General features: G+C 40.0%; 1 protein-coding gene and 2 long non-coding RNA genes across 3 annotated transcripts; all 3 read right to left on the bottom strand.

Annotated features, from left to right (window-relative positions):
* Positions 1-39,981: 39,981 nt before the first annotated feature.
* LOC138916055 (uncharacterized) lies at positions 39,982-42,390 on the bottom strand. The gene is made up of 2 exons (XR_011422693.1): positions 41,928-42,390; positions 39,982-41,243 (listed from the first exon to the last, which is right to left on the bottom strand). It is a non-coding gene; the product is annotated as an uncharacterized lncRNA (long non-coding RNA).
* Positions 42,391-86,070: 43,680 nt separating this feature from the next.
* SLC35F1 (solute carrier family 35 member F1) lies at positions 86,071-460,500 on the bottom strand. Its single transcript, XM_023650977.2, has 8 exons — positions 459,829-460,500; positions 237,763-237,938; positions 165,748-165,875; positions 134,983-135,142; positions 127,927-128,083; positions 125,989-126,041; positions 118,355-118,509; positions 86,071-89,657 (listed from the first exon to the last, which is right to left on the bottom strand). The coding sequence occupies exons 1-8, from the start codon at positions 459,999-460,001 to the stop codon at positions 89,433-89,435; spliced, it is 1,227 nt and encodes a 408-aa protein (XP_023506745.1). The 5' UTR covers positions 460,002-460,500; the 3' UTR covers positions 86,071-89,432.
* LOC138915825 (uncharacterized) lies at positions 320,442-326,597 on the bottom strand. The gene is made up of 2 exons (XR_011422148.1): positions 325,873-326,597; positions 320,442-320,736 (listed from the first exon to the last, which is right to left on the bottom strand). It is a non-coding gene; the product is annotated as an uncharacterized lncRNA (long non-coding RNA).
* Positions 460,501-553,683: the final 93,183 nt, after the last annotated feature.

The raw sequence follows: 553,683 nt of genomic DNA, 5'->3' as shown, positions 1-553,683 counted from the left end.
GACTTCTCCTTATCCTTGTATGTCTCACAGTCATTTGCACCTAGTGCACATTCAATAAACATATGTTTTTCACTGGACATTAATTTAGTTATAAAATATTTGCTTTGAGTAATTTCTCTTTCTCAATACTTCTGTTAGAGAAACAAAGATAAACTTTGTGTTTGTGTTTGTTCCTCTTTTTGCTTGAGGAAGATTGTCCCTGATCTAACATCTGAGCCGATCTTCCTCTGTTTTGAGTGGGATGCTGCCACAGTGTGGCTTGACAAGCGGTTCTAAATCCACACCTGGGATCTGAACCTGAGAACCCCAGGCCGCCGAAGCAGAGCACGCAAACTTAACCACTATGCCACCAGGCCAGCCCCATAAACTTTTTTTTATTGGAGTATTGTCAGTCTTTTATTATTTCTTCCACAAGTGCTTGAATCATTAATGAAGTAGCTGCTAAAATTAATGGAATTATTTCTAACATTGGAGTGGCTAGAGAATAGTCATTAAATAAAGGCTATCATCAGATATGGTATTGACAGATTTCTTATAACTGTTATAGACTGTTGATAACAGTTGAATAATTTGAATCCACTAATTTCTATTTTAATTCAAGTAGCAAGATAAACCATATGATCAGTATCTAAAAATCTTAATATTTTAAACATTTAGACCCCTTATTAATTCTAATCTCAAGTCTCTGGGTAATTTTATGAAAGAATCTTCAAGAATACACACAAGTTAGTTAATTTAGGAGTCCAGAGGAAGACGTCTCCTTGAAAGGATATGGGTTTTAAAACTTTCTGAGGTAAACTGAAATGTCCAATTTTCTTATGTGTGTAATGTGGGGTAATTATCTTATTTATCCTTCCCATTAATATAACCTTTGTGTAGTATTGAATCTGTGATAAAAAATAAATTCTATTTGTATCTTTGAACAGTTGCCCTCAATAGTTAAGTTATGTTGGCAAGTGGTGGGCAGTATAGAAAGCAATAACTAAAAGGTCAGATACTCCTGGGGTAGAGCTAGAAAAAGTGCCCAGATTAAATATTGTAGTGGAGAATGAAGAGTGGTATAATGGAAGGCTGACTATCATGAGGACACCAAGGATTGGTGAGTCTTCCTATTGGGATAGGAAGTGTTTTTATCTGGCTTTTGAGTTCAGAATGAACGGGATAATAGCTTTTATGTGCAAGCAACAAAGGATGCAGCAAAATGTATAAGGATTTAAGACTCAATGGTAATATTTGCCCATCAATGAGTCTAGGGCAGGAGGGGATGAAAAGAATGGATCTGGAGAAGAAAGAATGAAAAATTTCTCTATAGTACTCAGGAAGGCTACATTATTAATAGAAGGAATGCTTATTTCCATTTGATATGAATAAAGAGATATTTGGGGAATTGCTTATTCCAAACATCTACCAACGTTCTGCAACTTTTGTGTTAAACATTTTATTCACCCTGCAATTCTCTTTTAATAGATTTTATTTTTAAAGCACTTTTAGGCTTACAGAAAAATTGCACAGGAAACTTATCCGCTCTCTCTCCACCTCTGCTTGCAGTTTCCCCTATTATTAACATCTTGCATTAGTGTAGTACGTTTGCTATAATTGATGAACTAATATTGATGCATCATTATTAACTAAAGTCCATAGTTTATATTAGGGTTCACTTTTGTTATAACAGCTCCATGGTTTTGACAATACTTGTGTCATGTATCCACCATTGCAGTATTACACAGACTAGTTTGACTGCCCTAAATTCTTTGTGCTCCACCTATTCCTCCTCTTAAACCCCTGCAAACCACTGACCTTTTTACTGTCTCTATAGTATTGCCTTTTCCAAAATGTTATATAGTTGGAATCATAGAGTATGTAACATTTTCAGATTGGCTTCCGGTACTTAGCAATATGCATGTAAGATTCCTCCATATCTTTCCATGGCTTAATAGCTTATTTCTTCTTATATATTGACCATTCCATTGTATGGATATATCACAGTTTATCCATTCCCTTATTGAAGGACATTTGGTTGTTTCTCGGTTTTGGCAATTATGAATAAAGCTGCTATAAACCTTCGTGTGCAGGTTTTTGTGTGGACATAAGTTTTCAACTCCTTTGGGAAACACCTAGGAGCACAATTCTGGGTGACATGGTAAGACCATGTTTAGCTTTATAAAACACCACCAAACTGTCTTCCAAAATGACTTATCATTTTGCATCTCAACCAGCAGTGAATGAGACTTCCTACTGCTCCACATTCTTGTCAGCTTTTGGTGTTGTCAGTGTTTTGGATTTTAACCACTCTGATAGGTGTGGAGTAGCATCTCATTATTGTTTTAGTTTGCATTTCCCTAATGATATATGCTGTTGAGCGTCTTTTCATGCACTTATTTGCCATCTGTATATCTTATTTGCACGTTTTTAAATTGGGTTGTTTGATTTCTTATTGTTGAGTTTAAGAATTCTTTGTATATTTTGGATACAAGTCCCTTATCAGATATGTGTTTTGCAAATATTTTCTCCCAGTCTATGGCTTATCTTTGCATTCTCTCATCAGTGTCTTTCTCAAAACAGAAATTTAATTATAATGAAGTCCATGTTTCCATTTTTTCTTTGGTGGGTTATGCTTTTGATGGGTTATCTAAAAAGTCATCATCAAAACCAAGATCGTATAGATTTTCTCCTATATTATCTTCTAGAAGCTTTATAGTTTTGCATTTTACATTTAGGTCTATGATCCATTTTGAGCTAATTTTTGTGAAAGCTTTAAGGTCTGCATTCATTTTTTTTGCATGTGAATGTCGTGCTGTTCGAGCACCATTTGTGGAAAGGACTATCCTTTCTCCATTAAATTGCCTTTTCTCTTTGTCAAAGATCAGTTGACTATATATGTGTGGTTTGCAATTCTCTTTTAAAATAAAGCTCCTGCTGGCAAAGGTAACATGTTGAAAGTTATTAATATTTTAGTGTGAAAGAATTATTCAAAATCTTCTATTGACAGCAGAGACTGGGTTAGAGAATACTGGCTGTTGAGGTAGTCATAATAGGTTGGCAGAAATCCACAGCTAAAATACACCAAAGACATATTGTCGAATGTATTCTTAATTTCGCCTGGGGCCTGAGTGTGTGTGGGTGAAGGGGTCACCTGCAGCCAGAACTTTGGTCTAGATGGGTCCTCATCCACTATGTAAAGGATTGGACTGGAGGGTCCGTTCCCTTTCCTGCTCCTTCAGTTACTCTGTGACACGTAAATTGTGAAGTTATTATTCAAATATTGCATTGTCATCAAGTGATTAATTATTTTTAGAATTACCTTGCTGTCAATCTCAGCTTTGATGTGGTAATTCACAAAGGAAGCCAAATGAATTCACATTTTCTATGGCTATAGCCCAGTTTTTCCTTAGCTCTGGAGCAGAGCTGGTCTGAAAACTTTCCAGGCAGAAGTTATCAGAAATGAGGACACTATAGAAAAACAGTGCATTTGATGACCCTGAACTGTCCTTCCTTCTATGCAGGGATTAATGCTTTCATACAAGAGTGCTATTCCAGGAATATATAAATTCACTTAAATTTAATCTAATGGCTAGATTCAATTTTCAGTAAAAATTGAAGCCTTCTTTTCAACTTGAACATGGTGGAGTATTTTGTTTCATAAATCTGTTAAAGGGTAATTTTCAAAAGCAGTAACATGACTCATATGAATATAAAATGAACGTGTCGCAGATTTTGTTTTACTCACTAATTAAATGAGGGACTGGAAAAGCTATTACAAATGATTCAAAAGAGAATCCAAAGAACAAACACAGTTATAAATCAGGAATATTGAAATGAATTTGTAAGTGGTTGCAAAATGCATTTCCATCCTTGGGAAAGGAAGTCAATTGAACCTCCACTAGTCAGAATTTATTGCATACTGACAGACAAGAATTGTCGATAGACAATTATTTTGCCTTATTATCAGTTATCTACAACTTATAAGAGTTGTAAAATAGCTTCAAGGCAATAACAGGCTTAAATAAGATAACCTGGAAGAATGTGCTCGAAACAATGCATAGTTTTCTATTGATGATAGTAACCGTTTTTGCTTATCTCAAATTTCCTTACAAATTTTTCTGTGCTTCTATTTTTCTTAGATTATGGGCCATTTGTATCATTTCAGAGATTGAGGCTTATGAGTATAGGTGACTTTTATAAATTCTCCCCCAATCCAGTCCAGACAATGTGATGTTTCTTCTCTAGGCTGCCTTAGAGAAAGCAACAAAGGCCTGAAGGAGACAGGGATGGATTTGTAAAATACAGCCACAAATATGCTGTATTAAAATATGTTTATTTAGAAAATATATCTTTACTTCACTTGGCTTTCATTTTCTATTTTTTGGAAGCACACTTCCTCTATTTTTCTCTCCTTATTATTGACTAAATAATTTTGTAGCTTATGACCCACTTTTTTGAGCTTGTATATCTGAAACTTAGACAATGAGTGTGTTGGAGTTCTCTACACTTTGACGAGGTAACGCTTTCTATTATCAATATATTAATTAGTATTTGTTGTTTCCTCTGGATTCTTTCTTCACACAGATCTAAATGTTTAGAGAGAGTATTCCTAAAGAAGCCCACAAAAAGGGGTCAGCAATAATTTTGTATAAATTTGCTCCTTTTAATTTCCCAGAGTCCCAGAGGGTATTGTCCACAAGAAGGAGGTGGCGGGTGGGGATGGGAGACAGATTCAAATCATGATATTCTAGAGGGAACTTGCTGAAAGGAACACCCAAAGGCGGATTTGTAGGGGAGAGCTGTTTATAACTACTTTCCTGCCTATGCCAGGAATGTTGGCAACAGCTGGTCTGAAGTTCATACAAGATCTGTCAGTGGATTCTAACCCCACGCAAGGTAATCTTCGACCTTGAATGACCCCATCTAGTGAAAAGGCATCTTTTTAAAATAAATCAAAAATCTCCTGTCTGCTGTCTACCAATCCATGGTGCAAGAAATCCTCTTTTTGCCTTGATAATTTTTCATATCTAGAATATTGGGAGTAGAAAATAGAGACCAGAGAGGTATAGCCCCTGTACTGTGTTGAATAGTGTCCCCCACACTCATGTCCACCCAGAACCTCAGACCTTATTTGGAAGTAGGGTCTTTGCAGATGTAATTAGTTAAGATAAGATCATACTAGACTACGGTGGAAACTGATCCAATGACTGATGGACTCTCTCCAAGCCAAGGAGCACAAAAGATTGCTGATGACCACCCGGAGCCAGGAAGAGGCAAGCAAAGATTCTTCCCAGAAACCTTCAGAGAGAGCGTGGCCCTGTCAACACCTTGGTTTTGGACTTCAAACCTCTAGAACTGGAGAGAGTACATTTCTGTTGTTTTCAGCTACCCTGTTGGGGGGCTTGGTATGGTAGCCCTGGGAAACCAATACAGCCGCCTTCAGCAAAATGGAGGTGGAGGCGTAATTCCGCTTCTTTGTCCCTGATACCTCCCCTCTCCCTCTTGCTCACATACTCTTTAATGGGTTTTCATTCCAATGCTTTAAATGGCACCCTGGGAGACGTGTTTCCAAGGAATGAAGGCCTATGGTGTCTTGTCAGACACTGCAGCACCTGGCCTGGGAAAAGCTGAAGGGCACGTGGAATCTTCCCAGAGCTTTAGAAGAACTGCCTTTCTCTCTAGAGTAAGGGCTTTTGTATGAGCAGACACCACAGTTCCCCTCTTCCCTCCAAACAAGCCCCAGGGAGCTGACGGCCGCACTGTTGCACAGACAGCCCTCACACACAGGGCTTGCCTAGGCCTGTCCTCCTCTCAGATCGGAGGCTCCGTGACACTCAGAGACACCCTGACATTTGCTCATTTGCCGCATTCTTTTGTCGTCACTCACTCTGCTGCCCATGGATTTTTTGAGTATATTTCCCAGGTCACAGGCTGTGCAGACTCACAGCTGTAAGGTACGGTGCAATCAACACACAGATGAACTTGCTGCTGAAGTTTTATTCGGTACATTATCAACCAACATCCAGGCTCCGAGTCTTTGCATAGAATGTGGTTGACGAATATTGCCTCCTCACCTTGCCTTCAGGGAGCACAAGGAAAAGTGCAACTCAGCTCATCTCACCAGCTTAGGGTACAAATATGGTTATATTTTCCCTAGGAATGGCTAAATTTTAGCAGAGCATAGCATCTTTCTTTTGAGCTCTCCTCCACCTTTGGATTGATCTAGAAATGTTTGAGAAGCTCTGCCTTTGTATCAAGCAGGACGCTGGCAGGTTGGTCAGGTGTGGAGGGGTTTGCAGCTACAGGCACATGCTCTGCCAGACTCTTGCTCCCTCACACCCCCACGGGCTCTGTGTAGAGATGAGCCACAGGCCATTGGCCCTGCTACTGCAGGTGAATCCCCCTTTGGGGGTCTGTGGTCTCCTTTCTGACCAGCACACTTTGGTCTGAGCCATTCTGGTCCACTCCATCAGTTAGAAAATACCCTGGGATGTTAGGAGAGGGGTGTGGAACAAGGCTTTCCCTTCCAGAAAGGTACAAATTAACATGACACTTCCCAGAGCTCCAAGGGCAGAGGGGACTTTTTCTAAGTCACAGAAAGTAAAAAGGTCCAATTTTCCCTGTTCTCAGGGTAACAGGTACTTACTCAATTTCTGAAATAAAGATGATTTACTGTCTCCTCTTTTAACTAAAAAGGAAGGAAACATTTTTAAAAATCTCACCTCACTTCATTTCATAACAGTGACCATACTTATTCGATTGCCCTCAACAAATCTTTTATTTTATTTAAAACACACTTTTAAATTTATGAAAATAGTATGTGCTTATTGTAGAATATTTGAAAATAGAACATTTATTTGCAAAGTGAAAAAGCCAGGTGATACTTAGTCTGACTTCCAAACTACTATCAGGACAGCATCTCTCACTTTTCTGTTTGGGCTGAGCCCAAAGAGGGGAAAACATCCCAAATCTTAAAATGTCCAAACTTGGAAAGAAACCCTGCTCTCGTCCGTAAGGAGAAAATTAACCCATAATAGCTCTCCTGATGGTAAGAGAGAGAGTAGAGAAGCAGAAACTCAGGAGGCATGTGGCTTGTGCAATCACCAACCAAAGAGAAAAGTCATAAGACTTGCATAGAATAATAATTGTAAAACTCCAGGTGGTGGAGATCTTTGATTATGGCAGCACCCTCATCAATTTCAACCTCCAAATGATTCTCCTCAATAAGGATTCAGTGACCATGCAGAATTATTACCCATTTACCTCATCCATTTCTTCCTTTTCGTGGAAAAAGGACTTGGCGATCACAGTTAAATGTCACTGAACAAGCAGAATTTGACAAGAGAATAGGCAAATCTGCTTTAGGATTATTGCTGACGCTGTTCATGGAAATGTATGATCTACTCCATGCTTTTATGAACAGCTTTTTTTAAGTCCAATTGAGGGACAGGTCCGTCATCTGTAACTTTTTGTCACATTGCTGCAAGTCACCAGTTCATCAGTTCTAGTTATGCTAAGCCGATACCTGGCATTGGGATGTGGATGATTCATAATTGAATCTCAAAATGCCTGCGTGTCTGAGAGTCTAGCTAATGGGAATGTGGAGGCCTAAAATACCACTGGTGCAAACATATGTAACCATCCACCATTGGGTTCACAAGGCAGGCTACAATTAAATTGATAATTACAGCTAAACTAATATCAATTTACAATTAAAAGGCAAGAATAGTGACATTGAAAACAACAATAAGCAGCTTAAGAAAACACTGATATACCATAAAAAGTATTTTCCTAGAAGTGTAGGAATTCAAACTATGTGTGTGTCTTGTTTATTATATCTTCTCTTATTACAATGTAGCCTCCTTGAGAGCACGGAGTTTTCACCTGTTTACTTGTTTTGCTCAGATGTACCCCGGGTGTCTTGATCAGTGCCTGGTGCACAGACAATGCTCACTAGTAGTTAATGAGCGAATGAATGAATGTGATTTACACAATCACCAATCACTCTGAGAAGGCCAGATCTCCCAGGAGGAACTCCCACCACTCAGCATCACTTATTAGAATATAAAAATTTAAGTCTATAGAATTATACTTTATCTCCCTACAAAGTTAACTCTCAGCCTATGAGGACTCTCCCTACCGGTGTGCGACTGTGAGCCCTACTTTGGAAATCGCAGATCCAGACTACACAGCCTACTACTGTGCTTAAGTCCTTGCTACTCAAAGTCGGGCCAGGAACCACCTATATCCATATTACAGGGAGCATGTTAGAAACACAGAATCTCAGGTACCTCTCAGACCCTCTAAACCAGAATCTACGTTTAAGATTCCCCAGGTGATCCATATGCGTATTTGAGAAGCTCTGCTTTAAGTTTTGCGTCAGTACAGCATGGTGACTATAGTTAAAAATACTGTATTGTATACTTGGAAGTTGCTAAGAGAGTAGATCTTAAATGTTCTCATCACACACACAAAAAAGTAACTATGTGAGGTGATGGATGTGTTAACTAACCTTATTGTGGCAATCATTTTGCAATGTATGCATATGTCAAAGTATTGTGAGTGTCTTAAACTTACACAGTGTTCTGTCAATTATATCTCAATAAAGCTGGGGGAAAAATACTGCAGTCACTGCCATAACAACAGTCAGCTCCGATCCCTGGGCGCTGCACCCAACCAACTCCAAACGGAGGCGAATGTAGACACCTAAGTGATCAGAGTGGGTCTGGAGGTTGGTCCATCAGTCAAGAAGCATTTATTGGGCACCTTCTACTACCGGTCACTCTAGGTGCCAGACCATTAGCCCTCTATGTCTCCCTGCATTACTACACAAAGTTCTCACTACTAGTCACTCAGAGTGTTCGAGTTGTTAGGCGCCTTAGAGAAGACACAGTCCAAACTCTTTATTTGGTCGATGAGGAAAGTAAGATTGTGTGAAGCCAAAGGACACACAGAACAAACTAAAATCCAAGTTTCTGTTTACATCACACTTTATTCTTCCTCCATATATAAAAGCCAGGAGAGAGATCGTTAGATTTGACCCCTGTACATATGAGCTGACACCTGAGGTGGCGAGAGCTTGTCTCCAGAAGGCCCCAGGGGAAGTGACATGGGTCACTTGGGAATGACCTTCTTACGTTCACCTTCTGTTGTGGATGAGATAGCATTTGAAGAGAGAGTTGAAAGGCGGGTCAGATTTTGACAGGAGGAAATGGGTGGAAGGGAGAATATTCCAGTCACCAAGATTTTCTCGGAGATGAGCAACAGAGTCATGTGTGAAGACAGCTCATGGTTCAGTTTGGCAGGAGAGGAAGAGGTTAGAATGTGGAGTTCAGGTCACATCTTGGAGAATGTTAACTCTAAGCTAGGGATAGGAAACTCTAAGGGATAGGAAATCACTGCATTTGTAAATAATCTTTAAATCCCTCCCAAATTGTTTTTCCCAAAGCCAAACTTTGTCTTACGTCTTTGGCTCACAGATTGACAAGGAGAATTGCTTTTTTCTTCTATGTGTAATTGGTTTCTCTCTTCCAATTACTCTTCCACACGTCTACCAGCCGTTTTTAAACTCCACTTGGTTATGCTGCCTTCTGCTCAAAACATTTTGAGAACCTAAAATAGAGGACAAAGGTAAAACTGCTTAGCTTGGCGTTTAGTGCTCTCTGCAGTCTGACTCTGACTTTCCTCTCCAGTTTTATTCCCTATGATCTGCTCTAGATCTTTCTGCTCTAGCCAAGCTGGAGAATTCACCGCTTTGCAATAAGTTGAGTGCATGTCTTCCTTATGGCCGTGACCCCAGCTGGACCATCATTTCCCTTCTCTCTAGGTCCATGAATCTCTTCTTTCTTCTGCGTCCAGCCCCTCCCGTATTTCCCTGACTCAGCCCACTGTGACCATCAGCTCTCTCTCTCTTTCCAAAATTCTTTGCAATTTTCTCTACCATTCAAATAGCAACTTACTCATTCTTTCATTCATCTGGAATGTTTTGGATGCCTGCTATGTGTCAGGTCCCAGGAAGACAAATGTCTCAGTCTCAGCCCTGACAGAGCTGACAATCTAGTGGGGAAATAGACAGTCACAGCCATAACCGAGTGTGATAGATGAAACCACAGCAGTAAGAGTGAGTACTGTGAAAGCACCTAGCGCAAATTGGTAGGGGGAAGGGAAGGAGTGAGGGAAAGAGAAAGGGAGGAAGGAAGGGAAGGGAGAAGGGAGAGAGAGAGACGTGAAGGCTTTTTGGTAGTAGTGATTTCTCAGTTTAGCTTTGAAGGATGGGTAGTAGTAACAGAGGGAGGATGGGAAAGAGGAAGGATCGGTACCTGACAAGCCTTGGAGGAGAGAGAGCAGCAAATTTGAAGAAGCGCGTGAGCTAACTTAGTGGGTACTTGTTGCTGACAATGCTCATGGAAATGTATGATTTGCTCCATGCTTTTGTGAACAATTTTTCTTTAATCCAGTTGAGGGGCTGGTGCATTCTCTGTGACTTTTTTGTCACATTACTGCAGGTCACCAATTAATAGGTTCTAGTTACACTAAGCTGATAATTGGAAGAATATTTCAAAAATCAGCAAATATTAAAATTCTTCCATGAAACAAGCTCTTTTATTTATTTTATTTTATTTTGTGTGTGTGTGAGGAAGATTGGCCCTGAGCTAACATCTGTTGCCAATCCTCCTCTGTTTTGGATGTGGGACACTGCCTCCACATGGCTTGATGAGCAGTGCATAGGTCTGCACCCAGGATCTGAACTCATGAACCCCAGGCTGTGTGAACTTAACCACTATGTCACAGGGCTGGCCCCAAAACAAGCTTTTTTAAGACAGAGACTGTCTTTTCTTCACTAAACTGCAGATGATTATGATGATGAATTACTGCTGCCTTTTTGCTCCTCTTCAATCAGTAACTGAATCTATTATAATAAAACTACATCCTTTGGCAAATATTTATAGAGTAGCTCTATCAGATTCCTCTTAATGTGCCACTTCCGATCCTCTCTTCCTTACCTGTCTGTGCGTGAGCTCTTCTCACTTTCCCCCAAATGCAACTAGCCCACAGAGCTCACTGCTTTTCTGTTGCCAATGAGATGTGGGACTCTGGGGGTCCCTGTGCAGCCCCTATGCATGAACACCTCAGAAACGCAAGGGAGACCAGTGGGAGATGGGGACTGTGGAGGAATTCTCTCTTCTTCCCCCGGAGGATTATTCTGAGATGCAGTTTCTATGCTTACCAGAGGATGGATGATCTCATGAGATCGAGCAAACATTTGCCCTCAGAACTCCTCACCCTCACCTTTGCTTTGCTGGGATATTCTTCAACAGCAAAGTAATTGAACTTGAAGCCTTTGTCTGAGGCTCTGCTTTCTGGGAACTCCAGATTAGGATAAGCACTTACTGTGTGCCAGGCACCCTCGGGATGCAGGGAACAAAGACTACTGAAGTTCATCACCCAAAGGCTGTTTTTGTGATCTTCATGAGGAATGTGAAAACACAAATTGTGTCTACACAGACATTTTATTTTTAAAAATATTTCTTTCTAGTGGTTTCTGATGGAAGAAAAAATTTTAAAAAGTACTAGAACAGGACATTAGATAAACTAGATGATGTCTAATTAGGAGTTATGGACCTGTGTAATAAAGGAGAAATAGAAAACAAAGACAGGGGCTTCATAGAAGAATCCTAGGTATTATGTCCATAAGTTTTTCCAGAATGTATTTTATTTCTCATTTTTTCTTTCAGGTATAGATATTTCTTTATGGATTCCCATCCCAAACCTCAACTCTTTGTTCCTTAATAATCAATGATTTTGTCTCTTAAAATGCCTACGTTTAAACAACAGGTGTGTGTTCCCATCAAGGTGTAACCTGCACAGAGGTACGACCAGCACATGAAGATGTCTGATCATTAGGGCATGCTTTAGGAAGACTGAGCACCCCTTCAAAGTTAACTCTCAAAACTAAATGTCATTTTTACATTAAAATGCTTGGTGGCTTAGATTTTGCAATTCCCATGCTAATGGCATTTTTATTTTCCTTTAAGCATGGGAAATTGACAAAGAAGCAACCGTTCTCATTACTGAAGGCTTGGAAAATATGTCAAAGGGAAGATGGTTAACTTTCATTTTATTAGTCATTTTAAAGTATTCCACAATGAAGAGTAGATGCCATTGCTTTGGGTATTCCTGAAGGATCTTCCAAGCCAACATATTTTGATCTCTAGAATGTTTTAAAAACACAACATCTCACCTCCCCTGCAACCACCATCACCACCCCCAAGTTTCTCCCCTTATGCAAGAACTTTTTCCACATCCTCCTTGGCAAGTCTCTTCCTGAAAACGGCCAGTCTCTTCCTGAACGTGGCCAGTCACATGGATCTCAATGTCAGTGCCTCATTTTCCTAGGGATTTCATCAACCTGGGGTCCATTTGTCACCATGAAAAAGAACACCATGGACTTAACTGGGCTACTTTTGGTGGAGCAGCCTCTGGTGACATTGCAAATAATTGCCACCACCATCCACTCATGCATTTACAGAGGCAGGTGAAAAGTCAAAAGATAAGAGGTGTTTATGCAATCAGATTTCCTTAATTGTTTCTCAGGCAAATGTGGCATTGATGTACTAAAAAATTTGATTGGCTCTTCTTTAGATAAAATAACCAGTGTTAATTTTTTCTCCCTAGCTTCAGATTGGCTGTTTTTTGTTTTTTTCCTGAGGAAGATTTGCCCTGAGCTGCCGTCTGTGCCAATCCTCCTCTATTTTTTAGTATATGGGCCGCCAGCACAGCGTGGCCACTAACAGAGCAGTGTAGGTCCATGCTAGGGAACCCACTCAGGCTGCCAAAGTGGAATGTGCAGAACTTAACCACTAGACTTCAGGGGCTAGCCCCAGATTGACTGGCTTTTGCTGTGTGGGGACTTGAATTGGCCACCCCAAGATATGTCTCTTTGGCATGATGATTCTTTGAGGCTAGTTACTTTGCAGACAGGAAAGCAACTGAAAAGTAGACTTTACTTACCCTTTGTAAGAGGCATTTACGTTGTAAAGGAACTTTCCATCTGTAAAGATATCTCCCTCTCTGTACCAAGAAGGGGAGATGACCTTCTCTCTAGAAACTCTTAATCAATGCCAAAGGCAAGGAGTTAAATCTGCATTTTGTTTACTGTACTTGTGTGGTAATCTCCCATGATTGACTCCCCTCCACCCCCAACATCCTCCTTTGTCTTTAGATATTTAAGTGGTGGTTTCGGCCATTTTGCTGAGTTGCTCAGCTTGCCTGATCTCTCCCATGTATACATGTTATAAAGCTTTGTTTAATTTTCTGTTGCTATTCTGTCTCGTGTGAATTTAATTCGTTCTCCAGCCAGACGAACCCGCATTAGGTAGAGGAAAAGTCTTCCTTCCTACAGCTGCCAGCTTTAAATTCTGACTTTTGTCAAAAAACTCGATCATCCTTCAAACAGATGTGCTTTCACCTCTCAGAAAATAGCAAGAGGCTCTACTTATAAAGGGAAGGATTCGAAAAGACTCAATCATGGTTACCACCTTACAGTAGGATTTAGTATTTAATACACTAATTTTTGGCAAGAGTTTGGCTGGTTTCTTTCCTGCCCAGAACTGTTGTTCGCTGTGCCTGCTTTATTCTTAGCTGCCTTTTCAAAGCAGAGGCCCCACTGGGTTTTGCATCAGTTGGAAGGCAGGGGTCCTATTCTTTCCGCTTCTTGAACTGAACTGGAATTTGTGGTTGGTACCAGGAAATGTGTCTTCTGCCTTTTTTTTCCTTTCTGGGAAGTATAGCAATGAATGGCAAATTAAAGTCTTGGGTGCTTTTAATACCACATGAACAGTTCCTGCAGAAGCACTATAGCTTTGTAGAAAATTATTGGAGATTCACTGTCCCTAAATGGCATATTTTTACACAACACCAACTTCAAGACAAACTTGCCTAAAGGGCCTCATTTTTAGGTGGTTGGGATGATTGGGGAACAGCTGTCTCATTTTTACCTAATAAGGATTGGAGGCCCTTTAGGAAATTTCTGCTTATGGACCGGGGATTGCTTTTGAAATTACTTCTGTTGCCCCGAGAACTATAAGTTCTAGGATGACCCCATGTATCATTTGAACCTTCCTTTTCCTAAAGACCTCCACATTTGCACACTTTGTATCACAAGTCAGCCTTTGAAGCCTGTCACCTAGTTCCCTCCAGGGACGGGAGCTCTAGTAAAGGGCAGGACACTTGGCAGGACCAGGACCTGCCCAGATTGCCACCCTTTCCTGCCTTTGTGCTCTTGACACCTGTTTCTCCTGTGGTAAACACTTGAACCCTGTCTTTCAACTAATGCAAATCCTATTCTTTCATCAAGACTCTTAGTAGGAGTCTTGTTTCCACATAGGAAGAGATTTGTCTCCTCTTCTCACCAGGGTAAGCATTAGGATTGGAAATTTTGCCTCCTTGCATCTTATTCTCTCCTTCCTCAAGGGAGAATGAGGGGACAGTCTGGCCAGAACTTGACATCTATTGAGTCTGAGCCAGGTCTGCTGGTGGGAGAGTAACCGGGCCCCAGAAGCAAGATTCAGGCTTCACCTATTTGTCTTCTTTCACTCCCACTTCTCAGGTGCAAGGAGTTTCTCCTCTCCCCTTTACTTCTGGATCCAAGCACAGGGGTTTTCCTCTGCTTTCTGTCCTCACACAGTAAGCACACTCAGATGGGGCCAAGGTCCATGGCAATGGTCCTTCTTTTTGTAGTGATTGGGATAACAGCATTCAAAATCTGCTCTTCAAATGCACTTAATTGCCAGAGACAAGGTGGACATGGTTACTAGGATGGACAGCTGAGCTGAAGTAGTCATCAGAATGATCTGACCTACAGAAATCTTTGGCATTAGCAATTGATTGAGGAGTCCTTAGAATGGAAGTAGATGGGCATCCTACTAAAGTCTTATTTGATTGAAGTAGAAAAGCTGTCGGCCTGGTAAACAGAAGTCTGACTTGACTCACCATAGTAGAGAGTCACATTCTCTCAACCAATTCCCAGACTCGATCCTCTTGACGGATGCAGAGCCCTTTGAATGAAGGATCTCCTGAAGGAAAGATCCTTGAATGGTGAATTCCCTAGAGGGAAAACCCTGCTGCACAGGCAAAGTTTATACTATAATATTCCTCCTAGCCTTCCCCAAAGGGCCCTGTGGGCATTTCCCAGGGTGACTGTGCACTGGGGAAAGGAGAATGATCAGATATTGTGACTCTGGCTCTGAATTGACACTATTTTCTGGAGACACAAAATGCTACTGTGGTCCACCAGTGAGAATAGGGTTAAATGATGTCAAGCGATAAATGAAATTTTGGCTCATGTCAATCTGGCAGCATAACCAGTAAGTTCCTGAACCCACCTGTGACTAATTCCCCAATTCTAGGTTGCTTTGTTGGAATAGACTTACTCAGCAACTGGCAGAAGATCCGAATTTGTTCTTTGACCTGTGAAGTGAGAGCTGTTATGGTAGGAGAGGGTAAATGGATGCCACTAAAACTACCTCTACCTACCAAATTAGTAAACCAACAGTAACTCTGCATTCTTACAGGGACTGCAGAGATTAGTGCCACCATCAAGGATCTAGAAGGTTTAGATGGTGATTCTACCAAATCTCCATTTGCGATTTAGCTGATGAAGAAGACAGATGGATCATGGAGAATGATGGTTGACTATCATAAACTTAATCTGATGGTGACTCAAATTATAGTTGCTGTTCCAGATGTGGCTTCATTGCTAGAGCAAATCAACATATCCCCTGGCACCTGGTATGCAGCTATTGATCTGGTGAATGTTTCTCCCTCTATACCTATATTAGTAAAGACCATCAGAATAGTTTGCCTTCAACTGGCAGGGCTGGCAGTATATTTTCGCTATCTTACCTCCAGGCATATCAACACTCAAGCCTGAAGCCAAAATCTGCTCCACAGGGACCTTGATCACTGCTACTTTCTATAGGACATCATGCTAGTCCATTACGTTAATGATATTATGCTGATAGGACTTGGTGAGCAGGCTGCAGCAACTGCTTTAAACACCTTGGTTAGGTATATATGTGACAAAGGGTAGGAAATAAATCCCACAGAATTCAAGAGTGCTGCATGATCTGGCGGATCTGATGGTGTTGGAAGTGCCTGTAGCAGACAGGGATGTTTTTGGAGTTTTGGGAGGCCCTTATGGGTGAATTAACAGTGCAGACCTTTAAGATTTGGAGCAAAGTTATGACATCCTTGGCAGATAACTATTTTTATCTTGAGAAACAGTTTTTGGCTTGCCTATGGGCACTAGAAGAGACTGGCTACTTGACCACCAAATTACTATGAGACCTGAGTTGCCTATCATGAACTGAACTTTTTCCGACCCACCAAGCCATAAAGTTTGACACGGATAGCAGCACTCCATCATCAGATGAAAGTGTTATATACGAGACTGGGCTCAGGCAGGTCCTGACAATTAATTTGCATGATCAACTAACCCGGTGGTCCATGGTCTCTACTCCTGCTACGTAGCTGTCTCAATCTCAACCTTCAACCGTGGCCTCTTAGGGAGTTCCCTATGACCAAAAAGACTGAGAAAGAAGAAATCTGTGCTTGGTGTCCACATGATTCTGCATGATATTGTGGCTATATTCAAAGTCATGGCTGCAGCACTACAGACCCACTATAGGATGGTAATAGAAAATCATCTTGGTGACCAGAATTGTGAACAGTGTACCTGGTTCTTCATTTTGGCTAGAAGGAGAGATAGCCAGAATTTCAGTCCTACACTGATTCACCTTGGTGGCTACTGATTGTCTAGATTTTCAGGGAATTGCAAGCAGCAGTATTGCAAGATGGGTAACAAGGAGGTCTGTGGAAGAGGGATGTGGATAGACCTCTGTAAATGGGCAGAGGATGTAAAGATACTTGTAATCTCCCTAATCTAGTATCAACTAAAATTTCCTTCTGTTTCCTGGTTCTACCTTTAGAAGCACCTAGTAAAGCTTTACCTCTTTTTTCCTATCCTATCTTGATAGCCTGGCCTCTGAGACTTCAACTTTTCACCTAAGGAAATTGTAATTGTTTTTCTTATTTTTCTCTTTGATTCTGTTTAAGATCCAACCTGCTTTTTACATTGGTCTTCTTTCTCTTTGAGTCTGAACAAAATCACTTCCTAGGGACAGAGATGTTTAGCACATGCTTTCAAAACATCCTCTTTGGACGTTGAGATGTAATGGCACCACTGGGCTTTTTCACTACCTCAGCTCAAACAGTTGGTTGTACCCTCTGTCATAAAGGGCCCATTCTTCCTTATCCATGTTTTGATCAAATATACCTTTCCTGACCGCAGGAATTTTACAATCATGTTTAGGGCTTACCTGGTTAATTCAGAGCCAAATTGAAGCAACATGGTAGAGATAATTCTAGATGCCTGTGGTCAAGCAATTTCAGCCTACTCCCTTAAGCTTTCGTCTTCCTCCCTGGTTATAGTTCAAAGTAAAGTGAAGTGGGACAGAATTTGGTTCTGACATTGGAATGCAAAAGTCTCCAATAGCAGTCCCAACAACTACAACACCACCACTTTGATCCTCTCTTGCCCATATAGGTATCAGCTCTTTTATAACTGTACTCATGATTGACAAATGAATTTTAAAAAGAATTTTATGAAGAATTATTCTTTCTATTTATGCCTATCTTCAGAGGTTCTGATGGCCCTGAGACAAGCCTTAGCAAGATCCAGTGGGGGCTTTGTCCTCTGAGGTCCCTAAAGAAGTGAAGCCACCACTCTGGTCTAAGCTCCCAGAAAGACCCTCTCTCAAATGCAGAAGTAAATCTCTCTCCATACGCAAAAACTTCTCACCCTATTTTAGGTTCTAGAAAACATATTTTGATCCCAAAATGAATCCTTTTCTTTCTAAACACAAACTTGGCCCTGTGCCTTAGGTTATCAGGCAAAGCTGTAATTAATATCAAAGACTAAAGCTTGCGGGGTCATGCCAGTTAGCTGCCAAAACCCCAAGAGCACCAGCTTCAGGAGGCACTCCAAGATGCTGGGCTCCCCATATGGTTCTTTGCCCTCCAAATGCTACTTTCTCTGTCTAGGTGTAAGTTTTCCTTGCCAACATGCCCTGTGTTGGTACCTGGGGTGCTAATCACTCACTGACACTATTTCTGGATTCTTAGCCAATTGAACACAGGCAAAAGGAAGTCAAATGCACCTTGCAGTAGCGTTTCAGCCTTGCTGGCTTGGTGGCTTATCATCAGCAATGTTAGATGGTAGATTTTAGGCTGAAATGGAGGCCAGAATTTCCTCCTTTCCTCCCAATCTGGGCTTTGATCCTTAGCCATAGGGAGAGTTGTTTCTGCAGAGCATGAAGTTTTCCCAACCACCCATACAGAGAATCACGACTGTTTAATAACCCAGTGTCTGGCAGAATAGAGAGGTCCAGCTAAAAGAGAGACTGGCGTGTTGTCCACCTTCCAATGCTGTGTCTCTTCTCCACCCTAGTCAGCTTGGTAAGTGTATGTCAGATTATTCTCTGTCTTGCCAGGCAGATCTGCTTTTATTCCAATGAGGGAGTATGAGGAAAGAGGCAGAGAGAAGATCAAGGAGTATTCAATCCAATATTGCTCCTTCATCCCTATGGAAATGTGGAAGGGAAGGTAAGTGTTCCCCCAACAGATTCCAACTGAGATGAGGACACTGCCCTTGCTTTGAGGAAGGCATTTTTTAGAAGTTACTGTAAGTGGATTTGTCATATATTAGAAAAATGTTTTTAGAACTTTGAAAGCTTAATTTTAGCTTTAAATTACTTTGCAAATAGCCAGTGGATTAACCTTTTTTTTTTTGCTTGTTATAAAGCAGGGTAGGGTATTTCTCTTGCCTGGTTCCTTGAGCCCAGAGAATGGGAAATCTGGTTTACACGGAAACAACTTTGACTCTCAAGGTCAAACAGCATACTGATGAGCTAGAATTTTATTTCTTGAATCTGCTTACTCTGCCTCACATCAAACAGCGTTGCCCATATGCCTTTCTCACAAAGAAAGCTGTGGGGTATTGCATAAAACTGCTGAATCATCATCATGGTATGGCTGAATGCATAGTCTTCAGGAGACAGCCCTTCTCTCAACAAGGATTTCCTGAAAAATTTTTTACTGTATTCCACATGACACTGGCATAAGTCCAGTAATGATAGACATTGCCTTGTCCTTATCTTTCATGAACTTCAAAGAGTCAAGAAAATACAATATTTGGTTTTTTAAATGCAATTTCATAAATATACACAAAATTCTGGTTTACAAATACACTAAGACCTCTTTCAAAGAACATTTTGTAGTCTACAGATCTGGTCACAATATACATCATATTGCAAACCCCCCATGCATCTCTGTCTCTGTATCCCAAGAAGAACCAACAATGCTCTACATATAAATGTCATATTTTATGGAATTTTACCAGAGTTACTCAAGATAAAAAGTGCTTGTTGGTCATACAAGAAAGGGAATACAGGGGCTGGCCCTGTGGCTGAGTAAGTTCTCATGCTCTGCCCAGGGTGTTGCCGGTTTGGATCCTAGGCACATACATGGTACCACTCCTCAAGTCATGTGGAGGTGGCGTCCCATATAGCACAGCTGGAAGGACCTACAACTAGAATATATTACTATGTACTGGGGGACTTTGGGGGAAAAAAAAGAAGATTGGCAAAAGATGTTAGCTCACGTGCCAATCTTAAAAAAAAAAAGAAAGAAAGGGAATATATTGGCTCAGGTAACTGGAAAGTCCAAGGGGCATCTGGCTTCAAGCAAATTTTAAATAATGTCATCAGGGCTTTGCTTCCACCTATGTATCACAACATGTGGGAAAGATGGCCACTGGTAGACCCAAGCCTACATATTCTGCTTCTAATCCCAGCCAGCATCTACTGATTACATTTTAAGGAGGACTCTGTCCCACTTTGGCTTGTATGTTCATGCCAGAACCAGTCACTGTGGCCAGCGATATGGAGTACCATGATTGGTTTCACTCAAGTCATTGAGCCCACCCTTGAGGCCAGGCAGGGCTGCGGTCTTTGGACTCGACCCGCCCTTTGGCCCACCTATGTGGAATAAGAAAGAGGTAATTCCGCAGAGAAAGGAGTGATACAAGATGAAGGGAAAAAGAATGCTGAACGGCAAAAAACAAAACATGTCTAGAGCAATCAACTCTACAGAAGAAGCCCTTTGGATTCACTTACACTTTGAAATGACAAGATTCTTAAGGTGTTAGGTAGTATTGTGCTGGTAAATGTTTGAAACAACTGGAGGTCTGGGGAAAAAAACCCTGATTTTTACCATTTGCCAAATTCCATGATGTAAATACTCCAGCAAGGCCAATTTCAAGCTACCAACCTCACATTACAGCCCATGGAGCTAGGAAGAGATGAGCAGTAGAACATCATTGTGTACTATTTCTACCAGACAGATACGATACATGTGAATCAGCCTAAGAGCATAGGTAATAGGAAAATGTAGTAGAATAAGTAGGAAGTGACGAATATTTATTATGTTTGGTTTTGATATAATGTATTTAATTACAAGTTTATATCACACTGTTTTTAATAACGGTGTTAATAACCTAGCTCGTATTGCTTAGCCCTTCTGATTTCAAACCAACACTCACCAATTGCACCCTACCTTGGGGGGATAATTTACATATTTACCTGTCTGGGCTCAAAAGGCCTCCATGAAGAACTTGATTATCCAAGTTCTTTTTTTGATACGACAAAGTGCTTTTCCCCTCTTTCTGCTTTCAAATACAAAGTAAAGAAGTGTGTTCTGAACTCACAACAACTTGCTTTCTTTGCCTACCAGTAAGTTTAGCTACACTGAAATAGGATAGAAAATGTGTTCATCATTTTGTTATCTTCTTTTAGATAAACTTAAAAAAGTCCATACAAAATCTATTCCCACAGAGAGTAGATCAAACACAAACGACATCACATTAAATGATTAAAATACAGTCTTAGAGGAACAAAAAAATAATACAGTCTCATCACTAGTTAAAGCCAAGAACTCAATACAGGAATGTCGATAAAATAAACATCAATCAACTTGCTGCAGAACAGCTCTTCAAACTCAAGGTAAGAAGGCTCAAAAGTTCAAAGTCTCGTTGACAAGCAACTCCTATTCTTTTTCCAGCGAGGAGGCCAGAAAGAGATCAGAAAGATTTCGTTTTGTGTTTGATCTGCCTTTGAGGTACCTTGTTCTGCAAATTCTCGTGGCCCAAATGGACAGACTGGAAGTACTCAGAGGACAATTGAACGTGCTCAGAGAAAGAGGAGCCTAGTATTGTCAAGTGAGTTGTTTATGACCAACAGGTGTTGGAATGAGGGTGCAGGGAGACTAACGTGAAGTGAGAGACACCTCTGTTCTAGAAGAGAATGCTCATCTCGAGTTACAAGTTACACCAAGTCATTTTCGCAGGCAAACTAGAAAGTGTGGGGCTTCTCTCTGTCCATAACCAGTCGTTTCTTTAGGGAGAAAATTTATCAATCACCATCTCTCTTTAGGAGTCAAGTGCTATTATCTGAAACACTTTTTCTCTAGGCAGCAGAATAATGCCAAAGGCAACAGAAATATTTCTCTGGAATTAATTTTCACTGTGGTCACTTATGATTATAGACTGGTGTTTAATCCAATTTTCCTACAAGTTGTGTGGGTTTGACTTTCCCTAATGTTCTGTTTATAGCTCAGTGTGTTGCTTGGAAAATGATGATGAGGTTATAAAGATAGCTTGGTGACTTCACCCAAGACAGGAGGAAACAAAGCGGTGGCTCATGAATTAGCAAATCCTTTTTAAATGCGGATGCCCTTTTAGGAATGGGTGACAATGGCAACCCCACAGAAACAAGCTGCGCCCCTCATCACAGGAGACAATTAGCTTGTTCAGATGAATGGGTCTGTGTTGATGTGTTATAAATCCTCTTGAGCTCTGTAAACTCCCTCAAAATGTATAAAAATTCCCCATAGTACATTAGGTCTTTGTCCTGGGCTGTAAGAAATCCCTGGGAACTTAGGGTACCATGAAAAGGAAAAGATGACTGTTTCTGAGACCAGAAATTCATCCGTGTACATGCAGTGCTTCCTTATGCAAAAGAATGTGTCTGGATGGAAGTTCTGTTTTATTTCTCAGCTCTGAGTGATGTATTGTTAAACAGAATTCCGCTGAAGTCTGCAAGATGTCAGTTCTGGAAACACTGTGAGGTTGAGGACAGGATGCCTCTTGCCAACTTTAGGTAGCGGTTTTACTGTCTGATGAGCTCGGAAATGGCCTTCACGGTCTCTGGGCATCAAAAGGGTGCAGTCCAGATGAAGCAAGGAAAGAAGTGGGGCCATGTGAGGAAAGAGGGCAGGGCTGCCATTTGATAGAGGGGCTTCAGACTCCATGAGTTCAAGGGCATGGACAAAGATCTAAGCAGAACGGAGGAAGTAGGGTGACATCAAACTGTGCAAGGGGGGCACCCAAGATGGATGCCTGAATTCAGCTCTGTCATCTTGTTTTCTGTTCTCACAGGTCATAGAGACTAATGCTCAAGTGAGCTTGTTTCCTTCTTTCTTCTCCTTTCTCCCTCAGGTTGGCTTAAGGAGGACAGTCTGGGGAGGTCTCTTATCAGAGGCCCCTGGACAGCCAGTCACAGGAATTAGGCAGTGAACATGTGCATGTCAGGAAGCCATTTGTGTAAGAATAGGGTCTGACTTTGTCTTAGGAAAGATGGGAGCATATGTAGAGCTTTTAGAAAGGATGAACTTAGAGGCTATAAGGTGCCATAGTCAGGATGCTGAGTGACACCACTATGGGGTTGGTGGTTTGACCGTGACCAGGTCTGCTACAGGCTTGATGACTCAGCAATAAATAGAAAACACAAGTGCATACATATGATGCAGCAAGAATTTTTCATGAGTTAATAGAGTGAATCCTTGCCTATTGGCAGCGTAAAAGGCTAGGCTCTTGCGACCTAATGAAGTCCTTTCTCCACAGATGCTGAAGTTCACACAGATCTTCAGGTGGACTTCTGTGAGGAATGAGTGAGACACCAGGAACCACTTTCACTCACTTGTAACCATTAATTCATAGATTCAACAAATATTTGTAAGCACCTGCTGTGTATCAGGCACTGTTCTAGGCACAAGGAATATAGAAGTAAATAAAACAAGCAAAAATCTCTGCCCTCTGTGAGCTTATATTTGGCAGGGAGAGAGAGACAATAAATAAAATAAGCAAGTCTAGTTCAGAGATAAGCAATTAAGATCTTTTTGTTCAGGGATACATGTACACGTGGTAAAACCATAAAGAAGAGCAAGAGGCTGCTAGACATAAAATTGCTGGGCTGGTAGTAAATTGAAGTGAAAGTGACTGTCTGGAGGTCACTCTCAAGCTTTCTCAGGTAGAGACCAGCCCATTGTGGTCTAGCCAAGCTCACAGGCATTTCCTTTGTGTACAGTACTTAGCACCTTATCAGCCCAGAGAAGGACGGTGACAGGTTTCTGGTAATTGGCAAACACTCCTAGTTAGACGATTTGTGTGTGCAGGAGTTGAGAATAGACTAATGTCTTCGAATAGTCCAGTGGTCCAACCTCTGACCAGGATGCCCTTGATAGAATGTCCTGTTCCCATGAACGATTTTCCTGTGGGGGTATTCAGGGGACCCATGTCCTGGGCACTGTGGCTTTTACCACCCATTCTCTGAATCCTTGCTTGAAGTCACCAGGTGCTATAAGAGGTTTTTAGAACCGTGTCCCCACAAACAAACAAGCTAAAGTGGACACTTTGATCATGTCGTTTGCATCCTCTCCTTATTATGAAAATTCACCAATCTACTACTGGAATTATTTTTAATGTGGTGATTTATTAGCTGTATTCCTTTATTTTTTATTAGCTGTATTCCTTTATTTTTATTTTGTATTGGACCACAGCTAGTCAGAATTGGTTTAAGCTTATTTCTGGTTCATGATACTCTTAACATGGCTCCATGAATGGCCTCTTTTATTTACTTCTTTTTTGGTTGGTTTCCTTTAATAATGCATTAGCAAATGAAACTACATTACAAAGCTTCTGCACAGCAAGAGAAATGATCAATAAAATGAAAAGGTGACGTACTGAATGGGAGAAAATATTTGCAAACCACACATCTGCTAAGGAGTTAATATCCAAAATGCATAAGGAACTCGTACAACACAAGAGCAAAAAAACTAATAATCTGATTTAAAAATGGACTAAGGTCTAAATAGATATTTTTCCAAAGAATATATTCAAATGACAAACAGGCACATGAAAAGTGCTCAACATTAGTAATGAAAAGGGAAATGCAAAACGGGGGCTGGCCCCGTGGCCGAGTGGTTAAGTTTGCACGCTCCACTGCAGGTGGCCTAGTGTTTCGTTGGTTTGGGTTCTGGGCGCAGACATGGCACTGCTCATCAGACCATGCTGAGGCGGCGTCCCACATGCCACAACTAGAAGGACCCACAACGAAGAATATACAACTATGTACTGGGGGGCTTTGGGGAGAAAAAGGAAAACAATAAAAAAAAAATCTTTAAAAAAAAAAAAGGGAAATGCAAATCAAAATCACAATGAGGTATCACCTTAGAACTGTTACAATGGCTATTATCAAAAAGACAAGAGATAACAAGTGGTAAGGATGTGGAGAAAAGGGAACCCTTGTACAGTGTTGGTGGGAATGTAAATTGGTGCAGCCACTAAGGAAAACAATATGGAGATTCCTCAAAAAATTAAAAAGAAAACTATCATATGATCCAACAATTTCACCTCTCAGTATTTATCCAAAGGAAATGAAAACACTAACTGGGAAAGATATCTGCACTCCATGTTCATTGCAGAATTATTCACAATAGCCAAGACATGGAAACAACCTAAGTGTCCATAGATGGATGAATGGATAAAGAAGATGTGGTATATAAACACAATGGAATATTATTCAGCCATAAAAAAGAAGGACATTCTGCTATTTGAGACAAGGTGGATGGAACTTGAGGGCATTATACTAAGTAAAATAAGCCAGACAGAGAAAGGCAAATACTGTATGATCTAACTTATATGTGCAATTAAAAAAAAAAAACAAAACCAAATTCATAGAAACTGAGAAGAGATTGGTAGTTGCCGGGGCCAGGGAGTAGGGGGTGGGGGAAATGGGTGGAGATGGTCAAAAAGTACAAACTTTCAGTTATAAGATAAACAAGTTCTGAGGATGTAATGTACAGCATGGTGACAGTAGTTAAGAGTACTGTGTTGTATATTTGAAAGTTGCTATGAAAGTAAATCTTAAAAGTTCTCATCACAAGAAAAAAAATGTGCAATTATGTGATGTGATGGATGTTAACATGGTAATCATTTTGCAGTATATACATATATCAAATCATTATGTTGTGTCCCGTAAACTTACACAATGTTGTGTGTCAATTATATCTCAATAAAACTGGAAAAAATAATGTCATTCATTCACGTACCACTCGGTCAAACAAAAAAGCTAGAATCGAGATGATAATCTACATATGTCCTTTCTGGTCCTCCCCCTCCACTGCTCCCCTTTGCCACTCCCCACATGAGGTAATGATTCTGAATTGATGTTTGTCTTTCCCTTGTTTTATTTATTTATTATTTTTTTTAAAGATTGGCACCTGAGCTAACAACTGTTGCCAATATATATTTTTTCTGCTTTTTTTCTCCCCAAATCCCACCAGTACATAGTTCTATATTTCAGTTGTGGGTCCTTCTAGTTGTGGCATGTGGGATGCCACGTCAGCGTGGCCTGACGAGCTGTGCCATGTCCGCACCCAGGATCCAAACCAGTGAAACCCTGGGCCGCCAAAGCGGAGCGTGCAAACTTAACTACTCAGCCACAGGGCTGGCCCCACCCTTGTTTTCTTTTTTATTAGAATTAGTTTTGACTTTACAAAAATGAGTAGGACCTACTTTTTTTCCACTTAATGTTATATTGCTTAGATTCATTCATAATGTTGTGTGTCACTGTAATTCCTACATTTTGACTGCTGCCTCATATTCTGTTATGTGAGCTTACCACTATTTATTCACCCATCTCCTGACATGGGCTCTTGGGTTGTTTATATGTTTTGTTATTATGAGCAATGGTGTTAAGTATATCTCTCCTGTGGAACTGCTGCTCACAGGGGTGTGAATGTTCAACTTTATAATACCAAACTCTTTTCCGAGTAGTTTTAATCCTTTTCATTCCCATTAGCAATGTATAAGAGATCCTGTAGAGTCACAGTCTCCTAAATACTTGATATTGTCAATCTTGAAAGTTTTTTGCTGTTTGAAAGAATATAACATACTATCTTACTGTGTTCTTGATTTGCATTTCCTCCATCACTAATGAATATCATTTCAAATAGTTATTTGGTATGTATATTTCCTCTTCTATAAAATGCATGAATGGAACAATGTTTGAAAAAAGATGAAATTAGAACCTTTCCACATAGATACAAATCAACTTCAGATAGATTAAGGACTTTAATATAAAGAAGGAAAGTTTATGTTCATGTTATAATGTATAAGTGAATATGTTTTAGATCTTGGTGTGGGGGTGGCTTTCCTAAAAAGACATGAAAATTATATCTGTAAGATATTGATAAATTTAACCATATTAAAGTTGAGAAGTTTTATTCATCAAAAGATACATTGAAGACAGTGAAAAGATAAGTTATGAACTGGAAGAAAATATTTACAATACACACCACCAACAAAAGATTGGTATTAAAATAATATTTGTGTTAACAACACCTCTAAACCATTAAGAAGGACATAAAAAACCAATAGAAAAATAGGCAAAAGGAGTGGACAAGTATTTCTTTTATTTCTCATCTACTTTAAAATTTGGGTCCAGTAAGGTAAAATGATTGAGTATGAATTCTGGCTTTTTATAAAAAGGCTGGGTTTAAATTCTTGCCTTGATACTTACGGTGTGATCTCTGGCAAGTTTCCTTAAACTTTCTAAGTCTCAATATCCTCAACTGTAAAATGTTATTGTATCAACTGATGAATGGATAAACACAATGTGGGACAGCCATACAATGGAAAATTACTCAGCCATAAAAATGATGAAGTATTGACACATGCTGCAACATGGATGAACTTTGAAAACATTGTGCTCAGAGAAAGAAACCAGACATAAAAGACCACAGATTGTATGATTCCATTTATATGAAATGTCCAGAACAGGCAAATCCATAGAGACAGAAAGTAGACTAGTGGTTACCAGGGACCGGAGAGAGAGATCAATGGGGAGCGACTGCTCAGGGGTATGAAGTTTTCTTTTTATGATGATAGTATTTTGAAATTAGATAGTGGTGATGGTTGCACAACTTTGTGAATATACTAAAAACCTGTGAATTGTTCAACTTAAAATGGTGAATTGATGGTATGTGAATTACATCTCAACTTAAAAAAAAGAAAAAACGTTATTGTAAGTGATAACACACATAAATGTCTCAGCATATTGCCTAGCACATAATAATCATGCAAATATTGCAGGTAGTTTTAAAGCCTGCTATTCCATTTTCTTTTGTTTTACTTTTCCCCCAGCTATAAATATCTCTCTCCAGAATGTATGTTAGTTGACTCAGGTTTCATATAGCATTGCGAAAGATCAGAAATGATTTTCAAAATAGGATCAAAGAATTACGATGATTGCTCATGTGAATAATCGCTACCATTTATTGACTGCTTACCAGATACCAATCCTAATACTAGATGTTCTCTAAAAAATTTTCTCGTTAAATTTGTAGAACAATCCTATGAGTTATCCCTAATGTAATAACATTTGAGAAAACTGAGGCTCTCTTGGGCAAGATCAAACAACCAGTTGATCTGGGAATAAAACCAAGAACTTTAAAACCCCTAAGTCCACTTCTTTCTGCTATACTGCATTACACAAAGGTATACATTGCTGCAGGGAAATGCAGAAGAATGTCAAAGAATGTTATGGAGTAATTTACTCCAATCCAACAATATGTTCGTATCATTTAAAAATAAAGCTTTCTATATAGCAACAGGAATTTTTTCTTTGAACGCCAAAGGTTTTATTTTATAAATAGACTGCTACTGATGGTGATGGTTTTGCTTCTGAAATTCTCCAAATCTCCTTTCATATACAACACAGAACATGGATGAACTTATAGCATGGAAGAGGAAGTCATTTAAATGTCAGTTCTGTGAATGTCATTTTAATCAAAGCATTTCAAATCCCCTTATCATGATTCTTCACAACATCTCTCATAATTAGGAAGAGCTCTGAGCCAGTACTATGGTGTTGGAAAAATTTGTAATTGACAGCGTATAACTGAAATGTCATCAATAAAAATAGCAGACTGTAAACACATTGAGAAACGTAGCCTTCTAGCAAGTCGGCTTCTACGAACAAACCTCCATAGAAGTTTTATTTTTACCCCGGGTTTATTTGATCAACTGGCGACCACAGGACTTTGAGCTAGGGCTGAAGACATCACAAGAATAGTTTCTTTCCTAAGAGGGTTCTTCTCATCATCGTACCAAATTCTCAGACAGTTCTTCATGAGAAGTATGGCGCTTGAAGTCACGAAGCTTTCAGAAGAAGCCCCAAAATGAAGCCAAGGGTGTTTGAGTGGAAAGCAAAATTTCCTCTTTTAACTTTGGCAAACTGTGTTTCATATATAAAAGGCAGTGTTTCATCGAGGAGAGCTCCTTTTCAAGTATAGTAGAAAGCAGACATTCCACATCGCCACGTGGGTCTCCTGCTTTAAGGAGAAGCTAACCTTTGCTGGTGCCTTCTGTGGAGGGGACACTATAATATTTATCTTCCACATGCCATCTGATTCATCCCGCATCACTGCTCCTCTCTTACAGCCAGGAAATTGAAACTTATTGCTTATTTTATGTCTCACCAACTGGAATATAAGCTCTTTGTGTGTTTAGTTTATTGATGTATTCCACATGCCTGGGACATACTTGCTTAATGAATGAACAAATGCATGAACGTGAAACTATAGATTTCTGTACTTTTTCTATTTTCTAACACTGTTAAGTAATCTACACAGCTAGTAGGTTGAGGGGTCAAGACTAGAACTGATTTAAGTCTGGTCCCCAAATCTAGGCTGTTTTCACAACATGGTGTTGCCTCCCAGGGAAATACATTGGCTAAGCAAGGAAGAATATTATGAACATAAGAATGACTTAATTCTTGTTATATAGTGCACTCTAAAATGAGAGTTTAAAAACATGTACTGAAGAATTATTCTTTTCTAAAATTAAAGATATTCCTATTTGTAGAGTTTAGTAATCCTGATTGTTATGAGAAAAAAATCTTACTCCTCGTTCTTTATGTTTCCAGGGAAAAAATGTGGGATCATTTTCCTATCTGGTTCTCATTCTCCCCAAAGGGGAGAGGGTGACCATCGGGAGATGGCTGAGAGCATCACATCCAGCGACGCACCCCCAAGAGCCCATTGAATGTGACGCAGGCACTTCCTCATCTCAGGGATCCTCTACCTGGAACATGCTTTCTCTAGAAGCCTGTGTATCCAGTTCACTCACCTCCAGGTCTTTGCTCACATATTGCCTTCTCAGTAAGGGCTACCTGGACCATCCTGTTCAAAATCAGAGACTGCTCACCGCCCCCCACTCCCCAATCTTGCTGTCCTCCACTGTTTTGTTTTCCATAGCACTTACTATTTTCTAACATATATATCTATTGATTATATTTGTTGCTTATTTTATGTCTCACCCACTGGAATATAAGCTCTTTGTGTGTTTAGTTTATTGATGTATTCCACGTGCCTGGGACATACTTGCTTAATGAATGAACAAATGCATGAACGTGAAACTATAGATTTCTGTACTTTTTCTATTTCCTTCCACTTCCACTTGCAAACTAATCGATTATTTACTGAGTTTTGTTTTTTGTAAATCCATGCTACAAACAGCAAGGAACAGGCAATACACACAAACCTTCAACTCTTTTCAAGCAATTTCCCCAGCGCTGCCAAGTGAGTAGGTATGTTATTGCAGACAGATGTTTGGTCTACAAATGTCTCCAGCTTTCCAGCCTATGATATCTATTTCCTCCTCTCTATACTATAGTTAGATCAGGAAAGAGAAACAATTTTAAGTTTTCCTATGAAAAAATGCTCAGTTATGCCTTATATTTGGTGATGCCTGCATAGGCGAAAGCCAGAAAAGAGAAACAGATCTAGAAAGGATCTTGGGGAAATGATCACCTGGTGCACTCCTCTTTTTAGTCCTAAAGTTTTTTCAAACCCATCCCAAAGGAAATAAGAATCACATCTTCTTTAAGGTTAGCTCGACAAAGAAGCTCTGTCGTCCTCTTCAGTAGCTCATTCCTGGATCCTCCGTTCACCTCTAGTTTTGGATGTCCGTGTTCAGCGGTTCTAAACTCCTCATGCTGCATTTTACATCTATTTCATCTGTCCTTTGTTCATAGACATAGAGTGTATTGTTGATGCTTAGCATTTGCGTACGCCTACGCTTAATATTTCCATTAAAACAACAACAGACAGTTGGCCTAATAATCCCAGTGCCTTCGAATGTATTGATTTTTCCCTTTTATTTTCACATAGGTAAGAAAGATGTTGCCAAGGTTCCTTCTTCCTTTTTCCAGATGAGGAAACACAACTTTAGAGAGGTTAAATGATTCACCTAAGGTGTCACAGCTATTGAATTGCTGTACCATGTTTCAAACTTCGTTGGCCTGACTCCAAGTGCAGGGCTCCTGCTCACTACAGCAGCGATTTCCAGCCCAAATCCACTCCTGTTATCCCCTCACTGTTCCAGAAGTGCCAAGTGAACCTGTGACTGGCCAGGTAGAACATATTTCCCAGCCTCCCTTGCAATGAGGGCAGTAGGGGTGTGGGCCCTCCCTTGTGTGATCCTTTCCAGGAGACTGGGATGGTGATGCCAGGACAACTCTGGAATACTAGAATATTTGTCAGCCTGGGTCCCTGAATACCTGCTCTGGACTGTTGCATGAGGGAACAAAAAAACAAAAAAACCCTTGTCCTTTAAGTCACTGAATCTTTTGGGAGTGTTTGTTACTTCAGCTTTGCTTTCCCTAATTTATCCAACCCAGACTGCCATTTTGCGTGAAACCTTTCAGTGTTGGGAAATTTACTACTTGTCAATGCGGTAAAAGTTAATTCTTTTTCTTACGTAGCATCAAAATATTTTTTCCTATTTCTCCTAGTTTTTCCCTTTGGAGGAACCAGAGTTTCAATACACTTCTTCAGAATAAGACTGGAAATATTTGACCACAGCTTAAGGGCAACCAAGTCATCTTTTGTTCAGAGGTTGCATATAAGCGATTGTGTTTTACAAACACAAAATAATCACTAAAACTAGAAGGTACCTCTCTCCTAAAATGTCCTATATTGTATGGCATGTGGTATCACTTTTTCCTTCTGCTGCTTTTTTAAGGCCGCCGAGAGCGAGGCCATGGAGAAATTCTTCTAAGAGAATTTTGGTTCAGTTCTCTCCCCAATTTAACCTGGCTGTCCAAACAGACTCAGAGAAATCTGATGAAATGGCAGTATTCGGGGGTCATAGAGGATCTAAGCTGACTTTATATTATAGCTGCATTCTTGCAGAGAGAGAGAAAGGAAGAGAGGAAGGGAAAGCGAGCACAGGACCCCTGGTGTCAATGCAGAAAATGAAAGCTTTACGAAAATCTGTGAGGAGAGGAGCGGTGTGGGACTAAAAAGGCAGCGAATGATTGAAAGCTCTAGAGTCACTTTCCAAGAAGGCATTAAATGCTTTCCTTGTTCCCTGTCATCCTTGATCCCACTCTGGGGAGTCCAGGACTCTCAGCAGGACCCTTTTCACCAGCGAGATCACTTTTCCTCTTTCAATTTGCCCAACGCAACTTCTTACCAGGACTCTCCCATGTCCCCACGTGGTCAATATTTGGCTAATGGTTCATTTTCTCCCAATTTTAAGCACTTCAATTAGACACCTTTAAAGTGATCTGATACAATTGTGTCCCCTGACTGGCCCAGTCAACTTAGAGAGGTTCTCCCTTGCTTGATTCCTATCCTGAAAGGAGTACTAAGGTCCAATGATGATTTGAGGTTCTTCAAACATAAGATATTAAAATAGGGACTAGTCTTCAGTCTCAAAAGTCCATCCTAACTTGATAGGCAGGCGAGCTCCACTGAAATGCTTTGGTTCCTAAAAGCAGACGTCATTTTTAATGTTGACATGGTAGGGATTTCAACCAGTGAAACAGCCTGAACTGTCAATGCAAATCATCTTTGTAAGACTCTTTATGGAAAAAGATGGGGGCGGGGAGCAGGAGAGACAGCGAAGAGAGTGAGCTGGGCTGAGCCACCTGCTGATCTCGCCAGAAACCATCAGCAGAAAGTCTTAGGTTGGAAATACTGGACAGGGCTTATGACTCTGTGGCTGAGAAGGATGACTGTCTTCTTGCTTAATGTCATTCATCTTCCAACTCCATGAACTCACTTTGTTCATCCTGCCCCTACTGGCTTTCTTTCTGACTAATTCCTTCCTTGTCTGGATGCTCCAAAAAAACACAGCAACAACTGAGACAGCTGAGGCTTCTCTGTCCACTGGAATTGTCTGGCTCCAAACAAGAGTGCATTTCCTGGGCACAGCATTGTCCGTGTCCCATAATGGTCTCTCCTGCTTTCACTAATGGCAATAAAAGGGCCCTTTGTGACTGGAAAGTGTGTGTGCACGCACAAACACACACACACACACGTATATACACTTGAAAGAAAAGCTAGGACATGTTTCCCACCAAAAACCCAGGGCTAAGCTACAACACATTCGTTTACTCAAAAGGTCAGTAATCAAAAGCAAAATGTTGTCACTGGCCTCTGCTGTGTCTGAAGTCATCTTCAAAGACGATATTGACTTCCTTCCATGAGCCAGGCATCCCCGCTCCTTCCCCCTGCCCTGCCTGTGTGAGATCTAAAATAATCGATTGGTCTTCATTAAGATGCTAACAGAGGTCAGGAGGCGGTAGGGAGAGGATGCAGAGTTTGATCTTCTCTCAGAAAATCGCAGTCTGTCCCCAAGTATACATCCCTTTCCTTGTAAAGCACAGCTCTGGCGGCAGGCAGCCTTCTCAGATGTGGGCGGTACACCTCTCAAGGGATGCAGGGCTCTCTTTGAAGGACTTTGCTGCTTTTAGAGTCACTTAGGGAACAGATTGGAATTGACTTCTGCATCCTCCTTAGCATTTTCTTCAACCAGTCCTCCCCTGCTCTAACTTAGCCTCTAATTTTAGGCCTATGTAGAAAATTCCTTTTAACTCATGTTAGACCTACTCTTGCTGTGAAAGCTTTCCCCCAATAGTATACACCTCCAATATTTACTTTGAAAACTTCCTACCGACTTCTCCCATTTGTGCTCTCAAAAGAAAGTTCCCGTTTGCCTTTCAATGTCTAATTTTTCTTTTCTTGAAAAAAAAAAAGATATCATTAAATGGAGTGAATGCTATAGCCTGAAATGCTGGGCCTAGAGCTTGACTGTCAGTTCTACCTCTTATTATTTGAATAACCCCGTAAGTCATTTAACTTCTGAGAGAGCCAGGTTCTTTATTCAAAGATCTCAATAATGGTACTCAACCTCTGGGTTCAACTGGATATGTCCAAGGAAGAAAGCTGTGATGGATATTGGGGGTGTGAAGTAGGATAATGTAGGGGCAACAACCTGGCCCACGGGAAGCACTCAATATGTTTCTTAAATCTTAAGGGAAAAAAAGAGGAAAATATGTTCTGGGGTCCATCTCTAGTTCTCCACAAGATTCTGAGATAATCTTTCATGGAATCCTGGAGCAAGGAAGGACATTGGACTTACCTGGTAGAATACTATCATTTACAAGAAAGAACACTGAGCTCCTGAGTGCTTGACTGATTTGATTACCAAATAGTTCCCACAGAGGTTGCAGGTGTGCCTTGGGTCCCTGAGACCACGGTCAACAGTGTCTGCCCAATGCTGCCTCTACCTTAACCAGAAAGTTTTTCTCTACCAGATTTATTTTTCTCTAATCCAACTTACTTTTTTTGAATCTAGTACTTTACTCTCCCAATTCCTTTTACACTTTCTTAAATGTTACAAGGAGCCAAATCTGTTTTCTTTCTAAACTTCTTGAAAGATACTAAAATGGGAAACAGTTGAATTTGATGGTTTAACCGCGTCATCTCAACATTCCTCTTTATGAGAGTGTTCATGCATGCGCCCATCAAACACATATATAGCATGATGGCCATTTAACACATCCTCTTAAGAAAGGTTGCCAAACTACAGCTTGTGGGACAAATCTGGCTTGCCATCTACTTTTGTAAATAAAGTTTTAGTGGAAAACAGCCACGCTAATTCATTTGTGTATTGTCCGTGGCTGCTATCTGGTAACAATGACAGAATCCAATAGTCATGAGAGAGACTGTGTGGCCCACAAGCCTAAAATATTGACTCTCTGGCTCTTTACAGAAAAAGCTTGCCAACCTCTGCTCTTAGCATCAACTTCAGCTTTCTTCAAATTCCCTTTACGTATGTCTGCCAAGAAACTATTTTCCACAAAAGCCTGGATTTATTTTCCCAGGACATTTTAAAAGCTTTTTATTACTGATTTTTACCTATATAAAAAGTATGGTAGAAATTTGAAAAATACAAAAACACACAAAGAACATAACAATCAGCTGTAACGTTAGCAGGCAGAAATACCTACTGCTCGTCTTGGAGCCTTTGTCTCAGCTCAGGCAGCTGAGGGGGCCCAGGCCATCCCTGGGCATGAGAGCGTCCTCAGAGTCTAGAGTAAGCAATGCAGTTTGCAGCTGAGTGTCAAGGTAGGGAATGGAGATAGCGAATTGTTCTGCATGATATTCTGGGGAATTTAAAAATTCTCCATTATGTTAAAAAATGTTTTTTTAATTTTGATTATTTTAAGCTTCCAGGTAGGAGGATGCAGAAGAGAAAGAAAAGACATAAGATGGATGATCCATAAAATAGAGAGGCCAAGGGACTTTTAAGGAGAGAACTAAAGATTATTCAGCTTTGAAGTTGTATGGGTTGCTATGATGTAAACTTCCTATCGTCTTCCCCAAACCTTCAGTAAAATTGCCTTCACATCCAAAGATCCTGGGTGAGTAGTTGGTTTGGCAACTCTCAGAAGTGGCAGAAATTGATGCCCAGTTTCACATGGCGTGGACCAGGTTCCTCACGTGCCGGAGTGACTCCAAAACAAAAGTCTAGTTGAAGCAGGCCATCAGCTCAAGATGCACCTCCTTTAACCTAATTCCCTGAGAAATTCAGATCGCCCTTGGCAAGGGCATTGGACTGTCTATAAATGGTAGAGTTGGGATATTTGATTGTCTAGATCAAAAGGCACAAGAAGAGCCTAGTTTATATGTGGAATATTAAGAAAAAATATGTGCATACCCCTAGAGCATACGTGCGTATGTGTAGAAAACCCTTGTACACAGACAGTTTCTTTATATCCTCCCCTCCATATAATGAAACAACTAAGTTGAAATTACAGCTGGTTATTTCTGGAAACGTGTACAGGATGGTACAAGTTGTTTAGTTGTTTTCTCCAGGACAGGAAGTGGGAATGTTTTCACCAGGAAGGAGTGGTGACAAACTACATTAGTCTCCATCCATACTCTAAAAGGCCGGTAGCAGAAACCTGCCCTGGAGAAGATGTTCTTCCCCCTGGAAAATCACCACAGCATGATCCGCCTCCTCTATCACCTTATTTTTTGAGGAAGATCAGCCCTGAGCTAACTACTGCCAATCCTCCTCTTTTTGCTGAGGAAGAGTGGCCCTGAGCTAACATCCATGCCCATCTTCCTCTACTTTATACGTGGGATGCCTACCACAGCATGACTTGACAGGCAGGGCCATGTCCGCACCCAGGATCCAAACCCGTGAACCCCGGGCCCCCGAAGCGGAAGGTGCAAACTAAACCACTGTGCCACCCGCCAGCCCCTCTATCACCTTTTTAAGGCCTGCCATGCTCATGGGGGCATAGTTCACCTAGGTGGCATCACATACAATGTAGGCCACACCACACAACTTACTTCATGGGCAAGGACAAATGCCTCAGTCTGCCAATGAAAAATGGTTCCTGAGGAGCATGGTGGAGGGTGTCAAATAAAAATAGCAAGTAATAGGATATATTGGAATATATGAGGAAGCCATTTTGGTGTAAACCTAATTTGGCCTGACCTTGTCTTTCCAAAAGGGCCTGACCGTGACTGTTTAGCATGCGTTGTATATCTGCTTTAGAGATTCCCTATGGCAAGAGCAAAAGGCCCTTGAGATAAAGGTGCAACTTCCCTCCCCCTCCTAACGTTGGCGTCTCCTTTAGGCTAGGAACTGATTGTTGCGCTCACCTGTGACCGCCCAGCTTGAGACAATAGACTTGCCTCCTGCTGTGTCCTTGGAGATAGCAGACCCACTACCTGCTGTGTCCATCAAGTGCTGTGCTGACAGGGTAATCTTGTGACTATTGTGGGAGGGACATTTCAATCATGTGAAACACCCTCTTTGAGGGTATATAACCACCCTATGTACCCCCACTTCTTTGGAGTGCTCTGTTCCTTTGTGGAAAGACCTCCCGGGTTGTAATCCTAAAATTTAAACTCAGAATAAAGTCACCCAAATTTTCATTTATAGATTGGTTATGGATTATTTTCATCGACAAGGGGAATAACCTCTTTTATAACCCTAGATTTTTTTCTTTTTCCTTCAGTGCCAAAACACACACACTGGTACGTCACAATTAACGAAGTTTTAATAGATGATCCTTATATAATGTTTGTTTAAATTTCAATACTTGGTTCAAATTATATATTTGCAGACTTTCCATGTTTTTGAAATATCCTAAAAGCATTTCTTTTGTGATTCTCAATGGCTAAGACTGGACAGAAATCACACATTTTCAGGCCAGTCTGAAATGAAAAAGGAATAGGTGGCCTCTCTTGTGATACGATCTGAGGGATATCTTCACCAATGTTCTCTGCACAGGCTTGTGACCCATTGATGTATTTCTACCAAATGAGATGAATTTCTCTGAGTTGATTTCCCTGTCACAGTCTCCTGGGAAGGAATAACTGCTTAGGAAAAGTTCCTGGTGCCCCTCTAAAGCTCGCCGGTAGCTCTCCGTCCTCTCAGGTGGAGGCAAAGCCCTTTCCCAGGCTGCCTGATCTTTCACTGCCTGGCCCCCACAGCAGGTGGCCCAGTTCTTCAGGAGCCGTGGAGAACCCACTGAAGGGCACACTTTTAAGCTAATGTCAGTGCCTGGCACCTGTCCCTCCCTCCCTGACAGCAAAGCCACCTCCTCTGCCACCAGGAGATTAACTGCAGCTCAACAGAGCACAGCGGGGCACGGATGTGTGTGTCTTTACTCATCCGGTCTCTGTTTGTTTCCTCTTCCTTTCTGAGGTCGCATAGCAACCCAGCACATCATACCTTCCGCCCCCCCACACCCACGATTTTCTCTTCATCCCAGCTATTATTGGCCACCTTCCCCTACACAGCCTGGCCTTCAGCCATGAGGCTTTCCGTGGGTCCCCAGAAGAGCTCTGCGTTTTCTGGCCTCAGTGTATTTGTGCATGTTTTCTTTGCCTGGAATGTCCATCCCACCCTTATCTGCCTGTAAAGCTCATACTCAACCCTAAAGACTCCACTCAAGCACTGCCTCTGGCCTTCCTAGGTATAGAAAATTATGTCTGCTTCTGTGTCTTCATTAGAACCTGAGGAAACTCTGACAGCGTTTACAGTGTTGTAGGTTTTTGTCGTTTATTTGTCTCCTGCTCTAGATTGAGTCATCCAAAACAAGGATCGTATCATCTCTATACACCCAGAACCTATAATACCGCCTGGTGCCTCATAAATAAGTCCTAGTTAAATCAATAAAATATAATAGTTACTAACTCTAATGAGAAATGCTTTGTTTTAGCCTTTATGGGTGACTAGCTATAATTAAACTCTTCACTTTAAGTTGAAGTTAGAAAATATCCAACCTGGTATTTCCTCTAAACTCCACATTCCTCTAAATTCTACATTGTGCTTATTAATATCACTCTTGAGTGTCTTCTAGAGTTTTCAAGTAATATGCCCCAAATTGAATTTATCCCTCAGTCCTTATCTTTCTGGTTTTCCCCATTTCAGTTAATGCCAATTGCTTTCTTTCAGTTGCTATGTTTTCAGAGCCAAATATTTGGGAGTTATCCCTGACCCATTCCTTTCTCTTAGGTTCACATCCAGTGCCTTAGCAAATCCTGTTGGATCTTCCTTCAAAATATCATTCATTCCGCTACTACCTGGGTGCAAGCCACCATACCTGCTTATCTTTATTGCAACAGCCTCCTAACTGCTTCTCCTGCTTCCACCCTGGGTGACCTCCCACCCCTGCTGCATGGTCTATTGTCAACACAGCAACTTGAGTGGTCCTTTAAACTTGTATGTCAGATCCTATCCCTTCTCTGCCCAAACTCTTCAATAGCCATCTTGTTCCTGGCTCTTCCCCCACACCTGAACAGTGCCTGGCATATAACAGGTAATAAATATTTGCCAAATGAGTAAATTAATGTTTAAGCCTTAGGATAAAAATCAGATACAAAGAAATTGCAACTTATTATTTTTTGGTCACCTAATAAGGTATAGAATATGAATTTACTATAATTTTGATATAATCGTGTTTTCAATATCACCAAAATGTTCCAGAAATATCTGGGTACTGAAGATATTTTCTTTCGGCCTAGCAATAAATAGACTACAAAATAGCCATTTGGTCCTGGTCAGCCACATAGCTCTCAGAAAGTTGGTTTCTTCAGCTTTGAAAGGGAGGAATTGAATTCAAAGACTTTCATAATGTCTTGCAATTTGAAATGTCTATGATTTTTTTGTGAACTTCAGCTCTTTCCCTCTCTGAAAATATGGATGGCCTTGTCCTTCCTGAATAGCCTTTCATTTGATTTGGTTTTTAAAATGTACTAGTTAATTTCACAGAAGAAACCTGCGGAGAAGCTGGGAGAATTCAGGCCTGGTGGGTGGGGCAAGGAGAGAAGCCCCAACAGAGACACAACCAACTTCCTGGGCCAAATGGGGCAGAGGAGAGTGTGTGAGAGACTGGCTGTGAGGACAAACCTCGTCTACTGCCAATCTTTGCCCTTTTTCTCTCTTGAGATCCGGGCCAGGGGGCTTAGTGAAGTGTCCGTCCTTGACTTTGGAAAGTAATGACAAGGAATGAATTTTCAAGTGCAGCTCATTCACACTTGTTTGAGAGATTGTATGAAAAGCTTTTTTAACACTGAGGTTGTCTGCAGTAATTTGTTCAGAGATATATTTAGACAGAAATCTAATATAAGATGAAGTCATTGGTGTCAACTCTAACAGGTTTTCAAGTGATTGGGTGGAAAGGTTGCTCACCCAGCCTTTGGGTGGGAAAATTATGAAAACAAATCAAATATGAAAATTACAAAAACTTCACCTTTCAGTATTTTTCAATTAAATGAAATTACTTTTCAAAATATTTATCATGTAGGTTTCAGATGCAAGTCCTATAACCTGCAATTATTTGTATGTGACTTTTAAATTTTTCATTTAAGAATGGGAAAATTGCTTGCTTATGTAATTTTTAGCTTTAATAATTTCAGCTCTTGCTCATAATCAGAAGATAGCAAATGGCATACGCAAGCAAGGCAGTTCAAATGACTCAGCTTCAGCCCAGCCACTAACCTTCATCACGAATTGTTCAGAACAATTTTCCAACTCATTGACAACATTCTCCAGTTTCTACTGAGTGGTTTTGCAAATTGCTTCCATCATCTCTGCTCTAAGTTCCTCCAAAAAATGTGCCTTCAATGAGTAAACAAACATTCGCTACTTGCTTCTATCATGCCCAAATCCAAGGTTAATAAAGGTTGAGTGTGCATAGAGCTTGTAAAGATCAGACCTGGGTAGAATTGTTTATAGAATTGTTTATGTAATGTAGTAAACAATAATAGTGATAAACAACTCGAGAATTACAGAAATGTAGTAAAAGTTTTTCCCCTCCCCCTTCCCGCTGTCCCTAGGCCCACATCTGGGGAACTACAGTTATCAGTTCAGTATCTTTGCGAAATTTTTCTCTATTCACAAACACCTAAAAACACATACTCGTACACACACAATATACGTAAATATGAACCCTTTCTTCCTCCTTTGCTTCCTTCCTTCCTTCCTTTCTTTTTCTCTCTTTCCAAAAATATTATCTTTCTCTAGTCATTATGCTGCCAATTCTTTTTTTTATGCAACAATTATCTTAGAGATCCTTCCACAATAGCACGTGTCAGTTTGCCTCATTTTTTAAATTGCCTCTCGATATTCCAAAGCACAATTGTATTATAATTTATTTAACTATTCTTCTATTGTTGGGCATTTAGGTTATCACCAATTTGTCATGGTCACTAATAACATTGCAAATGTGGGAAGAAGGGAGGAAGAAAGCAGAGGTAAAGATCAAGAAGAGAATCAATCTATGCCATTATATCATCTAAGACCCAGATGTCAAAATACAGCATCATGTTTAGTCAGGCCTTTGATAACTGAGAGCTGACCTCAGGCTACTAGACTTGAGGTATCACGCTGGTGGCCCACTAGCTGGCTGAAGGTCACTGCCTTGTGGGTGTTCAGAAGCAGGTCTTACTCAAGTGGGCAGAAGAAGCCATGGCACCTTCAAACTCATTCCCTGAAGAACATATAAGAGACCCTATTTCTGAGCTTGCATGTGGGAGGGCTCCTTGGCCAAGCTGCACCTCAGCACATCCTCCAATCTTCTGATGAGAATCCTAATGCCACTGGGTTTCTGAAGAGCCCTGAGGTCTCAGCCTACCTCAAGTTCCACTCAGAACCTTGGGGTCAGTTCATTCCACCCAGGCTGCTCATTGTTGTCACTGACAGAGCCCACATACAAGTTCCTCTGCTCTCCCAATCTTCATGTTCTGCCTCTCATTTCACCCTTCCATGGCTGTCCTCCCACCTAGCCCTTTCCATGGCTCCTCTTGTACCCATATGCATTGGTGTCAGAGTCCTCTACGCCCTCCACCTCTTCACAGAGCAATTCCTACTTCCTTTTTCCATACTGACATCTGATTATTTGAAGAAAGCATCATTAATCTGTAGTCTTTTCAAGGGTCATGTGGAGGCTGCTCATCCTTCTTTACGTTCTCCATCTCTGGGCTTGGGTCTGAAAATGGGATGAGGAAGAAGAGATCAGAAGTGAGAGGAGAGTTGACCATCCAAATAAGATTCTTATTCTCTTATGTACGGGCCCCTGTCATTGGGCTATATCATGCCCTTCCCTTCCTTGTCATTCTCGTCTTCTAAACTCTTGGTTATTCCTCCAAATTTATGGAAACTTTGGTTCCTTAAATGTGTGCATTAAAACCGTAAGTCCCACCTTTATCGTGGGAGACTCCACTTGCAATGTGAGTCTCAGTGAAGTCCCTGGCCCTATAGGCCCTTGACTTCCTCTACTTCAGGGCTTGTCACCTCCACTCCCCATTTCCCTCATCCGCACCCATGCACACATTCCCATCAATAAGAATTTCTCCTCCTCTAGGATCTACTGTGCGCACATCTCACTCTCCTCCCAGCTCTCTCACTCCTTCTCGCCCACCACAGCTGCTTCGCAACCTCATCACGAGCCCCACTCTGACGTCCTGAGCCCAGAGCCTCTGCCTCATCCTCATTCCATTTCTTAGTCTAGTGAGTCTTTGTTCAGATTCCTTCCTTACTTTCTATCCTACTCTTCCTGTCTTCCCCCTCAACGCGTGCTCAAATCCTTGTCCAAAAGCCATCCCCTGAACTCTTTTAGTAGTCTTTGGAGGGGCATCCCACTTCTAGTGTTTGCTTCCGACGTTCACCTTACCCAGCTTTCCCAGGATGCCTTAAACACTCCATTCCATGGCAGGAAAACCTAGACTTTCTCTTTCCCTTTCTCTCACGTTATTGAAGATACTCTCTATTGTTGTTGACATCACCTGTCCAGTTTCACTACGCTATCCTCAGTTTTTCAACAGAGTGATCTTTGGCCTTCTTGGAGAGTCAGAGCTGTCTGTCATCTTGGAACATCTTCATTTCCTAGGTCCAGGGTTACTTGAGAGGATATTTCCAAATTCTCTTATAATATTTTGTATCTTGAACACTAAAATTAAAACAGGACAAACCGACTTTGGCAATTGCTGTTTTCAAACAAAGCAGTGTTGCCACAAAATAGAAAGCCTAGGAGCATGAATAATAATTATGATCATAATACCTCATGCTTATATACTGCTTTTATTATTCACAAAGGGATTTCTATCTATTATCTTCTCTGATCCTTATACTAGTTCTAGGAAGTAGCACCCTTTCCTTTTTATAGATGAAAAACAAGCACGGTGTAAAGTGACTTCTGCTTGTTTACATGTCTAGTGTAAGAGCAGAAGCTGTTATTAGAGAACAAGATTTCTGAATCTAAACCTATGATTTCTTTCATAATTTGTTGGCTTTAAAAAGAAAATCGAAGTATATTCCAAAGGGAAAAATGACCAGTAAGGCTCGAATTATAGTCTAAGGCTTTATGACCCAGAAAACCCCTTGTCCTTGGAAATAATAGGCTAGGGACATCATGATTTTCCACTATCCTTGAACCATCCTAAAGTTCAAGCAAGGGCATGGTTATCAAAATACCAGCTCTAATTTTAGAAGGGACAAGAAGAGGAACAGGAGAGATGTGAGGTTTAATCAAAAGTGCTACCATTTACTGATGTTAATAACCCAGTTATCAGGTTCTCGGAGGGTCTGGCACATTTGACCTCATTATCTGAGAAGCACATGATGTTGGATCCCAGTTTCTGGTCACTGGGCAGATGACTCAGAGCCACGATTGCCGAAAGCCTGCTGGAAACAGAATTCCAGGATTCAATAGGAGCCAAGAAATCCTTCCACACACTCTCTAAATAGCATGTGATAACTACTTTTATCAAATCAGAACAGCACCTGGGTTTTTTTCTGACCACTTAGTTTAGGTTCTCAGAGGATAGGGTAAAGGCCTAATCAAGAAAAATAACATGTATCCTGTTTTCAGAGTCTTCCTAAACATGCCTTGAGAAAGCAGAGTCTGTCCTGCTTTTAAGGTGAACCTTGTTACAAAAAGTCCAGGGAGAGTAAAAACAGTTTAACAACCTGATTGAGTACTTGGGCCTGGGTCTGATCAACAGGATGTGCAATCATTTCATATCCTTATGTCTGACCTCAAAGACCAAGGTGACTCCTGGCCGCAGCTGTGGGAATTTGATACCTGAGACACCTTGGGCCAGAGACCTACTCAGTCAGAAGATTCCAGATGGCTTCAACTACAAATTCTTTGTTGACAGGAGATTTAACCACAGCTGCTCAGGAAAACCTCGTTCCCAGAAAACACAACCACTTTTTTGGATTGTCTTGGACATATGCTAGCCCTGGAAATGTGGATCCAGACTCCAAAAGTCTTGGGGTCTTCTCCAGCTCTGAGAAGGTTGAGAAGCCAAGGTCCAAGCTGGAGGAGGCTGTGAGAAGACTGGACTGCCCTTTGGTCATCCTATTGGCTTGTTTCTGCATCAGGAAGTGTCTAAGGGGTCAATACCTTCTCTGGTTCCTGAGAACTTCTCTGGCTCTTGTGAAACTGAGCCTCTTCCTCAGAACAACTTCAGGGGGTGTTTTAGGCTGCTGGGGGTTGATAGACACCTGGAAGGGCCAGAATGGAATTGGACTCAAAGGGTCTGAGGGTGCTGAGACGCTCGTTGTGCTGGTGCTCGCTCCCTTGGCTGTCCACTCTGGGCTGACTTATGCCTTAGTTACTGAGGGCCACAGTGCTTGGACCCTTCCCAGCACTCAGTGGAAAGGTGAATACTCCCAAAAATGCTTGAAGCCATCCAAAGGCCTTGATAGGTTGATCCTAAAAGATGTTCGAGTATTCCCTGACTAATCATTGGTAACTGGAGAGGTCTGTGAGCATTAGGCTTACTTCCGCTTAGGCCTTGACCAGGTGAAACTATTCAATCTTGACGGGAAATAAGTACCCAAAGAGCCTCCCAAATGCCACTGCCATCAGTTATCTGTCTGAAAACGTGGTGAGAAATCGTGAGCAAATCCACCCTCAAATTAGACTTTCCTCTCAGAAGCTCAAATATATGCATGATACATGAGTTGTTGCTCCATTTTCTTTGAGGGACAGCCTCCTGCACCTCTCTGAGAGCCTGAAATAGCCCAGGCATGTGCCATTCTTTGTCTGCTTAAGAGCGGGGGCCAGGAAGCTCAACATAAAACAGAACCCAGGCCATCCTGTTTGGAATGTTGGCTTCTAGTTTTCTACTCATCAGGGAAGCACATGGTGGAAAAGATTAATGTACTAGTTCACCGAAGGGCGCAGTGACTTCCCTCTGCTCTGGTAATGTGGACCATCAGGCCCTCTTTCGGCCAGTGCACAGCGACAGAGGAGCAGGGCTGGATGGAGAGCTTCGCGTTGAGCCCATGGCTTATTGTACTTTATGGATGACTTCTAGATATTTGTCTGCCTAATAGTTTCACAGTGCAATTTGAGGAAATTAACAGTGAGTTTTAAAACATATCATGACTTTGGAAAACCATTTGACAATTTCTTAAAATGTTAAACACACATCTCTCTTATGACTCAACAATTCCACTGTTAGGTATTTACCCAAGAAAAATGAACATATTATGTCCACGAAAAGCCTTGTACAAGAATGTTCCTAGCAGCTCTATTCATAATAACCAAAACCCAGAAGTAGCCCAGATGGCCTTCAACAGGAGGCTAGATAAGCAAATAGTGGTACAGCCAAACCATGCAATACTCTTCAGCAGTAAAAAGGGATGAACTAGTGTTACAGGCAACAACAGGAATGAATTCCCAAAATACTGTGTTGAGTAAAAAAGTCAGAAACAAAAGAGTGCATGCAGTATGGTTCCAGTTAAGTGAAATTCTGGGCAAAACGAACTCACGATAATAAAAATCAGGTGAGTGGTTGTTTGGGGTAGTGGTTGGAGAGTGACTGGGAAGGGGCACAAAGGAACTCTCTGGGGTGGTGGAGATGTTCTGTGTCTTCCTATGGAATAGTCAAAACTGTTTCAATGGTACACTTAAGATCTGAGCTTTTCAGATCTATGTTATGGGATTTCAGATCTACATAAATAAAAAGGAATTGTGAATTTAAAGGTTGGAGAAGTTCCTCAAAATTGCTGCCGGAAGAGTCAAAGTTACTTTGAGAACATCAAGAGTCATGCTGGAGGTCCCAGGATGGCACCTTATGATTCCAGGAGGCATTCATCCCTTCATTCTACAGATACATTATTAGCTCCAGCTCTGTGCCAGGCGCTGCTCTCAGAAGAAAAAAAGACAAGATTCTTACTCTTAGGGAGCTTACATTCTAATGGGAAGAGAAAGGAAAGAAACAAATAAACAGAAATGAGCATAGTTGGATTTAGATCAAGAGAGTTGTGATGAAGAACATACAGGAGGTGATGTGATGGAGAGCTGGAATGGAAGAAGGGCACGTTTAGTTTGGGTGGTGAATGTCTCCATAGGGAGGTGATATTCTGAATGATCAGGAGCCAGTCATGAAGAGAAGTGGGGCAGAACATCGAGACTGGGGGATTAGCAGAGGTACTCCAAATGTCCTATGTGCGACTGGCCCAGTTGGTTCCAATTTCTCCAAATCTTCACTAACATTTATTATCTTTTGTTCCTAACAGCTGTGATGTAACCCGGCATAAAGTTTCAGTTGTGCAAGATGAGTAAGTTGTAGAGATCTAGTGTCAACAGTGCCCATAGTTAACAATACCATATTGTACACTGAAAAATTTGTTAAGAGAGTGGATCTCAAGCTAAATGTTCTTATTACACACACACAAAAGGGCGGGGGTGGGGGCGGTGGTGATAGGAGGAAATTTAGAGTTGAAAATGTGTTTTTATTACCTTGATTGTGGCGATGGTTTCACGGGTGTATGCTTATGTTCAAGCCCATTAAGTTGTGTACATTGAATATGTACAGTTTTTTGTATATAAATTACACCTCAATAAAGATGTTTTTAAAAAGTGCAAAAAAAAAAAAAAAAAGGAGAGCAAGAAAGAGAGAGGAGAGAGAAAGCAGAGGCTTTGAGGTAAGACTAAGTTGGGTCCATATTCAATCTCTACGGTGTATTCCACTGTAGACTAGTTTGGGAAAATAATTTCAGTTCCCTCAACCTCAGTTTGGACATCTACAAAACAAGGATAATAATTTGTACCTCACAAAAGGATGTCGTATGGGTTGAGGTTATTACTTATAGATTTTTTAGCAGAGTAGCACATACCTAATAATTGTTCAAAAGTGGAGGTGGTATATATATATTCAAAGAGTAATAATTTTATTACTTAGAGGTATAGACATTCGTATGTATAGATTTTTGTATTTTGACCAAAGGTTGTCACAGCGAAATGTCTAATTGATGCTTAGAGAAGTTCTTGCCTGAATGTTAACTTTCTGGAGGTGAAATGGTCCTCAGTATTCTGAAGAAGTCATTTTTGGGCACATTTTGATCTGAGGAAGAATTCTAGTTCTGCAAGATGTTACAAACGAGACCATTATTAATGCTTCTCTTTGGTCACCATTTATCCTCTAACACTAAAACCAGATTTGTTTTGACTCTTTAAGGAAGACTCTTAAAAATATTGCCAACAAGTTCTCACATCTTTGGGTCCCCCTGGAAACATCAGCTGGCCTCAAGACATGATACCCCACAGCAGATGTTCAAAGCCCAGACCAAAGTCTGCAGGGTTTTCCTGGACAGCACTTTTCTGATGTTTTTTGGTTGGATGTGTCCTGGTTTATGAATAAACAGTTCATAGGTTTGAACAGTCTGAGTTTTCATCAATGATGTCTTTTGTGTGCTAAGAGAATAAGACAGGGAATTTTGGAACTATTGATGGAACAGTTTCTAATACAGTGGGCAGACCATCTGTAGTATCTTCTTTGTAAGGGAGTAGTTAGAATCCTGAGAAATGCCCAGCACGTTTCATGAAAAAGCTGCCAGAAACTTCCCTATACATTGTTTCCTTCACGCTCTCAAACTGACAGCCTCAGCAGTCTCCTTCCAGAAGCCAATCTTTGCAGAGAGCTGACTTGACACTTTTCCTTCTGCGTTCTCCTACAAATGGCTACGTTATCTGCACATCTTGTGTTAGGAAAGCCAGTGTCCAACCAAATATTTTGTTCTATTCGTTTAATATTTAGTGTTATCATTGTGATTTTTATAAACATCTATTGGTACACTGTGTTTCACTTTTATCTGTGCTTAAGGCAGAGTCTTCTCTCTCTTCCTGTGTGCAATGCTTGGGATAAGGAAGAAAAACAGGCACAGCTTCATTACTGTTGGCGATGGAGTCGTTGTGGACTAATGACAAGATGGAATCTGACTTGTAAATCAAACTGTAATTCACTTCCTGGGCTCAGTCAGCTGTGAATGTTCCAGTGACTAGCTTTTCTTCTCCAGCAACTTAGAGCAGGTTCAGGGAACGCTAGAGAGGTTTATTAGCTGCTGAATATAGATGTGAGATTGTGGAGTTCAACATCAGTGCAAAAATGAGTGACCGTGTCATGCTCCTTGTCTAAACAGAGCAAGGCTTCTAAGACCAGTCTCCTTTCTCATATTTCTCTGAGAGATTGGAAGGCAGTTCTTCAGGAGACAACTATTCATGAGACAGTTCTCCAGGGAAGACAGATGGAAAGAGTAGTTTATTCCAAAAAACTGAAGATGTCCTTCCTCCCTCCCTCTCTTCCTTCTTTCCTTTTCTGTATCTCTGTCTCTGTCTCTCTCTCTGCCCTTCCCTCTGTCCGTCCCTCCTTCTTTCTTTCCCTGATCCTAATCAAAATAACCTTGGAAAAAAGTGCCTGGCAAATAGCAGGAGCTCAGTGAATGGGTTTTGTGTGATTATGGAGTGAAAGTGTGTTCTTGGGGCAAATGGAGATCTGGTCAGTGGTGACATATTAGTTTCAACCTGAATGCTGTCTTCTTTCAGTTGACGCAGTTCTGAGTTAAAAAGAGTTTTCACATTGTGTCCAGACTCAGCAAGAAAGAGGGCCATAACCAATCTCCATTTTCTGAGAAGGTGAGAGGGAAGCAATGCCATGAGAGGAGGAGGCTGCTGTGGAAGGAGACTCTACACCAGTCTTGGAGTTACAATGAAGTATAGTGGTTTCTGCTGTGGATGCTGGAGCTAGACTGCCAGGGCTCACATCCAAAATCAATCATTTCTTAGTTGTGTCACTTTGAGTAAGTCACTTAAATTTTCTGTGCCTCAGATGGTTAGCTTGGCTAGAGACATTAATTTTGTTGATCTTTACAAAGAAACAGTTTTGGTTTCATTGATTTTCTCTATTGCTTTCCTCTTTGTGATTTCATTGATTTCTGCTCTAATTTTTATTATTTCTCTTCTCTGCTTGCTTTAGGTTTTTATTACTCTTCCTTCTCTAGTTTCCTAAGCTTAAGTTATTGATTTTAGATCTTTCTTCTTTCTAATATAGAAATGCCATAAATTTTCTTCTAACCATTGCTTTCACAGCATCCCACTAACTTTAATAAGTTATATTTTCATTTTCATTTACTTCAACATATTTTAAAATTTCTCTTGAGACACATTCTTTGACACATTTGCTATTTAGAATTACGTTGTTTAATCTCCAAATATTTTGGGATTTTTCTGATACCTTTTTGTTATTCATTTCTAATTTAATTCCATCATGGTCTGAGAGCATACTTTGTATAATTTCTATTCTTTCAAACTTGTTGCGGTGTGTTTTATGATCCAGAATGTGGTCTATCCTGGGGAATGTTCCATGTGCACTTGAGAAGAATGTTATCTGCTGTTGTTGGATGAACTGGTCTATAAATGTCATTTAGATCCAGTTAATTGATGGTGCTGTTCAGTTCAACCGTATCCTCACTGATTTTCTGCCTGTTGGATTTCTCAGTTACTAGTGGAGGGAGTTGAAGTCTCCAGCTATAATAGTGGATTCTTCTATTTCTCCTTGCAGTTCTGTTAGTTTTTGTCTCATGTATATCGACATATATAAGGATCGTTATGTGTTCTTGGAGAATTGACCCCTTTGTCATTATATAATGCCTCTCTTTATCCCTAATAACTCTCCTTGCTCTGAAATCTGCTCTGTCTGAAATTAATATAGCTATTCCAGCTTTCTTTTGATTAGTGTCAGCGCAGCATATCTGTCTCCAGCCCTTTACTTTTAAGCTATCTGTGTCTTTATGTTTAAGGTGGATTTCTTTTAGACAACATATAATTGAGTCTTATTTTTTGTTTGCTTTTAGTCTTGTTTTTAATCCCCTCTGACAGCCTCTTTTAATTGGTGTTTTTATATAGTCACATTTAAAGTGACTTTTTTATATAGTTGGATTAATATCAACCATATTTGTCCCTGCTTTCTAGTTGTTGTGTTTCTTTCTTTTTTTTTTTTGTCTTCCATGCTTTTTTTCTGCCTGCTCTGATTTTAAATGAGCATTTCATATGATTCTATTTTCTTGTATTTCTTAACATATAAATTTTACCTCTTTTTTAAAAACTGTGTTTTGGATGCCCTAGAGTTTGCAACATACATTTACACCAATCTGAGTTCACTTTCCAATAACGCTGCACCATTTCACAGGTAGTGTAGGTAACTTATAACTGAATATTCCCAATTCTCCCTCCTGTCCCTTATTAGGTTGCTGTCATTCATTTCATTTCTCCATGAGGTATAATCACCAATATATTGTTTTATCATAATTTTGAACAAACTGTTCTCTATTAGATCAATTAAGAATAAGAAAACTAAAAGATTTTATTTTACCTTCATTTTTTCCTTCTCCAATGCTCTTCCTTTCTTTATGTAGATCTAAGTTCCTGACATATCATTTTCATTCTCTCTGAAAATTTTTTTTTAGCACTTGATACAAGGCAGGTCTTCTGGCAACAAATTCCCTTAATTTTTGTTTGTCTGAGAAAGTCTTTATTTCTTCACTTTTGAGGGAAAATTTCACTGCATACAGAATTCTAGGTTGGTGTTTTTTTCCTTTAAATATTTCCCTCCACACTCTTCTTGCTTGCACGATTTCTGAAGATAAGCCTGATATATTTCTTATTCTTATTCCTCTCTAAGTAAGGTGTTTTATGCTCTGGCTTTTTTCAAAATTTTCTCCTTGTGTTTGACTTTCCGCAGTGTTGATATATATTCCTAGGTGTAGATTTCTTTTGTATTTGTCCTGCTCAGTGTCCTCTGACCGACCTGCATCTATTTTTTGGTGTCTGTCATTAATTTTTGAAAATTCTTAGCCATTCTTACTTCAAATATTTCTTCTGTTTTTTCCCTCTTTCTTCTCCTTCTGGTGTTCCCATTATATCTGTGTTACAGGTTTGTAATTGTCTCATAGTTCTTGGATATTCTGTTCTGTTGCTTTCGTTCCTTTTTCCTCTTTGCTTTTCAGTTTAGGAAGTTTCTATTGACATGTCTTCAACCTCACTGATTCTTTTCTCGGCTGTAGGTCCACTCTACCTGCGAGACCATCAAAGTCATTCTTCATTTCTGTTACACTGGGTTTATTATCTGGTTTTTTTTTTTTATTGTGGCAAAATGTATGTAACATAAAATTTACCATTTTAACCACTTTTAAGTGTGCATTGCAATGGCATAAGTACATTCACAGTGTTGTGTAGCCATCAACACTATCAACTTCCAGAACTTTTCATCATACCAACAGAAACTCTGTATCATTAAATAATAACTCCTCATTCCCCCATCCTCCCATCTCTTGGTAACCTCTACTCTATTTTCCGTCTCTATGAATTTGCCTATTCTAGGTACCTCATATAGAGGAATCATACAGATTTTTTTCCTTTTGTGTCTGAGTAACTTTGGATTCTATCCTAGATATCGTGAATATTATGTTGTGGAGACGCTGAATTCTATTATAGTCATCTAAAGGATGTCAACAGTTTTGTTTTACTGCTAATTGAGGTGATTGGACTTAAACTTGAAACTCTGCCTCCTGGAAGCCACTCCAATCTCCTTTCAGTCCTTTTATCCTTGGCTGGTTTGCCTGTAGACTGCACCGCCCATGTGTGATTCAGGGCTTAGCCAACGATGTGGACAAAAATCTGTACACAGAGTTTGTGGCTCTTCCCCTCTGGGTCTCTACTTTGTACCATTCCCTCCCCTCACATTTTAGTGGCTGTGTTTTTTCTGAACTCTGTCCTCTAAGACTTCTGGGTTGGGTTTTTTTTGGAGTCTTACCTTCCCTGCATAGTGCAGTTTTCAGAGTGACTGATCTGAGGCGAAATGCAAAAGTAACCCCCTACCAGTCCCTTCTTTCAAGTGTCAACTCCCTCTAGAATCTACCTGCTTTTGTTATCCCTCCAGAATCTTCAGGCAGTTATTCATTCTATTTTGTCCAGGGTTATAGATATATGTGGGAGGGCCAGTCTGATAGGAGCTTGCTTAGTGACTCCCTCATTACTTTTGAATACAGACACAATAAGTAATAGCATCTGAGTAACTCGTTGGTTTACCAAATCTCCCTGAAGATAATAATCAGCTGGGATGCTTATTGTATATGCAGATTACCGCCCTCCTCCCATGGAAATTTTGATTCAGTAGGTCTGAACTGGCAAACAGTAATCTATTCTCAGTTCTTTAGAGGCTCCAGGTGATTCTTATTTTCAAGGGCGTTCAGGCAAACACTACATTAGGTCCTTGACACTTGAAGTGTGGAAGCTTGTTAGAGGTGTAGAATCTCACCCTCTCCCAAGGCATACTGAGTCTGAATCCACATTTTAATGAGACCCCAGGTGATTCATACCAGTCCTAAAGTTTGAGAAGCACTGTTTAGTGTATTGGGAGTTTTTAATATAGAATACAAAATGGTTTTCCTTTCTATTACGCATTCATTCATAAACACTTTTGATGATGACTAAAATAGACATGGATCCTGCCTTTATAGTAGGGAGCCAATTAATAAACAAACAAGCACATAAGTCACTATTACAGCTGCAGTGCTTATAAAGGAAAGGACCGTGGTGATGAGATCTAGACAGTGGTTCTCAATCTTTCACACAAATTAGAATCACCTGGGTGGGGGGGGAGCTTTTAAAAACCCCCAACTACCAAGGCTACATTCTTCAGGCAAATTAAACCAGAATCTCTGGGGATGCAACCCAGGTAGCAATAGTTTAAAAATCCTCATGTGATTCCAATGTACAGTCAAGGTTGAGACCTGATTATTCAGGCTATTTGAAGATAACTTAGAGGTCAAGAAAGGTCTCATTTAGCCTGAGACCTGAAGGATTAGGAAGTATGTTAGGACTCAAGGGAACAGCATTCCTGGAGGTAGGATCAGCATATACATGAATCTTGAGGAGGGAATAAATAATGTATTTGAGGAACTAAAGGCAGGCCAGTGTGATCTAGTATAATGAGTAAGAATAAGAAAGGCATAAAGCTGAGCAGGAGACAGGCTGTAGGTCTGAATCCATAGGCCATTTAGTGGGTGTTTGGTACACACAGGACTATCAATTTTAAGTATGTTAAAAAATTGTCACAAATGTTTTAGGAATTTCAAATTAAGAAGAATGGTTGCAATGGCTGATAGAGTATGTTGATTTCATTTAAGTTTCTCTATCCAGGTCAGTGTGAGATTATCGAAGCTCAGATCTCTGCATACAGCTTTCTTATAATCTATTTTTTTTTTAAGATTTTATTTTTTCATTTTTCTCCCCAAAGCCCCCCGGTACATAGTTGTATATTCTTTGTTGTGGGTCCTTCTAGTTGTGGTATGTGGGATGCTGCCTCAGCATGGTTTGATGAGCAGTGCCATGTCCACGCCCAGGATTCGAACCAACGAAACACTGGGCGGCCTGCAGCGGAGCACTGGAATTTAACCACTCGGCCACGGGGCCAGCCCCTCTTATAATCTATTTTTATGTATTTAGAAAATCCCAACTTGTCATCAGGAATGGCAGCAAGGGTTTGATGTTCTGGTGGATGCTTTTGGGTATTCCAAAGGAACGTGGGCAGAAAAATGATAGGATGATTGTCCACTAAAGATTACTTTTAAAGTTTCCTTAGACTCTAAGTCAACAAACATCTTAAGGCTTCTGCCCGGCCCTTCTCTGGGTTATCTGTTGTCCATATCCCATGCTGGTCTGGTAATTGGGCTTGCTTTCTTGTTGCAGATAATTCCCAGTTGTTAATAAGCAACTATTCAAAGTTCAGATTTTGATACATCTATTGTTGAAATCTACACAGTTATACCAGGCTGAAACTTTCACAACTGTTACTTTGTAAACTGCCTACTATTCCCATAGAGACATGGAATGTGGAATATCAATAGACAAAGGCCCTGGGTACCCACCAGTAGTTCCTTTGATGCTGGGAGTCACCAGGCACACCTGGGCCTTCAGCAGACATTCACCTCCTGGTTCAAGTACCTCCTACATAGTTCGTGAATTCCCCAGGGAGTGTCTCATTTTTGCTCCAGCAACTGACTCTTGTGGCTACCTCACATTATCTCAGTTTTTCTTCTCTCATGCTATAGTCTAGCTTACTATTGTTGAGTCCATTTAAAAAAAATATTTTCTGAATAAATAGTATCAGTACAAAAATTATTTGGTCAAGGGGTGTGAATTTTACTTCAAGATTCAAATCAAAGTGGTGAATTTCTTTTGACAAAGTTTTTGCAAATTGTCACATTCACCAGAGATGTATGAGTCTATTTCATGACAGTTTTATCATTTACAAATATTCTGCCAATTTAACAAGAAAATGGCGTTCGTTTCTTGTATTAATTTTCACTTCTTTATGTTTTAGTAAGGGTGATCTTTTTTTCATATACTTTTTGTACATGTATATTTTTTCTTATCCTTTGCCAACTTTCTCTTGGCTTATCTCTTGATTTATAAGAGCTATTTATGCTGAAAATATCAATGAGTTGTCACATGAGTTATGAAATTTTTTTTGCTGTTATGTGTCACTGTTGTTCATGGCATTTTTGACATATTAAAGTTTAAAAAATTTTTTATATAGTGAAGTATATTACTCTTTTTCCTTATGGTTACTTATTTTTGTTTAAAAAGGAAATATTCAGCTTTTTCCCCCCTAAATTTTTATGTTTTGTATTTATCTTTTAATTTTCTCACAGAGGGAATTGACTTGTGTTATAGTGAAGTGTTTTGTAGTTCTCTTCACATAGGACCTGTTCATATACAGTTAAGGTACAGCTTAGTATTTTATATGTAGTTATTGTGAATAGAGTTCTTTTTTCCATGTTTATATGCATATATTTCATTTTCACTGTTATAAAGAAAAGCTATTTTTAAAATTTTAGCTGTTTTACTGAACTGTTTAATTCAAATAGTTTTTTGTTGATCGTCTCAGATATAATAAACAACTGATTTAATTTGCAAACAATTGTGATGTCATACTCTTATATCTAATTGCTATACCTCTTCTTTCTATTTCCTGTTTTATTTATGTGGACTAAGCTTTCAGAACAGGTTAAAATAAGTGTCATGAAAACGAGCATCTTGTCTAGTGTCTGCTTTTTAACGCCCTGCCTCTGCACTGTCATTTAAAATGTTTGCTATTTTCAATTCCAGGTTTTCAAATTCAGCATATGCTGGTGTCCTAATATGCTCCGGGGAGGTTTTCATCATTCTGTTTGCCTGTGTCAGATAGGGCATGGGAATTAATGATTTTCTTCAAGTTTGAAAGAACTTCCCTGTAAGATAACCATAGCATGGAGCCTTCGAGGAGTAATGGCTTACTACCGTCTCTCTCCTCTTTTTCTCTGTCATTGGCCAGTTCAAGTTTCCTATTTCCTCAATCAGTATTGGTGATTTATATTTTCTATGAGATACTCCATTTCATCAAGATATTAAAATGTTTAGCATTATCTTGTGCACAGTGTGTACTTATATTTCAAAATTCCCATACATGTTGTTATGCTGTCATTGTCTTTTTAAATTCTGTCTTTTTTCTTTTGTAAGAACAAAGAAAAAAACCTACTATATATTCCTCTATCTTGTTATTAAAAAACCGTCATATTTATTTATCAACTACGTTATTTTTCTGACTTCAATTTTTATCGATATGTACTATTATTTTTATCTTTCTGTCCTAGCAGAATTAATTCTCCCCCCCTTCCTTAACTCTTCATTTTAGAAATTTCCCAGGATAGTCTGGCTTGTCAGTTTTTCTTACTGTTAAAAAAAATCCCAGTAGTATTTTCATTGAGATCACTTTAAATATGTAGATGCCAAGAGCACAGCATGATTTTGCCTCGTCCAAATCCTCCTTTGTGTTCCTCCAGAGTGTTTAAAATTTCCTTCTTAAAGATTTTATACATAGCATCTTAATTTATTCCTTTTATATTTTTTATTACCATTATCTGTTTTACTATTGCAAATGAAGACTTTTTTTTTTCATATCTCCTAATCTGTTTTCTTACGTATGTTAAAGCCAATGATATATTAGTCTTGCACCTTATCGTATTAGTAATTCCCTTATTATTTCCAAGTTGATATTTCTTTTAGGCTTTTTTGAGATATAATTACATCATCAGCAAATGCTGATTCTTTCCAATTTTTTAACCTACCTATCTTTATTTACCTATCTATCCATCTATCCATCCATCCATCTATCTATCTATCTATCCATCTATCTATCTATCTATCCATCTATCTATCTATCTATCCATCCATCCATCCATCTATCTATCTATCATCTATCTATCTATCTATCATCTATTTATCTATCATCTATCTATCTATCCATCTATCTATCTATCTACCTATCCATCCATCCATCTATCTATCATCTATCTATCTATCTATCTATCCATCTATCTATCTATCTATCATCTATCTATCTATCCATCTATCTATCCATCCATCCATCTATCTATCTATCCATCCATCCATCTATCTATCTATCATCTATCTATCTATCTATCATCTATCTATCTATCATCTATATTTTTACCTAATTCTATTAAGCCTCCACCTCCAGAACAATGTTAAATAACTGGTGATAACAAAGGAAGCTTTCTCATTCCTGACTGTAACGAGAATCTTCTAGTGTTTTCCTATTTAGCCTAATGATGGCTTGTGGGTTGAGGTAGTTATGTTTGAATTCATGGGCATTTTAATGCGGTGCTGGGAGGAGATTCAGTTATATTTTATTCACAGCCAGTTTAATCCAGAAACCTGGTGAATTTAAACATATCCAGAGACTCCTCCCTTGGCCTCATTTCTGAGCACAGTTTTGAAAAACATGCTTTTTCAGGGGGGAAAAAGGGACATGTAATTGAAGCAGATATTCATGAAATATAAACTACTGACAAAAGAGGAAGCTTTTTGTTTCATTTGAGATAAAGTCTCATGGGATGTACCCAGGTGAACAGTTACTCAAGCTAATGGGTAAGAAGCTAAATAACTTTTTATTTTTAAGTTGCTTTTCAATAGCATTGTACAAACCATATCAACTCTGGTGATCTGACCCATTTTGGGCAGGCTACCAGGAAAATGATTGTTAACGACATATGCATTTATTTGAATTTGGAGTTCATGCTGTAGTCATAAATCAATTCCAAGTCAGCGGATACCTTGCTATATTTATCCTTATAAACTTTGTTCTTGTAATGGATGAAATGTTTTCCAAGAAAGGTAAAAGCAGAAGACATACTTTGTAGTGTTGTGGATACACGTGGTATTTCAGCTGGTCATTGCCTCTTGAATAGTCATTCTATATTTGAGGACACTTCCACTTGAGTCCTGCTTTCCTATTGTAGGAGTTAGAATTCTATTTCCCCAGTCTTTCTTGAACTAGGATAGTGGCATGTGACCTAGTCTCTGCCAATGAACTCACGCACAAAAACCTTCTTTTAAAGCAGCTGAGGTGTGGAATTGCTTCCCGAGGATGGCTGAGGGGTGTGAAGAGGCGGTGGCTGTTAGAGACGTCAGTGGCAGCTTTCCTAACAGTGGGGTCCTGCGCCCAGGACTGTGCCTGCAATCAGTCCACACTTCCCATTCCCTCATCTCTGGAGGAATTCTGGAACGTTACCTAATAGCCTCTAAGAATGCTTTTCTGCTCAAGCTAGCTACATTGGACTCTGTGATTTGCAACCAAGAATCCTAATTAACAGCTGATCTAGAAGGAAAAAGACTGCTGAGATCACAGTCCATAAAAAGCATAGTGGGAAGCTGAATTTTCAACCCTGAATATATTTGCCCATCAGGTACAAGCTCTTGGAGCATATCTGTCTGTATAATCACTGAGGAAGTACAAAAAGAAAACCAAAGTTGGCCGGCTCTCCTTTTGTTGGAACACGGTCTACTGTTTAGTTTTGTACGATGTCAAACAGTAAGTTTAGTTGATTTGTTTACGGTCATTAAATCTGCCCTTTGTTTTGGCCCCCAGGAGACACAGCCTGCAACTTGGAGCACACTGCAGATTCCTAATGAGTTTTTGAGTCTGGGCCAGGATAAATTTTATAAATGCAGATAAACAAAACTCATCTACTTATAATTTTCTAAGTAAATATGCCTGCCTGCGGGTTTCTGAAGTTTTGTGTCTGGGATGTGACTTTTCTGCTTCTTCATCTTGGATGGTGGCTGTGGAGAAACACATGACCATATTTATGATACTGCATATAGTTTCCCAAATGTAACCCTCTCAGCATCTCCTTGTGGTTAGAACCCTTCCTTTATCTCTTTACTTTACAGGACACCCCAGCGGACTTTCCAATTTATTTGGTGATGTTTGGATATGAGAGCAGAGTAGATCAACTAGGATTAGAACTCCCAAGGGCCTTCTTCCTATTGGAAGATATAAATCCTCTCTCAGGTAGAATCTGTTGCATAAAATGCTGTCTGTAAAATAGTAGATATAACTAAACCACATTACTTTGAATGTGACAGGGGCACTAACCTAAGTGCGTCACTTAGTTTGGGTGGAACTGTAGAGGGCGAAGGGGTCAGACCTTTTCTCAACAAGGAAGTATTAACTCCATTTTGACTAAAGCGTAGTCCTACTGAAGCTTAGCAAGGTTGAGTAATATGTCCAAGCTGACAGGTTAGCAAGTGACAGAGGCTGGTCTCAAACCTGGGTCTGTCTGATGGCGGAGCCTGAGCTCTGCTCTGCAGCCCCTCCCCACTGGCCCCCTCCGGCCCAATACCCACCCATGTCTCCCTTCCCACTCCCTCCCCCATCTCCAGGTCTCTCCTGCTGGGGCTTACAGAGTTGGTTCTGGAAAGGGCTTTGTTGGCCTGGATGTAGGCACTGCCTCTGCATGGCCATTGGCTGCTCATTTAACCAGTGACGTGTTGGTTAGGAGCAGTCAGCTCTCTGTCCCACTAAATAAGAATTTGACTCTTACATCTTTAAGTCTTTCTCTGAATTTCTAGGAAACACATCTCTGTAGGACAGAGGCCTCCCCACACCAGGCTTCTTAGAGAAATACATCCTCTGGGTTTTGAATAACAACAAATGACAAGTTAAATTCTCTAATTCAATTTCTCTCTCAAATTTCTGTTGCAGGCCACCCACTCATGATTTTCTGAACATTAGGAAAATGAAAAGGTGGCAGTTCAATCACCAGGGAAGGCAAGCTCTTATGTCACAGCAAACCTTTTCCTTCCTTTTTAGTTAAATGAATTCTTTTCTCTTCTTTCCAATTTTTCACTTTAATCTCCAATTATAAACAGGCAGAGATGCTGTAAAATTTTGACAAGAAACAGCATTGGACTCTGAAGGCTAAAGGACTCCAAATTAAATAAACTGTCTTTTAAATTACTTAAATCACAGCTTAACAAGAACGTGGTTATTAACCAGAAGGGGTCTGTTTATCTGGGTGAGTCAGGGCCATTTGATCTTTTTCCCAAAAGCTCAGCATTGCCAAGCATTTGAGTTAGGGCTTGAGCTGTGCAACCTTTCCTTCCACTGAGGACTTTGACCCCCAGTAGATTTCAGGAGAGGCAGCCGCTGTGGTCATCCAGGGTCCCTCTAGTGCCTGACTACAGGATATTTATTAAATCTTCCTTTCTGTCTTCACAGCTTTGGACAGAGACCATTTCCACTCACTTTTCAATCTAACTGTTCTGCTCTTTGATGGCTGAACTTTGCTATTTACCTTCTGCCTCCCTGGACAACCTGAGCCATTGCCTCAGGGGTTCCATTTAGCACAACATCCAGATGCAAACAGTCCCCCCCCCCGGCTCCTGTAAATTCTGCCTTCACATCTGTAATCTCCTCTTCTCCTCTGTCACTCCCTTGGTTCAGGCCTTTGTCATTTCTCACCTGGATGGTCGCAGAGCCCTCAAGATGGTCTTCCCCCTCCCTCCCTAGGCCCTGCTCCTCACAGCTGCCAGGGTGTGTCTTCATGCCAGACGGCTGGTGAAACGCCTTTAATGACTTTTTATAATTTTAAGGATAAAGTTCAAACTTCTTAACATGACCCCTCCCCCACAAAAAAGATCTTATCTTGCCCTGGCTCCTGCATTCCCGTGGATGGCACCATCCCTTACACTTTCCTCACTCTTACCACCCCCCCCCCCCCAGGCATGTCATCACGTTCCCTCTTGTTTCCAGCACCTCCTCTCTCCCCTCCACCTTGCCAACACATACTTATGCTTCGTGGCTCAGCTCAACATCGGCAACGTGGGAAGCATTCTCCCAGCAGCATCACTCTGCATGAGGATCCACTCCTTTCTGCCCCACTCTGCCGTGAGACCATCACTCACTTTTGTAACACACACTTATCCGCTGCCCTGCTGGACTATGAAGAACCAGGGGGCAGTGTCTCCCTCACTCTTGAATTCCAGAGGATAGCACAGACCTCACATATGGTGGAGACTGCATATATGTTTGAACTCTCGCTGAGTAAGGCACTCTCACTTCCTACTGCTCAAAGGACTCCTTGTATCTTGGACTCTGCTCCCCGGCTCGTCAGCCTACAGATCCCAGCATCGAGCAAAGTCATCTTGCTCTCACTTAGGAATGTAAAGAAAGGACTTAAAACTCCTCTTCTTTGGCCCTTCCCCTTTCCTCTTGCTTTAGTCCCAGCCAACACTCCATTTTTCAGACATTTCTAGCCTGTTGTCTGTTTAAGAGACTTTACTATATCTTATCTCTGTGCCTGGCACAGGAATGGCTCATAGAAGATGCTCCATCAGAGGAGAAAACACATCTTCATACCCCTGATGAGGAGTGTGAGGTCCAGAGAGGTGTCTGACTCACGACCATCACACAGCTGCTATCTGGTGCAGCTGGTATGAACCCATATATTCCGACTTCAGTCCCCTGCTCTGCCCCCCCAGAACCCTGTGATCTTGGAGTGTGGCATACATTTCATAATAGTAATAATATTAATCTCTGAGAGATCTGGCAATTTTTCGTGGTTGACATGGCTGGATTTATATGAGATAAGCCTCTTTGTCCTCCTTCCTGTCCTTTCATTTCTCCTGAGATTTCATCCTCCTTGCAAATGCTTTCCCAGAAAGTGAGCATGTGTGTTTTAAGTGTGCTTGCCTCAGTGTCAGACTAGTTTGCAAAGTTTCTGTCTATTTTAACTCAGTTTGTTGATGCCTCTGTATTAGTGAGGATAGGCTAAATTGCAAACAGACCCAACAAGTAATGAGTCAAATGCGATAGAAGTATCTTTCTCACTCATGTAAGGTCTGTGGTAGATGTTCTGGATCAATGGGCTGACAGTAAGGTGGTTTCTTCTCATTATGGTTATTAAGGCTGACCTTTGGCTCTGCCATCTTCGAAACACAGCTTCCAAGCTTGCTGTGTTTGTGATATCTCTTTGTCTAAGAAATTGGAAAGAGAAAGAACATGGAGGTGGGGTGCACAATATTTTATGGTCTAGCCGAGGAAGCAAGGTGCCCACTTGACCTGATTTTACCTGAACTGTACTGGTTTTAAAACAGAAAGTCCCATATCCATGGAAACTCTTCAGTCTAGGCAAACTAGGACACCTGGTCACCCTCGATAGAAGTGGCACATGTAATCTCTACTCATATCCCCTTGGCTAGAGCTTATCAGATGGTCATACCAGACTGCAGGGGATGCTGTAAATGTAGTCCACCCATGAGCCCAGGAAGCAGCCTCATAGAAAGCTTTCTGCATAGACAGTTAGTGAATATTTCTTATAGCTGTAAACACTGCACCCAAGGAGCCAAAAACTGGTTTATAAGAAGAAATAGACACAGAGGGGTGGGGAAAAGAACCCAAAATCTAGACCAGGGGAGGATGCCTGAATTAGCTTTTGTTGGTGACTACTAACCAACAAAACCTGGGGAGCATGTCCCTGCATTTCCTACCGCAACCTTACCAGGATTTAGTGTGGGGGTTTTCATGACTAAGATGAAATACAATCGTATTTCAAAATCTTGCCTCTTTTCACCCACTTGTAGGTTATCAAGGATTCATTTGCGGCAGCAGAATGAAATGACTTCCACTGGACTTCATCTGCGCACAGTTTTCAGGAATCTGTTCACTACATCCGATCTTGGAGAGACTTTCTTGATTGCTGTCTTCTAGCAGACATGATTTGACCCATCATATATTTAAATCTATCCTCTATTAATCATAGCCTCATTTGTTGTAAGCTTTCTTGGTGCCAGGAATCATGCTAACTGCTTTACTTATGTTATCTCATTTTATCCTCTCAACAACACTAAGGTACTTTAATTTTCCTTCTACTACAGATGAGGAAACCAAGGCTGAGAGAGATTAAGTGACTGGAGTGTGGCTACACAGCTCTATGTTGCAGAATTAGGATTTAACCCCTCTTCTGTCTTGGTTGAACACCTGATTGCACATACTGTATTAAAGGGACTTCTAAAAGAGGATTATATTATTAATTTTGGGGTAAGTTAAAATCTGTCCCAAGGGTACTATATTTCTCTAGTGTGGGATGAAAGGATGGATAAGAAGTGCATACTCCAATAATATGTTAAACAAGTCCTGTGATGCACTATATTGCCTTATTTCTAGGAACACACTTGTATTATCAAAATATGCATGTGTGTGTGTGAAATCAAGGCCAGAATCAGTCAGCAAGTATTTTTCAGGCACTCAAGCATATATACATGAGGGACATTGAGGTGGGGGTGTCCTGATCCCTACTTTCCAGCAGTCAGGTATTCCCCTAGCTTCTGGGAATATTGGCAGCTGACAGCACTTCTCTCAGTTTCTCTCTGGAACTTTCCTCAGCCAAAGAGAGTTGCCTTGCCCAAGGTCTTGCCCTCTTCCTGAGGGAGCATACCCATACTCAATATGATGGTTGACGTAAGAGTACAAATGCCGTATCTCCTTTCCCCAATTTAGGACAACTCAGAAGACCACCTGTGTTGGTTAATTTTGTGTCAACTTGACTGGGCCAAGGGATGCCCAGATAGTTGGTTAAATGCTATTTTGGGGTATGCCTGTGGGTGTTTCAGGAAGAGATTAGCATTTGAATTGGTGGACTGAGTAAAGCAGATGGCCCTCCCCAGTGTGGGTGGGCATCATCCAATCTGTTGAGAGCCTGAATGCAACAAAAGGCAGAGGAAGGTGAATTCACTGTCTGCCTGGCTGGTGAGCTAAGACATCAATCTTCTCCTGCCCTCTGGTTCTCAGGCCTTCAGATTCAGACTGGAATCTATACCATTGGCTCTCTGGTTCTCAGGTCTTCAAACTGTACCACAGGCTTCCCTGGGCTCTCCAGCTTTCAGACGGCAGATGGTGGGAATTTTCAGACTCCGTCATGGCATGAGACAGTGCTACATATGTATATATCCTATTGGTTCTGTTTCTCTGGAGAACCCTTGCTAAGACAGCATCCTGGCCCAGCCGTGTAGGATTGGCTAAAGCCCTTGTTGCTACTGCATTGCAGGTCAACTTCTCCCTCTCACAAATTGTACTTCCTCCATGCCTCTACAAGTGATGACTTTAAGAGCAATCCCCCCCAAATAAACTTTCCTGTCCACCAATCTGCTCAGAGTTGGCTTCCTGGGAAATCCTAAACTTTATAGTCTGTATAGTCTTTATGATAAAGACTAGAACACAGATCCTTTCACACAACCACACACAAGTGTATTCCTTAAAGAAGCATAGAGTACCCGCAAATGAACTATTGGTTGTACCCTACTCCACTGCTCCTTCTGTAGTGGGGCTGTGCAGAGAGGGGAATCCCGGGCCTGGTGTGTGTCTTTCTGAGAGTGAGTATGTGAATCTGCACGAAAGTGCTCATTTTGAATTTTTTCTTTTATATTAGCTATATCTCTTCCCTCCTGCCTCCTTTAACATTCATTATCATGCTGTGAATATAAACTCAAGAGTAGTGTCAGGGACAGGATTGAAAGGGGCCAGCAAATCCATGGTTAGGAGAGGATGCGTGTTCTTTAGCAATGGGCATCCTGTAGATTTTTCCTTCTGAAGAGTTTCTGATTTCATCTGCCTCTCTCCTTCCTCCTCATTTTCTATTGCCTGCTTTAGTCCACCAGTCTTACCTAGATTACTCCAACAGATCTCTGGCTTATTTCCTGTCACCTGTCTTATTCCCTCCAAACACATGTCCCTTTCACAGCCAGTGATCTGCAGTGTAAATCTGACCTGTTATTGCACTTGTTTCAATCTTTGAGTGGCTCCCTGTGGCCCAGAGGGCAAGCTGTGCTTTAAAGTATGTGTTCCCTTCCACAGGATGGAGTTATCATTAGGAAACAGTGGCTATGTTTGACACGCTCCCTTGTTTCTGGGTGTGACCATGCGACTAGCTCTTGCCAATGGAATGTTAGCAAAAATGCTGTAGGTCCTCACCAGGCCATGGATTTTAAGAAGTAAAAGTGGTTTGCCATGCTCTCTTACTTCTTTTGACTGGAAGCAGGTAGGACCCTAGGGGTTGAGGGAGCCACAGGACAGAAGGAGCCTGAGTTCCTGAATCACCATGTACAAGACTACTGCCCACTGACCAGAATCTTCTGCTTCTAACAATTATATGAGCAAGAAATAATTTTCCATTGAGTTTGAACCAATACTTATAGAGGTATAATTGTTATAGCAGCTAACCCACCCAAACAGACTACTTATTACTTTTATGATAAAATTTAAATTCTATAGCATGGCTTACAAGATCCTGTGTGATTTATCTCCTTATTTCTTCAGCCTCATCACTGTGGTTAAGAATACCAGCTCTGGAGCTTATCCACATGGGTTCATATCCTAACTCTCTCACTAGCTGTGTGGCCTTGGATAAAGTTCTTAACCTCTCTGTGTCTCCATTTCCTCTCTAGAAGAAGTAGATAACGTTTGTCAAGAGCTCTGAAGAGTCTGAGATTTTACTCTACTTGCAAAGCTAGATTGCCACACTTTCATGGATATTTGCAGAAGACATGAGACTCCTGGGTCCGAGGAAAAGGACTTTACCGCACACAGCACAGCAGATGACATGAGCTTCATGTTTGTATTGGTTCCTCTTGTCCTCCAAGATCCCCAGGGTGACATGGATGAAGGCCAGGCAGATGCTGCCCACGCCATGGGTTCACATCACAGCTAACAAACCCTGAGCTTAGGAATTCCAACTCTTTTTAAATGAGCTGTGAGCAAATCTGCCTGAACTTTGCACCAGCAGGAAACATTATCTTTACTATAAGAGACAAATATAGAAAAGCTGCCTGTGCTGCGGAGGAGACATAATCTCTAACTTCCCGGGGAGAGAGGTCTCCCGACAATGTTGCCTCCTCGCTGCATTGTTGTGAGAGCTAAATTGGTTACCAGCTGTAACTGCTTAGAAGCATGCCTGGTACATAATAAACCCTCAATAAATGAGCTGTTATTGTCGCATCTCCCCATTCCACCTGCTTCTCTATGTGAGCCATTCTGAGTTGCTCTTCTTTGCTCAAACACGCTATGCTTTCTTCTGCCTCTGGGCCTTCAAACGGATCACTGTGTCTGGAATATTCAACCCCATCCCCCTACCCCATTCCTGCTTCTCCCCCACTTTTGGCTCCAACATGGGAGCTTAGGTGCCCCTGCTCTGTGCTCACACAGTCTGCTCACTCTACTTCCCTCTCCTAGAACACTTAGCAACCCTCAGTGTTATGTTGTTTAAGTTTCTTAAACTCCCCTGGAATGTAAGCTCGGAGAGCTTAGAAAAAATATGAAGCAACAGAAAGTGGCTCTGGCTAGCTTAAGGAAAAGGAGAATGTTTTATCAGAAGGTTTCTGGATTATCTCATGTAATCAAAGCTGGAATTGAAAAATCAAGAACATGGGGAGGAAAGAAGCAGGTGAGTTCCAGCAACCTCCATAGCAGGTGACTGCAGATCCATTACTTGACTCAGATCTGGCTTTAGTATCAGGCAAATGCAGGCCTCGTAATTTTAGGTTATTGAGGTAATATTTAGGTAGTTTCAGATTCCCAAATTTTAGTGTATCTTTTCCAAATTTCAAAGACCAGAAAGAGAATCTGACTTCAGCTTGGGTTTGGTGATCACTCTAGATAGATCAGCTATGGGCAGCAGATGAAGTGACATAATACAGACACAGCCATGGGGGACCTTTCCCAAGGTAGGGACATCAAACTGAAGCAGTCACCTCTAAGGATTGTCTGTCACTGGGAATATGCCCAACATGCACTTTATTCCTCATTGCAGATGTTTCCCCATTGCTGTAGGACTGTTCTGGTATTAAGTTATTGTCTGTCGGCTTCAAACCCATCCTTCCATACGCTATTTTGTGACATTGGGGCTGGGACTCTGCGAACCACACTTCTTCTCTTCTAGATGGATCCCTGTCAGGCTCTGGCGATGGGGGCACTAGAAGAAGCGTGCAAGGATGGAGCAGGAGAAGGGATTTGCTCCTTGCTGGCGGCTTCCTGTTTTTGCTAGTGTGACTCACCCACCTGGCTTCTTCCTCCAGCAGTGCCAGTTCATTTCAGTAGCAGCCCTTGAATCCGGTTTGCAGTCTTTCAAAACTCACAGAGCTAGCCTCATCACACCCACTCAGAGACACTAGCGCCAGCCAAACAATGCCCCCCTCAGAGTGTGGGGTCCCAGCCACATGGGTCCCCTCGTCTGAGCTCAGAGACACCATCATCAGCTGAGCAGCATCCCTCCTCAGTGTTTGGGCTCCAACACCACAAGGGCCCCCTAAAGCTCAGAGACACCAGCACTAGTCAAACAGCACCCCCTTCTCAGAGTTTGGGGTTTCTGCCCCTTGAATCTTCTCCTCGAGCTCGGAGACACCAGCACCAGCTGAGCAGCACTCTCTCCTCAAGGGTCTGAGTCTCAGCAATGTGGGCCCCTTCTCCAGGCCTCTCCATCAGAGCAAACCCAAGCCCCCTGTGTATCCCCAACCCTAGGGACGGTAGCTGCTTCCTTCAGTTCCTGCCCCTGTGATAATATATCATTCTATTTTTGCCTTTTCATTTATCTAGTCAATAAATCCTTATAGTAAATTCTGTCTATTACAATAACTGGTGGGATTTCTGTTTCCTGACTGTATTCTGAGGGATATAAGGGGAGATTTTTCTAAAATAGTAACCTGACCATGTTACTCGTTTGCTTAAAATGCTTCACTGGTTACACTGATGTTCATAACAACATTCCTCACAATAGCCAAAAGGTTGAAACAACCCAAATGTCCATCGACAGAAGAATTAGATAAACAAAATGTGGTATATCTATCCCTAATGGGATATTACTCATCTTTAAAGAAGAATGAAATTCCGATACATGCTGCAACATAGAAGAACTTGGAAAACATTATGCTACGTGAAATAAGCCAGACGCAAAAGGATGGATACCATATGAGTCCACTCATAAGAGGTACCTACAGTAGGCAAAGTCAGAGACAAAGTAGAGTGGAGGTTCCCAGGGGTTATGGGGCTGGGTTATGGGAGAATAGGGAGTTATTGTTTATGGATACAGAGTTTCTGTTTGGGATGATGAAAAATTCTGGAAATTGGTAGTGGTGATGGTTGCACAACACTATGAATGGACTTCACATTGTGAATTGTACACTTAGAATAGTAAAGTTTACATTATGTTTATTTTATTACAATGAAAAATATCATCAAAAAATGCTTCAGTGGCTCTCCTTGACCAAATATTGGTTCAGTGAGGAAAAAGATGTGAAGGTAGGCTTTGAGCTTTTCCTAAGTGAACTCCGGTTGTGGTGCTGTCCTGGCTTAGGCATTTGGCAATCATAATTGGTGGGGTACCCACTTCCATGCTGGGGACACTGTGTCATATTTGGACGACATCTACCATATGCAGCATTCTCAGCAGGCCGTTTTGCTCTGCATTTGAGAAAAATGCTTTTAGGATCTCTTGAAATAACCTGTTCTCAGTGACTTCCCGCCCGGCAGTATATTTATTGCAATTGTTTGTCTCCACATTGGCCTCAAACTGGACTTTAGCATGGACATTCTTATCAACTCAATCTTTGATGCAAGATGGCCAACCATATGGTGCGTCTCTTTTTATCACATTCTTGAAACCCTTAGTTTCTATGGTCAAAAAACTCCTCACCACTATATGAAGAAGCAGGAAACACAAGAACGATGTAAGTGAAATATCTCTAGCCTAGTGCTTGGTTTACCTTATAAGAATTAATTTTAACATTGGGGATTTGGGATCACAGTTTGTCCTAACATCTTCAATCGATGGAAGATAATGAGGCAATAACAGATAGTTTCAGGCCCAGAAGAGTTTCTCCTCCACTATCAATTTTCTTCTTAATGTACTATTTCAATGAAGAAGTTTCAGTGGTAATAATAGGATTTCTCTCTCTCTTTCTCTATCAGGGAATGAGTACACTTTAGATATTTTGCCGAGGAGTAAAATAATATCAACAAATTTGAAACCAGCCTGATGCTTACGTTTTCTTCGCAGGGCATCTCCAGATATGCTCGCTTGCTGTCAGAGCTGTGAATCTAACTTATCTTCCTCGAAGCTCTTTCTAATCTCTCTCTCCCCAGCTCATAGAAGGCCCATTTCCCCTGCTAAACTCAGTGTTAGGTTAATTGGATTCGCTGTGTAATATACAACTGAGATTATCTCCACAAAATTGACTCCCTATATCATGGCAGAATGAGATAGGACTTTTTTTTTTTGGACTTCTATAGTTAACATCCCCCTAAAAAGGAAAATGTGTTTAGGGCTTTTGGATTTATTAAGGAAAGGAAAATATATTCACAAAACAGGAAAGAAGAGAGAGAGAGTCAAAAGGAGAGAGAGGGAATGTCATTTAACTTCTAAAGTGAGGGCTGAATTTTGGGTGACCTCTGAGGACACTACTTCCTGGATCTTTTTGTCACAGACCTCTACTCAAGACATGCTGAGGGACATGAATGACACAAAGGAAGGGTGAACTGCATTTTCAACATCATATCCGTAGCCGTCATCCAGGCTCCCCTCACATGGCATTACCCATGCGGGAGATGACCTGCAGCAGGCAATCATAGGGACTCATGAAATGACTCTAGGGGAGGAGCTGATGCATTATTCTCCAGCCCTAGACACAGTGGCAGGTACTGTGTGACAGGTCCAGTGTGGGAGGGGGCAAGATGTCTCCCAGCAGCAGCCCAATTGCAGTGTCTGGTGGACATGATCCCAGACACTGGAGCTAGACTCCAGCTCCTCCATTTGCTGGCAGTAAGATCTTGCACGAGTCACATAGTCTTTGTGTGTCTCTGTTTTCCTATCTGCACAGTAGGGATAAAAAAATACCTGCCTCATAGGATTATTTTGAGAATTAAATGAGATAATACACAAGAGCTTAGACCAGTGCCCAACAAATAATAAGCCTTCAATAATTAACTGTTTTTATTGGCACTCTTCTCTCAAACTCAGAGCCTCAGGGGACTGGTGCTGAATGTGGCCACAAATAGTCCCATGAGAAAGGAACAGCGAGCAATACCAAGGCCTTGGAGAGAAGGAAGAAGCATCGCCATTCCACTTTGGGATGGGTTAGTACCAGTCATTTAACCTGTGCAGAACACAGCTCTTCTGCAAGCTATAATTTCTGTCTCTAAACTCTCAAGGTGATGGAGTCTAATGTTAAAAATGTAGATAGTTGGTCAAGAAAAAGCATCATTTTCACCCTGCCTATGTAGGTGTGGAGATAGCATAAGGCAAGGGTTAAGACAACAGACTTTGGGGCCAAAGTGCCTAGGTTTATATCCAGTTCTACCAGGTACTAGCGGAGTTCATTAGCAAGTTATGCAACAACTCTATGCAATGGTTTCCTCTTCTGAAAAATGAGGGTAATAATTGTATCTACCTTGTAGATTTGTTATGAGGATTACATGAGCTAATAATTAAATGCATTGAAAACATTCCCTGGGACATAGTAAATGCTATATAAACATCTATAGCTTGAAGCGTTTAGAGTAATTGTTATTTCCATGTGAGTTTATTATCTACCTGCAACCTCAGATCTTTGGAGGAATTTGGGGCAGAAACATTCACCAAGGCAACAACATTTCTAGAAATACCTTGAGTTTGGTTTTCAGATTCTATAAATAGAGTGAATCAAGCATACTGAGTGCACATGATTCATTGGTAAATGTTTAATGCGCTTCCCAAACGGGGAAATGGAAAGAAAAAGAAGGAAAAAGAGGCAACTCTGCTTAGTGAAAATGAACCAGATGGTTATGAAAAGCACAGAGCACTTTCAGGAGGCAGAAAAGGGGAAAAAAACAGAAGAGGATCAATGAAAGGGAAGACGGTACCATATCTGGGCAAGGGAGCTATTTGGCAAATGGCTTAAACCAATTTTGGACATTGCAAAATAGAGTTGCACTGAGATGGTAGCATACACAGCAAGGCATATGTTTGCCCCCTATCCCCACCCTTCCCTCCCATGATGTCTTTATATTTTTAGCCTGTGGGTTTGGAATGATGAATGCCCAATGGAAATAATGTTGGAAGGAGATTTTTCTTGGCAAAATGGCAGTAAGGGCTGCCAAGTATTTTCTAAGATGTAAACAAATCAGCAACCTTCATCAAGGAAAGATTAACACAGTTTATTCCTGAGTCAGTGTGGGATTTTCACCTGCTGCAGTTTGCAATTTGAATTCTCCCCCATCATCATGAGCTTTTACAACCTGGTGTGCATCAAGCACGCCATTACTCTGAGAAATCATTGGTATTCCAGCTGCCAGAATCAAATAATCAGGCACAAGTTGGGAAATAAAAATCTTCTCCTACTCAATGTAAATAAGTTAGGAGAGTACAGTGGAAGTGGCACTGACTTGGGGTTTGAATTTTCTCTTGGTTATGCCACCAACTGCCCCTCTGTGTATTTCTGCTTTTAAAGTTATAAGAGAAGAGTGTGGGAGTCAATGATTTTTAAGATTCCTTCCAGCTCTGAATCCTATGATCTAGTATTCAGTGTGATTTTAGACTACTTTGGGCAGAAAGCAGCTCTGCCTTCATATTCATAAGAACCTTCCAGAATTTCATCACTCTCTCTCCCATCTTTTGGAGAATCCCTTACCTTCAGGGTCACACAGTGAGTGCCTTTACCATGCCTTCTGGAAGCTCATGGCTTTCCACTACAGTGTATGGATTCTTCTCTTTCTAGACCATGTAGGCTCGCTATGTTCCAGAATATACCCTGTTTGAAATACTATCTCCATTTCTCTTCACTTCAACTTCAACCCAGGCTCACCTGATTTGCAGTTCCCTTCCCCAGAGCCATACTCTTAGCTAGAGAGCTTTAAAAATTGTGCAATTCAAGAAAATATTCTTTTTGGATAAGATGTCTTCCTTTTAATATGGGCTTAACCCAAAGGAATGGTACCCCAAATAATGGGGAGATACTTACTCACCCAGAACCTTTGGGAGTCCCAATTCACACTCCTAAGCAACTGCCTACATATGAAGTCTGCTTACACCTTCAGGGCATTCAATTCAAGAAACATATATGGAAGCCCAGATATGCACATTTTATTGTTCCAGGCCCTGGGGACATGAAAGGTATGTCACAAAGATAAATAAGACAGTTCTTTCTTTTAAGAAGCTAAAGATTTAGTGGAGCTACAGAATGTTTTTTATCTTAATGGATAGTTTAAAACATTTTTTATTGTGATAAAATATACATATAAATTTTATCATTTTAACCAATTTTAAGTGTGCAATTCAGTAGCATTAAGTACAGTCACAGTGTTGTGATAATATTTTTATCCACAATAACTCATTGAGAGTTATAAGATTGAGTGTATAAAAATGAATGAGTTATCATTTGCACCTTGGAGAGTTTACCTTCTAGATGTGACTTAGCTGAACGAATAAACTGAATGATATAATTGATCAAGAATTTTAAGCGGGGGCTTGCCTGGTGGTGCAGCGGTTAAGTGCGCATGTCTGCTTCAGCGGCCTGGGGTTCACCAGTTTGGATCCCTGGTGCGGACAAGGCACCGCTTGGCAAGCCATGCTGTGGCAGGCGTCCCACATATAAAGTAGAGGAAGATGGACACAGATGTTAGCTCAGGGCCAGTCTTCCTCAGCAAAAAGAGGATTGGCAGCAGATGTTAGCACAAGACTATTCTTCCTCAAAAAAAAAAAAAAAAAGATTTTTAAGGTAGTCTGTCTTCCTTCCTTCTTCTCTCTCTCTCTCTCTTCCATTTTCATTCTGTTCCTAAACTGATCTAAAGTGGCTTACAAAAATATATACAATATAACAGAGTGAAATAAATAGAAATTTGTCAGGGTACACAAGAGTAGGAAAGTGAGATGGAGCCACATGTGAGGTTGGTACAGAAAACCATGCCTTGGAGTCCTTTAAGCACATTAGAGACGGGCTTCAAATTTTATTCTAACCCTCTGAGAGCCAGTTTAGCAGAGACATTCAATCCATTATAAGATTCTTAGTGTCCTGCCTGTGACGTAAAACAGAAACAGGTGCTCATGAGCACATAGCTTTCCTGATACAGAGATCAGAGAGAAAGTTCTCTTGTGCGTTGCAATTGAGAGGATGTGTGTGGTATAATGAACAACATCCATCTGTACGGTCTACACAGCCATGAATCATGATGGACTCTCTCTTATTAACAACCTTTAATACAGACTAATGGCATTGCCTGAAAGGTCAGTTCAGTAAAAATAGCGTGATTCCAGTGCTCAGGTCTCTACTAGCCTGGCCTAATCCAGGGATAAATTTTAGAGGTTCTAGGGGGAGCTAAGGTGAACTAAGATGCTGATATGCATAGTCCTTAAGGTGGCCTCAGCCAACTTGGACACCTGGACACATCACCAGGTTGAATGCCTATAATCCAACAACCACTTCTATTTACCTTAATGTGCCTTACAAATGTTACCATTGTCTGTGTGTGCATGTGACATGAGAAAAGCAGAGAAGTATTGTTTAGGGCTACTTGAGTTTGTGATGATGGAGCCCCATCCTCTATGTCTGAGAGACTGCTAAGTTCTGTCTATGTAAGTGGGAAGGCATAGTGGTGTGATGTGCTCTTCCCAAAGTGGTATTAAGCATAAGCTAAAAGGAGTAGAACCAGATCATGTGGCTTTTAGCTCAACGGAAGTCTTTATCCAATTTATTTCTTCGATTCGTGGGTCTCAATATAACGGCTATCATGGTTTAAGTTCCAGATAGAAATGAACAGGATCTCCATAGAACCATGAAGATTAGCCCATTCGTCATAATTTTTGGCTGTTGAGCATTTCTAGTGAGGGGAAATCCCTCATTATAAGAGTCTTGGTGGGTGACAGGAAACACTGGAGAAGCCATGAGTTGAGGGAGCTCCATCCTTTCCTTGCACATGACTTGGCTAAATGTACATTCAAACTTTAAATCTTAAGTAAGTGGTATACAGATGAATGGACTGGGAGATTTGTTTCTAGGTAGTTGTGGTGGTGATTAGCAGCATTGTCTATGACTGGTGACAGTGTCCAGTGGCAGCAGAGTCAAGTAGCCAGAGAAGTATTCAGCAATGACAGTGGTAGCTCCTATCTGACTATGTCTTTACCTTGGGTTTTGTCTGTTATGTGAGCCTAATTCTACAGCCTTCTTTTAGAACTTCTGAGTTACCAAATATTTTTTCTCATAATTCCATAGTTCCTTTTTTCCTTAAAGTAGCAAGGTTGTAATAAAGAATCTTAATGATAAAGCCCACAATGGATTCTTTCTAATGGAACTAAAAGCTAAGGAAAGGTTACTTTAGTTTGGACCAGTTTCTCCAGAAAGTGATACAGAGGTCAGCCATGAGCAAGGAGTTAGTACCAAATTACTCATGCCTGCCATACCTACCCATAACGCACAGGCCACAGAAACCTAATCTTATCATGGGACAAGAAACACTTGGGAAAGAACATTTAGTTAGCCAATAGGTCTTTAATTTATGAACCTTTAAAAAATTGGATAGCTTCTACTCTGGATCTAACTTGAGAAGTCCACATCTTTAGAGCTGACCAATGCAAATTAAATAATCAAAATCAGAGTCCACATTGACAGGGGTCGTTGAACACTGCTGGGGGGCAGAAACTCATCCCCCAGAAGATTACAGTCAGCTTGAGCTTAATAATCAAGTGGGGAATCCTGGACTGGAGAACAAGCATCCTAAGAATCTGAAGGTGTTCAGGACACCCAGTATCCCCCAAATAAGGCACCTTGGCACACTGACTATTTCAAGCTGAAGGAATTTAAGAAACGGTATGTGCTGGGCCGGCCTGATGTTGCAGCGGTTAAGTTCACACGTTCTGTGTCGGCTGCCCGTGGTTCGCAGGTTTGGATCACAGGTGCGGACCTACACACTGCTTGTCAAGCCATGCTGTGGCAGGTGTCCCACATATAAAGTAGAGGAAGATGGGAACAGATGTTAGATCAGGGCCTGTCTTCCTCAGCAAAATAGAGGAGGATTGTTGGCAGATGTTAGCTCAGGGCTAATCTTCTTTAAAAATAAAAAAGAAATGGTATGTGCAGGAAGGACTTCTGACTTTCCCCTGAGGCAAGTCATAAAACCCTCACATGAGTGGCACCCTCCACTTCATCAAATTTAGCATAAAATCACTGAGGTTGAACCATTTCATTTCCTCACAATGGCTCCCATGTCATGTAAAACTTACATTAAATAAATCTGTATGTTTTTCTCTTATTAACCTGTCTTTTGTTACAGGGGTCCCAGGTGAGAATTTAGAAAGGAGGAGAAAAAAGACATTTTTCCTCCCCCACAAATCATAACATCCAGGTAATTGGCTTTAATTTGAAAAGCTGGAAGAACAATCCTCCCAAATATGCACTTAGACCTGAACTTCAGAAACTTAGCCACCATATTTGCAAATATGGCTGTGTCTGTATACCTCCAATCTATGCCTCCATTTTCATGTGGTCTTCTCCTTTGTGTGCCTCCCTGTATTCTCCTCTTCTGTCTTTTATAAGGACATTTGTCAGTGAATTTAGGCCCTACTCAGGTCATCTAGAATGGTCTTATCTTACCGTATTTGATTTAATTACATCTGCAAAGGTTCTTGTTCCCAATAAGGTCACATTCACAGGTTCTGAGTGGATGTATCTTTTGGAGGGGCCACTACTCAACCCACTACAGCACCATTTGGTCCCCCAGACCTAGGCCTCCACATGAACACAGGATGGTGTTTGTTGGCACCCGGGAGCTGATTGGAGCTGGCACTGGCTGTTTGGGTTCAAGGGCAACTGCTGGAGGCCGCTCTTCTCGAGCTCTTCACAGTCCCTGCTTCCCGGAAGGGCCAGGCTGAGGCAGAGCACTAGGAGCAGGAGCGGGGTAGCTCATTCTGCCTTCTTTCCCAGTGGAGGCTTCTCATTCGTAACACCCTACATGGCAAAATAGAAAGGGGAGCTCCTCATGTCCCTATTTTCTAAAGGCTTTCATCCCTGCTTTTATTTATGGCATTAAAAATAAATTTCTAGCAGCCGGCATGGTGGCATAGTGGTTAAGTTTGCACACTCCACTTTGGCAGCCCAGGGTTCACAGGTTCAGATCCTGGGCTCAGACCTAGCACCGCTTGTCAAGCCATGCTGTGGTGGCATCCCACATAAAAAGAGGAAGATTGGCAGAGATGTTAGCTGAGGGCCATTCCTCCTCACACACACAAAAATATATAAATAATAAATTTCTAATTAGCCCTTATTTCTATGGTTGTTTATTTTAGAGGTTCTTCATATTTATGCATGGAAGAAATTCTTTCAGTATCTCAGGCATGTTAGAATTTAATTTCAACTTGCCACTATTATTTTGTTTCACAGTGTTTATGAGCCCAATCCCTTTCTGACTTTTAAGCATGGTGTTACCTGGCTTTCTTTTTCCTCCATTCCCAGGTCATATTTTTTCTTTACCTTGGAACTAACTCTTGAAGCATGAGATTGACTGTAATGTGCACCCACATTCATTTTTTTCAGAGGAAATGGCAATTTCTGATGTCTTAATATGCAATATGAAGTGTTTGTTAAGTATTATCTCAAGAGGCAGAAGAGGATGTGGAAATTACAGTCAGCTCTTGACTATAGAACGCCGGCATTTTCCTGTTCTCTAGAAACTGTTGAGGGCAGATTGAACAAGAGAAAGGAATCAAAACTCACATCAGCCAACTTGCCACTTGTTATGCTCTCCAGAAAAATATTTTGTGAGGAAAAGCCTAGAGTTATTGACTAATATGAAATTTTCAGTGTGGTCTGTGAATTTCACTCTTTCTGAACCATTCATGTCCCATATCTCCGATGACGGGATGTTAGGCACCACTTTGAGATTCTAATTTTGAAAATTCCTAAAAGATTCCAAAGTCAGAATGAGAGCACATTATGAAGGACGTTAATAGAAATTACAAAAAGTTTGCCCATTATTTATCTCTGTGTATTTCTGGTTTTCAGGAGATCTGTTATTTTTCTTTTTACTCCGGAAAATGATTATCTCCTGGCATAATGTCAGAGTCTCTGGGGGTAACACTGGTGAATCCCAAGAGTAATGATAATGCTTTTTAAAATTTATATTTTAGAATTTTTATTACATATTTTTCAGAACCTTGTTTTTCCATATGAGGGTGTATTTATTTCATAACAAAAGTCAAGCTGACATCCCTCAACTTGTTCGTCAATACTGCTAGAAGGTAATCGAATTCATTTCATATAACTAGGGAATCTCGTTTCTTTGAGTTTTTTTCCCCAGACTTTGTCACTTAGGGAAAATATTCAATCCCTGTGTATTGGATCTCAAATTTCCCACAACAGGACTGTAATACTTGGTCTTTAGCATGAAAGAACACCCATGTTTCAGACGTTGTTTCCAGAATGTATACTGTGCTGAGTGTCAAAAGAATCTGGAAAGACCATTAAAAAACGATATTTCATATCACATTCAGGAAAAACCCTTATTATTTCAGTTAATTTTTGCATTTATTTTATTTGAAAATACGTTGCCACATTGATATTGACAAGATTCAGAACATGTCACCCCACAACAGGGCCCCTTGATATATTGAATATTTTAAGCTGAAGAAGTCTCAGAAAATGTCAGAAGCAGGAAGGTCTCTCTGACCTTCCCCGGCTCTTTTCCCCTGAAACAGGTCATAAGACCCTCATGTGGGAGATGCCCTCCCCCTACTCAGAGGAAGTGAGTGTCCTTATGTCTAAGATGGAGGGAAAGGAATCCAAATACACAGGTCTTGCTAAGTATTCCCAGTTTATTACATTTAACTCATACTCCCTTTGTTCCATCATATTTCTCCACAACTCTCCACTCTCCACCTAACCTGGCATAAAAACACTCAGGTTTAACCATTTCTTCTATTTTTCATTTCTTCTTGAAAGCTCCCATGTCATGTAAAACTTACCTTAAATAAATGTGAATACTTTTCTCCTATTAATCTTTATCAGTTTAATTTTCAGATCTGGCCAGGGACCCTAAGAGAGTCAAGGAAAACTTTTTCTTCCCCTACAATATCAAGGGTTAGTTCATGTTTTATTAAGCAAAAACTTAGAGTCCACTGCCACCAGGCCCAGATAAATAATTTTCTGATTTTCCCTTTTTTTGGAATCTGTGTTTCTAGCTGAATAATTTATTTAAGAGACAGTGTTCATCATCATCATTGTCTTCATATTTTTCACACAGGAATTTTTACCTCTTCCGTAAAGATTGTTCTCTTTTTGCCCAGACTTGGATAAATAGCCATGGGTGTACAGGTCCAAAGTCACTCATCCACTTCCCTATATGTTTGTGAACAGGCTGAATATTTTTTCAAACACTATTTCTGGTCTTTTTAAAAAAATGCTTCCTAGTGATCGTATGCTGGAATTTGTTTTTCAAAGATACCTCAGGTGTTACCAGGAGCATAAATGTTGTTAAAATCCTACCACAAAGAGTTAGAACTTTCCCAATAAATTTCTTCTTTCTCCTTAATCTGGTCAGAGCCAGTTTCTGTTGCTTCAAACAAAAACAACTACCTAATATTGTTTCCAGTCTTGCAGAGTTTGTACTCTAGTAGAGAATATAGGAATGAAACAAATATGATAAATGAGAAAAATTAAAAACTGATATTTTTCCTTAAACTTCCATTTCTTTAAATATTTCTTTTTAAAAATAAATAGCAAGAAGTTTCATGAAGAAACTAAAGGAGGGTGATCGAAAAGAGTGAGACTGGAGTGAGGGCGATCAAAGCAGGCCCTTAGGGAGGTGGCATAGAAGCACCAGAACTGTGGTATTTGAGGGGAAAAGCATCAGGAAGGCAGCCACCGGGGCCTCACGGTAGGAATAAGCTTGGTCCATTGGAGAAAGAGACAGGTGTCTGTGATGAGCGAGTGAGGGGATAGCAGAAAAAATGCACTTAGGTAAAGCTCGGCAGAATCCAGGTCTTGTGGGTCTTGAGAACTATGGTAACGCATTTGAATTTTATTCTAATAGCCACAGGAAGAGACTGGAGCAGCTTATGCAGGGAAATGACAGGATGTAATTTACATTTTAAAAAAGATCTCTCTGTGTAGAGAATGGATTGTAGGGAGGGAGGAACGGGGGAGCGCTTAGGTGACAGTTCCCATAGTTCAGGACAGACGGGAAGGTGGCTTGGACTGGGGTGGCAGAAGCAGCTGTGGCAGGTAGTCAGATTGCGGACACAAGCAATAGGATGATAAGACTTGCTGGTGGATTGGATGTGGATGCTGACGAGAAGAACAAAATCAAGGAGGAATCTTGAGTGTTGGCTTGTGTAACCAGGTAGATAATGGTGCTATTAAGTGAGACGGGGAGGACTGGAGGAGAAACAGATTTTGAGGGAATTGTGAGTTCTGTTTTGGACAAGTTAGGTTTGAGAGGCCTAAAGGACATTCAAGGGGAGACGTGGAGCAGGCAGTGAGAGGTCTAGGCTGAGGATGCAAAAGTGTGAGTCGTCAGCATGAAGCTGGTGTTTAACGTAGTGAGAATGAGGGTTAAAAAAAAAATGAGAAGCAACCTAAGGGTATATAGCCATGGGGAGTTCCAACCCTTAGAGTTGTGGAAGAGAAGGAGGACCTAGTAAAGGACATCAAGGAGTGGCCTGTGAGGTGCAGGAACATCAGACGGATGTGATTCCACCAACTTCTCGGGAAAGAAGTGTTGCAAGAAGAAGGGTGCGGTAGGCTGTGCCAAATGCTGCTGAGAGGTTAAGCAGAATGAGGAGAAAGAAATAATCATAGAATGTGACACAGATCAGATGTCTATGTGGGGGAGGGTGCACTGAGGGAGACTGGCTGTCTCAGCAGGTGGGAATGCAGCCCTGGAAGAAGCAGGCATTCCCCTGACCACACCTTTTTACTTCTAGAGCAAGTCATTTCTTCTGTTGGCTGATGGAATTGTTTTTTTTTTCTTTCCTTCAGACCATCTGTTGCTGTTGGTACTGCACAAAAGGGGACCTGTCTGTCACTCATTTCCCATGTCAAAGGTGAGGCATGAGTGTGGTTGGCATTGGTGTCTTATGCTAGCTGATTTAATCATTACAATATAATCGATTCTCTAGTTGGATGCAATTCACTTCATTCCTCTCCCGTGTACTTATTGCTGGATTCCTTTAAAACTTCTCAAAGGTTTTGTCGACTTAAACCCTTTTCTGAGATATCCTGAGACATTTTGTACAGTATTCTGATGTGTCTTTGGAGTCAGGCTCACCTGGGTTTGAATCCTGGCCTCATCATTTGCTAGCTGTGTGAATGGGGCCATTTTATATAACCCATCTATGCTCCATTCACTCATCAAAAAAACTGGGATACACTTTACAAGCCATCCCATAGGGTTGTTTCGAGGATTAAATGAGACAATCGCTACAATGCCTAGTGCCTAGCACTCAGTAGAGTAAATGATAGTGGTTGTAGCTACGGCTACACAGAAATCCATAATAGATTCATAGAAAATGCTTTGACTCCCTTAAAAATTTGAATCAGGATGCTCCAAGATTGACAGTGAGCGAAGAGTATCTAAAACAAGAGAGACCTTGAGGTTTGACAATCATCGTTGAGCTGCATCCTCCCCTTGAAGATCTCATACTAATTACTGCAGCTCCACATTATCCCCCAAGCGATGGAAGAATCTCTATCCATTGTCAATTGTCAGCATCAGAGGACCAGCGTTGATTTTATCAAGGGAGCAACTGGGTTTCCTGTAGAGATGCAAATGGAAAAGTTAGGTTTGGTGTGTTCCAAGGCTTTATTTGTTCAGTGGAAGAGGGCATTCAATGATCGAATCTGAAGAACAGCTCTAGTTGCATTTAGGAAGGAGGAATGTAATCTAACTGCTTAATTTTTAGACATTCATCTCATTCTGAACCACAAGTGCCATGGGATGCTGGGCAAAATCAATGTCTTTGGTCTTGTTATTAGTTGGCCTTGGGCTTCCCAGAGAAATCTCGGAGCTCTGAGTTCACAGCTTTGCTGGAGACTGACAACTGGAATGAGATGCTCAAGTGATGAACATGAGGAGGAACACATCCCTTTAAGGTAAAAATAGACATAGCTACTAGATCAAGTTGCAAAAGATTAGAGGTGGAAGAACTTTTGAATTTGCTTCCCTGGAGAAAAACCATCATCTAGTGTACATAACTCAAACAGGACTTAATCTCTAAGCAAGTGGCTGAAAGGTGGTCTCAACTTCCTGCACAGAGGTAGAGTTTAGAATCCCCTATGGTGAGTCCAGATAGGAGCATTATCAGGAGTAACTATGGGCTAGTGCAAGGCGCCCTGGATAATTTTGATTAACTTGGGTTCTCTTCTCATGTCTTGACTTTGCCTCCGTGTAGGCACATGGATTTTCCGGCACCTGTTTTACCACATTGGCTGAACATGTGAGCTGAACTAAGTCTGTCAGGAATCTTGTCTACACCTGTCCCTTTGCTTCAAGTGGGCCAGTCAAGGGCAGAACCTGGATTGGTGCAAAACATCTGACTTTAACCAAAACTTCTATTTAGTTTGATTTGGGGGCCTAACTTTATTGCCTTATTTTTCATATTTTCATCTCTAGAATGAATACTTTTGCTTACTATTCTGTTCTTCTAAGGATAAAGCATTTAAGAAAAAAAGAAAAACTTCAAGTTCATTGTAATCATGATAGCAGTGAATTATTTGCTATATGTTATTATCTCCACATTATTCTACCTGGTTATAACTTCCTCTCAAGACTGTTTCCTTGAAAGAATGAAAGAATAGTATAAAAAAGTTTTTTCTGAACCTTTGGAAGCAAAAATGCAAGAGAAAGAGAAATTAAAGTAGCTGATAATCCCATTGAGGAAAATAAGTTTTATTTTGCAGGATGGATGGTATGAACCAACTCTACCAGTGGTAAAACATTTCACAGTGTTTCACTAATGTGGGAATCTTGCAGTATAGTGTTGACAGGTAAGGCCATTGGAAAAAATAATAATTTTTAATTTTTAAAATTATGATTTGATTCTAAATTCATTGTTATCTAGGACCCAGAGTGTTTTCATTTAATGAATATGCAGTGTGAAATTAAAAAATCTAATTTTATTCTATTTTTTGAAACAAATGTGCATACAGCCTACAGACAGTATTTGAGATATGATCACTCATGCTCAGTAGAGTTTTATCCTTTTCTTCAATGGCTTTAAAGACAAAAGATCAAGTATAGCTAAGTTCTAAAGTGAAGAAGACCATTTTCCTGAAACGTTCAAAGAAGCAGTCATCAAGGATGAATTGCTGAAGTAGAAAGACCAAGCTGAGAACACGGCAACAAATGTAGAATGCTGCCATGAAGCTGGTCAATCATTTCAGGAAGAATAGAAATAATATGATGCTAAAAAGCAGATGTTAGTATGTTCTCAGTAGAAAGCAATGGGAATTATGCTGTACCCTGAAGAAGACATTCTATTTTATGGTGATAATGTAAATAACCAAGTTGCGTGAATACATAAAAGTCTATTTGTTTACAATATCAAGAATCAAGAAAAAGAGACTGCAATTCAAACAGAAACAATTCATCCAACCAACCTCTGGAGAAATAGTAGAAGGACACTTTCACTGAAAAAAAGCCCACTAACCCAGGGCTAGAGGGTGGTGGCTCCATAAAGCCAGAAGGGCTGTAAAGAGATTCTGGTGCCAGCACGGACAGGAACTTGCAATCCTCAGAGAAGGCAGTGGCAGCTTTTGCTTTTAACACTTCAAAGGTCCACTTATCATGATATCTTGTTTGATGACTTATTTCCCTGCATCTTGCATCACAGGGGCCCCTGGACTGAGTGGTTCAAGCTGCTCCAATAGTGAGGAGGAACACAGAAGCTCCTTCAAGTTAGAGTCAAGTCTAGCTGTCATTCAATGCCAGGTGAATTGTTTCCCAAGGGCAGAGGCCTTACTAGTGACGCCGACCCGACATAGGTCATTGGAGAATATAGGAGTGACAGTTAGTGGGTGCCTGGTGGTAAGAAATCTCCGCACGGAGGCAGTGAGCTCTCAACCCTGGCACAGCAGTTACAGATGGACCATTGCAGCTCTCAGTAGCTTGTCTGGTTTGGGGAGTGCCATGGGCAAAGCCAGTCCTAAAGATACCCCTTGCCCTTGTGTGCTGAGTAGGAGGAGCCAAGGGACCGTTTCCCATCTGCAAGTTTGCCTGGATGGGTTCAGTGCAGAAGGGCAAAGGCAGTCTACCTTGAGCGTGTACCAGGTGTTTTTCCTTGCTTTTCTCTCAGGGATCGCACTTACACAGCTGGTTGGGAAATAGAGATCCTCCTAAGGACCACTTATTTAAGCTGCTAACAAGCTGCCTGGCTCCTTCATGGAAAGGATCTAGGTTAGCACTCTGACTCTGGTTTCTAGTGATCACTGAGCAGCCTCTTTAACTGGGGAATCACACACTCTAGTGTTATCCACAGAATTTTGCCGTTGACGAACAAGGCTATTGCTTCTCCAAGCTTAACATCTTTCCTTCAGCTAAACCATCTCTACTCTTACATGTCATAAAATGAGTTGAGATTTTGAATGAAATGATCTCCAATGTTCCCTTCAGCTCTCAAATTCTGTATCCCAGCTTGTGACTAAAATGAACTTCATTGTTGTTTGGAAGTCATGATTATGAATTAAAAACCGAACGCCAAGAGAAATCTCACTCTTCAATTACGACGCCGAACTCCTCGCGTTAAGTTGTCCTCTATCCCTGATGATTTTCCTTTTAATTAAAACACAGCCTGATAGGCAGAATCTTGGGGCGCATAAAGCAGTTATGTGATTCATTCAACCATTTGTATGCATGTGTGACCTATTTAGCTTTTAAAATCCTATTTAATGCCAAAAACTACATTAGAGAATTCAAACAAAAGCTCACAGGGAGTCCCATAATGAGACTGTTTTGATTATTCCCGTGATTAGCCCATTTCCCCTCTCTTTAGTAACTTCATTTAGAAAAGTAGTCATTTTAAGAACAAGTAGATTTTCTTTATTGCTTTTCTGGTTTGCTGTGAAATTGGCAAGTGGCCAACCATCTGTGAAACTGCCGTTATTACTATTACTTAAAATTCATCAAACCTCTTCAGGTACTGTGGAAATAATTCTCCTTGCCTACAAAGACAAGGCTAAGAAAGGCATGAACAAGATCCAATGTTGCACAAAAGTAGGTATCAACCTTTTAGCCCCAAATCCCAGAAATGGCATTTGTGGACACTGCTAGGGAAAACGTTGGGTGCAGAATTGCAGAATGGTTTGGATCCACAGCCACAAGCAACTGTTCTTCAGCACCTGAGAATTTACTTCCCCTCCATGAGGAATACGCATTCATTCACGCATGCTTTGATTTATCGTTGAGCATTTGTTGAGATGCATGGGCGTGTTGGCTCCTAATGTAATTTAGTTTGGAATAATTCCAGCAGGACAGCCTTCTTTGCCTCACACGTTTCTCTCCAGCTTTTTTACTTTTTTACACATTTAGCAATGAAACAGTGGTGAAGACGTTTGAGAGATTACCATTGGAACTCTTCTCACTTCTCCACCATCCCGGCCACAGAAGTTTCCAAGGAGGCCTGAACAGTAAGACGGGAAGGTAGGCCGGGGCTGCCCTCCAGGAATGACTCCAATAACAGCCTCACCATTGTGAGCAGGTGGTCGGCTTCATTGATGTTTTACCTCAGACAGTGACATCTAGTGGCAGGAAGGCATGGCTGTCTATTGTGCTGCCAACTTCCCATGGTTAAGGATATACTGGTGGTTTATCTCGTAAAGCCAGGGTGACCACACATCCACCCTGGGACAGACTGGGTCTGTATCTGTTGTCCAGGCATAATTACGAACAGTGCCTGTGTTCACTCTTGAAAGTGTTAACAGATTGGATAACGAATTACACAGCCTACTAATACCCTATGGTAGCTCTCTCATCTGTTAGGTGACCAAACACATTTTTAGCCAGTACTATCACTCTGGGGTAACGAGTTCAGGAAGATCACTCCCCATTGTGTAAAGTAATATTTATCTTTATCTATCCTGAAGTTATCTTTCAAGCATTATGAGATTGTTTCCAGCTCTAACGCTGATGCTGGGTGAACAAGCTCATTTTCATGCGTTTACAGATTTACCCTTATCCACACCAGGCCTTTGTCTGTCCAGATGGAAGCCCCTCATTTTAGTCTATTCCCAGAGACCTCCTCCCTCTGATCATTAGTTTTCCTTGTTAATCAGGCTGCAGTAGTGTTTGGAGGCGACACGTCTGGCTGTCTGAAAATTGACGCACAACGCCTCGTCCTTTCAGGCACTGATGAAAGGCCGTCTGGGAGGTGCAGGGCTTTCCAGCTGTATTATAATTTTTTTGAATTAAACATTTTTGACCACATAGAGAATAAAGGGCAGAGACACTGCCTAGGTGGCCCTTAGTGAGCCCTCTGTCTCTGCTTGCAGAAAGAAAAAAAGAAAAAAAGAAAACCACCAAGAAATCCAAGAAAAAAGGAAGAAAGGAAAGAAAAGAAAGATCAGTGTACATAATTAAGAAGCAATTGTTATAAATTCAAAAACACTATTTGCAAGTAAAAGAAAAACTTTCCTTTGGTGTTTTTTTATCCCAGGGCCAACCCAAAGGGCCAAAATTTTAAGGGTTTACAAAAAATTCCCTGAAAGGGTGCGTTTAAGTGGACTGATGATTTCTTCCTTTCCGAGAACAGGAATTTTAAAAGAAAAAAGTACTCAAGTAGTAGAAGAAAAAAGAGAACATTTTGTAATAGAGTATCTTACCCTTGAACTTTCTATTTCCAGTTTAGAAGTGGGATTCTATTAAAAAAGAGAGTTCTAGTGCCTTCCGTGTGTGAGGTGTTTTGCTAGGCCTGAGAGTAGATACACTGGATCTGATTTCAGATCCTGTTATTTCAGACATTACAATCGTTTTTCTGTGGACTTATCAAGACAACATAATAAATTACGGCTCTCCTGCTGAACTTTACTTGTTTCTTTTTCTTTCATGCTATTTGGCACAAAAATCATTCAAGCACTGCCTTATCTTATCTTTGCAAGAACTTCCCAGCATTTAGGAAATCCAGTTCTTTCTCTTAGAAAATTATAACTCATTGGGGAGACGAGATTAAACATAATGTATGCATATCTTGTGTATACTCTTTGGATCCCAATAATTCAGGATTGTTGGACATTTGGACATAGGCTGGGTTCAACTGTATTTCAACTTTCATCAAAGAGCTTACTAAAAACAAATAAACAAGACTTTGGAGAAAGATTACATTTTTCAAGGATAAATCTTTTTTTAAACTGCGAGTCGCATTTTTCAAGCAAATTATTTATAAGTACATACTGTTCTAACTATTTATAAAAGCAGATCATGATGGGTCTCAACTTAAGAACATGTTATACAGGATCAGTTGGCACTGTTACTTTTTTCCTGAAAAATGAAAATTTTTCTTTTAAAAATGTTTTAAGTATGTAACTCGCTCACACAGTCTTTTCAGCTCACTTAATTTTTGAGGTCTGACTGTGAACACAAATGTCAAGAACATGTGAATTCATATACAATCATCTCTAAGTACTTAAGGGTTGCCGGGTGACTGTAGTTAGTGGCGGAGGGATGCTGATAAGATACTGTGTAAGTTCTGGGCAGAAACATCAATAGTCCTGCTTTATAAAATGTGCTCTGGAAGAATTCTCATCCTTTAAGTCTGGCATTGTGCCAAGAGCAGCATACACAGAACTCTCTTCTTTATGAGAAACTGTTTCTCGGGGGTAAATTTATATTGTCCTGCACGGGTTTTAAATGTGGGCTTGAAGGTTGTAGCCCCAGGGCCTTCTTAAGTAGTCAGGTAAACAATTAGTGTTGCAAATTATAAACGTGTTCAGTTTGGCTTTCTGAAGCTACAGCTCTGAGACCCACTGTGCCCTTCCTAATTTGGAAATATTTTAGTTCTGATTTTTATTTTGACATGTACCCTGCTATCTGCTTTTGTTGCTATTTCTAGCATCCCACGAGAGTTGCTTCCACGGTTGTCATAGTGCAGACAAACACTGAAGAAAACCAAGAACTCGGTGCTTTCATAAAGCATTTATTTTTATTTGAAAACATTATACAGGCATTACATTGCCACAGCCAGTCCATAGGGGAGCATGCAAATATCAAAAATGGAGAGTTTGTTCAACTTATCAGTGTAAATTTCCTTTTTGGTTCATATTTTCCATTTGCAGTGTCTGGATTAGTGTGCTTTGTTACGTGGTTCAACAATGGAATCCTACCCATGGGGTAAAATCCATACTGGTAGCTAGCTGGGGACTACTAAATGGTTATAAATCAAAAACAAACCCAAAACAAACAATACTACACGCTTGTCAAAGGTTAATAGCACAAGTTAGCAATCTCTAAACTAAACATTGAAACATTTTCATGGGACACAGTGGTGCAAATTTTTCTATTGCTTGGTCTACCTGGTTGTGTATTTCAGAGTTTGGAGCTGTGGAAAGGTATGACCAAGGCAAGCTCTGGCCCCAGTACAAGTTCTCATTGTGGAAGTGGGAAGCACCCCTTCTCTCTCGCTGGGGTTTAGAAGAGCTGTGGTTTGCTGAGCCAATCAAATTCTATACAAATTGCTAGTCTCATCGGTGGAGGAGAGAGTGTTCTCGGATTGAAAAGCTGACATTTTTGCTGGTGTCTACTGGGGTTATGAAATTTCAGAAACTAAAACAGCTAGAGTTAATGTTGTCCTACTCCCATTTCCCACCCCACTCCCAAAGGATCAATGTTTTTACACAGAAAAAAGAGTTTGTTCTTTGCTATTTTCTTTTTTCCAAAGGGTCAAACTGAAATTCCTGATCTCGGACAATTCAATATATTATCAGCCTTTCTAAATGGAGATGAACCAATACAGTAAGGTACCCGGTGAGATGAATGTCTTGTGTACAACGATATTGGATGACAAAGGGTAGATAGTGAATTCACCTTAACATTCACACTTGGTTTCCATACAATGGAGTCAATTAAAATATCTTATAAAATAATTCAGATGGCAACTGTTAGTCATCTGATTGTGAAGCTTTTTGAAATTGAAATTTAAAAAAAATTCCTAGTCCACTGAGTCAACTTGGAGATACTTTCATCCGCTTATTTCTCATAAGACTTTACTAAGCATCTACAAATTAGTGTCATAAAAATGAATAAAAAAGACTAAAACATTTGGCTTAAAATAAATACTAAAAATGCAATAAATCAAGCAAATTATGCAAATCAAAGGAATGTAAACACAAAAATAAAACCACAGTCTTTAAAGGTCTTCAGATCTGAATGGACAAAATATTCAGAGAAAGGTATTTAATTGGTTTAAAAGGTAGCAGAGAGCAGACATTGGCAAAATTGTTTTGGCTTGATATAGCTTTAATGTTGATTCCCTTTTTCACAGAAAATAAAACATGTTTCTAAGGGGGCTGAATAGAGATGACCATAAAATCTGCACATCAGAGAAGACAATTTTTCTTCCCCATCTCCAAGAGCAGGAATACCCATCCTGGGTGGAAGGCAGGCAGAGGGGCCTCATGGATGTTGACTGACAGCATGGGGTGCTTTTGCCTGCCGTACATAGGCCTTGTTCAGTCTATTTAAAAATGCTGACTAATGGGCTGGCCTGGTGGCGTAGTGGTTAAGTTTGCGTGCTCCGCTTTGGCAGTCCAGGGTTTGCGGGTTCATGGGTTCAAGTCCCAGGCATGGACCTACACACCGTTCATCAAGCCATGCTGTGGCAGTATCCCACATACAAAATGGAGGAAGATTAGCACAGATGTTAGCTCAGTGACAATCTTCCTCAAGCAAAAAGAGGAAGATTGGCAACAGATGTTAGCTCAGGGCCAGTCTTGATTACCAAAAAAAAACACCCCAAAATAAATGCTGACTAAGCTGCAATCTATCGTTCAACTTTACAGAGACCCCACTGGTATTTTGCTTTGCTGGCTTAAGATGTATTGATTTGAATTGCCCAAAGTTTCATAAACATTTATTTTTCCTTCACAAACTCTATAACTCCATTGAGGATCTTTTTGAATGGTATTGGAACCAGTCAACCTTAAAGACTATTTCACGTACTGACACACAGAATCTGTTCTAAATCATAGTGGTCTGTGGTGTTTCTTGATTTTCTGTGTTTGAAAAAAGGGCAATTTGAAGGGCAATAAAATTAGACTAGTGACATATCCCTCAAAGCCTTATCAGGACCCAGTAATATTCTGTGTATCCATAAGAACATTGTGTTGATATATTCTGCTCTTAAATGGATGCCAAATATGACCAAAATGCCAGACTTTTTTATTGCTAACGTCTTTACCACTACAAAGTGGCGAGATCAATCAAGCTACTGTCAGAGACTGCTCCACATCAGCACTTTGACTTTGTTGGGAGGCCACACAACCAATGATACTCTATAATAAAGTTAATTTCCATGCTGGTGTATTTCAAAAAAGGTGTCACACAATTAAGAGGATAGAGGACCATGGCTTTTTCCAATGCCTTGATTAATTTCCACATTATCACTAAGAAATATAAGGAAAAAAGGAAAATCAAATATACTTTTTGAAGAGAGGATATAGGGAGGGGCAGAAAGATTTAAAAATATATATATTACCCTAAACACAAATGTTATTATTTCTGGGGTTTTTCGTAAGCCACAGAAATGGAACATTCCTTATCCTGTTATTACAGGGACTTGATTAGCAGAATCACATGGCAAAACAGAAAGGCAATGGCATAGAGTAATCAGAGATTGGAATATAAAAAGGTTACAATGTTTGTTTTATATCTATTCCTAGAATAGAGAATTATCTGGTCAGTTGCCCCTCCCCACAAGGGTCACAGCACAAAATACTTATTGAGCAGGCAATCCAACAGGTAACAGAGGAAACCATTAGCCACCAGGTCCATAGGATAAGGAAACTTCTCAGGGGTGGAGCTCCTGTGGCGTGCAACACTCACACAGACTGTGCAAAAAAATAAAGTATGATTCTTAAAAAGTGACTTGCCATAGAAAAGTGGGATCTATGTTAACTACATGTGGGTCTGGCAATAGTTCCCATCAGGAGTATAAAACATCCTCCTGAAAGTCAGTGTAATAACAGTAACAAGAATAATACAAATAATAATAATCATACTTGCTTTTGATTCAAAAATGTTCACAGTAATTAATGCAGGGGGATTGTGATCAGAATATACACTAGCCAGGCATCGCTCCAAAGCCAGATGGATCAGAGCCTGTGTCTCGGGTGATGTTTACCTCGTGTCTTTTACAGGCTTTCAGATTTGCTACCTTGCAGTCCACCTGTGTAAACCGCACCTAATAAATACCTTTCTCTATGTACAATACAGAGATGATGGGTGAACACTTGGCCACCGGGTGGTCCTCGGGCAGGGAGGGCCTCATCCTAGGCCACACGAACATGGGGCTCCTCTTCAGTCTCCTGGCCCAGGCTGGTGTAGGTGACCGAAGGCTCCACCTGAGCTGTGGTTGGTAAGTCCACAACAGGTCCCGAAGGATTGCGGAACTGCTTGTATACTCGGGGGTCCTGGGCTATGTATGTGGAGGTGGAGGAGTAGAGCACCAGCCCGATGAGGATGGTGAAGAAAGACAGGAGATAAAGTCCTGAAAACTAAAAGACACCACAGCAAGTCAGTTAGCAGCCGGAGCGGAACCACTTACACGTTAACGAGGCACAGAGAGACGAGAGCCGAGCCGCTTCCTCCTGGAACAGGCGGCTCGATGAGTTGGCCAATGCTCTTGATGGAAAGTGAATTTTCTCTTCCTAAACTGGCTTGGTCTTATTGATTCTCCTTATCTTTCTTCTCGACTCTGTGGCAAACACAGAGGAACACTTAGCTAATTTTCCCTAAAACACCAGTCTGAGTGCCTGATGTGGGAGAGTGAGCTCGGCACAAATTAAAATACATCAAGTTCAAAGCAGAGAATCTCCAATATCACTCAACGAGCAGTTGGTTGTTCCGGGCTTCATTAGACCCAGAAGAAAAATAGATATTCCATTTAAGGTTGTAATGAAGCTATAAACACCAAACCCCGCCCTGTAACAGCTGCATCAGAGTACTCTCCTTTCACCTTAATCCAATTCAGACACTATTTGTCTTCCTAGTAGAAACTGTTACTGACTTTGGTAACTATCTTTGCAATATTAGATTATCTTCGCATGGAAAGAAATAGTATAGCATACCATTCTTGCTCCATTAATCTAAAAACAAAACTAAACAGGGCTGTATACACAGCATTTTGCTTCCTAAACTACTTGCTTGACAATTCATAGAGTTTTGTGGGAAAAAAAGAAAATATTGGTTTATACAAGTGCCCAAGAATTTACATACGTTTTTGAAAAACTACAACTTCTGGACCTTCTTGAGTAGTTACACAGGAAGTAGTTACTTGAGTAGTTACTGGGGGAGAGTGAAATAACAGTATGAGTGTTTCTGCTGTTTCATTTACTTCTTCATTCCTTCAGTCAATGAATAGTTTCTTTCATGTCTTCTCTATATCAAACAATGAACTTTGTATTGGTGAAAGAGAAATGAAAACATATGGTTTTACCATCAGGCACTTAATATAGGCTCTGGGGAAAAACAGAGGTACAGATAGACAAAAATAATACAATGACTTATGGCATTGCCAGATCTCATTTTAGTCAACAGCTTGTCCTAGTTTGACCACATCTTGCATCCACGGGAAAAAAAGGATCAATTTGATCTTCCTATTTTATTTTATTTTTTATGCTCATACTCTAAAAGAACTAAAAACTGGTAAAAAGACAAAAGTTAATTGGAAGCTGAAAGAAAGGCGAGCAGGAAAAGGATCCAGAGAATCTGTGAAGTAAGTTACAAGGCTATAATAAAGAGTTAAAAGATGGCTATAATAGGAAAGCCAGTCTTAAGAGTGGGACATAGGAAAGATATTCCTATGGCTAAAAGTCCCTGCTATGGTGGTGTTTGACTTTTTCTTCTTCTCTGTCTCCTCCCCCTCCCCACTTCCGCCCTCACCCCTCTCCCCCCTCCTCCTTTTCTTTCTCTCTCCCCTCGCAACAAGGTAACTCAGACTAAGGACTGTTTTCTGATTTTTTTCTAGAGCACTCCTCACCCTGTCCTTCAATTCCTTTCTTCTTCACATTCAAATCATATAACACTTCCTCATGTGGATTTTTATACTAGACTCAGCTTCTAACAGCTTCACTGAATGCACTTGAAATAAATAGTTCAGTTTTTCCCAATGAAAATAAAAGCGCTTTATTCTTTGATTCATGATTTGTTTGTAAAATAAAATGGTGGGCAAAGAAGACCACTCACTCAGTCCTGTTGTATATGATCTCAGAAAACTTATTTACTCTCAAACTGGCTTCCTGATATTCGACATTCAGGAGCTTCACCCTTTGTCTGAAACTTCGGTGAATGAAATGGGTTTGTTCCTAATATTACCATCATTGCAAATATTTTGTTGGTGACTTTCATTTTTAAAACTCTACTTGGTTGTCTCCAGTTTTGAGCGAAGAGCCTCGCAGCCTTGGGTGTGAGCCTGCCTCTGTTCAGCAGATGGAGGCATGGAGATTACGAACGGGGGCTTCGAGGTTAGAACTGCATTCCAAGCCCAAACTGGGTTCAAATCCTAGCTCCGCTACTTTCCAGCTGTCATTTTGGATAAGCTTCTTAACCTTTCCAGGTCCAAGTTTCCTTATTCCTTAAAATGGGGATAATAATTGTACCTACTCTATTGGTGGCTACAAAGATTAAATTAGATAAGGCATGTAAAGTACTTTTCTTAGTGCCTACCTTGCAGCCAGCATTCAACTCATATTAGCTTCATTGTTCTTGTTGCTATTGTTTTGTTGTTATTGTTATTATAGCACTCTCTTATAATCAATGATTATGTAGATCAGAGTGTTATAATGCTTTTATATAATCATTGATTAAATTGCCTTTCTCCCACAGTCCCTTGACTATGAGACTGTGCCTTTCTGACCAGGGTCAAGTGCAAAGTCTGGCATCCTATAGGCATCTACTAAGTGTTATCTGCTCCTTGTTTTTATTTTGAATGAATGAATGAATTTAGTTATGGAGAAGTTTCAGACTAAAGAAACAGTAAAAAATCAGCCTGTACCCATGGGTATTTCAAATTTTTTAGCTTTAAACTCAATCCAATGTCATTTCTCATACCTAAACTGCTAAACAAAAACTCCTTGAAAGGGAAGTCACAGCACTGACCCTTAATCACTGAGTCCAAAAGTCATCTTCAAACCCGGGGTCAGTCAGAGGAGAGTGATGGGCCAATGAGCTGGGAGGGACAATGCAGAAGGCAAGAGTCTGAGGTAGAAGGTAGAAGGCTGAGGGATCCCGATCAGGGGATTGGCACAGGAGGTGTCACTAACTTGGAGGGCACAGGATTTGGCAATTGAAATACCAACATAGGGTAGGGACAGGAAAGGGTCTGATACAGCATATCCAGCGAGAAAGATGTGAATTCCCCTCACTTTCTGATCTTGGCTCCCGTATTCTGACTTGATCGATATGACAAATATCTTAAAAATTCATTTTGTAGGGGCTGGCCCCGTGGCCGAGTGGTTAAGTTCGCGCGCTCCGCTGCAGGCGGCCCAGTGTTTCATCGGTTCGAATCCTGGGCGCGGACATGGCACTGCTCGTCAGACCACGCTGAGGCGGCGTCCCACTATGCCACAACTAGAGGAACCCACGACAAAGAATACACAACTATGTACCGGGGGGCTTTGGGGAGAAAAAGGAAAAAAATAAAATCTTTAAAAAAAAAAAAAAAACTTTAAAAAAAAAATTCATTTTGTAAAGCTAACACCTTTGCCATTGTAAGAAATTATACGTGAATCATTCCCTTTTTGGACACAGAATCATCAAGTTGAATGATAAATCCACTACAAAGCATTTTCCTGGACACAGCTTTAGAAGGACTTTATTTCCAATGCATTTCCACTTAATTCATGCAGAATTCATTCCAAAATTGTCCAAAATATAGATATCATGGAATTTTATGTGACAGAGGCACCTTGGAAGTCACCCAAGAGGTTTTATTAATAGATGGTGGAGAGAGTTTTCACTTAACACAAGCCCAAAAAGGGAGCAGAAAGACAAGCATTATGATTAATCTGGATAAATACTGAATGTTAGAAATAATTACAGAAGGATTTGATGTTTTAAAAAGTAAGAAAAAGTTTCATCTTTTTTCTCCCTATAGATTGATAGAGGAAAAAAGATCATCTAATCAGGGTACCTAAGAGGACGGCCCTCAGTTCTGGAGGCTGCACTTATCCTGGTAGAGCATTCATTCAAAAAACCAATCAATTAAACAAAAACTCTTTATATTCCTGGATGCTTCACTTGTTAATTGCAAAGAAATATGCATTTCTAGTTCCCTAAGCAAAGAGAACAGAAACTGTTCTGGATCACTCGACTGCTGATCACTTGACCACTCTGTAGTTCCTCTCCGAGTTACAGATAAGGCAAATTTCAGGTACAGGCTTGCTGTCTCAATTTAAGAACACGGGCTGCTGTCTGAAGTGTTCTTTGTGGTCCTCCCGGTGCACAGCAGCCCTTCAGAAGACGCTGTACGTTCTGTGCCGCAGACACACTTTTGCCTGCATTTTATCTGAGCTGTAGAAGCTGAGAAGGGGTGCACCCTGCATTAACACCACCACACTGCACGCACTGTTTACTTCGCTGCTGCCTTTTTCCATCTTGACGGGTCTCTTTGCTAACAAGGGTCAAGCTCTCATGGTACATAAGGAGAATGCCTGTGTGTTGCTTAGAGCAATCTGACTGGGACACAAGCCACTGTCCAGAAGGAGGTGGCTTGGAAGACTGATGATAAGGATGTACAAAGCTCTTTAACCTCCAACTAGGAATTAAAAATCCAGCTCTTAACCAGCAGGCGTCTCAATATGATTACCATTTAGTTAATGAGACATTCAGTACGTCGACTGAGGACAGATCAAATTTTCATTTTAGCTTTGGTATTAAACATGTTGAGTTTTAATAAACTAATGACTTCAGTGGGCCTAACCTATACAAGTAGAAAACCACTGAATATGAAACCATTTCAAAGTACATTTATAAATATACTAACTAGAATAGATGAAGAAGAGGGCAATTTTCAAGGGCAGCTTTCTTTTTCTAGCTTGACTAACAAGATGGCAGAGGTGAGTGGAAGAGAACATGGGCGATGCACAGAGAGGCGTAAGGTGGAGCATGAGGTGATTCTGGGTGAAAGGTCTACTTTTACTGAACACATGCACCAACCACTCTATGTGGTAGGCCCAGTTTTTCCTTCTTTGCTGGACAGTGCACTTTAAAAGAGGCCTTTTGTGGTGAATGCCTCTGTGTATACAGCTTTTATAAGGTTTCTGATGTTGGGCTCCGGTCATTTTTGCTCAGTGACTCCACTTGAACCTATTAATGAAATGTTAAAAGATTCTATAGCTCTTAAAGGGAGATGTATGGCAGTTCTATCTATCTCCAGAAAAAACAAAGATTTAATGGAAAAAAGAAACTATGTTACTTGTGAGAGGTAGAAGAAAGACCCGGAAAAGAGCAGTTGGTGAGGTTTCTTAGGAAAGTGGAGTACAGAGGAATGAGATTTGGGTAAAGCTCCTGGAGTAAGCTGAGGAAAACAAAGAGATTTAGGTTTGGATCCAATTTAGATCTAACTTGGAGAGCCGAGGAAGCGTAGAGAAAATACAATTGGAAGGAGGGAGAAAATAAGGTCTAATTAGAAAGAAAGAAGATACAAGTAAAGAAAATATCTCAATAGCTAGGAGGAAAGAGGGCTGCAGAGCTGGATAATCAACAAATAAGAACTCTTTTCTAAATTAAGCCAGCATGTATTCTCTCTCTCTTTGTCTCTCTCTTTTTGTGTACACACACACATACACGCACACACACTCATACACACACACACACACTCATACACACACACACACCCCTCGTAGGACACTACTGCTGACCTGACAGGATCTGCCTTCTGAACTTTTCTTGACAGAAGATGAATAGCCTGAAAGAACACTACTCCTAAAGGTTTCTCGTGTGTGGCAGGTGAGCAAGGGACAACGTTTTCAAGCACTCATGTGTTCCCAAGGCTATCTATGACGAGAGAAGGTAGTAAATACCAAATATCTCGGACCACAGCTCAGGGACGACATTATTGCCAACACTTCAAAAGAAGTGTTGTTTTGCCCAAACAAGGGGGCTCTACTGGATGTGAGACTGCCACTGAAAGAAGCATGCCATTTGGAAATGGGATAACGGTAAGAGTTGACACCGATTCCTGAACTGCATAAGGAAGTTGCTCAGAAATTAACTCAAGGGTATTTCTAAGTGTTCTTAGACATGGTTTTTGAGATGTATATTTCACATATACAAAGGCTATGTGGGCACAATAAGGATTTCCTTTCTAGTTCTTATTCAGGTTTATTCGTTTAAACAGAAACAGATGTAACTAAACCTTGCCACATTTTTAACTCATTAGCAGAAAACATCTAGGAGGTAGGAGCCTGGGAATCTGCAAACTTAGCACTTGCTTCAGAAGTCAACGCAACCTGGGTTAGCAGTGAGCAGTGACTGGTCATTCCCAAGGTTATATGGCACAGGCTGGCAAATGTGAGGTTCAGGAGCTGCTGGGAAGAATTTCTATTTCCATTAGCCTGGCAATTTCAGCAGCAAGCTAAGCCCTGGGAAAAATTAGACTCTTAGTTAAGTTTGTGAAAACTGTCCCCAGTACCCTGCAAGGATAAGTCACCTGGCACATCTAACTAAGATTTCTAGATACTTCCATACTCCGTGATATAAAATGCACATATAAAGATAAGTCAACTGGAACAACTAACCAGAATTTGTAGCCCAAGAAGGAATGGATAAGCCCAATTCTGTTTCAAACCAAACCAGATCACACAGTTTGGAGGTCCCAGGTCCCAGGGTCGTTTAAAGACTCATCAGTGACTAAGTAAAGCAAAATGCCAATTAAAAGAGTGATCACAATTAAATATAATGCTGCTATCGTGGAATTTTTAAACCCAAGGCTGATAAAATTGGATCTCATAACTAAAAGGGGAGCCCAGGGTCTCTTGAGTACCCAACTGATATGTGGATTGAAGGATGGACCCTTTGGGCAATGGTTAATCTGTTGAGTGTCTTAAAGGTGGGAAGGAGAGGACAGCTCACCAACGACAACACATCTCTCAGGAGCCGCGTGTGTCTCAGAGGGGTGTGGACCACACCTTGAGCCTTGGAGTGGAATGGTGGGGAGCAGAACCAGAGGAAGCTGGTCACTGCTGGGCAGACGATGAGCCGTGGCCTGAGTGGGACCCTGTGACAAAAGGCTCTGCTTGGTCCTGACCTGTTGCTGCTAGGTCTGAGCCAATTGCTATTCAGGGCAAGGAAACTAGACGGACCTGGCTCCACAGAAATGCCAACATAAACAAGTTGATGCTTGGCCTCCTAATTTTGGCTCTGCACTAAACTAACAATATCATTTTTATTATTATTAAGAGTATTTAAAATGCAAAAGTTCGACTTCTGAGTTTACCGAACTGGAGATAAATTGCCTGGAGAGGCCGGAGCTTTTTCAAATTCTTTGGAACGGCCTCATTATCATTCTCTCTCCTACTCTTGCCTCCTCTTATTTCTCCTCTTCCTCTTTTTTCCTCATTCCTTTTTTCCTTAAGAAAAAAAACGCGCTAAGTCCCGCTGGTTAAGTATTGCAATATTTCTTCTTCTAAGTCCTACCACGGAAAATACCAAATGTGGGCATGGCACACGGTCTACCAACAAAGACCAAAATTGGTTATCTTTAAAGACCAAGAATACTGACCTCCACCCTCTCTCCCCATTCTTTCTCCAGTTAGGAGATGAAATAATCTCAATTTGATGCTAATGTGATCAAGACAGAAAAAAAATCAATGAGTGCCTCAGTCAAAATACCAAATGATCTCTCCATTCAAAGCAGAAAACTGAGGCACTCCTAGGATTTATCCTCCAAATATCATGTTGTTAAAGAGAGAAGCAGCAACCAGTGCCCTTGCCTCTCTGTGGCCTGACACTGTCCCAGGGCAAGGCTGTGGCCCCCACTGCAATCAAGCTGGGTTTATGAGGCCTTCTGTTTGGTTTGCAAAATAATTCATTTGGCAGTATAATTTGTACAACCAATCACATGTAAGGCCAATAAAGTTTCTTTTACGGGCAAGTATCTTCCCCTGCGGGTAATTTCACACATGAGTACCGCAATAGGGAGCTAAAAGTGGATTTCTGCCATTATCTTTTATATGACTAACAGACATTTTCACTTGGTTTGATGAACTGATAGAAGTCCTCATTCACGAAGATTTCTATTCTCTGAGGCCCAGCAAGAGAAGACCATAATAGCCAAGCCAGCAGTGGAACCAAAGAGGCCTACTCTGTGGGAGTGTTTAATCATAGGCTCAGCTACAACAAAGGCTGTTCGATGGCTCATTTATGTCATCTTCTTGTGCATCATTCTTATTATTACTAGTCAAAAAGGGATTACGTTTGTGTGTGAGGTACATTGAGCAGCAGCCCTTACTCCCATGTTTGGACTCCTGCATCACAAGACATCTCTTTTCCCTCCACACAACACAGAGGTGCACACTGGGTTGGAGTGACTTTGCAGAAGGATGAATTTTAAAGCCAGTGAAAGATACTTAGTTTATAGAAGTGATGATGCTGCAGCTCAACGCATCTCAAAGAACACCTGTTACAGACCAGTGGAATCCAGAGGTGGAAATGGGAGTGGCACCACTCATTATTTTGCCTAGTGATCCACTATAAAATGTCTGCTTCTTGTCACTGCAACTGTATGCTCTGCTGATCTAAAAGTCTCAGTTCCAAAGGGAGGAATGTTTCCACCAGGAGACAAAACAATGATTCCACTGAACTGAAGATTAAGACTGCCACCTAACCACTTTGAGCTCTTCATGCTTCTCAATTAACAGGCAAAGAAGAGAGTTTTTGTCACTGTGCTGGCTGAGGTGACTGATCCTGGTTACAAGGGGAAATTGGGCTGCTACTTCACGATGGAGGTAAGGAAGAGTCTGGAATACAAGGATCCCTTAGGTATCGCTTAGCATTACCATGCCCTTTGATTAAAGCTAACAGAAAACTTCAACAACTCAATCCAGGAAGGACTAGTAATGGCCCAGACTCTTTAGGAATGAAGGTTGGGTGGCCCTACCAGGTAAAGAACCATGATCAGCTGAGGTAATAGCTGCAGACCAATGGAATACAGAATGAGTAGTGGAAGAAAGTAGTTATAAGTACCAGCTACAATAACATGACCAGTTACAGAAATGAGGACTGTAATTGTCATGACTATTTACTCTTTATTTTGTTATGAATATGTTTGTGTGTATGTAAAATATCTTTGTCTTCTCCCTTCTCTTATCCCCTACCATAAAAGATGTAGTGACTTTACATCATAGGATTTAAGTATTCTTAACTTTACATCATAGTATTTAAGTGACAGGATATCAATGAAAGGAGTGAATATCTCCCAAGATGCTTGCATCCTCTCCTGGGAAAAAGGTTACTGTGTTTTCGGTCATGTGCAGGATAGTTGTATCATGTTAGGCACAAGTATGACCTAGTTATTGTCTTTATTATGAGAATAAGTATGATTTAAGGAGATGTGTATATAGGTGGTAAGTTGACAAGACATAGACATGAGATAGTTAATTTTATGTGTCAACTTGGCTAGGCCATAGTACCTAGATATTTAGTCGAACACCAGTGCAGATGTTGCTATGAATGTAATTTTTAGAAGAGATTAACATTTAAATCAGTAGACTTTGAGTAAAGCAGGTTACCCTCCATAATGTGGACGGGCCTCATCCAATCAGTTGAAGGTCTTAAGAGAAAAAGACTGAGGTTCCCCAATGAAGAAAGAATTCTGTCTTTGGACTCAAGTGCAACATCAACTCCTCCCTGGGTCTCCAGCCCGCCAGACTGCCCTGCAGATTTCAAACTTGCTAGCCTCTACAGTTGCGTGAGCCACTTTCTTAAAATAAATTTCTCTATCTATCTCTGTCTCTAGATTTGACAATAGATAGATAGATAGGACTATATATAGAAATAGACCGAGATAGAGATAAAGATAAAGATAGGTACACAAACACACACATCTTATTGGTTCTATTTCTCTAGAGAAGCCTGAATGATACGATTGCTAACATGAAAATCTGTTATAGTGTTAAAGGTCTTAATGCTGATGTAAACTTTCCTAACAAGTTCTCTTCACGGCAAGTTTTAGAAGTGGAGGGTTTAGTGATATTTTCCAGGAAATACCAAGTGGTGGTTCCCAGGATGAGCTCTAGAGTCAGAATGCTGGGGTTTGCATCTCTGCTACTTCCTTGTTTTGTGGTCTTGGACAAGTTCCTTCCTTCTCCATGCCTCTGCTCACTCATCAGTTAACTAAGGATAATAACGCTACCTGACATATGAGCCTGTTGTGAGCATTAAATTATATATATATCTACCTTTTGGTGCAGTGTTTGGCACATAGTAAATTTCCATGAATGTCAGCTATCGTTATCTTTATATCACAAAGTGTAAATGCTAAAGCGAAGATAGATATAGAAACTCTCCTCAATAGCTCTTTCTGAAAAGTTCAGCCTGAATTAAGTTGAACTACAAATGCATTTACAGAATTGCAACTTAAAAGAAGGGAGCAACAACCCATCTGGAGTGGAAGGCTTTTTTGTCAATGCAAATAATAAACCCCCGGTTTATAGGTTTGGTGTTTGGACTTATTTATGTTGTTTTCTTACCATGAAGCATAATTACATAAGTCAAAAGAATGCTCATCAATTCCTATCCTGCCTCACCTTGTTTATTAATTTTGAGCAACTACTCCCCATTGGCACAAATTATGTTTGAGCATCCATGAGTCTATTTAAGTTTAGCAATTCATTTTGCTCCCTCAGTGTGGTAGGCTGAAAGTGCTCCCCCCAAATACATCCAATTCCTCATCTCTAGAAGCTGTGAATGTTAGTTACCCTATTTGGAAAAAGGTCTTTGTAAATGTGATTAAGGATTTTGAGATGATAGATTATCCTGGGTGCTCTGCTCTAAACTGTGCCTCTCATCAAGTTTGTATGTTGAAGCTGTGATCTCCAATGTGTCTATATTTAGAGATGGTCCTCTATGGAATTAATTAAGGTTAAATTAGGCCATAAAGGTAGATTAGTATCCTTAGAAGAAGAGACACCAGAGAGCTCTTTCTTCCACCTCCCCCTAACGCCACATATACACACAGAGGAAAGGCCACGTGAAGACATAGTGAGAAGGTGGTTGTGTACAAGCCAGGGAGACAGCCCTCACCAGAAACTGAACCCTGCTGGACCCCGATCAAGGACTTCCAGCCTCTGCAAGTGTGAGAAATAAACTTTTGTTGTTTAAGCCACCCAGCCTGTGGCGTTCTGTTATGATACCCTGAGCAGGATAACATTCAGGGGTTATTCAGCTGGGCCCTAAACGCAATCGCATGTGTTTTATAAGAGGGAGACAGAGGAAGATCTTTGACATGCAGAGAAGGGGATGTGAAGACAGATCAGAGAGAGATTTGAAGATGCTCGCCTTAAAGACTGGAATGATGCAGCCGCAAGCCAAGGAATGTTGGCAGCCACAGAAGCTGGAAGAGAAAAGAAACAGATTCTCCCCTAGAGCCTCTGGATGGAGCATGGCTCTGGTGAACCTTAATTTTGGCCCAGTGAAACTGATTCCAGACTTCTGGCCCCCAGATCTGTGAGAGAATGAATGTGTGTTGTTTTAAGCCAGCAAGCTTGTGATAATCTGTTACAGCAGCCATATGAAACTAAAAGACTTAGTAATTAATTATTCATTCAATAACTGAGCTTAACTGTGAACTGAGACCCTAATTATCACCTCACCATCCATCCATTCAAGAAACACTTATTGAGTTCCTACTATGTCTCACGTGCTGGGGATACAGTGATAAATAAAATGGTTATAACTCCATTCCTAGTTTCCAGTCTACTGTGGGAGACAGACTAAGAAAAGTTGAAGAACTTAATCTGGAATATGATTTTGGGAAATACCATGAGGAAACAAACAGATGCCAGGATGATGTGAGAGTGTGGTGGGAGTTACTTAGATAGTTAAGGAAGCCTTCTCTGAAGATGAGGAATTGAAGTTGAGACCTGAAGGATTAGAAGCAGCAGCTGTGGGAGGAGCTTGGGGAAGAGCAGTCCAAGCAGAGGGACATCAAGAGCAAAGATCCCAAGGAGAAAAGGGCACGACTAGTTCTAGGACTGGAAGGACAGCCAATGGCACTGGTGTCTAATGCTTAATAGTGACTCACAGTTGAGTGCTTACTCTGTACCAGGCACTGTTCGATAGGATTCACATTATTCATCTTCTTACTAACTCATGAGGAAGCTAGGATTATTTCCCCCTTTCTAACAGGAAGGCCTTGAAGCACAGTATGGTGGGAAAGTGTCAGGAGTGGAGTTGGGGCCAGAGGAGCAAAAATACTCAAGAACAGTGGTTAGGCCCTCACGGGTCAGCAGGGCATTTAAATTTTGCTCAGAAGGCAATGAGAAAGAAGCATTAAAGGGTGTTCAGCAGAAGAGAGTATAATCTGATTGGTGTTTTAAAAGGATCATTCTGGCTGCTGGTGGGCTATTAACTGTAGCGAGGAAGAAGTGGAAGCGGGAAGACCAAGAGACTAATGGTCTAAATGAGAGATGGTGATGGTTTGAGCTAAGATGACAGCAGTAGAAATGTAAGAGAATCCATTTTGGAGGAGAATCCACAGAACTTGCTGATGGATTAGATGTGGGGAGTGAAGAAGAGAGAAATTAAGACAACCTCAGTTACTGAAGCCGACTATTCTGAGGGTATATGATTCTTTTCTAAGCATTTTTCATGGTGCATTTATTCCCCTATTTTCACATATCATCTCTTTAAACAGAGAGGATTTACACTTCACATTTTCTACAGTACTAATATAAGTTGTACGTTGTTCTAGGTATAATTCCTGCCAATATTTAGTGTATAAAGTGCTCCCATTTCTCCACTGATCTCCTCTCTTGCAAGCCTAGAAGCGTTCTAAGAAGAGAGTCATATTTAGGAAAGTACAATTAATAACAGGTCTAAATTAAGTATGATAATCATAGCAAATAATCTATTGTCTACTTCCTCCACAGTAGTTTCATGTATATCACCTCATTTCATTTTCAATAAACCAACCCCTCAGGGAAGCACGGAGTCTCATGATGAACACCATGGAGCTGAGGAAGTGGAAGATACGGGCAGGTTTAGTAGAGTGCTTAGGGCATGTAGTGACAGCTGACACAGTGCCCAGAGGCCTTGACTCTCCACCCAATTCTCTTCCCATCTCCTAATTGCTTGGCTAACTTCATTTCAACATAATTCTTTTTGTTTCTTCCGTTCCCTATATTCAAAGTTCTAAGGACAATTCATATCTCTACTGCATAGGGGAAAGACTCAACTTTAATTCATCATATCTTGGAACTAACTTAATGGGTTATTGATGAACTTGGAAGCTGTTCTTTCTCAACTCATGGAAATGAACAATCATCAAGAAATATTATCACGCCTGAGGGAGGGGGAAACAGCTTGACAAAATGAAAAATGAACCCTCCTGCAATCATATTGGAATTCTTTATTTCCTCCTCTGACATGTACCTGGTGTTGGCAGGAGAGATAGAAAAATGAAATAAATGAATGAGTAATTTATTAAAGAACATCATGATGTGGCAGCTGTCAAGAAAGAAATCGTATTATGGCTTTAACGGTTAATCAATTTTTTTTCTAAATAAGAAGTATGGTACCTGATAAATAGCTGCCACTTTCCCTTAAATAGCACTCAACATTCACTTTTTAACTCCAGAATATCACTGAGAAGTATTGCCATTGGGCCCAGAATATTTGGTTATTCCATAATAAAATCTTATAATATCCTTATTGTTACATTTTATTATATAATCCTTGAAATCCATGGAGAGCTATAAAAACTGTGACATTCAACAACACTGTTAGCTTCTTTTTACCCTTTTAAATTAAACTTTGTACCTATTATAAAAATAAAATTAAACTAATGTCTTAAGACTTTAAAACAATGTGAACTTTGGGTTATGTCACTATTAAATAAACACATTTAAAAAATCAAAATCTAGAAGTTTCCCCTAAATTTGACATCTATGAACTGATATATCCACAACCATCGATATGTCTCTCTCTCTCTCTCCAGTTTTGAGGGAGATGGGAATGGTCAGACATCACTAGGCTATAAAGAGTTTTGTCACTTGGAAATGAACTTCTTTACCGTCATGTTAGCCTGTATGTAAAATGATCTCTTTTCTCTGGACATGTGATTCTGGGAAGGTTAATTTGATAACATGATTGCTATTATCTGATACTGCTGTTTCTTCTGGAGCACACTATATGTACAAAATCAGTTTAGAATGCACTCCCTTCCTCCAGATGCCTTTGCTTCATCCTTCTCTGTAAGCTATGGCTTTAATATTCCTTCCCTTTCACATCTCAGCTCAGGGCTACTGGTTTGCAATGGCACCCCACTCATTCCTTTATGTAAAATGAAAACAATAAGCCAATAAACTGAAAATATTTCACTGTATTGTATGTATATCACAGACACCCTTATAAAAAAAACTAGCAGATAGAGCCTTCGGTGCCATCAAGAACTCAAATAGGAGGCTGATACTCCACTTATTCTAAATCTGGGTAGAAATTATTACGATTAGCTTTGAAAGTGCCCATTAGTGGACAAATGGATAAAGAAGATGTGGTATACATACACAATGGAATGCTACTCAGCCATAAGAAAAGATGAAATCTTGCAATTTGTGACAACATGGATGGACCCTGAGGGTAGTGTGCTAAGTGAAATAAGTCAGATGGAGAAAACCAAATACTGTATTAATTCACCAATATGTAGAAGATTAAAAAAAAAGACACAAAAACTTGAAAATAACAACAACAACAAACAGATAGACACAGAGAATAGACTGGTGGTTACCAGAGAGGAAGGAGGAAGTTGGGGAGGGTGAAAGGGGTAAAAGGGGACATGTGTGTGGTGACGGACGGTGATTAGACTTTGGGTGGTGAACATGATGTAATCTACACAGATATTGAAATATAATGATGTACACCTGATATTTATATACTATTATAAACCAATGTTACCTCAATAAAAATAAATAGCTTTGAAAACAAGTCTGCACACTTGAGGTGCAAAGAAATTTGTAACATTTCGTTGTATGGCTTTCAGCAGCTTTATTAGTGCCGTAGTTTGCAGGAGCAATGGCTGTTTCCTGGTGCCGAAGGCTAGGAACAGTTCTAGTCTACATCGGGGTCAGTAAACTAACAAATCTGGCAGCTGCCTGGTTTTGCCAATAAAGTTTTCTTAGAAGACAGTCATGTCCATGGCAGAGTTGAGTAGTTGTGACAGAGATTGTGTGGCCTGCAAAGCCTGAAATATTTACAATCTGGTGTCTAGACTAGATATTTTATATATATAAAATCTGGTCTCTAATCTAGAACACTGCTGACCCTTATGAATACAGACACATGAGCAAATATAGGTATAGATATGGAAATATCGTATGTGATAATGTGATAATGACTCATTTTATAATTTTACTGTGGGATGACTTACAAATAATAAATCTGAATATTAGATATGATTTCTCTATAAATAGAATACATTTCTGGGGCCCGCCCGGTGGCGCAGCGGTTAAGTGCACACATTCCGCTTCTCGGCGGCCCGGGGTTTGCCGGTTTGGATCCTGGGTGAGGACATGGCACCGCTTGGCAAACGCCATGCTGTGGTAGGCGTCCCACATATAAAGTAGAGGAAGATGGGCATGGATGTTAGCTCAGGGCCAGTCATCCTCAGCAAAAAGAGGAGGATTGGCAGTAGTTAGCTCAGGGCTAATCTTCCTCAAAAAACGTAAATAAAATTAAAAAAAAGAATACATTTCTTAGCAAATTTTCAACCTTTGATGTGAGTCCCATTCTTCCATTCCCCATGACACTGTATATAGTTGCTATGGCATTGAACTGGTTTTCTAATCTCCATGTTCCCTTGAGATGTTCCCTAAGCAACCCATCAGTTCAATCAAAGAACGAATCAAAACAGTGGCTTGCTATTGTGGGATCTAAATTTTTTTACTTTTCAGCCAGTTTCATCAACTTGAGATGTAAAGAGTCCACATCAACCAAAATCTTTTTTGCTTATGTGAAAATTCCTAAATAACGTTCAGCCTAGGAAACGGAAGCTTAACCTGTAGTATTTCTTGTAGAAATACGTCTTTCATTGAACAAATAATTGCCAGGCACTGTAGTCACCAGAGATCCAGCAGAGAAGGAGACATGTGTGGCTCTCATCATCCAGAGCTTAGTACTTACTTCTTACATAAAGCCAGTCCTTTCATTTAAAGGTAGGACTGGTTAGTACACAAAGGAAATGCCAATACACCAATACGGTCCTCTGCTGCTGAGCCCTCCACAGAGCAACGGGAAACAGCTACACACACCTGCACAGACGCGCCTGGTTCCGCATAGCATCAAGAAGGAACTGGATGTGAAACTGGTAACCAAAATCTGCATTCAAGTTAAATTGAGTTACATCGCTGAATTTGAGGCCCCACAGAAGGGTTTACAACATATTTATATAAAAAATAAAACCACATTCCGAAATATACTTAAATGAGAAAGAAACTAGGCATGTGACTAAGTTAGTGCTTAGCAATATAATGAGTGAAGAGTTTTAGTTACATAAAACTAATGAGGTAAACAAACACAAAGAAGCACTTTAATTTTTTTCCATATTTGTCATTTATAACCAAGACTAAATCATATAGAACCTTCTAATCAATGTCTGGTTGCAATTTTGTCCATTTTTCAATGACAGAGATTTGTGCTTAGATTTCCTTTTTATTTGATGGGATTGCGAGCTTTATGTATTTTGCAACTAAAAATAATCTTATTGTTTTACGATTACAAAAGTAACAAACATTATTATAGTGTTTCAGTAATATAGAATTTACGCAATACCTAAAGGGGTGAAGAACATGAAATTCAAGCACTCACAATTCTACTATCCTTAATAATGGCATTATTTACTGTGTTCACTGTGCCGGACACTGCGGTAAGAGACCTATGTGCACTATTTCATTTCTATACAGGAACCCCTGACGCTTCACCTTATACAGTGTCCACTAGTCCACTATTATGAGCCCCCTTTTGTGGATGGGAAAACTAAGGTTGAGAGAAGTTAAGTAACTTTGCACAGGCTGTGTAACTGGTAGCATCAGGGGTTCCCGTATAGAATTTAGGGGGTCTGTAAACCCGGACAAGAAACCTAGACTTTGATTTTCATTGACATCTAACCAATATTTAGCATTTCTTCATTATAAATGTAAGCAAGGGGCTACACGAGTATTAGTAGCACCTTAGACTTTTTCGCCAACAGAAATCTGATGTATTTTCATATCACATTACAATTGCCGCAGGTCTCTCCAAATACTGCTTACACTCATCACTGCTTTGAAACGACAGTAGTTATTAGATGTGCTTCTAGACCTTGTGATTTGTATGTTACTATATCATCACATTTAAAAATATTTTGATAACTTTATTTTAGTACAATCAGCCTGCTTTGTAACGCTATGTCTTTTATTTTAGACATTTAAAAACACTGTGGAAGGGATCTCCAGGCTTCACCAGACAGCCAAAGGGACCCATGACACAAAAATGTTAGGGACCCCTTGGTAGGGAGTGAGCTGAAATTCACACCCAGGCGGTCTGACTCCGGAGCCTGGGCTCAGACTCGCCGGAACTCTCCGTTCTGCCTGCCCTTGGACTCGCGTCCACATTTGGGTGACTACACTTTCAGAGCTCCCTCCAATCTGGAGAGAACTGATTAAGGGGTGATTAGGCAAACAGAGAAAAGTCAAGTAAACATTCTCAGGAACAGAAACTCTTCCCGCTTCCTCACATTCTCAAGGAGGCAGGGGGGCATTGGGGCTTGCCATTATCTGGGCGCTGAGGTGAACTCGGGGATCAGTTCAAGGACATCAAGGAATTGTACCCATGGGAGTGGGACGCTTCATAGACCAAGGTGACCTACAAGGGTAAAGAAATCTGAGATATTATTCCCAAACAAAAAGAACCCAGAGATATGATGCTTGTGGGCTCTTTTTGGGGGAAAAAACCCACCATCAAATTCTTCAATAATAAAATCCACTCACTCAAAAGATTGAAAAGGACTGGGGACAGTACTCAAGTTTTAAAAACAAAAAAACCCCCAATATCTATAAAGTCCTGAGAAAAGGAAAATGTACCCTAGGAAGGTTATCTTTTGAATACAAATATAAGAAATGTTTTCAAGGAAGCAAAGACTTGGGAAATACAACCCCTATGAACACTTCCTGACAGACCCACCCCTAGCCCAATAGCACATTTGCAGTGAGTATAACGTCTTCTCTTCTTCAAGGCTGGAAAATATTGTCTATAAATGGACAAATTGCACTGTGGACAGCCTGGACAGCTGTACATAGCAGCCCTGCTTCTGGACAATACCAATAGGGATGAAATTCAGCTAATTAAGAGATAAGTCAAAATAAGGAATTCAGAAGAGCCTGTATTTCAGAGACTGGTGGTATAGCAAATGTAGTAAGTATGGAAATATAGCTTAAAAACCATAGGGAGTATATTGGTAGAAATTAACTATAAAAATAATTGACAACATAAATATGGTACAATAGAAGTCAGGAAATGAGGAAGGAACAGTATTAATTATTTTTCAAAGAAAAGAGTAAAGACTCTCAAAACTTTAAATATAGAGTTGAAAAAAAGTCTTCCAGAGTGGCCCAGTGGCGCAGTGGTTAAATGCACACATTCCGCTTCAGTGACCCGGGGTTCATCAGTTTGGATCCTGGGTGCAGACATGGCACTGCATGGCAAGCCATGCTGTGGTAGGTGTCCCACATATAAAGTAGAGGAAGATGAGCACGGATGTTAGCTCAGGGCCAGTCTTCCTCAGCAAAAAGAGGAGGATTTGCAGCAGATGTTAGCTCAGGGCTAATCTTCCTCAAAAAAAAAAAAAAAAGAAAAACAAAGTCTTCCATCCCTGGTAGTCCCAGAGCCATGTGGAGTGGTGGCTGTGCTTTAGCCTTTAATGTCTGACCCAATCTTTGTTCTTTATCTTAGCAAACTGATGCTCTGATTTCTATGAGCTTGAGTCATTAATATTTTGGTCCACGGGAGATGGCTCCATATAGGTCTGTTGACAAAATTAGGTGTCTGAGTGCATAAGTGCGCCAGACTGTGCACCCCGGTGACAAACACATCCCATTCATTCTCCTGGCAGACAACTAGCTGGATTTTCCTGGCTACAGTACAGTCCAACCACAAGCCTTTCCATGTGAAACTTCTGCAACACCTCTAGCTCATTCCATTCTTCCTTACAGCTTGTCCTGATGATGTGAGTTCCAAATATCTGTTTGTGACATGGAGTTTATGAATAGATCCATGAAGAAGGAGCTTGGACTTCTGGCTATTACTCCAGACCTGTCTCATAATTTACCCCCAACTTCTCTAATCCTTCCAATATTTCTGGTAAACGGAAATTGCTAATGTGGATAGAAATTGGCTATTTGTTCACTAAACCCATTTTCTTTTCTTCCTGCACAAACAGCTTGACTACATCTCCCAGACTCCCTTGCAATTAGGTGTGACCACGTGACTGAGTTCCAGTCAATAAAAGGGGGAGGAGATTATGTACATCACTCTAGACATGGCCATAAAGGCCTCCAGGCTGTCTCACAGACAGCCCTGCAGAGGACTCCAGGGGCCTGGCCCAGGGGCTGGCCAACTTTTTCTTAAAGGTCTAGATAGTAAGCATTTTAGGCTTGTGGGCCACACAGTCTCTGTCATAATACTCAACTCTCTTGTTGCAGTACAAAAGCAGCCATGGATAATACATAAAGAAACGAACATGGCTACAGACTTCCAGTTACAAAATAAATAAGTCATGGGGAGGTAATGTACAGCATAGATGATACAGTCAATAATATTGTAGTGACTTTGTACGGTTACCAGACGCTGCGGCGATCATTTCGTAATGTATGTAAACGTTGAATTGCGATGTTGTACGCATAAAACGAATATAATACTGTATGTCAACAACATGTCAATAGAAAAAGAAAGAAAGAAAGAAAGAAAGAAAGAAAGAAAGCATGGCTGTGCTGCAATAAAACTATATTTACAAAAACAAGGGACTGGCTCGCAGGTCACAGTTTGTTGACCCCTGCCCTAGAGGATGGCAGGGTCACCAGATGGAAGGAGGGTGAGTTCTGAAATGTCTGCATGGGAAGCACTCCTTCCTACATCTAGAAGCTAGCAACACTTACCCTAACTAATTCAGCACGATGGAAACCTCAAAAGAGGCTGGCGTTTCCATGCAGGGGGAAACCACGTTCAAACACTCATTGCTCGATCATCTTGGTATTTCATGTGAAATGCTTTTTGGGTCCAGTGATGCCAGAATCCCCAATTCTCTACTCACCAGTGAGTTTAAAGAATAGGAAAAGAGTCATCAAAGCGAAGTATTAATTTTAAAATCTCCCATTTATAATTATATTCAGGCACTACGAGCTTAAAATTCATAAGCTTTTCAGATGCCATTCTTACAAAAAGAAATATAACAGGTTCCTTGCGAGGGTATTTTTATAAATAAGATGAACAGTATTACTTTTATGCTCATCGGCTGCCACAGGTCGCGGCTGCCTGCCCTGGCTCTTCCAGTGCAATTCCGTAACTGAAATTGTTCACTGTCACAGGGGATCAACAGGGTTGCCCGGTTCCAGATTCTAATCCATGGCTAATGAAAGATTCCACTCTTAACGCAATCTCTGCAAACTCCCTGGCACTGCTGCTCAGATGTTAAGGATGCTTGAGATTGCTGGTCTATTCAAGTTTCAGTGGTTTGAATCTCCTCCTTTGTATTAATCCTCCTGATGATTTTTGGTGTTCTTGTCATCTTTATTTATAAACAAAGATTTAAGCACCAAAACAGCGCCTGGCGCATAGCAGGCGTAGAATAAATAAATATTCACTGAATGAAGTTGTTTTAAATTCAGTGCATAATCATATATTATTAAATTAGCCCCACGTCCAGAGTTATTACATTTTTCTTGCCAAATCTCTTGTAACAACAACAACAACAACAAAACCAAGAAGAGAAACTGACACAAGTGGGATGTAATTTTTAGTGGCTGACAGGGCGGGTCAGGGTGGTTCATGGACTCGACACCTGTCCTCATAGGATGTAACCTGGATTGCTAGCATAGACAGTGGACAATAGAAGAAACTTCTCTGATCATTTGTCAAAAATAACTCACAGGAACTATAAAAAATCTATCTGATATAAAGATGAGACTAAAACATGTAAAATGTTTTCTAATGAACGCATACAGAGGAAATTCTAAAACCTTCGCAGGAATCACGTTACCCAGAATAGCTGAAGTAGCCTTCTTGAACAAATGATTTTGAAATCTCTCCCTCCCTTTTTTTAGTAGCGACTATCTGGATGACAAAAACATTTTCCTGATGTAAGAGTATAAGTTTTATGGAGCCCTCACTTTCCTAAAATATTACTCCTATTTCATATTACTTCTATTTCATATTTGAAATAGGATCCTATTTGAAATAGGATCGCCTGTGGTCTCAAGCTGTTCAGGGTGGAGAACCATATAAGCCGATGGCCTCAGGGAAGTGTAAAGAGAAGTTGGAGAGAACTTACAGTGTTCATTTTTTCTCTATTGATTTCTAGTTTATTTTGGTAAAGCTACAAAAGTAATCTCTTCTTATAAAATTACTCTCAATTTTAACTATTATCACGATTTTAACTATTACCACAGTTTTCTGGTAATATTAAGCCTTGAAAAGGTAACAGACACATGTATGAAGTAAGTCATTTTCTACTTTGAATGTCAGGCAAAAGGGAATATTCTGCGTATTCAACATTGGCTGCTATTTTCCTGAAGAATGTTCAGCACACGATGGCATACAGTGAAATAATTTATTGGTATTTTATTTTAACAACACTTGAATGCTTTGAATTCATGACTACGACCTAAAAATTCTATTGTAAGCAATGAAGGAATCAAGGAATTCCGTTGAAAATGGCTGATAGAATATTTTCTAAATTTTTATGCATGAGACCCCAGTTTTGCCTTTTCAAACAAGGAATAAGAGAAAACTTCCGCGAAATTGTTAAAAGCTACACCTAGCTACAAAATCTTAAAATAAGATTAGTATTCTAAAAATAGAATGAGATAGACATTACTCATCCTGAACCACATATTTAATCAGAGAAATGCATCATTACTGGTCATCACTTAGAAATTATCTGATCCTTGCAGAAACTCCATAAGGCAAGTCTCATCACCTTGAAGTTGAGAGAGAAGAAGTCACTGGTGTAAAGTATTTAAAGAGTAAACCGAAGCCACAATTTAAACCTAGGCTCCGTTGACCTCACAGTCCATGCTCTTTTTGCCACACTATACTGCCGAATTCCCACTTCACACAGCAGACAGGGAAGGAAGCCTGCACAATCATTTCCTCCCCACATGACTTAGTGTTTTGTTTATTAAAGTCACATATTAGCAGGTGACCAGAACTACTTTAAAAATCAGTTGGGAAATTCAACAGAGCACAGTGTCTCTAGGTGGAGAATGTGTCTTCATTGCCCAGATGCAGCTTCTAAAGAGCAGATCCCCACGTCCCAGCTGGCCAGGCTTGGAGACAATGCACTCTTAATTGTCCTGGTGTAATTATTAACAGTTCTCCTGTGGTAGGTAGAATAATGGCCCTCTGAAGATCTTCACATCCTAACCCCAGAACTTGTGAATCTGCCATCTTACATAGTCAAAGGGACTTCACAGATGTGATTAAGGATTTTGAGATGGGAAGATTATCCTGGATTATCTGGGGGGCTCAATCTATTCTCATGAGTCCATATAAGAGGAAAGCAGGAATGGGCGAGTCAGATTTGAAGATGCTACACTGCTGGCTTTGAAGATAGAGGAAGGGGCATCGAGCCAGGGAATGCAGGCAGCCTCCAGAAGGTGGAAAGGGCAAGGAACCGGATTCTTCCCAGAGACTCCATAAGTCACACCCTTCTCCTAATGCTTGATTTTAGCTCAGTGAGATTTCTGACCTCCACAAAAGGAAGATAATCAATTTGTGGTGTTTTAAGCCACTAAGTCTGTGGTAATTTGTTGCAGCAGCCAAAGGAAACTAACACCCTTTCAATTTCAAAAGTGTCCCTGTTTGTACAATAAACATTAAGGGATGGAGTTCATAACTGACTAAGCTCTGACCTTAAAAAGCCAACACACCATCAAATTGAAAAGCTTCCACGTAAATCTCTTCCTGGGTTTGGTTTTGGGGGTCTCTGAGGCCCAGTAAAGCTCATTTCCTGTACTTTCCATGGATTGTTATAGATTTACCGTTCTGGATTCAATAATGTTGTTGGGTAATAAAAACCAGAAATCTATAACCACCTCTCAAAAGTCTTGTAAAATTAGAATTTCCAAGAGCACTATACTATACAGATATTCTAATTCAGAATTAGGTCATTTGCTTCCCTGGGATGTGGGGTTTATTGCCCAGTCAGCACGGCAGTCAGCATAAGAGGGAGAGAAGCTGCAGACAGTGGACTGATAGGTGGGGAAGGGAATGGATTTTTTCCAAGGGTAGAAAGTGAGAAAAAAACAAATAATCAATGTTGGGCAGGAGAGCTTCACTTAATCATGTAGTTCTGCCTGGGTAAGCAACGTCTGCGAGCACAAAGCCCACCCCTCTCAACGTGCAGATATTTATAACCAGACCAGAAGGTTGTTTGGAGTGACGACATCATGACTAAGTGAAAGAATAAACTATAACTGCAGACTGTAGTAAAACCAAATGAGATCTCAGAGGTCACTGGTCAATCCTCAGTACTGAAGTGGGAGACCCCTCCACATTATCCCTCACATTCTTGTCCAGCTTCCTTCAGTGTTGGGAACTCCCAAGATAGCCTATTGCACTTTCAGATGACGAATAGTTAGCAAGGTTTCTTTACATTTAGCTCTAATCTTATAGCCTTCACCCTTTGGTCCTAGTTCCACCTGCTTGCAGCATCAAGAAAGTCTGAACTAGTGGATCTCAACCCTGGTTGCACACTGGGATCATCTGGAGAGCCTTTAAAAATCTAATGCCCAGGCTGCATGGTAGACCATTTAAATCAGAATCAGGGAGAGTGGGACCATTAGGGTTTTAAAAACTCTTCAGGTGATTCCAAGGTGCAGCCAAGGTTGAGGGTTATTGCCTTAACCTCTCTTCCTCAGTACACTCTTTACATAGTTAAAGATGTCCTCACTTGAATGGAATCTTCTCTTCCCCAGGCTGTGACTTTCAACCATCACCTTAGAGCGACAATGAGAGCAACTAGTAGTCATTGCCAGCAGCCCTGGAGAGAGGCAGTGCTGGGAACCACGGGGGGAAGACTTGGTGGCCCAAAGGCCGTGGTGGGAACGACTTGGTTCCTTTCATATTTTTAACAGTATAACCAAATAGATAAATTGGACTTCATCAAAATTAAAAAACTTTTGTGTTTCAAAAGACACTAGCAAGAAAATGAAAAGACAACTACAAAGTGGAAGAAAATATTTGTGAATCATATATCTGATAAGGGTCCAGTATCCAGAATATATAAAGAACTATTACAGCTCAATAATAAAAAGACTACCCAAATAAAAAATGAGGAGAGGATTTAAATAGACATTTCTCCAAAGAAGAGATATAAAAATAGAACAACCTTCTTTTCCCACTCCCCCAAATACACATACACACACACACACACACACACACAAACACCCACACAAGACATCATTTTTGAATTTTGCAAAATTTGCCAAGATTTTTGCATTGACCATAAATTGCTTGATAAAAGCACCTCCAATAAGTGTTCTTTAAAAATAAATTTTCTGAGGTGGCCTGTCTGGCTGTGGTGGAAAAGCTGCAGACCACTCAGACTGCCCTTCTCCTTGGCTCTGGAGAGCTTCTCATGTGGCAAGGCCAGGGCCAATTTCAGAGGCAGGCAAGCAAGACCCTGGGAAAAAACCCTCTGGATTTCCCAAATAATGGGTATTTGGCTGCAAATTCAAGCATTGCCAGGAAGATTCTTTTAAAAATTATTTCAAGCAAAGGAAAGTTTTTATTTTTAGATTCACATTGAGTCTTTAGCTTATTTCTTTGCAGATATTAAATACTATTATTGATAAAACAAAGAACAACACAAGGCAGTGTTTATTCAAGAACTAAGTGGTGTTGTGTCAACTGTAAACATAATAAGAGTGAGGGGAGAGGAGAAATAGAGCATGTGTCTATGTCCTAATATTAACTGCCATACTATTAACAGGGATTTGCAAATTGTCTCTTTGCAAGGGTCCTGATTGATCAATAGAACTCTCAAATTCTATTAAAGATTTTGGTTTCAAAATAGAAACGAAACAAACCAATCATGAGATTTATTTAAAAATTAATTCTTTAAAAACTTTGTAACATTGAATGTGAGCAAAGATTTAGTACAAGCTAATTCCCCAAACTACTTATATTAGTTGAATTCAAAAAGAGACACCATTTGAATTTAATAATTAAGTATTGTTAAATCAGTGGTTGTCAATATTTAGCAATGTGTGGAGACAGTTTTGATTGTCACTACTAAGGGGATGCTACTGGCATTGAGTGGGCCAAGGTCAGAGATGCTACCAAAAATCCTGTAAAGAACAGAACAGGCTTCCTCTCCGTAACTAAGAATCATCTGGTCTAAAATGTCAACAATGGCGTAGTTGAGAAACCCTACATTAAATAAATTAAAAATAACCTTGTAGATTAGTGATTCTCAGCTTTGGCCGTGTATTAGAATATGTGACGAGTCACCTGAAGAGCTTTTCAGAAGCCCCACTCCTGACTAATACAAGGATCAAATTCTCTGAGGTGGGACCTGGGCATGGCTACGTTTTATATTCTCTCCAGGCGATTGTAATGCATAGCCAGACTTGAGAACCACTCATTCAGACTCACAGTTAGATATTAAATGACATGGATATATATACATGTTAAGTTTAAATAAAGCATGTAACAAAACAGTATGTACAGTATGTATTTTCTGACTTTCTCACAATGAACGTTTTTCTTTGTAATAAAAGACAATAGACTACTCTGGAAAACAGTTTGGTATTTCTTATAAAACTAAACATGCCACCACCACATGCCCAGCAACTGTTCTTGAGGCGTTTATCTCAGAGAAATGAAAACTCTGTTCACACATGAACCTGTACATGAATGTTCACAGCAGCTTTATTTATAATAGCCAAAAATAGAAACAACCGAGATGCCCTTCACTAAGTGAATGGTTAAATAATCTGTGGTACATCCATGCCACAGAATAGTGCTCAGCAATAAAAAAGAATGAGCTGCTGATAGACAAAACGATCTAGATGAATCTTCAGAGAATTATGCTGAGTGAAAAAAGTCAATCCCAAAAGGTTACTTACTGTGTAATTCCGTTTACATACCATTCTTGAAGTGACAAAGTTAGAGAAATGGAGAAAAAATTAGTGGTTTCTAGGGTTTAAGGGGGTAGGTGAGGGGCAAGTAGATGTGACTATAAAAGGCAACAGGAGCAGCCCTCGTGTAGATGGAATGCTCTGTATGTTGACAGCATTCTTGTTAATAGCCTGATACTGTGCTACAGTTTTGAAAGATGTTACCAATGGGAGAAACTAGGTAAAGGGTAAATGGGATCTCTCTGCGTTATTTCTTAAAATTGCATGTGAATCTACAATTATCTCCAAAGTTTAATTTAGAAGAGGACAATAGGAATCAATTTTAACTAGAGAAAGTACCTACAGTGTTGAACCAATTGTTGCCTTAAGGAAATCTATCTGTTAAATAGTAACAAAATATATGTGTATAGTGAAAAACATTGTTTTAAGAAACAAAAAACCTCCATCATACCACCAAATTGGTGAACAAAGGAATTTCATTTTCAGATAAGACACTTCCCTTCTGACTGGGCAGGATGGAAGGTCACTACATGGTTTCCTCTTTGGCAAAGTTACTTATCACAGTAGTAACATACAAAGGATGGGAGAAGTAGATGGATTGTGGAGAATCAGAATTTACCTGGTTCATCAGCCTTCTTAGTTCCTGAGGCTTGTTAATGTGGAGAGCCCCAGGGCTAAGCAAGAGTCGGACGAAGCATGTGTGACAGACTCAAATAGGAATGAGCACTGATCAAGTACCCCTCTCCGGTATTTGTTCTCAAATTCAGAGAACATTAGCCTCACAGGGGAGCCGGTTAATAACACAGACTCCCCCAGTCACATCCTCAGATACTGCTTCTGTGGCTCAGGGGTGTGGCCTACAAATCTGCATTTTTAGCCAGCACCCCTGGTGAAAGCAGACTTTTAGCAACACTGCTATAAAGGATGCTGAGAGCTGGAGTGGCTCTGGACCACCCAAGACATGACCAGGGTCCTCAATCAAAACAATAGGTTTCAGTCATCCATCCTTAGGGGAGATTAAAGGGATTAAAGAGGGTTCAGGAGTTTATAAAGACAATTACAGGAATAATTGCTGAGAACTGAACTCATGCTGAGGAATGAACTAGATGTGGATGCTTAGCTGCAGAGGAGAGAAGAAAACTAGTGGTCGCTGTACTGATGAGATCATGGCTAGGGGGTCCCCAGGGCTCTGGAAAATAATTGGGTGTATTTGGAGGGGGATTCTGAGGGAAGCCGCTCCTGCCAACACCGTGGTGGTCAGTAATTGGGGAACATGCTGTGACTTTACTTTTTACCCTTATAAGGACAAGGGTGCGCCCAGGAAACAAAGATTGCATTATGCAGACAGAAAAAAAAATTATAAACAATATATCAAGATTGTCTAGTCCTAGACAGTGTCTTTAAACTATCATTTTGCCACCACTCTGGGCCCATGGCTCCATATAAAATAGAACTCAGCACTTTATCCCTGTCTGCTGCCATGGCCACTTTCTCCACCTCTCACCTTCCAGGCCTGCTTCTAGCCCGCCCAGATGCCCTTCTCAGTCTGTTTCTTGGCTATGACTTTGGCTTCTCTCTGGAATATTTCTGACTATTCACTTCAGCTGCTTTGCCTCTGGTCCCTCAAGTACACACTCTTTCCAGCTCAGCTTTTCTCTGGGAATTTCCAAGCTGAGATTGACCTGGTTGAAGATGCTCTTTCCACGCCACACCCGAGGGCTGGTGATGTTGACTGTAATGCTGCTGAAGCGCTTGGCTAGACACCGCTAGAGTACCCTCTCTTTTCTTCTGCCTCCTCTTCTTTTATCTTCCTAGTTTGGTCTTATCTCTTTGGACATTCCATACTATCCTTTTTCACACTGGTCATAGTCCCACTGACCCTTATCTTACAGGACTAGTTAAGGAATGGCAAGCAGGTCTCTTCTCACATACCAATTCTAATCAATTATTAATGGCCACAGTGAGTCTAGTGTATAAAAAAGAGCATCTGACCTCAGTGTGCCAGAACCAATTAGTCATGCCTGCCTCGGCTTAGGAAGTGGGTAGAGCCTTGCGTTTTTGAAGAGACTGCCATCTTTGGACAGGAGAGTTTCCTCTTCAGGGCTAACACACTAATTGCAAATGCTTCAAAACATCTCTTTGCATTCCTTTACCCAAACTCCAATCTTTTAGTAAAGAAACTATTTCTAATGCATTAGCATCTCCCATTCACATTTGCTGCGAAAATATCTGCAAAGCAGCCACTGCAAGGACTGTATCTTTTCTCCAATGAAAGTAGACTCTGCTAGAACCTTTGGCAGAATCCATTTTGCAGTTATAATTGGGGAATTGTACAAATCTTCCTAGCTTTAGGCTGGACCAAGAGTAGCTTCAGGGTTGAATGATGTCAGAAAAACTGTCCCCCATTATTGAAAGCCCTTTCCTCGATGGCTATTTATCTTTCACTATCACAAGTCTGTAGTTACTGGTCCCTTAGGACAGAATGTTGCCTCTGTCTCATAGTGGAAATGTGAACACCCAGATCCTGGGGGTTTGCGCCCAGAGGTGCATCCCTACTTCCCTAAACAAAATCAGGGCTTTGCACAGCAGGGTCTGTGTTAGTCCTTGCCAAGTACAGCTTTACAAAGAGTGCTGACGCAACCTACCTTGTAGTGGAAGAGAAACAATCCACAGAACAGGCTGTACAAATCTGCTGTGAGCAGGGAGAGGTTGACTGAAGTGGCACTGGTTTTCTTGATGACGACGGGCATGAAGCTGTAGAGACCAAACATGCAGGCGCTAAAGCCAACGTAGAGCAGTCCTGGGGGGAGAGGAAAGAGAGGCGATGTCACAGCCTCCTCCAGAGACTCTGGTACCCACGGCGGGCGAGGGAAGTGGATGGTGCACACTGTGCATCACTCGCAGGGGGAGTTTTCCTTTCACTCTCTTAACTGATGTCTATTATGGGGTAATACATGGCTAAAACATAAAATACTAAGTAAAACTTTGCCTGTGGGAAGTGAACTTTCTGCTTCTCACCACGTATCTCCTCTTTTGCTTCTTCTGGGAGGGAGTGCCTCTTAGCGGCTACAGTCAGAATATGGGGTCAAAGCTTCTGAATTCTATTTCCAATTGTGCTGTAATTAACTTCTACTATTCATGTCTTTTAAGACTTTTTTCACCTCTTTTTTATTTACAAAATAGGAACAAAACCCCTTGGTACCATGTATTGTTTACAATGATGAATAACTACATAGTCCTTAAAACGGCAGGGCTTACATGTCAAAGAGAAGTGGACTAAGTCAGAATTGGGATCCTAACTGTGTGACCTTGGGCAGACTACTGCATTGCTCTGAGCACAAGATGATCTGTCAATGTCTCCCACATCTGTGAATCCTGCTCAGCCCTACCCACAACAGACACAGTCTTACTCCTCCATCACCTTTCCCAGCATACCGTGGGCCCTTACATGTAGGTTCTGCTGTTTTGTAAATAAATAGTTAGGTGAATGCTTTGTAGACCATCAAAGAAATAAGTTTTGTGAAACAGAAATATTTTTTTTTAATTAAAATGCTATATGGTCAGTCTCTCATCCTCTAAAATTCTTACTCGCTCTCTGATTATAACTAGGTACACAATTGTTAATACTAATTCCATAAGTACACAATCTTGTTGGGTCTCAAGCAAGAATTTATGGATAAATCTAGAGTTTGGTTTGTCTTTTCCCAGATGTTGATACAACACACTTTGGAAAAATAATGTTCATTTCTCTACCTTAAAAGAATAATGTATAGAATAGGCACAAGTAATACACTCCAGTGGATCTTTGGGCTTTATAATATAATAAAGGAAACCAATCTTTCCAAAGCAATTCTTAATTGTGTGTCTGGGGTAGGCCGTGGGCCGACTGCTTCCTCTGAATCCTGTGAATTTTGGATTTGGTTGGTACTGGACATCCAGTCCCTTTGACTATGAAGACCAGAGAGTTTCCCAAAGAGAAGTCTGGCTTTCCCATACAAAAAGTACTCAAGGGCATAAATCATCATTCTATAAATTTCTTGTCCTAAGTGTAAGAAAAGCCACATCAAATCTACACAAAAACTTTTGAACACTAAGCAAGCAAACCCAGTACAACAGCCCCCTCTAGTGTGGTGGAAGCGCCCCAAGAGGAAAACGGAATAACCGCCTTCATAGTTTGGTAAAGTACAAGGCCTCTTGTGGATATTCTGTCACAGTAACGTCAGATGGCTTTTGACTCTCCATCAGAAGTTCTAATTACCTAAAAATGGTCAATTTTCCTATACTTGGGTTTCATGCTACTTACAATTCATTTTCCTTTTAACCAAGTTATAAACAATGCAATACTAAATAACCTATGATTAATACATGAAAAGACAAAAAAATTAATTCGGTATTCCTTTAAGGAATCTGAGATTAACAGACTAGGGACAAGGTGTACCCTTAAATTAATACACTAAAAATAATCAAACTTGATCAGAACACAATCCACGTACCAGAGCCTTTTTTTGAGGGTATCACTGATTTAAATTATCCATGACTGGGCTAAGAAGTTCCAGAATCCTACGCTTCCATCACCTTACCCGACACACCGTGGTCTCTTATGTGTGGGCTCTGAAGTTTTATATTCATTCAGTTGTTCAACCATGTACTCACTGACTACCTACTATGCCCTAGGCGCTCTGCCATGAGCTAGCAATGCAATGGAAAAACAGGATAGACAAGCAGCTTAGAGTTGGTTTTAGTGTAATGAAGGAATAAAAGGGTTCCTTACAGAGAAAGGCAGAGGGCTTGCTTTAGGAAAGGTGACTGGGTAAGGCTTCTCTGCAGAGGTGGCACTCACCTTGAATGCTGAAGGACTAAAAGGAGTTTGCCATAGAAGGAGCCAGGGGAAGAATATTTTAGGCAGGGAGATCTGCAAATGAAAAGACCCTGAGAAGGGACAGGCCCTGGTGTGTTCCAGGAACTTCTAGAAGCTAGAACATCTAATCATCAGGATGCTTCGAGCTCAAACATTCTAAACATATTTTTAAAAATTTCAGAAATTAAATTTAGGGGGATAGGAGTAGAACATATACACCGTCACAGTTAACCACTTTGCTAGGTCAACCAATGTTTTTGTGTGTGAATATCCTGTTTTGTGAGCAAAAATGAACACATAATTAAATTGAGAGGGGGAATGCAGCATTCCTGCAATTTGCTGATTTGTTCATCTTAGATGGACATTAGCTAGTTAATGGACATTAGCAACGCATCTGAAGGCCCAATGTGCTGTCTGTGTAGGGTTTTCAAACAATTGATCGACATAAATAAATAGACTGAATTACCTGCTTCTTTTTGTATGAGGAAGATTGGCCCTGAGCTAACATCCGTTGCCAATCTTCCTCTTTTTGCTTGAGAAGGATGGTCCCTGAGCTAACATCCATGCCAGTCTTCGTCTACATTGTATATGGGATGCTGCCACAGCATGGTTTGACAAGCGGTGCTATGTCCATGCCCAGGATCCGAACCTGTCATGTATCATGTACTGTACATACATTAATTAATCAACCTCCGCAACAGAATAACACCATTACTATTGTTCTCCTCTTTATACAGGTATGGAAATAGGCTTATAGAGTATATTACTCAAGAAGCACAGTCCGTAGCAGGTTCAACAGAGGAAATTTAACATGGGGCACAAGTTACAAAGGTGCTTGAATGGGTGACGGGGAAACAGGGATGGTGAGGCAACCCAGAGATCAGCAGTAGCAGTAAGTTACTCCACCCCTGGAGCCAGAGAGATCCAGGGAGGAGGCCATCTTACCAGAGGCAGGAAGCTAGGGAAGCCCAGCAGAGGTGGACGCACAGAGGATGCTCGGCCATTTCTACAGACCTGACCCGAAATAGAGAGAAACAGGGAGACACACCCTGGCTTCTCTTTACCTCCCACCCTCCAGTCTCTTTCTACTGCTCCCCATTGGTCAAACCTAGCAGGAAGCCAGCTGACACGGCAGCCTGGGAAGTGTGGTTTGCATGAATTAGCCTCTGCAATATAGATCAGAGTAAGGGGAAGAAACGGAGATGTGGCTAAACAGAAAAAGAACAGTGTATGGAGGTTGAGTAACTTGCCTTAAGGTCACATAGGATGTCTGACTTTAAATTCTGAGCATGTAACACTAATCTACATTGCTCAATTACTATGAAGAGAAATAGGATCATTCTATTTGACTCTAATGAGCATCTCATTTTATATATGATACATATATGACATATACATGATACAGCCAGCCCCAGTGGTCTAGTGGTTAAGATTAGGCGCTCTCACTACTGTGGCTTGAATTTGTTTCCCTGTCAGGGAACCACACACCACTTGTCTGTCCATTGTCATACTGTGGTGGCTCCATGTTGCTGTGATGCTGAAAGCTATGCCACCACCATTCCAAATACCAGTGGGGTCACCCACGGTGGACAGGTTTCATTTAAGCTTCCAGACTAAGATAGACTAGGAAAAAGGACCTGGCCACCCACTTCCAAAAGAATGGGCCTTGAAAACCCTATGAACAGCAGTGGAGCATTGTCTGATACAGCACTGAAGATGAGAGGACGGCGCAAAAAGTCTGGGCAGGGTTCTGCTTTGCTCTACACAGGGTCGCTAGGAGTTGGAATTGACTTGACGGCACTAACAACAAATACACAATATATCATATGTGATATAAATGTTAATACATGATAGATATAATATATACATGTATATAGTATGAGTCTGTGTATGCTGCATATATTTTATCTTATCACTTTCTTTGGGATCTCACTGACATTCTTTCACTTTCCTTTGAATATACAGTCATGTGCTGCATAATGACGTTTTGGTCAATGACAGACCACATATATGACGGTGGTCCCATAAGATTAGTATCATGGAGCCTGGGTGTGTAGTAGGTTATTACTACTTAGGTTTGCGTAAGTACACTCTATGACGTTCGTACAACGATGAAATTGCCTAATGTTGCATTTCTCAGAAAGTATCCCTGTTCTTAAGCAACACATGACTGTACTAGATTTCTTAAATTTTTTTTCAAGATTCGCACCTGAGCTAACATCTGTTGCCAATCTGCTTCTTTTTTTTCTTTTCTTTCTTCCTGAAGCTCCCCAGTACATAGTTGTATATTTTAGTTGTGGGTCCTTCTAGTTGTGGCATGTGGGACGCTGCCTCAGCGTGACCTGATGAGCGGTGCCATGTCCGTGTCCAGGATCCGAACCAGCGAAAGCCTGGGCCACGGAAGCAGAGTATGTGAACTTAACCACTTAGCCATGGAGCTGGCCCCTTAAGTATTATTTTTAATTCTTAAAGGCTAGGTAAGATGGCTTCTCAGAACATACGCATTAGGCCAAGTCTGTAAAGGGCACCAGGCTGGCGGGGCTTGCTCAGATAGTGCTCATTAGTCCCACCAGAGGCAGCTGTGAGCCTAGTCAAGTCGCCTCAACTTCCCAGGCCTTTGATTAAACATTGGTAAAAAGAAACGGTGTATTCTTAATTATCTTTAAGGTCCTTCCTGCTCTGTGGTCCCATTATTCTATTTTCAGGAAAAGATCAAATCTTTTGTTTTGCCCTCCAGGAAAAAACCAAAACCAAAACCCAAACCAGCATCACTCACAAAATGAAGAGTGAAGCAGCCCCTCGTATCAGCACCTGTGCTAGCCGCCCCACAGCACACCTCGTCCTTCCTCTGACATTCGACTTGCACATCAGCTGATATTTGCTCACACATCCTTTCACACAATATGACAAATGGGATGAAGGAAATGCTTAAGTCAGGTATTAGATTTCTGATGGTGAGTCCAACACGTCTGCTCCCCAGGAGGCCATTTTAGCTCTGTTAGGTCGTACGTTTTACTTGAGTTTAATGATTACATAACCAGACTCAGTCTTTTTGTTCAGTAGAGTAAAACAGAGAAATAAAAACAAACAGCAACTGTTATCTTCTTGCTTTTAATTACTCTGTATGTTGCAATTGGCCAACATTATAGAAAAATAACTATCTGTAAAAAATAAAGCCTTTCTAGTCCAGAAAATATAAAACACATTCATTATCTCACTTACTCCATAGAAAAAACATCTTTTTATTTTGATAAAATGGCAACCATATGAGCTGTCCAAGAGACTGTATGAGAGGGATTACTGATGTGAAGAGAAGGAAGGGAGAGAAATGCATTGACAGATGGTGGGAGATGAAGAGAGTCTTGGATTCTGGTCTCTTAACTAAGATGCTGTGAGCTCCCCATCAAGACACAGTGATCAGAGCTGCGCACTCTTGGGAGACTTCCCAAGGACTGAGGATGCTTTGAGAGGATGCTGATCCCCCTCAATGTCTCCCTGCCAACACTGGAGTTGCAGTGGCTGGTATGCCATCTCCTGGTTCCCCAGAAAGTTCAATGTCAAGCCTAAAGTCTCCTGCCATTGTCTCCACTACTTTCCTTTTGTCTATATTTTGTGAGATGAGAGAGGGCAGGATAGGTCTCATCTCCTTTGCTTGTCATTCATTTTCCATTTAATAAACATTTATTCACTGAATTTTACGTGCCTAGAACTGAGCTAAACAATAGAACTGTGCAGGAGGTCAGGATGAGATAATAAGGACAAAGGTGGCCGTGGTGTAAAAAAATCTCAAATGCAACCCTATTGATGTTTCAGAAAGAAAAGGATGAACGTTTGGTTTCTAGACCATTTTGGCCTCATTTCCAATCAGGAATGAAACGGATGGCTCTATAATGTGTTCCTTTTACACAGCCCTTCATCATCTCGGACCGCAGGGGTTTGACATTTTAATGGTAATATGAGAGTTCAGAATAAAACTACCTTTTCATGACACATTTAGCTAACACCGAATTATAACGGAATCTCGGTGGATGTGCACATGACATCCACATAATTAGACGACAAATTATTTTTTATTATTGCTATTACTATTAATATAAAATTAATTTATGTCCACGGACCACTGCATGTGAGGTGTTACCTAGCACTGGTAACATTTTGGTTCCTGGCTCTGAGCTCACAGAGGCAAATGCATCTGTAACCTGCAGCTGTGTTTCTTTCTCAGCTGCCCTCCTCCCCTCCCATCATCCTCTCCTCTCTATTGACTTTCATTTAATTGTAACATCCTATAGCAAAACTTAAGAGAAATTAAATGGCAGAACTCTGTGACAGACACAAGGGCTGGGCAGCCCTTGAAGTCACTAGAGATAACCCCCAGGGAGACTTATGCATGATGCTGTAGCTCACAGCGTGCCTTCAGAGGGAATTATGTCAGCAGCAAGTTAGCTTTGGATACTTTGGAGTGTGGGGTAGGTAAAGTGGTGAAGTTATGTCATTGTTGTCCTTGCTCATGGAAGCAGAATTTGACTGAAGCTGTCAATTCCATCAAAGCTCACATAAGCTGGAGATGGTTCAAGTAGCCAGCTTCAGTGTGGGGAACCATCTGTATTTTCACCCTTCATTTGCATCACCATGCACACATTTTCCAAGCAACCCCCATAAGCCAAGCTCTGTGCTCTTTGCTGGAACCCATGAGTTTTGGTATAGACACTGTAGGGAATATCTTCTGGGCTGAGGGTATTCAGTGTCAGTCCCTTCTGGGGCTTGCTGTGTGATCCTAGAACATCACCTAGGATCTTAAATCCTTATCCTAAATTTTTTTAGAGAAAAGTGATTTTTCAAAACAGGTGGAATCTGAGATGCCCTGGACGACTATTAACCAGCTCAAAGCAAGTCTGGTATTTTCTACCAAGTCTATCTGAAGAGCAATTAACCACTTCTTATGTGCAAACTGCTCCCTTCTGAAGAGTTTTTCTGGGCTCAGAATGCCCATTATGTTGTTTTCTTTTATGCCTCTTGGTTCAGTTCAGTTTTTTCCCTTTACTAAAGTGCTACTTTTAAATGATCACATCAGTTTCGTGTTTCTTGGCCAGAGCAAATTGCTGTCATTTATGTCCCACTCCTGCCTCAGGGCACTTTTTCTCTCTGGTTGGTCTTTAACCTAATAACATACTTCTGTGTCTACACTAATGGCATCTTGATGACAATAATGGGCAGAAGCTCAATTAGGAAACATTATGAATCACACAGCTCAGTTTCTTATAGTATGCAAGAATTCCTAAAATGACAAGGGGATTTCATTTTCTTGTGTCCTCTACATTCTCAATCCTTTCATTGTTTGTGCCCCAACCCTACTCACCTCACTCTTCAAACCTATTTCTCAGGTTTACTAAAAACAGCACCTTAGACGAACAAACCCCTTACCTATTTGCCAATCCCAGGGCACCTTTAACAGCTCCTTGTGCTCCATTATGGCTCTGCAAATTCAAAGAAAGTGGACCTGATGAACAAGGTTATAATGCATCCTAGTTCTTCTTCTTTTTCTGTTTTCACTTACCAGATTTATACAATCATGAAGCAACCAACTGAATTTCAAAAATAACTTTGGGCCATGCAGAGGCAAGTCTAACTAGGCAGCCTGAGGTGGATCCCTGAAGAATCTTGTTAAGTGTGGCCGGCACTGGTGAGCGTGCCATTGGGCATGATGGAGCTCAAACCTCCCACTGTCCTTCTCACCCACATGGTCTACCTGTAGCCTTTGCTCCTTGAGATACTTTCTAAAAAGTAAACGGCGAGATTCAGAAAATTTCTGTGCTTGCCAGTTTAATCAATGTTCTGATTGAGCATCCTCTTGGGCAGTGGTTCTCAAACCTAAATGGACATAAAAGCCATACAGAGAGCCTATTAAAACAGTTTCCTGGGCCCCATTCCTGAGATTCTGATTCAGTAGATCTGGGAGGGCCCACGGATGTGCATTTCTGACAAGTTCTCATGTGGTGCCAAGGCTGCTGGTCAGAGAACCGTACTTTGCGAACCACTGCTCTAGAAGAGGACCGGGAGGCGAGGTTGGCACCACTCCACCAGCATTACCTGGTTCCAGTGTGCCCTCAATGTATCCCACTTGCCAAACACACCCATATGCCACTTCCATTATTTCAGCAGCAGTGTCCCTGAAGGGCTCAGTCAGCCCTAATGGACTATAACTGAAGCAAATGAGTGCTAGATCTCCGAATCTATTTTTTGGATTCAAGAATAATAATCCATAAAATGAGCCGTCCATCTACAAAATGTTGGTTATGAACAGTTGAACTAGGCAATTTCGTTTCCTCTTACAAAGCTGAAGCACCAAATGTAGGGGCTTTAAAATGTCATCATGCTTTCAAAATGAACCCCCAAACAAATCCTCCTCTTCCCATCTCCATGCCTTGTTTTGCTATAGAGCTTTTCATCCGTTATCTCAGCACAGCGAAATTTGGAAGATTCTTGGAAACAGCCAATTTGCAAAACATGTTTAAGGTGATGTCAAAATATCTTCCACAAATAATTTCAGACACTGAACCAATACAATTACAAAGTACTTGCTTTGTAGAAAGTGATCTGGTGAAATCAGAATTATTTGCTTTGTAGAATGGGATTTGGTGAAATTAGACTGGAGTTTATTATACTATTCTTTATCTCTTATGTGAAACTAAAATATTATTGAGGGAAAATTATGCTTTGTTGGATGCTTGTTCTCACAACAATTTCTGAGGCCACTGGTCAGCGCTGACTTATATGCTCCAATGCCGGAATTATTGTAAAATCGGTGTTTTTGACTTTTTTTTGATGCTTAGGGAATGCCTGTGTCACATTTTCAACTGTTTAAGGAAAATGGAAACACTAAATTTCTAAAAGATGAATTTGAAATATGGTTCACTCATGCAAATCCATGGGCAGTAAAAGCACAAATTTATAAAAGGGTAAATTTAAATTACAAGTTTTCTAGCGGTTCTTGTCACTGGTAAAGGGAATGTCCCTATTTGGAAGTGCATCAAATCATGGCATTTACACTTAGTTTTTCTACTTTTTTAAGTAAAACTTCACAGGCTGGTTCGGGAGAATCAGTGTACTTTTAATGCTTTCTTGTAAATTATCTTCAAAGTCCATTAAATGTTTTTCTAACAATTTAAAATAAACTTGATTAATTTGGAAGAAATTTACAGATAAAGATATTGAGTTTTCAGATTTCATGTGGGAGGTTGATGAAAGGTTTTCAGCCTTGATTTTTACAAAACAAAGACCAACCATGCCCCAATGAAGAAAAATTGTAAGAATAAGCCCTAAGAGTATCTACTGTCTGAATTTCTTGTTATTTTTACTCACAATTGAATTCCACTGAAAAATGCCCCAAAGAGTCCAATCATTCCCAGGAATTCCACTCGGCTCAGGGTTCGGATGATGTATTCTTCCCAGACGTTAGAGATCCCGTAGAGCGTGGCTCCTCCTAAGACCAGAAGGTCCCCTACCAGCTTATTTTCTCCTAGGAACCAAAAAAACAGAGGGAGCTTCATTAACACTTTCTCACAAGAATTTGGCACCAGCAAAATCAGCTTCTTATGCCTATTCTATTCTGACATTTTTATAGAAGTTCTGTAATTTGCCAACTGAGATTTAGTAAAGTTTGTTTCTGTGCGCCCCAGATATGTTCTGATACAAAAAGGTTGCCTATGTCTACCCATCTGTAAGTCTTCCCTAGTTAAGAAAGGGACCAGTGCCTTCTAGATTGCATCGTCTCCCCAAAGCCCCACGTCTTCTGCCCAGGTATGTGTCTATGAATATATGCTAATATATGCGCATGTTATATTTGCTGCAGGGCACTTTCCAACAGTTTAGTGAACAGGATGTAGAACAAATAAAATCAGTCTGAATTTCCACTCTCCGCGATACAGGGAGAGAAGCTATAACAGAAGTAGTCAACACTTTTTTTTTTGACTATGGGCAAAAAGTGTACTTGCTTAGAAAATGAGAGTAAAAAGGATTATGGGTTGAAATTTTCAGCTCCCCTAAAGTACAAAACATGAGTGAAAAATATATGTAATTCACTATCACAATGACATTTTCCTTTTTTCATAAAAATATCTATTTGTTTTAAACTCAGTTTTGGTTGGTTTAGGTTTACGTCCAATTTTTTTATAAATGCCGTGCCTAGCTATTTTTTATAATTAGGCAAACTCTTTCCACTCCAGGAAGTGTGAAGCTAGGGAAGGAGAGCGGAAGTCAGCAGCCCACGCAGACTCACCAGGACACCAGTCCAGCACAGCTCAGCACAGGAGAGCTCAGCAGGCTGCCAGCTCCCCGGCAGAAGGGGTGCGGGATGGGAAAGGTGCTCTCTCCAGCATGAGACTAAGGGAGGGACTCACCTTAGAGCGGCCTTGGATTCCCATATCAGCTGGAACAATCTAAAACTGTAGAACCGGATTCTCACTGTTGGGTTGTGAGCACTGAGCATTCTCTAGGAAGTGGCTTCACATAAAAGAATCTGAGCCTGGCTTGGGGAAAAACCTCTTCGCTCATGCCATCTGGTCACCTTGGGAGATTATATGTTTACTCTAAATGGCGTCACTTTCTCTAAGGCGACTTCCCACTCCTGGTAAGAATTGGAGAGCAGAGAAAAGACTCTGAAAGGCAGGACAGCTTGCTGGAGTCACCCTCAAGGGAATGGAGCTGAGAATCCGGATCTGTGAGGGCTCCCAGCGCTCCCGGGGTTCATGGGGATGAGGCCCCGAGGAGAAACCACAAGCTCCCTGGCGCATCTTCCGAGGAAATTAAAGTTGCTGTGACAGAGAGTGTCATCTTCAGCAACCTGACTAATCTTTTTTATGTGTCAACTAGAAAATAATGACAAAAATTTTAATTTTAAGCAGCTCATTTGAAGACTAACTCGTAAAATAAAAAGGATCCATTATCAAAATTATAAAATTATAATGAACAGGATTCAGTCACTTTTCATTCAGGAGCCATTTCAGAATCTTGTGCTGACATGGAGTCATTATAATGAATATCAATTTTTGTTGTACGCGTGAAGTGTGGAAGGGCTGCTTAACAGAATTCTTGGTTAATGAAATTAATTTTACATGAATAGATTCAGGAAAGCTAAATTATAATGAAATCTTTTAATAGACATTAGGGGAACATCAGTCTATCTTTTAAAAGTCCTAAAAAGAGGCCAGTCTATCTCAATGGATAGTCTCACCAATGTTTTTCAAACTCAATCTCAATGAATAGTCTCACCAATGTTTTTCAAACCCACATTTGACAGTTATAGCTTATTTTGTCAACTGGCCTTTGACTATACGAAATCCACTCCCCGGTACTTTGAGTTTTCACCAGTGCAGTGATAATTATTGTTAATAATAATACAATTTTGTGTAACTACAAGTTTGGAAGTACTTCCTAAGTTATCAGTGACAAAGAAATGAAATATTATTTATTAAAATTTCACTAGTAAGTGTACTTACCAGTTGTTAAACCATTTGAAAATGGATACATATATGCGCCACATGTATGAAAATTTAGTTGAGTAAATATAATTAAATTAACCCGGACATGATTTTATCCAAGCATAGTATATAAAGAAGCATTTGACATAAGTATAAGAAAGTCCCAAGACTAATATTTTTTATCTACAATTTACACCTAGTTAACTAGAAATTATCACCCTATGATTTATGCACTGTTAACGCAGCACATAGCTGACATGGTGAAGCCAGTTTCTCTGCGACGTTCACGGGGAAAACTGCACCCAGCAAATCCATCATTTACGTATGTATGAAACCACAACAAGTAATAATGTTTTGCAAATGTTGGGCAAATGGACCCATTCAAACTATGAGAAGCCCACTCAGATCCAGTGCCTTCTCTCTCTCCTCTGAATTTCACACCACTGTGCCTGTGTATGGCACCCACTGCATTCTGCTCCATGCCTGTTATTTGTTAACTTGTGTGTCTTCCCTCCTCCCAGCTGTTTCCTTACACAATAGAGCTGAGGGGCATGGACTGTGACTGACTTAGCTTTCTATTCTGTGTGGTTCCTAGCATGGATCCTCGCATATTATAAATTCTCAATAAATGTTTAAATGAATTGAGCTGACTGAAAGGTCTTAATCCATTCTATGGGAAAGTTTTGAGTGGCAAAAGCTTTCACTTCAGGTAGATGTGGGTTCTCATCACATCTCTGTCACTTATTAGCTGTTGAACATTGGGCAAGCTATAGTCTTTCTGCACTTCTGTTTCCTTATTTAAAATGAGGTTATTGTGAGAATATAGTAAAATGATGTAAATAAATAAAATGATGCAAAATAATGTAAAATGCTTAGCATTTCCTCTGGCACTTATTAAGTGTTCACTAAACAGTTTGCAAAGAGTGAATCAATCATTTCCTTTGAATAACCACCTGTCTCTTTGGGTTGGCCACCTCTCATTTGGGATTGCTTCTTGGTTCTAATCAACCCAGTCATAATTGCTTTGCAAGAACTGGTTTTCCTTATTAGATTTTTACTTAAATACGAGAAACACCATGTTTGGAAGAATTTTGTGTCTTTGTGGCAGTGGGAGGAGAAGAAGGAAGATTATTTAAAATCACTACTTACCACTAGAACAAGAAATAAATGGTGAATTATACTATCCTGGAGAGTTGAAAGGCTATTAATGCAATTTATGAAAATGAACCCATCCCACTGAATATTTTTGAGTTTTAAATGTGACCAATTGCCTTGTTTTCCTGGGACTTTCAGTTTTAGCACCAAAAGTCCCATATCTGGGGAAAACCCTCCATTCTGGGCAATCTGAGACAGTCATTAACCCTAATTTACCACAACAGAACAACTGTACATTTCTTATAAGAGTCACAATCATGGAAAAATAAGTATTAAGTGGTGGAGCAGAAAGACTACTGGCTAGATTTCACGTCTAGGCCACACCATTTAGTACTGGTGGGCCCTTGCACAAGTTTCTTACCTTTCCTGAGTCTTTATTTCTTTAGTTACAAAAATAAGAATAAAAATACTTACTTTGCATAATTAGGAAGATTAAATGAGATAACGCACGGGGAAAGTGCCTGGCACCAATAAAATTCTCACTTTTACTTGGTTGTGTATGGTTATCTGGCTCCTTGAAATACATATAAAATTATATCTAATAATAAAAAACTTTGTTATGGGTATCTAACATCTTTGCTAAATGAACTATAAGATGCAATAAATGTATTATGGTAAAAAGAGGATATTTTGAAGAGTAAGAAATATATTTTATAATAAGGAGCTATTTTCATTGAGTTTTATCTTAATCCTGTTACTTTCTAACCTTCTCTTTTATATCCATAAGTTTTCTGAGGAAAGTAGAAATGCCATGGAGCTGTATCTCTTTGGCCATACTAATCAACTTTACACACTCCAACATCTATCATATTTTCAGAAACCACTTTTATTGCATGTCTTTCTCCCCACACATCTTTCCCCACACACATCAGTAAGTGCAGAGACGGTCTTTCAGAGGGGGCCTATAATGCTGGTGGCAAAGATAGAATATACATATTAGGTCCACTGATTTTTAATGACAGACTCAGAAAAGACATCTCCTTATAGATAAGCGCAAAGGCATGGAAACTTCCTAAGGTGGATGATCAGTTGCACCTGTGACAAGTACAGAACTGGAACCTAAGTGTTGTTGGCATCCTTCCTACTTTGTACACAATTCTACAGGACCCAGGCAGAGTCTCGAATGCCACGGACTGCAGATGCCTTCTCTCTACCTCTGTCTACAGTGGGTGAACTTCCTGGTAAAGTTCTCATCAAAAGCATAATTCCGGGCACATCACTGTGTGTCCTGACATTTACATTTTGTATCTAGAGTGCCTGGTGGCACCTGAGAAGTTTCCTTCAGCAAGGCTCAAATCAAAATGAGGAATTCCTGGAGAGCGGAGGAAGAAACATTCTAACCAAGCAGAATTAGAGCAATTACTTTAATTACTAGGAGGTCAAAGTAACTTTGAAAAGGCCAATATCAATGTTCTTCAGGACAGAATTTTCAAGGTCCTAAGCTAAGGTGAACCATGGATTAAGCAATATAAAAAAGATCAAGTCAGTCATTCTCTTCTCCTGTGAAAAGCTCTTGATATGGTGATGACCATTCATACTGAGTTGAATAACTGATTAAAGTTCTGATGAGTGCCTGAAGTATTTTAGACAGGTTCTGTCCCTGGCTAATTAACGCAGCTGAACCAACTCTATGGTAAAGGTGAAAACAAATGGAATATTTTTCATAATGATGCACACCAATTTTAGGATTATCTTGTCCTCAAAACCAGAGGGATCTTTTTCTTTTTTCAAAACATTTTATATGATAGCTTAAATTTCTACCTAATTTAATATTTTTATAGAAGTAAAGCAGGTCCAACACTGTTTGGACCAACACTGTCCCAAATTTGGGCTGCCGTTAGAACAACATATCATGTATTTGGGCACCGTTACTTTAGCATGAAAGGTACTCAACAGTAATAAAATTTAATTCTGTTGACACTGGTACCTCATACGTCACCAAACTGCTGCTGCTGTGGGTCTGAAACAGATTCACACCAAGAGACAAAACACCGCTCCATATGTTTTAGCTACTCTGCACTGTTATAAAAAATGACCACTTTTGAAAGACCGTTAAATGGACTTTCTTTTTCTAAATAGTACTATTCCCTTCCTAACACTTCACTTGACATAAAGAAAACATTTTTTAATAGAATTAGTGAATACAATCTAGTGAAATCAATTCAAGTTAGCTTCACATTCTAGACTTAAACATCCAGATTTATCAGGACAATTGTCTTTGTTGACTACAGAATGCAAGATCATGGCCAGGGTGAAGGGCTAGGACTCGGCAAAGCCGAATTTTCATAAATAAGGGCACGTGCTTCTTCTTAGTCTGTGCTTACATAGTTCAAGTAAAGCTGAGAAAGTATAATTAAATTGTGACTTTAGAAAAACTGGCCACGTTGTGTCAGGCAAAAATACCATCTGATTGGTCCCAAGAGATTTCCCATATTAGGATCACTATGGATATAGAGCATAAAACCAGCCCTTTTGTATGACTTCTATTGAAATCCCAAGCAACCATTGTGTCATAGACGAGAATTTGGGAAAAGCAAGTGTGTGTATTTTTAGCCCACCTGTTGAGGTGGGGACAGATTATGTTGTGTAGGTAGCGGTTTGTGAGGGCCGGGACCATCTCTTTCTTTTGCTTTGTGTTGTATCTTGCACTCCCAGCAATGTGGGAGAGGGAGGGAAGGAAGCCTGCCCTTGAGGTCAGGAGCCTTGGGTTCTAGCCCTGCTCTTTCAGGTCCGAGACCTTGGACAACTCACCTGGCTTCCCCAATTCTCAGCTTCCTTGTGTGCCAAATGTAAAACTGCTGAACGAGGTCCCTTTCAGCTATAATGTTCTACAGTGCAACTCAAAAACATAATGACGTTCATTTCAGGTACTTTGCATGACTTAGTCTCATAAAGAAAAATTTCCTAATTTTGACTCTTCATCATCCAATTCCCTACAAGAAAGATCAATTCTAAGAACTATAGAAAAGTGGGTAGTTTTGATTCCATTCCCAATGTTAACAAAGGGGGTAATTTTTTTCTGCCCCCCTAACACTTTCTGTAGCACAATGATTTTGGTGTATTTTAAAGAATTGTAATGCTTCAAAAAGAGTCCTCTGGAAACATCCTGGATCAGCGCTCCCTAGCAGATTCATAGCAATTTGATGAGTAAACCTTGAAGCTTTACTTTGTGGTTTTATAAGCCGTGATTGATACTTCTCCCCTCAAAACAAATAAGCAAAAAAACCACAAAAAACCCTCTGTATGAGGAGACTGAACTTAGCTCTCCCTCATTAAAATACTGGGTATTCATAATCTAGTCTTCAAACTTTAAATATCCACTCTTAGACCTATATCCCAACCTTCACCCAGTAGTTTGAAAGCTCAGTCTTTCTCTGACTTGAAGAGAAAGAGTTGGGGGGTGTTGAGGGTGGGGAAGGCCCCTGTGGTTCAGGAGTGGATTGATCCATTGACACAATCTCTGACCAGCTGGTCTGGGCCAGGCAGCTCTGGCCTCCAAAACACACTGCAAGTGGGTCCTGACTCTCAGCTTTAAACACTTTCTGAATGTTTCTGAATTCATGTAAAAGGGTATAAAACCTGTACTTTGCTTCCTTCATTCACTCAAGAAACACGTATTAAGCACCTCCTGTGTGCCCCATCCTAGGTGTGGGGGACTAACATAAGTAAGACACATACCCGTGGAAGACCAGCTTCCTAGTTTCCACTCAACCATGAACATTCCACGTCTTGCTTTGGCCTCACCCACAGAGGCAAGCAACCTGGCGAACACTCAGAGACTCACCTGCTCCCTGGTGCCTTCCCACGAGCACATCTGCTCCCGCCATGCAGCCCATTCCCAGGATGCAGACAACGATGCCGATGAAATGCACAGCCTTGTACCGGATCAGCAGGAAGAACCAGGAGAGCAAAATGACCACTGGGATCACAAAACAGTCCAGGAGCTGTTGGGAGGGAGGAAGGCAAACAACACCAGGAGGTTCATGGGGAAGCTTTCCACTTCGTGGAGAAAAATAACTTAGCTCTGGAGAAAGGGCATTTCCCCTAAACCTAAGATTTTGTGTAGACCCAGAACTGATGCAATTAAAATAGACTCTGAAACAAACACAAACTAACCCTACTTAAGGATCCCGCAAGCTCTGAGGAAAAGGGGAGAAGGCTAACGAGTAAGACAGGCTTTTGGTGAGGAAGATTTTCCTGCCCCTACTGTGTCAGGGCAGCTCGGCATCCTGGCTCCCTAAGCACCCTGGCCGACTCCACAGGAACACCTCATTTGTGGGGAGAATACGCTGAGCCACTTCAGATGGTCCTGCTACCTTAGGAGTATATCTGGGAATGGGAGGTGAGGGGGCAGAGGTCTTACAATGTTTTATAAATTATTAGAATTTAGACAAAAGGTGAACTTAACTTCTCCCAGACAACTGTCTCCCCACGACCAGTAAAAGTTACTTTAATTTGTCCTTGAAATTTCACTCTTACAGGAAAAAAAATTGCTTTAAAAATAAATACAAATATTAGTTTCAAAACTTTACAAATACTTAAAAAATACTGTTGTAAAAAAGAGCAAAAAAAAAAAGAGACAAACAGAAGCATGAACAGAGTATAGAAAAAAAACTTTGGTTTCATTTCTTATGTATTTTGCACAAATAATAAGATTCCATCTGACATAGAAGCTCCAAGAGTTGGTGGAGAGTTTGTCCCAGACCTGTAGTGAGATAATGTGGTAAACGGGAAGACCTCTGTGCCAGGAGCCAGAAGATCTGAATTTGAGTACTAGATCCTTACTCATGGCAGTGTGACGTTGGGCAAATTACAAACTCAGGAAGCCTTAATAGCTTGTTAGTAAAATGAAGATAATGACTCCTACTGGACTTTCTCCAAAGATCATTGTGAAGCTCAGAGATAATACACATGGAAACATTCTGTAACTCACGAGGGCCTCAGTGCCACTCTATAACCTGCACTCTGGGCTCCACGGAACTGGTTGTCTCTATCACACCCTGGTAAGATGCAGTGTCCTTTGGATACTCCATGCAAAGCAGGGTCTCCACTAGTCGAACTAATGTCCCACAGGACTTCAAATTCTACATACCAAATGAGAAACTGGTGATCTTGGCCCACTGCCCAGTAGAGGTCCTCTGCTAGAATCCTAAACAAGGGGCCCTAGCACCCAGTAGCCAGATACAGGCCAGTGATCCCTAATACTCCTTCACTCTGACTGTCTACATCCTCTTGATCACCAAGTCCTGCCAATTCCATCTTCTGAACATCTCTCAAATCTATTCATGCCACCCTTTCCCACTTCTGCCACCTAATTGAACTAGAATCCTCTCCTGCTTGGAACAAGACCTTACCAGCCTGCCTCAAGGTCTTCACTCATGCATCTCCCTCCTTCTAGAATCCTTCACCTCAATGCTTGAACTTCCTGCCTCTCTTTTCTTCAGGCCTTCACTTAGATACTGCCTGTGAAAGAGAGCCTTTAGGGTCCCCAGGCTAGGCTGGGTCCTGTTCAATGCTTTCCTGCATCCTGTGCTTCTCCTTTGTAGTGTAGGCAATAATAATTAATATGGAATTATTGGTATAATGTCTGCCATCCCCACTTGTCTGGAGGTCCATGAAATCTGAGAATATATTCCCAGTACCCAGAACCCTGCTGGGTTCATGAGAAGCATCCAATAATAGTTATTGAACAAATACATAGCAGGATTTTTAATAATAGTAACATCAAAATGGAGTCTCTAAGACTCAGTAAAGGCTGAAAAGTGTTTTTATTTTCACAAAGCATCCCTCACCATCGGACTGGCTTTTTGGCACTGTAACCAGCGCTCAGAATCCCTCTATCCGCAAAGCTTTTTGTATGTGGACAGACCCTCATGCTTCTCTGAGCATCGGTCTTCTCCTTTGCAAAATGGAACAAGCAATCAGCACACTAAGCTGTGACGGGGGTTGCTGTGAGATGCTAAGGTAAGGAAGGGCCATGGGAATGCTGAGTAACACCTTGATGGCTGGGGGCTGAGGCCAGAGGTCACAGGGCTCCTGGAGGAGCTATGCATAGGGGTGGTGGCTGGTGGGATTGTACTACAGCACACGTTACCCACTGCACAGTTAATTAGCAAGTTAATGATTCTACGTGAAGTGGTAAAAGGCTCCAAGGCAGGTTTTACAAATGGCTTCAAACACCAATTAAGTCTATTAGGAAATTTCAGTTTGCCAGTGAAAACTGTTCACTGGGCAGAAAACATTTGGTGTTTTGCCTTAAAAATGAGAAATGATTGAATCAACAGTTGAAATATTTAGCCACATGCTCTACAATTGGGATTTCATTATCCGGCTGGCAGCCCTCGGTCAGTGGAGCAGAAGGCCTCCATTCCTGAAGGAGGAGTTGAAGGCAAACCAGGCCATCACCCAATCTTTGGGGAGCACTGAGAAAGCCTTTTTGGTTCTCAGGGTCATTAGAAAGCTCAAAGAACTTTATGAATCAAAAAATCCTTATTTGTGAGTATCAGGTGATCCAATGGGTGGGGAGGACTTTTAGAAAGAAGAGAAGGGGAAAGAAGGACACAAGGCAAGCCAGGGTTTCTGGGACGTTTCAGCTGGGAGGCTGATGTCCAGCATCCAGTAGGGAATCAATAATGGGTGGTTGAATGAATTAATGAATGGATAGCCACTTGGCATCACTGACTGTCAGAAGAGACGTTAGAGATAATCCAGGCTGCTACTGGCATTTGGGTGGGACAATTCTTCATTTTGCAGGACTGCCTCATACTCTCTGCAGGGCATTTAGCATCGCTGGGTCTTGACCACTCAAAAAATGCTCCTACACATTTACAAGCGCCCCGTGGGGGCAGTATCTTCCCAGTTTAGAATTGCTGAAATGGCTTTATTTAAACGCTGGGGACTCAGAAGTTTCAAGAGGTGAAGTGTTGCACTCAAGGTAACTCAAACTGTTGGCATCAGCAGTAGTTGTATCATGATTTCGTTTTTTTGTGAGGAAGATTAACCCTAAGCTAACATCTGCTGCCAATCCTCTTCTTTTTGCTGAGGAAGACTGGCCCTGAGCTAACATCTTCCTTTACTTTATATGTGGGATGCCTGCCACAGCATGGCTTGGTAAATGGTATGTATGTCCGCATCTGGGATCTGAACTGGCAAACCCCAGGCCGTCAAAGTGGAACGTGCGAACTTAACTGCTGTGCTAATGGACCGGCACTTGTGTAATGATTTTTTTGAACAATATTTTAATGAAGATCAAGGACAGGAATTGCTACAAGTGGAGGTCTCACCACAGTATCTGTAACTACAGAAAAGAAACCATTTGGGAGCTGCTGTTAACAAACAGGCTATTATTTTTTAGTGATTTTTGGCTCCAACCTTTCCCTGTGGTCATAAAGCATAAAACATACTGGCAAAATGATTTTCCAATAGTTTTCTGGTAGCTTAACTCCCTAGCAAAGTGGGTGTTAGAGGAATAAACGAGAGAGGAATTATAATAGGTGCCCATCACTGGGACTGTTAAAAGAAGAAAAAAACCCCAAAAACCCTTCTGCTTCTGTCATCAACCTGTTTAGTAGATTTACCTTTCTTCACATACATTTCTAGATCCAAAAGGAAATTATAAAATAGTATACCAAAAAATAAACAAATGAATTCTATTTCATCATCATCTTATGCTCTGAAAAATCTCAAAGAACATTAAGAATACTTTGGAAAGAAAAGTGTTCATCACCCCTTAGATTTAAATAGCATCTCCTCCCCCTGGAGATTTAAACTAATTTTACTCTTCTACGTCATTAATCCTCAGGTGATACCTGCCAGAGAGGTCTAGGATCCCAAGTTATCTGGTTTTATGGATGGAGGTACTGAGGCACACCACGCTTCGCCTGGGGCAAATTCTCTGAAGTCATCATGATAGCGCTAGAACTATTATATGAACTTGGTAGCTTTAAAGAACATTTACAGTATGTTGTATTGTTTACATTTATAGCTTGCAATACACTTATGTTATTTTTACTTAATCTTCTAACAGCCCTTTATGGGAGTTATGACTATACCCATTTTACAGATAAAGAAACTGAGGGTCCCAGAGTAAAGCAAGTTAGTGTCAGAGTCCGGGCTAAAACAGTCTATGGACTCCTAGATCAGAGTTCAAGGGCAGCTTCCAGAAGTTATTTAAATAATTTAAACACATGTCTGTGTTGACATTGCTTTTTAGGACAACAGAAGTTGTCCTAAAAATCAATATCAAATAACGTTAAATATTTTAGGTGTATATTGCAGGACAGCAGCATCATTTAACTTTTTGCTCTCTCTCTTTTCAGCTTCAGCTAATCTCTTACCCCTGGATCTCTCCCTGCACTCTTTAATCACACTTGATTATGCACTCTCCCATACACGTGCATGCACGCACACACACCAAACCCTGACTTCTTTTCTATGCCGCCTCCATTTGCCCACACTCCCCAGACCACCTCCATCTGGCTTCGGACACTCACGCTTCCAAAAGCGTGCTCACTCCTAAGTCCCTCCGCACCCTAACATGCTCACTACACGTTTCTGGTAATGGACAGTCTCATGGAGACGACACATTCTTTGTGTATCAGTGAAATCTGCTTTCACAGACTGTCGAGCCCCCTTAGAGTTGGTGGATAGCCTCCGTAAGTTGGTGGATATCCTCCGTCGCATCCTGGTTTTGCAGAGTATTTTCCAAGCTTTTGGTCCAGGCGAGGTCACATCTCTAAGTCTGGGATGCAAGAAAAGGCACAGGCCCTAGAGCAGCTGTATGCTGAGGCCTCTCCTTAGAAACCCTACCAGGGGCCAGTGCCTTCCGCAGGCTAAACACTGGAGCTGGACACTCGACTCTAGAGGGTGGGATAGGAGGGCGAGGAGAAGCAGAGAGGGCAAGTCGGGTGGATCGGCGGTGCTCCTGCCTCACCCCTGCCCCCGGGGTGTGCCGGCTGTGACAGCTCCCGGGGAGGCACCAGGAGGACGTCCCCACGGCCCACGGGAGCTTTGGCTTCTCTGTTTCCCTGGCTCTTTTCCTGCGAGCCCCCTCCCACTCCGCCCGGGATAGCTCCCTCGGGGAGGAAAGAGCAGCGCAGCACCCCAGCTCGCCACCCGGCGTCCCCGCCTGCCCGGAGCCCGCGCCGACCGCGCCTGCGCGCCCAGCGGCTCCCAGCCCGCCCACCTGCGGCTGGCTGCTCTGACGCCCCAATCTCCTGGGGGGGCGGGGCTCCTTATTTTGGGGCTTATTCTCCGGGAACCTCTGCTATAAACGATTTCCGTGCACTTTGATGTAAACAGGCTGGCTCTGCGCCCCCACAGCGCCCGCGGCGCACCGGGCGCACTTGGCTGTGGTCATGATTTGTCTTTTCCTTAGACTGTGAGCCCCCGGGGCGCAGGGACGGTTGTAGCTACTCTATCACAGAGCCTGGCGGCGCCCTGAGAAAGTGGTCTGGCAAAAAAATTTAATGAGTAAATGTAGTAACTCCTTACAGGATGATGAGTTTCCTAAGGAAAGAGAGGGCGTCCCGTTCCTCTGTACATTCCTCCACTGTCTCACTCAGAACCTGGGTTTTGGTAGTAGATACCCAATAAATGCGAGATAAATGAAACAACGAACCTGTCCTGGCCTTACGCTTTTCTCTAATTCCGCTGCTCCCATGACTTCCTCACCTGCCATTCCACTAACTTTATTTAACTTATTTCTTGAACAAGATATGAATTTCATCCTTTCGACTTTAGCAGATGTGTATCTACATCTTTATCTGTGAGTATATGGAGTTGATGTGTGTCTATGTGTCTAGAATGTCTTTGTGGGTGCAACTTAAATGGTAGAGCTCTGAGAGTCACTACGTCAACTTGGCTGGTTGAGGCCAGCTGGCACTTGGATGATTACGATGATACAACATTTTTGACTTACAAATAATTTCATTGCACAATCACCACCATGGAATTATAAGGTGACAGTTAGATGCAGTTGTGCTATGTGACTCTTAAGATTGATGCAAAGTGATTAAATATGGGAAATAATATAGATCCTGTCCCCTGACATATCTCATAATCACCCAAAGTCCAACAACCTCACCAGTGGTGTGATACCATAGTAACCCTCTCAATATCATCCTTGCCGTTGGATTACTGCATCCTCTCTCCCTCTCTCTGTCTCTCTCTCTTTCACCTTTATGGGGTTGGTATCGCCAATCTCCTCTGGTACTGGTTGATGAAGGAATTCGGTTTTATTAGACTTATCTTTAGTCCATAAAAATGTGCTTACATTTGACCCATTGTCTCCTACATTTGTTCTTGGATTTGAAAATTCATCAGCATACAGAAACTCCTTTATTCAAAACAACACTCTTTAGATAAACATGCATATATGTGTATACACACACACGCTTATATTCAAGACATTTTCTTTGTAGAAAACTTAAACAGTGTAGAAATATTTAATGAAGAAAATAAAAATCATCCATCATCACAGCAACCTGAAATAAATACTAAGATTTTGATGTATTTCCTTCCGATTTGGGGATAAAAAAATTGAGATGGGGGCCAGCCCGGTGGCACAGTGGTTAAATTCGCACGTTCTGCTTCTTGGTGGCCTGGGGTTCGTGGGTTGGGATCCCGGGTTCGGACATGGCACCACTTGGCAAAAAGCCATGCTGTGGTAGCCGTCCCACGTATAAAACAGAGGAAGATGGGCATGGATGTTAGCTCAGGGCCAGTCTTCCTCAGCAAAAAGAGGAGGATTGGCAATAGTTAGCTCAGGGTGAATCTTCTTCTTCAAAAAAAAATTGAGATCACATATTAAAAATAAGCTCACACAGTGGATAGTCACCTCCTGTTTTTAAAAAATGTTTTAAATCCTAAACCTGTAATGTAAATACTTTATCATGCTCAATTTTTTTGAGATATAATTCATGTACCATAAAATTCACCCTTTTCAAGTGTACAATGGAAGTGGTTCTTAGTGTTTCATAGAGTTGCACAGCCATCACCACTATCTAATTTCAGGACATTTTCCCTACCCAAAAAGAAACCCTGTACCCAGTAGCAGTCACTCTGCATTCCTCCCTACTCACAGCTTGTGGCAACCGGTAATTTACTTTCTGTCTCTATGGATTTACCTATTCTGGGTATTTCATATAAATGGAATCATAAAATATGTGGCCTTTCATAACACGGACCTCTTTCATTCAGCATAATGTTTCCATGGTTCGTCCATGTTGTAGCATGCGGCAGTACTTCATTTCTTTTTATTACTGAATAATATTTCATTGTATGGATGTAGAGAATTCTACAGGCTGTAGACCACATTCTACTTCTCTATTTCTCAGTTAATGTACCTTTAAGCTTTTTCTACTTTTTTGGCTATTATGAATAATACTGCAATGAATATTTGCAAACAAACTTTTGTGGGGAACATATGGTTTCATTTCTTTTGGGTAGATATTGAGAAAGAGAATTGCTGGGTCATATAATAACTCTATGTTTAACATTTTGTGGAATTGCCAAACTGTTTTCCAAAGTGGCTGCACCATTTTACAACCCCACTAGCAATGTACCAGGGTTCTAATTTCTCCATATCCTTGTCAACATTTGTTATTATCTGTCTTTTTGATGTTAGCCATCCTAGTGGGTGTGAAGTGGTTATCTCATTATGAGTTTGATTTGCATTTCTCTAACGACTAGTGATATTGAGCATCTTTTAATAAGCTTATTGCCCATTTTTATGTCTTCTTTGAAAAAATGTCTATTCAAATCCTTTGCTGATTTTTAAATTGAGAATTTGTCAACATTTTTATAAAGTATTGTTTTGAATCATTTTTCTACTTTTGAACATTTTATTTGTTCTCAGTTCTTTTTAATTATAAATGATACTTTAAAAGAATATATTGTATATAAATCTCTGCCTATATCTCTGAACATTTCCTTAGGATAGATTACAAGCCTGAAAGTACAGGGTTAAAGAATATACATTTTTAAGAACTCTTAATGCATACTGCCAATTTTTTTTCCAGGAAGTTAGTGGCTATTTACTTGTCCAGTTTCAGAGGATGAATGTTCTAATCTTAGTGTACTCCTACCACTTTGTGCATTATCTTTTAAAAGTTTCCAATTTATACCCCAAATTAAATTTAATTATTGTTTAAATTTAAGTTATGTGATACTGATGAAGCAAAGTTTTTTAATCTACATTTTCTATTAATTATCTGTATTTCTTTTGGGAACGATCTATTCACGCATGCTCCAGATTCATTTCTTTCTACTGAAGTATTAGTATTATAACTTATACATAAAATCTCTTTATATATGAAAGATATTAGACCTTTGTCATATTTGTTGAAAATATTTTTATAGTTTTTTTAATGATTTTATTTACAATGTTTTTTGAGATAAACAAGTTTTAAGTATTTATCTATAAGCTCATTTTTAGAAATTCTTCCCTTTCCCCAAATCGGCCAATTAGTCACCTATATGTTCTTTTAATTATGTATGGTTCATTTTTAAGTTTTGACTTTTAAAATTTAAATTTTTAAATTTTAAATTTTAATTCATTTGGAGTATTTAGTTGCATGGGACTAAGTCAATATCTAATCTGAGTTCTTATAACCAATTTTCTTACTGCATTTGTTGAATAATCTTTCTCTTTCTTCTTGGTCTGTAATATTCTCTCTGTAATGTATTTCGTATATATTAAGATCTGTTTTAGGGCCATATTAGTACCATATGATCAAGAGTATTATGTTGCTTTAATTATTGTAGCTTTACAACTGCATTTTAATGTATTCTAAGGCAAATTGCTTTTCACTATTCATTGTTTTCAAAATTAGCTATTTTTATCTGCATTTTCTTCCAGATGAAATTTACAGTCATAGTTTTTAGTCTTCACCCCTCTCTCTACTTAAAAAAATCTCTAGGGATTTCAAAGAGCTTTTATAATATTTATTATCTCATTGTCAAACATTAAATGAAGGCTTTTAGGGAAAATCTATATCTTTCTCTAAACTCTTATGGAACTTCCAGTGAAATTTTGAATGTAGATATTTGCATTTATTATAGCGGCTGGAAAATATCAATTGGAGATAAATTATACTTTTCAAAAAGGGCACAGTGATATTGATGTCAGATAAACATGGTAGAGGTTGTTTGTTTGTTTTAATCAAACCAGAAAATGTAGGCAGTCACATAACACTTAAAGTAAATGTTATATTTTAGACTACTGTTAACTTTTTTCTTTGAGCTAGTTATACAAAGATTCACCAAATTAATCCAAAGTATAAACAAAATTCATTTTATTTCAAAAAGAATGAGTAGCTTTGCCTAGAGATGCTGAAAAAGACCAGTGGGCTACTTCTTTCTCCAAAGCAGGAGGTGATTTCTCTTAAAAGATCAACTTTGTAACTTAGATTTACCCCTTTCAAAGAGTTATTTTAATTCATGAAAAAAAAAAAACCACCAGAGCATTACAAAGTTAGCGTATCACGGTATTTTTATGTTTTCTGACCTATATGCATATATACTTTGTAACATGGATGAAGATGACCAGGGAATCTAGGTAACTAAGATGGGAGAATTGTTCTGCAAATTAAAAACAGGTATTTCAGGAAATCTCCATAGCATTCCCATTTTGTACTTAAGACTTAAAAACTCAACATGGCTTGTTCTTTATCTTTAACCTCTGGCTCTTAAATATCTTCAGAAAAACAGCGAATAGAATTATGTTTCCACTCTGATAAAATGTCTATATTTAGAGGCTGTCTTTGTGTCTAAAATGCTACATGTACTGTTTCTTCTTTAATGTTAGATGCTTGTGGTTCCAATCACTTCTCTTCTCTCTGCTGGATTCTATCTGGCAGAAAATAATAGCTTGATCCATGTAGAATGGCCATTTTATAGGTCACATTGGTTGAATATTGACAATTTCACATGGTTCACCCACGAGACTCAAGGAACCAGATGGAGATCAGACACCAGCTGTATTAGTTAGACCTGGGTTGCAGAAGGCAGTGTTGCCTTTTATCTCCTACTGCAATTTTAACTCAGCCTAAACTTTCTTAGGCAGATATACTGGGGGAAATGGTTACCAAGCCTTGGTCTCTGTCTCAGGGGTCCTTCCAGCAAGTTAGTCCTTACCAATCCCTAAAGCAGGCAGAAATGAAATACTTTGAAGACAATTTTTTCCCTCCTTTTTTGATTTCTTTTAAGCCATAACAACCCCAGCAAGTGGTAAAGTCCCCTACTGGCTATTGGATTAGCTATTTCCCCTTTGGGGTGCAGCAAGAAGGAATGGAGAGAGAGGAAGAGTTTCCTTCTATTCTCCCAGCGTTTGGAAGGGAATGGAAGTCTCCCTCTACCTGGGTGGTATCATGGGGAGAACAGGAGTCCCTCTACATTCCTCCCAGACCATACTTGGTTTGAGTGACATACATGTTCATGTAAAAGCTCATTTCTTGATTAAGGATCTACATATCATAATATTAGCCACAAAAATCTCTAGAAGGAGAGGGGCTGGCTCAGTGGTGCAGCGGTTAAGTTTGTGTACTCCGCTTCAGTGGCCTGGTGGTTTGGATCCTGGGCATGGACTTATGTACCACTTGGCAAGCCATGCTGTGGCAGGCGTCCCACGTGTAAAGTAGAGGAAGGTGGGCACGGATGTTAGCTCAGGGCCAGTCTTCCTCAGCAAAAACAGGAGGATTGGCAGTGGATATTAGCTCAGGGCTAATCTTCCTCAAAAAAAAAAAAAACCTCTAGAAGGAGAAAATGAGAATCTATAAGAATAAATTGTTAACAATGGTTATCTTTGAATAAGATAACTAAATCTTCACAACCCCACCACCCAAAATTCTCTGTGGTTTCCAAATTTCCTCTGGAGCATATACTACTTTCAAAATATATAAAACAACACGTTATGAGAGTGTAAAAAATCTACAAGAGCCAGATCAGTCTTTCTCAAGGGAAGCGGATGGTTTGTAAAAAAAATTAAAACAAAACAAAAAAACCGCTACTCAACTGCTCCCATTGCGGTAGAGCTTAATGAGGAGGTGACCTCATCCCTCCCTCTATTTCTCTTTGCCCAAAAGCGACTCCTCTGCCAGCCTGCATCTCCTCATTAACGCTCCCCTCCGGCTATTCACAGGGAGAATGCTCCCCTCACAGGGCCCAGCTGTCAGAGGCTAAACCTGAGGCACCTGGTAGGTGATTCCAGGAGCGAGAACAGGTCCCCGCTCTCCCTTCTTCTGCTTCTAATTGGCAAATCTCCCATGTTTCTAAAAGTAATATATATTATAAATTCATCTTCTGTGAGTAAAACTGAAGCATTAACAGGGAAGGATCTTAAAAAAGACAAACTTTGGTAACACAGACACAACAAAAGTCCTCTTTCGGCTGACAGTCCAGCCGAAGAGAGTGGAATATAATTTGGGAAATGCACATGCACACGCAATCAAGAACCATTTTAATTCGGTGGCCTGGACATGTAGCCACCCCAGCAGCATTTGAAAATCCAACCAGGGGTGTAATTCTGGGGAGTAGTATCTTTCATCTGGAACAGACTTTTCCGGTAGACAATCCCCTCCCCCCACACCCCTCCAGATTTTTTTCCTCACGGGGCTATTTTATTCATAATGTAGACACCCCCACAAACCCCATACCTTAAGATTTAATGTCTAGGTTTTACTGTCTTAAAATATTCATATTGGATGAAGCCATGTTTCTACCATGTTGCCCAAGAGATGATTCAAACTAATAAAATGTGTCATTGTGCTGACTATATGACAGCCATTTTCCAGGAAATGTCCTATTTTCAGGATTTAGAAAAAAGATTTGCACCAAACTATTTTTCTCGTTTCTACTGATAAGGATTTAAATGTGTGAATTTCATGTGTTTCCTCGTGCCAGTTCATCAGAACTTCCTAGTTGTTAAAGTATATTCGCTTTACTTTTTTTGGCCTTAACTCTCAAAGACAAAAAGGAAGAAAGAAAGAAAAAAGACACTACCGTGCACTGAAAATCTGGGACAAGTACCTAGAAATCTAGGTGACCACCGGAAGACACAGATCATTAAGAGACACGCTCTCTAGCTCTGCTGCAGAGAAATGGCCTCGGGTGAGAGCAGAGCCGTCCCAGAGAGCAAATTCCTTGTGGGTGAGCATCATTGGAGCTTTCATCAGGTTTAAGAAGAAAGTCTGATTATCAGCAAACCAGATTCCAAAAGTAGACAGCAAGGATTTAACATTTACGGTGTCCACCATATACCAGGTACAATGCCAGGTTCTTATTTTTCCCATTTTACAGAAGAGGAAACAGAACTAAAGATAACAGGTAACTTACTTGAAGTCACACAGTAGTAAGTGTCAGAGCCAGATGTGAGCTCAGGTCTGCCCTTTGCCTTATACAAAGTGAGTTTAAGCAGTCAGGGTCCAGGGGGAGTAGAAATTATGTAGGATCCAGTTATAGTTACCAGTGGTCTAGGCTGAGCCAGCCTCAATTCAATCTAGCAGGCTTGTGCGCTCTCTCTTACATTGTGAGCACTCTGGGAGAGAGCAGACTGAGGGTATGGAAAAAGTAATCACTGGTTGTCTGCATTTTTTATATTAAAGAAGGTGTAGGTTATAAGAAAAAGTGTATGGGGGTTAGAAGTGCACCGCCAGAGTGGAAACTGCTGCTTTTCCAATCATTACAGCATAAAGTATGGTTATATTTTGCATCCATTCATTGGATGTTCTCCCATTCAACGAGCATCCATTCGTCAAGATCCACTCTATGATATGATACACCCGCCCAAGAAGACAATCACAAACCTAGTTATAATGTTGTTGTCTTGCATATCCAACATTTTTGTGGGAAAAAAAAGAATTACAATCATTTGTTTTATCAATCATTCGCTGATACTGTGTGGCTATCTTGAGTGTTCTCGGAGAAGTGGTTGCCTTAAATCAGCCAAGCACTACTAACCTGTATTTCTTGTTTATAGAATTCATGAACATAAGAGCATTAACATAACATTAAAGAAAGTACAGATTTCAAAGTACCTATCGAAGGAAATGAATGTTTTCTGATAAAATATTAATTCTACATTAATTTTGCATTACTTTTTATTCCTCCCACCCACCCGTAAAACAGCAGGGAGAAACAATTTCAAAAGCTAGAGGAAAACATCTTGTACATTTTGGAGTCTATTTCTAGGTCTGACTCAACTATTCCAGGTTGTATTAACAAAAGGCAAAATCGGATTTTCATCACCTTGTACTTGTCATTTATTTATTCAGTCAGCAGATATCTACAGAACGCCTACTGCATGCTCGGGATTGCGACAGGTGTGGGGGATACCAGAGCAAAGAAAACACTCTACACCCAGGTCCAAGGGGACAGTTCCCAATGAACGCGTGTTTCTTTCCTCCAGTTCACGGCCAGTTTCTTTCCCTAAAGACTTGCCTGGCTCCTAAGGCGATTCTGCCCCCTGTTCTTTGGGGTCCTCATCTCCTGCTCCCTGCTCCTGTTCCATCAGCTTTTCTGCATCCATCCTGGATCTTCAACCCCCACCCCTCTCTGCTGGCTGTTTTCCTTCACCATATAGGAAATCTTCCTATATGGGACATCAAGCCCCAACCCCATCCTTGATGTCCAACTGGTCCCTAGCTATTTATCTTTCCCTCTTCACTGCTGGGCTTCTTGAAAGGTTAACCTGCTGTCACTGCCTCTGGTATCTTGGCCCCATTCATTCCTCAAGCTGTATCAATACTGACAACTTCCTTTGCCATGATCAACAAAGCTACATTACACAGCCACTTTCGACTAAACCTGTCTGCAGCATTGGGCATTGTTAACCACTCTCTCCTTGAATTCTCTCCTCTCCTCATTTCTCTGTCTTTTTTTTCTCCTGCCACTCTGGCCCTTCTTTCTGTCTCTGTGTGGACTCCTTTTGTTCCTTTTAGTCCTCAAAGTTGGTGTGTCTGAGGGTTCAGTCCTTAGCTCTCTCATTTTCACATTCTGCATATGCCACCCTTTGGCTGTCACCCACCTCTTACTTCCCTTCCTGCCAAATTTCTTGAAAAGACTTGCATTCAGCCACTGTTTCCATCTCTTCAACATCCATTCAACCCCTCAACTCAGTGCAATCTGGCTTCTGTTTCCCGAATGCCATCAAAATTGCTCAAAAATACATCCCCTGTTTTTGAACCCAGCAGAGACATTTTAGTCCCTCCCTTACTCAGCGCAGCATCTGATACTCCTTACTTCTTTTGGCTCTCTTACCTGCTGGGACTCCTTCCCCTCTGCCCTTCATTCATCTCTCATATCTCCTTCACAGACTCCTTTCTGGGTTCCTGGTCTATGGGCTCCTCTCCTTTTCAGCCCACTTTCTCCCTGTCTCTGAATGTTGGCGTGCCCCAGGGCTCAGCTTTCTTCTCTTTTCCACTTATACTCACTCCATTGGTGATCTAATCAGACCATGTTTCATCACCATCCATATGAAAATGACTTCCAAATCTGTAATTGCAGTTCCCACCTCTCTCCTGAACTCCAGATACATATACCCAGCCATCTATGCTAAGCTCTTCCTGGATGTCTAACAGGAAGCTCAAACCTATGTGGCCAAAGCAGAACTCTTGATTTTCTGCTCCACATCTGCTCTTCCCCAGTTTTTCTCATTTTACCATATGGTACAACCGAGTGGCTCAGACCAATAAGTAAGGAATCATTCTTGACTCTTCTTTTTCTCTCAAACTTCCCCATTCCCCATACTCAGAAAATCCAGTTGGTTTTATCTTATAAATGCATCCTACCACCTCTAGACACCTCTGCAGTCAGCGCTTGGCTTTAAGTCACTGTACATTTTCAGTTAGTGGCCTCCTAACTGTCTAACCATGTCCACTCTCGCTCCTATATAATCAATTCTCCACCACAGTCACAGAGATCTGAAAATACAAACAAGGTCCCATCAATCTCCTGCTCTAAACATTCTAGTGATTTTCCTTAGAATGAATCCAAACTCCTTTCCTTGACTTACATAGCCTTATATAACCTGGCCCCTAACTCCTTCTTCAATGTCATCTCTTACTACTAGAAACTTCATTCATTCTTAAACGTGCCATGCTCAGGGCCTTTACCCTCATGCTGTTCCCTTTGCTTAGAACTCTCTTCCTCACATCTTTGCATATCTCACTTCCTCACATCCTAGTGAGAGAGATGGAGAATAAAAACTAAACTAAGTATCACTTGGAAGGGAAGCTTCATGAGGGCAGGAGCATTATCTTCATGCTACATGTCTAGTACCCCTGGAAAAGTGTATATAGTATATGCTCAATAAATAGTTGCTGAGTACATGAGTGAATAAAACATGGATTCATCAGTCTTCTTCACCCACACATCAAATAAGTCACCAAGTCTTGTCTTTCTAGCTGCCTGAATTTCTTTAGAATCTCTTCACTTGTCCCATCCTGTCTGCCCCTTCCTCACTGGATCATGTGAATGATCTTCCTAAATTGCAAATCTCATCATGTCATCCCTACACTAGAAACTCTCGGGATTAAGCCCAAATTCCCTAAGTAGTGGCTTGTAAGTCCCTTTGTGATCTATCACCAGCTACTCCTTCATTCTCTTCTTTGACCATTTCCTTCTTCAAACTCCATGCTGAAGTATTTTTACCTCCTTAATGTGCCATGGTCCTTCTTGACTTACTTCTTCGCACATGCTGTTCCCCTGACTGGAGTTCTCATGTCCATCTCTCTCATGACCCCTTGTATGGCCCAGTCGGTCTTATCTTTCAGAGCTTGGTTTAGATAGTACTTCTTCCAGGAAGCCCTCTCTGGCTTCCTAAGTGGGGATCAGGTGCCCCCTCAGAGGCTTCCATTGATCTCTTTATTATTGAATTGTACTTATCATGCTAAAACATGGTCACCTTCCATAAGGAAAGGAATTTTTCTCTCTTGCAGTCAGTTTTATCTCCTGCAGCTAGGATGGGGTTGGTACACAGTAGGGTCCCTTCAGTATTTTATTAATTCCTTCAAACAGATTTATGGAGCATCACTAGGAGACAGGCACTATCCTAGAAAATAAAATAGCTAGGTAATAAAAAAATTCCCCCTTTATGGGGGTTTGTAATCTTACAAAGGAAGAGACAGACAAGTAAAATGTATAATATGTCAATGATGATAAAGACTATGGAGAAAAATAAAGCAGGGGAGAGGGTAGGGAGTGCCGAATGAGGCAGGAGATTGTGGTTTTAAACAGGGTGTTCAGGGAAGAACTCACTGAAAAGGTGCCATTGAGCAAAGTCCAGAGGTGTTTGTCTTATTGCTTGGCAGATAGCAAATGCTGAATGAATGAATAAGCTGGGAATGAATAATTTCTATTTCTCTGGATCATCTGGGGAAATTTGTTGTTATCAAGGTAACTGGTATTGCCTAAAACTTATTGAGTTTGCTTATTGAGATGATTTCAGCCATGAGGACCTGAAGGTGAGCGCCATGTGCAGTTGCTAGCTCCTGTCCTCATTCTCTGGCCCAGATGGTGTCCAGCTCCTAAACTGATCACAGAGCCCCCTACTTGATGGCCCCAGAGAATGTTCAACCACACTCTCTTCCTGTTCAAGGGCTCTTGTGTCAGAAATGGCCCCCAATTCAGAAGGTATAAACAAGAGGGAAGACAGGAAGAAGAAGATCAGAAATAACTCCTGCTATTTTCTCATATGTGGTGTTTTTATGATTTCTCATTGTCTGAGTCTTAAAAAGTCTTGCAGCTTTAAGACTGTACCCTTCCGTCTTAAAGCAGCTCACAGGGTTCTAGTGATTTATGATTTATGAACAAATACATCCCTTCAAATGTATTGCTGCGGGAAGCAGGCCATGCATGTTTTTTTCTTTTTTTAAGTGCAAGGACACCCTCCTACTTTAATCATTTATTACAGGTGAATTCTGTGTAGTGATTGAGTCAAAATGGGCTCATTCACTTCTGTAAATGCAACCAGTCATGGCATGGTAGTGTTTTCATGTGCATCTATCCATGACAGACAGCACCAAAGTGTTCCTCCAAGGAGCCCATCTAGGCGGCCTTGGGAGGATTGGCATCTTAGTAACCATAAAGAGAGAACAGGTCCCCAGAATAATCCTTTTCTCAAAGAATGGAAACACGAACACAGGTGGGCAAGAGAAGCCTGCTCTTGTACCCGTGTTTTTGGTTCTTCTTGGGGGAAGCCCTCGAAAGGTCAGTGCTTTCAAATCTGCCTGTAGGGTGGGGAGGATTAAATTCTGTCTCCATTTGTATTAGTTTCCTATAGATGCTGTAACAAATGACCACAAACTTAGTTGCTTAAAACAATACAAATTCATTATCTTACAGTTCTGGAGGTTAAAAGTCCTAAAATCAAGGTGTTGACAGTTCCTTCCAGGGCTTGAGGGCAGAATCCCTTTCCTCGCCTTTTTCAGCTTCTAGGGGCTTTCTGCAGTCCTTGGTTTGTGGCTCCTTCTTCCATCTTCAAAGCCAGGAGTGTAGCATCTTCAAATCTCTCTCTGACTGTTTGACCTCTGCTTCCATTGCCATATCTCCTCTTACCTCTGACCCCTGCTCCTCTCTTCAAAGGACCTTTGTGATTACATTGGGGTCACTCAGATAATCTGGGATAATTTCATCATCTCAGCTTCATCAATTTAAACACACCTGCAAGTCCCTTTTGCCTAGTAAAGTAACATATTTACATATTACAAGGATTAGAATGTTGCATCTTTGGAGGGCCATTATTCTGCCTACTACACCAGCTATGTTCATGTATAATCAAAGGTGTGCCTTGAAAATAATGAGTATTTTTTTTTAAGGGAAAGAAAACTGCCACTTATTGACCAGGATGTGCAAGTGTTTACATATCTAGTCTTTAACACACTGGAATTCATTCATCTGAACATGGTTGTCATTCAAGGTAGTCACTCTGGAAGGTCATGGGTGTATTTTAATGAAGCTCTTATTGCTCAAAAACATTTTGAATTCTTTGAAATTTCCTTCGGAGCACTCAGTGGAATATCCTTCATGGATGCAACTGTTCTCTCTTTGAGAATAGGTTTTATTTCTTGAAAAGAACCAAAATGCTGGATTGAGCTAGATAATACTTTCTGGATCCAAAGGATGTATAAATTATAAGGAAACTTGCATGACTTAAAACTGGCTCTGACAAATTCAAAAGAAAAATTCTAAAATATTTTGAACAATGATAGCCACATTAGAATAAGTGTGTGATAACAAAAGATAAAAACTTGGAGGGATAATATTGATTTGAATGTATAAAATTTGCAATTTATTAAGCTACTTTGTTTGCATCTTATATAGTAAAATATTGTTATTACTTCAAGGACATTTATATTTAAAAAGCAAAGAGAATTCTTATATAGAAAGAGGATTCTAATTAAACCATTTGGAATTTGCTTACTCTTAATTCTCACACTACATTGCCTAATCATGGACGCTCTTTGTTGCAAAGTAGCTGTTTTCAAGTCCATTATCTATTCATATTGTGTCCTCTAATTAAATCCTTTATAGGATATAGCATTGTCTTTTAAAATGAGCCAAAACTAGATCATTGGTTTAAAAAATCCTCAAATCCTTATCCAACACAGAAAACCTTTCACTTTTTCTTTCATCTTATTAATAATCTTCAATGTTTCAGGAACCAGGCGGGAATTACCTGGAGAAAATGATGAGAAACTATCAATGATGTTATTTATAGAATTTTGCTTGGAGAAATTCAAGGGGGATGACTTGAAATAAAAACATGATTCTAAATTTCTGTCAAAAGATTTCATGTCTATAAAAACCACTTCAAGGCCAAGTGAACACATTCAGCCAATGAGCATACCTTAATTGGCAAGATCTTAAAGCATGGCTAATTGGAACGCTCTGACTTTGGAAAAATTTAATTAAAATTAGTTTCTATCAAGGCTTATAAGTCAAAAGTTTCAAAGTAAAGAAAAATTTGTTTTAAAATTTTATTTACTTGGCCATTAAAAACTCTTGTTTTCAATGCTATGCTTTCATTCTGCCTCTGTCTCAGTTTCTCTCTGTCCCTGTGTGTCTGTCTCTCTTTTACATACACACACCCCACCCCCCAGAGGTGCTCACTAAATCTATTTGGAATTCCTTACTTAAATGAATGAAAATATTGATTAAAGCCGTTCATTTGTACAAGCATCTGCCCACAATCTCCCTGTCTGTATTCTGTAGAGAACATCCATGTTCAGGAGTTCTAATGCAGTCAATGGACACCAGTTTACTCTGTGTGAGTGTAAAGAAGCCTTGTGAGTATCAAGGCTGGGCCTCTTGAGTCTTTCCATCCGCCCCAGTCACCCCTATGCCAGGCTAGGCAATGTGGCCACTAACTCTGAAAAATACACATCTTTGTGTGTGGTATAACATTGGACTATAGGACAGTTTTACTTTTCACAAACTCGGCATATGGAAAGAATACCTAAGGAAACAAACGAGTTATTACTCATAGTACAAAATGATCTTTCAATTTATAAGAAATGCTCTGTGCATTTTCCAGTGTATTAAAATTATAAATCGTTCATAAAAATTTATTTGGAAATATTATTTCAGGAACATTTTGTTGCAGACAAGGAGGTATAGCTGTATCACTGGAGAAAATTGTCCTGATTTTACATGTCAAGCAACAGTATTCCAGGGCTTTAAGGTTTGTTTAGCTCCTGAGACTGTGAAAACATGATTCCAAATAGGATATCGCCATATGTGCTCGTACAATTTCCCTTGCTATTTTCACTCCTGAACAGAGTGGGTTGGAAGGATTTTGTTGATAGCCAGAAGCACTCTTGTTAATCTTTATGAAATTTCGCCTCCATTGACTGGCAAATGGTCTCACCTGAGGTAACCCAGTAATCAATCAGTGCCAAAGCCAGTTGGGATATGGGTTTCCTAATCTTCTCCTTGTGTCTCTAGCAAGTACTTTCACCAAGATCACTTTGCGTGCAACCGTGCAATTTTTCATCGCTCATCTTAAATTTGCTGTATCTCAAGAGTGAGAGCATATGAAAGGGTGGACTGCTTTAGGCAACATGTATCTTCTTTATTTTTTTTCTCTAAATTGGATCAATGGAAAGAATACATGAAGTGGAAAATAAATGAGCAAAAGGAGCTGGCATTTATTGAGCATCTACTACATGTTGGAGGTATTGCTAAGGTAGCGGGTGTCCCAGCTTGGCCGACTGATTGTCACATGGACCTCAGACTGATCGTCACAGGAATCTCAGACAAGACTGACAATGTGGGAAGACCAGTGAAAGTTCTATTTGTAGGAAGGACAGAGGAACTTCACTGAGGAAGGTGTTAGAGTTTGCAATAGGAGGTGGTGACAGGATCAGAACAATCTAACATGTTATTATTTGTTGCATTATTTTTGCCTTAGGGCTGGTGGAGAAACATGGACTGCTGAATGCAGTGTTACATTTGCATGCCCATGACCACACCAGGAGGCAGCTTTTCAAATTCTCACTTATAAGTGGGAAAACGGATGCTCAGAGGGAGAGAAAAACATATTTAGGGCATCTCATTTAATTATAACCTGTCCACGTGAGCCACTGGAGCTGACAATCACCAGAGAACCAAGTGGCCCTGTTTTACTGTCAGATTCATGTTTTCAGTAAAACCTAGGTTTATAGACCCCACTGAAATGCCTCCTTGAGAGGCCTTCCTGTCACTGGTGGATTCAGTCACTCCTCCTCTGTAATCCTCTAGCATTTTGTGTATAGCTCCCTTTTTCTACTTTTCATGCTGCACTGTAGTTTGATTACAGGTCGGTCTTCCAGAAAAACAGGATAAAATTTTTTGGAAATATTAAATTTCCCCTTACATCGTGCCCGATACAGCCTTCTAACTGTCAAACTAAGACATGGGGAAAAAGAGAGCAGGTCCTTTATAGAACAGAGAGGTCATTGATCAGCTTTCAACCACAAAGCTGACTTTCCTGACTTCTTTAGCAAGGAAAGGTCTGGAGAGTCAGGTTCGTGGGGAGAGAAGGGATTCTAAATTCTATAATTCTCTCTCCAACACATCAAGAATTGATATTGTGAACTGTATCAGAGTTCCTACCAGAATGGGGAGGGTTGCCCTCTTAGGGCTGAGCCAGGAGGCCTGGTGTCCTGGAAGGAGGATGTGAGACAAAGAAGTCCATACTAGAGAGGAAGGAGGAAAGAGGGGCTTGTCCCTCCCACCTGTGGGCGGTGGGAAGAAGAAAGGAAACTGACATAGGAGAAATGAGTGTTGAGTCATATGTGCCCAGAGGTGCCCTCTTGGTATTGAAGTCCCAGGGGAAGAAAGAATGCTAGGTAGTTTGAGAGGAAACCGAAAGCAAACCATTGGTTTCCTTTTGGGGCAGCACCACACCAACCTGAAAAGGGCACATTAGAGGACAATCAGAGGTAAAGTGTCATTAGCAGAACCCCCTGACTCCCCAGAATCCTCCTCAGCTTCTGTTCTGCCAGAAATCCAAGTGCTCTGCAAAGAGGTTCAGGCTGGCTTACCTGGGGTGGGATGCAGTGGGGGGGGGGGGGGGGGGGGGGTGGTTCCACATGGCAGGAACTGCCAAGGCTGGGGACCAAATGCATTCACAGCCAGATACCTGGAGGCCCACAGCATCAAGGAGAATCAAGGGGGATGTCAGCAAGGACAGAGAGAAGATTGCTGGGACTGAGAGAGTAGAGGCCCACAGGATGCCAGGCACAGAACCGAACAGCAGCTCCATATCCAATCCAGCAAGTGCATACTCAACAACTGGCCCAGTGCCCTATGGTGGACAGCAGCCAAAGGACCAACATGAGGCTGAAGGTCACACAAGAGCCCCACATGTCATCTCAGAAATGAGTGTGGAAGAAAGGAATTCTGAGAGGCTGAGCATTTGTTCAAAAGCAAATGAACTATCCAAGGAAAATTTTTAAACTGGAAGAAATTAGCAAACTTTACATTTCATCAGCTTCTTCCCTCCACCTGCTGCTCCTTAGCCAGCTTCAGGGTGTTTGGGAAGCTTCACTGTAAAGATTAGATCAATTATGGGATAGAAAAGAGGTATTGTTGCTTTAAATGCGAACAAATCTGCATTTAGGCTATGCCTACAACACTTGAGCTTCTTGAGAACGGGGACATTTTCCATCATCTTCACATCCCCAGAGTACAGCAGAACACTTAAAAGGCGTTTAGAATTCCATACTGGGTCCCGTATGAATAAACGCACTTACTGATGATAAAACTACTAAAGGTCTCGTGTTGACTTGCCCAGTAACCAGCCTTCAGAAATTCATCCTTTCATTCATTAACTTATTTATTCAAGTATTTCATACATTTTTGGCATCTATATGTATATGATGTTGTGATGGAAACAAAGACGAATTGTTTCTGCATTTACTCAAGTATCAGGAATTTATTCAGTGCTTCATGTGTAACAGGTACACAGGTCCCCCCTTCAAGGACCTTATAGACTTGAATGAGAGAGGAAATATGTAAACAAAGAACTATCATATATAGTAGAAAGTGACTGTTAACATCAGGAAAGTGAAGATGAAGAAATAAAGACAGGACCTAATGCATTTTTTTCTGTCTTGCAAGCATGGCTGTCACAGAATGCAGTGGAAGAAAAGGGAGAGAGACACTTTCTTGTTTTCCAGTGGCTTTGCCTGATGGCATCTGGGAGATCAGAGTCAATGGAGGTAGAATATGAAAATGCCCTTCTGTAGAAGGGAATTCTACAGAACACTTTTAAAGATAGGCTTCACGATGGGCATAGTAATGGAACTAAAGAGAGACTGAAGATAGTTTTAGTGTACTCCTCCAATCATGGGCAAAGTCTATACCCCATATCTGGACAAACGCCTGACAGAAAACCAGGCAGCACCCAATCAAATATTCAGATTGAACTGCTACATATTTAAGTTATTTTCACAGTCATGAGAATAGGAAGTTCAGATCTAAGGAACCTGAAAGAGGGGGGCTGGCCCCGTGGCCGAGTGGTTAAGTTCGCGCGCTCCGCTGCAGGCGGCCCAGTGTTTCGTTGGTTCAAATCCTGGGCGCGGACATGGCACTGCTCATCAGACCACGCTGAGGCAGCGTCCCACATGCCACAACTGGAAGGACCCACAACGAAGAATATACAACTATGTACCGGGGGGCTTTGGGGGGAAAAAGGAAAAAAAAAAATAAAATCTTTAAAAAAAAAAAAAAAAGAAATCTGAAAGAGATTCAGAATATCATGTTCCCATTAGCGATAAGAATTTTGTCTGCTTTTAAAAGCCTTTGCCTTTAAATGCACTTTAAAATATCTCTTGAATAGTCATTAAACTGCCACAGTCCTGCACCAGGGACAGGTAAAAACAGCAAGGATAAAGAAGGAAAGACAGCTTTAAAAGCTGAGCTCATAATCGTAAACTCAAGCCCATGGGATCTGCTTCTAATGTGCATAGGCGAGCTTTCTCTCTGGGCACATCCACGGAGGTGGAAATTCAGGTTGGCTACAAATAAAAAGTCTGTTTAGTGACTTTCTCTTGTGTGTCATAACTTCTTGACTATGAGACCACAGTTTCATGAATCCTGAGGGTAAGAAGTACCTCTCTCCTGGGTCTCCAATAAACTGAATGCATACTTTTTTCATCATGCTACTATACTGTATTCTAATTGTTAATGTAGCTGTTTATTGCCCACAGCAGGGCTCAGGTCTGATCAGCTGTTGTGTCCCCAGCATCCAGCCATAGCGCTGGCATTCTTTTTTTTTTTCTGAGGAAGATTCTCCCTGCACTAACATCCATTGCCAATCCTCTTCTTTTTTCACCTGAGGAAGATTAGCTCTGAGCTAAGCTCTGTGTCAATCCTCCTCTGATTTTTTGTATGTGGGACACTGCCACAGCATGGCTGGTGAGTAGAGTAGGTCTGTTCCCGGGATCCAAACCCACGAACCCAGGCCACTGAAGTGGAGTGCACAGCACTTTAACCACTCAGGTAAGGGGGCCAGGCCCAGCATTGGCATTTTTTAAGCAATAAAGGCAAGTGTATAGATTTATTAATCTATTCACATGGATTAACCTTTAGACTCCAGAGAAGCACAACAAGGCACAAACTACCCAACGTTTCTCTGTACTGATACAACTCAATTCATAGCCTACCAAAAATTCAGAAAGAGTGGACCCAGAAAGGCTGGAGAGTTATGTAAAGCAATGAGACAAACTGTTGCATGTGTATGCTGTAGCATGTTGTGTGTGTTACACATATATGCTGCATGTGAATGCCTTGGAGAATTAGTCTTGGGCTTAATATCACACTGCACATCAGGGAGGCTGGCTTTCATTCTGTATTAACCTCTGCTAACATGTCCAAGTCAGAGGAGTGGGGCAGAAATAAAATAATCAGGGCTGGAGGGATTTCTTTCCTGTTCTTTGCTCCTGATGGAAACTGCCTGAAGAATGGGAAGAACTCTGAAATGTGCACTGTGTGCAGGAGTGGACGTGTTAGAGGTGCAGACCCCTCAGCACGGTTGTCAGCAAGAGTCCTGGAAATTGTTTCCAATGTGAGTTAATTTTAATTACCAAATATCATATTTGAAGAGACCTGCTTTCTTCCTATTTCACAGAAACACTAGTTTCATCTGTTTGCATTTTAGTACCACATGGCTGAAGAAAGATGAATAATCTTTAGGCGAGAAGTCGTAAAGCTGATATTTCTACTGAAACGGTTCATATAGCACAGTTATAAAAATAGCATGGCTTTTAGAATTTATCCAAATGTCATCGCTAATCTGTCTCAAAGTCATAGGCACAATCTATTCATTCTCTACAAGTCAAGAGATACAAACTCACAAATGTGTCTTTAGAATACAATCCTTATAAATCCTTATAAATCTCCTTTTACTTTCTAATAAAGGAAACGGCTGGGTTTCTTCACTTCCCTGTTTCTCTTTCATCATCTTTTTCCTTAATAAATGTTATCTCCTTTGCCATTGTTAATTTTCTTTAGCTTCTGACTATAAAGACAAAATTAAAAAATGTTTTTTCCAAAAGATGTTCAACATTATTAGCCACCTGGGAATTGCAAATTAAAACTACAATGAAGCAATCACTATGCACCTTTTAGAATGACTAAATAAAAAAGCAATAACACAAAATGCTGGTGAGGATGGGGAGCAACTGGATCCCTAATACTTTGCTGGTGGGAATGTGAAATGGTATAGACACACTGAAAAGTTGTTTGACAGGTTCTAAAACCAGGCACTTTCCATATGATCCAGCAATTGTACTTTTGAGCATTTATCTCTGAGAAATGAAATCTTATGTTAACACAAAAACCTGCACATGAATGTTCATAGCAGCTTTATTTGTAAAAGCCCAAAGCTGGAAACACCCAAGTGTCCTTCAACAGGTGGATGGTTAAACACACTCTGGGATATCTATACCATGGAATACTACTCAGCAATAAAAAGGTACAAACTATTGATATACGCAACGATTTGAACAGACTTAAGGATATTATGCTTAGTGAAAAAAAGCCCGTCTCAAAAGATTGAATATTGTACGATTCCATTTTATATAGAATTCTGCAGCTGACAAAATTATATAGGAGAACAGATGAGTGGTTGCCAGGGATGGGGATGGTGGAATGGATATGACTTTATAGGGCTAGCACGAGGAAGTTCCTTTGTGATGATGGAACAGTTCTTTATTCTGATTGTGATAGTGGCTACACAAACGTATACATAGGGTCAAATTGCACTGAACTACACACACACACACACACACACACACACACGAGTGAAGGAAAAAGGTATGAAAACTGAATAAAGTCTGTACAGTAGTGCCTCTTATCTGCAATTTCTCTTTCCATGGTATCAGTTACCCACAGTCAACCATGGTCTGAAAATATTAAATGGAAAATCCCAGAAACAAACAAATCATAAGTTTCAAATTGTGTGCCATTCTGAGTAGTGTGATGCAATCTTGTGCCATCCTGCTCCATCCTGCCTGGGACACGAATCATCCTTTGTCCAGCACATCCATGCTGTATACACTACCTGTCCCTCAGTCACTTAGTAGCCATCTCGGTTATCAGACAGACTGTCACGGTATCTCAGTGCTTGTGTTCAGGTAACCCTTATTTTACCTAATAATGGCCCCAAAGTGCAAGACTAGTGATGCTGGGAATTTGGATATGCCAAAGAGAAGCTGTAAAGTGCGTCCTTTAAGTGGAAAGGTGGAAATTCTTGAATTAATAAGGAAAGAAAAAAAATTGCATGCTGAAGTTGCTAAGATCTATGGTAACTTTTATTACAGTATATTGTTATAATTGTTCTATTTTATTATTATTAGTTGTTGTTAATCTCTTACTGTGCCTAATTTATAAATTAAATTTTATCATAGGTATGTATGTAAAAGAAAAAAACGTAGTACATATAGGATTTGGTACTATTCGTAGTTTCAGGCATCCACTGGGGGTCTTGGAATGCATCTCCCACGGATAAGGGGGGATGACTGGAGTCTGGTTAGCAGTATTGTACCAGCGTCAATATCTGGTTTTGACATTATACTAAAGTCATATAAAATGTCACCCTTGGGGAAAGCTGTGTGAACAGTCCAAAGAATGCTATATATTTTTGAAATTCCCTGAGTCTATAATCATTTCAAAAAGATAGTTTTCCTCTCAAGATTCATGTATCAATTGTTTGTGACAGTTAACCATAAGTTTGATGAATGAATTGAAAGGACAAGAAGATAAAGCAAGGAGGGGCTCTTCACGTCTTTTTGCTTTACCATCTCCGTTTTTAAGAGAATCAGAAAACAGTATTTGGTGCTCCGCCAACTCTTAATGAAGACTGTCTTGTTAAAACAAAAATGCTTTGAAAAAGGGGCTATTGAGTCTCATCCTATCATATCTTCCCTTGGAAACCTTCACAGCTCTCTTTTACTGACAAAATTAAGTCATGCTCTTCATCCCGGCATGGAAGGCCACCTACAATATGGCCCCAACTTAACTTTTCAGCTCTGTCGTCCTCTGTTCCTTTATGAGCACTTATTGCTTCAATCTGTTCTCTACACCAGAGCCTGAGTTGCCTTTAAAACTCAAATTTAGCTCCCTATGGCACTTAGCCTAAAGATTCAAACCCTTGACCTGGCCGTCAAGACGCCTGCAGTCTGGCCCCTGCCTCCATCCCCAGGCCATCTGGTACCACTCTTCTCTTCACTCTCCATGCCCAGCCACATGACATTGTCCACAACCTCATCTTTGCCGTGGTTCTTCCTACCACAGGGCCTTGAGCATGTTGTCTTCTTCGCTTGGGCCTCTTTCCCTCTCAACCGATCTTCCACTCCTCTTTTAGATCTCAGTTCCACCATCAGGTTTTTAGGAAAATCTTCCCCAACCTCGTCCAGTTTAGGTCAGATAGTTTTGACAAATGTTCTCATAGAACTGTGTTGCTTTCCTTTAGAACATTTCTCCTTGCTTATAATTATACATCCATTTGTTTGGTGAATTGATCAAAGGCTGCCTTCTCCATTTGACTGGAAGCTCCATGAAAATACAGACAGTATTTATTTTTGCTCACAAGTATGTTTACCACCCAATACACTGTCTTAAAGACAGAAGTATTCAGTAGTTATTTTTTAAGTGACTGGATGAATCAAACTGGAAAATTTATTCTCCAATCATATTCCTTGCATCTGCTGCCTCCATGCTCCAGTCATGCACTTCATTCCATGTGTAAAGCCATACCCACATTTTATCCTCTCCACATTTTACCCAACCTTACAAACTCATCTGAATGGATACATTTTTGCCTTTGGAAATAAACATCATCTCTGCCTTTTTTGAAAACTGTAGCACCTGGGTATCTGCTCTCTTCCTATACTTGGTGCTGCAATCAATAGACTGTGCCTCTTATCCCCTTAGTTCATGAGCTCCCGGAGGGCAAGGCTCATTCATCTCTCTTTCCATCACCTTCAGTAACTAGCGCATTTCTCAGATGCTTAATTAAGGTGTTTTCCTTAATGATTAATATGAGTAAAAGCTCAAGGCTGAGCACATATTATGTGCTCAGTTAATATTTATAGAAACAAGGGAAAGTCATCATTGGTCCTTGTTAATTCCACCCATTTGCAATGAGTAAACAGAATTAAATTACTAAACAGCAGTACAGACATGGTCCCCAGAGCAAATGCCTTCTGTTCTGACCATTTATTATTATTTAACAGGCTTAGTTGTTGAAGGTGGCAAAATGGTTCTAGAACTGTTAGATCCAACTTACTTTTTCACTTCCTCCTCTCCCTTGCTCAGTAAATAACAACGAGGACCAAGTGATACTTCAGCGGAATTATCATTTTTCTGTCTTACTATAGAATTAAAATTTTTCATAGAATGCAATGCTACACACTGTGTCAAGCAGCTAATTTGAGAGAGGAAGGATGGATTTGGACAGTGGTATATAACATGGGTTGAATTAAACACCTGAGGATAAGGTGACCAGTTGTTAAGAATAAATTGTCCCTGTTCAGAAAAAAAAATTCAAAATTAAAAAAAATTTTTAAAATACCCCATAGAGTAAGAAACCAGCAATTGGTTGTGACTTTTCAATGCTTAGCATAAAAAACCAAAGTCAACTCTGTTCCAAAGGGGGAAGTCTCCTCCTCGTTCTCCCTTGGGGCTATGTATAATTTTTGACTCCGGGCTACTGGACCCAGTTCTGCCATGAAGCTCACATTCCTCTCTTCCTTCTCCCACCAAATCTGTATAGACATTCCAGAGGCCTCTACATTTAGGTATAGAACTGCTGGGAATTTCTGTGCCCTAAAATACTGGAAATCAATGCAATTTAATTAACTTCTTTAAACATTGATTGAGTACCTAGCATGTACTGGGTTTTCTACAAGGTACTAGAGGTTCAAACGTGAACAAGAAATCAGCCCTGCTGTGAAAGAGCTCACAGCTTGCTGGAATAGATGGAAAGATTCAAACCTCATTCTTAGGTAAGATGGATTATAGAGACAGAGCTAAAAACAAGTGTCATGGGAGTCCAGGAGACAGAGAGATATCTGTTGTCATTGTGGGGCTGGTTGAAGCAAGGGGGGAGTTATGCTGGGTGTAGAGGCATTGAAGTTGTCCTCCCAGCATCCATCCACCTCACCTTGCCCTCAATGAGTGACAGATATGTGATTGCGTGGGATTGATCCCACCCTGACTCCAGGAGCGTGTGCTGATTGGTGAGCCAGAGATCTCAACCAGAGATGGTTCCTCTCTGCTAGAGGGCATTTGGAAATCCATGGGGACACTTATGGTTGTTACGAAGGCTGAAAATGATACTATTGGCGTTTAGTGGGCAGGGCCTAGAAGTGCTAGATGATGGAGAAAGTAGGAAACGAACCCACATCCTGAAAAATTACCCCACCCAAAATGCCAGTAGTACTCCCATTGAGAAACATTTGTCTAAACCAATCAGAGAAATCTCTTTCCGTATTGGTTCAGGGAGTCCAGGTCTAAGCCAATTAGCACACAGCATTCCCCTGCCATCAGTGTGGTCCAATCGGAATAGAGCTCTGGACTTCTCTTCACGGGTTGTGGGCAGGCATCCTTTCTGTCTCTCACTGGGCTTGCAGGAAGAAGCATGGAGCCCCATCCAAATCTGGTTTAGACAGCTTTCCATTCAATCTAGATACAAATTTATTCACGTGCTGTGCTTGCCTGTTTGCTTCTCCATATTTGTTATTATTGTTTCTAAGCGAATTATTAGGGTGACAGGAATGTTGTTAAGTATCAAGTCTAAGTAAAGTCTAATATGTGAACAATGTTTTGTTTTCATCCTGGAGCTTTGGAATGATTATAATTCATAATATTGCCATAAAAAGAGAAATAGGACGAAACAAAAAAGTCAAACTTATTATTTATGTGCAATGAGAAATACAAGTGGTAGCTGGTGAAAATTGTGAAAACCTAAGTTAAACTTTCAATTATATGCACGTGTGTGTGTGTGTGTGTGTGTGTGTGTGTGTGTGTGCATGTGCAGGAAAGAAAAAGAGAGGGAGGCAGGACACAGTGGCTATCTTCATGCATAACATGTTTCAGGAATTTAAATCTTTTCCCTTTAGGAAAAATTCTATTCCTTCAGTTTGCTAAATCTCCACATTAAATGAAGCTAAAAGATTATTAAGCACTTTGATTACTTAATCAAAGTCCATTAACATATTCTAAAATGTTATAAGTTGTGACTAAAATAGATTTATTTTTATGTTTTTTAATAATTCTTCTACTGACATAAGATTAGTTACCAGTATTCATAGCTACAAATTATTTTCCTATGTTGTCAATGGTTATTGTGGTGTATTAAGAACAAAGAGGAAACAGATGTCCAATTACACAAATTAAGAAAAATTAATAAAACATAGAAATAAAGTTCAAGTTAATTTTTATACTGCCAATTTCCTTCTTGGTGCAAAACTTATAGAGTAATATTCAGAGTCCCAAGTGACTAAACTTTAAGTAAACTACATCTGGAAACTAAGGCAGTTGAGAAGGGAAGAAGAGTCGTCAGTACCTGGATACTGGTCAGAGTCGTGTACTGGTAGGCCTTGACCACCAGGTAATTTGCTTCCAGGTCTATGAGTCCCAGGATCATGTACTTCCACCATCTTCGTCGTAAAATTGCCAGGAGGTTTTCTTCTCCTGTGTTACAAAGTTAGGAAGAAATGGGTTAGGTTCTGAACACGTAATAAACTGTATATTTAAAAGGATTCTAAAATATTATAGTATTATATTTACCATATCTTATTAAATGTTTAATTAAAGAAATGAATCAATGTGTCAAAGACTGACAATTTTTTTTTAAAGATTTTTTTTTTCCTTTTTCTCCCCAAAGCCCCCCGGTACATAGTTGGCTTGATGAGCAGTGCCATGTCCACGCCCAGGACTCGAAGCAATGAAACACTGGGCGGCCTGCAGCAGAGCGCGCAAACTTAACCACTTGGGCACGGGGCCAGCCCCAAGGACTGACATGTTTTTACTTAGCTAATAGTCTTCGTTGTAGGTTTCAGTCCTTCAGATTGGTTTCTATGCCAAACAAAGACTGGGCAGGTTTTTGGTTCACTATGCGAAACATTTTCTCATGAACATTTGAAGAAAAAATTTACATAATGTAAAAACGAAAGGAAAGGTGTGCCAGAAAGCCTGCGTAAACATAAAAGTCCAAATCTTCTTAAGTTTCTATTGTGGTAAGATAGTAATGAAAGAGGGTAGCCAAATGGACAAAGTCTATGCTTGGCAGCAGATCTGTAGTAAGGCTCCAAGATGCCATCCTGAGTGCTGGACATTAAATGCTTTGAACATTACACTCTGGTGGTGTGTGGGTGATGGGAAGAGAGAGGAAGATGGGGATCACCCTCAGATGGAAAGGAGTGCCACAGCACTATGGTCTTAATACTGCCCACAACTGTAATCTCCACCATTTTGCCTCTTAAGCTGATAGCATCAGAATAGACTTTAAATCCCTTAGTTCTTCATCTTTATTTTTACATCTTTCAAGCATGAAATAAACCTTATTTCTCAAGGGGGAAGCATCATTATTAATAATAATAGCTCTCTGTAGCCAACCTGTGAGGTCCTCATAGAGGATGTGGAATATGCAGAAATCCTGGGTGAATGGTGACTGTATTCATTATCTATTGCTGCATAACAAATTATCCCAAAATACAGCTGCTTAAAACCAAAAATATTTATTATCTCACAGTTTTTGTGGGTCAAGAATTCGGACACAGCTTAATTGAATGCCTCTGGTTCAAGGTCTCTCACTAAGTTGTAGCCAAGTGTCAGCCATGGGTGCAGTCTCATCTGAAAGATTGACTGGGAATCTGCTTCCAAGCTCACTCACACGGTTGTTGGCAGACTTTGATCCCTCACAACAAGGGCCCCTCCCCAGGGCTGCCTGAAAACATGGCAGTTAGTTTCCTCCGAGGATGAGAAATTCAAGATAGAAAGAGAGAAAGGCGGAGGGAGAAAAAAAGAGAGAGAGAGAGAGAGAGAGGGAAAACTTAATATGGAAGCCACAGTCTCTCTTAATAACCTAATAACAGAAATGACACTTCTATCTTATTCTATTCTTTAGGAGAGAGTAAGTCAGTCCAGCCCACACTCTCAAGGGAGAGGATTTCATAAGAATGTGAATAGTAGGAGACAGGGATCATTGGAGACCATCTTAGAGGCTGGCTACCCAAGTGACGCATATCCAATACTACAGCTGTGCTTTGGCTGCTCCTCAAAACCATAACAGACTCTACATCCTCACCTGTCTCTGGGCCACTCGCAGAACTTTGAATTCCTGATTTATACCTTTTGTCTTATTCCAATGACTATCACATAAGGTGATCTTTTTAACCTTTGGAGACTTGTGAAAACAAAGTTTTCCAGCTACATAGAGAATGGCAGAGTGTGGGCTGTGGCTTGTTAGTACAAGGAGGGAGAGGTCTCTTGACCTCCAGTAGCTAACCCTGTTTTCTAGCCTCACTTTTGATGCCATGCTTCTCACATCCTTTGCTCTAAGCACACTAAAACTTTCTCTCTCAGTGAATTGCTAGCTCCTGTTCCTTCTTCAAAATTGAGCTATTCTCTGCTGTTTTGTCTGACACCATGCCTCAACAAGGCAATGTGTACCCAGCTCTGTATAGTCCTTTCACATGATTGTGATTACTCAGAAATTGTCTCTTCACTAGACAGGGAATTCTGGGGTGTAAGACATCAAATGTCTTACTCATACATGTGCCCACAGCACCTAGCATACCGACATAGGGTAAGAGTTAGCTAGTTTGGGAATAAACAAATAATTGAACTGAAAAACCTGTGAAGTGCTATCTATCTGAGTATGTCATGAGCCAATTCTAGAACATGAGTCACACTTATTGTTTGGCACTTAGATTCATAGCTGGTGGATATGATCCCCAAGGTCATTTCTTCACAGCCAGCTCATTTTTGCAATGTCCTTGCCCAGCATTTCTGCCTTTTTTACTTGCCTGCATATTTGATAAATCAACACACCTCTCAGGATTTATCTCGTAAATTAGTGATTCTCAACCTGACTGAATATTCACATCTTCTGGAGATTTTTTAAAATCCCAATGTCTGGGACCAGCCCCTAGAAATTCTGATTTAATTAGTTTTGGGTGGGGCCTGGGCATCAGGTTGAGGATCAAATCTAGGACTTTCAGATAGTTGATGTCCAATGGCCATCCTCAGGATGACTTGGGCTAGGAATTCCAGAGACAGATAACCACAGAGCAGTGACGACTCTTCATACCAAAGAAACAACCCAAACGTTTGTTCCAAAGTATGCTTTCTCTTCTCTCGTCTCTGGGCTTTTCCATGAGTTGATTCCCCTGCTGGGACTATTCTTCCTCCAGTCTCCACATGAAGAATCAGTATAGACACTAAGGACAGGAAGCCTTCCTTGATCTCTCACCTTGCTCTTCCTAGACTGGGTTGGGTTTCCCTGTAAGGTATTCCTTTAGCACCCTTTGCTTATCCCGCATACAGGACTTATCCCACTGTATTATAATGATCTGTTTTCTTGACTCTATTACTCATTAGATTATTAACAATTTGAAGAGAGTGGCATTGTCTTGGTCATCACTTTATCTCTAGGATGCAACAGGACGTGGTGAGCAGTCAATAAATAATACAGAATATATGAATAAATTTCATGTTTAATAATCTCAGCAATGCTAAATAGCATTGAAATTGAGGTACTTAAAATATATCTACTGTAAACATTCATGTTCCAGACAACAAAAATTGTTTTCTAGTTAGAATGTAGACAACATCTGACAAAATTAATTTGGTGACCATTTTAGACTTAATACACTATGCACAGGACATAAAAAGGTCGATGGCATATTTAACCGCAAAGCTGCAATTTTATAGTCACAGGTCATTGTCCCAGTTAATTTACACAATGAACAGAGAATTACCAAACTCAGAACACACCAGCAGCATCTTAATCTGTCACACTGAAAATCTGGGTCGTGGTGCACCAATCAATAACATATTCAAAATGTAATTCATTACATAGATTCAAAGGAATGATTAGTTTCCTTGCTCTTCTGCTGAAAAGGTTTGCAAAGCAAAACACCCAAAATAAATGCTTCCACATTGTTTCATTTGAAACACATGAAAACATACAATATGCTTGCTTAGCAGAATTATCCAGGAAGGCAAGAGAGTGCTTTTTTTTGGTGAGGAAGATTGGCCCTGAGCTAACACCTGTTGTCAATCCTTCTCTTTTTGCTTGAGGAAGATTGTCCTGAGCTAACATCCGTGCCAATCTTCCTCTATTTGGCATGTGGATCGCCACCTCAGCATGGCCTGAGGAGCCGTGTGCAGGTCTACACCCGGGATCCCAACCCACAAACTCCAGGGGGCTGAAGTAGAGTGCAGAAACCTAACCACTACGCCACCAGGCCAGCCCCAAGAGCAGGTTTTTTTTTGGCTGAGCAAAAAATGCTCTTAAAACAACTGCTTAGGGATTTGTCTACATGACTCTCATTGACACTCATGTACAACAGGCCATTAAAATTCTTTCTAGAATAATGAAAATACATTCTTTAGAGCCCTTGTGCCAAAGCACTCCTAAACCTCATGAAATAGGGCCATTCATAAGAAACACCAGCACAACTGTTGGTATGTTAATGTTTGAAATTCTTTTTTTTTTTTTAATTAACTAGAAGAAGCAATAAAATCCATGGGTGGAAACTTTAAAATTACTGTTTGCCATTTAACTGCATTCTGTTAATTATTATTTTTATTATCAATATGTTCAAATATAAATAAAAAGATTAGAGAAAAATGTAATGAGGTAACCTCCAATCTCATTTAATACACGTTAACATTTTGCCATGTTGCTTCAGATTTTCTTTTGAGAAACAAAATGTTACAGATGAGATTGAAGCCCCCTTTCTGCTCTTGCCAGATTCCATTCCTTTCCCTCCTTCCTCAAATCATGATCCTGATATTGTTGTGTATCCTCCATGCTCATGTTTGTTACACATTTTCTACATATGAATGTATCCAAAATAGTATATAAGTTTCTTCGGCATGTTTTTAGACTTTAAATGAAAGTTTATTGCATATACTGTACATGTCATTCTTCTAGGGTTCTTTATGCTTAATACTGTTTTAGAAATGTATCCCTATTGTTTCACGCAGAGCTAATTCATTTATTTTGAACAAAGATTATCATGCTTTATGAATATGCCACAATTTATCCAGTCTTCCATTGATAGGCATCTAAGTTGTTTCTGATTTTTCTCTATTAGGAACAGTGCAGCAAAGAACATCATTGCACATGTGTATCCCCATAATTGGTATAAAATTTTACTTCGTTTTCATTCTGTTTTTAAAGGACTGTGGAGCATGCGAAAAGTATTCACAGATGTGTAAAACATAATTAAAGAAAGTTATTCTAATCTGAAGTGACAGCATTCAGTAACAATAACCACTTCAATAATTGAGAATGGAGGGGGAAATTATCGACAATCTTGGTATGTGATTTATATTTAATTTTACTAAGCACCAAAGGGATGATCAATCAAATGTTTTTTTGAGTTTTTCTAACAAAAAAACTTATATGATGCTTGCTATGTATCAGGCAGTGTCTACATGCTTTACAAATATTAACTTACCTAATCCTCATAATAACCCTACATAGTAGATATTGCTGTTAACCCATTTACAAATGACAAGATTGAGGCCTGGAGGAGTTAAGTAACTTGCCCAAAAGATCACACAGATAGGCCAGGATTTGAAATTATGACAATCAGGTTTCATACTCATTAATATTGTAGTATTTTGCCTTGCTGATTGTTTTTTTTTTTTAAAGATTGCACCCTGAGGTAACAAATGTTGCCAATCTTCCTTTTTTTTTTCTGCTTTTTCTCCCCAAGTCCCCCCAGTACATAGTTGTACATTTTAGTTGTGGGTCCTTCTAGTTGTGGCATGTGGGATGCTGCCTCACCATGGCCTGATGAGTGGTGCCACGTGCGCGCCTAGGATCCGAACCAGCGAAACCCTGGGCCGCAGAAGCGGAGCACGCGAACTTAACCACTGAGCCACCGGGCTGGCCCCTGCCTTGCTGATTTTTAATTGTGGCATTGTCCTAAGGAGTCACTCATTTCTCATTAAAGGATGTTTCATGACCGACCTGTCCAAACTCATCTGCAGGGTGCCCCATGGCCAACTCCAGGGGGTGCCTGTCACACTGAAGCTGATGTGCATGGCGCCCCCTGGAGTTGACAGTGCCTGTTGTGCAGCTGTGTGTCCACCCCTGAATCAGCTTACAGATGAGGATGTGTCCCACCACCATCAGTTCAGTATCAAGGATTTGATGTCTCCCTGCCTGATTTAAGTCTGTGACAGTGTTTCCCTTGTGAAATGTAAAATAAGGCTTTAAATCAATTTTATGGCTTAGGAAAGTCTAATTATAAGACTTACTGTTACATGCTGTACTACTTGCTGAAGCCTCAGGCATAATACAGTGGTCACACACCGGGTGGGGCGAGGGTGGTAGTGGTTAATAAATGTCAAATGAAGGAAGAGGAAACTTTTGTACAGAGACTGAAACATGGTCCACTTTCACAGCAGTGACTGGAAAGCGGAAGACCTTTGATGCGTAATATTCTTGTTCACCCCAGCGGTTGTCTGAGCAGAGAATAAAAGTACTGTAAGACAGCAGCCGAGGTGAATTCAGCTGGGGAACAAGAAGCTGCGTTGTTCTCGGGACCGCATTTTCATGGGTGTGATCTTTCATGGTGTTTTTCTGTAAGAACAGAACGCAATACACATTGCACAAAGAGTCCACAGCAAGAGCGATGCCCCTGCATGGGGGGTGAGAACCTCACTTGAATGGACCCCATCTTGGCTCTAAATTTGAAGCCAAAATGCCATTTTTCTTTAGCAGAACTCCAAAGGGCGGTGTTTAAGGATTAACCAGTGAATCTGAAATAAAGAATGACTGATGATGGAAGTTTTAATTACTCACCTTTAAAAGCTGAAATTTAGTATTGGAATGTGGAGTTCAAAACAATTCTTTCTAGTCAGAGAAGTGAACAAAATAAATGCATTAATAAGGAAATGAAAATGAATTGTTCACAAAAAGGATCGTGACCATTTGCACTTCACAATGTGAACCTGAGTGTGAGGATGAAATATGAAAAAGATAAATAATGAAGATTAAATTTTGCTTTGTGTTCTTTCATTCATTTTTACTATTAGAGCCAGACAGTGAGATTAGGAAGAGCACAAAAGGCAGTCCTTTGATGTTTTGGCTTGGTTGCAAACAAACCTGGGTTTGACCACAGACTGCCCTCTGCTGTGTGGTAGTGAGTAGTTTGGTCAATGGCTCTGAACCTCAGTCCTTCTACTGTAAAATAGAGATCATAACGGCTATCTCACAGGGCATCACAGATTGAAGGTAGCATGAGTAATGCATTTAAGCTAATATCTAATGCAAGGTATGTGCACTAGATATGACAGCAATTGGTGGGGTCCTGAAATTCTTGAATCCTTGACCAGCCCCCACCACACGCTAACTCACTGTGCACGATAGATTCTGCAGAGAGAAAGCCCGGGAAAGTGAACTCTCTTGATTACTCATTAGGGCTTTGGCCACACAACCCTTTCTGTCTCTTACCCAGGTGAGTTGCACTGGATCACACTGCAGCTAGCATACAACAGCCGGCTAGACTAGAGGCAGGCTGAGGGCCTCGTCCTTCACGCCTCTCCCCTGGGTCACACCCTTGTCTTGGTCCTCTAGATCTCATCACTCGATCTGTGAGTGGAGACCCTGTGAACACCCACCTTCTCCCTCAGGCCCAAACTAGAACTGGCTTTATTCCCTGAGACTCTGTTCCTAGTAGGTCTTTCCAGGCTGGGAGCTTCTGAGGAGGTGTTTGCAAGGTCCCTCTTACCACTCAAGCTGCACATGATGGGCAAGACATCAAAGAGGAAACTGCACAGGAGGGCTCAAAGAAAGCTAAGAGGAGAAGAGACTTTGCCTCAGTTTCCAGTTTGTTCCCTTCATACCCCACTTGTTCAAGTTCCCACTTATCCTTCTGGACCCAATCTAAATGTTACCTCCCATATGAAGGCTTCCCAAAGTCTCTGCCATCCCTTCCCAGTCCCTTTCGACACTTTTCTCATTTGTACATATCCTCAACTATACCTAGCATACTGATTTAGACAGAGTAGTTACTTAACGTAAAATCTTGTTATTAAGGTAAGATAGAGGAGGAACACCTTTAAAATCTACTCAATCATCTGGCTGTTTTTCAGAAATGCCTGGTAAGAATTTGGAAACATATCTAAAAGCAAATAAAAATGAATCATAATCAAATAAGGTTCTGGTAGCTGTTACTTTAAGCTGAATATGAAAAAATGCCCCATATGTGTGGAGAAATGGTTGCATACAGGATAGGTTTCTAAACAGTAAATTTATTTTATTTTTTCAAAGTTACATTTTTGGCATTGATAATTAAAATACAATATTCTAGCTCTAATTATGAACTCAATCTACAACCTCTTCTGAGAGAAAAAAACGTTTACGCATTGTAATATGAAAATGAAAGTCTCAACTTTTCAACATGTATATTTCAGTGTATGTTACCATTTTTAACATGAACCAAATCACTCAAATCTTGGGAACCTTTTCTTTCTGGATTTTTTTTTTTTTAAAGATTGGTACCCAAGCTAACATCTGTTGCCAATCTTCTTCTTTTTTTTCTTCTTCTTCTTCTCCCCAAAGACGCCCAGTAAATAGTTGTATATTCTAGTTGTAGGTCTTTTCTGGTTGTGCTATGTGGGACACTGCCTCAGCATGGCCTGATGAGCAGTGCTGGGTCCGTGCCAAGGATCCAAACCGGCAAAACCCTGGGCCGCCAATGCAGAGTGCACAAACTTAACCACTCGGCCACGGCGCCAGCCCCTCTTTCTGGATTTTTTTAAGCTGTCATCTTTTGAAGCTAAGATATATGGTTTTATGTGGAACATTTATACTGTACACTTTTCCAAAATATCCAAACTTCCTGTGGTCCTGATGTGTCTTATGAGAGAAAACACAATTGCTAACATTTTCTTCTTCATATTAATATAAAAACTGATAGAAAGTTTGCCCAAGTTTTATCATATAGGCAGTTAAAACAAATAAGCAGATAAACAAATAAGGAACTTTCAGGATGTCTAAAAGCCCATATACGAAACCTGCATACCAACTATTAAACTCTGTTGACCAATACCTATGTGTTATGGGTTCCTCTACCTCTTAATGAAAATAGTGCATGAGATCTAAATAATTCCCCAAAACAAATCCCACGCAGACTTTTGAAACTCAGTATACAGTTCCAAGCATCCATTTTATATTCTTGGAAAGGACACTATAAAAGAATAAACCTGCCTGAATGGCTAAACACTGTCACTATCAAAAACTGAAAGGAGAATCTGAAAATCTTAAACATGTTAAGTTGTTAAATGATCAAACACAAACCAACACTTCTGTTCCATATTTCTCGTTGTAACAGGCACATTTCTTCATACATGTCATCTAACAACTAAAATTTAACCCATTAAAATCGAGTATATCTTCTTCCCAAACTCCTGTCCAGTTTATGCCTTTTGTTAAGTGACCACCTTCTGGGGCGCCATTCGACTTTGTTGTATCTTTTGCAGTTATCTATATGTGCATGTTCTTGCTCTAAGTCACATCAAGAGTTCCTTCCTTTTGATTTAGGTGGTGAGTCTGCCAGGCTGAGACTTTCCTTTGGGGTTACTGGGTTGCCCAGCTCCAGGAGGCAGCCTTCTCAGAGAAGACAGCAAGAATGGTACCCTGCGGATTCTTGTATATGGCAGCCATACCTTCCCTTTGGGAGGGCAACATGGGAGGGCAGCACTGGAGCCATTCAGTTCTGGGCTCCTCTATGCACTGGGTGTATGATGTTGTTGTGCAACTTAGCCTCTCTAGACCTCAACTGTCTTCATCTACATATTGATCTACCAGGTGAAACTGCTTCCCTGAGTGTTTGTCAGGATTAAATGAGATATTTGTAGAATGCACCAGACAAGGTGCCTGGCATGTAGCTCTTGTTATTATTATCTTGATTTTTATCATAGCTGGTCTTTCCTTATGCCAAATCTGCTACATAATGTAGCTGTGTAGTAAAGACTTTAACCTTGCCCAAAAAGAGGTCTGAGATTTGTCCTAGGCTACCAATATTATTTAGGGTAGGGGCTCGTCATGCTAGAAAGACCAATAATAATTTACACTGGGAGACTGCGGGTCATGTCCAGAGATTGGAGACTGAGATCAGCCAAGTGGGCAATCAATCATGCCTACGTAATGGAGCCCCAATAAAAACCCTGAACACAGAAGCTCTCACAAGTGTCCCTGGTTGGCACTATTTTGTCCATATTGTCACACATCAGTGCTGGGAAAGTAACACATCTTGACTCCATGGGGAAAGGACAATAGAAGCTCTGGACTTGGTACTTCTGGACTCTGCCCTATGTGCTTTTTCCCTTGGTTGATTTTAACCTGTATTCTTTCCCTGTAGTAACTGTAACCATGAGTATAATAGCTTTAAGGGAGTTCTGTGAGTCCTAGCAAACTGCTAAACATGAGGGTGGTTTTGGGGAATGCTTTCCCTACACCTCTGAACTTGCAATTGGTGTCAGGAGAGTGGGTGGTCTTGTGTGAACTCTAAACTTTCTTGCGTGGCCTAAACTTTCACAGTGGTGTGAGGTAAGGGTAGTGTTGGGGCTATGCCCCTAACTCTTTGCAGTAGATTTTCCTCAAACACAACTAAGTTTGTCCCTCTCTTGCTCAAGAACTTGAATACGTATTAAGTGTATCTTGGCAGAACCAGACCTCAGAATCTTCTAGGTCTGAATTCAAATTAAACCAAACAACTAGTCTCCTTTCCAGGTGATTTTAAACTATGTATGTGATTATTTCCTAGCTTAAAAAAGTGTAAAAACTTTGTGCTTTAATCAAAACTACAATGAGATATCACCTTGCACCTGTCAGAATGGCTATAATTACCAAGATAAAAAATAACAAGTCTTGGAGAGGATGTGGAGAAAAGGGAACCCTCATAAACTACTAGTGGGAATACAAACTGGTGTAGCCACTATGGAAAATATTATGGAGATTTCTCAAAAAACTAAAAATAGAAATACCATACTATCCAGCTACCCCACTACTGGGTATTTATCCAAAGAACTTGAAGTCAACAATTCAGAGATTTATCTCCCCTATGTTCATTGAAGCATTATTTACAATAGCCAAGAAGTGGAAGCAACCCAAGTGCCCATCAACTGATGAATGGATAAAGAAGATGTGTTATATGTATACACAATCAGCCATAACAAAAAGACAAAATTGTCCCATTTGCAAGAACATAGATGAACCATGAGGGTATTATATTAAGCAAAATAAGCCAGACAGAGAAAGACAAATACCACATGATTTGACTCATATGTGGAAGGTAAATAAACACACAGATAAAGAGAACAGATTAGTGGTTACCAGAGGGGAAGGGGGTTGGTGAGTGGGCAAAAGGGGTAAAGGGGCACAATGACAGGTGATGGATGAAAATTAGACTATTGGTGTGAGCATGATGCAATCTATACAGAAACTGATAAATAATAATGTACACCTGAAATTATACAATGTTATAAGCCACTTTGACCTCAATAAAATAACTGAAAAAAAGTTAAAAATTCTGTCTATGAAGAAAAATTCTGTAATATTTTAATTGGAAGTTATTTTTCTTTCTTACGGGTAAACAAAATTTGTGCATGTTAACATAAAAAAAACTTTGTGCTTTACACCTAAATTTTCTGTCATTATAAAGATATCACTTACAGTGGGAAATACTATTCTGTAACTCAAAATGGTTAATGATAGGGTGGCTGTGTGTGGGGGCGAATGCTTTGATTTGAAATTATTCAAAGCAATCATAATGAAACTAAGTACTAATATAAATCTCTCTATTTTCCTGAGGTGAGCCTGCTGAGAGGAAAATGTATTTGTCCTTTTTAATGACAAGACTATTTTCCTTTTCTTCATTCCATTTTGTGAAAAGTGACCCTACTTGCCTTTTGGAGGTTTCCTGTAATTGGCTCTGATGCCTCCCGACATTAGCAGATGAATCTGTCAGTTTTGTGAATTTTGGTTTGAACAAAGAGCTGTGCAGCAGCTAATGACACATGATGGAAGGGGAAGTGGCCAGCGCAGGCTTGCCTCTGGACTCCTGCCACTTGCTGAGCAAATTCAAAAGACAACATGACAGAAGGTGCCAGCCTGAACTCTTGAGGGCTGACCTTGAGCTCTGACATGAGAGCATCTGTCATGGTGGACACATAGGTTAGACCCAACATGAGAAATTAGCAAGAGGAGTGTCAACAGGCTAGAAGCGCTGGTAAAGCAGAAAGCTGCTCAGCCTTTTCTACCCTGTCTGCCCTCCCATGTCCCATCCCAAATGCCAAGCACAGATCCACCAAGGCCACCTCTGTTACCTGACATTTACTTTTCACTGAACACTGTTTGTCAGGCACTAAGCCAGAGGCACCATATATTTATTCTCTCATTTAACTGCCACCCCCTACTCCAGGTTAAAAGCATGGAGCCAGAGAGACTTGTGTTAAAATACTGACTCTGCCACTTAACTGGCTGTGTCACCTTGAGAAAGTTTACTCATTTATAAAATGGGGCAAACACTACTTCCTTGAGTTGCTATACAGATTACATGAGAAAATGCATGTAAAGTGTCTGGTTTCTAGTAAATACCTAGTACATGATAGCTTTGTTACTAATAGCCCTATGAGGAAAGTATTTTTCAGATCATGAAACTGGATTTGGAAGAAGTTAAGTAATTTGTCCAAGGTCTGTCCTGACTTTTTATGACAAAGTATTCACTACTGTGAGAATGATGCTTTTATTTACACGGTACATTTAATAAAACAAATCAGAAGTATTTTTATTTATATGATGCTTCTGAAATTAAGTTCAGTAGAAACATGGCAGTATTTTCTGAGCAATGCAGTAATAGTATGACATATTTCTAAAATATATAGCTATCTCTATATATTCTATCTATATCTATTTGAAAACACTGAAGAATACATTTATGGGATTAAAAAGTTTCCACTATACTAACCTAGCGGCAATGAGCACCACAGCACCTGGATTATTATCCTAAAATATCATTTTCCACTAAAAGAAATAATGGTCTTTGGAGAAATGGTTGATTGCAGATCTGGGTCAGGGAATGTAATACAAGTTAAGTCTGGAATATCTTGTCCTATTAAAGAGTAAGGAAGCAATCAAAAACTACTAGGATGTGTCAAAAGGACTCAGAGGCCAACTTGAAGAGTCTTTCATATGAAGATAACTGAAATGGAGACAAGTGAAATACATCAGATATGTTTAGATCCATGAGTCCATAATGAATCTAAAGGCAATAGCAACAGCACCAATCACCACCAGACAAATAAAAAAAAACTAACTGATCACCATTGGAGGATAGTAAACCAATTCATTATTTTGAAAATTGGTAAATACAGGAAAAGAATCAAGTTTTTTCCCTGAGATTCTTGTATGAACTAGGTAACTAAATAGTAGATATGGAGAGATTTGTCTTTATGGTAATATTCCAGCTAATAAATGAAAAAGAAATGAGAGAATTAGAATATCATCATTTTGTATCCCCTAAAGAATTAATGGATATAGACCTCAAAGGTCAAGCTACCAAAGTGAAAAAAAAAAAAGAGACAATCAAATATTATGTTTTACGTGCATCCTGATGGAAAAACAAAACACTATCTATACAGAACGGAAAAGAAAATCTGATCAAGTCTCTGGACTCAACTATCAATTTAGGAAACACAGAGGTCAGAGGAGCATGCTAAAATACACTAGAAAGATTCAATCAGCAAAATCCAGATTGTGGGATATGCTATAGTCTGACCACTCGGTTTGGTCTGTCAAATGGTAGCAACAGCAGCAACTGAGAGTTTGTCAGAAATGCAGACTCTCAGAACCACCCAGACCTACTGACTCAGAATCTGGATTTGATCACATGCCCAGGAGATGTGGATGCATTACAGTTTGAGAAGCATTGATCGTACAGGCCACATGACAGTTTCCTCAACAAATAAACGGCAATAAAAATAAAAGAAGGAAGAGAAATCTATAGATTAAAAGAACTTAAGAAAAATCTCTACCACTTTCATACCTCATTTGCATCCTGACTCAAACAAACTGTAAAAAAACATATGAGAGAATTGGAAATTTGAACACTGACAAGATATTTGGAATTACTGCTAATTTTAAGTGTGATCATGATATCATGGTTACGTTATTTTTAAGTTTCTACGTTTTAGAAAGACATACTGAAATAGTTACAGATCGGTTGATACAATGTCTGAGATTTGATTAAGATAATGCAGGAAGGGGGAAGGTAAGGATAAAATAAGGTTGACCATCAGCTGAAATTTGTTGAAGCTGATATATTGGCACAAAGTGTTCATTATACTATTCTGTCTACTTTCCTATAGGCTTGACGTTTTTCATAATAAGAAAGTTACAAAAGGAAGAGCTTTCATGGAGAAAAGAGAGTTTAGCTAATGCAGTGGCATTGGCCGGAACATATGAATATCAATAGTGTCTGTGTGTCTGTAGACCTCTTGAAGCATTTTACTGGTGCAGTCACATTCTTCTTTACAGTGTCCTTGAGTTGTAGGTGGTATTATTCTCTTTAGCAGCCAGAGAACGCAGAAGTTTGAATTCTATTACTTCCCCGCCTTCATTTCAGTCTTGGAGGTCAGAAGGAATACTTGGCAACTCGTCCAGCAGAGGTTTTAACAAGCTCTTAAGAGCTAAGAATCTCTCTTGTTCATTTCTCTGCGTTCTGTGTTTGTGGAGGTGTCTTGCCCTTGCGCTGATAGCTGAGATCTTCCCTGACCTTGTTGCTTCATTTACAGACAAAGCTTGTCTATGTTTGGACTGCAAAAGCCCTTAGAGGGAATCTTTCGTTGGTGCAGCGTAGTGTCTGTACCAACTACTTCGTAAAGCTTCGTAAAGCTGCTGGTGGAGAAATCACTCCCCAAGCGTTGGCAGTACTGGGTCCAGTTAGGTAGATGATATTAAGGGACAGCGGCTGAACACAATAATATCTAACACAATTATAAGATGGCATGATTTGACTTGTGACTGCCAAGAACCAGGGAAGGAAAAGATGACAAATAATAAGCTAAATTCTGTCCCAAGTGAAGCCTCCTGTGTCGCATGGCAAACACATTTGGAGCCACAGATAAGGCACAGATGTCACAGGCTGCAGTGTGGGGAGTTCTAGTGGATGTTACCAGTCTTATCCACATACATGGGCCTAGAAGAAGTCAGTGAAAAATGCTAGAATATTTGGAAAGCAATAAAACAAAACCTAACAACCAGTGACTCAGTTGTTCATAAGATTATATGAATGTTTACTTCTTCATGTAATCAGATTTTTGCCATTTTTTCCCCAGCTTTGTCTAGTCTTGTTCTTAAACTTGAATGCACATTAGAATCACTTCAGGAGGTTTTAAAACTCCTGATTTCCGGGCTCTGCCTCAGACATTCTCACTCAGCAGGTCTGGGCTGGGTCTCAGGAATCTGCATTTCAAAAACCTCTCAGAGGTCGCAATGCTGCTTGTCGCTGACCTTGGTACATTTAGGCAATCTTGATTTAAACTGATAAATAAATTGGCCTATTCCTCCCTGAGGCATTGATGCTCGGGGGCTTGCTACCTGTTTGGCTGGTGAGTGGAACCAACTGAGAGGGTTGCTCTTGGTATAGGAATAAATCTGATATCTGCTCTAAGTCTATCAGGGCCCAAGGGAGTGTAGGGCTATTTATGGACAAATGCACTATTAGAAGCCTTGCTCCAAATCCTGTGTTCTCAGAGAAGCTTCCCCAATTTGATCTGCATTGACTTTTCCTCTGAATTCTTACAATCTTCATGCATTGTTCTATTGATTTCAGAACTTAATAATATCTTTCTTATATATATATTATTATTATTATTATATTATTTTTAGTGAAGAGGATTAGCCCTGAGCTAACATCCATTGCCAATCTTCCTCTTTTTTTTGCTTGAGGAAGATTAGCCCTGAGCCAACACCTGTGCCAATCTTCCTCTATTTTGTGTGTGGGTCGCTGCCACAGCATGGCTTGATGAGTGGTGTAGGTCCTCACCTGGGATCCGAACCTGCAAACCCTGGGTTGCTGAAGCAGAGCGTGTGGAACCCAACCACTATGCCACGAGGTTGGCCCCATTTCTTATATTTTAAAATGTTGCATGTGTGTATTTCTCCTGTACTGAAATAGCAGTAAACTTATGGAAAGCTAAGCCTCTTTTGTAATCTTTTTCTGTTACACTCTTATGAACACATGTTATTGTCTGCTTAACAAATATCTACTGACTTTCTATTACAAACAAATCCTGAAATATATATAACACAGATCTATTACATGTAGCCTAAAGCCTCTATTTTTACTATCTTCTGCTACATTTACATGTTACATCTTAGGGAGATTTTAACTCTCCAAATATTTAATTAATTTATTTATTATATGCCAACTATGGCACTAGTGATTCAGCTCGTGTGCATTGCCAACGTTGACAAAACCTAATGATCCAAATAAAATATAAATATTTATTAAAATATATAAATATTATATAAAATAATTATATAATAAAATATAAATATATAAAATAAAAAGTTATGTTTATTAAAAATTTATATAAGTTTATCTAGATAAATATATAAATATTTATTTAGAGATATATTTATAAATTCATAGACATATATATCCCCCAAAAAGGTCAATTTTACAATATAACAATTTTTTAAAAATCCACAACAAATACCAACCCTAATGACCCACACTAACTGTGTTTCCTGAAACATGGTTCTGTTCTTGGGTAAGTGTCCATTGATAGACTATAAATCTCTGAGAATTAAAAGGAGAGTGTCCCTGAGCACGCCTGTCCCTGAGACAAAGCAGATGGCATATGAAACAACCCTCAAGCACTGCTGAGCAACAGTCCACCAATACATTCCAGGACCAGGGGTTAGTGACTGATGGGAGTGAACTCTTAGGAATCAAAATTGATCAGAATATGTCCCAGAAATCACAGGCTACACGACAGCTCTTGATACGAAGTTCCATTTGCCTGCGGATTTCTTAGGACATAGCGAAATAGTAGGAGCTTAAAGGTAACTAAAAGAAAACTCTTTAGATGTCTAATTAGTATTCAAGATAGGAGGTAAGAAGGAGGCACAGGCTAAAATTAGGCTTCCTAATGTAAACCTGGAAGATGATTCAAGCTATTCTCCAAAGTAGTCCCATCAACCTTTTCTCTCTCTTCACTTTTACATCTCGGATCTAATTCAAAGACCAAACTCGGAGTACCCACCCCCCACATCCACTAAATCGAGTTTATTTTTAGATCTGACTTCAACTAAAACAGAGTGATCTTTTGTGAAGGTTATGGCTGAAGTCTGAAGGGTAGCTAAAGGTTGTGGATATTCATCTAGTTGAGAAATAAAGCTGCTAACACGGCTGTTCCCTTAGTAGGAAACTTGACCGTGAACAGGACAAAGGACATTCTTCCCACTGGTCTTCTGTGTGCCCTGTGCCTATGAGCACACTTCCTCCATTCTCCTTGCTTAACTGTTTTCCTGAAGGGCCTCTGTAACTCTCATTTCTTCCCTGATAACAGAAACTTAGTCTCATCATTAGTCTGAAATAATTGAACCAAAATCCCAGGACTAGCATTCTACTTCAGAATAAAGATTGGGCCATCTGCCCAGTCTGTGGACATGCTGTCTGTACCACGCCATCTGTCCTACAAGTTTCAACCAGGACAGGAAAAACTGGGCTTCTCTCTTTATGACTCAGTGCTGCCCCACGCACGTGGCTGGCCTTAGCAAGTAAACAGATCAATAAATAATGCTTCAAGAAAGCAACCCAAAGAAATATTTCCAGGAGAGGAAATTACTAAACTGAACTTGCAGTATCCTACCAGAGTTTAAATTAAGGCACATTGTGATGTCACCATTATGTTTTTGAACCTGAGGTCAGGAGAGGAAAAGCAGAAGGGCACAATTTCAGCAAGGAATAATTCAAGTATAAGTTAGGATGAGGTGGTGATCGTTTTTATTTCATGATCATTATTTTTTCTGCATGTGGTAACATATATATTACATAAAGTTTACCATTTTAACTGTTTTAAGTGTACAATTCAGTGACACTAAGTACATTCACTTGCTGTACAACTATCACCACTATCCATCTCCAGAACTTTTTCATCATCTCTTTCTGAAACTCTGCACCTGTTAAACAGTAGCTCCGCATTCGCCTCTTCCCCAGCCACTGGGGAGACCACTGTCCTACTGCCTGTCTCTATGAATTTGACTATTCTAGGGACCTCATACAAGTAGAATCATACATTTTTTTTGTCCTTGTGCGCCTGGCTTCTTTCACTTAGTATAATGTTTTCAAGGTTCATCTATGTTGTGGCATGTGTCAGTACTTCATTCCTTTTTAAAGCTGAGTGATAGTCCATTGCATGTAAATACGACATTTCGTTTATCTGTTCACCCATTGATGGACACTTAGGTTGTTTCCATCTTTTGGCTATTGTAAGTAATGCTGCTATGAACACTGATGTACAAGTATCTGTTTGAGTACCTGGTTTCAATTACGTTGTGTATATACATAGAAGTGGAATTGAGATGATGACCTTTTATAAATTCTGTGACCCATAACTGAAATTACGTAATGAATGAAACTACTACAGGGAATTGTTTTGGCCCCTCTTTCTCATCATCCACATTGGCTCTTCCAAATCACTGGATCCTCAGGCCACTTAGATGATCACTCAGTTTGAAGCACTTTGGAATCTGACTCAGTTTAAAGTCACTCTATGTGAATGGAGGTGAGTACAGGAGTAGAATTTATGCATTATTGTGTTCACACTTGATGGGAAACTGGGTAGCTGCTATTTTTGGATTAAACTGAAGTTCTACTATATATATACATATAGTATATACATACATATATATATACACACACACACATATATGCCCATTTTACTCTGTGCAAAATGTGATACTTTCACAATCTTGTGAACCTGTAAAATCATGACTATAATAAAGTGCTACTTTGTGTTCAGTATTTTGAGCTCTTCAAATAAACACAATAAGAAAAGAATTCCTATGCAATAACTATATTATTGACAGTTAATGAATAATCTTTATCAATTCTTATATGGACTTTCTTGTAAATGAATTGCTATAGAGAACTCTGACACAATTAATTTTAACCATTTCTTGACTGCTTTTGCTCCTCTACCTTAAAAGAATTAAAAAGCCCTCTGTTTACTTTCTCCAACAGTTTTCTCTGGGGAGGAGGGGGACTTATTTTCTTTGCCTCATATGTAACTTTTAGTAGTAGTAATAATAAAATAAGAATTCTAAAGACTATGGGGATCTAGAATAAAAATTACACATACAAAATACCCAAAATCATTAGGATTCCTGAAATGAACAGTGTTCTTACTCCTATGAAAAAACTGTGATATGAAATACACTTTAACATCTGCCACCATCTGTCAAATAAATCTCACTTTTAAGTGACAACCAAATTCCTCTGATAGGTGAGTGATGAATCGAGTCCTTGTTTCTAATTCAGAATACACCATTTCACACTGCTAAGATACTGAAGCTTTACTTCTGCCCACGATAGTTGTTTAATATACTCTGAAATCCTGCAGCAACTTCAACTAACACAGTCACCAAATACAAGCTAGAAGGTTGGAAAAATCTCTTCTAGGATAAATAGGTCATTCTGTATTAAAAATGTTGACTGCATCACACAAGAATTGGCTATATTGGGCAAATAAATCAAGATGCCTCACCTCTCTCAGTCCATCATATCTTCATTTCTGCCATTTCTCATTATGGGAGAAACTTGTCAGCCTGGTTCCTATTGTAACAGGAATTCACACTAAAATCGTCATGAGTTCCTCTACCTTCCTGGCCCACCATTGTCTGATGTCTTTGTTGCCTAGCAACAAGACCATCTTATCTATGTAGGCAAATAATATTAATATATACTAGTTGAAAGCACTTTTGAAAACTTTCAAAAATACCCTTTTCTCACACGCATTTTAAATTGCATCTTTTTCTTTTTTTTTTTTTTTTTGAGATATAAGACTGCAAAGGAAAATTCACTTTCACAAAGAAATCCCCAAGGAGCAGAACATGCCTGAATGCCAGGGCACACTGTGGTTGACAGCTTCTTTCCCAGCTTTGCAGTGACTTCTATGTCAAAGTCCACTCTGCCTGAGCCAAAAATACCAGTGAGCAGACCCTAGAGGGAGGCTGGGGTTCTCCTTTGCCTCCTGATACCAGGGATAATGCTATAGCTCCCTGGAGAAGGGGAGCTCCAGAATGCTGTCCTCCAAAATACTGAGCAATGCCTGTCAATTATCAGTGGATCACTTTTAGGAGAGATGAGGGAGAAGGGAGGAAAACTAAAGAGCAAAAGTCACACATTCATAAGAAGGACTAAGTATGTCATTGGTTTTCTGTGTTTCTGACTCTCCTTTATACTCCTGTCCCCTTCTCCCTCTCTCACGTACACACACGCACACACATTTGCAGTCTGCCATTTTTTGTCTGTTTGCAATTGCCAGGCGTTTTCCCACATTAAACCTAGTTGCCCAGGGAAAAGGGAGCATAGAGAGGAGAGCGTGCTAAAGCATGTCGAAATCCACTGTGCTATTTGAGAAAATGAATCCAGTACAGTGGGTGCTGAACCATCCTTTAAGGGCAGTGCCCTTGTGAGCTCCGCACCTCCACGTCTAGCCTCAGAGCTAGTAAGCTATGTACACTGTGGATTCCAGTTCCTTTTGACGCCCTAGAGGATCTGTGTACATACGATGCAATCAATATTCAATTCAGGACCTCAGTCAATCAACACGCATTTACTGAGTTTCTTCAGAAGGTACACACTTTGCTGGGTGGTCTGTCTTATCTGTAGTCTTCAAATTCCTCTAGTCTCCCCTAGAGCTCATATCAATCCCCTTTTGTTTCACTTATGATTTTGCCCTTTCTGATTCTCTCCTTGAAAAACGTAGACTGTATTTTGGATTCTGCCCCTTCTTCCAAAACTGATCCATTATTCCTTTTCTATTCAGGGCAGAGGTGTGATCCTTCAACTTCTAAGAGACAACATTCAGCTCTCATGGCAGCTGCAATGGAGAGACACTCCAGAGGATACTTTCCCCTGGGTTTACGGCTCATGTTTGATCTGATTTATCCACATACACCCCAGAGCTGGGCAAGGAGCTATTCCGAAGGTCCTGAGCTACCTGTCTCTATGCAAGCCAGACTTACTGATTGTGTACCAGTCCAGGGGAAAAAAGTCTTGTCCTGTGCTGGTATTCCTTACTTTATCTAATGGATGTGTTGCCCAAAAAGGTTGACGTAAAGAGACTTTTTTTGTAAATATCACCATATTTTATATGTTCAGGGAAGAGGCTTACAATGAATCATTTTTTAAAAAAGAATAATTCTCTTTTAAAGTGCCAATCACACTATAATTTAATCTTTTGTAAGTGGTGATTTTCTTGTTATGTTTTCATAGAGTGAAGCCCACCCACATGTAATTTCATGACAACTGGAATAATTTCATATCACAAGCCTATTGAAAATATTTCCACACTGAGGCATGCCGGAGCCCACACATACTTTTTCCAATAAAGACTTTTAAATTTTAAAGTTACAAGATCCTTAAGGGTAGGACAATGGCTTATATGCATTTGTTATTTCGTATTGTACCAAACACATTGTGTTATACATAGCAGGCAAGAAATATATATTTGTGAGAAAATGAATGAATCAAGCATCTTGTGTCATGGATAGTAGTGGACTTGAGAAGACTTCTTTTAGTTTGGAAAAAATGAAAAATACAGAAAAATAGTTGGTGACACCAATGTATCTACAACGGACAACTGGTAATTTTTAACATTTTTCTGAAATACCTTCAAAACCATTTTTAAGAACAAAGTAAAACAAAAAATAAAACTTTCTGTATAAGTTGAAGTTTTCACTTTCCTTCATACACAATACTATTTCCTCCTTCCTCAGAAGCAACACTAGGGAATTTATGAATTGCCTCACAATCCCTCTCTTTTTATACACATGTAATGCATATGTATGCATGTCCATAAATAACATGTTTTTGTAAGAGTTTAGTAAAATTTATATCTGGTATCATACTCCAGTTACTCTATATATCATTTTACAACTTGCTTTGTTTTACACAACATTTTGTTTGTGTTATACATTTTACATACAAATAAATCTGACCACTGAAAAAAAATCTGCTGCACAGCATGCTACATTTTATCTATTTATTCCCCTCATCCCTGGACTCATAGGTTATTTCCAATTTTTGCTGTTATAAACAACACTGAAATAAACATGTTTCCATGCCTGTGAGAGACTTACCAGTCCCCAAACTTACTGGTTCACAGAATATGCACATTTTTTACATTCCTAGCTACTACCAAATAACTCCCCAAAGTGTTTGTGCCAATTTACACCCCACCAGCAGTGTATGAGAATTCCCTTTCTCCCCATCCTTGCCGATATAAAATGCACGCATCCTGCACGCTTATCTCACAACAGATAAAGAGGATAATTGCTCATCAACGTTATATTTTGTGATCAAGACAACGAAATTCAACAGCCCTTAAATGATTGCTAGTACAGTGTTAATAATTATAACATGCCATAAACTTGCTGATTTTAATATAGTGGATTCTAATTAAGAGGTAAGTGAGAGAAAGGACCCAGAGCTGAGAAGTGATAACTTGAACAGAACTGGCGTGCATCCTTATGCATTGCTAAATTTAAAAAAGATGCCCAGATACATCCAGACTTGCCTTAACTTGTATTAGCATATTTATAATAATGTGGTAGTGTATTCCATCTCTGAGTATTCTTTCTTGAATACTTACGGTTTTAAATTTTTATAGGTGAGATCCAGATTAGATATGAATTACTTCCTAATATAAATGGTGTTTGAACACTAGGAGATTTCCCAGTCAGTTACGGTAACTCCTTCTATAAGAGAACTAGGTTAATTATTGTTCTAAATGGCTCAGAATAGTGCTGTTGAGAGAATGTGGATACTGCTGCTATATGATTATTTCTCAATCAAGATTTTTATAATTGAAAGGAACAGACACCAGCTGTGGGGGTTGTGAATAGAAAAGGAATTGTTGGAAGGCTAGGAACGGGGTGTGAAAAAAGTCCTTAAGGAACCAGACTTCTGGGACATCTACGTAGTAAAAACAGATAATCTTTTTAAGATTCAACTGCTGGAGTAAATCAAGACCAACTGTTTTAACAGTTTGCCCCATTCCACTCCAGATGTAAAGACCTGGGGGAAAAAGAAATATTGCCCTAGCTTGGAGCACATGCCCAGCTCTCGGTCAGAGGAAGATGAAGCACCTTGATTAAAGTTATGTAAGAATGCATATATAGGAAAAAAAGAGCTTATTTCCCTGAAGAAAATAAGTGATAATCTAGCTAAAATAGAGGGGATTGGATGTTAATTGAAATAACAAATATCTGCTCCATGTGGGTTGAACAAATATATATATATATATACACAATGTCTACCATATGTCAGGCTGTTTTACTTTACATCTACAGAAATGTCCCCATCTAAACAGGATGCACTCACTCTCCCCTCACGAAGGGAAACAAGTAAATGCGTCGCCTAGTTACTGGGTTAAAGTCTTCCTTAAAGTCCAGTGCTGAAATCACTGTTGCCAGTGTTGAACTTGGAATACACATTTAGATCTAAGTCAAAAACTCCTGAGTAATGAGCAGTCCTCCCAGTGAGACTGAGACTCGTAGTTCAAAGGTCTGGCAACTTTCCTCTGAATGATAAGCTTAACCACCCCCAACATAATGAGTTATGCAACGAGGGAGACAGAGAACAGGAAAACTACATTAAAACTCTCATTTGAGAAAGTGGAGGACTTTCTGTCCTGGTATTGAGGTACTTTCAGTCAGCCAATATAGTTCACCACATTTCCGCTTGAGGAGGGGTTCTCTCGTCCCTTCTCCTTCATGGTCCCTGGTTCTTTTCTTGAGGAGAATGTTTCCTGTCCATTTCGCTCCATGGCAACATGTGGGATGGGCACACTGGGGAGGAGTCTTCTATGGTCTGTGCCTCTTGAGTGACCCACTTCCTGAGATTGGTGGGTTGCTGCCAAAAACCAGGGTGGCATGAAATACTTGGTCTTTTTGCTAGGGCACTGCAAAAGCAATGTGGCACCTCCAACTCCTTCTGTTCTCTTTTGTGTTGTGTTCTCTCATGACACAGTTCAAGGTTGCAGGAGAGAATGTCCCACTGGCTTCATCTTGGTCATGCATCCACCCCTTGAGTGAGAACTGGGGCTCCCTGAGAGCCACGTGGCCTGGATAGAGGATGGGCTACATCCCCTGACAAAAGCTGGGCTTCTGTTGGAAACAGGATGAATGGATGCTGGCTACGTAAAAACAATAGTGTTCACCCCAGAAGGTTTTACTATATAGTTCTGGTTCCTTTTTATAATCTATGGATGCCTCTCTACTAAATTTACTGTGAGAAAATCAACAGTTAATACCCTTACCTGAGAAATCCAATTATTTAGGGAAAGCATCAACTAAGTACTCCAACTCCTTTCCACTCAGCTGTGCACGATTCTGGCTAAGATCAGACAAGGAATTTATTAGAGTAATGACCTGTTAACACCACTTAAGCTCCTAGCCCTGCAGGGATAAGTAACATGAAAATATTAAAATGCCGTAGTCAGCATGACAGGATCTTGGCACTGCTTCTCCTCCTTAAGGGTCCATATGTTCTGGGTTGTTCTTTAACTGATCACGCATTCTTTAAGAACTAACATTTCATAATGATTTACGTCAGTCACCTGCCTCTTTGGGGTCATATTTATTCATTTAGGTAGTATTTATTGAAAGCCTAGTAAGACTGCCACACTCCTGGTTTATAGTAGGCACACAATAATTATTTGATGAATTAATGAGTTCAATGTGGGCAGTGGGAAATGAATTAGACTTAGGTCTTTTGTACAAAGATCTCATGATCTGGGAAGAGAGAGATAAAACACCATTAGACGCATAGTTGTCATACTAGGTAGAAAGTAAGAAAGGCCAAAAAAGGCAACTAATTCAGAAGAAAAAGGGTTTACTTCTGACTTGGGTGGTGGATTAGTTTGCTGGGTGTAGTATAACAGACTTAGTGGCTTAAACAACAGGAATTTATTTTCTTACAGTTCTGGAGGCTGGAAGTCCAAGATCAAGGTGTTGGCAGGGTTGATTTCTTCTGAGAGGTCTCTCCTTGGCTTGTAGATGGCTGTCTTGTCCCTGTGTGCTCACATAGTCTTTTCCTCTGTGTCCTAATCTCCTCTTCTTATAAGGACACCAGTCAAATTGGGTTAGAGCCCACCTAAACGACCTTGTTTTACCTTAGTTACCCCTTTAAAGACTCCATCTTCAAATATAGTCACATCTGAGGTATTGGGGGGTTAGGACTTCAAAATAAGAATTTGGGGGGTATACAATTTAGCCCATAACAAGTAGTTCAAGATGGATTCATGAGGGAAGGCATCAGATGGGTTGGGCTCCACTCTGATTCAAGTATGGAATAATCAGTATGTGATTTTATGCCTGCCAAAATGCTTGAATTGGGGTTGGACACACGATCTAAACAGAGCCAAAGAGATATAATAGGTTTCCACCTGAGTGACCAGGAAGTGCTTCGCTTTTCCCCTAAATGTCTGAACCTGAAAGTTTGAAGGCTGGAACTGAGGTAGATTTCCTATAATCGCGAGGGGAGAAAAAGCTGATTTGAAAGTGGATCTTACCCAGGGAAGCAGGGTGAAGAGATGCAGCAATGGGAAATGGGTCCTGAGGCATAACTTGAGCCAGGTCAAGCTCCATGAAACCAGCACTGCCCTTCAGTTTCTCCAGTCTTCTTTTTGGCTATCATTTCATTTTTGTTGTTTTATTTTTATTCAAGCAATTAGAATTCGATGTTTTTTGTCATTTGTCACCGTGACAGTCCCAATTGTAAGTACTCTAAGCAAGACTTTCCATAGAGCAGGTGGTAAAATCTTAACAGGGAAAATTATTTTTAGAAAAGATTAGAAAATGAGGGACGTGAAACATTTTAATATATCAAGTGGATAATTTTTAATTGTTAAAAATTTTTGGAGAGTAATAATCATAATTAGGTCTGATTTTAATTATAAGGAGAGCTCATAACTCAGGCAGAAAACTATATGCTTGTCACTTTCTCCCATTTTAAGCCAACCTTCTCAAGGTGGAAGAGCACATATTTGCATAATTGGTTCCTTCTGTTCATTTACTTGCTCCAACTAAGTGTCCTAGAATACCACTGTTACTGTTTCTACTGGCATATAGAATAGAGATAACTTACTTTTTACAGCAGGTCTCTGAAATTATCAGAGTAATTGCCATTACTTGGTTTATTTAGAATAGCAAGGGTGCAGATAAAACCTTTGGAAAAGGCAGACTCAGATCCTTTTTGTCATATGAATTGTCCTCGAGAGTGGAATTGAGACGAGTCTGGGAAAGTTAGCATCATATTTAAGATCATAAAATATTTGTGAAAACTTGGATAGGACATTGCTGGACTCTCATAGAACCATGGACACTCTCAGTGTAAGTGTTTATAAACTCTTTAGAGATTATTTAAAGTAATTTTATTACTCTGCTGGCCAGGGGTCAATATTTTTTTTATTTTATGTTTTTTTGGTGAGGAAGATGGACCCTGAGCTAATATCTGCTGCCAATCCTCCCCTTTTTGCTTGAGGAAGATTGTCTCTGAGCTTACATCCACACCAATCTTCCTTTATTTTGTGTGTGGGGGGCCTGCACAGCACGGCTTGATGAGTGATGTGTAGGTTTGCACCCAGGATCTGAACCTGTGAACCCTGGGCTGCTGAAGTGGAGAGTGTGAACTTAACCATTATGCCACTGGGCCAGCCCCCAGTGCTCTTTTCAAAAACTATCAAGACTTCTGAAATATCATGGTTACCAAAAAAGAGAAAAAAATGGGTTCTGGCTCCTACAGCAGTATTATTATTTAATAGACATAGTTTTCAAAATTCTGGGCATCTGAACACTTAATTGCCCAATTATAGAGGTTTATTTCAAAACATCTACTTGTTAGAATATTTAACAGTTATTTTAAAAAAGAAATTTTAGAAAGGCTTTGTAAAACAACATAAAATGATGGAATATTAAAGTACATAAATCAAGCGTGAAAATTGTAAACACAGTACGACCTCAATTATGCAAAATAAAAGCACAAATACTTACATATAGAAAGGCTCTAAAAATGACATCCAAATAGCAACAGAGGTATTTGTGATTGGGTGGTGGCACAATGGGTATTTTTTCTTTCTAGTTACATATATTTTCCAATTTTTCTTTTAATAAGCATGAATTGCTTCCATAATTAAAAAGCACTTATTATTACATAAAAAAAATCTGTGCACTCCAAATAATAAAAGTTATTTTAAAATAAATTTCTCTTCACAAGTTTGAATTCTGATAATTTAAAAAGATTTATAAAGAAATCAGAGAATGATTTAATCCACAATACTGAACAATAAATGTCTTGGTCAAAGGAAATTGCAAAGTCATTTGTCATTATTTTACGAGCATTGCTCACAGTCTGTGGTAGGTTCTCATTTCATTACCAAGTGCTTCTGGATTACAGAGAGAAAATTACTTCCCCGGGTCACATGAGTGGAACATAAAGAACTGGAGATCTCATCACAGCCTGGCTAAGTGGAGGGTACAGGCAGGTCATACAGGACGTCCTTTACTCTGTGTGTGTGTGTGTGTGTGTGTGTGTCTGTGTCTGTGTCTGTGTAGGTGTCCCTCCCTTGATGCTTCCATTTTCTTCTAAGGAATCCACTGCCTGTCTTTAGGGGCCCTGAGCCTTCTACTCAGGGCAGAAATCATTACCACGATCCAAACAGTTAATGATTTGCTGTTATCCCTTAAACTTAATAGATTCCATTCATGCCAGGTGGCTAACTCTATTAAATATTTAAATGTCAATGGTACTTATGTTAAGATTTGGCACTTTCCCTGAAGTGAGCTGCATTTGTTTCTTGCTCAGGAAATCACGTCATCCATCTGTCAGTTGTCATACTGTCGTGGATGCATGTTGCCGTGATGCTGAAAGCCATGCCACCAGGATTTCAAATACCAGCAGGGTCACCCATGGTGGACAGGGTTCAGCGGAGCTTCTAGACCAAGACAGACTAGGCTGAAGGGCCTGGCCACCCACTTCTGAAAAAACCGGCCATGAGAACCGTACAAATAGAGGCTGAGCATTGTCTGATGTAGCGCTGGAAGATGAGAGGATGGTGCAAAAAGACCAGGCAGGGTTCTGCCCTGCTCTACACAGGGTCACCAGGAGTCAGAATCCACCGGATGGCACTAACAACAACTTTATGTCTAACAGCAGATAAAAGTCTTTATCTCCAATTAAGGGAATTCGGGGTGATGGGGAGCAGGTAGTTTAAATGCAGGGGGATGGGGAAGGTTTTCAGAAGACATAGCTCCTTGTCCCTGAAATCAGACTAGGTCTCCAGTCTGGGAAAACAGAAAATAGCTTCAGTTCTTATTAGGTACCTAGAAATGTCTGCTGACTTTGTCTTTCAACTTTCCTTCCTCTTACTCTGAACTTCACAAGTCTCTCCCCATCCCTGGGCCATCACCCCAACGCAAGTTTCTTCCCATGCTGACACCCACCACTGTGTCCTAAGTTGCCTCTGAGTAGAACAGTACATTTCATGTGTATAAAGAAACACAGCCTTTGTGGTTTGTTGTCCATGTATCTTAGCTCCTGAGAACTCGAGGAAAAGACTGTAAGTCACATTCTGCAGAACATACCTCCTAAGCCTTGTAATTTATTACATATGAATATTTTAAAAGGAATTATTTCTTAAAATTCATCAACTAACCAACCAACAAAACTTTAACTCCTTTATTAACCCTAAGTGATTGACTGACTTATTTTAAATATGCCTTTTTATTCTAATGTATAATTTAGGAATTTTAATTTTGATTAATTAATCTAATCATTCTTTTCCTACAAAAGGAAGCAAACGCTTCTTAAGGTCCCTTGTGAAGTCTGTGCTTATATTCCATGGTCTTATATTCCTCCTTTGTTTTACAACCTTGCATTGTCCCTTCCACATTAGCTCTGGACTGGCCAGGGGATCTTCCTTGGTCAATGGGTCATCAGCAAACATCACACAAGTAATGGCTTGAGCAGTGTGCACTGGGATTTCCTTTTTTTTTGGCTGTGGTGGGAACCTTACGATGTGAACATGGAGAAACCATGGAGGAGAACAGAGGTACCCCAGCCAACAATCAGACAGGTGAGTGGAACCATCTTACACTGTGCAGCTCCTGTGGAGCCTTCAGATTCCTTCAGCCACATGATTGAGCACAGGTGAGCAGAGCCCAAGTCACTAATCCACAGAATCATGAGAAAATAGCACAATCATTTGTTTTAAGCCTTTAAGTTTTGAGGTAGTTTCTTATTCAGGAGTAAATAACTGATGCAGGCTTATATTCATACTATATAGAGAACTACAAATCAATAAGAAATGGACAAAACTCAATAGAAAAATGGACAAAAGCTTTGAACAAGGATTTCACAAAAGAAGATATCCAAACAACCAATAAGCATATGAAAGGTGCTCATCCTCATTATGCATCAGAGAAATGCAAATTAAAATGATAATGAGATAGTCACCAGAATGGCTAAAATTAAAAACATAGAAACTAGTAAGTGTTGGTAAGGATGCAGGGCAACATGAACTCTCTCAGATTGCTGGTCTACTAGTGGGAGTACAAACTGGAACAGTCACTTGGGAAAACTATTTGGCTGCATCTAGAAAAGATGAATGTATACACATCCAAGGCTCTGAAGTTTCTCCTGAGTATATGCCCGGTAGTGTGCTGACAAATGTTCAATAAGTATTTTTCTGGGAAGAATAAACCAAAAAAACAAAAGCTCTGATTTGTAGCATTTGTTGATTTTCATGGTATCCATACCACACCACATGTGATTTCAAGTTATAACCTGACATTATTGACCATGAAGTGGACAATTGGCTTTTGTGAGCTGGTACAAGCTAACTCCAGCACACCAATGTATATACTCAATATAAATGCATATATACATATACATATATACAGTGGAATAAATAAACTGTGGGGAATCCCCACACTGAAATACCATACGGCATTAAGAATGAATGAACTACAACAATATGCAAAACATACGGGTGAATCTTACAAACGTAATGTTGAGTGAAAGAAGTCAGACATAAAACAGTGCAAATGTTAATGATTCCATTTAACCAAAATAAAAAAACAGGTAAGACTGACTTATGTGGTTAGAAATTAGGATTGAGGCTACCTTTGGGAAGGGGGTAGAGACTGAAAGAGGTTCTGGTGGAGGGCACTTCTGTTCTGGGGAGCGGGTGATACTCCCATTCTCGATCTGGATGCTCATTACAGAGGCAGTGCACTTTTAAAAGTTCTTACAACTTACTCACTATTCTCCATGTATGCTATACTTCAAGAAAGGATCAGAAGAAAACAAAGGGACAAACTCTGCCCATTCAACAGGTTTAATAGCTTCATGGTATGTCTACTGAGCAAGTAGTAAGTCTGAGGGCACATCTAGACTCAAGCTAAAAGCTCCTGAATATTTTAGAAAATGAAAATCAGAACCTTCTAGTGGCCAAGAATCAAGAGATGCTGCTTCATTGTTCAACCGTTATCATAAGGCAGAGTGCCTTTTTTTAAAGGCAAATTTGATCGTCTCTCTCTCCAAAGTAAAAAGCTTCCATGACTTTCCATTGCAGTTACAACAAAACCTGCACTCTTAACACTGGCCCAGGAGGCCTCGCATGGCCTGGCGCCTGCCTACCTCTGCATCTTCATCTGGTGCCCCTGCTTCCCTGGCTTACAACGCTGCAGTAACACAGGTCTCCCCGCTGTTCCTCAAATCTACCCAGGCCCCTGCCCTCCTCACCTTTGTGTGTCTGCTGTTGCCTCTGCTGCAATGCTCTTCCTTGCCTGTCCCCGTGACTTGCTCTCTCTCTGTCTCTCTCTCTTATGCTTTGGATCTCATTTCAAGTGTCACTTCCCCAACAACACCTTTGACCACCCTATTTAAGTAGGCTCTCCGTCATTCTTTACTACTTTCCACATTATTCCTAGTTCATATCCTTGATGGTGTTTATTACAATTAGCAATTATCTTGCTGACTTGTCTTCCCCACTAGCATGTAATTCTCCATGAAGACAGGGACCTTGTCAGTCCTGCTTGCTGTTAATATTGCTTGAATGCTTGCACTGTTAAATACACATAGCGTTGCACAAATGCTTATTTACTACATAAATGAATCAAGTCATGAATGGCTCTAAATTAATTGGAAAGAAACTGGGTCAGAGTGGAACACAGCAAATAGCATTGTCCTCCCACAGTATGGTTTCCATAGCACAATTGGGATTAGATGGGTATTAAGTTAGGAGTATCAGAGAGTTTGCAGTAATTTCTCCTCTAACATCTCTCTGTGGACAGGCTTGCCTACAAATCTTGGCAGGAAACTGACATATCCCTCCCAACGGGATGGTTCCCTCCCCTTCATAAAGCAAGGCTTCACTCTGATGGCCTCAGATGCTTGTCTAAAGCAAACAGAGCCCTCAGAGGGAGACAGTTAGATTAAAGCACTGTGGGATTTTGAGGGGCCCTCCTGAAAGGTGGGAGAATGGGATAAAGGAAAGAGACTAGGGCAAGCCACTTAGAGCAGAAGTTTTACAGGCCCTCAGTTTGTAAGATCCTGCCTTGACTTCTGGAGGGGCAGCCCTGACGTAGGGCATCTTGTGTGTCTGGCATTTATTCATACAGATGACCTTTGGTCGCAGAGTGCTAACACAGGAAAACACTGCTGCTCAAAGGAGCTGTGCTTTGCTCAAGATAACCACTGTCCTCAGAGCCCTGTGAGTCTCAGACAACAGTTGGCTCCTGCATAAATAGGGTGGAAGCATGCATGGAGACACGGTCTAGCACAGGAGGGAACAGCAGGAATGAACACGAACATTCCCACCCTGTCGTGAGATCTTGGCCACTGTGTGAGAGCAGCTGGGCTGCCTTTTGTTGAATGCAGTTTGCCAAAAATCAATTAGCCACAATGGTCTCTCTTTCTTCAAGGAAGTTAGTTCAGAGTTTTTACTTCACTGGGGTCTTATGCACAATGTGTGATAGAAATGTAAATCTCTGGGGCCTCTGCACTACCACTTTTTTTGCTTAGAACACTCGTCACCCAGATCTGGATGTGACTAGAACTTATCATTCAGTCTCAGCTCAAATGTCATCTCCTTGGAGAGGACTTCCCTGATGACCCAACTTAAAGGTGCATTCCTAGCCTCATGTCAGCCTCTCTCTGTCACACTAGCCTATTTAATGATCTTCATAACACTTATTACTACATGAAATCCATCTATTTGATTGTTTATGTGGTTGTCTGTCTCCCTTCACCAGACCGTAAGCTCCATAAGAGAAAGAACTTTGTCACCATCATAACTTCAGCGTTTAGGACAATGCCTGGCACATGCTGAGTGCTCAGTAAATTAACCTTGGAGTACTGGAGATTCAAAAAGACATTCAATAATGTAAACTGGTGCAGGCACTTTGGAAAACAGTCTGGCAGTTCCTCAAAAGATTACACATAGAGTTACCATTTGACCCAGAAATCCCAGTCTTAGGTATATACCAAAGAGAAATGAAAACAGATGCCCACACAAAAAACTTGTACGTGAATGTTCACAGCATAATCATTCATAACATACAAAAAGTAGAAACAACCCAAATTTCTATCAACTGATGAACAGATAAATAAAATATGGTATATCAATATAATGAAATACCATTCGGCAATAAAAAGGAATGAAATGCAGACACATGCCACAAAATGGATAAAACTTTAAAATATTATGCTAAGTGAAGAAGCCATTCACAAAGGCCACATATATGATTCTATTTCTATGAAATATCCAGAATAGGCAAGTCTATAGAGACAGAAAGTAGATTAGTGGTTGCCTAGAACTGGAGAGGTTGGCCAGAAATGGGAGTGACTGCTAACGGGTACAGGATCTCTTTTTGGGGTGATGAAAATTTTCTAAAATTGATTATGGTGATGGTTTTACAACTCTGTTTATATACTAAACACAATTGAATTGTATACTTTGAGTGAATTGTACGATACGTAAATTATATCTCAATAAAGCTATTATTTAAAAAAAGCATTCAGCTATGCTTGATACCTGAAATTACTCATTCATTCAATCTTCCAACATGTATTCAACACCTGCTATGCAAGAGGCTCAGTGCAAATGAGGGAGACGCACAAATCAACAACTATGGGCTGTACCTTCAGGAACAAATAATCTACTGAAATGTTTGCAGTCCCTATGCCAACTCCTCACCTTATCTCACATTCTGTAGGCGAAATCTGATGATAAGAAATGGTGTGTGGTGGAAAGTGCTACCTGTTCAGTAAAATCCACGCTCCCTATTCTTCTCAGGCACACAATTAGATCACATTTCCTAGCCTCCCCTGCAGCTGGGTGGCCTTATAACCCAGCTTTAGCTAACAGTTTGTGAGAGGAAGTAAGACACCATCTCCAAGTCTGGCACATAAAACCTTCTTTTGCCTGCTTCTCCACGCATTTCCTCCCTTCCACCAATGGGATAAAAATGAGTGTGCTGATATTGGAAACTGCATGGTGAAGAAGGCAGAGTCTTCATCAACTTGGGTCCCTGAATGACTCTATGCTGCAAACCTCCCATAATTGCACTGTCATGCTAGGAAGAAATAACCCTCCAATACTCAAGCAAAACTCAGTATTATCCTAACTAACACGTTGGGGTATAATAGAAAAACAGAAATACCATAGGCTGTGAGGCCCCTTCCAATCCTTTAAAAATTTAGGCTTATTGGTGCTACTTTCCTTCAGATACAAAGTGAAAATTTTATCAGGCTTTGATTAGACCTGTGTTATTGTCTTTATTACTTAACCCTGGTGGGGTTTCTTCTATGCCTTGAGGACTCCTGTTATTTCAGCCACCAGGCACCTGGAGGCGTACTGGCAGGGGAGAGGGTACTTGTGGTTAAATACAGTAGTATAAGTAGGTGATACTAAAACACAGAAACAAACAAAACAACATAGTGTTCATATCTAAATTATCAAGAAGATACTGGGGTTGCCTCCTTCTGCTTCCCTCACTTGCCTTCCTGGTTTATATTCCCATTTTGACTTTCCTTCTTTATAGCTTTAAGACTAACCTTCACAGTAATTTAAACCTGATTCCATTCATTTTATCATATTAGATGGTGAAGGATGCTCTTTGGAATGGATTCTAACTCAGGGATTGCAAACAAATTTTGACATTTCTTCAAGTAAGCCCACATTAGGAAGGCCAGACTGCCATGAAAATATTATCAAGCATTTAAGAAAACAAGCAAATAAGGAAACAAACAAACAAAATGGTTGCCCTGGTGTCCATTCATCTGTGTGGAAAATGGAGAATGACTTCCCAACATAATTCCTGCACTTACTGCCAAGCCCCAAATTCCTCCACCTTCACAGAAATAAAAGATGCTGTAATGAAGTAAACAAGGGCAATTCTGTTACCTTTTCACAGGCCACCAGGTGTTTAGACCTGTGCCCTAACAGTTGGAGGGTCAAGGAAAGGAGGAAGAACATGGGAGAGAGAAGTATTGCCAGGGCAAGTGGCGCCAAGTTTCTAGCCCCATGCAGAGTGACCAAGAGTCCCTGTGCTTGAGAATTCCCAACAGCAGCTAAAAATCAAAAAGAACAGCCAAAGACTGACTGCTTTAAACCAGCAGTAAACAAGGTGCCCAGAAAAGCCTAGGGGGAATTAAAATAGATGCAGCAAACAGAGAGGATCATATCTAGCAAGCTTAAGGGCTTTGTTGCCACTCTGTAGTTCTTACTGTCCCAGGGACTTTCAAAACAGAAGGTTGTCAAAGGTATGGTTCCAGAGTGCTATAAAAGAGATGTTGGATGAGAAAGAGAAAGGAGTCTGAAGTGGCATATTTTATGAGGCATTTCAAAGCCATAGTTGCCATCACAAATTGAAGCAATTTAGAAAAGGGGAATAACTTTTGGTGATGATTTGGGGAAACCGGCACTCAGCTACACTGCTGGTGGGAGCATGAAGGGTATCATCTTTCTGGAGGGCAATTTGACAGTCTCCAAAGTCATAAAATGTTAGTCATTCTCCACCCCTCCAATCACAGAACTGCCTGCTCTTTGACTCCGTCATTGCATTTCTAGCAATTTACCCTAAATTTAAAAATGAAACAAAACAAGGATTTAGTTGTCAGGATGTTTGCAGTACAATATTCGAAAAATCTGACACAACAATGGAGTTGTAAGGAAAAACGTCGAAAGATTTTAAAATTCCCCAAGTGTCCTATACTATGTATCTAGCTATGTCCTCCATTATTTGTGTTTGAGTTCGCTATTTACCACTACATATAGAAGTTCACTAGTAGAAAACAGAGTAATGCACATAACTCCTGCCCACGGAAATATAAATTGGATCTGGTGGAACGCAATTGTTTATCTCCCTGTGGGTTTGAGCAGTTTTTCATCCATTTGTGAATTTATTTCGGTATTCTTTCCCGGTCTCTAAATGTGAGATAATTTGAGGTCTTTTTGAACTAGTTGTAACATCTTACTGGTTCCTCATAACCAATGAGATAAATAAAATCTTTGACATGTTGTCACCATTCTGAGGAACTCAAGGGTGGGTTTAGAAGCATGTAACTGTTTTTCCCAAATTGTTTTTTTTTCCCCTTTTGTTATGTTAAGGAGATGCAATCACCAACCACCCTGAACCAGACCAAGCCTCTGCACAAAAGATTCGCCTATGACCTTGGCCTTATTTTAATGCTAAGATCTCTCCAGGAGGAGCTTACACCTTGTTAGCCTATCCTGCACTGTATGTGGAAGCAGGTTTTCCAACTGAGCCTGTGCAAGCGAATACCTGCCTCTCCCTTTTAAATATTCATTTTCCATCCGAAATAAATGTCCCTGCTTCCCTTTGTTTGGGGACACCATGATTCTGGAATGATTCCGCATGGTCTCCTATTTGCTGCAAATATGCCTTACTTTGTGAGACAACTACTTCTGGTGGAGAATCTGATTTAACTCACCAGGAGGGAATCCATTTTGGTTTCAGTAACAATGTGCTCACTTTAAATTTGTATGTTCATATTAAATTTATCCTTTAATATGGCAATTGGTTAAATAAATTATGGTACATTCACATAATGGAATGCTACGTAGCCTTAAAAGTTGTTGCCAGAGAAGAACATTTATTGACATAGAACAAGGCAAGTTGCAGAACTATACGCACAGTATGAGTTCACCTTGTATAAAAATGTAAATAAAAATGTGTGTATATGTATATATATTATATATCTATTGATGGGGTTCAGGACACGCTACTCCAAAATATGGCACCTTGGCATACTGAATATTTTAAGCTGAAGGAGTTTGAAAAAACAGCAGAGGCAAGAAGATCTCTCAGACCTGACCTTTCTCCTTCCCTTCTCCCCTGAAGCAGGTCATAAGACTTTCATGTGAAAGATGCCCTCCCTATGCCCTGAAGAAAGGATCATCTTATTTCCAAGATAGAGGGACACCAAGAAGAACCCAAATGAACAGGCCTTGCTAAGTTTCCTCCAGTTTACTACAATTAGCTCATACTCTTTTCTCTCTCATATTTCTCCATGACATTTCACTCTTTGTCAAACTCAGTGTGGGGGATCAAAATTTGCCACCCCAAAATGTATCTCTTTCACTTGATTATTGTTATTCTTATTATTTTTAGTGAGGAAGACTGGCCCTGAGCTAACATCTGTTGCCAATCCTCTTCTTTTTGCATGAAGATGATCATCTCTGAGCTAACATCTGTGCCAATCTCCCTCTATTTTGTATGTGGGATCCCACTGCACATGGCTCAATGAGTGGTGTGTAGGTCTGTACCCAGGATCCGAACTGGTGAACCCCGAGGTGCTGAAGTGATGTGCACAAACTTAACCATTATGCCACCAGGCCAGCCTGCAGTTTGATTATTTTTAAGAACAAAAGACTCTGAAAGAAACTTTGACATTCCCCCAACTGGCTAAAAGAATTTAAGATAGAAGGTCTGTTCCAGGAAGGAGCTAATACCATAACATAACTATAGTGTAATGTGAACTAGGCGTGGAACCTAACAAGGTGCTTTTTAATCAAAGTCCTCTCCATCTCTCATTGGCTTTGCAAGGCACAGTCAACATTTGTTTATCAAACGTTTGCTTTTCCATCTCCATGTAAATTGCCTTCCTCCCCTTTGAAGTCCCAAGCCACTACCCCCAACATCTTCCGTTGTCTTTAGCTGAATATGGTATTTAAGGCGGTGGCTTCGGCCATTTTGGTGAGCTACTCAGATTTCCTGGATTTCTCTCATGTATACATGTTACTAAACTTTGATTTTTCTCCTGTTATTCTGTCTGATGTCAATTTAATTCTTAGAGCAGCCAGAAGGACCTACAGGGTAGAGGAATAATTCTTCCTCCCCTTCACTAGCATAAAAACACTCAGATTTAGCTGTTTCTTCAGGTGTTTATTTCCTTATGAAGACTCCCATGGCATGTAAAACTTGTATTAAATAAATTTGTATGCTTCTGTCCACTTAATCTGTCTTTGTCAGTTTAATTTCCAGATCCAACCAGGGACCTTAAGAGGGTTGAGGAAAACTTTTTCCTCCCCTACTATATATGTGTGTGTGTGTGTGTGTGTGTGTGTGTGTGTCTAAACATAAATGTGACATATATATTTATTTCAGCTCTGGAGTGACATAAATCAAGGCAATAACAGAGATTCTCTGGGCTGGAAGTGTGACTATTTAATTCTTCTATATGCTTAAATGTATTTTCTAGTTTTTCTAAAATAAGTTATGCTTATACTAAGAAAACGCATTTTTAAAACATGCAATGGGATAAGCAAGAACATTTTTATCTTGCACTAATTAATTTTGAGATTTAAAAACTCAATCCGTCATGCGTAGGTTAGCTCAGCATAGTCCTGGTTCCAGCCTGTTGTCCCCACATGAATAATAGGGCCCTCTTTCATTCTCAAAAGTGTCCCAGTTTGAAAAACAAATTTATGGCCATTTTCCCTCTGTGATATAAGATCAAAAGATTTGAAGCATGTCATGCCTCAGGGTATAAAGTAAGTAGTGTAAAGAGAAACTAGAATGTCTGTGAGCAACACCATAATTCACCAGTTCAAAATCTGAATTTTATCTACTCCAGAAAAATACGTTTGCAAAAACAAAGGATGCCTGGCTTCACAGATTGCACAACTGATTTCCAAGTGGATGTCTGAATGAATGGGGAAAATGATCACAGCATTTCTTGTCATTTACCATAGGGCTAAGAGTCCTCAAGTCGATTGAATATTTTAAAGGGGAACATGTTCCAGAAAGAAAGTATCTGCTATTAGACTACCTCTTAATAGAAGAAAATTCTCTCATCTGTAAATTTTATGTAACTGCGAATAACTTACAGATTTTAGGACCAAGAAGAGGGTTCCGATTTAAAGCAGCTTTTATCTCGTCTGCAAGTTTATTAGAGAGATGCCTTACAAATCCACTGCCAGCTCTCCCAGTGGGGAATCAGCCGGTTCAGAAAGTGTGCTTTTCAAATGTAAAGTAGGGTTTTTTTTTCTGCCTTCTTCCCTCTGAAAGCAGACAACTTAAAGTCTCAAAAATTCAACCCTGAATTGTTATGAGGGCATTTGTAAGAGTTGAGTACAGTTTGGGCCTCAGGCTATGGTCTTTATTCAGGCTGAAGCCTGAGGAGGCAGGAGATCGATTTTTCTAAGCCTAGAGTTCTATATTTTCCTGAATCCTCTTTTACTCTATTAATATTACACACGGATCAGATAGGGAAACTTTTCCTTAATCCCAGAGATAGTAAAGTTGATCTGATCCTCTGCACTTTCTAAGCTAGATGTGGGAAAATAACTTCATAAGAAGGCAAAACCTCCTTGATTCATGTATTTTGCCATAAGGAAGCACAAAGGCACACTGACTTTTTTTAAAGAGAAAAATCCTGACATCATTGATTTCTGATAGCATTTAGTTTCCAGACACTTGGACAAAGATACATCTTAGGTTACACAATGAAAAAAAAAAAGGAAGAAAGGAAGGAGAGAAGGGAAGAAGAACAAAGAAAGAGAAAGAAAAAAAGAAAGAAGCAAATAGCTAACACTAGGTATAAAAACGAAGGCACGCCGAGAACTATGTTTTTAGATGCCACTGAGTTATCAATGCTCCAATAAGCTTAAAGGATTTTAACCAGGAGTATAGTTTTTCTTGCACTATGATTTTCTCCGCTGGACTTTAGCAAATGAAGACAGAAGAGACATAAATGTAAAAGGAATTTTCTGTGAATCAGAAGTGCCATCCCTGGGAGAGATTTAATCTCTTCGTTGAGAGCCCAGCTGGTGTCCACAGCCACAGGTTTCCCCCTGAATCTGCGAGTCTGAGTGAAGTTCTAAGTGATAAAGTAGCATTATTGCTGAAGTTAGGAGAGTTAGACGTAATGAAACTAACAAATCCAGTATTGAATTCTTTGGTAACAGCAGACTGCTCAGTGACTTGACAGAACGTGAATTAAATACATCAGGTATTTGGTATCGCGGTCCCAGAGGAGCCGGGCAACAGGAATTGATGCTGCTATTCTTGAAACAACTCTGTCTCTGGCAGAGAACAGAGACAACGGCCTGTGGAGGCAGCATCTTCCCGGGGTGGAGCTGGCAAATGATTTCTATGCCAGGAGGCAGAAGAGTTTCTCCCTTGCCTGTAACAAAGACTATTTTTAACTCTCCAAGTTGAGAAAATGCTGTTTTCTGGCTCAGGCACCTTTTAGATCGATATGCTTCCTAAAATTGAAATGAGTCATTAGGCCCTGTACTTTGAGTGGGCTGGAGGCTTGGTGGGCATCTCTCTCTTCAGAGAGCTGTTTCATCTCACAGCCTCCAGAGAAGTCCCTCCAAGCCACCCACGCACCAGATGACTGGGGGAACCTGACTAAGGGGCTGTCAAGGAAAAAACTCCAAACAGAGCAAAGCGTAGACTCCGTTATCACTGAAGAAAGGCGTTCGTGACCAAAAGGTGAAGTAGTGCAGAAAAAAATCCATCTTCTTTTTGTTGTAGTTTCTTTTTCACTTTATATGCTCAGAGAATGGCTTTCATGAGTTAATTACAGTTGTCAGGCCTCTTTTTTTCTCATATCTAGTGAAAGGGGGGTTGGCGGTAATTGGAACACTTCTCAGTGTCAGCAAAGGTGGTGAGGGAGAAAGAAATGGACACGAAAACATGCTCTTAGAATGTGAGCCTTCCGTTTGATGGAAAAGTAATTTCAGCCTTGGCATTCTGGGGAAGGAGACGGGGGGAGAGAGGTAACAGTCACAGGCCTGCCTTGTGCAAGGTGTTGGGACATAAATTATCTCATTTAACAGATTTTGACTCAGAGACAGAGAGCAAGGGCAATGAACAAACCTCGACTTGGCCACATCAGGAGAAAATGAGATCTTTCCAAACAGCTGCTGGTTGAGGTAGAAGGAGAGAGACGGATGGGCACAAATAATGGGATTGATGTGGGAAAACAGAGGGAATGTCTGGAGGGCACTGGGAGTCTATAGAAAATATCTGCCCCTGCCAGCTTTAGAAGTGAGCTCAAAGCCCGGGAAGCTGGAGTTGGTTCAAGTTGTCTAGGAAACTTATCATAAGCGCTTAACAGTTCAGTAGATGGGAGAAGTTGTACCTTTATTTGGGTTGTGGGGAGAGTTCTCCAAGTTCACCATTTTCCCCGGGATGACTTGAGGCCTCGTTCAGAGAATGTGGGCGGCAGGTCTCATTCCCTTTCTGTCCCTAGCACCTAGCTGGGCATGAGCAAATAAAAGCAGCTCAATAAATGCGTACTGAATTAGTGCCATGAACAGTTAAACAAAATTCATATCTATTATCTGAAAACTGGGCAGACTCTCACAGTAAATTTAAGCAATATGAGATACTTATATTGTCTCAGGAATAGTTAAAAAAAAGAAAACTGGAGACTGGGAAGGGGGGAAAAGAGACAGTGACTTAGATGGTACAATGGGAAGAAATGCTTTTGCAAAGCAGCTTTGGGCATTGGGTAAGGTAAAGGAGGCTGAAGCAAAGCATATTTTGATGCCCTGGAACTGTGCTCCTGAGAACCAGCTGGGATTTAAATAAGCGGGGCTGCTGACTTTTATTCCCACTCACAAATACTGAGTGCCCTTTTCTATGATGGGCTTGGGGGTGCAATGGAACAACAACTCTTCTCTCTCTCCTGGTGCTCACATTCTAGATGAGGAGACTGACATTAAACACGCATCCAAGGTAACTCCAGATACAGCCACAGGGTAGATGTAGGTACATCTACAGGGCAGATGGTGGCAGTGGCAGCGGTGGTGTGTGGTGTATAGAAAGGCAACTCTGGCCCTGGACAGGGTGATTCAGGGAAGGCGAGAAGGCCATGTGACTAGGTCCTCTGTGTTACATCCTCTGGCATGAGACTACTAAGGATAAAACTTACGTTCTTGATTTTGTACACTGCAGGTAAGTGGCAAAATAAAGTTGTCCTGTAAACACATCAAATCCTTTTTTGGGGGAGGAACAAAGCAGAGATGAGTAAAAATAAAATGTTAAGGATTTTTTGAGGGGGGATTTGAATCTATTCATTCCAGACATATGTATTGGGTCCTCATAGAAGCCAGACACAGTGTTCATTGTAATGAACAAGACAGACTCAATCCTGGACATTACAGAACTTAAAACACACAAACTTAGAACAGGGCTCACAAGCTGAAGTGCCTCCCGGATGAGTAACAGATTGAGACTGTGGCCAATGGGAAGGTGCCGGTCTTGTCAAGGGGGCGAGTCACAGCTCACTTCCTACGATTGTTGCCGTCAGCCATGCAGACCTACTGTTGCCAAGTCTGATTTCCAAAAGAAGCTGGAAATCCACATTTTTACATAAAATGTTCTGACTTTTTAAATGCTTCCAACTAACTCAAATTTTTATAAACATGTGTGGGCAAAACACAACACCATCCACAGTTCAGATTTGGCCTGCAGTCTGTGAATTTGTTACTTCTGTGGTAAACAATTTTAATAAATCATTATGACAAAAAGAATAGTCAGGGTGCTACCTGGAACCATTAAGGGGGCTCCTACACTAGTCTAGAAATGCTTCTCTGAAGCATCTATGCAGAAGTTCCCATATGGAGGAGAGAGCTGTTTATATTATTTGATTTTCATGTCCTGTTGACTTGTGGCTAGATACTGTTTTAAGATTCTTTTCTCTCTCCCTTATTTTTCCCTATTCTTTCCACTTATTCAAACTAGTAGCTGACTTTCCGTTTTATTATCTCGGGGGAAATGTGGCAGGGCCAATACAGAATTAGCCTGCAAATCTTTCAGGCTTTTATTTTCCCAAAGCTTAAAGCCTTAGGAGTAATTTGCAGAAGAGGTAAAAGGAAGAAGGATTTTCCAATATATGTGGAGCCTTGGATAACCAAAGACAAAATAGCACATGTTTGCCGCCCCAAACAAGAAAGAAATTCCTCCCAGAGTGGGAAGAGGCAGGAGAAGGAAAGAAGAAACAACAATGGGATTCAGAGAAGTGAACCTGCTTTTTGCTAATGCCATCACTGGTACATCTAGGCAGAGGTGTCTATAGGCAGCTTAAAAAATACAGCTGCACCCAAGCATGACATCAGGAGCTGCCAAGAGCTGCTGGACAAGAAGGGGCCATGCGGACAGGACAACAAGTAATTCAGTGGAAATATGTCTCCTGCTTATCCACGACCATGACCGTAGAACCTCTGTGCCATCCGTGACACTGGAAAAGATTTTGGAGCCATGGCACAGCCCTAAGGGGAGGGGAGCGCCCCAAGTGCAACCGAAGTGAGGTTTTTGTCCTCTTTATCAGCAGTGGTTAAAGTTAAGAGGCTGAGTCACAAAAAAATATCAAGATGTGTTATTTCCTCCAAATCTGAGATGTGGCCTGAAATTCAAACCCACTACATTTTAAGTTTTAGACATCACACACTAAAGCGTCCCTGTTTTCATATAAAGTCTTTCAGAACCCTTCATATATATATATATATATATATATATACATATCCATATATGGCATATATTTTTCTTTTTTGCCACTAATTCTACATCCTGACTCTGAAAGAATTCCTGGGGACTGCTCCCTAGAAATCCAGGTGCAGGATACCCTTGTCCTTTGGAACAGGAAGAGTGGAGCTGGGGCATTGGTTGCCTACTCAGAGCAGAGTCTCTGGGTGATGGTGGGAGAAGACTTCATGTATGTTATTCCCCTTTAACAGAGTAGCTGGGGGCGATTCCCTGTGCAGGGAAGCTTGGAAGCCCCTTGGACTGGATTTCTAGAAAACCTGATCCAAGTGTGGTAGGGCTAGGTAGCCCATCATCTAGAAACACTTTTGAGAGTCAGGCTCTTCATAATTATTCCAGGACGCAGGCATGACGAGGCACTGTCACAGGCAATCCAGACGTATGGTTATTCTACCCTCACTATGGGCAATCCTCTCACGGTATATGCTACATTGCGACCTGTTTTCTATGTTTTATCAGGAAAATATCACATCCGAGAAAATTGCTACAAATTGCTGTTTTCTAAATCACCCAGGGAATTGGAACCAAGGTAAGCTGTGTGCTGATCTGCTAGCTACTCCACAAACGTCTTTGCTGAAAGATCCACTGTTCCAAGATAGGTGGAGAGAGAAACAAATTTCTCTCTGCTTCCTGATACTAAAAGATTATAGAAAGAAAGGTAAGCTCAAAGAATAGAGGATATTTTTACGCCTTGCTTGTAAGAGGGAATTCAAATCAATGATTAAAAAACCACAAAAGAAAAGAAACAGCAGAAGAGTTTGGCGGAAGAAAGAAAAATTCACAGTAATTTGCAAAATGCTTCTATTAATGTTCACATAACTGCAGTCAGTTGTTGACCTGAGGCAGACGGAGCTCTGTTACAGGAAGGCATCTCTCTACTTTGAGTGTTGTCATTTCATGGGATCTATCCAATTTTTATCTAAAAAGCAATTTCTTCTTCTTCCATGCATGTCTCAGCATCAAGAAAAATTTTGCTCTGACAACTTTACCTTCTGTCATCAATAATAGCTCTCAACGATCCAGGTGGAATTCACCTCTAACCTTAACTTCAGGGAGTGGAATTTTAGCTTAAATTGTGACCACAAAATGCACAAACACATGCCATCCGATCATTTGCTTTCTGCCATGGGTTTCAAAGCCACTTTGTAAGCTTCAGAAAATAAAGATGGTCACTGCCGGTGGTATTTCAAGACATCTGGAGTTACCATGATGGACTGCAGCAATACGAACCATACAGTTTCTCTTACTTTGAAATAAATTTTGAGAGGGGTGTCTAAAGTTTTAGAATCAAACCAAAGAGAAATCCTTCCAGGGTGAGCATTTCCGAAAAACAATAATAGACTTCAGTTCCTTCATTTGAACAGAAGAATCATAAGAATTACCTATGTTTTACTGTAATGGTCTTTAAGGATTACATCTGGTCATGAAAAAGTACCATCATGGTTATTTTACATTATAGGGCTTTGATAAATCTATAAAAGCATAATTTTGGTACAAATGTTTTGTGTGCAGTGCATAGAAAACAACGTCATTTCATAACAATGAATAATACAGAACACCTACATCCATTTACCTCTTAATTGTTTTCAAATTGCTTTTTAATGCTTGGGTTATTAAGGCCTTGAGTTTATTCTGTACTCTATTAAATTTCTTAAGCCCAAAGAAAGAATAAGAACAAGATAATACAGAACAAGTGGAGAAAATAATGAAATAGAAAACAAAGACTATAGAAAGTACATCCAACTCAAAAGTTGTTTCTTTAAAAAAATAAAATTAGCAAACATACTTTACAATATTTCTTGATCTATCAATTATTGAGTCACTTTAAAAATCTCCCACTTCAATGGAACAAATTTTATTTTATCTATTTTGAATCTATATTACTAGGTATTTACAAGCTTAAGATTGTTTAACTTTTTGATTAAACCTTTAATCAAAAGGTGAGCCTTCTCATCACTAAGTAATATTTTTGTCTTAAACTTTTTTTCAACTATATCCATAGTAGCACTCTTTCTGTGTAGTGTTTTTCCAGTTTATCTTTGTCCATTTGTTACTTTCAATCTTTCTTTTTCTATCTTTCCATTTTTAGGCGTATCTTTTGTAATCCCCATAAAGCTGGAATTTTTATAAATTCATCCTGGTGCTTGTTTTTTTGAAGTGAAAAGGTTTGTGCATTTACACTGATGGTGATTTCTGATATATTTCTACTCATTTTTGCCCTATGTTTGGGCCTTTTATTTGTCTCATGTATTATTGCTTTTCCCTGCCACACTTCATCCCTACTCTGGGTCTTAGTGAATTTCACTCCCTCATTTCATTCTCTTCCCTGTAACAGGTTTTAAATTGTGTCCTATTTCTACTCTTTTGGTGATTACTTAAGAAATGTAATATTCTAGTGTTTAAAGTTAATTTTACCCTCCTCCAAATCAATACAAGGACCTTGGAATGTTTTAATCCCAACCATCACTCCCTGATTTAAATGCTATTGTTGCTTGTGGTTTTGATTTTCTCTTCAAAATTAAAACCTCACAAAAAGCATTATAATTATGTTTTACACAATTAGTATTTGTATGGACTTGCCTTCATGTTTGCCATCTGCTTTACTTACCATCCCTTCTTCTATCTTACACTTTCCTCCGATCACATTTATTTTCCTGAAGTACATCCTTTGAAGTTCTGTTACTGAAGGTCTGTTAGTATGGATTATATGGATAATTTTATTATATATGTAATTGTAGGTTTTATTTTTTCTGAACAGTTGAAAGGCATTAAAACACTATTTTCTAGATGTTGTTCATCTACTTGTTGCTTTCTGGTGAGTAGTCCTTATCTCCTCTTTTCTCATGTTAAGATCTTCTCTTTGGTGTTCTGCATTTTTATTATGATTTGTCTAGATGTGGTTTTATTTTAATTACTTTGCTTGGCATTCACTAGACTTTCACACCCTAGGGATTCAGGTCTTTCATTAATTATGGAAAACTTGTTGCCTTTATCTCTTCAGTGCCTCTCTCCATTTCTCACCACAGTCTCCTTCTAGAATCTGAGTTTGTGTTGCACATTCTCACTCTACTCTCCATGTCAATGAACATTGGTTTGATATTTTTATGTTTATCTTTTTGTGTTGCATCCTGAAGAACTTTCAGTTCATTAATTCTCTCTTTATTGGAATTGAATCTGTTGTTTAACCTCTACATTAAGTTTTTAATTTCAGTTACTATGTTTTTCATTTCTAAAAATCCTGTTTTGTCTTTTTTTTTCAGATCTACCTTATCAACTCTTTTGGTAGCATCTTTCTCCATTGTCATACAATGAAAACCCTCTATTATTTTTTTAAACATATTTACTTTAAATTCTTTATCTGGTAATTCCAATATCTGTAATCTGTGCAGGTCTATTTCTGTAGTTAATTGCTATGTTGGCTCTTATTCATGGTGGTTTATTTCCCTGGTTTGCTTAACATAAAAAAAATTATTAGCTCATATTCTTTAGAATTTTTTCTCTGGGGATTTTCAAGATCTTACTTTAAAGTGTATTCCTCCAGAGGATCTGGTAATGCCAGGCATCTGGGGAAGCTACTAATCTGAGACTTAAAATTGAATTTTAGCCTCAGTGTTTTTGAATTCACACAGATAATATGATTTTTGGCCCCAAATGTGCAAGCATGTGGGCTTGTGGTCAGAAATTCTCAGGGGAAAATTTATTTCTATTCATTCTCCTCTAACCAGATCAAAGCTCAGACAGGCCCATATCCTCACTTCTTTTTATGGGACAGATTTCATCCTGTTTCATGCACTGAAGTTTCCCTTTGGCAGTCCTGGATTTATTCTAGGTCACTGGCCCTATAGTACATACTTGTGTTTCAGGCTTTTCCTTCTGGATGTCATACTGGTGACCTGTTAAAAGCACTACACTAAAACCAGGCTTTAAACCACCGGGATCAGTTGTTATACACCTGATGGTAAACCAGCACCAGTGTGAGTGTGTCCATCCAGATGAGCTTCTGGCCTACAGCTTGTGTCTGGCCTCTGCACATTCCCATAAGTTTCCTATAAGGTCAGTTAAGTTTTTAAAAAAAGATTTTTAAAAAATATTTTATCCCATAATCTTAGTGGTGCTGCACTGGGAAAGGTTTTTCCTAACATATATCCTACATCATGTTTATAAGCCGAAAAAATTAGAAATCCTAACGTGATCATTCTAAAAAGTACTCATTGTCTGGATTCCAGTTATTTGAAATGATATTGGAGGCCCACTTTGGCAAAATATACTAAACCAAGAATGAAAAGTAAAGGACTAATTTATTTATAGAATATAGAATTCTTGAAACCGATCCATTCAACTATTTCAATAATAAAACTACCTCTTCAATCTCCAAAAAGGCTAGGAGGAGAGGCTCTAGTTAGGGTCCTGACCAGCGGATCCATGTTTACAGGGGAAGCATAGCCATGCTCCTGTCCCTAAAATCTCTGAGATGAGCCTGGCTCCAGTCAGCTTCTCCTTAGTCCCCAGGTAAGGAAGGAGTATACAGAGATTTAACCAAGAGGAATAAGTAGTTTAATCTCTGGCTAAAAAAGAGATGAATCCATTCAGTCATGTATATTCTGCATTAAAAAGTCTTCATTAAAATTTTTAGTGATGTGGACATAGCCTTTTTAATATGGCTCCCTCTAAAAATACTCTTTTTTTCATTTTTTTATTTTTATAATTTTTTTTCCTTTTTATTTTCTCCCCAAAGCCCCCTGGTACATAGTTGTATATTCTTTGTTGTGGGTCCTTCTAGCTGTGGCATGTGGGATGCTGCCTCAGCGTGGTTTGACGAGCAGTGCCATGTCCGCACCCAGGATTCGAACCAACGAAACACTGGGCCGCCTGTAGCAGAGCGCGTGAACTTAACCACTCGGCCACGGGGCCAGCCCCTCCCTAAAAATATTCTTAAGGAGAATGTTCAAAACTATTTTGTTGTAGTCCCATTTGTTCATTTTTTCTTTTGTTTCCCTTGCCTGTCAGACATGGGACTTGAACATATGCTGCTCAGACCAATGTCAAAGAGCATCCTGCCTATGTTTTATTCTAGAAGTTTCATGGTTTCGGGTCTTACATTCAAGTCTTTGATCCATTTTGAGTTGATTTTTGCGCATGGTGTAAGGTAATGGTCTACTTTTGCATGTGGCTGTCCAGTTTTCCCAACACCATTTATTGAAGAGACTCTCCTTTCTCCATCGTATGCTCTTGGCTCCCTTGTCGAATATTAGCTGTCCATAAACGTGTGGGTTTACTTCTGGGCTCTCAATTTTGTTCCATTGATCTGTGTGTCTGTTTTTGTGCCAGTACCATGCTGTTTTTGTTACTATGGCTTTGTATCTAATTTGAAATCGGGGAGTGTGATACCTCCAGCTTTGTTCTTTTGTCTCAGGAATCCTTTTGCTATTCGGGGTCTTTCGTTGTTCCATATAAATTTTAGGATTCTTTGTTCTATTTCTGTAAAAAATGTTGTTGGAACTTTGATAGGGATTGCGTTGAATCTACAGATTGCTTTAGGAAGTATGGACATTTTAACAATGTTAATTCTTCCAATCCAAGAGCATGGAATATCTTTCCATTTCTTTATGTCTTCTTCGATTCTTTCAACAATGTTTTATAGTTTTATAGTACAGATCTTTCACCACTTTGGTTAAGTTTATTCCTAGCTATTTTATTCTTTTTGTTGCAATTGTAAATGGGATTGTATTCTTAATTTTTCTTTATGCTACTTCATTGTTAATGTATAGAAATGCAACCGATTTTTGTATGTTGATTTTGTATCCCGCGGCTTGACTGTATTCATTTATTGTTTCTAAAAGTTTTTTAGTAGATTCTTTAGGGTTTTCCATATATAAAATCATGACATCTGCAAAGAGTGACAGTTTACTAAAAAGGTTCTGTGCAGCAAAGGAAACCATCAACAAAATGAAAAGACAACCTAACAATTGGGAGAAGATATTTGCAAACCACATATCAGATAAGGGGTTAATATCCAACAACCCAATTAAAAAATGGGCAAAAGATCTGAACAGAGATTTCTTCAAAGATGATATATGGATGGCCAACAGGCATATGAAAAGATGCTCAACATCATTAGCTATCAGGGAAATACAAATCTAAACTACAATGAGGCATCACCTCACTCCGGTCAGAATGGCTATAATTAACAAGATAGGAAACAACAAATGTTGGAGAGGATGTGGAGAGAAGGGAACCCTTGTATACTGCTGATGGGAGTGAAAACTGGTGCAGCCACTATGGAAAGCAGTATGGAGTATCCTCAGAAAATTAAGAGTGGATCTACCATATGATCTAGCTATCCCACTGCTGGGTATTTATCCAAAGAACTTGAAAAGGCAAAGGCATAAAGATACATGCACCCCTATGTTCATTGCAGCATTATGCACAACAGCCAAGACTTGGAAGCAACCTAGGTGCCCATCAAGGTATGAATGGATAAAGAAGATGTGGTATTTATACACAGTGGAATACTACTCAGCCATAAGAAATGATGACGTCTGGCCATTTGTGACAACATGGATGGTCCGTGAGGGCATTATGCTGAGTGAAATTAGTCAGAGGGAGAAAGTCAAATACCGTATGACCTCACTTTTAAGTAGAAGATAAAAACAATGACAAACAAACACATAGCAATGGAGATTGGATTGATGTGTTACCATGGGGGAAAGGAGGGGAAGGCAAAAGAGGTGATTAGGCTTACATGTGAGGGGATGGACTATAATTAGTTTTTGAGTGGTGAACCTGATGTAATCTACACAGAATTCGACATACGTTACGATGTACATCTGAAAGCTACCTAATGTTATAATCCAATGTTACTGTAATTAAAACAATTAATTAATTAATTATAAAAACTATTTTGCTAATATCTGAAGGTTAGTTTTAAGAGACTGAGTTGCAGAACCACCATGGGTGAATCCGATTGTGTGTCAATCACAGACACAAGTTTTTACAGCATAAATCTACTCACAGAGGTACTAAAAAATCCTGGGAACAAGATAAGAGAGTTATCTTTGGGATAAATCTTATAACTGTCTTGTGATTGTCTGGGTTTCTTTATAGGTACTGTCAGTCTTTCCTAGTTGACTATTTTTAGGATAGGGTCTTCAATGAGGCTCAGTGTACGGAATTTTCTCTACATCTAGGGTATTGTGGAATAAAAAAGGCATCTGGGCTTTCTTCATATGATTCTCCTTAAACTGCTTGTGAATTCCCCTTTTAAAAAGCAAATGATAGGGAAGACGTATCATGAGAGAGATCAAATATGCTAAAATTCACTTTTGATGTTCAAAAATAACACTTACTAAAAAAAATTCTTGTAAATAAGAGGGTAAGCTGAATTGAATAGAAACATAAAAGGACATGGAAAATTTCTTAAACAGTGGCTGTAGAAACACAAGGTCTAAACACACACACGGGCAAACGGCTGAGCCCTAACAAGAGAAGACTGTGACAAGACAGGTGTGGAGAAGGAAGTGAGGCACAACAGTTCAGGTAGAGAATGAGGGAAGGTAAGGGGACAGAAGAGTTGGCATCCTTCAGAGAAGGGTCAAAAATCCAAATCACCAAGTCTTAGGAGGTGTTGATATTGAGTAGTATAGACAGCTCATAAATCTGAACAGAAGGGACAGGGGCCAGTGATGGGGGCTGATTAGCTGTGGTTTTCTGTTTTCTGGGGATACTTGAGTTGCAAGGTTTGGAAAGTTACTGTCATAGGAGTAGATCATCCACATCTTACAAAAGTGAGCAGAGCATAAGATAATTCAACATCCACCCACCCAATACTGCAGCAAAAGGATACTGACAGGAAGCAAAGAAGTGAAAAGTAATGGAAAATGGCTTTATAGGCAGCATTTAATCTAGATGCTTTCTTTCCACCAAAGGCCAGTGTGATCTAGGTACCCACCGCCCCTTCACACCGAGGCAATGAAAAACCATTCCTAAGCAGGCAGAGACCCTATTTCCGAGTTCATGGTAGACACCAAAGGGACTTGGAATCTACAGTAGCAAATTAAGAAGATCATTACCTAGAACAATGGAACTATAATTGAGGATGATTCTGCCTAAAGTATGAATATTGATTATTTTTTAAAAAGACTAAGAATTCTCTGCAATTTGTAACCAATTTGTCACACATTAATAAGAAGAAGAGTTTAAAGGAAAAAGAGCCTGGACCAGACTAGAATAGAGATCACTCCCTGTCTGAGGTTCTGGCACTTTCCCTTTTAAACTCAAGAGGAAAAATCTTAAAGAAATTCAATGCATCTTTTTCATTCTGAGTTTTCACAATGAAACATGCAACTACTCTGTGCTCCAGTTGTAAGGAACAGGGGAGGATTTATCTCCTTTACTTTCTTAACCATTCCAGTAAGTTTTGATTTAATAGAAGAAATACAACAAAATAAAATTTGTCTAAGATAGCACAAGGATAGGGAGGCTTGCTCAGAAAAGATGAACTTCCATCAGTTATACTATACTTAACAGCATCTAATTTAGAGTTTCACATTTTTAGGGAGCATGGAGAGATCAAAGAGAGTCTGGAGGTATGCATGGAAAGCTATGAGAGGCATAGAAAGTAGGACCTATGAAGAAAGCTTTAAAAACTATGCAGTAGGCCTTAATCAAAGATGGAAAGGTTTTGGTGATTTAATATGACTTAAGGTGACTTTGAGGGATACAAAAGATAATTAGAAAGAAGAGAGTTTATAATACAGTGGAAGAAATTCTGGTCAGGGATCAGAAAAAATAACTTTTAAGTTAAAGTTATGGAATTGGCTGCTTGGGAAAATGCTCTCTCATAATAAGGATATAGGAATATGTAAGAAAATCAATCAATTACTTTTTCATTTTGATTTATTTAGATGCGATGAGCTGTGAGTGCAAATAAACAGATAAAGTGCAAGTTTAAACTTCATAAACATGAATGCAATATTTAGAAAGAGGGAAGTGATCATTCTCTTCCCACTCTGAACAGCAGAGAAGTGGGTACTTCTCTCTCAGAGGGAAATGGACTAAATGGAAGATGTTGCGAGGAGAGTAATCAGAATGGAGAAGGGGTGACATTTGAGGGACTAGAGACGTTTAGCCTAGGGAACAGTGTGCCTGAGGTTTGTTTCTAAATATTCAATGACTGTCTTGTAAAAGAAGAATTTAACGTTCAATGGACTTCCCCCAAATAGCTGGGTACCAGCTAAAAAGGAAATAGATTTTGACTGATGATAAAGAAGGAATTTAATGGTCAGAACTGCCTAAAAATGGATGTGTATCCCTGTAATTTAATGAATTGAAAATACTTAAGTATATTCTGGTTCGGATATTGTAGACGTGGAGATTCTACACTTGGAGTAGGTGACTCTTAAAGTCTCTACTAACACTATATTTTTTTCTCTAATAAGTCTCATTATAACCAAGAAAAATTATTTGCCTTCTTTGGCTCTGCCTGAAATTAGATTAGCCAGTTATGAACCATGTAGTGACTACAGATACTTTCTCAAGTGGAGCTGAAGTGCTTGATCAACACAAGCCACCTCTCCTAACCCTCAGGTATGGCTTCTAATCTTCTGTCCCAAGAAGCTGTTGTGAATACATATGGCAAAATGGTAATTCTGAAATTGCCAACCATATTTGCAGGCAATTTACGTGTGTATGTCTATGACAACGGTGGTGTTGTGAAGGTGAGGCTGCATGCTGGATCTGAGCTTGAAGGCATCTGAGTAACGACATGTGGAGTTAACAGAGCATCAGATATCCTGGCAGCAGGAAACCACGCAAAACTTATCGCTTTCTTTACAACCCAGATAATTATCTTAGAGTCATTGTGGTAAACTGATTAAAAAATTTTGCTCTTTCTGATGGTTTTCTTTGAGTTAGAAAGAAATAGTATATCCTGAATTTGCATATTTAAAGTACTGAATTTCTTATTTTTATTACCAGTGAGGATTTGTCATAACAGAGAAGGGTTAACAAGGATACTCGCTATGACTTTTCACATCTCAAGTCTAGGAAATGAGATCAAGAAAAGTGGGTCATGTTGAGTTACTCAATGGAGCTTGTCTCTAATTTCTAATTTGCCAATTTGAGTCTGTAGGAGGTAGGGAATGAAGGCTTTGACTTTACCTTCTGTACTTCTCACTGACTGAATTTTTTTAGAAGACATTCATTATTTTTACAATAAAAATAAATTGTAAAAATGAAATATTTAAAGGCTGGCATTGCCAGAGACATATGCCAATATACAACAAATACAATGAGGTATAGGCAGGGCTGGCTGTTGTGGGAAGCAGTCTCCCCATTTATATGGCTCTGGTTCAGATCTTGGCTCTGCTTCTCACTAGCTATATGCCTTTTATTTGCCTTCATTTTTAAAGAATGCTTGCATTGTTTATAGAGTTATTTGATGATGGTGGTGTTTTTTCTTTCAGCACTTTAAAAATGTTACATTGCCTCCCTGCCCCTATTGTATCTGGTGATTTCCCCCTCTATGTAATGTATCTTCTTTCTTTTGCTGCTTTCAAGATTTCTTGTGTCTTTGGTTTTTAGCAGTTTGACTATGATATACTCAGGTGTAGTATTCTTTGAATTTATCCTGCTTGGGATTTTCTGAGCTTCTTGCATCTATTTGATGTCTTTCAACAAATTTGAAAAGTTCTTAGCTGTTATCTCTTCAAACATTGTCTCTCTTCTTTTCTTCTACAAGTCCAATTACATGCATATTGGATCATTTCATACTGACCCAGATATTCTGTTGTGTTTCTCTCCTTTTTTCATCATTCATTTTGTCCCATTTCAACGGAATATTTTGTACTGACCTACCTTCTAGTTCATAGATTCTTTCCTCTGCTCAATCCTACATTCTTCATTTCTGACACTGTGTTTTTTATTTCTAGCATTCCTATTTGACTATTTTCAAAATAGTTTCCTGGTCTCTGGTGAAATTCCCCATCTCTTCATGAATGTTGTAGACTTCTTCCATAAGAAATTATGATTTTTACCATAGTTATAATTAAAGTCTTTGATAATTCCAACATCTATGACATTGCTGGATCTATTTCTATTGATGATTTTCTCTCTTGACCATTTGTCACATTCTCTTGCTTATTCACATGTCTAGTAATTTTTTATTGTATCTGGACATTTTGTATAAAATAACAGTAGAGACTGAACTAAATAATATTTACTTCCAAAAAGAGAATGCCCTTTTTCTGTGTTGGGCTGCTTTGTTGGGGGGGGGGGGGGGGGCGGTGCACAGCATTGAGTCAATCTGGTCAGAGGGACTGGACTTTCTTGCAAGTTTAGTTTGACTTAGTTCACTACCAACTTTAAATATTTTGAAAGCAGGATCAGTACTTAACCTTCTTCAGACTCGGGGTCTGAGTACTGGTGAGGTTCTGGAGATGTCTCAGCACTTTACAACCAAGCTGCCAACTTTCTGAACCATTAAAATATACATCTTTAGTTTACAGCTGAGTTAACTACTGTTTGGGCTGCTGGGTGAATTCTCTTTGCTCTCCAGTTCTGTAGTAGGCTTTCTGGACCTATAGGAATCTCTGCCTGGAATGTCTCAGAATTTCCCTCAGGTCTCTCTCACCAAGCCTCCAACTCTTGGCAGCAAAAAGTCTACAGTGCCTCAAGTTCATTTTTCTCAGATCTCCTGTAGTGTTCCTCTCCACCTGCAAAGGATGGCTGCCATGCACTTGGGGAGGCTCCACACACAACTCAGGTGGAATCTCTTTTAGCTCTTCTGCTTCAGTCCTTACCCCTCATGGTATACTACATGCCTGACACTAAGCAAAGACCCACAGAACATAGGTTGCAGATATGTGTAGACCTGCACCATGGCTGAGATCCTTTAGAATTATAATTTACCATGCCAGCTCACATGTAGGAGTTAAAACCTAAAGTTTTAGGCTATTTTTTCTTAGTTCTCTGTGAATTCCTTCTCTTGTCACTCTGCCATGGATGAGAGAAGTTGTGAATCTTTTCTCTCTGACAAAGAGAATTTTCCGGAGTTTGATACTTTCACATTTCTTTTCTTCTTTAGCTTTCTGGTGGGTTTAGAAAAACTATGATTTTACATGTTTTTGTTGTTAGAGTGAGAGTGATGGTCTTTTGTGACTTACTATAGTCTAAATAGAAGCCACTATATAAGTTTTGATAAATTAATTAATTTCTGAGCCTCAGGTTCTTCATCTATAAGATGACCTATATAATGGTTGTAAGGCTTAAAGATGATGTAGCTGTGCTGTATATTCTCATTTCCTTTCTCTTTCTCCTTTAGTTGGTACTTGAAATGGTGCATAGCGTGGTCATAAAACCAAAGAAACTCATTGTGCACTATTTCTTTCTCCCTCATTTAATTGTGCTCTTCTCTTTGTCAGTGATCATCCAAGTCAAATGAACCGACTTTTCACCTGTTGCTTCAGAAAATTTTACTGATCCTCGCACATACTTGTTTTATTCAGAGCCCTGGCTTGAGTAAATTAAACGCTAACACTAAAAAAATCACATACAGTTGAATACAGTCTCTCAAATATCAAATAGATTAACATATTAATGAAACCATCTCTGAGCACATAAAATGATCAACATATGTTAATAAACAACTTTTATTTGTATTCATCCCCACTTTATTTAGCCAGGAAATCTGAGTCACAGAGATATTAAGTTGATCTGCTTAAGGAAGGAACATAACCATAATAGAGACCATCCCTGAATGTAAATTTACTGTCTTAATTCTCAGAGCAGTCATTTAAACCATCCTGTAAATTTACACTGATTTGGGATTCCTGGAACTACTTCCATGTCACTTTCACTATTTTTTGAAGAAGAGATAAAGGATAAGAGATAAGAGACAACGAAATGGATATATTCTGAGAAAAGCAACATTAAGTGATTTTGTCATCGTGCAAACATCATAGAAGGTACTTACACAAATCTAGATGGTATAGCCTACTACATACCCAGGCTAATGATATTAATCTTTATGGGACCACCATCATGTATGTGGTCTATTGTTGACCAAAATGTTGTTATCCGGTGCATGCCTGTTTACTAAACTCACTTCACGTTTTGGATTAAACATTAATAAAAATGCCACAAGGGCGAAGAAAACCATGCATAAATGACACTGCCTACAGAAATAGGCAGGCTATATCTGGCTGACGGGCACAATCCTTCACTGATACTGGCTAAAATTTCTCTATTTCTCGCCAATCCATTCTTCCCAGGCACATCAACCTCCCCTGGGATCAAAAATCCAAATGTTAGTAAATGCCCAAGGGTTACCCCTCATATTCTGCTTTCTAAGGGAAAAGAATCTCTCTTTGTTGGAATGAAGATTCTGATTAAACCCTAGCTAAACTGATTCACGTGCTTTGGTTTCCATGATGCCCTAAAGGATTATTACTGATGTCATTTATGTGGTCACAAGCTGTGTTTACAGCAATAAAGCAAGCTAGGCTTGGGTAGCATTAATAGCCCTACTAATTACACTACTATAAAAGGTTTATGGATGATATAAATTTCTATATTACTGCTCCACTGCTCTGGCGGTGGCATCCTTCCAGAGGAAGGTATCACAGGGCTCATTTGTTTTCCCTTCTTTACGCTAATTCATGAGGAGATGAAAACAATAGACAGAGAAAAAAGGAAGGAAAGGAGCCTTTGGGACATCTCACACAAGAACAGACTGTGCAGGGATCGTCATCAGTTCATGTTTTTATTTCACGATTTAAAAGTTGCTTCCTCTTGCCAATAAACATGTGAGAGGATGTTCATTTCACCGGTAATTAAAGAAATGAAATTTAAAACAATGAGATAATTGTTTACCTTTCAGATTGATGAAAAAATTACCTGTAATATCCAGTGTTGAGAAACAAATGGAAAAATAGATATTCTCAAATACTGTTAGTGGGCTTTTGAACTGGAAATGCCTTTTGGGGAGGGGAGATTTGATGATATTTATCCATATTTAAAATGCCCCTGACTCGGCATTTAAATTTTTAGAAATCTAAACTCTAAGATACTCTCACATGTATTTAAAGATACATCTACAAGGATGTTTCTTGTAAAATGAACAGAATAATCTGAAATTGGAAACAATCTGTATGACCACTAATTGTGAGTTTATCAATATTATTCTAGCAATTAAAAACTATAAGGTAAATGTAAATGTACTGAGACGGGAAATTTTCCTGGATATATTATTAAGTGAAAAAGCAAGTTGCAGAATAATATGCATAGTTCTTAGCATTTACATGAAAAACACATTGTAACTATGTATATGAATGCATACGCCTAGAAAAATACCATAAAAGATGAATAACAAAATTTTAACAAAGATCTCCTTTGAGGAAGAAGGTGGGATTTTGTGGTAGGTGGGAAACACTCTCTCTCTCTTTTTTTAAACCATATGTCTGCATTTGAAACGTTTATGTTTACATAAACATGTAATGTTTATATTCACATATTTACTTGGATAATTTAGAAAATAAAAATAAATTTAAAAAATACTTATAACATTGTCACCTCAAATACTCTCTCAGAATCTCTGGGACTTTCATGGTTCCTTCCTGGTATTTAGCAGTTTTTATAAAGTACACATTTACCTTAGAAGCCGTTCAACAAAGATCTCTCGTCAGAAGATTTATTATTAAGGAGGTCTTTCAATTTATTTTAACTTTCAACCAAGTGGAATTCATTTTAATTGGAAGTTCTATATTAAGCGATGAATGAAATTCTTTGAGTTTAGCAATAATGCTGTGTATAGAGTGCAGTACCAACCAAAGTTATTTCTTATGAAATCAGTACCTAAAATATTATGTTTTTTTTCATCTTAGGATCAATGTCTCCTACTCTGAAATCCAACATAACATGGCTTGCACTTTAGAAGGCACCCTGCTCAGAGAACAAAAATTAGACTATTACATCTCTGGCATCCTTTCCTCAAGTGTGCAAGCTAACTAGAAAGCAGAAATAGCAACATTCTAGTGTTTTGACTTTGAGCTTTTTTGAATCCTTATTAAAAGATCTTATTTCAGCTCAGAGAATGAAGCTGAGAAATACAAGTTGATTTAGATGATTATGGAAACTAATCACCTTTTATTAAACAATTCCTCCCCAATTGTTTTTTAAAATCCTGATTTCAACCTAAACCATACATAAAGAAGCATTTACCTGATCATTCAGTGCCTGGTTGACTACTGCACTTTAGTTTAAAGCAAATAAGGTTTAAAAGAGGGATTACAGTGATGAAGGTGTGGCAGTTGTTAGAGATGAGAGCAGTGTGGGGATGGTAGCAACAGTCCAGGCGAGAGGTGATGGGCGGCTTAGCTGAGGCAGTGCTAGGGCTGATGAGGCTGGAGAGAGGGTATCTGAAAGGGAGTCATAGGGTGTCTGGCAGACAGTGGGCTCAACAAATACTTGTGAAATTTAATTGTAGACAACTTTGCATTAGTCAATATATTTACAACCAAGAGAAACTTCAACCCCAGATATGACAGGGGTTTTCTCGTTAGTTAGGTGTGTTTAAATTTTAACCATGGGAAGTGCATAGATACTCAGGGGATACCTATGGCTGGAGATACCCTTGCTAAAGTGAATTACACTATTCTGGTCTTCCAGTGAAGCTAAGAATAAATAGATTTAGATTGGGGATTTAGGTACAAGATTAATAAGAGGCAATAATGGTTTCTTCAAAGGAATCGTAATCATTGCTGCATTTAGTTGGATATTTATCTGTGATAATTACTGAAAATGAATTGGGGATATTGTAAATTGTGCACATTGTGACCCTAGTATCAAAGGAACCATTAATTTACTCCTCTAGAATACTCAAAATGGGAATCTAATACCTTGAAAGAGACTTGATGAATATATGCTAAATGGAACATGCTACATACTAAGAAAATGAGATGAGATAGTTGGTCAAAAGCAAGACGCCAACATTTTGTTCTTCCTTCCCGCTCCTGCAGATGCTAATGGTCCTAGTGAGTGCTTGGCAGTCTTCCTCTTCTGTCAGGTACTGGTATAAAACCCACGAACTCTGATATTCTCCATTATGGTTTTACTTTTCACTTTATTACATTAAATTATTGTGGTTTCTAATGTGTTGTGGGGGTTGTTAGAAACTTGGGGAGAACTTAAATTTATATACCAGCAAGTGCTGAAGGTACATCCCCAAAGCACCAGAAGGGTAAAGGCTTCTTAAAGGGATGAAGCCAGACAAGTAAAGGACTATTTGCCACTACATACATCAGGCAAAGTGATGCAGACCTGTGCTCCATATAAAACTGCTTGTAAGAGGATAGGAGACCTTTGAGGGTCTTGGGAGTTACTAATCATCATGAAAATAGTCAACTGCTCTAGCTCATAGAAGCCTAGCAGCCAAGAAGTCACCACAGCTAAGTCTAAATAAAGGAGGTGGATGTTGTCTGTGTCAGATTCTCTCAGGAAGTCAGTGTGGGGGTTGGCACAGGGACTGGAAGAACAGCTGCTGCTCTTAGTGCAAAGTCAAGATCCTAGAGCAAAGAGTGTGTGCACCATCAAAGAAAGGCCAACGAGAAGGCTGTGAAACAGCAATGTGTCCCTTCCAACTGCTTGTAATGCATTCTTCTGCTGTGGATAACTGGGAAATGGAGGGTAGACGGAGAAAAGAGTGGTGAAATGGATGACAGAGGAGAAGTAAATTCTTTTGCAATGAAGATCTGGTGGAGATAAGGGAAAGTGAGGCCCTCAGATCTGTACTCTTAAAATTACAGGGACTCTTTACTTGTTACTCTCCTCCTCTTGTCTGTGAGCTTAAAAGGAGTGGGAGGAGGGAGATCATCTTTAGTCAATTAGGTATCCTTCACACAGCCTTCTAGAAGGTTCTGTATGAAGTAATTATGGGCAGAACTAACACCATAAAACTCTGTAGGCTAAGGAGGGGTGACATACTTGGCTTGTGTACACCAGGTTGACCTCTTCAGTGAAGAGACACTGAGTACACGAACACATTTATCAATGACTTTCCTGTCAGGTATCTAAATTACTCAACCTATCTGATGCCAAAACCACAGAAATTAGGGACTGCGATCTCTTAAGTTTTCATATAGTAAATAACTTACAATTTTTCACAGTGTAGAGACTTCTACATTTATGCCACTTATATAAGATCTGCCCACACATTTCTCTGTTAAAAAGAAGTTACCAAGTTCCTTGACTTTATTTTTAGAAATTGAGTTCTCTGCTTGCTTCTGAATGATCTAACTTAGTTTCTTTTAGTTTGACAAAAGTCTACAATCAATAGCTTGCTTAAAGCTGTGTTATAATGGTCCTGAGTTTAACATAGCACAGCTGGAAATTTCGACCTCAATGAATGACATCCACTAAGCCCAAAGTTGAAATGTGCTTGTAGGTATAGAACCCGCTGCTTTGAATTTGGTGAGGCCCCAGTAGTCCATTGAGTGTGTCTGCAGTGTGCTCTTCCTGCTGAAAGATGGCTGAGCAATGGCTCCATGATCTGTGACAGTGTGGCCTTCCCCTCTTCTGAGCTAGAGAATGACACACTGGTGGCCACTTCCCTGCCTATGTAGCCCCCAATGCTTTCTACTCTCTCAGGGCATTTTGCAGCTCTTTTTCATCTTGGGTTATTTTTATTATTTTCCTCTCCCCACCCTGATTTTATTTTTCAACTTTGAAATAGAAAGAATGTTCTTACCCTGTCAAAAAATGGGAGCAAGATTCCTTTCAATGAGCTTATCCAAGGACAATTCTTGTCTGCGCAGCAGCTCATTAGTAAGACTAGATCTCTGCTAATAGATTTCTTTTTTAAATTTTATTATTACTATTACTATTTATAGATTTCTTACTATAGTTTCCATTGAAGTGGCCTCAAAAGGGATGTGCTGCTCATTGATTATTCCAAATAATCAATTTGGTATTCTGTTTGTAAAATCGTGACCCAACTCTCCCTCTGGGAATGTATTTGAAGAATTCCTACTGGTGTAATGATAGAGCCTTCTACAGCATCCATGGCCTTTGTCCCAAGAACCGATTCCTTGCTGGAAATTATTTGGGACATCAATGCCATCCCTTCCTGACTTTGGCCAAACTGCACTTCATTTTCCTCAGCTTCTCCAGCTGGCATATGTCTTGGTCAGCAGGCCAAACAGGAATGTGATTTCCCCAGCTGCTTTGGATCTGCTTTGCTTTCTGTATGTGTATTCAGGTGGTTGCAGTTCACAGGTGCATTCTGTGTGTTGTGGAAGAAAAAACATCCAGGAAAAAGGTAGTCAAGCTTAGTTTACAACATCCTTGATCTTAATTGGTGTCCTTGTGCTCCTAGCCTTTTCTTGAGCAAAGAATAGTGACTTGGAGTGGTTATTTGCAGGAAGAGCTTAAACTGAATCTGGATCTTCTCTGCAATGTCTGAATTTGTAATGACAGTTCTGTTTCAGTAAAGGGAAAGGGGATGTTTTTCTTCCCATTTCTTCCCATTTCTATATCAGTTTTGGCAGTGTGAGAAGGAAAAAGCTGGGATGAAGACAGGAAACGGAAGAAGAGAGAGGAAACACACACACCAGCAAGAGGGAGGGAAAAGGTGGGATGCAATTCTTCCTTGAGATTTCACATTCATAATCAAAGCTCTACAGCAGAGTACTCACTCATGTCCGGAGCAAGCACTGGCCTAGGGAACTCTTCTTTCAACTCTTTCCTTGGGCAACCCTCCCTTTCCCTTTCCTTTGCTGATCTCTAGTAGTTTGGGTACATTTATGTCTGAAAGTAGAAGGGTGGCTCTGGCTCCTTCTGAATAAATTCCTGCCTTGGCTTTCTCAGGCAGAAGAACCCCCATTCTACACACTAGGGGAGGGGGACTTGGGCCAGTGCATTTTAGAATTAGTCCTGCACTAGTAATAATTATATCAGCAAGTTCTCTCATTCACATTGGCCACCATAGTGGTAAGAAAGCATCTAAAATGTCTCTCCTTTTTCCTCCCTCTATGAATCATATCAGTGCCTACTCCGACATCCAGTGACAAACTAAGGGGAACAGAAATGCTGGAATGTGGCTAATGAACTTCAGGGTCCTCATGGTAGAACTTATTCAAATGAAGGATTACATGTGTAAAATCCAACTTGCTGGGGAGGAGAATCAATATTTAGCAAGCAAGTCTAATGCTGATGATGGCAGATCTCACTCATTGAATGCTTTCTATGTGCCTGACACTGTGTTAGGAGTTTTCCATACCTCACCTCATTGAGTCCACATGAAACCCATGAGACAGTTACTCTTATTATCCTGACTTACGAAATAAAGAAATACAACTCAGAAGAGTTATGGAAACTTACTGGGATGACTCAATGGTTCTTGAATTTTGATTGAATTGAGAAACAGAAAAAGTCTAGATCCTAATTGTTTAAAATTATATATTACTTGAGTGGCCTTTAATAATTCCTAAATATGATTCTTAAAGACAGATATGGTTTCAGACATGATTAATTAGGCAGTTAAAGGTAAAAAGAAGTAACAGTCATGTTACTTCTAGAAAGAAGTGTCAAATACTAAAATAAAGAATGGTTAGGAACATAAATTCTGATCATATTTTCATTTCCTCATATAGGTCACTATAGGGGCCCGGTCACTCCAACGTGTAGTCAGAACTGACCGGGTGCAAACATCACATTTAAATTTGCTGAATTACACGATCCTCTTCTTGATCCTCAGAAACCTTAGAAATGGAAATCAATGAACCAGATGCTCAAAAAAACGCACAAACAGGGAATTCTGATCTAAAGATAATCACAATGCAATTCTAATCCTGTGAAGGAAAAATAATTGTTTCCTTCATGATTTTTCTTCCCCCTGCAAATCTCATGCAGCAGACTGCAATAGCGTCTGCAAGATGGCTAACTGCTGAGTCTTTGATTTAAGGCAAACTTAGGGAAAGCAATTCAGTTCACTGCAGGGGCTGCTTTGTTCCTCCATTATGATTCTTTTTTAATGAGAAAGATGATAGTCAGGATAAACTCTATTCCCCTGAATTTTTACACTAATTACATACAAAGCACTATTTTGGCAGAAGGGGACTTATCTCCTTCAGGCAATACAGTTATCATCTTGTAACCACCCTTCAGTCTCCCACGTGAGCACTGGAACTGCATGCCAGGAGTGAGTATTGCTCTCAGCATGGAGATATGAATGCTTAAAGATTTGCAAAATTAACAGTCAACATGGACTCCAGATAAAACAGGGAGATAATCCCTCCTTCCAAGCTCTATGCTGCTTGGAATGTAAGAATCACAAAGGCATCCATTAGCGAAGTATTTGGTATGGGGAATGACCGAGGGTCTGATGTATAAAGAGTGTGTGTCTGTAAGTTTACATGAGGATTCATTAAGAGAAGATGTGCCACATATTCATGTCATTTTCTTACAATCTAAAAGTCATTTATTGCACTAAGTGATACTGAAAGTTCTGCAGAAGGTATTCCTTCATTTGAGACTCACCCACGTAAGCACCAAGAGGACATACACTTTCCGATACCACAAATTTGATTAAGACTATGGGAGATTTGATTTGGTGCAGATTCAGCCTATAAGTACTGCATTTGTGTGGCATGTGTGCACTTTTGCAGTGTTTAATGGGTTATGAGCTTGATAACAAACAGTTCATGTCATGCCAGCAAGTTCCTTGGAGTAAGGTACGTTTCTGGGGGACATTATTATACTCATTCTTGTAGTCTAAAAGCATGCCACAATGGAGCACGAAATTTTAATGGCACTTCCTAACATCCATAAGTGACTGAGAGAATAGCTACCTATTGGAAACTCTGAGCTCAACCATACATTATTTCATCATGGTAACCACAGAGTGATAGTAGACAGTCAATTCTCTTATTTTCCCCTTTGATCAACGCATTAAAGTATAATTTACATGCGATAAAATTTACCCCTTTTAAGTGTACAGTGTGGAGAGTTTTGACAAATGTATATAGTCATGTAACCTCTACGACAATCAAGATATAGAGAACAATTCCATCATCCCAGAAGTTCCTTTGTGTCCCTTTGCAGTCAACTCCTCCCCTCACCCCCAGGTTCTGGCAACCACTGATCTATTTCCTGACCTTATAGTTTTGCCTTTTCCAGAACATCCCATTACGCAGTATGTAATTATACAATGTGTAAGCTTTCATGTCTGGCTTCTTACACTTAGCATAATGCTTTTGAGATTAATCCATACTGTTGCATGTATCAGTAGCTTACTCCTTTTTACGGCTGAGTGGTACTCCATTGGAGGAATATACCACAATTTGTTTATCATTTCACAAGTTGATGAGCATTTGGGTTGTTTACAGTTTTTGGTGACTATGAATAAAACTGCAATGGACATTTGTGTATAGTTTTTTGTGTGGACATTATGTTTTCATTTCTCCTGGAAGAGTGTGATTGATGGGTGACATGGGAAGTATATACTTGACTTTATAAGAAACCGCCAAACTGCTTTCCAAAGTGGTGGTATCATTTTGCATTCCCACCAGCAGTATACAAGAGTTCCACTTGCTCCATATACTGGCAGGCAGTTTTGCTAGAACTGGTTCTAATTTTCTCTACCAATTTCCCAGCATGGTTTGTGTAGAAGTCACTGCTCACCTCCCCAGCCCCAGCTTTTCCTCTCCCTTCCCCCACAACAGAAGCGTAATTCCCATGGAGCATCTACCAGCGATTCACCTCAGAAATCCCTGAGGTACAATCTTTTTATATACGGAGGCTAAAACTCTCCAATCATACCTAAGAAGTAAAAATAAATGCAACCTGACAAGGAATAGGAATGGAGGTTTGCCAAACAATTTCCCTCAATGGAGACTTTTTAAGAGGCTCCAATGAATATTACCTCACCATACTTAGGTAAGGGACAGTATTATCTCCCCCACGACTCCCAAGGGAGTTATAATTCAGTATTTACATTTGCCAAGTGCTTTCTTACTCTGCCAACTTACTATCGGTCCCTTCTCCTCAGTGATTTAGTCAAGGTTATCCAGAGAATTGGAAACTGAGCTGTGTGTGAGCAGAACTTGGGCTTCTGCTCTGAGAAAATCCTGGATCGTGCTTGAACTCTTTTCACTGCTCTGGCCTGGGTTTTTGACTTCTTGTGGTAAGCGTCAAAGAAAATTCCAAGAAAGGCAAGGGGTGAAGATTCACAGAGGCAGAGCAGTACCAACAGAACTGGGGAGGTGAGGGCTTCAGGCGACTCTAGGGTCTGACATACTGTGAAATGTCAGATACCGAAATTTCTAAGACCTTGTTGTGGCTCTCTGAGAGGTCTATGTTATTTCATTTGAAGTCCAGCATCCCTTCTAATTACATAGATATTTTTAATCTCGCAACATTGGTAACTGAGAATTTAGGCTATGTAATTGTGTGTAAGAAGTGTAGTGTTTCTGCAGTGAACAAATATGAAGGCTGTCTTGTGCTGGAAGAGGCAACAGTTATCTTCTGATTAAAGCTTCCTCAGCCACCACCAAAAGCAGGAATACTTTTTGGGAACAAATTCTGAGAAGAACATTCACGTGGGACTGGACCATTGGGCCATGAGTTGCATCCAGCTGTTATGTGTAGACAAGGCTGTCATTTCCATATATTTCTCTCATTCCTCTTGCCCTACTTGAGTGCTCCGGTGGGAAAAAGAAGATGGTAGGTAGAAGGGATTGGGAGAGGGTAAGCACTTGAAACACCTGAGCTGACTTCATTTCTTCAGCCTCCCCACTTAGAACTGAAATTTGAACCTACGCCTCTAGGATTTCTGTCTTCTGGAATTTCATGTTCAAAATAAGAATATTTCTTATAAAGAGTAAGGCATGCATTTACTTTTCAGTATTCTCTTTGGAAAAAATCAAAGGGATTACACATGGTGATATTTTTATGAGTGCTCTGTTAGTACTATTAGAAGCCTGTTTCATGTTCACACTCACACGAAGAAATAATAAATGATTGAATAAATACTTTATTGTCTATGTTTCCAGAATTTGCTGGAAGCCAAATATATGCAATACTCATCAAATTGCTCTTAGCCAGAAGCTTGTCTTTTATTCAAAATTGGAAGAGCTTAGGGGTCAGCTCTGTGGCTCAGTGGTTAAGTCTGGCATGCTCTGCTTTGGCGGCCTAGGTTCGTGGGTTCAGATCTCAGGCATGGACCTACACCACTCATCAAGCCATGTTGTGGCAGTGACCCACATACAAAATAGAGGAAGATCGGCACAGAAGTTAGCTCAGGGCTAATCTTCCTCAAGCAAAAAAAAAAAAAAAAGGGAGAGAGAGAGAGAAAGATTGGCAACAAATGTTAGCTCAGAGTGAATCTTCCTCATCAAAAAAAAAAAAAATTGAAGAGCTTATAAAAATATCTTTCAGTGAAAAGCAAAACTTGTAGAATCAGTCACCAGGAACATATCTAAGGATGTGCAATGGTGGCAACATTTTCCTTCCTTTCCAGGGTCTGTATATAAAAAGAAGAATACAGTTCTGATTCTATTTATGCTTTCATTATTGATACCCATTTTTTCCACCACCATGACATGAGAACGAAAACAAGAAGGAAGGTATTTTCTTTTTACCCTCAGCATCCTGCCTTTGCCCCACAAGCCTTGCTTCCTCCATCACTGAGTAAATTGTTGATGGGAAAATAAAAAGGAATTAGAGAGACAAGTACTGAGAAAAACTAGCAGGAGAAGAAAAGGGGGAGGAAATTATTGAGTGCTTAAGAATTTTGGGGGCTGGCCCCATGGCCGAGTGGTTAAGTTCGCGTGCTCCGCTGCAGGAGGCCCAGTGTTTCGTTGGTTCGAATCCTGGGCGCGGACATGGCACTGCTCATCAAACCACGCTGAGGCAGCGTCCCACATACCACAACTAGAAGAACCCACAATGAGAAATATACAACTATGTATTGGGGGGCTTTGGGGAGAAAAAGGAAAAAATAAAATCTTTAAAAAAAAAAAACTGTTAAAAAAAAAATTTGTGGTTTATGTACACCCAGATGTTAAAAATTGCCAAAAGAGGAACCATGGGTATCTATCATTTAAGAAATGCTGAAAATAGTTTTGGGAAGCGCAGAATTCTCATAATAATTGATAAGAGAAACTTACGGGCAAAAAGTTTGATGACGTATTTTTTTCTTGATAGGAAATATATCCTATTTTCACCTTTCTTTTTAAAATCCTGTCATATTTCTTACGTCCACATCACAAATGCAAGAAAGGGGTGGTCTTCAGTTGGACCCCAGCCTGTCTTTTGTTCTAAAGAGGTAACTCTTGGTGGGTTCCTGGATGGGGGTTGGTCACTAGAAAGTCCAAGCCATGATTAGAAGCTTGAAATTTTCAGCCCCACCTCCCCATTCGCCAGAGTGGGGAGAGGGGCTGGAAATGGAGTTAATGATCCATCATGCCTACCTGATGAAGCCTCCATAAAAATCCCAAAGATATAGGGTTTGAAGAGCCTTAGGGTTGGTGAACACACGTAGGTGCTGAGAGAGTGGTGTGCCCAGAGAGAGCATGGAAGCTCCACGCCCCTTCCCACACACATTGCCTTATGCATCTCTTCCATCTGGATGTTCATCTATATCCTTTATCATATCCTTTTATAATTAGCTGGTAAACAGTAAGTAACCTGTTTTCCTGAGTCCTGTGAGCTGCTCTAGCAAATTAATCAAACCTGAGGAGGAGGCTGTGGGAATCTCTGATCTGTAGCTGATATGTCAGAAGCACAGGTGACAACCTGGACATGCGATTGACATCTGAACTGAGGGGGCTGGACTTGTGGGACTGAGACCTTAATCTGTGGTGTCTGATACCATCTCCAAGTAGACAGTGTCAGAACTGAGTTAAATTGTAGGACATCCAGCTCGTGTCGCAGAATTGTGTGGTGCGGGAATACCCCGCCCACCCTACATCTGGTGTCAGAAGTGTTGTAAGTGTGGTAGTAATGTTAGAGTAAAAGAAATGCACACAGGAGGAAGACTGAATTTTTCTTTACAACTCCTGAAGCCCTGCTTTGTACAGACAGCATGAGTGTGGATTTCAGTCATTACTTCATGGGTACAGGTTAACTGCCTGAATAGCTTCTCAAAAGTGGTTACAATGAACCTATTGAAGTAATAGCTTTCTAAATTTTACCTAAATTCTCAAACTTGATACAATGTAGATGGAACTACTTTTTTGAAGTACATTTTTTTCTACAAAGTTGTTATGAACAGCAAGAAGTTTTTGAATTTCAGAACCATCTGGAAGAAAATCTAGCTGCAATCCAAGAGAGGGCTAGATTTAAAACTTGTTCAACAAGACAGAAATTTTTTTTTTTTGAGGAGGATTATCCCTGAGCTAACTACTGCCAATTCTCCCCTTTTTGCCGAGGAAGACTGGCCCTGAGCTAACATCCATGCCCATCTTCCTCTACTCTATACGTGGGATGCCTACCACAGCATGGTTTTTGCCAAGCGGTGCCACTTCCGCACCCCAGATTGGAACCGGTGAACGCCGAGCCACCAAGAAGTGGAATGTGCGAACTTAACCGCTGCGCCATTGGGCTGGCCCCAAGATACAAAATTTTTAGGAAGGAATGTACTCAAATTTTTGAAGGAAGCAATTAATAATCAGAGACAAGTTAAAAACTCCAGTTTGAACTGGAGTTATAGTGGAACTTTGTAACCTGTTGCTTCAGAGTCTTTGATCGTTGGTCCAATGCAAATTTGATAAAGAGAATTCAGTTTAATTTTGAAGTCAAATTTTAGAAGGCTTTTGTAATAATATTACTCTTAACGCTCTTGAAAGCCTTCTTGCATTTTTCACATTGTGTTTCCACATGACAATCATACATTTTTAGAAGTTGTATGATTAAAATTATGAAGAAAATGGGGCTGGCCCCATGGCCTAGTGGTTAAGTTTGGTGTGCTCTGCTTTGGTGGCCCAGGTTTGGTTCCCAGCGTTGACCCACACCATTCGTCAGCGGCCATGCTGTGGTGGCAACCCACATACAAGGTAGAGGAAGACTGACACAGATGTTAGCTCAGGAGAAATCTTCCTCAGGCAAAAAGAAGAGGAGGATTGGCAATAAATGTTAGCTCAGGGCCAATCTTCCTCAACAACAACAACAACAACAACAACAAATTATGAAGAAAGATTTGTTTAAAAATATATTCCTGAGTCTAACTTCTTGGTATACAGTGGCATCAAAACAATATGGTGGCCCTGCAGGGTCAGCGATGTCTGTGCTGGGAGAATTGAGATGACAGCATGTTGCTTAGCCCTAACTTGCAGTCCTTTGGGGAGAGTGGTCAGAGAGCGTAGGGAAAGGAGGAGACGTTGGGGCAGAGGGCACCTCCCTCGCGCATACCAGACTTTCCAACCTCTTCTCCCCTTTGCTCTGTTGATCATTCCCTCTCCAACCTTGAGGTGCATGAGGAAAGAGATTATTACGTCTCTAGAACATACTACTGAATCAGCCTATACAAAATTAATGTAATTACTATGTTGATTTCCAGATGTTAGCTTAATGCCAGCTTATCAAAACATCTAAAGATGAAGTGTAAAACAAACAAACATTCTGAATAAACTCCCAAATAAAGACACACCAGCAAATTTAGAGATAATCTGAGGCAATGGCAAACATCTCCAGATAGGGCGTTTTATACATGGATTCTCTCCCTCACTGACTGGGATGGACAGAATTTCCTCAGGCCCTCTTCAGTCTTCTCTCTAAAGATCCTTCAAGGTCCTTGCTGCTCCTAGTCCTTGGCTTCTTTCCAACTGTGTCTCTGCCCTGCCCACCCTCCCCACCCGCTCCTGGCACCATCTACAAACACATCCTCCTGACTCCATTGCTGTGTCTCGCTAGACCTTGCACTCGGGGTTAGTTTCTTATTCAGGGTTTTGAAACTCAAGAAAAAAAAAATCCCTCCTTTTGTTAAAAATTGTCTCCTTTCCCCGTTTCTGCCTCCCCATGGTCAAAGGGAGGCAGGGTGAGCCAGGAGGACACTTTCTGGACTAGGATGGGCCTCCACACTTCCTAGTTCTACGGCCTGGAACAAGTTCCTACACTGGCAGAGCTTTGGTTTTCTCACATATAAAATTTTGGATAATAATATCTATTTCCTTGGATTGAAGGAATAAAAGAGATAATTCACATATATAATGGCTAGTACATTATAAATGCTTAGTAGTAGGTATGATTATTAACTTTGGGTCTTTTTCTAAGTTTCGTTCTCTAGGCTTTTCACCTCTACCTGTATCTGTGAAATTTTTCTGTCTGTTTCTTAGAATGGCTTGATCTTATTTTTTTCCTGAAGCAGGTTTTTGTTAGATCTCTGGACTCCCAGAAAGTAAGATGGACAAGAACCCAAAGACTAGCTGCCAGTCACCATTTGTGGTCTAGACTGTTTGGTTCTAAAAATCACTAGAAAAGATAAATGCCCAAGTTTCACGAGAATTTTTTTTATTTGGTAATATTAGAGTATTGAAAACTATTCTTAATTTAATCTTACTATTCTTAATTATACTCCTTGTACTGGGCTAAATAATTCTACAAGAATTCTAAGCTATGGTTCAAGCTTTCCTCAAGTGAGTTTTAAGTCCAACTACAGAGCTCTCTGCTCTTCATACAACCAAAGTACACATCCCTCATGTTAACAGTGTCTCATAAGTGGATTTCTAATGATATACCTCTCCAATATCCCAACTTTCTGGAGTCCTTTCCTGGAGTGAGGCATTAATGGTAAAATAGCAGGTATAACTGTTAGACATCGAATTTATATCATTCAAAATCATCAGCTTGCAAATCACACTGAGGAAATATAGCTGAGACAATATTTATAACCTCTGGAGCTTGAGATTTTAGTTGAAATTTTATTCTTAAATTAATCATATCTCCTGATGTTAAATTTAAAAAAACAATGCTGATAACATCAATTTTGGGGAAGTAAATGGAATTAGTTTCTTCAATACTTGAAACAAATCCAAAGTTAAACTGGAATTCAGCCTCAACTTGTTCATTTTATTCTCCCTCTAAGATGAAACCTAGTACTGGCCAAATCATTATAATTAAGCAATATTATTCTAGACAGCAATCCAAATAAAGTGAAAACTAAATACTGAGAAACAGTCCTTATAAAAGTTTCAAAAAAGTATGACTATTAAGATTGACGTATACAGCTATATATGTATCCTTATTTTTTATTAAGGTGTATAATTTTCTTCAAATCTATTCAAGATTATTTTTCAATGCATATTTACAGGTAACAGCTATGCTTGGGGGAAAATGGTTGGCTATTTCTGGGCCATAGATAAAGGTGCTTCCATCAGAGTCAGTGGTATAACGATAAGGTTCTGAAACATACTCTCCAGAGATACACCCCAAGGATTTACACTGCAATTGCCCCTTTTTTCTGGCATTGACTCTTGGAGGACTTGTTTTATTGCTTCAGTTATTTTAAGCTTAGACAGAACACCTCACCTGACCTTTTGTGGTGGTTTTCTTTTCTTTTTTTTCCCCTTTGTTATTACAAAAGTTGTGTTTACTATTTTTATCTTTCTCGTGATACTTTCCCAAAGAACACATATTTGCCTGTAATTCTGTTGGATTTCCCAGGGCTGGCATTATTTAGGACAGCTGCATCGGGCCTGTTCCAGGTTCCAGGGAAGTGCTCAATTGAGATTCACTAGGGGTACCAGGAATGTTAACAGGAATTCAGATAGCAAGCAGTTGTACATTTCTGCCTATACACGCACTTCCTACTTCCTGCTGAATTCACACAATGTATGCTTCTTTGTGATTTATTCATTCATTGTGTTTGCTGTATTACCGCAAAATGGAAAAGAGAGATTTGGGGTTTTGAATTGTCTGATGATGCCGTAAGTGAAAAAAGTTAATCTGGTCATGGCTCATCATTCTTCTAGACATTTGGAAAAGAGAAACCAGGCTATATTCCTGGTGTTTTTGCATGCTTACCTTGTCTGACCGCTAGGGTGGTGGTATAGACCAAGAAGAGAAGGATGTAATTGAGGAAACTCTGGAAGACTGGTGTATTGGCATGGAAATCTTCTGACAGGTACTTGCTGGTCAAGCCAATTCCACAAATAAGGAGGGATAACACCTGGCCCAGAGCCACAGAGATTAACATCTCCCTGGGAAATAGAGAAACAAAACAAAGATCAGCAGGAAGTCCATTAAAACAATAACAGTTAAAATTTATTGAGCACTTGTGACATTCACTGGGCTAAGTGCAATAGCTAGTATTTCTTTTAATCCATCACGGCAATCCCACGAGGCAGGCACAACTATTACTGAAGTTTTACATAGGAAGAAACCAGAGCTTGGAGGGGTTAGGGAATTTGCTTGCAGCCACATAACTAGGAAGTGGCAAAACGGGGATTTGAGACCAAATGATTCTGGCTTCTAGCCACTGCACTCCGGAGCCTGCAGGGAGATTAACATCATCCAGATGCCCACTGTCCAGATGCATTAACTAAGCTTTCAGAAACCTGACCAAGCACTTGAACGCTGACCAAGAGGGACCACATTCCAACCTTATCCTCTGGCTCTTGTACCGATAAAGGAAGACTCTTCTCTTTATAAACAGAAATCTCGTAGGTGAAGGGGCTGTACAAACCCCTGAAAACCCAGAAGGACCATCTCCTCTCCATTCCCGGATTTCGGATCTCTGTTTGCTCAAGGAAGCATTAGTAAATGCTAGTATTAGCTGTCCCCTGCTCAATTTACGACTAAAACTATAAGGAAATTCAGTGAGTGAGGTGGCCTAATAAAACATTTCAAACTCTGTAAATATTTTCTGTGGCTTTTCCCTAGGCACTTCCCCTGTCGGCTTCTGTAGTCGGGACTAGAGGCAAAGGTCAAGGGGTTCATTTTGCTTGGGTTTTATGGACACATATACCTGCGTGCTCTCTGTAGAGCCTCTGTAAGAGCCTCTGGAAATATAAAGTAGGCTTCTGCCCTCCCCAAAAGTCTCCTCTGACTTTCCTGGTTTAGTTATAGAAACTGCAATATAAAATAAGCAAGGGGTACTATTTCTAAACAAAAAATCATTAGGCAGAGGATTTGCAGTGTTACATATTTCCTCCCCCATGACAGATGTGAGTCCATCTCTGGAGGGGGCACAAAGTTCCAGGCAGATACCTTGGTGCTAGCTCGCTTTAAAAAAAAAAGGCATTTGTTGCCCTTTGTTCACTCCATTTGCTTCCATGAGGAGGAAAAATTGTGGCAAGGCATGTGGGTCCCTGAGGTTAACCTGTAACATATTGATATAAGCTTCTCATTGGTTGCTGGTGTCCAGGTACTGGCCCCCAACCCCTGAATCCAATCTTTATAAGGAGTCAAAGAGATATTTTTAAACGTATAAGTCCACTGCTTAAAACTCAACAGTGGTACCCTATAGAATACAGTGATTTATAAGGCATGTGGTAGACCACATACAAAGATGGCTGCCAACATCTCCTCCCATCCTGCTACATTCAGGCTGCTCTTCCCAAAGGGAGGTGGGGTCTTTTTTTCCTTTTCTGGAAGATGAGCTGGTCTTGGGACTTGCTTTGACCAACAGAATGTAAGGGAAGTGATGTCATGTGACTCCTGAGCCTAAGCTTTACGCAGCTCTACAGCTTCCATTTTTCGCCCTCTTAGGATACAGCTTACATGTAAAGTACTAATTAGACTAATGAACGCTGAGAGACCACCTGGAAAGAGAAAGAGACCCAACCAGCTACCGCCACCCCAGCTGAAGCATGAGACGAGTGAGGGTCCTGGAACCTCCTGTCCCAGAGAAGCTGTGCCAGCCTGTGCCACATGGAGTGGAAATGGACCATCCCCAGAGATTGCTGCCCACTTGGAGAATTGTGTGAAATAACCAGGGGCAGTGGTTGCTTTAGGGTGTGAAGTTTGCAGTGGTTTGTTAGGCAGCAACGGGTAACTGAAACAGGGCCCTACACGCCCTCCCTCCATTCCTTCTCCTTCTGGAGGTTTACTTCCTACTTCTACCATTTTATTCTTCCATGAAGCCAGAGCTCCATCCTTCCAGAGCTACTTGCACTTCACAATCAGTCATGGTCTTCTTTGCCTGCATTCCTTTGAGCATATTATTATTTCCAGAATGTTCATCCTGCTTTTGTCACTCTGACTCCTTTTTGTCTCTCAAGACTTAGCTTTTATGTCACTCCCTTTGAGAAGTCTCCCCGGCCCTCTCTTCCCTGGGATGCATCTCCTTTACTTCTGTATTGTTGTATTATAATTACTGCTTTTATACCTTTCCCCACTGCCAGACTGTGAATTTTGTACAATGTTCTTCATTGCATCTACAGCTGGGCAATACCAATCAGAGAAAGTAGAAAATGCAGAGATTCAAAGACAGTGCAGAGGTAGGCCCAGGCAACAATAAACAGTTTTGTTGAAGTGAAAGAGTGATAGAAAAAAAAGAAAGGCAGAGGTAAAGAGAAGAACCAGAATTAACTCGATGGTTTTTAAGCCAGTCTAAGAGAAGTATCACATTCACTAAAGAAAATCATGATAAGGAGTTCGTTCTAGTGGAAATATAAATATTTTTTGTATTTTGAATTTAGGTTGCCAGATGAACTCCCAAACGATCCAGCAACACTGGAATCACGGGATCAGAGTTGTAGAGGGAGGTCAACCAGGAGATAAACATGGAAGTTACACACACAAGAGTGATGGCTAAAGTACTGGAAATGGATACTACCAAGGAAGGAAGAAGAAGAGAGAGAGTAAGAGGGCCTGGGGAAAGTCCTTGGGGCACCCCTAAATTGGGGTTAGGGGAGAAAGAAGAGGCACATCATTGAAGACAGAAGTGGTTAGAGGCTGAAGGGAGAACCAGGATAGTTCTTGGTCCCTTGGAAACCAAGGGCACAGAGACCTTCATGAAAGGCATAGTTGTAATATTGAATGTTGCTTAGAGGGGAGGGAAGATGAGGATCAATGGGAGATGATTTGTAGTCACTACCTGCCTTTGAAAGACCAGTTTTGGCTGAGTGGAGAGTACCAGAGCAATACTGGTGTCAGGGAAACCGAAGGAACAGACAACTTCACAGAGGGGATAGTTAGTGGTGACAAAGTGGACAGCAAGTGGCGAGAAATAAAAGTGCTGACTTTGAAGAAGTTTGATCTTATCACCATATAATAACAGCAATGATAGTTAAACATATTTAAAATGACTTAAAATTAATTTAGAGTGGATTCATGATTATACTCTCATTGGGTCACTCGATAATTTGCATAATAACTTACATCCTTAAGTGGAAGAGAAATAGAGAGAGTTACAGCTAAAGATACCAGAGTTGCTCCTGACACTGAGTATGTCCATAGGAGAATGCTGTTTATGGAGAGTGTCTCCTTGGGAAAAGAAGGTTGAAACAACTGCTGTGACATAGTAATTCCTACAGCTGCTTAAATTACAACCATGGCAACATTCTGAACAAAATCAAGCCACAAAAAACGACAGTACTTACATAAGAGAATAAAATTTTAGTCCTTCTGATGTATGTGTGTCAATATACTATAAAACTGCTTTCTACTTGCCAGACACTATATATTCAAAGATGAATAAGACACAGTCCTTGTCACTGAGGAGCTGCTAAACCAAGATTTTGGAGGTTAGTTCCCAAATAAGTTACTACAAAATGGAGCTAGTTAAGATGAAATAACAATAACAACTCACATTTAATAAGTTCTTACTATGTGCCAAGTCCTGGACTCAGACTTATACATACTGTCCTATTTAATCCTCACAATAACTTTATAAGGCAGATATTATTATGTTCCACTTCATAGATAAGTAAACTGATGCGTATAGAGGTTAAGCAACAAGTCCAAGGTCACAGGGCTAGGAAAGGGGAGATTTTAGATAGAAACTAGGTTATATGATTCCAAATCCCAATTTCCTAATTACTATGTTATATCATTATGCCGCCAAAAAAATACTCTGCCCTCACAGAGGGCACAGAGCACAGTGCTAGAAACCTACGTGGCATTTCCAGAAATATTCTGGGGAAGGTGAAGACAAAAAATCCAGCCAGATTGACTGATGAAAAGTCTTCCACCAAGATATCTGTCATGTGTGCCTTTCAGGAAGAGGTCACCACAAGCCTATTCTTGTTTCTTTAGCCAAACAAAACAGCAGATCTGCTGCATTCAATTTCTGCTTTTAATTAGTGGCCATGTCATTCAGCTGTTACTGGTATGATTTGATAGAAAACGCAATTCATGATTTTATCTGTCATGCTGATAAACATGACTTGTAAAACAGGAAGGCGTGGAAGGGACCTTTTATCAGATTAGCTCATGAGTCCTTTCTCAACTGTAGGGAGCTAGATACTGTAGCTGCTGCAGTCTGCACGTCTGAGCTGAGTTACTACAGTCACCAAAGCAAAATAAATAACTAACTAAATAAAAATATAAATAAACCTAGATGTTGACACTCTGCTAACACTCCCCTATCCCGCCCTGCCCTGCCCTCTTCCTCTCGTCAAATTCTCTTCTGTTCTCTTTTAGCACAGGACAGATCCTTTTGGCGATCTGCTTCACAAAATGTTCTCCCTACCACCCTCTCTGTTTTAGGATCTTTTCAGTTTATTTAATGACACCTTATCCCTCTGAACTATTTTTTTTCCATAGGTGACATCACAGTAGATCTATGATCTCTCCACCTAACTCCTCATAATCTTAAGGCATCATCTTCTCCAGAAAGCCTCCCCTTGGCCACTCTCTGCTCCCCAAGGCTGAGTTAACTATCCTCAAGCTTATGCTCCCATCTCCACCCATACTCAACATACTGCGTACTCATGAGCTCCTGAAAAAAAGGAAGTGTATTCTATTCATTTGTGTGTTCCTGCTGCCTTGTGGACTGCTGGATGGAAAGGAAATAGATGTTCAATAAATACAGAATGAATGAACGAACAAAGTTCCAAGTGAACAATTATCTACAAATGAAAAGAACGAAGTCTTAGAAGATTTGGAAGACAGCTGCTTATCACATCTTGAAAAACTACTAGCTCTGAAAGACGAAAACAACTTCATTTTTACTGTATTCCATCTGCAAGTTAGACACGGAGATTAATAAGCTATTTTCTGGTGCATTTCTGAACAAGCCTGCTAAGGTGCTATCTTGCAAAAATGATGCTATATATGGTTCCGGGTGGAATTTTGCACAGGGAGCTGTTGGTTATTCATGTAGTGTATAGAATAGCACACCAGATGCATTCTAACGTAAGGTACATAGTTCCCATAATTTTAGTAGCAGAAGTGGAGAGGAGACTATGATACACATTTTCATCTTCTTTGTTTATGCATTTAAAAGGACATCCTATCCACTCTAAATTCAGAATGACGAGACAATGAAAAATGCATGAGTCTCAGGAAAAATAGTGCTGCTGGAAGCTGAATACCTGTTATAAAAGGGCTTGTATGCATAAAGACTGACAGAACCATTACCACAAGCACTTTGTTCTATTAAAGAAATAAACTTTAGAATCTTGTGAATCGACTTGTATTACAAATCAGATATTCAAAATAATATGATTTAAAAGAAAACACATATTGAATTTTGTTTTCTTTCCTTAGTTGTAAGAATACATTCTTTTAAAAAGGCACGAAAAATTTCAACATAGTATTACATAATCATATTGCGGTGTAATTCTTTGGCATAAGAGTGGAACAATTATGTTATCATCTTGAATTAGAGCACATCAACCTTTCTGTAGAGACATCTTCATCCTGATAACTATTCTCAGGCAGGTTGTGTCAGGTCTGAGTCAGTATGTGACTTCAGATATGCACACCTAAACAACACTTAAGTATACTGCCTTGACTAAAACCAATACCACTTGAACATGGGAGAAACATGTGTTCTACTATGTTCTTTGACAAGATTCTTATTTTCAGAAGTTAGGAGATTGGCTTCTTGAAGCTCTTTGCTGAAAGCTTTTATCATATTTAAGTATTAATTAGACTTCCACGTAAGAAGATTATTATGCAAGAAGCAAATACACATCTCCAGAGGTTTAACATTAATTGGAGTTTCTTTGCCTCAGATTCTGTATTCATGGAGTTTAATCTGTTCTCTGGTAGCAGGTTTTTGGTTTTTAGAGAAAACCAACTAAGCCACAAGGAAGCCCTCTTAAACAATATTTCACCGAGTCTGTGATGTCCTAATGGTAGGAGACATTTGAAACTAGTGTGAGAGAATGAGTCACAAATACATACATACATTGTACACTGTATGTCTAGAGAAGCGGTACAGAAGACTGAAAAGCACCAAATAGGGAGTTGGATGCCCCCAGCTCTTGAGTTTCACTACTAAATCTCCATGATCTTGGGCATCTCCCACTTTGGGCTTGCGTTCGTTCATGTAAGTAAGGATATTATAATTGGTGAGTGGGTAAGACACCTCTTATGCTCCCCTTCATATCCTCTTGGTCTCACCTATCTCTAAGGTCTCTGGTCACTTACTCTAGCTCCAGTAGTGGCTGCCACAACCAACTCTGCATAGACTACAGCCAACACTATGTGGGCACAGCCCAGTGGCCCCATGCCTCATACCCATCCTGTGCACCTTTGAGCTTCTACTCTGGGGATTCCAAGTGGATATGAAGAGCCAGACCTTGTGGACACCTGCTTCTTGCTCACTCATCAGCAACCTGGGAGTGCAGGGGAATCATTGCACTTGACCAGTAGGAAACTATAGCAGACAAATTCTTCCTTCTTCCTCTCCTGGGCAGACTGACCTGAGAAGCAGTCACTTCCACAGGCTCTCTGAAGATGGCCCTGCCTCTCAAGGTGCTCTGTTGGCTACTCTGCGCCCTTGTATGGTCTCTCCCTCCTTCTCTTCCCCACTCTACTCCCTGAGGTTACAGTCCTTAAAGAAAGAAGCAGTATACCAGTCTCTGCTTTCTGAGGAACTCAGGCTAAGGCAATGAGCTTTTTATTTCCTTCTACTCCATAATTCTGACAATTTTAGAAGATGCTGGTGTGTAACCTTCAACTCTTGAAATTGGTGTTTTCTATCTAAAGTCTATCCCTTTCGTGTATTTGATTAAACTCTTTGGTAGCTGACTTACCAGCAGTGTTTACTTATTTAGTATATGCAGACTCTGTGGGCTATGGGATTAGCCACAGAGAAATAGATCAGACAGTAGCATTTGCCAAGGCCTGCCGAGTACAGGTTATGAGAAAGGAATGTTTGGTCCCTGCCTCCAAGAAGCTTAGAGCATGCAACATAAAGAAGTAAAACTATCTGAAGTGAGAACATAAAAATACCTAAGTACTCAAAGTGAGTCGATGTAAAACTGCCAAAAGTTAGTGAGGTAATTTCAATCTTTAAACTTAAGCAAAGCAAATCTGAAAAAGTTTCACGGAGAGCACAGTGTTGAGTCTTTCTTTTCTTTTAAATAAAGGAAGAGATGTAATTTGGTATTGCGAAGTTAGCATGTCATTCCAGGAAAGAGAATGCTGTGCTGTCTCGGATGCGGAGATCGGCACACAGAATCACTTGGCTGGCCAGTGAGAACCACAGGAATAGCAGAGATGGATAAAGAGAGGTAAGCGGCAGAGAAACCTAAAGCGTAGGGTAGAGTTTTAATTCAGTAGGAATCGTTCTTTGGAATTTCTGAGCAAGGGAAAGGAAGGAAGCTCCTGCCATGAGGTCCCCAAATTTCTCTCCTCGCTCCATTCCTTAGAACCAAATCCTGCTTTTATCATGAGGAAAAAGTTTCCGTAAGAAGCAAGATTGATGATCCAGGTATCTCTTTGTGTAAGTGGGGCACCCTGAAACTCCGTCCAGCATCCTCAGACTGCTGGCTGCAGTCTCCTAATATGTGCTATTTCAGATGTTCAGCATGGCTTTCTATGCATCAACATTATTTGCTGACAGAAGAATGCATTTTATTCTGTTGCTATCTTGCTTTTCTCGTATGTTACAACCATCTTTACAGTGACAAAAAGAAGAGAAATTTCTCCAAATGTATGAGGATATTGATCATTTCTTAATAAGAACTACCAACTGAGGCTAATTACAGTTATTATTACATTCAATGAAATTTTTGTATTTACTTATTTGCTGAGGAAGATTTGCCCTGTGTTAACATCTGTGCCAATCCTCCTCTATTTTTTTGTATGTGGGACACCTCCACCGCTTGTCTGGTGAGTGGAGTAGATCCACGTCCAGGAGCCGAACCTGCGAACCCGGGCTGCTGAAGTGGAGCACGCAGAACTTTAACCAGTTGGCCACGGGGCTGGGCCTATAATGGAATTTATTTAAGTATTGGATTGCATGACTTTAAATGTAACCCCTTACCCTTTGAAAAATTACAGAAGGTATCTTTATGTTATAGTTGCTTAGTTTTTTAATTGCTTCCTAACATTGGGTCAGGTAATATCTTAAGACATACTGTACACTTAGAGTGAAGTCCATCTTTAATAAAAGTAGAAGTAAATTCATATTTAAATTTGTCTTATTGACAATTACAAATTTTAGTTAATATTTTTGTTACATGTGATTAGATTTTATTGTATTTGTTTTAGTTTGCAATGATGAAGTGAAGGAAGGTGAGGTTAAGTATAAGAGAAGTTTCAACTAAGCAAATTTTTAAATTTATTTATGGTGCAATTTGGTCTTATCTTTGACCCTCAGCTTTTGTGTAGGAATCTTTTAAGCCAGCAGTCCTCTTTGTGACATTTAGGTACCGAGGTGATACAATCGCTAAATCCTTTAATCAGACCCACATAAACTGGGTGAGGTCAGGGGGCCACCCCCTCTGATAGCAGAATATCCACTCCTCTGTCAAAGAAACTCATATACCTTAAAAGAGTTAACCATCTCAAGAAGACAGTCACAAGAGAACACACATTACATGATTCCATTTCTATGACATGTTCAGAACAGGCAAATCTAGAGAGACAGCAAGGAGACGGCTGGTTGCTGAGGGCCACGTGGTTGAGGAGATGGGCAGTGATAGCAAAAGGTATGGGGTTTCTTTTTAGGTGATGAAATGTTCTAAAATTGACGGTGGTGTTAGTTGCACATATCTATACTAAATATCAATACACTAAAACCCATGGAATTGTACACTCTCAATGAGTGAACTGTATGATATGTGAATTCTATCTCAATAAAGCTGTTATTAAAAAGAAAGAAAGAGGAAGAAGGAACGAAGAGAGGAAGGAATAAAATAGAAAAGGAAAAAAGATAAAGAAAAGAAAAAGGAAATTACACAGCAGTTAAAAAATAAAGCTTTAACCCTCTGATCTGCAAATCAAGTGACTGCACCAGGGTCAATTTACATGTTCAAAATCAGTCAAGCTGAATTACTTTCTTATTTTTTTCCAAGTATAAAATAAAGATGTTTTTCTTTTCACATATAAAATAAGGATAATATTTTCTTCCCAGATGCCAGGGGATCATCTTGTACTCTCCCTTGAGATGTGTACTCTCACTTTGGAGACAATTGACTTAAAAGATAAGTTTTTAATCATGAGCTTGTAAGGTAAGAACCTTTCTCGTCTTCCTCCAGAGAACCAGCATGGAGTCATAAAATGAGAACACGTCTTCAAAATGGACAGATCTGGATTTGGATCTGGATCCTGGCTTTGCCACTAACTAGCTGAGATTTATTTTCTGCACCTATACATGGGGATAATAATACATATCCCATGGGGCTGTCATGAGGACTAAATGTGATCGTTTATATCAACTGCCTACTACAGTATCTGGCTCATGGCAAATGCTCGGAATAATAGCTCTTATTACCTTTGAGTATGCTTTGGAAGTACCAATACGCTTATTAATTACCTAAATCTTATCTATATAATTGCATCATGATACATTTAAGACAAAAACTAGAGAAAATATCGCTAACATGCATCCCAGACTTATCTCCTCAAATTTTGACTAAATAAAATTTATTCCCAAATTTAGAAAGTTTAAAGGATTCAGAAACTGGGGAAGGGAAGCAAGAAAGAAATGAAGAATATTTAGTCTTACCTGACATGACTATTAGGAAACTAACAGATCTTAGTTTTAAATAGGAATTTATGACTCAAGTTCTCACACTTGCTAGCATCTCCTTTGAAAATAGGAAGAAGGTGACGACACTTTTAAGTCGACTGTGTTGCTGTTTTCTTTCTTTGTGCATTTTTAAATGACTTCGACATTTTTCATTACAAAATGCTTTTAACTTTGCGTTTTGAATTATGTTAGCGAATCCTGAGGCCAAAGGGCAAACATTTAACTTTAAAATCTATTGAGTAAATGAAAACAGAGAAAGTATGCAAGCGCACTGATGACTCACTTTCTTTTAAAATAAAGCCCCATGTCAAATTCCATTATTTTACCAGATACTTCCCAAATTTGTATGCGTGAAGTGTAGTGTTTTTGAAGTAAAGGAAATTGAGGAAATTAGATTCCACTAAGTGCTGAACTTCTCCACACACAATTAAAACCTGCTTGAAAAATATATAATCAACTAAGACCATCAATTTTGCCTTTTATTTGGAACGGCATGCAGGGAACCTGGGATAAATAAGTAGAGAAGCCATAGCTCATTTTAGAAGATAAATATATCTGGCTTTTGCTTTCAAGCAATAAAAGGATTCTCTGAGTGGAGGCTAGCTTTTTCCTTCATCATTCTTGGCATCAAAAGATGACTCTGATTGCCCCATAACAAGGCTTTGACAGTAAAGGAGTAATTTCATCTCAGTTTCTCTGACAGACTGCCTTGAAAAACAACTCAAAACTACATCAAAATCCAGTTTTTGCAGCATGGGCTAGACAAAATTTATTCTAGAGGTAAAGGTCTTCTATAAGAATGAAAATTGGATATTTTCCATCATTAAGTATTATAATGACTAGGAAGAAATTTGACCTGTTGAAATTTCTTCTATATGAAAGATTCTAACTAGCTAAAAAAAAAAACTATTATTTCCACTTCTGCTCAGCTTCAGGGCAAAAGGCAATTAAAAGGAAGGGATGTCCGGGGCTGGCCCCGTGGCTGAGTGGTTAAGTTTGCGTGCTCCGCTGCAGGCAGCCCAGTGTTTCGTTGGTTCGAATCCTGGGCGCGGACATGGCACTGCTCATCAGACCACGCTGAGGCAGCATCCCACATGCCACAACTAGAAGGACCCACAACGAAGAATATATAACTATGTACCGGGGGGCTTTGGGGAGAAAAAGGAAAAAATAAAATCTTTAAAAAAAAACAAAAAAAAAAGGAAGGGATGTCCTTAAGTGAGAAATCCCAAAAGTTTCTCAACATCTTTTAAGACGGAAGAGGACAGAAGGATAGGCCAGTGGGAGTGCTTCTGAGGCAGGGCAATCTAAGGATTTTTAAAAGCTTGATGGGGTGGAAGCCTGGTGGAGAAAAGAAAAAGCAACAAAATTAAATTGATGAATTTGTTAAAAGACTGTTCAGGTTGGTTCATGAGGTACAAAATGTTCCGCTTTTTTAAAAGGTACCAAGACTAAGCATTGTGGCAAAAATATCAGGCCAAATGAAAACATCAGGCTGATTACCAACCAAGGGTGCAACAGTGACTTTTATTCTGAAAATGAGCCTTCTCATTAAATTCGTGTTCTGTGTAAAAGAGATTAGCCTGCTCTTGTAAGTGGAGCCACTGCCGAGGCTATGACTGAAAACCAGTCTCAGGCCCTCAAGCTGTGGGAACCCACTGACACTTTCTTTAAGAACAAGGAAGAAAAAAAATGAAAGATCACCTTAGCGCACATAAATTGTACACTCAGCATTGTCCTACTTGAGCTTATCGTGAAATAATCTGTTAAGGAACGAGGTGGTGCTCTGATAGACCTGGCTTCGTGAAATCCGGTCCCCAGGATGGGAAGGGATGGGGTGCGGTGGCTTCATAACTTTCCCCAGGGCTTCAGTCTAGTCTGCTTTTTGACAGCAGCCCTTTCACAGTGTAGACTGCTGGGGAAAGCAGTCACTTACTATGTCTCCAACGGAAACCACTTACAAACCACCTTTCCTCCCTTTTCTCTTCTGCCAAGACTGGAGTAAATCCAGGTGACCTCAGACCTGTGCCCCATTTCACCCAACTCACCCGTCTCCCCTAGAAAAGGCTGCAACCATGTTTCCAAACTGTCCGAGGCTCAAAGGGCGTCCAATGAGCATGTGGCAAAATACCGAAAAATAGAGCCTTAGGATTTTGTCTTCCAAATTAAAAAAATGCGAGTGGCCTAATTCAATTTTTTACAGTTCTGCTAAAGGGGAAATTAAGTAAAACTTTAAGAGCTAAAAAAGAAACACTCCAATTTAATTCTGATGACATTTTTTGCTGAAGGTATGTTTTCTATCTCCCTCCCTCCCCGCGCCCCCCACGCCTAAGTTCTTGGAACCATCTGATGCTCCTTAGCTGCAACAGCTGCCGGGACACAGCCTGGTGGCTGAGAAGAACGCCGAGGCATTGTGACAGCTTCAGCACACTGGGAAACCAGGAGGGCAGTGGGCTCACCTTCTACTTGTGAACGCCTCAGCTATAAGCAATTTGGGATCAAGAAGACATAGGGACAAGGCACTTGTTATTCCCCTCTCTATCTTGAATCACAGAAGCATCCAGCCTTGGAGGACTTCTGCTATGTTAAAGTGAGCATGGCCACCAACAACCCAAAAGACAGTCCGATGGCTCTCCTTCTGGAAAGTGAACTATTAAGTCAGCACCCTTCCAGTGGTGCTTACATAGCACCCATGTGGTGCCAGGCCCCTTAAGATTGTCACTAAGACCAACTGTATCCCAGTATGGCATGTCTATTCCTTAACAGAAAAACAATTTCCAGGCACGTTGGTATTTTGAATTGTCCCTACAGAAGAGAGTTTCAAACTCCATCTTTGGTCCTCTTGACACTCTAAATTTTTGTTTGTTTCTCCAGCTTCATTGAGGTATGATTGACAAACAAAAATTGTATATTTTTAGGTTGTACAACATGACTTTTTTTTTCATGAGGAAGATTGGCCCTGAGCTAACACCTGTTGCCAATCTTCCCTTTTATGCTTGAAGAAGATTGGTGCTGAGCTAACCTCTGTGCCAATCTTCCTTTATTTTGTATGTGGGATGCCACCACAGCATGGCTTGATGAGTGGTGTGTAGGTCCACACCCAGGAACCAAACCTGCAAACGCCAGGCTGCCAAAGTGAAGCAGCCAAACCTAACCACTATGCCACCAGGTCAGCCCTCAATGTGATTTTTTTAAAGGTATACAACATGATTGTTTAATATACTTATCATTGTGAAATGATTACCGCAATCAAGTCAATTTAATAGATCCATAACCCCACACACTTAGATTTTTTTTGGTGTGATAAGAACACTTAAGATCTACTCTCTTAGCAAATTTCAAGTAAACAATACAGTATTAACTACAATCACCATGCTGTACATTAGATCCCCAGAACTTATTCATCTTATAACTGAATGTTGCTGCTCTTTGACCGTCCTCTCCCTATTTCCCCCAGCCCCCAGTCCCCGGGAACAACTGTTCTACTTTCATGTTCTATGAGTTTGACTTTTTTAGATTAAACACTACTGTGAGATCATACAGTATTTATCTTTCTGTGTCTGACTTATTTCACTTAGCATAATGCCCTCCAGGTTCATCCATGTTGTTGCAAATGGCAGAATTTCCTTTTTATGGCTGAATAATATTCCTCTGTGTGTGTGTGTGTGTGTGTGTGTGTGTGTGTCTGTGTGTTATGCCACATTTTCTTTATCCCTTCATCTGTCTAGGGATACTTAGGTTGTTTTCATATTGTGGCTATTGTGAAATATGCTGCAATGAACATGGGAGCATAGATATCTCTTAGAGACACTGATTTCATTTTCTTTGGATATATACCTAGAAGTGGGATTGCTGGATCACATGGTAGTTCTAGTTTTAATTTTGGAGGGAACTTCCATACTGTTTTCCATAATGACTCTACCAAGTTAGAGTCCCATCAATGGTATGCAAGCGTTTCCTTTTCTCCATATCCTTGCCAAAACTTGTTGTCTCCTGTCTTTTTGATAACAGACATCCTAGCAGGTGTGAGGTGATACCTCACCGCGCTTTGGTTTGCGTTGCCCTGATGAGCACATGAGCACCTTTTCATGTACCTGTTGGCTATTTGTGTGTCTTCTTTGGAAAAATGTCTATTCAGGTCCTTTGCTCACTTTTTTAAAATCAGGTTATTTGTTTTTTAACTATTGAGTTGTATGAGTTCCTTATATATGTTGGAATATTAACTCCTTTATCAGATAAATGGTTTGCAAATATTTTCTCCCATACCCTAGATTACCTTTTTCATTTTGCTGAGTGTTTCCTTTGCTATGCAGAAGCTTTTTAATTTGAAGTGGTCCACTTGTTTATTTCTGCTTTTGTTGCCTGTGCTTTTCGATTGCCATTTTGAAGTTTTAACCGTGACTGTGAAGGTGATTTGACTAGAGTCTGAATATCATTTCTTCTCCTCTGTTGATCCATTTACGTGTGTGAGTCTGCTGAAAACAAGGGAGAGGCTAAAAAGATATCCTTTTTGGAAGTATAAGTGAACGGATACCTGAAGTACCTGTCTCAGCAGCGCACACATTGCCAAAGGGATTAAATTCAAATGTGTCGTGCATGGCATGCATAATAAGGTACAGAGTTTGTTTCCCTTAGCGCTCCCGAGGACCAGTTAGCTTATGCATGAAGTGGATTATTTTGGATAGAGTACTGCAGGGCCAAACAACTCCACTGCATCTTTACAGTAAAAATAGCAAATAAAATGAATCAAGGTGCAGCTTGTCAAATGATGTACGCATTCTGCTGAATTTAATTGAATTCTAATTAAATTACTTGGAGTAAGATAAATCAGATTATTTTTCAAGCGCGTTTTAGAAAAACCTAAAGAAGTTCTATGAGTGAAAAAGGTAGAGTGGGCTTTGTTTAATGACTCAGTTGCCGGCATGTTCCCTTGGGGTGAATATGATATGTTCCCTTGAAGTGAGTAAGAGGTCAAGCTGCCCTTGGGTCATCTCTTCCCTGAGAGAGACAGATATTACATTAACTTCAGAAAGACTGGCTGAAAAGAGACTAGGATTTACTTTATGTTGATAGCAAAAAAATTTATTGAGGCACTTAGTTGTGTGGTTTTCCCCCTATATTTTTTCCTCTCAGGTTTTGAGTTCCTGGGCATCAGAACAGTTTCCACTGGGAAGGGAAACAGAGGGCTGAAACAAATGTTCCTTTGGTTTCTGGAATCCCATGGAAGGGATCTGTTAGGGGCAGGGAAGACAGACATCAACTAGAGGGAGGAGGGCACAGAAGTATCAAGTTGGGGGAAGATTCCCCAAGATTAGGGTAGATTGCACATGTGAGAGGGGCCCAGACCCACCCCGCTCATGCCCCTCATGGGAGGGGAGGGTTGCAGACACCTAGGCAGAATGGCTTGGTAGACCATTTAGGGAAACCGTATCCAAGAACCAAGATTCCCAGCTTGAATAGGTTTCTGTGCCCAAGGGTGGCATAAAACCCTCAAAGCTTGTGGATTCCAAGGGACAGTGTAGGCTTGGAAACTATGTATACTGGTGGGCCAGTGTGTTTTGATGTACCTAAGACCCTGAGTCACCTGGCCCTAAAGGAATGGGTGGGGTTGGCAGGAGAGGGATGTAAGGGTTTGGGGTGAATTTGGAGTGGGAAAGGGAACCCCCTCCCCCAAATGGCTGAGAGAATTTCCTCTGAGTCCAGGGCAAAGAGAACTTGGAGTCAGATTTAATTTGTTTTGTGGAAATTTGTAGAACAGAAGGTCTCGGTTTCTTCCACTCTTGGAAAAGTTTATTTCCACTTTGGTTAGCAAGGAAGTCACTCATGAGTACAGCATCTCACTTCCCTAAAATCTCCTTTTTTCCTACTTCTTTGGAAAATATGTGGAAGTTTATTAGCTGCAAGGACTACGGTTCCTTTGGCTTGGGGAGAGGGCAGTGAGTAGAGTCTGAGAGGATGAGGATGGGGCAGAAAAGAAAGGTTTATCAAACTAAAAGACACTTAAATGATGTGCTAAAGGCTGAATGAGGAGTAGACAAGGGATCATGTGTAATAATAGAGTTTTTCATCTGACGATTATTCATTTTTCTAAAACAGTGACATATAAAATCAAAGGGGAATGGGTTAAGAAACTGTGAAATTTACCTGGCCATGAATGAATTGATATTGTCTAATCTATATTCCAGATCCATAACCAATCTGAGGAAGGTGAGAAATGAGGCCCTTTGAAGAACAGAACACGATGGCCGCTGTGACACATATTTCGTAAATGTTTTCTTATGGAGTCTTCTCTTCTGTGCATTTCCAGTGCTGTCTGCCATATGTCCCTGAGAGAGAGGAGAGGTGCCAGTTTCCTCACTAACTCACTTTCTCATGTTTGGCACAGAAACTTTTAGTTCAGTTGACAATCCCAGAACACATCTGCAAGCATTTTCCCATTTGATATTTATGGGAATATTTATTGAAAGTGCATGACTGGAAGGAGAGGAAGACTCTTGAACTACTTTGGGAGTCTTTAAGAACAAAAAGGGAGGGGGGCAGTAGATGGATTAGTGAGAGAGAAACGAAGCTCCATCCTCTACTAGTGTAAACATTCCTTCAAGATATACAGTCATCCCTCGGTATTTACAGGGGGTCGGTTCCAGAACCACCACCACCACCAGCACCCTACAAGCCCACCACCAAAATCCACGGATGCTCAAGTCCTTTTGTCGGCCCTCCATATCTGTGGGTTCTGCATCTGCCAATACAGAGGGCCAACGGTAAATACTGTGACTCAACTATAATAAAATTAGAAACTAAAAGAAAAAAAATGTTTTATTCCCACCAAGGCATTCATGTTAGCATTGAGACGTAAAATCCCAAATAGAGACAATTCAATAAACCAGAGGGTATTTTTAATGAGCTGTGTTAAATGTTTCAGCACTATGGGAACAATTCTATGTCTATATCTCTTCAAAGATGAAACAGAGACACATACAGTGTGTTCAATGGGCTAGTAACTATAGATTACATGTAAGAAAGGGGTAGGGAGATGTCTGAATTCTTCACAAATTTGCTAACATAAATGTAGACCACTGATAACACCAGGAGAGTTATAAAAAAATGATGCTAATTTATAGTATACCATGGCCTGCTAAGGGCAGGTAGTGGGGAGGAGATACTACATGCTCACAGTAGGGCATCACACAGGAGGTGTTGTAAGAGAGACTCCATGGTGGTGCTTGCCAACCTCTGCAGTCAACGTGCTGACGGTTACCTAAGGATTTGTAACGCTCTGTCTCCTGGTCTTCCCTAAGGCCCAGTGCATGGGGTGGGAACCCAGGTTTCCACAAAAAAGCTCGGCCTTTTACAGGATCTCTGACAAAAGTGAGTATCTGGCTCCCAGGCCTATAAGGGAGATCTGACTGAGGATCCCCTGCTCCCTAACTACATGGCACAGGTGGGCAACACCTGGTGCTATTCTCCCTCCACAGAAATATTTAGAGGAGAATTGATAAGGGAACTATGTTGGAGAGAATGTGAATTTTCTACAGTATATTTAGTTGCAATGAATGCTAGAAATCATCCAAATGTGCTGTTCAAGCTCCAGCCTTCCTTTGTTCCCCGGGCAGCAGAGGTCTTCAGAGTGTTTGGAAACCAGCAGGTGTTTAATCTGTGCATCAGAGACAGATGCTGAAATCCAGCTGGACTGGGGAGCAAGTGGGAAGCTCAGCTGGTCTGTAGAGCATCCAGGTCAAATTAAGGGTCTGGGCAAGGTCCTACACAACAACCAGCACAGATGGCTGGTACCCTACATCTAAATGCTTCCAAAGGTGGAGATTTCAGAGTGCCTCAATCCTCCCTTTTATTTCAAATGCATCTTTTTGTTCATCAACATAGACAATATTTCTGATGCAGAAGCATAATATAGAGTTTAAGTAGCACTGAAATTTCTTGAATGGTATTTTAGAGAGAATGCTATGATTGACAAAGAACTTATAACCTGGAGAATAATTTTGAAGTTAGAAAGATTATTAACTTCTCCATTTATTAGCATGCCAGTAATTAAGAGCCTACTTGAAATTTGGGTATTTTCAGTTTTAATGACTCTCTGGTAAACTTGTGTGTCCTGTGCATACTTGGACACTAAAGATGTGAGTGTGTGTCAAGATGCTTTTCAAAGTGTCTACCATGCGGGCTAGCCCAGTGGTGGCGCAGCAGTTAAGTGCACACATTCTGCTTCTGTGGCCTGGAGTTCACCGGTTCGGATCCTGGGTGCGGACATGGCACAGCTTGGCAAGCCATGCTGTGGTAGGCATCCCACATATAAAGTAGAGGAAGATGGGCACGGATGTTAGCTCAGGGCCAGTGATCCTCAGCAAAAAGAGGAAGATTGGTTTGGCAGTAGTTAGCTCAGGGCTAATCTTCCTCAAAAACAAAGAGAAAAGAAAAAGAGAAAGAAAAAAAAAGGTGTCTACCATGGCTCATAGCTATATCAGAAATATATGTCATAATAAAGGGGCAAATTGTTTACTCAAAGCCCATAGAGAGGTGACTTCGTTCTCAATCTCTACCTACTTGACCTTCTCTGTCTACTGATTTAGCCTCGGTATAACCTCTGTTAGGAAGTAAGCTTTCCAACTTTGTCCCTCACTTTGACTGACAGAACAGGAAGTAAAACATTCAAATTTTAGTCCCTTGTTTGACAATATCAAAGACAAAACTCAAAGAAGAAAAAGGAGGGGGAAAAGAGGAAGAGCAGGAGGAAAATGACAGGAAAGGAAGAGGAAGAAAGACAGATCCTGATCTTCATTTCTGCTGCTTTATGGACGGAAGTAACTGCAGTTTCTAAAGCCGCACAGTTCATTTCTGAGCCACTGGGTGGGTGTGCACATCTTGGAGGGCTTTTCTTTCACGTGTCGTTAGATTTTTCTAGTCCCGGGCTCCGCTCCAGGAGAGGCCTGCCTCACAGGGTCATACTCAGAAAGCAGAGACAAACACAAAGTGGGCTTCTTATGTGTTGCTGCCACCGCAAGTTGCCTTGGTCTAGATCTCTGCCTCGGATTCACCTTGGGATTGCATTTATTAAATTCTGCCTCATGTGGCAGCATTCTGAGACTCAGCACCATTTACTGACCAGCTTTCATCAGCCACCTGCTACTATGAGCAGCTCGTTTGTAGACCAACACGTTTCTCCTGGCTCTCGCGCTCCCAGAGCGCTGAATCAGACCTGGAGGCAGCCAATGATGTTTCTAATTCCCTGTTTCCAACTGGACTTGACAGATGATAAAGCAAGTGTCTCAAAGGCAGGGAGGAGAATTTCATGGTCGGTAATGAGATAATGGACTATAAAATGCAGCTGAATTATTTCCTCTTTGAAGCAAAGTCTTGACCTTGTCTAACGCTGTTCTACTCGAAGGCCCAACGCCCACCTTAAGCAGTTCACCTTTGAACATGATATCAAGGCCTGTCTTGCACAGGCACTCTCTTCTTTTTCTGGTGATGCTATAATCTATTCCTCTTCCTGATATGTCTTTATTAACTTCAGATTTCATAAGAATTTGAACTTGCAAAAATGGGTTGTGTTTTATGTTTTATCTAGAAAGGAGATAGATAGATGGACACACTCAGACCCATTACACTCATGTGAATACTGCCTTGATGGTCTCAGAGACATTTAGGAAAGAAAGGTATCAAGACACAAGGAAGCAATGGACGAGTGTTAACCAAGAAGGCTCTCCATGGACAGAAAGGCCAATGCTTCCAAGAAGCAAAGCACTAGATCACTCAATTTGACCATGCCATGCACCCACTAGGCATCCAGTGAGTGCCATAGTTACAAGGTCCTACATACAGAGACCGTGACGAGGGAAGTCAGAGCGGATGTGTATGGTCACCTCTAGCAGTTAAGCAGCCTATCAGTAAGTCAAAGAATCCATCTTTTTGACATTTAAAAAAGTCTATAAGCAACAACAACAACAAAATAGTGTTCCGGATCTCTGCATTACCAGAAAGAAAAGAGAAAAAAATCAAAACTATTTTTCCTTGGGAGTTGAAGGTTGTTTTCTGTAAATTTAACTCCAAAATGAAACTCAAAAGAAAACATTCTTCCCTCTGGTAATTCTGCACATTGAAATATTCTGCTGCAGTGAAAATTGGTCTATTTTATTCTATCAATATGATTAACCTTTCCATAAACTTGTTCTTGGTGAAAATTCTTTTTTTTATAGCCAGAAATGTTGCCATTTATGCATATAAAAACGGGTTTTAGTGGAAAGAAATGACATTATTTTTAGAACCTAAAAATAGTTCTGCCACTTAATTTTGAAAAAGCCTTCTAAGTCAAGGCAACAGTTTTCTGCTCATTCATAGCACTAGGAATGCGTGCTTATGCAGCTGGATTGCATTTTTTCTTTTTTTCCTTTTTTTTTCCTTTGCCATCAGCAAGGTCCTGCCTGCAGAGTTCTATGGACCAGATCCTTCCCCTAGATAAGGGGACAAATCAGAGATTCCTGAGTCTAGGAAAACATCATGTTGAGTGTTGTGCAAAGACCTCTTGTTTAGAGAAACCACATAACTCTTGGATGTTCCCTCCCAGAGATTCAAGTCCATTTCAGTCACATCTCATGCTCCGATGCAATATCCCAAGAAGCATATGGAGCCCTATGTCAGCCTCTTTCCTCTCTCCACTGGGGGAACTACCTTCAGCGCCATAGCTCCCCCTCAGCCCTTTCTTTTCCATCTCCATGCCTTCCTCTAGAAGCTCCTGTGTTGTCTTGATCATTCAAGAAATCCTGATAACTTTACTGATGCTGAGGAGATAGTGAGGGAATATGCCATGTCCTCTGCATTTAGAAGATGGTAAATGGAGTAGGGCAAAACTCAATTTAAAAGAAAATGGCCATAATAATGGAACTTAACAGATTAGTGGAAGATATATTTGAGGACAGACTCTTCCAGATACTGCTCACATTATACCCTATGGGCAAATATCATGAAGTGGCTAAGAAGATGTACCACAAAATGATAAAGAATAAAATGTCTCTACTCAATCATTCTTTACTAAGAGAAAGAATCATTTAGGAGACTTCAGGTCTTAACATATAGTGATAATAATAATCACAATTGTAACTAACGTTTATTAAGCTCTTACCTATGTGCCAGGCACTCTAAAGGCTCTATACGGATTAATCCCACAACAACCCTGTGGAGTACATATTTTCATTATCTCCATTTTACAGATGAAGAAACTGAGGCACAAAGTGGTTAAGTAACTTGCCCAAGATCACATAGCTAGTAAGTGATAGAAAGGTAATCCAAACTCAGTCTAACTCCAGGGCCTGAGTCCTTAACCACAAACCACACAGCCATACACTGACAATCACAGATACACACATCACACATGTGCACACAAATACCTAACACTGCTTTACTCGCAGCACTACTTTTATTTTACTTCATTATCTTTCTTTCTCATATATTTTGCTCCCTCTAAGTCTTTATTGTTACAATTTTAACATTACTCTGATCCAAAGGCTGTGCCATGATGTGATACGGGATGGGGGCTGGAGAAGAAGAAAGGAGATGTGATCCATTCTGAAAGACTGTGGTCTGTCTGCTTGTGTTTCTTGAAATAACAACTTAAGAGCAAGGCTCATCCTTCGAATTATTTACTAAATCTGTGTATCCATTTCTTGAGGTCCTTACAAAGTAGCATTACAAAGGATGGATTATATATTTGACACTTAGGGAGTTTGTGGAGTTTTCTTAACAAAAGGTTTAACCATATTTCTATGGTGTTACTTATTTCTAGAAAAGCCCGTTTAAGAAAAAAAACACCATTGGTCTTAGCATGAAGATGAAATAATTCATCAGTAGGGTACTATACAGTACTTATTTCAGTATATATTTATATATTTGCATATTTGTGTGTCTGAATCTTACAATATAGAATAGAATAATACAATAATATAACACAACATAGATTAAATTCACCTGTGTCTGAATACCAGCATGCAAAATTTAGAGCTACTACATCAGTATGCAAAACTTTCATCAACTTATACTCATGAATGTAGAAAAGGTGAGAGTACTTATGTTTAATATTTGGGGCAAAACATCTCCTGCATTACTGACAGCAGCATATACTGAGACACAATAATATTCGTATTCTTTGGCACTTCCAGTAATCTCCAATCTGAGAATTTATCATAAGGAAGTCATCCAAAGGACGGAAAAACTAGACTTGCATCATGATTATTACTCACAACGACAAAAAATTGGAAATGACCTAAATGTTATTATAACTTAATGGTTCATTAAGTGACAGTGCATCAACTTGATTGAAGAGTAGGCAGCAATTTCATATCATTGCCAAAAGATTGTGGAGACGTAAAAATGCTTAAAATGTAATGCCAAGTGAAAAACACTATAATAAAAATTGTTTCTGTGCTTTGACTAACAGCTGCTAAAATGAGTTTATGCATATTAACAGATTTTTTCTTTTTTGCTTTCAGTTATGACTTTGATGAATCAATAAAAAATTCTTACTTTTGAATTTATCCTCCTCTATTAAGTTAATTGCAGAGTAACTTGAAATTGCAGGAAAAAATATTACCGATAAAAAAAAATTGTGTGTGTTTGGGGAAAGTGTAATATTGGACCAACCAGCACATATGTGACTAAGCCCAACCTTTGACTTTAGCAAGATGGTGACATTTCACATTCATGGTGTAAGACAGTGTTCGTTACCTTTCCACGCCACATATTTTATGAAGATTATCAGAAGATGGTAAAGTAATCTGAAGTAATTGCATGAAGAAATTCCTAGTTATAGAAAACATAAAATATTTATAAAATCTTCACATACTTTTCCTTTATTGGTTTTGGTTCTGTTACTTTTGTTTAAATGATTTATGATCTCTGAGCCCTTTATTGTAATCCACCTCAAATCTTTTCTGAATGTAGCACAGCATAAATAGGTAAGAAGTAATAACAGTGCTTCATGCGTACAAAATAGTGGCCGTTCTCTGCCCACAAAACTGCAGATAAAACTGAAAAAAAGTTACTGCCTTAAGGGATACATTTTTTCACATTTCTGAACATTTGCCATTATGTAATGTGATTGGCCAAGTGTTGTACATTTGGTGTGATCTACTCAAAAAACTACTAATGGCTTGTTCTTAAATTATAGCTTCCTTAGAAAGACACAGCATGCTATAGGAAACCAGACTCGCCACTGGTTTCTGAGAAGAGAGTCATTTTTATTTGGCAGATAAAGAAACTGAAGCACACATATACTAAGAAGCTAAGTAATAAATAAGAACAGCTAAAATTGATTGAAATCATACTTTGTGACAGGCATTGCACAGCACTTTACAGGCATCAAATCACTGAATCTCCATAACAACCCACGGAGGAAGGTACTACTGTTAAATTTCAGTCTGCATGTGAAGAAGTCACTAAAGAGAGGTTAATACTTTGCTCCAGGTTCAAGGTAGAAAGACAAATATCTCAAATTGCTCATAACACAATGCTTAAAAAGTTTTAGAACTAACAAAGTGTTTTGTAAATATCATGTAGTTTAGAAACTATAACCTACAGTATGTATAAGGCGATCCATCAGATCGTTTGGAAGGTTAATGGTGATACATCTGAGGCAACAGGCAACCCAGCAAGGAGAAAAATGTATGAAACTTACCCATTGTCCTTATATTCAGTGAGAAAATTCCTAAAATATCATATAGCTTTTCCAGCTATTAAATTCTGTCCCATAACATGCAGTATAAGATCCTATGTTTAACTGCATTATATGTATGTCATCTCTTAAATATGTGAGATTGTTCCTTTGGTGTCATTGACTTAGTGTTCATCATATTTACCATCAAAATTAAGGTAGGGCCTTTCATTTATATGCTTGATTCTCCCCTCTCTCTCACAGCCCAGGCCCAATCCATTTGCAGCAAGTCCTGTAGATTTGATTTCCAAAACATCTCCCAAATCTATCCCTTACTCTCACCACAACCGCCAATACCCTGGTCCAAGCCACCATTCTCTCTCCTCTAGACTTCTGTGAATGCCCCTGGGCTCCCTGCTCCCACAATTGCACCCCCCCTTCAATCTATTCTCTATGATGCAGTCAAAGGAATCTTTAGGAGATTCAAATCACAGCACAGAACTCCTTGGCTTAAAAAGCCTGTGATACTCTGATTTCCTCCTCCTTCCTCATTCTGCTCCAGCTGCTCTGGCCCCTGGACAATGCTTCTGCACCTGAGCCTTTATATCTTCTTCCTATTCCTACTGCTTGGGATGCTCTTGAGCCAGCTCTTCTAAGTCCTCATAAACCAGCCCAAGCAGCACCTCCTCAGAGAAGCTGCTTCTCATCTCCCCACTTAAGACCCAGCTACTATTATCCTTTACCACCACTCCTGTTGATTTCCTCTACAGCACTGATGCCGATCCGTAATTATTTGATTCATTAATTTGTTTACCTATTTATCATGTGTCTTCCCAACTAGACTCTCAGCTCCATAAGGAAAGGGATTGAGTGTCTCTTGTGTATGTTGTATTTTGCTGCCTAGCACCTTGAATCTCACAGGGGAGACACTTAATAAATAATCGATGAATGGATCAATAACAATCTAGTGAAATATTAGAAAAGGAGCAATGAATGTGTTGAGTAGGTATCGCTTAATCATTTGTTTTCATGAAATACCCAAAGTTAAAACACTGACATTCAAAGATTGAAAAAAAAAGTAGCCTAATGCAGCACTTACTATGTGGCAGGCTCCTTTCTAAATGTTTTACCTGGATTGATTCATCTAATCCTGACAAGGAGCCTCTAAGGAGAGTGTTATTTGTCTCCTTCTTTTACAGATGAGACACCAAGCCCAGAAAAGTCAGCAGTAGCTCCTTAGTTAGCGAGGGGAGTATTAGGCTGTCACCTTTGCAGGCTGAACCAGTAACTATTCCGCCTCTCAAAACTCTGATGGTATATATTGTAAATTTATTTTCTTAAAATGCCCTGATCCAGAATCATTTCTAACTCAGCCAGTGTTTCCATGGCCAAATGCTAGCAGAAATGTCTATTGCCCTAGGAATTAAGACAAACAAGCTGAAAAAAGGAATAGAGATTGTCCACAGGCGGTAGCCCAAGAGCCACTCCAGACCATGGAACTGGCAGCCCTCCTCCACTACTGGCTGCGAGTGGATGCAATGATATTAACAACGTCACGTATTAAATATGCCTTTTCTCCAAAATCTCATCAAAATCACAGATGTCATCTCACTTGGCTTGCTCCTCCCCTGATGCATTGGCAAACACTCATCTTAGAAACATGGAAAAGTAGAACCACCTTGGGGTTCTAATTATGAGGCTGCCCACCCACTGTATATCTGGGAGAGTTCTCACATTTTATGAATGCTAATAAAAGGGATGAACTCTGGAGGAACAAGGGTATGAGGCTTAACTTGTACTATCCAAGTAAGTCCACGAGTACTCAGGATAGGCTTACAAAAAGACAAGGTCAATTAGAGTCTGATTCTTGCTCCACTGAAGACCTTCTCGAGGGCAAAATTTGCTCATTTTCACCTTGCAGAAAAATGTCAGTGAAAAACTGTATATCATCTGTAAACACACTATACCTACAGTAAGTATGTGAAAGCATAAATGAGTAAAATAAAAGTGTTCCAATTTTATATATATACACAATTGGTATCTTTTCCCAAATAATTGTGTAAAGTTAAGACAGCACGGAGGGAAAAGTGACACATTATTCCCTATAACAATAGATTTTAAATGAGGAACCAGAAACAAAACTTAGTACTTAGTCTTGAAAACACCATTTTCTTCTTTTTTTCCTGTAAATAAATGTACTAGATTTTTCTCTTAACACACACACACACACACACCCCGACACCCCTGCAAGCACCTATTTATATGTCTGTATACTTGAAGACATAAATTTGTGCAAATAGTTGCTTACGCAGTCAAGATTCTGCAATATGGGAGTAAATTTGAGAAGTCGAGCTTGATGATACCCTGTTCCAGTATTTCTTTTGTCCATGGCTCTTGGTTGCTCGAGTTTTGCTTCATTACAATTTATTGTTCATTCATCCTGATGTCATCTATTCTGCACAACGTGAAGAGTATTGAGTTGTAGAAAGAAATAGGTCAGACACCATAAAGAGTAGCATTTATAATTGTAACTGTCAGTCATTTTTATAGTTTACGTTTTTAGTGATACCTTGAGAATATATGGAGTTTCTTGATGTGTTCCTGAAACTAGATTTAACATAGGTACTTGGGTCCTACTCAAAAGGAAGAGAGGAAAGGATCTGTAAATAAGGATATGGGGCTTTCAAGAGGTTTAGAACCTTCAAGCGGTCATGACAGGAAACCTCGGGATGTCACCTGAAGCAGGTCAAGTCAGCGTGGACTTGGGCTCAATAACCACACAGAGGCCTGAGACTTTAGCCAGGGGGAAGACAGTGGAGGGTTCTCTCCTTCCTTCCAGCGTGGGTATAGGTTGTTACTATTTTATTTCTCTCCTCCCTAAGGAGAGACGGGAATATGTAGGTCCAATACCACAGAGAGGACCCTTGGACTCCCAGTCTGGAGAGCACTGTTCAGAGAAAAAGAATGATTACCACAGAACTTCCAGGATTTTATCTTTTAAACCAATCCATCAGATTTAACAGTCCTTGCCTTTGAGACCAAAGTGTAATTATATATTAATTTAAGAGATTCCGAGAGATTGAGTGACTTTAAGAATCATACAGTCCACCCCTTTCATTTTAGAGTTGAGAAAAATAAAACTCAGAGAAGTTAAGTGAATATTCTGAGGTCACAACTTGATGGCGGCAAAGCCAATACTGGAGACCAGATACTCCAATTCTTAGTTCAGATGTCATCTCTCTATGTCTCCCAGAGTTCTTGGTCCTTGAAAAAACTGGAAATACCCTGAGGAATCCCTCAAGAGTTAATTCCACTCAAAATACAGCTTTCTTCAGGTCTGTGATTTGGGTTTCTGCTCAAGATGCAATTACAAAAGCCAATTTGCTGCGTATAGGACTGACCGCTTACTGACCACTCCATCTCCCAAAAGATAGCAGCAACCCTGGCCAACACAGCTGATTAACAGGCCCTTAACGGTCCTATTACAAGAGGTTCCTTAGTCCAACTAAAAGTAAAGATCCAGAATTGTCATTTCAACCCAGAGTTTCCAGAAACTCTCACCAAGGGGACAAAAGTGGACATACAATTCAAACAGATTGTTCCAGAGAATGGCGGTATGTTTTGACAACGATAGGAGCTCACTGCAGTCTGCAAGATGTTAATTCAGAAATGTTTTCCATTTTCAGCCTGGGAGTCTGCCATTCTTTTCAGAGAAGACCAAGGGTTGCAGAGATCCATTGAGTCCAAAATTGACATTTTCCCAAGCATTAGCGTGTAGAACAGCAAGGTACAGAGGGAGTCGCCTCCTTAAAGTGAAATAAGCAACTGCTTTCTTTGCCATTTATTAAATTTCTCATCTGTTTGTGTAGAACCCATCTCCAAGGTAACTGTAAAATAAAATCTGTCATTTGGTATTGAATTTCTAAGAACGGTCGTATAACACCTACCGAATATTTTACTTTTGATTGTCAATTCTACCCAACGATAGTTAAGTTCTGGAGTTGAAGTGAAGTGTAAGCTTTGGGTTGAATTTGCCTGTTAATTCCAGCAAAGGTGAGATTGTTTTCCCCTAAATTGTCTGGGTAATTGCCTTAACCTTCCAGTTTAATTGAACCTGGAGACATAGCTAGAGAAATGTTTCTCTCAGTGTTTTATCTTTAGTTTGTAGATAGGTATTTATTATACAACATAAATGGAACATAAAACAAGCTTTAAAAAAAGGCCTTTTGAGAATAAATCTTATTCAAACTACCAATTACCCACCATCTCATCACTGAAAGTGAAAGCTGATCTTTTTTCCAGCTATTGGATGAGTTTGGGGCTGCCAGCTAGCTGTCTCATTTCCTCTCTCCTATCGGGCCCTCTCTTTCTCTCGAACTTCCTGCTTTTAGCCCACAGCCATGGACTCCTACTAGTTGGTAAATGTTCCAAAATTTTCAATGCTCTTCCCTGTATCCTATTCCACTGCTGGGCCTCTATTTGGTATTGGGTATTTTATTTTAAAGCCAGCTCTTAATTATTTAGATGCCAATTAGCCAGGGTCTGGAATTAACTTGACTCTGCTCTTTCTCCATTTCTTTTCTGCTGCCTGCCTTTTGGCCACAGCACAGCTTGTTAGTTCCTTCATGAGGGAATGAGGGGCAGGAGTGGGGTAGAGATAAAAGCTTGGAGACTCAAATAAGCTCATTTTGTTATTTGTTGGCAGCTCGGGTGAAAAGTTTGGCAAGGTAGTGTATTAAATGCACATCATAAAAGTAAACTTTCTTTATCATGTACACCTCGTTTATCCAAGCTCTCCCAGATTCCCATTGCTGGGGTTAAATTGGAAGCTGGCAGAATTGCACTTGGTACCTCATATTATGGCAGGAAAAATAAAGTTTCTCTGACTTGGCAAAAGCCTGTTTAATGAGCAGCTTTGCTTAGTACTGAATCCTTTCAGATCAGCAAGCATGGGGCAATCAGCCATTGGAAATCAAGCCACCACGTTGTCACAGGCTCCCCACAGCTGAGCTGCAATGGTGCTAGCTAACAATGGGGTTTTCGTTTTTGCTGCGTTTCAATTTTTTTTCTGAACCAAACAAAAAAAAGAAAGAGATGAGGGAATTGGAGTAAAGATGCTCTTATATTGGACATGCAAAAATGCCACGCTAAATTCTTCAATTAGAACAAATTATTATACTATTATTTTGCCTCAAATGAGATACAAAAATAAAATATCACTGGGCCCTGAATTGCAGTCTAAAAATAAAGGTAGAGTTCATTTTTATCAGTTTCCCATTTTCTGAGGACAATTTCAATTTTAAAGAAAACATAACTTTGAAAACATAACTTTGAAATCCTCTTTCTTATAGGATTTGATGGCAACACTGGATTCTGAAAGACGAGGATAGCTATTCAAACACAGGATGTATGAGGAACTTACTCTGAAATCCGAAGTAGTACTGTCATTAAATCATCTAGTAACTTATATTTTATTGGTATCTAAAGATCTGAGAATTGTATTCTCCCTTCTGTCTATCACAGTGTGTCAATGTGTCTGACGTCTTCCCTTCAAGTGAGGAAAAGACAAAAGAGAAAGAACGTGGGAGACCATATGAAAGATAAATTCAGATACAAAGAGGAATTTCACATCCTTCAGGGGAATGTTAAGCATCAGAATGCCTCTCTAAGGGAATGGCAGGACTATCTTTGAAGACAAAATAATTTACATGGATAACTTAAATGTGATTCTGTGTGATGAGAGGGTAGTTGGCTGAAATGATCCTTAAGGAGGTGATATTTGTACAGTGGAGAAGAATTATTGGCCAGACAGCACTGGGTTCAAATCCTTGTTCTACAACTTACTAGTGGTGTCACCTTGAGCTACAAACATAACGTTCATGGGCTTCAACTTTCTCAGCCATAAAATGATGAACATGATGACTCATATGGTTTTGTGAATATTAAATTAGATCAATATAAAAAGTCCTTACCATCGTGGCTATATCATAATGTGCTTTCAGAAGGTAATAGTTTTTTTTATTAAGGTCCCTTTCAACTTTCTAAAAATAGAGTAGTGCTATAGATTCTAATTTAACCTCTGAAAAACTCTTCTGAACATCAAATAAAATAAAGCAGTGAACATGTCCATGTTAGTGCTTATCATGGTAAATTAGGGGATAGATACAAGAAAGGCGTGCTAAAGCAAAGGAACTTTTGCCTGATTCCTGGCTTTTTGATAGCTCATAGTGCTGAACCTCTTTTCATTGCTATTATTTTCATCTATTTTAATTGGCATCTAATCTACTTTCTAAAAACCTTTGAGATCACCTAAAGTAAAAACAAATATATATATTATTAATTTCTCATAGAACTGTTAAATATTTAAATTTAAAAGAGAGTTTAAAAAACAGCCGTTAAAAAAGAAAGGAAAAGAAAAGATTATTATGCCAGGAATTATCTCGAATCATTGAGTTACTACAGTTGAGGCTTAAGTTTAATACTGAGAGTCCTGGCAGCCAATACAAAAAGGGGTCCTTTTTTATTGGATTCTTAGAACCTTACTAGAATTGGCTATTTGTGTCACTTCACTGTGGAATCTTGCAAGGGGGTGCTCTCCTTTCATGGGGCTTCAACTCACCCATCACCCTCCATCATCAATTTTTCTCCATGAACTAAGGCTTTGAACTCTTGTTCATTATTTGAATTATCTTGAGACAATGCAGAAATCACGTGTAAGCAGAAAATACAAACCAAGAAACTCACGTTTACAAGGTCGGAACTATGTGGAAAAGAGTTGGTAAACTGTAAAGATAATATGGCCCAATCTTCCCCTTCTAAGTCTACATCTACAGATTCAAAGGGGATTCCTGACTTCCGAGGGTATTTTAAGCATCCGCATGCATCTGTAGGGGAATGGTGGGGACAAAATAAGTTCTCAATTACTCTTTAAATCAGCTAAATTTGACACTGTGCGATGAGTGGGTGGTTGGCTGAAGTGACTCTTAAAGACATGGTACTTATACAAAAGCAAGTCGATTTTCAAGAATTATCCAGACAGTTCAGGCTATGTAGCCTGGTCTCAGCTAACTTTATTTGCAGCATCATTGCTTGTCACTAGACATAAAAGATTTTTTTTTTAAAAAACAAAGGTTTGCTCTTTATACAATTCTTTGGATTCTTAAGAATTTCCAAGTAGCTCACCAAATTGTACCAACTGCCTATTCCATGCCAGGCACTGTGCACTGTAGGAATCCATCTGTATGTTTATCACCAGTGTCAAATTAGTCCAGAAGAAATGAGGAGATGCTCTTAAATTGGGGGCTCATTTGACCCTACCTGAGCCAAGAGGCTGCCGTGGTTCTTTGTTTGTGCTGTGACTGCAAGTTGTTATTTTTTTTTTAATGCCATTTGTCTTTTCTGGTTTCCATTGCAAAGATTATACTTTTCAATATGTAACCTTATTATTTTCACAAAGACTTTCATCAGGTTCGACTTCCTAATTAGTTCTATCTCTTGTCTCTCCATCTGTTGTATACTCAATTTATTAAGATCAGTGGTGCAAAAAGTAAGTTATTTATATAATTTGATTTGGATACCTACAAAAGATAAACCATAATGGTCTGAGTGTCCCTCAAAATATGTGTGCCTGTTACTTCCTCCTGTAAAAATGAGCAGCATATTGTACGTTTCCTACACATTTTAGGTAAACTGCCAGGATTACTGAAATTATGTTGGGTGATTCTTGTGGGCACCTCACAATATACACAATAGCGCTGAATAAATATTATGCGGTAATGACTTCTTAGTAGTAAATTATTGTGTATTACACAGCATTATTGTAGATTAGCCAATAACGTATAAATATTTTGCTCTCTAAAATAAGAAAATATTGTTACTGCTGAATTATTTTATGTCATCTTTATATAAATATGTTATTTTAAATCTTTAAAAAAGCAGAATACTTGTGCTACATTTCCTTTCTTCTAACATAAGATTTAATGACCATTGAGAAATATTTACCTTATTTTAAACCCTCTGTGCTTTGAGATCTGTCAGCCCATAGTTTTGTCAACATCTCCCACTCCAGTATAAGTCTGAAAAAGTTACCTTATGCATTTTGGAGGAACTTCTGTCAAAAAAGAATGGTTTATTATCTCTTAGCTCAAGAAGAATCCATGCCTCGACCCTGCAGCAAAAAAAAAAAAAAAGAAAGAAAAAAACCACAAAGCATATCTATCCTTAGAAGCTGCCATTTTTATGGCAAGGTCTTTCATTTGCATCTTGCCGTGGGTATCGATAAATCACTGGTGTATGGCACACAGCAGTACACCATTCAGCCAGACTGGGAAAAGAGGCTCATTAGCTCTCAGCCTTGTCCCTTCCTGAAATGAATTCTGCTCTGGTTACCTACCAGATTTGTTACTTCCTCCATATAAGAAGGCATTCATGAGAACTCAGAGACCCCTGGATTCTTTCAAAAATCTGTTTTGAAGACAAATAACCCAATTTAAAAATGGACAAAAGATTTGAACAGACACGGCACAAGATATATGAATGGCCAAGAAACATACGAAAAGATGCTCTACATCACTCATCATCAGAGAAATGCAAATTAAAACCACAATGAAATAGCACTACACTTTCCCTAGAATGGCTAACGTTACAATGACTGATGACATCAAGGGTTGAAGAGGAATCAGAGCAATTGGAATTTTCATATGTTGCTAATGGGAATGCAAAAGGGTATAGCCACTTTGGAAAATCTCATAAAGTTAAACATACATTTCCTATGTGAACCAGCGCTTTGCATTTCTAGATATTTACCCAATAGAAATGAAAACATATGTCGCACAAAGGTGTATATGTGAATGCTCATAGCAACATTATCCACAATAGCAAAAAACTGGAAGCAATTTTAATCTCCCTCAACCGGTGAGTAAATAAACAAGTTGTGCTATATTCCTACTGCAGAACACTACTCAGCAATAAGAAAGTATGAGATATTAATACATATAACAACATGGATGAATCTCAAAAACATTATGCTAAATGAAAGAAATAAAACACAAAAGAGAGTGTACTGTGTGACTCCATTTACATGAAATTCAGAAAAGACAAAACTACAGTGACAGAAGGCAGATCCATGGCCACTTCAGTTTAGGTGATTTGAGGAAGGGATTTTCTGCAAAGGCCACAAGAAATCTTTAGGGTGATGGAAATATCCTGTATGTTGATTCTAGTGGTGGTTGCATGATTATATACCATTACCAAAATTTACCAAGCTGAACACTTAACATTGATGAATTTGTTGTATGTAAATAATACTTCAATTAAAAAATGTTATCCTGGACTGTTGTTCTGACTCATTCTATTTACTATAAAGTGATAAAATTGACTCCAAATTATTGACTCTTGGTACCAAGAAAATCAACTCTGATAATCTCAGAAGCCCTCTGACACCATGACTGTTCCCATGAAACATGCTATTCCTTTTCTGTTTTCAGAATGCAATTGCTGCAAACGTTCATGTGTTATTTTTTTTCTCTTTGTTGTATGTCATAAGCAATAAACACAGTGCCACTGGAGAAGCAAGCTGTTCCACAAAATGTATAACTCTTCGCTTAGGAAAATGTGGTAAGAATTCTTTACAAGACTGTGCTTTGAAAATGTTTGTATTCATAAAGGTGATAATATTTAGAATCAAATATATGCAAATAAGGTTGTTGGTAAAGCAAGGTATACATCACCAACCTCTCACTTATCTGCTGCAGGTCTGAGAATGACCATCTCATTTCAGCAGAAAGGAAGAGTGAGACCTTCATGAGGCCTCAGATAGCAGAACGGGGGTCATTTGTAGAAGCGACAGAGTTTGTATATATACAAAACTAATCCTCAAATCTACAGCTGTTTGAAATTAGAATGGCCTGCCTTGTGAAATAGTGAGCGTCCCTTTACTAGAGTTAATGAAGCAGAAGTTGAAGGAACTCTTGTGCAAATGTCATAGATGTTGTTCCAGCTTTGGCTAAGAGATGAGTCTGCATGATCTCCAAGGTCTTGCTCAATGCTGAGATTCTATTATTCAATTACATCATTAATGACCTTCTCCTTAATAATTGGAACTTTCACCAAAGGCGTGGATCAAAAATTTAGATTGCAGAGGGAATGAGCTAGCAGTCACAGACCACTCGCTTGAACACGTTTGAGAAGTTGGCCACAAAGAGCAGAAAGAAAACAGTGGTATATGTCACACGATTTCAACAGGGTCTAACGAGCACTTGCTTTTTAAGAATGTGAGTTTCAAAGACAAGAGGAAGGAAGGAAGCTGAAAAGGGAAAATTGAAGTGACAGAGAGAAAAGAAACGAGAGGATATTGTGTAGGTTCCTGTACATTAGGTAAAGTCACTGGATGGTTTCTAGCTTTTCAGTAAAGTGGGAGGCACAGTCTTTTGAAAAGGAGGGGGAGAAGATGAGACTGAGGGTTTAAAGAAACAGAAGGTGGAGAATGGGTGAATGAGAGGATGTTTGAGCAGACGCAAGTGTCAACATAAAATTAAACATCTTGGATGGGTTATTCACAGGTTCTGTGTCTCTCCTGGCAGCTCACATACAAAAAAGGAAGACAGCAGGTGATCTAGGGTTGAGAGTGAGGTTTAGTCTGGTCTCAGCTAAAGATCAAGGGAGAAGAGAGAATTCCAGCAGTGGAAAAGAGCAGCATGAATGTAGTAAGCTTTAAAGACCCAGTGAAGCTAGAAAAGTTTAATGATATGAGTTCAGTGGAAGATGCTTAGAGCTTTTGGTAAAGAAGGAGAACAGGAACAGTCTCAACAGTAATCAACATTTAATGGTATTTTACCAAGAGTTTTTATAGACATGATTTTATTTAATTACCGCAACAAGTCTGCAAGGCATCATTATCTCCAAGATTTCAGATTAAGAAACTGAGGCTGAGAGACCCTCACTAAGTCACAAGCCTCACATGGTGAGGCTGGGATGTGAACCAGGTCTTCTAATACCAAACAATCCTTCTCTTTCTTTGACCTCTACTGTCTTTTCTGTGTGTAGAGCCTGGGGCAAGGACAGAGTTGGAGAGAGAAGCAGTAAGCTTCTCATGACAGAGATGGTAGTGTTCCTCACCATGTCTTCAGCATCCAGCTCTGTTAACCAGCACATAGCAGCTACTCAATAAATACAAGGGAATTGTGAGTTAGCACAAGCCCTGTAAGGAAAACTCTTCTGTGAAACAACTTGAACACCGCAGAAATATAAATGAATCAACCATCTCAAGTCGCTGTTCCTTCATAACACATAAACCACCAAGTTCAGGTTTTTGACCTCCACGTTCTTCAGTCTTTTTATTTGTTGTATTTTTTAATTGCACTGCTTGATGCACCTTGAAATTTCCCTTTTCTATTTTTGTTTTTAAAATAATTAGTCTTCAGAGTTACAACTTAAAGTAACAATTTAGAAAGGATTAATATAACAATATATTTGTTTCCATGTAGCATGAGTTAAATGCTAAAACACTATTTAAATGACATAAATTGTCAAGTCTCTTTCATTTTGATGTGTATTGCTTATTCTATGCATCTTATATGGTAGTAAGTATGGCTTGAATTAAACAACAGTTATAAGCATTATATTCAATCAATACATATTTAATGCCCACAGAGAGACTTTAACTCTAGAAATGTCTTCAAGATTTTCATTAACTGCAAAGTTTCAAAATGTTGACCATGCTTGTATTCATTTTATGACCCAGTGGTCTTCAAACTGGGCTATGTGTGCCCACAGAAACTTTACACAAAGGTTCGCAAGCAGGGGCAGTTTGAAGATAATCAATTGGCAGAGCATTGGCTTCCCGATGTATGCTTTCCCAGCTGGATCTGCGTCAGAACCTAGAGTTGAATGTCATGCTACAGCTCCTTTCTCATCTCCTCCATAGTGTCCTATCACCCACCGTACCTTTCACCCACCCTGCATTTCAGTATCGTGGGGAGAGAGCCTTGGGGTATGAGAATAGTGTACTTGGGGACACTACACAAAGGGACAGTTTGAAATACTGTATCTGCCAAGCCTTCTTTTATCAAGGCACCAAGTCAGTCTCTCGGCTGCATATAAGAATTACTTCAAGGAGGCTGATGTTTTATATTTTCTTTTTCTCAGACTTGAATAAGAAATATTTTACCAACTTTCAGCACTTTTAATAGTAACACTTTTATTAACCTTAGCCAAATATTTACTGGATATGATAAGTCCATATTCATTCTCTACTTGGGTACAAGTCAGTGTGCTGTCATTTTGTCAACCAATTCTCTGCTCATTTATTCCTTCTTACTATTTATGAAACCTATATTAAACTAATAGAGTTATGTTGCAGTTGAGGGAAAGTGGAGAAGAAAATTTCAGAGATAAGTTCTTAACAGAACTACCTGAACTGTCTCGGGTTCAAAGTGACACCTGGTGTGGTGCAAAGAGAGCATCCTGCTGGTTGGTTTCAGCGTCTGTGAAATACATGATCCCCTTAAGGTCTGGTGGTGAAGCCCCAAAGAAACAACTGATGTTAAAAGTTGTGTGGACTGTAAAATACTATGAATATAAGTATTTTTATCCTACGATAAGTAGAAGACAATAAGGTGTAATCATTAAAACCACGACTTCATCCTTGATCACTCTGTCACCTCACCTTTTCTCCTTATTGGTATTGTTATTTTCCTTCCACTTCCATTTGTCAACCAATAAGTACTCACTGCACACCTGTTATCTGGTCAGTGCACCTTCCTCCTTTAGAGCAGCTTTAGGACCCTCTCCTCCTCTACAAATCATCTCTTTATCTCCCACCCTTGCAGATAGGTGATGGCCAGCTTTGACACACCACACATAAATCATTCCTCCTGGGTCACTGTGACAAGGTCATCAATGTGGAGTAATGGATAAGGCCGTACCTGAGAGACTCAACGGGACCAGCCACAAGATGTAAAACAAAGCTGTGTCTCTGAACACAGTAGATAATGACCTTGATGGTGATGCTTAAGGGCAAAGCTAGCCTCTTTAATCGCACATACACTGTAATTCTATTTCACAAAAGCGATCATATCCTAGACGCTGCTTCTCTGAACACTCATTTTACTCTTTCATGGTTAAAAATGTAATCCCTTATAATGGCACCCACAGCGTGCTGCAATTATGCAGAAATGCACTTCCAGTTACAACCCATCACTTCATTAGAAGACATCAGCAAAGCACCTGCCAGAAAAAGTAGTCCATTGTCAATACTATTAGTTCCTATTTTATATCAATGCAGAACTGTGCTGGCAATAAAATCAACTGACTGATGCTCAGCATTATCTGAGGCAAGAGCTGAGAGAGTTCCTAAAAGAGAAGTGTGAGTTTAGAAGTCACTTAATAACTCAATGTATCTGTTTGGGAAGAACAGTCTGGATACCAAATTAGAAGTATCAAAAACAAACACCTTCTGTGCCAAATGGCTGCTACATATACCGATTGTTAGATCTGCAAGGCTATTAAGTGCAGCAAATTATGTGTCTTTTAAGCTACTAAAGATAAAGGTAAATGCTAGCTATGAAGAAGTCCTGGACTGGGTCACTAAGCCAGGTTGTGAAATCTCCCTTCCCATGTGTCTTTAGAAGCAGCCCCACTCCTGGTATGTCTGGCATGATTTCTGAGTCCTCCTGTCAGAAGGTGAGAGGATGGATCTACAAGTCTCTCAATGTTCCTCACAGGTTTTTTCCCCTATTTTCTGTGCATTTTCCTCCAGGACATCCTGACCATCAGTACTTGTCCTCATATGGACTAAGAAAGGTTTACATTGTTACGTCTTGATAGAAGTTTAGTTCTTTATGCTTCAGAATTATTGTCTTCAGTCATTCAATAAATAATTGCTGACTATCTCCCATGTGTGAGTTACTGATACTCTGTTTGCTAATATATTATGGATCTTTCTACCTTATGCGATTTATTCTCACAGTAAAACAAAGTAACTTACAATAACTCCTCTTTTTACCACACACTCCTCCCAAAATATTTAGGTCAGGTTTAGTTTTTGTTTTTTCCCCCGGTAAAGGTTTGTAAGAGTTCTCCAAGCTCTTACATTCTAAATATTAGATGTTGAAACCCTAATAAAACTTTCATATCCAACTGAAGTTTGACCCCGAGCATTATTTACCTGGAATATGCTGGTTTCTTTTTCAGGCAGTGAGCAGAGAAAGTTTATACATGAGCTTTGAACAGAAGGATGATGTATCTCTGGCCATTGGAAAGAATAAAGACAAGGATTGTTAAGGAAAGATTCCCAGAGGTATCAGTCAATGCTTCTGGAATTCTGAGACGTAGCATTCCCAAAGTTACTCCACTCCTAGTCACCTGGGTTGTGGCCAATGGCCTGGCATAATCACCAAACCTTTGACATTCAAATTTCTCCATAAGTTCCACATCTGTTTACATCACCCATTTCTACTCTGAGTTGACGAACCTCTTAAATCAATTTCTTCAAACATTCAGATTTTATCATGAGGCTTTGCCTTACTTTTTCTTATCTGAATCTCATCTTGGCTCTGAAATCTCCTCTGAATCTCATCTTTCCTCTGCTATGATTCCCTAATAATGAAGAAGCTGTTCCTACATGGGAAGTTCCATGTGAAATGCATCCATTCCTTTGACACTCTTCTTCATTAACTTTCACTATGTTGCCTCAGTTTCTTTAACTTGAAGCTGTTATAATTTACCCAGCAGAAATTCCTTCAACGGAGCACAGGCACAGAGGACTTTAGAATGATTCAAAACAAAGGAAAGCAATAAGTATTGCAATTTAATCTTATGAGAAGTTTAATTTTCCCAGTGTGAGCAAATAATACACCCATAAAATGTCAGTGTAACGTAAGAAGCTAAACTCCTTTCTCCATCTACAGTTTGATAAGGAAAAATAATTTAACAGATAGTAGCTGACTGATAGTTTCCAGCATGGGGAAAACACAGTATAAATGGCTCCCGAACAATCCTCCAACCTATGCTCTAGGAATGACACGGTGCGGCAACAGACTAGGTATTTTAGGGAAACTGTTCTTGAGAAAAGATTTTCAGGTAATTTCCTTTCCTTTAGTCATATATCCAAGGTATTTTCATACGTGTACATTAAAAATATCTGCCAACAAAGACCTCCTAGCACTTCGAGCATTTTTGAGGATCCTCCACTTCTTAAAGAGCTTTCTGACTTCTCCTGCCACGGGGGACTATGGATGTACAGGCAGGTTGCCCCAGGGCCTAAAATAGTGACAAACCACCATTTAAAAAATCCACAGCGGGGCTGGCTGGTAGTGCAGTGGTTAAGTTCGCTCGCTCTGCTTTGTCGGCCTAGGGCTTAAGGGTTCAGATCCCAGGTGTGGACCTACACACCACTCAACAAGCCACACTGTGGCAGTGTCCCACATATAAAATAGAGGAAGACTGGCACAGATGTTAGCTCAGCGACAATCTTCCTTAAGCAAAAAGAGAAAGATTGGCACAGATGTTAGCCCAGCGACAATCTTCCTCAAGCAAAAAGAGGAAGATTGGCAACAGATGTTAGCTCAGAGTTGATTTCCTCACGAAAAAAAAAGGAAAAACCACAGTGACTCCTTCAGGTTCTTGAGGAAATTTACCTGAAAGTACCTTAGCACTGTCATCAATATGATGACTGTGACAAATAAGTCTTGATCATGACAAAAGCTCACTTTGTAGTTTAATTATACAAGAACAAGAAACTACTAAACTGGTACAGTTAAACATCAGGTTCCAGAGAGATATTGGATTGGCCTGGCAAAAACAATTAATTCTTTGCTGTTTAGCAGCAGCAAAATTTCTTTGTGAATCAAATATTTGAGTTATATAGAATTACAATATACACCAGACACATACTATCAATCTCCAAATAACTATGTGGATTGTACACTAGAATTTTACATTGCTTATTCTTTCTGGAATGATTCAGAAAGCATTTCCATCAGACCACCTAAGGGTAGGATCTGAAGTTCTCATTGTGCCAGAGCTGTGTGGAAACTGGGGACTGATAAAGGCCTTCACTGATAAAACTCCAGGCAAGGTAGAATTTGCCGTAATGTGAGGGAATGCTTAGAGATTTGTTTGACCTTGAAAATGTCTATAATCTTTCCCTGATCCCCAACACCGTTCACACTACTGTCTCCATTTACCAGTACTGACAATTCTGATCACACACACACGCACTCATATGTACATGCATGCCCATGTGAGTAGGTGTGTATGTCTAACTTACACACAAGTCCAAAAGTGGCCAAGATTATTTTGAAAGTGTTTTTTTATATGCATAAAAATTGAACTAATCTCTATAGAATAGAGTTCTTAGATCTAGGATCCATCTAAAATATTGCCCCAGGGAAAAAGACAGAATCCAACCTTGACAGGCTATGTGTTCATTTTTCTAGCTTTGTTGGGCAATAAAGAAAATCTGTCCTGATATATGGCTTCTTATAAAATCTATCAGCATTCCATTTGAGAGGCAAATAATTGAGGAAAAAAATATTTCCATGAGCTCCCCAATTTCTCTTCCAAGATGGTGCTGAGCACATACGCAGCCCAAATGACAATGGGAGAAAAGAGTTCGGAAGTTGAGAGTGCAACATATACAATGGGAAGAGAAAAAAGAGCAGGAACTGATAGGATTTGTTGAAAGAGGGCAGTGAGGGGTTTTTGCTTGTTTTTTTTTTTTTTTCTTTGCGAAGGCACAGATTGAAACAGCTTCAAATATTTGGAGGAAGGATTCAGGTTTTTTTATTCATCCATTCTTTCATTTAACAGACATTTCTTGACCATCTACTGTGTATCACACATTGTTCTAAGCACTAGAAAATAGCAACAAACAAAGCAGGCTAGAGCCCCATCCTTGCTGAGCTTGCCATCTATTTGGGGGAAAGAGGAATAAACAATAAGCAAATAACATTAATTTTAGTTGGGGATAAATGCTGTGAAGAATATGACACAAAGTGATGTTGGGAATGGAGTGTTATTTATATAAAGTGATTAGAAAAGGACTCTATGAGGAGGGGACATTTCACTAGAGGCCGAAGTGACGAGAAAGAGCTAGTCATGAAATGATATGAAGCAAGAGCACTGGAAGCAGAGGTAACTCTGAGGCAGGAACACACAAATCAGTGTGTCCAAATGGCTGAATGACGGCCAGTGAGTGTGGTATATGAGGGGAAGTGGTAGAAAGAAAAATCTGAGAGGTGGGCATAGCCCATAAGCCACAGAAAGGACTCTGAATGTTATTCTAATCACAATAGGAATGTAACATAGAGTTTTCAACAGAAGAAGTAGAATGATCTTATCTAAACTTTGAACCAATTAGTCTCCCTGTTATGTGGAGAGGGATTATAGGAGATAAAAAAAACCCAAAAACCCAGTAAGACCAATTAGATAGCTACTGCTGTAGTACATGTAAGAGAGATGTAGCAGTGAAATGGTGAAGAGTGATCAGACATAGCCTAATAGCAGGTGTAAAGCCAATAGGACTTGCTGATGGATTGAATGGCTGTGTAAGAAAAAGAAGGCTGTCTGAGGATTTTGCCATGAGCAATTGGGTGGTTGGTGGTGCTATTAGGAAAATGAGAAAGCATCATTGGGTTAGTAAGGGGAGAGGAATCAAGAACTCTGTTGCAATTTACAAGCTCCTACTGAAAGAAAGACATTGACTATAATGAGAGAGAAAGGAGAGGTGATTGTTCAAGGTCCTAGAGAAAGCAGAGGGATAGTATACAAAGCTTAGGTGGAAGAGTCATTTTTAGTTTTAAGGAGGGTCTGGTCTTCTATTCTGCAGGAGGTGGGGAGAAGATGGGTACTGAGTCACACCAACGTTAGTATTAGCAACACATAGTTGCAGGCTTGATATTGCATTTTGATGGCTGCTAATTTGTCTATGAAGTACAGGGAGGCAGGGACAGAGAGGTGATGGAGATTTGAAGAGATTGGAGACCATTTGAAATATTTATTGTGGAGTCTGGGAGAATGAGCCGACTAGAAAAAAAGCAGGAGGGTTGCCAGGTAGTGGTGAGGTTCCTTCAAAGTTAGTGACCATGAAAAGGTAGTATTTTATCCACTCTGATGTGTGATTTTTCCTTTATCAGCACTCCGCTGGGCAGGAACAGGCACGAATTAAGCATAAAAGTATGTTCCTCTAGAGTTCATATTTTATCTGATGGGCATGATGAAAATACAGAGAGGGAAGGTATTGGCAAGAGTCCTATTAGAGAACAGACCTTGGAATCTAAGACATAAGGATGCTATTAAAAGATGCTCAGACCATGAGTAAAGAGGTCAATGAACCAGAGGGAGTGATGAGGTAGAAAGAATGCCAAAGAGTGGTCACAGTTTGAGTAGTGGAACAAGCAAAGTGGAACAAGAAAAGGTTTCAGACAGAATGTAGAATGCTTGAATTATTTATTTTGGAGATGGTGATGCCGAGGTCCAGGGGTAGACATAGGGTACATTTCTGAGCTGGGGTATAGAAGGTCAAGGAAGAGGAGACAAACAGGTCTCAAAGGAACTTAGGCCAACGGTGTTAAACGGGTCACCCATGTGGACAGTGAAACCACCCTTTGAGGCCTCCTGGAGATGGAGAGTGTGAACCAATTATCAGTCTTCAATGAATGTGCAGGGTTGGGGAGGAGACAACAGCAAGAAGGAGGGAGAGGATAGTATCAGTGAATGGCATGTTCACAAGAGAGAGGACTGGGTCATAGTTGGACACAACAAAGTAAACAGAGCAACAGATCTACTGCCTCCCTCTGAGGAACCGTAGATGCAAAATAATACTCAGCTACTCTTTGAGATGACTATGAAAAAACTGATGTCGTCAGGAGAAAGCCAGGTGGAGTGGAGGGAAGGCTTGAAAGCAAGCCGTGGAAATAAGGGAGTGAAGGAGCATCTCTGGAGGGCACAATGTAAGGAATCAAGAAGGAGAGGTGCAAGGAGGTCCATGTCCAGGACAAGGTTGCTAGAACCTCATGGGCGCAGTAGAGACTAGAAGGGCTGGACTTGGAGGGGAGGAGTTATTCTATGGACTTTAGACAGAAAAGAGAGGACAGGTAGACTGAGTCTCAAGGACCTTTTTTTTTGGGGTCTCTCTTAAAGATTGGCACCTGAGCTAACAACTGTTGCCAATCTTTTTTTTTTTCCCCCTGCTTTATCTCCCCAAATCCCCCCGGTACATAGTTGTCATAGTTGTATGTCTTAGTTGCAGGTCCTTCTAGTGGTGGCATGTGGGACGCCGCCTCAATGTGGCCTGACAGCAGTGCCATGTCCGCGCCCAGGATCTGAACTGGAGAAACCCTGGGCTGCCGCAGCAGAGGGCGTGAACTTAACCACTTGGCCATGGGGCCAGCCCCCTCAAGGATCTTTTTAACTTAGAAGGGCACTAAGGCAGAAAGACGAAAGACCACAAGGGCCTGGGTGACACTGGTCCAAAGCTTTGAAGCTCTTGCCTTCAGAAGTTATCCTAAGACTTTTCAGAAGGATATATCCTTTTTATTTTCAGTTCTTTGCTTATTAAAAACAAATCATATTAGCAGCTACATTATTTCTCCCTAGTTTCTACTTATTTGGTTATGGTACAACTCCTGTATGGCTGAACTCGAGAAATGAGTTACAAACACCAAGAATAATGTTACCAAAACTTACAAAATTCTCCATAAATAAATCAAGAAAGCCGCTGTCATTAAGCAGTTTTTATTATATGTCTGGCCCTGTGCTTCATGCAATATCTAAAACTCACAAGGATTTTATGAGTCCAACATTATGATTTACGTTTCATGGATACTCTAAGTAAGAATTAATGAGGTTAAGGAATTTTTCATCTTACAGCCAAAAATGGTGAAGCCAAGATTTGGCCCTGGCCAGTATTTATTCTAGAATGCTAGGCTATACAGCCTCTGAATGATGCTAGACATACAGTCTAATCTCCAAACATACCATTGGAGTATTTAAATACAAGTACTTTAAAAATATTAAAGAAAAAGAAAAGGAAAAGAAAGAAAGGAAGGAAGGAAGTGATGGGGTTCAAGACACACTATCCCAAAATACGGCCCCTTGACATATTGAATATCTTAAGCTGAAGGAGTTTGAGAAAATGGCAGAAGCAAGAAGGCCACTCTGACCATCCCTCACCCTTCTCCCCTGAAATAGGTCATACAACCCTCATGTGGGAGGTGCCCTCCCCACACCCGAAGGAAAGGAGCACCCTCATCTTGAAGACAGAAGGACACCACGAAGAATCCTAACCAACAGGCCTTGCTGAATTTCCCCCAGTTTACCACAATCACTTCACTCTCCTCAACCTGCCATATTCCTCCGTGACTGTCCACTCTTCATCAAACTGAGCATTCAAACCTCAGGGTTAACTGTTTCTTCACTTCCTTATGAAGGCTCCTGTTTCAGGTAGAGCTTACATTAAATAACTTTGTATGCCTTTCTCCTGTTCTCCTTTCCAGAACTGAACTTGGAAAAGACTGACTCTTACCACCTTCACTCAACCAGTCCCCACAGAAGTAAGGAAGGAGAAAAACCTGGCATGATTCTGAACTCATATGCAAGGTATTTAAAATGCTACATGGCCAGCTCTGTGACGGAATATGCAGTATTTTGGTGTATTTACTCTTTCGGTGTAAGTTCACTAGGAGGCATCTGCTGATAAAACATAGTAATCCACTTCAAACTCTGAGACATTTTTAGATGGCATTATTGGTTAAAAATAACTGCTGGCAGAACTGAATGATGGAAAACTAAAATGTTAAATTGAAAAACCATTTCAAGGCTGCAGAACAATCATCTGAGTTTGGACAAGCTGCACTCATAAACAAAGCAAGCTCAGATCCATTGGGCTGTAATCCACCCCTTCAAAGGTCCACTCTCTCCTGCAAAGGGACAGGAAAGGGTAGAGAGGTGGCCACTCACAGCTCCAGACAAGCATCTCCTCTTGCAGAGACAGCTGGCATTTTCATAGATCAGCAAACACACACTTGGGTTCATTCAACACCATGTGGCGGCCCCCCTGCCATTTCTGGGGCCGTGTGCTGACCAAGCAGATTGAATGTGCCCTCTCAGTCTTCCCAGGCCTGAGCACAGAGGGCAGTAGCCTGGGTGGGCACACTCACAGGGTGTGGCTGTGCCATTCACTCCACACACAGACAGAATTGTCTTCCTGCTTAGGTAGAAGTGGCACTCTGCATAGTAATAAATAAATGTTCTCAGCTGGACCTTAAGATCCCCAAAGCAGCACGTCACTAAGTTGACAGCACATAAGATAAATTAGGCATTGTGATAGTGTGATTTACAATAAGAAGTATCTATTTGGTCTTTGGCCATGATTCCCAGCACATGGCTCCTAAAACCTTTGTAGTTTCCTAAGTGACGAGAGCTCTAACAGCAACTTTTGTTCCCAGCTCTTGAGATAGTTCCAGAGTGATAAAGGTGAAATGAGTATTTTTTTTACTGTTCATAGCTAGTCCCTTTCAACCACACCTGAGTTTAATGTTAATGAGGTGACTTTTGGAAAGCCCCTACAGACGGGGACTAGTTGCCAGGGAACCAACCATGTGATTACAGGGTTGGAACTTTCAGTCCCACACACACACACACACACACACACACACACACACCCTGTGGGGACAGGAGAGGGGCTGCAAGTTGAATCCATCACCAGTGGCCAATGATTTAATCAATCACACCTATGTAATGAAACCTCCATAAAACCCCAAAAGGTTGGCGTTCAGAGAGCTTCCAGGTTGGCGAACACATGGAGGTACTGGGAGGGTGGCATGCCCAGAGAAGGCATGGAAGCACTGAGGCCCTTTACCCATACCTTGCCTTATGCACCTCTTCCAGCTAGATGGACATCTGTATCCTTTATCATATCCTTTTATACAAACCTGTAAATGTAAGTGTTTCTCTGAGTTCTGTGAGCCATTCTAGCAAATTAGTGGACCCAAGAAGGAGGTTGAGGGAATCCCAGTTTATAGCTGGTAGGTCAGAAGTATAGGTGACAACCTGGGACTTGTGACTGGCATATGAACTGGGGGCGGTGCTGTGGGACTGAGCCCTAAGGACCTTGTGGGATCTGATGCTAACTCCAGGTAGATGGCGTCAAAACGGAACTGAATTGTAGGACACCCAACTGGTGTTGCAGCATTGCTTGATATAGGGAAAACCTTTCCACACCTTGGGTGTCAGAAGTATGGTAGTAGTGTGTGCGTAAAGGAAAATACAGTACTGTTTCTCTAAGACCAACATCAACTTTTAAAGTAAGTGATAACTATTTACTTGCTTCCATTTTGCATTAGAAATCTATTTACTGGATATTCAACATATTCTTCTTGGGAGGGGGACACCTACTGTGTTTTAGTAGCTACAGATATGTTCACTTATTTAATCCTTAAGACCACCTTGGGAGATAGACTCCAATTTTACAGCTGGATAAATGAAGGCTCAGAGAAGTGAAATAACTTGCCCCAGATTATTCAGCATGTAACAAGGGTGCAAATCTAGGTCTGGGCAGATATGAAAGTTCATTTGCTTTCTACTCTCCTGGCTACCTGGTATCATATTTAGCTGTGTTCAATGGAAGCTTCCTTTATAGCTTTCTGTCTGGATTGAGACCCATGCCCCCCAGAAAGACGTCTTCATTCCTGTCAACCACTGGTTTTGCCTTTGGCTGATGGGGACAGACCTACAAAAGGAAAATTCAGGGAGGACAGAAGCAATTAAGCCTCAAAGCCCCGAATGAGCTCTTTAGGCACAACAGTGGCTGCTTTCTTGAGATCTGCAGCAACTGATTTCAGAGCAAAGCCTTCTGTACCACAACAAAAAAAGTGCCACTCGGCATCCATGGTCATTTTTAATTCCTCATCACCCAGGACTGTCACATTACAAACACAGCTGGTTTTTGCATCTGAGTATTATTTTTCTTTAAAATATTTTATTCTTTAAAAGAATGGAAGAAGGAAAACGTCCTTGCTATAAATTTTTATTGTGTACCAGTTTACATTGACTCCACAGTGTAAAAGCTGCCGTAGCAATCGTCAAACCCCATCTCTCTCAGACTTCTGGTTCGTGAGTAAAGAATAAAAGGAGCATACCCATGAGCAGGCAAAACCAATCAATCTGGCAGACAGCCAGGAGACTCCGATGCATACGTCAGGCCAAATTAAGCATTCCTTCACCTCTTCCTCCTTCCTACCGGAAACCTTGATTTTACTCATCAGATTTGAGAGGCTTCAATTTCAGAGAAAACAGGGCTTGAACATAATAGGAAACTCCAAGTTTTGAGTGAGATATAAACACAAGTGCGTAATGTGCATATTTTTAAAACAGCCAGCCCTTTAAAATCAAAGGCTCCATCCACGCATAACACGCTTGCCTTGAGAGCTCACTCCAGCCTTTATTTATACCTCCTTGCTATTTTCTCATTTGCTTGCTCTTCTTGGCGACACATACATTAGCGGCATACAGGCAGATTTTCATGGAAGATTGCTTCTTCTGATGTTTTACCCTCCCTTCCCCCATCCGCCCCTTGTTATTTTTCATTCCAGAAGTCCCCTGGAATTAGAACAGCTCTCTCTCCTTCCCTATTATTTGCAAGTACCTCAGTACAGTCTTTAGTTCCTAGATATCCATTCTTTTCAAAGGCGGACTTGGTTAACTCAAGCAGTTTCTCATTTACATGTGAACCAACCCCCTGTAATTTACATGTTGGGGGTATAAAAGCATCTCAACTGCAGAATTCTATGGCCCTCAGTTCACACAGTAGACACTCGCTCCTTTGCTATGGAGTTTGTGTTTGGTTTGTCTGCGAGTAAGTTCGTTGCAAATTACTGTGTGGTGTTCACCAGCAGCCTCCACCACTTAGAGCTCTCTAGATTCCTCCTAATTTAGACACTCTCTCCAGTGTTATTTTGCCTGACATAGTGCTTGATTATTTGCAAAAATTCCAGGAGAAAGCTCTTCCCCTTTCTGTTATGGTGGGACTACTGCCTGGCACAAAATAGTGCTGCTGACCTAAAAGATGTCATAAAAATTCATGTCTGAACAGGCATCCCTGTTCCACCACCTTCCTGTGCTATGCTTTTGTGTAATAAAGAATTTAGCTGGCCTTTGTCCCCAGCTCCTGGGTGTTAACCTCTAAACCCTTGGAATTTCCCAAGTGAATGGAGTGTCTTTATTATTCATAGTGTGTCCCTGGACCACACCTGATAGTTTATGCTAATGAGGTGACTCAGGCAGGGGGCTGGCCACACCAGAAAGACCAAGCATGAGATTACAGGGAGACTGAGTTCAACCACCACATGGCGAGTGATTTGATCTATTATGCCTATATAAAGAAACACCAATAAAAACTCTGGACACTAAAGCTTAGGTGAACTGTCCTGGTCAGCAGTACTCTGAGTATTTTCATCCTTTGATATGGAGAGGGTAACACATCCCTGAAGATGATGGAAGCTTCACACTTGAAACTGTCCTAGACTTCTCTCTATTGCCTCTTCCTTTGGCTGGTGCTAATTTGCCTGCTTTTGCCATAATAAAACTGTAATCATTAAGTAGAGCACTTTTCTGAGTTCTATGAGTCATTCTAGGAAATTATGGAACCTGACAGAATCCATAGGGACCCCCAAATTTGTAGCCAGCTAATGTGAAGTGAGGGTGGCCCTGGGGATCCCTGAACTGATCCAAGTTAGTGTCTGAAGTGAGAGCAGTCTCATGGAGTGCTGTACCCTTGACCTTGAGTATGGCTAACTCTGGGTAGCTTTCTCAATGCTCTATTTGGTTCAAAACTTAGGAACCATTTTATTAAGGTGCATGAAAGGCCTGTTCAAGTGATAAGCACAAAACAGTCTGACATAATAGTAAAAAGCAAGTCCATGCTTTGGTACCTGACTGCCTTGGTCCAAATCCTTCCTCTGTTACTTACAGCTTGTGTGACCTTGGGCAAGTTATCTAAACTCTCTGTGCCTCAGACTCTTCATTTATCAAAAGAGTATAATTATACAATACCTACCTTATTGGGTTGTTGTGAGGATAAATGTGCTATCCGTGCAAAACGCTCTCAAGTCCTCATAAATGTTACTTATTATACACAAACTAATGCATTATTTTTTCTATTAAAAATAACCAAGAAGCAAGTAATACTCATGTATTTTATCTTTTATTTACTATAGTATCAAATCACAGCTTTTAGACATTTAACCAAAAGCTGATCCTGTTGCCGGTTTCAGAACACAGAGGAATAGGGATGAATATCTCTCCAATCAATGCACATGTGACTGTGAACCATAGCCACTCACAGAGAATCCTCTCCCCATGCAGGCTGCATGAGGTGGGAGTCTACAGGTATGGATGGCACTGACAGGCTCAACTCAATGGCTGAACTCAGATGTACCCTCGGCCACTGGGCCATTTCAGGCTGGTGGTCACTCCCGTAAGCCCCTTTAGCAGTCAACTCCATTTACATGAGAGACTAGATGACTGAGCATTTCAGGCTCGGAGAGTCAGTTGTCACCACTGAGTAAAGAGATTCTGGTGGAAGGGTGGAGAGCAGGAGAGAGGGAGAGAAGTGCATGTCATTTCCCTGGTTATATGCCTTCCCTATTTGACAGTTGTAGCATCTAAATCAGTAGTTTTCAAAGCAAAGCTACCCAACTAGCCACATCAGACCTACTGAATCAGAAACTCTGGTGGTGGAGTCCAACAATCTATTTTAACAAGGCTTCCAGATGATTCTGTTGCTCAAGTTTGAGGACCACTGCTCTAAATGATTTCGTCATAAGATGTGGGGTTGCCCTCAGATCAGAAAATCTTGGCTTGTCTTCATGGCACTGCCACCCTCACCACCATCATGCTCAAGTCTCCTCTCTAACCTTTAGGGGACACAGTTCTGTCCCTCACACCATGAGCAAAATTCCCTGGAACTCTCCTTCGTCTAACTTCCCCGGCAGTGGTGCATTCGGGATAGCATCCTTGAACGGAAGGCCATTCAAGGATACTATCTGGATACAAAGAAAGAAGTGTAGAAAAAGACATGAGACAGGAACCAGAGAAAGAAGCAAAAAGTCATCAGAGGTATAAAGAAAGGGAAGCCAATAGAAGAAGAGTGGGCCTCCTTGTAGTGGGATGCTTTAGCTATCTTCACTCCCAGTGCACAAAGCATGAGGCTTACTGGCTCGAGAAACTGGATTGTCACTGGAAAAATGGGATGTGAAAACCACACTGGCACTAGCATCAGCTGATCTTAATTCCAATCCTAGATCTATCACTCACTGGTTATGTGTTCTTGTTTAAGTCATCAAGACTGTCTGAACTTAGGTTTTCTCAATTCAGGAGGAGGGTAATAGCCTTATCCACCTCATAAGGTTATTGTGAAGGGCAAAGGTATGCATGCATGTGAAAGTGCTTAACCTCCTTTAGGATTTGACGTAATAACATAAGGCCCATGAGCCTGGGGATTTTTGACTGCCGTGTTGTATCCTCAGTACCTAAAACTGTGCTGGCACACAAAAGAAACAATAAATATTTATTGAATGAACCAAAGTACTCTTGTAATTAGGTAAGAGTATGGGTGTCAGTGTGAATTTTCTATTTACACTGTGTCAGAGCACAGTGCATATGAAATATGTAGCCATAATAGTCATTTTTAGAAAGGAGGCATTTGGTACTTAGAAACAAACCTATTTATAAATAGATGCGACAAGATTAAGGAATACCTAAACCACCTACTCACTTAGCAAGACTCGAAACTTCACTTTAGAATAACTACTAGGTAACTGGTAATTGCTTTGAATGATTATTACATATTTAAACTCAACGCTGTTTTTAATGGATTAGTGTACTTTGTTTTATCGGTACACAGAACGACCACTGTGGCATTATCAGCTGTTGCAGCTGGTGTTAGCAGCAAATAATTTTATAAATGAGATGTGTGATTTGAATACACTCTCCCACATAAGGCAATCTTCACAGAAAAACATCACTCTGTCAGAGTCAGCTCTGGCTGTGCACTTAAACGTCCCATTTGTGACAGCTGACATTTAGACCAAAATGGCTTCCATTGCCATCTGGGTCCAACAGGAAAAGAGACAGATATAAACGCACACCCCCAAGACATAACTGATTGGAAACTTCCTTAAAAAGAAGGAAAAACAAGGCCTTTAATGCTCTGACTCAGGACAAGTGGAAATGGGCTAAGGTGTTTGAAAAGGAAGAAGGAAACTCTCCTCGCCTGGGGCACCCTGTTCCCTGTAGAAGCAGGTCGGCTGCCTCCCTCCCTTCATCCCTCCCCCCGCCTCCTTCCCTTCCTTCCTTCCTTCTCTCCTTCCTTCCACAACATTTATGAAGCTGTACTGAAGGTAGTATAGTGTGGCCTGGGCAAAGGACAAAAGGATGGTGGAAAGTCACGAGGCCAGAAAGGGATGCAGCGGTTCAATGAGGGAGGATGGCATGAGTCAGCTTCAGAGTGTGGCCTTATCCTGGGGCAACTTGAAGGAGTTGTGTGAATTTTAAAGAGGAGAGTGATAGCTTTGACTTTTAGAAAGATCATTGGGGCTGCAATGAGACAACACTGAGAGAAGATTAAAGAGGAAAAAGAGGCCAGTTAAGAATCAAGAGTGAGAGACTTCTGAGATCCTGAACTGAAGTAGAGAAGATGAAGAAGAGGGTACAGAGCCAGCAAATGTTGAAGACATAGAACGGATACAATTTCATGACCAATTCTGTATGGAATAAAGGGGAGAGGAGTATTCTGCTTGAGCCAGGGTAGGGAGTATCGACATAGTGGAAAAAGAACAGATTTGAGGTAGGAGAGAGTGATACCATGAATAACAGAATATGCTTCCCTTCATGGTTCTGCATTTTCTGGTAATGTTACCTCATGTCTAGTTAGACATTAAATGAATAAATGGTCGAGGAGGAAGGTAACCAGGGCATCTCCTTAGCACACTGACAGTTTCTCAATAAGAAAGTCCTAGAATGAACAAAATAAGAGATGAAGTGTGATCCCTGACAGTCAATCCTTGAGACTTTGAAAAATAATGAAGGCACGTCTACTGTGCATTTAAAGGAGATTTTACAACAATGCCTGGATGACCAGGGGCTGCTCAGTGTGTAGTCAAAACTGAATGCCCAATCACTTTGGAAACTCAGCCCAGAGAACTATGATTATTTATTTATAGCTCAGCTTTTTCTAAAAGAGAGTTGAGATAGTTAAAGGAGGCAGCATGTCTACAAAGATTTGTTTCACAAGTGGTTTTATTCTTTACGACTCACATTCACTGCCTTCTGCTATGCCTTAACTAAAGGAACCATGTGGATTCAGCCATGGGGTGCATATTTTTAGGCCAAGTTATACCAAGCTTACCTAAAAATATTTGTGTCCATATTCCTCACATGTATTAGTGTTTCATGATTTTTATTTATTCAATATTTGCCAACTGCAAATTCAGTCCTGAACCAGCAACTTACTTGATTGAAGGAAGAGGTTGAGATTGGCACAGAGAAAGGTGAGAGAAACAGGATTTAATAGCAATATTCCAATCTTTTGTTGATCAATTCCTTCCTTTTCCCTACTTCTGAGAGAGTACAGAGCCACTCAAGACCACGCCTCTCCCATGGCCCACATTCTCACATTACTTTTCCTGTTGAAACAAAATCTGTAAATTGGAGATCAGGTCTAAGGTTTAACTCATCCACTGAACTCTAACAACCCACTAGATATGGCCACTTAGCTGTCTAATAGGCATCTCACATTAACAAGTCCAAGTCTAAATTCTGGATTTCTCCTCCACCTCCATCCAAACCTGGTCCTCATTTCGGTTAAGACCCATTTCATTCATCCAGCTAAGACTAATTCACCCACTCCGTTGGCACATTCATCCAGCTAAGACTAATTGGCACTCTGTTGGTAATAATGAGGACGAGCCAAATGAACCATCTTGATCCTAAACAGGAAGATTGAACTCTGTGTGTGACTTTCACCTGGTCCACAGCCCCATCTCAATTCCTGGCCTTTCTACCCCTTTTCTGCTTCCACTTTTTCTTTTCCTTTCTAGTTGCTTCTTTCTAACTCCAACTGCATCTGCACACCATCTCAGTCCTCTACTAGCTCCACTTCTTGAGCCCCTGAGTGCCCTATTGGTTATGTCGCACTTGGTGACAGACAGCCATGAAGTTCCTTTCCCACATAAATCAAAGTTCCAGGGCTCCCTTTAGGCTCCATGTGCAGCCTGCATAGAACATATTAATCACTGGTTCCACAGCTGTTTTCCCATTGACAAACAGGCTGAAGAAGACTAACGGCAAGTTTTTTAAAGCAAAAAATTCATCGAACATGCTGTCTAACTTGATATGTACAATCAGCCTATTGGGAGGAACTATCACCTCCATTTTACAGATAAAGAACATGAGACTCTAAAAATTTAATAATGTGCCCAAAGTTATGCAGCTAACCTCGAGCTCCTGCCCTCTTATTTCCTCTGCCCAGAAGCATGCTCTCTTTTCACTGAGATGCTGAGACCTGTTTTGAAGAAAGAGCATAAATTCAGATTAATCACCATAGACTTCTTAAGAGTGGTACATAGTAATCCTACTCTATTTTTCTGGAAAATTTGCTCTCTCTCCTTAAACTTTAAGCCCATTTCTTTGGCCTTCCTCATCTCAGCTGATGATCTTTCTTTCACGTTTTACTAAAAAAATGAAAGAAATTTTGTGAGAGCTACATCATGGACTTATCACATACTTTATATACTCACCTCATGCGGTCGGTCCTTTTACTCTACCTTCCTTAATGTTTCAATGGAAGAACATTCCCTGCTCTGATCAATGGCCAGCCTTCCATTTGTGCCCTGGACACCATCTTCTCTTGCTTATGAGAGGACTTTGCTCTTGAAAATATCCCTGCTCCCTTTTTTTGCATCTCGGTTTTCCCTCTTGATCATTCTCAACAGCACAGAATCATGCTATAACGGCCACCTTAAAAATAAAAGTGCAGCAAAAGGCCATCCCTTCCAAGCTATCACCCGACTTCCCTCAAGTCCTCTACAGGAAAACTTCAAAGACTTGTCTATCTGCCATGCATCCACTTCGCGCTTTTGTGGCTCTTTTTCAGGTTCTCCACTGAAAGTACGACTGTTAAGTATGGCCATGACCTTTGTCTTGTCAAATATCATGGTCAATTATTAGTCTTCTTACTCATCTTCTTAGCATTCCTTTCCCCTGGCTTCCAGGACGCCACATTCTCCTGCTTTTCTCCCATTTTACTGGTTGCTCTTCTTGTGAACTCATTAAAAGTTAAAGGACCTTAGGATTTGGTCCTTAGACCTCTCCTGTGTCTGTTTCACTCCCCTGCTAACTCATCCACTGAACTCTAACAACCCACTAGATATGGCCACTTAGCTGTCTAATAGGCATCTCACATTAACAAGTCCAAGTCTAAATTCTGGATTTCTCCTCCACCTCCATCCAAACCTGGTCCTCATTTGGGTTAAGACCCATTTCATTCATCCAGCTAAGACTAATTCACCCAATTGCTTAGAGCAAGGATTTAAGTGTCATCCTGTCATCTTTTCTTTCTTTCTCTTTTCCTCATCTCCCAAATTCAATCCACCAACAAGTCATATCAGATCCTCCTTCAAACTCTATCCCATTTCTAACCACTTCTGACCAGCACTCCACTTCCACCTTAACCCAAGCCCACCACCTTCTTTTGCCTGGACAGCTGCAGTAGCCTCCTGTTTAAACTTCCTCCTCCTACTTCTGTTGCCCGTAGATGAATCTCCACCCAGCAGTTAGAGGGATGTTTTTAGAAATATTAATTCAATCAATCCTATTCTTGTTTAAAACTCTCTTTAAAACCCTCAGCTGATTTCCCATAGAATTAAACCCAATTCTGTATGATCTAGAAGGCAACAGTTGATCTGGATTCTGCCAGCCTGTCTTATCTTATTTCCTACTACTCTTCTCCTCACTCATCAGATTCCAGCCCCATCTGCCTTCTCACGGTTCTTCAGCTATGCCAAGCCCATTCTCACCTCAATGCTTTACATGTGTTGTTCCCTCTGCCCGCGCAGAATTTTCCTCCAGGTATTTACATTGTTGGCTCCCTCCTTCTCTGCTCAAATGTCGCCTCTTTGGAGAGGGCTTTCTTGATATTTCAGTTTAAAGTAGCATCTCACCACTTCAGTTTTATTTCCAGCATAGCTTTTATTGCTGTGTGAATTTACATATGTTCTTTATTTCCTAAGTTATTGTCTGTTTCCTTCCACAATGACATAGGCTAGATGAGGGCAGGAACTTTGTCTCATTCACCACTGCATCCCCATGACAGATACATCATAGGCACTCAAAACCCATTTGCTACCAGTAAATGACAATACTGGGAAATTTGACTTACAGCATCCTGGCCAGTTAAACAAGGGTCATCATGAGTTTCCATAATGCCAAATGCTTCCAAAATTTATACCCCACTTTGGGATTAAAATATGCTAGCAGTTGTCCTACAGAGATGCAGTCCCTGTCAGAGTTTTAATAATTATCTGACATCTTTAGGTTCTAACCACCCTCTTTTAGTCTCACATCAGAGTTGGTTCAGATTGCTCAAAGGCATGCAGAACCTAGACAGATTTTAAGGCATTCCAATTGATCAATCTGTTTCCAAGACATTACCAGCTGCTGTTTTAATCATTTATGAGACCATTACAGCTTTTTGGCTGCCAGTGAAGAATTGAGGCATTGTTTTTCATTTTGTGAAATTGGCTTATGGAAGAAGGACTTTCTTTCCAATTTTGCAAAGTCAAATTGCAGGCTGATGGTCCTTTTGGAGAGAGCTGTTAACAGAACACCATGATCCACAAATGCCTCCAGGATCTAAATCCACGGTGGAAGAGAGATCTTTTACTGTCAATTCAGACGTGAAAATAGATCCACAAGTTTTCCAAGTGACTATCTTTGAGCCGGCACTATTGCAAAATATGTTAGGGAGAAGCTTGTGGCCTCTTGTGTGTGTTGTTGATTTTGCTTTTTAGCTGGGGAGTCTGCATTAGTTTACTATTAGTTGTCAATGCCACCCTCTCTTCCTGAGTTGTACATCCCGCACAGAGAATATCACAAAAATGAGCAAAAGGAAGGTCCAGCCCAGTGGTGCCGCGGTTAAGTTGGTATGCTCTGCTTTGGCAGCCTGGGGTTTGCCAGTTTGGATCCTGGTTGCAGACCTAAGCGCAGCTTGTCAAGGCATGTTGTGGCAGGCATCCCACATATAAAGTAAAGGAAGATGGGCATGGATGTTAGCTCAGGGCCAGTCTTCCTCAGCAAAAAGTGGAGGATTGGCAGCAGATGTTAGCTCAGGGCAACTCTTCCTCAAAAAAAAAAAAAAAAAAAAAAAAAAGAGAGCAAAAGGAAATAGAAATTAACAGTAATGTTTTATGGCAGGAAAGGACCTTGGAAGTAATGAGTATCTAAGTCCTTTGGCAAATGAGCCTATTGATGTCGAATGACTTGTCTAAACTCCAAGTGCAGGCTCTTTCGGTTCCTATAAGCTTTAGGCACACAGAAGGATGAGTCTTGTCCTGGCTGTTTTATGGGACTTTACAGATGTATAAAGTAGAAAATTCTCAGGCAGCACCTACAGCGAGACTCCTCAAACAGAACTGTTATGTGTCTGTCTGTGACTCTGGCCCTCACCTCCAGTCTTCTCCATCTTAGTAAATGGCAACAATAATCATCAAATGCTCAGGCCAGAGTTCTGCGGTCCCCTCCTATTCTCCTCTCTCTTCCTCACATCCCCTGTATCCAGTCCATCAGTTCTACCTCCACTGCCACTATCCTGTGCTAGGCACCATCAGGGGTTTCTGCAATAGCTTGTTAAACGATTTCTCTGCTTGCACCCTGGCCTCTGAACTGTGCAGTATGCGGTAGGTCCATCTCTCTCTAATCCCCAGGGCTGCTGCTAGCCCACAGGGTAGCTTTATATAAGTTACCAAAAAAGTTGCCCCTCTGGATGGATGCAACTCTATGGATGCAGAGCTTGGTGAATGCACAGTATCTTTATGCTAATTAGAAAAAAAGCCTTCCTTTCTCCTTCTGTAGCTAACACATCTGTATGCCAGGGTGCATGCCTTGATAAGCTTCATCAGACTGGTTTCAGCCCCATCATCTCTTTGGTTGAATGCTCTTGTTCAGTGTACAACCTGCACAACGAAACACAGTAGCTTTGCGCCCCTCCCCACCACCACTGTTAATCACTTTCAGGACATTCTGTTTATTTCCAAGATAAGATTTATCACAAGTGGTGCTCATTAAATATTGAAATATGAAAAAATAAATGGATGAATGTTCAATATCCACTCTGTGGATGAGGCAGAGTGGGAAAAAAAGGCTGAGGGATTAATTAAGAGGAAAGCTGCCTGGTTGCTGGACTTAACGTTTTTTTCAAATGAGTTCCTTCCCAAGAAACTACTTTTGTGGCCATAGTCAGATGGCTACCCTGGATAGCTGATGAGAGCAACCCTCTGTGGCCTGCCTTGCTTTATCTACTGTTTACATCACGGGTGTCAGGGCTGGAAACATTTATAAGCCGTGTCCCTCTTCACCAAGGGACTACAGTTTAATACAAGGGACTGGAAGAATGGATAAAAGGATACTCCATTATAAATAATAAATGTAGAATTTGTGCTCAGAACAAACCGGGCTTTGGGAGTTCAGAAGGCAAGATCACCATGAAAAATTTATGAAAAGATACACACTTTAATTAGGCTAAATACTTCAAGTAACCATTAAAAGTAACTAATAACATAATCCAATGATGATGGTCACTATATCAATAATTTGTTATACAGCACTTTTAAGAATATGTGTAACTATAAGACGCAATTTAAATGTTTATTGCTTTGAATGCCATTCTAAATCTATGATAAGATTCAAACCAATTTAATATTGTTGATATTAAGAACAAGCACAAATCCAGTGCTTGGTGCTTTAGGGTGAATAAAGATAAAAATGATAACAGAAAGTTCCTACAAGGTGCTCACCACCATATATGAGCAAGAAGGGCTAGATGCCACTAACATTAACACAATAGAAAGAATAAATAACTATAAACATTATACAGACAGGGACTATGGCAGCACAGCCCAGGAAAGCAGTGGGCAGAATCTCAGAAGAGCTTGGTGGACGGGTAGGATTTTGATAGCAGGAAGTGGGGCAAAGGCATGGAAGGCATGTATTCAGTCTACTTTCTAAAAACGTAGGAAGAGGAGAAGTCAAGTGAATTCAGTCCTGGGACATGGCGCTGAGTTTAGCCAAGAGCAAATCAGCAAGGATAATGTTGACTCTTTGTTGACATCACAATCTCAAAAAGATAAAGAAGGAGGCAAGAAACACCCCCCCCCCCACCAAAAACTCACAAAAACAAACAAGAAAACCCCCACAAACTGCTACTGTGGACCTAATTCTGACCTTTCGTACCAGCTGCTAAAGTGGAAAGCGGCTGTTACAGGCTGGATTGTATGTGTCCCCTTCCAAATTAGTATGTTGAAGTCATAACCCCTAGTACCTGAGACTGTGACTGTGTCTGGAGACAGCATCTTCAAAGAGGTAATTACGTTAAAATGAGGTCATTGGGGGGAAGCAAATCCAATCTAACTGGTATTGTCATAAGAAGAGGACATTTGGATACAGATGGTGACAGAGGGAAGACCACATGAAGACACAGGGGGAAGACAGCCATCTACAAGCTAAGAAGAGAGGCCTTAGAAGAAATCAACCCTGCTGACATATTGATCTCACACTTCTAGCCTCCGGAACCATGAGAAAATAAATTTTGGTTGTTTAAGCCACTCAGTCCACGGTGTATTATTACTGCAGCCTGAGCAGACTAATCCAGGGCCCCAGCATCTCAGAGTTCCTAGGGGGTGGGGAGAAGGGAGATGGAGTTGGACATGTAGACCAGGCTTTAGAGACAGCAGAAAAATCAGAGCAGAGGCAGGCATGACACATGTTCCGAGACCATGTGATTCTGAGTGAGCCTGATGGGGAAGACAGGAAGGAGAGTCCACAGAAGCTGCATGGGCGAGCTTCCTGATGCACCTGCATTTTAAAGGACAGCACGAATATGGAGAGAAGAACATACAATCAAGGGGAAGTATGGGACAGACACAAACTAGTCAGAAACCTCAGGAAGGTTAAAGACCACAGTGAACTGAGCCTTCAAAAATTAAGTGAGTCAACAATAAGAGCTTCCTAAATGAGAAAAGATTCCCCAAGACCAGGGGAGGCGGGAGCCTGGGCTGGGCAGATGCTCTAACGCTCCCAGACAACAGCTGCAAGCAGAACCTCCCTTTCCTCTTCTGCTTCGCTTTTGGTTGGTGAGAAGGAGATTCCAAACGAAGGAATGAGCCTTGGTAAGAGAGAACTGACAGGCGAAGGAGGTGAAGGATGATGAAAGAGCACATGGCCGCTCTGAGTTCAAGTATCCTGCCCTCGATAAATCACATCTCGAGGTAAGTGCAGAACTTGCGGATCTGTGGCAGAACTGCTGACGCCGACCTTTGAGAGAGCACAGAAAATGGAAGAGGCAGACAAGACAGGAGATGGGCATATGCTGGCCTGATTTTCACCAAAAGGAAGAAAGAGAAGTCTATAAACTATAAAACGGACAATTTGACAGCAGTCCCAAGAATAAATTCTCAAATGGGCAAATTAAGAGCATTTAAGAAGGGGAGAGGCCGGCCCCATGGCCCAGTGGTTAAGTTCACGCGCTCCCCTATGGTGGCCCAAGGTTTTTAAAGTTCGGATCCTGGATGCGGACATGGCACTAATCATCAGGCCATGCTAAGGTGGTGTCCCAGATAGCACAACCAGAGGCACTCACAACTAGAATACATGACTATGTTCTGGGGGGCTTTGGGGAGAAGAAGAAGAAGGAAAAAAAAAAAAAAAGATTGGCAACAGATGTTAGGTCAGGTGCCAATCCTTAAAAAAAAAAAAAAGAGCATTTACGAAGGGGAAATTTGATTATTAAAAGTCGGCATAGACGCATTTTGAAAAAAATACAGAATTATAGAATTTCAGGATTGAAAGCATCCTTCGGGGTAACTTAGCCCAAAAATCCATCAAATGCTTAAATTTCCACAAGTTTGTGACCCAACTTACATTTGAACACCTCCATGGGTGAAACTCGTTACTTTTCCTGGCAGCTCATTCACATAATGAATTGGACATAATCATATTAATTCATCCAGGGCCAGTTGTAAGATCAATGGATTAGTATCCAGCAAGCATATCTTGAAGACAAGATAGAAAACTAGGCTGAATAATCACAAACTTAGCTAAATTTGTAACCAGTTGAAATAGCCTTTACATAAAGAATATTAATTCATGGATTTGTGAGAATGAGGTTTATATTTTGATTTGCATCAGGAAGATCCCAAGGAATTGGGTCCAAACTGGAACAGGCAGGCCCCAAATCTGTCAGAACCAGCTGGCAGTCCTGAATGTGGACCACTTTAGCAACAGCCTTGTTGAGGACTCTCCTAGACCAGAGGAGTCCTCCTCCAAGGGGGCACAAATTCCTTGGGACCTTTCAGATGTGGACCTGAACTCTAGAAAAGTCTTGGTGGCTCCTGAGTAGAAAGGTTAGGGTGTGCAGGGAGCAATGACAGTGAGGATCTTGCTGCCTGGGTTCTGACCGCTTGCTCAGTCACTGCTCCACACGTGGACCCAATTTTTCAGGCTGCCTACAATTGGAAAGGGGGCTGAATAAACGAATCGGAGAATAAAGATGCTTAATCAGTGGCTCCCAGTTTATCTGATACTGGCTGAGGGCAGGGAAAGGCATAAACCATTCAAAGGCTACTTTTTGTTTTTCTGTTTTCCTAGTACTGCAATTTCAATTTATATTTTATTTTTGTGATCATTCTTCTTACTTCCTATTCACATACCACCAAGTATGGGGGGAAGGTGCTACACCATGAAAAATGAGACACAGAATGGAAAAATTAGGCAAAGACACCCATCAAGTCAGGGTCAGAGGTGATGAGACCTTGAAGCCCCCAAAAGACAGGCTGCTGAGTTCCCTGGGCCCACGGGATCATCTCACTGAAAACAGTGACAGCTGGAGGAAGGAGCAAGTTGCCCCATTTTCCGCTGGCACCCGGTCTACCTCCGACCCCTGCCCTAAATCTGTCTTTAGTAATATGCCAGACCTTTCAATGATTCTGCATTTGGTCTTCCTCATCTCCCGAGCCAGAAGTAGGATAATCTACCCTAGAGCCCATATTCTTGCACAGACACTACTACCTTAGTAGTGCCTTGTGTCACCCAAAGCACATACTGCAGTTTGTAGTAGTTTTTCTTGGATCTGCCTCATCTCCCCCAGTGGAAGTTGTTACAGATATGTTGAAGCCCTAACCTTCAATTTGATGGTATTAGGACATGGGGCCTTTGGAAGGAAATTAAGTTTAGAGGAAGTCATGAGGGTGGAGCACCAAGATGGGATTAGCGGTCTTATGAGAAGAGGAATTGACATCAGAACTCTCTCTCTCCACCAAGTGAAGATACAGCAGGAAGGCAGCCATCTGCAAGCCAGGAAGAGAGCTCTCACCAGAACCCAACCACACTGGTGCTCTGATCTTGGACTTTCCAGCCTCCAGAACCATGAGGAAATAAATTTTTCTTGTTTAAGCCACCCGGTTTTTAATATCTTATTATGGCAGACCAAGCTGACGAATACAGAAGGTAAAGCATTTGCAGGCAAACATTGTGTTTAAATTATTCTGAATCTCTTTTAACACATTAGCAAACAAAGTGGGAAATGAGACAAATTCAGAGAATAGCCTTGTATTGTTTAGAATTTTTTAGAAATGTCTGTGTGTAAAACTAGAGCTAAAATAAGAATCAACATCTATTACATCTTTTAAAGTTATCTATTCCAGCTCAATATGGAAAATAACTAGATTGTGGGAGTACATGTGATTTATGTGACGGGACTCCTTCACTTAATTTAAGAACTTTAATTTTCTTCTTTTTTTGTCTATAAAGTCATGGGTTAGAGAGAGAGGACGAGAGGAAAGGGCCTGGGATCAAGAATTTGGGCTTTGAAGCCAGACACAACTGGGCTGGAATCCTGGTGCCAGAAATTACTAGCTGTGTGACCCTGGGCAGGTGGCTTAAACTCTTTAAGACAGCTTCTTCCTGTACAAAGTGGGGAAATCAAAGCATCTATCTCATCCGGCTCTTATAAGAAATAAACAAAATACACATACAAAGGGCTTAGAATAGTACCTGTCCCACAGCTAGTGCTCACAAAGTGTTATCACTATGTTTCCATGCGTGGAGAATGAGCAAAAGGCCAAAGCTTGAAATTCCATTCAAATAACCTCAGTGTAAACGGTGAAATCTTGAGAACAACAAAGAGGGTTTGCATTTATAAAGCTGAGAAAGATATTTTTCATAACTTGAGTGGCAATAACAACTGTCCTTAAATGATGCTAATTAATGAGCACTAAATTGCAAATTATTGTTTGTCTGTAGCCAGAAGCCAAACATATACTGCCAAGTACCAATCAAGATCAACCACAGAATGTTCTTAAAGGGCACATCATACAACAGACAACCAGGTACTAAATTATTTTTTGACCTTGACTTCATAATAGAGGGACAAGAGCATCACTAGATTTAGTAAAAAGGATTCTTTTAATTATTTGCTTTTAATATCTGGGAGGGAAGTACCCCAGGGATGATTTTAATGACTTTTGAATTACATATTTTCTACCTTAACATTTCCTCATTATTTCTTTTCATGTAAGCATCACTAAACAAGTTTTGGAAAGCTGTGGGCTGCTCAAATTTAAGGTCATTTTCTCAATACAGGAACACATCTGCATACAAATATTTAGGGATAGCAAAATCCTTATTACGTTACCACTTAGGTCAGCCCACTTATCTCAGGAGGGTTTATAAAATGCTTTTTTGAGAATCTGTTCACATATTTGTTTACAACATCAATTCAGGTTGATAATATTCAATGTAAAAAAATTTAGTTTTCATTTCAGTCACACATGCTTCCCAATGGGCCATTAAATACACACAGTCAGAGAAGAAAGTTATTCTCCTTGCCCCCGACGTGTCTGATGTGTGACTCCCTACAGATTATAAAGTTGAATGAATACTAGAGTTTGGGGCAGACAGAGCAAAATCATTCCTTTTGTTTTTCAGAGGATAGCTGTTGCTTTTTCCTGCTCGGTAGTTCTTTCTCCTTTCCTTCTTTGGAGGAGTTACTCTACCTTCAATGGTCCTGGAGGTTATGCTGGCATCTCCAGTTCCAAAGGGGAGTCTGTCACCCAGGCTGACCATTCGGAGTCCTCCTTCCCTGGGCCATTGTGACAAATTCATGGATGGGCAGGTGATTCAAGCAAGGCCAATGAGAGCTTTCCTTAAAATTTGGACTACAGATACTGTAAGAGAGAGGGACTCTTTCCTTTTGGATTACTTAAAGGAATAAATTTGGGACTGTCAGTGCCTATCTTTTTTTCTTGCCATTTGGAAAGTGCCTGCTTGAGAATGATGCTAATACAAAGAAAAAAAACCCAGAGTGACACAGCTCTGCCGTCTTTTGAGTTTCTGGACCCAGCTATACCTGAAGTCCCATTTTTCGGTCTCTTTTTTATGTAAAAAAAAATTCTGTTTTTCACTTTTTGGAGTTGAGTTTCTGTTACTTGTATCTAAAGGAGACTTGACCACAATTGTTTAAGGAAAGGTCAGACATTACAGTTTTATTTTAATAATCACTGCTTCTTTAATTTCCTAAATTTTCCTCTTCTATCAGGGATAAACTCCAGGTCTTATTTGTTCCTATTGCTTTCTAAAATTGTTTCCCAAGCCCTTCAAATTCCAGTTACTTCTATCACTAGCCACCAGCATCTTATAATAAAGACATACACATAGTTTAAATCAAGATATCTCCTTTAGGCATCTTTAAAACTAGGCTTTGTTCTTATCCGTACAAAATGGTTTAGGTCAGTGAGTATCACCTGGTATTGGGATGTGAACTAGGGTCGTCTATTTGGTTTTTAAGAAAATTCAGTTCCCAAAGACCTCAATCTCAATGAGCTGTCTCTAAATCTCAGAGTTTGAGGCTCTGACATGTATTTTTAGAAGCTTTGTGTTTCATATACGTATGCCTGGTTAAGGAATCACCTGTAATTATTCTAGGCAGGTACTTTCTTTAAAAACTAGGAATGGACTAAGTCAGTGGGTCTTAAATCTGGTTAATCATCTGAATCATGGCAAGCTCTTTAAAAATATAGATTCTTGAGACAAATTCATGGGGATTTTGATTTAACAGGTCTTTTAGAAATTTTAATGGCTCCCCAGGTGATTCTGATGACCACTCAGGTGTAAGAACTGCTGGATTAAACGATGGGCCAAGTCACCCTCAGTGAATCTATGTTCACGACCATTTTGCAGACACAGAGGAAGAGGCTTTGAAGGGATAAACGCAGGCTGAAAATGCATGAGATGTGGAAGGCTTGGTACCAACCAGCCTTTACTTGCACAATGACATGTGCTGGGCAAGGACAAACCAGGCTGAAACAACGGGCCAGGTCATACCATCCACAAAACAAAACCAGATCACATTGTTTTAAAGGAAACACAGACTGAAAGCCAGTAAAAGTTCACAACTATACGTTTCATCATTCTGGCCTTTTCTCTGTGTGAATTCTTGTGTGTGCACAAGTGTTGCTGTAAGATCTCTACAAAGTTTGTCCTAAATATAATATGTTATTTAAGTGAGGAATTTATCTTTCTATTATTGAAAACTTCAGCAAGTACGCCCCAGACTAAATGGAAGTAAATGAGAGTAAAAGAGAAGAGAGGACTAAAGAGAAGATTCCATCAGAAGCTCTGAGCTTCTGAAATTAGCCATGATGAAGAAGTGGAGCAGAGGACCTTGGCTCACCAACTTCTCAGGTTTAGACATGGGTTCTGCTCTGTAAGTGAACCAACGCAAACAGTAAAAAGGTAAGAGGGGCTGGGAGTTACTACTCCTAGGCAGACACTGACTAAAAATGGAGAATAGCATTGATGTGCTGTTAGGAACACCGCTGCTTTCTTCATTAGCTTTTTCTCTCTTCACTGACTGTTAACAGCTTTTTCTGCCATACTCTCCAGGCTGAAGGCAGTGGAAATGCTGCACAGGGCAGCTCGCTGTTTCCCTGCAAGGTGATGATGCATTTCAGTTCTGTGGCCACTAGGAATCCAAGCACACCGGTAAGGACTCCCACTGTCTTCCCAATCACTATTTCAATCAATCTGCATATGCTACAAGCACTTTCATTTTATTTCAAACCTGGCTTAGCCTTTAACAGCTCAGTTAAGGTCACAGGAAAGCCATTAGAAATCAATAATCACACAAAGCAGTAGCCTGAACTTCTGCAGTGATTTTTACCATGCAGCCAATTTATCATTCTTTACCTTTATCGTATTATTTTAAGACACATGTACTAAAGCTTTAGCTAGGATGTGTTCTGATCCAACAACACCCACCATATCTGAAAACAGGCCCTACGTGCATATGCTAATAAGAAGACATTTAAGGTCTCCTTCCAGAACTCATCAAACCAAACGTAACCCACTGGCCCCACACAGCAGTGTGGCTTCACCAAAATCAGAGCTGAGGTTGTAGGACATAGAAGCAGAGCAAAGAAGAGAAGTTGACCAGAAATTGGCCGAATAAACGGTGTTGCTGATGTAATGGCCACTAGCAGTGTTGACACATTTCACTGATGTATTTTTTTCCTACCTTGCAATCCCCCCATTCACTGAATTGATGGCACTTATTACTTCAGGATTTGGTGGATACCATCTAGGAAGAAAGAACTTAGAGCTTTGAGTTTCAAGCTAAATGTTTTAATGTTCAGAATGAGATAACTTTTGAGAGCCTGGGTTTATTGAAGATAAGAGATTTCTACGTTCCAAAAGAGTTGCTTTACATATTAAAAAGCAAAGTTTGGAAATGAGCATGCTTTACTATAAGCCTTAACTTAGAAGGCAAGAGGTCATGGTGTAGGGAAAATTCTTGACAACAAGAAGGGGAAGAAGAAAGTCCTTTGTTGCTAGTGCAAGAGACAAAAGAGAGAAGATGTGTGGGTCATGTGACCAGATGGGCTTACCCTGGCTCACCCTCTCTCAGGGCTGACACCTCAAACCAGAGCAGGGCAAGTCGTGCCTTTGTCTGGGGAATAGTTCAGCAACATTTAAGACCTCACATTCAGCCAGCAGCAGGACGGTACGACAAAAGAAGACTGAGGAAAATGTCTAGGCAAACAGACTTGAGGAAGCTTCACAATGTCCTGTCCATCTCAGCGAAGTATAGAGTGAGCCGCAGAAAGTTCTCAGATCTTCAACGGGTACAAAAAATCACTAAGATAAAAAGTGGAGCCTTCTCCAGCAATTCCACTCCTAGATACAAACCTAAAAGAATTGAAAGCAGGGACTCAAACAGATACTTGCACACTCACGTTCATAGCAGCATTATTCACAGTAGCTAAAAGGTGGAAATAATTCAAGTATCTATCAGCAGATGAATGGACAAATAAAATGTGGTATACATACATATAAATACACAATGAAATAATATTTTCATAAAAAGGAGTGAAAGGTTGGCACATGCTACAACGTGGATGAACCTTGAAGACATTATGCTAAGTGAGATAAACCAGACACAAAAGGACAAATATTGTATGATCTCACTTACATAAGCTACCTAGAATAGGCAAATTTGTGGTGACAGAAAGTAGAATAGAGGTTACCAGGAGCTCATGGGGATGGGAGAATGGGGAGTGATTGTTTAATGGGTACAGAATTTATGTTTGGGATGACAATAAAATTGTGAAAATGAATAGTGGATGGTTGCACAACATTGTGAAGGTACTTAATGCCATTGAATTATACTCTTAAAAATGCTTAAAATGGGAAAATTTATGTTACGTAAATTTAACCACAATAAAACAATTTTTTTAAGCTGACCATTAGTGGCCTGGACAACAGACCAGGAGGCTACATAGTATTCAAAGACCATAGCAGGGACAACAAACTTCAGCAGTGAATGTCCACAAGGCATGCCAAAAAACCAGCCCAAGCAACTGTGGCTTGGAATGCGCAGGCTTCAGGCTGGCTGAGGGACATCTCCATAGAGGTCATCACAGACTTAAAAGACAGCACTAGGGCCAGATGGACATCAGGTGTCTCCCCACCAAGATGCACCAATGCTGAAAGGATACACAAGCTTCCTCCTGCACCCTGAGGCCATCTTGGGGTACAGAAGTGGTAAAGGAGATCCTCTGAGAAGGAAAAAAAGAGTCCCAACAGAGAGATTAAACTCTGAATTGATTAATTAGACCCAAGTGACAAAGTTTTAACCGGGACTGCATTAACTGTAACTATCAAAGTGTAACCCACCATCATGGGAATAAAAGTTCAAGAAGGCACGAGCAGATCAGTTGCATAAATTATTTATTTATTTATTTATTTGAATGCAACCTCCAGTCTTCTCCTATGGAACCTGGTGTGCAAAACCTTTGGTCCTCAGTCTGACATAGTGATAGGATACACGTCACTATTACTTTCCTTGTCGTTTCCAATGCATGTACTCTTTTAAAGATTTTTCACAATATTAAACAACAAAAACAAAACTGGTGAATTTGCCCTTATTTCCAAAGTGCTGCCCCAAAATTCCACCCATTCTTCTTTGTATTAGTAGTTCACAAGGTTTTCCATCTCTTTGTTCTTTCACTAGATTCAACTTGAGCTGTCTCTATATGGGGACATACTTTTTTTTTCTCTTGTGAGGGAGATTGGCCCTGAGCTAACATCTGTTGCCAATCTTCCTCCTTTTGCTTGAAGAAGATTGTCGCTGAGCTAACATCTGTGCCGTACTTCCTCTATTTTATATGAGATGCTGCCACAGGATGGCCTGACAAGCGTGCTAGGTCCATCTGCACCTGCGAACCCTGGACCACCAAAGCGGAGTGTGCGAACTTAACCACTATGCCACTAGGCTGGATGCCATGGGGACACACTTTTTGACTTACATTTTTCCTATGAACTTTGGATAGAAATATAGAAAGAATACCTTTGAGTATTTCTCTCATCCATGAATTTGAAAAAATAATAAAAAATACTCCACCAACTGTGCCATGCCTTTGAGGTGACAGCAGTGAAATGAGAAGCCATTTAAAAACATAGGTCCCATTGCTTTAGTCTTTGCAGGACATCAATTAAAGAGAGACACTTGTCTTCTGACATTTTTTTTTAATCGCAAGAGGTAGAACTTAAATTGACTACCAATGGCAAGCTTAACCCTCTACTGAGGAAAACTTAGTGAGCTAGAAAATTAAAACACAGCCAGACTAAATGAAAAATGGTTTAAGTAATATATTTATGGTTGGATGTGAAGGCCTTGAGACTGTGATTTCTTGCTGTTTCAGAGTTTTCTGGGAATTCTCTCCTTCTCATACTAAACGTAGTTAATTTATTTCTCAGTCTGCTGATTCTGTCTGTCACAAGAACCCCCAGGGGCAGCTGGAAGCTCTGCATGTCCTTCGATATGCTGACAAAGCTTCTAAAGAAAACTGTCTTAAACCCTCAATCTTTTGGCCAGCATTTAGATCACATATTGCTTTGTTGAAGTTGAACAGTGGCTACCACTTTCCATGTTTATTTTGAGTAAACTAAAATTCCTAAAAGTCTTATAAGGTCAGTTAGACAAAAATGTATCTTTAAAAAAAAAAACAACATTGATAGAGTTATCCATTCCCATTTCTAGCAATGACCCTATAAACTTTCAACTTAGGCTTCAAAGGGCATTTCCCTGTCAAACAGTTATGGCCACTTTTGTACTTAGCAAGGTGATATATTGGAACTATGACATGGCAACAGAGTTCAAGGGTTCTACACAGATCTTCTACTGCGTGTGTGTGTTCCTGTGCACACATAGGCCTCGGCCCACACACAATCTCTCCGCAGAGCCATTCCTGAGCATCCCCGACTGGGCTGGGCTCTCTCCTGGCCCAGCACACACTGCACTGGATGCTTTTCAGCGTTCACCTTGTTGATATTGCTGTCTGTTTGCAATGAAGAACATGTCCATGCTTTACTTACAAACATTCAAAACTGGAGGATGTCAGTTGCCCAAAGATAAATACATCAGCTCAATAAAATTTCAATTTTGATTTAAAATAAATATATATAAAATGTGGGAACAGTAGTATAGTTGGAAGAGGAAAAGTGGGCTTGAAAAATCATTCTGAAGGTAACCTAGAAAATAATTGCACAACATAGGCAAGAAGATTTCAGGAAAGAGAAAAAGAAGAGCTTGTTCTATGTATAATAAATACAGTAAAGCTTGTAAGCCTATAATAACTAAAACAGCATAATGGGGGTGAAAGAGTCAATGCTAGCCAAGGAAAAAGTATATATAATTGCATGTAATAACTTTGTACATAATAAAGAAATTCTTTTAAATTCATGGTAGGAATATGAATTATTTAGCAATATTGAAAACAACTGGATAAAGTTCCCACCTCATGCCTTAGATTAAAAGCAAGTTCTTAATGCATTAAATATTTCAAAGTAAAAATTAAGCATAAAAGTACCATAAGGAAATACAGAAAACTACTTCTATAACTTGGGGGTGAGAAAAGTTTTCTAATCATAACACAAAAAGCCAATTATATAAAGCAGAATTCATAAGCTCAAATAAGTACAAGGGCCAACCAGATAACATAAATGAGCAGTTGTCAGACTAGATAAAACAATTCTGTTTCTTTCCCAGCAGAATCATGTTAAGCTTTTGATAGCTAAGGTAACACTCAGCCTTAATGTTGACGAGCTGATAGCGAGGGGTGGGCCCTGTGTAGTCCTGGTGAACACATGCTCCATCTACAGGGGCAGCTGCATGTGGAAACAGAGGCTCAGGGTTCCAAGATCTTTTGGCATTTTTTAAAAAAGCCAATTTTAATGTTCCCTTAAATTAAAAAAAAAAAAGCTGTGTGGGACCAAGATAAACACCTGATTCAGCTCATGAGTTACTAGTTTGCCATGGAGAGAAATATTGATGGATTTGACAATATAAACTTTATAATCTCTTGCACATAAAAAATCACAAACATGTACGTATAAACATATATTTTGAAATCTATATACACTGAGAACCACAATCAGCTCCAAACAGTAACCAATTGTTTCCAAAAGTAAAGTGATAATAGATCAAAAATATCGCATTTCTATAACCAAGATGTCCTGTAACTCAAAGACTAATGTGCAAACAAAAATACAAATCCAGTTTTAAATATTATATTAGTCAGGGTTTTACTGCTGTTTCTGCATCTAATTACAATATTTGTCATCTTAATCTTTCCATTAGGCTCCCAGTGCATCTTGGTTTGCAGTTATGAAATGTTTCTGGAAGAAAAACAACTGGATGTGTGACCACAAAATCTGATGAACTATTTAGTAATGCTAAAAAAATGCCAATATAAAATTAATAACAGGTTTTCTTTTGGAAATAACACTGGTTTCCATTTATCATGTAGATTTAAGCTTTTAGTGCATCACTATTAATATACTGTGAGAATTAATGCAAAACCACTGAAGAAACTAAGAATCCTCTAAAGTATAATTAGAAGTGAAAAATGTTCTGAGTCCCAAGGTTTTCTTTTTCTGACCATTTATATTCTGACCAGCATAGCATAAATAAGATCCTGACTGCAGGTTCAAGAATTCAATTGACTAATTTAACCGAAGTCTTTTGAAGATCTAAAACTCTCACTAAACAAGCACCATGTTCTAAAATAGAACATAGCTTCATCATCCCTCATTCAGACAACACACGTCGAGAAAGGTTTGTGTGAACAATACATTGCAAAGTAAAGCTTTGGCGCTTAGGTAGCAAAGATGAAGCACACAGCCCCCCAGATATTTACTTTTTAAGTCTACGTGTCTCAAAGTTACTGGATAATTACCAAATCACTAGTCTGTACTATGTTGAGCCACCAGAATCTCAAACTTACATTTCAGACCTAAAGAAGATGCTGAACTAAGAATAAGGCAATGTGGATGATCCCTACCATCAATGAAGACAAATAATACAGGTAAGTCAAGCCGATGACCCGCTTTTGAGGAGCTCTGTGCCTGAGGGCACAGGCACAGAGGCTTTTAAAGAGGATCTGACAGTCAGGCTGAACAAGAGAAATTCAGTCAACTCTCCAAGTTGGAAATACAATAGCATCACGCAACCTGAATTACTCCACTTCTTTCATACAGGTAGGAATGGTATCTGTGCAACAGCTTAACATGATTGTAATGAATTTGCTAGAAGTATTGCTGACTTGCAGTTATATAAGGCTTTACACATTTTAAGGAACAGAAAGGATATACTAACAGTCTGAACTAGAGATAGGACTAGAATCCAAGTTTCCCAACTTCTGGAGCAATGCTCCTCTCCACTGCAGGGCATAATTATAAAAACATGCTACCAGGGCCCGCCAGGTGGCGGAGTGGTTAAGTTTGCACACTCTGCTTTGGTGGCCCAGGGTTTCGCCTGTTGGAATCCTGGGTGCAGACATGGCACTGCTCATCAAGCCATGCTGAGGTGGCATCCCACATGCCACAACTAGAAGGACCCACAACTATGTACTGGGGGGCTTTGGGAGAAAAAGGAAAAAATAAAATCTTTAAAAACAACAACAACAACAACCAAAACATGCTACCATAAATGAAAAAAACAAAACAAAACCCACAGTCTATGGGAGCAAGCTAAAATAACTGAATTTATATAATCAGCAGGAAACATTGTTTAATTTTGAAAAGCAGCTTTTCCCTGAATTTGTTGACATTAGAACATTAAAAAAAATGGGCCATATTTCTTTCTTTAAATTTTAATATGATAAGTGACTTTTGTATCATTTATATTATAAACCAATTTAAAATGTGTGGACTAATTTAACAAACAAAAGAATTATTTGTCTTATGTTAGATAAATCATTAGGTAGCAGATGGTGTTCTTAAAATACAGGATGAGGTTGGGGCTGGCCCCGTGGCCGAGTGGTTAAGTTCGCGCGCTCTGCTGCAGGCGGCCCAGTGTTTCGTTGGTTTGAATCCTGAGCACGGACATGACACTGCTCATCAAACCACGCTGAGGCAGCGTCCCACATGCCACAACTAGAAGGACTCACAACAAGGAATATACAACTATGTACCGGGGGGCTTTGGGAGAAAAAGGAAAAAAATAAAATCTTTAAAAAAAAAAAAATACAGGATGAGGTTACAAGGAAAAATATATATTACTCACCATTTAAATAATAATGGCAGGAAATTCTTTTCAAATACTGACATTGAAAATAATACTAACACATGTCTGTTCAATTATGTGACAAAGTTTCACGTATAGACCTCATTTTGATTTTACGTTATAAACTATGTTGGATTTTATAACTGACTTACTCATGTTATCTCTAAATTTGTGGATAGCATTCTATTTGTTCTTTGTTTCTTGCAATTCCAACGGAAGGGGAATGGCTGCTTTAATAATAACTAATGAGAGTAAATAATTATCACGTGCTTACTATGTGCCAGGCACAATACTAAGCTCTTTGCAAGCATTATCTTGTTTATGAGCCAGCTCTGCTGGTCTAGTGGTTAAGATTCAACCCTCTCACCACGGCCGAGTGGGCTCATTTCCCAGTCAGGAACCACACCACTCGTCTGCTGATTGTCATACTGTGATGCCTGCACGTTGCTGTGATACTCAAAGCTATGCCGTCGGTATTTCAGACACCAGCAGGGTCACCTATGGGGACAGAGGTTTCAGCAGAGCTTCCAGACTAAAACAGACTAGGATGAAGGACCTCGCCACCCATTTCCTGAAAAATTGGCCATGAAAACCCTATGAATAGCAGCGGAGGATTGTCTGATACAGAGCCAGAAGGTGAGAGGATCGTGCAAAAAGACCGAGTAGGGTTCTGCTCTTCTGTACACAGGCCTCCATGGCACTAACAACAAAAATCATCCAATGAGGTGGTTATTATAAGTATGTCCAATTTAAAGATGAGCAGCTAAACTTTGGTTAGTTTCAACAACATCCAAGGTGATTCAGTTAGCAGCAGCAGAAACAGGACTCAAAACTATGACTCCAAAGCCAGAACTCTTAAACTCTAGGGTACATTTTAGACTTTTCCACAGAGGATAAAACTCAGAGGTGCAATTAAGAGCTTCTGTTTTGTGTATCCCACCTCCCTGAGTCATTGGCTACCAATGTGCTCTTCACACCTTAGGTCAGTGGCTCACAAATGTTAGTGTGCAAAAATTCTCCTGAGAACCTTATTAAAAACAGAGTCCAAGACTTTGGGTTAAATAAGAAGGCTTGATAAAATGCATCTATTTTTCCTCCTTCCAGAGACATTACTTCAGCGGCAGTAAACGAATATAACATGTATAAAGTCATAACTGCAATCAGGAGAGGGGTCATCAGTGGAAAATTTCTGGAAGAGAGAAATAGTATGGAGGAGTAGTTACTATGATAGTAGGTCAAAGCAAGCTTTTAGCAAGCCCAAGATGTGGAACTTCATCTTTCCTCCTCCGCCATATACAGGACATCTGACAGCTATGTATCTACCCATGCCAGGCAATATTTCTTCTGAAGAAAAACTGAACAGTCACAGAGGGGAAAAAGAAATCATAATCTAGGATTTTGGGTTTTCAATGAAATAGTCAACTCTGAGCTCAAACACTTCAAATAAAACTCTCCAATCAACACACTCAATCTACATAAACAGAGCTCACAATTAGCTTTCTATTGCCTTATTCCTAAATATACATGGACAATCAAAGGAGATCTCCAATATTAGAGAGAATAAAGTGAAATAAAACTCATTCTAGAGGAAAGAAAGTAAGAAAGAGAAAGAAAAAAAGTCATTAAAAACAGAAATTCTCTAATTTGTATGCTCAGAGAGATCTGAGAAAATATTATGTCTATAAAAGGAAGAAAGAACAAGAAAGAGGTCTTGGAGATTAAACATAAACATCTGTGAATTCTCAATTTTAAAAAATTAAAAGGTTAGAAGATAATCAAGGAAATCTCTCAATAAAAACATATGTAAAATGCAAGAGAGAACATAGGAGGCATATAGAATCCAGCATCTGAATAAGAGAATTTCAGAAATAAGTATCAGAGAAAACAGAGAGGAAGAAATCAACAAAGAAACAATATTAAAAGCTAGTTGAGAGACAAACTGGTATGAGTTCTCCAAGTTGAAAGGACCCATGAATGAAGAAAGGGTCCATAGCAAATGGTGACCCTTTGAAATTCCAGATCTCCAATCAAAAGAGAAGACGCAAGACACTTTTAGAGGAGAGGGGGCAGAGGTTCCCAAAATGGAATGGGAACCAGATGGCATCGGAGGGCTCCTTAACAACAGAATATGCTTAAAACACAATGGAGAGTCCCTTAAATGTTATTAAGAAAAATGATTCTTACTATGTAATACCATAAAGAGCAAAGTCATCAATTTGAAAGTGAAATAAAGAGGTTTTTCAGCCGCAGGAGGAGTCCTGGAAAATTACCTCCTTTTTGAGGATGTGCTCCAGGCCAAAGAGTGAAGCATAACAGGAGAGAGAAAGATGTAAAATCCAGGATTCCTGGATTCATGCCAGGATTCCAGGAGATGGTGAAGTCACTGCACAGGGACTAGAGAGAAACATCCCTGACTGAGGCTGGAAAACGGCAGGATCCAGACAAGGAAAAAGGACTTAACAAAATATCTAATGTGATGAAGCCTTTGAAAACAAGGTAAGGATGTGACAATGGGAAGATAGGGCAAGAAACAAGAAGGAGCAATTAGAAAGTCCAAGAAAGCAAAGGGCTTTCAGGAAAGGAAACATTACCATAGTACACTACTGTGTGAACTATTGTGTGAACAATATGTACACAATATTGCTATCGAGAGCAGTAGCAATAGTCTAAGTAGTAACGATCAATTCAAAAAAGAGAGCAATATCACTATACTGGGAGGTTGGGAGAAGGAAAATGGGCTAGTGTAAAAAAATTTAAGTCTTCATCTATCATAACTAGAAGCTAGTAAATGATGTCTAAAAATTTTAAAAAATGAAATAGCAGGAAAGTCATATTATTTAGAGAAATTGATGTAACTACCAGAAGAAACAGCTACAACAGTTTAAAATAAATTACTTGGAAGTGGGACTCGGTGGTGTAGGGTGGGATATGGTGCAAGAGGATGGAATTATAAAAATTGGATATTGCTCAATTTTTAAAATACGGGCACGCACGTGTTCAGGTATGTATGTGTATGTACATACTTCTTTTTATGGGACTTGTATAGTTGCTGTGCCTCAGTCCTGTCCAAGAGTGTAGAACTTACTGTCATTGTTTAAAGGAGACTTCAGCTTCTTGATGCAAGATTTATATTCTCATAGCTACTGAGCCACAGAAGAAACATAAATGCCAGTTAGAAATAAAACTCTCCTTGATGAGATTTAGTGCAGGTTGCTGTTTCCCTGAAATTTAAGTCCTTACCTCTATGTGAAGGGAGAAGTTTGATTTTTTTACTCTATCTTAGATTTCCTTAGCTTTTACTGCATAATTGTGCATCAAAGTTATCTTTAATTAAATGAACATTCTTGCACAAATGATCTCATTTTGAGTAAGTAGCTGAGTACTAGGAATCTCTGTTCTCTCAGACACAAAAGGGACAGAGTTCACTTTTCAGTCCTTTACAGTGGGTAAACCGTACTTTCTCAATTGTTTGGAACTGGTAAATAAGTATAAGTATTCCTGCCATGAAGAATAGTTCAACGGCTAGATAATAGCTAGAGAAGCCAACAATGAGCCTTGCTAATCATTGCTATGACAATCTTCTGCTTTATTTTTATATGTGTCTCATAAAACCATCAAAGTTGAGTGGCAAGCTGGAGCTCCGAGAAAATAACTCTTACTAGCCTAGGAGATTTTAGTAGAAAGGCAATGTTAGTAGAAAACATCTTATCTCTTTGGGCCTGATCCTAGATACATTGCAGGGGGAAGGAGGCTGGCTAAAAAGATACTAAGTAAGACATCTGATCTCTCATTTTCTCTTTCTCTCTCTCTGTGTCTCTCTCTCACACACACACATTATAGGAAATACTGGTCTTCAGAATGAAAGGGACAAAAAACTTCCTTGATGTCCTTGGTCATGCTCAAGATGGACTCTGAAGATGATGTGGAGACCTTAGATTTGATCTGTCCTGCAAAGAGAATTTAATGTTACCTTGAGATGATGGGGAAATTGTCAAAAACAAAATGGGTGGGATCAAAGGAAGAGTTGTGTATTATGCAGGTGAGTTGGCTAATTAATATCCACAAGTATTAAATGGCCTCAAATGTATATGATAAATGACCATAAGTAAATGTAAGTGCTTCATGTTCGTGTACTTGAAATCATGACTAACAACCTTGTTAGAAGGAAAGCATTTTATATCATCTTTTTATCTTCTTAATTATCCCAATTCGACAAAGGGAGTCAAAATTGTTTCTTGAATACATACTTATCAAACTTCAGACATTCACATATATTTACGACTTTTGACATACTACATGTTTCTTCTTAATTGAATATTTTTTTCTAAAGATTGGCATCTGAGCTAACAGCTGTTGTCAATCTTTTTTTTTTCTGCTTTTTCTCCCCAAATCCCCCCAGTACATAGTTGTATATTTTAGTTGTGGCATGTGGGACGCCACCTCAACGTGGTCTGATTAGCGGTGCCATGTCCACGCCCAGGATCTGAACCAATGAAACCCTGGGCCACCAAAGTGGAGCATGCAAACTTAACCACTTGGCCACGGGGCCGGCCCCTAATTGAATATTTTTAATTGATTTACTTTTAAACTTAAATACTCACTTGAGGCCTTGTTCTAAGTGCAAAATAATGGAATTAATTTTGTATTTAGTGATATTTGTATTACTCCTTTGTAAACTCTACAGTACAGTGAAAATGTGACCTTCATGGTTAAGCTGAAGCTAACCTGAGTTTGAACTCCAGCCCCAGAACTTACTAACTAGGTAACATAAGCCAAGTTAGTTAGTCTCTCTCAGCCTCAGTTTCCTGTTATGTACAAAAAGAATAAAGATATTTTCCTCACAAAAAAAGTTATGAGATTTAAATAAGATAATATATGAGAATGCCTAACACATGACAGGTGTTTTGTAACTAAAGACCATTTTCAAAGACATCTTATTTCCTTTGGATAAGGTTTTCTCCAATCATCTTGAGGGAGATAATGAAAAGAAAGTTTCTCTGAATAAGTCCCATCTCTCTCATGGTTCCTTCTTGTGAGAAGCAACAAATGTGCTGCCAGCAGAAGCTTCTAGAGGCAAAGATCAGACTTTTTTTGCCAAGCTGGAAAAGGGCTTAAAGGAAAGAGCGTTTGCCTTCCTCCATTTTGGGCTGAGGGAGCACTGATTCAGACCTCCATCCCTGTGAGGCCACACGCCTCCTAGCTCCTACCTCATAATTTCTCTTCCACTTTCCCTGGGATAGGAGAAAGAATTCTTTCCTTTTAAACATATCTAACCTTAACAGAAATTGGCTTGTTCCTACCCTACCTCTATTTCCCTAAATAAAAATAACAAGGCAGAGCCCCCAAATTTGAAATTATTTTTTAAGAAGAATATCATAATCGCCATCTCCTTCACAGTTGACTTCTTCGGTTCTCATTTTCAAGCTCCTCTCTCTCATTCACAAGCAGATGTTCTCTAAAGCTCATAGCGTCCCTCAAAGCCATCTCCTACTTCTGAACTCTGGAGTTGTCCAAACTTTAAGCTCCACACTGGTTTCTGCCTTTCTAAAGTAGAGGTCTATGTGTATGCATATGTATATGCGGTCTTTTATAACAAAGAGGGGTTGCTTCCAGGTCTTCCGTGGTCAGGCATCCTCTTGTTTATCTTGCCAACAGTGATGGTCAGCACGGGCCAGTTCATGCTCACTTTCCTAGTGTCTCCTGTGATATATTCTTGGACCTGAGCATGTGGATCAAAGTTGAAGTCTATGACTACAGACCAGATTTCCTGTTATGGAATCCCTAACTTACTTGAAGGCAATAAAACTGAAGCCTTTTCCTCAGTGGTGACACGTTAGAACAAGTAAGCTGAGACAGATGATGCTGGCTGCCCCTTCTTTCTAAGAGAAACCTGATTTGTTCAAGCGCAGGGCAGCTATGTGCTTCATGGCCCCTCTCTAACCTCAGTGGTCTCAAAATGTGATCTCCTGACCAGCAGCATCAGTGTCACTGGGGAACTTGTGAGAAATGCAAATGACTGCCCCATCCCCACATACTTAATCAGAAATTCTGAGGGTAGGGCCCAGAAATCTGTCCGTTAACAAGCCTTGAGAATCGCTAGTAATCCAATAATTCTCAATCCTGTCTGTATATAAGAATCACCCAAAGAACTTTAAAAAAATGTCAGTGCTTGAGGACCATCACTAAAGATTCTAATGTAATTGTTCTGGGATGGTGCATAGACACCGAGATTTTACAAAAGCAAAGCCAATGATGAGAATCACTGGTCTAATCCAATAGATGTTGATTCCATTCTCCTTGTCAGGGAAGGGTTTAGGCAGGGACTTGGGATGTAACTCTGGTCAAGGAGATGTGGAGGGGGAAGGGGTGTAGGAGCAAGATGGATTCTTCTGGAAAATTTTCCTTCATTTTGAAAAGGATCTTAAAACAGTGAATTCCTCCCTCTACTTTTGGCTATTGTTGTTGAGGACGTAATGCGTGCAACCAAGGGGGAAGACAAAATCAGGGCACTAATGTCACTGGTCTATGAATTGAGCAACCCTGAAACTGACTACCTCAAACCTTCTTTTGTGACATAATAAATGTTCTTATAGCTTATACCACTTCGGTTGTGTATCCTTATACATAAAAGCATCCTAACAGATACATTAACTGATCTGAATCTGTTAACACATTGTGCTTAATTTCATATTTCAGATGAATAAAAAGATGATCTTTGGTATTCTCAGCGTTCCAAAGTATAAGAATTGTAAAGAGAACATATTGAAAACAAAGCTTCCTTTTGTACTGGAAGATAGTCGAATAGTCATATTCCAGTAATTGTTTTTTCTGTAAGAGCATGTATAAAATAATTTTATATGTTAGTGGTAAAAGATTAGCATTATTAGATTTTTAAAAATGTATTCTAAAATTCTGTATTTTCTAGAGGTTTCTAGAATTATTCTATAATTCTAAAATAATCTTAGAAAAATAAAAAATCAGTTAATGTGCTTTTCAGGTCTTGAATCTCATGCAAAGTCTACTTAAAGTACTTTGGGCACGTATACTGACACATTGTGTCACTGATACTTAAATGACGTGTTTATTTTCAGAGATGTAAACACATCTGAAGTCTGGTTGCTCAAACCGAAAGCTACCAACAGTAGCTCTGAAGTAGCAGTTGATGTAACCTTAAACTTCAAGCAGGGTAAATGCCAGTTCAAGTAAAGTAGGTATCTCCCTTGCTGTGTTTTTTGTTTGTGTGTTTGTTTTGCTTTTGCAAATTCTTTCTGAGAAGTTTTTTTTCAGGTTCTTTCTTCTGTACCTAGCCTTTCCTCCTTTTCACCAGCATCTCCTCCTCCTTCCCACAAACATCCAAATCTTCCCATCCCCTTAAAATGTTCCCTTCCCTGGTTCTCTCTCTTAAGTTACCGTACTCTGAATACAATATGCCCTCACTGCTAAACTTCTAGAAAGAAATGTCTACCCCAGTGGTGTTCAGAACATGATCCTGGACCAGCAGCATCAGAATCACCTGGTAGAGTAGACAGAATAATAGCCCTCAGTGATGTCTATGTCCTAATGCCTGGAATCTGTGACTGTGTTATGTTATGCAGCAAAGGGGTCTTTGCAAATATGATTAAGGTTAAAGACTTTGAGATGGGGAGATTAGCTTGGTGGGCCCAATCTAATCACATGGATCCTTAAAATCAAAGACCCTTTCCCAGAGTGAAGAGAGAGGGAGATGTGACTTTGGAAGAATGGTCAGAGGGATGCAATGTTGCTAGCTCTAAAGACGGAGGAAGTGCAGCCATGAGGCAGGAAATGTGGAAGGCCTCTAGAAGCTGGAAAGGCAAGGAAACAGAGTCTCTTCTAGAGCCTCCAGAAAGGACATCAGCCCTGCAGACACCTGGATTTTAGCCCTTTGAGACCTATGTTCGAACTATGACCTCCCAAATTGATATATAATAAATTGGTGTCGTTTGAAAACACTAAATTTGTAGTAATTTGTTACATCATCAATAGAAAGCTAATATACCTGGGAATTTGTAAGAAGTGAAAATTCTTGGGCCCCACCCTGGATGTACTGCCTCAGAAACTCTAGATGTGGGGCCCAGAGATCTGTGTTTTAACAAGCCCTCCAGGAGATTCTGATGCATGCTGAAGTTTGGACACTTTCCTGCCTCCACTTCCTCACCTCCTATTTGTCACTCCACCGCAATCTAACTTAAACCCCCACCACTGACTGCACCTGCTCTTGAAATCACCTAATTGCCTACTGGAATCACCTGTCTTTAGCCTTTGTTTCATCTGACTTTTAATCACCATTTGGGACCATTTGCCATCCCCCTTTCTAAATTCACTGTGTCCTGGCTTCCAAGACAGCACTCCTCTCTGAGCTGCGTTCTCATCTGAAGGCTCAACTAAGGAAGAATCTATTTCCAAGCTCATTTAGGTTGTTGGCCGAATTCACTTCCTTTTGGTGTATGACTGAGGACCCTGGCTTCTTACTGACCACAGGCTGCAGCTTGCTTTCAGGTCCTAGAGGCCACCTACAGTACCCTGCCTCTTGCTTTTCAAGCAGTGACAAAAGAGGAAATTTTGTCTTTCTCCCATAGGTGTTTTATTGACATCAAACAAGGGAGATTTGCTTTTTGAAGATGCTGTGAATCTACACTTCCACCGTCACACAGTAGTTAAATAAAGTAAATTAGAAATAAGTCAAATCCCAATGTCACAAAAAACATTCTTTTCAAAGTCTGTGACACTCTGCATAAGACTCTCAAGGGATGTTTGTTAAAAGTACACCTTCTGGAACTCCCCCTCCTAGATTTCTTATTCAGTAGGTTTTTATGTTTAACAAGCACCCCAGCTGAATCTAATTCAGATGACCTAAGGATCATGCTTTGGTAACCACCACTCTGTAAGATATAATGAAAAATAAACATATGTAGGTTTAAATGTCTTATTTTAGATTGCAAACAAAATCTTTGAACAGAGTTATAAAATTACATGCACAAGAAAAAGCCCTTCAATAACACTAGTGATGATTTATCTACTTTCAAAATTATCCAAAACTGAGTAGTTCAAGTCAACAGCATAATTTCACAAATCTAAGACATGCTATGGTGATAAGTCATTACTTAATTTTTATGAAAGTAATCTGCATTGTAACAATAAAATTATATTAAACTTAACTGAAATATTTTCAACCAGTTTGAGGTAAATCTTCTAATAAAGAACCAGTTCAGTCTTTGCTCAACAGCAACACTTTCATTTATACAGATTTTATTTTGTATTCAGAACGGCTTTTTTGCTGTGAGCATGGCCTGACTGAGGCAACACAATGCAGTATAAATCTATCAACCACCAAGCATCAGAGGAGAAAAAAAGTCTACGAAATCATCTTAAAAATTAATACAGCCCTGTCTATCTTTGAGAATCTCTTAGCTTTTGCAGAAGGCAGATTTCAGATTATTGGAATATAAATTCATGTTCTTAGTTTACTATGCCGCACTAAAATATCCAAAGGCAGGATTTTTTTTTTCCTGCTCTGCCTGCCTGGGAAGTTCTATGTGATCACATTTAGTGCACTAACCTAGAAGGTGGAGCACTGGATTTTACTCCTATCTCTTTATATCCCGTTATCAACCTCTAGTGGAGGACCACACAATAACGTAGGATTCTTCCCCACAGTAAATCCAATTAATTCAAGTGATATGGTGACCTTCCTCACCACCTCCTTCCCAAATTATCTAGATTGGCAATGAGATTGTTCCCTGATACAGCAATTGGTGGTGTAAACTTTCATTGGTTTCCTGTGCTTTGGGTAATTCAATTCAGCACACCTATATCAAGTAGCCAATAAGGAGAAGACACTGAGTGGGATGAAAATACGTACAAGACAGCAGCCACAAAGAGAAAAGCCATGACAACCGAAAACCAATATGCATGTGGTATAATGTCAAGAATGACAAATTCCTCAGAGCTATTATAAAGTTAAGAACACAAGTTCAGAATTTGGCTTTATTATTTATTATTCATAGGAAATTATGTCTGAAATTTCTAGGCACCCTAGGTGTACGGCAGAATCCAAGGCGATCTGAGACTTTCTAACAGAGACATTTACTGTGCACTAATTGGATCTGCCAAAGCCCAGAATGGGTCGCTGACATTTGATATTCAGTTGGCCTCCTGTCACTTGCACAGTAGACTAGTGCTATTCAGCAGCCAGCTACCCAAACATGTGGGAATCCTAGAAAATTCTAAGATGTGATGGCTATTGTAGATTTGCTGTGGTTTCGAATTTATAATCTATTATCCACGTCAGACTATGATGCAAAAGTAATCCCAATTCTGCAAGGATCACTAAATTAGAATGATCAAAATCTGCAAAAAAGTTAATGTTTTCTCCAATCTAGGAAGATACTCTCTTTACATAATTTAATCACGTCACTCCTGTATATTATTACACCTTCAGTGCAATTTAAAATAAAGTTGATATAAGTTTTCAATAAAATCGTTCCAAAATGATCCCGAGGGTTTTTTTCAGGCGTTTGTTAAAAACATCATCAGGCTGATTCTTTTTTTTTTTTTTTTTAAAGATTTTATTTTTTCCTTTTTCTCCCCAAAGCCCCCCGGTACATAGGTGTGTATTCTTCGTTGTGGGTTCTTCTAGTTGTGGCATGTGGGACGCTGCCTCAGCGTGGTCTGATGAGCAGTGCCATGTCCGCGCCCAGGATTCGAACGAACGAAACACTGGGCCGCCTGCAGCGGAGCGCGCGAACTTAACCGCTCGGCCACGGGGCCAGCCCCATCAGGCTGATTCTTTAGAGTGGAATCACTCATGCTGGCAGTGCCAGACCACAGTTCCTTCTCCTGGAGGAAATTTAAAAAGATTGTGGTTATGCACATCGGTTACTCACAATAGTCAATCCTCAGTGATTATTGAGGAGAAGGGAGAATGACTTCATTGGGTAAGAATGCTTCACTCAGCAGTGCACAAAGCTTTGATATGTGGGGTGGGGGTGGAGAAGGGGGGAAGAGGATGGCTTTTGACCCATTTCTGAATATCAGAAACAATTAGCCTTTTATGCAACGAATAACTGAAAAGTATGTCAATAAAAATACAGAGAAAAGTGCATACATATTACATAATTTCCTTTAGAGACATTTTGTCTCTTTGTCTGGTTCTGGCCCTTAACCTTAGAACACTCCCAGAAAGGAGTCTTGAGACGCATTGGACTGGGGTAAACACAGTAGCATATAAAGAAAGGAAAGAAATGGAATCTTTCTGCTAATTAAGATTTTTTTCTCCTTTGCTTTCAAAATTTTATGTAATGGAGTAATGAATCTTACTCCATTAAAAAGTTATAGTGAAAAAAGTTAGAATATTTCTGTGGCTATCTGATGACAAATTAAATATGGAAATTTATGGGAAGTATAAGATAAACAAGAAAATTTATGGAAAGTTTCGCCCAGAGTAGATTCTGTTTCCTCCTCCCCTGATTATAGACTGTAGCTCTCCAATCCTCTGGTGACCACATGACATTAAAATTTAGCTATTTTTTTCCTATAATATAAATATGAGATACATAAGAATTATATGACATATCATATCCCAAAACCCATGCATTAGTAGATATAAGTATAAATAAAATGCCTTTAAAAAACAAATATCCCCTAAAAATAGTTACATCTTGTTCCAATTCTTTTTTAAAAAATTAAAGAAATAACAAATAGTATTTATTTAGTGAACCTTTAGGAGTCAGTCGTCTTTCCTTTTCACTTAACCATTTATTTGAACATGAGCAATCAACTAAAATCAGAACTTCTTTTACATGATTTTTATACGGCAAGGTTTTTCTTTCAATGTCTTACAAAGTATTGTCATTTAGAACTACTGCGTTTTGTTTAAAAATCATATATTTTCATGTTTAAAAATTATAGTTTTCATTTTCAAAAATCTCATTCTGAATTCTTATTAGAAAAATAAAAAGACCTTCTTTAAGAGTTCAAGGGTTGTAATACCATTATTTTTAGAAGGACACATTTTTCTCAGCTTAGTGCAGTCAATTTAGTTTTTTTAGAGCAATAAAAGGCATCTTACATCGCCATTTAAATTTGTCTCTTTTTAGATCTCATTTTGAGAATATGTGACCTCAGGACATACAGCGAATCAACCCTCTGTTAACATTGACAACAGATTTTCTTTCTTATAACTTGAAAGGTCTTTTAACTGAAGTTTGGGCACCTTCCAAAACTGACAGATTCTGCAGACATCATGGGTAGGGAGCTCACTCATCAAAAATACTCTGAATTGTATACATGGATTCTTTACTTCTAGTCACTTTCTCTAAAAATAAGAAAAAATTAAGTATTTTGTGGAAAATGGGTAAAACTACAGTTTAAACAATGGAGAGAAATCCCAAGTCATACATACAGTTAAATAAAAACATAAAAGACATACACATACATAAATGTAATATATGTATGCATGTATGCATATAATGTATCTACATCTGTATCTTTATCTTTATATGGCTATCTCTATATAATAGGTCTTACGAGAATCATCATGTGTCCAGTTTCTTAATGATGGTGTTGTTTGAAACTATCAAGTAAGCTATCTTTAGGAGTTCGTTCTCAATTTTGAATTCAGAAAAAGAAGCAAAACCCATCAAGAAAAAGCAATTTTAGAAGGATAGGAATTGGGGCCAAACAGGTTGTACAATCTATTTCCTCTAAAAATAACCAACAGAAGGTCTGGCAGCCTGTCTTAGTTATCAGCAGCTTCCCTTCATTAAATCTAATTGCTATGCAGAGGCCATTTCAATTGATGCATGTAAAAAGCAATTTCAAGTCCATGATGGTGGCCTCCAGCCTCTCTGGGGAGTAGACGGTCCTTTCGCCTCCTTTTAATGTTCCCCTTAGCAGGGGCCGGCAGTTGAGATTACTAATGACTGTCCATTCTGTGACCGTGACTTGGCCTGAACTTGCCAGTAAGTTTATCAAGAGGATTCCCAGTATATTCGGAATTGCGAGATGCAAATAATTTTACCAGAGAGAGAGAGAGAGAAGGAAAATGAATGAATGAATGAGTGGCAGAGCTATGGTGCCTGAGCTTGGGCTTGAGGACCACACAGCCTGGTTTGGACCTTGGCTCAACCTCTTCTTTTCTGTGCAACCACGGACAAGCTACTTAATGTGGTGTCCACAACGGTCAGATGTGGGAAAGGGCAGCACCTGTCTGGTTGCAAGGATTAAATACTTTAACACATGTTGGCTGTTGTCTCTGTTTCACTAAGTAGCCTCAATTCAAGCTGGCAAAATGATATAAAATTGTGCACTAGTTCATAAAAATGTAGTCTTTTTGTGATTTATTCATTCATTCGTTCATCAATTTCACATTGTCTGATTTTATTTTAAGCCTCTTTTGGTTGTGAAAGTGACCAAATCTCATCAAGTGAGCACAATGCTTAAGGTTTCTGAATGTTTTAGGGCAAATCTAGATGATAACTAACACCAGTTACTGCAAAATAACAAGCTCAATAGAAATGTGAGTATCCTTTGTGTAGGGGTAAAGGACCAATGTAAAAATAATTTTTAAAAAACACAGTATCATTGAATTGATCTTTTTTAAAAAAATAATGACATCAAATGTAGACTTGGATTTACATTCACTAGGAATGAAAACTCATCATACGTAATCAAACTCACTTAGTAAATTCCCATCTACATGTATACTTTGTCAAAGCATAATACTTTGTAGGCCAAAGTGTTCTAACAATAATTATCATTGATCAAGTGCCTACTATGTGGCAGACACTTTATATCTACCATCTTATTATTCCTAATAACCCAATGGTATGGATATTATTCCCTGTTGACAGACACACAGAGATTAAACTATACAGCTACTAAAGAGGAGGGAGCATGTGCGAGTTCAAATCCTATGCTTAAAGTCCATGTTTTTCCTTGTTTGTTATGTGGCTTTTATCCTCACAATTTAAGATATTTCCCCCTAACCAGATATCATTATCTAGTCTCATATAATTATATCCTTACCTTCCCTTTCAGAATGTAAGGTATTTGAGGGTATAAACAATGTTTATTTTTAATATGCAGCCCTAAAGCACATTTTATAAACCTTATGGGTACACAATACAGTGTTTTTTCTCCCACGTCTCTAAACTTGATATCATTAGATTGGTGGGACATCTTCCAGCTAGTGGCCTCTGTGATTGCCGTTAGGGCTGCTTACAAATGCTGAGTTTCTTGCTCTGGCTGCAGGGTAGAATTTTGGAATCCTCTGCTTGCTCAAAAGCAGTGTGGTTGTAAGAGGAAATGATGAGTTTGTCTTCCAGCAGAAGCTTTTAGGACCAGCACAGGACTGTTCATGTTCTTGTCTCTCTGTCTCAGCAACTGTGAAATCATGGGTGGAGCTGAAACCTCCACACCTGGGTTTCTGAGTAATTAGGATGCTGCCTTGCAACAGACATATAGGGTGAGCAAGATACAAACGTGATTATTGGAAGCCACTGAGATTTTGGAGTCGGTTGTTACCACAACATAATCTACTTTGTACTGACTGATATAGCGTATTAGAATCTAATCAATAGGGCATTTACCTTAAGATCCCAATTTAACATTATAAAGGTTATTCTTCAAGACAGTAAAGAAACTTTACTATAGCATTTCATGACAACTTACAGGGTAATAGCCCACAGAATTAGACTTCATCTTCCTTCAATTGTATTCTTCTGCCATTTTCCCCTTTGTGCTTCCCAGGCATGTACTGGCGAGTGTGGGAAGCTGCAGTTGACGTAATACAGGAGTCATTCTCCTAAGTGGACTCAGTGTACTAAATAACACGATCTTATATTTATTTTTTGTTCTAAGTGAATCCAAAGTTGACAAAAGTACCAGCTAGTGTGCATTCTCTTTCTGTCACTGAATATGAGAGGTAATTCAAATATGTGTAATGCATTTTTACTGGGCTCGGTGATTAACTATTGTGGTGCATGCCTTGTCATATCCTGAATGACTAATTAAATTACTCTTATAATGATGAATTCCAATAAATCATTTCGCTGAGGTTAACTTCATGACATCTTTTATTACCAGAAGAATATTTTTAAAGCCCACAAATAATTTCAGTGAAAAATGAAATACTTTGTTACAACTTAAAAAGGTTTTGAATAGCTTTTGGTACTGACAGCAAATTTCTCCAGATCCTATGTTCTGAAGTTGAGATTTTCATTATATTTTCATTGCACTGAAACTAAATTAAAGCTGATCCTATTATAGAAAAAGAATTGCATTCTATTTTAAGAACTATTCTCACAATTCCAACTTACTGTAAATCAGAGGTCAACAGAAGAGCAGCAAAGGAAAGGAAAGATTTATTAGAAAGAAAAATATGATTATCAAGACAAATAGCACTTTTAATAGTTGACTATTTCAAGTCACTTAGAGATCCCACAATAGAAATATTCACTCACCAACTGTGAAGTTGTTTTGGGAAGCCCTAATAGCTTGATGAATAATGTATTCCTTAAGCACTTTCAACTTTATTTATATACTCTCCACCTTGTTCCATAAAAATCTCAAGGTGGTCTGCAGAAATGCATACAGAGCAATGGGATTAAAAAAAGAAATGAGGAAATAGGGTCTATGAAATACAAATGTCTGGAAATAAGATAGATATCAGAGTAGTGCATAAGTTAAAATAGTAATTTATAAGATGCAGAGGGCCTATAAAATGAAAACAAACCAGTTCCTTGGGGCTCTGGTTCACGGAATGTCTTTGGAGAGGTCAGGCTGAGTCACTGGTGGGAAGAGATCCTGGACCAACAAACTTTCTAGATTCTTTACCATGGTAGTAAAAGAAAATCTGGACACGTACCCCCTATAATTCATGCATTATATGTGTATAAATCTGTGCCAACATATTCTACACATTAAAAATATGTGAAAAAGATAAATTATATAAAATAATCAAAGTTGTAATACCTTCTTCCTGTGCCAGGGAATCATTTTCCCCAGTCCACCCCACCAGGGGTGACAGGAGAGTGCACTGATGCTTTGCAGCCCCTCACAGAAGCATTTCCTACTGAAGAATCTCTTCCCTCACTCTTCCCAAACATCCCTGCCTGCCTTTGGCCCAAAGGCGTCCACACATTTGGCAGAGAAGGTGGTCTTCCACGAGTCACCCGCCTCTAATCAACAGAAATCCACACCTCAAATGTCTCTTCCTGCTCTAGTACCCCGCTGGCTCCATTTGTCTAAGATTTTCCCATGAAGGAGCCTTAACTTCTTCTACCAACACAACGCACTGGACACAACAACCAGACCTCTTTTATTCTTGATTTTTCCCAGAAATCAGAATTTTTCCAGTATTTTGCTTCCACCATAGCAACCTCTCACCACATTTCAAAACCCCATTTAGCCAAATAAAGAGGCCAAAGATTTTTGGCAGGTTAATCTCACATCAAAATAGGGGAGGGGACTTTTTTCTTTTTACTACACTTTCTTAGATGGTCAACTTACATTACGTCTGCAACTTTCCGCCATATAATCATCTGCAAGAATCCCAGAGGGTTCAGCATTATCCTTAGAATTCCACAGGATCCCCTCCTCCTGCTCAGAGCCATCAGGGTCACTGTGGCCATCAAGGTCACTGCAGCCATCAGAAGGATTCTCCGAGCTTGGCACAAGTGTGTGTTTGCCCAGGTAGGATCTTGTGCCCGTGCAGCACTTCCATCTAATTTCACTATTAAAGCTCATATTAAAGTATTTGAATGGCGAGCTGTAAACGTCTCTAGCATGACATTGGTACAACAGTGCAGTAAACACTAATCAAACCAATTCAGTGCTTAATTTCATTTGCCCCTGCTAAATGGCTCATGTGATATGGCAGCCTTAAGGCAGCCTTCTCATAGACTGTGGAGTTTAAATTTACATGGGGCAGAGGTAATCACTCCCAGATGCAATTATCTCATTATCATCAAATCTATATGCGGAGAACGAAATTAGGTCCAGCTCACTTTTCACCTTTAATTTCTTATTATCCTTGTTTGCTTGTTCTTTTTAAGCAGCTATTACCGACAAGGTAAAAAGAACAAAGTTTTCCTGCTTGTCAGTGCTGCCCAGACAACATGGTCTAATAAACAAAACAAGGAGAAATTATTTTTCTCATCTTTGTTTTCCAGTGTTGCCAAACGCCAAACAGGTACAATAGCAAGACCAATTCTCTATTACCACGCGGCACGAATGATCAAGAGAGTGATTATCAAGGTCAAGGAAATTCCCCAGAAAAGTCTTTGTATAAATGCAAAACATTTTTCTCTTCCATGCTTGAATACATACACTCTTCTCAGGTTCACTGAACTAGAATACAAAGTATCGACATCGCCATTTATTATCATGGACTTGGCTGTGGTTATTTAGTCTGCCTGAGAGTGCAACTGGATTTGAGTTGCAAAACTGGCCTCGATCAAGCTTTTATAGATTGACTTAATGTTGGCTGAATATTCATACATTCAAAGCAGTATCCAGAATATGAAAGAGGACTGCCTTCCTCTGGGATCTTGTGATCAATTGAATTAAAATATCAAAATGTCCACTTTTATGTTTCCTTAATCTGAAATATTAAATAGATGTTATGAGACTAGCATTGCTTTTTAGATGTCTATTAATCTATCCATACTGAGTCAGGATTTATTTCTTAGAAGAAACAGCATTAATTTTTCTTTTTCGTTTTCATTTTTGGTGAGGAAGATTGGCCCTGAGCTTACATCTGTGCCTATCTTTCTCTATTTTGTATGTGGGATGTCACCATAGCATGGCTTGATGAGTGGTGTGTAGGTCCATGCCCAGGATCTGAACCTGTGAACCTTGGGCCATGGAAGCGGAGTACGTGAACTTAACCACTACGCCACCAGGCTGGCCCCAGAAGAAGCAGTACTAATTTTTAATGAAAGTAGAAGGAGGATGTCATAGTTAAAAGGATATAAAATGAACAAAATTATTTTCAAAGAATGACGTAAAAATTAGAATTGTATATTTAAACTATATTTTAAGCAAAGACCATTTTAATAATAAAATAAACCTAAAGATAATTATGTATGCTAGAGATAAAAGATATAATATCAGTACTACCTATCATTGTCTGAATTGACTGAAAACCCTTAATATCTTGCTGCCCAACCAGAGGTCAAACCCAGGAACCCTCTTGAAAGTGTCCTTAAGTCAACACCTGAGGAATGTCTCCAGACTCCACTTGCCATCCAATGTTCCAGGTACTCTTCTCCTATTTTGATAAAAATCAAAAATCGGTAGTTTCCCCACATAGCTTTCCCCCTTCGGATCAGCACTTCAGTTCCATCTGCTGGGTTCTTGGCACGCTTTGGCCTGGACTAGTTTCCTGACCTCCCCTGACTCCTTCCTCTGCAGATTTTATGAAACAGGGGAATGTGTCCCCTTCTTGTCCCCATCCATGTGGGAAAGAGAATTCAGAGAGAAATAAAAAAGGCCTTGAAGAACTGAGGACACAGCTCCACACCCAGGGCATTAGAACTTATTCTGAGATCTTTAATGTCAAGGATAATCCCAGGGTCAAGGGTGATGAGGAGGAGCTGAGCCATCCCAGAGAAAAAGCCACATGAATTCTTCTTTCTCTGGAAGCTACAGAAGTGGTTCCTAATAGGTATCTCTCTGGCCCTGACTTCCGACTATGAACCAAAGTCCAGCCTGTTATGGATGCGAAGGCAAACTTGACCCTTGCTTGGGACCATTCCACAGCCTACCTGGTTTGGTCATGGGTGTCAGTCAATAACCAAGGAACTGCTTCCTCCAGAGGCCTTCCAGACCAAACACTGTTTTTTGGCTCAAGCCTTGTCCATGATTTGCCTCTAACTTTGCCTGTGCATCTCACGTCAACCACAGCTTCACAATCTACAGCTCTGGCTCGGGCATCTGATGATGTGATGTTTTGACACCCAGATTAAAGGCAACTTTCCGGGAAGAACTTATTGGATTGAAGATATCTCCCAGCATTTTTAGAAGATAACTAAGCAGTAATACAATTCATGCTGTGATTGCCAAATTAATTTGAAAAAAATCAAAATAATTGGTCACTTTAAAAATAGGTCTCTTCCTAAAATGAAAACTTCCTCTTTCTTTGAGTACACAGGAGAAGCCAATGACAATGACTTGCAGAGACATCTAATAGCAAAGAGACTTTTCTTTCAAATGTTCACAATACTACCAGACCAGGTTCCTTAAATCAAAATCTCAGTAAATAATAAAAAGTTACCCACAATAAAAAACAATGCTTGTATTGTAAGTATTTAATCAATGAAGCGATTGATAAGCCAGCCAGAACTACATTAAGATGTTTCATGACTTATTATTTAAACAGCATCCTCAAGAATACTTCTATCCATTCAAAATTTAAAGTAGAATCTAATTAAGAATAAACATTCAAACACTGATAAAGTAACATCCCCTAATATTCTAAACTAGATGTTAATATCCAAACACCCTTTAAATACTCAGACGTATTCATCAATTGATTGAAAAGAATGGTAGATTGACTCACACCATCAACTCAGCACCGGGCTTTTCTCATTACAGTTGGAAAAATGGAGCTTGCCAGCATGTCAGATCTGCTACCCATCATGTCTAATGGAATAGGGTGAATTAGTGTCAGAGAGGGAATGAAGTGACAAGCAATGTGAAATACCAGAGGTACAAGGAAACAACTCCCTCAAATCCACGTCACCTTTGGTGCCAAAATAGCATAGAGAGAATGTAAGACTCTGAAAAATCATCTCCTGTCTCTAAAGTCAGGCTGTAATTGTGCCAAGAGCAGGGAATTATACTCCCAGATGGAAAATGACCTTTATATGTTATCCCAAGTAAAACATTTCGATCCCACAGTCAAAAATCATTCCTTACGGATTCTGAAATTGCAGTATGATATATGACTAAAACAGTATCCTTTTTATTTCCATTCACACAATGGACAGACATTTAAAGGAGAGAACTCTATTACCACGTCATCTTACTGCAGCCAAATAAATCCTGTTCCCAGGGCCCCTCTCTCTGAATGCCTCATTGTCTAGAAAACACTTCTTCTGCCCCAAAAGCCTTGCTTATTGCTAATCAATTGCAGAAAGTTATGACCACAAGAAAGAAATCAACACCCTAAAAGAGAAATTCACGAACGGAAGTCAAGTCTCCAAAGACAAGGAAGGACACATGTTTAATAAACAAATCGAGTATTATCAAATGCAGTATTTTCCAACCTTACTAATTATCAAGGAAGTGTACATTAAAACAAGAATAAAGCACCATTCAGCATATAGTAAATTAGAAAAAAAATAATGAAAATTCCTAGTGCTATCAATGTGGCATAACATAGAAATACATTGCTAGTAATGATGTATCAACTAGATTTTACTCTTTTGGAACATAATATGGCAATATATATCCAGAACCATAAAAATGTTCTTGCTCTTTGACCCAGTAATTATAAAACTTACCCTGAGAAAACCTCTCATGCATAAAAATAATATGAGCATGAAGATGTTTATTATATAAATGCCTGTAATAAGAAAAATAAAAACACTAAAAATAGGGGAATGTTTAAGTAAACGCTGATGCTTCAGTTCAATATGATATTATGCAGCCATTAAAAATTACAAATATGAACACTATAAAAACAACAGGAGAAATGTTAACCATACACTAGTAAGTGAAAATATACAAGTTATATGCTCACTATGATTGTAATTGGTGAAATATACATATAAATAGGGAGAAAAAAAGAAGAAACATTTTTAAATGGAACCAAATGCATTAGGAAAATAGGATTAAGGAGGATTTATTTAATGACTTTAAGTATTAATACTACAAGTTGTAGTTTTACAACTTAAGATAGGGTTTTTTTGGGTTACAGAAGATTTTCTTTCCTCTCCGGACATTTAAGTTATCATCTTAAAGTCCAGGGCTGGGTTTTGTTCATTTCTGTGACATACTGAACACAGGCCCACCTCGCTAGAGCATCATCACATACCATCACTTTTAGACAATAATGTAGATTTCTTACTCATCTTCAATTTCATCATGTCTAAGAAATAGCAAAGCAATGCATTCTCAGGAATGCCAGAGAGCAGTGGAATTTCATAAACTGGACTGCTAACTCTTAAAAAATCTTGCATTAGCAATATTTCAGTTTTTTTGGAGTCCTTAAAAGAAATCTTCTTTGGGTAAGTTTCCTTACCCAATAAATTTCCTTTGCAAAATGAAGTCTCTTCATAATATTGATGCAAATCCTTTACACTGCCTTATAGATCTGGAATGCTGTATCAAAGTTAATGGTAGTTATTTTTGTGCACCACTGATTTAGACAAGGTGCTTTGAGAGAAGTACAAACACTCTTTGAACAGAGAGTTTATGGAAAAGATTACCTCATTTAGATACTCTCCTCATTGCAAATGCATAATACAGAAGTCTCTACATTTTCCAGAAAGGATGTTTGCTGATATGCTGTGTTCACCCAGAATAACTATTTTCTCATAAAAAATTTAATTCTTGTTCCATGATGAAAATAACATTGTATTTAGGTCCTTGGTTATTTTTCTTTCCACAACTAAATAGCTTTTCTCTTAATTTAGAAAAAATAACATACAGTAATCATATATTATATACAATTTATACAATGTATATTATATATTATATTTAATTGATAATGCTGAACTTTTTCCTTAAACTTTATTTTTGCTTTTCTCACTGGTCAGATATAAAAACGATTTGAAAAGAAGGTGATAAATATTTGATAATACTAGCTAATAACATTAAAATTCTTCACTGGCTTCCACCTACGTTTTATATTTTTAAGGGTTCTTTTAAGTTCACTTTTTCAAGTTCTTCCTATCTATAACTGACTTTGTCTTGGAGCGTCCCTGTGCAACAGTAACTAGGTACTACATTTATTTCTATATCAGAAAGTGAGGCAGAGTCTTGGAGGTGGTAAAAGTTCAGACTCAGAGACTTTGCTTAACTTCTTCAGTCTCCTATTAGCATTTAGGGAATTTGGTTTTAATACTTTTACATTTTTAATTGTTTTAATATTTTTTTAGTTTTTAATTCCTTTAGTGGTTTGAGATTGTGTGTGAACAACATCTGGGGAGATAAAGTTGCTTTTTGCGGAATGGTAGCGTTACAGGTGGGGTTTGTTACCAAATGGCTTCAGGCAAAGCAGGGGACAGAGGGAGGTCATTGCAAGTTGCCATTTCTGGCCATCAAGTCTAGAGTAGGGAGGGCATTCTCTCCCAGACTAATGGCCTAAGGAGATGGGTGGGCTGAGAGGAGGCAGGATTTCTCTCCCGATGTCATGAAGTATGGCAGACTGGAGACAAGCCTGAGAGTGACGGGGGCCTGATAAGACTAGGAAGGTAGCTCGGAACAAAGCCATGGCAAACCAGTAGCATTAGGGCTGGGTCCTGTAAGGGAGGGACACTGAGGCCATGATCGGCTCCAGATCATCACCGTTCTGTTCTCCTTGGCACGGTGATAAGCATCAATATTATTTCCACGCACAGAGCCTTCCCCAGCAAGCCATGAACATCCAAAGCCAGCTTGCAAACTGGGCTCCAGCATCCTTCCTGCATACTTGATTATTCTGTCTCTTCCTGAAATTTTCCTTCTTTGCACCCCTCTTCACTTTGTTATTTCAATCATAACTCTGAGCTCTTAATAATATTTTCCTGGAATTATCCCCCATTTTTGTCCACATATGATCTGGTTCCTCGCCAATATTGGGAACTGCAAGGGAGTTAAGTATTACGTATTTTACATTGTTTGCATCTGCACCCCCCAAACTTGCACAGTGATGACGGCATGGTGGGTGAATGACAAATTTGTACTTATTATTAATTTACTTTCCTTCTAACTACAACAGCGGATAAATTCTCTTTAAAAACACACACAAGCATTATACTCATTAAAATGTATAATTAGAAAATTATTCAACTATTCAGTGCGGTACTGAGCAACAGTCAAGTGCTAGACTGTCAAGAGCACTGGCTCCACAACGGGCGCTTGGAAAGAATAGATGCATATTGAAAAGAGGAACAAAAGGAAATATACTTGAAGCTTCTTTTTTAGAAAATTAAATAACATAGTTCTAAGGAACACAGATTTAGAATGATAATTAAATAAGTACAATTCTTAAGTAGGCAATGCTTTATAAATAGTAAGATGTCGACAAACCAGATAACTAAGAAACCAGGGTAAATGTTTAAGCTAGAACGCACAAATTCTTAACATAAACAAGTCTTTTAATGAAACTTACACAACTTTTCTATATTAGATAGTAGAAGGGAAGAAACTTCTAGATGTGGATGTCCTCATCTTTAACGTTAGTTATGTGCCAAAGAACACCCAGTTCACACAGTCTCCATCAGATCAAGATGTTTTCTCCACCCAACAGCTGCCAGGAGCCCCCCAGTCACTGCGTTCTCTCTCCACGTCTCTCCAGTCAAGGTCAACAAGGAATGACAGAACTCGTATTCTGCCTGTAGTATTCTTACTTTAATGGCTACCCACTCTTCTTAGGATGAGGACCAAGCTCTAGAAACATGGTCTACAACAAAACCTGGCCTGGTCTGGCCCCACCTTCTTCTTCAGCTTCTGTTCCCCCTAACCCTTCTCCCATCTAGGATTCAACAGGGAATTTCTTTCAGTTCTTTATCCCTTATGCTGGCTCCTCTCCACCCCTTCAAGTGTGTTGTTCTCTCTGCCTAAAACACTCTTTCTCGCCTTTCTTCCTTTGCCCAGATAACTTCTATTCTTCCTTAGTGCTCACTTCAAGAATTCTTCTCCAGGCCTCTCTCTCACAGTCAAGGTTAGCTGCCCTCTTTTAGGCCTTCCTTGTGTCTATCTTCATTGTGACTTCTATTGCTGCACTTATTGTACTGTAATACAATTGTCAGGTTTTGTTGTTGTTGTTGTTGTTTGTTGTTTGAGGAAGATTAGCCCTGAGCTAACATCTGCCACCAATCCTCCTCTTTTTGCTGAGGAAGACTGGCCCTGAGCTAACATTCGTGCCCATCTTCCTCTACTTTATATGTGGGACACCTGCCACAGCATGGCTTGACAAGTGGTGCGCAGGTCTGCACCCAGGATCTGAACCGGTGAACCCTGGGCCGCTGAAGCAGAATGTGTTAACTTAACTACTGCGCCACTGGGCTGGCCGGCCCGGCCCTAGTTTTTTGTTTATTTTTTATTTTGTTTTCTGCCTTTATCCCCACACTGAACAGTGAATTCTTCGAGAACAGGTACCATCTTGTTTATTGCTATTATTTCCAGTGACAGCTGTAAATTTTGACTGTCAGAATTACCCACAGATAAGGGCACTGAAGTAGGTAAGCTCCCATCATTGCAAAGACAGATATTATAGCGGCAGACACCATGCGTATTTGCTAATAAAGTCTAGGAAAAAAAGAAACACTTGCTTTCAAAGAGGCACAGCTCAGTCTTTGAAGAAACGCTTTATGAAATTTGCTCAGCCAATTTTATTTTTTATCCAAGATAGTATTAAGCCAACTACAAAAAGTTCATTTCTACTAAAAATTGCTCAAATACTTCAAATAAAACCTAATACCCTAGAAACACTTAGTAATTGCGGCCATCCCTCAAGGGCTCCAAGCCTGTACAGAGAGCACCACATTTGTGAGATGAATGCACTGATCTTACATCTACAAACATCATTCCCTTTTGAATTTGGAGAGGATGTTAGAAATTCTTTGTACCTAACATTTGTAAAGATAAGAACAATAGAAGAAAAATTGCCACATCGCATTTTGACATGCCTACAATAGGACTACCCATCAGTCTGAGTGAGGGCATAGCAAAACTGCAGAGAGTTTCAGTAACTAAAATAGAATATTTTTTTTTTTGCAAAGCCTCTTGTCTTCCTGTGTTCAGCAGAAAAAAAAACACGTGAGTAATAATTATTGGAATCTCTGTGAGTATATCTTTTCCTGGATTTTTTCAAAGCTTACTTAGGAGAATGCTTTCAAGTCTCCAGGCTTAGTTTAATAACTGACTTTTCCCCTAGGTCTCAGATGCTCTCAAATGAAGGAAATCCCTTGAAACTAAAAATGATATCGGAGAAAAAGTGTTTTTCAGTGTCTAAACTTTTATTTTGGAAGCCATTTCATTAGAGAACCAGAGATTTAAGTGATTTCAAACCTTGGTTTAATTGTATGTGGGCCAAAGTAAGCCGCTGGCAGGATTTGGGGTTTTACTCCTACACGGAGTTTAGGTTTGGGCACAATCAGAGAAACCCAGGGCAATGAGCCGTAGCGGCTCAGAGCCAGTCCCTCAGTTTAGATCGTAGATGTACCAATTAACAGCTATTTGGCCCCAGACAAGTCACAACCCCTTTGTGCCTCAGTTTCCTCATATATAAAATGTGGATCACAATGGCAACTTTTTGTTCTTTTGAGAACTAAATAATATAATGCTTGTAAAAAACTTAGCACCATACCTAGCCCAGATGATCAGGGAGCCAAATACGGCCCACAAACATGCTTTATTTGACCTTTTCAGATTTATAAAAAATTGACTTCATTGCCAATTTAAAAATCTGGAAAATTCCCATAAGAAGTGAGATTTCTGGCTTCTTGAAAAAGCAAAAGGTCAGCTGGCAGATACCGTTAGTTGGGGTCCACTCACATTCCCACTGTGTCCCCTGCAGCTTGGAAGGACAATTTCCTTATTAACCAAAAGCTCCCTACCGCAAGCAGTCTCCCTGCCTAGTTACCATCGCCAGTTTCCCTGGCCCTCAGAAGTGTGATTCTGGGGCATGCTCTAAGCAGTCTCTCGGGGATTCTCAAGGGTAATAGAGCCTCAGTTGCCCACACTCATTAGTCCACTCTATTTTTTTAATAGACTATTTTCTTTTAGAACAGTTTAAGGCTCACAGGAAAATTAAGCAGCAGGTACAGAGAGTTCCCATATATGCATCATCTCCCCCATTATCAACACTCCCCACCAGAGGGGTATATTTGTTACAAGTGGACACATCATAATCACCCAAAGTCCATAGCTTACATTACGGTTCACTCTTGGTGTTGTGCATTCTGTGGGTTTGGACAAATGTATAATGATGTGTATCCACCATTATTGTATCATATAGATGCTACAGGACAGTAATATCACTGTCCTAAAAATCCTCTGTGTTAATATAACTTTCATGGGCTCTCATCCCTTCCCAGTCTCACTTCCCTTTTCCCTCACCAAGCTTCCTGGGACCAACTCCCAAATAAACTGCCTGTCCCTATATACTAATCTGACGACTTGCTTTTGGACAGATCATTACCCCTCCTCCAGGTCAACAATATGCTCCAGAGCTAACCATATGCAGCTCTCCAACTCCCCACAGACTGCGCCACCCATATCACATCTGCAAAGCACTTTCCCCAGCCCACTGTGTCCATTCACATGACCTGCCCACACTGTGGACTTCTGAGTTCACAATCCAAGAGCCAGACCAACCCCCTTAATTTTACAAAGGAAGCCGCTGAGCACAAACAAGAGCAATGACTTGCACAATTAGATAGAAGATCAACCTGGGCTAGAACCCAAAACTTACGGCTCCTAGTTCTGGGCTCTAAAGATGCCCAATTTTCCCTGAGGTAGATGCCACTTGTCACAGGATTTCCTTTGGCTGCTCCTCTACCTATTTTTGTGTTTTCATCCATTTCAATGTCCTCCTCTTCACTTGGATTTCAAATGGATGAAGCTTGGGATTCCAGGGGAGAGAGTATAAGCTAGTCAAGACACAAGGAGCAAAGTGTTCTCCATTTAGTACATACAGACATGTCCCCACCCCATACACTCCCAGAGGTGATGCTGCTGATTAGGAGTAGAAGAAAAGAGAAGGGTCAGCTGGTCAGCCCCAGAGACAGGGCAATGAGAGATCAAACAAAGCTCTGGGAACCTGGAGGTGAAGAGAGAAAGGAAAACGGATAGAAATTCTTTGCAATGAGATCAGAAAATCATATCTGATTTCTTTCCTATCTCAAATATCTAGCTGTAATTGAAAATTGTGGAGAAAATCAATCTTGCTATATCTTAAAATTGGGAAATTTGAGTCAGAAAATTTAATTGGAGCCCCAGTTTCATTCTCAAAATTGCCGTGTAACCTTGGCAAGTAGCTTAAACTCTCTGGGACTTTGTTTCCTCATCTGACAAATGGGTATAACAATAATCCCTGCTTTACCCATCACACTGGGTTGCCATTAATATCAAATGAAATCATGTCTATAATAGTTACCACGTGTGGAGTACTTACAATGTTCCAGGCACCACGCTAGCAATTTACAAATATTTTCTTATTCAATTCTCACAACTTTGAGATTGGTTATTATTACTCCCATTTTTCAGATGAGGAAACCGAAGCTAGAGGGGCTTAGCCACACACCCACAGTCACAGAGCCGTGAAGTGTTGCCCGTGAAATCCAAACCGAAGCTGTTTAACTTCACAGCTCATGCCCAAATCTCCATGCTACTCTTTGAAAAAGCGCTTGGTAATAAGTACTAACATTATGAACCTCACATTTGAAGCATCATCGAATTCATTTGTTATTTCCAGAGAGACAGGATAGAGAGGTATGTAAAGGAGCCTCATCAATAGAACGGATATTGGCTCCATGGTACCAGGAACTTTTGGCCACTGTCACAGCCTTACAAGTGATATGCCATGGTCACTACTGAATTTTGAGTAGAGTCAGATCTGAGAAAAGCCAAATTTTACTTCGTAATGTACAGCATATGAAAAGGTCTTTGGTTAGTCTAGTTTTAAAGATGTCAGACTTTGCTTACAAAGCCAATTCACTTTCCAAAAGGACAAGTGCCTGTAGATTCCTGCATTATTTTAAGAAAGTACTCACAGATTTCCTCTCTGTGCATTTTAAGTATCTGGCTTGAAGTAATTGAAGTACTTTATAATATAGCAGGTTTATAACCATCTTGTTGAGTCACAACTCCATGAGAAACATATTCTTCCTGTCCGCCTACTTTCCTCATCAGTTAACTGGTCTCAGAGTCAACCCCAGAGATAACCAATATCTGGAAAAATAAATAACTGAAGACAATATCAAGAGAGGAGAAAAACTAACTAAACATGTAAGAATACTACAGCATCCTTCTCTCATTCCCCCAATATAAGTCTCACTAGAATAAAATCATCAGCATCATCTAAATGCACGTTTCCAAGCTACTGGAGTAGGGGTAGGCCTTGTGCACTTAGACACTATCCCTTCCACCTGTCTTCCAGAAGCTCACAATGTTACACATTCACAGGCAGAAAATATCCAGTAAATCCCAAAGATATGGGAGTCAGAGGTGAGGGCTTTTGTGTGCATGAGATCGGGAACGGAAGGAGGAGTGTGAGAGGCAACATCAGAAATTAAGACAAATAGCTGTGGGAGGGAAAGGTCCAAAAGTAAATTTCTGGACTTCAAAGCTTCTGCATTAGTTCAGTTCACTAAACATCCATCAAGAGCTTCCTATAAGCCAGACTCTGCGCTGTGCCCTAGAGACTCTCCCCATCCATAAACAGCACACAGCTAGTGAACTTGATCTTAGACCTTCTTAACTCAGACAACTGACAAATTGTTACGCTCATAGCTGGCAGCCAAGGAACACTTTCTTGTATGTTTTTCCTTCGTGGTAGCAAAGCATGTCTTATTTCAAAATCTCTCCACTACGAGGAAAGCAGCCTTTGATGAAAGACATTCCCAGAATGTGAAATTTCCCCAATTCTGACATCACAAAGTCCATCATTTACGAGCGAATTTGTCAGACAAGGAGTTAGTTCCCTGAAAGTTCATATTTTACCTCTGAAAGAAATGGCATAACAAAATAATTCAAAATTGTTTTCTTGAAAAATTCTCTTCATATCTATGAGTATATGCAAGACTTGTCTTGATTTATTTAAAACGGATTTTTGTACTATTTACATAATAGCATGAAAATGATCAAATGAAGAGTGTTCACAAACTTCCTGTCTCCCGTAGCTTCTTACTCCGCCTCCTCCTTCTTCAGTTAGAAGAACTAGACCTTGTGGAGAGAGAGGTTGATTCGGCTACATGATAACAAGTTAATTCTGCTAAGAAAGAAAATGGGGGAGATTGAGGAGGAAAAAGAGTTTAATTGGATCAGGAAGGAGACTAGTTTAGGGGTGAGGAAAGCAGAAAGGAAGAGAAAGGGAATTTTATAAGTACAACTGTGGGTGTTTTTCCCCTTCAAAATCCTTCAAAGACCTGAATAATTCTCAAGTATTTTGGCTATTGATTAGTTAACTGTTTTGGCTATTCAACTGTGTATCTGACCGCACTGCCACGCAGTGCACTGACACACAGGATGAACCAAGTGTGTCTGAGAGAGAAGCGAAATGCTGCCAGACCTCCTGTCAGAGCCTCCCAACTCTTGGTGACTCAGAAACACCTACCCAGATCCAAAGGGAAAAGCCCTGGAGAAGGATTTCAAACTGACACAACGGATGTAAAGAGTTCAGAGCAAGAGAGAAACATGGAGGGAGAGGAAAGAAAACCTGTTTAAGCATAGGAAGAAAGAAGAGAAGGGAAGGGGGAGGAAAGGACTTGAGAGGTATACAGTTGCAGAGAGGAAGCCCTTGCCTGAAACCCAGGTGTGTAGCAGAGCTTCATCACAAACAGGTAAGCGGTCCATCACTGCTATGGATGACAGGCAAAAAATGAGAACCCACATTAGCCATTTGTGCCTGAAGAATCAGGACTGAACTGTGGCTGCCCAAGCGCTTTCCATTCACATCCCAGGATCCTGCAGCGGGCATCCTGGCATCCGTCAACATGCTGCCAGTTCACCGCATTGGGGTCGATCAAGAGATCCACTGGCAGTCCTTTTTGCCCTCCTCCATCAGTAATCACCACAGACTTGTCAAAACCAAGGGGAATAGGTCACATCCTGTACAGACAATAGAGAAAATCAGATTCCCCTAAAAGGTCTGACGTAAAAGCAATTCTGAAAGCAGGGGCAGAGGGAAAACCAATTTTTTTCTGTAGACCTGAATAAAGGACTTTAGGCTATTTTTTCACACTGCCTGCCTGGTAAAGTTGACAAAGGCCAGAAAGTTCAATTTTCTAAAAATATACAGGTGTACAACACATTTGAAGTGCTTTTAGAAGAAAGAGAAGATTGAGTGTGAGGGAATATGTCAACACTCTCAGTCCTAGATTTGTACAGAAATACCCAATAAAATATAAAAAATGGGGAAATCTATATTCATTCATTCATTTGTTAAATATTTACTGAAGTTTTACTACGTACCAAATAAAGCTCTAGATACCAGGTAAACCGTTGAAAATGAGACAGACTGGCCCCTCTCTCCTTTTTCTACCTCAAACCTTGAAGAGGTACCACTCGCATGCCACAAAGCGCCAACACCTTCTGCTACACACACTGCAAAGAGTCCATTTAAGGAAAATACAAAGGCCTATTCAAAACTCTCCTCTGTGAAAGGCTGCTGATAAGACTAACCCACTCTTCCTAACTCAAGGGTGCAGGTGGACACAAGTAAAAAGCCAGGCTAGCACTTAACCAATGAGCTCTGTTAGTGGATGGAAGCCAAAAGAATACTTCAGCAACTTGTAAAAAGAATCATCAATGTTACAATTCTATTTATTTATTCTTTAGTATATTTTCTGAGCACCTGTTAGGGACAATCATGTGTGTATGGCTAAGGAGCATATGGAAAATTGAAATAGATGATTCTGTTCTCTTATGGCCAACATTCTACCTAGAGAGATGAGTCCTCCTTATAAATAGAATAGTAACCACATAGGATACACAGCAGCTGCCAAGAATGAACTGAGTTGTAAACTCAACAAGCAAAATAGGTATCTTGGGTGTGCTGCAGGAACTTTCAATATAACCTGTTCAAAATGGAACTAATTATCTCTCCTTTAACCATGCTCCTCCTCCTCTGTCTTCTATTTCATTCATGGGGACAACTTTCACCCAAGCCAGCCCTTTCAAAGCTCTCCTTTTCCCATATTTTCCATGTTCCATTGGTTACCAACACTGATAGTTTCTAAGGCAGAATTGACCCTTAAATCCAGCCCCTCCTGTCCATTCATTATCATTGCCTAAATTCAGGTCTTTATCATCACTCATTTGGATTATTCCAACAGAACAACATGACCTCCTATCTTTTTTCTCTCCCTGCCCAAGATCATCCTTCATATTGTCACCAGGTAACATTCTACATTTCTTTTCCTTGTTGCCCATAAAGTCCAAAATCCTTGGCAAGGAATGGAAGGGTTCATACAGCTTCCTGCAACTTAATGCCCAAGTCTTTGGTGATCATCCCGGATCTTCCACCACTGCTCAAACTCACAATGCCTACCTATACCTTAATTTCTTTGCATATTCAGACACAGGGTCTGAAATGGGCTTCCTCAACTTCCCCACATGCAAACTGCTACTCATCCTTTAAAACTCTACTCAGGTAGAAGGAGTTTTTTCTTCTTCTGTGCCCCTCACCAACATACTTCATTTTTGATCAGTTATAGCATTCATCATGCTTGATCATAATTATCTGCTCCTATGGCTTCGTCTTCACCAAATAGTGGGCTTTGTAAGAGCAGGGACAATATCTTATTTACCTTTGTACTCCTACTGCCTATCACAATGCCTGTACATAGCGAGTACTCAGTGAATAACTGAGTTTCAAAAGTTTTAAGTAGAGATAACTAAAAAAAAAGGCAGAAGTTCTGTTTGGCTGGAGCAAATGACCATGAATAAAATCTGAAGACCTCATCACAACCAGTAAGATGTCAATTACTCACGTGTGAGACTACTTCTCTAGCTCACTGATTTCCCAATCCTTGACTCTACTCCACCCACTCTGCCTTAGTTCTGTCTCTCTGCAACACCAAGCTTGTTTCTACCTTGAGCCCTTTTTCCACCCTTGTTCCCTTTCTGTGCAAATCCTTGAAGGGTGGTTAATATTGAAGTAAAATACGATCTGTTCAAGGGGCCCTTTCTCTGTCCCCATCTCTGATGCACTTTAGGCTCATCCTCTCTATCAGAACACCGTGCTGTATTCCTTCATACCAGTCACCACTCTTAGAAATTATTTATTTATTTGTTTTTTTATTGAAATCAATTCAGCTGCTTCTGCCACTATAAGGAACATCAAGTTTTGCAAATTCTAGATTAAGGGTACCACTCACTGTTTTTTAAAAATTTTGTTAGTATTATAATATTCTTACAAAAGCACAGGGCATACTCATTTAAGTTCTTTTCATACTTCTGATAACACTAGAAAAAGTCAGAGTAGCAACTATTAAATTCTAACTTGTATTTATGCTCCTGAACCAAAATAAATGGAATTTAAAATAGACCTAGCTAGTTAAATTTGGTGCAACAAATATTTAAACTCAGATTGGTTTAGATTCATTCTTCAAAATAATTGTGTCTAATTTTTAGATTTTGGGGTTGGGGAAATGCAACAACATCCAGACTCAGGATATAGAGTCTGTGACTTCATTACATACACTTACATGGATATATATAGCATATATGGCAACTGTATGGTTGATCTGAACAACGGACTGAGTTAATTTAGGCCATTTATTTCACTTTGGGCCATGATATATAAAATGATGAGGTTAGATTAATAACTTTTAATGTCCTTCCAGCCCCAAATTTCTAAGATTCTATCCTTTGCTAAGGCCTAGAGTAATCAATTTGACTATGAAAACATTGTTTCCTGTGATGCTAAAAGATATTTAAGTGCTTCTAGAACAATGCTTGGTATTCAGGCTACCCCGTCACTGTTTTGTTCATTGCAAAAGTAACTTTTTTCTTTATTAATAAATGCATTCCGGATAATTTCCAGTTCTGCCATAGCAATGCAATTTCTTTACAATCCATTCCTCCACCTACAAACTCTGAAAAAGCAACAACAGCAATAACCCAACCTGAGGACATTGAAAAGTAAACAAGGGCAGGAAGACCAAGGAGGGCAGTCCCCCAAACTTCGAGAAACAATCAACATGGAGACTAGTTACATTCTTCTTTTGCATTTTTACATTTCCAGTTACATTCTTCTTTTGAAACTTTGCCCTGAGGGTGGGCCCCAGTCACACAGCAGCTCTGCAGTGTAGGCAGCTAAAACTCTGGAGAAACTTCACCACTTTTCTTGCTACAGGCACAGAGAAAGGAGCTCCTGTGGCCAGAGAGTAGGGGAGGGATCCCAGAGGGTAAAGAGACAGAGAAGGAAACACCTAATTCTATGTAAGATCACACAAGTCTCAGCCTCACTCACAAAAACACACAAGGTGGGACAGACCCAAAGCAGAATAGCAAAGGCTTAGAGAACTGAACTGAGACTTGATCTACTGCCAAAAGAAAGCAAGACAGAAGTAATCAAGTTGATTGTCTACTGAAACCAAAACAACATTCTTCAGAGGATTATAATAGAGCCCAAAGTCTACACAACAGAACATTCACAATGTCTAGGGTAAAATCAATAATTACTTGACATAAGGAGAAGTATGAATATATAACACAGTCTGAACAGAACAATCAGCAGAAGCCAATCCTGAGATGACTTAGATATTAAATCAAAGACACTAAAGTAGCTACTATAATACTGCTGCATGAAGAAAAGGAAAATAAACTTGAAATGAATGAAAAAAATCTCAGCAAAGAAATAAAAACTATAAAAAAGAACCAACTAGATATTTTTAACTGAAAAACACAATATCTGAAAACATTTTTTTGTGTGTGAGGAAGATTAGCCATGAGCTAACTACTGCCAATCCTCCCCTTTTTGCTGAGGAAGACTGGCCCTGAGCTAACCTCCACGCCCATCTTCCTCTACTTTATATGTGGGATGCCTACCACAGCATGGCTTTTGCCAAGCGGTGCCATGTCCACACCCAGGATCAGAACCAGCAAACCTCAGGCCGCCGAGAAGCAGAACGTGCAAACTTAACCACTGTGCCACCAGGCTGGCCCCCTGAAAATTTTTTAAAATTACTGGATGGACTTAATAGCAGAGGAAAAAGTCAGAGAACATGAAAATAGATCAATAGAAATTATCCAATCTGAAGAACAGAGAGAAAATGGGATGAAAAAAGGCATGAACAAAATCTCAGAGACATTCGAGACAATATAAAAAATCTAAAATATTTTTAACTGGCGAAATAAAAGGGAAAGCTATCGAGGCAGAAAGAAATATTTGAAGAAATAATGACTGAAGACAGTTCAAAATGGGTAAAAGACATAGACTTGCAGATTCATGAAACTCAGTGAACCTCAAACAGAATAAATTAAAAGAATATTATGCTTAGATATATCATAATCAAGCTGCAGAAAACTAAAAATAAAGGAAAAAATCTTGAAATGAGCTAGAGAAAAATGATATATTACAAACATTCAAATAATCATGGAATTCTATCAGAAACTACAGAGATGGGAAGACAGCAGAGCTGAAAGAAAAAAGCTGTCCAACCAAAATTCCACATCCAGCAAATATATCATTCAGGAATAAAGGCAAAATAAAGACATCTTCTAGAAAACTCTAAGGAATCTTTAAAAAAATCTATTACAGCTAATCAGTTTGGTAAGTTTGCAAATACAACATCAACATACAAAAATCAATTTTTTTCTATACACTAGAAATGAATAATTCAAAAATGAAATTAAGAAAACAATTCCATTTATAGTAGTTTCAAAGAATACAATATTTAAAAATAAATTTAACAAAAGAAAACACATGTAAATTGGGAACTACAAAGCATTGTTGAAAGAAATTAAAGGAGATCTAAATAAATGGAAAGACCCCATGTTCTTTGATTGGAAGACTTAAATTTGTTAAAATGTAGTACTCCTCAAATCAGTTTACAGATTCAACACAATCCCAACCAAAATAAAGATATTTTCAGATGAAGAAAAATTTAAAAATTGTTTGCCCTAAGTCCTGCTGTACACAAAATGTAAAGAAAGTTATTAAGGCTGAAGAGACGTTTTAGAGGGAAACTTGCTTCTTCAACAATAAAGAAAAAACCTTAGAAATGGGAAATATCTAGGAATATATAGAGACTATGGGTTTCCCCACTTAAATTCTTTAAAATGGCATAAGTGCTTTAAGTAAAAATCATAACATTTTCCAGTTGGCTTTCAACATGTAGAGATGTAATAATATGACAACCATAATATAAACAGATAGCAAGAGGGCATAGTGACAGGATCTATGTGGCTGCAAGATTTCTATATTTTACCTGAAGTGGTACAATATTAACTCTAAGTAGATTGAAAAAAAATTCAAAGAGATATAGCCAAAAGACAATAATTTAAAATCAAATACCAAACATTCAAGTGATCCAAAAGAAGATAGGAAAGGAGGAACAAAGGAACAAAAAGCAAGGGAAACAAGCAGAAAAAAACAACGATAAAAAGGTAAAGCAATATCTAAGAGTATGTTAAATGCTAATGGTCTAAACTCTCCAATTAAAAGGCAGAGATTGAAAGAATCGATAAAAAGCAAGACCCAACTATATACTCCAAAAAGAGACTTTAAATATGAAAACAGAAAAGTTGAAATAAAATAGATGGAAGAACACATAATATGCAGATTAATTAAATGAAGGCTGGAGTTGCTATATTAATAACAGATAAAATAGAATCTAAGACAAAAATGTATTACCTGACACAAAGAGAGATATTTCATAATAACAAAATAAGAATTCATCACAAAATAACAATGTGCTTGATAACAGAGTTTCAAAATACATGAAACAAAAATTAACAGAATTAAAGTGAGAATCAGACCATTCCAAAATAATAGTTAGAGGTCTTCTCTCAGCAACTGATAGAACAACCAGACAAAAAAAAAAAATTCAGTAAAGACATAAAAGATCTGAACAACACCATCAACCAACTTGATCTAATTGACATTTAGAGAACACTAATCCTACAACTGCAGAATATACTCTTTTTTCAAGTGCACATATGCATTTACCAAGATAGAACATAGATTTGGATTTAAAACAAGTCTTAAAAATGTTAAAAGGATAACAATCATACAACATATATTCTCCGACGACATATGAATTGAATTAGGAATCTATAGTAAGGTACCTGAGAAAACGTCATATCTGGAAATTAAACCACATTTCTAAATAATATATGGATCAACATCACAAGGGAGATCATAAAATATTTTTAACTGAGTTACAAAAACCACAACTTATTCAAATTTGTGGTGCTAAAAGCAGTGCTTTTAGGGAAACATAAATGCTCGTATTAGAAAAAAAGAAAAACCTAAAATCAATAACCTAAAGTTCTACCTTAAGAAACTAGAAAAATAAGAGCAAAAGTAAACTGAGAGTGAGTAGAAGGGAGGAATAACAAAGATAAAAGTGGAAATAAATGGAACAGAAAACAGGCAAACAATAGAGAAAATTAACAAAGCCAAGTTGGTTCTTTGAAAAGATCAACAAAATTGACAAATTTTCAGCTATACTGATTAAGAGAAAGGAGAAAGAACAGAAAGTACTGAAAGGAAAGATTTATCAACATAGATCATACAGACATTATAAGATAAGAGAATGCTAAGAACAATTTTAGGCCAACCAATTTGACACCTTAGATGAAATGGGCACATTTCTTACACAATCTTACACAAACATTTCCAGAAAACAGAAAAGTAAGAGACACTGATCAACTCATCTTACAAGGCCAGTATAACACAATATCAAAGTCTGAGGGCGAAGAGTACAAATTATATCTTAATACAGTTATAAATTTTTTTAAAGTGGAGTCCTATTACTCTGCACCCCTGTAACAAAGTCTTGGACCATACACAAATGACTTTCATTACGGAAAGGCCTCGAAGGACCTGATTATGATACAGCCTCAGGTGAAACAGATAGTATAGCATATACTCTCTGGACAGTTTTCCAATGATTTTGTTCTATAGCAGAGAAACTACAGCCCGCAGGTCAGAGCCAGCCTCGGCCTGTTTTTGTATTGCCTGCAGGTTACGAAGAGTTTGTACATTTTAACAATGTTATTAAACAAAAGAAGTGACAGCAACTATACGTGGCCTGCAAAGCCTAAAATATTTACTTCCGACCTTTACATAAAAAGTTTGCTGTCCTTGTTGGAGTAACAGATTTAGAACAATCAGCTATTTTATTGTTCTACTATCAGGAGGGGTGGTACTATCAGGAGGGGTGGATATGCAAAATGCTCAGAGACCAGGACACCCGCCAGCCGTCCTCTCTTCTTCCCTCCACTCAGCTTCTGCCCTCTCTGCATTGATTCATTCAATATACACATGCCAGAGGATCTTATTACATATCAGTCACTATATAAGGCTAAACTAGATAGGCAACCCAGCTCTCAATGAGCCTACCAGATTTACAGAAGAGGCCTCAATGTTGATTCAACGAATGAATCAATCGTCCCAGCAAGGTTTCACCAGGCCAGGTGGGTAACAGCGATTCCGTAGCCTAGCACACCGTCCCCTCTTCTCGCTGCTGAGGCTTACTCTGCACTCTGCACTGGATGCTATGCTTCCCTGGACTTGAGGCTTCTCATGATTATAATACAGAGATAATAATACACTTCAAGAGAAAAGAAGAAAAAATTAATGTGAATATATACAAATGCAAATGTAACATATTATTATAATTTTATATCTTCCTCACTGGATGTTTAAAATTGTCAAGCCTTCTCTCAAATCGAAGCGCCTTCTTAAATCTCATATTTAAACTAAAACTAACACAGTGGAGCATTAGGGAAAGATAATGCCTAGGAGGTTTTGGTAATGCATCCAAAAATAACTCCCTATTTTAAACTTAATGTAAAAATCTCCAAATCCAAAGGATATGCATCTTAATGTGTTAAAAAGCATTAGCTAACATTTACTTAGCCACTGATAATTATTTGGGTTCTAAATCTGGAGGGTGTTAGAAAAATTGCCAAAAGGATTCGAGGGTGGCATTAATACTGGTAGAAAATAAAATGTCATTCAACAAAATGCTGAGGACATTTTCTGGATTAAGTGCTTGGAATCAATGATGTATTTCATACAATAGAAAAATTTGGTGGAAGAAAGACCTACCAGAAGGAATGTGTATGTCAAGAGCACTAAATAAGATAATCATGTTGATAAAACAAAATGGTGACCAGAGTAATCAGAATGACTTGGAATTGCAGAAAAGACGTCACAAAGAGAAACAAGACTAATGGCACATCACCTGCAAGCCTCAACTCCCAGGAGAAGCGGACAAATTTGAAAAAGGTGAGAAAAGCTGAACAGGAATGATTATCAGACTCAAGAATTTAATTGAAGGGAAAGGATTTTAAACTACCTAAAATATAGATCAAAGGAATCAAGGTCAAGAAACGGAGTTGGCTCATGAAAGGTACTTCCTAAGTAAAGACCTTAAAAGCCAATAGCTTTTCTATGACATAGGAGAGCATGATGACAAATTACACCCTAGGGAAAAGAAGTAGACTGGATAATATTTAAGAGCTTTTAAAAAATACCAACAACCATCTTTCTAACAATCATTTTTATTACACTGGAATCACTTGTAACAGTTACATGAGGCTGGGAGAGAAACAGCCTACACTGCATATAAATTGTTTAAGATTTGATTCCTATTATTACTTCTACAGTCAAAGAGGGGAAGAGCAAAGGAAGAGGGAGAGGCGGAAAAGGCAGGGGAGAGATGTTTGAAGTTGAGCCATCTATGCACACTCCACTTCCTTGAGGGCGGAGATTGTGACATCTTCATGTTTCCAGCCCCAAACACAGCATCTGACATATACAGATGATGAATCGAGATTTTTTAAATGAATACAAATGGACAAACCTCCACTTTGCTATGTGTCGTATGGCTACAAACTGAACCTGTTCTCACTCCTCCTTCTGTCCTCTTTCATTTTTCCCATGTTAAAAATTCAATGATTGTAGAAATCAGACCTTAAAATATGAATAAAAAGCTTTTTCTCAGATGGATTACAAAGATGAATAATAACCAAAGAGAGAAAACGTCTTTGGGCTTATCGGGCTAAATTAACCATCCGATCTTAATACATTGTGAACTATTTCACACATACAAATACTTCCTCCCAAATAGCTATCTGGATAAGAACTCCAACCATGCTTTATTTATATTTCTAATAAAATTTTAGTGTATTCATTCATGTACCCATTTGAAGCAGCCTCAGACTAACCAATTGCTATAATAATTCTTTGCTCCAGCAGAATCTCCCAGCAGGTCCATCTAAAAAGTGGGAACCTGAAATTCTCTCCATCAGAACCATGTGAATCCTTTGCTAAAATTAATCATCTGTAAATTAGGTAACACTATAGTAGACCTCATACCTGGCCTCAAAAGTAATATTTCACATAGAAATAACAGTCTAAGACAATATTTACTTAAAAATTACTAGATGAAAGAGATTAAAAAAAACAGGTTTAAAAAAATACTAAATCTTTTTTTTTTACAACTGTTGCCAATCTTTTTTTTTTTTTCTGCTTTATTTCCCAAACCCCCCCAGTACATAGTTGTATATCTTAGTTGCGGGTCCTTCTAGTTGTGGGAAAAAATACTAAATCTTTAACAAGTGCATTCTGAATCACTCCTGCCTCAAAAAGATACCGATTTTTCACTTCTCATCTCATTCTATTTGAAAATAAATTTGACATCAATTGTAACAAATGTACCATTTTGGAATGTTAATAGTAGGGGAGATTGGGAACCTGTGGGGACAGAGGTTATATAGGAACTCTGCACTTCCTGCTCAATTCTTCTGTAAACCTAAATCTACTTGAAAAATTAAATTTTATCAATTCAAAAATAAATTAATAAATAATTCTAAGGGTTTGAATGTTTTACATGCTATTACAAAAAAAAATTAAAACTGACTTAGAGGACATCAATTTTCCAAGCATAACACAGGGAATGATCCTTTACTATTAAAGATTATAGACTGTTTCTTAAAATACAGATATGAAGAGAGCTTTAAAAGTAGAACAACTATATATCACTAGGGCTCTCTAATTTTGAGAAAATCCCCGGCAGCAAGATCTCTAACAAGTCCACGTTTGATCGTTTGGTGTGAAACTGATGGGATGATTGTTTTTTCCATCTTCTCTTGCCTCCTACCCATCCCCAAAGATCTTCACAGTCTTTTATTTCTCCCAGACTCCTGCATGTGCCTCAACTATTCTCTCGTTTTTCAGACATTCTTAGATAAACTGTGGTATGCTCAGCTTGGCTTCTACTTATTTCTCCAAAGCCACATAAAATCATGCTCTGCTCTTCCAGAATGGGTCAGAGCAGAAAGCATTCTGACCAAGGCTCCTCGTGTGGCAACAAACCACTGGCCAAAATAACGAGAAGGAGCAACAAAAGATGCTGAGCTGCTGCCACTGATGAGAAACACAAAACCAGAAACCCACCCTAGACCATGCAAGTCAATACCCCAGTCCCAGAAACTGCACACTGTCGAAGTACTGCCAGAAACCATCTCAGACACACACTTCTGACCACATCTGTTTCTACTCTCCCCTTCCAGCCTTACTGTCCTGCTTGTTCTGCAAACCTGCTAGGCTGCTTCAGCCTCTGCAGCTTTGCACTGGAATGCGATTCCCTCAGAGCGAAGCATGGTTTGCTTCCTCCCCTCCTTCTAATCTTTAGTGTGTCATCTTACCCTGACCACCCTTTACATTGACCTCTTTAACACATTTATCCCCTTTCTCTACTTTACTTTTTCCATAATACTTACCACATCAAGCTTAGTGTATGCTATAAAGTTTACTACTTATTTGTTTATTTTCTCTCTTCCCTCACTGGAAGGGAGGGAGAGGAATGCACGGCCCAGTAAGTAGGAAAAGCTGCATATTATAGTTCTCTTCATTAGAGCTCAGTAGTTCACACTAGCATGTTGAAGGCTGCCAAGTATTGTAAAAAAGAAACACTTTAAGTTTTTCCAGTAAAGAAATGTCCTTAATTTTGTTAAACTTTTGTAAACAGAATATTTAATCTTGTAGCATTTATTAATAGCCGTCAAAACATACAAGCTGGGAAACACAGCTAAGAGCTAGTGTCCCTGTTTCCTTTCTCCTGTACTCATTTTCCTTTTCCCCCATGGTTCTTCAAGGTCACCAAAGTCATTCTTCTAAACAAATATAATTGCCTTTTGTGGATCCTTATTCTGCTTGGTCTCTGCTCTGTATATTTAAGTACTTCCTGAAGCGTTTCCATCTGTTTACCTTCTATCTGTTCTGTTCCCCCTGCTAGTTCTTTGAACACTCTTTCTGTTTCCCTTGGTTGTTCCTTATCTGCCCTTTAATTTTTAGTATACACACACCCCTCCAAAAATTAAATCTTCATCATACTTTTCTTGTCCTTGGAGAAACTCATCTTATATTTTCAATTTTCACTTCTGTAATAATCTTCATGCCTCTAACCCAAACCCAGATTACATTTCCAAAGACCAATTTAGGGTCAATTGCTATCTTTTACAAAAGAACATAGTTTAAAAAACCAATATCTTTATCGTCTTAAAGTGGATTTTCATCCTAAACTCCCCCATTTCTGCCACTGGACAGACTATTTTCCTGTCCACAAGACTTGAAATGTTGGAATTTATCTTTAACATCTGCTTTCTTTTCTCTACATCCTCTCCAATCCCCCGTCATTTAGTTATCTCATCCTTTACACCTTGTCTCAGATGGGTACTTTGTTCTTTGAGTCGCTCCCCATCCCAATCCAATCCTTCTTTTCTTCCATTGTGGAACGGAACAACACTCCCCACCCCCTGCTTCAGTGTGCTAGCTCTACCACAGTCACTCACCCTTCCTAATTTATCCTGTATATTCATGCCAGACTTCTTGAAGTATATGCTTCACTCCCTCACCTACCTGCTCGCTGCTCTATGTTAGTTATCTCTATTTCCTTTAGTTTTCCACATAACCCCCACTATCCCTTCTCTACCTATTTTCACTGATCTCACAAGACTCTCTCCGGAGTCTCCCAGTCTTTTGAAAAAGACTGAAAATGAAAAATAGAAACAATATTACAAAGAAAGTCCCACTGATATTGATTACTGTGGGAAAAAAGAATACAGGAGACAGGGAAACAGTGACACTTGCCTTTCTAGGAGCTTTGTCTCCCAGTCATTATATTACAGAGACACTCTATTTATGCATTAACAGAATGGAGCAGGCCATTGTATACAAGAAAACAAAAAATTCAGGTATATATTTTCGATTTTGCTTTTGAATATGAAATCTACTGATTCAAAAAATATTTCAAAAATAAAATAATAACTTTGCACCATATCAAACAAAACTAACTCAAAATGGATCACAAAACTAAATGTAAATCCTAAACTTAAAAATAAAACTTCTAGAAGAAAATATAGGAGAAAATCTTTGTGATCTCCTTGGGTTGGGCAAAGAATTCTTAGACAAGAGACAAAAAGTGTGAACCATAAAAGAAAAAATATAAATTGGACTTTATCAAATCAAAACCTTTTGCTCTTTGAAAGACACTGTTAAGAGAATAAAAGGACGAGCCAAAGACTGGGAAGAGAAAATTGCAAAACACACATGTGACAAAGAGGTTGTATCTAGACTACATGAAGAACTCTTACAACCCAGTTAATAAGAAGATAAGAAGCCCAATTTAAAAACAAAAAGATGGGAGGACAAAAGATTTGACAATTGCTTTGTAAAGAAGAGCTATAGGTGGTCAATAAGCAAATGCAATGATGTTTAATATCATTAACTTATTAGGGAAATACAAAGTAAAATGACAATGAGATACCACTACACACCTATTAGAAGGGCGGAAATTACAAAGACTGACCATACTCAGTATTGGAGAGAATGTGGAGGAACTGGAACTCTCACACACTGCTGGTGAGAATACAAAAGGGTACTGCCACTGTGGAAAACAGTTTAGCATTTACTTACCAAGTTAAACAAACATTTACCATATGACACAGCAATACTACTCCTAAGTATTTACCACAGATGAAAGAAAACATATGTGCCCACAAAGGCCTGAACGTGAATGTTTATAGCAGCTTTTCACAACTGCCAAAAGCTGGAAACAACCCAAATGTCCATCAACTAGTGAACGGATAAACAAATAAAACGGAATACTTCTGCTATCTAAAGGGATAAACTGCTGATACCCGCATCATCAAAAAGAATGAAGCTCAAAGCATTAGACTAAGTAAGAGAAGTCAGATACAAAAGACCACATACTGTATGGTTCTAGGTATATTGTATTCATCTTGTGCTGGAAAAAGCAAAGACAGAAATCAAATCAGTGGTTGCCAGGGGCTGGGGATGGGAAAAGGGATTGACCACAAAAGGCACCAGAAAACTTTCCGGAGTGATCAAAATGTACCATATCTCTCAAATGTGGTTAGAAGACTAAATGCTTTGTAAAAACTCATTGAACTTCATACCTAAAAAGGGTGGATTTTACTGCATAGAAGTTATACCTCAACAAACCTGACTTTAAAAAAAAATCAAGACTTGTTTTAAAAACCAGAAAAGAGAAGGCAAATATTTTATTTTCCTTATCCCAACCTCCTTGTTAATTTCTGTCCGCAACGATCTTCATATTAAAACCAATTTCTCAGAATCAGTTTAATGACACACTTTTAAATCTTTCCCATAAGAAAAACGAAATTCAGACTAGGTCTAAAAGTTTCCTGCTGCAAACAAGACAGAAATAAAAATTTACACTGCAAAATTTCAACAACTCTGGGATTCACAAAGAGGATATTAACAAAACAAGACATTCAGCAGAGCACCAAGGGTGACGTCAATATCCTTTTTAGCATATTTTAAAGTCAGAATAACCTTTTCCCTTTTTAAAAAAAGTCATAAGCTAACATTGCAGTCCATCTATAAAAGTATAGCCACCCACTTAAACTAAATATACTATCTATAAATCTATACTGAAAGAAATGAGCAGTTCCAGTCAAAGTGAACTACTTAGCTGTCCTGCTCACTGTGTTCCGTACACAGGTCATGCTGCCCTCCCCATCTCATTACATCTGAATCCTTTCTGTTCTTCAAAGGTCCCTCTCTTATCAGGATCCTTTCAAACATCGTCAGGACTAAAAGTGTGTTCTACCTTTTACAAACTGCCATAGCCTTTTATTGCATCTCTCTTCTGGTTCCTAAATTTCTACAGTGTAGTTATTGTGATACTGACATAATTAACCTACCAGGTTGTAAGCCGATGGAGGCTGGAGCCTGTGTGTTGGTCATCCTCAAACCTCCCACATTCCCTAGCACAGTGCCTTGAGGTAACAAATACCCAAGAAACATTTGTTGCATGACTGAAGATTAAAAGCAGACTGTATCTGATGCGATGCAAATTTGAAAATTTGATGCAAGCACAGAAATGGCCCATTTGAAAATTTTACTGACCTCTGTTTTGTTCCAAGGTAATAGACTTACTCTAAATATAAGACATATCCTGGTGTCTTTTAAAAGTGTATCTTACTTGTTTGAAAACTATCGGGTAAAATATACACAAATTCAACTAAAAGTTCCCAAAGGCCAAAGCTAAAACACTTTGAGCAAAAAAGTAAATTAAGTAGTTTGGGATTATATCCAAAAATATAAAATATATATCCATGTGTCCACACTGACACAAGTATGTGATTGAATAAATAAATAAATGAGGGAGAACAGACAATCGCCTATGCAGATGAATTCTTAATAATATACATCGATACTCTGCCCTCACGGAGGTGGGACATAACTTCCATTCCTTAAGTGTGGGCTGTGCATAGTGACTTCCTTCAAGAGTACTGTATGAAAATGGGGGAGGGAGAAATCTGACAAACACCATCTCAGCCAATTGATCATGATTAAGATCAATGATGCTAAGTACTGTTGGTAGTATGTACCCTCGATATAATGTGATGAGAATGGCACTTTTCCTCCCCAAAGCACAGATCCCCAGTCTAAACATGAGAAAAACATCAGACAAATCTCAGGAAGGAAACTTCTAGAAAATAGCTGCCCAGTGCTCCTCAAAACCGTCCAGGTCATCACAAACTAGTAAAGTCTAAGAAACTGCCACAGCCAAGAAACAGCTACAAGTAACGTGCTATCCTGGACAGGACTCTGGAACAGAAAAGAGACGTAAGGGAAAACTAAGAAAATCTGAATAAAGCATGGAGTTTAGTTAATAATAATGCATAATTATTGGTTCATTAAGATAACATATAATGTAGGATGTCACCAATGGGGGAAGATAATGTGGAGTAAACGGAAACTCTGTACCACCTTTGCAATTTTTCTGTAAAGCTACAACTGTCTAAAATGTTAAAAATGTTAAAAATTTATCGTGAAACACAAAACTTTCCTAGGCAATAAAGATTTAAGTTATATCATATGAGATGTACCCCACAGAGAAACACACCCTGGACATATTTTTTTCAGTCCAAATAAACCCAGTATTTCTAATATTTATTTCAAGAGTGTTGTTTTTAAATGTATAATTTCTAAACAATTGCTTCATTCTTGCATGTGACTTCCTTTCCCTTAAATTCACAAAGAAGTAATACAATTTTATACTGACAGAGATTGAAAAATGTGTGACTTTATTTCCAGAAATTCACTCTGTTGGTCAGCTTTATCTAAAATAGATTCCACTTGAGGAGATGACTGATTTTCTCTTTTATCCTTCCTTCTTCCAAATAAAGGGATACGATATTTTGCTATTAGGAAGAAAAAAAGGCTTTATGTTCTTAATTTTCACAACTATCCTTCCAAAATAAATTGGAAAGAAATTCGATACTGGTAAGATCTTAGCCATTTTCCATTGCGAAAATTATAAGCTTTTCTTTTGATCTTAATGAGCTTCCTTGCATAAATTACATCTATGTTGGAGATAAAATAGTAGACAGAACTAGGAAAGAGTTGTTTTTGGTTTAGTTGGTTGTTGTTTAGGATGGAAGAGAACAGCATATTGGGATGCTGTGGCAGTGATCCTCTGGAGTCTCAGAAGCCGTCCCCATCTAGTCGACTGATCTGGAGCAAATCACAGCTCTGGGTCTCAGATTTCTCACTTATAAAATGAACAGATTACAATTCACAATCACTTATCTCTAAATTCACTCTTGCTACAAAAAATCTAAAGTCTGAGTATAATTTCACATTTGCCTTTCAAATTAGTATAGCGAGCTTGATTCCCCAGTAACCCCACAGCCCCTCAAGTGCAGACTCTTTAAAATTAATGGAAATAGGGCTGGGAGTTTATGTCTCTGCACTAGGAACTGTGCTGCAGAGATATGACTCATTGGGGCCAGCACACCTAACTCAACTTTGATTTCAAAATTTGTTTCATGTTCCCTTGACTCTTCAATAAGCTAGAGAGCAGCCTCTCCTTCCACAGCACAGAGAAGCCAGAATGCAGATAGATTCAAAGAGAAGAAAAAGGATGAAGAGGAAACCTTTGTATGCTTCTAAGAAAACAGAGAGTTTTAGGAAAATTGTGCTTAAGATAACCTTCACTTTAATATTGCTTGAGGACCCACCACGGCTGTCACGCATGGAGCTGACACTGTGATATAGGACTTGAGGCCAAAGAGATCAGCTTTTCCATTTAAAAAGGCAGATATGAATAGTGAGGGTCGGCCTCTAAATATATCATACCACCAAATTCCTTCCATGCCCGCCACTTCCCTAGCATCGTTCACTTTTATTACCTTAGTTATTTATATGTTTGACAAAAAAAGAAGAGGAAGGAAAAAGATGTGCCAAGAGAAATATCCAAATTTTCACTCAGTGATTGTGCTTTCCTCAATCCCTAGATAGTTTCCTCATGGCCAGACCAACTTCACGAACATGTGACATGTGAAGCTGCACAGGGCTGCACCCTCAGAAGGGCTCGTAGGTTGGGTTAATGCTTTCTTGTTGCAATCTTGAACTTCAGAATTTTTTTTTTTTAAAGATTGGCACCTGAGCTAACAACTGTTGCTAATCTTTTTTTTTCCTGCTTTTTTCTCCCCAAATCCCCACAGCACATAGTTGTGTATTTTTAGTTGTAGGTCCTTCCAGTTGTGGCACGTGGGACGCAGCCTCAACGTGGCCTGACAAGTGGTGCCATGCCCGCGCCCAGGATCCGAACCAGCGAAACTCTGGGCCGTGGGAAGCAGAGCGCACGAACTCAACCACTCGGCCACGGGCCTGGCCCCATGAACTTCAGAACTTTTTAACAAAGGTTTAAGCATTTTCATTTTGCAGTGTGTCCAGCAAATCATGTAGCTGTTCTTGTCCGTTGCCTTTTAAGATATCTTATTTTGATCTTCAGAAATCTCCACCTACACTTCTCTTCCTTATGTTGAACAATGACATTTTCACAAGCAACTACTAAATGTCAGGATTGATCCATGGCATTCTCAATGCCTAAACAGAATCAGCTGAGCCTTCCTGGAAAAAATTGCCCAACCCAGTAGCCTTGAGCCATCCACATTCATGATTTCCATCTCTGCCCAGTGCTCAACACTGTCCACAATCTCATATTTCCCAGTCCTCTGTCCCCTCCATTCCCAAAGACAGCTATTTCACCGGTTTCCTTAAAACTCTACCACCTTCCTTCTCATCCTCTGGTGAGACCTCTGCCTTTTTCTTGGATGTCCTACACGCCTCTCAGACTCAACATGACCTGAACAGCAGTCCTAACCTTCCCATCCCAGCCTGCTCCTCAGGCAGTATTCCTGCTGCAATGACTATCACCACTTTCCTCCCCACATGTCCAAACAACAAACTTGGTAGTCATCCTTGACTCTTCTCCACAATAAATTCATCTCCAGTTCTTGTCATCTGAATATTTATTTGAATCTGTTCACATTTGTGCATCCCCTTTGCCGTTGCTTTCATTAATACACTCCCAACTATTCTCTAGTTTTACCACAATAACATTGTAATTAGTCCCCATGTTTCCAGTCTAAATTTTCTTCCTGATCACGAAATGCATTTTCAAGCTGTAGTCACAAAGATTTTATAATAAAAATCTGACCATGTTCTGCGACATATTGCAAAAAAATATTGCCACAAATTATTCCCACTCCTGTACATATGCCCTTTTGCAAGGCAGTTTTGGCATCTTCCCCTCTCCTCAACAGGTGGAATCCGTTTCTTCCGCCTGGATTCTGCGCTAGCCTTGTCAATTGCTTTGAGCAGCAGTATGTGGCAGAAGTGTGACAGTGTGCGAGTTCCGAACTCAGGCCTCCAGAAGCCACAGGGGAATTCAGGTTCCTGATGTCAGTCAGGATGTTCAGCACTAGCTGCTGGAGAAGTTCCTCTGTGCATAACTACAGTGTTAGATGCAAGGTTTTACTTGCCCACCAATTCCTAAAATCGTTCTCCTTTTTCAATATCCCATCTATGGCATCCCAAACTAGGACACTATGAGTTATCTTTGACCCTTTCCTCTACTTTATCTTCCATATTCAATTTCCCTAAAATCCCATCGCTGCTTGTTTCAAAAGGTCTCTGATTTGTCCTTTCATCTCAGTCCCCAGTGCCACCCCTTCCCCCGAGTCTATGCCCCTAACTGAATTATAGTAGCAATTCCTTGGATAGTCTCCAGGCTCTAGTCTTGTGCCCTCCAAACATTTTAAGTATAGCGTTCAGGATAATTTTCTTAACAAGCTTCCTTTTATTTCTCCCACACACGAAAGTCTACAATAATTCTCTATTTTCCGTTTCATCAAGTAAACACATTCTGTTTCTTTCAAGGGCTCCCCCATAATTCCAACCCCCCAAGTCTAGCCAAACTGATTTCCTAGTACTATTCCTTTGTGTACGCCCTCTTCAGCATACCAGTTCAATTTGCTCAGCTACAGAGAAAGTGCTTAATCGTATCCCCCTACCGTTAGTCAGTCAGAGACACTCACCCATCCACGCTTTGCTCTCTACTACTCCACCCTTCTGGAACCAACTCAAGTCTTACCTCCTTCAACTCCCTGGATCCTAAATCAGAGACAGGATGTTAATCCTTGCTCTGTCCAAGATAGTTGTTTGATGCCAGATGAGTGACTTTAGTTTCTGCATCTCTGCTCTAAGGGGATTGAACCTCTAGCTGGAACATTTGAAAATTCAGTGATTCTTCCAAGTCTCTGATCCAGATCCAGCCCTTTCTTCCTAGGTTTGACCTCCTCCACCCTGGCCAAGCACTTGAGTTCTAAGTGTTTCTTTTGTAATCATTTTCCTTCACCTTCCAATCATCTAGGACATTATTGGGAGTTGGGTACCATGTCATATCCTGCTCAGGTCACCCTAAGACACGTGGCACATAATTAGCAGTCAGAAGATTCTAACTTGCATACTAGTGGTTATAAGCAGATACCAAACAGACTGTGCAGCCTAGAGGATGTGACTGGTGTTCACTTTTAGTTCCATACAGTAAGTGCAGCATAATATGTCCTCATAATGATGTTTCTGAGAAAGGAAGCAGAAATGTAGACACTTCAAAGGACTCATTATGGCTAGTTTAAAAGAGGAAGAAATATCACGTCTGTTTTCATTGAATCTTCAAATGTGCCAGAGGCTAGGCTCTGATATTGTTTCAAATGCTGTGACATTTGTCTAACACTTTTAAAAACACTCCTCACTGAAAAAAACCCAAAAACCATTATGGTGAATTTAGATCCATCATGATAAAGGGTACAACACAAATAGGATGAGTGTTTTGCTAAAATGACTCTTCACTGAAGACAAATAGCAACCAAATCGAACAATATCACCACCATCTAACTATTACATAAAAATAGACCTCCATTTTTCCCACCTGTTTTGCCCAAGGGGTTCAATCTGAAATAAAGGAGTTAAAATGGATGAGGTTAGAGTCACTTAGGATAACATATTATTCTGTGCATTATATAATATGAAATAAGGACAATGTAGCTATTGGAAAGATGTATCTAAGGTAAATTGTGCCTAAAAACTAAAAAACAATATTAAATTCTCAGAAGTTTCTCCCCCTTCTTCCTTTTCACTAATCCATAATATATCTACAAGAATGTTTCATCACATAGTAAGTGCTAATTATCTTCTGATGATACTAATTGAATATAACTTTTCAGAGTAAAAAGAAATCTTTTAACTTGCCTCAACTACATTTTCTGTGTTAATTTCTGATTACTCTTTATTTACACTTATACAGAAGATGTATTCAAATGCTCACAGCACAAACATGTTTCATTATTTGGCACTGAAAATATCAGCTAAAGATTTATTTACTTACCACATAAAATATATATGTACATATGGGTAAAATGATGCCTTGACAATGTAAAATACTAAATATACTATATATTTCAATATATTTACTCTGATATCAAAACTATATTTGATCAAATCCAGTGCTGGAGAGAACTAAAACTTGCTCAGTTACACATTATGGAAACTATGCTATAAATTTCCACATGCAAAACTGTTAAAACCATTGTCTTTCAGGACAAAAGAAAAGATAAGTGGAGGCAGCAACTCCATTGGTCGTGTTTGACCTGACACATTCAATTTAAAGAGCTGAAATTATTTTAGAAGATTTTAAGTCTACTGTGACAGTCCTCATCAAGTGCTATTGTCACAAAGCAAACTGGAATTCTCTGTCATGGCACGTGAATTGGAATGTCCTCAAAACTGCCCAAGTTGAGAAAGAGTCAGCAGAGGTCAACGAAACTGGGATGTGCGTAGCATGGTCAAACAATACAAATCTGGACACCACGCCGTGCCGGGTCCCATTAGCCACACATCACCAGCTAGCTCCACAGGGTCAGCAGGAGAGCACAGAATTTTTCAGACAGGATTTTCCTACACGATATTGTTCATTATCATTATTCTTATGAAGAGAAATATTCGAAGTTTCCTGGAAAACCTATGTCTAGATCCCAAAGCATAAAACCCTTAGCTTACATAGAAAGACACGTTTAAAATATCCCTATATAAAGCAGTTTGACAGTAATAACAGTAATAATAATAATAACAACATCAACAAAGATGTGTATAATTTGTCAATCTACAAAGCGCTCTGGACAGATACAAAAAATCAACACATAAAGGAATCACTTAATCTCATAAAAACCTTGTAAAATAAAAATTATTATGCCCATTTTCAAATATAAAGGGATGATCAGAGAAATGGAGGGACTTATGCAGCTACTAAGTGACAGAGATAAAGTTCGCCCTTTGATTACAAGTCTAATACTCCTTCCACTTAAGGAATCCAGACTCTGATAATGACTACTTAGGAGGCACCATGAGAACTGTTACTGTGGCACTTTGGACTAATGCTGGAGAATTTGAAAAGCAAAGTGTAAAGTAATGATAAGGCCCATTGACTTCTTTCTGCATTTTTAAAAATGGACTTTATATCAAGTTGCCATTAACTATTCTGCAAAGGGGCCCACTACAGTCTAGTCCTTCTCTTATTATGATGATCTTAGAAAACAAAATTAAAAGGGAACTTAACTTCAAGCACTTTACTTAATGAGCAGAGCTTACATAAGTGTGCAGAAATAATACCCTGGAGCTATTTTCTACAAGAGCCACAAAAGATCTACCACAGATGAGTGACAGAAACATAATTAGTATGAGCTCATGCAATTGCCAAGTTGCTATGATTTAGAAGAGCACTTTCTACTTCAAGTTCAGCTTTTGTTACCCACTGAATCTCACAGTCACCAGCACCTGAAGAATGGCAGCCCAAGAGCAGATGACCCTGCTGTGAATTCCGGGGAGTACTCCTGAGAGGTCCCTAATGAGAAGCCACATTCCTACCTTGGCTTGCCTATGACTATGCATGTGACCAAAAAAAAAAAAAAAAAGAGAGAGACAAAGGAGCAACGTTGTTCCTTTCTTGGGAAATTTAACACCAAGACAAAGGCACCCAGTCTAGTATGGACTTGCTTAGCCCTTCTGTCCACACCCTAGATTGCATCCTGCTTGCAAGTTTTGCTTCAGGCTCAGGGAAGGTCCCAGAGATTCGTCCTATTGTGGCCCTTGGATATGGTCTAGGCCCGCGTGAGACGTGCTTCAGAACACCACCAGTTCATGTCAGTTCTAGAGTGAGCCAAACTAAGCAAGACATTGAGTCTATTTTTCCTCTCCTAGATTGGTTCTTGAAGCTACTGTAACTTTTCCAGAAATATTCCAAGGAGGGAAAGACTGGGGGCAGGGGGATTCCACAGATTCTATTCTCGAGGGTTAGCATAGGGGTGAGGAAACCAAGTACAGCCGCAATCTGGATATCTTGAAGCAGCTTCAAGTTAAAGGAAAACAAGCTTGCAATGTCACTGCAAGAGTTGTTTGGGGTTTGGGAGGATTGTCTGCTGTTCATAATGTTGGTGGTGGAAATCTTGAGGGGGCATCATGGGGAGGGAGAAGGATGGCTTAGATCCTTTCCCTTTTGCAAAAATATTCCTTAGAAGGCATGCCTTTTACCTTGAAAGCACTATTGCAAGTCTAAAAAAAGAAACCTCTTGGATGAGAAGAACCCGAGACACCAGCAAAGAATCCAACGTTGATTAATTCAAGCATTAAGCAAATATTAATTACCAGACATGGTGCAGGCACTGACTCCACCAAATCATTTTCACACAACAGCTTGGAACCAAAGTCATTCTACAAAAACAGAAGTTTCTGAACAGAAATTTGGAGTTTAACCCTAAAATGTTGATTTAAGAAATTAATTCTACTCAATTTAAAAGGAACAGGACATAAATCGTGCTACTTTCTCTCCCACCTTTGCTGATAAACTAGGTTAAACAAAATAATGTTTTTAAATGTATAAAGGGCTCACAGAATTCAGATTTCCTAGCCTTTCTTTCAATTTGTATTTCTCTGGGAAACAATATTACATAATGAATGATTCTTTTTTTTCTGTATTCAGCATGAAACAGTAAATATTAGCCCATGATGTTTACCCCAAGGATTGAAATGACACAAAAGAAACATGAGTGGTGATGGTTGTAGCTGTAAAAACACTTGCTCATGACACAGGGGACTGGATGCCTGATCCCCTGGGGCTGACTTAGAAACATTCCAAGGGAGAGCACGTTAATGCTGGGGTAACAAAAGGACTCCTACAAGATACAGCAAACTGAGTCCCAGACAGAGGTGTGAGAAACAGCAAGGGGAGAACTGAATTCTCGAGCAGCAGAACTCACTGAACAGGAAGGTGGAGAATGGGTGCACGTTTTGGAAGTCAGTTATATCTCAAAAAGAGATGTGACCATTCATGCATGGGAGAGTTTTCTTGATACAAGCATCCCCAGGGAATTAGATTAATTTTGTTAATCATCTTCCAAGAGACTACGTACAGAGTTATTCAGCAAATAACGGGGTTTCTTAGCTGTTCAGGCACTCTGAGATGCACTGGGTATATCTGAGAAACTGAGCTGCATACAAGGATGTACCAGTACAGGAAATTTTAGTCTAATAGAGGTGTGGGGGTGGGGGAGAGGTGTCTTAAAAAAATTTAGAGGTGTGGTGTGATACTTCCTGCTGGGAAAACAAGGACATTTTATTCAGACTGGTCCAACATATTGAGGTTGGATATAAATAAAAGATTTGAATTTAGGAAACTATATTTATGGAGAATATTGCAAACACAAGCTCAGCTGGGGTTGATGGCTGAAAAGAAGTAGGGAGAGTTAAAAGAAGACAGTGAGCCTGTGGATCAACCAGGACACAGAAAGCCTCCGGTTTTAGAGCAGGAATTTCTAGGCGAGTGTTCATCCTACTACCGGCTCTTTAAGCCAGTCTGATCTACCTAATTATCATATACCTGCCAGCCCCTATAGGCGAGCCTCAGAGAGCAGCTGGTGCATAAGGCACCCAAGATGCCCTCTGGCTTGGTCTTAAGTCCATTTTTATTGTGTCTGTGACTCTGAACACTTGCTCTATGACATGTATCTACATATCCACTGTGCTTCCTTCAAATGTGGCATCTTTCTGACTCCCACTGAGAGGGAGGGAGCAGCTCTCTCCTTCAGCTTTGAGTTGACTTCCAACTTCTGCTCCCAGAACCCTCCACAGCCTCAGCCCCAAGAGAAATCCAAAGCTGCTTCCTGTCTTGACCACACCCACCCCAAAAGATATCTAATTGCACCTGGGTTTTAAGGAGATTACATGAGAAGTGACAAGTGTGAGTCTGGGTTTCAGAATCTGAATATCACAATTATTCCCCATATACAGTTTCTGTGTTTACCAATTCTTGTTTTCAAAATGTTACCGTGATTAATACATCCCAGCATCCTTTGTGGATTTCTTGTGCATTAGCGCCCACCATTTCTCACAGGCCATTAAGAGCCCAACTTAAGATGCACTCCGTTAGCTAGCCCTGAAGGCCTAGCGGTTAAAGTTCAGCGCTCTCACCACTTCAGCAGCCAGGGTTCATTTCCTGGACACAGGACCACACCACCAGTCTGTCAGTTGCCATGCTGTGGCAGCAGCTCACACAGAAGAAGTAGAAGGACTTACAACTGGGATATACAACCATGCACTGGGGCTTTGGGGAGGGGAAAAAAAAAAAGATTGGCGACAGATGTTAGCTTATGGCGAATCTTGCCCTGCAAAAAAAAAGAAGATGCAGGGGCCAACCGGGTGGCAGAGTGGTTAAGTTTGCATGCTCTGCTTCGGAAGCCCAAGGTTCACCAGTTCAGATCCTGGGTGCAGACCTACACATTGCTCATCAAGCCATGCTGAGGTGGCAGCCCACATAGAAGAACTAGAAGGACCTACAGTTAAGATATACAGCTATGTACTGAGGCTATGGAGGAAAAAAAAAGAGGAAGATGAGCAACAGATGTTAGCTCAGGGCCAATCTTAAAAAAAAAGAAGACACACTCCCATGAATTCCTGCCATACTACTCTGACCCTTGAAGAGGACACCCTTTCCTGAATCTCGAGAACCCTCAAAGTGTAGTGCACATTTTGAGATCTTCCTAATAAGGGGTAACATGTACTTAGTGTCCACTTTGTGCTGATGTGTTATATACAATGCTTTATCTTATCCTTACTATGTGCTTACAAGGTAAGTAGTGTTATACTCATTTCACAAGAGAACAAAATGAAACTGAGAGATCAACTAACTTACCTAAGATAATTTAGTCAATAAGCATTGATTCAAACCCAAGTCTGACTCAAAAGCTGTTATTTTTCCCACTGAGTAGCAATAGCGTCTTACGTTATTCTGTAATATGTTTTTTATCTAAGTCTAGACTGCAAATTGCTGTTGTTCTGAATTTGTATAACACCCAACACAGTGTTAGGTGTATTATAGGTACCTAATTAACTATTTCTGCACAAAATATATAGTGTGACTGGAAAATCTTTATGCAAGTGGGAAAAAAACTAAGGCTATTTAATTTCACTTTGATCCACAAACAGTTGGATAGATTTGCATAAAGCCAATATAATAAACTATGACTACAGGATGATAAAAAAAAATGGAATCAGTCAATTGAATGAGAAAAACAGCAATCAAAGTGGTTCTAAGACATCACATGAATCAAAAACTGATTCTGTGAGATTTTCCCGTTTTGACTGGCTCTGCTGAACCCAGCTTCCTGGTTTATTTCTCCTCAGCATCAGCACAGCCTCACGGAAGGTAGATACCAGAAAGGAGAAATGCACTTTCTTATTCACAGACATATCCAACCCAGAAAATAATTATATAAATTTACTTTTCAAACGCCTTTATTGATTTGGCTGAACTGAAAATATTGTGGTTTCCTTTTCCTCAGGGTAAAGGTCTTCTGTGGGGCAAATTCACGCTCATAGAAATTATGACATCTCACCCGAGCTGACCTTGTAATTCATACACTGCAGATCAATGTTTAGAGGCCTGCTGCCCAGTCCCCAAAGCTCCTCTGAGAATGTCAGATACACAGAAAGCTGGCACCTGGATGAGCTTCAAAGTCCCCACATGGGCACTGGGGTGAGCTCATCGCGTCAGGCTGAAGACCAGCCTTTGTTCTCAGGGTCACATCTTGCCTTAGTAGGAGATGGTTTCCTCACAATCACGTCCATTCATGAGGGGCGAGCACTGGGGTCCACGCTGAACAACTCTTCATTGAGCTGCAGAGAACAGGGAAATAGCTGCCGTGTTTTCCCAGTGATGCTATTAATATTTAACTGCTGTTCTCTGGGGGTGGGGCCTGGGGGAGCATAAGAACCCAACTCTGAGAAGCCTCTGACCTATTTTCATGATTACTGCTGCACTAATGAACTAATTGCTTAAAACAACAAAAAAAAATCACATCCATCCAAATTCCAAGCAAGCACCCAAGAAGGTTAGTTTTGGCAAAAGATGCTGCTTACAACACTTGCAGCTACTACTGTGGATAACATAAGAGATTTCATATCTAAACAGAGCACTTAACAATTTGTAATAGCACGCATTTCCATTTTGGCGGCTGAACACGTTACTAATGAATGATGTTAAGAAAGGACACCTGTAAAATGGCACATATCTCTGAATTCTGAGTTCTCACTGTATCCCACCTTTCTCACTCAATTACAGGAAGCAAATAAAGGGAAGTGGCATCTCACTTCTGGGAGGTTGAGTGATTTGCCAGGAACCACTTAGCAAGTTAGCGAGTACAAATAAGGTATAAGGTCGGAAGCAGCAGGATCCTTCGATAACACAGGGCCCACACACCAAGCCTGGTGTCGCAGCTCAGGGTTCCCAATCAGGACGAAACTCTCGGAAATGACAGGCAACAGCTTGCTAACCCTTCCTGCGGCTGTCGCAGTGAAGACTCTCACAGTCCCCTTTCCAGAGGGTCCTTTTCTTCCATTTGCTTTATTTTGTTTTCCTCCTCCCAGTCATTTATTGGCCCCATGTGCTGTCTCCTGTGACAGCTCCAAGTTCAGGAGGAAGACCAATGAAATGACAGTCGCCGAAGTTTATTAAACAGTTAAAAAGTATCACAAGTCTCGTTAAATAAACAAATAACTACCATCTCCCTGTCTTTTTCCTCTCCTTTTCTTGGGCCTCCTGCTTCTTTTTCTTCTCCATCTTGGCCACTAATGTTACAAGAAACAGGATATCACTTCTGATAATATTGAGATGTAAAAGAAGATCTTTTTCTTAATCCATTCTTTCCAGATCTCTTTCTTTTTCTTAAAGGTCTATGCACGCTATTAACCCTGTTGTTAACAGCATCAAAAATAGTCACATCATTTTTTAAAAACCTTATGATATGTATAAGCTCTTCATTCTCAAAATCCAAAGCAGTTTTTTCTTCTTTCTTTTTTTTGATGGGCCTATAAGAAGCAGGGACAAATAAAGAGATGTTATATCTCATGTCCCTCAGTCCACTGCTTTTGCCTCTGTATCAGGGTTTCTCAACCATGGCACTGTTGACATTTTGAGCCAGATAATTCTATTTTGTGCAGGCTGTCCTGTGCATTGTATGATGATTTGCAGCATCCCTGGCCTCTACCCACTAGATGCCAATAGCAATCTCTCCCGTTAGGTTACAGCAACCAAAAATGTCTCCAGACATTGGCAAATGTGCCCTGGTGGGTGGGTGGGGGGCCAAAATCAGCCCAGTCAAGAAGCACTCCTCTAGATCACACTGCCTGGTTGTCCATGTGTTTGTGTGCATTGGAGAAGGAAGGTGGTTATTTTGAGCTTTGTGCGTGTCATTCTTGATGCAGGGATGAAGCTGGGGATCAGTGAGGTGAGAGATTATTTTCTGTAATAATGTCTACTCACTTCACATTGGTCTGAGAGAATTGCTGTGAACACCACAAGACTGGTTAAAGGATTTTGAGTTTCTTGGAGGAAAAATAAAACCCCAAAAACAATAATAAATGCATTCAAGAGTAACATATGTTTTATACAACATGAGTGGACTGAGCCTAACCAAACCATATGTATCTTTTACATTTTGCATGTGTTAACAAGCCAACATTTTTTGTCATCTACTTTTTGATATGGCCTAATAAAATGGTAAAAAAAAAATCATCAAGAATAAGAGTTCATTCTTCTTCTTTTTTTTTTTTTTTTTGCAGGGAAAGATTTGCCCTGAGCTAACATCTGTTGCCAATCTTCCTCTTGTTTTTCCTCTCCAAAGCCCCTGTGCATGGTTGCATATCTTAGCTTGAGTTGTTCTAGTTCGTCTATGTGAGCCACTGCCACAGCATGGCAACTGACAGACAGGTGGTGTGGTTCCGCAACCAGGAAACAAACCCGGGCTGCTGAAGCAGTGAGTGCCAAACTTTAACCACTAGGCCATCAGGGCTGGCTCAAGAGTTCATCATGAAATATCATAAATCACTTTTATTTTCCCTTGTCTTTATCACGAGGATGCATTAGTCAGCTCTGGAAATATATTCAAGAGCACTTTGCAAACAACTAATTAATCCTTGCAGTGCATTAATGTAGAAGGAATCACTGTCATCTCTTACTGGGGAGGCAGATGTAAAAACAATTGGCATTACTGTTCTGAAATAATACAAACTAATAAGAGGCTCTTGAATAGAATATTTGTGTCAAAACATCAGTAAATCCTGGATTCATACGTAGGTCCAGGATATAGAGACTTTCTTGGACCACAATAGAAAATCTGCCATGTTACATTCTGGAATCAGCACTGTGAACACTAAACTTCTTTGTGCTATCAAAATTAACTTTAGTTAGGAAGGGTTTTTGTTTAGTAAATTCTCACCTATGAAAGTATATCTTATTTTAAAAAGAAGCCCAAATAACAATATAAGCATCACATATGCACATGGGTTCTATCTTCAGGGGTCAACTGCAAAATACACAGGCAATACGTTTCCAAGTCATTACTTCTATAGCATGCAAATTTCCTTCTAAATAAAACAACCAAATTTCTTTGTCTGGAACCTGGATGCCTGAGACTAAGAAAATTTACTCTTAAGTGGGCAGAGGTGGAACGCAAATCTAACAAAAAAATATCTGAAAATACGGTTGGACCAATTTGAACTAAAAATCTTTAAGGAAAATGAGAATAAAATTTATACTAAGGAAGTGAGGTTGTCATTTGAAACTAGTTTTACTGAGTGAATAATTATAAGCACACTGGAAAACGGCAATGAAGAAGAAACAGAGGGTGTTAAAGTATTCTATGGAGCTGTAGTCAAAAGCTGACTGGACTTGGAAGATTCAAATTGCTGTCTTGCCTCTAATTGGCTTTGCGACCCTCAGCAAAATTGCCCAATCACATTAGTGTGGGGTACAGAAACTGAAAGAAGAAGAGCAGATCAGTGATTTCAATCTTCATCATACCTATTTTATTTTCTCAAAACAGTTCCACTTAGCTTTCCTTAGATTTAAAAGCAGGGAGATGGCATGACAAGGTTGGACCAGTTGGCATTCTGGAATTTCATTACTAATGCGACTCTGTCCACACCCCGACCTCATGTATCTTTGATTCCTTGATGCACCATCATTTCACCACCTCTAAAATAAGAAAAACAACTAATTTTAGAGAATAAAAGAACACAACGATCTTAGCTTCTCTTTACCCTGTCTAATCTCTCTACTCTGACCCTTGAAGGCAGGAGCCAGGTCTATCCTGTTCCCTGTTGTATCCTGAGCAAGAGCAGAGGACCTGGCACATGAAAAAACACTCAGAAAATACTGATAGAGTAAATGAATAATTCTATGCATCATATCCGACACAATATATCTTTTCCACTTGATTCATTGGTTGTTAACTGACTATACACACAGGAGATAATAAATGGCATTTCAGGACAGCACATCAGTGCCACGACAGATCTCTAAGGGCTATTAGTGTTTCAAGTTCTCCAATGTGGCATGTTCAATAATTATAATAGTACCTTCTGAAATTCTTCGTATAGGTCTTTATTTCCTACTAACAGAAATGAAAACAAGAGTAGAAGAGTCATATTCTGAGGAAAAGTTCAAAGAAACCAACTCCAGAGGGAATTTGGACAGTGGAAGCAAAATATTAAAGATTGTTATTCCCACAGCAGTAGACAGACTTTTTAAACTTAGGCTGTTACCATCTGCAGTTGTCACTGGCCATCTGTTTACATCTAATCTGGTCACTAGTATTGAATATAAGTTTAAATTCTGCTCTTCTAAGTAAATTCCAGAAAAGATTCTCTTATCAGTTTCTGAATTATGAGCTAAACTTTCATCCTTGGACTATTTTAGCAAGAACATAAAAATGTTCCATAAGGTCAGGTCCATGACCCATCTAGCCCCACCTCCTACGAGGGCCAAGTAAGGATGGTGGCCACATGTTTTTACCTCTTGTAGTGAACCTCCTCATGGTACAGTCTCTGCTTTGTTTTTAAATGTCAAGTATGTAATTAATTTAAATATTGACCCCAACATATCAATATCATACAAGGGTATGGTAGGCAGGCCCTCAAAATGCCCCCCAAAATTCCAGCTCCCTAGTGTGTACACCCTGCATAATCCTCTTCCCTGACAGGTGGAACCTGTAAATATCATGGGATGGTCATTGCCTTATTAGGTTACAGTTATATGACTATTGTAGCAGACCAGAAGGGACTGGAAGTCAGAGAGATGCACTCTTGCTGTCCTGGAAGAAAGCTAATAGCCATGTTGTGAAAAGGCCCATGGATACCACAGGAACTGGAGTTGGCCTCTCGTTGCTGAAAGTGGCCCCTGGCCAACAGCTAGCAAGAAAACAGGGACATTAGTCCTACAACCACAAGCATCTGAATTCCCCAACATGAGAAGAGGACTCTGAGTTCTAGATGAGAACTGCAGCCTGATCTAGTGAGATCCTGAGCAGAGGACTATAATCCATACTCGACTCTTGACCCACAGAAATGTGAGACAATAAATGGGTGCTGTTTTAAGTCACTAAGTTTGTGGTCAAGTGTTACTCACTAATAGAAATCTAATACAAAGGGGAAAGAGTCATGAGCACATTATGACATCATGCGGATGGGTAAAGTGATAGAAGTTAAATCCAGTATACGTTATGAGAAAGGATGGGCTCCAGTTCACAATGGTTGAACTGTCCCTTAATACTCAGAGTTATACTTGCTATGGGAACCCAAGCCATCAGATAATGAATGGGGCTAGTACAAAGTCAGTACAACCATGAGGACTAGAGCTGGGTGGCAGAGCATATGCTCTCCATAGCCTAACACCCAGCACATAGTAGGTGGTCAATAAACACGTGTTGTTGAATAAATAAGTTTATTAATAGACAAAGTGCTGTGTTCAGAATTAAGAAAACAGTGAACATATTTCTTTGATGACTCAATACACACTTCATAAATTTGCAGTGTCTTAAAGTTATTACCATTTTACCATACATGTAACAGACTGGCTAAAGACCTACTCCTCTCAGGAGTTACATCTGGAAGTGAATTCAGTGGGTGGGTACGGAAGGACATTCACTTTTTTATTGGGTATACTTCACGTCCTTAGAAATGTTTGCAATAAATGTCATATTTTTAATAAAAAAAGATATATTTTAGCAATAAAAATGTTCTGTCTAAGAGCATGCCTAGAATCAGATACTTTTTAAAATTTAAAACTGCAAGAGGAAAATCTTTTCATTTTAACTCTCAACATTTTGCCAGAACTTGATAGCAATGATGATGAGCAAGCCACTTAGTTAGGATATCACATCTTTTTGAGGGTCTCTTTTCCTAGATGCAGGGATACAAAGAAGCAATATCCTCAAAACAAACCAAAAAAATGATAATAACAATAATTATCATTTACTGAGTCGACTATGTGCCATGCATTGTGCTTGATGGATTATCTCACAAATTTTCTCCTCAAGGAGCTTGAAATTTATTCGAAAAAAATCAATATAATTATAAAACAACTTAAAATAATAATTAACACTTCTAGACAGCATGTATGGGCCAAGGTGGGCTGGGGTGTGTGTGGCAGAAGCAGCAAGTGAAATTGAGAGGAAGAAGAGACCCCTGCAGGAGGAGGGCGCAGAGGAGCCTTGATGGCGGAGCCGGGAGGAGCACGGGGAGCAGACCTGGCTGGATCAGAGCGTGGGTATGGGGGAGAAGGGCAGCTGAGGGTCGATGACTGGTTGGTTAGTGCTGCATCCTGGGCTTGGGGCGCCAAGTGAAGAGGTTTTTAGTTCCTCCCAATCCAAGTCAATATTTATTTATTGTATTTGGAGGAAACTGTGAGTTACAGAAAGCTGCTAAAGGTTTCTGAAGCCAAAGCGGTTTAAGTAGATTAATTTGTCAGGGATGGGAAGACAGAACAGGCTTGAGGAGAGGATGGAGGGAGGCAGGGAGGAGGTCCAGGGAGACCCATCAGTGGTTCTCGCTTAGGGAAGATGAGCCTAAAATAGGGCAAAAGAGTTAGACTAGAAATGCCATGAAAGACAAATTAAAAAGAGAATTATTAAACGGTTTGGAGACCAGCAGAGAGAGAAAAAGTAAAGACACTGTGGTTTTAAATCTACGTGACTGGGAGAAAAGCATCTTTCAGCGGCTCCCATATTTCTAGAATAACAGCGTCCCACTGAGGGCTCCCTGAGGCCTCGCCCCTCTTTTCTCTCTGCTGCACAGCCTGTGTGCATGTAAGCAGGCATGCATGCATGCACTGGGATCATGCTACCAGCGGTCCTCTGAACACGGCGGGCCCTTCCACTCCTCCATGCCTTTCCTCCCCTTCTTGGCCTTGCTATCTTCTAGTCATACTTCAAACTGTCTCTCTGTGTCATCTCCTCTGGAAACCCTTCTGCTCAGACTCACCAGTCTAACACAGATGAGCCTTTTCTGGTCATACCCTAACACCTGTGAATAAATACCTCTGTCACGACATCCATCAAGTTGCTTAATTGTTATGTGCTTGTCTGTTTCTCCACCTAGACTTAGCTCCCTGGGAGTAAAGGCTGTATCTGACTTGATTTTGTATGCTCAGCTTCTAGAACTATCCCTGGGGCATAGCAGACACTCAATAAAATTTACTGAATGAATTTTGAATTGAGTTTGTCTGAATTTTAGGTGATAATAGGACAGAAGCTGGCATCATTAGAACTATGTGTTCCAAACCAATCATGAGCATATTTTATAAGGATTTAAGTTTCAGACAATAAACAAAATATTCGCAATTTAACTAAGTGCTTTGAATCATTGTTAAAACTCTCCGCGAGGGTGAGCCCTGGTGACCTAGCGGTTAAGTTTGGCACACTCCACCTTGGCAGCCTGGGTTTGGTTCTCAGGTGTGGACCTAAACCACTCATCTGTCAGTGGCCATGCTGTGGTGGTGGCTCACGTACAAAAGGAGGAAGATTGGCAATAGATATTACCTCAGGGTGAATCTTCCCCAGCCAGGGAAAAAAAACCTCTGTGATAAAATAGAAACTCTGGATACTAAATGGAATCCTAAAGTTTATGCTGATATTATCTCCACAAGAACATTGAGATGGATGACTTGATTTCAGGATTTGAAATGAACAAAAAGAAAAACTTCAAAATAACTCTGTCCAGACACCTAAATTATCCTGTGCAAGCACCATCTTTCAAAACGAAATAAACACTTAGGGAAATATAACAAATTGAAGGTGACCTGGTGTACACTTATCCAGATTGCCTCCTGTGTTTGCAAAATACAGGACTTGCATATGAAGACTGCTAACTAACAATAATAATAATAACTTAGTAATTTACATTTGTAAGTTACTTTCACAAGCATTCTCCATTTGAACGTCACAAGATCCCTGTGAAGTAGCCAAGATACCACTATTCCCGTTTTATGAATGGAGATCCTGAGGCTGGACAAGTCCTGAACCTCTCTTCCAACCTCATCTTCCTCATGGGAGCCCTGACTTTGCTTTTCTCACTCAGTCTGCCAGGCAGGGCAGATCCAGGTTCTGCGGGATCTGAAGCTTTCTACAACTTGCAGTGCCTTTTTTAAGAAAAAGAATGTAACATCATTAACATAAAGTTAGGTAGGAAGCATAACTTTAGGGCTTCACATATATTAATTCATCTGATCTCCATAATCTTCATAGCAACCCAAAAGGCACGGAGACGGACAATAGGCACTATGCTTATCTCCATTTTACAGATGAGAAAACTGAGTAATGATTTAGGTTTTTTCTCTCTGTGACTCTCAACATGTGGAGCTTGCCCTCAGTTTATCTCCAGAATAAAGGGAGGCACACCAGTGCCCAGACCTCTCACCAGGGCAGCACCACCTGAAAAACAACTCCCCTGGCTCACCCACCCTCACGGATGAGACCACAGCCTCCCGGTTGCCATGGAAGCCAGGCCCAGAACCAATCAGCACCTTCTGCACCTGGGCCTGTGCATTCCATGATGCTATCATGATAACTATAGAATTAACTAAGTTTATAGGATCTCAGAAATAATCCTCTTTTCATTATTCTTTTAATAATGGGTTTTTCATTATTCTGGATTTGATGGAAGAGCTAACTTAACCTCCTCAGACAGGCCTAAACCTACACAACGGGGTCAGTCATGCCACCACAAAGGAAATTCTGATGTGGCAGAGCCTTGAAAGATCATGCATGCATCCTAAACTATTTTACACTGAGATTCAACTGATATTTTACAACTAAACCTCTCTGGATGTAATTTAAGACAACCTCATTGCAGTTCACATGTGGTTCTGTGTCCTTCCAAATGAATTAGTGTGCAGTATATATGCTAGTTGATTTGCTAGGCAGAATCTGGATACTGTATGCAGAGATGTCGATATTGCACAAGACTGGCTTCATAACTACAGTGCAACCTTCGAGAAAGCACACATAACTGGAATAATATAAAACTGATCTATTAGTGTGTCTGGAGTTGTAGGAATGGCTGCCAAATTTTTTTTTAAGTTCTCAAAAATAATTCTGAATGTCTTCCTTCTGATACCACGTTTTTCTTATCTCTTATAATTTTTCTTCCAGACAGTATAGAAATTCACATATCTTGGAAAAGGTTAAGTTTTTGCATATGTCTAGACATCATCTACAATGATAACAAATAGTCACCTGAGATAGGGACCAATAAGATCTTACAAAAACATTATTTAAACTGGTAAAAAATAAATTCTTATTATTTAGCAAAATGCACAAAGTTTTGCTTTTGCACTAATCTAATGCCCTTGGATTTTAAAAATTTGTGCTAAACTCATTGCAGAGTCTTAACACTGAAATGTTTTCCTTGAACATTTCACTTAAAAATATAAATGTGGGGTTTTCATACTCTTACCTTAAATGTGTGAATTTCAGAAAAAATCATTTTGAACAGACAATTATTTATACACTATAAATGTGCATGATAGACTTTGTAATGTTCTCTCAGCCATGGAGAACACTTGTTTCTCCATAAAATGGCATTAAGGAATCTACCATACTCATGTTTTATCTGATTTAAAATTTATTCAGCAGTAATTTGTCTCTTTTTGTGAAAAATAAAAAATATACACTTTCTTTTCTATACAATACAATCCATTCAATCTACCAAAATGTCCAAATAAAATGTATTTGGCCATTGCTTAAGCAGAACTTAAATATGTTTCTTCTTGGTGTAGGTGGAAAATGTAAATCATTATCCATCTATTGCTTTATTCATTCAATAAATATTTATTGAGTACTTGCCAAGTATCAGGTCGTAGGCACTGGGTGTACAAGACAACATCTTCGCCTTAACTGAACTTACATTTGAGTGACATTCTCAAAGACTGGTATTTAGCAAAAGATCTAGATATATTTGTCCAATTTTGCTTCCTAATGGGAAAATACATTGGGAGTTTTTCCCAAATGTTATAATAAATATCAGTGATGGAAAATGGCAGAAGCAAGATATTTATTTAATGAAAGAAGAAATGAGTATTAAAGCTGCTCATTAGTAAAAATGACTACCTTACAAAATAGTAAACTCTATAACACTGTTAGTATTCTACTAGTGACAGAAAATTCAAGCTAGATGAGGCTAGAGAGTCGGAAATATTTCATAGCCGACTCCTACATTAGATGAGAAGTCAAGAAAGATGATCTGTAAAATGAATTCTAATTCAAAGAGTGCTAACGTTATCAAATTTGACATTATCAAATTTGACCAATGACTAGACACTGATATTCATTTCATAATAATGTTTTAAGTTGGATTAATTGGTTTGCCTGAAAACGGAGAGAAAATAAGGAATGTAAATTTCTGATGCAAAAATTATTCAAGAAGATACATATGTGTTGTCATCCATCTTAGTTTTTTGTAAAGCCGTAAACACTCTGATGAAGTTTAACTTTACCAAATTATTTAAGTATGCCAAAGGACAAGCATTCGATCAGTCAACAATATTTTACACTACGTTTTTTTTCACAGACGAAACACAGTGGCTTTGGAGACAGAGTTCAAATCCGAATGCCAACATTATTAGCCACAAGGCTTTGAGCAAGGACCCTGACCTCTCTGAGCTTCAGTTTCCTCTTCTGTAAAATCAGGCTACATAGTACCCATCTTACAGGGTCGTGGTGAGGATCCGAATAGTCAGAAAGAGCTCTTGTGAGGCGGTCCGTGAAGGTGTGGAAGGCAAAATGGCTCCACAAATACGTCCACATCCTAGTCCCTAGAACCTGTGGGTATGTTATCTAATTGGCAAAGGGGATTTTACAGATGGAATTAAGGTTATGGATCTTCAAATTGGGAGATCATCCTGGATTATTCAAGTGGACTTAATCTAACCACAGGACCCCTTAAGAGAACATTCTCTGGCTGGAGTCTGAGAGATTCAAAGTGTAAGGTTCCAAGAGATGCGACATTGCTGGCTTGAAGACAAGGAGGGTGACATGACAAGGAATGCTGGTGGCCTTTGGGAGCTGAGAGAGGCTCCCAAGTAATAGTCAGAAAGGAACTGGGGACCTCAGTCCTACGACCACAAGGAACTATATTTTGCCAACAATCTGAATGAGCTTAGAGCCTCCAGACTAGAGATCAGGCCGGCTGACACCTTAACTTCTGCCTCTTGAGACCCAGTACAGATCCACTCAGACTTCTCAACTACTGTGAGATAACACATTTGTGTTGTTTTAAGCCACTCTGTTTGTGGCAATTTGTTACAGCAGCCACAAAAAATGAACACATTGTACACCTGAAACTAATGTGATGTTATGTCAAATATACCTCAATTAAAAAAAAATGAATACACTAGCATTTGGATTCCTCCTAGGACCGGAAGTACCTATCCCTTGCATCATCATTACTCACAGCAAACAAGGTTGAGGAGTGGTTATGCGTAACTGTAAAATACATTTCAGTTAGGAAACAAGAAAGCTATTTAAAGCCGAACAAGGTGAGGACAACTGTGAGGACAAAGTGAGACTTCTCAGATTTCTAGAATTTCCCTCAGGCTCTAATCTAAATTATGCTATAATTACAGATCAGTGGAAGCTGGATTGTTCTCTGGGAAAATAATAAAGAGAAGTTCTCAAAGGATCAGTCCAGAATCATTTGTTGTACTTGAATTATGCTGAAGGGTATAAAATGACTTCCTCCTCATTCACTGCTATATCCATATTCCCAGGTACACTGTAGCTGCTCATTAAAAATCTATTAACTGGACAAATGAAAGCATATTTATAATGACTGGAAATAGGGAACTATTATTATGCTTTTCATTGAACTGGTACTTCTGTAAGAAAGTCTGTTTAAGGAATTGCTCTAATTTCAAAAATTTCAAATTTGTTTTGGCTAAAGTTTACACAGAACGTGTGGTTAAGGGTAAACATTACCATAGGAAGCATATGTCCAAGCAGTGCTTTTGGGAGTGTGGGGCTAAAGAAGGAAGATGAGGTTGATGGGCTCCAGAAGAACTAAATGCACGTTGGCTGTGCCCCAGCTCCAGCCTGGCATCCGCGAGGGCAGAGAGAGCATGTTTCTATGGATTGGCTCATCAGGCTAATGGGCTGTTGGCACTTCTCTCCCAGGACAGTTGAAACTCCTGAGGCAGACTGAGCAGGAAGAGAGAGCTCCCAGATCCCTTGTGATAAACAGGGTCCTCGGCTTTCTTTGCATGAATGGCTGCATTATGTGCAGATGTTCAGTGCACTTGCACAAGCTTTTATGGATGAATAAGTGGCATCATTATGATGTGATTTGACCAGAAATGAAGCATGGCCCACTGCCATCTGCAAAAATCCTATCTTTCTGATATAGAGGGATGAAGCTAATGAAACTAAAATACTCTTCAGAAATACTGATAACTCCTGGAAAGACTATCAATTAATCTCAAAATATGAAATTGAATTTCTCTCTGCACATTCTAGCTTTAAAACCCTTTCACTTCTGACCGTCTCTCCACGGCATTTGAAAAACAACCTGAAGCCATTCCATTAAAAATATCTTTCACAGAAAAATAAGTGGAGCTAAATAGGAAAGATCTCCAATATCGACAAAAGTCAGCAATTTGTCTCGGTCAGAAAGGCATATTAAGGGCAAAGTAATCAAATTACCTACTGTGACTTCTCTGTGACCAGGGTCTTCATACCTGCCTAGCTGAGGAGACAAACAATAGATTTTGTATTTATCAAATGATAATTGGAGGAAGATGAGAGCTGAAGAGGGACACGGATGCAAAGAAAGGGAATGGACAAGGCAATGTTAAAAGAAGGCTGGAAAGTTCACTCCTGCTTGACGTGCAGAAGATTTCAGGATATTAAAAAGGATGCGGAATGACGATCCTTTTGGTTGACATTTCAGATCAGCCTCTCTCATCTCCCAAACTCAAGAACTGAACACTTCAAATACAATAATGTCAAATAACTGGTAAATGGAAAGAAATAATTCCTTGTGTAAAACAGAAAACATTAGTCAGAGGATGTAAAAGAAGTGAGAAAGAAGGAAGAAACATTTTTTAAACCTAGAAGAAAATCTTGGCTAGCAGCTCTCAGGATGGGGAAGGACTTTCAAAGTAATGAAGAAATTCAAAAGAATATCTTGATAAATTTAGCCATATTAACTTGAGTCGTTCTATATCAAAATGACATAAAATTAAAAGGCAAAGAAAAACAGAGATGAAACATTTCCAATAAATATTTTAAAAGTCTGAGATCCTTAAAATAGAGAAAGCACTTAAAAAATTTGATATTATGACAGAAAAATGGACAATGGACAAAAAAAGACAAAAAATGGCTAACAAATATATGTAATGTATTTCACTATTAATCAAATAAGTGTAAAATAAAATAGGATACTACTTTTTCTAACAAATGAGAAAAATTGTTTATTATTCTTTTCTAAAATAATACCACGCTGGATTTGTCAAAGGTACTACGAGACAGACTAGCTGGCAGGCATATAGACTAGATCCAGGTAACTAACATGAATAAAAATTAGAAATGGGTTAAAAGACATATGCGGCAGGCTGTTCACAGAAACTTATTTAAGCATATAAAACCAGAAACACTCAGAGACTGGTTAAATATAGCCATGGCTCAGCCATTAAAAGTGTCTTTAGAGATTTCTTAATGGCAAGAGTATAAGTGAAGACTCAAAAATTTTAGAACTACATGTTCAGTACCCAAATTTAATTATAAAAGTTGCTTTTATCTATACAAGAAAATTCTAGAAGAATATACACCAAAATAGGAAGACTGATTGTCTTTGGGTTACAGGAGAAGAAGCAGCAGGCGCTCACTCAGCAGGTGGCCAGGGCACCAGCGGAGCAGAGGCAACAATTTTTTTTCCGTTCTGAAAGAACTTCATCACTAAAAAAGAAAAAACAGTGAATTGGTCATCATGAGAAAAATCAGAACATAGTTGGACTTCTTTATATTTACTACCCAATTTAGTATTGTCTCCAATTTGAAGCACAAACATGGGTTGAGGGCACTATATTCTTCTATTCTTTGCTTAATGCCTCTGAATGTCTTGATCTGATCCTAGTTATAAATGATTTTTATTTTCTTCTTTATATGTTCCTGCATTTTCAATAATTTCTGCAATTAGAATGTCCACCTCGTTTTCTAATAAGAAAAAAATCAAGAATCGCCAAACCATCGCTTTATAAATTTATACCCCTACTTTTGATATTTGGGGGCCAATATCATTAATGCCCACAAGTTGGCCAAATCTTGGTCATTTATGAAGACATACAGCAGAACCAGCAGCAGACTGGGTGGATGGAGCTGACACCCCGCAGTAGCTAACACAGAGACACCAGCTACCCTAGCTTGATCTGGGCTTTCTCTTACCCCTCCATGCAAACTCTCTTCTATTAATGTTGCTAACCTCTAACACTTCATAAAAAGCAAGAGCAGGTTTTAAAAAGACAAAAGCCATCTCTTAATCTTCTTTTATATGCCCTCTGATGCTAGCAAGACTCAGCAGTACACAGTAGGCACTTGCCCACACATTAACTTCAAGAACCAATGAGCTGGGATACATGCAATTACTCTGTAAACTGCAAATTGTGATGCAAACGCAAGCAAGTAGTAATTGATGAGTTGCCTTGAGCTGCAATATGTCATGCAACAGAATGTCCTATGTCTTTTGTGAATTTTGAAATTCTTGAAATAATATACTTCTTCACTTTTCTAATAGTTATCTAGAGACTTCTATCGGAAATTTACCACTGGATAAACCAGAGAAGACACTCCACCCAGGGGCGAGAACAAGAAGCATATGGTGCGAAGTCAGCCCAAGTGTGAGACTCGTGTCTAAGATGACTCACACTTCCCAGTGACTTCCAGAATGACACAGAAGTTCCTTATACACCCATCGAGTTACTTTCTAGAGAAAATAACCCTGACTCCAAAGCTCAGGATTCAGAATTCTAGTCCTGCACTAAAAATCAGTAGAAATATCTGGGACAAAGAATCTCACCTGATGGCTTTTTTTTTTTAATTTTTAAATGATTCAGGTGCCCTTAAAATGGAAGCCATCTACTACCACTTTTAACCATACGAAATAAAAACTGCCAGCTGCCACTCTGAATCAGACATTCAGGCAGAAAGAAAATTCTGAATTGAAGAGCTTTGCTGTCATGATCGTATGCTAAATTGGTCTCAATTCTGCTGCCAAAAAACAAAACAAAAACAAAAAAAAACCCGAGTAGAACAAAACAGCTTGCAAAACAGAAAAACCATTGTCACTTGTCAGGCTAAGTGAACTTGGTGTTTCTACGAAGGCTTTGCAAGAAAATCAAGTTAGAGGCTTTGTTCTAACCATGTGCATTGTTTTCTCCTTTTCTTAAAGCATAAGCTTTCCTTTTCATAAAACAAAACTTGATTAGTGCTGTTAATATGTATTGCTTTACAATTCATTCTACCTATAAACCATAACTACAAATTTGTATTCATGTTCATTGAAGAAATGAATTAAATCCAGCATTAAGTTTAGTAACTGTTTCCAGTTTTAGGATACTTAACTTTAAATCCTGCACTTATGGGTCTTAAAAATGCTTTTAATTAATAAAAAAGCAAATCATTTGTTAGGTCAAAAATTACAATCCAATTTCTACTTTTTTTAAACCCTCTCAGTGAATCAAAAGGGTTCAGAATGTCCCAAAATTAAACACCTGAGGTAAAATTTCCTCAAAATGAAAACTACATGTGAAAATCAGACCAAAACTTATCTTGAGTAAGAGAACATTTTTTCCCAGACAAGCTACTTTACATTCAGAAGAATCCCAAAAGATCTGACAGGCTACCAGTGGGAAGCACATCCTCCACGGCTGACAGTCCTTCAGAAACCACAGGGCACAATTTGACAGGACAGACAAGGTCTCCCATTTGGGGACAGAAAAAGGAATAAAAGATGTTCAGCTAAAAATGGTACAAGGATGCTATTCCTGTAACTGTTCTGTCTAGTGATAGAGACTTGTTATTTACCACAATGCAATGCTGAAGTTGCTGGGGTTGAGGACGGGGTGGAGGGCAGGGGTCCCTGAATGCCGTGACCCTTACAGAGATGACCTATGAGAGGTCCCCCATGAACCATCTGGGACCTGAGTCCACGTCAGCTCCCTGGGTAGTAAGAACTTCCTCTCTACCCATCTTGCTATAACAATAACTGCCTTGAAATATGGCACCTCCTAAAATTCACAAAATAGGACTTTTTTTATCATGGTAAAATATACACAACATAAAATTTACCATTTTAACCATTTTTAAGTGTACAATTCTGTGGCACTAAGCACATTCACATTATTGTGCAACCATCACCACGATCCATCTCCAGCCCTACATCATCCCAAACGGAAACTATGTACTCATTAAATAACTTCCAATTTCCCCTCCTCTCAGCCCTAAATAAGACTTTGACAATAAATATTGAGAAAGCAGCTTTACTCTACATTACGAAGCTATATTCTTTATCTTCTTCAAGGGAAACCTTTCGTGCTGGCACATATCTCAGTATCATAAAAGAAATCAAAGAGAGTTTATGGTCAGGGTGGTCAATATTAATGACAGGCACATCTATGTCCGATATTCAAATAATGTCACTGAAACAACGTTCACACCGTGAGCTTCTCTCCAAAGAAGGCTCATCTCAGTTGAGGCGCTGGAGCTGAGGACCCTGTTCACTGAACTCTGCCCACACACAAAGAGAGCTGGGAGATTTGAAAGTTTCACTCTCTTCTAGTTAGGTTTCCCTTCTGGTTTTCTCTCAAGAGAGGTCTTCCATGGCTCCAAGAAAACCTTAAATTTCTGATTTGAAGTAAATTAAGAAATATAGAATGGATTATGGCATTATGTTAGTCTAGATGGTCTTGCTGCTGTAGACAGATGTGAACTGACTGGACATAGAAAATCCACCATCTTGCCTCCCACCTGGGGCTAGAATAATATTGTGGCATTGAATGATTCACACAGGAGATGCTCATTGTTCTACACCTCGTTCACTCACTTAATGGACAGTGCTGGGGCACCTGCTGTGCCCTCTACTTTGCTAGGGGCTGGGGACTCGGCAATGATCAAGCTCATGTGATCCCTGACTTCCTGGAGCTCTTGGGGAGTGATGTGCGTCTTCCTGACTGTCCTGAATGGAAGGATGGAGCCTGGCAGGTTCTCCTCTCTCTGGAGCTGGGAATACTGAATATTCCTTTCCGAATGTCCCACCACTGGTGGCCTCTGACTCTGTACCCCAAGCTTCAAAGCTCCTGAAAGAAAAGCTATTTTTTCAGCTTCAGAAAGTATACTGCCCAGACTGCAAAATTTATAAATTTGTATTGCCAATGAAAATTGTCAGTTATCTAAAGACGTAAAACAGTGTGTTTTAGAGAAATGCCCTGGCATAAAAAGATTCACAAGCTTAATCTATATGTCTGGGAGAGAACAGCCCTTTACAATCCAAGGGGCTTATATCTGCAGGGCACGATAATTGCTGAAGTGTTAATTTGCCTTTCTTTTTCCTAGGTTCATGCCCTCTCTCTCCCACCTTACGCCCACCCACCTCATTTCTAAACAGGCATTGTGATGCCTCGCTTCCGAGACTGGAAAGTGAAACAAACTCAGATTCAAAGATTTGGTAAAACCCCAAATCCACACAGAGATTGAGCTGGGTGTCCTAGATTGGGCTGGAAAAAGAGAGAGCCTGAACGTCTCTTGTGTGTGCAGAAAATCCAAAAGAATCTACTTAGAAACAGAATGAATGAGTAAATGTTTCAAGGTCACTACAAATATAAAGAAATACAAAATAATGTTTTTATTTCTACACTGGCAGCAAACAAAAAATAAGGTTTAACAAAGATATTTACGATAATATTAAAACTCATTAAATATCTAAGAGTAAATCTAATGAAAGGTATCCAAGACCTTACTGCTGAAAACTATATAACTTTACTGAAAACATTTTTAAAAGACCTAAATACCTAGCTCATGGATTGAAAGACTCATGGTTGTAAAGACATTAGTTCTTCCACAATTGAACTACAGATTCAAAGCAATCCCAATCAAAATCACTAGAATTCTTGGTGGAAACTGCAAGGCTGGTTCTAAAATTGCTGTGCAAATGAATAGCCAAGGCAATCCTGAAGAGAAGAAGCGGGACGAGGGGAAGAAGGAGAGGAAGGAGAAGAAAGCTGGAAGGCATATTATTTGATAGCAAACGTTATAAAGCTGCAATACTTAAGACAGTATGGAACCGACACAATAATGAATGGACAGGAGCCAGAAACAGATTCACACACGTACAGTTCCCTGACTTCCGACAGTGGTGTTCCTGCAGAACAGGGGGAAACTGAAACAAAGAAAGCAATTGGGTGCGAGGCCCACGCTTGCTCCTTTAACACGGCTTTTGTAAGAAGCATCACGTCAGCCCCAGCAGTTCATTGGAATGCCCTTCCTCTGTGCTCCTTAGGACCCTGTACATCTTTAAATCTCTTTACTTACCTAATTGTGGAAATCAACTCTTTGCATGTCTACATCCCCAGCACCCAATATGTTGCCTGGCATATAGTTGGTAAAGAACTAAACTACGACTATTTAGACCACAATAAAAAAATTTTAAAAAAAGAACTGAACTACACATAAGAGATCCAACACAGGATGCTGGAAATCATGTCCAATAGTAGGAGCTGCCATTGTGGTCAAGAACAAAAGCTCTTTGGAGCTGCTGGAGAGAAATGGCACCTCAGACATATTTGACCCTGTCTATCATCTTTAACTAGCAGGGTAAATATAGAGATTACTCATCTTTCAAAACTCTCCAGGGTGAAGGGATAGACTAACAATTTCCCACTAGTGAGGTTGGAAGATCAAATACGCTGTGCAGGGTTGGGGTCGGCCATGCGGAGGTAAACTGGCCGCAGAAGCCTAGAGGAGGACGTGATCAGGAACAGAGCTCGGACACAGGCCAATCAGCGAGTGTTTCAAACGTTCAGCTTCAAACATCCCAACATCCCAGGAGACTCGAGCACTTGTGGAAAAGAAATAGAACATACGAAAACACACACAAATGCAATTTTAACAAGCTTTTCTGAATTAAGTAAGAAAAATTAAAACTAATAAATCAAGTGGCCTCTTCATTTTTGGTTTGACATGGGCAATTAGGATAGGTAGGAGATACATTTCTGAGACTCTGCCCAGACTGCCACTTCTTTTTCCTTAAAAAAGGAAAAGGTTAAAAATTCTCCTCAACCCAAGCATGGACCCTAACGGCCATGTTTAAACTAGGGGACCCATATTTCTGGCCACAGCTGACTGGCCCTGGACACAAGCTAAACCAAACAGATTCTATCTCCCAGGAGTTGGGAACTGCGACACCAGTTAGTCTCTGGAGAGCTGAGAGAAGGCCATGTTCCAAAATGTGAATGGAGAAGCAGAAAAGGCTGGGCTGCAGAAAGAGAAGCCTAAAGCAGACACTAGAAAGAATCTGAAACAGGAGACCATATGGCCTGAGAAAGAGACTAAAATATAGCTGCCTAGCTTCAAACAGTTGCAGCCTTGCCCAGTCCTTGTGATGCCCCATCACACTAACTCCCTTCGGATTCCACGAGATACCCCTGGATCATATGTATACTTACAATAAATTTCCCCTTTTCATTCAAGCTAGCGATGTTTTCCATGACGGCTCCTTACAAATAAAGGAGGCCCAACTTTAAGACAGATACCCAATTCAAGTGCATGCATATTTACTTTCAGTTTTCGACAAATTTAAAGATACATTAAACAATTGAAGTAACTGTATGAACCATTTTCTTTCTTCGTTAGTTGAAAGACTTGAAAGTCAAAAAGAAATGAGTCAATGGGTAGAGGTACTATTCACAGTTTCTTTGAAGAGATTTTAACAACATATGGAGCATATGGCTTGAAAGGATAGATATAGAGCTATTTATACCACTCAGCTACAGGTGTTCAGTAGCCTCAGCTGCTCCTCTGTGCTGTGTAATGAACATCTTGAGATATTCCAATTTGAAATGTATAATATAATGACTTTTTAATTGTTGCTTTTTTCTACATGACAAACAACTCCACACACAAGTTGAATTATAAATTCGGAGAGTGCTTCTCAAGCACTTTCTCCCTCCCTGTGCCCATTACAAGTGAATTGTGATTTGTCTAATGTTTGTTTTTTAGCTAAGCACCACCATCAAAAATAGAGAAACCTAAATGATTATAATCACTGCTCCATTTTAAAAACTCAAGTTACAGGCATCAAATTCAAGGCGCTCATTTTCGTCACGATGTCCTCCTCCAGGGGCTCAAACTACCTTTCAGCTGCAACCTATATTCACGTCAGCTCGTTTTCTCACTATTTACTATCAGAAGTTCATCAGATATGTACTGAGGGAATGGGGAAAAACACATGATGTTTTTATTCTCACATATATTCTACCAAATGCTCAGTCAACTGCAGAGTTTGATAAATTACTTATTCAATTGAGCAAAAGATTTATCAAACTGTGATCTATATTATGCTCTGCTTTACTCTGCAATAGTGTGCATTCTTTGACTCTTCAATTTAATGGACACGGAGAGAATTAAGAAGCAGTCCAGAAGACCACAACACAGTTGTGGAAAAGGATTGAGTTGTTAGCCAATAATAGAGGCAATTTAGTGTAAGACAAAGGGTTAGCACTTCCACATCCAATAAACATGTGTTACTCCCAGCTCTATCATCCTTTAGCTACTTCCCTCTGGTGAATTTCCATCCTTTAGGCCTCAGTTTGCTCATCTGTAGAAAGGGAACAATAAATGCACATACTGAAGAGCATTGTTGTAAAGATTAACATATGCAAATTATGTGGTATGGAGTAGAGGTTGGCAAATTTTTTCTGTATGGGACCAGAGTAAATATTTTAGGGTGTGTGGGACACACGATGTTTAAAGCAACTACTCAACTCTGCTGTTGTAGTATGAAAGCAGCCTTAAACCATACATAAACAAATTGGCAAGGCTACGCTCCAAAACTTTACTTCTGGACACAAAATTTGAATTTCATATAATTTTCACATGTGATGAAATATTACTATTTTGATTTTTTCCAACCATTTAAAAATGTAAAAATGATTATTTGCTTGCAAGCTGTACAAGAATAGTCAGTGAGCCCGCCCCACAGGAAACCCTGAAAAATATTATTAGTATTGTCAATAACAAAATAACTGAAAATAGAGGAGGGATTGTGTTGCTGCCAAATAGGTACTAAGAAATATTTTTGCAGTAAATGTGTTACCTTTTTCCTACAGTTTAAACTGCAGTGGAGGGCAGATCATAACAGGAATTTGGGGATGGTGCCCATGAAATGATAGAATTCACCTCTTAAAGGATTCAAGAAGGAGCAGAGAAGCCCAATCTTCCCATTACAGCCTCCAAGTTTGGCCACTCCAATTGCATATGGCAACCTAGACATGTGAGCTTAGATGGACCTCTACATATCTAACATTCAAAAAACATTAGACCAGTCACGACAGAAATAAGGGATCAGTATGGATTTCAATTCAACACAGAGAGAAAAAACCAATTCCATTTCACTTTCTCATCTATATAATAAATGGATTTTTATTAACTTCGCCTTTAAAGACCTTTCTAGCTCACCAGTTGGGTTAGAATGGTGAAAGTTTTGTGGACCGGAAAAAAGTTCTTGACTATCTAAAAGCATGTCATGAATTTATGACTGTTTCTGAATTTTCTAAGGCAAGTAAACCGAGTAACCAATTGAGACTTAAGGAAATCTACTTTTAAAAGAGCTTTCCCATGTGAGATGAGCACAACTCACATTTGCAACTAAGAACTGACAATTCTTCATTCATAAAACACAGTGCACCAACCACCTATCCAAAGGCATGTGCTTGGGGTTGGTTTTCAAGGCATTTATCTATCTATTTCATCTATCACCATTCCATTGCTGACTACCCTTGGAGACCAAGGGGATACAATTACAAGTCTGCCGACAGAAGTGGAGCAAGGGGCAAAACTGTATTTTTCTTTCTTTTCTACTAAGTGCCCCAGTCCAAGTGTCTCCAGTGTAATGAATGGAATCAAGAAAGGTAGGTAGATGGAGAAGCAGGTGAAATGTAAATGCCATCACCTCAATATGGTATTAGTTAGGGGGTAATGTCCAATCATTAAGATCACAGAGTTGAGAACCTGAAGATGCAGAAAAGTTAAATGTATTTGTAGACAGTCTCCCAGGTAATGTCCCCAAGACAGAATGATTAATTTGCTGATTTTTTACAAGAGTGATGATGTATAGAAAACTTGAAGGAAAAAAATATATATGGGTTTTTGTTTCAGTTCCATATTCATTCTCCATGGGTTTTAGTTTGATTCATATTCCTTCTCTCTGAGAAGAAGTACCCCACATAGTAGACCATGTTTCAACTGCTTTCCCTTCTGAGAAGTTCTTGTTGACAATGTGCTTACAATTCTGCCAGCTGGAAGTGCCTTCCAACCAGAGAGGAACCCATTCTGAAGTCAGCACCTCAGAAGTTCCCTCGGCCCATCCGTGCATGAATTCTGTTCCAATTAAATGTCAACTCATCATCCAAGTTAGTCACCACAGCTAATGTTTTGGGCACTGTGATCAGGGAAAAGTGAAATAGTTTCTGCCCTTCTTATGTTCATAAATGTATAGGGAAATGGAGAGTGAAAGCCAGAGAGAAAGGACCTGTCATTCTCTGAAGTCATAGGATTTTTTATTTCTTGAAGATGAAGGTTTGAATGCTAATCCTAATCTTCATTAAATCCTGACTTCCTGGTCTCCTTTCCTACCTTTTGCATTTCAGTAACTTTCACAGATGCTTGTTGTCAGCTCAGAGGGGAAAGCTAACAAGGAATACATGTCAGAAATACACCAAGTAAACTTAGAGTCAAAATAACTTCCTTTCCTATAAGTGATTTTTAAGAGACAGACCACATCAATGTGAAAAGAAATCAGAAAAGGCTAATTCATTTAGAAAGAAAACCAGAAAACTTCAAGAAATATATTCTAAATATGAGTTTGACAAAATAGCTTTAGGCACCATAATGGATCACAGATTAATCATGAATCTAATATTTTGTTATATCCTTAAAAGCATAAGGATAGAGCTGTGATCCTGAAAAATGCAGATAATGCAATGCAGAGCCTGTCAGACACACATCAGTATCCTTCCCACCCATCAGGCAGCAGAGGCACCAGAAGCTATACGTGCCCAAAAAACATCTCTTTGCAAAAAAGAAAACACAAAAAAAAGCAAAGTAAAAACAATACTGACAACTGCTTTACAGGTGGGAGTTATAAGAGAATAGTATAGGTAGCAGTGTGAATATACTGACAATTATTCACCCACTGTCATATTCTTTAGCAGAGTTTAGAAAATTTAAAGCTTAAAGTAGACTATAAAAATAAAACACTAACCATTAACTATAATCCACTCCATGTAGCCTAGTTTCCTATTCATCACTGCTAAGTAAAGCTAGTAGCCCACACAGTTCAGCCCCTCTATGCACACCCAGAGGCCCTCTGGTGATGCCTGAGAATGGACCATGTAGAGACATCTAAACAGTTTAATGCCAATGTTTCCATAAGAATTGTGATGCTGATTAGTTTCCCTCATGACCTTTGACTCTAGCTGTCAACTCCTAGCCCTCCCTCAAGGCCCCCTTCATGTACCATTACCACCCCAGATGGAAGCCCCTCCAGTCAGTCTTCCTGTGTCTTTCTCTTGCTCCTCTTACTCCCCCACCTTACGTGTTCAAAACCTTCTGTTCTTGGTTCCATACATTTCGTTCTCCCTGCTTGATCTCTTCCAGGGTCACAGTTTGAATCACCACCTATGTTTGTGTAGTGACCATACCCACATCTGCACCACCATCTCTCTCCCACACTCTGGGTCAGTCTTTCCAATATCTCCATCCAGATGTTCCACCTCTAACCCGACACAGCCAAAATATAACCAACACAACTCCTTCCCCCTCTCCCAAACCTCCTTCTCACCCTCAGCTTCCTATCTTATTTAACGGCAAGTCAAAACACCTAGTTACATTGGAATAGGAAACCTTCTCCTCTTCCTCTACAACCAAACCTGTCTCAAATACACCTCATCCTCTCCTTTCCCACTCTTCTGCCTCTATTGCATGTTTTCATCATAGCCACAACTTGTCTTCCCACATTCTGAGTTTCATTTCCAAAATTCAGAACTGATGATGTCACTTTATCTCTTAAAATCATCTAGGCTTCCCTGTTGCCATAGGATAACTCCAAAACACCTTTGCAATTAAAAAAGGGGTGAGGGGGCACTGGCTCCACAGCATAGCAGTTAAGTCTGACACATTCCACTTTGGCGGCCCAGGTTCGTGGGTTCAGATCCCAGGAGCAGACCTACACCACTCGTCAGCCATGCTGTGGCAACGACCCACATACAAAATAGGGGAAGACTGGCACAGATGTTAGCTCAGGGCTAATCTTCCTCAAGCGAAAAAAGAGGAAGATTAGCAACAGATATTAGCTCAGAGTGAATCTCCCTCATCAAAAAAAAAAAAAGGTAGCTCACCCCTCCCTGTGTCTTCATTCATATCTCTACTGCTACCTTGAATGTGCTCTAGGATAACTTGTGAACTCCTCTATTTCTATCAAGGTTTAACTCCAATATCACCCACTTTGGAAAACCAAACGGTCTCCATGCATCCTTAACTGAGTCTCTTGCACAGACTCTTCAGTCCTCACATGATACTCTGTAAATATTTCCTGTCAGCCTTCACTACAATGTACTCTGATTACTTTTTCCATGTTTATCTCCTTTTTAAAACTTGGGCTCCCTAAATCTAGAGGGACAACAACTAACACACTGCCTGGCAGAGAGGGTGGTCAACAATCGTCTAAAAAGTCAATGAATGAAAACAGAAACTCCTTTCTGCTCCATTTTTGCTTTTTCCTGGATCATTTGTGATATTTCCAGAAACTGCAACATTCTCCCTGAGATGTATACTTGTTGAATTAGCCAGAGAGCTCGACATATATATAAAACATAAGAATCAGATGTTCAACCCAATTCTTGTAATTCTACAAGGTCATCAGGGTCTCATGAAATGGGAATAATCAGGCTTTCCTCAAAAGGGACCAAGGGTGCCTGCAACTCCCACCATCCCCCATACTTCTTTAATGATGTACCTCCTAGAATCCCAGATTTAACAGGTTTCTGAGGCCTCCCTCAACAAAGATGTCGACAGCGCTCAGAAACAGACCCTACTTGCCAGTGCCATAGTACGCGTGAGGCAACCGACGCCATAGCCGCCACACACGTGCACGAACAGAAACCCATCTGGGAAGCAAAAAGGAATCTGAGGCCCCAATCTCAGCAGAGGATAGAAAGAATTTCATAACTGTGCTAACAGCAACTTGTTACCACAGTGAAGGAAAAAAAAATCCCAGTAAGTAATTTTTGCTGGCAGAGCAAAGAGAAACACAAAGTATTCCTGCCAAGATGTACTAAAAACTCCATCATCCCATTATGCTGGGAAACAAAAGGTTTCGATACTGGAAACTGCATCAGCTGGATCCATTAGACACAAGTTAAAGGACCACGACAGTGATGGTCACACAGCACATGCTAGTGAAAACAGAAGTGGATTCTCCTCCATTGTCTCTGTGGTAACAGACCCTCGTATACGACCTTGGGCTAAGAGCCTAAGAGAAAAAAAGAAATAATAATAGAATTTTAATACCTTTGTGCTTCCAAAAGAGTGACTTAAGCAAGATTTTCCCTTTTTGATGTAAAGGCAAGACACAGCAGGATTGGGAACACACCAGTATGTTGACTGCTAGAGAACAAGCTGTGTTAGTGAAAGAAAAAGAGCTATTAATACTTTCTAGATGCGAGTAAGGTGAAATGAATGTATCCAAAATCTACTTCTGCTAGAAAAAGGAGAAACATGTGAAGCAAAACCAATCTTTAAGCTGCATCTCCTGCTATTTGCTTTATGCAAACCGTAAAATCTTCTTAAAAGTTTTCAGGGGACCAGAAACTAACACCTGCCTCATAAGGAAATCTTCTAATGAGGTAATGGAGGGTTGTGACTTTTACGGGCTGTACAATGAAAACCTTACCAACCTGAGTCTGGGCTCCACTGCCAGCTTTTCAAATTAGACACAGTTGAAGCCCTTTGACACGGGAGATGATGTCCACGGAAGGAATGAGTTTTAGGTGTGAGTGAAGCTTCTGCTCTCAGCTGGCTTTCCATCTAAACCAACCACAATGGCATCTACTAACATAGAAGTGAGTCAGACAATAGCACAGGGTAACCTGAAAAATATATTCCCGTCACATAAAAGAATTAATAAGTCCAGGTGCACAGGGAAGACGTCAAGCCAGGATGGTGACCAGACTGGGAGGAGCTCAAGGAGGAGGCATGGCAAGTAGGACAGAGCTCCAATGACCCAGAAAGAGAGGTGAGAGGAGCCCTAAAATGAGCCATAGCATGAGGGCAGGGTTGCCAGATAACATACGGAACACCCTGTTAAATTTGAATTTCAGAAAAATAAGGAATAATTTTGGAGTCTAAGTATATCCCAAATATTGCATGGTATATACTTATACAGAAAAATTATTCTTTGTTTATCTGAAATACAAATTTAACAGGGCATCCTGTATTTTCATTTGCTAAATCTGGCAACCCTAAATAAAACAAATGAGGCGTTAATGGGAAATAGGGTCTTAAATGAGGGATGAGAATTGACAACCTGACTCATAACATCCAAAAGAGGTGGGTTTCTTAGTGGAGAGAACAGTATTAAGTTGTTATAAGAGAGGGACTCTGTTCAAAGTGTGGATCTGACAAGATGTCCAACCAAGGACAAATGACCTAGGTCTGAACCAAGCTGGGAACCAGAGGAAGGGGCCTGGGAAGAAAATATTGTGAAGGGAAAAGAAGACTTTTGTCATGAGCAAGTACGTACCATAGATAAATAACACTAAGAATACACAAATTGTTGCTTATTGTTATGAGAATGGAAGGGGACAACTAATCCAGCCTGAAAAGAAAGGCTAAGTAATGTGGTATCGCAGACCTGGATTCTGCCACTGATCTCATAGGGCCTGGGGTTCTGGCAAGAGTGATTATCTTGGTAAATTAGAGGGGGAGAGAGAGAATCATTTTCCACAGGAATATTCCTTGGAAGTGGAACCAGAGAGGAAATAGGCCCTTATTTCAATTATCTGCATTTCTAAAGCATGAAAAAAATAAGGCAACTGTTTACTGCCTTGGAGGAGAAGACAGGTGCAGTGGAAGTCAACAGGAGGTCAAGCTCAGTCTAGACAAGCACACCTAAGGAAACAAGACAATTAATTCACTCTGAAAAGATTAAAAGTACCAAGTCATTCATTTACTCAACCAACATCTCTGAGCACTTACTACGTTCCAGGCACTGTGCGTCAGAACACAACAAAAAGTTCACAGTCAAGCAACTTACTAGAGCTGCCGGTGACTCAGGCACCTTTGCAAAACCTAAGCCGCACTTCACAAATAAGGCATGAAATTCAAAAGCACCTTGAGGTGCAGTCATCCTCATGTAATACAAGGAAAATAGGAAAGACTGTAATAAATGCTTTCATTAGCTTATCAGAAGAGGCTTTGATGCCAAATGAAGCAAAATCTTCCTAAAATTCAGTAAAATTCTAATCTACTGCCAAATTAAGGTAACAATAAATTAGGGGATTTTTCTTTTCAATATTTATTATTTTGACTGCTTGTTTCTCCTGGAAATCTTTTACTAAATGAAGCTAAAATTTAAGTCACAGCCTCTGAAAACCTTTTCCTATCATAAAAAATATTTTGATAAAGCATTGTCTGAATCATCTATGCATTAAAAGAAAAATCACTGGCACAAACCACACAGGTATTCAACAGATTTAAATACATGAAAAATTAAAACTGCTCACATATACATATATAAAATATATATTTATATATTATATCCATATTTTTAAAGCCTTAAGAAATTAAATAGCAAAGTACAAACGGAAACACTCCAAATATAGCAGATGAAGATGTATTATCCTTACACTATTAGGAGCTCATTTGAAAAGAGAAGAAAATCCTCCACACCGTGTAGAAAAGTGGACAAAAGTCATGAAAACATAATTCATAGAAAAAGAAACAAAAATGGCTAATGAACACAGAAAATAGTTAACTTCTCTAGCAATCAAGGAAATCCTAATTACATCAATCATTAGCTAACATTTTCACCTATCAAATTAGCTATTATTTTTTTAATTAAAAGATTCAACATTAATGAGGGTAGTTGGTGACTATCAGGCACTCGCCTGTTGTATAAATTGGTAAAAACCTTTCTGGAAAGTAATTTAGCAGTGTATTTCAAAAGCATATTCTTCCACATATGAATTTCACTTCTAGGAATCTGTCCTAAGGAAATCATCAGATGTATTCTCAAAGATTTATGAACAAAGATATCACACTATCATTTATAGCAGAAAAAAAAGGAGAGCATACAAATGTTCATTAATAGGAGAATAATTAAAACGGAAATTTAGACAGTCATTAAAATTGCAGTTAAAATAATTTAAATGACCCTTGAAAATAATTGACATACCTTTGTTTTTCAAGGTAGCACACAAAAATATATTTATATATCTATATATAGCATGATCACAATCAAATATGAAAAAAGTGGAAGAAGATATACCAAAATGTCAACTGTAATTAAACGAGTTGCGGGATTATGAGTAATTATTGTTTCCTTTTACAATTTTTTCTTATAGTTCCTGAGGTTTCTGCAATAAATGTGTATTTATTTGGTAATCAGGGGGAGATGAGAACCAGCATTAGCTAACGAGCTCTGTTCTAGTACAACAAGGAAAACAGAAATATGGATTAATCTAAGAATATGCACAAGGCTTAGACCCCATACCTTGGTATTTATTTAAATACTTATATTTATAGACTGCCTTATCCCCTGCAACACTTTATTTATTGTCATCTCAACAATACAATAAAAAGTAAACAAGAATTAAATTGAACAAAAAAACAAATAAAATCTTTACTCCCCAATTGAATTTTTCCCCTCAAAACTGAGTTTGCCACATATCTGACAAGTATTTGATACATTCTATTAGTCTTTTACAACCTAAGATTTGTAAAATTTGAAATTATTCTGCTAAAAGAAAAGGAAGCCAACTAGCAGTTATCTTGTGGCCAAGGTTTCTCCAGTTTGACCACAAAGATAAAGAGATTTGAGCAAATTTATTCTGTTGCCACTTTGGGCATGAATATGAATTAGCGCCCTCTTGTGACCATGTGATGAAATTTTAAAAGCATATTTAGAGCTAAAAGAGACTTCAGTGTATTACTCCCCATGGGAAAAAACACACAACTGTGCTCACTAGACAAGGACCACACTCTTTGAAGTAAAATCCTCCCAGCATTCCTGATCATTTAGGTTTTCAACATACAATGCTTTTGTATAGGAAAGTGCCTGAGATTCAACAGACTGTTAGCTCGTCTTAAAATTCATGAGAGGCAACTCGAATGTTCTCTTGTACTGCTGCCACTGCTTCTTAGGGTAATCACAGTGGAGGACATGACAATCTCCTTTGGGGCAAATACACTCTATTGTGCTCACATTTGAGGGTCAGAATGTCCCGGAAAGGAGTCAAGCCTTTCTGAAATGAGAGAAGATAGTCACTTTTGTAAATTCTTAATGTAAAGAGTCATAAATCTTTACTTTAAAAATAAAGAGGATAAAAGCAACTTACTATGCTGGGAACAAAATCAAATTCAAGATAGAGACTATGACATCGAGGATAGAGACTACGACATCTTCAGCACAGTACAGAGCATGCGTAGGACGGAATGAATTCCCCCTTACAGTGAAATGAAACCATCTACCAGAAAAGGAGAAGCACGTTCCCATCACTCTCATTTGGGGATTACTTATTGCACCTTACTACGGTAACAGCACATTGGCCCAACAGGCTGAGATACACAAGTAATTCTAACACATCAACGTGGGAAGATCATATTAAAATGAAAAGCATTTCTCAAGACTCCAGACTCTATATCTGTACGTCAACAACTCTGCCCGACTTTTCTGGGATGCTGTCTGTCAATCCCAGGTCAAAGCTGAATTGGCATTCCCGGTTAGAGGGCTCTACATTTGAGAAAGGCATTTATAACTTAGTTACTCTAATCAAATTTTCTTTTTTTTGTCAAATACCCTTGACAAAAATATTTTTCTAACTCTTTAATGTTCTGATTTATTTTGAGGATGGACAGCATCACTGAAGAGTGTGTAAATGGCATTGGAAAATCATTTTAGTCAACTTGGGTCTATACAGCAATGGCAGCCAGTAAATATTTCCATCCCTTGAGCTCACTAGTGCTGATAAATAGAGGACTGCCACTCTGAGGTTACAGATTCCTAATGGGCTTGGCTTAGATCAGAGGCCCTCAAAGTGTGGTCTGGGGGCCTTTGGGAGCCCCCACAATCCTTTCAGGAGGTCCACATGGTCAAATCTATTTTCATAATCATAATAAAATGTTATTTGCCTTTTTCACTCTCTTTCTTTTACAAGTGTACAGGGCAAATGTTGCAACAGATTGATGCAGAAGCAGATGTGTGAATCCACCTGGCTTCTATTTAGCCAGACATTAAAAAGATTTGTAAAAATGCAAACAAATGCCACTCTACTCACTGAATTTTGTTTTTGTTTTGGAAAATACAGTTATTTTCCATAAAGAATAGGTTATTTATGCTAACCCACAATCAGTTTATTTTCATTAATTTGGACAATGCATAAATATTTTTAAATTTCTCAATTTTAATTTTTAATTATGGTAAATAGGAATTGATATAATCCACATAAGCAAAAGCTTTTGGGTCCTCAATAATTTTAAAGAGTGTAATGGGTCCTATACCAAAATTCTTGAGAACAGCTGTCAGAGACTTTTATTTTGCCTCAGCATTAAAAGTTATATTAACATTGAACTCAGAGGCTACAGAACATCTTTCTGGATTTTCACAATCAAAGTAAACTTTTGCTTCGCCCCAGAGTTGAAAAGTATTTTTGTTTGACTTTATTCTACTCAGAATCCAAATTAAGATTCACTTCGGTGTAGAACTAACTAATAAGAAATTTTCAAATATCATTCATGCATCCATTCAATAAAAATCTAGTGAGTACCTATCTTTTTGGTGTTCCGAGACCAATTTCAATGTGTGAGAAGAGGAGGGGGAACCCTACACATACAGCCAAGTAATCCTCAGACAGTGGCAGTGTCCGAGAATTCAACTCAGTTCTGACACTTTCTACCAGGAGACAACATCAGATTCTACAGGTTAAGCACTCAGTCTTACAAGACTGCCCTCCTCCCTCCCTCCCACACACACATGTCTTCAGACACCAGTCAGAAGCCCAGGTGGTTACCCGAGCTTCTGATCAAGCGGCTACAAATTGGAGGTCCCAACGACCCCCTCCAACTGAGGACATCAACTGCAAGTCCAGGTTGTCACCTGTGCTTCTGACACCCTGGCTATAAATCAGAGGTTCCCATGACCTCCTTAGGTTCACTTAATTTGCTAGAGTGGCTCACAGATCTCAGAGGAACATCTTACTTACTAGATTACTGGTTTATTATAAAAGGATATAACTCAGGAACAGCCAGATGGAAGAGATGCATGGGGCAAGGTGTGAGGAAAGGGCATGGAGCTTCCCTGCTCTCTCTGAGGGCCACTCTCCCAGCTTCTCCACTCCTTCACCACCCGGAAGCTCTTTGAACCTCATTCTTTTGCATTTTTATGGAGTTTTCACTACATAAGCATGATTAATTGACTCATTGGCCACTGGGCACTAAACTCAATCTCACAATCCTCTCCCCGCCCTGGAGGTCACAGGTGGTGCACTGGGACTGACAGTTCTAACCCTCTAACCACATGATTGGCTCCAGAGACAACCAGCCTCCATCCTTTGGTGCTGTCCCAAAGTTACCTTATTAACATAACAAAGGACACCTTGATCGCTCTCATCACTTAGGAACTTCCAAGGGTTTTAAGAGCTCAGTGCCAGAAAAGGTGATGAAGATCAGTTACATGTTTCTTATTATAAATCACAACATTACAACCTATGACGTGCAAATACAACTATGTTTGGTAAATTGCTAGTTTGGGGAAATACAACAGCATCTTAGCCTGAAAAAAAACATGGCTGCCTCTAACATGATAAGCCCTAACATTTATTAAGTACACAGTATGTGCTAGAAACTGTTCTAGGAGCTTATTGGCATAACTAATTTACTCCTAAGGAAGACTCTATGTATCATTACTATTCTTATTTTACAGATGAGGAAACTGGGGCACAGAGAGATTAAGCAATTTGTCCAAGGTTAGCAATTTGATAATGGCAGAAGCAGGATCTAAACCAGCAGAATCTCTGCACTTGACCTCCACAGTATAGCTGGCCCCATCCAGCAAGTCCCTGGAGCTGGATATAAGGACCAACTGCAAATGACTTAGAGCAAATCCAAAGCCACATCAAGATTTGCTGGAGTTCGTTTATCTTGGCAGAGTTGGAAGAAACCATCACTTCAAGTTTACCATTGATTCCTAGATTCTGTAGACTGGACAAAAAAATTAGACTGACTGGAACTTTTGGTCATCCTTAACTTGTTCACAGTTATAAAAGTTGTGAAGAAATGGCCCTAATGTTACCAATAATCCTAAACTGTACTTTCTATAAAACAAGTCTTGACCTTGAAATACGATCAGAAGCCCAGAAAGTATTCCATCAGGAAACCTGATCCCGGTAAAATAACCTGTGCACATCCACTGACATCTATTTTTAGATTAATTAATTAACTAGTCAGCTGTTATGGACTGAATTGTACCCCCCACTCCCCTTCATATGTTGAAGTCCTAACCTTCAGCACACCTAAGAATGTGACTGTATTTGGAGACAGGGCTTTTAAAGACCTCAGGCTAAATGAGGTCATATGGGTGGGCACTAGTCCAATATGACCTTGTGAGAAGAAAGAGAGACACCAGGGATGTGCAAACACAGCGGGAAGGCCATGTGAGGACACAGGAAGAAGGTGGCAAGCAGCAAGCCAAGGAGAAAAGCTTCAGAAGAAACCAAACCTGCCAAGACCTTGATTTTGGACTTCCGGCCTCCAGAACTGTGAGAAAATTAATTTCTGTCGTTTAAGCCCCCCAGTCTGTGGCATTTTGTTACGGTAGTCCTGGGAGACTATGACACCAGCCTATCTCTCTCACCTTACTGCATTTTTTTTTTTCGGTCTTCAGAGTTTTTATTGGGCTCCATTACATAGATATGATTCACCTTACTGCATTTTTTAAAATTTCATAGTTTTAACATCCATCATAACATTTGTAAATTTAGTAAATCGTGACATCTAGATATTAGTCTGAGAAAAAAAACGGAAGTGTCCGTGATTCCACACTGAGGATCTAGGTGTCGGTGGCTCTGCAGTGGATGTCAGGCTGAATTACAGGATGTGGTCAATCTCTCTTGTCCTCAAGAGGCTGACAGGGAATAGCTGCAGGCAAAAAGACTAACCCACATAACACTATTGAAAAAGTATATATAGAAACTCAAGGTCATATATGTCTGTCATATTCTAGAACGTTGTAAGAAGGGGTATCGTGAACTAAGGCACTTTATGAGGTGTTGCAAAGGACAATGAGGCCATACCTAGCAGCTCAAATAGCTGCCACGTGCTATGTTGATGGGAGAAGTTCTTACAATCATTACAGTGTGGAGAGCTCCTCACAGAGACAGCAGGTGAGAGACAGGGCATTACAGGTGTTCAACTTCAGACACTGCAATTAGCAGTCACTAGCATGATGAAGACACTGTCCAATATGCTACCCCACTCAATCCACTGATTACAGTGACTTCAGCATCAAAGAGTAAAGCAGAAGTTACAAAATTCAGACAAAATCACTAAAGATTTATGAAATTCCAAAAAAATGAAAAATGTTGTCCTTACAAGTTTAAAAGAAAAAAGACACCAATTTGAACCAGTGAAGTCTGATTTTCCATATAACTGTTTAGAATACCAATTAGCTTGACATTTCTGGGAAGCAATTTAGCAATTAGTATTGAAAGCCCTAAAAATGTCTCTTTTTGCAGGAGTTACACTTCAAAGGATTCATCCTAAAGGAATGATCAGGAATGCCTACAGGTTTATGCACACAATATTAACAGTTATACATATTTTGGAAAATAGAGAAACACACCAAAAAGTTAAAAATGTTTTTCTCTGAGTTTTGAAATTGAAAATGGTTTTATTTTCATAATTTTTGTTATAGTTCAAAAATTCTACAAAGACTATACATTACTTTTATAAATCAGCAAATTTTAAAAAACAGTAAATTTTTTTAAACAAGATTAACCAAGTCACTGGAGTTCTGATCACAAACTGGGCAAAATCTTTGGGTATCTTCATGTCTCAGTTTGTCCTTTTGGAAAATAAGGACACGAATAAAGAATATATTTCTGTTTAAACACACTAAGTTGTTTCAGCCTATGGGTGAAAATTTTGAACTATATTACAGAGAAATTCATTGTGAAAAGGTAAACACGTTTTTTAATAAAAGTACCTGTTTCTCACTTCAGAAAGGACTGTCTGTCTCAATTTGTTTCTGTCAGCTGAAATATATCCATCCAAGACTAAAAGACACATGGCAGAGAAACGTTTGTACTGAAATTATGAGATCACTTTTATTCAATAAAAAACATTTCCTGGGCTATGCAGGCTACCTATAGAAAAGGCTTGTCACATAATCCCTCTCTGGAGCAAAATGGATAGTTGGTGAACTTATACAACAGAGAGAAGGAAAAAAGAATTTAATAGACAAGCAGGCATCAATGCTGCCAGAATAAGTTGTCTGTGAGCAGAGTTATTTCCCAAAACAGCAGTTCTCAAAGTTCTATGTGTATCAGAACCATCTGGAGAGCCCTCTACAAATTCAGGGCTCTGGATGTCACCACACGGAAGCAGAATCTCAGAGGACTGGGAATAGCAGGTTTAGCAAGTAACTTGGATGTTTCTGATGCAGTAGACTGTCGGCCATCTTTTTAAGAAATCTTTAAAATATATAAAGAGTTGAGTATTAGATTTCTGGTACACCACTGCCAATCCAAATCACAGTAGATATCTAAAAACCAGCAAAATGTACTTGTCTAGTTATTTCGACAAGGAATTTTCATAAAAATAGTAGGAATGAAATGTTGGTAGAGGTTTCGCATTCCCCAAATCTTCTTTCAAGCAAGTTTTTCTCTCTCTCCAATCTCTTTTCTATCCCCTCCCTACTAGATCCAAAAGTGATCTTAATGATGAAACTCCTCTCACTGGAATTTGCCCAAAATGTTATGATTCCTGATAATTCCAAATAATGTAGCTTCTTTCCAGACAAAGAGTGGGCAAATAAAATCCTAATATGGAAAGCTGTTCTCAGTGAGAAAGCCAACATCAGCTAATTTGGTGAGACTTACTATTTTTACAAATTAAAATAGGTTTCTCATTTTTCTTAGGAAAATAGGAATATGATCCAGAAGAGGAAAGAAAGAGTGAATGGGTCCTGTCTGAAGCACATGCACGAATGCACTTCTGTGGTACCCTACGCAAACAAGATAGGTCCGCTAGGGTGGAGAACCCAAGAACAATTCATATGAACACAGGATGTTTGGATGCTTGCCAGAATTTATGCTAATCTCTCTGCCAGTTATTTCAGAAATGAAATGAAAATAGTACTCTGGGAAAATATTTAACATCTTCATTCTTTACAATATTTCATTATTTTCCCCACACACACACATCTACCACTTTTTCACTATAAGAACTCAAAGAATTAAAAACAAAAGAGGTTTTGAAATAAGAATAAATATTTATTTCTTTAATTTCCTCATATTGCATGGAAAGGGCTCCCCTAAACTGCTCTTAATTCTTTTCTCTGCATGAGCTTAAGGCAACTAACGTTTTGTTACCAGTATGCACCTAGGAGCAGATTTATTGACTAACTTTCATTAACTCCTTCATTGCAGAAGACTGCCTGGCCAATCTTTCTGCTCTCAGTGGCTTGTCTATTTAAATGAACATTAACAGTTCTTATCACTCAGAAACTGCTGAAAAGCCATCAGTCAGTTTTGGAGACAAGAGTAAACAGCACAATGCCAACTTGTCAAGTTGAACAAACACTATCTTGAGGTGTTGAGAGTCCCCCATAAAGGCCAAAGCAATAGTCACGTAAACCATAAAATGGATGGGAACAAAAGAGTCAGAATAATCTACTAACTTCCATGTTATTGACAGACAATAACAGTAACATTTACGGCAATCTCTTAAATTCATACCACACTCTATTCAGCGGAGTTTTCTGAGTGCAGTATCCTGTTTCTTCCCACAGGACACGTTGTAGAAATACAGTGTAGGTTCTCTTCCATGGTCTCAAAATGGATTTTTGATATTTTCATTTTTTTCCTCTGATATCTTCCATCCCTTCTTCTAGTTGTTTCCTACGTTTCGTAGTTAATTCTTCCTTTCATTCTTTTCAGCTCCTTCTGCCACGTGCTCTAGTAATTTCTTATTTTGTACATTTCATCCTTTCAACTATTTGGATGATGTAAGGCAAAGTAAAGGTCTCAAAAATGTTCAGTATTAGCTATTTATATTTCCAGTGAACATAATTTTAAGTGGGCTTTTTCCTGTCATCTCAAAACTGGGGGATAAGGCCCAAAGCTGAAGCCAAACAAACCAAAAACATCAAATTTTCTAAAGATAAGCATCAATGACTCCTGGGGCCAGCAGAAACAACCCTACCCTACTGATATGGGCTGAATCGTGTCCCCCCAAAATTCATATGTCCAGGTCCTACCTTCTAGTACCTCAGAATGCAACAGTGTTTGGAGACAGGGTCTTTAAAGAAGTGATTAAATTAAAGTGAGGTCATTAGGGTGGGCCCTAATCCAGTATGACTGGTATTTTCATAAGAGGATAGTTAGACACAGACAGATACAGAGAGAAGATGAAGGGAAGACGATGGGAGAAGATAGCCACCTCCAAGCCAAAGAGAGAAACCAACCTTCCTGACATCTTGAACTCAGACTTCCAGCCTCCACAACTGTGAGAAAATAAATTTTTGTTATTTAAGCCACGCAGTCTAGAGTGCTTTGTTACAGCATCCCTAGCAAACTAATACACCCACCCACCATCTACCACCCCAGCTGTGGGGAGGGAGTAATAGGAGTCCAGGGCTCTGTGGGGAGAGTAGTGCTCATGGTGGAGGATCCCATGGGGGAGGCAAGGAGGGTGCTTCTTCCTCCCTCCCACAAGTAGGAGGGCCTCCAGGAGACTCATTCACAAAGACTGGGCTACATGCAAGACTGGGAAACCAATATTTGGGTCTCTGGTTGGACTTCTGCTTTGGCAGCCGCCTTGCCTCTTTCTGCCTCTCTGGGCAGAGTTCTTGAGAACTGAAGAAAGACGGTAAGACTGAGAAAAGGCTTGCCAGGGGCTTGACGTTTGCTCCTATTGCTTGGCACAGCAAGGCCTTGTGAACAGTCCTTGGGTTGTGTGTACTCCATTGGAGGCTTCTAGACTTACAACACGTTGCTGGCACCCCACCACAGAGGCTGTGTGGTAAGCAGCTGGTGACTGGAGCTGAGTGGGGACAAGCTAGTCAAGCCAGCGTCTAAACCTGCACATCAGGGAAAGGTGAAGACAGCTCCTAATGGCTTGTCACTAACAGCAAATCAGCCAAAGAAAGGGCAAAAGGAAGGACCTGAGTCTCACTCGATTACGTGATGAAACATTCCCCTCTCTGCCCATTCCCTTCTTGCTCACAGCACTGGAGAAGCCAGCCTACAACACGTATGTACATAGGCGATGAGGGCCCACTCCCTCCCCGCTCCAAGCCCCTTCAGTCATAAGCAGAGACACCCCGCAGGAGGGAAGAAGTTCTGAATCAGAAATGCATTCGTGCACGTGCTTCAGACAGGACTCATTCACTCTTTCCTCCCTCTTCTGGATCATATTCCTATTTTCCTAAGGAAAATGAGAACTTTATTTTATTTGTAAAAATAGTAAGTCTCGCCAAATTAACTGATGTTGGCTTTCTCCCTGAGAACAGCTTTCCATACTAGGGTTTCACGAACAGTGAATTTTATTTGCCCATTCTTTGTCTGGAAAGAAGCTACAATATTTGGTAGTATAAGGAATCATAACATTTTAGGCAAATTCCAGTGAAAGGAGTTTCATCATTAAAATCACTTTTGGATCTAGTGGGGGGGGGACAGAAAAGAGATTGGAGAGAGATAAAAACTTGCTTGAAAGAAGATTTGGGGAATGCCAAAACTCTACCAACACTTCATTCCAACCAGTTCGAAGTGGGCAGAAAGGTTAGGGATGTCCCATGATGTCATGACATGATGGATGGACAAGGAAAAGGTGAGAGAGCACAGATGAAAACAGTAAATAAAATGAAAAACCAGTCATATTTATGCCCAATCACAGTGAGGTTCCTCCATGAAATCTTTTGAAGGAGGCTCCCTGAGTAAGACAGAGCCTGAGATCAGTCATTAAAAATACAGAAAAGGCTCCAGATGTGGCAAAAAGATCTTCAAGAATTTTTTTTAAAAAAAGTCTTTAGAAAGACTTTAGGAGTTTAAAAACCATCAATTAACAATTTCTTGGGAAATGTATAATTTCACATTTTTTAATATCCCTCTTTTCCCTCTAAAATGGCTGTGCAGTAGATATGATTATTTTAAGAATTAAAATAAGTTAGGATTAATTTTACATCATTTTTTGTGATACTCTGAAGCCAGGGCTAGAATCACCAACACAAAGACTTCCTAAAAGTGGTATGCCCCCAAAACACTGAAAATAGTTACTATTCATTAAGTATTTACTATATTTCAGAGTTTAGGGTGCTAAGAACTTTGCATATATTGTCTCATTAATCCTTACCACACCCCTATGAGGTAAATTCTATTATGCCCATTTTACAGATCAGCAATGATATGCTTGTGCTGGCTACTGAGCCTATTATTAAATACTCAGGAGTTTTGCAAACCACAACAATTTATAGCTTGAAAGTGCCTTAGTGGAAGTAGTTACACCACAGGAACTGGCAAACACCACAAATCAGGGCTCTTATCCTACCCTTTCCCCCTACCCATGCCCCAGAGCCCATTTACGAGAGCACATCACAGCATGAGGAAATTGAGGCTCAGAGATTTAAGATATTTGCCCAGATCACAGAGCCAGGAAGTGGTGGAGCCAGGCTTTGAGCTCAGGTGTCTCGGGTGCCCCAGACCATGCTCTCACACAGTGCGCTCTCCACGCACACATGAGTGCTTCCCAGCATTATGAAAAGTGGGCGGAGCAGCCTATCACAATTAAACAGTGCCCCAGCTGATCTAGAGTCCCGTGCTCTCTGCATTTCTCAATATTTCTTCTCCAGTCCATTATACTCTGAAGACCCTTTCTTCTCTGATCACGCAGGAAGACCCTATGTGGAGCAGCTGACATGAGCTGGCAGGTCCTCCGGGGAAGTCCAGCGCCCGTTGGTGGGAGAGGAGTGGTGGGCGTTAACATCTTCCCTGCATTGTTGCCCTTTTCATCCAAGCTTTGTTCGCAGAGAAAGAGAGCAGCATCTTCTCTCCGGGTGAGCAGATGATTATACAAGACCCTATGGTTTTCCATCAAAGAAGAGAGAATCTTAAAACCTTCTGTGTGTTTGTGAGTGTGGTGGTGTTCAAGGTCCTGCATTTTTAAAAAGCAAGGAAGGGTGTCATGTCAAAATGTAAAGATGCTGAAAGATCTACAGAAACTATTGGAATTTTTAATAAGTGAAGGAAAAAAATAAATAATTCTCATTGTCTTACATAACACTACACCTGGGTTTTGTTTTTCTTTATTAAAATACTGGGAGAATATTTCATGAGCTGTGTGGCTTCCTCTCCCATGCTCAGTAGTGAAGAACAGAGATTGATTGATAGACAGGATGGGAGAGCAAGGCCCCTGCGTGTCTCACATCTTGTATGTGGTTACATCCTGGCTTGGAAAGAGATTGATCCTGAATTCCAAAGCAGTGTTATATATCGAGGACCCCAAATCTCTAAATAGAAACTGAGCGATTCAGTCTATAACACAAGTCGATAAATACCCAGATGTTAGAAACATAACTACAACATCCTCAATAGTAGGATCAGACACAGGTCCTCACACACAGGAGTGAGCATCACTATAGCCATTTACTATATTTGCAAATTGTGTTCTGCCATCACTGCTTTATCTTTATCGCTGACCAAGACTTTTCTTCACACACATTTATTTATAATCGGTAAGACTGGGCACTACAGGAGAGACAAAAATGTAAAGAAGGACTATTGATTTAGTTGTGTCAAATAAGAATTCCAGAAAATGAGATATGTCACACATTAGTATGTTCAACACTGGAAAGAAATCTCTCATTTCACAAGAGATTACTGGGAAAGATTAAATTTATGTACGTCGGGTTGTATACTTAACATGAGACTTCAGACTAGTATTTAGGTTAAAGAAAGCAATAGCGGAATCAAGAAAAATGACAGTCATGTCCTCGGGAAACACTGTGTATCTGCGCCTTATGTTAACGGAGCACAAAGGGCAACTGAGAAGAGCAGGAGTGGGAATGAAGAGGCCTGACACAGACACAGGATTGAGAAGCCCTGGGAGTCACTTCTCTTCTAGACCCGACCCAACAACTCCAGAGCTTGAGGCTGGGCTCTCTTCTATTAATGAGTCCTTTGTCCGACTGCCCGAGTGTCAGCTGGGAAGGAAGGGATCACAAGTTTTCCATTTGGTTTTATTAAATGTTCTCATCCTGTGGAGATGACCAGAGTCTTGGTGTCCTGCCTGCAATTGTTCTGGCCTTCTGAATAGTTTCAGTGATGAAGCAGAGTAAAAATGTTGTCAGAATAATTGAATCAGTTAGAGATTCTTTAGTTATTCATTCACTGAGATTCAGCTGTCTCATTTCCAAGTTTTTCATGGAGTTCCTTATAGGATTTCCCATTATAAATGAGCAGCCGCCCAAGCACTCAGGATAGGAAAAAAAGGAAAACATGCTAAACCTAAAGGAAATTTGCAATTCACAATTCCTAAGAGAAATGTAGCACATTCTGAAACTCCTCTTGACTCTCTTTTCGTTAGTTGTTCTTCTCGGGTGTAGACCTGAATCAGATGTAGTGCCATGTTAGGTGATGCTAAGTTAGTCAAAGATGAGTGACAGGAAGCAGGCCGTCGTAGGGCACAAGTCTTTCTCTTCCTGAGCTCTTAGGTGAAACTAAAGAGCAGATCCTAGGTGCAGAGACTGCTAAATGAAAGAATGCAAGTTTCATATAGCTACGTATAAGTGAGAAACAAATAATGCAATCTGTCCTAAAATTAGCTCTAAGACAGCCCATCAAGCCTCATTTTCTTCTTGCCCCCCGGTCACCTGACTTTTGTCTCCCTCATGCCTGTACTAATAATTTATCCCTTCCCCATCAAGCATCAGTTGTCACACAACTTATCTTTCCTGCACGGATCCTTCACTCACCCACTTTCTTTGGGGATACACCAAAGGCTTCCTTTCCTGCTCCCCCTTTCCCCTTTCCATGTGAGCTCCACAACATCAGGACAAATCTACTTCAGCTTTACTTGCGTCACATTGGGAGTCAGAGAGCTGATATAGTCAGATGTCTTATTTTAACACGAAATTCATTATAAGTCACTAAATTATAATTCTCTCATTGATCCTTCAAAGTAACCAAATGGAGAACGGGCCTATACTGTATATAATCTAGTCTAGAAACTACCATATCAGGTGGCAACATCAGGTAATGGGGAGGAAAATTTGAGATGTACACATTTTTGCACAAATAAGAACATTTAAAAATATTGTCTTCAGGGGCTGGCCCAGTGGTGCAGCGGTTAAGTTCACACGTTCCACTTCAGCAGCCCAGGGTTCAGCAGTTCAGATCTCAGGTGTGGACCTATGCACTGCTTGTCAAGCCATGCTGTGGCAGGCGTCCCACATATAAAGCAGAGGAAGATGGGCACAGATGTTAGCTCAGGGCCAGTCTTCCTCAGCAAAAAAGAGGAGGATTGGCAGCAGATGTTAGCTCAGGGCTAACCTTCCTCAAAAAAAAAAATGTTATGTTCAAGAGAACACAGTGCCTTATGAACTGCCTAAACTGTACTCAAGGTAGTGGCAATGTCTACTCAAGGCAGACATCTAAGAATGCATAATAGAAACAGGGAAGCAAATAAAGAGAGTTGCTAATAGTTGTCAGTTTCTCGAAGGCAGGGAGCATGCCTGTCTGTCCCCTTGGATGCTCAGGACCCTCCTGGGTGCCTTGTACACAATAGGGGCTCAGTTAGTTTTCTACCAGACAGAACTAAATTATCCCTGAAAAACAATAAGATTATAGTGAAAAATGTGTAGATTCAGAGTCAGAAATTCCTGGATTTGAATGCTGCCTTGTCAATTATTCGCGGGATATAAACTCGAATAATCCCCCCACAAATGTAGTTTTACTCTCTAAAAACAAAGATGAAAACAATGTAACGCATATGTCTGTGGAGAATTTTAATTGAAAAAGCTTGTGAAAGTGTTGAGCACATAGTAGGTGATCAAAAAGAAGTTTCAATTTATAATTATTAATTACTCAGTTACATATGTCAGGTCTCATATGTACTTTGAATCTATCCTAATACTTTCTCTTAAAAACCTCTTGGTTCAGCAAACTGCTCTTCAACTATACAAAGAACAAAGGACTTTCAAATGCTATCGTGCTTTGTGTTCTTATTCCCTGCATTATTTAGCCAAAAAATTTGCTTATGAGTCCTATTTTTATATCCATGTATCCATGTAGAAATAGACTATATCTTCCCTACATCTCAGGGACGGCAAGCTCAATCTATTTTCAGAAGCTAGAATTGTTTTCCTCCCCTCAGATATGACACGCTGGAACCTAGATGGAAAACTTTTTGTTGCAGAGCAATCCCGAGCATTGGGGAACTTTGCCTCGGGCCCCACAGAGATTTAGTTACTGAAATGTCAAAAGGCCCTTGTTACAGGGAAGTCTCACTTACAAGTCCTGGACCCGAGGGACAGTGTTTGCTATAACGTGCTTAAAGGAGCAGGGTACTCAACTCACAAACACAGTCCTAATAAAACAGCTGTGCGGCTGCCTCAGTGTCCCCAGCTTGTAATTCCCCATTTTTCTCGGAGTGCACTACTCATCTCCGGGACTTAGAATGTTAGGAAATAGCAGACATTCACAGTGCTCACCATGTGCCACACTGCTCTACATACATTATTTAGATCAGCTCAATAAAGCTCAGAAGAGCCCTATGAATATCTCCACTTCATGGATGAAGAAATGGATGCACAGAGAGTTTAAGTGATTTACCCAGGATCATGCAACAAGCAAGTGGAGAAGCCAGGTTTTGAAACAAGTAGTCTGTCTCCGAAGTTTACACTGTAATTCAACTAAACCACCTCTCCAGCGTATGAAGGACAAGTTAGTCAGGGATCAGAAATTCTAGAAATGTAGAGTTCTACCGAATTAATGCATATTTTACCTTTGTCTTTCACTCAAGTGCTCTTTGTCGCTAACTAAAAACTGCCCACAAAATGAGAGAAAAACTATTAATCTTTAAACGGTATAGAGAGATATAATTTAACAGCCAATATTGAAAATTCACAAACTTGTATAACCTCATATAACCCTATATAAATCTTTTAGATTTCTCAGTAAATATTCTAAAAGAATAATGGATTATACAACAAAACTATTTTTTAGATGCTTCTATCAAAGCTCACATCTAAAACTCAAGCTGTTTCAGACGCCTGGTAGAACCTGTTTTGAAAATTCTAATACTTACTAAGTACTATTACAATGCCTTACACTTTGATGTTCTCCTTTTTCTTTAATTCTTGTGGCTTTCTTAAAAACAGAGTCCCAGTGTTGTATAGTTCTAAGCCCGCTAACCTCTGAAAACTGAATGTATCAAAGGTATTTCTATAAGAGCTGTAGAATGGCCAAAAAAAGAAGATCAAGTTAAGAAATATTAAAATATTCGCATGTGCAATTGGGGTCATTCTTTGTTTTGATAAATGTTCATTTTACCTAGAAATGTGTCTAGAAAAGATGGAAGAAAAAACAACGACACATTAGACGCAGAGGCAGAATCATATAAACTACATAGGGTACCTGAGTCATGAGAAGAGACGCTCACCAAGCATCTCTCTAAAGAAAAACTGCCCCAAGCAGGGCCAAGAAGGAAGTCGTTACCGCAGGCTTAGAATATGACTCCATATACAAAAGTGGGAAAGATAAACATTCTCGTGCATCTTCTTTCCTTTTTCAGCTTTCATTTTGATGGTAAGAGTTATGGCTTTGAAGTTAGATATTTGCTTAAAGAAAAGACTGAAAATATGTCCACTAAGAAGGATGAAGTTTCCCCACCTCCTTGATATCTGCAGAAATCCCAACCTTCCGTGGCCTCTGCTGAAATCCTAACCTATCAACAGGGGCCTTGGTGACATCTGGCGAGTCTTGACATTTTCCAACGAGAAATTAAAAGCTTCGCTTGTAGGCACTCTAAAATGGCCTCTGCGATGCTTCCGATTACTCAGCTGCTGGATCAGATGGCAGAGTTGGGCAGTAGCCCGTTAATGAGGCCTGGATGCACTTACACAAAGGAATAGTCATGCTTTCAACCTCGAGTTTTATCAATGAACTGACTAGATTCCAGGCACTGTCCCCTCGTTGCCTAGTAAAGAAGCACTCATTGAAGGTTTAATCACAGTTTCCCATCCACAATGGAGGGGCCAGAATCCTTCACTGCACAAGGCAGCCAACAGCACATCAAAAGACAGCACCATCGTTCTGCATGCCCCATGTATGTTCTCTCTGGCTGGGCAAGGCAAAAGAACCAAGGCTTGCTCATCTTCTGGAAAAGGCTGATGCCCACAGCGCCCCGCCCCAACTCACTCCTGTCCAGAGAGGTGGTGCACTCATGCCAGTCACCCACTGGAGACAAAGAGCTTGAGGTGCTTCATTCTGTCTGCCAGGAAGACACTCTATTTGTGAATTGAACAACACGCATCCATGACCTATTCAGAGGCATCCAATACAGATGCAGAAAGGACACCTAATAGTGGACCTGGAAGCAGAGACTCAGCTCTGGCTGGAGGCTCCTGACATGCCTGTAAAGCAGCTCATACATACCTCCCAAGTGCCTCAACCCTGCTCCCTCCAGAGGCCAGAGCACAGCCAGCTGGCTCAAGTGAGCAGTGTTGATCCCTCATGCCATTTCTCTTAATGATTATTGTTGCATTGACAACAATAGGAACAAATAGGACAAAAAGAGGAACTTGCACAGTTATAAAATGCCTGCACATAGGTTTTTCAGTCCTCATTTCTATGCTGCAGTTTCTGCTTTTTATTGCCTTGGACCACCTTCAAGCAGGGCTGGGTACGAAACTTTCAGTTAAGCAAGGTATCAAAGCAGTACCTGAATGCACAGGCACGAATGAGAGACAGTGGTTAACCCTGGACCCAGGTTCTACTGAGCTGAGTCCTCACACAGTCCCCACTCTTCTCTCATCCTCTGTAGTTCCCAATTCCTCTAACCTCTTTCCTTGACCTTGGGTCTCTGGTGAAGTGATGAGGCAGGGAAATCTCTTGGAACAGCTTTGGGAGCTTGGAAACCTTGTTCATATTTGTTGACTATGGAGCATCAACAATCCTCCCAGAATCCAAAGAAGTTATAAAGAGCTTAAAGCCAAATTTACTACAATCCTGCACTCCAGCAAGTTTCACAGAGCTCCTACCCTGTGCAAAGCTCCTACCATATGTCAGCTGCTCTGTGTGTGGTAACCATAGGCTGGGACAGTCCTGACTCCAAAAGGCAATCCATTTCTCAGACCATTTGTCACACCATGCATTCGACAATGGGTTCCAAGCAGAGATTTGGAAATAAGGTCTCTAGTTTTGAGAGGGAATAAATATTACAAAATTCAGTTCAAGTATTAATTACCCTTGCAATTCCTAAAAGGCGCTTCTTCTGGCAATAGCAATTTAAAAGTCACTTAAAAATCAGGAGGTATGAGTCCTGAGATGCAAAATAGCACAGGCATTCTACAACAGATTAAGCGTCAGAAATGTCATGTTCAGATGTTAGTCAACTTAACACTAAAAATCTACTAGCTATGAGAAAGAATTTTCTCATGATAGATTTTTTAAATGAAGTATTAGCCCCTAGGTATGTGGAATAGTCTAGGAATGGATTGTGAAGCTTAATTTAATATTAAGGCTAATGGACAGTTCAAAATAAATTATAGATGAGTTAATATTTTCAGTCTTACAATACAATAAAATACGCTTAACATTCCAAAATTTATACTGAGCATATATGAATATTCATTGAGTAATAAAACCTTGGGGTCATCACTATACTTCCTGCATATTTAAGCACTTGCACAGATGAGAAAACCGAGGCACAGAAAGACAGCCTATGGTAAGGCACCACCAGACCATCTGAATGCACATTCTGGATCAGAGCCATGAGATCGAATTTGGGTCTACAGATTCTGTATGGTCAGATGTTGGGATGCAGCAGAACATACATTCAGTTGAGAGAACGATTCCTACCTGTCCTCTCCACCCAGCATCTCCATCTCTACTTCTTCACTTAGGATCTGTTCATTCTGAAGATCTGACTTGAGCAACATTATCTTGGTGACTCCCTAAAAAACCCTTGTCTTCTTGGTCACCATGATCTTCACTGATGGTTGTTCACCTGGCTCGCTCACTGCACCACTTTCATAATCTGTGACCTCACTGCAGCCATCATAACCTATTAAGATTACTATACAGTATCAAGCTGCTTTAACAAAATTCAGATAGCTTCTATTTCCTTGAGTTGTTGAGATCTTATCCACAACTGCTTACATAACTTCAGGCATACTTTGAAATCTATGGGACTAAAGATCCTCTTCATAAACAATTCCTGGGAAACATCAAGAACTAACAGTACAGTGACCACATGCTCCGGTTGATAGCTGTTGTTCCAGCATCCCATTCAGTTAGTGCTCCCTTTCACTCAAAATAATCTCAGTTTTACCAAAAATTATCTTCTTTATGCCCACCATGAGAATGGCAGGTTACTCACGCAGACACTTTCATACAGGACCTAGTTGGAGATGTGACTCTCTATCCCCTCAGATTGGTTGGGGTCCCAAGACGGTGCATGAACTCTGAAATATTCACATATAAAACAGATTAAAATGTATGTAAACGCCAGCCTCCTTAGCCTGCTTCTCTAGCCCCTGGCTCACCCTTAAATGGAAAACAGCAACAACTTATATATTTGATGAGGCTCTCCTGATGCCTCTATAAAAAGGGTCTTCTTAGGGTTTGGTAAGTGGATTTGGACAAAGGAATTTCAGGGATGTTCTATATTACTGTCTACCAGTGGAGATATGTTGTGAACCATACAAGAACTACACGAATATGTCTTTTATGTATAAGTAGATGTACATAGAAAAAGAAATTCAATAAAAATGAAAACACAGTTCTTACAGTAATAAAATACCTAATAGTAAGGTTGTCATGTGACAACCATATAAAAAAATGTCAGCATATATCCACAAAAAAGTAAAAGTAAAAAAATTTCCATTTGAATTTTAGAATGGAGGGGATTTTTAGTTACCATTTATTCCATCTTCTGCCTTATGAAGCTCAAATAGATGAGAGGAAGGGATACCAGTGAAAGATATAAAATAGTGTTTCTGCTAATAGTTAAAAGACAGAATAACAATAAAAATACAAATAATTAATAACTATTTTCTACTACAGTTTAGCAGACTTCTACCCCAAAACAAATACCCTTGATGAGTAGCTTTACAAATTCCACGCAGCACAGCCCTGTGAACGTGGGCCACTGTGGAGGATGGTTGTGTCTCCATCCTTCTCACTTCCCTCCACCTCGACTAGAGCAGCTACAACTGTATCTGGTTTATATGTGAACACTCTGAGTAAGATTTGACTGGAAATCATTTTTTTCTTATAAAGCAAAAACTAAACGACTTCAATGAGTCCAGTAAGCAATCTTCAAAAGTCTTCCCCAAAATGAGCTTCTCCTTCAGTTCTGTTAGGCTAAGGATTATACCCACAGGACGATTATTGACAGGCAAAACAGGATTTTTTTTCTCTGTTTCTAAAGATGATTAAACCAAAGACCAAATCAATCCTGTCTGGTAAAGTTTTTGATTTGTCTTTTGGGGTGTTTCTTTCCCTCCTTTGTAATTAAGAAGAACCTGTCTCTAGTTTGATGAACACCACAGGGAAAAGAGATATTGACGGCGGTGCAGAGGCTTCTTCCAGCATACTGCATCAAAGGCAGCCAAATGGATTTACAGACACAGGCCAAGGCAAGAGGGACAGAAGGAAATTAATCAACCCAAGTTGATGTCGGGTGATTCAAAAAAGGGGAAAAATCCGCTTAAAGATTTTATTCCATAGGCCTGTACTTCAGTAGCATTTTCTGAAAGAAGTGAATCCAGCCTTCAGTGTTTCAGAAAGAAAACAAGCTATGGGAAGGAAATGTAGGGGGAAGAGCAACAGCCCAATTGTCCAGGTCCCCAAAGGAAGAGTTGATTGAGCATTCCAATTAAAAACAAACCTAAATCATCAACTTTCTCAACAACCACCACCCTCTCCCCACCTGAGAGGGCTCAGACACACAGCATCTCTTTCCCTTCACCACCTCCACACACAAACACACAGGAGAGTGAGCAAGCAAAGGACTCAATCCATCCATCGGAATGCAGATCACACCACAGAAGCTATTGTTCTGTCAAAAAAAAAAAAAAACACCACCCGAGAGAGATTCATTCATTAAAGCCGCAGCAGATGGCTGCTCTGCAGAAGGGCCCAGCATGAGGCGGGCCACCGGCTGGCAACCGCAGCACAGGCAATGTTCACTCCCAGCTGCACTTTAAGGTTCCTTTCAGAAGCTCTGCATTCCACCAGCAGGCACTTTGCAGGGAATCCCTTCGACTTAATGGACAACTTTAGGCACAGTCCACTGGCAATCAGGACAGACTCCCTTTCCATCTCCCTCAGCCTTGTCTTCCACCCGCCCTTGCACCACTGTCATTCTTTGGCAAGGCTTAGGCTTCTCCCAAAAAGAGCATTAGTGTGGGGTCCCTGAACACTGGCCTAGGTTTGAACAGGGGTCTTTTCCCAGTCTTTTATCCCTAGCATATTCTTTGACCTACACAGCACAAAGAAGCAAGCTTGCTAACTATTCTTTCAAAGAAGCCAGAAACTTAAAAGAAAGAAAAATTAGATCATGCCTTTGACTTACTGAAATGTTTTCTTTTACTTTTTTCTCTTGTTAATTTTGTGTTTTCTTTGTTATTTGATATTGTATCTTATACATACTCCTGATTTTCCCCAGGTCATTCAATTCCATTACATTCACTAAGTTTTCACAAAATTTTGCTACTTTTTCTTTGTGAAGTAAAATCATATTGCTAAATTTCTAGTAAATGAGGGAGTTTTTTTCCCACCTGTAGAACAGTTTTATAGCCAGATTATTTCAACCTCAAACCTAGCAGAAATCTCTTTATTCCTTCTAATATGACTTTATTTTTTTCTTTCTTCCTGAGAAAGTAGATTAATTAAGCCCTTCCTTCTGGGCACTGAATTTCGGCCCTAAATCTTTAGACTTTTCCAGCCTTGCTCCAGAGTTCCCTCAGTTCATTCTGGAAAAGACTCTGGGCTCTGCAGAAACCCTACAAAACATCATCTTTTTCATAGATCACATTCATGCTATTGAAATAAATTCTTTCTGAAGAGAAATGTTCCCGTTCAGGTCTAAGAATAGAAGATCCAGACATAAGTGAATAAGAAAATAATTCATTCAATTGTGCAAGTCTGTGATTTTTATTCTAGTTTAGACATAGTTAAGAATATATTCTTTGACTATATGTTAAAGAATTTGAAAAAATTCTTTCCATTTCTTAGAAATGACTTATACTATTTAAAAGTCCCTTATTTATCAACAATGATGTCTCAACACCTGCTTCCTTCTGTGTCTTAATTGTCATTTAGGGAATTATAATTCCAACACTGCACATTTTCAAATTAAAGGCTTTGAATATGTTTACTGCTAATGTTTAATATTCATTTAAATTTTTAAAATTCTATCAGATGACTTCCCTCTATCCACCATCTTAGTTTTATAATGGAAATTCTCTATTTTACTTGAATTTATGGCTACATGTGCCAAGAACATTTGAAATAAATCAGTGACTGGAGTCATGCACATGGTCTTTGAGTCACTCCACTGGAGAATGAGCCCTCTTGTAAGGGGAGACCTTTGTATGCCAAGCATCTTACAGGGCACCTGCACAGAGTACTCAATAAATGATGCCCAGGGGCCGGCCCCCTAACAGGGCCGAGTGGTTAAGTTTGTGTGCTCTGCTGCGGCAGCCCAGGGTTTTGCCAGTTCGGATCCTGGGTGGAGACATGGCACCACTCATCAGGCCACGGTGAGGGAGCGTCCCACATAGCACAACCAGAGGCAATCACAACTAGAATCTACAACTATGTGCTGGGGGGCTCTGGGGAGAAGAAGACAAAATAAAAGAAGAAGATTGCCAACAGCTGTTAGCTCAGGTGCCAATCTTTAAAAAAAAAAATTGGTGCTCAATAAGTGTTTCTTGAATAAAACTAGCAAAACCAATAGTCTTTAATGTTAAGAACTGGAGAGGCCAATTCTTAACTCAGTAACTAAAAGCTCTGCCTTTGGAGTCCAGCTGATGAAGGTTCAAGCCTGTTTTGATGGCAATATGTGCTCTGGGATATTACCTAACCTCACGAAGCATTCAAAACCTAGAAGTCAGTAGAGTCTAGAAAAAATGCTAGTTCAGCCATGCCCCTGGTAGATGTGTGGCCCCCAATTACGTATTGCAGGTTAGTCAAACTCTTTGCTAGGAAAGAATGTGAAAGAGCTGGAGGAATATCTCTCTACCACCTTATTAAGGAAGATAAATAACCCCAGGGTGGAAACAGCATTCAGAAGAAAAGTGGTAGCATGGAATCAAGACCTAGTTGAAGGGCTTTGAATGGGAGACTGTAATGCAGAACGAAAAGCTACACCAAGAAAGTTACTTAAAACATGTGAGACTGCCCAAGGAGGGGGGCTCCAGAACTGCTAACGGAGAAGCACTTCATTCCACAGAAGAGTAGAGGATACATTATCATGTGCAAGGACCCAAACTATCCCCCAGAGAGACAAGTTACTAAAGGTTAACAATGTACATCAATGGCTAACCAGGAGGTGCACCTGGGCCCGGGCACCCACATTACCATTCACAACTCAGTCAGTAGAAACCTACAGTGATAGGTTAGGAAACTGAAAGCCTCAGGGACACAGGTGAACAGATATTTTCAAACCTTGTCCAACCTGAAAGGAATAATTTCATGAGGAATGTGAGCATATGAGCTGCAAACAGTAGGTTCCATGGATAGTGTTGAAGGATGGAAGTTTTTCTGAGCCGTGGTTCATAATGCCAGGATCATGGGCTCCTGGAAGGGGTCAGATGGCCTCTCACATAAACCAAGCCTTGGCAGAAGGCTTGCCAACCTACTGAAGAGACTTTAAATTCAAATTTGCGGAAAGAGGAGAAAAAAATAATCAGAAAAATTACGGCCCTTGTCAAAACCGATATGATGGAGGATAGCAAGTGCGCTATAGAGAAGAATAAACAATAACCCATAATGGGGGAGGTTCCCAATAACTCCAAGAAGAAAATGAGGAAAAGTGTGAGGACTAACCAACTAACACTTTTAGCATCAGACGCACATATTATAATTTGACTAGTTAGTTGCATGACTTTGAGAAATCACTCATCTCAAAGCCTTAAGACACATATCTGCAAAAATGGTGTCAACACTGTATCATGCCAGAGGGTTGTTGTGAGAATTCAGTGAATAAATACACAAAAACCCTTAAGAACAGTGCCCAGCACAGGGCACAATAGGACCTGCAAGACCTAGCTCTTGCTAACCCTTCTGACTTTACCCCCACATGCCTTCTAAACGCTGCACTTCTTCTTTCACACTATTTTGCCCATACACATACTGCCTTCTTGCTTAGAACATCCTTTGCCCTCTTGTTCCCTGGAAAACTGGTGATCCTTCAAGACTAAGCTTGAGTACTACCTGTTCCAAGAAGCACTCTTCAATCCTTGCCTGGAAATTGGTTGCTCTATCCGTTGCGTTTCTTTAACAAATCTCTCTTCAACACTCCTCTCCACTATAGCACACAGCACACTATATTATAGTTGCTCATCACACTAGAATGAGAACACTTTCAGGAGAGGGAGTTAGCTTATTCGGTACTTGTTATCCCTAACATCAAGTACAAAGCTTGATATGTAATCAAATCTGAAAAATGTTTTCTAAACAAACGAATAAGGGTCATGAAGACAAGTCTAGACCCTCCACCAGAATCCAGCATGCTCTCACCCTCAAGCATCAGAAAAAAAGGAAGTGACTGAGAATCCAATCAGAGGGAAAACTTAACCAACCCTTCTCTCAAGTAAACGAAAACAATTTAGAAGGCAATAGACCCAACTTCCAAGCAAAGTAAAGGAGTGGGTGCTGTTTACCTAGCATCCAGGGTATTATAGCCTAAATTATCTTTCAATCCCAAGTCAAACCCAAAGTAATTAGAATTGGTACAGCTTCAATAGCAAAGGCTGGGAAAACACAAAATGAGCATTATTGCTTCTTCATCCCCAACTTCCATGCAGACTTAGTTCTGCTACTTAACCCAGTTGGGATTTGTCTTAGTTAAAGCCTTGTCCTTCATGAACATTTTTCTGGTTTTCCCCTACACCACTGGCCACTCTTTCTCAGATTCCTTTACTGCCATTTGTTTCATAATTAGAAGAAATACTGAAATGAATTAATCTACTAACACACAAAATGTCTATTTACACCTCACAGATAACCATTTCTTAGTCCCTTTTGCTAGTTCCACCCTCCCTTTGAACTTATAATGTAGGAGTGACCCCAGGCTCAGTCCTTGGTCCTCTTCTCTCCTTTGTCTGTATCACTTCTTTGGCGATTTCATCCAGTACCATGGTTTTAAACATCAACTATGTGACGACTCCCAACTGCACATGCCCAGCCAGACCTTTCTCCTGCTCCAGACTCCTATACTCAACTGCCGACACAACAGTTGACAGGAATACGTAATATACATTCCAAACACAACATTGAACTGCTGATCTTTCCCTCACCCCTGCCCCCTCACTGCACCCTCCCTATCATGGTTGACTGCAATTCCATCTTTCCAGTTTTCAGGCCAAAAGCCTTGATGTCATCTTTAACTCCTCTCTTTCTCTCACACCCCACACCCAATCAGTCCATAAATCTTGATGGTTCTACCTTCAAAATATATCCAGAATCCCACCACTTTTTGCTCCTCTACACCGCTGCCATCATCTTGCACGTGGATTATTGATGCCACCTTCTAAATTATCCCTAACTCTATTCTTGTCCACCTATGACTGTCTCTCCTCAACACAGTCAGAGTGATCTTTTATAAGAGAGCTCTTATAAATCAGATCACATCTCCCCTTTGCTAAAAATCCCCAAGTGGCTCTCCTTTCACTCACAGTAAAAGCCAACATCCTTACAGTGGTCTGCAGTGATCAGTCCTCATTTCATCTCTAGAACCTCTTTCCCCACTATCCTCCCAATCCTCTCCAGCCTCCTTGGCCTTCTGCTATTTCTCAAACATCCCAGGCACCTATAGTCTCAGCAATCACACTTATTATTCCCTCCATCTGGAAAGCTCTTCCCCAGATATCTAAATAGCTTGTTTCCTCATGTCCTTCAAGACTTTACTCAAAAGTCATCTTCTCAGACAAGCCTTCCCTGACCACCTTATCCAGAATTTCATCACCTTCTCCATATTTCATGTCACCTCTCCACTTTAGGTTTTTCTCCTGAGCCATTACCTCCATTCAACATTTTATATGTTTATCTTATTATTGTCTGTCTTCCCCAACACGGGCAGAGATTTCTGCCTACTTTATTCACTGCTGTTTCCACCAAACTACAAATGTGCCTGGCACACAGAAGGCACTCAATAAATACCTGTTAAACGAATGAATAGACAGGTAAATCAACAGCTTTCCTGCTTCCCAGACCTGACTTTTGAAAATAAAAACAAATGATGCTATTATATGACTTCTAAAGACATCTGCAATGGTTGAAGTTCAGTATCAGGTAAACTAAATAACCTTAGAGCCCAAAAAGGTCAATATTTTTCTAAGGACATTCGTCCCCACTTCTCTGGTAATGTCACAAGGTACAACATTTCCATTTAGCCACTCGTGGTTTTCCTCTAGGTCAAATGACTTAAAAGAGTCCACAGAGAGGCTGAAAAGGACCATGCTACCGTCACAATAAGGGGGGATGTGTCATATGGTCTGTCATACTTAGAACAGAAAACTTTGCTTAAAATGGGAAAGCAAGGGGGAATTGAGTCAGGAGTCTCATCCAGTGATGTGACCTGAGTTTTTATCCAAGCTCCACCCCTCAGAAGCTCTGTGAGGTGTGACACCAACCTCTCAAAACCTCAGCTTACACATATTTGAATTAAAAATCACAACATTAGCCTTTCTGTCATCCTAGAGTCATTACGAGAATTGTATTTGAATGGCAATTCAAGGATTGCTTTCACAGTCATCATTTTACTCGTATTTATGTCGTTGTTATTAAGAGAATAATTTTTAAAATCCACATTTTTGGCTTAGGTGCCAACCCATTTAGACTATCCTCTTCTGCTCAATCCTCAACTTTTCCAAAAACAGTCTGGAAATGAGTCGGGAGTCGACAGTTAGGTGTGAGGAGAATGGAGGGAAATGGTTGTTACTGAGGAAACCATCCAGTTCACTTTCCTTTTATTCTCGCATGACAGTCTGGTCAGAACAACGGAGCATAAAGAAAGAGTAAGAGTTTTTGTTCTTCAGTTCTAAACTAACAACGCAAACAGCAATTCCTTTCAAAACTTTTTGCAGCTTACGGAAAATGCTCATGATTTAACAAATACCATTTTTTCTTAGGACCTCGGTGTCTCTCCTTGTGATGCTTCTATCTTCAGCTCTTCTGAAATCCACCTCTAAAAGTTCATTCTGAGGAACCATCACACTGAGCAACTTACACTTTTTCCAAAATTGAAAATGTCTCTACAACGTGAAAGGAAAAACTCATTACCATCCAGAAAAGAAGGCTTTCCCATTACAACCCCACTGTGAAGACACACCACAACTTGAATAAGCCCAGCATCGATGATGAAAAGACAGCGGAGAGTCTCGCTAAGCCTGCAGTTCTGGAGGCGTGTCTTTTCTTGTAGGCTTAAAAACAATGGGGAAAAGTATGCTGCTTCTAACTGTTAAGAAGTGCTCATCTTAAACTCTTGCAGTGCTCTCTAAAATAATCATCATGAGCAGTTAACTTATTTTTCAGAAAAGCTGTGAATATTTTATTTATATATGTGTGTGTGTGTGTGTGTGTGTGTGTGTGCGTACGGCAATTCTTCAATGACCAGAGTCTGTGGCTCACAGAGAGGATGTAGCTGTCCCAGGAGAAGAGCACCTTAACCACAGATTCCATCAGGATGAAGGCTGCTGGCCACGACCAATTTTCATAAGCCACTGAATCCAAAGAGAGCTTTCACTGATAAAGCAAGCACTAGCTCCTGCTCATTTTAATGTATACCTTCCAAAAAGTGTGTGTATATGCATACATATGTATATACATACATATATACACACACACACACATATACATACTGTCCCTAAATAACACTCTCTTCATATGTAAACCAGGGTGATAAATACCACCTGCCTTGCAGGATGTTATGAGGATTAAGTGATAGAATGTATGTAGCAAGTACTAAATAAACAGTACTAAATTTGTGATGATATGTGAAAGAAAAAATTCCACCAAGGAGAACCATACCCTCTGTTGTAGCAGATCTGTCCTAACAAGGCCAGCCCCGTCTATACGGGACTTCAGGAGAACAGTAGGTACTCGGACTGAGATTGGACAGCGTTAAGGAGTGACTGGGCACATGCCAAATGACCTGTGGCTGGGAACAGTGGTGGCCCTCAGACCCCGCAGCTTTTCCAGGTGCCCTGCCAAGAGAGATTTCCCAGCTCTGCCTTCCAACCCGCAAATCTGCTGTACCTTGGCAAAGACAGCTCCAGCTACATTTTTGCAAGACTCCAGACCATTTAGGAGCATAGTAAAAACACTCAGATTAGACAGCCTAACTGAAACTAAGAGGAAGAATGCTTCATAGAGGAATAAGAATCACATCTCAAAAAACTGCTTACAAATTACTCTTTAAAACTGGAATCCTGTAAGGTTTAGTGAAATCTGCCTTGTTTGTATGCAGGCATACTTTCTCTAGAACAGATGCATCCATAAAGATGACAGTAAAGTAAGTTGAAACAAATCAACAAATACTTATCATGTGCTTACATTTAGAATATATTCTCACCGTGTGTGCGTGTTTTTGTGTGTGTCTGTGTGTTGGAAGGGGTGGATCACAAAAGACAAAATGGAAAATTTTTTTCAGAAAACGAAAACAAAAATAATAACTGGTTTGTAGCATATGAAATTCAGTCGGTATTTTTTCCACTACATTTTGAACTTTTCAGCTATTCATAGTATTTTCAAAGTACAGCATGGCTCTGAATTTCTGAGCCCAACAACAGAATTTATGCCACCTTTGGCAGTGACCTCAGGTATTTGACCACCCAACTTTGACCTCAGACATGATTTGTCCCTTCCCTCACTTAGATCTTCTGTCTTTTCCTTACTAATAGCCTTTGAGTTGTCAATAATGTGTACAGATATCACAGAGTAAGCAGAGTGATAACAAATAGAAGCACTGGACTAAGTTCAATTATAGCAATAATTCTTCCTAACTGTTCACGTTTTGTCTTTGAAAAGCAAGCACAATTATAGAACAACAGGACCATCAAATATAATTGCAGAAAATTCTCTTGTGATGGCCACTTAGTCTGCTTTTCAAAAGAGAAACAACTGTGAAAGCATCAGTTTCTAGTGCATTTCTCACACCTGCAAAGCTAGACTTCACATCTCCATGAAGAGACCAGATCTAAGGACGGTGAAGGAACATTGTCATGGAGGTGCTGTTGCAGAGTCTGTGCTTCCATGACTGATGCTTATAATGTTTGAAACGCTAGCTTTATTTCAGATTTATGTATATCAGACCCCATGAGAGGGAGGCAAAAGGGAAACAAATAAAGGCAGAGAGATGACAGAAAGTGAGGTAAAGCTAAAGGAACCTCTTCCAGTACCAGCAAAAACAATGATGTGACACCAACTGAGGTTCAAGAACATTTTCAGACCTACAAGGATGGGAAGTTTCTATTTTGTTTGAGTCTGGTCAGTAGTCTTCACTGAAACAATCAAATGAAAAGATTTCCTTGATAGAGCATTGAAAATAGAGCCAACTCTTTTGCCAAGGATTTAGGTAATTTCCTATACAAGATGATTTCAATTATCTCTGATGTACTACTGATATATCTTAAATTCATAAAGAACTTTACACAAAATCTCACACTGACATCAATGTCTACAGTCTTCACAAGTGGCATTAATTCAATCTGTTCAATTTTCCCTAACATTAAAGTTTTCAGGGTTTTTTTTAACCCAGTGAAAGTTGGGGCAGAACATGTTAACAGCATATCTGATAGCAATATGTATTTTGCTCATGCAGAGGCGATAACTGTGTCACTTGCCTAAATTCAAATTTATAAGCCAGGGCTTCATTGGAGATCTTAGTAAATTAATATATTAGAAAACATATAACCTATTATATTAGAAAAAATACAACTCAAATTGGTAAATTAATATATTAGAAAAAATACAACCTATTATATTAGAAAAAAATACAACTCTTAAATTGGCTCAGAAAAATGTGTTTTCCATTATCTCCACAGATCTGGTCCCAACATGAAATATCAAGTAGCTGTATGATTTATCAAACAATTTGGTTAGAGATACACATATCACATTCAAATGACAACAAATTTAAGTTGTCTCAGAGGCACCTGGTTATTGATTGTGTTAGAATTGAAAGAATTTGAGACTGGCATGATATTTTGAGAAAGGATAAATTGTGGACTAAGAGAAATTGATCATCATTTTCTCATGAATTGGCTAAGAAAGAAATAAAAACTATCAGGTTTTTATTCATTTCTAAATGAATGCATTATTTGTAAGAAAAAGTAACAAAATTCACAATAGCTAAAACCGCACTCGTCATCATGCAATGACAGTGATAACTACAAAATTGATCTCAGAAAATCAGATTTAATAGAAATAATCAACACAAAACTGGTAATGGCTAACCATTGACGGAAAAATTAAATCTTCCTGGTAAAATTTCAACCACACCAATATTTGACCACGAAGTTTGGACTTTGTAAACTAGCAACTTCAATGACAGAAGCTATCATCAACATTTTAACATACGCCAGAGAGCTGAGCAATATATTAAATCATTGTTTTAAAAATTATACAAAAATAAAATTAAAAAGTAAATAAAAATTAGACAAAATATAAGTGATCCAATGAAATCAATTTCAGTAAAATAAAAATAGACTTAGAAAATGGAATGAGTTGTTCTGTATAGAATGGAGAGTGCTTCTAGAAAGGACTATGATTAATTGGTGTTAATTATTAAAAATTCAAATTCCCTTACATGAAGTCAGGGACATCCTCAGGGTCAAAACATTCTGTATCAAACTGGTGTTGACCTCTCGACAACACATACAAAAAACTATTCTCCTCCTTCTTTTTTCCTGGATATTTACAATATCTAAGCTCATAGTGTTTACATAATTCATATTATATACCCATATTCTGTTAACAACAATAAAATTAGGTCCAAATCCGGAATGAGAGCAGGTGTTTTGTTGTCAGTGAGACTTGAGTTCAAGTCCTCGCCATATCACTCACTAGCTGTGTAATCTGAAATGAGTGACTGAGGCACTGTTGGCAAGTACCAATGTCTATAAGAAGATATGAAACCTCAAAGTGTTGTTGAGAGGATTAAATGATAATTCCTATACAATACATATGTTATTGGCCATTCTCCCACTTTATTCTCCTCCTTGATGATAATGCTTATGATCTTGAGAGAGAGGTGTGCACGGCATACGGTAGGTATTCACACATAAGGTAACTACTGTGCAAATGATATGATGATGAAGAAGAAACTCTACTTAGCTAACTCTTGGAGGATCAACAATAAGTCATGTTAATTTTATGAGTGTTTTCCAGATCTTGGTGGGAGATTCCAGATAAAAAAAAAAGTCTGTTTTCATTCAGAAAAGCCTTAAGTGACAAGAAATAGGATTAAATATATATGGTTGTTTAAATATAGACTCAAATCTTCAATGATACTTGAATAACTCACTCCATGGAATGAATTTGTTTCTGAATTGAAAGCTACTCTGTTGCATTATTGGCAACCGAATCAGTCATTTCCAAAGGCAAATAGAATATTGTATGAAAGAAAGGAATGAAAGTCACTGGCTTAAAGGTAAGTAGGCATTTCACAACCACATGCGCTCTCTTGACATCTCTATGATTCTTGGTTTACTTGATGGGTCATTATTGTGGTAGTTCTGACCAGTCTGGCTATTGTTATTGCTTTTGACTTTAGGGTTTCATGGAGGATGTTACCCCTACTCTTCCTGCCTTGATCACAGAAATAGAAGAATGAAAACAGTTAAGGCTTTACCATGAATACAAACAATGTGGTGAGCCTAATTTGCTTCTAAATGTTTCAAAATAGCAGAAAGTCTTTCCAATATGTTTTCTCACCTGAAGCATAAAAACCTAAAAATAATTGATTCTGAATACGGATTTTCTCAAGATGTACGGGAGCTTCTGTTTTGCTTTGGGAAACGCTTCTTTTAATATGGAATTTACAAATCAGAAAGATACATCTAGATTCTTAAAACCAAATATAAACAGCATAGCCAACATGTGGCCACCAAGTCTTAAAATACTGAAGGAAAACTGTGATTAGGGATCAAATTTGACGCTCTGCCTTCAGGTCAGCAAGCACCATATGGTACAAATTCAAGTTGTCATAATTGTATTTCTAAGAAAAGTTTCAGATGCAGAGACATAATCTAAAAAAACAAAAAGACAATAGTCTTAGTACAGTTGAAATGTCCCAGATGACCCTCAGAGATAAAAGAAAACTCCATCCTCCACCAACACTTCAACAGGAAGTGCACAGGGCCTTCTTCTGATGGTTAATAGAGGCTACCTCGCTTTTTTGTGTCCCTCTGGTATTCAGCAAATTGACTTACAAGAGATCAAAAAGAATGAGCCTAAAAAAGAGCTAAGTACCCTTATGTATTTCTCTCTCCCTACTGCACTCATTTTGAAATGAAAAATTATTTCCCTGCATACTTCCTCCATGCCATTGCCCACCATCATACTTGGTTAAACTGCCATGGCTCGTTGCCAGTGGGGGCTCTTCAGTCAGCAGAGTGCAGGGAAAAGGCTGACTTAAAAAGAGCACCGCTGTGTGCTCCTGGCCCGGCCGGAAGATAAGTGAGACAGCGCATGCTCATTCCTCTTTGCTCATTCTCCCTTTCATGCTGAGCTGGACCAGGGTACTGTGGGACCTGAGTAGAGGTATCTGAGGTCCCTCTGCCCCTTTGCCCCACCAAGGCCACACTGATACTGTGACCTGTGCCTGCTCAGCTTGCTTGGTCCTGCCTCTCTGGGCTAATTTAAAAGGGGAATTCTCCTAATGTAAAAGTAGAAAAGGAAAGTAATGTGAAAGTAAAGTAATTTCAGTTACTTAATAAATCAAGTTCTCCCTACTTCTTTCCTCTTCCACAAACTCCACAGAAGGGGATCTGTTATATTTCTAGGTTTACACACTTTTGCTCCATTCTAACTGGCACTTCTCAGGAAACTTATTGGGAAGAAGGTACTTTGGATTCCAATTGGATCCAAAATTTTTGACTAACTTTCAGCAAGTGTCAGAAAATTTCAAAGATGAATTGGGCACTGTGGAAGACCAAGGTTCGGAATGCCCATGTACTCTTAGCCTACCGTAACTTGCTGCTTAAACATAAAAATACCAGAGGAAGAACTCCTGTGGAAAAAAATAAATAAATGCAAAAATTACATGCAGGACTTGGCTGGCTGAAGCGAGACTCAGGTCTGTCTGGGAAGTAGAGCTAAGTGATATTTGTCCTCCAAGTACCAATTTCCATCCACTGATTTACATTAGGGCTGCGAGGCATCTTGGGAGGGGAAACACACTTGAATCACATCTCCATTTAGAGTTCAGGCAGATACAGGCACATCTGGTAGAACTTTGGAAGGAAAAGGAATGGATGCCAGGGTGCAGGGAGGACAGTGGGGACTGCCTGCAAAAGAAAATCCTCATCAAGGGCCAAGGTTGTCTAACATAGGAAGCCACAGGGCCTGAGGGTCAGGAGAAGATGCTAGTATGAGTGCAGTATCCAGTAAGTTCGTGCTTGCATCCATTCAGACAAAGCTACCGGGTGGTATGTACAAATCCCACATAGGAAAAAAACTGTGACCTGGCAAAGCCATCACACTAAACTCTGCCACAGTCTAGGTCCAAGAACCCTTGTCCCAAGACTTTCTCAGCTGAGAATTCCCAAGAGGAGGAAACATCCTCCTTCCTACTTCCCAAGAGTTGGCCAAGCTGTCAGAGCAGGTTGAAGCTTTTCAGGAGCCTTAATGACTCAGCAGGAATCTGCTCATCCAGCTGGGCGAATGCCCCTCAGGGAAGCAGGACCAGCCAAGGGGCGGGGGATCCATACAGAATGGACCAGCAGGCCAGCAGCAGGGGAGTCCTGACTGCTTGTAAGGCATGTGAGGCAACGCTGGAGAGTTTACCAGAAGAGACTGAAGCTTCCATGGGAACAAGTTGAGAGATTTACAACAGTGAGATTTATTCATGTAAACGTGATCTAGTGTGGCAGCATTAACCAAAATCATGAGAGCTGACATTTTTTCTGGTCCTGTGAAACAAACTTATTCAACTTAATTTCAGCAAGATTTCATTTCTATGTAATGTTTCTCAGATGACTTACACTAACAGATTAGCAACTAGTATTGTCAGAGATAAGAACCTCTGGATTTCAGTACATCATCTCCTCCTCTAACCCCACCAAAGAAAAAAAGGTAAAGAAATAGGGAAGTCATGGAGCACGTAGGCTTCTTTCTAGGCCTGTTGCCCAAGGCTTGATTTCCATAGGCTTATATTTAATTTTTATGTCACTTTATGTCAAAGAGAATCGGACTAGTCTCTACAACTGGTTCAGTGTCCTACAGAGAGGAAATTATGTCTCCAAAGTATGTGTGTGAGAGCTAACTCTTCTCTTCCAACCAGACCCATCAGAAACTGGAGGATGAGGAGAGCAGAGGTTGGCACATGAGGGCGAGTTCAGGCCATGCTCTCAGGAAACACTCCTAAATTTGAGTTTATTCTGAGTCTGAACAGCCCAAAATGGAGAAGTTAGAAATTGGGACCGTCTTGCTTTTACCCAGTGTACACAGAGTATTTTTCCAACTTAAATCCAATTGTCAAGTCCTCAATGGTTTTTCCAATGTAGATGTTGGGAGAATTTTTGAGCTGCTCTGAGCTAGAGGCCTGCTGTGTACAGTATTTCTTGATTTATTATCTGTTTATTCAAACAAAAAACCCTGGGGAGAACACAATTATCTTCCTTAAATAAATGTTTGATTGCTATGCTTTAAATTGGAAAGGAATTTTTTAATGGTTGATAATGACACTAAATTGATCATTAATTTGTTTTTAGAAAGATGAACTTTGAAAGTTATTCATTCTAACATGAAGAAGAAGAATTGCATAACAGAAGGCTGCAGCATATGCCTAAATGTTTACCACACACTTCCTCCAGTAGAGGCCCAATTTCTCATAATGCGTAGCATATCTTTCTGAGTTTTAAGCGCATGAGCACATGCGCCAGGAGCTAATAATTAGCATTACGGAACAAGTGCCAATGCTCCCTAAGAGTATGATACATTGATGAACTTGGAGCTGGAGAGCCGAGAGGTCAGATCTAGGTCCACTATTCATTTGGGACCCACAGGAAAGTTCGAGTCAGTGAAGCTGTTTCCTCATTTTCAAAAAGAAAAAGGCAACCACTCCATCATAGAACCTCCGTGAGAATTAAATGAGATAACGAACTATAAAGTGCCTAGAATCACTGTGAAGATACAAATGTGTTAAAGTACAGAAGGTACGCATATAAAAATGTAATTAACAAAGTATCTTTGAGTAATTATGAAGATAACAATAATCCACACAGTAATAAATAAAACAGTAACAACACTAAATTGGAATCTACTAAAGCATTCTTACAAATACCTACACAGGCCATCAATAAAGAATTCCATAAAATCCTGCCTTGAAATCCAGAATTGACACATTTTTGTCCGACACATTTAAAAAATACCAAATTTTTTTTTAGAAAATTGTATTTTTTTCCTAATTAAAATAGAATGGAATTAGATCAAAATGACAGACTAAGACTTTATGCCTATCTACTCCCACCTCAATTTACTAAAAATACCAGAAAATCTGGTATTTTAAAAAAGAATAAATTCATAACAGTGCTGGAAAACAAGAATGGGTGGAATTGATGGGCAGAAATTTTGAGGATTTGCAGAAAGAAGAAAGACTGACAGAATCATATTGACGGGGAAAACCACAACCTAGGTCACAAGGAGGAAAAATCAGCTGTAAAGCTGACAGCAGCTCCAGGGTACTCAAAACTCAGAGATGACAGACAAGGTGGCAGCAAGGAGTCCTGAGGAAACTGTCTCAGGAATTGGCTGGTCAACAGCTCAGCATTCCCTGCTCCCCCACCTTCCACAACCCCACCGCCAACCCCCAACACCAACAGCAGCAGCAACAGCAGCATCCACCCCTAGACCTAGTCACCATGTGAGGACAGTAGACTGGAGAGGGACTCGGATAATCAATGCCCAAAAAGAGTAGAGTCCCCATATCCAGCAGAGGAGAACCTAACAGCACGCCTGGCAGCACAGCCCATCTCTCCCCCTCCAATAGAGAAAGCACATTCTCATAAACGGACACATTATTTAACATAGGTAAGCAAGGAATCTCAAAACTAAAAATGAACACATGAGGGAATTACCAAATATTTCAAGAAAATCAACCCCATGGGAGAGGGCGCCAAATTCAATCAAGAAAACCACAAACATAAAAAGAAACAGACTTAAGAGAACAAACAGAAGGTGACTTTGAAAGAAATATACTTCTTCCATTATTTGTGGATTCCATATCTGTGAATTCGCCTATGCCCTAACACTTATTTGTAACCTCAAAATAATACTTATGAGGGCCAGCCCAGTGGCAGAGTGGTTAAGTTAACACACTCTGCTTCAGAGGCCAGGGTTCACTGGTTCAGATCCCAGACACGGACCTACACACTGCTCATCAAGCCATACTGTGGCAGCAGCATCCCACATACAAAATAAAGGAAGATTGGCACAGATTTTAGCTCAGGGCCAATCTTCCTCACCAAAAATAAATAAACATTTGTGGTGCTCTCAAGGTCAATCACAGACATATATAGAGCAGTGAAACTTTCTGAGTCCCCCAGTGTACACACTCAAACAAGAGGAAAACAAGGCAAAACTCTGTCTTTCTGTTTCAGTTCTCATACTGTAAACAAGTGTCTTTTTTCTGGTATATTTAGTGCCATGATTTTCACATTTTTATGCTTTTTGTTGGTGATTTTGCTGTTTAAAATGGCCCCCAAGTGTAGCCCTGAAGTGCTGTCTCGTGCTCGTAAGCACCAGAAGGCTATGATGTGCTTTACAGTGAAAATACATGTGTTCGATAAGCTTCTTTCAGGCATAAGTTACAGTGCTGTTGGCTGTAAGTTCAATGTTTATGAATCAACAACATATATTAAATAAGGCATCTGCCAGATAAGCACACATAAGATTATGTATTGATTGGTTGATGAAAATGTTATGACCGGAATCTCACAGGCACCTAATCCTATATTTCTCTGGGGAGCAATGGTTCAATATTCACTAATTCAGTATTTGCTAATTCACTAACTCATGGTGACTTTATAGAGCATAACTACTGTGAAGAATGAAAATTGACTGTACAATGAATATCCTCATGTGAATAAGAAAGGCTACTGCATCCAAGGAGAATACTAGCCTGTATGAAAAAAATAATTTGAGATTCTTGGGAAATAAATATATGATTGCAAAAATTTTAAAATCAATAGCTATACTGAATAGCAAAATAGACCCTAGCTTTGAATAAATTAGCAAGTTAGATGAAGCCAAAAATGCTCCCAAAGACATTGCAAAGGGACGAAAAAGAAAAGGCAAAGCAGGTGAGAGAAGCTTAGGATTAGAGAGAGGCACAAAAGTTCTAACATCTACCTAGGAGGAATTTCAGAACAAAAGAAGATAGAGATCAGAAAAGATTTCTCAAAATCAAAGAAAGGCATGTCTTCAAGTTGCTGGAGACTACCTATCGAGTGCTCAGAAGAATGAATTTCAGAGTCCACATTTGGCACATTGTGGTAAAATTTCAATACCAGGGATAAAGAGGGTCGTAAAAGCTTCCAGAGAGAAAAACAGGCTTCCTGCAAAGGAACAACATTCATTTTAACCTCTGAATTCTCAGGTGCAACACTAGATGCTAAAAGAAAATAGAACGATATCTTCAAAGTTCTGACAGAAAATAAAATTGACCATAAAACCTAGACTCAGTCAAACTAGCATTCAAGGGGAAAAAAGGACTTTTTTTATGCAAAGACTTTGAAAGTTTATCACTCATATATCCACTCCAAAAGAACTATTAATGTACTTCAGCAAAACAAAAAATAAATTCCTGATGAGCCAGCCCTGATGGCCTAGCAGTTGAAGTTTGGCATGCTCTGCTTGGTGGCCTGGGTTGAGTTCCCCGGGCACAGCACTGTCTGTCAGGAGCCGTGCTGTGGCAGTGGCTCACGTGGAAGAATTAGAAGGACCTACAACTACAAAATACAACTACGTACTGGGACTTTGGGGAGGAAAAAAAAAAAATTCATGAAGAAGACATGGGACACAACTTGATCATTATTGAGTAAGTAATATTTTCCAAATAATTATTTACATATACATCTAAGCTTTACAGACTTCTTTGATCACTACTTATATTTTTTAAAATAGTGACTGTAAATGTATTACAGGCCCAATGAGGGGTGGGGGAAGATAAACTTTGGGAAACAGAGAAAGATAAAAGGAAAAACAAAAGTCATTGTTGAATCCTGTAGTGGGATATTTCATGGAATCTACTGGCCAGGGTCACTCCTGGGAAAGAAGCATTGCCTTCCTCTGGGAAAAAAATTCTTTGATATCCCAGGGCTTAAAAGATTCGAAAAGAGGGCTGGCCTGGTGATGCAGCGGTTGGGTTTGCACGTTCTGCTTTGGCGGCCTGGGGTTTGCCAGTTCAGATCCTGGGTGCAGACCTAGGCACCACTTGTCAAGCCATGCTGTGGTAAAGTCCCACATATAAAGTAGAGGAACATGGGCATGGATGTTAGCTCAGGGCCAGTCTCCCTCAGCAAAAAAGAGGAGGATTGGCAGCAGATGTTAGCTCAGGACTAATCTTCCTCAGGGAAAAAAAAAAGGTTTGAAAAGGAGGCTGGGAAGGGAAAAAAAAAACCAAAAGAGAGATTTAAAGAGGGAAACCATATTATTCCATTAGGCTAAAAGTCACGATTCTAAATAAGTGATTTTTCCAAAGTCAGAGCAGCAATTAAGAATGCTACTTGGAATTCCTGACTGCCAATTTTGTGCTCAAGCCACCTCACCTCTCTAACTTAACTTTAATGTAGCTAACACTGAAACGGTTATGATCCTGTCCTGCCCTAAACCAGAGAGATAACAGATCTCAGTGAATGACTAGCATGCACAAAATAGGTTAAGTTGAGAAAGGAGACACAAAAAGTAAAGCCATTCACCAGATGGGAAAACATTGTAAAAATTAGACTCATGCGCTCTGTGGAGCCTCATTTCCCAGTGTTGCGTACATTTAGACTAGGTCACAGAAACCACTATTTTCATTCGAGATTAGTCGAAAAGCTCTGCTACCTATTGCTCAGGTACCTAATATATGAGCCTGTTTTAAGACACATTTAAGAAAGGTGATTTTCTCAGTTTCATAGTCTCCCGGCCTCTAGACTTAGCACTGTTCCAAGCTGGTGCAGGCAGTGGTTCTACCAGGTCCTCCCAGAATGCTAGGGCTCTGAGGAGATGCTTCATGGCTTTCGCCGACAGTGACGTGCTTTCACCAAATAATGAAGACTTAATATATCTCTGTGACTTGGTCATTGATTCTAACAGTTAGATACAGTGTTATTCCTAGTAAGATTTCATGTAGGACAAAAAGAGGAATTCTACTGTCTACAACACTTGAAAATGATTGGATAGAGAAGGTACAAGGGCTTTATTATAAAACAGATCTTGATTTGAATATCAGCTACAGTATTGTCCACGTGAACTTGAACAACTTACATAACTTCTCTGAACCCAATTTCCTCACTTACTGACATGGAGTTCATAATGACCTCCCATTTGGTAAGTGATCATCTGCACAAGGCTATTGCACAGATTAAACAAGACGCACAGTGCCCAGCCCCTGGTAGATGCTTGTGCCGTGTTGGTTCCTGTAACCCAATTGCATTATACCCACTAGTGACATGGTTAGTAGTAAATTTTGAGGAGTGAGGGAGAGGTCACCATGGCCTGAGTAACTTGGCAGTGATGTATATCGAAATTATCTGGACTTTATTAAGCTGGAGGGGTAACTGCTTCCCATAAGAGACTAGTATTCACACAGATGAAATAAAATCTAATTCTGTTGGCTTTGATCTGAAACACTACAATTATCATAACTGATCTTGAATTTCCCCCCCTTTCTGTGGCTCCAATTTCTATGGTGACTCTGTCTTACCATATCTCATGGTTAGAAGTTCTGGCATTCACTAAAATACTGACAAAATAAGATATCTCTTCTTTTATTCAGACTTGTTTAATGCAAGGGATACTGAACAGAGGAAAGAAGTAAGGCACGATATTTGCCAGAGAATAAACTCCATCCAATGGAATAGAGTGGTAGGTTTTCTTGGTGTAAAACTTGTGCACAAATTCTTTGAAAGTGGCTAAATGAGTTTTCATGCCATCAGGCTCTATAGGGCTACACGTGACAGTGAACTCTATATCTTATGGTTGAGTCAAACATAAAAAGCTTTCATATCTTGAAATCTGTTTTATTCAACAATACCAGACAAAATCATTTTCTTTTAAATGAAACCATTAAATATAATAGTTTTACTCTTGTGTTTGATATTTATAATTTAACCAAATATTGTCCTGAAACAACAAATTATAACTTTCATACTTAGGAAATGAATTCTACCAAAAGCAACTTTGCATTTATTGAGACCAGAATTCACTTTCCAAGTGACTTCTAAAAACATCTTCTATGAAGTAAGGTAAACTTGCACATGAGTTAGTGAGGCTTCTCTTTGTGCCCACTAATTCTATTTAAAAATGTATCCTTAAGTTATCAGATATTCCCATATTAAAATTTGTCTCCCCAGTACTGTCACAGAATATCTTCTTAATATGATTTCTTGAAGTGTCCTAGAGAAACACACCTCCACCATATACACCTATTTCCATTAGCCTTTCTAGAAGAAATCCTTCTGATCAGGAACGGCTCTGTACAGCAGTCACAGTGAACTGCATCACGCTTCTGAAGGACAGACTCTTTAAAAGGACTGGAAGCTACGGGCTTTGGCCGACAAGGAGCAGGTTCAAAGGCCAACTCTATCCTAGGTGCCAAATGGCACCGCTCAACGTAGTTTAAATCTTGGAAATCACCCACTAGCTGCTCACTCCCTTTGTGCTCTTTTTGTGTAGTTCATGAATTTCCCTCCACAATGCCTTGCTCTGTCTCAGTAGACCCCTGCTCAACAGACAACCTTCAAAATAATTCACACTTTTGTTATTCCTATTGAATAGAAATCGGCGGTAAATTGCACTTCAATTCAAAGGAAAACCTAGGTCGGAACAGCAGAAGAGAGTTGGCCACAGCCATGAGCACTGAGCTCCGAGTTCTCACAGAGTCCTAGACAGTGCACAGGCGATTTAGACTCTGAATGCAGAATATTCATAAAGTGATGGGCCCCACCATGCCCAAGTGTATTTTGCAATTAGTATCACAAGAGCCCTCCCCATCAGCGGGGGTGCTGGCCACACTGCCCCGCAACCTTCTGGCACTCGCCAGCAGGAAGGGGGAAGGCCGGGCAGGCGGAGCATGAAAGCAGCTTTCTCCAGCCCTTTTTCCATGACAGAGAAAAGGAGGAAAATATCCTACTTTTTCCTTTTTTCTCCTGAAATTCCTCATAAACCAAGGTGCTCAGGGGGAAGTCCTGACTAGTGTTCTGGGTAATTTATATGGATTTATATTCTCCACTATTCTTTTTGGAAGGTGATTAATTTCTACAGCAACCACTTCATCACAAGACATCTACGCTTACTCAGAAATATTGGGAGTGTGGTATACCTTCTTTAAAAAAATACAGGCTTAAAAAAAATCGGAGTGACTTAAGTGTAATGTTGTTTTAAAGACAATTTGCTACTCTAAAACAATACACTTAGAGTGCTTCATAGGGCTTGCTTTTCTTGGAAGGAAGAAAACAAGAGGAAGAGGAGTCTAAATACTGAATATGGTATGCACTAAGAAACTATTAAAGATATAAATGTGCAAGGTTTATAATGCCTAACGATGTATGCATGTCCAAGAGGCATTACGAGGAGTGAAAAGTAGAAGAAAGTCATTTACTATCATTACGAAAGCAGTGCTGCATCCTCATCTGTGACATGTCTCAACATGCACCGTATTCATGTCACAAGTACCAGTAGATGGTTCTGTGCTGTTCCCATCAGGAAGCACAGAACGCAGAAGTCAAACAAGTTCTCAGCTTGTCCTTAGAGCCATATGAAATCAGCATAAGACACTGGTGGTTGTTATCACTAGCTCTCTGAGCAGCACTTTCTGAGAAACCCAGCAGACAGGCTAGGGACACCAAAGTGCAGAGGGTAGGCCCTGGGCAAACTGCTGGCTTGCCCAGCCCTGGAATCCCAATCAAATTGGTGCCCCCGTTTCTTGGATCAGAAGAGCCTCCTAAAATTCACATTTTCTGACCACCTCCAAAGGAAAACACGATTGACCTCAGTGACTCCAAGTTCTGAAAGTCCCACGTGGTCTTTTCATGTCCCAATAACTTCATATCATCCTTGTTCACGCACACTAAGTTCACGCACACTAAGTTCACGCAGACACAGTTCACGCAGCACTAAGTTACACCACAAAGTGAGTTTTGGGAAATGAAGCATTTGAATGTCTTGGTCTTGCCAGGAGAAAAGGCTCCATCCATCTGAAATTTGGTTCATCTAACATTTTTCATCTTAGATTTGGGTCTAGAAAGTTAACTTATCTGGGTAGAGACCACAAGGGGCTTTAAAAGGTGTTCCTTTTTGCCATCTTTGTAGGGACAGCGTGATGGTTAACAGAACAGATGCTAAAGCCAAACTGAATTCAAGTCTCTGCTTGGCTACTTGCTCTGTTATCTGAAATTTTTCATGCCTTGGTTTCCTTCTCTGTGAAACAGAGATAATAATGTTGGAAAAAATTGAAAATGTGTTAGGCAACAACAGCAAAAGACAATAAGGTGCTTTTCCCACCTTGATCTGGAGGCAGCTCTTTATCCAGAGTTTCTCAGAAACCCATAGCAACTATTAAGCAGATAAGCGCCTAGTTCCTTTGTCTATACTGTGGGTGGCAAAGCTAAAGACCTCTGCAGGCAATCCTCATCCTCCCACTGTGGAAATCCTTAGAGAATTCCAGAGAAGCCTGAGCCCACTCCACCTACCTTCTCCTCACTCTCAGAATTCATTACACCTACCTGCAAAGTGAAAAGTCCCTCTGGGTGACTTGGATGCGTTTGAGACATAAAGATTATTGAATGATGTGCCAGGAAGTGACTGAGCCATAGGAGAATGAACAGGATAGGGTTTAAGCCATTAGTCGACCAGTAGCTTAGTGGGAAATGGGCCACGTTCACCGTGAAAATAGATCTGGCGACTGGAAAAACATCTTTGGAGATCATCAAGATGAACCACCTACGGGTTTATTATCCTAAATTCCTGAGACTGGGGTCCTTAGAGAACAACCACCTGTACACTAGTATTGTTTTTTGTTTGTGTTTGTTTTCATAGCAGCTTTCTTAACACATTCACTAGTATTGTTTTAACAAAAGGGAAAAGAGCAAACTATTTCTTTGAAAGATATTTCCCTACTTTGCAATGTAAGCAAGAACAGACTGCAGTTGGGATATGCGAAAGAGGCACCACTATGAGCATAAGTCAGTCAAATGCTCGCCAGGTTCAAACAGGGGCTGGTAACCTTCTAGCATCAAAAACAACCAAACAACAACAACAACAATTGTAATAGTTAATGTTTATTGAGTTCTAACTGTGGGCCAGGGGCATACAATATATCCTCATAAGATCTCTGTAGGGTAGATACTATCATAATCTCCATTTGATAGATGAGGGTATGGAGGTGTAGAAAGGGTTAGGGTAAAGGATTCCAACCCAGACAGTCTGACCCAGACCAGTGTTGGTCACCCCGGCTCTGTGCCATACCCCTCTAAAAATTTACCCTGGAGAACTCTCAGTGCAGCTCACAATGGATTATTTTACTCCATAATGACTCAGATTCAGTCACTTGCTCAAAAGCACTTACTGAGTGCCCACTGCGACAGAAATCTGTGCTAGGAACTGTAGGGAGTTACTAATGGAAATAGATCGGACCCTGCCCCCTAAAGAGGGAAGATGAGATTGTAGGAAGGTAAGATGGGAATACAAACAGCCATCTTTCAAGGTTGTCTGTGATCTGCAGCTAGAAAGGATGAGGTGATACGAGCGTTGGGTGGCACCATTACCTTCCCTCAGACGGTCTTTGATGTTCAGGTACCTAGGGGGAAGCTAATTTAGCATTAAAGCTTAAAAAAGAAGTTTTCCTAGGTCCTGTGCTTTGAATTGGAGGCAAAAATTAGAAATTCCATATTTAAATTCTAAATAGTTTAGAGCTAGCTTTCCTTTCAAATAGGCCAAAGCACTAAAAACACTGTCCCCACAAGACGGCTTCAAGGTACATCTGCCACTGGGAAAATATAAAACTTTCACACCCAGTCCAGGCCTCAGAGGTACCCACTAGGGAGGCGTCCACAGGGAACTGTCACTGATGGGAGGCCTGCGTGTGGCAGGGCCCTCCCTCCCTCCACCTATTCTAGTGTGACTCTCCATCACCGTGCCCCAGCTCCCGGACCCCCAGGCTCTCCAACCCAGAGTTAGACCTGACACCCAGGTGGTACCAACCATAGAGCTGCATGTTTTGGACCCAAAAATTAGACTAGGAATAAGCACATAATCCAAGCAAGGCCAAAGTCATTTTCTGGAATTGCTATACAGCTGTGGAAGAGCAAAGCCCCTTTCTACTGCGCTGGCTGAGTTGGAGAATGGGAGTCTCACCTTTCCAACAGAGAGAGCCTGTCTATAGAATAAAGCTAAGAGGAAATAAGTAGAGCCAAGAGAGGGAGCGAAAGAGTCCTGACAACATCCTTTCAGCTCCTGGGTCCAGTTGTGCCTAAAGCTGTTCACCTTAGACTTCCTGAGGACACGAGACAATAAATTGTACCCTAGCTTGAGTTAGCTTTCTGTTACTAGGAAAAACAAAATGGTATCAACGAATATCTGCTGTATAGAATGCTACACAATAGCATGGGCTTCAGAACCAAGCCATAGCAATGCCACTCAGTACCACTAATAATGAGGGTGGGTCTCATCCAATCAGTTGAAGGCCTTAAGAGCAAAAACCTGAGGTTCCCTGGAGAAAGAATTTTGCCTCAAGATTGTAGCAGAAATCTGGCTTGAGTTTTCAGCCTACTGGCCTACCCTACAGATTCTCGACTTGCCTGCCCCCACAACTGCATGAGCCAATTCCTTAAAATAAATCTCTCTCTCTATTTATTTTTATTCATAATATATAAAAATATATTTAGTATATAAATATATTGTATAATCTCTCTCTCTCTCTCTCCTATTGATTCTCTCTCTGACTGACGTGATCACCACGACTTGTCGAGCTGCTCCCCAGCCTCTTCACAGTACTGGACAGTACACGATCCGTAACTGTAGACAGTGTACAGCTCGCTGAAGCAAGCCAGTAGCGTACAGGCATATCTTATTTTATTGCGATTTGCCAATATTGTGTTTTTCACAAGACCCTCCACCAGCAAAAAGATTACAACTCGCTGAAGGCTCAGACGATGGATGGCACATTTTAACAATAAAGTATTTTTTAATTCAGGTATGTACATTGTTTTTTCAGACACAATGCTATTACACTCTTAGCAGAGTACAATATAATGTAAACATAACTTTTATATGCACTGGGAAACCAAAAAATTAATGTGACTTGCTTTACAGTCATGCGCTGCATAGTGACGTTTTGGTCAACTACAGACCACATGTACAATGGTGGTCCCATAAGATTAATAGCACAGAGCCTAGGTGTGTAATAGGCTGTACCATTTATGTTTGTGTAAGTACACTCTATAATGTTCCAACAGCAATGAAATCACCTAACGACACATTTCTCAGAACATATCCCTGGCGTTAAGCGGTGCATGACTATATTGTGATATTCGCTCCGTGGCAGTGGTCTGGAACCCAACCCACAACATCTCCGAGGTATGCCTGTATTTGATTGACTTCTGCAGCTGTTCTCCAAGAAGCAAGAAATTTCCAGGGTTGTCTTCATCAAAGATCTGAGCAGGCATCTCACAGTGGAACAAATGAGCACAGAGCAAACCAATATCTGCGGCTCACACTTTACCAATCTCTGGCATGAATCTAATGTATGATTAGAAAGTTATCATAGGAAGAAACTGTTCTGGAAGCCCAGTTCTCATCCCAAAACTGTGCGTCATACTGTTTTCCTAAGGACCCACTTATCAAAGCATGAAGTCACTGTGTTTTCACCAATTGATTTGGAGGGGATTTGTTTGTTTGTAAGCAATACACAAGGAAACCTGATTGGCCCTTTCCTATCTAATAAGTATTGACATCTAAAATTATAAGCCAAGGCTCTGGGTACAGGAATTGATTCAGACTGAGGAAGCTGAAAGCAACACATTATCTCTAGTGATGCAGAGAAATTTCGTCCATGTTCAGCAGGGAGCCATGTCTACCTGCCATCTCCTTCCTCCAGCCACCCCCTGTGAATGGCTTGTCTACCTTCTCTCTTATTTACTGCCCATTCACTGTGGGGCCAGGGTCTGTGCTAAGCACTTCATATATGTTTTCTTGATTATTCTTTCCCATAATCCCCCTTTCTACTCAGAAAACACTCGCAGAGCAGCATGTTTCTAGAATGGAAGGAATGAAAGTTGGTATTTGGGATGAAATGGAAGTAGAAGGAAGCCCTGCCAGATGCCTCTTAAAGGCAGCAACACCTGCTGACTAAAAATAGCTCCTCACGCAGCCCAGGGAAAGAATCCATTCTTTTCTTTCAAACTCTGGCTTGAGAAATCTATCTCCATGAATCAGTTCATGAGCCATTGATTAGCTTCTCTAATTAGCTTCTCTAATGACTTCAATAGAAAATACAAGGCTGCTTTGTAGGCGGCAAAGGGAGAAAACCCAACCCAGTATGTGTCTACGCCTCAGGCACAAATTCCGACCCCAGAATCCAAGCTTGGTGGAAGTACATCCACCTCTCCAGCATTCATTCAACAAATATGTGTTGAATACAAAATCTGCTATACGGCAGCTGTTCTATATGATTAAAAAAAGAAACAAACAAACAAAAGCCCCCATCCTACAAGAAAACCGCCTGCTTTCACCTAGAGCTTCCAGCTGTGCCTCTGCAGAATGTTGTCACTGCAGAGAAGCCACAGGTCTTTTGGAAACCCTTCCTCCCAGCATCTCCCAGGGCCAAGGCTCCTTCTGTCCCTGCCCTGTGAATTCAACACCCCTTCTCTCCTCTTCTCCTTAGCCAAAAATAAGCACCCCTTCTATTTATGATTTTTTATCTTGATTTCTACTTCGTCCCCTCCAAGAGCAACGATTACTAGAAATGTGTTCCCTACATGATAGATACAAGTCCTACTTCCCCCAAAAAATATGATAGCACCACAGTTATGCTTGCTTTGTGATCTTTGTGTGACTCTCAACTCCCAGACTACAAAAGAACTCAGACAGAAACTCTGCCTTCGTTCTTGTGCCTCTTCCTTTCACATTTATTAGGCTAAGGGTTAACAATTATAACAGTTAACATATTTCAGGCACAGTGCCAAAAGCTATAAACATATTATCTTATTTAATCCTCCTCAATGACCCTTGAGGTAGGTGTTCTTACTGTAATTTCACAGATCATGAAACTAAAGCTCAGAGAGTTTAGGCAACTTGCCTAAGGTCACATAGTTGTCACACCAAAAAAAATCAAATGCTGACTGCCGTCAAACCTGATTCAACTTTCTCCTATGTAGTAATTACAATCAAAACCCATGGTTTCAAGAAGGAGAAGTTCAGAGTACATCCTAACTCTCCATTTCTCCTCTGAACCATCGCCTATTTGGCCCCTTGCAACCAATCTTGCTGTACTCAAATTCATTGCTTATACTGCAGGCAGCCAGAGCTTATGTAAATGAAAATCGGTCAAGTTATTCTTCTGCTTAATCTCCAAAGCTGCTCAGTGCTCTTAAGACAAAGCGCACACAGCTTAACAAATTTCCAAAGGCCTGCATCAACCGGACCCTATCTACTCCTCCAGCCCCTAACATCTCACTCCCTCTCACACACACCTGCAGACACATGAACGGATTTCATTTTCCAGAATGCACCACAGTTCCACCCACTCACAGTTTTCTGATGTGTTGTTTCCTCTGCCTAAAACATTTCCTAAAAACCCTCGCCACACACACACACACACACACACACACACACACTCCACACACTCCTCTCTTTATTCTGGCTAAGTCCTCCTCATTCTCCAGTTGTCAGCTTGGCTGTCACATTCTCAGACGCCTTCCCAATCCCTTCTATCAGGTGCTCCATGGTTCTCCACTATACTCTGTGACATCTTTCAAACACCCAGTGCCTAACACCAGCCTAGCACAGAGCAGGCTTGGAAGAGATGCTTATCAAACAGATGAATAAATGGACGACTTGATCGGGGAGCCTATCACCCAGCACTCCAATCTCCTCAATATATTTGTCTAATCAGACCAGTTCGGGATTATCAAAAGTGCTACAGACTGGTATGGCTATTCATGGCATCCATCACAAGAGCCCATTCCTTCTACCCTCTGTGCAACAGCATCCTGGGAAAGCCAACCCTCCACACCACAGGCTGGAGCAAAACTGCCTCTGCTCTTCCTTGGCAGATGTGTCCAGACTGAAAGAGACGAAAAGGCCCTGGCTGGTATCCATACAAGGTCGTCAATTTCAAGGCAAGTGAGAGAGCTGTGTGCATCAGTTAAGGAAGCTCTCAGCTGCAAGTAAAACAAGTCCCAAGTCAACCTGGCCTCAACAGTTAGCATATTTATTATCCCACAGAATAAAAGTCCAGTGACAGAGCCAGCTCCAAGCACATAGCACTGCAGTCAGTCAGATAGTAATATTATCTTCAAGGACGATCCCTCTCTCCACTCGCTGTCCTCAGCATCAGTGACATCCTAAGGCTGGTTTCCTTCACGGTCAAATGACAGTAACAGCCAGTAGCAAGATTGCTGTTTACTTGACCAAATCCAGCAGAGAAAGACAAATCTCTCGCCCTACCATGAAATGTTAAGTCCTTCCCTTCAATCTGGGTGGGCCAACCTGGGACCTGTGCCCACCCCAAGACCAACAACAATCCGCAGGCCCTGGAGTCCAGAAGAAGGTCAAGAACTAACTGGCTTATACAAGCCATCTGGGGCAAAATGGATGCACTAGTGAGGGAACCAACAAGAGACTCTGGAGGACAAAATCTCCAATGCCAAGGGTAGAAGAGAAAGAGTACACTTATTTCCATCTAACACAATTATACTTTTCTCTTTCTATTTGCAATGGCTCCAAGAGATGTCACATGTAAATAGTACTCCATACTCCTTTTGAATGTGTGGTTGTATTTCTTCTTGCTGACGCTAGCTTCTCTTCAAGTTAATCATCTTCTGCAGACATGCTTATGTTGAGTCAGCATTTAACATTTAGAGGTTTATTGCTTACAGCAGCTATAGAAACTGCTTCACTCAACCCTGCACAGAGGCAATACAAATGATATCAAGAATGTAAGCCAAATGACTTCATTACTCTTTTTTATGTAGGCAGATCCTTGATAATATCATAAAGCAGAAGTTTCCATCACTCTACACTGGATAAAACACTCCGCCTTAGTGATGCAACAAAGGCCAGAGAGAAGAAAAGAAAGGCTGTCACAGAGAGCAACCCTCTGGGACTGTGCTGCTGCTCAAGGTGTCCCATTTGCGTGTTCTGGAATAGGTGTTTAAAAGCCAACTACTTTTAGAAAAAAATATGTATGTTAATATCCATTCTATTCCAGTGTAGATAACCTGCTCTACAGGCTTTATCTAAATACACTGAGGTATGTAATAATTCTCTGGCTGGAACTCTAGTCTAGCATGCAGGATCTTTAACTCCTAAACTCTCTGCATGGGCTGTTTGCCCCCAGGTCACAAAGACACAGGAACCACTGCTGAAACAGCTTAGCTGTCATTTTATGCTTAGGTACCAGTACATGAAGAAGAAAGACTACACTTATGCTTTAGAAACAAACTCCATTTGATTTGTCAGAAGGTCCTTGGGCTTTATTGTCATATATAACCATATACCATAAGAGCCGGACAGGGATTTAGTGACCACGTATTTCAAATGACTTGTCAAAATTCTCACAGCTGTCGCATAGACACGTTCTCAAACATTTATTGACCAGTATGCCTCTGAAAATCTCCGGGGGAAGTGATGCCCAATCCCACTGGTGGAGAGTTGTGGACATACAAGCAAACTTGATCCCTGATGGTCTCCCACACCGTGTGTTCTTCTCCTTTACCCCAAAATGCTTACAGGGGTACAACTCCCCCACTGTAAAAAGCCAGCCAGCCCTGCCCTCATGCCCAACGTCCCATGTTTCAAAGACGCCTTCAGGTAATGCTCCATCCTTCCCTGTGACTGATTTCAGCTAAGAGGAAAGCAATCTAATCGACTGACTGAAATAATAACTGATTAAGTAGATTAAAACACACTTGAGAACAGAGACCTAACCTTATGTGTTTGCATCTCCTAGTCACAATTAGGACTGCCTTCCTTGGAGCAGACATACAAAGGATATAAATCTAATCTTGCTTAATTTTTCCAGGGTGACTTATTTAAAGAAGAAATTTAACTCAAATTAATTTCTAACTGGTTGAAATTGTTTAGGAAAATATTTACAAAGAGGAAGAAGAAATGTCGTTCTCTCTTCTCCTTGCCTACTTTGAGCTGGGATTCTAACTACCATACAACCCTCTTAGCTTTCCTGCCCCAGACCACCATAAGTATACCATTAATTCATTAAACAAGTACAATCAACATTATTATGTTCAAGGGCTATGCTGGGCACTGGATAGAAAGCACTAAACAAGCTGGACATGGGCTCTACTTTCATGTAGTTTCCTCAGCAATTGGATTGCTTCTTCTTTATTTTTTCCCAAGCTTTTTACCTGCTAGTGATAATAATAATACAGTCATGCATCGCTTATTGACGGGGATACATTCTGAGAAACGCATCTTTAGGGGATTTTATCACTGTGCAAACATCATACAGTGCACTTACACAAACCTAGATGGTCTAGCCTACTACACACCGAGGCTGTATGGTACTAATCTTATGGGACCACCATCATATACGTGGTCAGTCATTGACTGAAACATCATTACGTGGTGCATCACTGTAATAATAATAGTACAACTCCGAGTAGACTTTCTATATGTCAGATGCTGTTCTGAGTCCTGTATATATGTTTTGTCTTTTGGTCCTCACAACAACCTGTGAACAGATAAGAAACTGAGGTCCTCAAGATCGGAGTACTCAGATGCTCAAGTAAGCAATCTAGCCCTGTTCTTAACCTCTTCTGCCTATAACGAGCTTTAAGCGACTTCTATTTTTATATCTACAACTGATTATCCCAAGGGAAATTTCTTGGCAGACAGAATTGAAAACTTTTGGGAAAGAAGGCTGATAGAAACAGCATCAAGTTTTGAAGTGTGAGTAGGACTTAAGCAGTGCACTGCAGTGCTTTCCTAACTCTGGTACCATTCAAATTACCTTTCTATGCTTTCCTGTATCTCCTACCTTTCCATAGATTGATTTAAAAAAAACAATTAAAACTGAAATTCATTGAGTACCTCCTTTGTGCCAGGCACTATCACACACATGATTTGAGAAAATAAAATGATCAACTTGCTGAAAGTAATTTCTCTTTTGAAGGGGCCTCTAGCAGATTATTTGCTCCTTCGTTCAACAAATATTTACGAGCACTTGCTTTGTGCCGGGTTCTATGTAAGATCTTGGGTAGAGAACACCCTCGTGGACCTACAAGCCATTAGGAAGGTTTAGACAAGTAAATAATGTAGAGTGTGAAGGACAAGAAACAGCCAGCATGTTGAATGGGTCATCTAACCAGACCTGGGGGTCGGGGGCCGGATGTCAAGCAGGTTTCCAGAAGCACCGATGCCTTTGGGTTTTGGATGAAGAGCTATAATGTCTCATAGACTGAGCTCCTCTATCAGAGTGTACCCTACAGCACTCGTGGCCCTGCCTAGTAACCTTGAAATTGAGGCTCAGGGCTTTATGATGCCACTCATTGCTTTACTTTATTCATTTCTTAAGTTCAAAATATTTCCACAGAGAAAATGAATAATTCACCAGAATGGGAATTCTGACGTGGAATGAAGGTGCCTTTCATTCATTAACATGTCACATGGCTTCTGTGACTTTGTTCACTTGCTAGCATTTCCCTAAGATGGGTCAAGAAGCAACAGTCTATGCCTCATGAAGCCAATTACTTTAATGGTTAAAACAGCAGAGTATACTAGAAATAAAAGGCTAGTTCCTGGCAAGGTTTCCCTCCTCCCTCCCCACCCCAACATTTTGTTTCCTTATGTATTTCACTTTAAAACTCCTTTGTTTCTTGAACATGACTTATCTCTCCCAAGCACCATTTGGAAGAGTTTGCGGTAGAGTATACCAGGCTGTGGAAATTTCATTTTTAGAAAAAAAGTGCATTTCTGACTCTGTTTCCTTTACCTACTTCTCCAATAGCAACTAAAAAGGGAGAGAACTGTCAGGTTCCTAAAGCCAAAGAACTGCTTTCCAGTGGTGACAAAGGAAGGCAGGGAGATGACAGTGCTGCTAAGAAATTTTTTGTCGTATCTCAATTCACCAACACAAACTTCCCCAAAAATTGCAGTCCTGGAACACCAGTCCATTCAACAGGCCTTCCCAGTTGCATACTTTTCATAATCGCCCTTTTCTTTGACAAACTGATATCCCAAATGAGCAATCTGATACCCATTGCTATAAACGCTTTAAGCAGTGCTTTTCTTCCATCATCGTCAAAGGTGTACTCTCAGGTTGCAATTAACTTTGCTTCTAAGGAGGTAATAATTATGGTCTCTTTGCATTGGACACAAATGAATCCATTTATCAGCATTAGAGTTGTAAATGATCAATTTTCTATAACCAGTGCAAGCAAGCTCCTCGCTGCCTATACTTCCTCAGGCTGAGAGCACCTGCTTTCACTAGGGAAGGTCGTTCCAAAGAACATGTATCCCATTAGGGGCAGGAAATAAATGGGAAGCATCAAGGAAAAGAGGAATTTAAAAGAATAATAGAGAAGAATTTTGCCTGAAAAGCATTAAAATCACAGAAACTATTAGAATCAGAGTAGGCAAAAGGTAAATTTTTGAAGTCAAGTCACCGGACTCATGATCACCTAGAGCTGAAGTGTTGTAATGAAACCATAAATGGCTCAGCGAAATTGGGGGCGATCCTTAAGGGGTGGCTGTTCTATAGGTGCACTCACACCTTCAGATACAGCTAGCTCATGGGTAATTCCACACTGAATATTTTTGTCTTCTTAGGTGATACCAATTCAGTGTGGTTCCAAAATAAAAATAAGACACATTAAAAATAAAGCACGCTTCTTGAACCAACTCTGAGCCAAGAAAAAGCATGGCAAGGAAATTTGAGGGCTATCTTTAAATAAGGAAGACAAATTATTCCAAGTGGAAAACTATCTTCTACCTATCAGTCTGTCTGTGTGTGTGTGTGCGTGTGTGCGCGACGGAGAGAAACAGAGCAGGACAGAAAGAGATAAATGGATACACAAAGATTCATTACAAATAATATCTAATATACGTACATTATTTGGAAAATAATATATATAACATATTACATAGATTCTATTTAAATATTTACATAGTCCCAGAAAGATTCAGAAAGGAAAAGTGGGAGCCAAAGGAAAGGTCAAGATACCATGGATTGATGGATTGACCAACTTCATTTGTCCGTCTTATCTGGGATCTCATATCCAGAGACAGTAACAACCCTAGTTGTTATGATGAAATCCAGAGGCAGCATTAAGAGGAGGCTGGGGGCGCTTTCGTCACCCAATCTCTGCCGTCAGTAGATGGGGTCAACACAGGTAAACACACAATCTTTGTAAATACTGTGCTCTTGTTATGCAAATCCCACTTCAGAAAGAGTTCCTGACCCTGCTTCCAACTACATGGGTGTCCCTCACCCCTCCCCACCCAGAATTCTGGAGCAACCACTGAATGACATAACCAGAACGTGAATTTCATCCCAGCACGCACTGGGCGATGGTAGTTTTTGGCTGGGTGGCTTTTGCGATGTTTCAGATGTGCTCCTTAACTATCCAGAAACTGACTCGCACTATTTTCAAGGCCAGATCACCTTCTTTTAGACTGGCTTGAACACCACACACCAAGCTTGGCAGTACTAGAGGGACAACAGTTAATTCTGTGAAGCCGCGAATACCCTTCTTAGCTCTCTAACTACATACACCCTCCAGGACACATCGCCCCATTCCCATCCTCTGTCCTCCCCACACACACACCTCCTCTCAGCTCACAGCCTCCCTGTTTTCAAGCAGTCACCCCACTCTGGGATTTTCCACAGCCCCTCACTGCCCACCAGCATTCAGAGCGGTCTGTAAGGCGACCTGCTGAGGAAAGGGCCCCTCTCTGAGAGCGCAGTGTTTCTCCTGCCTGCAGCAGGATCCAGATAGGGACAGAGACTCCAGCCATCCCCGGGAACCCAGTGTCACAAAGAGCTCCTCTGATCCTGCTGGCATCTGGGCTTCCCCTCATTAGCACATTAAAGCTACTCTGTCCCTTCCTTCTGAGCGGCTCTGTCTGTCCCACTGCCGGCCTCTATGGAGCCTTTTAGGCCCACGCTCATTTCCAAACCTCCCCGGTTCAAGAGGCACTAACCCTCTCCTGAAGCCTGTCAAACTCTCTTTTTCAAACCACAGGTACTGTCGAAGCACCCTCCCTCCGAGAGGCACAATCAGACAGCAGGACACATGCCTTCTGGCTAATTAGTCTTCCCAAGAAGAGGCTTTCTTAAAACAACACCAAGAAACCTTAAATATACCTAGCTTTCAAAACAAGGAACACACTGAACTAAAGACTTGTGCCTTGTTCGTAGATGGGTGGGTTTCACTTCAGACTCTGGCTGACAAGGCTCAGGAGAAAAACCACAGGCCCCCAGCAGCACTGCGTCCCAGTTGGCTGGGAGCTGAGGCCGTGGGTCACCCGACCACAGCCCAAAGCCACGAAAACCCGCGCTCCTGTTTTAATTTTGTGACCAGGATAACAAGTGCATAGTGCCTGGCATCTTTCCAAGCCCTCTCCTGGATGTTATTTCATTTTAAAATCCCCCAAATGCAATGGGAAATGAAGGGCTAGGATTACTTGAACCGTATACAAATGAGAAAATTGAGGCCCCCCCCAAAGTTAAGTCAATTGCCTGAGACAGAACAAATCACATTCTAAAGGGGACACCATCACTCCAGTGGTCCAGACACAGAATCTCTAAGTGACTTTTAATTCTCTCTCCTCTCTCTCACACTCCAGTCCCAAATATAATCAGGACCAAAGTCCTACTGAGCTCCCTCCACTGTGCCCTTGCACCACTATCCTCACCTCTTCCTGGGTGAATTCACTGACGGCTCTTTGCTTGCCAGCAGCTTGGACCCAGATCTGTTTCTGAGGTAACCCTTGCCAAGGCAGACTCTAAATAGCAGTGGCTTCTTTCTGCCCATCACACCCCCCCACCTCATCCCCACCACAAATGTCAAATAAGCGCACAGCACTGCCCTTAAATCCTACTATACTTCTTTAGTATGTATCCTTTCTGATTCCTCAAAATGACTATTTCCCACTTCTCTCTGTACAAACATCCTACACCCGTCTCCCACCACCTAGCACCTTCATCATCAATGATATCCTTGTCTTGGAATTCACCAGCCAGGAACTGCCATTTACTCCCACTGCCAAATCTACCAATTTACTTTCATTTATACCCACACTCTCTGCCTCCCTTCCTGTACCACGGCGAGTTCCTGGCTCCTCTCAAAGGTCAACCCCTCCCTCTGTGCTCTGGATCCGACATCCTAGGTTTCCCTCCCTCCTTTACCCCATTGCTTCCTGCATATGCAATTTTCCCCTCACCACTAAATCATTCCCATCAGCACACAGGCCTTTTGTATTATCTCCTCTATTAAAAGATCCTCCCTTTACTCTGCTCCTGGTTAAGGCAAAACTTCTCCAAAGTTATGTTTTGCACTCCCCACCACAGCCCCTCCCCAAATCATTCCATCCAGGCTTCCATCTGCACCACCACTCTGAACCTGGGCTTGTCACGGCCCCCAAGTCCTCTATGTCGCTGAGCCATTGATCATTTCTCTGCCCTTTCCTCAATTACTCTCAGCGCAGTGGACTGCTTATTTCCTCCCTCTTGAAACACTTCCTTCCCTTGGCTTCTGAACACCACACTCTCCTGTTCTCCCTCCTATGTCAGATCCCTCCTTCTCCAGTTCCTCTGCGGGTCTTCCTTCTCTGTCTGACTCGGAAGTTGGTGTGCTCCCCAGACAGACCTTGGGACTCTTCTCCTCTGTCGACACACTGTCTCCAAATGATCTCATCTAGGACCACCCCAACGACTCCCAAATCCAAATCCCTAGCCTCTGATTTCTCCCCAGAATCCCATACTCCAGCTGTCATTTGACATTTCTGCTAGACATCTCTAACTGAACTTGCCGGGAGTAAACTCTTGACTTTCTACCCACAAACACGTTCCTCTCCCTGTCTTTCCCAATGGCACCATCACTCACCCAATTACTCAAGCCCCTCAAACTGGAATTTTTCTTTATTCTTTTCCCTCGGCAGGCTTATCAAATCACTCATCCAGTCCCATGGATTCCAATTCCCAGTGCGAATCACTCCAAAACGCAATCGTTTCTCTCCACCTCCACTTACCCTCCAGTCCAGGCCTCCCACATCTCTTTCCTCCAGCAGCCGCTTACCTGTTCTGCAATCCACTCTCCAACAGCAGCCAGAGCGGTCTTCTCAAAACATTAACTAGATTACCTCTCTGCTTAAAATCTTCCCATTGCTCCCCACCCCACTTAGAATAAAACACAACTCCTCTCCTGGCCCTCTTTTGATCTCCAGTCTGTCTCCCTCTGTGATCTCCCAGCCTCTGACTCTCCCCTCCTTGCACTCCAGCCTCCCTTTCTTTCAGTTCATTACCCCTACTTGTCTCATCTTAACATTTCTGCCTGGAATGCACTTCCTTCTGACTCTTGAATGGCCAGTTCCTTCTGCTGACTCCGATTTTAGCTTCAATGTCACCAGAGAGAGAGAGGCCTCTTCTGACCCCTGGAGGTAAATAAAGTACCACCCATTACCCCTCTGTCACATCGCCCCACTTTAATTCTCTGTACAGTATTTAGCATCCTTGGATATCTTTCTTATGCATTTGTTTATTGCTTGCCCCCAGCTAGAATGCAGTCTCCACAAGAGTGGAGGTCTTTATGTCTTGTTCCTACAGTATCCCCAATATCTAGAGAGTGGTGACTCTTACCTGGCCCAGTAATTATTCGTTGACTGGCTTGAACAGTTCCTATTCTGTGCTCCTCAGAGCTTGAAGTAAAGCCACACCAGTGGTCCCGCCTTTCATGCTGAGTCCCCATGAAACCCTGACCCTCCTTTCTGTCACTCAGATCTAGAATCTGCTCTCCTCAACTTTGTGATCCCTGAAAGGTAGCACCCTCCACTTACCACCCATTCTACAGAACTGGGGTATTGCGCTGTACTCCTCACTTCTAAAGAGCTTCTCTGCCTAATGCTCCAGGGGACCCCTTTAAGGTGGGAGCTCCAACCCAAGCTATCGGGTTGAGTCCTTGTTACTTAATGTAGCCATTGTCAAGCCTAACCTGCTGCCTCCACATTCCCAGCTGGAATGTACGGATTCCCATGGCTGGGACTTGCACCAGTGTAATGCTACCACTATGTGGACCCCCGACTCCATAATTAGATGTTCTTCCAGAATCCAGACTCACTGTTTCTGCCTCTTGGATATTAGGCTGGGACCAGTGCTTCTCAAACTATCTGCTGTAAAACATCAATTGTTTTTTTTTTTTCAATTCATTGCAGACAATACTTTTGTAAAATACAGCTGAAAAAATCAACTACTACAAAAAATAAAAATGGCAAAAAACAAAAATTTACTAAAATACATGACCCAGTTTTTAATATTAGAAGAAAATAGATAAAATTACCCTGTTAAATTGCTACACATATTTCTAAATGTTTACTCTCGATTTCTGTTCTTCTCACAGTTTGTGGATCAGTACAGGTCCGTGAACCATTCTGTGAGTGGCTGGCTGCTGTCCTCCTGGCGGCCTGTCTAGCTTGTGCAACACCCCAGCTCTCCTCTGCCCTGGTGAGCAGATCCCTTCCTTGTAGCAACTTTTAAAAAACCTTTCAATAAACAAGTATTAAACATCCACTATGATGCAGGCATTGTTGGGGTGCTCTCCCCAAAATAATCTAACCTAATTTTCCTCTCCCTGACTCTGATTCAGATTCTCTTCAAATCACAGCACCTCTCTCTCCATTCTGACTACCTCCATCCAATGGAGACTCCAGTCTCCTCTCTCCTAAACGGCCATAGTAGCCCCCAGCTGATCCCCCCTGTCCCTCCCCTCTCCATCTGTCCTAGAGATTTTGGCCAGAATATCATGTTCAGGCACATCTCTGATCATGTCCTTCCTCTACTCAATAACCTGCAATAATAATAACCCACAGAATGAAGTCGAACTCCTTATTGGAGCATGTAAGGCTTTCCCTTATCTGACTCCACCCTACAATTCTAGTCGTACTTCACTACTGCCTTTTATACACACACATATTATTGTCAAACTGGACACTTAATCCTCCTTCGATCTTTTACCCCATATTTGGTTTATCTTTTCTCTCATCCTTCTTCTCGTGCATGTTCCTATCCTACCCATCTGCTATGAATTCAATGTTTATGTCCCCCCAAAATTCATGTGTTGAAGCTCTAATTCCCAAAGTGATGGTATTTGGAGGTGGGAGCTTCGGGAGCCAATTAGGTTTGGATGAGGTCATGAGGGTGGAGCCCCGATGATGGAATTAGTGCCCTTATAAGAGACAGGAGAGCTTTCTCCCCTCCCTCTCTCCCCACCCCCACACTCCACCATGAGAGGATATGAGAAGACAGCTGTCTGTAAGTCAAGAAGAAGGCCCTCACCAAACACCAAATCTGCTGGATCTCAGACTTTCCAGCCGCTAGAACTGTGAAAACTAAATGTCTGTTGTTTAAGACACCCAGGCCACGGCATTTTGCTAGAGCAGCCCGAGCCGACTAAGCCACCATCTTTCAATGCCAAGGAAACATGCCATCCCTGAACCTTCCTACCCTGTCTCCAGCCTAGTGTGGTCTCTCCTTCCTCTGGAGTCTTATAAAACTACTTAGCTGTGTGACCACAAAAATTATTTTCTATAAAATCAGTATCTATAAAAGGATGACAACAACTTTCACTATTATGAAAATAACATATGCTGTAAAATTTTATAATACAAACGTATGTTTTATAAGGTAAAATTTAAGAATTTGAGGCACTGTCTAAATGATAATTTTAGCTCAAACACTTTCATTGGGTTGTATCGAATTATATAATAAAGCATCCAGTTCTTCCACCAACTGTTGGTGAGAATATCAAATGGTGCCACTGCTATGAAAACAGTATGGAGGTTCCTCAAAAAATTAAAAATAGGATCACCATATGATCCAGCAATTTCACTTCTGGGTATGTATCCCAAAAAATTAAAAACAGGATCTTGAAGAGATATTTGCACCTTTATGTTCATTGCAGCTTTATTCACAATAGCCAAGAGATGGAAGCAACCTAAATGTCCATCAACGGATGAACAGATTTAAAAAATGGAATATCATTTAGCCTTAAAAATGAAGGAAATTCTGCCATTTGAGACAACGTGGGTGAACCCTGAGGACATTATGTTAAGTGAAATAAGCCAGTCACAAAAAGACAAACACTGCATGATTCTATTACTATGAGGTATCCAAAATAATCAAACTCTTAGAAACAGAAAGTAGAATGGCGGTGGCCTGGGTAAGTGGGGAAGGGGAAAAGAGGAGTTGTTGTTCAACAGATACAGCTTTTCAGTTTGGCAAGATGAAAAATTTCTAGAGATCTGTTGCATAACAATGTGTATACAGTTAACACTACTGTACCTTACACTTTAAAAACCATACATTTTATGTTATGTGATTTTGACCATTAAAAAAAAGAATAAATGAATGTGTACTCGTATATGTTCATGCCACAGTCAAGAAACATGCCAAACATTTATGGGGTAGTTTTCCATGTGTCTATTGGACTTTGACTTCCTAAGCATAGTTTTTCAGAAACATAATCAAGAATTAATGTGTTTCAACAATGTACAGTAAATGCTCATTGGCCTGAACTCAAATGAATGAGAAAGCTCAACTAAAACCTGATGGTGGCACTTTCACATTCTGCATTCTACTTTTATGAGAAATGGCAATTAAATAATAAATCAGCTCTTGCATGAAGTAACTTCCGAACTATATGGGCAGCCAACTCATTTCCTATACCATCTACATCTATAGCAGTGCAGAGTAAAAATAGACATCTATTAGGATGACCCTGATTCAGTGAAGGATCTTGACATAGCAAAAGGTCAAAGAAAAATTACACAAAGATACATCCATTCTCTTACACATTAATTACTTGGGAATGCATCATCTTTATCCGAGGCAAACCAAATATTCTTTTAATATGAACATTCATTTCTCCAAGCCCATGCATAAAAATAAGTATACTGGATGATCTTTTATTTTTATAATTTTGTCCTTTAGTTAAAAATAAATGCATCTTGCAGACATCCTTTGTTTACTACTGATCGTAGAAATGTCTGTTTTTAATCACACCACCTGGTTCCATTTGGAATATTTTGTATCAATTATCCCATTAATAGTCGGTCTTTCCCTTCATTTTGACATCTGTCAGAAGGAGCAGCTTGAGGAAGAGCCTCACTATCAATTTTTTAACAAAAGCATTCCCATTCAACAAAAAAGGATCATCTAAATTATAATACGGCTCCATCAACTGTACCTAACACTTGGTTCATGCATAACCCTGTTCCTTGGCAGCCATTCTGTTGGTTCACCATGTTCTGTCCACCCTATTTAATGACTCAGACAAACTATATATAAATACATATTGTCCCAGCTCATATGGCAACTTTCCACATAGACGTTGATTTTATGTAGGCTTGCTCCCAACTCTCCTATGTACCCTCTTTAATGCTCCTTGGTTTCAATTCAAAAATGTTTCAGAAATTTGGAAATTAATAAAATGAATCTAAATGTAAGTTGGAAATCAGTTAGTTCCAAATCAAATGAATGGATGACCCAGGATCACACCAATAGGTTTCATTCTAGTGATTAAACACCCCCACCACAAGACTCAAAAAGAAACCCTTTACAGCTTAAGACAGCTCAATGTATCTCTTATTAGGAAGAAAGTGGGTCAAAACTAGAAACTCATAGTAATTTTTGTTAAGATCTGAAAATAATATTCAAATGGGGAAAGACAAATAAAACCACACATATGCAAAACGCAAAACAAACTGCAACTTGTTTTTCACAAATATTTTGTTAAGGAATCATTTTAGAAAGGAAAATCTTCAGATACTATATAGATCAGTAGCTACTCTTGTATGTTTCTAAGAAATCTACCGATTTTGTCACCAAACATGGACCCTAGCCTGCTTCTTTAGTCTTGCCTAAGTTCTAACCTCTGCATTTGACCTAATTCTCTTGTCTTGAAAGATGCAGGTGCTCCTTTATCTAACACCTTGGGGCCTTGAACTTACGCGGTTTTCAGCTACGTTCCAAGAAGAAGTTCTAAGGGACAACAGCCCAGGACCCAGTCACTCTGAAATGGACCACACGGGCCCAGACTGCAACCACAAGACTGAGACCTGCACAGGTAGGCAGAGAGCTGTGCTAAAAGTGACCAGCCCTCGTTAATACCGTAAATTCCCCTCCTCTGGGAGGCGCGAAGCAGCCATTTTTAGATCAAACAGTGTATGTAGAAGCATGATTTCAAACCACGCATGTGCAAACTTATGCCCACCTCTACACGCCATGATGAAACATCCCCTTCGAATGTTCATTTCCTACCCCAAATAAAGGTACCAGCCTCTCTGTGCTGGGGGGAAGGCAGAGCTTTGTGAAATTATTCCCATGTCTTCATTCTTCTTTGCTGCATGCCACAAACAAAAATTCTACTTTGTGAAACAACTACTTCTGGTGCAGTTTGATTTAACTCCCAAGAAGAGACCCATGTTTGGTCCAGTAACAGTAACAGCAGTTTCTGTGAGAGGGTCACCCACTTTTGCCCTTGAAGTATTTTCTTCTTTGTCATATCTTGCTTGCCTGTGGCAGGGTGATAAATAGTATTCCATGCTAAGAAATAGTGAAGAAAAGTTCGCCATAATTTCTTCCTTGCTCGAACCAATACATTCTTCTAAATCTCTGGGAATTAAAGAAGTAACAATTACTCTAGCATTAAATCATCTTGTATTTCTTGCATCTCATTGTCAAAAAATTTTGAATAGGACAGGGAGAAAGAATGTAACACATCCTGCTAACTGGTTAAAAAGAAAAGTTTCTAGCACCTCCTCTTTCACCAAAGTCTTGGATACTGTTATATTCTAATCTAATTGCTCCACAGAGAGTGAGCAGTCAATCAGTGGGATGTCCCAATTGTCATCAGCAATCCAGCTCTAGAAGCCATTGAAGAAAGGAGAATGGATATGGAGCTATGCTGAGAACATAAAATGATGCAGGATAATGTAAGGCAGATTTCACTAAGGCAACACTACATTTTCATTCTAAGCTTCTTGAGAGCAAGTACCTTTAGTTAATGATTAATCAGTAATTCTCTCTTTGCCTATCCCTAGGTAGCTGAGACATAGATGGCATATGTGTTCGCGTTTCTTCCTCTGAGTTGGCAGGTAGCTATTGTTATAGACTGTGAGCAGTGGCAGGCAGTTCGCCAGGCTTGCACTGCTCACAGTCTAAACTTCTCGTCCCTTTGCACCATCCTCAGTCTCTCAGCACTGCCCCTTCGGCCCAGTGGGATGCTAAGAGCCAAGAGTGGCGTAATGCCTCATTCCGTCACTGAAGAGACTCTACCAGCCAGCTCACAGCAATGGAATGCTGCCAACCGTATATCTGCATGCCAAAAGTTGGAGGGAAATTTTTTATATTGGCTCCAAACTTTCAGATTTGCAACTTCACTTTCTGTTAGCAGCTAAGTTGCTGCATGCCAGGGTAGATGAAAGGAAACAGCTGAAGCCCAGAGACAACCAGTAGATAGGCTAATGCAGGTGAAGGGAATAGAAGTACTAAGGACAGAGGAGGAGGAGGAGAAAAAGAAGGAAAAAGTGATCTCAAGCTTTTAGAAAATTAACAAAGATGCTTATGATTAGGCCCCAGTGGGCCTGCCTTGGAGCATCACTGACGAGCGCAACACACCTGGAGGGTTCGAAGACAAGGGGAGCCACACCTAACCAATGGCACAGGATCTCCAAAATTCCACTCCCCCCCCAACTTTTGCTTTTACTTAGAGCTCAGTCACTCAGCAGCCAGTGCTAACACTGTCTCCTGTTGACATAATCACGGCCCAAAAGCCAAGCCCATCAGCATGCTGACAAAATTATTCCATTGAGATTTTTACATTTATTCTGATTATTCTCAGTCTTCTTACCGAAGGTGCTCTATCTCAAAAGAAGTATTTTCTTCTTATCTTTTAAGGATAAGGAAAAACCATTTACTCAATACAAAACATTATACTGAAAATTCTGAAGAACTTGGAAAGACAAATAACTGTTTTAGCTGAAGTCTAAACGCTATAACCCCAGGATTCCATTCACAGATGTACTTGGATGAAATGTCATTGACCCAGCCCTTCAGCCTAAGTTCCTCCTCTATAAATTAGGAATAGTGCAACTCGTGTCACAGATCACTGAAGGCTTAGTAAAACACAAAGTTCCACCCAGGATGTACTGTGGCTTCAGTGAATTTGCTTATGATGCTTCCACAGACCCACCTTAGGCAGCAGAAATCGGCTGAATAAATAAATTTGTGTAGGACTTTGTACATTCCCAAATGTTTTCTTCAGCATTATCTCATCTAATTCTGAAAACTATGATGAGAGGTAAGACGAGTATTATAAAACACATTTTACACGTGCAGAAACCGAGTCTCAAGGAGATGAATGGCTGTGCTCCAAGCCACATGCCTAGTTAGTGGCAGAGGAATGATGACAACCCAGGTCCCCTCATTCCTACCTCAATGATCTTGTTATTCTGGACTCTAAGATTCATTATATATCAAGAAATAACCTGCACAGAATCAGTAATAACTTACAATCAAGCCAAGATAAATGAAATATTGCACCAGGTTTTTTTTCCAGTTTGATGAGGAAAATTAATAATTAACATATTCTGCTTTAAAATTTAAAGAACCAATGTCAAGGCATTTGGAATTCAAAAAACCGCAGGTATTCATAAAGAATAGGAACCCCACATAATATGTACTGAGCCAGCATCATCTTGATATATTCTGCTCACTATCTTTTAAAGGTAATATTTCAGAAGGTGTTATTCTAAGCTACAAATCAAAGCAAAGTAAAGGCTTGACTTTCTTTTACCAACTCATGTCTCACTTCGGAGTGAATTTCATCTTGTTTGATCATAAATGCAAACAGACAGAAGTACCCACAAGTAAGCTAATATACATGTCAAGTCTTCTTCACAAGGGACTCGAATGGTTTGAGATTTGACATAACTAAATTAAACCACTCTCCTAAATGAGATTTTTTCAAGCTTCTATTTGTGTATATATTTTGTGCTTCCTCGAGAGCTTTAAGCTTTAAGCGATGTGAATTCCTTGGGGAGTCTCAGTTACCCCAATACAGTGCCACACAGAAACCTGTATGAACAGAGTGACCTTACGAGTTACCCCTACAGATGCATTGAAAAGCACGCACGCACCCAAATAAAAACACACAAAACCAATTTTCTATGCTATTTTTGTGTCAACTCTTCAATCATTTCAAGTTCCTGAAGTTAAGACCCCTTCACATTGCATTCTAGTCAGGGGTGCGGGGGGCAGGATGGGGGCGGCGGGCATCTTCACGTCAACCTGAGTTCTCTTCCTGGAACGCCTCGCCCTTGATCCATCCACTGCGCAGATTCCAGCACTGGAGGCGTTCGCCTCCTCTGGCTTTAGCCCGCTCGGGAATAACCGGGCGCCCCTTCCTGCAACATTTTTGCACTTTGCGTGGGTCTGGTCCAGGCCTCTAGCCTCCCTTCCCTGCTCCCAGCCGGGAAGAGTCGGAGTGGCGACTGGAGCGTCAGGCAGGAAAAGTGGGTCCCCCGCCCGCCCACGGGGGCGGTCGCCGCGACCCTATCCCCCGGCGAGGGGTCGGCGACAGGCGGGCGGGGCAGACGACAGCGGGAGGCCGGAGACTTGCACGCCGTCGCCGCAGCCCGGCGCCTTCCCGCCTCCGCCCCGCCACCCTCGGGTCCCCCCGGCCCCTGAGCGCCAAGCTGGGGTACGAGTGGGAAAGGGAAGTGAGCACCATGCGTGTGCGAGAGTGGGCGTGCGGACCCACGGCAGCCAGGCAGGCGACCCCGCCTCTCCCCGAACTCCCGCCTCGGACCAGCCGGCACCCGGGCGCTCCAGGGCTCCCAGCTCTGGGACAAAGCTGCGCGGCCTCTCCGCCAGCGCGGGGCGCCTGGTCGCCCGGAGTCCTCAGTCTCCCCCGGCCGCGACTCCGTCCCAAAGGGCCTCCGGGCCGCCGAGGGGACGGAGGGGAGCCCGGGCCGGTCGCCCGCAGCCCCTGCCCCACGCCCCCGCCGCGCTCACCTGTTCAGCACTTTGCGGATCCTCTGGCGCACGCCAGCCCGGGAGGAGGCGGACAGGCTGCCGCCGCCGCCGCTGCCCTCGGCCGGCAGGTTCTCGATGGTGGTCACCACATGGTTCGGCGGGGCTGGCGGCGGCGGCTGCAGCTGTTGCTGCGGCGGCTCGGGGGGGATCATCGCGGCGGAGGCGGCGGCGCGGCGGCGATCAGAACGCAGCCGGGCGCATCGCGCGCCGGCTCGGGGCCCGGGAACGCGCAGAGGAGCCGGCCGGGCGGCCGCGGCCCGGGGAAGCAGCGCTGCCTGCGAGGCGGCGAGGCGGGGAGGCACCCGCGGCTACGGCCGCCGCCGCCCAGCCCGCCGCTCACTCCGCTCCCGTCCCGGTGCGCGCAGCCTCGCGCCGCCGCCGCCTGCCCCGGCTCTTCTCGAGCCGCGTCCCCAAGTCCTGGCACGCCCCGCGAAGTGGCCGCCAAGGGTGTCGCGCGGGGGCGCGGAGCTGCCGGGCGGCTCAGAAGACCCCCACGGCGAGAGGGGATGGGGGTTCGGGCTTCGCTTCTCTCCAGTGCCCAGGTCTTCTCTGGGCTAGCGGCGGCGGTGGTGTTGGCGCCGCCTCCGCCGGTCCCCCGCGCGCTGGGAGAGCTGCCGTCTGTGTCTCTCGGAGTGAGAGACCGAGAGTGAGCCGGAGCGCCGGGCGGGGGCGCCGCGGCGGCGAAGGGGGGCCAGGGCGGGGGACCCGCGCGCTCTGCTCTCGCCAGAGGGCGCTCCGGAGGTGCCTCACTGCCCGCGACCCTCCTCTCCCCCGGCCACCGGAGGCTCATCGGCTGCGTTGTGCTGATTGTTTTGTTTTATTTACTTATTTATGTTTCGTTGGGGGCTGGGGACAGTTCCTCGCTCTTAAGTTGGCGGGAACTCCCCGTTCCTGCCGAGACGCCGCGGAATCTAGCACCACCATCCCGGGATAGCGACAGGACGCTGAGACAGGGGTTGGCTCCCGGATTAAAAACCCAAACTCCAGCATCCTAAATATTACACCTACACTCACCACAATGGGGCTGGAGGAAATTGGAGGAGAAACAACTTCCTACAAAGAATTCATCCTGGGAACTGGAAAAAGCGTGTCAGACCAACCCAACGCCTCTGTTTTGTAGCGCTGTGAAAGGAACATAGGCAGATTTGAGTTCCCCTTGTGCCTCTGAAACTTATTAGCAGCGAGATCCTAAGCAATTTACCTAAATTCTGACGCACATTCTCCTCGGTGCAACGGGGCTACCGGTGTCTTTCTCCCCGTGGTGTTGTAAGAGTTAAATGAGGTAAACCACCCAGCAGGGGGCCCTGACGGCTCCTTTAGCGATGCTATGACCAGAGAGCTCCGCTACTGAAGGGGAAAACCCCCGTGCATCTGGCACAGAAATCTTAGACCTGAACAAGACCGTACCGCTACCAAAGGAAACTGATTCTTGTCCCAGGCCTCTCTTATACCTATTGGTCCAGATCCCAGTTAATAATTGACTCTAAAGAGACAGACATTTTTCACATTCTCCTTTGTCTAGATTGCCTAGATAGGGATCCTACTGTGAACAATGATACGTATTTTTTAAAAATTTTCCATTTCACTGCAGTACGTGGAATTATTTGCGCTGAATATGTTTGATAGATAAGTATGCTTACAGAAAGTTATGCTAATACCACCACTGAATCCAAATGCAGTGGAAACCAGCAAATAAAAAATACTGCTGATAGGATTTGCCACAGAGAATGGGGTTGAGGACAAAGTAATATTCAACAAAGGAATGGACTATGTCTGATTGATAGAGGAGAAAGAGAGAGGGGAGGATAAAAAGAAAATAAGATTCATTGGTTAAGAAGTTCCCATCCCTTTAACAACATTGGGAGCCCTTTTTTTAACCATCAAAAATCTGAGAAAATAGCTATCCAAAAAAAACTCTCCAATGTATATTTCAATTTATGTAAAACCCGGTTACCACCTGAAATATCCCTGAGGTCTTTTTCTACAAAAATTCATCCAAATTAGAACATTTTCCTTTTTATAATTAACACGCTGTCTCATTCTTTCTCAACAGCCTTTCCTTCCAGAGTTTTCCACCTGAGATTTGCACAGGACACTCTGAAGAATTTTTACAAACATGACCAAGGCATTAAAATTCTAATAGTTCACAATGAGTTTGCCCTTGGGGAACCCACCAAATGCAGGAGATGGGAATAACATGCACTTCCCCTGAACCTGGCAGCAAATCATGGTAGAATCTCTCTATTCAAACAACGTCTACGGTAATTTCAGGTGCCTGCCTTGAATGACCGGTTGCTTCAGTGCCCTCTTCCTTCACATTTGGCTTGCTTTGCTTTGACTGTTTTTGGCACATCACGATTTGATGCTGTGTCTGCACTTCAATGTCTGCATTTGCATCTGGTCATTCTCTAGAGGGACTACTGAATCCAAATGATCTAAATCTCCACTGAGTCAGCAAGGGAGAAAACCAAGATGGGAGAGGCACAAGAGGTGAGACGTAAAATTTCAATCCTCCTCTTAAGAAAAGACCTAGAAGCAGTCTCTGGCCTTACATCTTTATTCTTCCTTATTGTAAAGGGGACATAGCATCAGATCCCTCTTACCCTCCAAGTCTGTGCTCCGTGCTCATCTCCTAAAAAGTAGCTAAATGGCATTTGAGAGATAGAGAAACAGGTGTTAAAACTGCAAGTGTCATGGCAGTGTGTCTGACATGGAATTAAACAGAAAAATGTGGGGAAGGCCTATTTCTCTTCTTTCGGCTGCCTCCTTGGCCTCAAAATCTGTCCTCCATCAGCTCTGAATAAAAGGAAAAAGGATGAAGGCAATAGGTTGGGGATCTGTATGTGGTTTTTTAGTGGTGACATGTGGATTCCAGGGTCCCACTACTGCTCAGTTTACCTCTCCCTGACCAGTCGTGCTTAGTGGCACAACACTATTGAAAATTTCCGTTCCACTCTTACCATTACATCATCTGAGTGTCACTTAAGACACGTGCTAGTTCTGTTGAATTGCTTTAGGAAGCAGAAGTCGGCTCTCAGCTATGCCTTCTTTAATGTTGCTCCTTTTGAAGCTGTTTCAACTCATCTAGGGAAGAGTGGAGTGTGGCCTGTGTTTCAGACCTCAGAGTCAACAGGCATTTTGACTAACCTGTTTAGCATAGACTGCACCTGTGTGTTGTATTGGATGAAAGCTTCAAATTCATGCTCCAAAAGTGGCTGATGATCCTCCCCAAATTGCTGAAGAGTTGCCTAGAATTGCTTGTGCTGCTGCAAATGCCCAGTGGCCCATAAGCTGTCCCTGTGCATTCTCTTACTCTTTTTCTTTCTCTCCTAAGTCTGGTGGAATCTACTCAACACCCATTACTAAAGGCATGGCATCTAGAATGATAGCGCTTCAGAGTTTTGATTTGCATAATTGAACTCAGGCAGGAGAGAAGGAAGCAAAGCCGATGGGAAATTTGTGGAGAGGGGCAAGGGAAAAGGAGTAGAATGGGTAGGTGTTTAAATTTATATTCGAGAAATGAACAAAATAACTGGGAGATCAAATAATTGGCAGAACTTGAGTGAGCCCCTCTCATCAATAAGGACAATCTGTAGATAGTATTAGTGGGTATGAAAAATATACAGAAAGCAGGGAAATAAACAATAGGTTTCAAAGACTGTTCGCACATTTTACACCCCTTTTCTGTTTATTTATGTAATTTTTGTGTTTTCTGTTTTAGAAACTTATTCCTTTGGGGGAAGCTCAGAATACTGTTTGCGGGTTTGTAATTGACCTTTCCTGATAGGAGACCTGGAGGGCTAGAGAAGGAGCTTAGTGTCGTTAGTTGTGAATACAGGCTCATTTTCCAGGGTCAGACTACATTTTTGATAGGTTAAAAATTCCTAAGTATTGTTTGCCAAGTGTTCCATTTCCAAAAGCATAGAATAGGCTGCGATGGTGACCTCTTGAGTCTCTGTCAACAGAAATCTTGCCATATTCATGAGGGCACTGATCCAGTAGTATAGTTTCCTCTAAATGGGTCATGATTGTTTTAATATCCCAAGATATTAGCCAAAAAAATCTGCAAATTATTTCTGTCTTAGCCAGTTTGGGCTGCTATAACAAAATACCATATGGCTTGAACAATAAACATTTATTTCTCACAGTTCTGGAGGCTGGGAGGTTCCAGATCAAAGTCCCAGAAGATTTGGTGTCTGGTGAGACCCTTCTTGCTGGTTTGCAAACGGCAACCTTCTTTCTGTATCCTCACATGGCAGAAAGAGAGAGATCCTCTCTCTTGTGTCTCTCCCGATAAGGGCAGTAATCCCATTCATGAGGGCTCCATCCTCCTTACCTAATTACCTCCCAAAGACTCAGCTCCAAATAACATCACATTGGGGATCAGGGCTTCACCATATGAATAGGAAGAGGGGAACAAAAGCGTTCAGTTCACAGTAATACTCCAGAAACTCTCACTATTTTAACTATGTTAAGTTATCAGTTATCTGTGAATAGGGGAGCAAAACTTTCATGTAAACCTCAGTTATCATTTTTAGTTGATGACTTCAGTATCCTCTCCCTCTAAACATTTTAACCTACAAAAATATTGATGCAAAATTTTGGGTAAAATTGTAGTGACTCTTGTGTGGAATTTTTACACTGATATGTCAGTGGCTAAGTAGGTAGCATGTTACAGTAGAAACTGGAGCCAAAGAAATCTTAGTCCCAATTCCAGCTCTATTGATGATCTGGGTTAATTTTAGGCAATGTTTTAAAGCTTTCTGAGCATCAGTTTTCTAATCAATAAAAGTGAGGACAATAATAAAGAACTTTCAGGATACATGAGACTAGCAATAATGTAGACGAAGAATCTGGCAGGAAAGGTGTTTTTAAAAAAGAAATTGCTCTGGACAGGACATGATGAAGTGGATGGTATTAGAATTAACTTTTCCCCATGAACAATTCTAAAAGCTGGATAAAATGTTAGATAGTAGCCAGTGTAAGGCTGTGATATTTAGGGAAAAGAAACACATAAATGAAGCACATTAAATGAGTCCCATGTTCATCCCAGCTTTTACCCTGAGGACATTTTCCAAAGCACAGTGCAAGGAAATAGTGCCAATCAGAGAGTGGTAGTCTCACCGGCTAGAAGAGAAGAGATCAGAGTTTAGAGCTGCGAAGGCCACTAGGATTTGGTGGTCAGGGTTCCAGAAAGGAAGGACCTGGGAGAAGGAGCCTTAAAAACTCTGTGTGAAAATTCCACTCAGAGCCAATTCATGAGCTGTGCAGGGTGAGACTCCAGGAGGTCCAGCAAAGAAAACTGCTGGGAAGCTGGGGAGTTGAAGAGAGATTTAAGAGGCAGCACAGAGCTGAGAGGGATAGAGGTTGGTATTTAGGTCCAGTGATGGTAGTGAGTATTTGGTGAATCCCCAGACTTTTGATTGAGACTGCAAAAAAGGCCATACCCTAGGTATAAGGACCATGTCATAGTAGTAAGAGCCACACCCTAGAACTAAGGACAAAACAATAAGCCTTCTCTAAAAGAGCCTGAAGCCAAATCTCCACATGATCAAGGTGACGATTGCTTTCCCGATTAAAGCTTAATGCTCTTTTGAGAAAGATGCCATAAAAACCTCTGTAGCCCATGTCCACAACATCCAGCAATTAACCAAAAATTACTACGCATGCAGAGAAGAAGAAGAAAAAAAAACATGACTAATAATCTATAGCAGGGTTAGAAATGTTTTCTGTAAGAGGTTAGGTAATAAATATTCTAGGTTTTGTACCTACAGTCTCTATTGCAACTACTCTGCTGTTGCAGTGTGAATGCAGCCATAGCCAATAGATAAATAAATGAGTGTGCTGTGTGTCAATAGAATTTTATTTATAGATAGACACTGAAATTTGAATTTCATATAATTTTCACATGTCAAGAAATATTCTTCTTCTTCTTTTGATTTTTTTTGACAAGATAAAAATGTAAAAACTATTCTAGGCTTGGAGGCTAAACAAAGACAGACCAATATCCATATAAAAATAGATGCAAAAATCCTCAACAAAATATTAGCAAACCAATTCCAACAGCATATAAAAAGGATTATATACTGTAACCAAGTGGGATTTATCCTCGGAATGCAAGGTTTGCTCAACATCTGGAAATCGATTAACGTAATACACCATATTAATAGAATAAAGAACAAAACCTTCATGGGCATTTGACAAAATCCAACATCCATGCATGATAAAATATTTCAAAAAACTTGTAAAAGAAGGCAATTTCCTGAATCTGAAATGGCATCTACAAAATAACTACAGTAAAAATTATATTTAATATTTAAAGATTGAATGCCTCCTAAGTTCAAGAATAAGCCAAGAATATCTGCTCTTGCCCTTCTACTCAACATTGCACTGGAGGATCTAGCCAGTTCAATCAGCAAGAAAAATAAATAAAAAGCATCAGGTAGGAAAGGAAAAAGTAAACCTATCTTTATATTCACAGATGGCACTATCCTATATGTAGAATATCCTAAGGAATCTACGGAAGAAAAAAAACCCCACGTTTTTAGAACTAATGTTCAAATACAGCAAAGTTGCAGGGTATAAAGTCAATATACAAAAACCAATTGTATTTCTCTATACTAGCTAGGAACAATCTGAAGATGAAATTAAGAAATAATTGCATTTACAATAGTATCAAAAAGAATAAAATGCTTAAGAATAAATCTAACAAAAGTAGTGCAAGACGTATATATGGAAAACAATAAAAAAAGTTACTGAAATAATTTAAAGAAGATCTAATGAAATGGAAAGCCATCCCATGTTCATGAGTTGGAAGACATAATATTGTTAAGATGTCAGTACTCCTCCAATTAATCTACAGATTCAATACCATCCCTATAAAAATCCCTCCAGACATTTTTACAAAAACTGACAAGATGATCCTAAAATTTATTTGGAAGTGCAAAATACCTTGGATTGCAAAACAATTTTGAAAAAGAAGAACAAAGTTGGAGGACTTTCACTCCCCACTTTCAAAACTTACTATTAAACTACAGTGCAATACTGGCTTAAGGATAGATGTATAGATCAACGGAACAAAACCGTAAGTCCAGAAATAAGTGCTTATATTTATGGTCAATTGAGTGATTTGCCAAGAAAACTCATTGGGGAAAAGACAGTCTTTTCAACAAGTGGAGCTGTGATAATTGGATATCTACATGCAAAAAGATGAACTTAGACTTTACTTCACACCATACACAAAAATTAACTCAGAGTGGATGACATATTTAAATGTAAGATCCAAAACAAAAAAAACTTACATGAACACATAGGATAAAATCTTTGAGACTTAGGGTTAGGGAAAGCTTTCTCTGACATGGCACTAAAAGCATGGTCCATAAACAAAGAAACAAAAACTGAAGTAAACCTCAACAAAATTCAAAACTTTTGTGCTTCAAGAGACATCATTAAGAAAACAGAAATATAAGCAACAGATTAGGAGGGAAATATTAGCAAAACACATATCTGACAAAGGATATATACTCAAAGAATTCTTACAACTCGATAAGAGAAGTAAGCAATCCAATCAAAAATGGACAACAAATTTGAATAGACATTTCACCAAAGAAGACATATGAATGGCTAACAAGCATATAAAAAGATGCTTAATGTCATCAGTCACTAGGAAAATGCACATTGAAACCACAAATAGGTATTCCACATAAGAGAACAGAGAAATGGGAGGAAATCTCAATGAAATAGTTCAATCATTTCTCAGAACAGAAAAATATGAGTTAACAGTCTTAAAGGACCAAGCACAATAGATTAAAATACACTACACCAAGTGCATTGCCGTAAAAGGCCAATAATTTGGGGACAAAAAATATTCTTTAAGCTTCCAGGGAGGAAAAAGAGAAACCAGAATGGTTTTGATCTTCTTAATAGCAACAATGGAAATTAGAAGACAGTGGAGCAGTCTTCAGAATTCTAAAGGCAAATTATTTTCATTCTAGTATTTTATACCCAGTTGAATTGTCAATCTACTATGAGTGTAGGTAAAGATATTTTCAGACATGTAAGGTCTCAGAATATTTACCTCCCAGGTACCTTTTATCAGGCAGCTACTTGTTGATGTGTTCCATCAAAACTAGAGAGTAAATGAAGAAAGAGAAATCGGAACAGGAAGATCCAACACAGGAGAGAAACAAAGGGAATAGGTGGGATGGTGATGGGAGATCTCAAAACTTCAGGTGTCAGGTATGCACAAGTCATAGAGGACAAATAGTCCACACTGGAAAATGCCAGAAGACTCTGGGAGAATTATCTTCAAGGAGATGAAATTGATAAAACAAAACAAAAAATCTGATGCTTCTTAAGCCCTTGATAGTAAATTTAGACAACTGGACTGGAATTCGCAATTGAATTTAACAAGTGAAAAAGAATATTTAAGAAAATGGTAATTATTAACTCCAGTGGTACCTGAGAGTTGTTCAGGCAGGGAATGAAAAGTAATCATAGACCACTAACTGTCTAAGCTTTGAATGGTATTTGCTGAGTGATAACAATGCAGACACTGAATTTTATCTAAATAAATGTATAACTATATTTGATTGATGAGAGGATGAAATGATGCATATGTATTTGGGGACAAGAAAAAAGAAAGCAAAATCGATAGCTTCACTTGTGAGAAATCAATAAAAGAATCAATTAAGAGAGTGGAAAGTGATTACCTGTGGTGAAGGGGAAAATGGTGGATAAGCAGGAGAAGTGCTAGTGTTTTGCTTAACAAACATTGTAGAATCAACTCTTTAAACCATGTGCAGGTATAAATTTGACAAAAATAAACAGTTTTTTTCAAAAGAGAAAGGAAAATACATAAGTCTAACCCTAACACATTTTTTTTTCTCCTTTGAGTTTTTGGTATCGTCAAGGAAGTTTCCTGAGCAGGTTGCAGCTAAGGGGGAAAAGTAGGGGTCACTATCAAGAGCTCCAAGTTTCTTATTTAAGCTAACAAATAATTGTTCCAGTAAATCTACAAGCAGATTCACTAATTTGCTAATTATGCATCCATTCTCTAGAGATGTTTATCCTTTCCTCATTGATAACCCTTCATCTTCCCAACAGATGAATTCAGCCACAATTCAACACTTTCTTTCTTTTAAGTTAACATAAAATGTTAGAACTTTAATAAAAAATGAGACATCATTTTCTAGTTATCGTTTGGCAGCAAAGTGGGGAAGGTAGGAAGATAGGAAACATGGTTTTTTTCACTTTATAAATCAAAGGTTAAACATGGTTGAGTTTATTCATTCAACTGGGTGTAGCAGATTTTTCTTTTCCCATTAGGGTTGTACAAGTCATAGGTTCTTTAAAGTCAGTGGGGATAAAGTATCTCATATTGGATATCTTTCAACATTGAATTGTCAAATGAAAAGGCAAATAGTCTACCTCCAATCCAGTAACAATTTCTCTTCTGTTTCTAAATTCTTTTTACTTTTAAAGTATTTCTACTTATGCTTCCAAAAAATATACAAATTTGTTATATTTTTGTTTACCTGAAACCCCAACTGAGCTCCTAATTTTGTACATAATTCCAATTTCTTCTTTTGTGACTCATACTTGAACATGCCATATTCTCTACTTTTTAATAAACTTCATAGAAGCCAAAAATCTTACTGCAGGGTGATCTTTCCCATGGCAAAATCAGTTAGAGCTGAATTTTGCAAGGTCATAAGATCCTATGAGCATTAGTTATTTGCGTATTGATCCAGTCCTAAAATAATGTCTTGTCACCCAGCACTGATGTTTATACAATTCAGAAACAGCAACAACAAATAGCATCAATTTTTTGTTTGGAGCCAATATAAAGGCCACAGATTTCTGCTGAGATCTCAAAATATGAATATTGTCTAGCCTTTGAAGCCAGCTAGCACGCCCGCATCATACTGTCTTGACAGCAACTAATTCTACTGCATTAGTTAAGACATATCCAACTGCTAGTAGCTGAAAACGCTGACTCAAATTGGCTCACACAATAGGAAATGTATTGCCTTGTATAGTGAGAAGTGTCCAGGGGTTGGGCAGGAGCCAGAATTAATTATTACAGTGTCTCAAACATATCATCATAGACCTAGATTCTCGGTATCATATCCAAATAAACCAACAACCAGAAGAAGAAAGGAGCCATGGCTTCCTTTCCAGAAACCCATGAGGAGACCTCTCATATGTCACTGGCCATGATTGGGTCCTAGACTATTGAGGCAAGGGGAATAACATTACTATGATTGGCTAAGACTAAACATCTGGGATTAAAGGTCATTTAGGAGTCAACCACAAAAGCCTCTAACTTTATCTCCCAGACTTTTTCTCCTGCTATTCTACTCTTTGACCTCTCAATCAACCTTTCTCAGTTTGTTCTCTAAGAAGAAACTCAATTCTATCATTCTTCCTCAGTTTCTTGGAAACTTTACTCATATCATCAACTTTCTGTTCCCCCTCCTATATATAAAACTTCCTTGTCCTGTAACTATTCAAACATACTCAAGTCTCTCCAATCTTAAAAAAGATACCTTTTCTAGATCCCATATCACCCTCCCTTTTCTCATCATTCCCACAAAGCCAATCTGCTGAACCTGCTAATTCATTATCTGTTTTCTCATTTCTCTCGCACTCTTCAGTCAACCTGGCTGCTGTGCAGTGACTTCACATCACACTTTCACTGAGATTATTAATGATCTCCATGTTGTCAAACAGAACACAGTTTTTGGTCCTCATCTTAGCCTTTGACAATATTAACTAATCCTTTATTCAGAAAACAAATTTTCCTAGTGAATCCTATCATGGCCCACGTGCTTCTGGTTTTCCTCTAACGTTGTGGCTCCTTCTTGGTCTCTTATATCCAGTCATCAAATGTCAGAATTCCTCAAGTCTGTCTCTAGACCCCTTCCTTGTTAGTCTGTACTCCCTAGACAAGATCACCATGCCCATAATTTTAATTATCATCTATATGTCCATGGCTGCCTAAGAGAGAGACTTTCCTTATCCCTTCGCAACAAAACCACCATGAGCTGCAGGCAAGGACAGGTCCCCAATTGCCCCATATCTTTTAAGTGAATACTGTAACTTCATCTATGAGACTAATCCCATCATGTCTCTCACATCTATGATTATTTCTTACCTTCAAAACCCCAAGCTTCCTAAGTCATCATCCATCACCCAGACACAATGATAGCAATATATCCTTTAATGTGACTTAAGCTTCCACCTTTCCAAATCCTTAACTTTTTCTCTATGCCTTCTAGAACTCATGATATGTTATCAGAAAACTATTCTTTTCGTCCTCAGCATATTCACTTTTTTCCCTAATTGAAATCTGGATATCCCCTGATGATTCCACTTTCCCTGCAGCGCTTTCAAGTGGATATTGGTTTTTCTCTTATACCCACTTACCAATGGTCCCAAAAGTAGGATGAGAAACCTCTTGCTTCCTATTGCTGCTTTGACAACATTTCTCCTCCCACTTCTTTAAAAAACTACATCTCCTTTGAAATTCAGAACTTCACACTTGACAACTTCCTACCCCATTATTATTGCTGTCATCTAATGACCTGCTGACAATTCCCCTCATTGATTGATCATTTTAGTGAGCGACTCCCTATTTCTCATTCTACTTATTCCCATCACTACTTTGATTTCAGCATTCAAATAAATGATCCACCAAATACCTTGATACCTCTGTTCCTTTGTTCCCATGATTTTTCCTTCAATCCCATGGTTCTTATCATCACAAAAACCTGAGTGTCTTCTGAAATACGTATATCAAAATATCCTATTCTCTGACCATCACTGCCACCATCTCCACCACCTCTTCTTTCACACTCATCTTTCATGCTACGTGCCTCCTACTTCACAGAGAAAATAGAAGTCATTGAGAACTCCCTCAGTTTCCCACAACCAAACCTACAAATTTACCTCTTTTATTCCTTCTCACCTTTCATAATGGAAGCAGTATCCTTCTTCCTTCCTCAGGCTGCTCTCTTCACCTATGCTCTGGATCCTGTGTCCTCTTGCCTTCTCAAAGATCTTGATCAAGCAAGTACCCCTGCCTCTCCTGTAATTTTGACTTCTCCCCTCTACTTCTTCTTATCATAACCATTTAGACATGTTCAAATCTCTCCCTTCCAAAAAACCCAACATACCTTTCTCTGAGTTTGTGTCAGAGGAATACCTTCTAATTAAAGGAATTTTCTCTCCTTTACAGTGAAACTTCCTGAAGATGTTATCCACATCTGCTGTCTCCTTTTCTTAAACTCACACCTACTCACCAATCCTATACAGCCAGGTTTGTACCAACACTGCTCCCACTCACCACTCCATAGAAATAGCTTTTCCCAAAGTTATTGAGGACCTCTTAGTTGCTAAATCCTGTAGACATTTCTCAGTCCTTATTTTGTTGACTCTTTTATACATACAATGTATAAATCATAACACAGCTGACCCCCTTGAAACTTTCTTCCTTTGGTTTCTGTACTCTTGGTTTTCTTTCTCTGTCTGTTCCTTCTCTATTTCTTTTGCAAGAACTTTTTTCTCTGCATGTCCCTTAAATGTGTTCCTTGAGGCTCTGTCCTAAATTCTTCTCTTTTGCTCCACAACGTCTCCTTAGGCAATCTCATTTATTCCTGTGGCTTAAATTATCATTTATATACTAATGACTTTAAAATCTACATGCAAGACAAAGTGTTTTTCCAGTGCTTCTGACTAGTATAGATGACTGCCTACTGAACATCTCCATTTATTTATCCCGTAAGCATCTCAAACCCAAAATGCTAAATCTGAATTCAGTATCTTTCTCTTAAAATAACTCTTCCTCTGTCCACTAACCGAATGAATGGCACCATTTGCCTGTCACCTCCAACATCTCATCAAATACCTGAATGTATCCTGAGTCCATTCACACTCTTCATCTCCCACTGCCTCCTCCCTGCTACAGCCTCGTTCTCTTCAACGGGAAGAGGCCACAGCCCCTGAAGTGAGCTCTCTGACCCCACTCCCTCCCCTCTAATTCATACTCCATATTGAGGATACAGGGTACAAATATGACCACTTGACCAAAGCAACCATTTGACCGCTTTGCTTAAAACCCTTTGATAGTTCCCAATATTTCTCAAAAGTAAGTCCAAATTCTCTCCTTTCCTTATCACATCTTTTATTATCTGACTCCTATTTATCTTTCTATCTTCAAATGTTGCACTGTCATATTTTTTCCTCCTGCTACCCTGAATTGTTTTCATTTCCTTGAATGGGACACACTCTCACTTCTAGGATTTTTGCATAGTACCCTCTTCATGGCAACTTTCCTGCACTCCTCTCTCCCTAGCTGTTGCTTGTCTTTTAAGATAAAGCTTAGGAAACCTCCATATTCCTCCCTATCTATCACAGCATTTTGTGCTTCTCTGAATAGCTTCAACCCTGTAGACCATCATTTCAATCACTTTCTTAACTTACTCCTTAATCTCCTCTGCTTCTCAGTTCCCCATACCCAACAAGATCCCTGGCCTCAATCAATTCAACTCTTCGAATTCTCTGCCTTCCCTCAGGCTGCTATGAGCTTGGAAAAGACTCCTACAAAAAAGTCGCAGGACTTAGCCTCTCCTCAAATCCCTGTCTTGCCACCTTCCCCCTTCTCACTCTTCACTGAGAAAATGAATTTTATTAGGTGAAAATTTCCTCTTTGCTCTACAAACACCTTTCTTCAAATACATTTCTTTCTCCTTTTCTGCATTGGACCTGAGGTATCCCCTCTTCATTCCCCTGCAAGGCTAATTTCTCTATCGGTGCTTGAATTCCATCTCCACTAGGTTATCTCTCTAGCATATGAACATATTCAAATATCTCTCATCTTTAAAAGCAAAGCAAGTCAAAGCAAAACAAAATCAAGACCTCTCTCCACCCCATGTAGCCTTGTAAACACCTGAAAAGGAGAGCTTTGCATTCTGTCTATAATTCCCTTTTGCTCTGTTCACTCTTTAATTTGCTAAAATCTGGCTTCTGCCCCACCCCCCATGCCACTGAAACGACTTTCATTAAGGTCACCAAAAACTTCCATATCTCCTGCATTTTCCAAAGCCCATGACTTCTCTCTGTTTTTATTTCACCTGAACAGTCTGCAGCATTTGACCCTGTTGATCTTCCTCTCCTGAGTCTCTATTTTTTCTGCTTCTGGAAGAACACTTCTCTTGTTGCACCTACTTTTTGATTCTCCATCTCTTCTACAGACTTCCACATGCACCAGTTGTCTTTTTCTTTTCTTTCCTTTCTTTCTTTCTTGTTCTTCCATTCTTTTTTTTTTTTTTGATATTTTAACGTGAAATTTGAGAAATATACCATTTCTCTAAATAATTTCTATGAACACAAAATCTCTTTTCTTTATTTTTTTCGTGGCAAAATATACATAGCATAAAATTTACCATTTTAACCATTTTTAAGTGTATACTTCTGTGACATCAAGTACATTCACTTTGCTGTGCAACTGTCACCACCGTTTCCAGAACTTTCTCATCTTCCCAAACTGAAACTCTTTGCCCATTAAACAATAATTTCCCCATTCCCTCTCCACTCAGCCCCTGGCAGCCACCACTCTTCTTTCTGTCTCTATGAATTTGACTACTCTAGGTACCTCATATAAGAGGAATCATACAGTATTTGTTCTTCTGTGGCTGGCTCATTTCCCAATTGCCTCTTAACTGTTGGTTTTGCCCAGAGCCTCAGCCTTGGCTCCCTGCTTCTCTCATTCAATGCATGATCCCTGAGTGATCTCATCCACATATTGGTCTTCAATTGTCCCTTGCTACCATCAATGGCTCTCTAATCTCTATTTCTTTCTCGGAACTCTCAGACAATCCCCAGTCTCAACACTTGATGTCCCAGAGACACATCAGAAAAACTATGTCCCAAACCTCACCCACCTACGTCTTCCTCCTGCTGTGACACCTCGCTTCCTAAATAACATTATTCCTGACCCAGGTTCTCAAGCAGAACCCTGGGAGATTCCTACACTGTGCCTCCTCACTCACCCCAGTCACCAAGTCGTGTAGTGTTAGCACCTAAAAACCCTTCCTGCTCTTCCCCCAACCCATTATATCCCTAAGCCTTGTCCAGGCTCTTGTCCCATCTCAGTCTGGTCACTACAGTGGGCTCTGAATTGGGTTCCCTGCTCCATTGTACCCTCCACTCAGCAGCCAGAGTGCTCTGTCCAAAACATGGATCTATCCTTGTCCCTTCCCTGCTTTTAGCCCTTCAATGGCTCCACCAACAAACAGGATAATATTCAAGCCCCTTAGCTTCAGGAAGGTCCATTCATGCTCTGGCCATTTGCCATCTACTTTTAGCCTCATTTCCTTCCATTCCTCAGTGTGAACAGCCTTTGCATAGCCAACCAACACTCACTCTCCCTTCTGTGCAGGGTTGTTTCATGCCTCTGGGCCTTCCCACCTACTGCTCTCTCTGAATTATCTTCCCTCCTTTCCTAAATCAGCTGACACCTTCTTATTGTTCAAAAAACTACCTCAAGAGTCACCTCCTCCAGGAAGCCTTCTCTGACCCCATAGCCGGATTAGATGCCCTCATCAGTGCAATCACAGCCCTCTCTATGTGCACCAAATCAGCACCAACTTTTTTATGTTTTTCTCTGGAGACTGTAAGCTTCATGAGCTACCGAGCTTTGTCTCAGGCAACTTCTCTGCCAGCACTTAGTACGGTATCTGGCGTGTAATAAGTATTTGTCAAATGACTGACTGGCAATGAAGAAATGGACTTAGGAATTTGTCCCACAGTCTCAAAATCAGATACTGTTAAATAATATAGATGGAGTAAGGCCTTACCTGCTGGACCTCATTTAAAGCTGGAGGGAAAGAGCCAATATGAAAGGAAATACCTCTGGAACAAATATATTGCCTATCCAAGATAGAAAACACTTTAAGAAAAGGCCTAGAGCTTTCCAGAAGGTAATGTAGTTAACTTTTTATTCAAACAGAAATTGTTCCTATAAATTCTGCCTGTCTTGCATACTTTTATTGTCCTAGACATAAGTAAATGACCCCTTCACAGAAGGAGGTTTATAGAAAACTTGGTGTATTCAGATAGTCTCTGTATATATCTTATTATCTGACCTTGATAGCAGAGAGCTATGCAATGTTATGTTTGTAATGCAGCTAACCAGACTACATGAAAAGGAGAGTTAAGCAACTACTTGGCGAAGGAAATCAGCAGAGACAACATTCATAATTAAAACCAAAAAGATCTCTTTTTTTTCCCAGTAGAGTAATTTAACCTGCATTATTTGAATAAATTAAACTCTCAGTCTAAAAACTCTGTGGTAGCAGAGGTGTAAGTTCTTTAAAAAATCCTTTTGCTAGCCAGCCCTGATGGCCTAGTGGTTAAAGTTCAACGCTCATCACTTCGGCGGCTGGGGTTTGTTTCCCAGTCACGGAACCACACCATCCATCCATCTGTAGCCATGCTGTGGCAGCAGCTCACCTAGAAGAACTAGAAGGACTTACAACTAAGATATACAACCATGCACTGGGGCTTTGAGGAGGAAAAAAAAATCATTTTGTTTTAGCTTCAGAAAGCTTTGCAGTGTTTTCCTCATAGATTGAACATCCTTATTTGTTTCCTTTGGGCTAATACCAAATGTAACTTGCTGTTCTGAGCATTTACTAGCTCAGTGTGGCCAAAGGCTGCCTGCAAATATAATGAATATGAGAGGAAGAGGAAGTGGGTCCTGAAAATTGGCTTCATGTAATTAAGTTTAATTTAAAAACTGAGTGTGTCCCTTAACAAATATTTCTTAAAAATTTACTTCTTGTTAGCCACTGTGGTTGACCCTTTAGTACAAAGATGATTATGACAGTCTGTCTACTTTCAAGGAATTCTCAATTCCAGTGAGCGAAGCAGATCCGTGTGGAACCAATGAAACCATCAAATGGTAAGTGCTATCCTGGAAGAATGAATAACATATGACGAAGGTCAGAAGGTAGGCGCAATTTGTCTTAGGAAAGAGTCGAGGAAGAAGAGGTGGCCTGGATGGTTTCTCTGAGGATTTGATGTGGTCTTGATGGCTGTGTAGAATTTCACCCTGTGGAGAGCGAGTGGTCGAGAGCAGAGGGGCACTCCTGGCAGAAGCAACCAGATCAACAAAGGTCTGATGGAGAACAAGCACACAGCATGCTTGCAAGCCATGAGCCATGGGCTGAAGCTCAGAGAATGTGTGGGAAGCGGCATGGGCTGGAGCTCATACAGAAAGTTTATTTACCAACTGCATTTCCCAGAGTTCAGCCATTTGTTAAATAAATTAATAAGTTTTGCCATATCTCCGTACCACCTGTACCACTATTTACTTAATATTGTTTTAAATGACTCTCTTTCTGACATCTAGATGTCTACTTTAGCTTCCTGTTAAGCAATAACATCCATGAAATTACACATTTGAGGTGCTAATCAGATTTTTCCAATAGTCATTAAAATAAAAATAAGTAATAAAATTATGTAAATGCTTGGCACTGTACTGCCTAAAATTCTCTCATGCCACTAGGGGCACATGCTCCACACTTTGGGAAATACTGCTTTGCTTTAATAAGTAAGATAAAAAGAAAACAGCTTTTGCAGACTATTAGTTTTATTTTCCAAATATAAGGAGAAATAAGGAAAACAATGCTTCTATGAAAAGATGTCCAATAAAGCAGTTTTGAAATTCCTGCTAGAAGCAAGCAAGTAATGGTTGAAAAATGCTGAGAAACAAGTGATAAGAGAGAAAGTTAATTGAGTGAGGTGAGAGCAGGAAGGAATCACAGGATTGTACAAAGGAGAAAGCTCTGTTGAGACAAGAATTCAGTAGGGAGAACAGACTGATAAGTAACCTGAAATTGATTAGAGCCTTTATTGGCCAGACACTACAGCTGTGCTGTGCAATATGGTAGCCACTAGCTATATGTGGCTATATTTAACAAAGTAAAATAAAATTAATTAAAATTAACAATTTTAATAAGTTAAAATTAATTTAATTTAATTAAATTTCAATTCCTCAGTCACACTAGCCACATTTCAAATGCTCAGTAGCCACGTGTGGCTAGTGGTTACCGTACTGCACAGAGCTGATAAAGGACATATCCATGAGTGCAGGAAATTCTATTGGACTGTGCTGTACTAGACAAATACCAAATGATTTGCTGAGACTTAGCATTGTCAAACTACAGGGCCTCAAGGAGAAGACTCCTAAAATTAAAATTAAGCTGAAAATACAGAACTAGATACGTTTCCCTCACCAGGGCAATTAGAGGACAAGGCCTCAATTGGTAGGGGAAACATTGCTTTCCATAATCAGGAATAAGGCTACTGTCCTGATAGGAGCTTTTGATGCCTAACTTGAGCATGATTAGCAACATAAAATGCTAAGTAATCAGAGAAATTCAAAATTGCCTTATGCTTTTGCTCAAGTTCCCTGGGATAGCTTCTTCAGAATAAAAATAACGAAAAAAGAAGAAAAGTTATGGCTCTAAGTTAAAGTTCCAGCTCTTGAAGTCTATACTTCTAGAACTTTGGGTCTCTATAGAATGCCAACCACATCCTTGGCCCAAGCTATCTCCCCAGGAGACAGACATCCTACCTTTTATCATACTTTAAGAACTTCTCCCATATGTACACATCTGATTTTTTCTTTTCAGCTCCCAGAATGGAATTTTATGTAGTTATTGTTTTAGTTATTGTGACCATGTAATCACTTCTTCTGAGCCTGAATTTTTCTGTCAGTAAAAATGGAATAATAATGTCTGCAGTAAAAATTAAATTAAATTAAATTAAATAAGTAATTAGTTGAAAGAGTAAGTAAATTAAAGAAAATGCCAATAAATACATGTAATACACAAAGTCACTCCATTCACACGGTGGTTTTCTAACGGCTCGAAGGGTTCAGTATCCCAATCTGAGCCTGCCACTTGGCACATGACAACCTCAGCCTTAATGATAATTAATTAACCAACAGCCATCAAGCGTTCCCTCCCTGAAGGACACAGTGTATAAGTGGTCTGTAAATGTATAAGGCTTTGTATGAAGTACACTGCTTACAAAGTATAGTTCATTCAAAGAACTTAAATCTAAACGAATTAGAAGAACGTTAAGAGTAGTCTTCAGTGAGGAAAATGAACATTGTGGCTGCCATCAATAAGGCTCCAGACAAACTGAAAGTCATGCCAAGACTACCAACACCATTGGAAACAGCAGTGAAGGGAGGGCCTCAAGTCAAGAGGCTTATTTTGACAAATTACCACTGAGTCTTTTAATATCTTCTTGATGACTGGAAGGATTTGTAATGGAGGCAGGGAGACCAGAGTTCCAAAGCCGGCAATGGTGAAAGCTCAAAGCTTGAAACCATGCCTCCAAATTAGAGAATCACATTATTGAAACATGAAGTGTATGAATGCAAGTACTAGCTTGATTCATACATGAGTGTATATGTGATATTTGAATAAAGGCCCTTAAAAATACTTGAAATATAACTTGTATGTAAATAATCATTAGGCCTTTTAGTTTAAGTTCAAACATGATCTCTCCAAACTTCCACTAAAATATTTGTAAAGAACTCAAAAAGGATGTACACATTTCCGAGGCTGCGACCTAAAAATGATAACTCAGTTGATCCGCAGAATTTGAGAGGAATTTCCTCTAAGTGTACATCAGATGAAGCTAACCACACAGCGAAGCTGTATGATACTCACATGATAATAGGGAGCGAGACAACTTTACTGCTCCCCACTGTTTAATCACTGGGTCAGAAAAACATCAATCAGAAAACTGGGCAACTTGCCATGTGAGCGATGCTTCTGGAGCAGCCAGAGTCCCTCCTCCATCTCCCCCTCTCTCAGCATCTCTACTGCCACACAGAGATGGCTACACCCAGAAAGGGCACGAAGAGGGAAGAGGGGTATATGCGTAGGCTTGTTCCTCATAGTCTTTAGGTGAGGGTGTCAGGAAGAGCTGATGACAGCATTTCTGGGGACTGAAGTTCTTGTGTATGTTGTTTACTCAGAGTGGTGGAAAGCGGGGTTAGGAGAAGATCTCATTTCAGTTCAACAGAGCTGCACTAAAGAAAGTCTGCTAAACATCTGAAGTGGGGTTGTGAATCAAGTGTTATCCAACTGGCTTTCTGAGAAGTGCCCTTGGGCAGGGTTGAGGCCAGGGTAACTGGTAAGTTGTCTCTTGGCAAATACTGGGTTTGGATTGAATTCTCCTTCTCAGAAGATAAGAATTAAAAAAAAAAAAGCAATTCAATTCTATATCAGTCAGGATTATTAACTTCAAGTGACGGAAACCAAATCTAATTATCTTAAGCAAAAAAAAAAAAATACTTCAAGAATAGAAAGGGAGGTTTTTTTACTCATTCATTCATTTCTTCATTCGAGGTCTTGATTAAACCCCTACTGGTGTGAAAGACTGTGACATATCCATCAGTTATAACATGTATGTATGTGGTGTGCGTGTGCATGTGAATTTCTAGATAGATTTGCCCAGACTTCAGAAAATGTACTGCTCAGGAGGGTGAAGGATCCTGGGGCAAGATAATTCTGTAGGGATGGCACAAAGTTTCTGAAAGGTGGATTTCCACAGCAGAGATGAAAAGAAGAGAGTGTTCTAAAGAAGCATCTCAGACTTAAGCAAGGTTAGCCAGATTGCAAACTTGAGTGTTTTTTCCCCTTGAACTACAGAGAAAGTCATATTTAGTGTAAAGTTTTAAACATTTTCCTGTTTACAAGGTCATTCTCTTTGGTTATGCCAAAATCTCAGTAGAATCAGATAAAAAAGATGGTGGAATTGTGGAGAGCACAGAAGCACAGCGAAGTTGGGCCCCATGTTGGTTCCCATGGACAGGGAGAAATATTCTCTGAAAGGGATTGCATCCAGGAATGTCAGAAGGTGACTAGAAGCAAGATGACTTGTGGCCCACAGTGGAATTGGGAGCAACAGGGGCTGCTTATGATACAGTCACAACTGTCAGATGGGGACCTAGGTAGGACTTAAGACAACACTCTTCCTTCCTCAACATACACTAGCCTCAGGGGTTTTCACCAGGGGCACTTTTGGCATTTTGATGGGACAATTCTTCCTTTTATAAGGCTGTTTTCTTCTCTGCAGGGGGTTCAGCATCCCTCCTACTGCCCACTAAACAATGGTAACTGGGCATCAATCTATTTCAAATACCTCACACCCAGTCACCACCTCCTTCACAAAAGAGTTCTGCAAAATCTACATTCTTCCCTGTGGGGTTTCACCAGTATCAGAGTCTGATCATCTTGTCAAAGAGTCAAGCCCCTTCCCTTGCCACCATTGTTTACTTGTCAAAAGCACCTAGAAAACATAGATAAGCCAAAGACAAATCGCCTAGCTAAACGACAGTGGGAGGACCACTTCAGACAGAGCAGTCAAGTTAAGTGTGGAGGAAGCCACTACCACTAAAGAGAAGGCAGTCGGCACCCCATTTGGGGAGGGCAATGGTAATTGCTAATGTGTCACTATTTTAAACATAATTAGGGTATTTTTTAAGAGGGAAGAGTCGAATCTTTTCAAATGGATTTTTTTCAAGTTCTAAATGCCTGTTGGTCGACAAGATAAAAGAGCATAATCAGGTGTTGGTTCCATTGCCTCATGAGGTCATTAAGGAGCTGTGTTTGGGGACGTTCAGCAGGATTGGTTAGTGTGGCCACGTTTAGTGAAGGGGGAGTGGGGAGGATGAAAAGAGCTTTATTTTTTTCTCCAATTAATTTTTTAACTGTTTCATCTTATTTAATACCACACACACACACACACACACACACACACCCTACATCCTTTTCTCCCTGTCAGGAGCAGAAAATTCTGCTTTTAGAACTTTCAGAAAGAGATACGTAAAAGAGAGAGGTAGACCTTTAATGTTACAGAACCACCACTCTATTATGTGATGCTAGTTTTCTTTTTCTTTGGAAATAGTAATGAAAAATGTTCCCACTGTCCTCTTGAACAGGCTTTTTGTTCAGGAAGCACAATTGGGAATTATGGGATAAACCAAAGTTCAGACAGTTACCTCTTTCCTCAGAGAAAACACACGTGTGTGGGAAAACCAAAAGAAGGCAAAGGGGGAAAAAGAACAGCAAAAATACTTTTCTCCTTTCTTTTAAAGAGCAAGACAGCTTGCATCTGCAGAAAGACAATAAAGCAGGTGCCTGGTCGAGGCCCTGGGTGGAGTGTGTACACTGCTAGGTGCCCCAAGATGCTGCCGACTCGGCATTAACTCATGGACCACACATGGACACATTGATGGGGAAACATCCGGGAAAGTGGTCTGTTCACAACAGTAGCTGCTGGGGGTATGGCTGCTTTTTTCTAATAAACTGCTGTAAAAGTTTCTGAAAGCAGGAGAGAGAGAATCAAAATGGAATAGAGTGTACTGTTAGAACAGAGAGCGGTTGTACAGTAGCATAAGAGTTTAATCTTTCCAGTAGAGACGTAAACATAAAGAACTGATAAATTCCTGCATATGAAAGCTGAGACAAAGGCCTTCTCTTTTCAGTATTAAGCCCATGGCCCTGAACTGCCTCAGTCCCAAAGTAAAGGAATAATCTGGGATTCCATGAGAATAATAATCATGGGAATCCATGATGCTCCTGTGAGGTAATTTAAGACATTAATTCATCAAATGCTCACACAGTTCTTCAGCCTCCAAATCATTTCTCTATGATTACTAGATAAGCGTCTTTGGAATAACTAACATAAATTAATATTTCATTGAATTTATATCTCTTGCTCTCCTCATAGAAAAGATAAAAAGCTTATAGTCAGTGACAGCCAATAATCTTGGACTTGAGGTCTCGCTCTTCCTTGATTATGTAAGTTTTTCCTAGAATGAAAGCATCATGCCCAATAGCAACTTCCATTAACACTTGCCAGATGATGTGGATGAGGAAAAATTTTTAAATTGCATAAATATTGACAGCCAGTGGACTCTTCCATCTCCAGCTAACATGAATGAGACTTTGATGTTCAGTCATAACAAATGACCATGAATAAAAATCTCCTGGTTGTACACTGCATTTTGGTTCTTAGAATACATCAATTGAAATATAGTTTCAGTGGCTGTATTTTAATAAATATTTTAAAAGGGTTTAATAATTTCCCACAAAACATACAGTTATGTCTTTAAGATATTTACTCTTGAGAAGCCCACAAGTAGATACCAAAGCTTCATTACGCATGATATTTGCTACAAAAATTTCAGACTTAAAAAGCTACTTTTGTGGTTTACCCAAGCATAACCAATCTTTGAATTTTTATCAGTATTACACATCACTAATGTGGATGTCAGATTAAGGAAAGGAATCTAGTTAAGTGATTCTCACAACTCAGTGGAGAATTATTTAGAATGTATTTTTGAGAGGATCAATTCTTCTGCTTAAAAATAATATGAGTAATGAAGTATCAGTCATGTTTTATATCTGATATCCATCTGGCATCAACAGAGAGGTTTGGTTAGAAGTCAAGAGGGGGCTATTTTGTTTGTTTGTTTTGTCTTTACTATTTCTCAGTGAAAATTATAATGAAATTTATAATGTTTAACTTACTTATTTGATACAATTCATCCTATCAATAAAGAGCTTGAATTCTGAGAGTATTTGATTATGTAAAAATTTTCTCAGTATTATTACTTTTTAAATGTAATAAGGCAACCACATAAGCAACCAACTGTTACAAAGACTACGTAATAAGGAAAACCCAATGAAGTGCGATGGAATGAGGCCATTTTAATGATTTTCTTCTTCCAACCTCTGGACTAGAAAGCAAATATCTACTCCCATTTCAGTATGCCCCACATCAGCCTCCTCCTTAGCAAGAGAAAGCCCAGAATTTGACCTACTTCTCTAAATCTAGACACTTTAAATCTAATCATTTTAAATATTTTTAAAGTGAGGGGCTGGGATATAAATATTATCTACATAAATTCCAACAAACTGATGAGTTTGCATATGGCTACTGTTTGAGTTCTATAAGAATTCTGCAATTTTAGGGTTATTGTGTTTGTCAAGTACTATTCTGTTCAAAATTAAGCTTGCAGATTAAACATAGTTCAGACGTCTTAAAGTGAAGGGGAATCCATTCGAAGTCTATCGTAGTCTTCCGCTCTCCCCTATCAGTTCTATGGCAACATTTCAAGGGAAGCTGATCACAGTGTATAACGCTGGAAGTTTTTAGAGCTGAAGTAGTTTTTGAAATAGAAAAATCATACATGAAAAGGCTTAAAATGTTTTGAAACTATTGCAGTTACCACAGGAGCAAGAATGTGAAGCGGAAAGCCCAGAGATGGGAGTGCAGATAGTTCTGGCATGAACTCGCTGTTAGCGGGTCATGCAAATTTTCTAGCATTTGTTTCTTTAGCTATAAACAGAATTTTTATTCAATACAGCAGATGAAGCTAACGTGAAGACACATACACATACCCGCAAGTAACATGTAGAAATGCTAGATAGAAAATGGCATCAAATATGCTTCTTATGCTTATGAAAGTTCCAAAGTAAGAAAAAGATGCCCATAGGTACCAGAAACTATGGAGAAACTTGAAATTGAAGGAGTGACCAAAGCTAAACTGCCCTGAGGAGTGTCAGGGGACATGAGGTAAGGGGATAGGATCTGATGCCTGAGAGGGTTATGGCTGAGGCTGCAAATCCTGTGTTTAATGGGACATCAGAACTGAGCTCCCTGCCTAAAAATAGGAGTCAGAAAGAAGAGTCCAGTCCATGGAACAGAAAGAGGAAAACCTTGGCTCATTGGCCCAAGAACATGTCACAGGAAGTAGGCTGAAAGTATTGAGTAATGAATGGAAAGAGTCACCCTCAAGAAACTGGAACTGAAAGCCATGCCTGGGTATTAGCTTCCATGTCTCATCACCCGCATGAAGTCAAAACCACAAACTTAGAAACTAAAAATCAGTATAGACAGGAGTTATATACACACATATACTTCCTACCTCTGTCCACTGAGAGAGCCTGGAATACCCCAATAGCAATGAGCATACCTAGTTCCCCGGGCTTGCTTTCTACACACCATTCACCAATTAAAAAAACAAGGGATCCTTGAAGAAATGGCAGCTTCTAGGTTTGGAGCAGGGAGAATGTAGGATGGACCCAGAGCAACTCAAAGTGCCAGAAAGTTAGAAAGTAGTCATATAAGAATTTCAAAAATCCTATTATATGCTATTTACAAAAGATAAGACATACCTACAACTTTTTGATCTAGAAATTATAATTATTTACCACAATAACAAATTAAAGGAGGAAACATTTAGTGATATTAATTGATGCAAAAAAGTACTTAAAAAATTCAACACACATTTATGATTTAAATAAAAATGAAAAATAGAATGGTTCTTTATTAATCCAGTAAAGGGTACCTACCATAAAGTAAATCTTATATTTAATAGTAAAACTTTAAAAGCATTCTTCTTAAGTTAAAAAACGAAACAAGAAATCTCATTGTCACCACTGAAATTCAATACAGTAGTGAAGGTCCTAGACAGGATAATAAGATAAGAAAATGACAAAGTATCAAGAAATGAATTTAACAAAAGATATACAAAGTTATTATGGGAAAAGTTGTAAAAGTTTGTTGAGGGACATAAAAGATCTGAATACATGGAAAGATACAGCATGTGTATGGAGGGAAAAACCAGTATTTAAAAGATTTCACTATCAAATTTAGTCTATGTCAAATGTAATTCCAGTCAAAGTCCAAAGATTTTGTCAGAAATCTACAAACCTATTTCAATGAAATAGTCACAAATAGCTAAAATAATTGTGTCCTCAAGACAAAGTACAAGAAAAAGGGAATTGCTTTGCCAGATATCAAGATTTAATATGAAGTAATAACCATTAAAACTGCATTCCACTTCTGGGTATTTATCTGAACTAAACAAAAACTCTTACTTGAAAAGACACAAGCACCCCCACGTTCATTGCAACATTATTTACATTAGCCAAGGTATGGAAACAACCTAAGTGTCCATTAATGGATGGATGAATAAAGAAAATGTGGTTTATATATACAATAAAATACTATTCAGCCATAAAAAAGGAGGAAATCTTGTCATTTGCTACAACATGGATGGACCTTGAAGGTATTATGCTAAGTGAAATAAGTCAAACAGAGATAGACCAATACTATATGATCTCACTTATATGAGGAATCTAAAAAATAAAACAAAACTAAAAAGAAACTCATAAATACAGAGAATAGATGAGTGGTTGCCACAGGTTGGAAGTGAGAGGTGGTAAAAATGGGGGAAAGGGATCAGAAGGTGCAAACTTTTAGTTATAAAATAAACAAGTCATGGGGCTGTAATGTACAGTAAGGTGACTATAGTTAACAATATTTATTGCATATTTGAAAGTTGCTAAGAGAGTAATCTTAAAAGTCCTCATCACAAGAAAGTAAGAGATGTTTTGATAAATTGATCCATCTGAAAAAAAAAGAAAATTATTTTAGATCCCCTCCTCTTACCAATTAGAAAAATAAAATCCAGATGAATTAAAGATCTAAATGGGAATAAAACTTAAAACATTTTAGGAAAAATTATGGGAAAATATCTTCATGATCTTACCATAGGAAGAAATTTTTTTTAACTTTTTTTTCTCCCCAAAGCCCCAGTACATAGTCATATATCCTAGTTGTAAGTCATTCTAGTTCTTCTAGGTGGGATGCTGTCACAGTGTGTGGGTCCACACCCAAGATCCAAACTGGCAAACCCCAGGCTGCCAAAGCGGAGTGCACGAACTTAACCACTCGGTCACGGGGCCAGTCCAGGAAGAATTTTTTAGAAAACATTGAAATCACAAATCACACACACACACACAAAACTAATACATTTGATTATATTAAAATGAAAAACTTAAAAAGCAAGCCTTAGAATAGAAAATGTTTGAAATGTACACATGCAATAAAGCATAAGAGTTATTGACCTAAGTATATACGGGATTCTAAATAAGATTCTTATCATAAAGTTGAAACAAACTAAGCCACCAGCAATAGGGGAATAGACAAATATAGTGTATATAGACAAATATAGCCAATTAATTAACCACATCTAGGTCTGTCAACATGGAATTGTTAGCAGGGAGCGCAGGAGAAACAACCTGGACAACTATTCAATTTTTGTTTGTGAAAAAGGAAAAACAAAACAAACTCGGGGCAACCATTTGGAGGATTAATTGGAGCAGAAAGTAACTAAGGTGGGAGATATTGATACAATTCAGGACAACAACAAACAAACAATGGCAGGATTCGACAGTAATGATGATCAACTGCCCCAGGAGACAAAAGTGCTCTCCCCATAGCCGGACTTCTCCGCTGCCCGCCCTGGTGCTGCCTTCTCCTGTGGGCACCTAGGTAATTCCCATAAAGGAACCAAACCAACAGAATGTCACCATTCTTAAGAGGACTAAACAGAGGAACAGTCTGCCAAGGTTTACAGCATCGAAGAAGAGCGTGAGAAGAGTGATTTTGGATTGCAAACTGATTCTGTGTAAGGTCAAGGATTCACAGAGTGAGCCCTTGGGTCACAGAGGTTCTCAATTTAAGTAATGGATAGAGAGTAGCAAGCTGCCTAATTGCAGGAAACTAGGAGTCCTTCAGCATTGAAGGAAGGCAGCTAGCGAAAGAAAACAGTACTAAGACCCAATTTTATTCTGGTAACTATTTTTCTCATCCTTTTTTCTGTTCCTGGCCCGATGTTTGCTTAAATTTCACCATCCTGAAATGTATAGTCTAAACCCCAGAAGCTTATAGCAGTCTCCAGCCCATCAGCCCCAGCGCTCCCCGAGTCTGAAGCTATCCTGTTGCTTAACGTTTACATGTGTCTCTCGTCAATCGTGTCAGCTCAGGAAGGGCTTGTCCGTCTTGCTCACCTCGGCATTTCCTGCCCTCAGAAAAGTGATGGCACATAATAAGTGGTAAGTAAATCTTTGTAGAATGAATTAATGAATTCTTTCCAACTGATGTGTGTTTTCAAACGAGCAATAAATGATTCTTGTTGATAAATGACTCTGCTTAGCTATTTTCAGTTGACAAATACCCAAGATAATTCAAGCAAAAGTGACGTTCAGAATAAATTAGCCAGAGAATTCTTTAATCCTCCTTCTTAACTTTGGCCCTGAGCCCCTCCTCTTGATGCATACCATTCTCATCATCACCAAAAGTAAAGTTTCAATCGTTTTTATCCATTTTCCTTAATGTAAAGATCAATGAAACATCATTATTTCACCATGGATATATATACATCTTTGCAACTACAGTTTTTGTTTCCTCTCTCAACTAAACAGAGATGGTAATACCTGTTTCTTACTCTACAGAGATCAGAGATGTTAATATCTCTTCCTTTCTTCATAGAGATATGAGAATTAATTTTGAGAAATAAATCTACATTTCTCTTTGAACATCTTCGTGTCAGGTGCTATTAAAAATCTAAGATCCATGGGGCTGGCCCAGTGGTGCAGCGGTTAAGTGCACCTGTTCTGCTTCTTGGCGGCCTGGGGTTCGCCGGTTTGGATCCTGGGTGCAGACATGGCACCGCTTGGCACGCCATGCTGTGGTAGGCGTCCCACATATAAAGTAGAGGAAGATGGGCAGTAGTTAACTCAGGGCTAATCTTCCTCAAAAAAAAAAAAAATCTAAGATCCTGCTTAGACTTTAAATCTCATTTCTTTTTACCTCTAATGCCTACAAGGGATAGATTACTCACTTAAAAAAATAATCCCAACTTTATTTTCAATGTGATACTTTGGGAGTTTACACATCCCCAAATAATAAACTCTATTCAGGACCCAGTTGAGGGGTTACTTTCCCTGATAACTGACAAAGGGATGCTTAGTCCATAAACAGCTGTAAGTAGTAGCTTTACAAGTTTGTTCTCCTTGGGAAGCAAGTGCTTGGGGGCTTTTCATCAGGATAATAGTGGAGATTAACTCACTCTATACTTCTCGACATGAAGAGAAGTGCTGGTCATATGGTTGATGCTGTAAGAGGCAGCCTTCTAGCCAAACACTGTGTCGTGGTCGCTTTCCAATACGGTAAGTTTGAACACAACTTCCCTTTGACTGGGCTGCAGTATTCTTTAAACTCCTCAGAATCTTCAGCAGAGGTGTAGTATTTAGTAAACCCAAGAGGCTCTGGGCTGGTTAAGTATTTAATTCAACCAACTTACCTGCCTATTAAGTCTTGCATGTACCAAGGTGCTGCATAGCCCTGCACCCCGCCCCTGCTCTCCCAGCATGCAACAGGGGCCACTTAGTGCCTGTCTTCGAAGGAGAAAAATAAGGACTAAGTCCAGGGGCCACAGCTTTTCTTGGGTTAGCCTCCAAATGTCTAATAACGTGTACAGTGTGCAGAGTGACCAGATAATTTATTGTCCAAACTAGGACATTTGTGAGAGTGAAAGGGAACCCTAACAGACAGGGTCACAAGAGCAACAAGTATCAACCAGTACTGTCCAAACAAACCAGAATGCAGGGGGTGTGGTCAACCTAGCATGCACGTGGGGCTGCTGATGGTAATAAGGATGATAACAATGCTCTTAGAGGACAATGTGCCCAATGTAGTTCTGCATTTGGCATTTGTTACTAACCCCCATGTCTGTGAAGCTGCTGTTTGTATTCACCCCGTCTCACACTCCTTAGATTTAGCCTTAGTTAGGGAAAGTTTTCTGCCTGACATAGCAAAATGCCATCCTCAATCACAGGCCCAAGGGACTGTTTCTGTTGCTTCTTTATTTGGTGGTGAACACTTTGTCACCAGCATTCAATTTCATTTGCTAGAGCAACTTGCAAATACAACACCATCTGAGAATGTCAAGCCTTTTCTGTGTCTATTTTCTGAAATTCATCTATTTCTAGAAATCTGTCTATAACCACGAGCTTTTCAGTCTATTTTTCGGCAACCCTTTGCACTGGTGTTGATGTGGAGCTCGTGATGAACCGTGACTGTTTGAGCTAGCAGTTGCACATGACTGCTGGCTGCCAGCCTTCAGGAAAGATGAATCCAAGGCTTTGCTGAGCCTTTGTGCTACCTCACAAAAGAAGCAGTCTCCATCTTCGATATTTCTGCTTGGTCAGAAACTTTTCTCAGATGGTCTTTACAGTTAGAAAAAAATACAATGTCCTATCAGAATCAGGTGGTTAGACTCCTATCTAGGAGCATAGTGATTGTTTGATATCTTACATAAATATTTCACATACTCAGCTCAGGTCTTTACACTTAAACTTGGGCTATTGATTCATGAGTGTCTGCTCAGCCAGAATTTGCATCTCCATTATAACATTTTTGTCATTTCACCACCATGTCTCAGTTTCCTATCTTGTAAAATGAGACTTCAACTATATTGTTATTCTCTAATTTTAATAAAGGAGAGCGTTGAGACAATCATTCAGGGGGAAATTCTGAGTAACGAAATGCATTAAAATTTCAATTAACATAAACATAGAAATTCAGATCAAAACCAAAATGCATTTCTTTTTCCTTCCTGGAATTTCCCAAAGATTTGGCCAACTCTTCTGCTCCTCTTTTACTTTGGAGAAGGGTTCTCAGATCACCTACAGCAAATAAAAAGCTGGGTGAAAGTTTAGTGACACATTCCAGAGCTTTCCCATTCTGTCTGAGCCCATTATTGTTCGCTGGCTCTGTGATTCGCTTCAATGTGGAACAAAGAGCACATGCATAAAGTTGGCAAAGAATTCTAACTCTCAGGCCCTGTCGGCACCACAGGGAGGAATAACCACACTCAAATAACATAGACAACTCAGCCCACCCTTATTCAATGTGTGTTATACGTCTAGTACTCTGCTAAGTGCTTCACATATGTTATCTCTGATTATAGGTGGAATAATATTATGAATTAGGGATTATTGTTATCCCTATTTTAAAGATTAAGGAACTGAGGTCTAGAAAGTTTGAGTAAGTTGCTCAAGGATGCACTGCTCGTAGGGAGGAAAGCCAACAGAAGACCGAGAAGCAAATTTACCCTTGAGTCCATAGCATTACCCTCTGTACTGTTATGTATTACCCACGATACTAAACTCCTATAATAGGAACAAATGTAAGTAATGTGCTTTGGAAGAAATGATAAATAACGTGAATATGCTGAGAAAAGACATTAAGTAATATTCTAGTCAGGAAGAAAAATTATCTAGGCAGCATAAACTTTGAGAAAATAGTATTTTTTTTTGTTTTAGGATATGATGAGTAAAACGGTTCTATAGATTTTTGAAAAGTTATGCTAGGAAAGCATTTAAGAAAAGATTTTCATTTATTCAGTTGGCAAATATTTATTGAGCGTCTGCTGTGTGCCAAGAACTGTTTTACATGCTGAAGATATAGGGTGAAAAGAGACAAAGTCCCTTCCCTCACAGAACTTAAATTTTAGAGAAGGAGAGAGCATATACAAGTCACCAAATAGAAAGGGAATTTCAGGTAGTCATTGTGATACCAAATCTCTTTATCTCAAGTTTGTGTGCGCAATGCACAGCAAACCAAACACTGAGACATTGGCGCTTGGAGATGGAGAAAGATTTATTTGAATTGGCCAAAATGAGAAGGGAGGAGCCTGGGTTCGCTCACATTTGCCTTCACAAGAGCAGAAAGCAGGGAGGTTTCATAGAGTTAAGGGGCTGGGTAGGAGGAGCTGTGGGGAAACAAAAGGGTCACTCCCATTAAGCTCCTGGGCAATCTGACTTCTGGGCATCAACCGCCACTGAGGGCCAGCCATCCTGTGATCGCAGCCTCCCCGAAGGCGTTCTCTTTCTGCTACAAAACAAACTCAAAAGTCCTCAAGATCTGAGTCACCCCTCGAGTTAGACGAGGAAACAGCAAACTGACAAAATTCATCTATTTCTGTGTTGGGAACAATGTCAAAAAGCAATCACGTTCTAGTGTGTTTTCTTCTGACCTCAAACTGCGCACAGTGAGCTGATGGTCTCCCACTGCCCGGGCACAGGTAAGGGCCCAAAGCTCAGAGGCCATCCTAAATCAGCTGCCAGCAAGCTATTTCTGTAAAGACCAGGTAGTAAATATTTTAGGCTTTGTAGACCATACAGTCTCTGTTGCAACTACTCAATTCTCAAGTAATGTGAAAGTTGCCATACATGATATGGAAACATAAGGGCATGGGTTGTTCCAATAAAAGTTTATTTACAAAAACAGCAAAAAAAAGGCAATCATGTTCTTATTGAATATCTACAGTAACACTCAGGTAGCCGGCTTCAATCTTCAAGAGCTGTGAAGGGTCTGAGATTGTACCCTACTTGCAAGCCAACAAGTTAGCCTGCCACCATTTCATGGATGCTGGCAGAAGACCTAAAATTTTATATCCAGCAAAGATATCTTTAAAAAATGAAGGCAAATTAAAAATATTTTCAGACAAACAAAGAAAGGAAAAAAATTACTAGCAAGAGACTAGCACTAAAGGAAATACCAAAGGGATTCTTGCGGCAGAATAAAAGTGTGATTCCAGTTCTATGAGGGCAGGACCATGAAAATGCAGGAAAAAATAAAGACTAGTAGAAAAAAAAGTTAGTTTGTAAGTAAATGCAACTAAATATTGACAAAACAACAGTGTCTTATAGATTTTAAATATATGCAAGTAAATACATTACAATAACAGCACAAAAGGCAGTAGGGGGTAGGTGAGCCCCTGTTAGTCCAGGCCCTCTAAGAAGCAGATGCCAAGACTGGAGGAGCCATGCAAGAGATGTGTTAGGTCAAGGTCTCTGAGGGAACACAGGGAGGGGGCTGGGGAAGGCCAAGAGAACCGTCAGGTCGAACTGTAAATTCCGTGTGCTTTTCAAGTGCATATGGAACATTTACCAAAATTGACTACACATTGAGCCATAAAACATGTTAAATAATTGAAATCATTGATGACATGCTTTCTGGACACAATATAATTAAGCTAAAAATCAATAACAAAACATCTGCCGAATGCCTGGAAGTTAAGCAATGCACTTCTGAATAGTCTATGCTCAAAAACATCATATTGGAAATAAAATACTTGTAATTGAATGATAATGAAATATTACATATCAAAATTTGTAGATATCCACTGAAGCTTAGAAGGAAATTTATAGCTTCCATAGATTGGTTATTTCTAACCAAAAGTTAAGGCTGAAAAATCAATGGTTAAAATATCTTTCCCAAGAAGTTAGAAGAATAACAGCAAATTAAACCCAAAGAAAATAGAAGGGAAATAATAGCAATAAGAACAGAAACTAACGAAATAGAAAAGAAATATATAGTAGAGAGAATCACCAAAACTAGAAGTTGGTTTTCTGAAGAGAGTAAGGCATTTATGAAATGCTAGCAAAACTAATTTTTACAAAGATGAGAAAAGGAACAGATAATATCAGAGTAAACAAGAAACACACAATAGAGCTTATAGGTGTAAAACTTTTAATGAAAGGATATTATAAAAAATTTATACCAATACATTTGAAATTTTATATTAAATTGAAAAATTCTGAGGAAAACACAACCTATCCAAACTAGTGCAAAAAAATTAGAAAATCTGAATAGTCCTATAACTACTAAAGGAATTGAATTAATAATTAAAAATCTTCCCCCACACACTAAAAGATAACTCCATGCCCAGATACATGGCTTCATCGGTGAATTCTTCAATCATTTAAGAAAAAAAAATACAAATTTTACACAAACGTAGAAAAAGAGTAAACATATTCCAATTGTTTTATGAGTTCAGCATGACTTGCATAGAAAAAAACTGAAAAGAATGTTATAAGAAAGGCAAATTACAAGTTAATCTCTCAAAAATACAGCTGCAAAAATCAAACAAAACTAACAAATCAAATTTATCAATATATGTACAGGGCAATACATCACAATCAAGCTGATGTTTAATCCAGAATTACAATTTATGACAAAATTGACACATATATGAACTAGCTCTCCTTTGACAGTTGGAAACTGTACATAATTCCTTTTCCACTTTCAGCTTCTATTTTAATTCCACTTTCTCCACACAATTTTATCCTAAGGTAAACTATTTCATGCTTCATAGTATTTTATTCATCATCCTATCTTACTTCTCAGCAACACACACACACATAAATGCATAGGTATTTAAATATTATTTAATTTTAATAACCATTAGGTTCTAAGTTAGTAGTTAGCAAATGTTTTCTGTAAACAGACCAGAGAGTAAATATTTTAGTTTGGAAGGCCTTTTACTCTTGTCACAACTACTCAACTCTGTGTTTGTAGTGTGAAAGCAGTCATAGGTAATATGTAAACAAATGGAAGTGGCTGTGTTCCAATAAAACTTTATTTACAAAACAGGTGGCAGGCCAGATTTGGCCCATGAGCTGTAGTTTGCTGATCCTTACTCTAAATGATTAAAATACATATATTGATTGCTAGAATGAGACAGCATTTAGAATCAAATCTGCTCGCATTTTTTATTTTCACAAATGTTAGCACTGATAAACTTGTTTATGTAAATAAGAATATGGAAATAGAAACCATTTTAATAGAGCAATATCACCCAGTTTTTTGATGATTGAAAGAGTTATTCCAAAAAGTTAGAAAAACAACAGCATATTAAACCCAAAGAAAATAGAAAAGAAATAATAGAGATAAGAGCAGAAATTAACGATATAGAGAAAGAAATATACAGCAGAGAAAATTATTGGGGCCAATTGTCAGAAAATGTAATGATTATCAGCTAACAATCTGATTACATCCTCTTTCAATATGATTTAAAGCAAACCATGAAAGGTGCAAAGGAATTGTTATCTAGTCATTTAAGTCATTTACTTTCTTAACTCTAACACTGATATTTTGAAATATCTCTCTGTTTGTCACCATGGAGGTTTTTAACACCATGGGGGCAGTGTACCATAGTAAGGTTATAAGAGAATTGGAAGTACATCTTTCTTTTTTAAAGTGAAGAATGGGATTATGAAGGAGGTGGCAGAGAGGAGAATCAGCCCTCCATCGCAGGGGCTTTCTTACTCGTGCTTTCTTGAGCAGATCCGTTTTAGCACGTAATATATGAGGAAGTTGAGGAACACAAAGAGATATCCTTAGAGCTTTCCATACCAGCATAACCCCTGGATTTGCCTATTCCCGGGGGCATGCACACCCCAATTTGTTCTAGGTGAATAGATTCTTTATTTTTCAGGACCTGAAACCCTTTGAGGAAATGATGGAAGCTCTGGAAGACCTCCCACAGAATACTGTACATACTCAAAATTTTTCATGCAATTTTAGGGAATTCGCAGACCACCCTGAATCCCATGCAATGAAGAAACCCTAGCCAGATTCAACAACCTAATCTGAAGGTGAGGGATTTAGACATAGAGGAGTGAAGTGACTAGAAATAGCATAAGTAAGGTAGCTGGGAGAATACATGTGGAGGCCCTGGCCCAGGGAATCATTAAAAAAAAAGGTTATTTTCCTCTTCCTCTTTTCAAAATCACAGGTCTAGTTTGTTCCATAAGTAGGATGAAAATTTGGATGTCCTGAATTTCTATTAAATAACGTATTTTTGAATTTATTTTATTGAGGTCATAATAGTTTATAACATTGTGAAATTTCAGTTGTACATTATTATTTGTCCATCACCAGATATATGCGCCCCTTTACCCCTTGTGCCCTCCCCTCAACCCCCTTCCCCTCTGGTAACCACTAATCTCTTTGTCCATGTGTTTGTTTGTCTTCCACTTTTGAGTGAAATCATACAGCTTTTGTCTTTCTCTGTCTTGCTTATTTTGCTTAACACCATACCCTCAAGGTCCATCCATGTTGCTGCAAATGGGATGATTTTTTGTCTTTTTTATGGTTGAGTAGTATTCCATTGTATATATATATACTACATCTTCTTTATCCATTCATCAGTCAATGGGCACTTGGGTTGCTTCCACATCTTGGCTATTGTGAATAATGCTGCAGTGAACATGGGGGTGCCTAAATCTCTTTGAATTGTTGCTTTCAAGTTCTTTGGATAAATGCCTAATAGTGGGATAGCTGTGTCATATGGTATTTCTATTTTTAATTTTGTGAGAAATCTCCATACTGTTTTCCATAGTGGCTGCACCAGTTTTCATTTCCACCAGCAGTGTATGAGGGTTCCCTTTTCTCCACATCCTCTCTAACATTTGTTATTTTGTGTCTTGGTGATTATAGCCACTCTAACTGGTGTAAGGTGATATCTCAGTATATTCTGATTTGCATTTCCCTGATGATTAGTGATGTTGAACATCTTTTCATGTGCCTATTGGCCATTTTTATATCTTCTTTGGAAAAATGTTCAGATCCTCTGCCCGTTTTCTGATTGGGTTGTTGTTTTTTTGTTGTTGAGTTGTATAAGTTCTTTATATACTTTGGATATTAACCCCTTATCAGGTATATGATTTGCAAATATTTTCTCCCATTGGTGGGTTGTCTTTTTGTTTTGTTCCTGGTTTCCTTTGCCTTGCAGAAGCTCTTTAGTGTGATGAAGTCCCATTTGTTTATTTTTTCCTTCGTTTCCCTTGCCCAAGTAGACATAGCATTCAAACAGATCCTTCTAAGACATGTCAAAGAGTGTACCGCCTACATTTTCTTCTAGGAATTGTATGGTTTCATGTCGTCTTTAATCCATTTCGAGTTAATTTTTGTGTATGGTGAAAGATAGTGGTCTACCTTCATTCTTTTGTATCTGGCTGTTGAGTCTTCCCAACACCATTTATTGAAGAGACTTTCCTTTCTCCATCATATGTTCTTAGCTCCTTTGTCAAAGATAGCTGTCCCTAGATATGTGGTTTTATTTCTGGGCTTTCAAATCTGTTCCATTGATCTGTGTGTCTGTTTTTGTACAAGTACTATGCTATTTTCATTACTATAGCTTTGTAGTATATTTTGAAGTTGGAGATTGCGATGCCTCCACTTTGTTCTTTTTTCTCAGGATTGCTTTAGCTATTCGAGGTCTTTTGTTGCCCCATATAAATTTTAGGATTCTTTGTTCTATTTCCATGAAGAATGTCATTGGGATTCTGATTGGGATTGCATGAATCTAAATAACAAATATTTTTAAAAGTAAGGTAATTTATTTAATTTACCTAAATAAGCCAAATGTCTATCGTTATAACCACATCTTTAATTTGTTTGTCATTCTACCATAATATTTTAAAAACCTTTCTATATGAGTCCTAAATATTGAAACTTTCATTTTAACAGAAAAATCTTGATATTGTGTTTGAAACAAATGTTTGTTGAGTCAGAAAAAAATTTTTATTTTGGCATGGTATTTCACAATTAATTATTATTCTGAGGTCTCAAAACTGCTCCAGCAAGCCTGAAGCACTCCCAGACCGAGATCATAGAACATAGAAACAAACACTGGTGACAATACAGCCCAGGGGCCATTCCTCATGGCTTGAGAACGGAACTAAGGTAAACAGTCACTTTTCTTTCCAGCTGCTGAGAAGAGAAGAAAATAATTTTTCATTCCACCCCCAGGACTAGATTTCAACTGTTAAGAGTATCCCCAGGAATTGAAATAAAAACACCATAGGCTCAAAAATGAATCACAGGTAATTGCTAAGTGCCTCTAGTTATGTTCTTTTTCTTTCATTGTACACATGCCTGGCTTTTTTGTCTTTATCGGGTTGACAACTTGATCATTTAGATCTGATATGAAGAAAATCAAACTTCGTATCGCTATTGCAATAGAGTGAAACAGTGTAAAGTTGCATTCATTTCATTGCAAGCCCTTGATGTGATACTAATATACTACCAATGGTGCATATTTCATGCAACAAGATGTCATTCTTCAAGATATTGAAAAATATTGTTAAATGCTTCATTAGAAATTGCTTGCACCAACTTACGCATCTGTGTAAGTTGGTGGTTCTCAACGGGCAGTGATTTACTCCCCAGGCAATATTTGGCAATGTCTAGAGACCTTTTTGGCTGTCACAACTTGGGAAGGTTAGTGCTATTGGCATCTAGTGGATAGAGGCCAGGGATGCTGCTAAACATCCTCCAATGCACAGGACAGCCCCCACAACAAAGAATTATCCAGCCCAAGATATCAACAATGCTGAAATTGAGAAACCCAAGTGTAAGCTTACACGTATAAATCTGTATTTGTTTTTGTGACAATTACATAGTACCTGTGGGTTTATATCCATTTCTCCCAAAATAAACAAAACATTTGAAAAAATCAGCTCACTTTACTTGTGGAGAAACATTTATCCATATCAAAAAGATCACTGAAAGTAAATGCTTTATTTCTAATATTTTCATGTTTATCAGTGTTCTGTGTGGGATAAATATCCTGTTCAAGGACATAAGAAAGGGCACATAGAAAAAAAGGAATAATAATTAAAACAAAGTTTGGTCTTTATGCTTTATGAGTGTAGAAAAGAACTGGTATAAAACACATTTAAAATATTAATAATTCCCACTTGATGCTTTAATCATATTCCATTTTGTAATGTCACTTGTTTTGCTTGCCAAAGAAATAATTCTTTAAAATAAACAAAAATCAAAGATATGCTTTTAAAATGTACCTATTTATAATGTTTCCATACCTCTGTCCTTAACCAAAAGTAAGTTTCCACAACCTTTTAACTGAAGATCCATAAAAATGGCACCCCAACAAATGTGGTGCTAATAAAATTGATCAAACCTTTGGTTGTTTCTGAAAATAATTGCGCACCACAGAATCCTCTCTAGCTGGTTTATGAATAAAAAAAGTTTCTTAGAGAGGCCAGCCTGGTGGCGTAGTGGCTAAGTTCATGCGTTCTGCTTCGGTGGCCCAGGGTTTATGGGTTCAGATCCTGGACATGGACCTATGTACCACTCATCAAGCCATGTTGTGATGGTGTCCCACATAAAAAATAGAGGAAGACGGGCACAGATGTTAGCTCAGGGACAATCTTCCTCAAGAAAAAAGAAAAAAGACTCTTAGAAAATATTATGTAGTTTACAGGATATCTTGGAGTGTCCAAGTACTAGGTTTGAATACCACACAGCCAGGAATGGGGCAGACAAGAGAAAAGCTAAAAGACACCACTGGGAACTAAACAGTGAAACACAACTGTGCTGCCCCCACCAATCTATACCTCTGACCCCAATTCAGAAACTTCATTATAGCTGACCTAGGAGAACTGGGCACCTGTGCCATCAGTCTTGCCAAGAGACACACTCTGTGCACAACCACCACCACGTGTTGCCACTGCTCCCTCCAAATCAAGTGCAGGTGGGTCAGCTCGGTCAAAGCTGGGTTGCTTGCAGGACCCTGGCTGCTAGGGAGTGTGAAAATGTAGATTTTAGCTTTACAGTCTGTATAGTTCTAGAAATCAAGTTAAAAGGGATTAGAATGGGAGCTGAGTGAGCCAAATTATAGCATTTACCATAGTCACCAAATTATTTTAAGACGCATCAGCATTTTAAAATATATTTATTTCATGGTAGTCTAATGTTTCCGAAGCTATTCATAATCCTGTTTTTTTGTTTGTTACCACTCTTCATGTTTGTGTTCTTTCTACAGATGGGTTCTTTTCTAAAACGTTAAGCTTAATTGCCTATCATTTGTTTATTCTAACAATAAGTATTTATTGAACGCCTGCTATGGAAAAAGCATTGTTCCATTCTATGGATAAAGCAGTGAATTTAAAAAGACTAAAAATTCTGCCCTGATGGAGTTCGCATTCCAGTGGAAACTCAATAAATCAATTAGCTTTGATTATATAACATATAACAAAAACGAAACGAAACGAAACAAAGTTACAGAAACTTCAACAAGACAGAAGGTTGTCTCTTACATAAAAGAAGTCTGAAAATGTGAAAGATTGCAAAAATAACCCCTATTCTTGGCTCTTCCCTCTATCTTCTCCTTTGTTATGTAACCTGCCGTTCCTCCCACTAACCAGGTGGAATCTATTTCCTTGAATCTGGGCTGGCCTTGTGACTCGTGCTGGCCAACAGTATGAGGCAGAAGCGCTGGTGTTCCAGTTCCAAACCTAAACCTTAAGAGATCTTACATGTTTCCACAAGCTCTTTTGTGCCACTGTCATTCCATGAGAAGAATGTGCCTAACTGCTCTGCTGGAGGATGAGAGACACATGGAGCAGAGCTGAATCATATTAATTGCCCCATTTGAATCCAGCCTAGATCAGTCAACCCCCAGCTGACTCCTAGAAGCATAGGGGAGCCCAGTTTCAGATCAGCTGAACCCCAAATATGTGTGAGAAACAAGTGTTTCTGCATGCCATTGAGATTTTGTGAATATTTCTTCCTCAGTATTACTGCGACAATAGAGAACTGATATAGCAACAAAGCAGTCTGGGCAAGGATGAAAGCTCACAAGAGTTAGGGACCCAAGCTCCTTTTATTTTGCAGTTCTGCATTCTCAATTTGTGGCTTCAATTTCATGGTCCAATATTGCTGTATAGACATCACGTCCAAATTCCAGCCAGTGGGAAAAAAAGAAGAGGTGAAAAAGGGGACAAATCCTAAATTCAGTTGAGCAGAGCTATATTTTTAAGGATGTTAAATAAAATTCACAGATTAACTTTTGATGTTTTACATGCATGCCCTGCTCGTGCACACACACGTAGACACAATTTCTAGAAATTGAAATCATTTCCTGCCCAACTCCACATACCCTTCTAAGAACCTGCTCATATCTGCTTCTCAGAAAGTTAGTCTTCACAATCCCTGGAAAGTGACCAGTGGGTAACTGAAACAGTGTTAGACACCAGACCTCCAATGGGAAAATTGTATAGTTCTCTCTTCTAGAAATTTATAATTGAGATTCTAAGCTCTTAGGCTGATGACCTGAGAGAATTATTTTCCTACCATATCCCTGCTTAGGTATTCATTATCAGACTTTAGTGCGAATGGAGAATGAAGCAAAGAATAAGAATTATGAGAAACCATGAAGATCAAGAATCAGAGACAAAGAGTGAGAGAGAAATTAACTGTCTGCTTCTGATGACTTTCCCGGCTTCAGTCCCTTAGGAAGCCAAATCAAGCCAACCTACTTGTATCTGGGCCAAATTATTGTCTTCCTTTCTGTTATAAGCTCCTATGATCAACTGTACAAGCTACTATCTAAAGCCAGTCTCTCCACTTGTAAACTGGATCACATCCTCTATCTCCTATTCAAGAATATCATTCCAGATATTATTCTCAATTTGTCCTGCAGCATCAATTTTTTTCTCAATACTAAATCATTTCCCCAGTGCCAAAGTAGATCCTGGAACACAGTAGGTGCCATATAAATATTTGCTGAGTGGTGACACTCAAGGAGAAATAGTATAATCAATAGAGACCAGGGCTCCAGGAAAATAGATTGGCACTGCAGCGAGAGAAGGGAGTAGGGAGCAGAGGGGAGAAAAACTACACCACTAGGGAAATGTTGGGAAGGTCACAGTCCCAAGACATGGGCCCACTAAAGGAATGAGATTTAATCACAACATTACAGAATGCTATTTCTCTTCCACACCTGATCACAACACCAACAGAGCTCCAGCATAATAACAGTGCATTGCAGCTGGAAGAGCTACAGGACACAGTCTATCATGGAGGGAGAAAACTTAGGGAAGGCTCAAGTCAAGACAGGAGACGAAAACAAGGTCACAAGAGGAATTTTAAGGCTCTGACACCTGTAGGAGCAGCAAACGTTAGCATAGCCTAGCTCCTAGTCCAATCAATATAAATCCTCCCACTAAAGGCCTCGTACCTAGCTAAACTCCCTATTACTTGATACAGCATGTCCAACTTTCAAGAGTAGCTTAAGAAGACATGATGATTAAATTTGAAATAGTATCCTGGATGAAATTCTGGAAAAGAGTAAGGACATAAGGGGAAAAATAAGGCATTCTGAAGAAAGTGTGTACTTTAGTTAATAATAGTATATCAATATTAGTTCATTAATTGTGACAAATGTACCATACTCATGTGAGATGTTAATGATAGGGGAACTTTGTGAGAAGTATATGGGAACTCTGTACTACCTGTGCAATTTTTCTGTAAATCTACAACTATTTTAAAAATAAAAAATCGTAACAGAAGCTGAAACCCATTGTTAAGGAACTGTCGCTCAGCATCATACTGCTTCCTTCTCTGTTCATTAAAAATATGCCTTCTGGGAACAGCCCTGGTGGTCTAGTGGTTGAGTCTGGCATGCTCTGCTTTGGTGGCCTGAGTTCGGTTCCGGGTGCGGGCCTACATCACTCGTCTGTCAGTGGCCATGCTGTAGTGATGGCTCACATACAAAATAGAGGAAGATTGGCAGCAGATGTTAGCTCAGGGCGAAGCTTCCTCAGGAAAAAGAAAAAAAATCCCTTCAGGGATCTGGAAATCATGAAATATCAACTCAATTTTCACACAAAGTCAAAGATCTTAGAGGCAAGTGTCCCAACAAATAATAGAAAATACTTAGTGGGTCTTTTTTTTTTCTCCCCTTCCATATCAACAAGACATATAATAAGGCTGATGTTGTCTTGTAGAAAGAGAAAACCTTCTCTCCACTGCTATCCTAAAAACTATTTAAGCTAAACTTACTGGAAAAAATCAAGAAGGAAAGTCATTAACATCTACGGCTGTTGGCTTTGACAGTTCTTGGCATACTCTGTTATTTCACAGAGAATGAATGTTCTCCTTGGGTTTGGAGGTAGAAGTCAGCATCTATGTTGGATGTCTACAGCCCAGGGCAACAGGAGTGAATATTCACACAGACTTGTTTGGTGTCCATGCCAGAAAGTGGTGTGCTGTCTCTTGTCTTCCACAGGTTCATGGAAAAGAGCAACACCTGAGGCTCCACTGTACAGTTTAGTTCTGTTTTTGTAGTTCGACAAATGTTTATTAAGTAATTACTAAATATAGAGTTGTTACTAAGGGTGATTAAAATTCCAGCTTTAAAGAAGTTTCTAACCAAAAGAGATTGTCATGTACCCAATAGCTACAACAAAATATGCAAAATTCTGTACTATGCAGTGATGGATGGGGAAGTAAATAAAGAAATTAGAAAGTATGATTTCTGAAATGTAATAACTTCCATATTATTTAGAAAAAAGAACATAGAAACACAAACATAAAAAGAATTTAAGATCGTATTCATATATCATAAAAGAATAGTTCTAATTATCACAACCCAAGTATTTTAGAAATGTATTTCCCGAAGTAAAAACTCTTTCTTGCCATCCTCTCCCTCCAACATTTCTTCCTTCTAATTGATGGGGAGTAGAATTGACCCTGGTAGCATTCCCATAAGTATACAAAAGAATTGCTGAAGTCCAGGCATCTCCAAAATAGCTTCTCCCGACAGCTCATTTTGGAACCTTCAAGCTGGTTAATTCCCTTCACATCACTCTGCATGGTCATCTGAAACGCAAGCCCATGGGATCACCATCGCTTTCCCTACCCTCATTCCCACCTACTTGGCCTTCCATGTTCCTATCTCCTCACCTCTGAATTTCCCCTTCACCTGTTCTGTTCTGCCCTTGAACCTCCATATCCTCTGTAAATAAACTCTTCTCCTTCCTGTTTCCTTCGCTACCTTTACGGAGAAGTCTTCCCTGTTGGCTCCCGTCTATATCAAGCACCGTCTGAACTGTGTTCCCAACTCTACTTCCTAAATTTACTCTAGAGTTTGTTACTTTGTTATAATTCTGTTTCCTCTTCATTTTTGGGATTCCTAGGATGTAGCAAAGGCCTTACTAGATGTTAAATAAATGATTAAATGAACACAAGAACAACATTTAGTAAATGTAAATTAATATGGTGAAAATTGTACGTGGATATGGTTTAGAGTGAGGGTTGATTGTATTTGGATTAGAGTTAATCAAGTGAACTGGAGGATTCATCTATGAAAATATAACTCATATCACTTGACAAAAAGAAAAGATTAAATTTTCCTTTTTTTCCCTCCAACCCTCCTAAGTCCCTAAGGAAACGTCACAATATCATTAGGTTGACAGTTTCTCTCCATGAATCTTCTGCACTTACACATGCACGTGACCGATGCTGAAGATGTAAGAGGAAACAGTGGCTTCATAGCCTCTCTTGTCAGTAAGAGGCAATTCACAGGTTGGGAGGTGTGGTCCTGATCATCCACTGTGTTCTGAGAGCTGCACTGGTAAGATGAGAACAAAGAACCAAAATCTGAGCTGACGTCAGAGCTTCCTAGATTTCACTGACAAATGAAGAAATCAACAAATCTAAAAGCAAACCTATCATATGATTTTCTTCATCAGAATTTACACTGTGAATAAACAGTGGATAGACAGTGATAACTCAAAGAATTCAATAATTCAATTTATGCTGGTGGACATTTATATTTTGTGAATTTTCTGTATAAACGTTATGTACTGATTTTTAAAAAGTAAATAAATCTCCATAGCTTAATATTATAGAAAAGGAAAACTCATTAATAAAAAGTCACAAGTTACATTTACCATTAATAATTGTATATGTAGTAAAGGTCAAAGACAAATTAGATTTCAATAATTGAACACAGAACAATTTCTTAACTTTTCATTCCAGCACTGCTTTTTATGCAAATGACATTGCTCTAGGAAATAAAATAACAGGCAGTAATCATGTTGACAATTGAGTTATGCGAGTAATTCTATGTTTCTTAGTCCTCCTCTAAAGTAGAGATGTTTTAAAAGATTCTCGTTACAATCAGTACATGAACTCAATAATTTACACCAGCCTCTCCCCAATAATACAAAAGAGTAAGATGCATTAGGGTTCGAATAGTCTTTATTATTCTTTAAGCTGATATGGAAGAATGTGGTTTAAACGTGTAGCAGCAACAACATGTTTCTAATATTGCACCACAGAATTAGACAGCTTCACCCACCCAGTCTCAGGCAGGGCTGGAACCCACAGGCCTTCCAAGAGGGTAGAACCTGCCTGGAATAATTTAACAGATGGAGGAGCAGACAAGAGCATACACTTCCAATGGGCAGGAGCTTCCAAAGAAAAAGAGAGTGTGGCTATATGTGTCTGGTTCCATCTCCCAAACTCACCAAGCAGTTAAGACTGAATGAGGAAGGGTGGAGAGCAAGAGTGAAGACAAACAAGAGTAACACCCAGAGAATGAAATGCAAACTGAAAGATGCTGGGTGTTACACTAATTCATGTCCCCCAACAAGGATGGAAACAGCAGGAGTGGGGAGGCAGTATTCCCCAGCTCCCAAAAGCTACTTTGTTCTTTTCTGGTCTCTAGTTTGTGCTTTGTCACTATTTTCAAAACCTCCTTCTTCACACCATATTGTAATGGGGAATACCTACTTTCCTAGCTTGGTAAATTCCCTGAGGGTAAGGAATCTATCTGTATTTTTATCTGTATTCCTAGCATCTAGCACAAAGCCTGGCGTAGAGTAGATGCTCAAGCCTTATTTATTGAATGAATCAATGAGTGAGTGAGTGAATATGAATAATATCCAGGCATGACTCAGAAAGGTCTCAAGGTAGTACCCAGGAGCTACCACTGTTGCCACAGGAAAACAGATTGCTCCCTTTGTTTGTGATCTTGCTAAACGTGGCTCTACCTGGATCTACTCTCTCTGTCTCTCTCTCTTTCTCACACGCACAAACACACACACACAGTGGAATACTTGTGATGGAAGAACAGAGTCTCCTACTGAACACAGCTTGTCTCATGACTGGGTAGCCAGGAGAATTTCCAGACTAAGGGGCAGCAGGGGACAGGCTAAAGAATGGTGGGCTCTGTCTGAGGCGATAGTATATGAGGGTGTAGAAGATATGGAGGATAATATAAGCAAATGAAGAGAAAAAATTTAGTCGGGCTACACCTTTTTCAATCATTTTACTTTTATATAAATATACTATTTTTCAAAGCATAACATAACTTTGGGAGTATGGTAGGGAGCAGCTATAATTATTTAACATTAAAAGGTATTTGTTGTGACATCAAATGGGGCGGTACAACACAGTTTTTGACAATTGACTTTGTAGTCACACAGATCCCAGCTCTCGGCTCTTATAGGTACACGATCCTGGTTAAATTGCTTAATCTCTAAAAGCTCGATTTCTCATCTGGAAAATGGGAAAAACGATGGCTACCTCACAGAGTCATTGTAAAAGTTAAACCATTAAATGCATGTAATGCACTGAAGAAAGTGCCTGAAACACACACACAACAGTGAATAAATGGTAGCCATTGTTATTCTAAATCTTCAAAGGCTTTGTGAACTGTAAATTACTAAGTAAATGTAAGGGATTATTATCATTACTATTATTGTAGGAAATTTCACTGCTGTTTCACAAAAAAGCAACAGCTAGACAGAGGATGTTTTGTTCCATATCTATCTATTACACAGAAACTAACAGCTGTGCATTAATGGCTGCCTCATTCCCCAGTGAGATGTGAGCCGTATTATAATAGAGAAGGTTATATCCTCATTAGGCATATAAGGTGTGTTGTAGAGCAGAAAGGCACATGTCAAATGTGCTCAACTGTCTCCTATCACTTGTCATCTTGTTACACTTGTTAAGCCAAGAAATACATGTAAATTCATAACAATTTAGGTGTTGTGATTTTTTAATTGCTTTTTTAAAAATTTCTTTTATAACTGCATTTTTATTTGATAGCTCTGAGGTTAAATGTTTAATGTGGGACACATTGTCATTGCTGTGTACTTCAATACATAACCATTGTAATTAAGATTTCAAGTGACTCTGGTTCTGAAGTGCATTGCCTCTGGTTTGCATAATGCACAATATATTCATTGTCGTGGCTTCCTTTGCATAAATCAATCTTATTAATATCTTATTCATCTTCTTGCTTTCCACAGTCTTGAATCAAATTAATTCTCTGAAGGAGGAAGTGTCAGGACTCAAGCAGCTAGGGAGATCTGCATAATTCTGGTTCGTTTTTCAATAAAATTTGTACTGCAGACATATGATTTATTAGTAAATTTTAACTCTGCTGTCTCTTTTTCTCTAGCAAACAAGAACAGAGATTTGTGTCTACATATAACGTGCAGAGGATGGAGGAAAGGAGTTAAAGGCAAAGAGTGGGCAGCCACACTGTGATGATGAATCACACTCTATTCCCTTAATGGATATTCTAGAAGGAGTCCCAGTTTGAAAAGAAGAAAAGTGAGAGCATCATCATTCTGAAAACTTGAAGCAATGAACATTTTATTCTGTTAGCATAAAGGTTACATGTTACCATGTGCTTAGAGGTGGCAGAGCTTCCGCTGAGGACTAAGCTTGATGCTGACAACTCCCACCTTACCTGGTGACATACAGTGGACCTGCTGGACCCAGATGCTGAAGGATTCCCCCAGCTGATTTTGCTTAGACCCAGCTGGGCCTGGTGTGAAACCACAAAACATCCCTTAGAAAACAAGGTGAAAATTGCTGAAAAGGAGAGAGAGTCATCCTTTTTGTATAGTTTGTTGGAAAGCTGACAATGACATCCACAATAAAACAAGATATGGGTCTCTTGACAAGACATTTTCCTTATTCCCCACAGAAAGCCGTGTCTATTTCTTCCAATCTCAACAATGTGGCTCTTTCTTCGCAGCTAAGTTCTACTACAGATGTCAATTTTCTCTCCACATAGAAAGTATCTGCATTGTTTCAATGCCCCTCTATCTCCTCTATAGAGTCTATTAATAAAACAGTTCTGGAAAGGAAAACATTTCTATTTGCATGAAGTACAAGATAACCGAAATAAGGGAAAAAAAGGTGCCATATTAGCACTTAATTCTTCCTCTACTTCTACTTTCCTGTCTTCCACATTTATAGTGGACCAATAATGGAACTTGAGGGTAGATTTTCTTTGAAATCTTAGAAATTTATCCAACAAATATTTATTAAGCTCCAATTGTACCAGGCCTTATACTGAACACTAGGAATGCCAAGTCAAATCCATTCATTTATGCATAAAAATGTAGTGAGTATTAGACTCCACTTTGGGCCATGATGGAATAAGTGGTATTGGGCTTATTCTTCCACCAAAAACAACTGTAAAACTGGACAAATAATAAGTGGAATTATTTTTTCAGGTATTGAACAACAAAGAGCACTGGTCTTGAAGCTTGAAAGACAGGAAATACACAGAGTGAACTACATATTTATTGCAGTTTTCTTTCTTGGGGAATTTTCCTGACGACTCAGAGATGTAGAACCCAGGAGAACAATGATCTCTGGGATCTGAGAGAGCAGACTAGTTTGGGGCTGTTCAGGTAGCTGGAATTCACACATCATGGTACAACTAAGAGAAGGCAGTATGGAGGGATCTCCAGATATCTGTGTGGTGGTTACCCTTGGGTACCTGCCTGAGTGCTGGACTGAGCATAAGCAACACAACACTCCAAGGGTGTAGCAGAGAGCAGCTACTGGCTGGTAAAGAGCTGAATGAAGATACCACAGTCAGGCTGTTCTGGGAGGAATTGGAGTCCTAGTCACGCCAGAATTGAGAGACCTTGCTGGGCATTGAGCATTTAAATATGACTCGTGCCTTAAGAGTAAGTAGCACTCCCAAGAATAATAGTCATAACCTATGATAAAGGACAAGACCAAAATATATCTGGCTCAATAAAGCCTAAAACCAATCCAGAGTGGGTCAAGAGGATTCACCAGTAATTTGATCTGCCTGCCAGAAAAAAACTCAACTCAATATAATCCTGACTCCTCACAATTTATCATTGAAAATGTCGAGCACATAATAAAAAATTACTAGACACGAAAAAAGGGGGGAGGGGCATGAAAATGTGATCCATAATCCAAAAAACAAGCAAGCAATAGCTACAGATCCCAAAATTATCCCATGTTGGATTTAGCAGATAGATTCTTAAAAGCTATTGTAAATTTGTTCAAGAAAATATAGACAATGAATGAATAAATGAACTGAGAATCTCAGCAGAGAAATGGAAAATATGAAAAAGAACTAAATGGAAATCCTAAACCTAAAAAATACAGTATCTGAAATTAAAAATTAACTAGATTAGTTTAAAATCAGATTTTACATGGCAGGAGAGTCAGTGAACCTGAAGACAGATCAATTGATGAAAAAATTAATTCATAGATCCAAGAAGTTCAGATAACCCCAAGCAGGATAATACAAAGATAAGCAGACTGAGCCTCATCATTTTCAAACTAGCGAAAATCAAAGATAAAAGAAAAGAATCTTAAAATAATTTCCAGAGGAAAATAAGACACATTACATATAGGGAAACAATTATAATAATGACAACTTACTTCTCATTAGAAAAAATTTGGAGGCCAGAAGATAATGGAAAAAAACCTTTAAAGTGATGGGAAGTGCATTAGTTTGCCATGACTGCCATAACAAAGTACCATAGACTGGATAGCTAAAAGACACAAATTTATTGTCTCCCGATACTAGAGGTTGGAAGTCCAAAATCAAGATCTTGACAGGGTTGGTTCCTTCTGAGGACTATGAGTGAAGGAGCTATTCGAGGTCCGTCTCCTTGGCTATAGATGCCATCTTCTTTCTATACCTCTTCATATTGTCTTCCCTCTATGCATGTCTCTAACCACATTTTCCCTTTTTCTAAGGAAACCAGTCATATTGGATTAGGACCCCTTAATGACCTCGTTTTGACTTGATTACCTCTGTAACGACTTTATCTCCAAATAAGGTCACATTCCCAGGTACTAGAGGTTATGACTTCAACATATGAATTTGCTGGGGGGACGGAGGGACACAAATCAACCCATGTACAAGAAAAATGTTAAGACCTGTCAAACTATAATTCTCTATCCGGTGAACATATGCTTCAAGAATGAGGATAAAATAAAGATTTTTTACACACGAAATAAAACTAAAGGAACTTTCCTGCAAGCAGACCCTTATTTTAAGAAATGCTAAAGGAAGTTCTTTAGCTTGAAGGGAAATGCTACGTAGAAAGTCAGATCTACAAGAAGAAATGAAGAACTCCTGAATTAAGTACATAGGTAAATTAAAAAGTCTATTTTATTTTTTTCCTAATTTCTTTAAAAGACAATTAACTGTTTAAAGAAAATAATGATGAAATGGTATTGTAATGTTTCTAATATATATAAAAGAAAAATATAAGACAAGAGCACAAAAGAGTTATAATGTTAAAATTCTCTTAAATGTGAGAGTGGTACACTGTTGATTCCAAGCAGGCTGATAAACTAAGGATGCAAAACAAACACAATCCTTGGAGCAACCACTGAAAGAACACAACAGAGTTAGAGCTAAAAAGGAGGAAAAATGGAACTGCAAAGAATAATCAATTAAACCAAAGGAAGGCAAGAAAGTAGGGGGAGGGGGACGTAAAAACAGATGGGACAGGTAGGAAACTAACAGAAGGTGGAGGGCTTGCACCTAACTGTAGCAGACTGTATTTTCCAAATGGAGCCACAATAATAGTCCCATCTTCTGCAACGGGTCTGTATTAGTTTTCCAGGGCTGCCATGACAAATACCACAGACTGGGTGACTTAAAATACATAAAATTATTTCCTCACAGTTCTGGAGGTTAAATCTTCTATGGTTCATATGATCTCATTTTATCTTAATTACCTCTTTAAAGGCTCTACCTCCAAATACAGTCACATTCTGAGGTACTGGGGATTGGGACTTCAACATATGAATTTGCGGGGGGACACAATTCGGTCCATAACAGAGACTTTGTCACTCACATCAAGAGGTAGAGTTGTTTCTCCAAACCTTTGAATCTGGGCAGGTGCTGTTACTGCTTTAACCAATAGATTACAACAGATGTGACACTGTCAGGTGCAGACATATCTCTGATCTGACGTGGCAGTGTGCTTGCAATAGAATACTACTCAGCAATCAAAGGGATTGAACCACTGATAAATTCAACTTAGATGAACCTCAAAACCACTATGGCGAAAGAAGTCACACATAAAGAATGCATACTTTGTGATTTCATTTATGTGAAATTCAACGACAGGCAAAAGTAATTTAATGTAGTAGAAATTAGAAAGATTAGAGGTTAGTGATTTCTTCTGTTTGGAGGAGAATGGTTTGACTAGAAGGAGCTAATGAAGGAATTTTCCTAGTGATGGAAATGTCTATAACCTGGTTGGTTACATGAGCGAAGGTATTTAAGTCTTATCAAACTATACACTTAAGATTTGTAAATTTTACTGTGTATTAGTTTCCCATTGCTACTGCAACAAATTACTACAAGCTTAGTGGCTTACAACAACATAAATTTATTATCTCGCATTCTGGAGGTCAGAAGTCCAAAATAGGTCTCACTGGGCTAAAGTCAGGGTGTCAGCAAGGCTGGTTCCTTCTGGAGGCTCCAGGGGAGAATCCATGTCTTACTTTCTCCAGCTTCTAGAGGCTACCCACATTCATTGGCTCATGCTTCCCTTCTGTCTTCAAAGCCAGCGACGGCCATTCAAGTCTCTCTCACATTGCGTCCCTCTGACACTGACTCTCTCTTTCACATTGGGAGGGCCATTGTGACTACATTGGGCCCATCCAGATAATCTGGGATAACTTCCTCACTTTAAGGTCAGTTTACTGGTAAACTTAATCCCATCTACCACCCTAATTCCCCTTGTCACATAACATTCAGAGGTTCCAGGGGATGGAACATGGACTTCTCTGGAGGACCACTGTTCTGCTTACCATACTTTATGTAAATTTTACTTCAATAAAAACCATTTTTGTAAAAGCTACTAAATGCCTATTATTTACCAGTCACTATTCTAGGTGTAGGTACATATATGTTTACTTATTTATTTATTTTTGTCTGCCTCCCTTACTAGAATCTAAGCTTCTTGAGGTCAAGAAGGATTGTTTGGTTGACTGTGAATAGAACAGTATCTAGAGTACAGAAGGAGTGCTATAAACACTTATTAAGTGAATGCATATGAAATCAAACGTTTCCTTTATTTTGCTGATTTTGTTGATAGTGTTGACTGAATCGATTTGTTGGCAGAACTTTATGTAGGCCAAATCACAGAAATTAAGAGTTTGCAAACCCCAATAAAAAATATTTGTTTTTAACCACTAATTGTAAGTATTAGAATACTACCATCACCTTACAGAACTGCCTAGTTCTAATACCAGGAAGCAAGGGACTCCATTGAAGGAGTCAGTCTCTATCTTAGAAAATAGAATTTTCTCAGAAAATAATTTGGTTCAGGAGAAATTCTCAAGGATTTATTTCCTGATATTTTGGTTATTTATGTTGTTACTCCTTATGAAGCTGACATACATTATTGCAAAGTAAAACCAATGATGTTAGAAACGTCATCAATGAGAATATATTTCCCTCTTATTTATTAAGTATTTTTCTACGGTTTGTAAAAGTCAACACCAGAAAACATTATTTTTGCTCCATGATTTTTAACCAATTGAAGGCTCAGTCTTCTTCATAACTTCATAACATCAAGCATGAACACACACTCTTTGAAGAAAAATAAGGACACTGCATTTGACTGTGCTTGGAGGAGAATCAGAGTGTTGCTTCCTTCTGTTTCTCCCCTAAGATATTTGTCTTCCCTTCGGAAATAAATGCAGCAACAACATATAAATTCACCAACAGCTCCTGACCTCTCCCTTACTCTGGTTTGTGTTTCGAATATCACAGCTAAAACTCTGTGATTCTTTATAACTGTATCCATGAGAGAACAAATAATTTATCCCATTGAATAGTCAGAACAATTTTGGTTGAATTTCTATTATAAAGTAATCCTAACAGAATTAGCACATAGACATACACTGCAATGATCTTCTTACTTCCAAAGATCTACTGATCAAAGATATCCTAGTTTCAAATCATTTTCTATCTTAAAATTTATATGACATATGACCTTTCCCAATATTAATGATGATCATAATTAGATTGTTTTTCTTCATGTACTTTTTCTCTAAAAAAAATGTGTGTGTGTATGTGTGTTCCTAAAGCTTTCTATGGAAAGAAACAAGTAAGAACTTTGATATAATGGGCATCTGCTATGGTCTGAATGTTTCTATTCCCCCAAAATTCATATGTCGAAGTCCTGATCCCAAAGGTGATGATATTTGTAGGTGAGGCCTTTGGGAGGTAATTAGGTTCAGATGAGGTCATGAGAGGGGAGCCCCCAAGATAGGATTAGTGTCCTCTTAAGAAGGGGAAGAATCCAGAGCCCTCTCTCTCTCTGCCATGTGAGGATACAGCAAGAAAGCGGCCATCTGAAAACAGGAAGAAGTCCTCACCAGACACTAAATCTGCCAGCACCTTGATCTTAGATTTCCCAGCCTCCAGAACTGTGAGAAATTAATGTCTGTTGGTTAAGCCACATAGTCTATGGTATTTGGATATAGTAGCCTGAGCGGACTAAGGCAGCTTCTTAGAGCCTTGAAGACCTGAGGGCAGCAAATGGAATTAAGCAGAGTCAAGAGTTCCAAAGGAAGGATACAGATATAGGAGGGCTAACAATGGACTTACCCAAGGAAAAAAGATACCGAAATGTTGCACAAACAACTTGCTGGACAAAGAAGGAACTACCGAGTCTCTGTGGGTGGTTCTGTAATTGACAAAATCAGCTCGGACAGGAAAATACAACTGATCCGAAAAAGCTACATGACATTAAAGAAGTAATAATAGGCAGATAATATAAGGGAGATTTTTTAACTCATCATAAGAGAGTGAAAAACAAAGTTAGTAAAGGACAAATAATTGTCTAGAACAGGAGCCTTTTGAAAGCCAAAGAAGCCTGGAGATAACTTATTACAACTTCTCAAAGTTTTCAAAAAATATGGGCCAAGGGACAAAAATATAAGACCTGGGGTGGGGGTGGTGGAGTATTAGAGAGAAGAAAGCATCCTTTTAAAATGGAAAGCTGGCTAGAGTAGAAGAGGGAAGTTCAAACTAAACATTTAAGTGCAAACCAGAAATTACGCAGAAAGCAAAAGAAGGAATTCCGGGACAATTTTGCAAAGGAATGGAAACACATTTTTAAAATTTTGAAGCACGATAACCAGCTTCAACCTCTATGGGAATATTTCATAATCATAGAGCAAAGGTGCAATCAGGAGATTTAAAAGCAAAAAGCAACACGTGTTTGGTTGTTGTTCAGAGCATTTAGCACAGGGCCTTGAACATGAGGAGATTGGATTTTTTTTTAAAAATGTGTCCATCTGATATCTTTTTTGCTCTTTATTTTGGAAAAAGTTAGGAAGATTTCTACTTTCAGTTGCTTTTTGAAGCAGATAGATCAAAGATGTTACATCGAATAGTAATAATAATAAACACTGATATTCTACACCTAATCAAAAGATATTAGGAAGTAAGGTAGTGATAAATAATCTGTGCAAAAGTTTTGAAGAAACTCAAGAGTTTAACTGTAGAATCATTCACAAAAAGTGAAACATATTTCACAAGACCTCATGGCTATGGGTCTGACGGATTGCCCTTAAAATTCACCCAAAGACAGTGGGTCTCATTTCCTTACTGGCAAGAAGAATTTCTGGACACATGAAAAATCATCCTCAGTGGGAAAAGGGATCCTTTTTTTTGCCTTAGGTAAAATCTTGCCTGGTCCACCCAATGCCTAGGAGCACCTTCACATTCTTTGCAAACACTGATCAAATAAAAATTTACTAAGTTCCTAATTGCACATGGACAAGGTTCTTAATCAGCATAAGCAAATCCCTACAGCATATTACACTAATTTGTCACCAGTCTATGCCTTGAATCTTTTACCCATTTGCTCCTTCCTTCACTTTTTCAATTTCTACTTCAAACTCTGCACTCCAAATACCTCAACACTGAGTCAATAGAGTCAACAAAATATTTGTAATAGTTCTACAAAAATATATTAGCTCCCATGCAAAGAGATTCAAAAGGGTCACCCTTTGAAAATCATAAGCCTATAAATAACACTTATGGAATGGGTTAATGAACAAGGAAAAAAAGATAAAAATAAATTCCGAACAATTTGTTTTCTATGGGCATTGCAATACTTACACTAAAGACTATCTTTCTGGCTTGTAGACTAGGAACATGAAAAATTAAATAGACTTCCGTAGTTCATCCTTGGAGGAATCTGAGATTCTGAGGATTGAATAACCAATCGATGGTCCCCATTCCTTCTGCACATCACCAGGACGGTTTCAACACCTCACAAGTCTGCTGCGATCATCTTGAACCATCCCTGTGGTTCAGGACTCAGGGTAATAAAGAATGATTTCTTCACATGAGGAAATTCCTCTAGATCATATTTAAAGTTCTTTACGTACATAGTTCATTAATGTGATTTAACATTATTTACATGGTTTGAGTTTGTTGACGGAAAAATATAATCCAGTTGAGAAAGACGGCTCCTCCAGTTTGAAAGGTTAATGACAGATACAGAATGAAGTTCTTATATTCAGAGCGGGGCCTCCCGAGGTTGACAGCAACAATCAGAGAGCTGAGGACTAATTGTCTCCTCCCCACCACCTGGCTGCCAGATTGTATGTTAAATGAAAACAAGTCAGACTGAATGGTGCCACACACACAAATATTGATTTACAGGCAGGTACAGAAACAGTCATACAACCTGTTCTTTCAAGCTTAATAAAGTCTTCCCTCAAAGTACCGTCCTACAGACTGAATGTTTATATTCCCTCAAAATTCATAGTTGAAGCTCTAAACCCCGATATGATGGTGTTTGGAGGTGGAGACTTTGGGAGGTAATTAGGTTTGAATGAAGTCATGAAGTGTGTCCCCCATGAAGGGATTAGTGCTCTCATAAGAAAAAGAGGAGCCACCAGAGCTCTCTTTGTCCCTCTCTTCATCATGTGAGACAGGAAGGCAGCCATCTGCAAGGCAGCAAGACGGTTCGCACCAGAACCCAACCATGTTGGCACCCTGATCTCGGACTTCCCAGCCTCCAGAATTATGAGCAGGAAATGTGTGTTGTCTAAGCCCCCAGTCTATGATATTTTGTTATAGCAACCCAAGCGGACTAAGATGACTCTTGACTCTAAAAAGCATCCTGTAGGAAACTCCAAAGCAGACCTAACAATATTTTGAAGACAGGATCAACAAGCCTTTTAGTCTTCCATTACAGGAGGCACAAATGACTAAAAGGAGTTCTAGATCTAAGGAGTCACTCCAAACATTTTATGCTGCTACTTTTGCTGGCTGTTTGCTTGGTCCTTTTTCTTTTCCTTTTTAGGATGAAGATGCCTGTACTATCTTTCCAACCATCCATATACCTTGAACCCCACTCATTTCTCCAGTGAAGAATTATTTGTAACATGCCTTCTGCTAAATAACCAAACCCTGTGGTGCAGATTTAGGTAACAATATTTAACAAGCTACCTCCGGAGTTTGGACTCCTAATTAGCACTTTTCAAATGCTAACTAACCATTTTTATGTAGATTGTAAATTACGATATAACAAGGCCAAGAAACTTCCATTTCTTTTCAAGGCTACCATTATATTAAAAATGCGGAGTTATAAATTTGCTGTATATTTTGAAAGTTTACATTTAATAAACAAGTCCTCTGATATAAAATACATGCAATAGAATATTAATTCGTAGTCCACTATAGCCAATGTGGTTTGGGAATAGGACACAAGCGAAAGTTGATGATAAGTGTCTTCTCCTTTCAATGCTGTGACTATATCTCTGTGACAGTTGGACAGCTTGATTTGGAAATGACATCAAAATCTGTAACAGAAGAGCTTCATATGAGGAAAGTTAGGCCTGGGCCAAACAGTGTGACCCAAACCAACCCTCCAACCCTAATTCAGGCCTTAATTCATAAAATCCCAGTGGCTTTGAAGTTTTCCCCAAGGAGTCTGCCTAAATCAACATCACTATGCTTTCAACTACGTCATGCTGTCTCCCATATGAGGCCACTCCCACACAGCTCTAGGCTCAACTATCAGGATCACAAGTGGAATAATGTAGACGTATTTGATCAATAACACTTTTTTAATATCTTTAGTGGATTGTTAATGAGTTGCCAATAACCAATCCCAAGTGAAGAAAACTCTTTAGGAGTTGCTATAACTCAGATTAAAGTAAATTACATTCAAGTGTTAAGGAATCCTTCTTTCTTACTTTTATAATTACCTCTAGACGTATGCCATCACTCAGAATTTTTGCTGTTTTTTTTGTCTATTATTAATTAAACCAAAATGCTAGAGGATGCTCTAAAAAAGCCAAGTAAAAAATCAGCAACAATCTGGGACTCTACCTAAAATAATATCTTACATCAAATTGTATGGCAACCATAGTATTTACATGGTATCTACCACAGCAAGTGTTCATTGCACTGTAGCCATCCAAAGGAACCAGGGAACAATGGAGAAGAGAATGGAGGAAAGAAAAGATGAAACAGAGAAATAACACAGGTGAATTTCCTGTTATTCTCCAAAGTGAGAGAATCTTCCTTATTCTCTAAACCCTCTTCTACCCTCTTGCCCTGAATGGTGATTATGAAGCTCTTGGTTGGGTCTCCTTGGCCTTTATGAAGAGCTTACCAGAAAATAAGGGAAAAGTAATATATTCCTGTTTCCCAGGGCCATTGGTTGCTTCTACTCTCGCTGGCCTCTTATGGATGTACAATCTAACACAGACGTTTAACTGGACTGACTTAAATCCCACCCAGCCTCACGGAGCCAATTTCCTCCAGTCCCCTCCAGGCTGAGGGATCAGCTCTCAGGCTAGCAACATCTCCATCTGACTTCACTCTCCCTTGAGAGTGCATTAGAATCATCAGCAATTAGCTCCATTTCTGGTTGAGACATGTCCAGAGAGTTTATAGAAACCTATTACCAAAAACAGGCTAAATGTAGTATATTCTATGCTAGGGTAGATCTTCTGCTAGGTTTAGCTACAAATATGCTTTGTTAAATCCCATAAGATCAATGGTTGTTCATTCTAGAACCAGCACATTGCTTGAGGTCTCCCTCCTACCTAGAATGTGTATGATGGGTAAGAGCTTTGCTTACGGGTTTTAATATTCAGTGTGTATAAGGGATTTGGAGTTTTAGAAAACACATTCCCTAGAATTCACATTAAAGGAAACACACATTCTCATGTTTTCGCCTTGTGTGTAGGAGTCAAAATTGTATCTTATGAAACTAACATCATAGAGGCATTGAATGCTCAGTCACTACTATACTGCAAACACTCTCCCACCACAAATGGAACTTTGGACAAGTTGCTCCTTCGAATAAGTACATGGCAGAATGTGACTGTCAGAAAATTGACTTTGCAGGGTGGCCCAGTCATTCCAGACGAAAATTGGCTGAAGCACAGTTTCAGACACAAACCTACCCAGGCAAAACCTTCTTCAGAAGTGTCTAGTGAAGTGACTTGGGAAAACAGAACTAACTGAAGTCACTCAATCTGGGTCTTCATTTCAAAGGCCAATATGGGAGACAAAATGAACAAGTTAACTTCAGTTATATTTTTTAAAAACTCAGAAATTCGTCACAGAGATAGAGATAAGTAAGAAATAAAAACTACACACCTCTGTTAATTTATGTGTGTGTCTGTTCCATGTTGGCAAGTTGATATCTGTTCTGAATTCATAATAATTTCATCAGATTCATATATAAAGTCATCACATTGATATAGCCTCAGTCATTTTCCTAGTAGTGGAAAATAGTGTTTCAGATCCTTTATGTGACAAGAGAAGTAAATATAGAACAGAGACAAGCAAACTGGGAACATAAAACTAAAAAAAATACATCCCTGACCTTCTTGTTCATATGTGACTATTATTAAACTAAACCGCATATGGCGCAAAATGGATTGTTGATTTTAAATGCTAAGTTTGCAGATCATAGTTAAGAACAAGTGACATGATTCATTGATATAGAAATTAAATGTCAAATTCTTTTTAAATTTTCTGTTTTAAATTCTTCTCTGAATACTTGGAAACCACTAGACAGATTCCAAACCTCAGACATCTCATTTCCAAGAGATGGAAAAAAAATCTGGGTTTCTACTCCGTTCTCTTTGCAAACGTACAGATTGAAGTCATGGGCAAGGAACCGAAAAAGATTTTCTCTTAGTGGACACTGGAATTCACACACTATGTGAATCAACAAAACAGACCTGGAATCTTTTTCAAATGATGCTAAACATTTGCTTTAAGGGTCAGTGTCCTGAATGCTGAATGGCAGGTGCCAGTTCTACTAGATTCGCACAGGGCCAGTGCCTCCTGCTGAGGTGCAGATGAAATCTGCCTTCAACATTAAGTCCTGGTGCAGGGGCCTCAGGGAAGATCGGAAGTCTTAAAATCAAAACTGCAATGAGATATCACCTCACACCTGTCAGAATGGCTATAATTAACAAGACAAAAAATAACAAATGTTGGAGAGGATGTGGAGAAAAGGGAACCCTCATACACTGCTAGTGGGAATGCAAACTCGTGCAGCCACTATGGAAAACAGTACGGAGATTTCTCAAGAAATTAAAAATAGAACTACCATATGATCCAGCTATTCCCTGGGTATGTATCCAAAGAAGATGAAATCAATAACTGAAAAAGATTCATGCATCCCTATGTTCATCGCAGTATTATTCTCAATAGCCAAGACATGGAAGCAACCTAAGTGCCTATCAATGGATGAATGGGTAAAGAAGATGTGGTGTGTATATATATATATATATATATATATATATATATATTTATACAATGGAATACTACTCAGCCATTAAAAAATACAAAATCATGCCATTTGCAGCAACATGGATGGACTTTAAGGGTATTATGCTAAGTGAAATAAGTCAGACAGAGAAAGACAAATGCCGTATGATTTCACCCATATATGGAAGATAAACAAACACATAGATAAGAAGAACAGATTGGGGGTTACCGGAGGGGGAGAGAGAGGGGGAGGGCAAAAGGGGTAAAGGGAAACATACGTATGGTGACGGATAAAAACTAGACTATTGGTGGTGAACACAATGCAGTCTATACAGAAACTGAAATATAATAATGTACACCTGAAATGTATAAAATGTTAGAAGCCAATATGACCTCAATAAAATAATTTTTAAAAATAAAAAATAAAACAAAGCAGCATTTTTCAGTGCCTACTAAGAAGTTATGCCAGGGTCTACACAGCCAGCTGTGCATACATCATACGTTTTCCTAGACAGGAAATCTGAACAACTATCAACAGCATGGTAACTAGCTTGCCTTTCTGGACTACAGGGCACAGACCAATCTTTCCTGGTTCAACAGGGGAGGAAATTCACTTAATAACTTGCTTTTTGATTTACCATCAACTCTGGAAGGGTCATCCTTGGCATCCTCAGACATACTAAGTAAAGGTAATGAAAGCACTAGACCCATAATAGACAGTATTTATAAGGCATTTATTATGGTGTCTGACACTGGTCTAAGTGTTTGTTATGTGTTAACCAATTTAATTCACATGATAACTTTGTGAGATAGGCTCTATTATTATTCTTATTTTACAGATGAGGAAACCGAAGCACAGAGAATTTAAGTATCTTGTCCAAGGTCAAACAGCTTTAAGCGTAGGATGTGAACTCAGGTGATCTGGCTCACAGTGCCTCCTGTTAACCACCGTTGTTCTTGTGGCTTCATATAGGGATTTTTTTCTTTCTTAATACTGCCTTTGTAAATCTGTTGTCAGCTCCTTTCTGTGCATAATCTGTGCCCCAGCCTCTTCTTAAATGAAATCCTGGGCGGGTCTCACAGCCTTTCTCTTAGAGAATGAAAGCCTTCCAGTAACTTGAAGGCAAAAGAACAGTCACCATTAAGTAAATAATAGATGAGGTTCAATGTAATATTAACTTTTGAAGCTCCAAACAACCACCTCCTAGGACCCAGCACCTCCCAGCTGGTGGCTGTCACAGGCACTGCGCTGGGAGAGGGGCCTTGCGTGGCTGTCTCCATTCAGCATGCCAGTTCCTCCCACTGCCTCCACTAGCTATGGCATTTTGGAAGGGAAAGGAAGGTAGACAAGGGATGCTCAGAGCGCCTTCCCTTCTGCACTGAGCCAGCATCAGCTTGCCCTGGCCATGCTGATATTTAAAGCCAACTTGGTCTCTGTGAGCTCTTGGAGGACTCCCACCACCAAGGTCACACACCTGCAGCCCCCTGTGTGGGACATGCCTTCCAACAAGCTTCTTACAACGCCCCTTTGGTTCTGACTGTCAGTAACTCACCTTCACAGACTACCTTTTTTTCTGTTTTGATCTCCACTCCAGGCTGCCCTCTTGGGCCAAGTCCTTTATGAGGACTCTAGATCAGTTCTCTCTTAAGCCCACTGTGGAAAAATGGACTCCTCTGTTGTCACTAATGGGATGGAGGTTATTTTCTAAACCATAGCCTTCTGCTCTGCAGCCCTAGACTGATTTCCAGCCTCCCTTCTGCAGCGGATGTGAGCCCTTGCGTATCCCTGGAAGCCACTGTCACTTTAACTGAAGGGAGAGGTAAGCCCCCTCATGTCATAACAACCACTCTCTCAAGACAACTCTCCAACTTCCAACTTCAGGCTCTTGGTGAGAGTTGGCTACTGGTGGTCAGCCTCATCATTTGTCAGTCTTGCTCAGAGGTCTAACATGGCCTTTATGAATGTGGGACTAGTTTCCTCTTATTGTCTTTTGAGCCTCAGCCAAAAATAAGACCAAAAGATCTTATTTGAACATCTTTGTCTTTGCTTACATGAGAGAGGCAGCTGGATCTCACAGGTAAAGTACCAGGAAAAAATCAAGGCCCCCAGGTTCTAGTCCTGATCCTGCCAAGAACAATTCTGTAGCGTTTGGGGGTTACTTTGTCTGTTTGAGACTCAGTTTCTGCATGTCTCCATCAGAGCTTCCCACAGGGCTTTCAAAAGAACACTGGCGCTGGGGGCTACTGATGGTTGTTTCATAGGGATAAAAGGGATTCCAAAATCAAACAAATTTGGATAGTGATCATTAAGCTAAAGTTACATTATGTTCTTTACAATAGGGTTTCTCACTAATACGCATTACAAACCTCCAAAGAGAAATGTAGTGTGCTGTGGTCCCACATGTTTTCACTATGGGACCTTTGTTGCAGAAAGTGCTCTGTAACATCTTCCTCAGAATATAATTTGAGACAATCTGGACTCGAATCAAAGGACCTCTCAGCTCCCACATGGTCGGTTTTCAGTATCTTTGGAATCCACAATTTTGTGGCCACACCAGGTGCTATATCCCATTCTCCACCTGGGCCACCACTCTTGGATATAGAGAAGTCACAACTGTGCTTGCATATGTGGTTGACTGGCAAGGAAAGAGCTTTGTGTTGCAGGTTGGGTTGTCCAAAAGCAGATGCTGATACAGAGTTTGGCATACAGGGAATTACTAAGGATGGACAGCTGTAGAAGGGAGAGGCCAGAAGCAGTATTGGGTCGAGGGATAAGTCTGTGATGCAGGTGTGATAAGATAAAGTCTCGGCCAACTACATGGGGACCTCAGAACAAATATTGCCCATCAGAGTTGACTCACATCAGGCCAAAATGTCCAGGCTTTTATATCGCATCTTGACCAGTAGAGCCCTTGAGTAAGGCTAGTCTTGGCAGCTGAAGCAAACCCTGAAGGAGCAGCTAGAGGCTTTCTACGGACAGCTGGGCAATAAGTCCTCCACTGAGGGAGTCTGGGAGGTGCGCCTCCATGTCCAGCATCCACTGCTTACTTAAGGTGAACACATTCATGCTCTTTCTGCTCCACTTATACTAGAGAGAAGATATGGAATGTCAAAAGAAAGGAACCACTTTCCTTTTTATCCTGGAAGGCATTGAAAATGCCCAACTTGTTCAAAGGGGATCAATAAGCTTTGTGAGATATGGGGTCTCTCCATGGTTAGGTATCCATCTCTAGAAACAATGGAAGACAAAGAGAATCCACCCAGGCTGCAATAAAGCAGTAAGCTATTTCCTATCATGGTGAAGGCTCACACCATCACAGCTGGCACACCTCCATGCATGTTCCTCTTCCTCTCTCCTCCAGTACTAGAGAGAAACTCTCAAATCTCATACACTATGTGAATGGAAATTAGTGAAGAATATATCAATAATAGGGGAAACTAACTGCAAGATATGGAACATCCTGTGTTAGTAGAATAGTTTTTGTTCTATTTCAATTTTATGTTTATGGGAACTGGCTTAATGATAGACCCAAATTATTTATCATCTATACTTAATTAAAAGACAGATTGGCACAGGTGCCTAAATGAAGGACCTAGGAAGTTCTGAGAGTGACTTATAAGAGTGCTGGTTCCTGAAGATATTCAGAAAAAAGTGAAAGATCATGCCAGGACAACATTAAAGCCAAGCTAGAGCTCTGACTTAATTACAAGGCCAGCTCCACACCTGAGATCCGGATGGGGATCAAGGAAGATATTAAGAAAACAGTCTCAGGTACCCACTTTGCTGGCTCAAGAAGAGTCACAGAGCCCCCAAACTCTACCTTTCCATATGTTCAGTTGAGGCACCCAAGCTGTGAGTACAGAAACAAGTAGACTGTCAACTCTTCATCCTGAGCTATTTATGGAAAACCAAAGGGGTAGGTGATGCTGAGTGAGCAGGTGGATTTTAGTAAAATATTTCCCTGGCTGCTTTAACTTATGTGAAATCCAAACTGAAGACAGCAACATAGTGCTAATTAAAGCTGTAGCTTAGAGTTTGCCAAAACTGCCAGCTTTGATGAATGAGCCTTTCAAAGCTTCCTGAGCTCGTGGATGATCTACCAGACAGCAGGCACCTCATTCAAACACTCTGTCATCAAAGAGCTTGATTAAGTCACTAAGGGGTAAATCCTAACTTATTTTAAATGAATAACTACAAAAGACTACTATTTAGCGTTTATTTTTTAAAGCACAAAATATTCAGGACACTTGACAAAAACCTTCTAAAGCTGTGGAACCACTCCTGACTTTCTCTTTGAGTCTCTGCTGGAGAAAATCCTGGTAAACTCTGCTCCCATCTGGTGATTCTGTGAAATGAATGGTTAGTCTCTGTGAAGACATTCAAGACATTTGATGACAGATCCAGTCTTTGAAAATCCAATGATCAAAGAATTCAGGGAGACCGAATTATTGAGGAATTTCAGATCAGGAGAAAAAGAAGACGACGTGAGGTTATTTATTCTGGAGCTAAGCGTGCTGTGTCTACATTTAGTCCACAGGCCAAATGTGGGAGATGTCACTGATGTTCACCAAAAGAATGCCCTTCTCAGTTCCTTTGCAGATAGGTGGGGCCAAGTGAGAGTTCTAACCAAGGAAATGGGAGCGAAAATGACATTTCTGGGCTGAAGTGGCCAGTTCTTCTCCTGTCTTGTTTGTCTGCTTCTGCAGCAACAGAGATGTTGTATGTTCCAGACGATGAAACCACAATACGACAGCATTGCCATCACCCTGGATCCCTGATTCCCCTGACACCTGATGCCCCTCTCTTACCATCATGTAACCATGATCTTGAAGTTGACGAGGTACACCATACCTGTTTTTATACTTTTGCCACATTTTTATTTGTCCATAAACACATCATATTGTTTTGCATGTGTTTAAACTTTAAATAAGTCGTATCTTACCATATGTATCAGTCTGTGTGTTGCTTTTCAGTTAACATTATAGATTTTTGACATTTATCCATGTTGTTATATGTAGTTCTTACAAGATTGAATAAATACAACCCAGTTTACTTATCTCTTTTCCTCCTACTCATTTGGGTAGTTTTACTCTGCTGTAATAATCATACCTCAATACATATTATTATCTAGGCCCCTTGAGCACATGTGCAAGAGATTTTCAAGGGTTTGCACTTTAAAATGAAGTCATCAGGTTGAAGTGTATGGACAGCTGTAGCTTTACTAGATACTAATAAATAAAAATGCCTAACACTTGTATAGTATTCACTCTGTGAGAAGCACTATTTAAAGTTTTCCATTGAATCTTCACACAAACCCTATGAGGTACCTTAGAACAGGGCCTGGTTTGATGAAAGTAAGCCCTATTGGCTATTATTTTCATTTGTGTTTCACAGATGAGGAAGCTGAGGCCTGGGTATTTAAAGTAGCTTGACCAATGTCACACAGCTAGCAAGGGAGGAAGGCTTCCTCCAGAATCCACACTCTTAACCACTAAGCTCTCCTCCCTCTAGGCTCTAAAGGTCATAGAAGAGAATTCTCACTTCTCCGAAGACTGGCAAAACTTGCTATTATCAAGGTTTTCCATTTCCGCCAATCTTAAGTGTGTAACATGTTATTTCATTATTATTTTTATTTTCACTTTCCCAACGAGGAGTTGAGCTGTTTTTCCTGTGTTCATTGGCCATTGGTGTTGCCTTCTGCTGTGAGTGACAATTCACACATATCTTTTGCCCATTTTCATATCTGATTGTCTGCCTTTTTCTTATTGGTTCCTAGTTGTTTTCTACATATCCTAGATACTAAATCTTTGTCAATTATATTTATTTCAAATATCTTTCCAAGTTTGTAGGTTGTAATTGAGGCTTTTAAATATGTTTTATAATGAAAAAGCTTTTCGATGTTAATATAATCAAATTTGTCAACCTCTTTGTTTGTCCTCATGTCTTTATATTTAAGAAATCCTTGCCTGCACAGAGATTATAAAGATACTCATCTATATTTTAAGAGTTTTAGAATTCTGTCCTTCATATTTAATTCTCTAATCTGCCTGGAATTTACTTTTGAATTTATCTGAAGCTATTAAATTGTACGGACAGTATTTAATAAGGCTGTCCTTTCTCTGCTGATTTGTGGTGGTGTCCCTGTCATGCATCAAGTGTCATGTATCAAGTGTGGGCTTCGGCTGAGTTCTATTTTGCACCAATCTGTTTCATTAATCTTTTTATTTGTTTCTGGAAAAAAGCACCACCTTGTGTTACCATAGCTTTATAATTGATCTTCATATCTGAAGGGCAAGCCTCTCCACTTCGCCTTCTTCAAAATTGTGTTAGCGCCTCTTGGCCTTTTTCATATGAATTTCAGGATCTATTTGTCAAGTTCCATGAACAACTCTATTGGGATTTTATTGGAATGTTATTGAGTTTATAAGATTTTTCAGGGAAAAAATAACATCAATTACAATATCAATTCTTTCCATCTATTAACACAGTATATATACATCTATTTGTTTGGCTTTTTCCCCCCTTAGGTCCTTCAGTAACATATTTGAATATTCTCCATGGATAGCTTGCACATGTTCATCTCTAGGTTACCTTTGTTTTTTTGGCTGCTTTTGGAATGGCCTTTTTTTCCTGTTTCTGTTCTTGTTTGCTTATTGCTGATATGGCAATACAAATGAATTTTGTATGTCGATCTTTTATACAGCAAACTTGCTGAACTTTTTTGTTATATCTAATAATTTGTTGGTAAAGTCATCTGGATTTTTCAAGACATACAACACAGTGCAATCTATGTAGAAAATGCTATCTTTTCCCCATGGTTACACTCCATGTCTTTTATTCATCTTATCACATTGGCTGAGACTTTCACTGTTGGGCTTAGAAAGAGGGAGGGACATGCTCAAAGTCACCCAGCTAGATAATGACAGATAACCCAACATCAAATACCAAAATCTTGTCTCTTTGTCACTATATAAGCATTTCCTCTGAAGGAGATTTCCTCCTTAATCTGCCATCAGATTATTAGATCAGTTTTAAATGACCGCACAAATTTTTAATTAGGTAAGGAGGAAGGATACAATCACACAAACATTAAAAGTAGATTGATAATGAAGTAGTAAACTTCAACTAGTACTTTTTCACATTTAAATAGTCACGGGAAAGCTTCATTACATGCTTCAAGTTACATCGCTTAGCAACAGCTCTTCAGAAATTTCCATTATCAGCATGTTCACCAAAAAGAGAAAAAGCTGAAAAACAAATCTACAAAAGCTCTTAAAAACACTTGCATCTAGAAATAAATGAATAAATATCAAAACATAGGCATTATCCTTTCTATATCTCATTTTTGAGAGATTGGAAGGCTAATCTTCCCAACGTCAGTTATCTGTTTTAATTTTCTCCAGTCATATATAGCACCATATATGCAGACAGTGGCTTTCACATTTTGGCTCTTACTTTCCAAATGTTTGGGAGAGATTCCCCTTTCCTTGAATTGAAAAATAGGCAAATGACCAGGGGAGTCTTGTCCTTCCTTTCTGGGCCTCATGTGCCACTGGTGTAATGTCGTCATCCTGTAAGCACTGAAAGCTGGACTGAAGAGAGAAAAACCGCATGCCCTGCCATTCTGCAGATTCAGCCTGGGCTGCACTTGGGAAGAAAAAGGAAAAGAAAGCCAAATGGCTTTGCTTTTGTTACCACTTTTAATGACTACCTTATAGGAGTGTCATGTTAGGTCCTAGTGTACAAAGGTGAAGAAGAGGGGGCCGGCCTGGTGGCGCAGCAATTATGTTCACATGTTCTGCTTCTCGGCGGCCCAGCGTTCGCAGGTTCAGATCCCAGGTGCGGACATGGCACCGCTCGGCAAAAGCCATGCTGTGGTAGGCATCCCACATATAAAGTGGAGGAAGATGGGCATGGATGTTAGCTCAGGGCCAGGCTTCCTCAGCGAAAAGAGGAGGATTAGCAGCAGTTAGCTCAGGGCTAATCTTCCTTAAAAAAAAAAAGTGAACAAGGATTCTCCCTGCCTTCCATGAGCTACAGGTCCAATGAAGGAGTCAGTTCCCAAAACACTCAGGACAGAGCAACAAGTGTTCTGGTAGATGCACATCCAAAGTGCCACAGAAACAAAGAGGAACTGCCTAAGTCAACCTGTTTTCCCCAAGAAGACTGGAGCTATGTGAGCAACTAAGCCTCAGCAAACTGGATAAACAATCTTCGATCAGCAAGTAACTTCTACAAATATATGAAAATAAACCATTGATGCCCTTAATATATAAAAGTTCTCACACGCAAAAGATTAACTCTCCTGTTGACAATGGGCAAAAGATGTGGTCAAGCAATTAACAAAGTATGAAATACAAATGGCCAGTAAGCCAATGAGAAGATGTTCGACCTCACTGGTCATTGCTTAAATACAGAACAAAACATCAGTGGTATTTTTATCTTTCAAACTGACAAATATTCAGATGATTGTTACTGCCGAGCAACAGCAAGGATATTGGGAAAGGAGTTCTCTCATTCATTATGTACAAGAGTGCAACTGATATACATTTTCTAGAAAAATCTGCCAATATGTATTAAAATTTTAAAGCATTATCCTCTAATAAAATCACTCCATTTCTTAGAATATATCCTAAGAAAAATAATCAGACAAGAACACAAGGATATAGGTACATAGATGTTCCCTACAGATTTGTTTAAAACAGTAAAAAAAAAAAGGGTTTTAAATTTTTATTTATTTGGTTAAATAAAATATGGTATATCCACTCATTGGACTATTATGCATCTGTTTTGAAAGATGAAGTATGTAACTTCTGACTTGGAAAGATTTTCAATGTTAAGTGATAAAAGCAGTTTACAAAACAGTATGTTGAGTCAGATCCCATTTATATTAATATATTATGTCTGCAGAAGAAAGTGGACGTCTGTGCACTGAATAGTTAGCAGTGGTTGTCTCTGGGAAGATGAGCTTATGGGGCCTCCTCCACACTGTACATTTGGACATTTGAATGTGTAGTTTGAATTTTTGCCATGGAGCATGTGTTACTTTTATAACCAAAACAAAACCAAGATATCTCTCTCAAAAAGGGGGAAGTTTCCTTTACAAGTTTCCATGATGTTATTTAAATGGTATTGTGTGTGAATATTATATTTTATGGCATATTGTTGGCTTATAATAACTTTTTCTAAATCTCCTTCTTAAATATGCACATCCAGTCATGTTACTTGAGGAAAAATTCCAGCACTTTCTCTGCCCATTCTTGACTCTAAACTATGCCACAGCTATAAACACATAAAAAGCTCTTTGTGGTGGTTAAATAGAGGTCACTAGGGTCTTTCTATAGGAAGCCTGCTTCCTCTTCTCCCAAAAGACATAGTGTAAGCTTCTTTGTGGATTCATGTAATTCTATAAAATATTTTCATTGAAGATGAGTGGTTTCACGTGTGGGTGGTAACTTCCAAGCTTATGTAGTTAATCAGTCTGTATTGAAGGTTTTTTTCCCGTACTTCAAGTAATTAGCCATTAGGACAAGCAAAACACATTTTTTGTGTCAAGCATGCAGTAGATTTCAAGAATTAAAATTTTACAAAAACCAAGATGGCAAAGAAACACTGCAAAGGGCTAATAGAAATACTAGAGAAATATAAACATCAAGAAGAAATTGTTTGTTTTTTTGTGGATTTTTGGCAGGGGAGGAGGCGGGGGTATTGGTTTTTTACGAGATCAGTTATCAAGGCTATGACAGCAAGCATGACTTTTTATACAACCAACTGACAATAATACTGAAGATTTCTCAGTATGGAAATCTCTGCTGCCCCAACAACTGTGTGAATGAACTTGTTTACCAGAGACCCAGCTGGAGCAGGAGCAGCCACACACTGCACAATCTTCCTCTGTACCAGGTTGATTCATAGACAGAAAATGTCCATCACTAGAGACTCCTTTGCTGTATAGCATAGTCCAGTACAGAGAGTAAAATGAGAAGAATTTGAGAGCGACATTTAAGCAGAAATTACCAACTAGAACTTGTATGAAATTATCTTCTCAAACTCTGACTGGAACATCAAACTGAAGCCAGACTGAATCAGAGTCAGAGCAGTGTAACAGACTAGCCCCTTGATTATAATATCACTTATCAAGAAGTCTGGAGATAGGCACTTTTTGGGTGAGGTCAGTGGATCAATGAAATAAGAGCTCTGTGTGTGATTCTCTTGACCTTATGATTGCAAGATGGCTGCAGCAGCTCCAAGCGTCACAACTTCACATGAAAAGGTCCAAAGCAGGAAGGATATGGTAGAACAGAAAGGGAGCATTCTCTCTGTGTGACTCTCCTGCAGCAGGAAGAAAGATATTTCCTAGAATCCCCCAGCTGACTTCTTACACCATTGGCTAGATCCCTAAACAAATCATCTACACAGGGGAACAGAATTGTTATGACTGACTTAGTTCAGTCCTGATTCATCCTCTGAGGCTGGGAGAGCTATAGTCCAACTAAAGTAGATCTTGTGAGCAAGGAGGAAGGGGAGCAACCACTGAGTAGGCTAACAGCAGTGTGTGACACACAAGATAAGATCTGCACATTGATGGACCAGGCAGCCCTTTGACCAACCTGTTGTTCAAAGTTTTCTCTACAGATTCCCTCCTGAGAATCAACCCTTGGAGTCTTTAGGCGTATCCCCAGAAACAGCCCTAGTTTTGGGGAGACTGTCCCCCAAAAATTGTCCCCAAACTCAAAACTTGCACTCTGTTGAGAAAGTGGAACACACTCATCAGTAGCCTTTCACAGTCGTCTTTCACCACTTTTGCCTGTTGTGAAAGGTCGTGGGTGAAACCAGCCAGGAGCACACTTGGACGCCTAACGTGCTCCTCTCAGGCTCTCTCCTGAATGCCCAACCATCACTGTGGTTGGCAGGAGGAAGCGGCTGTTTTCTCATCTAGTCCTGAAGACAGACCTCTAGGTTTGTGTCTCAGGAAAAGAAGGCATAGCCTCCAGTGACAGACTAACTCTGGTCCAGGCAGCCTCATCAAAGTTTGGGGAACTTGGTTAAATTGCTTATTTGCACCTCCATGTTCTTAAAAAGTATATCTACAGGCAAAACTATGTTGCAAATTCAGAAACACAATGGCTATTTTTTCATTGATTACTTACTGTATGCTGGTCACTAAACTAAGTGCCTTACATATACATACACAGGTTATCTCTCTTACTCCAGCACAAGAATCTTAGAAGGTTGTTAGGACATTTGACCCTCATTCCAATGAGAAACCTGAGACTTTGCGAGGTTAACCTGCAGGCTTAGTGGAGGAGCTGGATTCATTCAGATCTGTCTGATTAAAAATTGAGTGCATATCTCCCACACTTCCTTTTACTGTTAATATGTGCAAAATAGATAAAGGAATGCCCCCCAAATAACATCTTGTATCTGATCATTGTGGTCAGAAATACGCAACAAAGGGAAACCCACAAACACCCCCAACCTGTCTGCCCTGTGTCCTCGCCAGCAATCAGCGGTCATTCTTAGGACACTGAGATTTTGGATCTCTGGTCACCAGAATGTACATGTAGCTCATTGGCCACAGCCTGAGGCTAGGCCAGAGAGAAGGATGTGCAGATGTTTTAGAGAGAGAGTATCAGAAAGATGACCAAGTCTTTGAATCCAGAATCTTGTTGCTTCAGTCAGGGTTCAGTTGCAGAGAATGGAAATCGCTCTGGCTATTTTAAGCAGCAAGAGTAGAGAGTAGGAAATTTGTTGCTTCCTGAGGAATCTAGAAGGGCTAGAGAAGAGTCTTTAGCTGGAGCTGCCAGAAATGTTTCCTAGAACAACTCTGCGGAGCCAGCCTGCCGGGGAACAGCGGTCTCTGCCACAGTTGGACGTCAGATGTATCGGTCAAGATCAATCAGGAAAAAAGAAACTTTTTCAACATTCAAGCAGAGGAAATTTAATACATACATTGATTGCATGGGTGTTAGAAGGGCTGTAAAGAAAAAACAAGAAAAATAAGGTTTCCTAAAGATCTGTAACTGCAGGAAACTATGACTGACCATAGCTGGAGGAGCCGAAAGGAGAAATAGCATTACCCAGAGCCAAGGATCACTGAGCTGCTGAGGTTCCTGTGAGCTGAGCTGCCTGTACAGGCGTTGGGAGCCTGCATTTCAGCCAGTTACTGCTAGGGCAGCCACAGTCGCTGTTACGCCTCCAGATCCTGGAAGAAGGATGGAATTCATTCTCCCCTATTCCCGCCTTGCCAATCTCCACACATTGGCACCCATTGGCCAAACCTAACTAGGCACCAATTGGGGAGGGAATCTGCAAAATGTAGTTTTTAAAGTCTCTGCCCCCCACAACACAGGGCACAGAAGGTCAGGAGAGGAGTGGGGGTAGACAAGCAAATGATCAACACATTAGAGAAGCAGAAAACAGCTGCAGCAGCTGTTAGCTTCAGGAACCTCCTGTCTTAGCTCCAATGCGGGTATGTAGAAGCCACTGCTTCTGCAACTGTTGGCTCCACAGCCATGGTGCACCTCCCAGATCTATACGGGCAATAACCGGATGCCTTACCATCATCAGAATTATATACTTTGTTCTTCAAAAGACACTGCTATGAAAAATGAAAAAATGAGCCACGCAATTGGAGAATATATTTCCAAAATCTATACCCAATAATGTCTTTCTAGAATACATAAAGAACTTTTACAATGCAATAGTTAGACAATCAAATCCCATTTTAAAAGGACAGAAGATACTGAACAGCCACTTTATCAAAGAAGACATTTGGAAGAGGTAAACAAGCACATGGAAAGATGCTCAACATCATTAGACATTAGGGAAATCCACATTAAAACCATAAGGAGAATCCTCTACACATCTACTAGCATAGCTAAATTTATACAGATTGGACATAGCAAGTGTTGACAAGGATTTGAAGAAACTGGAACTCTTGTACACTCCTGGTGGAGGTGTAAGTTGGCATAACCACTTTGGAAAACAACTTGATAGTTTCTTGAAATGTTAACATAAATATATGGTAATACAACCTAGTCATTCCACTCCTGGATATTTACCAAAAAGAAATAAAAGCGTATGTCTACACAACAACTTCTATAGAAATGTTCATAATAGCTTTATTTGTTGTAAACAAAATGAAATTTCTCTCAACAGGTGAATGGATAAATGAATTACGGTTTACATACAATAGGACGTTACTCAGCAATGAAAGCAACCTGGATGAATCTCGAAATAATTATGCAGAGCGAAAGAAGCCCCTCCAATAAAGAGAATATATTGGATGAGTTCATTTACATAAAATTCTAGAAAATGGAAATGAATCCATAGAGGCAGAAAACAGATTGGAGGGTATCTGTGGATGAATGGTGGAGAGGGAGGAAAGGGTGGAAAGAAACTTTTGGGTGAAAGTTATGGTCATGTTTATTATCTTGATTGTGATGATGGTTTCACGGGTGCATATATGAGACTGTAAGGCTGCCCTCAGGCCCCTCGCCTCACCACTGCTGCTCTTGTCTGGCTCCATTCTTGTATTAGTTTCCTGGAGCGGCTGTAACAAATTATCACAAACTCTATGGCTTAAAACAACAGAAATTTATCTTCTCACAATCCTGGAGGCCAGAAATCTGAAATCAAGGTGTAGCAGGGTTGGTTCCTTCTGGAAGCTCTGAGGGAGAATCTGTTCCATGCCTCTCTCCAAGCTTCTGCTGGCTATTGGCAATCCGTGCCTTAGGGCTGCATAACTCCAATTTCTGCCTCTATGTTCTCATGGCCTTCTCTCTATAGTTCTCCTTTTCTATCTCTTATAAGGACACGTCATTGGATTTAGAGCCTAACCTAATCCAGGATGATCTCATCTCAAGATCCTTACCTTAATTGCATCTTCGAAGATCCTTATTCCAAATAAGTTCCCATGCTGAAGTTCTGGGTGGACGTATCCTTTGGGGGCCAAAATTCAGTCCACTACCATTCTGAACTCAGAGCTTCTCTTGGTTTTGACGCCTTCCCAGGCTACGTTCAGGAACACTCTGCAAGTTTCTGCTGCCCCCATATGCCTCTCCAGATGTGACCCATTGAGGGATGGGGGAAAGGACACCTCCCTATACACCCTAGGCATAGGTTAAAACCAGTTAAACCATAGGCTCAAAAGTAATTTAAAAAACAACTGATACTCCAAGTAAGTACTCAATAAGTGATCCCCACCATGACAACGTTGATAATTACTGTTGTGATTATAATTATCACATAAAATGAAAACCCAGTAATGAAATTATCTTACATCGTCGTACATCAAAAATAACCACTCTCAAGTCATTGACAAATATAGTATTTCCAGCTCATATAAAAACACTCTTGATGCTTGCTTGTGCTCATCACGATGGAAATCAAAGCTATAGAGACACAGTATACGAAATGAACAAGCTTGGTTTTTTTTGTTTGTTTGTTTTTTGTTTTTTTAAAGATTTTATTTTTTTCCTTTTTCTCCCCAAAGCCCCCCAGTACTTAGTTGTATATTCTTCGTTGTGGGTCCTTCTAGTTGTGACATGTGGGATGCCGCCTCAGGGTGGTTTGACGAGCAGTGCCGTGTCCGCGCCCAGGACTCGAACCAATGAAACACTGGGCCGCCTGCAGCGGAGCGCGCGAACTTAACCACTCGGCCACGGGGCCAGCCCCAAACAAGCTTGTTTTTTATAAAAACAAATATCACAGTGGAAGCCTGCCACTCAACATCTGCTTATTGTCTTCTGAGCTTAATACCTTAAGGGTTAAACATGTATGAAAGGAAGCTTTTCACAGAGATAACAGTGTTCTGCCATTGGTAATTTTTATTTTAAGACTCTGTAGCTAATGTTGTCTCCCAGGAAATAGCCTCAGTGTCATTTAGCTTTTGTTTCTAATGTTTATTAATTAATTAATTAATTTATTTCTGGTGAGGAAGATCGGCTCTGAGCTAACATCTGTTGCCAGTCTTCCTCTTTTTGCTTGAGGAAGATTGTTGCTGAGCTAACGTATGTGCCAATCTTCCTCTATTTTGTATGTGGGATGCCGTCACATATGGCTTGATGAGTGGTGTGCAGGTCTGTGCCTGGGATCCAAACCCGGGAACCCCAGACTGCCAAAGCGGAGCGTACGAACTTAACCACTACCCCATTGGGCCAGCCCCATATTTAGTTTTTCCACCTTTATTTTTTTTTAATTTTTTTTTTTTTTTTTTTGAGGAGGATTAGCTCTGAGCTAACATCCACCGCCAATCCTCCTCCTTTTGCTGGGGAAGATTGGCCCTGAGCTAACATCTGTGCCCATCTTTCTCTATTTTATATGTGGGACACCTGCCACAGCATGGCTTGTAAGTGGTGCTTTAGTTGGTGCCCGGGATCTGAACTGGCGAAACTCCGGACGCAGAAGTGGAGCACGGGAAATTAACTACTATGCCACTGGGCCAGCCCCTAGACCTTTAGAAGAAAAGAATATAATACCCCACAGAAGTCTCTCTCAACCTAGTTCTCTTGCTGATGTGAAGTTAATTCCCACAGCCCCATTGATAGACAGACATGGGACCTCTCTCTTCACACAGACTCTTCACTTGTTCACACATTCATAAATACCTTGAGTGCCTACCATGTGCTAGGCATTGGGGACATCCTGGAGAACCAGACAGGCCCTGACTCAGAGCTCACAGTACAACAGGAAAGACAGACAAGCAAATGAAGGAGTGGGGATAAATCTTAGTCCTCTTATTCAGTGGAGAAAAATATATATATTTCTTTATTTTTTGAAAACACAATCTACTTTCTATTTCAAACTCCCATTTACCCAGAATAGCAGAAACTTCATCTCAGCCCATTTGGGTCCTCTTCTTTCTTTGGGTTACACACAATTTTGGAGGTGAGTCCTACAAAGTGTTGAGGAGTTGATGGGGAGGGTTGTGGAAGGGTAACATGGTCCCCTGAGGCCACTCGAGGCTATCTGTCCACTCGCATCTGCTGAGACATCCAGCATTGCAACTGATGCTTGACATCAGCCCATGCAGTCCCCACCGAGAAGTGGCTCCTGACCCATCTGTGAGGGCTTCGTGTCCAGCAGTTCTGTACGCTGTGTCTGAACTGTGCTCGTAGGGATAGGGATTGTTCTGCTGTGTGCTGTTCTGGGACCCTAGATGCACTGCATTCCCGCTCCTTTGGTAGGGTTCAGCTACCAACCTGTTCTACAGCTCTTCTCAGATGCCACAAACCTGTCTGTATCAGGTCTTTCTGCCTCCCAGCCCCACCCTCTGTCTCCTCATTAAAGTCCACTGGGAGTGTTTAGCAGGAAACCTTCCATATGGTGATTCAGGGACCTACCTTCCTGCCAATTTGCGGCTCCATTGTCCTCTAGGTCCTTAGGGTCCTCTCCATGCAGCCAGCAGAAGAGGAGAGCTGAAGAGTGGAGGATTGCTTGGGAGGTTTCTATGGGCCAAGTATGGAAGAAGCAAACATCGCTTTTGTCAGTATTCCACGGATTAGACTTAGTTATAGTCTTACGCGATTACAAGGGAGTCTGGAAAATGTCATCTAGCTGTGTGTTCAAGAGAAAAAAGAAACAAGTTTTGGTGAGCACAACAGCAAATTCCGCCATGAAGGGAAGCCCTTCTCTCTCCAAAATGTTGAAGCCTTTTGCTTTCTGCTCTCCACGTGGCTCCTCTGAAGCAATGAGCATACAACAGCCTCACAGGGAGGCCATGATCTATTATCCAGCCACACACACAATTGAAATTGTTGTAAATGCTTTGCTAGAAGACGTGTGGGGTGCTCTGGAAGCGCAAATAGACCTTAAAGAATTTCAGCAAGTGAAAATGGAGAAAAGACTGTGATTGGGGTGGATGGCACAAAGCAGGTGATAGGAGGCCAAAGTGCTGGGTTTGTTTAGGACAGAAGAACAATAAGGCTAAAAAGATTGTTGAGTAATGTGAGAGCCTGCTTATGATTTACATCACATCTTTAATTAACCTGGCACTAAATAACACCAAAGTATTCCTTGTATTAAGGAGCCTTTCCTCACTAAAACCTACTCTTGATGTGCCTGGCAGATGGGAGGCCTCATCCCACGCACTGGATTGGTCATTTTCAAAGTACATGACATGGAAACCAACAACAGTTGAAACACACCATTTTGTATAGCCGCCATATTTATATAGCCTCATCAGTAGTGATGACCAGCAACCTGGAAATATTTGTTGAGAGCTCACCATGTACCAGCATTGTCCAACCATTGTGGATGAGTTTTAAAAAGAAAAAACTTCATAAACCAATGTCCTTGCTTTTTTAATTTGGTTGTAGAAATACTTGTAACAATCACTTGCCCTAATCTCGCTGTTTCTACTGTGTGGCTCCAACTAAAAGGAGATCAAAGCTGAGAGTAGATAGAGAAAGTTTTCATAGAAAAGAAGACAAACTAGCCCAGGAAAAGAGAAGGGGGCACAAAGGATGGAGTCAGCCAGGAACTGGTATCAATTGAGACCAAGTTTGAGGGGAACACAATGGTGAGTAGAGGAGAATGAGGTTGGAAGGAGGTGAGGACAGATAAAGAAGAGCAGAAGAGTTTGGACCATGTCTATTACAACAAAGTTTGTGCTGAGAAGCCATTTGTTGTTGCACATTTTGACTTTGAAGTTATAGACTATTTTATAAAACTCTCAAATTTGGAAGTATAGAAAAGGGAAAAATTCTCAATAGAAAATACTATTGGCTAAATGTCCAATGTATAAACAAAACTATAGCTAATTTCTAATGTATATCCATGGATGTATATGTGTACACACAGTACCCTCCAAAGCAGTTTATAAGAGACATAGAGAATCCATTAGGAACCACGATGAATTTTTTAACAGGAAAAAAATCAATAAGAATAAAAGGGAAATTACTAAATTTTATAATACTCCCTAGTCACAATAGGATGTAGTATTGTGTGGCAGAATGATGGCGGACTTCCAGATTCAACCAAAGTGGATTCAAATCCAAGCTTCCCCACATTCTGTGTTCTGTGGATCAAATCAAATTACTCAAGCTCTCTGAACCCCAGTGTATTTATCTAACAGGATGAAAATAATCTCTTCGTCACTGGATTATGGTGAGAATTAAATGAGTTAGTAGGGGGCTGGCATGGTGGCATAGTGGTTAAGTTTGCATGCTCCACTCCAGCGGCCTGGGGTTTGCAAGTTTGGATCCCAGGTGCAGACATGGCACTGCTTATCCAGCCATGCTGTGGTAGGTGTCCTACGTATAAAGTAGAGGAAGATGGGCACAGATGTTACCTGAGGGCCAATCTTCCTCAGCAAAAAGAGGAGGATTGGCAATGGATGTTAGCTCAGGGCTGATCTTCCTCATAAAAAACAGAAAAAAAAAATGAGATAGCAAACGTAAGCACCGTTCTAGCATATCAGCTGTGATCAATAAATACTAATCCCCTTACATTCTTTAATGTTAATATGAAATTAATAAACACCAGCCTTGCCATTTGGAAATTTACAACACAGCACAAGGCCTACTGGTGGCTAGCCTTAGAAAGAAAGAAAATGAGAATGGTCTGAGACAGGTAATAAGATCAGGAAACCCCAGCGAGGATCACATGATGGAAAAAGAGTTACTCTGCATTTCAATCATAAGCAGAATTCAAATTGCCATCAACAAGATTTGCACAAGAAAGATAAATTGCCCTAATATTATAGGCTTGAGCTTCTATCTTCTTAAAAATTTGAGAAATTATTTTTTTCCACTTTTTGTTAATCTCCCTTGAGGGGCAGTGAGAAACGAGAGTGGAAGGACAAGTGAGGGAGTGTTTTAACCAAAATTTGGACAATAATTTACAAGACGATTCTGAAGAAAGAGTCCTTTACTACTATGCATTTCATCTGCTCCAAAGTACTTGGCCTCCTCTGACAACAAAGGCAGCCTCTTCGTTTACTGTTCACAGCCCTGTATTTAACCCACGTGTTTACCACCACCCCCAAGTCACCAGGGACTCAGTGCTTGGGCCTCTAGTAAGTGCAGCATACCTCTCCAGAATTTTAAATCAAATGGCTACAGCAATATAGGATCCAGAACTAAAAGCTAAATCACAATTTGTGTCTAGAGCCCCCTTTTTATGTAACAAAATTACAGGGCAACCGAGAAACATAAAAAGGTAAGTTATTTAGTTTTACTGAAACAATTAAAATAGAGGGAGGATTTGAGAAAGCATCCAAAATATAAAAACAAGATGATTTGAGAATGCTACTTATGTCCATTTTGCTACTATTTCTACTCTATGAAAGAAAAATCTAGAAAGGAGGACAGTGGCAAATGAAACTAACTGAAAGCATCTGGGCTTGTTTGGGCAAAGCCCAGAGAAAGGCAGTCAGTCAGTCTAGATTCATTAAGCACCATGAGTACCCAGGGGAAGGCGGCAGGTGCTCACAGAGCCCTCTAATCGGTTTTAGAGTCTCAGAAACTCCTGGGGGACACTTTGTGTGTCTTGACAGTTTCTCAGCACTGAACAAAGACCAGGCAGTGTTCTCTGCATTGCCAATTTCAAGCCTTTTCAAATGATAAACAAAATCCGTATAGCAACAATGAGCAGACCCAATGTGTTGGTGTTGCTCATTTACAATTTTCCTGCTTGGTGCAATCAGCTCTTCAATCCACAAACTCTTGCTGAGCTCCTACTATGTGCTGAGCACTAAGCCAGTCTGCCTTCAAGGACTTCACATTTTAGTGAAGAGCTAGAGAGGCAGAGAGAGAGAGACAATAATTTCTGATAAGTGAAATGGAAGAGGTAACCATTGATACTGGTCAACACCAGGTTGACATAAGGTAAGCCATACTGTAAAAAAGACACCATATTGTAACTTTGAATGACCTCTGATTAACTAACCCAGACATGCTCTGTAGATTTTTATGGACCCTCTCAGCTGCTATAAGTTGATAATTTTGTTCTTTTGAATTCCTTAGGAATGTGATGACCCCCAGGCAGAGAGTCTGTGCTGATGGCCATCATCAATGACAACTGAAAGAGCAGGGTATAGGCTGTTGCTCCGGTCTCTGATGCATGTCCAGTAAAACAAAAGACTATCAGGAACAGAGACCAGACGTCTGCCCCCACCTGGAGATCAGATAGAGGCTCCACTGGGATTAGGTCTATTTTTCAGGGACTGTTAAAATTTGGGTTGTCTATATTCCTTACCCTCCTAATAAGCTGGGAACAAGAGAATATCTTCAAATGAGTGCTAAACAGTTTCATTCCTTTAACCCAGATCTACACCCCAATTCAGGAGGAAGTAGCTAGATTGGTTGTCACCCCAAATCCCTCAAGAATGAGGAATGACCAAAGAATAGGAGGGACTGAAATGGCAAACAGCCGTTGATGATTAAGTATCTAGGTACTAAAGTTTTTTCCTTTTTGTAATTACTGATTATAGCTGTTAGCTGTTTAACCCAGCCATTGTTAACTGTGCTGCTTAGGCAATATGCTATCTGACTCCCACTAGGCTCCTATAGATAACATCTTCCTGGAGCATGGGTCAACACGGTAATGGGTGTGTGAGCTGTTTTTCAGGAATTAGAACTCCTTGTCTACTTCAGGCTGGTTGACACCACCAACTCACCAACTGGGCCTGTGCAGATGTCTGATAGGCAACATTTTGACGTCAAGAGGCTAAAAACTCCACCCTCAGATCATGCTAATGCCGCCTTTTTGTGAACATGGGTCCTGTGAAGAGGCATGAGGTCTGACTACGCTTGCACAGATCATCAATTACCTCACCTCTCCTCACCTCCCATCACCTCTCTCCACATTTCAGACTACCTTGCCCCCTATCCCATAAATATTCCTGAGTCTCTATTTTCGGGGAAGCAAATTTGAGGCTCTCTTTTCCTCACGTGGCTGCCTTGTGAGTAAACCCTCTCTCTGCTGCAGTCTTGGTGTTTGGTTTTCTGGGTGGCGAGCAAAAAATGAAGCTGGTTCAGTAACACCATGAAGTGTAATGAGAGCAACGGGGAGTGAATTTAACCCAAACTGAACAGTGGGGAGCTCAAGAAAGTCTTCCTGAAAGAAATGACCTATCTGACTAGGTTTTTAAAGGTAAGCAGGAGCTATTCTAACAAAGAGGTCAGGGTGAGTCGGTGGTGACAATGATGGTCCAGGTAGCTGAGAGATGCCATGGAAAGGCACAAGCCAAAAATCTGCATGACTTTTGGGGCTGGTATTTGGGGTGCCATCTAGCATGGAGAGGAAGGCACAAAGAGTTAAGGGTGCTGAGGGAGGGGCTGAGAGGTCAGGTCAAAGAAGTAGGCAGACGCCAGATCCTCAAGAGCCTTGTGTGACCTAGGGAGTGGGAATTTTATCCTAAAGGCAGTAAGGAGCCATGGTAGGATTTTAGCAGGGAAGTTCACAGCTTAAAGTTTGTATTCTTCCCACTGCAGTCAAGGTAGAAAATGGACCCAACACTACAGTGGTGAAACAATTTTGCTCGTAGGGGAGTTTAGGAGAAGAAACATTTGGAGAAGAGAAAAGAGGAAAAGAAGAGCTCAATTTTGGAAATGTTAAACTTATGGTACCTGTGATATGTCCCAGTGAGTGTGCCCACTTTGATTTATGACAGAGGTTTTGGATGATGGTACATATCTGGGACGAAGGTGACGGTTGATGCCGTAGGGTCAGGGCTAATGCTCAGCTGGTATGCTCTGGCATGGCTGTATCAGATGTTGTGGCCAGTATGTTCTGATTTGTCAGTGCCCAGCTGTGCCAGTTGTTACTATTGTGACTATCACCTCTGTATGAGATGATACAGAATAACAATAGGAAAGGTTTGAGAATAGAACCCTAAAAAAATGTTCATATGTTTCCTGGAAGACAAAAAAGAAGTAGGAGGAGGAGGAAGAGGGGGAGGAAGGAGAGGTAGGAGATTCATAACAGGAAACACCAGGAGGAGTGTTTCAAACAGAGAGTATAGTCAATAGTGTCTGGGGAAGGGGAGCAGGTGAAGGAGAGAGGATCCTGAGCACACTTATATTCTGAGAGAAAGCAAGGAGCTGGAGGCAGGGTAAAGCAGCAGAAGAGAGCAGAGGTGAACGCTGGAATGACATCCCTAAGTAGGAAAGGATGTGGTACAGAACCTTCTACTATAAGAGCTTGCGAATGTATATAAGTGGAGGGGGAGGAGTTCGGAAAAGATTAAGAGAGATAATGTAGCAGAAGTTAAGGGAGTTCTTCTCATGATGTAGATGGCAAGAGTCTCATCTGGGAGCCTTCAGAGGGACGATATTTAGAAAACTTGAGGAGAATGTTGTCGGTTGGAATGTGAAGTGTGGCAGAAGCAGCTGACCAGCGCCAGGCTGGAGACTGTAAACTTACAGATCTTCACTGAAGGGTAATTTTATTTTTCTAATAGCTCTCCAGAGACTTGAGATAAACACCAAAGAGGCAATCAACTGGGTTTGATTTAATAGTAGGGTTTTTCCAGAAAGATGCAGAGGAAAGATGAGGAAGCAAGAGAGTTGTCAAAGAATGTTATTAATAACGTCATGAGGTCTATACGTCTTTGAGACATAGGAAAGAGACGAGGGATAACAAGAAGGAACTGAAGATCAAGAAAAATTGAAGAACAGGTATAATGTGAGTATAAAAATAAGAGGGTTAGAGTCATAGAAAAAAAGTGGTGTAACAGAAATGTAGATCTTTAGGATTTTGCAGGAGGAGCAATTCAGATTACTGCAGTGTAGCCCAAAGCTGAAAGTGGCCGAGCGGTGTGGAGTGGTAGAGCTGCAGAGATCGAAGAACTGCGAACAGAGGGTGTTGGGCATGCTGTCCACATCACAGTAATCCTCATAAACAACATTTATTTACCACTTTCTATGAGTTGTCCATTGTGGTGAGCAACTTATATGGATAGTGTCACAGCCTTTTCGAAGTAAGCCCATTATTATGTTTTACATAGGGGAAACTAAAGGTTGGAGAAGTTATGCAACTTGCCTGTGGTCACACAATTGGTAGAGGGTAGAGCTGTGTTTCAAAGCCAGTTCTCTTTGATTCCAAAGCTTGTGCTCCTTTCAAGAATGAGGGTGGGACTTGGGATGAAGAGGAAGACATGAGCCATAGTCCACAGTCGTTACTGAGTCTAGAAGAGTGACCAGCTCCGAAAGCTATGAGGAGGAAAAAGAGGAAAGGCCTGAGTCTTCAAAGAGAAAGGGCTTTTGCATGAGCATGCAGGAGTCACGGTTTACCAGCGGTGTTGGGAATTAGCAGAACGCCCTTCAGCCCCCATCCTGAGGTTCTTGGACAGAGGACACTGATTTTGGTGATCAGTCCTTTGCAGGTTCTATACAGAGTGTTGGTGAGAAGTTATGATGTTGCCTCCAAAGAAACCTGGGTCCAGGTTTGAAGACAGAAATGAGATTGGATGGTTCCATAGGCCTGACCGTACATTGCAAATATCTGGAGTCCTCAGGTAAATAGGAGGACACAGGAGGACTTAGGCCTCTTTAGAAGGAGCCAGTCACGGCCTAATGATGACATTTCTGCAGGAGGGGAATGTCGGCTGAAAAAAACCAAAACGAAACAGAAAAGCTATCTTGTAGGCTTCATAAGGAAGACAAAGCTTCGGCTCCCAGGCAAATCACTCCTATTGCTGCAGACTCTTGAAGGCTTTGCTGGTGACCTCAGTCCTCTTGATGTCTATCCTTTTGGTTCCTCTAGTCTCTGATTTTGTCTTCCATCATGCTGTGTATTATTCATATTTTTCCTTGTTTCCTATTTGTCATTACTGAATACCCAAACAAATAGCTTATTCATCCTAGCTAAGTGCTAAGCATACTGTAGGTACCTCACAAGTGTTTCTTTGACTCTCTAGGGGAAGTGATGAAAGCTTTTAATGTACCATTTTGTTTGTTTTCATCATCTCTTAATGTATATTTCTATGGCTTATACATAGGCTTAGTTTTCTTCTGACAACTTGAAGCCCATTAGGCAGGATGTGCTCTGGGAGAAGTTTAAGTGTCATAACATAGAATCTCCAGGAACAGTGACCGAAACTTGGCCTCACCTCTTTCCACCATGCAGAGACAACTGGGAGAAAGAATACCATAGAGAAGGAACTGGGCCCTATGGAATCTTCACAGACAGGCTCTCGGGCATGACCCAAAGGTAAGGAGAGTTTACAGTACACTTTTGCTATTTAACTGAAGAGAACTGATTTGCTTTGCTAAAATAGAAATTACATTTTCTGATGAGCGTTGAGAATGATTAATAACTCCATTTTCTCCATCACATTCAAGCCTGTTCAGTGTGATGGTATATTGTTTAATCAAGAAAATATATCTCCTTCCTGAGGACATAGCCAATGGGGGCCTTCCACAGTTGTTGACAGGTAGTTACTTTTGGAAACTAGAAGATGTCTGCTCATGAGGATGGGTGAGCTGCAAGAGAGAGAATTTAATAACAAATAAATTTGCCTCAGGTTCACAATCCACTGTCCGGTCTCTAAATACCACAAAATATCTGGCCCACAGATACATATTAAAGCTAGACTTCATCAAACAGATACATTAAGAGTCGTTTAACTCTCAGCAAAAGATTAGCTGAACAGCCAAACAGATCATCTGCACTCACCCTGGAGAGCAACGGCAGAGAAGGCTGCATTAATCTGCTGCCCGCACGGGACCCTTGACTGTACTCGGTCACTTCACTGAATGAACTAGGAGCTAATAGGTGAGACAGAACCTGAATGGATCCAGGCAAGAGCTAATGGAAAGTTTACCTACTGAAAATAATCAGGATGCACACTCTGATGACCTCAGGCAGATTCACTTTTCGTTTATTCATTTGCTTGTTTTTTAGTGTGTTGACTCTCCTGAAACAGGCTCTAGAGTTTAGTTAAGCACGAGGACAGGAACAGAGGGTGGAGTAGAGTGAGAGGAGAGTGGAGTTGACATTGAGAGGCTGGCTGGGGAGATCTGAGGAACTGGTGCTTTAGTCGAAGTTGGAGGAGAAGCTTTGGGTGGATCTTGAGAAGGGAGTGGTGTGATCTGATTTTCTTTGTTTTAGGATCCCTCTCCTGCTGTGTAGAAGATGAGTTTGAGGGGCAGGAGTGGCGGGGAGTGGGGGGAGCTGTTGGCAGGCTCTGGGAGGAGCCCAGCAAAGAGACACCCCTGGCTCTACCCAGGACAGCAGCACTGGGAATGGAGCTTAGTTATGAGGTCCAAGGCAGAGGCAACACCAAATGACTGCATTTTTTCTAATGGAAGGAGCAATAGAACTAAGAACGAGGCATGGGATGGATCATTATTTTTGTTCATTTTACTAGGATTTTATCTCAAACTTGAAGATGTTTGTAATATTTTTATCTCCCAAGTCCAATAAACACCATATTCTGATAACTAAAAATAGCAAGTTAAATGAGCAAAAACTCATTTGTTCTGGTCTTTTTACAACATTTCATGTATTGGAAAATAATTATGAAAAGGCACATTAAGTCTGGTGGAAGTGCCAATAATTGTTCTGGAACTAATTCTACCTAACATGATTTAACAGGCTTTACAGAATTCTACAAACAACCAATTTAAATTAGACACACCAAGATTTAAATCTATAAAATGACTATGCAGTTAGTTTCAAATATTGGTGTTAGACCTGCCTCAATGACATAGCTACTCTTAAAGCGAATAAACATTAACAAATATCATAAGTGGCTGTGAGTTCATAAATTTACACAAGTGTGTAAGAAATATCCAGTTATTGCCTTTAAATCCATTTAAGATCAACTCTGACCCCTCACCCCACACAGTCCTAGAGCCATAGCTCTCAGCAGGTTCCTTGACTTCCAATTTCTTTACTCCTGGGGAAATCTCTCTCTCTAACTTAAAAAGTATTCACTTCTGTTCTCCTCTGTCCCTCAAAGTAATCACTTTAATGAGCTCAGACTTTTGGGGAAACAAAAGCCAGAGATTAAAGTATATTAAAGGTGATTTTAGTTTTTGCCCCTAACTGTAATTTCTCTTAAGGGCTGGACTTAGAGATTTCCTTTTAACAAACAGAATATAGCAAAAGTATTCGGGTGTCACTTCCATGATTAAGTTACAAAAGATTGTGACTTCTGTCTTGCTGGCACTCTCTGACTCTCTTGCCTGTTTGCTCTGATAGAAACTAGCTGCCATGTTCTGAGCTACTGTATAGAGAGGCCTATGTGGACAGAGACTGAGAGCAGTCTCCAGCCAACAGCCAATGAGGAACTAAGGCCCTCAGCCCAATAACCCTTGAGAAACTGAATCCTACCAACCACACATGGGTGAGCTAGAGCAGCTCCTTCCCCACTCAAGCCTGCAGAGGAGACCAGAGCCCTGGGCAACACTGATGCAGCCTGTGAGAGAGGCTGGAGCAAAGGACCCAGATTAGCTGCACCCAGATGTTGACCTACAGAAACAGTGAGATATAAATGCTGTTGTTTCAAGCCACTAAGACTTGGGTTAATTTGTCATATATCAATAACTAATACAAACCACCAAGCATTTGTGATGCCCTTGTCAAAGTATGAAGTTCAGAAAGCCAGTGAGAGGGTCTCACACTGTTCATACACTGTACCTATCAGATGTCCTATTCATTATATGTATTAAAAATATTTATTGATGAATGATTGAGTAAAACAAAGAGACAGACATACCATAGACAAAGATCTTAAGTAGTTTTTTTTTTTCCTTTTTTTGGAAAATTCATAATTTTTTGAACTAGTAGAAAATTGAATAACTTGTAGTGTTTAACAGGGTCTTTGAGATAAATGATGATATGTGAAAATTTATACCAGAGTATAAGCAGTATGCCATATTAAAAATGAAGTAATTAAGCGATCATTTGTTGTTAAGAAAAATATTAATATATTAAAGTTGAAACTGAAAATTATGCACATAACAAAAATTCCTTCTTTACCTTCCATATTGTTCACTACCCAGATCCTATAGAAACAAATAAAGTGAACATTCCAACTGTAAATGGTAATGTCTTCTCACATCCTGGAAAGGGCATAGCTGCACTTGGAACAAACACACCGGTGCTGATAAAGACAAGTTTCTTTAAACAAAAGACAAGCAATGGGAAGGGAATATGTTTTTAGGCCAAATCAGACCCGCCCCGTAGAAATGTGACTCTAATCCACAGTCCTTTCATTTTTGTTTTGTGTGTGTGTCTGTGTGTGAGGAAGATTGTCCCTGAGCTAATATCTGTGCCAATCTTCCTCTATTTCAAGTGGGAACGCCACCTCAGCATGGCTTGACGAGTGGTGCTAGGTCTGCACTCCAGGATCCAGGCCTGTGAGCCCCAGGCCGCCGAAGCAGAGTGCGTGAATTTAACCACTATGTCACTGGCTGGCCCCTCCTCTCATGAGATTGATGCTAGAACAAGGTCTGTGCTGCCAATGACAGCTAATGGCCTAGGGAGTAGTTGCCAGATGAAGCAAATAAAAATACAGGGGGCTGAGTTCAATTTTAAATTTCAGATAAACAATGAATAACTTTAATATAAGTATGTCTCCCCAAATTATTATTATTTACTTGGTGGGGAAGAGTGGAGCTTCCCAAGGGAGGGCAGACTGCCAGATGAGGAGGCCTGAGAGAGGCCACCAAGTGAGAGGACTCAAGAGAGGGAATGAGGTAGCATCCGCAGGCGACACTGAATGACTAAGCGAGGAGGTTTTGGGGTTCCTTTATGAGGTACAAGATGGCAAGTCAGTTATATTATGTTATAAATGTGCCTTGAGTGGTTTATTTAACCCACATCTAAGTGGCACCATTCACACTGAAGATCTAATGAATATCTATTGCTTACCCCAAGTTTCCAGCAGAGGGCAGTAAAATGTCTTTGAGGAAGGAGCAGGCATCAGTCAGGCTGAATCTAATAGGGAACAGCCCATCTCAGATAATCCAGACGACTTTCATGAAGACACTACCTCCCCACCCCTCCCATGTGTGGACAGGGCTAAGGAAACCAATAAGGTATACTGCACTTGGAGACTAGCAAGAGCAGGAAGCCATCACCACCCCTAGGCCTGAAGGAGCAAGGGAAGCAAACGGTGTTGTAGAATCCAGGGAAGCTGGAGGTAGAGGGGCTGACCTCCCTCCTGACAGGAGGTGCAGGTATCGACAGATGCAGCTACCACCTGAAATGCAACCCCAAGCAGGGCGGGAGTGGGAATAAATGTCCCATCTCTCCTTCTGCCCTCTACTCTCCTTCTGGGGTTTGCCAAAGGCAGAAGTCAAGCCTGTTGGCAAGGGGGGCCCAAGTGATGCAGTCAAGAGAGGTCAGCCTCCTGAGCCAGGGGAGCATGGAGAACAGACTGGTCCCAGAAACAACACAGCAAAACCGGATCCTTTTCCTAGGTCGCACAGAGGCACTGTTTGGACCAGCAGCAGCCTGCCCTTTGTTAAAGAAGTGCTTAAACACCCATCAGAGTTCTATAAATCTGGCCTGTGAAGTCAAGTATAGTGGCATTTTAATTTACTAAGTACTTAACAAGTACGAATCAAATATGCAAGATTCCGGGGCAAGAGAGACTGGTAATAACAATAGTGAACACGCGTGGCTCACTCTGTTCCGGCACTGAACTAAGCGCCTTACAGGCATTGCTTTATTACATCCTTAGGCCAGCCCTATGAGTTAGACACATTATTTTTGACATCTTACAGATATACAACGGGGATGCATGGAGGCTAAGTAATTTGCCTATGTCACGAGCTGCCCAAATGTGAAATTACGTTCATCTGACTGCAGATCTTGGTCCCTGGCCTCAAGGAACCTAGTTCAGGAACAAAAACACTGGTTATTGATAAATGAAAAAAAGAAAGGTTTACTGATAAATGCTATGCTCCAGTAACTGTAGAGAGTCATGAAAGAAGAGAGGAGGGGGTACTAACCCAGAACGCAGTGGGGGAGAGGGCAGGTGGTCATGAGGAAGCCATGGGGAAGCTTATCTTAGTGATGGCATCTGTCTTGTAACAGTTAAATTACATTCTGCTTTGCAGTACAGCTATCTCGTGGATAACCCATGTGCCTCCTACCTTAGTGGTCCTCAGACCTGGCTGCACATCAGCATCACCTTAGAAAACTTCCTGGACTCCACGCCGAGCCATGTAAACCAGAGCTCCTGGGAACAGAGTGCTGACATCTGTGTTTTTAAGTCCTCCCCGAGCGAGTCTTCTCTGCAGCCAGAGATGAGGACAAGTGGATTACTCTAAAATTTCTTATGAGTTAGGAGCAATGTCTTATTTTTTTTATAGCTTATAACTCTGCCGTACATACAGCTCCATACTTAACTGAACTAACTTGACTCAAATAGCTAAAGGGGACAATTCATGAATGGGAAAGATTATAAAACCATATTTTGATTACATAACTTGGAAGGACTTGACTGAAAAAGAGAATAATTTCCTTAATTAACACTATTTTCTTTGAATCTGTAAAGGGCATAGGACCTTGTACTTTTCCCAATGAATTATCAGCACACACTGTTTTTCTCAAGAAGCACATATTCATCCAAGTGTCAGGAAATTAATTGAGCTATTTCCATTACATTCCACAAATAGCATGTGCATCAGAAGCAAGAAAACCATGGATGGGAAGACTACATGAGAGGACATCAGCAGCATGGGTGCACCTGGCGGAGACGCTGCGGCTTGAGTAATGGTAAAAAAAATAAAAATAAAAAGAGAGAGAGCGGTAAAAGTGTTTGGAGTACCTGGAACAGGAACATAGCCCTGGGGCTGCAGAGAAACAAACCAGAGGGGGAGAAATAGAGCATGTCTGGTTGCTCCCCTGTGCTCTGTGGTACATTTCCTGGCTTCCTGGTTAGGATAAACCCGTAGTGTGGATAGGATTTCAGGAATTTCAATGGAGTAGTGTGTTTGCAAGCCTGTGATATCTATTTGCATGAGTTGATTTGAATGGGGGAGGGAGTGGGTGGAGAACATCTGCCTTGGAGAAGATTTTGCTCAGTTGCATGGGAAAGGAGGGAGTGAGGGAGAGGGCATGTGTCTGTCACCAGGAGGACAGGTGTCAGAGCCCCGTGGAGAGAAGAAGTACAAGGGAAAGAGCCTGCAAGACTTGGGTTATTTTTGCTGGGAATAACTCCTCAAGCTGCTGGAGCCTGGGTAACAGTCTCGCCCCATTCCCAACATCCTTCAATTTATTGTAGACAGACGTGAGATCCACTTTTTCAGGACAACCTAAATATGGCTGTTAAGCTTTTCAAAAACTAAAATCAGTGAATGAGGAAATTGGGGTTAATGAAAAATAAGGCTAAAAATTATAATATGAAGACAGAGTTGATAATAATATTCAATAGATGTAGAACAACCATTTGGTTCTGAGCATCCTAGTCGTCAATGCAAAGGGAGAAACAGAATCTGTTGCATGATGATGTAGTGTTGATAGGAGAAACATCAGCTTTACTCAGAAGTACAACAAATTCTTCCTTCCAGAAGCCCCATAACTGAATATTCTCAGGAGACACCAAAGGAAGCTTTTCTCTCTGATGAGGTAGGGATGTATGTGTCTAATCAATTCCTATACTGTAACGGAAGAATTCGGTCCTTCATATTTCATATGGCGTATGTAATAGAAATATGACTTCTCCAAGTTAATTGCCCTTAAATCATGTGTTTAGCCAAGAAAATAAAACAAGAAAAAATGAACACAATGGATATGACTCTACCCCTAAGGAAATGAATAGACATTAAGTTGACCTCAGAATTTTGTTTCAGTTGACTGATTTGTCAAATGCCATTTTCATACAATACCACTAGGAAAAATAAAGAATACATTAATATTCACCACACAAAAACTAGCATATTCAAAACTTGCTATTTTCAGTCTGATAAAGATTATTAAGAAGTGAGTCTGCCTTCATCAGAGCCAAATATGCTTGATAACCGCTTCACTGAAATCTGCTGATGCTGCAACTTTTTGAGAAATGGGACTTATAACAACAAACCATGGATAGCAACAAGGTTACTGCCTCAAAAAATGGCCCTTATGTTGTCTAGTTTTAAAATGCTGTGGAGTGACGTCAACAAGATGGCAAGATAGGAGTTTCCAGTGCTTGTCCCCTTGCAGAAACATCAATTTGAACAACTATTCACTCACAAAAATACCTTCACAAGAGCTAAGGATTCCAAGTGAGAGATTACAGCACCTGGATGGAGGACAGAAATAAGAAAAGATGCATTGAGGAGGGTAGGAAGGACAGTTTCACGTTACCCCCAATGCTCTGCCCCCAAGACCAGGCAGAGCAGCACAGAAAGAGACACCCTTACCATGAAGGAAGGAGAGTGAAGTGAGCACCCAACTTCATGATTGACCCCAGCACCAGGCCCACCCCAGTGAACCCTGGTGCCAGGCCACCCCCAGACTCCAGACTGGACCCCATGGCTGAAATTTCCAGACTGGCTCTTGTGGTCTAGCCTCCAGGCCTGCCCTAGTGCCAGGTCAGCTCCTATGGACCCAGCCTTACAGGCTGGTCCCAGGGATCCAGGCTCCAGACCTGTCCCTAAGGTCCCAGATTCCAGGCCCACTCCAGTGCCAGACCAGCCCTTTCGGCCCCAGGCTCAAGTGGAACCAGGGTCCAGGCCTCCCCCAGTAGGTCTTGATGCCAGGCTGGCCCCCACAGACCCAGACTCCAGAACTGCCCCTGTGAACTCTGGCTCCAGGGTCGCCCCAGGATCAGGCTGGTCCTCACAACCCCAAGCTCCAGGCCTGCTTCCATGGACCTAGGCTTTAGGCCCAATACCACAGTCCCACACATCAGGCATGCCTCTGTGGACCATGGTACCAGGATTGCCCCCAGTAGACTCCAGCATCAAGCCAGTCCCAAAAGATTCAGAACCAGGCCCATCCCTGTGGATACAGGTAGTGGGCCAAATCCAGTTGCTAGGCCAATACTGTTGGACTCATGCTCAAGGCCCTCTCCAGCACCAGACCAGCCTCTGTGGACCCAGGCTTCAGGCTGGCCCCCGGAGACCCAGTCATCATGTGTGCCTCTGCAGACCCATTCATCAGGACCACCCCAGTGGTCCCCATTGCCTGGTTGGCCCCTGTGGACCCAGGATCCAGGCCTATACATATGGACCCAGTTCCTAGTCCTGCTACCATGGACTCAAATGCCAGGCCTGACCAAGTAGACCCTGTGGACCCAAGCACCAGGCCTGCCCACCTGCCGACCCAGGCACCCTACCATCCTGTCTGAGGACTCCAGCAACAAGCCAGCCTGCAGACATCACAGACAACTCACCCAGAATCTCTAGATGGGCTGACTGGTGAAGGGTTTTCCCTTCCAGAGCCAGTCTGTAAAGACTAGAAGAGGTATCTACTTCTTCAAATGCAGAGACACCAAGACAAGTCCACAAGTATCAAGAACGATCAAGGAAACATGACACCATCAAAGGTGACCAACCCTAAAGAGATCTATGAACTGCCTGACAAAGAATTCAAAGGAGAAATAAAGACTTTCTTAGACAAACAAAAGATGTGGAAGCTCATCACCATTAGACCTGCCTTACAAGAAACGCTAAATGGAGTTCTTCAAGCTGAAATGAAAAGATGCTAACAACATGAAAACATATGTAAGTGTAAAACTCAGCATAAGGTAATAATACAGACAAATTCAGAATACTCTAATATTGTCATGGTGGTGCATAAATCACTTTTAACTCTCATATAAAAGTTAAAAGACTAAAGTATTAAAAAGAACCATAGCTATGATAATTTGTTAATGCATACATCATATATAAAAGATGTAAAACATGACATCAATAACATAAAATGTGGGGAGAGGAGAAGTTAAAGTGTAGAGTTTTTGCAAGCAAAGTTAAGTTGTTATCAGTTTTAAATAGACTGTTATAACTATAGGATGTTTTATGTAAGCCTCATGGTAACCACAAATAAAAAGTCTGAGAAAAAAAAGAAAGGAATCAAAGCATACCACTACAGAAAAATCATTAAACTACAAAGGAAGACAGCAAGAAAGGAACAAAGGAACTACAAAACCATCAGAATACAATTAACAAAATGGCAATAGTAAACTCTATCAATAATTACTTTAAATGTAAATGGATTAAATTCTCCAATCAAAAGATACAGAACAGCTGAATGGATAAAAAAGCAAGATCCAACAATATGCTGCCTACAAGAAACTCATTTTAGCTTTAAAGACACATATAGACTTAAAGTGAAGGGATAGAAAAAGATATTCCATGCAAATGGCAACCAAAACAGGGACAGATGGCTATACTTGAATCAGACAAAATAGAGTCTGTCATAAATTTTCAAAGAAACAAAAAAGGTCACTATATAAAGACAAAGGGGTCAATTCATGAAGAAGATATAGCAATTGTAAATATATATGCACCCAACACAGGCAGACAGAAATATATAAAGAAAATATTAACAGCACTGAAGGGAGAAATAGACAGCAATACAATAATAGTAGGGGACTTTAATACCTCACTTTCAACAATGAATAGATCATCAAAGCAGAAAAATCAATAAGAAAACAGTGGACTAGAACAATAATATATACCAAATGGAACTAAGAGACATAGACAGAACATTCCATCTAATAAGAACAGAATACATGTTCTTTTCAAGTCCACATGGAACACTCTCCAGGATAGATCATATGTTAGGCCAAAAAACAAGTCTTAAATTTAAGAAGATTGAAGTCATATCAAATATCTTTTACAACCACAATGGTATAAAACTAGAAATCAGTAACAGGAAAAAATTGGAAAATTCATACACATGTGGAAATTAAACAACACACTCCTGAAAAACCAATGGGTCAAAGAAGAAATCAAAAGGGAAATTTAAAATATATATATTAAGACAAACTAAAGTGGAAACACAACATACCAAAACTTATGGGATGCAGGAAAAACAGTTCTAAGATGGAAGTTGAGAGAGAGAAATGATTTTAAGAAGAAAAAAGAAAGATCTCAAATAAACAACCTTCAATAAATGGTGCTGGGAAAAATGGTTTTGTACATGCAGAGGAATGAAATTGGACCCTTAACTCACCCCAAATGCAAAAATCAATGTAAAATGGATTAAACACTTAAATGTACAACCTAAAACAATAAAACTATTAGAAGAAAACATAGGGGAAAATCCTCTTCACACTGGTCTTGGCAATTATTTT

This window comes from Equus caballus, chromosome 10 (genome assembly GCF_041296265.1).
Source record: "Equus caballus isolate H_3958 breed thoroughbred chromosome 10, TB-T2T, whole genome shotgun sequence".
Lineage (NCBI taxonomy): Eukaryota > Metazoa > Chordata > Mammalia > Perissodactyla > Equidae > Equus > Equus caballus.
Note: the sequence above shows the minus strand (reverse complement) of the source record. Positions and strands in the feature narration are given on the sequence as shown.

Excerpts from the sequence above, each read along its gene's own strand:
- SLC35F1 (XM_023650977.2), bottom strand. The coding sequence starts at position 460,001 with ATGATCCCCCCCGAGCCGCCGCAGCAACAGCTGCAGCCGCCGCCGCCA. Across the intron at positions 126,042-127,926 it reads TTTTTCAGTGGAATTCAATT|AGCCATAATGGAGCACAAGG; the intron begins GTGAGTAAAAAT and ends TTGAATTTGCAG. Across the intron at positions 89,658-118,354 it reads TGTTTCTCTTCCACTACAAG|TTTTCAGGACTTTATCTCCT; the intron begins GTAGGTTGCGTC and ends GGTGTCTTTTAG.